The sequence below is a fragment of the Bubalus bubalis genome, chromosome 4 (assembly GCF_019923935.1).
Source record: "Bubalus bubalis isolate 160015118507 breed Murrah chromosome 4, NDDB_SH_1, whole genome shotgun sequence".
Taxonomy (NCBI): domain Eukaryota; kingdom Metazoa; phylum Chordata; class Mammalia; order Artiodactyla; family Bovidae; genus Bubalus; species Bubalus bubalis.
Genome location: NC_059160.1, coordinates 34,616,110 through 35,192,825, shown reverse-complemented (window position 1 = coordinate 35,192,825; position 576,716 = coordinate 34,616,110). Strand labels below are relative to the sequence as shown.

The window sequence follows — 576,716 nt, the reverse complement described above, 5'->3', positions numbered from 1 at the left end:
TCTCCTCTTCCCAGCTTCCCCCACACACCAACTCTACCTCCACCTCCCAGACCCAGCTGAAAAGACACTCTAGATACATCTCACAGTAACCCTTCCACTGCTCCAAGGAGAAGGATCTAGCTTTTTCCATCTTTGTATCCTCCTAGTGCAGGGATGAGCTTCCTTGCTTGCTCAGATGGTAAAGAATCTGCCTGCAATGTGGGAGACCTGGGTTTGATGCCTGAGTTGGGAAGATCCCCTGGAGGAGGGCATAGCAACCCAGTCCAGTATTCTTGCCTGGAGAATCTCCATGGACAGAGGACCCTGGTGGGCTACAGTCCATGGGCTTGCAAAGAGTCGGAAACAACTGAGCGACTAAGCCCAGCATCACAGTGCAAGGGATACTTATAAGCACTCAGTAAATAGTTAATGGGCTTAATACATCAAAGAAAGGAAAACATCTGGAAAGGAGCTCTTCTAAACATTTTTTTATTTTTGTTTATTTATTTATTTTTTTGGTTTCTGCTAGCCTTTATTTGAGAAAATTTACACAAAAATCCCAATCCAACACTTACAAGTGAATCTGTATAAATCCTACATGCCTCATTTAAACATTTTTTTAAATAATTTTATTTAATTATTTCTGACTGTGCCAGGTCTTTGTCTGCACAGGCTTTTCTCTAGTTGCAGTGAGCAGGGACTACTCTTTAGTTGCTGTGATGCACAGGCTTAGTTGCTCTGTAGCGGGTGGGATCTTTGAGGATCAAAGATTAAACTCGCGTCTCTTGCATTGGCAGGCAGATTCTTAACCACTGAGCCACCAGGGAAACCTGGACAGGAGCTGTTTTATAAGGACTTTTCCTCCTCATACCAGGATTGTGCTCGGGTCAAAGAAGATAGACTGAGCCCAGTATTTTAGAAGAAGATATTCTGAATGATGTTAGCTCATATACATTCATGTGGACCCCAGAAAACTGATACAAACAAAAAGGCTTGCACTAATTATATGGCCTTTTTATACTTTCTTTTCACGTTATATATTTTTAGGGAAAGACAACTTTTAAGTTAAAACATTTAAATTTGCAGATAGATCCAGTGTCAGAAAGAGAGGAGAGAGATGAGTTGCTGAAACTGATATATTTTTGCTTTCAGATTTTGTAGTTTGTCACAGCAGGCAAAATTCAGTCTTTTGGTAATTTTTCTCAGACTTTTCCCCCATTAAATAGGTAAGTAATGATGTGGAAAAGCGCGCGCGCACACACACACACAGCTGTTGAGAGAGGAAAGAACAAAACCATTATTAGACTCCACTGCTCTAGGAATCTTGCTATATATGGCTTTAAATAGACAACAAGAACTGAAAATTGTTGGATGCAGCAGTTCAGTTCATTTCATTGCAGATACTAGAAATAACAACCACCAAGAAAAGACAGCAAAGAAAAAGAAATCTACTTGCAGACGGATTTGCTTATAAAATGTATTACTGCCCTGGAGGTCCGCATTACCTCTTACCTACGAGTACTTTAGAAATCCTAAAGAGAGTGCTGGGGCTTATCAATATCTTGAAGAAATACATAACCAGAGTTCTAAGTTTATTTTTAATATTTAATTCTATTCTTACTTATGCCTAGTCTAATTGCTTTAGGGCTTATTTAGGAGTCCAGTTCAAGAACTATTTATTCAGCTTCCATTTTGTGTCAGGTCTGTGTATATTTCATGACCTCAGACTCTGATCTCTAGTAACTGATAATAAAAGAGAGAGCGATGTAAAGAAACATATACAATACAGCTTATTTATTAAGTCCAGGAATCTAACGGCTTCACTCATTGACCTAATTAGGATGTGCTTTATCTTTATTAACAAAATTATAAGCATAATTCTCTACTAATCTCAAATCCACTTCAAAATGCAAATCTATATATGCACACACTGATGATGCCGGAATAGGCAAGAAGGATAGGAATTTGACTGTTAGAGTAGTATTTTTCATTGGAAAATATGCAAGATAAATTATTATTCACAGTCTAAGCCTAGCTTTGAAAGAGGCATTTTTTATTTTTGGCAAATATTGTAATAATTCTTTCCCACTAAAATGGAAACTATACTCCTAAATTAAAAAAAAAAAAAAAACTGGAAAAAAATTTAAAGCCATGATTATTTTCCCTCAGAATTTTGCCCCTAATTCAACCTTATTGAATTACTTAATGTTTTCAAAAGTAGAAACCATAAGCCTTTTCAGAGATGTTTTTCGAAGTTATGAATTAGTGAATAAGCAAGGAATTTTGAATATTTCACATAAGGTTGCTTCCCACTAAGTATGGATCATTTCTAGGTGGTTCAGAGTACTGATGAATTTTAATTATTGCCTTTCTCTTGCCTTAGAGAGCATCACATGTTAAACCTCCGTGAACAAAGATCACAGAGACCACTGTGCTTGAAAATGGATCAAAGAGAATTCCCAATGTCCAGAAGGAAATGTGGGGCTATGAGGTGAATATTATCATATTCTCACCCCAGAGAACCCAGACCTGTAAGCACTCAATAAGTGTTGAGGAAGGCTGGTAATCTACCTTGAAACTCAAATGAAAAATAATCACTATGAAATGGCTTAAGAGTTTATCATACACAGAAACTATGTCCAGTTAGAGATGTTGTTTTCAAGAGCCACTGAATGTCAATCTGATTTACATTTGATTTAAATTTGATTTTCCTGGAAGAAAATCAAAATACTTTCATGAAATCTGATTTCCCTGGAGGAAAGTAAGGCTGGTGTTCTTTAGCCAAGACATTTATACTCTGGCACCTTTACCGAAAGATCTGCAGAAAGATAATTTACTCATTAAAACAGTGATTCAGACTCGACTTACAAAATGACTGTAATATCTATCATTTTTGCAGCTGGCCAAGCTGGGGTTAAAATCAGGCATTCACATTCACACTTCTCGTTGTAGAAAGGAAAAAGGAAGCTTTAAAGATACTAATGAGCTATTCCATTTCAAAGCTATATTTGAAATTACCTGTTACTGGTAAAGTAGAATTGTGACATCTGAAGCCAGACCTCCAATAAATTAAGTCTTCAATGAGTTATGGCAGATGTGGAGGAAAATCATGGTGTTCTTGTCCTCTCATAGTGCACTGAACTTATTCCTACTGTAAAATTTGACATACTCTATTCTTCACTCTCACCATACGTTAAGTTTTTTCAGAGCACAGTTGGCATTTTATTCACCAACGAATTTCCAATGGCTAGGACACTGCCCAGGACATGTTAAATCCTTAAAATAATAGTAGTTAAAGGAACACATGGACATCCATTAATATATGATCTAATAACCACTGGCTCAGCAGTGCTATATTACAGATATGACGAAGCACCATGTTAGAAAAGTTCTCTTTCTTCTAAAAGCCTAGATTTTTATTAACTGCAATATTAACACAAACAGCTAACAGGATTGTTAACACAATTTAAGTGGTATAATGACCTGTTTTAATGATCAGATCAGATCAGTTCAGTTGCTCAGTTGTGTCTGACTCTTTGCGACCCCATGAATCACAGCACGCCAGGCCTCCCTGTCCATCACCAACTCCCGGAGTTCACCCAGACTCACGTCCATCGAGTCAGTGATGCCATCCAGCCATCTCATCCTCTGTCGTCCCCTTCTCCTCCTGCCCCCAATCCCTCCCAGCATCAGAGTCTTTTCCAATGAGTCAACTCTTCGCATGAGGTGGCCAAAGTACTGGAGTTTCAGCTTTAGCATCATTCCTTCCCAAGAAATCCCAGGGCTGATCTCCTTCAGAATGGACTGGTTGGATCTCCTTGCAGTCCAAGGGACTCTCAAGAGTCTTCTCCAACACCACAGTTCAAAAGCATCAATTCTTCGGCGCTCAGCCTTCTTCACAGTCCAACTCTCACATCCATACATGACCACAGGAAAAACCATAGCCTTGACTAGACGAACCTTTGTTGGCAAAGTAATGTCTCTGCTTTTCAATATGCTATCTAGGTTGGTCATAACTTTCCTTCCAAGGAGTAAGCGTCTTTTAATTTCATGGCTGTAGTCACCATCTGCAGTGATTTTGGAGCCCAGAGAAATAAGGTCTGACACTGTTTCCACTGTTTCCCCATCTATTTCCCATGAAGTGGTGGGACCAGATGCCATGATCTTCATTTTCTGAATGTTGAGCTTTAAGCCAACTTTTTCACTCTCCACTTTACTTTCATCAAGAGGCTTTTGAGTTCCTCTTCACTTTCTGCCATAAGGGTGGTGTCATCTGCATATCTGAGGTTATTGAGATTGCTCCTGGCAATCTTGATTCCAGCTTGTGTTTCTTCCAGTCCAGTGTTTCTCATGATGTACTCTGCATATAAGTTAAATAAGCAGGGTGACAATATATAGCCTTGACATACTCCTTTTCCTATTTGGAACCAGTCTGTTGTTCCATGTCCAGTTCTAACTGTTGCTTCCTGACCTGCATACAAATTTCTCAAGAGGCAGATCAGGTGGTCTGGTATTCCCATCTCATTCAGAATTGCCCACAGTTTATTGTGATCCACACAGTCAAAGGCTTTGGCATAGTCAATAAAGCAGAAATAGATGTTTTTTCTGGAACTCTCTTGCTTTTTCCATGATCCAGTGGATGTTGGCAATTTGACCTCTGGTTCCTCTGCCTTTTCTAAAACCAGCTTGAACATCAGGAAGTTCATGGTTCACATATTTCTGAAGCCTGGCTTGGAGAATTTTGAGCATTACTTTACTAGTGTGTGAGATGAGTGCAATTGTGCAGTAGTTTGAGCATTCTTTGGCATTGACTTTCTTTGGGATTGGAATGAAAACTGACCTTTTCCAGTCCTGTGGCCACTGCTGAGTTTTCCAAATTTGCTGTCATATTGAGTGCAGCACTTTCACAGCATCATCTTTCAGGATTTGGAATAGTTCAACTGGAATTCCATCACCTCCACTAGCTTTGTTCGTAGTGATGCTTCCTAAGGCCCACTTGACTTCACATTCCAGGATGTCTGGCTCTAGGTCAGTGATCACACCATCATGATTATCTGGGTTAAATCATTATAATACAAAGGGGAAGAAGATTATGCATTTAATATTTTCATACAATTCCAAGATAATCTTGGAAGTTCCTTGTACATTCTCTCTTTTTTTAAGTAATTGTATATACCATTCGGTGATATTCTGGAACATATCTTTGCAGTCTGGTCCAGTGGATTTTTAAAAGATGTCTTCAAGGGAAAGAAAGAAAGTGAAAGTGAAGTCACTCAGTCGTGTCAGACTCTTTGCGACCCCATGAACTGTAGCCCACCAGGCTCCTCCATCCATGGGATTCTGCAGGCAAGAATAGTGGAGTGGGTTGCCATTTCCTTCTCCAAGGGATCTTCCCAACCCAGGGATCGAACCCAGGTCTCCTACATTGCAGGCAGATGCTTTAAGCTCTGAGCCAAAGGGAAAGGTGAGTGAATAATTTAGGAGTATGAAATTAACAGATACACAATACTACACATAAAAAAAATAAACAAGGATTTACTATATAGCTATAGAGAACTATATGGGCTTCCCAGGTGGCTCAGTGGTAAAGTATTCACCTGAATTGCAGGGGATGTGGGTTCAATCCCTGGGTTGGGAAGATTCCCTGGAGAAGGAAATGGCAACCCACTCCACTCCAGTATTCTTGCCTGCAAAATCCCATCGACAGAGGAGCCTGGTGGGCCATAACTTAGCAGTTATACAACAACAACATAGACAACTATATTCTCCATCATATAATAACCTATAATAGAACAGAATCTGAAAAAGTATATATATATATATATGCATATATGTATATACATATATGTGTATGTGTAACTGGATCACTTTTCTGTACACCTGAAACTGAAGCAATACTATAATCAACTAGTTTAATTAAAAAAAAAGGCAAAAACAAAATGTTTTCTGGACTATATCTGGCAAAAGAAATAAACTAGTAAACATTTGTGGGTTTTATGCCATGCCCCCGGCTGCTGTGCTAGATGTGGTCTTTTCTTTCTTTATTTGATCAGGGTAATCTTGTGAAGTAGCTGTTAAATTCCTACTTCATGGGTAAGGAAATTGATATCATTATTTGTAACCTTTCAAGGAGTGGAAAATATCTGAATTGGAAGATGTTTAGAGCATGACTGTGCTCAATCCTGAAAAGTACTGGAAAGTGTCTAGAGTAAACAAAATAGATCAAAACACTGCTCCCCGAAGAGTAACCACATGTCACAGCATCTACTGTAATAAGTGCATACGGTACTGCTGAGTGCATTCCCACAAGTCCTTCTGCATTAATTGGGATGGAACCAGGATAGTTTAAGCCTTGTGGGTGAGGTTGCTAGTGGAGAATAGATAAGTCACTCATCTTTGAGATCGAGCTGCCCTGCTTGGGTCACAGGAAAATGCTGGTGTACCCCGCAGGGCTCAATTCTTACAATTTTATATATATATTCTTTATGTATGTATATATTGTTCGTATATATACTGGTGGTGGTGGTTTGGTCACTAAGTCATGTCTGACTCTTGTGACCCCATAGACTATAGCCTGCCAGGCTCCTCTGTCCGTGGGATTCTCCCGGCAAGAATATTGGAGTGGGTTGTCATTTCCTTCTCCAGGGGATCTTCCTGACCTGGGAATTGAAGCCAGGTCTCCTGCATTCTTGATTAGGCAGATTCTTGACCAACTGACCTGCAAAGGAAGCCCCTTGTATATATACTACACATTTATAAATAACTTGGCTAAGTATATATCCCAAAATTATAGCCCCAACTTGGACCTCCCTTGAGTTCTGGACTCATAGACAAACTACTCAACATTTCCACATGTCAGCTCCTCCCACAGTCTCCTTCTCTGTCAATGGCAAGTCAGCTCATAAGGCCATTCATAACTGGCACTCTTTTATGTCTCTGAACTCATCTTCTCTTGCTCTCACCTTTGCCCACTTTGTTACAGTCACATGTCCTTTCTTGCTGTTCTTTAGCATACCTGGCAGCTCCTGCTTCAGGACCCTTCCACTTGCAGTTCTCTATTTGGGATATTTTTTCCCTAGATATCCCAATGGCTTGCTCCCTTATTACCCACAGGTCTATACATGAGTGTCACCTCAGTAAGAACTTCCCATTTAAAACTGAAATTCAGGGACTTCCCTGGTAGCCAGTGGTTAAGGATTTGCCTTGCAATGCAAGGGACATGGGCTTGATCCTTGATTGAGAAGCTAAAATCTCACATGCTGTAGGGCAACTAAGCCTGCTTATCACAACTAGTGAGCTCTGGAGCTCCGCATGCCACAACTAGAGAGCCTATGTGCTGCAACCATAGATCCTGTGTGCCACAGCCAAGACCCAACACGACCCAATAAATAAATAAATATTTAAAATTGAAATTTCCCCCTACCTGACACCCCAATGTTACTAGCACTTTCCACCCTTCCTTCTTGCTTTATCATTATCTAACCTATATAGCAGAGAAGGCAATGGCACCCCACTCCAGTACTCTTGCCTGGAAAATCCCATGGATGGAGGAGCCCGGTAGGCTGCCGTCCATGGGGTCGCGAAGAATTGGACACGACTGAGCGACTTCACTTTCACTTTTCACTTTTGTACATTGGAGAAGGAAATGGCAACCCACTCCAGTATTCTTGCCTGGAGAATCCCAGGGACAGGGGAGCCTGGTGGGCTGCCGTCTATGGGGTCGCGCAGAGTCGGACACGACTGAAGAGACTTAGCAGCAGCTATATAGGATATACTGCTACTGCTGCTAAGTCGCTTCAGTCGTGTCCGACTCTGCGCGACCCCATAGACCGCAGCCCACCAGGCTCCCCTGTCCCTGGGATTCTCCAGGCAAGAATACTGGAGTGGGTTGCCATTTCCTTCTCCAATGCAGGAAGGTGAAAAGTGAAAGTGAAGTTGCTCAGTCCTGTCCGACTCTGAGCGACCCCATGGACTGCAGCCTACCGGGCTCCTCCATCCATGGGATTTTCCAGGCAAGAATACTGGAGTGGGGTGCCATCGCCTTCTCCGATATAGAGTATAGGAAGTGCTTAATAATTATTTGTTGAATGAATGAATATACATGGAGTATTCAGATCTCCTCAAATCTGCTTTACCCACGCAGATCTAACAAAGTTCTGGAGAATTCTGTTGTTAAAGTCATTGCTTTGAGAAAGTTATAAATACTCGGGAGAACCTGATTACACAGTAAATGTGCTATTTGGACAAAGATAACTTTAGCCTAGGAGTACCCATTAACACCTTAATAAGCAGGGTTTTTATCTAATCAAAAACAAGCCCTGAGGGATGCGGACAAAGTTGGTTAGATTAAGACCATGTGGTCAGAACAGGGATTATGAAAGTAAGAGTCCTTAGGAGCTAGTTTCCTGGGACCTGAATGTGATGGGGGAAGTAGAAAGAACTAAATGGCCAAATTTGTGCTCTCAGATTGTGTATAGGACTTGACTATGCCTAAGGGCTACAGATTCTCCTTTCCTTCCCTTTTGCCTTTACTCTGTAAGTTTTCTCAGCATCTATCTATGATTGTCTCTACTAACCAAGAAAGAAAGGTCTCTATGTATTTTAGTTCCCTTTCCCTGCAAAAAAAAAAAAAAAAAATATATATATATATATATATATATAGAGAGAGAGAGAGAGAGAGAGAGAACATTATTTGCCTAACACCATTTGAGATCTAAGATTTCCCTTGTGGTTCAGATGGTAAAGAATCTGCCTGCAATGCAGGAGACCTTGGTTCAATCCCTGGATTGGGCATATCCCCTGGAGATAGAAATGGCAACCCACCCCAGTATTCTTGCCTGGAGAATTCCATGGACAGAGGAACCTCGTGGGCTACAGTCTTTGAGGGTCTCAAATAATCAGACTAACACTTTCACTTTCATTTGAGACCTAAAACTTTTTCACAGTGTCCACCTATAATCCTGCTGCAGTTTAAGCTTATTCTTTCTTTCCACTATCTCTAATGGAAAGAAAGTATCTGTTTAGTATATACTTCATAGAATATCTCTTTTTATATTCAGAGATCCTCAAATTCTGTATTTAATAGGCTAGGTGAAGAATAAAAAATTAGCTCTATTTGCTTTAATATGGGGCAGGGGAATGTGAGAAAAGGGAGTTTAAGTACTCCAATCAGTATTTATAAGCCAAATTAAGTCAGTTAACTTTGTTGAGACACTTCACCTTGTTTTTCTCTAGTTTAAATATTTCAGGTGGTTAAACCTTTTTCGGTGGGGGGGTGCTATTTCACAAATTTTTAATTAGTTTTGAGGGATTTTTCAAAAAATTAAATGCAAAAAAGCAAAATGGCTGTCTGGGGAGGCCTTACAAATAGCTGTGAAAAGAAGAGAAGCGAAAAGCAAAGGAGAAAAGGAAAGATATAAACATCTGAATGCAGATTTCCAAAGAATAGCAAGAAGAGATAAGAAAACCTTCCTCAGTGATCAATGCAAAGAAATAGAGGAAAACAACAGAATGGGAAAGACTAGGGATCTCTTCAAGAAAATCAGAGATCCCAAAGGAATATTTCATGCAAAGATGAGCTCGATAAAGGACAGAAATGGTATGGACCTAACAGAAGCAGAAGATATGGCAAGAAGAGATGGCAAGAATACACAGAAGAACTGTACAAATAAGATCTTCATGACCCAGATAATCACGATGATGTGATCACTGACCTAGAGCCAGACATCCTGGAATGTGAAGTCAAGTGGGCCTTAGAAAGCATCACTATGAACAAAGCTAGTGGAGGTGATGGAATTCCAGTTGAGCTATTTCAACTCCTGAAAGATGATGCTGTGAAAGTGCTGCACTCAATATGCCAGCAAATTTGGAAAACTCAGCAGTGGCCACAGGACTGGAAAAGGTCACTTTTCATTCCAATCCCAAAGAAAGGCAATGCCAAAGAATGCTCAAACTACCGCACAATTGCACTCATCTCACACACTAGTAAAGTAATGCTCAAAATTCTCCAAGCCAGGCTTCAGCAACACGTGAACCCTGAACTTCCAGATGTTCAAGCTGGTTTTAGAAAAGGCAGAGGAACCAGAGGTCAAATTGCCAACATCCACTGGATCATGGAAAAAGCAAGAGAGTTCCAAAAAAACATCTATTTCTGCTTTATTGACTATGCCAAAGCCTTTGCCTGTGTGGATCACAATAAACTGTGGAAAATTCTGAAAGATGGGAATACCAGACCACCTGATCTGCCTCTTGAGAAATTTGTATGCAGGTCAGGAAGCAACAGTTAGAACTGGACAAGGAACAACAGACTAGTTCCAAATAGGAAAAGGAGTTCATCAAGGCTGTATATTGTCACCCTGTTTATTTAACTTATATGCAGAGTACATCATGAGAAACGCTGGACTGGAAGAAGCACAAGCTGGAATCAAGATTGCCGGGAGATATATCAATAACCGCATATATGCAGATGACACCACCCTTATGGCAGAAAGTGAAGAGGAACTCAAAAGCCTCTTGATGAAAGTGAAAGAGAAGAGTGAAAAAGTTGGCTTAAAGCTCAACATTCAGAAAACGAAGATCATGGCATCCAGTCCCATCACTTCATGGGAAATAGATGGGGAAACAGTGGAAACAGTGTCAGACTTTATTTTTCTGGGCTCCAAAATCACTGCCGATGGTGACTGCAGCCATGAAATTAAAAGACTCTTACTCCTTGGAAGGAAAGTTATGACCAACCTAGATAGCATATTCAAAAGCAGAGACATTACTTTGCCAACAAAGTTTCATCTAGTCAAGGCTGTGGTTTTTCCTGTGGTCATGTATGGATGTGAGAGTTGGACTGTGAAGAAGGCTGAGCGCCAAAGAATTGATGCTTTTGAACTGTGGTGTTGGAGAAGACTCTTGAGAGTCCCTTGGACTGCAAGGAGATCCAACCAGTCCATTCTGAAGGAGATCAGCCCTGGGATTTCTTGGGAAGGAATGATGCTAAAGCTGAAACTCCAGTACTTTGGCCACCTCATGCGAAGAGTTGACTCATTGGAAAAGACTCTGATGCTGGGAGGGATTGGGGGCAGGAGGAGAAGGGGACGACAGAGGATGAGATGGCTGGATGGCATCACTGACTCGATGGACGTGAGTCTGAGTGAACTCCGGGAGTTGGTGATGGACAGGGAGGCCTGGCATGCTGCGATTCATGGGATCACAAAGAGTCGGACACAACTGAGCAACTGATTTGATCTCTGACCTCAATTCTTTCTATTCTTTCTAATAGCATGAAAACTTTCCAATTAAATCTCTGAATTCAAAACATGTATTTATATCCTCAGTTGAATCTTTTAATAATTTATTTTCTTTTTACTTAAAACTCTAATAAGCCAATAAGCTTATAATTGTATCACAGAAATAATTCAATCAGGAATAAAAAGTTTGAAATTTGAGACACAGACAACCCAGCAGCTATCAAAGGTCTATACTCATGCAATTGTATCTTGTGTTAAAACTCACATTAAAAAAAAATTATCTTACAGGGAGGGTTTTGTGTGTATAAAGAAAAGAATTATTCAGAATTTTTAAACTAAAACTACACATTTATAAAGAGTAGTTTTTAAAATGAAGGTGTTAAATTCAGTTTACAAATAGTACTCTATGTCTAGTAAATATTTTCAGTCACGTTTGAGGGCCATCACTTAATGTCTGATCTAATTTACATTAAAGGAACTTCTATGAGCATCTTAAATTCTATTTACAAGTTTAAAATACAGGTTTTTTTTTTAATAATTTTCTGATTTAACAAACAAAGTCTTCCAGGTACCAAAGAAATCATAAACCTAATAAAAATAAACTCTTAAGTACAATGAACTTTGGGACCTCTTAACTATTCTAACACGTGTATCACCTCAATAATATTTCAACTGAAATCACAAGTCTAAATCCATTATGTACTGGGGGTTTAAAGTGGTAACCAAAAAACTGATCTGCTAACTCTGGTAGACAAATTCCAAACTTTGAATCTACCAAAAATACTAAGTACAGACAGATTTCCTAACACAAAATATGTTCAAACCATGAGAAACTCTAAATCTTCTTGGAATTGAAACATGCTTAACCACCAAGAAAGTAATTATATCATCTTTCACAGTTTGGGTGGTTACCTCCCCATGAAATTTTTACATTGTCTTTTCAGCTTGCCAGAGCTTCATAAGGACCAGATGGCACAGGCTGAGGCAGCACTGGATCCTTGTTTGTAACACTAGAGGGGCATCTGGCATACTGAGCCCTATTTATAGCTCTAACATAGAGTTCATCATTTAAAACAAAAGATGGTCACTTAGCCAAGGACCTTAGACTTGAATCATTTTATCCCTAATTTTCAAGTCACATTAGGTTTGTGACACCCACTCTTGAAACTGCCTCATTTGATTTTGTATTTCTTTGACTTTCAATATATTTAAAGCTCTTTTGAGTCAAATACTTGTATTCTTTTTAAGGTTTTGGAGCCACCCAACTCTTTTAGATATTAAAATAACAATCCATTAAATTCTATCTAAGTCTTATGGGCTTGTCTGGTTATTTTATCATAAGTTCTAAAATCATCAAAATGACACCTTACAAATCCCTTTCTAAAAATACATTCCAAGGAAATATTTATAGATGTGCAAAAGAATTTAACCAGAGGGATTTCATCACAGCATTATTTTTAGTAGAAAATGACCTAAATGTCAAACAAAATCTTTTTTGTTATTTAAAAATCCTATAAAGGCAGGAACAAAAGTTTGCTCATTTTTCTCGTCTCTCTTTTCATTTAGAACCTACCTAATGGCTTTGAAATGGAGTAGCCATCATGGCAACAAAAGAGTCTGAAATGCAGTACTTGGATGCAATCTCAAAAATGACAGAATGATTTTTGTTCATTTCCAAGGCAAACCATTCAATATCACAGTAATCCAAGTCTATGCCCCAACCAGTAATGCTGAAGAAGCTGAAGTTGAACGGTTCTATGAAGACCTACAAGACCTTTTAGAACTAACACCCAAAAAAGATGTCCTTTTCATTATAGGGGACTGGAATGCAAAAGTAGGAAGTCAAGAAACACCTGGAATAACAGGCAAATTTGGCCTTGGAGTATGGAGTGAAGCAGGGCAAAGGCTAATAGAGTTTTGCCAAGAGAACGCACTGGTCATAACAAATACTCTCTTCCAACAACACAAGAGAGGACTCTACACATAGACATCACCAGATGGTCAACACCAAAATCAGACTGATTATATTCTTTGCAGCCAAAGATGGAGAAGCTCTATACAGTCAGGAAAAACAAGACCAGGAGCTGATTGTGGCTCAGATCATGAACTCATTATTGCCAAATTCAGACTTTGAAGAAAATTGAAGAAAGTAGGGAAAACCTCTAGACCATTCAGGTATGACCTAAATCAAATCCCTTATAATTATACAGTGGAAGTGAGAAATAGATTTAAGGAACTAGATCTGATAGACAGAGTGCCTGATGAACTATGGACAGAGGTTTGTGACATTGTGCAGGTGACAGGGATCAAGACCATCCCCAAGAAAAAGAAATGCAAAAAGGCAAAATGGCTGTCTGGGGAGGCCTTATAAATAGCTGTGAAAAGAAAAGAAGCAAAAAGCAAAGGAGAAAAGGAAAGATAAAAGCATCTGAATGCAGAGTTCCAAAGAATAGCAAGGAGAGATAAGAAAGCCTTCCTCAGTGATCAATGCAAAGAAATAGAGGAAAACAACAAAATGGCAAAGACTAGAGATCTCTTCAAGAAAATTAGAGATACCAAGGGAACATTTCATGCAAAGATGGGCTCAATAAAGGACAGAAATGGTATGGACCTAACAGAAGCAGAAGATATTAAGAAGAGGTGGCAAGAATACACAGAAGAACTGTACAAAAAAGATCCTCACAACCCAGATAATCACAATGGTGTGATCACTGACCTAGAGCCAGACATCCTGGAATGTGAAGTCAAGTGGGCCTTAGAAAGCATCACTATGAACAAAGCTAGTGGAGGTGATGGAATTCCAGTTGAGCTATTCCAAATCCTGAAAGATGATGCTGTGAAAGTGCTGCACTCAATATGCAAGCAAATTTGGAAAACTCAGCAGTGGCCACAGGACTGGAAAAGGTCAGTTTTCATTCCAATCCCAAAGAAAGTCAATGCCAAAGAATGCACAAACTACTGCACAATTGCACTCATCTCACACACTAGTAAAGTAATGCTCAAAATTCTCCACGCCAGGCTTCAGGAATACATTTTCCGTGAACTTCCAGATGTTCAAGCTGGTTTTAGAAAAGGCAGAGGAACCAGAGGTCAAATTGCCAACATCCACTGGATCATGGAAAAAGCAAGAGAGTTCCAGAAAAACATCTATTTCTGCTTTATTGACTATGCCAAAGCCTTTGCCTGTGTGGATCACAATAAACTGTGGAAAATTCTGAAAGAGATGGGAATACCAGACCACCTGACCTGCCTCTTGAGAAACCTATATGCAGGTCAGGAAGCAACAGTTAGAACTGGACATGGAACAACAGACTAGTTCCAAATAGGAAAAGGAGTTCATCAAGGCTGTATATTGCCACCCTGCTCATTTAACTTATATGCAGAGTACATCATGAGAAACGCTGGGCTGGAAGAAGCACAAGCTGGAATCAAGATTGCTGGGAGAAATCTCAGTAACCTTATATATGCAGATGACACCACCCTTATGGCAGAAAGTAAAAAGGAACTCAAAAACCTCTTGATGAAAGTGAAAGAGAAGAGTGAAAAAGTTGGCTTAAAGCTCAACATTCAGAAAATGAAGATCATGGCATCTAGTCCCATCACTTCATGGGAAATAGATGGGGAAACAGTGGAAACAGTGTCAGACTTTATTTTTTGGGGCTCCAAAAATCACTGCAGATGGTGATTGCAACCATGAAATTAAAAGATGCTTACTCCTTGGAAGGAAAGTTATGCCCAACCTAGATAGTATATTGAAAAGCAGAGATATTACTTTGCCAACAAAGGTCAGTCTAGTCAAGGCTATGGTTTTTCCAGTGGTCATGTATGGATGTGAGATTTGGACTGTGAAGAAAGCTGAGCTCTGAAGAATTGATGGTTTTGAACTGTGGTGTTGGAGAAGACTCTTGAGAGTCCCTTGGACTGCAAGGAGATCCAACCAGTCCATTCTAAAGGAGATCAGTCCTGGGTGTTCTTTGGAAGGAATGATGCTGAAGCTGAAACTCCAGTACTTTGGCTACCTCATGCAAAGAAGTGACTCATTGGAAAAAGCCCTGATTATGGGAGAGGTTAGGGGCAGGAAGAGAAGGGGAGCATTTAGACACCTAGTGTCAACAGAGGATGAGATGGCTGGATGGCATCACCGACTCTATGGACATGAGTTTGAGTGAACTCCGGGAGTTGGTGATGGACAAGGAGGCCTGGCCTGCTGCGATTCATGGGGTCGCAAAGAGTCGGACACAACTGAGTGACTGAACTGAACCAAATGGCACTGAATATAGAAGGTGTTCAATAAATGCTTGTTAACTGAATATATAACTGAATAATCTCTTGAATACGCCTCTGCAGCTATTTTTACACTAGGAATATGACTTGGTAGAACTTGATATCCCAATACATCTCCATGAGCCATTCTTTAAAATGGATAATTAATGTATTCTATATCTCCTGTTAAGTGCTAGGCAAGTTCACAGCTTTAATCCTCTCCTTATGATAATAGTATATGACCCTCAGGCCTCTCTGTAAAATTCTAGATCAGCCACTCCTCTCTAAGATGGAATTCTGAGAAAAAAGAGCTTCCAGTTGTCACATCTGTCCTCTAACTAGAGCAGAGTATGTGGACAGTGTCTCCAAATCAGCTAAGAGATGCCTCTGCCTTTGTTATCAATTAATCCTATCAAAATTTTCCACAGTTTGTTCATTAAACATGGATTCCTTTTATTGGTGTTTAGTCACTAAGTTGTGCCTGACTCTTTGCTACTTCATGGACTGTAGCTCATCAGGCATCTCTGTCCGTGGGATTCTCCAGGCAAGAATACTGGAGTGGGTTGCCAGGTCTTTCTCCATGGAATCTTCCCAACTCAGAGATTGAACCTGCATTTCTGGCATTGGCAAGCAGATTCTTTACCACTGAGCCACCTGGGAAGCCCCAAATTCCTTCTGTAATAAAGTAAAATAGGTCTCAAAATTATGCTTAAATAATTCTACAATCTGCTTTCAACCTTTTTCAGCAGGTGTCTCAATGCTCTCGCTGGCGGGGGCAGGGGCTTGCCTTTCAGCAGCAGTGTCTTGCCACAGCCTTTGGAAACAGGGGCTCTGCTGGGCTGGAACTCATTGTCATAGGAAACCTCACCTCTGCCACACAAGAGTGAACCTGGAAACTCAGAGGGCAAAAGGAGGAGTCCAGAAACTACCCCAAAGCTTCAGGGAGAGGCCAGTTTCTCTCCTGAGAGCACTGCCTCCCTCCTTGAAATGGAAATTCTCACAGGTTTGCGAATTCAAGCTCTTTCCCAAGTCTTCCAGTAGATAGTGAGGAAATTCTGTTTTCCAAGATGAGGCAGACAGATAACCAGAAAGCATGACGTGGACTGTAAAAGAGGTGTAGACAATGTCATTGTCAATGTTGAGTAAAGGGGTAAGATGACTATGAATAAACAGAATAGTCAGCAGGGCCTGAAGAAGAAGAGTGACAAGTGGGAAGGAGTCATAGGAGTTAACTACTGTCTACAATTTAATCCCTGGGTTGGGACGATCCCCTGGAGTAGGAAATGGCTACCCACTCCTCTATTCTTGCCTGGAGAATCCCAAGGACAGAGGAGCCTGGAGGGCTACAGTTCATAGAGTCAGAAAGAGTCGGACATGGCTGAGCAACTGATTGCACGTACTAAGTGGAGTTGCTGGGAGTACTAACATCCTTGGCAGAAGTCCTGAAATGTTTGCTAGAGAAGATGGAGTTTCAGCTTATTTCAAAAACAAATATCAAAGAATATTATAGAAATCAGTACAATATCCAATTATGCACTCCCCCACCAAGTTGCAAAATGTTGTAGGCAAATGAGGAAGTGGGAAATATGTTTCTGGGGTCTCGCTGAGAACCTCATGATTGGTGAATTCATAGCACCTTAGACCATCATCTTAGAATATGTCTGATGGTCTCCTCTATATCCAGGCCCATTCTGCCCCAGTTTACCTGCTCTCCTCCCATCTCCACCACAATAGTTCTTGATGGCCCTCCACAATTTGACTCCCCCACCCTCTGTGTCCTTCCTTCAGTTATCTATTGGATATTTAAGAATGGAATAAAAAAATCATTGCAGTATATGATATGGATATGGATATGGACGAGTATGTGATGTGCAATACTGTGGTTAAAGGCAAACAACACCCACATTCTAATCCTGGCTCCACTAGTCTCTCTGAGCCTATTTTATTACAGTTAAAATGAGGATAATCATGCACCCTTCCCAACATTGTTGTCAGGATAAAATGAGATCATGTCTGCAAAAGCACCAAGCCTAGTGCTCAACTTAATGTGTGATTGAATGATAAACCAGTATATTTTCCAAAACATGAAAATATGGCCAATAACAGATGAGTTTTTCCATCGTCTGATTCTTTTCCTTCTTTAGTTTTGCAACAGGTCTCCTGTCAGCTCTTTCTCAAGTTCTGGACAAAAGAAAATAATAGTCATAGTAACCACATACAACTGAAATGCAGTGTTAAGAACAATGACTATAAATACTATTGACCATGAAAATGCAGAGATTTCTAATTTAAAATCCTCCTACTGAAGCTAAGTCCCCCTAAAACTTAAGGGGGACTTTTGCTTAACTTCTGCCCTGAATTTTATTCCATTTCTTGTCCTGCCACTATTCCCCTCAAGCCTGAGGAGTATCAAAGAAAAAGGGGATTAAAACAAGGCAAGACCTTATGGGGCCTTATTGGGTACAAAAACACCTCCAGGTTTCCTGCTTCTTGTTTGTAGGAAAAGGCTTTAGTCTACTAGGTCTTTCCTGAGTTTCAAAGAGTAGACTCAAGTTATTAGAGAAGTGAGGGAATGCAGAAACAAAGGAAAAGCAGTTCAAGTAAGATAGTTTAAACAATAGTTCAGCATTAAAACAGGGTCCTACTTCCTCTCCAAGGGATGTGCATAGTAATCTGATATGTATCTCTGAATTGTTCTGCAGAAGAAACTAAGACTCTCACCTAGGTAGAGGATGGTGACTGCATGCTGACCACAAGCACACAAACCCCAGACTGGTCAGAACCAGAAAGTTAATGATTAAGATTTTAGAAACATCATCCTGTTACCTCACCACCAACCAATCAGAAGAAAGTCCACAAACTGCAGCCCTCACCCCAAACATTGTTTTAAAAACCCTTCCTTGAAAGCCATCAGGGAGCTCAGGTCTTTTGAGCAGAAGCTGCCCATTCCCCTTGCTCGGTGCCCTGCAAATAAACATTGTACTTTCCTTCACCACAACTCAGTATCATTAGACTGGCTTTGCTGTGCGGCAGGCCATGAGACCCAAATTTGGTTTGGTGACACCACGTGATTTTAGCATCTAGGTCTTAAGTGAGAGCTAAGAAAGGCTTCTCTCGCTGAAGCCAAGCTTTCCTTCCCTTGTCTACAGTCTACTGCATATGTGGATTTTACCATTAAAGGATAAGGTGTTTCTTGGCTCCCCTGTACTACCTGCTGCTGCTGCTAAGTCACATCAGTCGTGTCCGACTCTGTACGGCCCCATAGACGGAAGCCCACCAGGGTCCTCTGTCCCTGGGATTCTCCAGGCAAGAGCACTGGAGTGGGTTGCCATTTCCTTCTCCAATGCATGAAAGTGAAAAGTGAAAGTGAAGTCGCTCTGTCATGTCCGACTCTTAGTGGCCCCATGGACTATAGCCTACCAGGCTCCTCCATCCGTGGGACTTCCCAGGCAAGAGTACTGGAGTGGGGTGCTATTGCCCTACCTAACCCTTCTCTTATTGAGTACTACTCATAGTACTTACTAGCCGTGAAACTCCAATAAAGACTTAGTCATGAAAATTATATAATTTTATATATATAATCCTGCAAATTAGCTCTAATTATCCTGATTTTACAAAAGAAAGCATTAAGGCTAAAAGAGATTAGGTAGCAGTGGTAGACTTCGGATTCAAAGCATAAAGCTTTCACCACACTAACCCATCTTCCAAATATGCTTATTATTTATTCATTTGGCTTTTTCAATTTTTTCGTTAATTAGTTCATTTGTCTCCCTTTCCATAAAGTATTAATGGCAATACCTCTGAACAAAGGACTTACATTACAATACGGTTTACTTGTATTTGTTTCTTCTTCTCTTTAAGTTACAGTCACCTGTTAAACAAAGCTAATGCCCTCCGGTTCTTAGGTCCTGCCACTGTAGACTGTCAGGACAAAGCTAGGGATGCTAAATACTCTCTCTATATACTTATTAAACTAACTGAACTAAAGAAGAATAAGGGAAGTTATAATGAGGACCCCAAGTCATTGCTGTCCTTCAAAGTTTGAACCTGAGAACCTAAGTCAATATGAATTAATATTGACTTAGGGTCTAGCTAAGTGTCACCAATTTTCCAAATGAAGGGCTTGAGTTATTTGTTTTTCATGATGAAGTGAGCCAATGTAGTGCTAACTCAAATCCTTGCTGCTCAAATGTTTTTTAAAAAATAAATTTGAAAGTTGATATTTAGCTATAACCAAACACATTCAAAAGGTGGCAATAACAACCACTGTTTTTTCATCACCCAGTTTTCTTAAATAGCTTACCTATGTGTTACTTGTTTAGACATTCAGATATTACTAAATATATTCTCTTACTAAAATGCTAACTGCCAAAATTCAGCCCACAGGCATATTTTTATAAGCAAGTTACATATCCCTGAAAAATTATCGTAGAAATACACAATAACGCCTACATCCCCGGGGCCAAAATCCACAAGCAGCTTCTACAGACCTATGTGTCACAGGAGGCAGCAGTTTTTCCCAAATGAAAAGAACTCATAAAAATCTCAAAGGAAATGAAAACATCTCTTTAAAAACATGAAGCATCAAACCGTCCAGTCTCTTAAGAAGGGAAAACACAGACTAAAAATACATCCCATGTTCTTTCCAATCCTGTTTATTGTACTCATAAATAAAAATGTCTTGTATATTTTATTCATGCATATACCATGAATTCTATGCATATATATTCAGTAAGAACAGGGCTAGAGTTTCCTGCCAGTACCATGGCTTTGTCATTTGCGCTCATATACTTTAGTCCCTATGGTCTTGGTTATTCTCAACAAAAATTACGCCTGTGAATTACAACTGGGGCTTAGAGAAATTGCATCAACAGTCAACTATCAAACATTTAATGAATGTTTACCACAGGTAAGACTCTGCACTAGGCATTATGGCCATATTCACAATGAAAAACATAATTTTTCTCTCTAAAATAAATGTGAAATCCAGATATTATTACTAGGTGCTTAAAATGGTACCAGGTGCTTAATATGGTATAGGGCTTCCCTGATGGCTCAGATGGTAAAGAATCTGCCTGCAATGCAGGAGACCTTGGTTCAATCCTTGAGTCAGAAAGATCTCCTGGAGAAGGAAACAGCAACGCACTCCAGTATTCTTGCCTTGGAAATCCCATGCACAGAGGAGCCTGGTGGGCCCTAGTCCATGGGGTTGCAAAGAGTTGGACACAAACTGAGTGACTAACACTTTCATTTCACTTTTTTACTTTAACATGGTATAAACAGATAGCTGATTTCTATAGGCCTTTGAAGACTCAGCCTTGAAAAAAAAAATGTAAAAGTCAGTTAAAAATGATTTATCAGTCAATATTTTGAGATGATCAGTCTTTGAAATTATGAGATTTTCTCTGTCTTTATTGATTCTACTACCCTGTATATTGTTGTTTAAAGTGGCATTTACCAAAATGCATTCTAATTTGAATTGAGTGAAACAAAATTAATGAGAATTTTTCAGAACCTTTAATACAGTAATGAGTTCCCCAAACATGCTCAACTATAGAAAGGAGTATTTGGTTGTTTATGTTTGTTTTAAGGGTTTTTTTTGTTGTTGTTGTTTTTACAGTATACTTACTAGCATCTAATGTTCCTATGTTTATGTCCATATTTATCTCCTTAGGAGTTCTGGAAGTTCAAAGATAATTTTTTTAAAAATTTTGTGCTTCTTTCTGTTATCCAAAACAATTAAGACAAATATATATAAGAAAATATATATATATATTAGCAATGTTATAATGACTCTTATTTAGCCATTTACATTATTTATTTATTAAATATATACTTAAATTTTGGCCCACTATTTTTTCAATTGGTGGGAAATTGCTTTACAATTTTGAACAAGTATCTTTTGAATAATCAGAACGACTGTATTATATCTGAGTTGGGTCGTGTGATTTCAGTATTCTCATTTGCATTTCTGTTTATGATTGTGTGAAGAGCAAGCGAGGTAAAATCATGCTATTTTACACAAACAATGATTTCCCACTAGTTTCAATAGAGGAAAGTGGTAGAAAAATTGAGTCATTATATTGAGCATGGTGTACAGACTTGAAGTCAAGAGAAACAGCTCTGGTTGATAACTTATTATCCTAGAGGAGGATTCTAGTGTATGTATTGTATCTCTATATATACATTCCAACTTATGATAGCTTATTAACATTAGTATATTTAAAATTGTAAAACAAAAATATTTTCTCACAATTGTATTTTACAGGACATTATTAAAATTACTGGTAAAATAGAAGCACGTTTGAATCAGTTCTAATGACGTAGATGAAGCTGGAGCCTATTATACATAGTAAAGTAAGTCAGAAAGAGAAAGACAAATACTGTATATTAATGCATATATATGGAATTTAGAAAGATAGTACCAACAATTCTACATGCAGGGCAGCAAAGGAGACTTCTGGACTCACTGGGAGAAGGCAAGGGTGGGATGATTTGAGAGAACATTTCAATATACACTGAAAAGTGTATATTACCATATGTAAAACAGGTGACCAGTGCAAGTTCGATGCATGAAGCAAGGCACTCAAAGCAGGGGCTCTGGGACAACCAAGAGGGATGCGGTTCAGGACGGGAGGGAAACATGTATACCTGTGGCCGATTCATGTTGATGTATGGCAAAAACCATCACAATATTGTAAAGTAATCATTCTCCAATTAAAATAATTTTTAAAAAAAGGAAAAAAGAAAAAAAAAGCTACTGGTGACATCATAGATTGTCATTGCCTGAAGGAAGCAATAATACATTAGTCTAACTCTCCTTTTATGAATGAGAACTGAGGCCTAAAATGAAGAGATTTGCAGACAAAAAATGTTGCCTATCATTTCTGTAAACAACGAACGTTGCCTGCCATCAAGTCATCAGCCACTACACCACAATATAGAATAAACATAACTTTAAAATGCACTGGGAAAAAAATAAATAAAATTACTAGTAAAATAAGTGATAGTCAAGTATCAAAAAGAAAAAATAACTGCAATGCTAATGGCAGTGCATCAGATGATTCATCACATGGGAAAGCAAAGGACTCATGTAGACAAGTAGAATAAAATCCACAAACATCTATCTCGCCACTATTTAATGAAACAGTGACGATTTAGCTTCAGCAAAACAACATCTATCACTATGTTAATGTTGTGGATTTATAATGTGTTGATTTTATCTGACTTTGATTTATAAATTTGGTTTATTGTCATATGAGGGTCACAATAATTAGGAGTTTTGCCTAGTCTTTTGTCTATGTTTTAAAATTATATTATAATAAAAATAATGTAAGTCAACACTTTGGGTCTTCAAGATGCTTCCTCTTCACTCAATTTTGAAAAACAATGCTGACATGGCAGAAAGAATTGTAAAGTTGAAGTAAAAAACCACTGGGTTCAAACTCAACACTTAAATCTCTCTGAACCTCAATTTTCTCATCTGTGAAACTGGAATAAAAGTAAACCACCTTTCTCACAGAGTTTTTGGTTTAAGTTACCTAGATTGATATGTGACATGTAATAGGAGTTTGATAAATAGTGGTTGATTTCTCATCAATAACAATCTATCAAAATTTCTCACTATACCGTTGTTTATAGCCCAAATTTGAAAATTACTTTTGACAGTTGAATTAGGGAGCACAGGTAATCAATCTATTAATAAAAGAATGATTTAGTCAGTATGCACAGTATGATTCTGTTTACAAAATAATTATATAAACCAAATAGACCTGGGTTTGATCCCTAGGTTGTGAAGATCCCCTGGAGAAGGAAATGGCAACCCACTCCAGTATTCTTGCCTGGAGAATCCCCATGTTCACAAAAGTCAGACATGACTGAGCAACTAACATACATACATGCATATGTATCAAATATATATAAACTGCCAAATACACACAAGTGGCCAAGTATTAAAATGTTTGTGGTGGGGCTGAAGCTTATTATCACCATTATAGAATCAGCTTCTGGGATACAAAAATAAATCTGAAGTGATATTTTTAAAAACATTTTTATGATTATAATTTTAAATATAAAAATTAGATTTTTTAAGTTTTATATTACAGCTCAGGAACAATCATTGCTTAGCACCGTCAGCTGTTAGATTGTTCTACAGCCTACAGTTGTGTTATTGGAGAGATGCCTCATTTCAAACAACATCATTCACTTTTTTTGGGCAAAGCAGAAAATGCTTTTCAGTAACATATTTTCTCAGAGAAGGTGATGCCACCCCACTCCAGTACTCTTGCCTGGAAAATCCCATGGATGGACGAGCCTGGTAGGCTGCAGTCCATGGGGTCACAAAGAGTCGGACAAGACTGAACGACTTCACTTTCACTTTTCATTTTCATACATTGGAGAAGGAAATGGCAGCCCACTCCAGTATTCTTGCCTGGAGAATCCCAGGGACAGGGGGAGTCTGGTGGGCTGCCGTCTATGGGGTCGCACAGAGTCGGACACGAATGAAGCGACTTAGCAGCAGCAGCAGCAACATGTTTTCTGGAGGAAAATTTGTACCTAGGATTCATGGTGTGGTTAAGTCTGAAACATCCTTAATCTTTACAAGGTTGGCAAACTATACCAATCATTGTAACTAGCCTTTTGCTTACATTTTTTTGAATCCACGGACCCAGAACCATAAGAAAGTATCTTATTAAAGCAGTCTTACAAAATCTATGGTCTTGAAATTTGAAGCTAGTACAGGATACGTTTTGAGTAGCAAATCTTTCTCTAATATTATTTTGTTCATGAATGTTATCTTCATCATAAATGTAGGGTATATGCTTTTAGAGATTTTATCCATGTGGAATTTATATATGGTAATGCTGAATTATTTTAATTCATCTTCACAAGGTACAAAGAAATCCCAAATAGAGACTTTTTTTGGAAAAATAAAAAAGACCTAAAATGGAATTAAATACTAAAAGTTAAATACTATCTTAAAAGATGGATTTTATTTAATGTCATGAATCCCAGTTCACAACTCTATTAAGATTAGCATTATGGTATGATGTTAACAATATCTACTTTTCTATCTAAAGTTACCACTTTGGCATGTCTGAACATTTGTTGGTACAACATTTGTGTTTTTTTCGTTAGTTCTCTTGCTAATGTCTCTGTTTAAATAGTCCACAATCCTTTATCTGGAATTTAAATATCCAAAAGCTCTGAGAAATGAAAATATTTTCATAACTCATTTGGCTGCAAAATTTGCCTGATCTGATGTGAAGCTTTGTAGAAATATTCATACACATCTTACTAGACAGTAGCATGTTTCATTATTTTCTTTCCCCCACTTTCACCCTCTGGAAGAGTTGATAAATATGGTGCATGTAATGAATTACCTTCCTAAAATCTGAATATTTCTGAATTCCATAAGAAATTTGGGACAAGGGATTATGGATCCATATTCATAATAACTCTCAATCTTTAACTATTTGAAAGTTCTTAATAATTGAGGGGCATTTTTGGTATATAAAATTCATATATTTACAAACATGAATTACTGCATCATTTTATTCTCAGAATGCATTTATGTTTCTATTGACAAAATCTGAAAAAGGCACATGAATGAACTTTTATTCTAAAGACTTTCTAGAACATTTATATTAAAAGCATTGTAATAGTTCCATAAATACATATATTATAAAATTCATCATAATATTTTATTTCTAGATTGCTTCTTTATAGATATATAATACATAAACATTATAATCACTTATATTTGAAATTCAGACTGAGTATTCAGACACTAATATTAATCTGAATAACATACTTTGTTTGTATTACTGATGCTACATTATGGAATCAGGTATTTTGACTTTCAAAAACCAAGGTTAAGTCAGAAACTAAAGCCACATAGTAAATTTTGGCTGAATATTTTGAAACCTGGTTTGAAACCAGGTCTTAGTGGAGCCTAAATTATAAATGTTTATATATTTTCTAATTTTTCTCCAAGTACATTATTACATATATATTTTGAAGTAGTTTGGACCCATAAAATTTAGTACAAAAAGAACACTGTAATACTGGTTGATTATTTTTCAGAAATCAAATTATGGAATTCTATTCTTCAGTATACTTTTTAAGCATAAATTTACTGAAAAGCAAAAATTTTTTTAAACAAAAGCAGAAAATGAAACTACCTCTGGTGGAGGGGGAGAGGAGGGGATAGTATATGTGTGAGTGAGAGTAGGGATCCATGGAAAAGTAGCTTCCTACAGTGTAAAGCCACGCAGGAGACCCAGGTATGATTCTTGGGTGGGGAAGATCCCTAGAGAAGGAAGTGGCAGCCCACTACAGCATTCTTTCCTGGAGAATCCCATGCACAGAGGAACCTGGCAGGCTACAGTCCATGGGGTCACAAGAGTCAGACACGACTTAAAGCCACTAAACCACCACCACCACCACAGTGTAAAGACCATGGGCTTTGTGTCCATACAATCTATACTCAAAATTCACTTCCGCATTTTTCTAGCTGAATTATCTTGGGGAAGTTCCTTATTTTCCAGACAGTTGGTGTCTTCATTTATAAAACAGAGGCAAGAAAAGCTACCTTTCAGCATTGTTGATAATATTAAACAAGGCAATTTATGTATTAATAGATACACAACATGGGCTTTCCAGGTGGTGCTCTTGGTAAAGAACCCACCTGCCAATGTAAGTAGACCTAAGAGACACGGGTTCGATCCCTGGGTGGGGAAGATCCCCTGGAGGAGGGCAGGCAACCCACTCTAGAATTCGTGCCTGGAGAATCCCACGGACAGAGGAGACTGGCAGGCCCATAGGACCACACAGAGTCGGACACAACTGAAGCAACTGAATGTACACACACAAATACAGAACATAGAGCCTATCACCTCAAAAACAGTCCATAACACTTGGGGAAATAATTCCTTAAGGGAAAACATTTTGAAGAGGCCAAATGTAAGATGTGATTCAACACACTGCCTTTACTAAGCAAACGGAAAGACTACCTGGGTGATTTTTCTGCCCTGGGCTTGCTACTGTGCTCATCCACATAGCGAGAATTCTCTGGAGGCGAGAGATGTCAGAGCTCCTTAGATGAAAAGCGTTGTAACAAAGAAAAGTGATATTCAGAACAGTTCTTTCAGCCACATTGCAAACGCACTGCACAGGAAGGCTTTAATTTCACCATCCTCCTCTCAGGTTTTCTCCTGAGATTTTTGGCTGAGACAGCTCGTGGAGCCTGCTCTTTTCTGTGTCCCTCAGAGAGCCATGAGATTGAACCAGAGCAGCCACGTACCAACTCTTTCTCTACATGCGGGAAAATCCCGAGACCTCTCATCACACCAATCATCTCTCTAGAAAAATGGAGAAGTGGGGAGCTCTTTGCAGGCGGTGCCCTGGAATTCATCCCATTCCACATAAAGTTCATTTTCTTGCCTTTGAAGTCCAATCTCTGACCTACAGTTTGGGAGAACTGGGGATGTTTCTATTATTGTTATCAACAGCCATGTTGTTACTTACACTATACTAGATGTTCTTGCCTTGAAACGGGGCAAATGCAATGTGAGGAACAATCATTTAAAGTAAAGATATGCCTCTCATGCTGGTCATCTAACACAAAGCTCAGATAAATGATTTAACTATCACTTTCAGGAATTCACCAAAAAAAAAAAAAAAAAACCTCATTGGGGTTAAATTCAGTAGTTTTATGGCAAGAGTTGTCATTATATCTTATTTATTTATTTATTTGCTGTTTTGCTACAATTGTATCTTCTTTTGGAATTTTTACTTTTTTCAAAGAATGTTAGATACATTTCATAAGTACTAGGAGAAAATTCGAACAGTTTAAAGAGCTGGAAACCTGCTGTTTGCATGATGCCAATAAAGAACAACCAAAAACAAGCCAATAAAAAGCAGAAAAGAGAAACACAATGTTTACAATGGGATGTTCCCACTTTCTGGGTGGCTCAAATGGTAAAGAATCTGCCCACAGTGCAGGAGACCCAGGTTCAATCCCTGGGTCAGGAAGGTTCCCTGGAGAACAGAATGGTCACCCACTCCAGTATTCTTGCCTGGAGAATTTCATAGACTGAGGAGCCTGGCAGGCTACCATCAATGGGGTCACAAAGAGTCAGACACATATGAGCGACTAACACACACGCACACAATGGATTGCTTAAAAGAATTGTGGCTAGTGAAACAGGAGGGCTTGGATTACTCTTTCTTTTCCTGTCCCCTCAGTATGCCCACAAACTGTTCAACTTCAGCAGATTATTATTTGCATCTACTTTATTGAAGAAGCAGAGATCAGGCAACATGGGCTTCCTTCACATCCTGCCCTTCACCATGAATTACTTTGGATCTCTCAAGAGAAAGGGGTTTACTTTCCATCCAGGAAAGACTCCTCACCCACACCTGATCTCATCCTCCCCCATCTTCTCTAGGGCTTTGTTCTCCATCAGTGAAGTTCCAATCTCTTTTGCTGCTTCACTTCTCCTCAACCGATAAACTTGTTCTATTCTCCCCATCCCTGTCCTAATGTCTCACCTGCTTTTCTTCATTACCAACCCTTCACTTTCAAATCTGGGTTTGCTCCTTCCACTCTCCTGAGATGGTTCTCCCAAAGGGCTCAGTAGCTTCCAAATCCACTGGCCTTTCCTGTTTTCTTACATTGTCTTGATATCAGCAACATCCGACACGTTTGACCATCTACTTTCTGGTGAAATTCTGTTCCCTGAGGTCTTGGACTCCTTCATCTGACCTTTCACCCCCAGGCTTTTCCTTCTCTTCTGCTCATTAAATGAATTACCACCAAGGGTCTTTCATGACCCTCATTTATCTTACCCTTTTGTGCTCTCTTTTGGAGAGCTTATCTCAACTCTTTCACCTTTTGGAAAATGATTTCAAAAGCTATGCTTTCAATGCTGACTTCTCTCCTGTTTCAGCACCTGAATTCCCAATTGTCTGCAACACACCTCTACACTCCAAAACAATTTAAATTTTAAAATCAAAGCTTAAGGAATCATCCCATCTCTGAAACTTGCTCACCTCAGTTAATGCATTTCCAGCCATCAGGAGCATTTGCAAGCATATTCAACTCCTTTTCTCTCATTTCCTCCGTGAACTTAATCAGTGGGAGGTGGGGGGAAAGACTTAGGAATCAGACTGGGTCAAGTTGAATTTCTCTTCTTCCACATCGAACTGTGACCTCAGGCTAAGAGCTTAATCTCCCTGAGTTTCTTCATCTGAATTAATCAAGAATCTCTATTTACCCAACCTACACATTGCACCCCTGGAGGAGGAAGATAACCTGGAGGTGGGCACAGCAATATGCTCCAGTATTCTTACCTGGAGAATCCCACAGACAGAGGAGCCTGGCAGGAAATAGTCCATGGGGTCACCAAGAGTCAGACACAACTAAAGCGACTTAGCATGCGCACATTGCACCAATCAAATGAGATGTTTTACAAACCACCTTGAACATGCCTAACTTATAATAGACATACAACTAGTTTTTCTTTATTTTGCTTTTATAGTTTTGCTTCCAAATATCGTTTCTTGGTTGAGCATTTTCTTTCTCAATGTCACTGACCTGGTCCTCACCTTAGTGTCGAGTCGCATACTTGCCCAGATCCTTACAACTTTTTGAAAAATATTTTCTTGCCCAAACAAGCTCCCAGCCTCTTGTCCATCCTTCGCACTACCACTATGGTTCTTTCTAGATACCAACATAATTTTGTGATGACACACGGTTTACAGAATAGATTCAGTTCAGTTCAGTTCAGTTCAGTCGCTCAGTCGTGTCCGACCCTTTGCAACCCCACGAACCGCAGCACGTCAGGCCTCCCTGTCCATCACCAACTCCCGGAGTTCACCCAAACTCATGTCCATTGTCGGTGATGCCATCCAACCATCTCATCCTCTGTCATCCCCTTTTCCTCCTGTCCCCAATCCCTCCCAGCATCAGGGTCTTTTCAAATGAGTCAGCTCTTTGCATGAGGTGGCCAAAGTACTGGAGTTTCAGCTTCAACATCAGTCCTTCCAATGAACACCCAGGACTGATCTCTTTTAGGATGGACTGGTTAGATCTGCTTGCAATGCAAGGGACTCTCAAGAGTCTTCTCCAACACCACAGTTCAAAAGCATCAATTCTTCAGTGCTCAGCTTTCTTTATAGTCCAACTCTCACATCCATGCATGACTACTGGAAAAACCATAGCCTTGACTAGATGGACCTTTGTTGACAAAGTAATGTCTCTGCTTTTTAATATTCTATCTAGGTTGGTCATAACTTTCCTTCCAAGAAGTAAGCGTCTTTTAATTTCATGCTGCAATCACCATCCGCAGTTATTTGAGCCCAGAAAAATAAAGTCAGCCACTGTTTCCACTATTTCCCCATCTATTTCCCATGAAGTGATGGGACTGGATGCCATGATCTTCGTTTTCTGAATGATGAGCTTTAAGCCAACTTTTTCACTCTTCTCTTTCACTTTCATCAAGAGGCTTTTGAGTTCCTCTTCACTTTCTGCCATAAGGGTGGTGTCATCTGCATATCTGAGGTTATTGACATTTCTCCTGGCAATCTTGATTCCAGCTTGTGCTTCTTCCAGCCCAGTGTTTCTCATGATGTACTCTGCATATAAGTTAAATAAGCAGGGTGACAATACACAGCCTTGATGAATTCCTTTTCCTATTTGGAACCAGTCTGTTGTTTCATGTCCAGTTCTAACTGTTGCTTCCTGACCTGCATACAGGTCTTCTCAAGAGGCAGGTCAGGTGGTCTGGTATTCCCATCTCTTGCAGAATTTTCCACAGTTTATTGTGATCCACACAGTCACAGGCTTTGGCATAGTCAATAAAGCAGAAATAGATGTTTTTCTGGAACTCTCTTGCTTTTTCCATGATCCAGTGGATGTTGGCAATTTGATCTCTGGTTCCTCTGCCTTTTCTAAAACCAGCTTGAACATCTGGAAGTTCACAGACCACGTATTGCTGAAGCCTGGCTTGGAGAATTTTGAGCATTACTTTCCCAGCCTGTGAGATTAGTCTAACTGTGCGGTAGTTTGAGCATTCTTTGGCATTGCCTTTCTTTGGGATTGCAATGAAAACTGACCTTTTCCAGTCCTGTGGCCACTACTGAGTTTTCCAAATTTGCTGGCATATTGATTGCAGCACTTTCACAGCATCATCTTTCAAGATTTGAAATAGCTCAACTGGAATTCCATCACCTCCACTAGCTTTGTTCGTAGTGATACTTTCTAAGGCCCACTTGATTTCGCATTCCAGGATGTCTGGCTCTAGGTCAGTGATCACACCATCATGATTATCTTGGTCGTGAAGATCTTTTTTGTACAGTTCTTCTGTGTATTCTTGCCACCTCTTCTTAATATCTTCTGCTTCTGTTAGGTCCATACCATTTCTGTCCTTTATCGAGCCCATCTTTGCATGAAATGTTCCCTGGGTATCTCTAATTTTCTTGATGAGATCTCTAGTCTTTCCCATTCTGTTGTTTTCCTCTATTTCTTGCATTGATTGCTGAGGAAGGCTTTCTTATCTCTTCTTGCTATTCTTTGGAACTCTGCATTCAGATGATTATATATTTCCTTTTCTCCTTTGCTTTTCGCTTCTCTTCTTTTCTCAGCTATTTGTAAGGCCTCCTCAGACAGCCATTTTGCCTTTTTGTATTTCTTTTTCTTGGGGATGGTCTTGATCCCTGTCTCCTATACGATGTCACAAACCTCATTCCATAGTTCATCAGGCACTCTGTCTATCAGACCTAGTCCCTCAAATCTATTTCTCACTTCCACTGTATAATCATAATGGATTTGATTTAGGTCATACCTGAATGGTCTAGTGGTTTTCCCCACTGTCTTCAATTTAAGTCTGAATTGGACAATAAAGCGTTCATGATCTGAGCCACAGTCAGCTCCCGGTCTTGTTTTTCCTGACTGTATAGAGCTTCTCCATCTTTGGCTGCAAAGAATATAATCAATTTGATTTCAGGGTTGGCCATCTGGTGATGTCCATGTATAGAGTCTTAGCTGCTTCATGGCGCAGGAGTGGCCGAGAGGAGTTACCCCATGTGCAATGTCAGGAGCAGAAGTGGAGAGAAGTTACCCCACATCCAAGGTAAGGAGCAGTGGCTCTGCTTTGGTGGAGCAGCAGTGAAGAGATACCCCACATTCAAGGTTAGAGAAAGCCAAGTAAGACAGTAGGCAGTGAGAGAGGGCAACAGAGGGCAGACAGACTGAAACCACAATCACAGGCAACTAGCCAATCTGATCACACGGACCACAGCCTTGTCTAACTCAATGAAAAGCCATGCCGTGTGGGGCCACCCAAGACAGACGGGTCATGGTGGAGAGGTCTGACAGAATGTGGTCCACTGGAGAAGACAATGGCAAACCACTTCAGTATTCTTGCCTTGAGAACCCCATGAACCATATGAAAAGGCAAAATGATAGGATACTGAAAGATGAACTCCCCAGGTGAGTAGGTTCCCAATATGCTACTGGAGATCAGTTGGAGAAATAACTCCAGAAAGAATGAAGGGATGGAGCCAAAGCAAAAACAACACCCAGTTGTGGGTGTGACTGGTGATAGAAGCAAGGTCTGATGCTGTAAAGAGCAATATTGCATAGGAACCTGGAATGTTAGGTCCATGAATCAAGGCAAATTGGAAGTGGTCAAATAGGAGATGGCAAGAGTGAACATCAACATTCTAGGAATCGGAGAACTAAAATGGACTGGAATGGGTGAATTTAACTCAGATGACCATTGTATCTACTACTGTGGGCAGGAATCCCTTAGAAGAAATGGAGTAGCCATCATAGTCAACAAGAGTCCAAAATGCAGTACTTGGATGCAATCTCAAAAACGACAGAATGATCTCTGTTCCTTAAGGCAAATCATTCAATATCACAGTAATCCAAGTCTATGCCCCAACCAGTAACGCTGAAGAAGCTGAATGGTTCTATGAAGACCTACAAGACCTTTTAGAACTAACACCCAAAAAAGATGTCCTTTTCATTATAGGGGACCGGAATGCAAAAGTAGGAAGTCAAGAAACACTTTGAGTAACAGGCAAATTTGGCCTTGGAGTATAGAATGAAGCAGGGGAAAGGCTAATAGAGTTTTGCCAAGAGAACGCACTCGTCATAGCAAACAGAATAGATTACAAGCTCCAAATTTTGGTATTTGAGTTACTCCAAAAATAGGTCCTTTTCAGCCTTCTAAAATCAATACTACATCTGCAGCCCCTGTGCCCACTGCCTTGTCCACACTGGACTCTTAATTAGACATCCTTTCTTCCTCCATCTCCTTACCTTCACTCGCTCCATGGTCTTTGTCAGCTAGCATGTCCTAGGACCCAATTAGGCCATAGAATCATGCAACCTGTTGTCTGCTTTGGTGAAATGGTCCTGAGAGGAAACCACAAGGAGGTCACCTGTATTTAATACAGAGATTATGTGCCAGGAACATAATTTTGGAAGTATTAACTCATTTAGTTCTAAGGACCCTGTGAGTTAGGTACTATTAAAATCCTGATTCAAAAGATTAAGAAACCAAGGCATTAAAAAAAAAAAAAAATCAGTTGGGACTTCCCTGGCTGTCCAGTGGTTGAGATTTTGCTTTCCAATGTAGAGGGTGTCAGTTTGATCACTGGTCAGGAAATTAAGATTCCACATGCCTCTTGGCCAAAAAACAAAACATAAAACAGAAGCAATGGTGTACAAATTCAATAAAGACTCTAAAAATGGTCCACATCAAAAAAAAATCTTAAAAAAATACTTATGAGCCCAAGGTCAAAGAACTAATGAATAGCAGAGCCAAGCTTCCAATACAGATGGCCCCAGAAAGTTGAGTCTGTACTCTCTTCTTTCTTTTTTTAAAATAATTAATTAATTAATTTTATTTTTGGTTGTGCTGGGTCTTTGTTGCTGAATTCGGGCTTTCTCTAATTGTCGTTAAGCTGGGGGGTTACTCACTAGTTCCAGTGTGCAGTAATCTCACTGCAATGGCTTCTGTTGTTTCAGAGCACAGGGCTCTAGGGCATGGGGACTCAGTAGTTGTGGCACACGGGCTCAGTTGCTCTACAGCATGCGGAATCTTTCTGGACCAGGGATCAAACCCACATTCTCAGCAATGGCAGGTAGATTCTTATCCACTGTACCATCAGGGAAGTCCAAGAGTCTGCCCTCTTAAATAATCACCATGCTGTCTCCTAAACATTTGCTGGGGCAGTGCCAAGGTCAGCAATTCCAGCTAAGGTTATCAGTCCAAGTGAAGCTAGACGCCAACAGACAGTACCAGCATGTAACGCCAGACAGGTCAGGAATGAAATGCATTGATGTGTGAGGAGGTTCAAGGTTGACAGTTGTTAGATGAGCAGATCAGGAATGATGTTGAGCAAAGTTCAGAGACTCAGGACCGCTATTAATGCAGTGTTGACCGTGACCTCTGCTGTGGTCAAGCTCACAGGATCAGTTCACGGGATCAGTTCAGGACTCCCACGCAGCAAGTCCATCTTGTTAACAGTCATCGTGTGTCCCTGTCTCCGTGAGAGATGAACCTCCAGAGAGAAAGAAACATGCTTTCCTTACCTTGGTCGCCTCCATTAGTATCTGACAGAACACCTTTATTTAATCTACAAATATTTATCAAGTGCACATATGTGTTATGGGGTTTCCTGGTGGCTCAGACTGTAAAGAATCTGCCTGCAGTGCAGGAGACCCAGGTTTGATCACTGGGTTGAGAAGATCCTCTGGAGAAGGCAATGGCAACCCACTCCAGTATTCTGCCTGAAGAATCCCATGGGCAGAGGAACATGGCAGACTACAATCCACAGGGTCGCAAAGTTGGACACAACTGAGCAACTAAGCACCCGTATGTGTTATGAACACTGTATGGTTTAGGACCATTTCATGGTTCCTTCCTCAGAGTTCTGTTGGTACTTTTTTCTCTAATTTAATCTATGAATTGCATTTATACAAGACTTCTGATTGCTAAGAGTTCTCTCCATGTTCTTCACAGAAGCTATACAAATCACCTCAAAACTGCAGGGCTGTCTAGACATGACTTAGGGCTGAGACAAAGAAAGGACTCTGGGGAGTTTTAATTAGAACTGCAAATGCATCATGCAGATTCCTTGCCATTTGGCGAATCAAAGATGATCCCAATAAAATTGCTATGCTTGACTCAATTACAAGTGTTGTGTCTTATCCTTCTCTGGATTCCCCTAGTGTTTTGCATGGATTCTAAATATAATACGTTAGCTCTATATTCCAGTTGGTAAGAAATGTTAGTGAAAATTTCATACCTGATCACTTTTTCTTTTTGTCTTCGAAGCTTAAAGCTATTTTCCTTAGGGGAAAGTTGGCTGCTACAATATAGAAAAGTCTGGGTTATTTGTCACAGGTCTCCAGCTCTAGAATTTAATAATAGCAGAAAAAAAGTTTGAGATAAATGCCTCTATTTTACAAGGTTACACAAAGTAAAGTTCATCCTGTTCATTATTGACCAGCAACCTAGACATTCAATGTTTTGCTTCTACTTGGGATAAAAAGTTTTTATTGCCCTTTCCCCTAAATCATGTTACTATAAGGATTTTGAAGTTACTGGGCCTATTTTTCCATCTTCAGGCAGAACTATATTGAGAAATTTTCCTGAGCATCTGATTATTAGCGGTGTTAGATACCTTCAGAGCAGATTACACAGCTCCCACCAGTAACCACTTGTAGTGTTTAAAAGCTGGGTAAGCTTGTGTAGTTACTTTACAGTCATTTCTCTTTCTCAAGAAAAATCATGAAAAAATTTAGGAAATGGAGTTACTGAATTGTATGTGGGGCTGTCCTGGACATCAAAGATGCTTGGATTTCCAGGCAAGAATACTGGAGTGGGTTGCCATTTCCTTCTCCAGGGGATCTTCCTGACTCAGGGATTGAACCCGGGTCTCCCACATTGTAGGCAGACGATTTAACATCTGAGCCACCAGGGAAGTCCTTTATGAATATAGAGAAAAATTACTTGCATATATGGCATATCTGAACTTGGAGTACAAATATTGAGGTTGAGTCCTGGTTCTAACTCTTACTAGGTATGTGGCTTTCTAGGAATATAATAACATTTAAGAGATTCAATTTCTTTATGTGGGATCATAATAACCCAACAGAGTGATGTTTCATATACTGTGAAATATATAAAATATGACTGCTGTTATCCAAAGTATAATCCTTTGCCTGTTATCCAAAGCCTCAATCCTTTTCCATTTCTACTTTAGCTTTATAGAAGAGATTATTTTTTTATCTTCTATTTTTAAAAGATCTAAAACCATGCTTCTTTTGGGATGGGAGTATGCCCATTTAGTCATAACCCAATATTACTTAATTATTACAGAAAAATAAGAAATTACACTTGTGTATCTTTTTCATGAGGTTGTACATTTTTCAAGGCAGAGATTCTCTTTTATTAATCTTTATAGTCTCGTTATTTGGTGCAATTTGCAGAGTAGATATTTAGCAAATACTTATGGGATTGAAAAATTGCCTAAGTTATTTATACTACTTTAAATGTTAACTCATTACCAAAAGGGTATAAACATTAATTACTCTTAACTCCTTTTCAGCTTCAAATGTATAGAAAGATGTTTTTCTTCCATCATAAAGATCCTTAACATTGAACAATATAGCATATCCTAAATCACAGAAACTCTTCTTTACCCTTTAGGGTATGCTCTTCATATGAATTGTATGTTCATCTTAAAAGAGGAAAAAAAAAACTGGTGGTTACATAGATCAGTATGATTAATCGTTAGACAAAGAAGCAAGTAAGATATTAAGAAAGAGACATGACTGAAAGAAGCAAAGAACATTTAAATGGCAAATATTTCACTCCAGGGATTTGGCTAAAGCATTTGAAAATCTTGGGGCCAATTATGTGAACTCTAGAGACTGTTGACAGGGTAGCTACAGCTATGTGGGTGCTGGAAAAGAATATGTCTTTTCTTTACACAAGCTTCCAGAACTAGTTCTCATGAATGCCTAAAATATTTGTTTTATAAAATTGTGTCAGGAAGGTTTTTTTTCCCCTTTGCTTTAAGAGAAACTATTGTCTTCCTGAGCTTCTTTACAAATACACTTTGCTTCACGTTTAGTACATGTTATTGGATATTTGTAGCAATTTCATAAATTCTTTTAAGGTTTTCAGTTTAGCTATGTGATTTAAACCTTTTGGTGAAAGGCTATTTCACCAAAAAGAGTGTAAAACAGAAATTTTGTTTTACATATTCTTTTGGGTTGATCTTGTCAACCAAAAGAACTCCTTGAGTTCACCTTCCAAGGTCTAAGAGAGGGAATACATAGAGACATTTTCCTAAAGATCTTTGGGACTGGGCATCTTGCATATGTGGCCAAATGGGCTGATGGTTAAAGAGTGTGGGAGAAACCCAGAACCCACCAAACAGTGTTTTTAGGATGGGCATGACCTATTTATGGCACCTGGGTACATAAAACCATTCATATCCCAATGCAGAAATTTGTGACCAATCATAGACTCTTTGCTAGTGATCATGAAGGTAACCTTATCATTCCTCAAAGTACCTTCAGGCACCTGATAGGAAATCCTCTTACCATCCCAGGTACAGAGAATCCTGACACAGTTCACGTGTGTACTTTGAATGACAGGTGTTTTGCAGAGGAAAGATACATTCTGTGGATGACTCTTCATAGCAAGAGGGACTCTGTGATTACAGCCTATCCTCCAGCACCTTCAGCCCTTTTTAATACCTAGATGCCATTTTAATACATATTGCAAACCAGGGAAATAAGCCAGAGTTAAACCATGAGATTGGAAATTAATTTGGAATCCATAAGTCACTTTTGAAAGGATGTCATATTAAATAAGGACCTCCAAGGTGGTGCAGTGGTAAAGAATCCCACCTGCCAATGCAGGAGATGAGGGTTCGATCCCTGGGTCAGGAATATCCCCTGGAGAAGGGAATGGCAACTCACTCCAGTATTCTTGTCTGGAAAATTCCATGGACAGAGGAGCCTGGCAGGCTACAGTCCACAGGATCACAAAGAGTCGGACATAGCTGAGTGATTGAGCACACACATATGCACGTTAAGTTGAATGCCTTTCTTTGTAGGAGAAACTATATGAAATAAGACTTCTGTCAAAGTGTTTGTTTTAGCCATGTTCTAATTTACTCTGAGAATTATTCTCTCAGCACCAGTTGAATTGAGCTGAAATCACATTAATAATTAAAATAATTGATCATGGTAGTAGTTGTAATAAAACAACTTTAAATTTCTGCAACACTTATGTGAATTTCAGGTTATTGCACTTGTTGAGAGGAGAAGGTGATGGCACCCCACTCCAGGGGTGGAAATTTTCTTGTGGGATTTTCTTGCCTGGAAAATCCCATGGACAGAGGAGCCTGGTGGGCTGCAGTGTATGGGGTCGCACAGAGTCGGACACGACTGAAGCACTTGTTGAGAAATGGTTATGTTAAGCCTGACAAGGACAGAGTGATAATTTTTTAGATTTGGAAGGATAATTTCTCCTTAAGGGTTGGAGAATTTTCACGAAGAGAAAATTCCTGAAGCAGAAAAGCTAGAGGTAACCTCTAGATAGGTAGGAGAGAAGAATTCTATCTCCATTCTGGCTAGATGGTAAACAAAAAATCCAGGTGTCTCAACAATAGGTCCTACTAGCTGGGATTAACAGAAGCCTTTTCCATGTGGATGTTTGAAGGAGGCTAAGGCTGAATGGACTGGCACTTCATAGTGATGAACAAGTGAAATTCTCTAAATTACTTTGTAGGCTAGATTTTCTAAGTTTTTTTTACTTTAAGTGTTCACTTTCTTCATAACGGCTCAGACTTTTAGGAAAATTTTGTTTGACAGTTACAGATTTGTTAGACCTGTTAAAGATGATAAAGAGAAGGAAAGGGTGAGAATTTTGAAGATGACATTCCAAGGCTTTTATACTAGGATGTTAACAAAAAACAAACTTCAGTAAGAGACTTCCAAGAGGGAAAAGAGGAACTTCTTAATAATGCTCTGTACCAACCACTGCAATAATGCTCTGTACCAACCCTCAGTGAGTTTTACCAGTTTAAGGAAAGTGATTTTACCTAGCAGGTACGATTGGAGCATTTAGCCTTGTTATGAATGAGATGTTTCCATAATGAGGTTTCGCAGACATAACTGAAAATTTGGGGACGAGCTGGGGGCATCCATGCCTCTTCGCATTTGAGTAAGCCTTAACTTAAGGCTAAATGTAGACATTTAGGAATAAAAGGTAGAAAAGCCTACCATAATACTAGACTGCCTGTTGCCAAAGGGCAGATATTTGCTGCCAAGGAAAAGGCCATTGTAATGGGGAGAGGAGAGAACTGTTGGAAAAAAACACTGAGGAACTAACCAATACAGAGATCACGGGGTCAGGGGGCCTGGCCCTTTCAGCAAGTCTTCCAAGGATGCTGTCAGTAGAGAAGGGTGGCTGGCCATATGGTCAGTCAGTTCAATCACTCAGTCGTGTCCGACTCTTTGTGACCCCATGGACTGCAGCGCACTGGGCTTCCCTGTCCATCATCAACTCCCGGAGCTTACTCAAACTCATGTTCATCAAGTCAGTGATGCCATCCAACCATCTCATCCTCTGTTGTCCCCTTCTCCTCCCACCTTCAATCTTTCCAAGCATTAAGGGCTTTTCCAATGAGTTGGGTGTTCACATCAGGTGGCCAAAATATTGGAGTTTCAGCTTAAGCATCAGTCCTTCCAATGAATATTCAGGATTGATTTCCTTTAGGATTGACTGGTTGGATCTTGTTGTCCAAGGGACTCTCCAGAGTCTTCTCCAACACCACAGCTCAAAAGCATCAATTCTTCAGTGCTCAGTTTCTTTATAGTCCAACTCTCACAACCATACATGACTACTGGAAAAACCATAACTTTGACTAGACGGATGCAATCTCAAAAACGACAGAGTGATCTCTGTTCATTTCCAAGGCAAACCATTCAATATCACAGTAATCCAAGTCTATGCCCCAACCAGTAATGCTGAAGAAGCTGAAGTTGAACGGTTCTATGAAGACCTACAAGACCTTTTAGAACTAACACCCAAAAAAGATGTCCTTTTCATTATAGGGGACTGGAATGCAAAAGTAGAAAGTCAAGAAACACCTGGAGTAACAGGCAAATTTGGCCTTGGAATACGGAATGAAGCAGGGCAAAATTTCTGCTTTATTGACTATGCCAAAGCCTTTGACTGTGTGGATCACAACAAACTGTGGAAAATTCTTCAAGAAATGGGAATACCAGACCACCTGATCTGCCTCTTGAGAAATCTGTATGCAGGTCAGGAAGCAACAGTTAGAACTGGACATGGAACAACAGACTGGTTCCAAATAGGAAAAGGAGTACGTCAAGGCTGTATATTGTCACCCTGTTTATTTAACTTATATGCAGAGTACATCATGAGAAACACTGGACTGGAAGAATCACAAGCTGGAATCAAGATTGCCGGGAGAAATATCAATAACCTCAGATATGCAGATGACACCACCCCTATAGTAGAAAGTGAAGAGGAACTAAAAAGCCTCTTGATGAAGGTGAAAGTGGAGAGTGAAAAAGTTGGCTTAAAGCTCAACATTCAAAAAACAAAGATCATGGCATCTGGTCCCATCACTTCATGGGAAATAGATGGGGAAACAGTGGAAACAGGGTCAGACTTTATTTTTCTGGGCTCCAAAATCACTGCAGATGGTGACTGCAGCCATGAAACTAAAAGATGCTTACTCCTTGGAAGGAAAGTTGTGACCAACCTAGATAGCATATTCAAAAGCAGAGACATTACTTTGCCAACAAAGGTCCGTCTAGTCAAGGCTATGGTTTTTCCTGTGGTCATGTATGGATGTGAGAGTTGGACTGTGAAGAAGGCTGGGTGCCGAAGAATTGATGCTTTTGAACTGTGGTGTTGGAGAAGACTCTTGAGAGTCCCTTGGACTGCCAGGAGATCCAACCAGTCCATTCTGAAGAAGATCAGCCCTGGGATTTCTTTGGAAGGAATGATGCTAAAGCTGAAACTCCAGTACTTTGGCCACCTGATGCGAAGAGTTGACTCATTGGAAAAGACTCTGATGCTGGGAGGGATTGGGGGCAAGAGGAGAAGGGGATGACAGAGGATGAGATGGCTGGATAGCATCGCTGACTCAATGGATATGAGTCTGAGTGAACTCCGGGAGTTGGTGATAGACAGGGAGGCCTGGTGTGCTGTGATTCATGGGGTCCCAAATAGTCAGACACGACTGAGTGATTGATCTGATCTGATCTGATTAGATGGCCCTTTGTTGGCAAAGTAATGTCTCTGCTTTTTATTATGCTGTCTAGGCTGGTCATAGCTCTTCTTCCAAGGAGCAAGCGTCTTTTAATTTCATGGCTGCAGTCACCATCTGAAGTGATTTTGGAGCCCAAAAAAATAAAGTCTGTCACTGTTTCCATTGTTTCCCCATCTATTTGCCATGAAGTGATGGGACCAGATGCCATATCTTAATAATGGTAGGAACCTCTAGGATTGCCCCCTATGAACCCCACTTCCTGGTATTCACACCTTTGTATAGTTCCCTCTAACATTACATCAAAATAGAGCTTTGTGACCAAGAGCATTCTGTAAAAATTGATGGCATGTCCCTTCTGAGATTAGCTTATAAAAAGATTTTGGGGAGTTCCCCGGTTGTCCTGTGGCTAAGACTTCATGCTCCCAATCCAGGGGTCCCATATTTGAGCCCTGGTCAGGGAGCTAGATCTTGCATGCTGCAACTAAGACTTGGCACAGCCAAATAAATAAAATTAAAAACAAATTTTTTTAACTCTGCTTTCATCTTGGGAGATTATCTATTCATCTATTCATATATCTACCTTTCTATCTATCTTTATTCATGTATAGCTTTCTCTGGAAGAAGTCACATCATGAGCAGCCCAACAGAAAGGCCAATGTGGTATGGAAATAAAGCTACCTGTCAGCAGTCATGAATGGGCTTGAAAGCAAATTCCTTAGCCACAGTTAAGGCTTCAGAGACTGAACCCTTAACCATTATCAGACTGCAACCTCATACAAAAGCTTGAGCCAAAACAACACAGCTAACTCAATCCAGATTCCTGACCCTCAGAACTATGTGAGATAATGCTGTTTGCTGTTTTAAGTGCTAAATTTGAGGATGAATTGTCACACACTGATAGATAATAAGGCACAGAAGTATGGAGCCAAGAAATCCAAGAGGAATGTCAAATAGAGAGAGACTTATAGCTTACCAAAATCCCAGCTCATTCTCAGCACATTTGCTAATGTCAGGGACTTTTGGTTGGACACTAGTTGAGCGATGCATGCATGCTGTGTGCTAAGTCACTTCAGCAGTGTCTGGCTCTTTGTGACTTTGTGGACTGTAGCCTACCAGGCTCCTCTTGTCCATGGGATTCTCCAGGCAAGAATACTGGAGTGAATTGCCATGCCCTCCTCCAGGGGATCTTCCCCACGCAGGGATTGAACCCCTGTCTCTTCATATCTCGTGCATTGGCAAGTGGATCCTTCGCCACTAATAGCACCTGAGAAGCCCAGTTGAGAGATAAGATGGTAGATTAGTTTGCCCTCTTCAAATCTTCCAACAGAGGAGGGGAGAAAATGCCTGGTGTGGATAATAGAAACTCAATTTAACAGAAGCTTTTGGGAATCTATTCAAGAGTGGAAGGGATTACCTGCCAACATGAAGGAGTTGTAGATTAGTGGTGAAACTTGCTTCTTGCAAACATTCCACTTCAAAAGGTGAAGGAAAATGACCATTCAAGACAAGAAGGAGCTCAACTTGTTTTTCACCAGCAGAGTAAGAGATCATATGGGGCAGGGGGACCTGAAAGCTAGGCATTAATGGTAACCTTCTCCAAACAATCTTTCTGATTTCTGGGGAATAGAAGAGCACAGAAGTCCATTAACAACTTCAAATCAGAAAGAAACATACCCAGGGAAAGGGGACTTTAAAATCTTTAAAATGACTTTAAAAGTCATTCTCTTACTTGATTAACCAAAATTTCTAAAGGTCAGATTTCTTTGTGAGTGAGGTAAACCAAACAGCAAATAGGGTGACATGTCTTGCTCTGGGAAATCTAACCAGCTAAATAGAATATTTTGTGGAAGAAATTGCCTTACATAGTCTACCCCAGCAGAAGCACATAGCATGCCCTGATAAATAGGGGACAGGATAGCTAGTGGTTGGGTCCTGAGAGATCCACTGGATGCAAGGAAATAGAACTGATGGTCATGGTAGTAAGGTCGACTGAGATCTCAATAAAAGACACTTGTTTAAGAATTTTTCCCAGATGAGCAGAATCTTTCTGAGCCCTTTTCTCTTAGGGATGGTTATAAAAGAGTGAGAGGTAGGAGCTTCCCTACTTCTTGTGGCTCAGTGGTAAAGAATCTGCCTGCCAATGCAAGAGATCCCACATTCGGCAGAGCAACTAACCTGAACGCCACCACTATTGAGCCTGTGCTCTAGAGCCCAGGGGCTGCAACTGCTGAGTCCACGTGACAAAATTACCGAAATCCCCACACCCTAGAGCCCACGCTCCACAAGAGAGGCGACTGCTAGGAGAAGCCCGGCTCATTGCAGCTATAGAATGTCCACACAGCAATGAACACCCAGCACAGCCAAAAATAGATGCATAAATAATAAAATTATTTGTAAAAGAGTGAGAGGTGTACAGTAAGTCTCCCACATACAAAACCATAAATTTTTGAACTTTCGAAGATGCAAGTACACCTTCGAGAGTCTAATCACATAAATTAGTTCACATGTCTAAAATGCATTGTCACATGCATGCGTCCTTTACAAGTGGTTGCGCTTTTGTGTACTTTACTGTAGAGTACAGTAATACAGTACCTTTATTTCAAGCCCAGAATGTCCAAAAGCAGCACAAAAGTGTAAAAGCAGCAGAGATATAGCTGGTACTACTGTACTTTACAGGGTAGTACACTATAAGATTGGGGGCTTAGTGGTAAAGAATTTTTTCCCACCTGCCAAGTAGGAGACATGGGTTCAATCTCTAGGTCGAGAAGGCCCCTTGGAGAAGGAAATGGCAACTCACTCCAGTATTGTTGCCTGGGAAATCCCATGGACCTTGCAGGCTGCAGGCCATGGGGTCACAAAAGAGTCAGACCCAACTTAGTGACAGATTTTCACCTTTCATTGCAAGATTAAAAATGTTTTCTTTATTTTTTTGTGTTTGTTTTTTGTGTACTAAACTACCGCACAATTGCAGTCATCTCACACGCTAGTAAAGTAATGCTCAAAATTCTCCAAGCCAGGCTTCAGCAATACGTGAACCGTGAACTTCCAGATGTTCAAACTGGTTTTAGAAAAGGCAGAGGAACCAGAGATCAAATTGCCAACATCCACTGGATCATGGAAAAAGCAAGAGAGTTCCAGAAAAACATCTATTTCTGCTTTATTGACTATGCCAAAGCCTTTGACAGTGTGGGTCACAATAAACTGTGGAAAATTCTGAAAGAGATGGGAATATCAGACCACCTGACCTGCCTCTTGAAAAACCTATATGCAGGTCAGAAAGCAACAGTTAGAACTGGACATGGAACAACAGACTGGTTCCAAATAGGAAAAGGAGTATGTCAAGGCTGTATATTGTCACCCTGCTTATTTAACTTATATGCAGAGTACATCATGACAAATTCTGGGCTGGAAGAAGCACAAGCTGGAATCAAGATTGTGGGGAGAAATATCAATAAATTCAGATATGCAGATGACACCACCCTTATGGCAGAAAGTGAAGAACAACTAAAGAGCCTCTTGATGAAAGTGAAAGAGGAGAGTGAAAAAGTTGGCTTAAAGCTCAACATTCAGAAAACGAAGATCATGGCATCTGGTCCCATCACTTCATGGCAAATAGATGGGGAAACAGTGGAAACAGTGGCTGACTTTATTTCTCTGGGCTCCAAAATCACTGCGGATGGTGATTGCAGCCATGAAATTAAAAGATGCTTGTTCCTTGGAAGAAAAGTTATGACCAACCTAAATAGCATATTCAAAAACAGAGACATCACTTTGCCAACAAAGGTCTGTCTAGTCGAGGCTATGGTTTTTCCAGTGGTCATGTACGTATTTGAGAATTGGACTATGAAGAAAGCTGAGTGGTGAAGAATTGATGCTTTTGAAGTGTGGTGTTGGAGAAGACTCTTGAGAGTCCCTTGGACTGCAAGGAGATCCAACCAGTCCATTCTAAAGGAGATCGGTCCTGGGTGTTCTTTGGAGGGACTGATGTTGAAGCTGAAACTCCAGTACTTTGGCCCCCTGATGAGAAGAGCTGACTCATTTGAAAAGACCCTGATGCTGGGAAAGATTGAGGGCAGGAGGAGAAGTGGACGACAGAGGATGAGATGGTTGGATGGCATCACTGACACAATGGACATGTGTTTGAGGGACTCCGGGAGTTGGTGATGGACAGGGAGGCCTGGCATGCTACAGTTCATGGGGTCACAAAGAGTTGGACACGACTGAGAGACTGAATTGAGCGTGTGAAAACTATTATAGATCTATTATAGTACGGTACTATATAGCCAATTGTTTAATTGGGGGCGTAGGGTAACTTTGCTTGACTTAGGAACAAATTGGACTTACGTGCTCTCAGAATAGAACTTGCTATTGGCTATTATGAAAAAAACAACAAATAACAAATGTTGGTGAGCATATGAAGAAAATGGAACCCTATGCCCCCTTGGTGGAAATGTAAATTGGTGCAAACATTGAAGAATAATATGAAGTTTCTTGAAACATTTAATAGAACTATGGTACAATCCAGCAATTCCATTTCTGAGTGCTCATTTGAAGAAAACAAAGTCAGTTATTTGAGAAGAATACATGCATCCATATGTTCATTGCAGCATTATTTACAACAGCCAAGATGTGAAAGTGCCATAAGCATCCATCAATAGATATATGGATGATGAAGATGTAATACATATATATATATATAAACATATCATGAAATATTACTCAGCCTTTGAAAAGAATGTAATCTTGCCATTTGTGACAGTCCCTGTGGCTCAGATGGTAAAGCGTCTGCCTGCAATGTGGGAGACCCAGGTTTGATCCCTGAATCAGGAAGATCCTCTGGAGAAGGAAATGGCAACCCACTCCAGTACCCTTGCATGGAAAATCCCATGGACAGAGAAGCCTGGTATGTTACAGTCCATGGGCTCTCAAAGAGTCAAACACAACTGAGCGACTTCACTCACTCACTCACTCAGAGGGTATTAGGAGAAGGAAATGGCAACCCACTCCAGTACTCTTGCCTGGAGAATCCCAGGGACGGAGGAGCCTGGTGGGCTGCTGTCTATGAGGTCGCACAGAGTCGGATACAACTGAAGCGACTTAGCAGCAGCAGCAGAGGGTATTATGCTAAATGAAATGTCAGGCAGAGAAAGATAACTACTGTATGCTTTCACTTATATGTGAAACTTAAAAAAACAAAACAATTGCACACACATAACAGAAACAAAGTCATAGATACAGAGATGAAATAGATTGTTGCCAGAGGGGAAGATAGGCTACCCTGGTGGCTTAGATGGTAAAGAATCTACCTGCAATCCAGGAAACTCAGGTTCAATTCCTGGGTGGGGAAGAACCCCTGGAGAAGGGAATGGCTACCTACCCCAGTATTCTCGCCTGGAGAATTCCATAGACAGAGAAGCCTGGGGGGTTACAGTGCATGGGGTTGCAAAGAGTCAGACATGACTGAGCAACTAGCTCTTTCACTTTTCAGAGGGGAAGATGGTGAGGGGAGAGAAATAGATGAGGGTGGTTAAGAGGTACAAATTTTCAGTTACAAAATAAATGAATCAGAAAAAAATAAAAATTTAAAAAAGCAAATTAAAGGAGTCACAGGTATAAAATGTATAGTGTGAGGAATATAGTCAATCATGTAATATCTTTGTATGGTGGCAGATGACAACTAGACTTACCATGGTGATCATTTTGAAATGTGCCGGGGTCCAGCCCCGGCTGATCCAGGGTCTTCGAAGGAGAGACGGCTAGGCGACCTATTCAAATGTTAATTAGATATAATAAAGAGGAATAGAATGAGGATAGCTCAGTAGGAAAATTCAGTGGAGAAAAGAAGCTGAGTGGCTTGGTTTACGCGGAAAATCAATATAACCCGTGACACCAGGTTAGCTCTGACCACGGAGGCCGCAGGCGCCCTCTCGAATAGCGGAAGGTGCCCCACCTTAGACACCTTCTCGAGTGGGTCTTAGAAGCCCAGGCAAATAAATGGTCGCAGAGGATATCCACGCTCCAGATGGACACTCAGCTAGAAGTTAAAGGGAAGAATGACATGGGGAGACCAAGCGTTGGTGAGCAAGGCCCATAGCTTTATTTTCAACAGGGGCTTTTATACCCTAAGTTACACATAGAGGACAATAGGGGATGCAAAATCAGCAGTCTTTGATGCTTATCAAAAACCAGGGTTTCTTTCCTGCAGATTTATCGTATACAAAAGGTGATTTACATCATCTTCTGGCCAGAGGCCTATTAACATTTTATGACTCTTGACAAGGACTTATCAACAAAGACTTATTTTCTCTAAGAGTAATTATTTTAAGGTTTGGCGCCATCCTCCGAAGATAAGATTACGTTCCTATAGGGTGGATGTGTAATGGGTTTACAAAGGAAAGAATTTACTACCTTAAGGGTCTAAAGTTACTAACACCAGGCCACTACTTATTTTTTCTACATACCAACTATATTAATTAATGCACATTCAAGGATACAATTCAGGGGATGTGAAAACTTGGCAACAAACATTGGCTCATCAATGAAATCTTTTACTAGTTTTATTCTGACAGTTTCTAATTCTCTGAGAGGCTCTAAGCTATTTGAATATCTTAAGCTTCCCGTGCCTCTGGAGGCTGGGAGACTGTAAACAATCATATGCATAGCTGTAGGTGTCCGGGTAAACTTGTCAGGCGAGTTAGAGAGCCATCTGAGGGGTTTGGATTTAAACACTCCTAATTGCCCAGGAACTTTATTAATTGGAGCTGTAAGTTAACTCTTTGACAGAGAGAGCGAGATGGTGGTGGGGGACAGCCCCCAGTAAAGTCAGAGGTGAGAGCACAAAGCAATAAAGTAGGCAGACTCTGGTTTTTTGGGGGGTAGATGCTCGAGAATATCCGGGGGCACTCCCGAGGCTCGATCCCGCCTTTGCGTATGCCGAGCCCCCTTCCTCATGACCTTTGTCACGAGTGGAATGTCTCTCGCCGGCTCCCGGCAGAAATGTACAGAAATACTGAATCACTGTGTATGTACCAGGAACTAAATAGTGTTGTAGGTCAATTATATTTCAAAAACACACAAGCAAGCAATGTCATAGAAAAAGAGATCCAATTTATAGTTACCAGAGGTGGGGGGTTGAGAAGAGGTGGAATTAGATGAAGGCAATCAGAAAGTACAAACTTCCAGTTATAGTGTAAATAAGTACTAGAGATGTAATGTGCGTGCGTTCTGTCACTTCAGCCCTGTCCAACTCTGTGCGACCCTATGGACTGTAGCCCCAGGCTCCTCTGTCCATGGGATTCTCCAGGCAAGAATACTGGAGTGGGTTGCAATGTCCTCCTCCCAGAGGATCTTCCAGAGCCAGGGCTCGAAGCTGTGTCTTATGTCTACTTGCATTGGCAGATGGGTTCTTTTCCACTAGCACCACCTGAGAAGCCCAGAGATGTAATATACAGCATGACAAATATAATTAACACTGTTGTATGTTAGGGATTTAATGAAGTTGATTTGTATCAGTCACTTGCTCCCAGCGAGCAAGCAGGAATTTAACTAGAGTTTTTAGAAGTTTGGGGGAAGTTGCCAGAGTATTAACAAGGAACTCTGGATGCTTCTCAAATCTGGTGGAATCTTTGTTAGCACAGATGATATCATATGTATCTGTACATCCCTATGGAAACTTAGGGAGAGTCATATTCAACTGGGAACACGCTGGGTTACTGCTTTATATAATATATATAATATTATATATAATATATCCTTTTAAGCAGAATTTGGTATCAGAATATCTGAATTCAAGTTTGGCAAACCACCCCATCTTTCTACATCTCCATTTCTTTATCTACAAATGGCTCATGTTTTTGGAGGTAGATAAAGAGTTCTTATAAAACAAACAAAACAAAATCAATAGCCATAAAGGGAAAGACTGATACATTGGACTACATTAAAAGAAGGACTTTTTATCAGAAAACATCAATAAGAAAGTAAAAAAGGGAGACAAAACCCAGGAAAGAACAAGCTGTAATGTACATAAATGGCAAATAACATATCCAAAATACATTAAGAACATCTGCCAATCAATAAGAAAGATAATCCAAGAAAAAAAAATGGACATGGAATTTCAACAGACACTTCCAAGCAAAGATATCCAAATAGCAATAAACACAATGGAAATAGTGTTCAATTCCATTGCTAATAATCAAAGAAATGCAAATTAGAGTGAGATAGTTCTACACACCCATAAAAAAGGGTAAAATTAAAGACCAACCATAACAATGTGATAGTGAATAGTAAGAAAAACAAGAACATTTATATGCTGTTGACAGGGGTATAAATTGGTATAACCAAATGAAAAATGATTTGGCATTATCTAATAAGTACATCAGGCTTCCCTGGTGGCTCAGTGGTAAAGAATCCACTAATGCAGGAGACACAGGTTCAATCCCTGGGTTGGGAAGATCCCCTGGAGAAGGGAATGGCAAGTCACTCTAGTGTTTTTGCCTGGGAAATCCCATGGACAGAGAAGCCTGGCAGGCTACAGACCATGAGGTTACAAAAAGAGTTGGACATGACTTAGTGGCTAAACAAGTGAGTACATGTTTTGTGACTAAACAAATTTCACTACCAGATATATTTACCCTAACTTGTGTACATGTGCACTTCTGGACACATATTCAAGAAAGTTCATAGAAGCATTATTTGCATTAGCCAAAAACCTGAAAATAATCCAAATTTCCATCAACAATAAATGGATAAATAAGTTGTGGGATACTTATTCAGTGAAAATATTTCATTGCAATGAGAATGAGTGAACTGCAGCTGGAAACACTATTGTTGCTCAGTCACAAAGTTGTGTCTGACTCTTTGAGACCCCATGGACTGCAGCACACTAGGCTCCCCTGTCATTCACAATCTTCCAGAGTTTGCTCAAACTCATGTCCATTGACTCAGTGATGCCATCCAACCATCTCATCCTCAGTCACCCTCTTCTCCTCCTGCCCCCAGTCTTTTCCAGCATCGGGATCTTTTCCAATGAGTCAGCTCTTCACATCAGGTGACCAAAATATAGGAGCTTCAGCATCAATCTTTCCAATGAATATTCAGGGTTGATTTCCTTTATGATTGACTGGTTGGCTCTCCTTGCTGTTTAAGGGATTCTGAAGAGCCTTTTGCAGCATCACAGTTCAAAAGCATCAATTCTTCAGCACTCAGCCTTCTTTATGGTCCAACTCTCACATCTGTACCTGACTACTGGAAAAACCATAGCTTTGACTGCATGGAACTTTGTTGGCAAAGTAATGTCTCTGCTTTTGAATACTCAGTCTAGATTTGTCATAGCCTTCCTTCCAAGGAGAAGCGTCTTTTAAATTTCATTTTAAAGAACCTAATTTTATCTTCCCTATCTACATCAAAGGTCTAAGTTAAACAAGAAATGTAAAGTTATTTTAAAACTATAACCTACCATATGTTTATACTATTGTTGTTTCTATTAATATCAATATACAAATAGTTATAAAGAACTTGAGTCATTCTTAACACTGACAATACTAGAATACCATATTCTCAACTGAAAAATCACATTTCCAGGGGCAGAGTGGCTACTAGCCCAAAGCTCTGTTAAAACGAATTCATCCTGTCTAGACCTATGCAGCATCAAAAGTGAAAACAGATGACTTAGCTATTTCCTTTTCTCTTTAAACATGACTAGTAATGCTCATTGATATGACTTTGGGGCCAAATATGTGAAGATTAAGTCAGAAAACTCAAGGTAAGACTTGAAAATCAAGGAGAAAAAATCTAATTGAAGATCTAGAGGCATAATTTAAATCATTATGTTTCTTCCAGTTTCTTATGTACAGTTGAGGTTTATTTTAAACAATTACTATTTATTACTATTGATAACATCTATGGTAAAGTTAATAATAAATAGTGCTGAATTTCAGGGAATGTTGTGTTTAATATTATTCGCTTTGAGAGCTTAATGAGGATCTTTTCTTCTGTTCTCAGTACCCTACCATGTCTGCAATCTGTTACCTATTATTAATAAATTATTAATAAAATACTACTTTCATTATGCTGTTCTCTCTTTGGTGATTTAGTGACATCCATAAAGACAGGAGTTTTTGTGGAAGAAATCGTTTCTGTATCTCCTAGGAATAATCCTCAACAATCCCCTTTCTCCCTCCACAAGTAATCATTCACCTGGTTCTCCTGATTGTACTTCTGTCATTTTATTTAAAAAGCTCTGGATTCTGTATTTTTTTCTTTCTCACTGGCAATGATTTTAGTTCCCTCCTAGGAGTTATTAAAAAGACCTCCTAACTGGCTCTTCTGCTTTTAATCTCTCTCTCCACTAATTCATTCTTCATGTGAAACACTTGCCAAAACAAGATTTAATTGTGTCCATCCCTCTCCCTGAAATCCTGATGGCTCATTGCAGCTTCTACCTTTATTCTCCTGCCACCGGTCCTTTCCTCTCCCATGGATTCCAGAGATAGGCTATGCTACAATTACACTGAACCTTTGGGCATTGTCCCACCTCAGCCTTCTTATGCCTATGGAAACATCCCATGTCTTTCCACTGGCACACAGCAGGCATTCAGTAAGTGCATATTGACAGTAACACTGTTAGACTTTATGGAGATGCTTCAAGCTCCCCCAGGCATTTAATTACTTTCTGCTTTGGGCTCCCAAAGTGACTTGGTTCCTGTCTTGATTATTGTTTTGAAACGCTTTAGTCTTTCTTCCAAGAACAGAAGCCCTCTTTTATTGATCATAGTATCTGAATAGTACCTAGTCCCTGACTAATACTATATATATATTTATTTATCAGAGCCTAATAAAAAGCAGGGCTTCCCTGGTGGCTCACATGGCAAAAAATCTGCCCGCAATGTGGGAAACCTGGGTTTGATCCCTGGGTGAGAAAGATCCTCTGGAGAAGGGAATGGCTACCCACTTCAGTATTCTTGCCTGGAGAATTCCATCAACAGTGGAGTCTGGTGGGCTACAGTCCATGAGGTCACAAAGAGTCGCACACAACTAAGTGACTAAGACTTAACACTTTTCCAGTAAATGACAACTGGACATTTCCTCTGTACCAGTTACTATGCCAGATGCTGGTACACAGTGACTAATAATCCCATTTTCATGGCTCTCTATCCCTGGTGGAATAGTAGATCTACCACAGTTGGATCTGAAAAAAAAGTTTCCTATTTGCCTTCACTTATAGCAGATGCCTGGAATATCCCATGACGAAAGGATCAGCCTTTCCTTTTTTAATCAGCTTTTAAAATAGCTCCTTTCATTCTTTCATCATAAATGCTCATACAAGCATTTCTCAGCTTCTGTCACTTGACCTGAGGTTTTCAAAGTATCCCCTGAAGAATCTGATTTGAAAAAAGAAATTGTCAGTTGTGATGAGGTGAAATTGATCCTCAGTCACATGTTCTCCTTTCTCAGACAGCAATACTAACCACCATTCTATTAAGTGGCGCCAATTATGTTTGAGAGTCCATCATGTGACCACGGGGCTATCTAGCCTCATTTGAATGAAATCATTTAGATTTATAGACCATCTAGAGAGTAAAACATCACAGACCATCAATAAGCTTTACTCTTCACAATCCACCCTTAGGGTGAACTATATAAAATAATATGCTGAGGCATTCCTTTTGTTTTCAAAAAAATAATTTTCTTCCCTTCTAATGTAATTGATTTTGCATATTTTTGCCCTAACAAAAAGACTTTAAGGAAAGGCTTTATGTTAATTATTAAGCACATACATATTAAATTCTCATCTTCCAGACCAGGTTGAGAATGTAAGTCAAATATCTGTATATCATTCATAGATGATCAGCCTTCCAAGAGTTAGAGTTAATAAAATCCACATAAAATTATAAATGAGTTGATATGGTTTTATGGAATTATAAATAAGTTGATAGCCTCTGGAAGAATGAGTTAATAGCTAACTTTAGATATCACCTCACATTGCCTGAAATACTCGTCATTTTGTCAGATTTCTAATCTTGGATCAATCCAAGTTTTATTTCAGCTAACAAGTTCTGCATTGAGAATATGGGACACTCCAAGGGGCCCAGTCATTCTCAACTTAATACCATTCAGTACCTGATTGGTTATCTCCCGGAAACATTCTAGTGAATATTAGCATCAGATGGATTTTCCCTTGGAATCCAGCTGAAAATAAAGGCAGTCAGATAATGAAACTTTTAATGAATAATGAACTAGAAGAAGTGGTGAAATAGGGAAGGAGGAACACTGTAGAAAGTAGACTGGATTCTCTCTATTGAAGGGCTTTGTGACACCAAAGGAAAACATGGGAACATCCAGTACTCAGAAGCAAGGTTACTGATAAAACTACTTTTACAGAAAAATTGATCTTAAAGTCAGGTAGTCTACAAACACAGAGTTCAGCTTCACTTCTCTGTAATCTCTTGCCTTTGCCTTTCTCTGTGTGTTGGCTTCACCTGCAACCTATGTGTGGGCATAGTGTGTGTTAGTCTGACTCTTTGTGACCCCGTGGACTGTAGACCACCAGGCTCCTGTCCATGGAATTCTCCAGACAAGAATACTGTAGTGGGTAGCCATTCCCTTCTCCAGGGGATCTTCCTGAATCCGGGTCTTCAGCATTGCAGACAGATTCTTTACAGTCTGAGCCACCAGCTGCGACAATTCCGGTCACAGCAATATCCAAAGAAAGATGGCACAGTCTCTTCCTGTGCCATTGTAGGATGGCCAAACATTTTCCTGAAGCACCCCCCCCCCACCCCCGGACAAACTTCCCTAGTATGCTGTATTGGTTGAAAATATGTCACAAATGGGTGCACAAATCAAATCTCTGGCCACAAATCCATCTCTGGTCAGGAGAAAGAGAATGCCATGACTGCCTTAGATCAATCTGAATGTAGCTCCTTAAGCTAGAGGTAGAGCCACTATCTCTTGAAGCAACTAGCGCCATGGAAGAGGAGAGAGACCTAATAAAGTGGAACTCTAATAGGCAGAAAATTCAAGGAAATTGGTTCTTGATTATGTAACCAGTATCTGCTAGGTGGGGTTTCCCTGGTGGTTCAGATGGTAAAGAATCTACCTGCAATGCAGGAGACCTGGGTTCGATTCCTGGATTGGGAAGATCCCCTGGTGAAAGGAATGGCTAGCCACTCCAATATTCTTGCCTACAGAGTCCCATGGACAGAGTAGCCTGGTGGGACATGACTGAGCAACTGAGCACACTCACGTATCTGCTAAAGGTAAAGGATGCATGATTCTATGAAGTGAAACAGGAGGAAAGACTCAAGAGGGAGACCTCCAGATCCAAAATTCATAGGCGTTAAACTTTTGCCTAGAATTCAACTCTGGAGTTAAATTTGTCTTTGATGTTAACATCCATTATCATTGTACACCAGTCATAGAAATATATGTCAGTAGAGATCCTCTATTTATCAATTACCTGATAATAGAAACAGTCTATTGATAGAAGTATTAAGTATACTTACTAGGACCTCATGCTTCCTTTTTCCAACTGAAGCTAGTATAAAACTAATTTTTGCAATAATGGTTTCACAGACAAAACACTACATATGTCTTGTAATTTCATGAAAAGGTAATTTGATATATGCATGGGTACCTAATATTTTGTGATTTAGTGCTGAGAGGAGATTATATACTGTTTAATTTAATATTTAGATTCATAGTCATTAGTTGCATTTTCTAATATTCTAGTATCACAGCTGTTATTTATTCGTTTATTTTTCCAAGTAGTATTTACTGTCTATATATTTTATACTACTGTTGTTAAGTTGCTAAATTGTATCTGACTTTTTAACTGTAGCCCACCGAGTTCCTCTGTCTATGGGATTTCTCAAGCAAGAATACTGGAGTGGGTTGCCATTTCCTCCTCCTGGGGATCTTTCCCACTTAGGGATCGAACCTGCATCTCCTGCATTGGCAGGCAGATTCTTTACCACTGAGCCACTTGGGAAGCCCATATATTTTATACCAGGCACTAAGCAAAACTCTAAGAATGCTAAGTGTGGCAAAAACTGAAAGGATTCTCAAGAACAAATAGATGTTTTGCTTGGTAGGTTTAGAAAGATTTAATCTCTTGCTGCTGCTGCTGCTAAGTCACTTCAGTCATGTCCGACTCTGTGCGACCCCATAGACAACAGCCCACCAGGCTCTCCTGTCCGTGGGATTCTCCAGGCAAGAACACTGGAGTGGGTTGCCATTTCCTTCTCCAATGCATGAAAGTGAAAAGTGAAAGTGAAGTTGCTCAGTCGTGTCCGACTCTTAGCGACCCCATGGACTGCAGCCCACTAGGCTCCTCCGCCCATGGGATTTTCCAGGCAAGAGTACTGGAGTTGGGTGCCATTGCCTCATATTTTTTAAAATCATCCAAATATAAAGAGACTCTGAAAGAAGTAAGAAAGAAAAAAAAAATTTTAAGCCAATTTTCTTCAAATCTGGCACATAAATAATATGGTGTTTTAAGAATTATTTTGGGGGGAACTCCCTAGGGTCTAATGGCTAAGACTCTGTGTTCCCAATGCAGGGGGCCCAGGTTCCATGCCTGGTCACAGGACTAGATCCCACATGCTGCAACTAAAGATCCTGCATGCCACAACTAAGACTTGGTGCAGCCAAATAAATCAATTAAATCTGTTTTTTAAAAAAGAGAATTATTTTCAGGACTTCCCTGGCAGTCCAGTGGTTAAGACGCGGCACTTTTACTGCTGTATCCTGTGGTTTAATCTCTGGCCAGGAGCTAGGATTCCGTGGTACAGTTTAAAAAAAAAAAAAAATCATTTTCTTAAAACCATCTTGTGGAAGTGAGTTTACATTTGGGAGGAAACTGTTGGGAAGTATAAGGCTCTCAGTCTCTGCTGCTTATCTCCATAGATGGTAAAAACACTTAACATGCTCAAACTGATGATATCATCTGCCATTACACCTTTGTAAATAGTTATCTCATTATCAAATGTGAATAGAATAATGAAACAGGAGAAGACTCACAGAATCTGACAAATATATGCCTGTCCAACTAACAAAGCATGCATTTTAAAGATTTTGTGTTTCATAAAATGTAGGAATTTCAACTGTCAAGACCTTGGAGGCAGAGGCTATTTTTACAATTAGACAATTTATGCAACCCCCTGGTGTTTACTATGATACTTTATATTTGACATTGACTTGAATACTTTATACTGAGAAAAACAAAGATAATTCATCTCTCATTGTTCATTTGTAAAACTTGCTCATTTGGGGAAAAATTCAAGGTAAGGTACTCAGGGCTAGAAACAAAAAATACAGTTTTGAAACTACTGGCAACTGAAAATGTACTCAAACAGTAATTTCTGAATATACACAAAAATCTCAAAGTTGAATGCTATTGATACAGGAAAAATTATGGAAACTCACAGGGAATATAAGTGCATTCTTCATAACATTCAATTAGATACAATTCAACTAAACAAATACATTGCAAAATCCTAGGTGAAGGTTAATGAGGGCATAGCTAAAGATACTAGCTTTGAGAATACAAAAACAATTGAGCAATATTACGGCACAGGATGAAATGCAAGCTCCTTAGCGTGGCATGAAATGGCATCACAATCACGCTTCTCTTGTGTTTCCTGTTTCATCTTTTGCCAACTACCCCACATTTAAGCTGCTGAATACAGTCTGGGATTCCCCACATCCTTAGTATCTTCCTGCCTTTCCCCCAATATTTCATTTGTAATATTTTCAAGCTTAAAAATTTGAAGAATTTTACAGTGAGCACCCATATGCTCACTATCTAGACTTTATTATTGTTTTATTGTACTTATTTTTTATATATCTAACTCATCTCTTTACCCCTTTATCCATCAAAGTAAACTGCATGCATTTTCATTAACCAGAGATCAGTACTTGTTTATGACCTCTTATTTTTCTACTGAAGTAAAATTTACATGCAGTAAAATGCGTGCATATTAAGTGTGCCGTTCACTGAATTTTGACTAATGTTGTGTAATATAAAGTCCTATTGAGATATCACATTATATCATCACTCCAGGAACTTCCTTCAGGCCTTAGTTTCCAGTTAATTCCAGCCCCAGCCTTCTACTGCTTAAATTTTTTCCACCAGAGATGAGATTTGTCCTTACCGTCAGAGAATTTCCTATAAATGGGATTACGCAGAATATACTCTTCCCTCATCCAGTGTACTTTTTTTGAGTGTATCCAAGTACATCAGCAGTTGATTCCTTTTTTTATTGCTGAGTAGTATTCCTTAGTATGGATATATCACAGTGTGATTATCCGTTCTTTTATTGACAGACATCTGGGCTGTTTTCTGGTTTTGTCTATTACAAATAAAGCTATTATGAATGTTCTTGTACAAGTCTTTCTTTAAACATGTTTTCATTTCTTTTGTGTAAAAATTAGTGGAATTACTGGGTCATATGGTAATTATACATTTAACTTTATAAGTAATAGTCAAATCTTTTCCAAAGTAGTTCTACTACGTTATACTTCTCTACCAATGTATGAGAGCTATGATTGCTCTACACACCCATCAACATTTGGTGTTGTCAGTCTTTTTAATTTTAGCCATTCTGGTGGGTGTGTGGTGGCATCTCATTGTGGTTTAATTTGCATTTCCCTAATGAATGATGATATTGAGCCCTTTTTCATGCGCTTATTGTACACTTACACACTTCCTTTTGTGATGCATCTGTTCAAATCTTTGTCTTTATTACTAAGTTGTAGGAGTTTTTCATATAGCCTGCTTACCAGTCTTTTGTCAGATCTAAGTTTGAAAAATGTTTCTCTAGGCTGTGGCTTACCTATTTATTTTCTTAATGGCATTTTTAAATAATCAGAAGGTTCCGATTTCATGAAATCTTGTTTATCAAGTTTCTCCTTCATGGCTATTGCTTTCCATATCCTAAGAAACATTTGCGTCTTCCCTATTTTGTTTTTTCCTTGAAAGCTTTTATGGTTTTAGCTTTCATGTTTAGATCCATAATCTAACTTGATTTATTTTTTGTATACAGTGTGAGATGGACGTTGAGATTCATTTTTTCCATATTGATATATAGTTATTTAAGAACCATTTGTCAAAAAGAATTTCTTTTTCCCATAAGAGTGCTTTGGTATTTTGTCAAAAATCAAATGGACATCTAAGTGAGGATTTATTTGGAGGCTCTCAAATTCTGTTCTATTGATCTTTGCTGATATTTATGCTGGTACCATAATTTATTTATTATTGTAACTTTACAGTAAGTCTTGAAATCATGCAGTATTATATAAATGCTTGAATTTTTTTCCATATGTCTTGCATTCTATGCCCTTTGTGTTTCCAAATATGTTTTGGAATCAGCTAGTTCTACAGAATATCTGTCTGGGATTATAATTTGGATGACATTGAGCTATAGATCAATTTTGTGTCTTGTCCTTTAAATTTTTTTTCTTTTTCTCCATTTTTTTTTGTAAGTTAACCCCCCTGCTTGAAATATACTTTTTATGTCTTCACTAAAACGTGACTACTATTCACTTTTCAGAACTCAGTTCAAATTGCACTTCTGTTAAGTCTTCCTAGTCAGCCCTCTGTGGAGATAGCATTAATTGCTTATTTCTTCTTTTGCACTCCACAGCTAGTTTTGCATACTTCAATATAACTTATTATATGGTATTATGATTGCTTTTGGTTACATATCATTCTTCCTTTCCTAGACTGAAAGGTCATGAGCAGGGAGCAATATTTTATTCAGAGTTATTCCCCCTCACCTCATGTAGTAACTGGCACATAATAAACTATCCTTAAATTTTTATCCATGAAACTCTTTATCTGTGTGTCAACTCTTCACCAGAGGAGACATCTTGGTGGAGGAATACAGAAAAGAAACATGTACACAGATAAATGAATAAAATAATTACAGATAATGCTAAGTGACATAAAAACAATAAAACCAAGGGAAGGGACAGGAGACAGAAGAATACAATGCAACTACTTTTCATCAGGTGGTCAGAGAAGGACTCAGAGGAAGTGACAGTTGAACTGAGAAATAAGTGATAAAATGGAATCCATAGGACTTCTAGGGGGAAGAGCCTTTCAGGCAGAAGGAACAGGAAATGCAAAAGCCCTGAGGTAAAATCAAGTTTAGACCAAAGAAGGGACAACTGTTGGGCAATCAAGCAAATCTAGCAGAGAAAGGTGTCTGGGAAAGTTTCATAGGGCTGAGGCTTGAGAAAATGCGTAGGTGTTATCCTGTCAGAGAAGTCAGAGGGAAAATATTCTAGGCAGAGGGATATGGCAGGAAGAAACATATAAGGGGAGAGTGGTAGAAGACAAGGTTACAGAGGTCAGTAGAAGTCAAGCAATGTAGGTCTATGGACCTTAGGAGGGTGAATGATTTTATTTTATTTGAAAAAGAAAGTTATGAAGATGAGAAGTCTACACGGAGTACACTTTGTGGAGATCTTGAGTGGCAGGTAGACACAGCTGGGTGACGGGAATGGTGAAGCCCTGAGAACAGGGAGACTGCAACAGGGACTCGGTGAGACATGAGAGAAATTTTTACTGGAGTTCCTCAGTGGAATGAAAGGAGAGGCACCATCTTTGAGTTCTATTGGAGATGTCACAAACAGGTCTTGGGTATGATTGACTCTGAGATGTCAGGAGGACTGGATTGTGGATGAATGCCACTTGTTCTGGCCTGAGTGTGTCGTGGGGCCACTGAGATGGGGAGAAAGAGCACATTTGGACAGAGTGAGTAGGAGTGGGGCGAGGCCAGGAATCAGTAGTTACAGGGCTTCCCAGGTGGTGCTAGTGGTAAAGAATCTGCCTGCCAATGCAGGAGATGCAAGAGAAGCAGGTTTGATCCCTGGCTTGGGAAGACCCACGGGGAGAGGAACTGGCACCAACTCCAATATTCTTACCTGGGAAATCCCATGGGCAGAGGAGCCTGGTGGGCTACAGTCCATGGAGCCACAAAGAGTAGGACATGACTAAGCATTCACATTCTCTTGTTGTGGAAATGTTGAGTTTGAGATGCTATCCAGGAAGCGATGTCATGTAGACGATTGGATGTATGAGTCTGGAACTGAGAGGAAAGGTCAGAACTGGATGTACGTGGGAGTCATAAGCATATGGCAGGCATCCGAGGCCATGGGCCTGGAGATCACCGGCAGAGGGAGGGTAGGGGGCGTGGGGAAGAGGACTGAGGAACAATGGAGATTGGGAATGAGGAACTACTGTGATAGGATAGAATCAGAAATTTGTGATGTCAAGGAAGCCCAGAGCAGGAAATGTTCCAACAATGACTATAAGAGATCCAACTAAATGATGAGTGGAAAGCTGGCATGTAAGAACCTTGCAAAATAAAATTACTTGATCATAAAATCCATATCAGTTGAGTCATATTCACATAGCCTGATCATAGTGGGTTGAGGAGTGATTTCAAGGGAAGAAAAGAGACAGGTAACATGGACAACTTCAAAAGTTTTGTCCTGAAGGTGATCAAAGAAATGTATAACAGCTAAGGAGGAAGTAAAAGATTTGTTTTAATCATTTATTTTCTAACACAGATGATATTAAGACATGTTTGCATGCAGATGGAAATAACCCAACCACAAGGGAGAAAGTGAAAGAAAAAGAATTTAGGAACAAGATCCTTGTTAAGTTCTAACCAAAAATTGCAAAAATTTTCTTAAAAAGATGAATATATATTTCTTGGAAGCTTTCCAGGTATTTATAATAATTTCAAACTTTAAAAAGTTAGGAGGGACTTCCCTGATGGTTCTATGGTTAAGATATCACCTTCTAATGCAGGGGACGCAGGTTTGATGTCTGGTCAGAGAACTTAGATGCCACATGCTGCAAGGCCGCTAAGCCCTTATGTCGCAGTTACTGAGCCCCTGCACTCCAGAGGCTGTGTGCCACAAGAGAAGCCCACGCACGGCAACGAAGAGCCCACATGCTGCAACAAAGACCCAGTGCAGCCAAAATTTATTTAGACGGTTAGAAAATATGAATAGTAAAAATATCTAGTTCATGGGATTTCCAGAAGATTAAATAATTTGATATACATATATGCAAAGTTAGAATAGTGTCTGAGTATACATTCAGCATTATTTAGATGATAGGCATCATTTAAAGGTGATTTTTATTTATTTTTTTCGCTCTGATTCATTTTTATAGTTTAATTCCCTGAGGGCAATCATATTTCTTTTAATAGCTCTTGAGGGAACTATGCATAATATGAATATTATATATATGTGCTACATTTATAATTTAGTATAGTGTTGTCACCCAGTAGGCTTTTTACAAATGTTCATTTAACATTCTCCTAGTGATAACATCTTTTGTAACTATGCTACATTCATCCAAACTATTAACTCAACTACAGACTCTGATTTTGCCAGTTGTTGTTGTTTTTTTTTTTTTCCCATTAGTCCTTGCTCTATTCCAGGACCTAATCCAGGATAAACATGACATTAGATGTCCTGTCTTCTTAGTCTCCTTCTATCTCAACTGTGCCCTGGTCTTTCCTCATTTTTCACGATCTTGAAAATTTTGAAGAGTTATGGTCAGGCATTTCATAGGTTAGTCTGACTATTCTCATGATTAGACTAGGATTATGGATTTAGGAGGGCTTCCAGGTACCACTAGTGGTAAAGAACCCACCTGCCAATGCAGGAGACGTAAGAGATGATTCAGCCTCTGAGTTGGGAAGATCCCCTGGAGGAGGGCATGGCAACCCACTCCAGTTTTCTTGCCTGGAGGATCTCATGGACAGAGGAGCCTGGCAGGCTACAGTCTATAGTGTCACCCAAAGTTGGACATGACTGAAATGATTTAGCATGCACACAGACATGGATTTGAGAAATAATTCCACAGAGGTGAATTGACACTGTCCTTGCATCATGACATCCACATGAGTTATTACTGACGATATTAACCTTGATCACTTTGTTAAGGTGCTGGGTGCCAGGTTTCTTCACTACAAAATTGTTTTGTTTTGTTTCTTTCCACACTTTACAGCAAGTCACTGTGTCCAGCTCATACCCAAGAAGCAAGGAATTAAGTCCACTTCTAGGAACAGAAGTATCTAGATATATTCTTTGCAATTTCTTATAAGAAAATTTGTCCCTTAACCCCAGTTTCTTTATTCATCCAATCATTTATTTAAATCAGTGTGAACTGTTCTTGAAAGTGTGTTAGTGTTAGTGCTCAGTCATGTCTAACTCTTTGCAACCCCGTGGACCATAGCCCGCCAGGCTCCTCTGCCCATGGAATTGTCCAGGCAAGAATACTGGAGTGGGTTGCCATTCCCTTCTCCAATTATTTCTTGAATTATAAGCCAATACTCTATTTTGTTGCTCCAGTTTTGGTCCTTGGGTTCTTTTGGGTTAACTTCCGTGTCTTTTTTACATACTTTCCTTCTTTTTTTTTTTTTACCCATTCTTTGAAAGCATAGTAAATGACAATGTACCCACAAAAAAGTGCCATGTACAATTTAAACACATTGTCATCCTCTAGAAACTTAATCTTTGTTGGCAGTTACCTTTAATTAGGCATTATGCAATACATACTTCCTGATGTCAACTGTTTTCATTTAAGGTTTTGTTTTTAAAGAGTGAGGTTCCTTGAAATTTTTCACATATTGTTCCACGACCAAAAAAAGAACCTGAAAAACAACTGATAGAACATTGAGTGTTCCCTATGCTTCTCACTCTCCTGGAAAGTGAGAAACCTGTTAAAAGAATGCTTTAATGATTCTGTTTTCCTATTAAAAATAATAACAAGGTAAATATATCTGCTTGGTTGAGAGATGCGACTTAAAGTGAAGGAAGGGCCTCATGATCTTGGTATCTTGTTGCTTTAGAAATACTAGAATAGCACTGCTAAGTGCTCTCATAATGCCTTTCTAAATATTTATTTGAGAGGTTCTTGCAGAGGCTTTTCTGAGCCATCAGGCATTCATGAGCATGACTAAACTGGCAGTCAGGCAATTTTCTGGAGAGAAATGCAAATGCGATGAAGATCTTTGTATTTATCATCTACAAGTTAGTTCAGAAAGAAGCCAGGAAGCTGAGTTGGAAGAATAACAAAAGCATTTATTTAGAAACTTACAGAGTTTAGTAGATTTGTAATTTAGTATACTTAAAAAAAAAAAACTGACAGTGTAAAGTACTTACTTTGTACTAAGCATTAGAACAGACATTAGAACATAAGCATTAGAACAGTACTTACTTTATACTAAGCATTAGAAAGACACCTTTCTTTTTTTTAAATTTATTTGTTTTTAATTGGAGGATAATTGCTTTACAATATTGTGTTAGTTTCTGCCATATATCAACATGAATCAGTCATAGGTATGCATATGTCCCCTCCCTGTGGCCCTCCCTCCCACCTTCCACCCCATCCCACCCCTCTAGGCAGTCACAGAACACCAATTTGAGCTTCTGGAGTCATATATCAAATTCCCACTGTCATCTTTCTCATTACGTTAGAGGTTAAATCTTTACCCAAGATCGTTGTATTAGTTTTGCTTCAAGTTACAGAAAATCCAAAACTGCAGTGGCAGATATAGAAGTTTATTTCCCTCTTGTGTTAGAGTCTTTGAGCTGATAAGATGTTTCAAGTTATGCATGGACTTGACCTTAGAATCCAAGATGGCTGCATATGTGTTCTAAGCAGGAGGAAGGAAAAAGAGGTCAAAAAGTGCACCCATGCTGCTCTTTAGAAAGATTCCCAGAAGTTTCCCCTTGACCTTTCTGTTTATACCCTCTTGGTCAGAACTTAGGCATGTAGCCATATCTTGCTGCAAGTTATGCTGGAAATGTAATTCTTTTTCTAAGTGGCTTTGTGCCCAGTCAAGTTTTCTACATCTACAGAGGGGAAGACAGATATTAGGGACAACCGGAAGCCTCTACGATAGTCATAAAGGCACAGATGTGATTTGAACTCAGATACGTCCTGCCTTCATAGTCTTTCTAAAACAAATTTGTTCATGGAGAAAGGTATAGAAAAGACATTGAATTGGCCCCACTTTTAGCATTAGCAAGTTGAGTGAAAGAAAGGAACATGTGTGAAACAAGGTATGCAAAAAAGCTAAAGAAGTGTGAAGGGGGCTTTGAAAATCCATTTACATTGTCAAAGAGGTATCTTCATAAGTCTTCAGATCCTCCTGGAAAGGAGGAACAACACTGGGACTTCCCTGGTAGTTCCGTGGTTAAGAATCTGTCTGCTAATGCAGGGGACACGGGTTCAATCCCTGGTCCAGTAAGATTCCACATAATGCAGGGCAACCAAATCCAAGCGCTACAACTACTGAGCCCATTCTCTAGAGTCTAGGAGCCACAACAAGACAAGAAACCACCGCAGTGAGAAACCCACACACTGCAACCAGAGAGCAGCCACCACTCACCACTAGAGAAAGCCCATGTGCAGCAACAAAGACCCAGTGCAACCATAAATTAAAAATAAAACTTTATTTAAAAAAAAAGAGAAATAACAATGATTTGAGGACCACTGTCCACAATTCTAAACTAGACCTGTGCTGTCAAATATTACAGCAGCCACCAGTGATATGTGGCTATTGAGCATTTGGTGACTAGTCAAGATGTACTGTAAGTTTAAAACATGCATTGTGTTTCAGACTTAGTACAAAAAAAAATTGAAGTGTATCAGAGTAATTTTTTTCTACTGACTATATTTTGAGAGTATAACATTTTTGCTATATGGGATTAAATAAAATATATTGTTAAATTACTTTCACATATTTCTTTATACTTTTTAAATGTAGCTACTATATTTAAAATTGCATATGGGACTCACATTTGTGGATGTGTTATATTTCTATTTTAATTTGTCCTACAGCTGTCCTATCTTCAAAACAGTTTTTGAAAATGTTCATAGGATCTGTGAGAAAGTCATCTCTGAGGGTTCCAGAAGGAAGGATGTGGTAAACTGGCTCAAATAAACGACCTCAGGTTCTCTCTGGGATTTCTTGCTCAGCTTCTATGAATGTCAATGACGCTGGCTGATCTCTGGATAACTTGTATGGATTGACTCCAACCCGCCTCTCCAAGCCACACTTCAGAAGCATATGGCCCTTGTTATTACTAGACAGATAAGATGATTTATTAAGATTACTTTTTGAAAGCACCTCTGTTTGATTTGTTCACATCCACAAGGGGAATACTTTCAGGTTCGACTGAGTAATAACAGCTGGTCAGCACAGTCTTGAAGAACCTCATGATTTCTCGAAGGTGGCTGAAATCAAGTCCTCAAGCACAAGTAGTAGTCTAGTAACTTAATAAGTCTTTGGCTGCCTCAGAAGTACTAAATTCATTAAAGTAATGAGGTGCTTTCTCATTAACCTCTTATCTATCTCTAGCTTCAGGTTCTCTTTAGCAGTGATTGATCTATACTTTCCAGATGAAAGTTCAGTGTTCTCTCTACTTAGAAAAAGAAGGCAGATTTGAGGAGTTCTGCATTTTTCTGTTCATTAGTATTTTATCATATATTGTCAGCAGTGAGTATATCTCTCCGTTATTCTCCTATTCTGAATACACTTTTGTGTATATATGCACATATACATGCTTTATATTATTAGTAGCAATAATATAGTTCTTGGGTTGGCCAAAAAGTTCAGGATGGGGGCCACATGTACACCCGTGGCTAATTCATGTCAATGTATGGCAAAACCACCACAAAATTGTAAAGTAATTAGCCTCCAATTAAGTAAACAAATTAATTTCTATAACATCTTATATAAAAACCCAAAAGGACTTTCTGGCCATACAAATACATAATCAACTATAACATAATTATATGATTAATTAATATATAATATTATAAGATCATGGCATCTGGTCCCATCACTTCATGGGAAATAGATGAGGAAACAGTGGAAACAGTGTCAGACTTTATTTTTTTGGGCTCCAAAATCACTGCAGATGGTAATTGCAGCCATGAAATTAAAAGACGCTTACTCCTTGGAAGGAAAGTTATGACCAACCTAGATGGCATATTCAAAAGCAGAGACATTACTTTGCCAACAAAGATCCGTCTGGTCAAGGCTATGGTTTTTCCAGTGGTCATGTATGGATGTGACAGTTGGACTGTGAAAAAACCTGAGTGCTGAAGAATTGATGCTTTTGAACTGTGGTGTTTGAGAAGACTTGAGAGTCCCTTGGACTGCAAGGAGATCCAACCAGTCCATTCTGAAGGAGATCAGTCCTGGGTGTTCTTTGGAAGGAATGATGCTAAAGCTGAAACTCCAGTACTTTGGCCACCTCATGCGAAGAGTTGACTCATTGGAATAGACTCTGATGCTGGGAGAGATTGGGGGCAGGAGGAAAAGGGGACGCCAGAGGATGAGATGGCTGGATGGCATCACCAACTTGATGGACATGAGTTTGAGTGAACTTCGGGAGTTGGTGATGGACAGGGAGGCCTGGTGTGCTGCAATTCATGGGGTCGCAAAGAGTCAGACACGACTGACCAACTGAACTGAATATTATAATTACATTATAATATTAACATCATCATATAATATATAAAATTATATATATAGTATATATTATTATATAACTTTATTTTATTATATATTATATATGTACATATGTATATAAATACAATATCTTATTTTTCTGAATATTACATATATGTAGGTAGACAAATAGAGAATTAATTTTCATGCCATTAGCATTTTCATCAAATTTTGTCTCATTCCAGATTTCAAATATTCTATTTGTCCATTCTGCCATTGTAATGATCTTTTATTAGCTTCACATTATTCAGCACCCTCATGGTTCATTTGAACAGTTTGCAAATACACGATACCAAATTAAAATAGTGCATAAATGGCAACCCATTCCTGTACTCTTGCCTGGAAAATTCCATGGACAGAGGAGCCTTGTAGGCTACAGTCCATGGGGTCACAAAGAGTCGGACACGACTGAACGACTTCACTTCACTTCACTTCATCTATAACATTTAAAGCAAAGCACACCTTTGATAAAGAACTTTAGAAAGTTTTCTTCTTTAACAAATATTGCCCTTGATGGCCAAAAATTTTTTTAAATGTATCGATGAAGGCAAGAGAAAGGAAATGTTGGCAGTGAGGAGAGGCAGTTGTCTATTCAAAGTGTACTAGTTTTTAAAAAGTTATGTTAAATTACTTAAGATATTTAAGTTTTGTAGACCACTATTGTTTGGTTGTCCCCAGTTCTTCTCCTCTGGGACGAGCACCACTTAAGAGGTTTGTCTGCCTTGAGCTTCAGCATGGTGGCTCTTGTAGTAATGGTCAACTGTAGCACCCAAACCAATAACCACAAAAACGATGATGTGACACAAGTTGAACTAATAATAGTTTTTCCCCAAGCTCCAGGAGATGGTGAAGGACAGGGAAACCTGGAGTGCTGCAATCCATGGTGTTTCAAAGAGTCGGACACGACTGAGCAACAGAATAACAACAACCACCCCAGGATTTAGAAAAGAGAGCTTTTCTTCACTGAAGAAAGTGAAGGAGAAAGAGTGTGCCTGACCATGTGACTGGTCTGAGAGCATATCACTGATATGCAAAGAGGAACAGGTTCATGGGATGGACAGAGAGTTCTCAGAGTTTTTGTGTATCTGGTTTCATTAATATCTAAGGCATAGATGTATATCCTATCCTTAACGACAATCCAGTTAGACAAGGCAATAAATTTCCCTTTGCCTAATTGAATTTGAGTGGTGTTTCTGTCACTTAAGAGCCAAACGTGCCCTGGCTAATACATTATCCTTTTGGTAGTCAGCCTACAAGACCGCTGCCAAAGATCACCAACTCTGGCAGTCACACCTTTGTGTAATATCCTCATAGATTGAATAGGAAAGTGGTCAATAAAGTACAATGAATGTGATGGTCTGTGACTTTGTAGCTTCACAGAAAGTATTAAGGCTTCTATTTTCATCTCACCCATTGATTGCAGAGGAGGGGGGCCAGCTGCCATGTTGTAAGGATGCTCAAGCAGTCTCAACAGGAGACATACATTGAGAAGAATTAAAGCCACTTGCCAACAGCCAGGACCACTTTGTCACCATATAAGTAAGCCACCTTTGGAACCAGATTCTCCAGCCCCAGAAAAGCCTCCCAATGACTGCATGAGAAACCTGACTGAAAGCCACCTGCCAAACCCCCTTAAATCCTAGCCTTTAGAAACTATAAGATATAATGAATATTTATCATTTCAAGTATCTGGTTGGGGATAATTTATTAGCCCAGGCAAATATATTATCTATATCAAAACAGATAACTCATACAGCTTTGAAGGAATATTGGAAAGAAGTGAGAAGCTTCCTACAATAATATAGTTCTTTCCCAGAGAGATGGTTAGAGACTACGTTGGCTGATACCCAGTATTCCTATCCTGTCTGCTTTGCACACTTAACTTGCATTAGCATCAATCATAATAGAAGCTACTATCTCAACATAAAAGAAAAATAGCAAATCAACTCATTTGAATTCCATTTCATGACAAAGAATAATCTGTTAGTTTAAATAAGATTCTAGATTGACTCTTACTTAAACATATCAAATCTCACTTGCTGTTGCTCATAGAAGAGTAAATATTAACTTCCTGGAGACATTTAAACACATTTTTCCCACTGGTCAATATAATAAAGGTAAGACTTTCTCTCAGACAAATGAGTAATTGAGAACTACTGTTAATATAATCTAAGGAGGACTCTAACATTGGATTTTCTAATTGGCTTCTCTACTAGAATATTTAGATTTTAGTTTGATGTAGTATAATACACAAAGTTATTTTTTGATGTGGTATTTTTAAGTTTGTTAAATAGCATTAAATATTCACTTTTTTTTCCTGCCTTCATTTTCCATGTTTCTAGTTTTGGTAATTATTATGTGCCTTTTTATTGAGCTTTACCCTCAAATGATAACTCAACAAATGGATGTAGGTGCTTGTTCTGTTGGTCTCAATATGAGGCAGAGGCTTGAATGCCAAAAAAATCATGTTTTAGGGGGGTCCCAGCATTATTTATGGTGTGATTCACATACATTCTCTGTACTTATTTCTCTCATATATCAAATAAGTGCCCTGAACATGTACAAACCTAAAATTCTATAAAATTGGGAAAGTCACTGAATATTGAGTTTTCAATTATCTGTCTGGTAAACTGGCATGAAAAATAACCCACACTGGTACATGTAAAGCAATAGATTTTAGTGTTCCTGATACCTAAGGTTGTGTTTTGTATAATGATCTCACTATTGGAAAGATTTTTGAAAAAAGAAGCATTATCAATAAGGTAAAATTAATGTTCTAGAATGTTGTTAAGAAAAAGTACCTAGAAGCCAGAAATGAGTCATAATTATAAAAATGATAATACCTTATCTTTGAAAAGCACAGTATTTTCAAGGAATTGTGATTTAAATTAAAATTGAATTACATATTAAATAATATGTGTGAATAACCCAATGAGGTAATGCCCCTTCTTTATGTTCTTCCTATTTCCTTGACTGTACAATGAAAAATCTCTGAAAGGCTGGATTTTCACAGTAACAGTACAGTTTGGTATCTATAGTACAATATAGTACTTCTATAGCAAACACTGACTATAACTCAGTCAGCATTTTATTCATGAAGCTGCCGAAAAATCCTTCTCTAAACCAGTAATAAAAAAATTAAGTCATGACCAGTAGAGTTATACTATTCAGTATCTGACATGAAACTAACATTTATTTAGTTACAAGGACCCTGGTGCATTATACACTGTATCTTACTATCCGCACATCAAACCTATGAAGGAGGTACCATTCTCCCCATCTTCAAAACAAAGAAAGAAAGGCAAAAGAAGGTAATTAACTTATGCATTTCGAGATAACAAGAATGAGAAGGAACTGGGATTTGACACAGATCTCTTAGGATAGCTTTCAGACTTTGTTTTAAGCTGTAGAATCTTAAGGCAAAGGCTTCTGTGCATGTGAAAAATAGAAAACAGATAAATTCCTGGGTGTTTAGGTTGGCAGCTGGTTCTGTGTGCTGCTTCACTTCTCTTCCTGTCTCTGTCTTTCACTGTCCTGGAACATCCCCAGCTGAAAAGTATTGGGTTATGTGCTGTGCCTTTGTTTGTTTTTATTTTTAATTTTGGCTGTGCTGGGTCTTTGTTGCAGCAAGAAGGCTTCTCTAGTGCTGTGTGGGCTCTCTGCTTGTGGCACTCAAACTTAGTTACCCAGAAGCGTGTGAGATCTTAGTTCCCCGACCAGGGATCAAACCCATGTCCCTACATTTGGAAGGCAGATTCTTAACCACTGGCCCACCATTATGCCTTCCTAGTCTAGCTTTTTTTTTCTTTTTTAATATCAACAATCTTCATTTAGGGTGCCAAAACCTTTTCTACTAATAAGAATGTTTGACAAGCCAGAGCAAATCATACTGGGCTTCCTTGGTGGCTCAGTCGGTAAAGAATCCACCTGCAATACAGGAGACCTGGGTTTGATCCCTGGGTCAGCAAGATCTCCTGGAGAAGGAAATGGCAACCCACTCCAGTATTCTTGCCTGAGAATCCTATGGGCAGAGGAGTCTGGTGGGCTACAGTCTGAGGTCGCAAAGAGTTGGATCAACTAAGCACACACACATTCTATATATTATTATACAAGGTAGACATGATGATGATGATAAATTCTACTTGGTATATAAATAGCATCTGTTTAGTTTCCATGTTAATAACACATGCACAGGTCTTTTAAGGCACTTAACTAGTTTTACTCTTCTCTCCTGAAGCATTTGAGTAGCTCTTTCTGAGAAGTTCTATTTAGCTGTGTTCAGCTCAGTTCAGTTCAGTTCAGTCACTCAGTCGTGTCCAACTCTTTGTGGCCCCATGGACTGCAGCATGCCAGGCCTCCCTGTCCATCACCAACTCCCGGAATTTACCCAAACTCATGTCCATTGAGTTGGTGATGCCATCCAACCATCTTATCCTCTGTCATCCCCTTTTCCTCCTGCCTTCAATCTTTCCCAGCATTAGGGTCTTTTCAAATCAGTCAGCTCTTTGCATCAGGTGCCCAAAGTATTGGAATTTCAGCTTCAGCATCAGTCCTTCCAATGACCACCCAGGACTGATCTTTAGGATGGATTGGTTGGATCTGCTTGCTGTCCGAGGGACTCTCAAGAGTCTTCTTCAACACCACACTTCAAAAGTATCAATTCATCTGCGCTCAGCTTTCTTTATAGTCCAACTCTCACATCCATACATGACCACTGGAAAAACCATAGCCTTGACTAGACGGACCTTTGTTGACAAAGTAATGTCTCTGTTTTTTAATATGCTGTCTAGGTTGGTCATAACTTTTCTTCCAAGGAGTAAGTGTCTTTTAATTTCATGGCTGCAGTCACCATCTGCAGTGATTTTGGAGCCCAGAAAAATAAAGTGGAAACAGACACTGTTTCCACTGTTTACCCATCTATTTGCCATGAAGTGATGGAACATTTCATGCAAAGATGGGCTCGATAAAGGACAGAAATAGTATGGACCTAACAGAAGCAGAAGATATTAAGAAGAGATGGCAAGAATACACAGAAGAACTGTACAAAAAAGATCTTCATGACCCAGATAATCACGACGGTGTGATCACTGACCTAGAGCCAGACATCCTGGAATGTGAAGTCAAGTGGGCCTTAGAAAGCATCACTATGAACAAAGCTAGTGGAGGTGATAGAATTCCAGTTGAGCTATTCCAAATCCTGAAAGATGATGCTGTGAAAGTGCTGCACTCAATATGCCAGCAAATTTGGAAAACTCAGCAGTGGCCACAGGACTGGAAAAGGTCAGTTTTCATTGCAATCCCAAAGAAAGGCAATGCCAAAGAATGCTCAAACTACCGCACAATTGCACTCACCTCACACACTAGTAAAGTAATGCTCAAAATTCTCCAAGCCAGGCTTCAGCAATATGTGAACCGTGAACTTCCTGATGTTCAAGCTGGCTTTAGAAAAGGCAGAGGAACCAGAGATCAAATTGCCAACATCTGCTGGATCATGGAAAAAGCAAGAGAGTTCCAGAAAAGCATCTATTTCTGCTTTATTGACTATGCCAAAGCCTTGACTGTGTGGATCACAATGAACTGTGGAAAATTCTGAAAGAGATGGGACCACCTGATCTGCCTCTTGAGAAATCTGTATGCAGGTCAGGAAGCAACAGTTAGAACTGGACATGGAACAACAGACTGGTTCCAAATAGGAAAAGGAGTATGTCAAGGCTGTATATTGTCACCCTGTTTATTTAACTTACATGCAGAGTACATCATGAGAAACACTGGACTGGAAGAAACACAAGCTGGAATTAAGATTGCCGGGAAAAATATCAATAACCTCAGATATGCAGATGACACCACCCTTATGCCAGAAAGTGAAGAGGAACTCAAAAGCCTCTTGATGAAAGTGAAAGTGGACAATGAAAAAGTTGGCTTAAAGCTCAACATTCAGAAAACGAAGATCATGGCATCCAGTCCCATCTCTTCATGGGAAATAGATGGGGAAACAGTGGAAACAGTGTCAGACTTTATTTGTCTGGGCTCCAAAATCACTGCAGATGGTGACTGCAGCCATGAAATTAAAAGACGCTTACTCCTTGGAAGGAAACTTATGACCAACCTAGATAGCATATTCAAAAGCAGAGACATTACTTTGCCAACAAAGGTTTGTCTAGTCAAGGCTATGGTTTTTCCTGTGGTCATGTATGGATGTGAGAGTTGGACTGTGAAGAAACCTGAGCACTGAAGAATTGATGCTTTTGAATTGTTGTGTTGGAGAAGACTCTTGAGAGTCCCTTGGACTGCAAGGAGATCCAACCAGTCCATTCTGAAGGAGATCAGCCCTGGGATTTCTTTGGAAGGAATGATGCCCAAGCTGAAACTCGGCCACCTCATTCTAAGAGTTGACTCATTGGAAAAGACTCTGATGCTGGGAAGGATTGGGGGCAAGAGGAGAAGGGGACGACAGAGGATGAGATGGCTGGATGGCATCACTGACTCGATGGACGTGAGTCTGAGTGAACTCCGGGAGTTGGTGATGGACAGGGAGGCCTGGCGTGCTGCGATTCATGGGGTCGCAAAGAGTAGGACACGACTGAGCGACTGATCTGATCTGATGGCACCCGATGCTGTGATCTTAGTTTTCTGAATGTTGAGCTTTAAGCCAGTTTTTTCATTCTCCTCTTTCACTTTCATCAAGAGGCTCTTTAGTTCTTCATTTTCTGTCATAAGGGTGGTGTCATCTGCATATCTGAGGTTAATGATATTTCTCCCAGCAATCTTGATTCCAGCTTGTGCTTCTTCCAGCCCAGCGTTTCTCATGATGTACTCTGCATGTAAGTTAAATAAGCAGGGTGACAATATACAGCCTTGACATACTCCTTTTCCTATTTGGAACCAGTCTGTTGTTTCATGTCCAGTTTTAACTGTTGCTTCCTGACCTGCATACAGATTTCTCAGCTGTGTTAGCCTTGTGTTTTTGCCATGTAACTCTGCCCATGAGATAGAGATTGACAAAGCTTGGAGACTGGTAGCCGGTGATGAAGCCTGGCATGAGAGGCATGCCGTTTCTTCTCTCTGGCAGAGTTTTAGTATGAAACATCCAGGGAGGGTCAGCTTTGGGTAAATGCAGAAGTGAGGAGAGGGGTGACAGGAAATAGAAGCCATGAGTAAGCAAAGCCATGAGGCAGAAAGAAAGTGAGCAGCATGGAGTCAATAGCAATAGTTGGAAAAATAAGCAGGTAGAGAGACACAGCCAGAGGAGCTGAGTCATGTGCATGGCAGCAAGCCAAGAGCTCCTGTGAGGTCACCAAAGGGGAGCTTATATGGCTAGACTAGAGCTTTTACTCAGTTGTTGCAGAGTGCCCAGAACAAAAATCTAGTTTTCCACGAGCCTGCAATGAGAACTTTACCCATCTTTTCTACTTCCCCATGTTGTAGCCTTTTAAATGATGGTGGTAGTTTAGTGGCTAAGTCGTGTCAGACTCTGTGACCCTGTGGACTGTGTCCCACCAGGCTCCTCTGTACATGGGATTTCCCAGGCAAGAATACTGGAGTGGGCTGTCATTTCCTTCTCCAGGGGATCTTTCCAACCCAGGGATCAAATCCACGTCTCCTTCATAGGCAGAAGGATTCTTTACCAACTAAGCCACCAGAGACGCCATCCTTCTAAATAAACCTATTTAATTGAGCCAAGTGACCATTTCTCCTTTTTTGCCACCATAAAGAATCTAACTAACACAACATTGAAAACTTGCACAGAGCCTGGAATGTAACAGGAGCTTCATATAGCGTGGCTATTATTATTTTTAAAGAGATTCTTCAAGCAAAAGCAAAAACTTCAGACTAATACTCAAATCCAAGTGTTGCAGTTGGTTTGAATTTGTAGCTTGGTAGCTGTCCATGGGGTCGCACAGAGTCAGACACGACTGAAGTGACTTAGCATGCGTGCATGCATTGGAGAAGGAAATGGCAACCCATTCCAGTATTCTTGCCTGGAGAATCCCAGGGATGGAGGAGCCTGGTGGGCTGCCGTCTGTGGGGTCGCAGAGAGTCAGACATGACTGAAGCAACTTAACAGCAGCAGCAGCAGCAGCAGCAGCAGCAGCTTTTTTTTCTCCCCTGTCCTTTAAAGATTTTTTTAATTCTAGGAGAGTACCCAATTTGGATAAGTTTAGGTGTGGAAATAAAACACATGTTCTAACAATTTGGGAGAGATGGATGAATCTCTTGAGATATGAGGTTTCACAAAATATTTCAAATTATTTTTCAAATATTATTGGCTTGGCAAAAACAAAATGATTTTCTAGAAGAATTTCTCCTTTTAACATTCAAATGTCCTCAAGGGAAATGTAATATACATATTTCTAACTCATTCTACGTAACTCAGTATTATCTAATAGGACTTGATTGATGTTTAAAAATTCAATGAGTATTTTAACTAAGAGGTTTTTTTGGATGGTGATAGTGCTTTTTCAGAAAAGAGTTGTTAGATGATTTTTTCAAAAGGGTCTTAGAACTTGGCCTTCAAACCTTACCAAATATTTTTCCTTCCTTTGTATAACAGGGAAAAACTAATATCTGAAAAATCTCCTTTCTTCCAGGGACGAACAAAACTACAGTAATTTGAATTCCAGAAAACTAAGGCAACAGAGGAGAAGCCAAACATATTCTTAACCTAGATGTTAAAAAAGAAAGAAAGAAAACAAAGAATAAAGGGAGGGATAAAGAAAGGGTAAAGGGTGAGGGAAGAAGAACAAAGAGAAAGAAAAAAGAACCAGTGAGATGATAAAGAATTACAGATTTGTGAACTGAATGACATGTAATAAATGATCTAAATTTCTCTATGGAATGCATGCAGTCTCAGAATTCTGGAAAAATCAGCGGGTATGAAATTATACTTTGGCTCTATTCCCTTGGTGCCCTATGCTGCTTTCATTGTAATTATCATCAAACTTTATTGAAATCCCTTCATAATGGATAGCCCTGAGTGCACTGTGGACTGTGTGAGGGAAGGTCCATGTTTGTCTTGTTCTGTGTTATCCCCAGAACCAGCATAATACCCAGAAGAGCAGGTGCTCAAATTATTTGTTGAATAAAATGCTATAACTGTGCCATCTGGGGGTTAAAAGCACAAGCTCTGGAATCAAATTCAATGTCATTTTCCACCTCTGTAGATTGGATAGAGTAACAGTGCCTGCCTCACTGATTCGTAGAGAGGATTTGGTGAGAAAATACACATACGCCGGAGAAGGCAATGGCAATCCGCTCCAGAACTCTTGCCTGGAGGGTCCCATGGATGGAGGAGCCTGGTAGGCTGCAGTCCATGGGGTCCCTAGGAGTCGGACACGACTGAGTGACTTCACTTTCACTTTTCACTTTCATGTATTGGAGAAGGAAATGGCAACCCACTTCAGTGTTTTTGCCTGGAGAATCCCGGGGACGGGGGAGCCTGGTGGGCTGCTGTCTATGGGGTCGCACAGAGTCGGACACAACTGAAGCAACTTAGCAGCAGCAGCAGCAGCAGCCCTAAGCAAGATGTTCGGCATATTATCTCTTTTTTTTTTTTTTTTTTTTTTCCAATTGGCTGGTTGGCCATTCTCACCAGTAGTGAGTAATTTGATCTTGCTCATTTCTGGCTGAATTCAGTTGGCTGTGGAAAAGGCATGCCGAAAAGTATGAAGGATTGTAACTCTAGATTCTTTTAGCCTAGTAAGTATGTCAATCGTCTAAAAGAGTGGCCATGATTTAACGGTTACATAGTCAAGAATTCCTAGAGTAAGACTTTTCTTTTTTCAACACTAGCATGACTCTGACCTTGAACAGAGTGTGCTTAGGTCATTCTGGAAGTATCCCTTGGACAGATGACACAGAGATTGAAAAGCTATAAATGACTTGCCTGTAAGTCCAGAAATGACATTAGCATTTACTTTTTTAAATTGTTAAGATTTTTATTACCTTTTTAATAGACTATAATTCCTTTATAATGTTGTGCTAGTTTATGTGGTACAGCAATGTTAATCCTCTATATGTTATACATATATCCTTTTCTTCTGGGATATTAACCTTTACATGAACCCAAGAATGAGGCTGGAGGGCTATAATAAAAGCTAGAATTTATAAAACATCAATCAAGTGTGAGATGTCTTATAAATATTATTTTCAATTCTTATAAAAAACCTATGAAAGCCACTCTATATTTCCCAGTTTACAGATAAGGAAACTGAGACTCAAATAGATTGTCATTTGCTCAAAAGTTTACAGGTTTAAAAATCACTGGACTGTACCATCTTCATATTTTTTATATAAATCTAAAACTTCTGAAATGTGAAGCTTATTTTAAAAAGCAAATTAAAACATTTCTTTTGTAAATGGAAATCTTCAGAAGAAAACATTGATTTAAAAAGTAAATTTCTAAAACACAAACTTTGAAAAAAAATCACTACACCTGAAAATAAACCCAGACCTGTCTTGACTTTAATGCGAAGAGCCTATGGTTTGCTGCTTTCCTAGGGCTTGCATATGGAATTTATAATAAGATGGAAACCATTATGTGGATGGGTGGGGTCTTTGTTTTGCTGTTGGGTCATACTCTTCTTAAGAATAGAAGAGTTGCCTGTCTTATTCACTCTTTTCTCTTTGCCATTCACTCCAATGCCTGGCATAAAATAATACACATTAAATATGAATTGAATGAATGAATACATGCCCCCTTTTCCTTGGTGGCTTCTTGGAATGCAATGAGTAGATACCACTAATTCATCAAACATATTGTCAGGCATTGTTTTCATTAAGGTCTTCAATCAGCAAACAGTGCAGGGACTTATTGCTTTAGTAAGTTCCATAGGATGGGAAGGAATCTGAGGATCTCTGAGGATGCACCCCCAGTCTCTCTTCCATACACACACACACACACCTATCTGCTTTAAAATTCTCTACACTTGCTAGCCATACTGTCTAATTCACACCACTTTAAAAATTGCTCTATTAAATGAATAAAAGCTCATTTAAGGAAAGTAATAAGGTGAAAAGTCTTTTAGCCTTAGGAAGGGAAGAAAAATTCTATTAAAGGGGATGTGACAACTAAAAAGAGCCTGTTGGAGTCCAGGCAAGGAAAGCCAAGGAGCCTGTTTTGAGACAGTAGGTTGAAGATTGTGTACCATGGATGCCCTGAGACCATGGCAAGAGTAACTGAGTTTTTCAGTCAGGGGCTTCACAGGTAAAACAGCAGAACCCACTTCTGCATGATGGCTAAGCCAGGCCTTGTCTCCTCCACTGTGGTTGGACAGTGGCAAATGGTTAGCATGGCTCTACTCTTACGTTCCCCATTCCGTAAGAATGTGAGCCATGTCTGATCTGCTCACTGGAGTGCCTTGAGCAATGATACAGCACTGGTACTGAGTAGGTGCTCAGTACATATCTATATCTGGCATGTTTTGTTTCAAGCATTTCATTTCCTAATCACTCTGGGAAAAAATGGATACAGGTAAGAAAACCTTCCAATTGGCAGTTGTAAAGATTGCATAGCATTTGCAAGAGCAGTTCTTAGTTTTTCTGCTTCTTTATTTCTCTTTTTAAAGGTTATGTATTATTTTATTACTTTACAAGTAACAAACTTAATGGTAAAATTTTTAAATAATTAAAAACTTTAAATTTCACCACCCACTATTTAGTTTACTGGATAGACTTCTGAATACATATGTAAATATTAATTTCTTATTACAAAAATAGGATCATGTAATTTTATAATCTACCTCTTGATGAAAGTGAAAGAGGAGAGTGAAAAAGTTGGCTTAAAGCTCAACATTCAGAAAACTAAGCCCATGGCATCTGGTCCCATCACTTTATGGCAAATAGATGGGTAAACAGTGGAAACAGTGGCTGACTTTATTTTTTTGAGCTCCAAAACCACTGCAGGTGGTGATTGCAGCCATGAAATTAAAAGACGCTTACTCCTTGAAAGGAAAGTTATGACTAACCTAGACAGCATATTAAAAAGCAGAGACATTACTTTGTCAACAAAGGTCCGTCTAGTCAAGGCTATGGTTTTTCCAGTGGTCATGTATGGATGTGAAATTTGGACTATAAAGAAAGCTGAGCACCGAAGAATTGATGCTTTTAATGTGTGGTGTTGGAGAAGACTCTTGAGAGTCCCTTGGACTGCAAGGAGATCCAACCAGTCCATCCTAAAGGAGATCAGTCCTGGGTGTTCATTGGAAGGACTGATGCTGAGGCTGAGCCTCCAGTACTTTGGCCACCTGATGTGAAGAGCTGACTGGTTTGAAACGACCCTAATGCTGAGAAAGATTGAAGGTGAGAGAAGAAGGGGATGACAAAGGATGAGATGGTTGGATGGCATCACCAACTCAATGGACATGACTTTGGATAAACTCCGGGAGTTGGTGATGGACAGGGAAGCCTGGCATGCTGCAGTTCATGGGGTCACAGAGAGTTGGACACGACTGAGTGACTGAACTGAACTGGACTGATTTTCATTTAGTAATATTTTGGTAATAAATCATAAATAATTCTATACCACCATTCTTAGTGGCAATATGACATTATTAAGTGGCTATACTATGTTCTATATAAACAATTTCCTAGCATCCATTTTTTGCTAGTGTAACTATGCTAAATATGGACCTTATTACATATTTAGAACATATTTCAAACATTGAACAAAGTTTTACTGAAGTCTGCAGTTAATGGGAAAGAATACTACAGAAGACCTAAACTGGATATTAGAGCTGGTAACTCTAAAGTCCATGGGGCCCCCCAATGGCCTATAGGCTATTTTCAACCTTAATCATGTCTGCTGCCCCACTGTAGAGTTTTCTCACCCCCATCCATCTTTTGATTTATCTTTAGAATAGACTCTGCCCCTTATTGTTAAGAAAGCTTCATTGTCCATGGTCTATATTTACCTCTGTTCTCCCTTTACTTCCATTCCCAGCCAGAAAATGTCATGCTAGCAGGATAGGATTCCAAAAGAAAATTTGTATCTATTGGGGTGACCTCCCCAGTTTTCAACAAGCCATTGGTTCCTGCTCAGTTCTTTAGGTCTTACCTCTAAAGTGGTGAAAGGGGGTTTCCTGGTACTTCTCAAATTCCTTTTTTATGTTTTTAGCCATCTTCATCTCTGCTCAGCTATGATACCAAGCCCATCTTGTACTGGCCCAGGCCCTGTCACAGTGACCTGGGCCACTCCTTTGGTTCTGCAAACCTGAGTCATCTCCATACATCTTTCTCTCTTTTCAGGTCCCACATCACCTTAGAATGGGCCCCACAGCAATGTATTTATGTTTTTCTAACTTAGAAATGCCACAAGCCATGGCTTCCTTGAACACAGAGGAACAATTGTTCAATTCAACAAATATTTATTGAATACCAGACACTGAGCAAGGTTAAGTTGCAACATGGGCATTGAATGAAGACATTGAAAGGATAAGAGACATAAGCGTGGAAAACACATAGGCAGGTAAGTCTGAGAAAGGCAACACAACACATCCCTGATCTTCTTAGACTGTGAGCTACACAAGGGCAGGGAGTGTTTTTTTGTTCTGCTTTATTTTTGCACTGCTGTATCCTCAGTGCCTTAAATAATGACTGGTATGTAGAAGATATTTGATGAATATTTGTTGGATATATGAATGAATAAGACATGACTCTTGACCTCAAGAAGCTTACACTAGAGTGAACAAGAAACAAAAAGGGTATAATAATAAATGCTCCTATAGAAATGAACACAGTGGGAACAAAGGTGCCAAACCCAGGCTGGAGGTGATTTAAGATGGCTGGGGACTAAAGAATTTGGTCGCCCCAGTTTTCCCCAGTATGTAATAAGGCTGGAAGCGTTCTAAAGCAAATATTTCTGTCTCCTAGCCAAATGGTTCGGCTCAAGAGACAAAATGTGTTGAACTGAGTCAAATTTTTTTAATTCTTAGCTTCCTAATAGGTGTAGTTATAATTTTAATTATTTTTCATGGTTGGGTGGGCTTCCCAGGTGGCTCTAGTGATAAAGAACCCACCTGTCAATGCAGGAGATATAGAGATGCTGGTTTGATCCCTGGGTCAGGAAGATCCCCTGGAGGATGGCATGGCAATCCACTCTAGTATTCTTTCATGGAGAATTCCATGGACAGAGGTACTGAAGCAACTTAGCACTCATGCATGGTTGGGTATACCTTTAACATACCAATTTCCATTTTACTGTCTATCATTAGAGTCCAAATATAAATTTTTGTAAATAATTTTAATACAACATTCCTTTTTACTTCTGCTATGGGCATTGTGCCTTCTGATCAAGTGCTAAAGTGAAGTTGAAAAGGAGAAGAGGAAAAATAGCACTATAGGCCCTTAGAGCAATAAAACCAGAGGGAGAGGGGTCTGTGAATTACTGAGTTACTGTTGTTTAGTCATGTCTGATTCTTTGCCACCCCATGGACTGTAGCACACCAGGCTTCCTTGTCCTTCACCATCTCCCAAAGTTTGACCAAGTTCATGTCCATTGAACTAGTGATGTCATCTAACCATCTCATCCTCTGTTGCCCTCTTCTCCTTATGCCCTCAGTATTTCCCAGCATCAGGGTTTTTTCCAATGAGTTAGCTGTTCACAGCAGGCAGCCAAGGTATTGGAGCTTCAGCATCAGTCCTTCCAAAGAGTATTTAGGGTTGATTTTCTTTTAAGATTGACTGGTTTGATCTCCTTGCAGTCCAAGGAACTTTCAAGAGTCTTCTGCAGCACTGCAATTCAAAAGCACCAATTCTTTGGTGCTCAACCTTCTTTATGGTCCAGCTCTCACATCTGTACTGAGCTACTAGGAGGCCCTACTTCTTAAAAAGTGCTTTAAATACTTACAGGGAAATTTTCTCATCAAAGAATAAACTAGAGGGTCTTCTTTGGTGGTCCTGTGGGTAAAAGTCCACCTGCCAATGTAGGAGACATGGGTTCAATCCTCAGTCTGGAAAGATCCCACATGCCCAGGAGCAACTAAGCCCATAGGCCACAACTACTGAACCCTTGAACCCCAGAGCCCATGCTCTGCAACAAGAGATGCTACGGCAATGAGATGCTTGTACCCCTAAAGGAGAAGTAGCCCCAGGTCTCCACAACTAGAGAAAGCCCAGGCGCAGCAACAAAGACTCAGTGCAGACAAAAATAAATAAATAAAAAATTTATAAAAAGAGAACAAACTAGAAATTAAAAGTAAAGTAGTCAGTGTCTTTCATTGCATTATTCTACTCTAACTATATGAGAAAGAATCCGGAAGCTCAGGCACAATTGCTGTGTTTCTACTTTATGCTGTTATAGAACAATTTACATTCTATCTTGAAAGTCCCTTGGTTTAGGCCTAAAAGAGAAAAAAAAAAATTCTTTTAGGAAAGGAAATTATCTCCTGAATGAAACCAAATTATGTTGTTGAACATAACATTATGGGTCCTTGTTCCCAAGTAAACACAGAAAAGGGTTCTCTAACAGAGATTTTCAACTAGGAGAGTACCTCTGACTCTAAACACATTGTTAGCACTCACAGATTCCTGCAGGAACAATGCACAGATGGTGTATTATATTGAGATTCTTGAAGGGCGCTCTGTGTGTTGATGTTATCAGTTTATGTATGTGAGTGACATAGCTTTATTTGTAAATAATAGACAACAAGGACATTTAGTGATAAAATAGAGTGCCATTTGGACTATTAACGTTTTCATTATGGCAAATGCGGAGTGCTGTGTAAAGTTTCGGGTAAATACGTTTGTCTCTACTAATGGTATGGATGCTTTGCAAAAAAGACTTGCTGAATATAAATTGAGGCTGATGGTGGTCATACATTATGTATAATATTAAGAGCTGTGCCACAAAAGCCTGCATTTCCTGGGTAACAAAACATTTAATATGGAGACTATATATATAATTTCCCAAGTCAACTAACTCAAGAGGTTAACACTGATGGATCATATATTAAGATAAAATCGTCTAAAGAATTCATCCTGTTCTTTTTTTTTCAATAGAAAGGTGAAATATTCATTTGTTTAATTCGTTAATGCTTTAGAATTATTCTCTAAACAGGGTTGGTGCTGTTTCATACATTCATAGTATCTATCTTACTAGGCATGTAACATTCACTCCTCTCATTCTTTCAGTTCAAGTAGCAATGTTTCTAAGGAAAAAATTTCCAACTAGATGCCTTACAAAATGACTTTTGTGCTTCTCTTTTCAAACGCTGAGGTAATCATGCAGGAAAAGCAAATAAATTATTCTCTTTTGGGGTGAAAGCATTCATATTTGATAAGCAATTTGAAAGTCAAATAAGATGTTACCTAAACATTTTACATTTTTTATGGACTTATTTTATTTGGTATTCTTTCCAGGAAAGATCATTACTAAAAGAAATATACACATCAGAAATATTTATGACAAAGTACAGTTACAGATCATTTGTGTTGCTGCTGCTGCTGCTAAGTCACTTCAGTCGTGTCCGACTCTGTGCAACCCCATAGACGGCAGCCTATCAGGCTCCACCGTCCCTGGGATTCTCCAGGCAAGAACACTGGAGTGGGTTGCCATTTCCTTCTCTAATGCATGAAAGTTAGAGAAACAGAAGTCTTGGGAAGTGAATTGTGAAACAGAACCTACTGATAAAAAGTTTCTAGGAGAGTAGTGTTAAAGACACAAAAGTAAAAATGTTTTGTTTTATGTAAATATGGGACCACTACTAGAAATACAATCTAGAACATACAAAGAAGAAGGGGAAACAACAAATTACTCAGAGAGAAAATAAATACATCACAGGAAATGTACCAGTAAACCTCTGTTTTTAGAATGTCATCTGTATCTTAATGTGGCCCCTCTGGATGGCTGCCAAATCAGAACTGGACTAGAAATGTGGTTTGGGGATCTAAAGTTTGTTTCACATTCTTTTTCCAGCCCTAAAATTTGTTTCTACTACATTTAAAATATCAACTGGCAATTAGTTCAGCATTTCCTAACGTATGCAGAGGCCCCAGGCTCTCGTGAAATCTTATGAAATGGTTTATAACATGCCGCAGTGGAGAAAAAGGCAAACTGACAATCGACCTGCGCCTCCACCCCCACCGTTGACTTTGCACCCTCCTTCTGGCTAGAACCATATATAAAAGCAATGAAATTCTATTTCAGTGTGATGGCTGCTGAGAACAGGGGTGATACACAGCCACCTCAGAGAATAGCCAGGGCCAGGTTGGACTTCACAGCATTTTGTTGGGAGGTACAGGATTTACACTCGGGGTGTAATCTTGGCACATATCAGCGTATATTTATTGTGCATCCACTCTGTGCTAGGTACTAAAACTAATCTCTATGGAGGATGCAAAAACGAATGGAACACAATTATGTCTTCAAGAGGGTTGCAATCCAACTAGGAGATATGAATCATTACAACCAGCTATAATAAAGGGATGTCTGGTATGAAGCTTTGATTGTCTGATAGATTTACAGCCAACTTCAAAGAAAAACAGCTAAAAATTGTTACTTATTATATACATGTTGCATCCCAATATGCTTTGAAGATTGGATCTGAAACCAATACCAAAATCCCAGAGGCTGTCTGGGGCACAAGCTCTGCTAAAGACAGGAGTCCGAAATTGATGAGTCCCTCACCAGACAGCCTGATGAAGTTCACCTTTCAAAAGTTAACAGTACTGAAGTTGAAGAAGTAGAGATACATGCTTAGTGTCACTGTGATGACAGAAAAGAAGAATAAGGAGCAAGCAGTGATGTGCTGCTTGAGTTCGAATGGGGACGGCTAGCTGAGCAGATGGCTAGAGTTTCTTTTGAGCCTGCAGAGTCCAGAGCACTGCTGTGTCCTGGATTTAGACTCCCCAATGATTTGACTGTAGAGACTGTGGTTCTTTCTCTTACTTCCCTACAGAGCTTCATAATGTATTTCTATCAATTAGGGGATTGCCTGCAGCTTCTCTGGTGGCTCAGCTGGTTAAAAATCTGCCTGCAATGTGGAAGATCTGGGTTTGATCCCTGGGTTGGGAAGATCCCCTGGAGATGAGAATGGCTACCCATTCCAGTATTCTTGCCTGGAGAATCCCAAGGACAGAGGAGCCTAGGGGGCTACAGTTGATGGGGTCGCCAAGAGTCAGACACGACTGAGAGACTCACCTTTCACTTTTCCACTGGGTGTGCTTATTCCTTGAACACTGAAAAAACTCTAACACACACACAAAAAAAACACAGGCAGGTTCAGTGAAACACATAGGAGCAGGATCATTCTCACCTTGTAGTTTCTGGCACAGGACACCTAGAAGGCCCCACAGATAATGAATAAAAGAAGTGAATGCAGTATAGGACTTCATTGGTGGTCCAGCGGTTAAGACGCCACTCTTCAGTGCAAGGGGTGCAAGTTCGATTCTTGATCAGGGAAACAAGATCCTGAGTAGCATGGCCAAAAAGTTAAAAAAAAAAAAAAGTGGATATAGTAGTGAGAGCTGAGAAGAGTGGAAATTACTCTTTGCTATGTGGATCAGAGACAAGCTTTTGTGAAGATTGTATCATCTGAGCAGAGACTTGAAGTCAGAAGATGCCTAGTTGGGAATGAGAGAGGGATGGCTCCTCCAAACAGTCTCTAAAAGTGGGACTTTTAAACTGTTTTTAAGTTATTATGTTGTCGTGAAAGTTGTTAAGGGCAAGATGAAAATACATTGGAGAGGTTCTTGTTTTGTCACTGTTATGTCTGACTCTTTGAGCCCACTAGGCTCCTCTGTGCATGGGATTTCCCACACAAGACTACTGGAGTGGGTTGCCATTTCCTCTTCCAGGGGATCTTCCCAAACCAGGATCAAAGCTTCATCTCCTGTGTTGGCAGGTGTATTCTTTACCACAGAGCCACCAGGGAAGCCCACCTTGAAGAGGACAGTAGGAAAATAGCATTTAAAGAGTTGCACAGTTTGAAGGTACCAGTGGTCTCTCAGCAACCCTGGGGATTGGTTCCAAGACCCCTGAAGATAACAAAATCTGAGGAAGCTTGAGTCCTTTGTATACAAGGGCAGAGTATTTGCTTATAACTTACACATATTCCCCCATATACTTTAAATCATCTCTGCTGCTAAGTCACTTCAGTCATGTCCGACTCTGTGCAACCCCATAGATGGCAGCCCATCAGGCTTCCCCGTCCCTGGGATTCCCCAGGCAAGAACACTGGAGTGGGTTGCCATTTCCTTCTCCAATGCATGAAAGTGAAAAGTGAAAGTGAAGTCGCTCAGTAGTGTCTGACTCTGGCGACCCCATGGACTGCAGCCTACCAGGCTCCTCCGCCCATGGGATTTTCCAGGCAAGAGTACTGGAGTGGGGTGCCATTGCCTTCTCCGGATTACTGATAATATCTAATACAATGTAAATGCTACGCAAATAGTTGCTGGATATGTGACGAATTCAAGTTTTGCTTTGGAGAACTTTCTGAAATTTTTTTTTTCTGAATATTTTCAATCCCAGGTCAGTTAAATCTGCGAGTGCAGAACTCATGCATGTGGAGAGCCTACTGTATTCACCTTCTCATAAAACGAAAACATAGGTGTCACACCTGTCTATTCCTCCTCCATTAGAACCTGCTTTTGCTAATGTTTGAGGATTAGGGAGGATTCAAACATGAAAACAAGAATTTCAGGCAGCAAATTCTTAGAGGCAGGATAAGTAGGGAAGTAATGAAGTTTAGCTTAAAGTAAAGTACCTGAAGGAGGTACTCCTTAGTGGGAGTACTACTCCCTTAGTGGGAAATGAGACTGGAAAAGTAGATTCAGAGTTGAACTTAATTCTGCAGGTATCTGTATTATAGGCTATATGATTTTTTTTTTTGGCTGTGCCTCTCAGTTTAGTTCCCCAATCAGGTATCAAACCAGGACCCCCTGCAGTGCAAGCTTGGCGTCCTAACTGCTAGACCACCAGGGAATTCTCTATGATTTCTAAACTAGGGAGAGATGTCAGCATTGTGCCTCAAGAGGATTAATCTGATAATAGCATATGAAAGTGGATTTAAAGAGGGAAAAAATAGTGGAAGGAGAGAGGGGCAAAAGCCCAGGTGAGAGGTAATGTGGATTATCCTCATTGTAAAACTATGTACTTTACAGTGATATTATTTACTAATTGTGTAAGTGTCTTGCATTTATATGCTGCTGCTGCTGCTGCTGAGTCGCTTCAGTCGTGTCTGACTCTGTGCGACCCCAGAGACGGTAGCCCACCAGGCTCCCCCGTCCCCGGGATTCTCCAGGCAAGAACACTGAATTCCTCATTATTTATTTATTACAGCTCTTTATGGTAAGTTCAGGACCACAGCAATAATACACATCTTTCTTTAATTTATAGAAATAGGATTGCATACTAGATGCAAAATTCCACAACAGCTTGTTTCTTCAACAGCACATAAGGAAAAATAAAAACCGCTCCACACACTGTTTACTATTTTGGGTAGAGATGTTACTGAAACCTAACCAGCCCCAAATTCTTGTTACAAAGTAATGCTTTTTTCTCAGTTGCTCTATGAATCTTTATATTTGAAAGAAAACTGAAAGCAAACTACCTTTGGATGTTGAGTTTTATGTTAATGTCTCAATGCATAATATTACACCTTTTAGGATTTTTGGATTTTATGTACTCGTGTTTCACCCTACGAATGTAACATTCGTAGCCTGTCTCTGACCATCTGAAAGCAATCTCCCAATGAATGGTTGTCAAGTGTTCTACTAGAGAACTATTTGAAAAAGACGGCCTGACTCTATATTGATAATGGCATCAAAACTTTTCTTCCTTCTTTTTCTTTATTTTGCAGGATTTCTCCTTTTTTCTTAGGAAAAAAACCAGACCAATGATTCTCAGTCTTTTCTGAGATGCAAACGATTGAAGATAATCACATTCATCATAGACTCCCATGGGAACTAGCTGCAACTCCTACTCAAGAAAGCACATGAGAATTCAAGTCAGCTTGAGAAGCATGTGCTCGAGATGACTCTGAACATGACTTAAATTTCTTAAAGCCAACTCAAGTATGAAATCTTTTAATATCAGTTACAAATGACTTATAGATATTCTCACAGCTAAATCATCTCAACACCTTGCTTAGTTGACAGCTGCTAGCCTTGATGACGCCCTCACCAGCAAGCATTACTCAGTGTGGTAAAAGCACACATATAACACTCCCCCACCATCCGGATGCATGCACCTTCCCAGTCTCTCTCTCATTTTTTCAAACTTTTCATTAAAATTTTTTTTTTGGCTATGCTGAATCTTTGTTGTGGTGTATGGGCTTCTCATGATGTAGAGCACAGACTCTACAGCACATGGGATCAATAGTTGTGGCGTATGGGCTCAGCTGCCCTGAGGCATGTGGGGGTCTTAGTTCCCCCACCAGGGATCAACCCTGAATCTCCTGTATTGGAAGGCAGATTATCAACCACTGGACCACCAGGAAAGTCCCTTCCCAGTCTTAACTAAACATGAAAGTGAAAGTGTTAGTCACTCAGTCATTTCCAATTCTTTGCGAACCCATGGACTGTCGCCCGCCAGGCTCCTCTGTCCATGGAATTCTCCAGGCAAGAATACTGGAATGGGTTGCCATTCCCTTCTCTAGGGGATTCTCCCAACCCAGGGATCAAACCCAGGTCTCCTGCATTGCAGACAGGCTCTTTACTGTCCAAACCACAAGAAAGGCTTAACGAGACATAGATTCTCACATTTTCTTCATTTTTAGCTCTGTTTTCTGAGCTTTCATTTTTCAAATTCTATCAACAATTACATACACTTGTATAGAATTTGTTCTTTGATTTATATATATTTATATGATTTTTACATAAATCACAACAAATTTTCACGTAGAAAATCAGATTGGTTATTGGTTCATTTTGATTTATTTTCATGAAATCGAATTTAGGCTAATAGGTATTCTAAATCATAAAGAGAAAACAAGAAACATTCAATCATGTTCAAAGGCAGAGTACCTTCTCTCATCTAAAATCATGAGGAGAATTTGCATACCTCTCATGATTTTATCTATTAAACAACTCATTTGGGTTTTTTTACCTTTTAGAAAACGATACAAGCTGTATAACATTGTTAAGCCAGAAATAATTCAGTAGAGTGTCCATTAGTCCTTGTTTCTTGATGTAATAGCTGGTGTCAGGATGGTTTTCTGGAAATAAATGTTTATTATATTTTAGCATATTTTTGTGATTTGTCACCTTCTTACTATTATGACATGTGTCTAAGTTCTTTTTGTTGTTTTACTCAACAGGTATTTCTTGAGTGTCTCCTGCATGTTCTAGTGGTGAGAATTCAGCATTGAATAGAACAGACACAAATCCTACTTCATGTATAGCTTGGTTTCTAGTTGAAGGAAGGCAGACAGATAGTAATACATTCTATGGAGAAAAGAAGAGTAGATAAAGAGAAGAGAGACAGTTCTGGAGTCGAAGTTACAGTTTTAAAGTAGGTGGTCAGGAACCTTGCTGAGGAAGTGGCATTTCAGCAAAGACCTAAAGACAAGGGACAGGGTCATGGGGTGATCAGAGGGCAGGAGCCTCCCAGGTGGTAGAAACAGCAAGTGCAAAAGCCCTGAGGTGACCACTTGCCGATATGTCAAAGGAATAAGAGGAGGCCAATGTGGCAACAAAAGAGGAGAAGGACATGCCTCTAGGAAGGTAAGGGGGTCTCTTGTGGGGCATGCTGAGAGGCCTGCCTTTGAATGACTTGAGAAGCTACTGGAGGTTTAGAATAGAGGAGTGACAAGATTTTCTTGCAACTGACTTGAACACCAGTGGGTGGAATACAATATGAATTTGAACTCAGTTGATGACTTTGGAAGGTCAAAGTATTTTATGGAGCTAGGCTAAGATTTAATATCTGAAGAGTTTCATAGTTTGGGTATTTTTTCAAAAATTAAGAAAGGAAGGAAAGAAGAAAAGAAGGAAGAGGGAAAAAAGAAAGGAGGGAGGAGCAAAAAAAGGAAATAAGGAAGGAAGAGAAGGAGAGAGAGAGAGAGAAAGAAAAAGAAAGAAAGGAAGAAAGAAGAAGGGGAAAAAAGTTAAGTAGAGACACTGAGAGTAGAAATTTTCATTTTAACAACATTATCCATAGTCCTGACAAACCTGGTAAATTAAAACAATCTGGAGAATATATAGTGTGTTTATAGTCACAATAAATTGATGATAAATTCTTTGTTTTTGCTCACAACTTTCCTTCAAGCCAGGAAAAGCCCTGAAACTCTCTGTCAGTTAAACTGTCTGCCAAATACACAAAAATTATATTTGGAAATAATTCCTTTGGTGTCCTAGGAAATTTAATTAATTGTTGTTTATAAAGTGCTTCAAAATCCTGTGGAACACAAAACTGACCTAAAAACAAGAGTTTGCAGTTATCACAAGGAAGTACATTATGTGGGGCTTCTGTTTACCTTTGCATATTACCTCAGTGATATTTCTCCTACACACCATTACCAATGGAAGCCTTCTTTTCTTTTTCTTCTTTTTTCGACTGTTGCCTGCCATGTGGGATCTTAGTTCCCGACCAGAGATCAAACACCTGCCCCTTGCATTGGAAGCTCGGAGTCTTAACCACTGACTGAGGGAAGTCCAATGCCTTTTAATAGGGATTCAGAGAGCCTGTTCTGAGAAGTAAAAGAATAGAAAAGTTAACCATGGCTTTGGTCTCTATTAAATTTGATTCTGGTTTACCAGTAAAAATTCAGCAGTTCTTTCGAACAGTAGTTCTCAAGAGTATATGGATCAGGTACTCCTGGAGATTTGAAGACATTTTTAGGTGTTCCTCAAGGTCAAATCTATATTCATAGTAACACCAAGATGTTGTTTTCTTTTTTCACTTCCATTTCTCTTTTGAGTGTATAGTGGAGTTTTTTAGATGCTATGTGTGATGTCTAAACAGAGAATCTATCTAAAGTAGATATGAAAATCTAGCTTCTGTAAAGCCAGGCTTTTAAGAGATTTGCAAACATGTTAAAACAATGTTACTTTTCTTACTATTTTAAAAAACATGATTATTTTCACTGGATATATGAAAAGACATATAATCTTCCACAGAGACTAGAAGAATTTAGCTCCCCCCGAAAAAGTGTCTTGCTTCTATCATCTGAGGACATATGGATACTAAATTAGACACCTGGTCCCAAAGGGTTAATGCCCCTAGACTCCAAAATGTTCAACTGATGTGCAAAGTAAAGCTCTGTTGAATGCACAGAACTTACAACTTACAACTTATCAATAACTGTGATTAAGGAAGAGAGACAGAATCTAGGAAATCAAGCTTGTAGTCAATAAGTCATCCAATGAACCCCTCTTTAAAAAAATACACCTAATTTCTGGTTTTCTTAGAAACAAAACAAGCTTTCAGTGAAGTCCTATTGCCTTAGGTAAACAGAGTCAAAAGCAAGAGACTTAACTTCCAAAGACTTTACTTAGAGTGGACTATTATTAGTTCTTGTATTTTCTTTAGAGCAACCTAACAGCAAATCTTTATGACGTGACTACTATGCGCTAAGTTCTCTCTGGGCATTGAGGATTCAGGGGTCTTTGGCTCATGAAATTTATATTTCAGGGGAGGAAGAGACAAGCAAACAAATGACGGAGATAATTTCAGATATGGGTGTTAAGCAAACCGTGGTGTTAGACAGGAATTAGTTGAAGGGCAGAAGTAAGGGAACAGGGTGAAGGGGTGCTGATTGAGCAAGGTGTGGGGAAACCTCTCACTGAAGTGCTAATGTTAAGCTGACACCAGGAAGGCAGGCTGAGGCTCTCTGGCAGGAAAATGGAGGTATGAGGCCTCAGGGAGAGAATAGGAAGAAAGAAGTGGCTAGTGTAGCCGGAGCCTAGTGAGGGGAAGGGTCGTGAGTGGTATGAAAAAGGTAGAAACTACTTCAGGGCAGCAGAGGATGAGATGGTTGAATGGCCTCACCAACTCAATGGACAAGAATTTGAGAAATCTCCGGGAGTTAGTGAAGGACAGGGGAGGCTGGCGTGCTGCAGTCCATGGGGTTGCAAAGAGTCGGACACAACTTTGCAACTGAACAAAAATAACCCCATGAAATAGTTTGAAGGAGCTTGAATTTTACTCTGAGTGCAATGAGAGTTTGAGCTGGTCACACGATTCAGTTTGCACTTTGAAAAGAATTAGTCTGGCTGCTCTGTTATGGGACTTGATTGCAGAGGAGCAACAATAGCAGCCAGGAGACCTGTTAGCAGTTGACTGTCCCCTGGGAAAGGGATGATGGATGGTGGCTTGGAGAACAGTGGTCCCAGTGAGAAACAGGAGAAGCGGACAGATAGGAGACAGATGTGCTGTTTGTTTACAAGAGTGTATAAAACTTGTTCGGCTCATCGGAGCTCAACAATCAGTAACCCTTATGTCCCCATCCCATTCCTAAACATGAAACTCCCAGAGATTCACCAATTTGTTCTAGTTCGTAAGACTGGAAATTCAGCCAGTGCTAGTGGTAAAAAAAAACCCGTCTGCCAATGCAGGAGACGTAAGAGACTTGGGTTCCATCCCTGGGTCGGGAAGACCCCCTGAAGGAGGAAATGGCAACCCACTGCAGAATTCTTGCCTGGAGAATCCCACGGACAGAAAAGCTGGGTGGGCTGCGGTCCATTGGATCACAAAGTGTCAGACATGAGTGAAGGGACTTAAAACATATTATTCTCGCTGTACTGTTACATGATCCACAAAACACCTTACCTGAGGTCTTTTTTCCTTCCAATCTTTTCTGCCTTTAGCTGCCATTCTAATCTTTCTCAAACACTGCTTTCATCATGTTTACCTTGCTGATAAGAGTGTTATATGTATTATGTGGGTATTGAGTAATTGCAGTGAACTAGGCTTGTTTGGGTGGGTGGGGTCACACACCTAAGATAGCTTCTCGCCTCTGGGATTTTAGAATTTACTTGGGAAGACATGATTAACTCATATGACATAATAAAGAGAGAGATCAAAAAGAGATGGCATAATTAAGGAAGCTTTCAAATAGGAGGAAGGACTTGTGCTAGATCTTGAAAGAAAGAGAATTTTAGCAAAGAGAGAGGCAAAAAGATGCCTGGTGAAAAGAAAGGAGTAAAGACATAATATCCTAGCTTTGCGGCACAGAAGGGAGATTTGTTTTGAGGGAAAGAAGGCATCTTTGGGAAAAGGCAGGGGACAAAATCTCAGGGCAGGATGGTGCCGGACTATGAGTCCTATCATAAGCTGGGAGCCAAAGATTTGGACTTGCTTCAACTGGATATAGAGTTAATAAGGATTTATAAGCAAGAGTCAGTCTTTGTGAAGGATTAACTGGGGCCAGTAATCATTTCCCCTCTCTAATTTTCTAAGGTAATGATCAGTCTTTATGTACTCATTAGGAACTTAGCTTGTAACTCTTTACACTTTTAAAATATATAATCTGTATGAGTGCAGCCTCTATGGAGTCGGTACAGAATATATGGTTGATGACGATGAAAGACATGTGGAAGGAAGATTCACTTGGCAACAGCATGTGACCTGAACGAAAAAGAAGAAAGCCAGGAGGTAAGGAAGCTGTTCTAGAAACATAGGTGTGAAGGAAGGAATGTAGATGAGGCAGAGATGAGAAAAGACTAGGAAGTATCACTAAAAGGAGCTTGCAAGCAGAGAAGGGTAAACATTAAAATTTCAAATCTCAGTGTTTTGAAGGATCATGACAGTGACTGAGTGTGAGGGAAAAAACAGGGAGAGGGAAGTAGCTTGGGGAAATAAGATGGGGAATTTGGGTTTTTGACAGGCATTCAAGAAGATGACTGGACATTCATTTAGAAATGATCTGAGAGGGACTTCCCTGGTGGTCCAGTGGTTAAGAATCCATCTTGCAATGAGGGGGACTCAGATTTAATCCTTGGTCAGGGAACCAAGCTCCCACACGGCTCAGAGCAACTAAGTCCACGAGTTGCAACTACTGCGTGCCACAACTAGAGAGTTCACGCGCCACAAGCAAAGATCCTGCATGCAGCATCTAAGATTCCGCATGCTGCAACTAAGCCCGGGTGCAGCCAAATACATAAATAGATAAAAATGAAGTGGTCTTAGAAGTTAGCTAGAGGAGACGAAGTGACTATGCAGAGACAAGGCAGAAGTTTTGTTATAACTTCATTCACTACATGGAGCCGTTTCAATGAGGATACAGAGTAAAATGGGGCAAGGACTTTGAGAAATTAACAACCTAGTGGAGAAAACAGATACGCCAAAAAGGAACACAAAGTCTGATGCAATAAGTGTCCAGAGGAGACTATGTGCTGGCTAAGGGAAATAAATAGCACCTATTCAGGACTTCCCTGGTAATTTAGTAGATAGGGATCTGCCTGCCAATGCAGGGGACATGGGTTTGATCCCTGGTCCAGGAAGACTCCCCATACCCCTGAGCAACTAAGCCCGTGTGGCACAACTACTGGGCTCTTGCTCTAGAGCCCACAAGCCATAACTACCGAGCCTGCGTGCTGCAACTCCTGAAGCCCGTGCACGCAGAGCCTGTGCTCCGCAACCAGAGAAGCCACTGCAATGAGAAGTCTGCGCACTGCAACAAAGAGTAGTCCCCACTCGCCACAACTGAAGAAAGCCCGTGCAAAGCAAACAAAGATCCAGAGCAGCCAAAAATTAATTAATTAATTTTAAAAACCTATCTAAATAGCACCTGGTGGCTCAGACAGTAAAGTGTCTGTCTACAGTGTGGAAGACCCGGGTTCGAGCCCTGGGTTGGGAAGATCCCCTGGAGAAGGAAATGGCAATCCACTGCAGTACTATTGCCTGGAAAATCCCATGGACAGAGGAGCCTGGTAGGCTACAGTCTATGGGGTCTCAAAGAGTCGGACACGACTGAGCGACTTCACTTTCAAGTAGCACCTATTCAGCAACCCATCTGAGAAAACTGATGGAGGGTCCATGTAAACATCCATAGGTGGCTCCTCTTGCTTAACTTTCCCTGCTCCATGTCCTGCTGCTTGGCCTCCACTGTCTGGACCCAGGATTGGCACTCAAACAAAGGCAGTGGTCTCTCAGTTCAGTTCAGTTCAGTCGCTCAGTCGTGTCCAACTCTTTGCGACCCCATGAATCACAGCACACCAGGCCTCCCATCACCAACTCCTGGAGTTGACTCAAATTCACGTCCATTGAGTCAGTGATGCCATCCAGCCATCTCATCCTCTGTTGTCCCCTTCTCCTTCTGCCCCCAATCTCCCCCAGCATCAGAGTCTTTTCCAATGAGTCAACTCTTCACATGAGGTGGCCAAAGTACTGGAGTTTCAGTTTTAGCATCATTCCTTCCAAAGAACACCCAGTGCTGATCTCCTTTAAAACGGACTGGTTGGATCTCCTTGCAGTCCAAGGGCCTCTCAAGAGTCTTCTCCAACATCACAGTTAAGAAAGGTGCTCAGCTTTCTTCACAGTCCAACTCTCGAATCCATACATGACCACTGGAAAAACCATAGCCTTGACTAGATGGACCTTTGTTGGCAAAGTAATGTCTCTGCTTTTCAATATGCTATCTAGGTTGGTCATAACTTTCCTTCCAAGGAGTAAGCGTCTTTTAATTTCATGGCTGCAATCGTCATCTGCAGTGTTTCCACTGTTTCCCCATCTATTTCCCATGAAGTGATGGGACTGGATGTCATGATCTTCGTTTTCTGAATGTTGAGCTTTAAGCCAACTTTTTCACTCTCCTCTTTCACTTTCATCAAGAGGCTTTTGAGTTCCTCTTCACTTTCTGCCATAAGGGTGGTGTCATCTGCATATCTGAGGTTATTGATATTTCTCCTGGCAATCTTGATTCCAGCTTGTGCTTCTTCCATCCCAGCGTTTCTCATGATGTACTCTGCATATAAATTAAATAAGCAGGGTGACAATATACAGCCTTGACGTACTCCTTTTCCTATTTGGAACCAGTCTGTTGTTCCATGTCCAGTTCTAACTGTTGCTTCCTGACCTGCATAGGTTTCTCAAGAGGCAGGTCAGGTGGTCTGGTATTCCCATCTCTTTCAGTGGTCTCTAAGCAGGCATAAAGAAGACCAAGTCACCAATCAGGTAGCCCATCAGGAAAACTATGTCCCATAAAGGCCCATCCTAATGAATAATGAATGACAGATACATTTAGATCCTCTCTCTTGGGATGTTTTAAACACAAGTCACAGGGAGTGGTCACCAGAAGCAGAGATGGCAGTACAGGCTGAGACTATGAAAAAGAAGCAGGGGGATGCGGATTTGAGAGAATGGCAAAATTACTGGAGTATAGGCAATAGATGCTTGTTAAAGAGGGGCTGAGCAAGCAACCAGAGCCTATTTTGGATCACAAGAGCTGCAGTTGATTCCTGGAACAAATGGGAGTTCTGCTGATGATATGATACGATTTTCTAAAGTTTCCTAATTTTCTTTAAATAAATCCTCAGCATCTGCAGTATTGTGGACATTTTGGAGAAGGCAATGGCACCCCACTCCAGTGCTTTTTCCTGGAAAATCCCATGGATGGAGGAGCCTGGTAGGCTGCAGTCCATGGGGTCGCTAGAGTCGGACACGACCGAGCGACTTCCCTTTCATTTTTCACTTTCATGCATTGGAGAAGGAAATGGCAACCCACTCCAGTGTTCTTGCTTGGAGAGTCCCAGGGACGGGGGAGCCTGGTGGGCTGCCGTCTATGAGGTCACACAGAGTCAGACACGACTGAAGCGACTTAGCAGCAGCAGCCTGGCATTTTATATCTCATAAGAGCCCAACTAACACAAGGGTGTCCCTGTTGCTTTAGCTTTTGATTCTATCAGGGAGTACCCCATGAAGGAAAGGGTAAGTATGATCTTCATTGGGTGGTGGTGTTTAGTCACTAAGTTGTGTCCAGCTCTTGTGACCTCAGGGTCTATCGCCCACTGGGCTCCTCTGTTCATAGGATTTCCCAGGCAAGAACACTGGAGTGGGTTGCCATTTCCTTCTCCAGGGGATCTTCCCAACCCAGGGATCAAACCCATATCTTTTGCATTGGCAGGCAGATTCTTTACCCCTGAGCCACCAGGGAAGCCCATGATCTTCATTAAGAGCAAAATGATGTGAGTGTGGGTACATGTGTAGGTGGCTGCCTGCCCAGGAGTGTATAACAGTAGAAGGTAGAAACTTCAGTTACCTCTTAGAGCAAGTCTGACAGCACCAAAGTTTATATTAATACTTTTTGTCATTCCTTTTTTCTGCCGCATCAGTGTGGGTCTGTGTGTCCTTGGGGGGGTAGGGGTGGGGCGGGTGAAGAAAGGCAAAGTCAGGGAGACTATGCAACTCAGGCAAAGAAAGCTAGCAGAAAGTGCAACTGCCAAGGAGAGAGGAATCTGAGTATTTCTAGATCAGAGTTTCTCAACTTTCAGAAATGAAGATTTCTGGTTCATCTTAGACCAACTGAATGGAATATCTGGATCAGGGGCCTAGGAACGTGCATTTTTGTAAATTTGCCTGATGATTCACGAAATGCTTTCCTTTAAGACCCACTGCTCTGAGTCGGACACGACTGAGTGACTTCACTTTCACACATTGGAGAAGGAAAAGACAACCTACTCCAGGGTTCTTGCCTAGAGAATCCCAGGGACGGAGGAGCCTGGTAGGCTGCCATCTATGGGGTCGCACAGAGTTGGACACGACTGAAGTGACTTAGCAGCAGCAGTAGCAGCAGCAGCTCTAAGTCTGGGCTTCCCGGTTGGCGCTAGTGGTAAAGAACCCACCCACCAATGCAGGAGACATAAAAAATGCAGGTTCTATCCCTGCGTCGGGAAGATCCCCTGGAGGAGGGCATGGCAACCCCACTCCAGTATTCTTGCCTGGAGAATCCCATGGACAGAGGAGCCTGGCAAGCTATAGTCCAGAGGGTCAAAAAGAGTCGGACACGACTAAAGGGACTTAACTAGCCCACTCTAAGTCCAGGGTCAAGAAAAGCTTGTTGGGGAGGAGGTGGCTGCTTAGGACCAATGGTAGAAAGGCTAGTCGTGCATATACTTACATTACAATAGATGAAAAAAGTTAGGAGAGAGAAAATGTGTGAGGTGAGGCAGGGGTGTGGGGTGCACAGAACAGAGTGGGATGCAGGTCTCGGCAATCTCCAGCCTAGATGATAACTGAGATATGTGACGGATTACATTTCTGCTCATGTCAGAATTTTCATAGTCAGCACAGAAGTGCTATATAAAGCTTTCCCCTCTTCTATATTATAGTCCTTTTAAGATTTACGGAGCACCAGCTATAGGGAGAACACTGCGTTAGCAGCTGTCAGAGAAAACAGGAGCTTATCATGTACTTGAAATTGGACAAAATAAATCTGTGATTTACATTGAAGGGTAACTACAAAGCAACATAGAAAAAAGTGCAAATTCATTCAGTAACGAAAACTCACTGTGTCCATCATGTGCTGCTGCTGCTAAGTCGCATCAGTGGTGTCTGACTCTGTGCAACCCCAAAGACGGCAGGCCATCAGGCTACCCCGTCCCTGGAATTCTCCAGGCAAGAACACTGGAGTGGGGTGCCATTGCCTTCTCCAATGCATGAAACTGAAAAGTGAAAGTGAAGTCGCTCAGTCGTGTCCGACTCTTCGTGACCCCGTGGACTGTAGCCCACCAGGCTCCTCCGTCCATGGGATTTCCCAGGCAAGAGTACTGGAGTGGGGTGCCATTGCCTTCTAGAATCTCCAGGGTGTGGTATATCAGAAGGTGATGTGGGTAAGTTTAAAAGCAGATTTTGTTAAGACTACAGAGACTTTGAGGTATTCTGTCTAAAGAAGGATTTAGATTCACACGGGTCAGAAGTAGGGTAACATCAGTCATTCAACATTCCATGCACTTATTGAGTGTCTATTGTTTTTGTAGTGGTAAGTAAAGCAGACAAAAATCCCTCCCCTTATGGAGCTTATATTCTGATAGGAGAGAGACAAGAAAACAAAATAAATTGTATGTTGTGTTAGAACAAGTGGTAAATGCTCTGGCTCCTTGGTGGCTCAGACGGTAAAGAATCTGCCTGCAATGCAGGAGACCTGTGTTTGATCCCTGGGTTGGAAAGATCCCCTGGAGAAGGGAATGGCTACCCACTCTAGTGTTCCTGCCTGGAGAATTCCACGGACAGAGGAATGTGTTGGGCTACAGTCCATGGGGTCCCAAAGAGTCGGACATGACTGAGTTACTAATACTTAACAGAGATGCAATACCAGGTGATCTTTTGGGAAATTCATTAGAAGACATTTGAACAAAGATTTACAAGTGTCAAAGAAGGCTTTTTGGATATATTGTATTGTGCTTAGTTGCTCAGTCGCGTCTGGCTCTTTGTGACCCCGTGGACTGTAGCTCTCCAGGCTCCTCTGTCTTATTGGAGTGGATTGTCATGCCCGCCTCCAGGGGATCTTCCCAACCCAGGGATCAAACCCAGGTTTCCCGCATTGCAGGCAGATTCTTTACCAGCTGAGCCACCATGCAGTGTGTTCCAGATAAAGAGGCAGCAAAAGTGCAAATTCCCTGAAGAAGCCTGCCTGCATTTTCAAAAAAGCAGCCAGGAACCAGCATGTACCTTTGGAAGTGAGGAAGACAGATTATATACTGGATAAGAGTTTAGAAAGGAAAGGGAGTAAGGGTGTCAAATAATTTAAGGCCATGGAGGATGTGGAGAAGATGTTTGTTCTATGTTAAGCGTGACGGCAGCCACTCTGAGCAGAACATGATCTGACATGAAGGATACTTCCTTTCAGCTGTGTGAACTTGGACCCAATTTGTAACCTATCTAAATTTGTTTCCTCCTCTGTAAACTAGAGAAAAGCATCTGACTTCATGAGGTTGTGATGATTAAGAAAGATGATATGTGCATTTAGTATCTACCTGAACTAGGGCAGGCATATTCTTTTCCCTGCCCCGTTTCCTGTCTCCTCTCTTCTGCCTCTTCTACCTGGTTCCAGGTGCCAGGAGACAAGAGGCACGAAACAGCCTGGCAGAGTACAGCCCACGTAAGGGGAAGGAAGAAAAGGGGGCAGCTGGTGTAAGGCCTAGGTTAACAGACATACTGCTGCTGCTGCTAAGTCGCTTCAGTCGTATCCAACTCTGTGCGACCCCATAGATGGCAGCCCACCAGGCTCCCCGTCCCTGGGATTCTCCAGGCAAGAACACTGAAGTGGGTTGCCATTTCCTTCTCCAATGCATGAAAGTGAAAAGTGAAAGTGAAGTCACTCAGTCGTGTCTGACTCCTAGCGACCCCATGGACTGCAGCCTACCAGGCCACTCTGTCCATGGGATTTTCCAGGCAAGAGTACTGGAGTGGGTTGCCATTGCCTTCTCCGGAGATGGGCAGAATGGATAAAATAAAAACATGTTCCAGCAATATGCAATCTAGAAAATACTCATTTTAGATCCAAAGACATTAATAGGTTTTTAAAAAAAAGATATTCTATGCATTTTTATGCAAGTACTAACCAAAAGGGAGCTTCGGTTGGTTATATTAAGATTATACAAAATAGACTTTAAAAAAGTTATGAGACAAAGAAAGTCATTATATATTAAAAAAGGTTCAATAGAGGAAGATTATAAAAACTTATAAACATTTACATAACTAGTACAGACATACTAGTTGGACTTTAAAATAACTATTCGTGTTTTACGATGCGGATTAGAGGGACAGAGCTACGAGTAGAGACTCAGATGGGTGGCCCTACTGGGTATAGACACCGGTCTGCCAGGTCTCAATTTTTAAAAAAACTCCCTCAAACATTTATAGATAGTTTATCAACGCAGACTCCGGGCATGCTAGAGTTATGTTTAATTGTTCCATTGTTTAACGTGCTAACTCCCCGAACGTTAACTGATTAATCTGTCTTCTAATTAATGTTTGAATGATTCTCCTCAGGTCTAGACTATTAAGGGCACTTCTATTTAAAAATAGTCTGTCGTCTGCTTGTGCTGTCAGGTGCCATTAGGTATATCTGAGGTCGCCGTTTTGAGTGACCCGCGATGGCTTCAAAATATACATAAAAATAACAACAGAAAACAACAGATCCGCCGCTCCCCCCCCCACCCCCCGCCCCCCGCTTAATTAGTGATGAAAGGTTTTGTCGCGTTTGTCTGGGCCTGGGGCTAGCTCTCAGCCCCCGATTGTGGAGAGTGGTAATCATCAAGGTGTGCTCATCATCAAGGTGTGCTCAGAAATCTCCGGGCCAGGGAACTGGCGGCCAGGTCTCTTCCGAGGTCCCCCAAGTCGCCTCCTACTTTGGGTGACTGCATGTTTATTTACTTGCAATAAATGATTGTAAATTAATGTACCCAAGTGCAGGCCGACCCCAGGGGTGGCGGGATTTTTGCAGCTCCACCGTGTGGACCAGACAGCGGCGGGCGGCGCTGGCCTCGGCATCACCGGGGTACGGAGCCCGCGCCGGCTCGGGTCCGGGTCTGCGGCTCTTGGCCCGCCCTGAGGGCTGGAGCCGGGGGCGGGCCCCGCGTGGATCCGCCTGCGCCCCCACCCGCGCGCGCCCAGGCACCTCCCAAAGCCAACCCCCCTCCCACTACGCCGGCCGCGTCCCCACCCTCCACCGCCCCAGCCGCCCGCTTCCTCCGCCGCGCCGGCCCCCGCTCCTCCTCCGCCGACCTGGTCCGCCCCCTCCCCGGCCCGGGCCGGCCCCCTCCCTCTCCCCGGCGGCTCTAGCAGGCTAGCTCTTCCCTCTTCCCACACCGCCCTCAGCCGCACTCCCGTCTGGAGAGGAATCGAGCGCCGAGCGCATCGATAGCTCTGCCCTCTGCGGCCGCCCGGCCCCTAACTCATCGGTGCGCTCGGAGCTCGATTTTCCTAGGCGGCGGCCGCGGCGGCGGAGGCACAGCGGCGGCGGTGGCGGCGGTCGGCGGCGGCGGCGGTGGCGGCGGCGGTTCGGCCAGTACTCCCGGCCCCCGCCATTTCTGACTGGGAGCGAGCGCGGCGCAGGCACTGAAGGCAGCGGCGGGGGCCAGAGGCTCGGCGGCTCCCAGGTGCGGGAGAGAGGTACAGAGCGGACCACCCCTCGCGGCTCCTGCCGGGGTCCCGACCCTCCTTGCCGGCGCCGGGCGGGGCCGGCGGCGAGTGAATGAATTAGGGGTCCCTGGAGGGGCGGGAAGGGGGTGCGGGTGCGGGGCCTGGGCGGGCGGGCGGGCCGCCGGGCGGACGGGGCCGGTGGCGGGGAGGGGGGGGCGGTCTGCAAGGGGAGACGCGGCGACGCGGGGAATGAGGAATGGGCGGTGCGGGGCTGAGGAGGGTGAGGCTGGAGGCGGCCGCCGCTGGGGCTGCTTCCTGGACGGGGAACCCCTTCCTTCCTCCTCCCCGAGAGCCGCGGCTGGAGGCGGCCGGGGAGAAACTCGCGGGCCGGGCGGGCCGCCCCTCTGGGCGGTCGGGTGCGGTGGAGGTTACTCCCGCCGCACTCCGGCCTCCCCTCCCCCTCGCCGTCCTTCCCTCACCCTCCTCTCCGCTCCCGCACCTCTTCCTCCCTTCCTAGTACTGGGCTGCCTCGGTTGCTGCCTTCTCTGCTGCATCTCTCATCTCTGGGACGAAGGTATAAACTTCCCCAAGCGCAGACTGGACGGCTTGTGGTCCTTTTTCAGTGTGTAGGGGGGATAGATGAGTAAGAGGCGAGGTCGCGTTTTGGAGGCGCAGGGGAAAGTGCTTAGAGACCACTGATGGAGGTTATTGTGTTTGGAAAAAATGCTTCTGCAGCCGAGTTCCTGACGGCTCCCCTCCCCCCCCCCCCCCCCCCCCCCGTATGGGCTGTGACATTGCTGTGGCCACAAAGGAGGTGGTGGAGGTAGAGATGGTGGTGAAAGAACAGGTGGCCAACACCCTGCAACGTAAAGCCTGGACTTCGTGTAAAGGAAAAAGTTAATCCCAGAAGGTCTGTTTTGCTTTGTCAAGTTAAAACACACACAGCAAACCCGCACAGCAGAAGCAGGGCTCTTTCCTTGCTAGTTGAGTGTAAACAGCAGTAGTTAAAATTGCACGTGAAGTTTAATTTGCTTGTTTTCCTTTCCCCCGTGCCTTCTGTATTACCCTTATGCGTACAAATTTGACCCCCATCCCAGGAGTTATTACAGTACTCCTAAACGGTTCTCAGGCCCTTTTTTTTTTTTTTTTCAAAGCGACCTACAAGAGAAGTTAATTGTAGCAATCTGCCAGCCAAGTGCCTGAAATACTCTGAGGCATGTGCAGTGGTGCAGGTGAAGTCCTAAACTGGCCTTCTTAAATCTTGATAATCCACCAAAACGAGTGGTTAAGAACAAAAAAGCATTTTCTAGTTCTTACTTACTATACATGTTACATTTGTAATGGAAAAAAAAAATCGTTCAAAAGAAATTACAGAGGGAAAAAATTCTGTTCATAGTCATCATCTCAGAATCAACCTTATGAGTGATGTCATTCTTAGGTGACTAAGGTCCGAAATGCTGACTTGATCGTGTAGTGGGCTAGAGACGTCAAAAATGGTTGATAGCAGTACTGTTTACCTTAGACTGTATCCGTCCACAGGCATTCTTGGTTTTAATAGACAGTAGATGAAGTGATAATTCATTATTTTTTATGACCAAAAAAGTGAACATTTTTTTGCCTGAATGAAATGCTCAGTTCTGGTCCCAGTTCCACCCCTTACTAGCTTATGTAGTTTTGGACACGGGGGACACCTTTGGCCTGTGATTTTTCATGGGAACCCATTTCTCTCTAGTGGATTTAAAGAAACTTGATTTTTTGAAATCCAAGTCAAAGATTTTTTTCAGAAATAACCACTGCATAAAAAAGTAGACCAGAAAGTGTGTGGTGTTGAGAATTCACATGTGTATGTACAAGCTAAGCACTAATCCAGTATTTGTCCACAGTCTCCCCTAGACTAGCTAGCTCACTTACTGGCCATAAGGCTCCAAAATTACTGAAGATGCCAATGTGGAGTGTGTCAATATTGCCACAACAGAAATAAGAATGGAGAATTAAACAATATTAATTCATTTAAAAAAAGAAATAATTAGCCCTTTACTTGGTAACAGAAATAGAATATTTAATGAAAAGTAACTGTTTTCCAAAACAAATGCAACAATTAGCAAGAAGAGTGGCATTGTTTCACACTTTCACAAATCTCTCTAATTGTATGGCTTAGCAGAAGATAGCTGGATCCTCATAGCTGCTTCTGTAGTCAATGTATTGTGATCACAGGTCTGGAAAATTCTATTGTATACGCTTGTGAAAGAATAAGAGTGGGAAGGGTAAATCACCACATACCATTATCATCAAACCAGGTTTTGCCTCTTGGACTCTCTCCAAAAGTCTTAGGAACCCTAGTGGGTTCCTACACCACATTTTCAGAACTACTGTTCTAGGCTATCCAAATTTTATTGGAGGGGTGGGGTGGGCAGGGAACTAGAGGATACATTTTGCTGTGATTATCCTCACCGATCACATTTGCTATGGCCAATATTAGGAATGAAAAGAGGGAGCAAAACAGGACATAATGTGTGTTGACGGTGGCCCTAGACAAGCCTAGGTGGCACAGAGCAGGCCCGTGAGGAACTGTGATACAGCAGTTGCTGGGCCTGTCTGCTCTTTGGGAATGGGTTCAGGAAGTAGAGCCAGAGCAAGGATGTGGTGGGGTTCAGTAAATGGGATGCCGCATGTGTATAATGTTTGTATAGTATATCTGCACTTTGATTAATCTGGAACTACTTACCCTATAGTACATTGCTGGACATTGACTGCCAGTTCACGACTTAAATTTGTAGTAATGTAGTTATTGAGGGAAAGGAGATTAAAGTAGATACATTCATTTCAAAGAGTTAGAAACTAACTAAAAAAACATTGTCTGTGTTGGTGCTGTTAAACCTTACGTGTTGTTGATATTTATTGCTACTGTTGGGAGTTGATATATGACAAGCAGAGAGTAAAAGTCATGTGGGTTACTGTGATATAACTAACATCTTTTAGAAATTCTCTCATTAAAAGCATGCTTGTCTTTAAATATTATTTAATTCTATTTTCTTTGCAAAGTGCTATTTTTCAGCACTAATAATAGCATATATTGTGATTGATGATCAGATGATCTATGCTGAATAGTTCACAATTCTCAAAAGTTCTCTTATTTTTTACACCATTATTTTACCCAGCAGATAATTTACAGATTAAAATGTCACCAGATACTGTCCTCATCTGCTTGGCATCTCAGTTTTTATTTTCCCAGCATAGTGTCTAGCTTTGACAATCCTCCTGCCACCCCAGTTTGATTCTTGCTAACTGTCCTGGAGAACGACCATAATGATGCTTTTAAAAAGTTTTCTATAGCTGTCGGCTCCAACAGAGACACTCAGCGTATCCACTTGTAACTCTTAGGGGCCCACATCAGTGAGGAATACTGTGGCGGTAGCTGTCAACAAGTTCTGTGCGGCTGTGTCCACGGGACATAGAGCGGCGCACTCAACACTTGTCCTGAGCGAAGTCATGGCTTGCTCCTTCGAGAGCCATTAACTGCTGCGGAACAGCAGACTACTGGCTCTTTAGATAGAGCAGCCTGAATCTAAGGTAAAAGAACTGTGCACTCTGAATGCGTTGTTCTCAAATGCTGATGAGGGAGTTAGTAAACAAACTACAATTCATTGCAATATACATCTGTTGTCAACTGGTGTTTCCTTGAATTTTGTGAAGTTATTTTGAAAATAATTTTCCGTATAAAGGTGAATTTGTGTATTGATAGAGTATTTGGGTTACATTAACCTCATGTGCGGCACATGTTCTAATTTAGTCACATTTTCATTATTTTTATTATAAGGCCTGCTGAAAATGACTGAATATAAACTTGTGGTAGTTGGAGCTGGTGGCGTAGGCAAGAGTGCCTTGACGATACAGCTAATTCAGAATCACTTTGTGGATGAATATGATCCTACGATAGAGGTAAATCTTATTTTAATATTATGCATATTGACTTGTGCAGGCCCATCCTTTGGGTACAAAAAATGGTTTCTCTGATCATTTTCTCTGACTACTCATTATAAGGCAGTTATACTAATCATAGTTTTATTACATTAACTGAAATGTACTTGGGTTTCCCAGCTTTCCTTTGATGTTATAAGTAACCACAGGTATGAGAGCCCAGCCCGTCTTCTCTCAGGATAGTAATACTGTGACTTCACTTTGTGTTAGTGTATGTGTATTTTGATTGGAAGTGTATTACAGAGTTTTCTCAGAGGATGAAAATGTGAATTTACCTCTTGTCTGTCAAATGAGACATATCTAATAGTCATTTTAAAAAGGTGGCTTTTATTTTTATGGGGTTTTGGTTGTTTTTTTTTGTTTTTTTTTTGGTATTTTGATGTCACATGTAGAGTTGACACTGGTGATGTATAATCACGATAATTTAATTAAAAGCATTTGTTTAGTAGTATTTTCATATTTTCTTTTCACTTTGAAGTAGTGGAGAACCTACAACTACCTGATACATTTTAGAAAGCTCATTCTTTGCTTCTGTGGATATGTATATCAGCTGATATATAAGGGTACCACCACCAATCCTTAGCTTTGCTTTTCAGCCCTTTTTCAATTTATTCAGGGCAGTGTTAGAATTGTTTTTTTAATTACGAATTGATTAATTAATAATTTTCAGACTTCTTCAGTTTTGTGAAAATGAACCAAAGGATGGCTAACAGCAAAATGATAGAATAAAGGCCTGGCAGAGAGCTTGAGAGGTCAGGTAGTATTCCCCACTGCCTTCTGGCAGAACTGTACTCAGATGCTTGGAAGCAGATAAGGATTTATTTAATCCCAAAGACCTGCAGGAGGGACTGGCACATAACTGTCCTTCTTAACTAATTTCCAGAATGTACTTATTAGTATGTTTCTTGCATAGTCTGAATCTTCCTGTTAAGTTTAACATAGTACCAGCTCATCTTTCAAATAGATTTATGTTGTTAGATTATTTCTTAGACTTCTTTATTCCAGGTTAAGCAGTCCTAATCCTTTGACTTTTATTCTGGATCTGATATTACCAGATTTTTAATCAGCTCTGAAAAATTTCCCAGAACTTTCTCAGCGCCCCAAGCTGTAGCGTCTAGAACAGGTCAGAATGCCCTGTTAAGGTCCTATGTATGTAATGTCTTTAAAAGAAACACCGCTTTGACTCCACTCAGGTAGTTTCTGAGGACATTGTTGGCCCTGGGACGATGTCTGTGCAGTGCAGCATTTTGAGGATTGAGTAGATAACTGTTCATAAGGAAATGTCAAATATTTTTGGTACTGCAGGAAAGAAGATGAAGAAAACCACTCTTATTTGCAAAGATCTGAGTTAAACACAGAATCAACTTTTACATGGCTTCCAGGTTTAATAATTTCTCATTAGTAAAAAGGAGAGTCTAACTTAAGTGACCCACCTATGTAAGAGTCACTCTGTATTTCCTCTTGGCAAGTCAGTTCAGTGCTGGTGGGTTTATTTTTCACTTTGAGGAGGATTAAATAGTTCACCTGTTCCCAAAGCCAGCCTATTCCACCATTTAAATTGGAAGTAAAAAGGAGTTTTAATAGAATTTAAGTTAAGCAAAGCACGGTGGTTTTCCTAGGATTCTGGAATATGGTTGTAGCAGAAGTGCCCATCTTCTCTGAAAATCTGAGGAATTCCATTATGCTCTGTTTCCTATCAGAGGTCAAGAATGATATATTAAGAATGTGATTTAAAAAAAAAAGGTTAGAAAACCTTTTGGTCAAAATTGTTTAAGTGTAATATAAATTTTAAATAAAGCTAAAAGGCTCTCCTTTATTTGGGGGGAAGAAAAAGCTTATAAATTCAAACCCATTAACTCTGATAGGATTTCTGCCAAATCAGAAGACTTGACCCAGGGAAGCATTGATGACCCGTGAACTTTGAAACTGACGTCCCGTCACTAGAGCAGTCACCTGGGAAAAGGTTTCGGAGATTGTCTCTTATCTCCCTAGTGACAGTGAGTCTCTGAGGGAACCGACACATTAAATTCTTGGTGTAGTTCAACTAGAAGAAAAGCAGGAGATCCAGAAGTTTATTTTAATAAACAAAAATACATGACATTTTTATAAAAAGTTGAAGAATAGTGAGCATCACTACTGCTAAAGTTTTTGATTGGTGAACACTATAGGTCAGAGAAAATAAGAGAGGCCATAGACTTGGCACATTTGGAATTCTCATCAGTTTTCCTGCGTTAAAACAAGGGGAAAGAAGTTTAGAGAAAAATTTCTAATTAAGTAATACCTTATTTTCTAGTTGTTTAGAATTTGCAGAGATTTATACTGTAAGAAAGGTGGTCATAGTTTCATTTTATTAATAACAATGGTCTCTGAGAGGTTGTAACTTGCTTAAGGATACTTAGCTAGTAAGTGATAGAATTTTAAGTTTTCTGAGATCAAGTTAAGTGGAATTTCCACTGTACTCTTGTATAGCTTTTTAAAAATGAAAAAACTGGGCTTCAAATTAAGAAAATATTTAATATTGGAGGCTGATTCGGATTTCCCAATATATCAAAATTTGAACTCAGCATTCTATCAGGCATCTTAATGGCAGAGATTGATACAGAATTGGGTATGATGCATGGATGGAGCATGTTTATATTTGCATGATAATCACCTTTACTTCTATGCTGAGAAGATTTTATCTTTATCTTTTATGAAGCTCATCTAGGAGTTCTGAGAGGGAACGAAAGACCTTTTTAGTGGTGCAGGATTATTAAAAACTCAGTCCTCAAATACAATACTAGGCTAGAAATAATGCGTACTTTTAATAGTTTGGAGGTCATGATTATTATAAAAATACATTCTCTGAAATGTATTTTCTAAGGTAAAATTTGGTGGAAGCAGGAAAATGGAAGTGGAGATTGGAAGGATCAGGTGGTCAGTAAGCAAATATATAACCAGTATCTACTGGATATAATATAAAAATAGATAAAAGAAGTATTTCCTCCCGGGCTCCAATTCATTGACATCTGCATGCTTCTGTTAATGTGACATTTATAATTCAGTCTCTGATGAAACAGTTCTCTCCTCAATAAGGAAGAATGGATTTGTAATTGAATTGATTGGTTCCATCTCTAGCGCTCTGAGCTGTTTATTCGCCAAGATATATCAGTTTCTCTTTGAAAAAAAAATTTCCATGTTAATTGTGGAATTTACTTGCTGATTAAGGTATTTAAACTTTAGAGAATTAAATCAGTATTAAATAGGAATTTAAGAAAAGCACTGTTTAATGATATAAGCTGTTAAGTTTCTTTTGTCTTTCATTCCTTTCTTTTTTGTTTAAAAAAAAAACCCATGTATCAGTAGGTACTAAGGAGGAATGGGTGGTGACTTTGCCCCTCAGGGGACATTTGTCAATCATCTGGAGACAATTTTGGTTGTCACAGCTTGAGGATGGGGACTGCTACTGGCATCTATAGTGGACAGAGGTCGAGGGTTCTGTTAACCTCCCTGTAGTGCATGGGACAGCCCCCCCCCAAAATGACATGGCCCTAGATGTCAGTAGTGCCCAGGCTGAGACCCTAATATGCATTACATACAGCTTTAAACATTCTGTAAGTTGTGAGATTCAAGTCCGTGAGAGTGGTTTATGTTAGATTTTTTTTTTAACATAGTATAGATGGAAACCTTTCACTTTCTAAACTAGCAGTATATTAGCTTACTCTGGAGTTCTGTAAAAACATTGTTGTTTTTAAAACAAGGTACACAGCAGTTTTGTAAATGCCTTTCTTTCTCTTCAAGGCTGTGGCCTCTCTTCAGCCACCCCCCCCCACTTTCAACTGAGTGCCCTCTACTGGTCAACTTACTTGCTTTTATAATAACAATTGAAATCCTAAGTTTGGATGTTTTTTCTATTTAAGCTGTGGGTATAAACAATTTATAACTATAAATTTTATTTAAAAGTCTTATTTTATATAATGTTTTAACAATCTAAAGTATCAGTTTTTCTCTGCTAGTATTAAGATTACTGTGTGAACTAGTTAGGCATAAATAAATATGTGAGTGAATATTTTTAACTAAGAGTGGAAAAGCAGCAATGTGAAGAAAACAGGGCGGTGCCCTTGTTAACATTGATTGAGGCTGCTTTGTCTGAGGGGACAAGAAGTGGCACTTCAGGTCTGTGAGTTTCTTTTGGTGCACACAGGAGGTGCCTTACAGAGTTCAAAGCTTAGTGATGAATTTCGTGGGGTGTTAGGAATGGCCTATTCAAAACTGATAAGCTGAAAGATAACATTATGTGCAGTTTTATAGGACTGTAGAATAATTGAGAGTACCTTATTGTGTTAATTTGTTTTTAGAATAAACTAACACAAAATTCAGGTACTGTATTTAGGTCAATTTAAGAATATTTATTTAATAATAACTATTTATTGAGACCTGAATGATAAAAATTATTGGGCATGTTTTATTCTAACTTTGGAGTTTTTATAAATACAAAACTTTAAAAACATTCAAATGAAAGTTGGCAATGGAAATAAAAGGAAAACTTTTTATGGTTTGGCATCTCATAAGATTCTGGTTTACCATGTAATTAATTTCTTAATTCTATAAATGTTATTCAGTGCCTACTCAGTACTTCCTAGGGTCTTCAAATACAAAGCAGCCTTCCTAGGGTCTACAAATACATTGAGAAACAAAAGGGGCCACCAGATCATTGCCGTTGTGGAGCTTATTAGTCTTAGACATATTTGGAAGCAGATCTACTGTTTATAGACAGTAATCCTAATTGTATGTAACTTAGAGGCTTTATGCTTTAGGAGGGCAATAGATTTCTTATATCTTAATTATATTATCTCATAGTACCTAGGTTTATGGAACAGTTATATTATTGTGATCTTAATATAATAAAATTAAAAATGGATAGTAAAAATAAAATATTTGAGAGGATTAAATAGGGATACAGTGCTTACCTTAGGTAATTTTTGAACTTTCTATTTGGCACATTTCAACATGCGAAGAGTTGACTCATTGGAAAAGACTCTGATGCTGGGAGGGATTGGGGGCAGGAGGAAAAGGGGACGCCAGAGGATGAGATGGCTGGATGGCATCACCGACTCGATGGACGTGAGTTTGAGTGAACTTCGGGAGTTGGTGATGGACAGGGAGGTCTGGCGTGCTGCGATTCATGGAGTTGCAGAGTCGGACACGACTGAGCGACTGAAGTGATTGAACTGAAACCCATGGAAAAGTAGTTAAAAAAAATTGTACAGTGAATACCTCTTACCTTTAAACTACACAAATTTGCTTTAAGTGTGTATACCTCTCTATGAGCATCCATAAGTGCTGAGTTACTTTAGTCGTGTCTGACTGTTTGCGATTCCATGGACTGTAGTCCATCAGGCTCCGCTGTCCATGGGGTTCTCCAGGCAAGAATACTGGAGTGTGTTGCCATGTCCCCCTCCAGGGAATCTTCCCAACCCAGGGACCGAACCCGCTCTCTTACATCTCCTGCATTGGCAGGCAGGTTCTTTACCACTAATGCTACCTGGGAAGCCCTATGTACACACATACTTGAATACATATTATTTATGTTTGTTGAATTCTTTGAAAATAAGTTGAGTATGTTGGGACCCCTTTCCTCTGGATACAGGGGTCTGCAAACTGACCTGCCTGTTGGCCCAGTAAAGCTTGTTTCTGTTTTTGTCAAGTTTAATTGGGGCACAGCTGCTTGTAGTGTAGCTTTTGCACTACAGTGTCAGAATTGAGTGGTTGCAAGAGACCAATTACTGTCTAGTCCTTTTTGGAACAAGCTTGCTGACTGTCTTCTAACAGCAAGGATAATTTCTTGTATAACTCCAACACAATGACAAAATTTAGGAAGTTCAACACTGATAAAAAGTCTAATATGTATTTCGTTGTCAAATGTTATCAGTTTCCAGAATATGCTTTTAGCAGTCTTTTTTCTCCCTTATCTCAGGATCACAAATTAGCTGTCGCATCTCACAGTCTAGAAGTTTCTCAGCTTTTCTCAGTCATTCATGACAGTGGCACATTTTGAAGAATTCAGGCCAGTTGTTTTGTGGAACATCTTCTCGTTTAGTTTTGTCTGATGGTTTCCCTATGGTCAGGTTCAGATTAAACATTTTTGGTAGAAATATTTCGGTAGAAATACTCTGAAAGTGATGTCATACCCTCCTTGGGGTATCGCATCAGGAGGCACAAGATCCTGGCTTGTTGCATTGTTAATGGTGTTATGTTAGCACTGGTTAGTGGCTAATGTCATAGCTATCTCATTATCAGTTTTATCTCTGTGAAGGTATCTTTAATTCTTTATAATAGGTACTCTGTGGGGAGATGCTTTGAGACTGTAAATATCTTGTTCTCCAATACACTCGCACCCAGTGGGTTGTAGCAGCCACTGATGATTCTCATCATGTTAAACTACCACCATCGTGACTGCACAATGGTGGGTAATCTGACTCTGTCATTACTTCTGCATTTATTAGTTGACAGCTACCATAAGTAAGGGTTCTCTCTTCTCTCCCCTCTCTTTATTTGGTTTGTCTAATTTATATCAGTAGTGACTCACAGGTTCTTTTTTCATTTGATGTTTTAAAGTCTATTCCTATAATCACTGATTTTGATGCTCACATTTATTTTTGATATGACCAGTGAAATTGCTTTTAAGCTGGCCTCTGTATCTTATTGACATATCTCCATCAGTTTTTGAACTCTTCCTTACTTTCTGGCACAGTATATTCCAGGTTCACTTTACCTGTCTCTATCTTGGACTCAGCCATTTGTCCAAAGGGCCCTAATTCATTTTAATAGGGAATGCTGTTTAGACATCAAGACCTGGATATTGGGTGTTCTTGTTGCTACTGGGATGTCACTGCTTCTAGACCCGTTTCAGCAGACAGAGCTAAGAGGCAGATTTTATTTGAAAATCATGAGTTCATTTTTCCTCTGTATCTTTCTCTCCTATATGTAAGTTTTAAATATTAATTAATCAACATTAATTAATGTTAAACATTAGCTGTGGAAATAAAAATGATAATGTCAGTTAACACAGATTGAGTTATTTAACATTAGGTTAGCTTTTCTATTTGTAGACTTGGGATTAAATATTTTTCTCCATTAAGAAAAGTAGGGATTCTTTTCACTTTTTCAAAGCATTCTTAAACCATTTAGGAAAAAGTCGAGCTGTTTGGCTACATGGAAATTAAGACATCTTTAACAAAAATATAAGGAAATATAAGGAAAACCTGGGAAAACTATTTGCATCATCTATCAAGTCAGGACTTTCTTCTGTATCTGAATTAGAAAAAAGCAAACATCCAAAAAGATAAAAACGGGGGTGTGGGGGCTAAGCACACAAATAGCCAACCTATCCACACTCACACAAAAGGTGCTGTAGAAGCATATTAAGGGATACTTCATTAATATGGCCATGCAGGTTCAAACAATAAATAACTTTTTTTTTTTTTTTTTGGCTGCACTCTGCAGCTTAGGGTATCTTAGTTCCCCAATCAGGGATTGAACCCATGCTTTCGACAGTGACAGTGTGGAGTCTTAACCACTAAACCATCAGGGAATTCCATAAATAACATTTTTATTTTCATAATGGCTAAGATTAGAATGATAGCACACCTGGAAAGGTATGGAAAAATGTGTACACTTTATGCTGCAATGGGAACATACATTATTGTAAACTTTTCTGGAGGTCATCGGATTAGCAATACATGTCAAAATGGAAACCACATGTCAATTGATCCCACTTACAGAAATTTACCTGAAAGATTCAATTGGATAAATGTTTAAATGTATATCCAGGAGTGTTTATTGCACTGTTTACAATTTTTAAAAGTGAAAATAATCTGCACATCTACTAGTAAGGAATGGGTGAAGTAAGTTATGGTATATTTATATAAATGATATTACACAGTTGTTGGAAGGGATTAAGTAGATTTGTATGTACTGACATTGAAAAATGGTTCATTATGTAAGAAGCTGTATCATAGCCCTTTGTATGGGAATATGTACATAAAATATGGTAGGACATATGCCACACTCTCCGTAGTATTTTTTTTTTTTTAATGAGTATATACTGTTTGAGGGAAAAATACATCTTCATTTTTGAGGGAGAAGAGTCACTAGAGTATTAGGTACTATTAGATTACTTCATATTTATTTTCTTCCCCCCTTTAAAACCTTGAGGAATTGAATAATACAGATGTATTAGAGATAAAAATATACAAAGAAATTGGTATTAGGCCAATTAAAGAATAGCTGAGAGGTACATAATTCAATATATGAAAATTATATTGGCATCTGTAATTATTAAGATTGGATCCATGATGGATCCAATCTGACTTTGACATCAAGTGATAATTTGTGGGAGAATGCCACATGACTTCAACAGGTTACAGATATAGGCTTATTTTCGAAACTTTGTCATTCAAATTTTCCTTGAGTTTATTCAGATTTTTGAACTAGTTTTATCTCTTGGGCATAGTACCCATTTTATTCTCTAGTCCTAAGCTAAGAGTTGATGGGTTTTTATAATTTCAAATATCCATTATTTGAAAGAAGTCTTTGTTTTCTTTATCCTTACTTTTAATGAATGTCTTAATCAGAATTCTGCCGTGAGAACAAGCTCTTTTAACACCCTTGCTCCTTAACAGTACAGAAATCCTTCATAAACCTCAGAGTTTTAGCTCTTTTTCCCTGGATCTTATCTAGCTCCATTATATTTATTTTGAAATACAGTGAGTGATTTTGGGAAAAGTGGTCCAGGTGTAGATGTTCAGTTAGCTTTTTATAGGACTTTTCATTTTATAAAGGAATTTTCATGGTCTTTAACCTGTATACAAAGTCCTATGTATTATTATTTACCCACTTTTATAGCTAAAGGAATGGGAGCTTAGAGTACACTACAGATTAAGTAGTTTGTGCATACTCACACACCACAAGTGGCCTTTCCTGATGGCTTAGTGGGTAAAGAAGATTTCCTGCAGTGCAGAAGACACAGGAGATGTGGGTTTGATCCCTGGGTCGGGAAGATAACCCTGGCGAAGGAAATGACAACCTACTCCAGTATTCTTGCATGGGAAATCCCATGGACAGAGGAGCCTCATGGGCTACAGTTCAAAGGGTCACAAAGAGTTGGACATGACTAAGCAACTGAACGCATGCACACCATAAGTAAGTGGAGTTGTGCAGCTGCCACATATGCAAGGCTCAGGAGTATATCTCTAGTTTGGATGACTTTGGCCCTGAGCATCAGACCTGTGTGTCAAAGCTGCCTGCAGGTCATAGCACCAGAGCAACCTACAAACATAGGAAATTTAACATGCCTCAGATTGAACCCATCTTTTCCTTTCCCCTTCCTCTTAAGTTCTCATCTCTAAACAGTCAGCTGTGCCATTTAAAACAATGGAAATATAATTCACATAACATAAAATTCACCCTCTTAAAATGTACAGTTCAGTGGTTTTTAGTATATTCACAAAGTTACGCAACTATCACCATCACCCTATTTAAGTCTATACCAATTAGCAGTTATGACCCAAACCCTTCTCCAGTCAGCCCCTGGCAACTATTAATCCATTTTCTGTCTTTGTGGATTTGCCTATTCTAAATATTTAATTGAAACCATGCAATATGTGGCCTTTTGTGTCTGGTTTCCTTCATGTAGGATAATTTTTCAAGGTTCATCTATGTTGTGTTTCGATACTTCATTCCTCTATGGCTGAATAATATTCTCTTGTATGAATATTTGTTTATGTAGTCATCAGTTGATGGGCATTTGGATAGTGTCCTCTTTTGGGCTATTTTGAATGACAGTGCTGTAAACGTTGCTATAAGGGATATATGAAGGTTTTTCTGTCAGTTTCACCCGTTAAGTATTTATTAAAACTGTTTAATCTTCTCCATCTTATACTGTTGCTGCCTTACTTCAGGTTCTTGTAAAAGCTTCTGAAACGCATCTTCCAGCCTCTAGTTTGGGCTCTTTCTATAATTTGTCATAATAATGCAGTGAACCATAATAATAGTGAATCATGTCAATTTGATCCTCCCCCTACTTAAAAACCTTTTCATGACTTAGTATACAGTGAAGTTCAAAACTTCTTAAAATGGCTTATTGGACCCTCCATAACCTGGCCTCTGCTTGATGGTGCAGTTTCACTTCTAATTGCCTGTAGTCTCTTAGAAGGACTTGTTGGTTCCATGTACTGAGCATGCTGTTTCATGTTTCTGTGCAATTTCTGCACCTTTCTGCCTGGAGTGGTCCTCCTGTCTTTCTTAATTCATATAAGCAAAGTCGATCTCTTCTTTTATTTGCCATCTTGTTCTACATAAGGCGTTTTGCATTTATTTCATTGAGTTGTAATCATATGTTTACATTCATAGCTCTTTCACCAGACCTAGTTCTTTGAGGTTAGAAACTTTATTAATGCCTGGCACAGTATATGATACCTAGTGGATTTTTAGTAAGTGTTCCTATGATGCAAGGGAGAAAGGAGTAGGTAGGTCTGAGCGACTTCACTTTCACTTTTCACTTTCATGCATTGGAGAAGGAAATGGCAACCCACTTCAGTGTTTTTGCCTGGAGAATCCCGGGGAGGGGGGAGCCTGGTGGGCTGCTGTCTATGGGGTCGCACAGAGTCGGACACGACTGAAGTGACTTAGCAGCAGCAGCAGCAGGTGGGAATGAACTAATAAATAAGCCTGTGTTTGTATGTCCCAAATTCTTTGTTTCTGTATTGTAATTCTAACATACCAGGCTATTTTATGTTCTAGCTGTCTTTGAGAACTAGCTGTGTACAATCACTTGATGATTTATAACCAGTGTATGGAATATGCTTTCCTGATAGCTCAGTTGGTAATGAATCCACCTGCAATACAGGAGACCTCGCTTTGATTCCTGGGTCAGGAAGATCTACCTGGAGAAGGGATAGGCTACCCACTCCAATATTCTTGGGCTTCCCTTGTGGCTCAGCTGGTAAAGAATCTACCTGCAATCTGGGAGACCTGGGTGCTGGGTTCATGGATGTTCTTATACATACATCATTCTATGATAGAATCTTTTAGAAGGGTAGCAGAATACTTGAGCATTGAAAGAGTAAAAGTTTCTCAATTTTTTTCTGTTGGTGTTATAGAGCTGTACATGAAAAATACTTAAAATAGCACAATAAGAAAATCTCACAAATATTTCAAAAGTAAATCCTTAAAGAATACATTAGCTGACATTTCCAGCAGCCCTGTTCGTATTTACAAGAGCATCTGATGGAATCAGCAGCATGAAGATGGAGATTAAATGGGATAAGGCTTGTAATATGCTTATCACAGTATCCTACATATAAATAAGGGTTCAGTAAGCCTTGGCTATCATAATTACTATTAATAGTAATATGATTACTCTTCAGTTCAGTTCAGTCGCTCAGTCGTGTCCAACTCTTTGCAACCACATGAATCGCAGCACACCAGGCATCCCTGTCCATCACCAACTCCTGGAGAGTAAAAGTTAATAATTTCTTTAGATTTTTCGTTTACTGTAATATGTTTTCTCATGACAGGGTTAACTGCCTTAGTGGAAAACTCAGCTGAATGTGTTAGAAGATGAACATATTGAATACCTTGATTACTGTTAATTATAATAGAAAAATGACAAAATGATGTCCTGATAAGTGAGTTTATCTCATTCTTGAAAGATGTATTCTTAACTTTCAAATTCCTGTGTTGAGTTTACAGATCAGTTTCTACACATAAAACAACACTTGAAGGCACTTTAATAGTTGGAAGACACTTTAAAAAACTTCATTTGGTTCAGTTCAGTCACTCAGTCATGTCCGACTCTTTGCGACCCCATGAACTGCAGCACGCCAGGCCTCCCTGTCCATCACCAACTCCCGGAGTTCACCCAAACTTAACGTCCGTTGAGTCGGTGATGCCATCCAACGATCTCATCCTCTGTCATCCCCTTCTCCTCCTGCCCTCAATCTTTCCCAGCAACAGTGTCTTTCCAAATGAGTCAGCTCTTTGCATCAGGTGGCCAAAGTATTGGAGTTTCAGCTTCAGCATCAGTCCTTCTGATGAACACTCAGGACTGATCTCCTTTAGGATGGACTGGTTGGATCTCCCTGCAGTCCAAGGGACTGAAGAGTCTTCTCCAACACCACAGTTCAAAGGCATCAATTCTTCTGCGCTCAGCTTTCTTTATAGTCCGACTCTCACATACATACATGACTACTGGAAAAACCATAGCCTTGACTAGACGGACCTTTGTTGGCAAAGATGTGCCTCGGCTTTTTAATATGCTGTCTAGGTTGGTCATAACTTTCCTTCCAAGGAGTAAGCGTTATTTAATTTCATGGGTGCAGTCACCATCTACAGTGATTTTGGAGCCCAAAAAACTAAAGTCTGACACTGTTTCCACTGTTTCTCCATCTATTTCCCATGAAGTGATGGGACCAGATGCCGTGATCTTAGTTTTCTGAATGTTGAGCTTTAAGCCAACTTTTTCACTCTCCTCCTTCACTTTCATCAAGAGGCCCATTAGTTCTTCATTTCTGCCATAAGGGTGGTGTCATCTGCATATCTGAGGTTATTGATATTTCTCCCAGCAATCTTGATTCTAGCTTGTGCTTTCTCCAGCCCAGTGTTTCTCATGATGTACTCTGCATATAAGTTAAATAAACAGGGTGACAATATACAGCCTTGACATATTCCTTTTTCTGTTTGGAATCAGTCTGTTGTTCCATGTCCAGTTCTAACTGTTGCTTCCTGACTGCATACAGGTTTCTCAAGAGGCAGGTCAGATGGTCTGGTATTCCCATCTTTTTCACAGTTTTCCACAGTTTATTGTGATCCACACAGTCAAAGGCTTTGGCATAGTCAATAAAGCAGAAATAGATGTTTTTCTGGAACTCGCTTCCTTTTTCTGTGATCCACCAGATGTTGGCAATTTGATCTCTGGTTCCTCTGCCTTTTCTAAAACCAGCTTGAACATCTGGGAGTTGACGGGTCATGTATTGCTGAAGCCTGGCATGGAGAATTTTGAGCATTACTTTACTAGCATGTGAGATGAGTGTGATTGTGCAGTAGTTTGTGCATTCTTTGGCATTGACTTTTTTTGGGTCAGTACAAAAAAGACCAAAAGGGCAAAGGACACAGGTTATGGGAATAAATATGAAAAATAAAAACTATGTAACATTACTAGTCCTCAAAGAAAGAGATATTAAAACAATAGTGTTTTGGTCTAACAAACTGAGAAAAATAAAAATGTAAGACCTATTGTTGAGTGAGTGGTGATGAGATGGGTACACCCTGTTGATTATTATTATTTTTTAATTAGTGGAAAATTGCTTTACATTATTGTGTTGATTTCTGCCATACAACAACGTGAATCAGTCATAATTGCATATTAATATATATCCCCTGCCTCTTGAGCCTCCTCCCCTCCCCCCACCCTTCTCCTGTAGGTCATCACACAACACCAGGCTGAGCTCCCTGTGTTAAATAGCAGCTTCCCGCTGTCTGTTTCATACGTGGTAGTGTGTGTATGTCAGTGCTACGTTCGCAGTTTGCCCCATCTCACCTTCCCTGACTGTGTCCATGTATCCACAGGCCTGTTCTCTGTTCGAGTCATCAGTACTACTTTTCTAGATTCCATATATATATGCGTTAATATGTAATATTTGTTTTTCTCTTTCTGATTTATTTCACTGTGTATAAGAGGGTCTAGGTTCATTCACCTCACTACAACTGACTCATATCCGTTCCTTTTTATGGCTAAGTAATAATCCATTGTATATATGTACCACATCTTAATGCATTCATCTGTTGATGGATATCTAGGTTGCTTCCAAGTCCTGGCTATGGTAAATATTGCTGCAGTGAACATTGGGATACATATGTCTTTTAGAATTATGCTTTTCTCAGGGTATATGCCCAGTAGTGGGATTGCGGGGTCATATGGTAGATTTATTCCTAGTTTTTAAGGAATTTCCGCACTGTTCTCCGTAGCGACTATGTCAGTTTACATTTCTCACAACTATGCAGGAGGATTCCCTTATCTCCACATCTTCGCCAGCATTTATTGTTTGTAAATTTTTTGATGATGGCCATTCTGACTGGTGTGAGGTTTGTAGTTTTGATTTGCATTTCTCTGATAATGAGCTTTTGAACTGTGGTATTGGAGAAGACTGTTGAGAGTCCCTTGGACAGCAAAGAGATCAAACCAGTCAATTCTAAAGGAAATCAGTCCTGCATATTCATTGGAAGGACTGATGCTGAAGCTCCAATACTTTGGTCACCTGATGCGAAAAACTAGGTCATTGGAAAAGACCATGATGCTGGGAAAGCTTGAAGGCAGGAGGAGAAAGGGACGACAGAGGAAGAGATGGTTGGATGGCATCAGGGACTCAATGGACATGAATTTGAGTAAACTCTGGGAGTTGATGGTGGACATGAAAGCCTGGCATGCTGCAGTCCATGGGGTTGCAAAGAGTTGGACGGGACTGAGCCACTGAACTGAATAATGAGCAGTGTTGAGCATCTTTTTTTGTGTTTATTGGCTGTCTGTATGTCTTTTTTGGAGAAATGTCTGTTTAGGTCTTCTGCGCATGTTTTGATTATGTTCATTTTTTTGACATTAAGCTGTATGAGCTGCTTATATATTTTGGAGATTAATCCTCTGTTGGTTACTATGTTTGCAATTATTTTCTCCCATTTTGAGGGTTATCTTCATCTTGTTTATAGTTTCCTTTGCTGTGCAGAAACTTTAAGTTTTACTGGGTCCCATTTGTTTTTTTTTTGTTTGTTTGTTTTTATTTCTGTTAATTTAGGATGTGTGTTAAAGAGAATCTTCCTGCGATTTATGTCAGAGTGTACTGCCTATGTTTTCCTCTAAGAGCCTTATAGTTTTTGGCCTTACATTTAAGTATTTAATCTGTTTTGAGTTTATTTTTGTATATGGTGTTAGGGAGTGTTCTTAATTTCTTTCTTTTACATGTAGGTGTCCAGTTTTTCCAGGACAGCTTATTGTACCACTTATTGAAGACACTGTCTTTTTTCCGTTGTATGTTCTTGCCTCCTTTGTCAAAGAAAAGGTGTCCATATATGCGTGGGTTTATCTTTGGGCTTTCTGTCTTGTTCCATTGTTCCGTATTTATTTTTTTGTGCCAGGACCATACTGTCTTGATGACTGTAGCTTTGTAGTATAGTTTGAAGTCAGGGAGGTTGATTCTTACAGCTGTTTCTATAAGACTGTTTTATAGTGCCTGCATATGTTTACAGTGGAGTGGTTTATTCATTTGTTCAACTACTGAATACCTCCTGTGTTCAAGACTGACACATAGGGTACATAGTAGTGAGTAAAACAGATGCAAGCTGAACCATCCTGGAGTGTGCATCCAAGTAGGGGATATCGACTTGAATAATTACACATAAGTACATAGTTGCAGATTATAATATGATCACCAGCTGCTGTTAGAATATATATTGTAGGACTAGCAACAATCGCTAGAAAGCAATTGTAGGATATTGCCTGAGACACAAGCACATTGGGCTAGGGTGATGGTGCTGAGTGCTTGGATTTGGAGTATATTTTGAAAATAGATAAATGGCATAAGATTGTGGGTATTAAAAATCTGTAATTTTGTGCTCTGTGGTAAAATGTTTTGGGATATACATGTTAAGTATATTTCTTATCTCTAGTTTTTTGAAAGTAAACCATATTTTCTTAGCATCCTTTACCATAAGTAGCATTACTGTGTCAAAGGCTATGAACATTTTGTGGCTCTTGATAAGTACTGTACTTGCTTTCCCAAAGGGCTGTACCTGTAAACTGTATCACCAGGAATGTTTGGCTTCAGTCTGTGTTTAATTTTTGCCAGCGTAGTATATTTCATTTAGAAAACTTTTTCTTTTTTAAATGAAAAAAATAGTACTTTAGCTGGGAATAAGGGGAAATTATGGAATAACTTTCCCTCATTTATCATTTTATTGTGTTGAGTTAGTTTTTAAGTGGCTTTCTTTTATCCTAGTTTCCAGAGGATGTTAGTAACATATGTACCTGATCTAAAAGTTTATTCTATATTATTAGTACTATTCTGGAAATAACACTAATTAAAAATGTAAAGTCTTATTCCCTTTTTTGCTTTATCTTTAACTAGTTTCATTGTGGAATTTATGTGGTTTTAAACTGGTTATGCTTTATAACCTGTATTTTTTTTCAGTGATGATTTGTTTTTTTACAAATAAAAGGAGTAATATATGTTAAGAGTACTTTAGATTTGTGATAAGGTGTTAATAAGCTTAGAGCGGGGTTGGCAAACTTCTGTTAAGCATCATTTGGTTCTTTGTCACATAATCTTTTTTTTTAACAACCATTTAGAAACCTAAAAACTGTTCTTGGCTCATAGGCCACACAAAAACAAGTGAGCAGGATTTGGCCTGTGGGCTGTAGTTTGCTTATTTAGGCTTTTCATCTTGGGAAAGAGTCTCCATTGATGCATACATTTTTTTCTTACCTCCATATACTTTTTTTCTTATGGCTGCTCTGAAGCTGGAACAAACGCTCTAGTATTCACGTGTCATTTTTGTTGTGCTTGCTGTCTGCTTTGTCTTAAAACCTGTCAGTTCTTTTCAGATCACATCTCACCATGTAACACTTTTGTTCTTAAGTTTTTACCAAGTTGTATTGCCTTTTTATATAGCTCAGTGACTAGTTACGCTTCTAAGGATGACTCTAGTTAAAATTAACTTGGGAAATACTGGTTTACGTTGTTCAGTTCAGTTCAGTTCAGTCTCTCAGGCGTGTCCGACTCTTTGCGACCCCATGGACCGCAGCACGCCAGGCCTCCCTGTCCATCACCAACTCCTGGAGTTCACCCAAACTCACATCCATCAAGTCGGTGATGCCATCCAGCCATCTCATCCACTGTCATCCCCTTCTCCTGCCACCAATCCCTCCCAGCATTAGAGTCTTTTCCAGTGAGTCAACTCTTTGCATGAGGTGGCCAAAGTGGGTTTACGTTTTTAACCTAAACCTATTCTTTGTAATCAGCAGATTCCACCTCATTGTTTATAGGCAGGTTGTAGATTTTTTTTTTTTTCAATAGCAGAATGTGAGTCAGAACCTTGCTGTCAGTATCTTTAGGGCTTAGAAGGGAAAAGATAATAGGAATGAATAGAGACTGCTTTCCCAGTTTCCCAGTCTCTTTGATGGAGTGTTCATCCTGGGAACATGCTATGAAATACATGCAGAAACTGCTGCTGTTCCACGTTACATCCTTTTGAAACACAGAGTGTTTGAAAATTTTGTAAATGGGAATTTACTGAGGTGTTTGTTTTAGAGGCAGTATCTGTCATCACATGTGAGTGATCCTCCAGCCACGCCTTAGGTATAGATCTGTATGGCTCCAGAAACTATAGTCTGTAATTCATTGTTGATAGGAAATTTCAAAGACTAAAGAAACTATTAACCATAAGGTTAACTTGCACTAGTTTTGGCAAGTGAAGACTGTGAGGAAAAGTCTTTGGTCTGTTTTACATGCTCAGTAGCCACACTTGGGTAATGAATGGATTGACTTGAATACACTGTACTTTGCTCTGAATTCCTGCTCTTTCATTATACCTTGAAAACACTGGTTTTTATTAAATAATTTATAATATACAGGAGTTCTTTCAAGTGGTTAATTAAGGGAATTTGTTGTTTTTTCTTGTTGTTTAATCGCTAAGTTGTGTCCAGCTCTTTTAGGCTAAAATAAAATGTCAACCAAATGTTCAAATCTTTGGTCGAGAGCTTCTTGTTTAGAAAACTAAATATTCATCCTTCTTTTCTGACTAGTGAGATCAATAGCTTTTTATTATAGACATTTGGAAAATACAGTTTACTTTAAAAGATAAGCACAAGATCATAGTCTAATATGGTAATCTTTCATACTTTTTAAAGTTAAGAGGCAAAGAAATACATTAAAAATAATATCTGTTACCAAAAAAAGATAAGTAATCAATTATTTCTTAAATTAATTCTTCCCATCAGAGACATAGCCTTTGTTAACATTAACATACATACCACCATGAGTTTTTTTAATGTATATATAGATACGCTTATACAGATGTGTATCTCTATACTGGGAACATGTCACATGTGTATCTTAGAATACTCTGTATGCTGTGGACATTTTTTCAGACATTTTACCAAAAACATAATTTTTAATGACCACTTTTTAAATAATAGATTGGTTTGTAAAGTAATTCATGAACTAAAGGTGGAACAAGAAGAAACAGCGTCCTTAGGCTTATACTTTATACCCATTATTAATTAGCCCTGCCTCTGCTTCCATGACCTCACCTTACACCAGCTCTTTCCCTTATTTTTTGAAGTCTGTTTTGGCAGACAGTGTGTGAAATCTTTTAGGCATGAGGATTAATCAAAAGGTTCCCAGGTTCCCAGGTGGCTCAGTGGTAAAGAATCCGCTTACCAATGCAGGATATGTGGGTTTGATCCCTGGGTTGGGAAGATCCCTTGGAGGAGACTGGTAACCCACTCTAGTATTCTTGCCTGGGAAATCCCATGGATAGGGGAGTCTGTCAGGCTACAGTCCATGGGGTCACAAAGAGTTGGACACGACTGAGTGACTGAGTAGATACACACAGACTAATCAAAAGTCAGAGGAAAGTCAAATTTCATTTCAGGAGTCTTATGTTACTCACCCTCTTTTCTTTACTCCCTTTTTGAGTTGCAGTGCCTCTAAGGTATCCAACTCTTTCTCTTTTCTTTTCCACTCCCTGTCTTTTTTACTAGGGATCTCACAGAATTTGCAGACAGAACAATCATTCTCTTTAGCAGTTTCATAGTATCTATCTGACTGTTAAATACTGTTCCCAGGACTGTAGAAATGTACTATGGAGGGTATGAAAATTCTCAGTATTGACCATTCTCTTATGAATTCCCTTGACTACAGGTAAAATAAATGCATGACAATTATTTGTAAGTTTCTTGGTTTTTCTTGCCCTCTAAATCATCCAGAATACTAAGAGTTGATAGAGCTATCCCATTTTGTAATAATTATTTTTCTTTACAGAGAATTTTGGGTCTTTTTGTTATCAGTCTGTGCATTTGCATTGTTGAATCTTCTTGTAACATCTTGTTTTTTTAAAAAAAAAACTTTTAAAACTGTGGTAAGATACACATAAAATTGATCATTGCCATAATTTTAAGTGTACAGTTGAGTGACAATAAGTTAAATTCACAACATTGGACAACCAGTAGCTCCGGCTGTTTCCAGAAGTTTTTCCTCATCCCAAACTGAAACTCTGTGCCTATTAAATAATAACTCGCCAATTCCCCTCTCCTCAGCCCCAGGTAATGTCTTTCCTACTTTTTGTCTCTGTGACTTGACCTTTTCTAGGTGTCTCAGTATAAATGGAATCATAGAATGTTTGTCTTTTTGTGTCAGACTCCATTTAGCATAATGTTTTCAAGGTTCATCCGTGTTGTATAGCATATATCAGAATTTCATTTCTTTTTATGGCTGAATAATATTCCACTCAGTGTGTGTATGTGTATGTGTGTAGTCATGCCATCACACCACATTTTATTTATCCATTCATTTTATCCAACAAACATTTGAGTTGTTCTACATTTTATCTATTGTAAGTAATGCTTTGACCATTGGCATACAAGTATTTGAGTTTCTGCTTTCAGTTCTTTTGTTAACATACCTAGGAATGGAATTGATGGATCGAGTTTCTCTGCATCCTTACTAGCACTTATTATATTACCTTTTTTTTTTTTTAATAGCCACTCTAATGGGAGTGAAGTGGTAGCTCATTGTCGTTTTGATTTGCATTTCCTGAATGAGGTTGAACATCTTTTCATGTACTTATTGGCCATTTGTGTATTTTCTTTAGAAACCTGTCTATTCAATTTGCCCAGTTTTGAATTGAATTGGTTTTTGTTTGTGAGTTGTGTCTAACACCTTTTTGGAAGTAAAAGGTGCACCGTGATAACCCAGACTGTGTTTCTCCCTTCTCAGGATTCCTACAGGAAACAAGTAGTAATTGATGGAGAAACCTGTCTCTTGGATATTCTCGACACAGCAGGTCAAGAGGAGTACAGTGCAATGAGGGACCAGTACATGAGGACTGGGGAGGGCTTTCTTTGTGTGTTTGCCATAAATAATACTAAATCATTTGAAGATATTCACCATTATAGGTGGGTTTAAGTTGAATAAAATAAATTGACATTGAGGAGTAACTCTATCTCCATTTATTGAGTCTTTGCTGACTGCCATGCACAAATTATCTAATATAAAATAATTTTTGTGAGGTAGGTAATATCCCTGTTTTGCAAATGAAATCTTAGGGATTGAGCAGTTGAGCAGCTTGTTCCAGATCACACAGTGGCGATGCTGGAATTGAAAAGCAGGTCTATTTGACTCTAAAACCTGTGCTCTTAACCACTCTGTACTGGAGAAACAAAGCTTTATGCTAGATCCATCATAAAAATGAAAACCATGAACAAAAATGTGAAAAGATAATTGAGATGGCACCACTTGAATAGCCTTAAAAAATAAGTCTATTTAGTGTGGCATTTCTTGGAATCAAATAACTATTGGCTTTAGATAATTAAGGAAAAAACACAACTCTGAAGTTAAAAGACAGAAGTGTTAATACAGTTTTTAAAGAATCTTGGCGAATTTGCATAAAATTGATTACTTTTATTAAAATAATTGTTCACATAGAAATAAAATCTTTCCACTTGGTGTTCTTTTTTAAGAATGGAAGGTTAAAAATATGTTAATGTTGTAATTCATGTTTTTATAAAAACATTAATTCTATATATATATATTTAACAATGTACACAGTATGTGTTTTTAAGATTATAATTTTAAAAATTAGGCATAGCACTTTTTTGGCCTAAAATTTTTCATTATTTCTGTTTTATCATTGTGACCTACCTGCATATGAACCTATTAGACTGTAGTACTATTATATTTCTGGATATTTGATCTTTTAAAAGACATAGAAGTTCTCTCTGTTTAGAATAGAGAAAAACAAGTAGGAGGAGGAGAAAGGAAAATCTGGTGTGATGGGAACTAGGAATTACATTAACAACCTTTATTTTATGAGACAAAGTTGTGAATAGTTTCTGAAAGATTTTTGTTACTAATTCCTGTGCTATAACTTTTTTTTTTCCTCCCCAGAGAACAAATAAAAAGAGTTAAAGACTCTGAAGATGTACCTATGGTTCTAGTAGGAAATAAATGTGATTTGCCTTCTAGAACAGTAGACACAAAACAGGCTCAGGACTTAGCAAGAAGTTATGGAATTCCTTTTATTGAAACATCAGCAAAGACAAGACAGGTAAGTAAAATTGTAATAAATAACAAATCTTTCCTCTCAAACTATATCAAGTGATTTTAATCATTAATCACAATTTAATAATATATATTCCAATAATGTCATTTTGGGAGCAGGAAGGTATGAACATTAATAAATGTACATACCTGATAGCATAACTGTTGATTTTTTTTCCATTATACTAAAGTAGGAAGTAAAACAATATTTACTTGGTAAATGTTCTCTAAAGGATATGAGAGGGCAGTCCTCATTCCAGTGTCCATGCGTTATTTTTGGCTTTGGTTTCTTTCCACATTGAACAGTTCAGCACATCTTATAGTCAGGATTCAAGAGATGTGGGAATTTTTTTTTTTTTTTTTTTTTACTGTTTTATTTTTAAAATTAAAGAACAGGCAAACAAATTTTGAGTTTCCTATTTTTGAAGTGCTTTTATATTATGTCATGTTTCTAGATTAAATGTTGTGTGTTTGGAGAATTTTACTTCGCTAGAATATTCTTTTAAAGGATATATATGTTTTTCAGGAAGTTTTCATTAAGGCAGGAGAATATTTACAAAGCAAATAGGAATTCTCAGTTATTCATTTACTGTGTTCTGAAAAAAATACCACCACCACCAGATTGATCCTGAATTTTGTTTCAAAAATTATCTTTATTTTAAAAGTAACTTTTTCCCTAGGTAAAATTAATTGATATGATTTAACCTCTTTGCGTGAAATAAGAGTTTAACGTATAGAATAAATAAATTCCTAGAAAGGAATATATAATGTTATGATGGAATACTGGTATGTTCCATACAAGGTGAACATTTGTTTGGGGCCTTGTCTGGTTATGGCCCGGAAAACCAATCTCATGGAATTTAACTTTATCATCCTAGAAGTTAAGAAAATTGATGAAAAACTCATTACATGGTTAAACTTATAAAAACATCTTTTACATGGTTAAACTTATAAAAACATCTTCTAGATCTTTCACTGAATTTTGTAAAGGGATAAAAATTTTAAAAGTAAACCATTACTCAGCTAGTATATATATGTCTGCTTCCCTGGTGGAAGATTATATGTACCACTTTCTAGTTGTATAAATTTGGTACACAGTGAAAAAAAAATTCTATTTTAAGTCTTCATTTGGAATCAAAAGTTGAATTACTATAGTTTTTAACCATAATACAGATTATCTAATTCTAAAACCTGATTTATAAGTTACAGAAATACTTGGTATATACATTACTTCAGTTTACTTTGAAAGAATTAAGATTTTATTCATAGCATTCCCTAGTCCCAAAGACTAGGAAGAGGTTTGATTTTTATCATTTTCGTACTGGTCTTCTCTGACTAGAATCCTGGATTTCCCTTAAGAAGTACTCAGAAAACATGATTATATCATTGTAACTTTTTCTCCCACTTTCATATGCAAATTTTTCAGGTATAAAATTGAAGGATTTTTACTGAAAGCATTTGCAAACCTGCTACCTAGATTATACCGTTAACAGTTTATTAACATATTATTTATAACTTTAAAAATAAATATTTTAGATTGGGAGATATATTAGTTTACATTGTACAAAGGAAAGAAAAAAGTCTAATAAGAGACTTTGCCTGATGTTGTAAAGGGCTGCAAATAAAGCTGTACTTCTCATACTTTAATATGCATAAAAATCAACTGGGCTTCTTATTCAAACCCAGATTCTAATTCTGAATTAGAATGAGGGCCTAGGTTGGAAGCTGTGATTCCGCATTTTTAACAAGCTCTCAAGTGATGCTGACTTTGGTACATGGACCACATCTGGAGTGGAAAGGTAGTACAGGACAGAAGAAGAAGTCTTGTTACTTGTCCAGTGCTACCCTCCACTCTCGTTTGATGTAAGAGCCTAAAATAGTTGTGTCTTCTATCCTTATATGGTTACTACCTCACAAGTAATATTGATTCTTAATGTTTGACATTAATACTTTAATACACCACAGCATTCATAACTAATCGGAAAACTACCTGGTTTCCTTTTAAAATAGATTTTTAGGTTTTATACTGGTTTTTGTGGAGGGAGGGGTAGGGAAGGTAATGTAGGTATGTGATACCTAGTGGATTAACCTGAATTTGTTTTGTAGACATTTTTATGGATCATCGAATTAAAGTATACAGTGATATATTACAAAGAAATACTGTACTTTATTCCTTAACCTTCTAGCCCTCAGCTTTTCTTATATTTATATCCTGTTTTATTGATCTGGTTTATGTAATTTATGGTGCTAAACTACAACTTCAATATTTAGTTTCTGATTTTTGATTTCTCTATTATATGGACTTGTTGATTTGTCTCTCAAAAGTTTATTCATCTCTCTGTTGAAATTAATTTGATATTTGCATGCTCTTAGAAGACTTGAATTAACTATTCCAAGTAATTGAGGAAATGAAATATGTAAATTTTTATAAATTTTAATTTACATCTCCAGTTTTTGTGAAAATTTGAAGCCCTATTTTCTGCAGAACGTTTTGATATTCATCTCTATTATTTATTTATTATTTGAGCAAAATGAATATGCATATCCTCATTGTAGTTTATCAGCAGCTACTTGTTTCCTGCCCTGTTTTGGTCTTGAGCATGCACTTAAAACACAAAACAAGAGAAAGTTATATTTAAGTTAGTAGGAACATGCATTTAGAACTTTTATAGATAAAAGTCAGGGACTGGCAAGCTTTTTCTGCAGAGGGTCAGATGATAAATACTTTAGGCTTTTGGGCCCCAAGTGATATCTGTTGCTTTTTTTTTTTTTTCTTACAGCTCTTTAAAAATGCAAAAATCACTCACTTGTGGGCAGTACAAAAATATGGGCTGTGGCTACATTGGGCTTGTGGGTTGTACTGTGCTGCTTGTTGATTATCTAGGGAACTGTATTCTTTGACCAGACACGAGAAGTTAGGTCAGACCTTCAACTTAAATTTTATAGGCTAACATTAGTAATTTTAAAGTAAAATTTACATATTCTGTGAAAGAGAAGTAAGAGTTTTACTCTAGTATTTTTAAGGTAAGGGTTGCAAGCTATATATTTTACCAACTTAATTAGTTTCTTATTTTAAAAAGTCCATTTTTATGGCTAAAATACAATTCTTTTATATTTTTATAAAATTATAGTTTTCAGCTATTCTTTTAGTCCACATCTGAAAGGCCAAAGAAGTTTTTGTTTCTGCAGGTAGGCTGCATCAGGTCCCTGTGTTCCAAGTGTATAATAAAGTCTGCTGTCTAGATGACATTTTTCTGGCCTCTTTGGGCAGTGCATGGCAGTGTTCACAAAGGCTGTTGAAACCAAATTGTTGATACCATGGTAATCAGCAGTGTGTTTTCCAGTCTGCTAAAATCAAAAGTGGGGAGCATTCAGGAAAGTGGATGACAAAAGCAGAATTCTCTGAGTATATGTTACTTCTGATTCAGCTTTTTTGCTTTCTGGAGGTCTCAATTTGAGCATAATGTGAAAATTTGTTTTATGAACTTAAAAATGTTTTAAGTTTAAAAAAAATTTTTTAATTAAAAAAAAATTAATTTTCTGTTTTGTTGTTGTTAAGTTCCAGATACATAAATTTAGTTGTTGGGAGACCTCCGTTAAAGAAAACTTACGATCAAACTGTTTTAACAAAGCAAACCAAACAAAAAAACGTTCTTATATGCCACATTTCTCTGTTTAGCAGTAGTTGGGTTGTGTATAAAAGATTGATATTTTGAACTTTGCTTTTTATGTGTTAAAACTAGACAAAACAATTAACTGAGGACCTGCTGTGCACCAATGCATAGCATAGCCTCCGAAGCAGTTCAGAGTTGCTGAGGTAGGTTATCGTTCGGCAAGGTTTCTTTCCAATTCAGCGATGCAGAGTTGCTTTTTAGAATACATCTTGTTCCTCCCATTGCTCTCCCCCAAGAAGGCTAGAAGAGGGGTGGCAGAGGATGAGATGGTTGGATGGCATCACTGACTCAATAGACATGAATTTGAGCAAACTCTAGTGTGCTGCAGTCCATGGGGTTGCAAAGAATTGGACACAACTTAATGACTGAACAACACAGGAAGGCTAGTATTCTTGCATCTGTCTACGGTTCAGGTATTTGAAGTGTTATTTCATTGAAAGAACTTTGGCAGGTAGTAAACTGTTAACTGGAACAAGTACTTGTTTAAAATTGAATTGGTTAGTGAAAACATTACAGGCACCAGGATACAGAATGATGTGGTTAACAGTTCTTTCTCCTGTACTGAAGTGCTGTATTTCCATAGTCTCTACAGTATGTTTTCAGATAATGACTGAGATGAAAGTACTGTCAAATCTCTTGATTAAAGAAAATGTACAAATATATTTTTTAAAACTTATTTTAAAATTTACATACATAGACACATGAACTTTTGCTCCTACAGTACGTACTTGTGTCTCAGTTGTTTAATCAGTGAGATCTGAAGATGAGTGTATTGTGGCAACAAGCCATAGTCTCAAGAATAAATCATTGTGTGCCGGTTAAGACCTTAGCAACTAGCCATAGTAGGTATTAAACATCTGTTTTGGCTGTGCTTAATCTTTTAAAATTACCTACAAATTCTGGAATATGAAACCAGTGTTTTGTGCCAGTGGTTTAAGGTACATACAAGGATCAGTAATGTTCTCTTCATGTCAGTATGATTTTAAAGCATATTATCAAGAAATAAGTAATTAAGTCTGAGAAAATACGGTAAATAACTGATTCTTTAAAATCTTTAATTTAAATTTTCTATTAGTAAAGATGAGAAATGAAAAAGTCATTCTGGAACAACTATTTCTTGGTGGTGTTAATTATCTTAGCCTCTGAGGTCCTGATACTGAATTCTTGGTGGCGGGTAGTATAGTTCTTTTTAATTATTGGCTTCCAACTCTCTCTGCATTGCTGGAAACAAAAATCATATATTCTGATATTGGTGATGGGATGTGCATACTTAAAAAGCAGACACATTCAAACTAGTTTTAGAAATAAATTATAATCAAAATTTGCTTCTGCTAAATTAGTTTTTTTCCTCCATCATAGAATATTTCAGTACTTCTACATTGACCTTATACCTTCTTTTTTAAACAGGAATGAGAGTTTTTATTCTGAAAAATATGAGCTTTACCTGGTTTGTTTTATTTGTATATACATATATTTGAAATTTCTTGCATTAATTTTCAAATTGAAAAGAGAATCATTTGTGAAGATACCTTAAATGTCAGCACATGCTTTATATTTTATATGCATTACTAAAGCTCTTTTAATACCTTAATTATTTAGTAATTTCTTAAAAACAAACCCTCTCCTCTTAGACAGTAGTGATAAATACAAAATATTAAAAGTTTTATATATGGGTACATGTGGCTGTCTCATTTAAAGTACCAACATACTTAATGATTTCAGAAAATAGTTGGAATTTTTATTCTGTAGTTGGCTTAGTTACCTAGTTGATTAAATTGATTTCATTAAAAGTATACAGATTTTTATATCACAAGTTGATACAATAACTTCAGAGGTACATTTTAATATATAATTAACATTATTTAAATCCCTACTTAACTGAAACTTAATTTTATGAATTTTAAATTAAAGTTTTACTTCAAAGATACATTACTGAGTTCCACTGAAGCAGTTCTTAATACATTCTAAAGATTTGTAAGAATTAATATTGCTATAAAAATTGAGATGCCCCTTTTCTTTTCCTTAACTATTGCAAGCAGTGGATGTGTGATGATGTATGCATGCTAAGATTAAGCTTTAGCTGTTTTACTTAAGTTAATACTTAAATGGCTGATTCTCTGTGCTTGATTGAATTTAAAACTGCAAATCATATTTTTGATACAAATTAGATTTTTAGGTACCGGGTCCATTTTGTCACATTTGGTTATAGAAAGACTGGTGTTAACAATGTCAGCGACTTAAATATGCCACTTCCCATAGTGAGTAATTCTATCTTAAAATTGAAAGAAAAGATTAAGCTTAAAAAAAAATGTACAGTAAAATAAACCACTAACATTTTAAAAACATCTTTCTTTTAGAAGAATGGAACATTTATCTTTTAAGTTAATTTGTACCACATGTAAATTAATGTGTGCTTAAGTTGCATCAGTCATATCTGACTCTGAGACCCCATGGACTGTAGCCTGCCAGGGTCCTCTGTCCACGGTATTCTCCAGGCCAGAAAACTGGAGTGGGTTGCCATTCCTTCTCCAGGGGATCTTCCCAGCCCAGGGACTGAACCCGTGTCTCTTCCATCTCCTGCGTTGGCAGGTGGGTTCTTTACCACTACCATTAGTGCCACCCGGGAAGCCCTATGTAGGTTAATATTTGTGTTAGTATTTCTTTTTAGAAATACTGAAGAATTCTTAGTGTTTTTGAGAATATACTTTAAAGAAAATTTTAAGATTTTTTAATATTTTAATAAAATACTTAATACTTTTAAGTATTCTTAATGCTTTTAAGAAATTAATATTTCTTTTTTTAGATGTCAGCTTCTACTTTGGTGGTTACATTCTTCTGGACAAACTAATAGTACAGTTAATCTAAACATTTCTCCCTCTTGTCTACTGTCTAATTTTCTAGACTAGAAAAGACATAAAACTTCTCCATATGGGCATATATGATTGTATTTGTTGTCATAGCTTTCTCACCATAGCCTTAAGCAGAAGTCCCCTTGGCTCCTTCAGAGTGTGTAAATTAAAAGATATGAAGCCAGTTACATTGGATATTGTTCTAAACATTATTTTTAAGACTTGTAATATGGATACAAAATTGTATTGCTACTATTTTGTATTTTTTAAACAATTAAAAATATTTTCATTTTATGGTAAACAGCTCTCATTTAGCATTTTTATTTAAATAGTGCAGTTCTCTATCCACAAAAGTCCCAGTCTTGGTTCCATTTATGGGCTCTAGAAATTGGACAGTTGCAATTGAAGATAGAACTTGTGATTCCAGTCTCTTGACCCAGCTGTATTTTGAGGTGTTGTGTGCATGCGTGTGTGTGTGTGTGTGTGTGTGTGTGTGTTTAAACAAAGGTCTGACTATCCCTTTTGTACCATTTTTCTCCTCACTCCTGACTCAGAGCAGGGGTAGGGATCAGTGGTACAAAAATAACTTGTTTTCCCTAAGTCAAAGAAATAATTTAAATCTAACTTCAGTTTAGACTTTGATTAATTCTGTGACTAACAAACTAAAATGATTGCATTAATTGATATACAGGTACTAATAAAACATGCACTTCCTAATTTAAATTTTTTTTTTAAAAATTCTTATCCCATTACAAAACAAAACTTGACTTCAAAGAACAAATCAGAATTTATGCCCTATTTTAATACTGAATCCCCAGTTCTATTCAAACAGTCTGATGTCTGTTTGAAAAAAGAAAATGCTCAAGTAAAGCTCAAAATTTCAAACTTCTTGCACATGGCTGTCCCAATAAATTACTATTACCAATGAAACAGACTTTAAAGAAGTTGTGTTTTACAATGCAGAGAGTGGAGGATGCTTTTTATACATTGGTGAGAGAGATCCGACAATACAGATTGAAAAAAATCAGCAAAGAAGAAAAGACTCCTGGCTGTGTGAAAATTAAAAAATGCATTGTAATGTAATCTGGTAAGTTCAGCATATTAATTTTGGCAGAAAGCATGTTTTTCATAGCTCACGAAGTAGCAACCACTTGAGATCTACCTTGGTGTGGGATTCTAATTTGAAGTATTAAAAAAATAAGAAAGGTGTAGTTTGCTTCCACAGTCAATACATTTATTTTTAATCTAATGGATATTAATTATAATTGAGGCAATTTTTTGATGGCTATAGACTATTCTACATTTGTCAGGGTCTTGAGAGACAAAAGATGCCGGACCATATAGAGGAGTTGAATGGCCCAGAAGGTGGGAAAGGATCACTCTTACAGAGTATGTTTTCTTTTGGACATTCCACAGGCAGGGACTTATTCTATCTCTGCTCTCTTAACGTAGTGACATCAGCATCACTTCTTTACCCAGGTGAGAAACCTGGGAGTCTTGGGATGACTCCCTATTTTTCACATCCATTTGGAGGCAACCACAAATTTCTATTGTGAATGATGTTACACTCTAACTTTTTTAAAAATTTATTTATTTTGGCTGTGCTGGGTCTTCATTGCTGCACACAGGCTTTTCTCTGTGGTGAGCAGGGGCTACTGTCCAGTCGCAGCGCATGGGCTTCTCATTTTTGTCTCTTGTCTTGTTGCAGAGCATGGGCTACTGTCCAGTCGCAGCGCATGGGCTTCTCATTTTTGTCGCTTGTCTTGTTGCAGAGCGTGGGCTCTAGGGCACATGGGCGTCAGTACTTAATGCACGTGGGCTCAGTTGTTGCCACTGTTGGGCTCTAGAACACAGGCTCGAGAGCTGTGGCAGCACGGGCTTAGTTGCTCCATGACATGTTGAATCTTCCTGGATGAGAGATCAAACCTCCACCTCCAGCACTGGCAGGCAGATTCTTTACCATTGAGCCACTAGGGAAGCCCACCTTCTAACTTTCATCACATCATCAGTTCAGACTTCTATCATTTCTTGCTGGGATTGTTGAAACCTCTTACTTGGTTTACCTTTTGCTGCCTTCATTCACAGTGCAACCAGAGAGATATACTTAAAAGGTTTCATAGAATATATATGGCTCCTTAACACCTTCCTTCCCCTCTCACCTTTGGTTTCATCTCTAAAAAACTCCTTGACTGAACTTTTTGGTCCTCATGTAAATCAGCACTATGTTATTTCTTACCTTCCCTTAAGTCTTGGCTGTTGCTCTTGTTTGGAATGCTAGTGTTCTCATCCCCTAGTTTTACTAGTTAACATGCTTTCATGCTTGTCTAATCTCCTGTTCTCTAAGAATCTTTCTTTAAATCAATCCCATGGATGGAGGAGCCTGGTACGCTGCAGTCCATGGGGTCGCAAAGAGTCGGACACAACTGAGCAACTTCACTTTCACTTTTCACTTTCACGCATTGGAGAAGGAAATGGCAACCCACTCCAGTGTTCTTGCCTGGAGAATCCCAGGGACGGCGGAGCCTGGTGGGCTGCCGTCTATGGGGTCACACAGAGTCGGACACGACTAAAGCGACTTAGCAGCAGACTGGGCATAATGTGCCCTTCTTGTGTGTTCCCAGTTTATTGCTCTTAACTGTTACACACTTACCATGTTAAAGTGAAATAAACTATGTTTGATTCCTATACGGTAAGAATTTTAGAGAGCTAGAATCTCATATTTCTAATCTTTGTATGTCTGTGGCCTAATGAGGTTCCTGGCACATAGGAGCTGCCCAGTTGGATTTATTGAGTGGAATTTCTCAATTTCCTTTCTAAACCAACCCATATTAAATTTGGTTTTCCTTAGAAAATATTTCCCTCAATAGATGCCATAAAATTCATACCAAAGCTTAAGGTTTTGATGCATATTATTTGCAATATATAATGTTCTGGGAGAACATGAATAAAATTGGAGGATATCATTCATTGTGCTGATTAAACTAAAGGTTGGTGTTCTTTATATGAGTCGAAAGTCTGAAATAATGTATCTCCAAAAATATACTTTTGAATAGTAGATTAAGTTCCAAAGATACTATGTGGTATGTTATGAACTAAACTCAGACGAAGAAACAAAGCAAAATTAATGACTGGCATTAATTTTTATTGAGATTTATGAACTCAATATTTTTTGAGCATCATTGTACAAAATAATATTTAATTTAGAAGTGATAAAACCCAACATTGGAATGCAATCTTAAAAGTAAAACTTCTGAAATAACAGCATTTATGACCAGAGTTAAGTGCTAGTCTTTTTTTTCTTCCTACTCTGTTATTATTAGATGATTTTTAAAGTAGAACTATTTAGAATAAAATAAGCTTTATGCTTCAGTTTTTATTTGAAACAGATGGAAGTGTATACTTTTCTAAAATCTCAAATTTGTGCAAACTATTTCAGTGACTGTAGTCTAAATGTCAAATTGTTGGGCATGATGAATTTTTTTCAGTGATCATGAATAGCATTTTATATAAGGAAAAAATTGCACTTGGTAATACCTAAATTTTTTAAATAAAGATATTTTTACAGAATTAATTTGACAGTGATAAATATATGCAAATTAGTTTTTCTTAGTGCTAAAATGATGGGTTTGAACAAATAACCCTAGTGGTATCCTGTTTTGTCTTCTTTACATGTATATGAGAATGATTAGTTCCCACATGAACAAAAGGCATCCACTACCCTCTTTTGAGCAATTTTAATATTTCACTAATCATTAAAATTAAGATTATATAGAAAGAAGAGTTCAGTGGAATATAAACTCAAGTATTTGTCAGAATCTTACAAGAAGGTAATGTAATCAAATTCTCCCTTTATTGTCTCCTAAATACTTATATATTGTTTTCACCTTAGGGTGTGTCTTCTCTGTATCTGTCTCATGGTTTTTCATTTTGTCTTCTTGAACATTTTTATATCATTGATGTTTTTCTTCATTATAAAAACTGTTGAAGTAGACTACATAAGGATGTGCGATCAAAGGGAATTTGTGAAGGGTAAGGGAGTTGGAATAGATCCTCTCTTAAGATTCCATCCTGTTCTAATAGTTTATAAATTAGTCAGCGTTGGTACTGTTTATAAGAAAATAGTTATTCTTTATTGTGTCACTGGAAGTTTTTTGCTCTTTATGTGTTAACATGAAGGTTTATATATATGAAGCCTTGATTGTATTGCTGATGAACTGCCTACCTACTTTTCCTCTCCTGTGGGTGAAGCAGAAGCGTATGTTGTATCAGTAAGTGGGGAACATCAAGTGAAGTTTGGGGGCTTCACTGGGAACTTCTACTCACTAGTGTTCAAATCAATAATTCCGGTTTTTATACCACTACTATTGTTTAAATGTGAGCAAGCCTCTCATTCCCACTCTGTTTAATTCTTTAAAAACATTGGTAATACTTTTATAAATTTTAGATTAAATGTTGTAAAAATCAGTTAAATATAACTTGCATGAAAATGCCCAGAATTAATTTAGTTATTGAAATATTAATTGTAGAAGATCTTAGTAATACATAAAAGAGAAATATGTTAAATTTTCAGTTATTTTCAAGATAAAATAATTTAATGAATATGTTTCTGTTCATATTCGACAGAAGTGGTTAAAATGAGTAAAAAGCCAGTTTTCGTTGTTCTTAAAGTGGCTTGATTAATACAACTTTGTTGTGTATTTGTTCCTGACACTCCCTCTAGTGTCTAGGTTTGAAAACATCATTAGGTTAACAGGCATTTAATAACAGTTACTGGGGCTTCCCTGGTAGCTCAGCTGGTAAAGAATCTGCCTGCAATGCAGGAGACCCTGGTTTGATTCTTGGGTCAGGAAGATCCCCTGGAGAAGGGATAGGCTACCCAACTACAGTATTCTTGGGCTTCCCTGGTTGCTCAGACGGTAAAGAATCCACCCGCAATGCAGCAGACCTGGGTTCAATCCCTAGGTCAGGAAGATCCCCTGAAGGCGGGCATGGCAACCCACTTCAGTATTCTTGCCTGGAGAATCCCCATGACAGAGGAGGAGCCTGGCAGGCTACAGTTCATGGGGTTGCAGAGTCAAGACCCAACTGAGTGACTAAGCACAGCACAGTACTCTTCAGTTGAACAGATTTTAAAATACATATTTTAAATACAAGATTGTATTTTTTCTTTAATTTTTATTTTGCTTGTATGTTTAATTTGCTTTTAACAGGGGTAGGAGAGGAATTGACTTAGGTGCAGATCTTGCAGCATTCAGGATTGCAGGGTTAAAATCAGCTGTCCTACTAGCAGTCTGAGTGGTATTTTTCATGTTCTGTATGAATGATTAGGGTGAAAATTATTTTGACTCAAAATCACTTTGAGTGACTTTGAGTACCTTGCTTTGATCAAAACAAGATGACCAAAATGACCAAATGGCAATTGCTTTGGAGATAACAGCATTTGACTTTATATGAAAAACTTCTGAATACTTCATATACTACACAGATATTAAAAGTATAATGAATTAAGAAACATCTCCAATCAGTGGACTTCACCACCATTTAAATGATCTAGATCTTTTCTCCAATAGAAGCATTACATTTTTCAGAGTATTGTGTCTTGTGGTCATTTAAAATTTTCTTCTCACAAGTATGTGAATTGAAACCAATGCCTTAATAAAACTGAAAGTAATATATTGATACTGTATATTTCATGATAATTATTTAAATCTAAATGGATTTAAATAATATTGAACCATGGCTCAAATATAGTGAAATAATTATAAAAGTAGTATATACTGGCGTGGCTTATATCAAATGTCTAAAACTCAGGGATAATTAAGTATAAATATATATTCACATATATACACAAATACATTTGGATTTTGGTGACAGAGGTATGCCAGTATGGAAAAACTGGTAGCAAATTAAGTTCTCAGGAAAAGTCATGTGTTAATACCTAAGTGTATGTAGGATTCTTTGCCATTGATTTCATTGCCTTTGGTAAAAATCAGTGTTCCTATAATGTTACCAAATATCCTTGAAGACACTTAAGAATCCTAAAAAATCTGATATATATATGTCTAAAGAGAAATGTTAAGTATTCTTATTCTTTCTCAATATTTCCACTAGTAATACATCCTTTCTGTTTTCTGTATACCTCAAACCATCATATATATTCACGTTTTAATACTTGTTATGTGTTTCAGGGTGTTGACGATGCCTTCTATACATTAGTTCGAGAAATTCGAAAACATAAAGAAAAGATGAGCAAAGATGGTAAAAAGAAGAAAAAGAAGTCAAAGACAAAGTGTATAATTATGTAAATACAATTTGTACTTTTTTCTTAAGGCATACTTAAGTAAAAGTGGTAATTTTTGTATATTACACTAAATTATTAGCATTTGTTTTAGCATTATCTAATTTTCTTTCTGCTCCATCCATACTGTTAGCTTTTATCTTGAATGCTTATTTTAAAATGACAGTGGAAACTTTTTTCCTCTAAGTGCCAGTATTCCCTGCGTTTTGGTTTTTGAACTAGCAATGCCTGTGAAAAAGAAACTGAACACCCAAGATTTCTGTCTTGGGGTTTTTGGTGCATGCAGTTGATTACTTCCTGTTTTTCTTATCAATTGTGAACTTTAGTGTGAAACAAATTAATGAGGCTTTCAAATCATCCCTATTGTATTGTTTTATCTAGTCACACACATGGATTAATTACTAATTATAACTTCAGTTGAGATTTCATGATTGGTTTTACTGAAACATCTAGGGAACATGAATTTATGGGCTTCCTGTAGTTTCATCTTGTAGGTATCATTGTCCTACAGTTTCAGTTACCCTTAATGAATGTCAGGTTACACTGTTCACAAAGGTTTTCTTCTTTCCACTGCTATTTGTCAAATGGTCACGTTCCCCAAAATACTATATTTTTTCTATAAAAAAGGAAAAAAATGGAAAAAAATACAAGGCAATGGAAAATATTAAAAGGCCACTTACTTTCCACATTAGGTAAATTCCTATAATGCTCTGAATAGCTTTTTATGTTAAGGCAGACCCAGTAGGTAATGAGGATTAGAACATGCATTTTGGGACTATATTTACATGCTTTAAATTTTTGTAATAATTAAAAAAATTTTAACATGTATAAAGAATTCTCATAGGAATTAAATACAGTCTCCCTGTGTCAGATTGCTCTTTCTTAGCATAAATCTTTTTCTTGAACTTCAATCTTTAAAAGTAGTTTTAATTCTACTGATAGTGATGTAAAAGATTATTTGGGCCAGTTAGCTTGGTAGGTGTTACAGAGACCAGGGTGGCAAAGCCGGGCCTTCCGTGAACCTTTAAGCTACATGGAGAGTTTCACAGTGTGGACTGCATCCCTGTGGTCTTCCATTGTTGCCATGCCTTGGTTGGTCAAAAACAAGGACTTGCAGAGAGATTGAATAGCTCAGCAAGGTACATTCTCATTATGTCGTAGTCCTACTCAGGAACATCACTTTTTTAAAATAAAAAACCCAAAAAAACAGAACTTAAAAAAAAAAAAAAAAACCACATTATTTTAAATGAGATTTTAGGTGGGGTGGCAAGATTTTAATTTTTTTTAAACGATGAAATGAAAAAATGTCAAAATCTTGAGTATTGGCTAGTTCTCTTTAACACTGGCTAAAGTAACATTTTTGTAAACACTTCAGTACAGTCTGGTCCATTATTAAGAATATCTAATGCTTATAATAGATAAAGTAATGCTAACAAAATCATTCTTTGAATGCATTTAAAATGTTAACTTATTTTAAAATATTTGAACTGAGATAGTGTGTTGAGGTGAAAGTATCACTGGACAAGGAGGAAGTTGACTTAGATTCTAAGTTATGTGTCTTTGATTTTGGACAAATCACTTACTAGCCATTTCTTCATTTTTAAAGAAGTCATCTCAAAGGCTGTATCTAGCTTTATAACTATGTGATTTACATTCAGTTTACATAAGGATATACCTATTTGTCAGTCTCAGCACCATCTGTAACTTTTTACCTGTGTTATCATCTTCAGTGCCAGTCTTAGGCAAAATTGTGCAAGAGGTGAAGTTTATTTTTAAATATCGTTCTCTGCTTCCAGGACTTTTCCCATATTAGTGTTGTCTTGCCTGCCTACCTTACACTTCTCTATGTCCCATGACTTGATGTTTTTTCTTATAATATTTCTCATTTCTCTGATCTCAAGATTGATTGCTGCTTTGGATATCTCCATGATGGCCTCCCATCAAATCATACCAAAATGTCCTATATTGTAAAATTCCTCAGGCTTAACATAATCTGACAGATACTATAATGGGATTTGACCTAATAGCTAATTTTCAGGTTGTGGCTGTAGCAATTTAATTTTGATCCTCTGAACATCATCTCTTTGCTGCCTGCTTCATCAGTTACAAAGTAGGAGTTTTCATACCTGCTATGAATAGTTAGAACCCTATCCCATGGAAGGAGAATTTAATAAAAGTAGTGCTGAGAGAATTCCTTATGTAATTTACTAGGACTAGCCCTGCTAATAGTGATACATTCCATTGTTTTAAAAACTAAAATCTTACCATGAAAGATACTTTCAAATTTAACTCATGTCTTAATCTTTAGCAGAAGTCATTTTTTCAGCAAATATTTCAGTGCCTACTAGATGCCAGGCACTGCCCAAGGCACTGGGGATATTAAGAGTACCCAAACATGGGACATAAGACCTGTCCTTAAGTAGTGTTTATATTTTAGAGGGTCTATATATGAGTGAGGCATCTGACACATGACCCAGATACAACATAATGCATGTTGTAATTCTGCAAAAAAATGATTTGGTCTCTAAGCTTAGTTTCTTCCAGTTCTAAAATACTTGTTTTGCTCTTATTCCAATGTAGCTGTTTAGTCAAGCTCTTTTTTAATTAAATCAGTTTACTTCAATGTTTTAAAGGAGTAAATTTGATTATTTTTTTTTAATTTGGCATAATTATGTGATTCTGTTGAGACAATTATAGTACAAATTAAGTTGTATGTCAGATAATGTTAAAATCCCCCTGCGTGTAGTATGGTCTCTTTGTAAAAGTAATTATAATAGATGTTCAAAATTAAATATTGAATTCTAAAAGTTATTTCTTCTGGGTAAAAATAAACAGATGCCTGAGCTAATTCACAGAAAAGGAAACTTCTCTGTAAAAATCAATATGGTTTCTGAGATGCTATATTAAACTACAGGCTTTTGGAACATTAAGTAGGGAGTTAAGACTTGCTTTAGTACCTCCTCTTGTTTCTAAACAAGAGAAAGAAATGGCCATACTTCAGGAATTGCAGTGTATAACTGAGGTGATTTTTAGGACTCTTGAATTTTTGATGTAGCTGGGCAACTTTTTTATGGCAGTGGTAATTATCCTTTATTATGTGAATTTTGAATGGTTTAATAAAATGTTTGTTTTTGTAGAGATTTTAAAAGGGGAGAGAGAATCCTAGAAATAACATAAATGTTATCTAATTACAGCCTTAAAGATAAAAATCCTTGTTGAAGTTAAAAAAATTGCTAAATTACATAGTTTTAGACATTAACGTTTGTGGAAGAATGTAGCAGAAGTATGTAGTAAAATTTGAGTGAGTATCTCCACTTAGGAATTCTAGGCTCTATTTTAACTGAGTCACACTGCATAGGAATTAGAACCTAACTTTTATAGGTTATCAAAATCTTGGCCACCATTGCACAATTTTGTCCTAAAATATATGGAAACTTTGTGAGGCATGTTAAGTTGCAGTTTGCACAAGTTCATCTCATTTGTATTCCAGTGATTTTTTTTTTTCCTAACCATTTTTCCTAAACATATACACATTTAGGTTTCTTTGTAGGCAGTAAAAACTACCTGCCCTTTCCATCTGTCAAAAAGTAATAATTTATTGATTATTTTGTATTAATGATTTTTAACAACCCATTAGTAACTTTAAAGCTGAATTTATATTTAATAACTTTGTTGTTGATATTGGGTAGCATGAAATCTGCATTGAGAAATTGAACAGCATATAACTGGTAGCTGTAAATTCCTTCAGAAAATGAAATTTCTTTCTTTCTAGAAATATATTCACATCAGTTCCTAAAGATGAGTCATAACTAGTAATACTTGTTTTAATAGTTTTAAGTGCCTGTTTGGGATGATAATAGGCAATTTTAGATGAATTTATGAAAAAAAAGTTATTACCTGCAGAAATGTCAATTATAGACGGTCCCCCTCCCTATAGAGCTAAATGGGTTATGTAATGTTTTATTCAAAAGTTTCCAATTCCACTGTCTTGTGTTTTCATGTTGAAAATACTTTTGCAGTTTTCCTTTGAGTGCCAATTTCTTACTAGTACTATTTCTTAATGTAACATGTTTACCTGGAATGTATTTTAACTATTTTTGTATAGTGTAAACTGAAACATGCACATTTTGTACATTGTGCTTCTTTTTGTGGGACATATGCAGTGTGATCCAGTTGTTTTCCATCGTTCGGTTGCGCTGACCTAGGAATGTTGGTCATATCAAACATTAAATTTAAAAATGACCACTCTTTTAATTAAAATTAACTTTTAAATGTTTATAGGAGTATGTGCTGTGAAGTGATCTGAAATTTGTAATATTTTTGTCATGAACTGTACTGCTCCTAATTATTGTAATGTAATAAAAATAGTTATGGTGACTATCATAGTGTGTACTTTTTTTTTGGCTGTGCTGCACGACTTGTGGGATCTTGGTTCCCTGACCCCAACCTGGGTCCACAGCAGTGAAAGTGCCAACTCCTAACCACTGGATTGCCAGGGAAATTTGAAACGTTATCCCCACAAATGATACAGGATAGTTTATAAGCAACAGACGCTAAATTATATTAGCGTATATTAGTAAATTAGTAAATCTTTTCTTTAGCTTATAAAGCTAGATGTTTTTTATTTGTAAAAGGTGCTGTGAACATTGTGTAAAAGTTTAAGTGTTTGCTTAAAACCACGTTAGGTTTAGGTCCTATGACATATTAACTCATTTAGAAGTGGATGCAAACCAAATCTGCCTTTATGACAAAAGAATAGAATAACATAAATCATTACTTTTTATTGAAGAAGGTATTGATATACAACAGGTGATTTGTTTTAAGGCCCAAAGGCATCCAATTGCAAAATTAATACCGGAAATAATTAAATAGGCATATTATGTAATGCCAGTCACTGGTAGGCTGTTTCAAGTTCTTAACTCTACACATATTATTTCTACTAACTGCACTTAGACCATTACCAGACGCTGCTTCTTTCACAGCGAACACTGGATATGTGCTCTTGGCGTTTCACATGGGGTCAAAAATGAGCTCCTTTAAAAGTTAAGGGAAATAAACTTGCAAGAAATTATTCTGCTTAAGTGTTAAATGGCATTCTCTTTTCAGTAAAATGCAGAAATGAGCTAAGAATAATTGGCAAATTTTTCACTAAAACTTAAGTACATTATGTTTTCATTCGAAATTGGGTGCTCATCAATTTTTAATAAGTAGTTGGCAATATTATATAGCTAAATTACTATAAAATTGACATTTAACAGTTAATTGTTATATAAAAATTGAGCATAAAGGTTGCTGATAAAGCAATAGAAGTTGAAACCTGTTTTAGTTCAGTAAGGCAGCTCAGGTATTTTTAACACAGTGTATATCTTGACACTTTAAAGTTATTTTTGTCATAGCTGGTACATAAACAGCTGGCACTGATCTTCAGTCAAATGATAGTAATACTGATCATTTAGTTTTGTTGGTATCTGAGTAATAGCGTTGTTTCATAGCTCTGTATTTCCTAAGGAAGTATAATGCTTCTAGTTCTTTCATTACAAATTTGCCCCTTTCAATAAGTTCTTTGATCTTCTCTGGGTCCTTCACATCTTTGTTTTTAAGGAAAACATTCTTCAGACGCCTTTTGAAATAGTCTGCTCCTTTTGGATAGTCTCGTCCAAGATACAGCAGCTTAAAAAAGAAAGATTATATATTTCTAAACAATCTATGTCATATAACATTTACAAAACTGGCAACGTACTTACTTACATTCTTATAAAGATTCAATACTTCTCCTCTTAAAGGATTGGCCATTTTCACTTATCATGGAAAATATCCACTTTTATATGTAATATACCTAAAGAAAAAGAAAAATCTTTACAAATAACTGCATTGTAGTCTTGAAAAAGATTTTACCCACTGCTAAACTAGTACTCTTTTTTTTTTTTTTTTTTTTTTTTTTGCCATTCAATAAAAGTCGATGGTGCACTTTTATGTTCCAGGCAGTGAGATGCAGCTGTGAACGTGTCAGGTAAGATAGCTGCTATCACAGAATTAGCATCTCCTGAGGGACATAAAAGATCATTATGAGTTGTGGTAAGCTCTATGAAGGAAACAGAACAATTAGAGAAAGCAGATCATCAGAGATAAGCAGGTGGACCTCTTACAGAGTGGCATGAATTAGAAGTAGATTTGGAATCCCAGCTGCACAGTGTTGTACAGGTTGCTTAATCTTTCCGAGCCTCTTTTCTTGTCAGAGGGAGAACTGTGTGCCCTGCTCTCGAGGCAAGGCTCAAACTGTTTGCAGGACACTGGGAGGAGGCCTGACCAAATCAAGGGTGCCCTACAAAGAAAGGCTAAAGAGTAGGACAAACAGGTGTGAGAGTCAAGCAGGTTCACAGCTAATGGCAAATGGGCAGAAGATGAGTGATGAAGAGACCAAGTGAACAACCCATAAAGGGGGTACATGAGGACCAGGCAACATCCAGTGGGATATATAAGCTTAATCTTTATGTGTCCTTTGTGCTGCTAGTGAGAGGCAGCTCCTTAAAGGCACCATCACAGCCTAAACATAGAAAGTAATTCCCAATACTTGTGATGGTTGTGGGGGTTAACTCCTAAAATTCATACATTATAAACATTTAGTTTGTGATAGGCCCCAAATGAATGTCAATGCCATTTATAACCTTAAAATTTCATAACGCCCATTTGCCCATTAATCTAAAATAACATACCTTTTTATATCCCTCATTAACAAATTTTTATTTTAAAATAATTTCATTCAACCTTTCAGAAAAGCCGCAACTCAGATTTAATAACTTTTTCCCCTGAACTATTTGAGGATAAGTTGCTAACATGATACCAAATCAGCCTGAATACTTTGTAGTGCCATCCAAAAGAAATACAGTGCAAGCCACCCATGTAATTTTACTTTTGATAGTCCTTATTAAAAAAACAGCTGAAATTATTTTAATAATGTATCATTTTTATCCAAAATATTTTAAGAAGTGTTATGCCAGACATGTTTATAAGTACCAGTGGCTTAGTTGCTACCATTACTGGACAACAGTTTGAGGTACTTTCTGTGAACAAGGATGTTTTCTTACAGCACAAAACCATCAGAGTCAGGAAATTAACAAGCGCTGCTATATTACTACCATTGAATCCACAGCCCTGAGTTTTGCCCTTTGTAGCAAAGGAATCCAATCTACACCGATTACACATTGCATTTAATTTCCATGTCTCTAGCTTTCGATCTGAAAAAATTCCTTAATTTCCTTGATTTTCATAAACTTGACATCTGTGAGGATCACAGGCCATTAATTTTGTAGAAATATGTCTTGTTTTGATGTTAATTTATGGCTAGGTTCAGCTTACATAGTTTGGGCAGAAACATTAGACATGCTTTATTTCATTGCATTCTATTATGTGGCCACAATTCCAGTCTGTTCCATTATGGCTGAGGTTAGTTTTGATCACTTGGTTAAGGTGGTGTTTGTCAGGACTCTTCAGTTACTTTTTTTCCTTTGAAGTTAGCATTTTGTGGGAGGTACTGTGAGACAGAAGTATATGTCATCCAGAAAAACCTTTCATCTTGCAAAAACATTAACAGAGCTAATGGGGGGCGGGGGGAGGTAGTTTGAGGCATACCACTCAAATCCTCTGCAGTTGTAAACAGAGCACCAATTAAAAAAAACATAAATTGGTACCTGGAGAGCTGATCTGAGCCACTCAGATTGCTCTCAGTATTGCTGGACGATACCACAGAGATAAGATGAAGTTTATGAATAGGAGTAGAGGGCTGGAGACCAGGAAGGGATCACAGGAGACAGGAGGAAATCCCTGGGGATGATGGTTTTATCATTATGATTCTGGTGAGGTTTCATAGGTGTAGGCATGAGTCAAATTTATCAAATTGTATTTATACTTAATAAGTGTAGTGTTTGTATGTCAATTACATGTTAGTAAGACTGTTTAAAAGTAGTGTAGACATGCTGGCAGAATGCCAAGAGTAGGGCTGGGAGATCCTGAAGTGCAGGTGAAAGTAGATATCTAAACCACGAGGCTGGTCAGTAGGGGATTCAACCTGTAACCAGGTCAACAGTTGTGTACCTCTGGGGTATACAACTAAGCAACTAAGTAGTTTTTCTTTCTTTTTTTTTTTTTTACAAATATACTTGAAAGGCTTCTGCTGCCAGTATAGCAACTGAGTGAAGACCTTTTCTTGCTGAAGTTTATAGATCTGCTTCTGTGGCTTTTCTTTCTTAGGGGAAAAAAATAGCCAACACTGTTTGCTGCTGCTACTGCTGCTGCTACTAAGTCGCTTCAGTCGTGTCCGACTCTGTGCGATCCCTTAGACGGAAGCCCACCAGGCTCCCCCATCCCTGGGATTCTCCAGGCAAGAACACTGGAGTGGGTTGCCATTTCCTTCTCCGATGCATGAAAGTGAAAAGGGAAAGTGAAGTCGCTCAGTCGTTCCCGACTCTTAGTGACCCCATGGACTGCAGCCTACCAGGCTCCTCCGTCCATGGGATTTTCCAGGCAAGAGTGCTGGAGTGGGGTGCCATTGCCTTCTCCAAACATGTTAATAATTGTCTGCATCCCCTATTTACTAGTGATTTATGAGTTCACAGTGACAAGTATACAATGTATCAGAACATCTGAGTTCATTAACTTTCTTGTTTTCCTCCAAAGTGCTATTTTTCTGCTTTTGTCTGTTATCACTTGAGCTTTCCTGCATAAATGGTAGTCCTTTTCCAAAAGAAAAACAAAAAACAAACCCTTTAGAAGATCTGCTTAGAGGTTGCAGCTTAGAGACTTTGAGGCTTCACTGCTGCTGCCGCTAAGTCGCTTCAGTCGTGTCCGACTCTGGGCGACCCCAGAGACGGCAGCCCACCAGGCTCCCCCATCCCTGGGATTCTCCAGGCAAGAACACTGGAGTGGGTTGCCATTTCCTTCTCCAATGCAGGAAAGTGAAAAGTGAAAGTGAAGTCACTCAGTCATGTCCGACTCTTAGCGACCCCATGGACTGCAGCATACCAGGCTCCTCCGTCCATGGGATTTTCCACACAAGAGTTCTGGAGTGGGTTGCCATTGCGCTTCACTGAGGGTGATCTAATTGGGCCCTTTATTGGGGAACCTCTGATGTTGTTATCTTAGTCTGTTCCTCCTGGGCTGGTCAGATTCCACAGATGAGAGTCTTCCAATCTTCTGAGGATTTACTAAATTAAGAAGTGGAAAATGACTCAGGGCCTTGCATTCAGCATCATGTATACTCAAATACACCTAACCTGCTCCCAGTGTGATTCTCATGTCCTTTGTATGCCTGAGGACACCCCCACACCATAGATGATTCTGTCCAGAAATAAACCTCTAGTCTTCTGAGAGTGAGGCATGCACTTAGAGGTATTTCTCAAATAGCTTTCACTTCATCCTCTCTGATTTACTTCATTCATTTCCAAATCCAATGGCCCTGTTCCAGGACCTTTTTGAGAATTATGCAGTATAAATTGGGCTTTTCAAGTGTGCTAGGTGACAGTCATCTGTCTTGCAGCTTCCAAAGTTTGTCATCTCCTTCTCTATTAGTCTAATTTATTTTTTAAATGGTTTACTGAAGATTTAGTGCTTTCAGGAGTGAAATTAGATGGGTCTATTTAACCGGGTACAGCAACAGCTAATTCCATTTTAAAAACTTTTTTTCTGAGAGCCATTTTTTGTGTTTTAATCTTACTGAAAATGACACTTAAGGAAGAACCTTGTGCTTTTAAAATAATTGTAAATTAAATCTACATTAGATGTAATTTCAAATCAGAAATTACAGCCTGTTTAATTCCTGGCAAAGAGCATAGCTCTATTTAATTCACAATTTGTAAAAGCTTTTAGAATGTGGGTTAAATTGTCTTTAGCTGTTTTTTTTTTTAAACAAATTATGCATAAAAAAGGACCTGCCCAGCAAAAAAGTAGCTGCTGTGACCAAGATAAATATGTCCCATTCCTTGATATATTAACTTTTATGAGCTGAGGAAATGTTTTATTACTGCATACTGACCTTTAGGCATTTAGGTTTACTTTAGCCTTTACGAGAAACAGGTTTCCTTGGGTGAACTGGTGAACAATTTAAATGCAGCAGGGACCTGGGGCTGCTCCTTAACTCTGCATAAAGTCATGGAAGTTACTGTTTTCATAAAGAGCCAAATGAGAGTTAGGGACTGTGAGAAGTTCCCTATCATTCTAAGAAACTTGGATGGGGGTGGGCATACAATCCACATTGATAGCTCTTTCCCAGTGACTTGTGGGCCAAGACTTAACCAACTCCAGTACTGGGTTAAGTGAGAAGGCAATGGTAACCAACTCCAGTATTCTCGTCTGGGAAATCCGAGGGACAAAGGAGCATGGGCGGGGCTACAGTCCATGGGGTTGCGAAAGAGTAAGACATGACTTAGTGCCTAAACAACAACATCATGGTGCCCAAAGCTATTACTGATCACTCTTCCCCATGAAGTTCAGATTTGACTCAAACAGATGGAGCACATTTCCCCAAAGTAGTTAAGCCTAAAAAGCTTCACACTAAAATTTATCTCAACACACTTGCCTGCACCAAAGGATATGTAATCCGAGAGGCAGGTGGCAAGAGATTTTGCCCCCAAAGCTGGTATTTCGCTTGGTCAAGGCCTACCTAGAAGCCAGATTATAAAAGTGAGTTGAAAGAAGATGGTCATGTATGTTCAGAGGGGCTAGGAACTGCACCTGTCTGGAGGTAAAAGTGAACAGAGGAAATGGGCGTTCTTATTCTTGCAGCTGTAAGACTAGTAGAGAACTATATAAGCCCACTGGTATAATCTCATAGCAGAGCAGTCACCTAGAACACAGTCCAGCATGTTCTAACACATCCATAGCAAATCCTCCTCCCTGGGGGGGAATTTGGTGGAAGGAGAACTTGAGCAAGTCTCTCCCCTGAAATCCTATGATATCAAAATTATTTGTGATTACCATTCACACTTCCTTACTTCCATCAGAGCTGACTGAAGTTCTGTAATCGTAAACATTAGTAGTTTGACTGAAAAACTTAAAAAGCTTAGTTCCATACCAGCTTCGGAACTCTATATCAAGTCAACATTGAGAGGTTTTTAATCTTGCTACCAGGGATGTGAAGGTGAAATGTCAGAGCTATGACCAATCTGGATTTCTGTGGGGAGAATAACACTTTAACCTACAAAGACTAGCTCAGTCAGAAATACTTATTTAATAATACCTTTGGTCAATGAAATTGCAAGAGAGAGCGCATTATAAAATTACAATCAGAGATGAGAAATGGTGGCAAGAATTTTAAAGCATTTCACGTCTTGTCAGGCTAAAATGGGGTTTAAGCCTAAACGAGGTTTAGATCTAAATTCATACGGAATTCAGATACGCTTTGGAAGGTTAATTTCTCAGTCTCTTAATTTCTTCTAGTTTTCCTGTTGGTTTAAGCTGCCAGAGTTTCTTCATGTTGGTAGACCGACATTCGAAGGGTTGTACTACCGGTTAGTACACTGTGACCTTGACTCTGGGCACAGAATTTAGCGCGTCTTGCTGGGTCTCTGAGACCTCCACCAGTAAGGAATACGTTACCCAGGAACTGCTTCAAATTATTTCCAGTTCTTGTTTAGAGCTCCTCTTGGAAAAAAAAAAAAAAAAAAAAACCACCAAAAAACATCATATACCTTAATGGTTCAGGAAATAAACAACCAGGTGCAGGGAGAAGAATCTGAAGGTCATTTAAAAATAAACAACCCTCTGTGAGCCAATTTATTTACCTCTTTTTCTAAACTGCCAATCGAGCCCGGCCCCTCGCTGGTCTAAGCGGTGGCGGCCCAGGAAGCCGACCCGGTGTCAGCCACTTGACCGCGTAGCCGGCGGCCCCCTTCCTTCTCGAAATCCGCAAAGAAAGATTCGCCCCAGCAAATCTAGGGAAACGGAGAGGGGCTGTCAACGTCGGAAGACGCACACAACCCTTTTCCTACACCTGTTGGTCTTCGCCCAGAGCATACCGCCTCCAGACTGAAGCATACGGAAAACAAAATAAGACTCCCCGGCGCGGCACTCACGCACTTTCCGGCACGCCGCAGCCGTAAACGCAAACCTCAGTTCCAACGCCAGAGGCTGTCGACCTAGGCGGGCGGCAGGCTGTAGCGGGGCGGAGCAACCTGTCAGGGAAGTGGGTAGGGCGCCGTCCGGAAGAACCCCAGCGCGACTGCGCGAACTCAGACGCCGGGCTCTCCGCAGCGGCCCTGGGGCGCCAGTGGGCGGGGCTTGTCGTCCTGACAACGCGGGAGCGTTTGTCCACACAACCCGGAGATCACACTTGGCAGTCTACTGAGGTCGTGTATGCATCAGCATGGTGAGCAGGGAACGTAGGGGAGCAGGGTCAAGGGGCGATCATTGATGCTCTTGCGCCGTGTTAAATGATATGGCAAGAGCCTGTCATATTTTATTAGAGGAGAGCGAGTCGGTTTAGGAAAGACCCCATATCCTTAGAGGGGATGGACCTCTCCTGAAGTATGGCCTTCCATTCGGGGTCAGATGGACCGGAGAGAGAGTCCAGACCAGTTTCTGCAAATGGGGAATGGCCAGTTTGTGGTGTTTTAATCAGATCAGCTGATGTTTTCATCTCCAGCTGCTGCTAAATTCAAATATTCGTCTCAATTCAGTTACTCCTAGTCGTGATTGACATTCCTGTGAAATTGCTTTTTTTTTTTTTTAATTGCAGCTTGGTGGAAATGCATAGGGTTTTGTTTTTTTTTTTTTTTTTTTGGCCACCTCAGCAATTAATTGAAAGCTGCTGCAGTTTACTCTGCTTTGAAAAGTTATTTTGTGTGGTCTTTTGTGGATATTTGAATTGTTTTGTGATTCAGAGTATTGCAACCTGCCTGGTGTTTAAGTATGATAAAGCTTCTTGTTTTGTTTTTCTGCACGCTTCAGCTGTCATGTCTTCTCCAGGAACACAGACCAACATGTAGCTATAACATGTTCTCGTTTCCCATTTTCTTAAACGTGATTTCCATCTTCTCCAGTGATTAAAACTAGATGGAAGTGGAAAGTGTAATTAATCATTTAATTCATTAATTAAGGGAAAATATGGAGCATACTCTTTGTGCTTGGCACTAGACTGAAACGAAGTACACAAAGGTGATAATTACAATCTCTCCCTTGTATGGAAGACAGACTTAGCAAATTAATTACAATACAGTTTTATAACTGTAATCATTGAAGTGACTACGACGGAGTAACACAAAGATGGGAATGTTAAAATTAGGGCGGGAGAGGAAAGGGGGATGGGAAGAGCAGAGCAATGCTTTTCAAGCTGTGTTTTATAGTATGATGAATTTACCGGAAGTAATGAGAAGAAACAGAGTGTGGAGAGCGTTTATGTCAGGGAGAACAGAAAGTAAATGGATTTTAAACTGACTTAAAGCTGCTGATAACTTAAGGGAATAGGCACCTATTTATCATTTTCCAACCAGTACACAAGTTTCTTGTTTTTAGATCCCTTTGGCAGTCTTTCTCAAAATGTGGCTTCTGGAAAATTGGAATAAGCCCGGAATGGACTTGCCAGGTGGCTCTAGTGGTAAAGAACTTGCCTGCCAATGCAGGAGACATAAGAACCACAGGTTCCATTCCTGGGTGGGGAAGATCCCCTGGAGGAGGGCATGGCAACCCACTCCAGAATTCCTGCCTGGAGAATCCCATGGACAGAGAGGTCTGGCAGGTTATAGCCTATGGGGTTACAAGAGGTGGACACTACTGAAGCGACTTAGTATGCACGCAAGCCTTGAATACCAATTCAAATGCAGATTCCAGGAACAGACTGGACTCCAGATCTAAGTATTAGTTTCCTAGGACTGCCAAGTAACAACATACCACAAACTAACTGGCTTCACCAATAGAAATTTATTGTTTCATAGTTTCAGAGTCTAGAAGTCTTAGAATAAGGTGTTGTCAAGGCTATTCTCACCCTGCAGGTGCTAGCTTCTGCTACTTTTTGTCTTGTGGCAGCATTATCCCATTCTTTGGTGTTCTCTGAGTGTGTGTGTGTGTCTGTGTCCACATTTCCCCCTTTTTACAAGGTTTCCAGTCTTACTGAATCCGAGGTCCACCCTATTCCAGTATGACCTCATCTTAATTACATCAGCAAGGACCCTCTTTCCAAACAAGGAAACACTTGGAGACACTGGGAGATAGGACTTATGTATGAATTTTGAGGGGACACAATTCAACTCACACCATGAACTGAATTACTTATGGGGAGAGAGAAGTGAGTATGTACACTTTTAGGCCAGGAATATGCATTTTTATCAGGCATCCCAGGTGATGCTTATGCTCTCTGAGAACTACTCTACTACTGGATGCTCTTATGATTTGCAGGAAGAATGAGTATATGTGGCTTCCCTGATAGCTCAGTTGGTAAAGAATCTGCCTGCAATGCAGGAGACCCTGGTTCAATAACTGGGTTGAGAAAATCCTCTGGAGAAGGGATAGGCTACCCACTCCAGTATTCTTGGGCTTCCCTTACAGCTCAGCTGGTAAAGAGTCTGCCTGCAATGCAGGAGACCTGGGTTTCATCCCTGAGTTGGGAAGATCCCCTGGAGAAGGGAAAGGTTACCCTCTCCAGTATCCTGGTCTGGAGCATTCTATGGACTGTATAGTCCATGGGGTTGCAAAGAGTCGGACACGACTGAGTGACTTTTCATTTTCACTTGATTATATGTACTTATCCCAAACCTGCCTCACATTAAAAGCATTAATGAGAGACGACAGTTTGCCCACCTTTAAAATGTGGCTGCTTTGGAACATGGCCATTGTTGTTTACATATTCTGCTGTATAGAATTTATTTCAAGGTGGACATATGTTAACTATTAATGATAGCAAGTATGGTAAAAATAAAACACCTTTGTAAAAATTGTGCGAGTCGAGTCACCATTCTTATTTATGTCATCTCTAGTATCTCAGAGAACTTTGTGTGTAAATCATTAATAAATACCTGTTGAATGAATTAATGAGATATATGCACTTTATAAGAACATATAATCTACTGCTTGATGTCAGTTTTAACATTTATATTTTATATAGTGATAACCTTATGGCTTGAACCATAACTTCTCTTGTACTAGTCTTCAAATGTGGAAAGTATATCATCTTACAGTCACATGATCCCCTACAAATTCCTTACCAGAAATCTAGTGAACACAAGGGCCAAATCAGGAAATTACAAGTAGTGTTACTAAAAAATACTTGTAAATATTTATTGAAATGCTGTACTTTCTAAGATCTAAAAAAGCATACCTCTGCTTTAGGACACGTTGCTGAATAGAATCTCTTTGTCATAGCTTTGCCTGTTTTAAATTACCAATTCTTTTCCTATAAAATCAGCAATCTGACTTGATAGAATGACTATTTCTCTGTGATGTGAAATCATTCCCACACTTTTAGGCTGGACGTTAATACCAATACTTAGTCAATGATTTCTTGTTCTTTAGAACCCTTTAAATCAGTGCCTTCTTGACTGGTATTCTGTTTCATAATCAGATATTTCATTAAACACGGATCACTGATTGTCTTAAGAAAGTGTAAAATTTACTTACAAAAGATGCTTCAGTGGGTGAACTATCATAGTGTTTTATAGACTTGTACTTCTGTCTGAATTCTTTCCTAAAAAAACCTTTTGAGATAATTTTAGATTTAAAGAGAATCTGCAAAGAGGGTACAGAAAGTTCCCTTGTCTTTTTTACCTAGCTTATCTTAATTTTACAATGTTAGGCAATCATGATATTTTTGTTTAAAATGTATAAATTATTTTTAAATTTATCAATTCTTTTGTTTTTCCAACTTTTAGGCTCCCAAAGCAAAAAAGGTAGGTAGAAATTATTTCTCAAAATAGTTTTAAAGAGCTGACATTGTACAAATAGAATTTTTAAACATTTTCTGGTAGCTGTATTATAGTTTATAGAGTTTACTAAGCTTAATTTTTAGACATTAATGCTATCTAAATCATTGAATAATCCTTTATAATAACAGGACATATTTCAAATTTGATGTAGAAAAATGGTTCTAATTTCACAAAGACTTTTTTAAGATAGGCTTTAATTTTTACTTGTGTCTAGATTGAAAGTATTTTATTATTTGTGCTCTAGAAAATTTTGGATTAAGAAGCTTTTTCTTCATTTCAGGTAGACCCATAAAAATTTAGATCCAAAACCTTCTGTGACTTAAAAGTGAATCCTAAGATAGTATGTTTCTAAATGGGTTGCATGGTAACATGTACTGAATTTTTCTGTGCTTTGTTAAAATTTCCATTCCTTAAAAGATGTCTCAAGTAACTTTTTCTCTCTTCACTGAGTAGATTTATACTTTAAAGCATAGATTATAGTCTCTTACTGGCAAACATATACATAGTTCATTTAACCTAAAAGTTCTTTTTTTAATCAGTTGCCAAAGGATTATCATGCAAAAAATGTGATTTCTATTCTTAAAAAATTGGCAACCTGATAACACTGTCCCCATAAGGGAACAGTTGGCTAGACAAGTGACAGCTACCCCTTTTTGGAAATGCTTCCCCTTTTGTTGTAGCCCAGACTATGACCAAATCTCTTTCATTATTTACCTCTCTGGTCCCAACGGGATTTCGATTTGGAATGCCAGATTTAAGTCATATCGGAAGAGTCACCACTCTGTTAATTTCCTATCATTTTTTCTTGTGAAATCAATTGTACTATGTTCTAATAGCACATGAATTAGAACATACCTCAATTATAATACCTGTCATTTTATGGTAATAATTTTTCATTGTGAGCTGCTTAAGGTCAAGAACATGTTTTATTTATTTTTGGATCCATAGTGTTTAGTCTGGCACATAGTAGAAATTCACTGAATATTTGTTGAATAAATATATAATACCCCATTTGCCCTACCATTACTTTAAAACACTTGGGCCTATGATTATTTAAGAAGAAATGCTTCTATAAATGTGTCTTTGGTATTTATACAGTTAAACATCTTTTCAAAAAATACTGTTGAGTCCCGTCAGTGTTTGCTTTTCTCAGTCTCTTGAACCCACTACCCACCTGATACTGTGTTAGGGACTGTGGATATAACCGAGCAACATTTATAAAGCACGTTCTTATGGGGAGTATTCTGGAGGACTACAATCATCTATATATGGGTCTACAGTAGTTTATTAGTTTGTGTGGACATTTCATTTTTGGCTTTAGATAGTGAAATCTTAGGGGCATTGTTTTAAATATGAAAAGTTTTCACTTAATGATGTATTTTTATTAATTCTAGGATACTCATCTTTTTACATTTTACATTTTAACATGACTGAAATTGAGATATATCTTACAGTTGCTAATAGCTTCCAATCATTGTAGTCCTGAATTGACATCTTTTTCCTCCAGAGATGTTTGCTTCTGTCAGTCACATGGGCTTACTACCAACCCAGTACTACTTTAAATTCTCTTCTTGAGGGTTTTTGGACCACACTAATGATATAAGTCAGACTCATGAACTGGCTTGTGGTTTAAATTTTGAGGGATTTTTTTTTCTTTCTTTCTATTCATTTTCAGGATTGATAGATGCAAGTTTCCTTGCTATGTCTTTCTGTATCGTGGGTTCATTTGTGTTTACCTAATATCCAGCTGTATACAGTCATCTTCTTTTACATTTCTATCTTGGGAATGTAATCTATTTCCTTTTTTGGTATAACAATTTATACCAGTTTATAATAATTTATAATAATTTAAAGGTACATCTTACATTCAAGGGCATTATAGATTCTATGGAGTAAATATATCTTGGGGACCTTTTTTTGTTTCAGCACATTGAGATTGCATCACTTCTTTTCACAGCTGTATCACATTTCATGGAAGTATGTCTATGATTTTTATATTGTTCCTATTTTTTGCTACCACATACAAGATAGAAATGAAGACTCTTGTATATAAGACCTTGCAAACATATGAAAAAATAGTTGCTTCATTGATTTTGCAGTGTTCTAGGTAGTTAAGAGTACAGCAGCAAGACAAGGGTCCCTGTCCTCTTGAAACTTACATTCTTTTTTTCCAAGCTGTATTAAGATATAATTGACATATAACATCATGTAAATTTCAAAGTATACAATGTAATGATTTGACATAAGTATGTAAATATTATGAAATGATTACCAATATAATACATCCATCACCTCACATAATTAATACATCCATCACCTCACATAATTACCACTTTGTATGAGTACACATGTGTTGAGAACACACACATACATACACACACATCACACATCACATTTTCTTTATCCCTTCATCTGTGGATTGACAGCACTGAGGTTGTTTTCAGTCTTGACTTGTGAATGACATCTCACTGCACATGAAGGTGCAGATATCCCTGAAGAGAGCGATTTAATTTTATGATGCTTGCATTCTGTCTGGGGAGGGGAGGTGAAGAAAAAAGTATAACTTTAGATTGCTTGGAATGTACAGAAAACCAAGAAAGGAGTCAGTGAGAAATGTAGGGTAGGGTGTAATGGTGATGCTATTTCGTATAGGGTGAGTAAAGAACTAAAGTTTGAGAAGAGACCTGGTTGAAATGACATTCTAGGCAGAAGTAACGGTTATTGCAAAGATCCATAGTTGGGACTGACTTGGTGGTTAGAATCTAAGTGAGCAAAATAGAAAATGAAAGATAAAACATGAAGTGGGGGATGGTGAGGGTGGAGGGGTGGGCAGAGGATTGTGGGAGAGAAGTAGGAGCCAATTCATAGTCACGTAGGCTATGGTGAAATGCCTGGATTTTATTCTGAGTGTGGGAGAGTTGTACACAGAAGAGTGACATGATCTGATTTACATCTTTAAATGGTCACTGGAAACTTCACTGTAGGGAAGCAAGAGTAGAAGTAGGAGTGCCGGTTAGGAGGCTGCTGCATCAGTGTCGGTCTGAAGTCTTTACGCCAAGGTGAACTCTTTCCTGGAAAAAAAAAATCTACTGTCTTTAAGTCCTGTCCTTTTGCCATTGCATCTTTCCTTCTGCTTTATAAAACAAAGGCATGTGTCTCATCCATTCTAAGTCTTACATGCTTCATTGCCCTAGATCCTTGACTATGAAACTATAGGACAGTTCAGAATTCTGATGTTGGCAAAGCATTGTTTAATCAAGGCACCAAAGACTTCTTGTTTTTATCTGTCTTACAAGTAAGTGGTGAAATGTGGCCTTTGAAATACTGAGATATTCGGAATGTCCTATATATTGTAGTGTGGAGTGGTGGAGCTGGTATTAATTTTTCTTTAGTGGCATTGCTTGTAATTTTATTGTCAAGTGATGATGCAGAAAAATCCTCTCACAGTGTAATTTATTGATAAAATATCCAAGCTGGAAAAGTAATAACATTAATTTTTTAATGAAGAAAGATGAAAAGTATCAGTAAAAATGTAAATTAGCTTAATATTTTTACATAGACCTTAAAGTTGCCTTTGAAACTTCATATAATTTAAATTAGTGTTATTCATTGCAAAAACTAGGAAGCTGTATAAGACTATCATAAAGGTTATAACTCCTGGTGCACTGTTAAAAGGCGCATCAACTGCTTTTACATCAATATGTTTTCTTCAGAAACCACTGTACTTCATGAACTAGCAGAAGACATTGATTGGATTATAAGGAAAAACTCCCTTAAATATTCATGAATGTACAGGTTAACTCCAAATACTTTAATTTGAATTGATTTTACTTGAATACATTGAGACTGATACCCAAATACCTCTAGGCATGGAAGTATAAAGAATGAGCTAAAAGGGGACCCTATCGCTCATATCTCTATGTATATCCTATTTTAATTTAGGAGCACCATATTCACAAAGAGGCCTTGGTTGCCTGAAATTTGAGTCCTAGCTTCTATTGAACATTCAGTGTTGATCCTAAAATATAAATGGTGTTAAGTTCAAGACATTAAGTAATTGCATCTTTTAAAACAAAGTGTGAGGAAATGTAATTGACTCATACGTGACTTATAATAAAAAAAGAGCTTATCATGATGATGTATATTAGCATATTTATTTGTAGAGAAACAGGAAGTCAAACTGTCTCTGATATAAAGTAAGTATGATATGGCTAGTTGGTTTAACTTTGAAGGCTGGGTTTTGTTAATTAGATAAATAGACCTATTTTAATACTCTGAAAGAGCAAAATCTACAGTTTTATATTTACAGTTTTGATCAATTTAAAATCAAAACAAGTGGTAAGATAAATTTGTTTCAAAAATATTATTTTGACTTTCCCATTTTCAATCATACTGGCCTTAAGACATTTTAGATCAACCTTTCTGCTGCAAACAATAACTAATGCTGAGTAAAATATATATGTATAGATCAAAACTATCATCTTAAAAGCACCTAAGAGCTGATAAAACAGTAAGAGATTATCAGGCAAAAAACCTAAATTAAGGTAGGACCCAAAGAAGCACTAAAACTCTTTTTCATGACAGTATTTGCATTTCAATTCAGTCGCTCAGTCGTGTCCAACTCTTTGCAACCCCATGGACTGCAGCACGCCAGGCCTCCCTGTCCATCACCAACTCCCAGAGTTCACTCAAACTCATGTCCATTGAGTTGGTAATGCCATCCAACCATCTCATCCTCTGTCATCCCCTTCTCCTTCTGCTTTCAATCTTTCCCAGCATCAGGTGAGTCAGTTCTTCAAATGAGTCAGTTCTTTCAAATGAGTCAGTTCTTTCAAATGAGTCAGTTCTTCGAATCAGGTGGCTAAAGTGTTGGAGTTTCAGCTTCAGCATCAGTCCTTCCAATGAATATTCAGGACTGATGTCCTTTAGGATGGACTGGCCGGATCTCCTTGCAGTCCAAGGGACTCTCGAATCTTCTCCAACACCACAATTCAAAAGCATCAATTCTTCTGTGCTCAGCTAATAGTCCAACTCTCACATCCATACATGACTACTGAAAAAATAGCTTTGACTAGATGGACCTTTGTTGATAAAGTAATGTCTCTGCTTTTTAATATGCTGTCTAGGTTGGTCGTAACTTTCCTTCCAAGGAGTAAGCGTCTTTTAATTCATGGCTGCAGTCACCATCTGCAGTGATTTTGGAGGCCAAAAAAATAAAGTCTCTCACTGTTTCCACTGTTTCCCCATCTATTTGCCATAAAGTGATGGGATCAGATGCCATGATCTTAACTTTCTGAATGTTGAGTTTTAAGCCAACTTTTTTTTGTAGAAGTGATTAAATCTTGAATTTCTGGTCTTAACAGCCACAATGGAAGTCAAAAAAAGTGGAGTGATGTCTTCAGTGTGCTGAAAGTAAATAACTGACAATTTAGAATTCTGTATCATCTTTCAAAACAAAGGTGAAATAAAAATGTTTTCTCAGGGAATTCCCTGATAGTCCAGTAGTTAGGACGCTCTGCTTTCACCATCATGGGCCTGGGTTTGATCCCTGGTTGGGGAAGAACTAAGATCCTGAAAGTCACACAGCAGTGAGGCCAAATTAAAAGCATTTTCTCAAGCAAAAATTGTGTTTTCCACCTGCAAACCAGATTATTTATGTAAGGTATAAAACAGTAATCCTAATAGTGACATGTAGATTTAAAAAATAAACTGAAATACATGACAACAAACAACCCATAATAGTCATCAGTTGATAAATAAACAAAATGTGTATATCCATCTTATAATACCATGGAATATTTTTCAGCCATAAAACAGAAGTTTTATGATACATGGAAGAAGCTTGAAAATGTTGTTCTGAATGAATAAAGCTGATTACCAAAGACCATACATTGTATGATTCCAGTTACATGAAATACAGAGAAAGTAACTGGTGGTATCATAGATCTAGGGGGTTGTGAGGAAATGTTGGTGGGGGGGAAGCTGTGAATGTGTAAGGGGTTTCTTTGGGGGAAGTGATGAATATGTTCTAAAATTGATTATGGTGGTGGTTGCACAACTCTGAATGTGCTAAAAACCATTAAACTCTATACTTTAAATGGGTGAAATGTATGGCATATAAGTTTTATCTCAGTAAAACTGTTATTAAAAATATATGAAAACAGTATTTGGGTTCAGTTCAGTTCAGTCGCTTAGTCGTGTCCAACTCTTTGCAACCCCATGAATCACAGCACGCCAGGCCTCTCTGTCCATCACCAACTCCGAGAGTTCACTCAGACTCGCGTCCATCGAGTCAGTGATGCCATCCAGCCATCTCATCCTCCATCGTCCCCTTCTCCTCCTGCCCTCAATCCCTCCCAGCATCAGAGTCTTTTCCAATGAGTCAGCTCTTCGCATGAGGTGGCCAAAGTACTGGAGTTTCAGCTTTAGCATCAGTCCTTCCAAAGAAATCCCAGGACTGATCTCCTTTAGAATGGACTGTTTGTATCTCCTTGCAGTCCAAGGGACTCTCAAGAGTCTTCTCCAACACCACAATTCAAAAGCATTAATTCTTTGGTGCTCAGCTTTCTTCACAGTCCAACTCTCACATCCATACATGACTACTGGAAAAACCATAGCCTTGACTAGATGGACCTTTGTTGGCAAAGTAATGTCTCTGCTTTTTAATATGCTATCTAGATTGGTCATAACTTTACTTCTAAGGAATAAGCGTCTTTTAATTTCATGGCTGCATTCACCATCTGCAGTGATTTTGTAGCCCCAAAAAATAAAGTCTGACACTGTTTCCACTGTTTCCCCATCTATTTCCCATGAAGTGATGGGACCGGATGCCATGATCTTAGTTTTCTGAATGTTGACCTTTAAGCCAACTTTTTCATTCTCCTCTTTCACTTTCGTCAAGAGGCTTTTTAGTTCCTCTTCACTTCCTGCGATAAGGGTGGTGTCATCTGCATATCTGAGGTTATTGATATTTTTCCCGGCAATCTTGATTCCAGCTTGTGCTTCTGCCAGACCAGCGTTTTTCATGATGCACTCTGCATATAAGTTAAATAAGCAGGGTGACAGTATTTGGGTTGGGGAAGGATTATTTAAGATGTTCTAAAGTACTTGTACTGTTTGGTAGTATGATAAATAAATAAGTGTGTGTGTGTGTGTATATATATATATATATATATATATGACTGGAATGGGTGAATTTAACTCAGATGACCATTATATCTACTACTGTGGGCAGGAATCCCTTAGAAGAAATGGAGTAGCCATCATGGTCAACAAAAGAGTCTGAAACGCAGTACTTGGATGCAATCTCAAAAATGACAGAATGATCTCTGTTCGTTTGCAAGGCAAACCATTCAATATCACAGTAATCCAAGTCTATGCCCCAACCAGTAATGCTGAAGAAGCTGAAGTTGAACAGTTCTATGAAGACCTACAAGACCTTCTGGAAGTAACACCCCAAAACAATGTCCTTTTCATTATAAGGGACTGGAATGCAAAAGTAGGAAGTCAAGAAACACCTGGCTGCTGCTGCTGCTAAGTCGCTTCAGTCGTGTCCGACTCTGTGCGACTCCATAGACGGCAGCCCACGAGGCTCCCCTGTCCCTGGGATTCTCCAGGCAAGAACACTAGAATGGGTTGCCATTTCCTTCTCCAATGCAGGAAAGTGAAAAGTGAAAGTGAAGTCGCTGAATCTTGTCTGACTCTTAGTGACCCCATGGACTGCGGCCCACCAGGCTCCTCCATCCATGGGATTTTCCAGGCAAGAGTACTGGAGTGGGGTGCCACTGGAGTAACAGGCAAATTTGGCCTTGGAGTACAGAATGAAGCAGGCCAAAGGCTTATAGAGTTCTGCCAAGAGAACACACTGGTCATAGCAAACACCCTCTTCCAACAACACAAGAGAAGACTCTATACATGGACATCACCAGATGGTTAACACTGAAATCAGACTGATTATATTCTTTGCAGCCAAAGATGGAGAAGCTCTATACAGTCAGCAAAAACAAGACCGGGAGCTGACTGTGGCTCAGATCGTGAACTCCTTATTGCCAAATTCAGACTGAAATTGAAGAAAGTGGAGAAAACCACTAGACCATTCAGATATGACCTAAATCAGATCCCTTATGATTATACAGTGGAAGTGAGAAATAGATTTAAGGGACTAGATCTGATAGAGTGCCTGATGAACTATGGACTGAGGTTCGTGACATTGTACAGGACACAGGGATCAAGACCATCCCCATGGAAAAGAAATGCAAAAAAGCCAAATGGCTGTCTGGGGAGGCCTTACAAATAGCTGTGAAAAGTACAGAAGTGAAAAGCAAAGGAGAAAAATAAAGATATACCCATTTGAATGCAGAGTTCCAAAGAATAGCAAGAAGAGATAAGAAAGCCTTCCTCAGCGATCAATGCAAAGAAATAGAGGAAAACGATAGAATAGGAAAGACTAGAGATCTCTTCAAGAAAATTAGAGATACCAAGGGAACATTTCATGCAAAAATGGGCTCAATAAAGGACAGAAATGGTATGGACCTAATAGAAGCAGAAGATATTAAGGATAGGTAGCAAGAATACAATGGCACCCCACTCCAGTACTTTTGCCTAGAAAATCCCATGGACGGAGGAGCCTGGTAGGCTGCGGTCCATGGGGTCGCTAGTCAGACACGACTGAGCGACTTCACTTTCACTTTCCACTTTCATGCATTGGAGAAGGAAATGGCAACCCACCCCAGTGCTCTTGCCTGGAGAATCCCAGGGACGGGGAAGCCTGGTGAGCTGCCGTCTGTGGGGTTGCACAGAGTCGGACACGACTGAAGCGACTTAGCAGCAGCAGCAAGAATACACAGAAGAACTGTACAAAAAAGATCTTCACGACCCCGATAATCATGATGATGTGATCACTCACCTAGAGTCGGACATCCTGGAATGTGAAGTCAAGTGGGCCTTAGGAAGCATCGCTAAGAACAAAGCTTGTGGAGGTGATGGAATTCCAGTTGAGCTATCAAATCCTGAAAGATGATGCTGTGAAAGTGCTGCACTCAATATGCCAGCAAATTTGGAAATCTCAGCAGTAGCCACAGGACTGGAAAAGGTCAGTTTTCATTCCAATCCCAAAGAAGAGCAATGCCAAAGAATGCTCAAACTACTGCACAATTGCACTCATCTCACATGCTAGTAAAATAATGCTTAAAATTCTGCAAGCCAGGCTTCAGCAATATGTGAACCGTGAACTTCCAGATGTTCAAGCTGGTTTTAGAAAAGGCAGAGGAACCAGAGATCAAATTGCCAACATCCGCTGGATCATCAAAAAAGCAAGAGAGTTCCAGAAAAACATCTATTTCTGCTTTATTTACTATGCCAAAGCCTTTGACTGTGTGGATCACAATAAACTGTGGAAGATTCTTAAAGAGATGGGAATACCAGACCACCTGACCTGCCTCTTGATAAATCTGTATGCAGTTCAGGAAACAACAGTTAGATCTGGACGTGGAACAACAGACTGGTTCCATACTGGGAAAGGAGTACATCAAGGCTGTATATTGTCACCCTGCTTATTTAACTTATATGCAGAGTACATCATGAGAAATGCTGGGCTGGAGGAAGCACAAGCTGGAATCAAGATTGCCAGGAGAAATATCAATAACCACAGATATGCAAATGACACCACCCTTATGACAGAAAGTAAAGAAGAACTAAAGAACTACTCTATGAAAGTCAAAGAGAAGAGTGAAAAAGTTGGCTTAAAGCTCAGCATTCAGAAAACTAAGATCATGGCATCCGGTCCCATCACTTCATTGCAAATAGTTGTGGAAACAGTGGCTGACTTTATTTTTTTGGGCTCCAAAATCACTGCAGATAGTGACTGCACCTGTGAAATTAAAAGATGCTTACTCTTTGGAAGGAAAGTTATGACCAACCTAAACAGTGTATTAAAAAGCAGAGACATTACTTTTCCAACAAAGGTCCGTCTAGTCAAGGCTATGATTTTTCCAGTAGTCGTGTGTGGATGTGAGAGTTGGGCTATAAAGGAAGCTGAGTGCCGAAGAATTGATGCTTTTGAACTGTGGTGTTGGAGAAGACTCTTGAGAGTCCCTTGTACTGCAAGGAAATCCAACCAGTCCATTCTAAAGGAGATCAGTCCTGGGTGTTCTTTGGAAGGACTGATGTTGAAGCTGAAACTCCAATACTTTGGCCACCTGATGCAGAGAGAGGACTCATTTGGAAAGACCCTGTTGCTGGGAAAGATTGAGGGCAGGAGGAGAAGTGGACGACAGAGGATGAGATGGTTGGATGGCATCACTGACTCAATGGACATGGGTTTGGGTAGACTCTGGGAGTTGGTGATGGACAGGGAGGCCTGGCGTGCTGCGGTTCATGGGGTCGCAAATAGTGGGACGTGACTGAGTGACTAAACTGACTGAACTGAAAGGCTTAGTGATGATCAGCATTTTTTTTAGCAATGAAGTATTTTTAAGTTAAGGTGCATACCTTTTTTTAGACACAATGCAATTGTGCACTTAATAGACTACAGTATGGTATAAACATAACTTTTATATGTACTGGGAAACCAGAATATTTGTGACTTACAATATTGCAATAGTCACTTTACTGTGGTAATCTGGAACCAAACTTGCAGTATCTCCAGAGTATGCCTGTTTTATGAATGAAAAGAGAGACATGATTTTAATAATAAATGACATAATTTGAAGAGATTTATATGCCAATAAATTAGAAAATTCAGATGAATTATGCAAATAGAAAAAAATTCTTAAGATGTTTCATGAAGAAGTCAAAAACCTGAAAGTCCTATAATCATGTAAGAAATTATATTAGTGGCTTCAGTTTTTCCCAGAAAGAAAATCCTAGGTCTGTAAGTCTTTGATAGCTTGTTCATCATTCAAAGATTAATTATTTCATTTTGTTACAAATTATTCTAGAGCATGGAAAAAGAGGAAATATTCCTAATTCGTTTTGAGTTACCTGGGTAACCCGGAAATAGTATGAGAAAGGAAAATTGAAATTCATTTCACAAACATAAATGCAAAATTTCTTACTGACAAAATATTAGTCCACTCAATTGGAAGTATATAGAATGATAAAAAATCATGACCCAATTCAACCTATCTCAGGGTGACAGAATTGGTTTAATGTAAGAAATTAAGTTAATAAAATTAGATTGAGTTAGAAATTCAATTACTGTACCTTAATAGGTTATAGGGCACTTCCTTACCCTGATAAGCATTATCTGTGTTTTAAATAAACAAAAAACTGCCAGATTTTAAATAAACAAAAAACTGCCAGAGAAGCAAAATACTGACATTAACAAATATTGACCAGGATAATGATTATGGGAGTGTAAATTGGAATAATTACTCTGGAAAATTCAATTTCAAATACACATACCCACTAGTTTTACCTCTAGGTGTATACACTAGAGAAACTCCTGTGTGGACACCACGATACATACACTTAAAGGTTTATAGCAGCACTATGCATGATAGTGACAAACTAGAAACCATCCAATGTCAATCAGTAGAAGAATGGATAAATAATGAGTTACTATTCAGCAATGAAAATACACAGCTGCGGCTATATCCCGCCTTGAATGAATCTTTCAATGTACAATTTGTATCTAAAGAAGTAAATCACACTAGAGGATAAATATTGTATTATTCTACTTACAGAAAATATCTAGAGTAATCAAGCTCATAAATACAGAAAGTAGGATGGTGATCAATAGGGGCTGGGTTGTAGGCAGAGCTGGGAGTTAATGTTTTAAGGATACAGAGTTTAGTTTGGGATGATGAAAAAGTTCTGGAGGTGAATGGTGGTGAGCATTGTACAACAATGTGAATGTACTTAATGCCACTGACCTGCACACTAAAAAATGGTTAAAATAGTAATTTTTTGTTATGTATACTTAATGACAGTAAGTTAATAAATTGCAGTTGTATTCAAAAAATAGAATTTGATTTATGTAAAATTCAAAAGTAAGAAAACTATATTGTTTAGGAATACTTTTAAGAAAAACGAGAACATCATCACCAAAATTAGTGATTAGTGTAGAAGTAATTTTTTTGGCAAGTCAATATAATTTTTGGCATCTGTTGTGGAAATACTTTGAAAAATTGCATTATATAGCTGTAACCTGTTTCATTTGCCTTTTAATATAAACTAGATTTTTCATTTTCTGTATCTATAAAAATTAAAATAGAATCTGTCTGAATCCTTATTTTCTTCATCAATAGCTAACATTAATCCTTATCTAGTAAAATTTTACTGTTTATGTGCTAATATTTACTTACAAAAATTTGTAATATAAAATGTTGCTTTATTCAATTGTATACCAAAATAATTAAAAAATTAACACAATCCAGAGCAAAATTTATATTGCTTAGAAAGTTAGAGTCAAGGAAATTGAAAGTTTCATACATATTTTTATAATATTTCCATATCCTATTTATGATAGGAAAATCAGCAAAAGTTTTTCAAGTGTATTACATTAGGGTAAGATTCTGTGGGGTGAGTGGAATGGAAATATGAAATCAAAGAAAAAAGGATTAGAAAACTTTTATTTTAAAAAAAAGCTTATTCATATTTTTAAATGAAATTGGCCATTAAATCACTATATTATGTAGATCCATTGGGTATATTTTAAAATGATGAATATAATATTTAAAAGAGTGATGTTACAGTTTTATTTTACATATTTAAACTTGTGGTTAAAAGTTTTCAGTGTCAGCTTAAAAATGTGTGAAGGGGTACATAGCTTTTCAAAATTCTTTAAGGGATATGAACAAATAATTTTGAAAGTTACTGATCAACTACATCTGAGGAGGAGAAGCCAGAAAAGAAGTCTAAGAAGAGGGGAAGGAAGCAAAATCAGTATCAACCTGATGGCCTAATGAAGAAAATATTTCAAGATGGAGAAAGAAAACTTTGTCAAATGATAATGACAAAACGAGGACTGAAAATTGGCCATTGTCATTGGAAACATGACTATCTTAAGCTTCCATGACAAGAGAGGCTTAAATGGTACAATAGAAATGAAAGCCTGATTGGAATGGAGCATGCAGAAAATGGGGACGTAGAAGCAGTGGGCAACTCCCTTTAGGCAGTCTAATATAAAAGGTAACAGCATTGGAGCAAAAGAGTGGGAAGTAAAAGGGAGGGAGAAATCTGTGAATAACTAGAGGTGTTAACTGGGGCTTCCCTGGTGGCTCAGCTGGTAAAGAATCCACCTGCAATGTGGGAGACCTGGGTTTGATCCCTGTGTTGGGAAGGTGCCCTGGAGAAGGGAAAGGCTACCCACTCCAATATGCTGGCCTGGAGAATTCCATGGATTGTATAGTTCATGGGGTTGCGAAGAGGCAGATAAGACTGAGAGGTGTTAATTACAGGAGCCAAATCTTAAATAGATAGTAAGGGATAGGATCCAGTGTAAAAGTGGGAGATTCAGCTTTCAGGAGCAAGAGGTACATGCAATCCATCCACGGATAACAGGAAGGAAAGCAAAGATAGAGGTAGGTTCAAAGATTTGGTGTGTATTCTTAAAGTTGGGCTTCCCAGGTGGCTCAGATGGTAAAGAATCTACCTGCAATGTAGGAAACCCAGATTCAATCTCTGGGTTGGAACTATCCACTGGAGAAGGGCACTCCAGTATTCTTGCCTGGAGAATTCCATGAACAGAGGAGACTGGTGGGCCACTGTCCATGGGGTAGCAAAGAGTCGGACACAACTGAGCAACTAACATTCTTACACTCTTAAAGTTTCTAGTGATGTTAAGAGGTAAGGTCAACACTTGAGAGTAGGAAAGAGAAGATGATTTTGGAAGTTTGAAGAGTGAGGAGAATGAAATCATTTCAGTTCAGTTCAGTCGCTAAGTCGTGTCCTACTCTTTGTGACCCCATGAATCGCAGCACGCCAGGCCTCCCTGTCCATCACCAACTCCCGGAGTTCACCCAAACTCATGTCCATCGAGTCGGTGATGCCATCCAGCCATCTCATCCTCTGTCACCCCCTCCTCCTCCTGCCCTCAGTCCTTCCCAGCATCAGAGTCTTTTCCAATGAGTCAACTCTTCCATGAGGTATACTGGATGGTGCTTAGAGCCTGTTTAAAATTTGTACTCACAAATTTGAGCTCATGTATTTTTCTCTGGTAAGGTTCAGCTGCCCCTATGACGAGCACAGAATAAATGAAGAGTTGAGTTTAACTAGAACTAGGAATTTGCCAGCTGAACTTCTCAGAGGGAGAGGAACATAGGGGAGGTGGAGATATATGTTAGTGATAATGGTGATGAACTGTGAAATCTAACTGGGGTAAGAAATGACAGTATGGGAAGAGGGGATTGATGAATGGTGGAAAAGTGACAGGGCTAGTGGACTGGAGATTCCGATGGTGCATTCTGCAGTAGGTGAGCCAAAAAGAGAAGATGGTCATCTAGGAGTCTGTATATCCCAAGGATTAGCCACACAATTGATTTCTAAATTTAGACTGTGCTCTTCTCTTTCTATACTCTCCTGTAAGGAAAATGGCGGGGAGGGTGTCATCACCAAGGTAGTTCTCAAATCTGTATTCTGTAATCCTAATCTCTTTTCTGCACCTCAGTTCTTCAATGTCATGCTTGAAAGCCTTGCCTGGATGCTCCACCAGCATTTTATACTAATTGTATATAAATTTCTCTAAGCAGTTCCTCTTTCTAATTTGCATCTTCTGGACTACTGTTCTTCCTTTCTGACTTTTCTCTGATTCCTTTCCTCTTCTTGCCTCAAGCTCTAATCATTATCAAATAAGTTAGCTTGTGCAATATTTATTGGATCCATCCTCCATCTGCATTTCCAGTATCATGACTTTGTAAGTTGTTAATAGTCACCAAAATGATGGTATCTTTATAATTATTCCCCCCCTAATACCAGGTTAGTTTTCAAGATAATAGCCACAGATCTTCTCAAAAACTTCTCGGGGGTTTCCAATTCTTTTAGAATAATGTCCAATGTCCATGGCTTAGGCTCTGGCCTTCTTTTCCATCCTGGAGTCCATTGTTTCCTCTTCTTGGGGTCTTTTCCCAGGGCCATTCCAGTCCTCTCCCAACTTATGCCTGCATAGCTTATGCCTGCATAGCTTATGCCTGCATTTCCGTTCCTGGGGGTATCTTCCCTTCATATCTAAGTATTAAAATCCTCGGGGCACAGACTTACAAGCTAGCTGTTCTATACAAATTTTACTTGACCCCAGCTTTTGGAAATAATTTCTCCTTACTCCAGACTTGCAAAATAACTCTTCATATCTGTTAGTCATAAAAAAATTAATTTTTATAGACATGTGGCAGTGTTAAATATATTTTTACATATATTTTATTCTCATTCTTACAAAAATGAAGTGAGATTTTATTTAACACCACTTAAAAGATGTGAAACCTGGGAATGATAGAATTAAATGGTATATACTTGTCAATGTCAATTTTGCCTTTGAATAATTTATATGCTAATTTTCCTACTGTTTCTGTATTTTGTCCTTACGACCAGGAGTCAAGGCTTTGCACTTAATAGGCAGTCTTATTTGAATAAACAGAGGACTAGATTCATGGAAGTAAAAGTGCTTTTAAGTAGTTTGTGTACATGTTAATAACCTTTTTAAAAGTTGTGACCTTTATTAAGTCTGGCAGTAAGAAAAAGAAAATCACCAAAGCTGACCGGTTGAAGCAGATACTAGAGGAAGAAGAGAAACGACAAAAAGAGGAAGGTATAAGACACACAGTGGTAACTATTTTCATATGCAGGTAATGCTAACAATAGGTTGGCATTTCTGTCATCCAGACAACACTTTTTAAAGACAATTTTCAAAATTTTTAATTTTTTGAATTTAATGTTTTATAATGGGCTTCCCTGGTAGCTCAGTGGTAAAGTATCCTCCTGCAATGCAGAAGACACAGTTTCAATCCCTGGGTCAGCAAGATCCCCCGGAGAAGGAAATGGCATCCCACTCCAGTATTCTTGCCTGGGAAATCTCATGAACAGAGGAGCCTGGTGGGCTACAGTCCATGGAGTCACAAAAGAGTCAGACACAACTTAGCAACTAAACAACAGTGTTTTATAGTAGCTGTTTATTTTTAAAGCTTACCCACCAATCACTGTCAGATATATCTTGAAGGAGAGTTGCCAGATAAAATACAGGATGCCCAGTTAAATTTGAATTTCAGATAACAGTGGATAATTTGGGATAATTTATCCATGCAATATTTAGGATATACTTGAACCAAAAAAAAAAAGTCCATTATTTATCTGAAATTCAAATTCATCTGAGCATCCTATATTTTTATTTGCTAAATATGGCAATCCTATCTTAAAGTGTTTATATCATTAATTAGTGATTAAATTGAGAGCTTTGGTGCTGATTGTGCAGTAAGAATTCTTAAACTCAAATTAAATATGGGAAATATATACTAGCAAGAAACACACAGAGCAGCCTAAGTTCTTACAGTGTAATAATATCTATTTGTCAAGTTTAAAGAGGATTTTCATTTGTTAAAGAATTTCAGGAAATTAATTATAGAAATTAATAAAAATTTGGTTATTTAAAATACCGAAAAGTGACTTTAAAAATCTGAATAGTTCAGATAGTTGTATCTTTTAACATGAAGAACATCCGTTGATTCATACTGGGTTTTAAATGTCTGTCCTTCCCAGGTGGCTCAGTGGTAAGTAATCTGCTTACCAATGCAGGAGAGGCAGGTTTGAGATCCCCTGGAGGGAGAAATGGCAACCCACTCCAGTATTTTTGCCTGGAAAATCCCATGGACAGAGGAGCCTGGTGGGGTTACAGTCCATGAGATCGCAAAGAGTCAGACATGACTTAGCAACTGAGCACCACCAGTACATTAGTTTCCAAGTTGATTTTTTATTAATAATCATATAAATCGTTTAGGTGACTTATGATAAGAATACAGTATCAGGACCTACTGCTTGGGGAATGTTTTATTATTTTGGGTTAAACTCATATTCTTTAACGTATATTTCATGTTTTATTTTTTAACAGTGAAAGCAAGAGAAAATTTAGGTAGTGACTTCTGATGGTGTGGATTGCACGAGATTATGGAAATTTGAAGATTTTACCTCTTTTTAATTACCCATGATAGATCTGTCACTTTTCATTTATTAAAATCATTATTATATTGCTTTAAACTTTTTGGAGAAGAGAAATTTAATTGTGGGCCAGAAATTTTGAGAGTCGTGTTGTTTTTTTGAAATCTGGCAGTTTTATTTCTGCCACATGATAAAGGTTGTGACTTATATCTTGTATTCTACCACCACTATATCTTAAATATTTGAAGTCGCTTTAAGCGCTTAAAAACAGACTAAAAAATTTTCTTGCTGTTGTTCTTTAGAGGAAGCACGTGTGAAATATGAAAAAGAAGAAATGGAAAGACTTGAAATACAACGAATTGAGAATGAAAAATTGCAAAAACTTGAAGCAAAAGTAAGTAAACATTAATGATATTATTACTGAAGACAAACTATGTGGCTACCAGATCTATTTTGGAGAAGGAAATGCAGCCCACTCCAGTATTTTTGCCTGGGAGATCCCATGGACAGAGTAGCTTGGTGGGCTACAGTCCATTGGGTCGCAAAAAGTCAGACATGACTTAGAAACTAAAACAACAGCAATCAGATCTATTGGCCATTTAATATCATCCTCTTCCATAGATACCCATAATATTTAGGCCTGTATGAACTGATTTAACTCATTTGATCCTACCATAAAGTTATGATGGGTAAATTATTACCCACATTTCACAGATGAGGAAATTGGGGAATATGGACAGATTAAGCAGCTAATAAATTTCATAGCCAAGACTTAGAAGTAGTCTTTCTTCAGAGTTCATGCTTATAACCATTAAGTTATTATTCTCAATCTATCTTATAGATAATTAAATAGGAACCAAAAAATGTTCAAATTCTACCTCTCCTTTTAAAATTTCACTTCTCTATTTCACCAGATTTCTTCATTATTGAATCAGTAGTTCTGAGACCTTTTAATTTCAGGACAAAGCCTCATTGCTATTAAGAAGTGAAGATCGCCAAGAAGTTTTCATTTAGATGGTTTATATGTATCAATATTTATCATATTAGAAATTAAAACAAATTTCAAGATATTTATTGTATTAATAGAGATTAGACATTGTTAAATGTAAACATGAATTAAAAAGTAAACACATTAAACATACTTAAAGAAAAAAGCAATTGCAGTATTTATTGAGTTATAAAATTATATTAGTTTCAAGTGTATGACATAATGATTCAATAGTTGTATGTATTGTGAAATGATCCCACAATAAGTCTAGTTAACATCTGTTACCACATAAATGTATATTTAAATTAGGGAAATGAGTGGCATTGTTTATGTCTCTTAAAGCTCTTTAATGTCTGACTTCACAAAAGACAACTGGATCTCATATGTATGCTGAGTCACTTCAGTCATGTCTGACTCTGTGAACCTATGGACTGCAGCCTGCCAGACTCCTCTGTCCATGAGATTTCTCTAGGCAAGAATACTGGAGTGGGTTGCCATGCCTTCCTCCAAGAGATATTCCCAACCCAGGGATCTAACCTGAATCCCTTAGGTCTAACCTACATGGGCAGGCAGGTTCTTTACCACTAGTGCCACCTGGTAAGCCCTCCTGGATCTCCTCCCTACTTCATTATTCCATCTGTTACAGTGTGTGTTGTTTCAATTGAAGTAAATATAAAGAAAGAAAATTTGGCCTCATATAGATAGTTGGAAAAAGGAGAAATATTGTAACAGCCTTTCAGATGATTGTGGATTCTTGCCTTGATACTACACTGAAACTCAATAGGTGGTAGCATCTTAATGTGGAATCTGAAACCAAATAAATGAACTTTATGTTCTCTGTTACATTAAAATGTTGGTCTGTTTTTATACTCAGAATAAATCTTGTATTGACACATGATTTTGCAACATCATGACCTGATAGCTTGGGAAAAAATGGTTCACTGAATTATTTGCTTCCAAATGTTGATGTATTCTTATAGTTCATTATCAAAAAGATCACATGCATTAGTGTCAACTCCAGCCAAACAGGAAAAGGTTTTAAGGATCGGGAAACTGTCAGGCTCCCTAGTAGTGGATACAGGTTTTCTAAAATTCAAATTTTTATTTGAAAGCTTGAATTTTATCAAGGGCAGCAGTGTTTCCTGAAAGTGACATGGTCAGTTCATTCGTTTCTGACAGAAGGTCTGCCAAAGTACTCAAACAGTTGGACAGATGTTTATTTCTCAAGATAGCATTGTTCTTTGATATGCAGCAAAAGTGCTCTATGCATTCTTCCTATCTTACCACACAGAATATCAAAGGACATATACTTAAGTTTTTACATTTAATACAATTAATAATTTTTACTTCGTCATCAGGTCATTCTTATGTGAACCTGGCTACTTATACCCCTCTCCCCTGAAGAATATGACCACTAATAAAGCTTGTGCCTTGATTTGTACAAAGGCGCCAGCAATTTTACACAATCTTGCAAATGTGTACCCTGCAAAAAGAGCAAATAAAGTCATAATATTGTCATTAAAATAGATTTGACCTCACTGATCCCAAAAGAATTTGGAGGATCCACCTGCAGGCTGCATATCACACTATATACACCACTGTTTCAGATGAAACTTTTTAGAAATATCAGTTACATTTAAACTAATTGTAGTATTCATCTTGAAATTAAATATTTGTCCAGTAAATTTTAGATGCTACTTACAAAATACAAAGCTGAAATTAAAAAAAAGATCAATGTATCTATGCCCATGAAACAGGATCTAGAAAGGAGAAATGAAGAGCTTGAAGAACTTTATTTGTTAGAAGCATGTTTTCCTGAAGCAGAGAAATTGAAACGCGATAATAGATTCCTTTCCCAGGTAAGACTGATTTTATTTTTTTAGCTAACACTTTTATACCATAAGAGGGAGTTATAATCCAATATCCATCTTAGTAACAGGAAACTTTAAATGTGTCTATAAAAAATTTAATCTGACAAATCTCTCTCATTTGCTTGTAGCAAATTAAATTCATATAGCTTTTTAGAAATCTGTTTGTCAATAAGATCCTTGACATTTTTATATCCTTTGACTCTGACTCTTTAATTTTGGGGAATTTATATTAAGGAAATTATCCTAAATTAAAATATAAAATGTTTGACCCTGAGGCAATCGAGTGTTGTTCAAAACAGTGCAGCTTTGGAAACAATATCAGTGGTTAAAAAGGAAAAACTGTAATCACATGGCAAAGATTATAGTATAACTTAAAGCAAAAAAATTGTAATCCCAATATGATTGGGCTTCTCTGGGGGTTCAGACAGTAAAGAATCTGCCTGCAATGTGGGAGACCCAGGTTCAATCCCTGGGTCAGAAAGATCCCTTGGAAAAGGAAATGGCAACCCACTCCAGTATTTTTGCCTGAAGAATTCCACAGACAGAGGAGCCTGGTGAGCTTCAGTCCATGGGGTCACAAAGAGGTGTACACGACTGAACAAGTCACACACACACACATGTGCACATACACACACACACGCAATACGATTACAAATGTAGAGTTTGCATAGACTACACAATGAATGGAATGACATATGAAAATGACATGGCGATTAATAATTAGTAATAATTTGAGAAATATAAATTAACCCAAATGTTAAACTTGTGTAAAGACAGGAGCTATATGATTAGTGAGGAAAGCAAAACAAAATTATCTCATAAACACTGTTTTAAAAGTAAAATGTGACAATAGATAAAATTTCTATTTATTTGAATTATTGACGCTTATAAGTTATATTGATGAAGAGATATTTGGGTATTTTAGAGACATCTTCAATGAACTAAAATCGTAATATGTTTTTTGCCTGAATTGGAAAACTAGGTTATAAGAGTTCATACCTTGAAAAAGAAGTGATTCAATCTTTGGTTGAGTTTTCATCAGTGAGAACTTGCAAGCATTTTTGTTCCACAGTGGAAACACTACATTGAATGTGATGGGAGTCCTGATCCTTCAATAGCCCAAGAAATTAATACTTTTATTACCTTATGGAAAGAGGAAACCAATGAGACTTTAGAGGAAGTGATTGAGAAGAGCAAACTAGTGCTAAATGTAAGTATTTAAGCATTATTCTGTGATTTAAATTATGTAAATTATAAATAGTCTGGTATTGATTCCAAAAATAGAAATAAACTATTGTATTTGCCAGTTAGTAAAGCTACTTCTTTCTTGGTTAGGAAGAAAAATATTTGCTCGTCTTTTTATTTTATTTTTTATTTTTACCACTCCTAAAAACCTCTCACCACCTTAGGTAAGATCAGCCTAACAAATCTGAAACATTAACTGTGAAATGTGAAAGTGAAAGTGATGTCGCTCAGTCGTGTCCGACTCTTTGCGACCCCACGGACTATAGCCTACCACCCTCCTCCATCCATGGGATTTTCCAGGCAAGAGTACTGGAGTGGGTTGCCATTTCCTTCTCTAGGGGATTTTCCCGACCCAGGGATCGAACCCAGGTCTCCCGCATTGCAGGCAGATGCTTTACCATCTGAGCTACCAGGGAAGTCCAAAACTGTAACATTAACTGTAAGTGTATCCAATTCCAGAAAAAAATCAAGTTGCATACATTTATGTAGATAACAAGTATAAAAGTGTATGATTTTATCTTCAGCCAGAATTATCCACTTTTCAGTGATTCATTACACATATTTTTTTAATGTTAACTATAAGCCAAGCACCTCTTTTAAGCACTATAAGTACAAAGATGAATAGGAATATCCTACTTTCTATTTCTACAAATAGGATGGATAGGTTAACCTGAGGTACTACCACTTACCATGCACTTAAAAATGCCAGGAAAAAAAGTTGTGACATTTAAATCCATTGCCTAGCTCAAAGGAAAGTAAAGGAAAAATCTTGGAGTCCATAAGACAATTCAGAAAAGTGGACAAGTGTCAAAGTCAGTGGCTTCCTAGAAAGTGTCTATTTGTTAATCTTTCGTGGCTTAGTATTGGTTTAAAGGAGCATCAGGAGGCAAGCCTAAAGTACAACAAGGTAGCAAGTAATATCAGAGACCCTTTTATGGCTGGGAGCCTCAGAAAGGTAATGTGGATAATAGATGAAAACCTACACTGCGAAGAGTAATGATATGCACTTGATTGGCTCATATTTAGCTTGATGAAGGCAAAACAATAATGTCTCTACCAAGAATTCTTAATAATGAGTGAGTCAGTAGTTAGATTGGAAGAATTTATCAGAATACAGCACAGTGAAGAGATGAAAAATTATCAAAGAGTAGTTAACAGACATGTATGATGGAACAAAAAGGACTAAAAGTATATTGACAAGCAGTATCAGAAGGAGAAGTAGAATAAGGAAGAGACAATATTCATTAGGCTGACAATTTCCCAGAATCCTCAGAAACCCAACAGATCCCACATTAGAATAAACAGAAAGGAATCCACACTTATATACACCAATGTAACAATGGAAACTTTGGCTACCTGATACGAAGAGCTGACTCATTGGAAAAGACCCCGATGCTAGGAAAGATTAAAGGCAAAAGGAGAAGAGGATGGCAGAGGATGAAATGGTTAGGTAGTTTCACGGACTCAATGGACACGCACTTGAGCAAACTCTGGGAGATAGTGAAGGACTGAGGAGCTTGGCATGCTGCAGTCCATGGAGTCGCAAAGAGTTGAACATGACTTAGCAACTGAACAGCAACAGAAAGAATTCACTCCTCTGGGTCCTTTTATTCTCTAATGCTTTTTGTTTCATTTCCTTACCATGTTACAGTTCTTGTCACTGTGGTTTACTTCTCCATGTGCCTGTACAGTGGAATAACTCCAGACTGTTAAGGTCATAATATGTTTGCTTAATTTAATCCGGAAAACAAGCTTATGAGATTCATTATACACATGAAGAAACAGATAATGACTTGCTTATGGTCCCCTATGAGACCTTAGATGAGCCTCACTCTGACTTTCCAAAGATTCCAAAGGGCCTCCCATGAGGGGTTTGGCTGCTAATAGAGTCCTCACAGAGTGTTCTTTCATATCCTCTCTCCCAGTGAGGCTGCCATGACGTGATGCTGGTCCAGGAATCTGCTGCTCTTTAAATAGCAGAGACCGCAGGAAGCAGTACTAGAGTTCACCAGTGATGAGCTGGATACGACATCTTCCTGTTATGAATGTGGGGTATAGAAGCAGAAATAATAAATAGTAGGGAAGATGAGAAAAGAATAAGTAAAACAAAACAGGAGACAGACAAGGAGAGTAATCAATAACAGCAGGAAACCAAAGCAAGGAGTCATAAGATGAACAGAAAGAACTGGATAGCAGTAATCCCATGGTAGGGCTTCCCAAGTGGCTCAGTGGTCAAGAATCCACCTGCCAATGCAGGAGACTCAAGAGATGTGGGTTTGATCCCTGGGTCAGGAAGATGCCCTGGAGTAGGAAATGGCAACCCACTCCAGTATTCTTGCCTGGAGAATTCCATGGACAGAGGGGCCTGATGGGCTACAGTCCACGGGGTCGCAAAGAGTAGGATGCAATTGAGCACTATCCCACAGTAAACATCAAGTTCCAAATTATCAAATTTATTTGTATGGCAAATTCTTATGTAACCCTTACTATGGCAGACATTCTCAGCCTGGTTTAGGTTACTCATGTTGCTGCTGTGAAGTAACTCCAATAACCCTGTGAGGTAGGCACCATCATCCCCATTTTTCAAATGAAGAAAGCGAGACTCAGATGTTAAATAACTCGTCCCAGATCATGCCACTGTAAGAGGGTGAGGATGAAGCCCAGGTTTCTGGCTTGAGCCCACGCTACCCAGCACGACTATGCTCTCTCTCTTACTTTAGAAATTTTCTACATATTATCTATGTCAGTGTTCAAAATTAAATTCTACTCTTTTATTCTTTATGTGCTGTACTGCTTTTCAGCTGAGTTTACTGAGTCATTGCTTTCATGCTTCACAGCACATCAAAAGGTCATTCTGACCAGAGTAAAAAATCCTATTCCATTACATGTGATTATTTCCTAAAATAAAGCTGGTGCTGTCTTCTGTAGGAAAAAAAATTAAATTCTGCTACTTATTTGTTGTTCCTTGATCATACTGTGCCTTAATTTTTCCCATCACTGAGTGTCTCTCCACTTGCTTATATGATTTCTGAGAAGTTGGATATAACTCTTTGTTCTTCTAAAGGTAAGGTGTTTTTTCCCTTGGGCTGCTTTCAGGAATTTTTCTTTATTTTTGATTTTCCATCCTTTGAAAATGATATGCATAAATAGGTTTCTGGGGTATTTATCTTACTTGGTATTCTCTGAGATTTCCTCAGTCTGTGGTTTGGTGTCTGACATTAGTTTGAGGGAAATTCTCAGCCATTTTTATTTTAAATATTTCTTCTGTTTCTTTCCTTCTTTTCCTCCTGGTTTTTCCATTATGTGTGTGCCATATTTATTTTAAGTTGTTCCAAAGTCCTTGGTTATTCTGTTCTGGCTTTTTTCAGTCTTTGTTCTCTTTGCTTTTTGGTTTTCGAGGATTCTCTTGATAAATACTTTCAGAGATACCTTCCTCAGCTATGTCCAGTTGAGGAATAAACCAATCAAAGGTATTCTTTGTTTCTGTTGAAATGACCTCTAGCATTTCTTTTTGGTTCTTTCTTGGGATTTCCATCTTTCAGTTTTACATCACCCATCTAATTCTTGCATGCTGTCTACTTTATCCATTAGAACCCATAACACATTAATCACAGGTGTTTTAAATTCCTGTTCTGATCATCATATCCTACCATGTCTGTCTGGTTCTACCATGTATGGTTCTGATGCTTGCTTTTTCTTTTCAGTTTGTGTTTTTTGCCTTTTGGTATACCTTGTAATTTTTTCTTGATAGCCAGATATGATGTACTGGGTAAAAAGAACTGTTGTAAATAAGCTGCAGCCATGAAATTAAAAGATGCTTACTCCTTGGAAGAAAAGTTATGACCAACCTAGATAGTATATTGAAAAGCAGAGACATTACTTTGCCAACAAAGGTCCGTCTAGTCAAGGCTATGGTTTTTCCAGCGGTCATGTATGGATGTGAGAGTTGGACTGTGAAGAAAGCTGAGTGCCAAAGAATTGATGCTTTTGAACTGTGGTGTTGGAGAAGACTCTTGAGAGTCCCTTGGACTGCAAGGAGATCCAGTCAGTCCATTCTAAAGGAGATCAGCCCTGGGTGTTCTTTGGAAGGAATGATGCTAAAGCTGAAATGCCAGTACTTTGGCCACCTCGTGCAAAGAGTTGACTCATTGGAAAAGACTCTGATGCTGGGAGGGATTGGGGGCAGAAGGAGAAGGGGATGACAGAGGATGAGATGGCTGGATGGCATCACCGACTCAATGGACATGAGTCTGAATGAACTCCGGGAGTTGGTGATGGACAGGGAGGCCTGGCGTGCTGCGATTCATGGGGTCGTAAAGAGTCGGACACGACTGAGTGACTGAACTGAACTGAATGTGGTGGTGAGGTGGGAAGAAAGAGTTCTGTAGTCTTGTGATTAGGTCACAGTCTTTAAGTAATCCTATGTCTCTGGACAATGAATCTGCACGTGTTTTTAACTTTTCCTGTTAAAAGTTGGGTGAGAGGGAATGACCAAAGCCAATTGGATTTGGATTTTTCCTTTCTCCTGGGTGAGGTAGGCTCTGAAAAATCAGAGCAGAAATAAAGAAAAAAAATGGAGAAGAATCAAATCAATAAAATTAGAAATCAAAATGGAGAAATGACAACACAGAAATACAAAATATCATAAGAGACTACTATGAACAATTATATGCCAATAAAATGGACAACTTGGAAGAAATGGACAAATTCTTAGAAAAGCATAACCTTCCAAAACTGAACCAGGAAGAAATAGAAAATCTTAACAGACCCATCACAAGCACGGAAATTGAAACTGTAATCAGAAATCTTCGAGCAAACAAAAGCCCAGGTCCAGACGGCTTCACAGCTGAATTCTACCAAAAATTTAGAGAAGAGTTGACACCTATCCTACTCAAACTCTTCCAGAAAATTGCAGAGGAAGATAAACTTCCAAACTCATTCTATGAGGCCACCATCATTCTAATACCAAAACCTGACAAAGATGCCACAATAAAAGAAAACTACAGGCCAATATCACTGATGAACATAGATGCAAAAATCCTTAACAAAATTCTAGGAAACAGAATCCAACAACACATTAAAAAGATCATACACCATGACCAAGTGGGCTTTATCCCAGGGATGCAAGGATTCTTCAATATCCGCAAATCAATCAATGTAATATACCACATTAACAAATTGAAAAATAAAAACCATATTATTATCTTAATAGATGCAGAGAAAGCCTTTGACAAACACTCATTTATGATCAAAACTCTCCAGAAAGCAAGCATGGAAGGAATATACCTCAACATGATAAAAGCCATATATAACAAACCCACAACGAACATTATCCTCAATGGCAAAAACTTGAAAGCATTTCCTCTAAAATCAGGAATAATACAAGGGTGCCCAGTCTCGTCACTAGTATTCAACATAGTTTTGGAAATCCTAGCCACAGCAATCAGAGAAGAAAAAGAAATAAAAGAAATCCAGATTGGAAAAGAAGAAGTAAAACTCTGTTTGCAAATGACATAATCCTCTATATAAAAAACTGTAAAGATACCACCAGAAAATTACTGGAGCTAATCAATGACTATAGTAAAGTTGCAGGATATGAAATTGATACACAGAAATCCCTTGCATTCCTATACACTAATAATGAGAAAACAAAAATTAAGGAAACAATCCCATTCACCATTGCAACAAAAAAGAATAAAATACTTAGAAATAAATTTACCTAAAGAAACAAAAGACCTATATATAGAAAGCTATAAAACACAGATGAAAGAAATCAAAGATGACACAAATACATGCAGAAATGTACCATGTTTATGGATTGGAAGAATCAATATAGTGAAAATGAGTGTACTACCCAAAGCAATCTATAGATTCAGCGCAATCCCTATCAAGCTACCAATGGTATTTTTCACAGAACCAAAACAAGTAGTTTCAAAATTCATATGGAAACACAAAAAACCTCAAACAACCAAAGCAATCTTGAGAAAGAAGAATGAAACTGGAGGAATCAACCTGCCTGACTTCAGACTATACTACAAAGCTACAGTCATCAAGACAGTATGATACTGGCACAAAGACAGAAATATAGATCAGTGGGACAAAATAGAAAGCCCAGAGATAAATCCACGCCCCTTTGGACACCTTATCTTTGACAAAGGGGGCAAAAATATACAATGGAGAAAAGACAATTTGTCTTTTCAAATAACAAGTGGTGCTGGGAAAACTGGTCAACCACCTGTAAAAGAATGAAACTAGAACACTTTCTAACACCCTACACAAAAGTAAACTCAAAGTGGATTAAAGGTCTAAATGTAAGACCAGAAACCATAAAACTCTTAGAGGAAAACATAGGCAGAACACTCTGACATAAATCACAGCAAGATCCTCTATGATCTACCTCCCAGAGGAATGGAAATAAAAACAAAAATAAACAAATGAAACCTAATTAAACCTAAAAGCTTTTGCACAACAAAGTAAACCAAAAGCAAGGTGAAAAGGCAGCCTTCGGAATGAGAGAAAATAATAGCAAATGAAGCAACTGACAAAGAATGAATCTCCAAAATATATAAGCAACTCATGCAGCTCAATACCAGAAAAATAAATGACCCAATCAAAAAATGCGCCAAAGAACAAAACAGACATTTCTCCAAAGAAGACATACAGATGTTTAACAAACACTTGAAAAGATGCTCAATATCACTCATTATCAGAGAAATGAAAATCAAAACCACAATGAGGTACCATCTCACGGTGGTCAGAATGGCTGCCATCAAAAAGTCTACAAACGATAAATGCTGGAGAGGGTGTGGAGAAAAGGGAATCCTCTTACACTGTTGGTGGAAATGCAAACTAGTATAGCCACTATGGAGAACAGTGTGGAGATTCCTTAAAAAACTGGAAATAGAACTGCCATATGACCCAGCAATCCCACTGCTGGCATATACACCAAGGAAACCAGAATTGAAAGAGAGACATGTACCCCAGTTTTATTGCAGCACTGTTTACAATAGCTAGGACATGGAAGCAACCTAGATATCCATTAGCAGATGAATGGATAAGGAAGTTGTGGTACATATACGCAATGGAATATTACTCAGCTATAAAAAAGAACGCATTTGAGTCAGTTCTAATGAGGTGGATGAAACTGGAGCCTGTTATACAGAGTGAAGTAGGCCAGAAAGAGAAACATCAATACAATATATTAATGCATATATGTGGAATTTAGAAAGATTAACAATGACCCTATATGGAAGACAGCAAAAGAGATACAGAAGTAAAGAACAGACTCTTGAACTCGTGGGAGAAGGCAAGAGTGGGACAATATGAGAGAACAGCATTGAAACATGTATATTACCATATATAAAATAGATGACCAGTGTAAATTCAAAGCATGAAGCAGGGCACCCAAAGCTGGTGCTCTGGGACAACCCAGAGGGATGGGCTGGGGAGGGAGGTGAGAGGGGGTTTCAGGATGGTGGGACACATGTACATCCATGGCTGACTCATGTCAATATATGGCAAAAACCACCATAATATTGTAAAGTAATTAGCCTCCAATTAAATTAAATTAATAGAAAAAAAATTCCAGCAGGTCAAGCTTGCTCTTAATTTTCCCTGAGATCAAGCTTTGTTAAGAAGAACAAAGTACTCTTGTGTATTTCAAAATGCTTCCTCTCCCCCTCCTCCTGCTTTATTTTTTTTTAATTTTATTTTATTTTTAAACTTTACAAAATTGTGTTAGTTTTGCCAAATATCAAAATGAATCTGCCACAGGTATACATGTGTTCCCCATCCTGAACCCTCCTCCCTCCTCCCTCCTCCCTCCCCATACCATCCCTCTGGGTCGTCCCAGTGCACTAGCCCCAAGCATCCAGTATCATGCATTGAACCTGGACTGGCAACTAATTTCATACATGATATTTTACATGTTTCAATGCCATTCTCCCAATCTTCCCACCCTCTCCCTCTCCCACAGAGTCCATAAGACTGTTCTATACATCAGTGTCTCTTTTGCTGTCTCGTACACAGGGTTATTGTTACCATCTTTCTAAATTCCATATATATTTGTTAATATACTGTATTGGTGTTTTTCTTTGTTGGTTTTTTAGTTTGTTTAGCCTTTCATTTGATAGGATGGAGTGGCGTCTTCTAAGCTCCTCTGGTGAAACTAGATTGCTTCAGTTTCCTCATCTACAAAATAGGCACAATAAACAGTATCTACAGAAAAAGCAAGAGAGTTCCAGAAAAACATCTATTTCTGCTTTATTGACTATGCCAAAGCCTTGACTCTGTGGATCACAATAAACTGTGGAAAATTCTGAAAGAGATGGGAATACCAGACCACCTGACCTGCCTCTTGAGAAATGCATATGCAGGTCAGGAAGCAACAGTTAGAACTGGACATGGAACAACAGACTGGTTCCAAATAGGAAAAGGAGTATTTCAAGGCTGTATATTGTCACCCTGCTTATTTAACTTATATGCAGTGTACATCATGAGAAATGCTGGACTGGAAGAAACACAAGCTGGAATCAAGATTGCCAGAAGATATATCTATAACCTCAAATATGCAGATCACACTACCCTTATGGCAGAAAGCAAAGAGGAACTAAAAAGCCTCTTGATGAAAGTGAAAGTGGAGAGTGAAAAAGTTGGCTTAAAGCTCAACATTCAGAAAAGGAAGATCATGGCATCCGGTCCCATCAGTTCATGAGAAATAGATGGGGAAACAGTGGAAACAGTGTCAGACTTTATTTTTCTGGGCTCCAAAATCACTGCAGATGGTGACTACAGCCATGAAATTAAAAGACGCTTACTCCTTGGAAGGAAAGTTATGAACAACCTAGATAGCATATTGAAAAGCAGAGACATTACTTTGCTAACAAAGGTCCGTCTAGTCAAGGCTATGGTTTTTCCTGTGGTCATGTATGGATGTGAGAGTTGGACTGTGAAGAAGGCTGAGCGCTGAAGAATTGATGCTTTTGAACTGTGGTGTTGGAGAAGACTCTTGAGAGTCTCTTGGACTGCAAGGAGATCCAACCAGTCCATTCTGAAGGAGATCAGCCCTGGGATTTCTTTGGAGAGAATGATGCTGAAGCTGAAACTCCAGTACTTTGGCCACCTCATGCGAAGAGTTGACTCATTGGAAAAGACTCTGATGCTGGGAGGGATTGGGGGCAGGAGGAGAAGAGGACGACAGAGGATGAGATGGCTGGATGGCATCACTGACTCGATGGACGTGAGTTTAGGTGAACTCCGGGAGTTGGTGATGGACAGGGAGGCCTGGCGTGCTGCGATTCATGGTGTCGCAAAGAGTCAGACATGACTGAGCGACTGAACTGAACTAACTGACCCATAGACTTATGATAAGAATTAAATGGATTAAAACATATAAAGCATTTGGAACACAGGTCTTGGAACATAGTAAGTATTCAGTAGATATTAGTGATTCTCCTCTTCCATTTCTGCTCACTCTTCTCATTGTTAACATATTGTTACTGTTTCTACTGCTCCACAGTCTTGGGTAATAAGCCTCCTCTATCAGCTTGCTGAGGACAGATCGTTACACATAGTTGAAGATTCTTATAGTGGAGTTTTGGGAGGAAATATTTTATTTTCCCATGACCTTTTCTAACAGAATAAATACAGGAAACTATTTTTATATGTTTTACTGGTGATATGTTCCTCAATTCAAAAATGGTAAAACATCCCATATTTCACTTTTTCCTTTGTTTATCAGAAGATTACTTTTATGGTAAATTTTTGCTTTGTATTTTTACTTTCACTTTATAGTTAATTGAGAAATTGAAGTTAATTTTATTGGAAACTCCACCATATGATTTGCAAGGGAAAAATATAATCCAGTACCAAGAATCAATTCTAGAACTGCAGGAGCTCCTTCATCTTAAGTTTAACAGAGCCACAGAAATACTTCTCAGAGTAAGTGTGATGTTTTGCTTTATATGTTATTAATGCCTTTTGTAAGTGTTAAGATTTTATATTATATAATTTTTAAGACCCAGTATCATTTTTTTGAAGATTTAAAAGGTTAAGGAAAAGTCAGAATAATTTAAGACACAATGTATTTATCAACTGTGAATATTTAGTTTTAAAGAAATAAAACATTATCAATATAGCTAAATTCTAGATATTTTCTTTTATACTTGCTAAAGTTTACTAAGACCATTATGAAAATAAATTCACAAAACCTGGTATGTTAGATATTCACTCTAGATGAATCAGTTTACACAAGATTACAATTATTGGTAGTCACTCTATTTTTCCCAAATATCTTAGCACTAATGGTAATGTTCAACTAATTATAGAGCCATTATTATTATATCTATGAAAGTTAATAATAATTCCATAATATATTCTAATATCCAGTCCATATTTAAATTTTCCCTAATATTCCATGAATATCTCCTATAGTTTTTGTTTGGCTTTGTTTTTTTAAATCAGAAAGCAGTATAAGATCATACCTTGCTTTTGGCTATTTTGTGTCTTGGTTTCTTTTTTCTTCTGGTCTAGAACACAGTAACGTTTATAGACGTGGTAGAATGTGTTCTAATTACAAAAAGAACCACAAAGAAGGCTTATTATTGTTGTTATTCTTAGCAGTAATATTCATATTAAAATTTTGCAACTATCTTATTTATATTGTAAGAAAAAGCCAGTAAGGAAATGTGTTACAATTATTACTGATCAAGATTTTTATTTTAAGAGAAAAAAAGATATGTTATGTAGAAGAGAAGATTAGAAAAAACACTGTAATGTTAAATTTGTAATGGAAATAACAGTATGAACCAGATTTCTCTTTATTCCATGAAAAGGAATAAGTTCTAATTGGGGTAAATAGCTGATTCAAGCTTGGGGCAGGGAATTTGAAAGATGAGATTGTTATTGCAAGATGAATTTTTGCATTATCTTGTGCTAGAAAGCAAGTAAATGCTCAAAGACTAATGGAGTCATAGGTAAAGGGACAAGACTAGCTTAAAAAAGCTCCCAGTGGTCAAGTTGGAGATAATTTGAATATCAGAAAGAACAATGACTATAATTTATTAAAACACATTGATTAAAATAAAAATTCATGAGTCTACAGTGATACTCTAGACAGGTAGAGGGAAAGTGAGGTGGGGGTAGAGGGAACAATTCTTTATAGAAAACCATCTGATGAAGGTGGAAGGAATGGTCAGTAAGATAATCACCACTTTTCAATCTCCAGTGTAATAACTGATAAAGATAATTAACCACTACCTCAGTAATTAGGTGAAAAGTTTAGGAGCATGTCATTCTCATAATGCCAAAGTATTTGACCACAGATTACTTACTGACTAGGATAAATGTACTTTGCAGTGGGAAGATATGGGTAGTCACCACTTGAACTGAGTGATCAAGTCCACATTGTTAACAGTAGGACATCATATGCCTCCTGATAGGATGCAATGTAAAGAACACAACTTCCCATAAGGTGCCTTCTTGCAGAAAATCATTCATCTAATGTGATTAAACCTGCTGCTGCTGCTGCTAAGTCGCTTCAGTCGTGTCCGACTGTGTGCGACCCCATAGATGGCAGCCCACCAGGCTCCGCCATCCTTGGGATTCTCCAGGCAAGAACACTGGAGTGGGCCGCCACTTAAACCTACCTTGACCTAACTTCCAGTGTACAAAAAATAAAGGAGATAGAGGAGTAAGGTAAACTGTGAAGGAACAGCTGGATAAATTCACACAATGTAAAACAGTTCTACAACAGTTTTGTTATTTATGCCACACTGAGTGACTTATGGGATCTTAGTTCTCCCAACAGGGATTGAATCTGTGCCCCTCTTCAGTGAAGTCCTAACCACTGCCAGGGAAGTCACAGAATAATTACTTTGAAAACAAATAGCAATAAATTCAATTCCCAGTACTTTTAAGTTTTTACATTATAGGAGCTGAATACATATTGACTTATTTAAGTCCTTTTAAAGAACTAATGTCTTAAGCAAGAGGCATGAATCTATTTTAGTCTTTATTAAAGAATTCTAAAGAATATCCTTAAATGGTATGTTGATTATCAGGTATTAGACTAGTAAAACACAGAACTCATAGGGATATTTTGTAAACTTGGTGTGTTCAGGAATAGGCTAACTTTTGCAGTAGCATAAGATAAGGATAAAGTTAAGATTAGGATATATAGTTAAAATGAGAAGTCATGATAATGTTAAAATTGAAAAGGGTAATCTAAAAGCAATCTGCAAGAGCTATCTGGGAATATAGGAGCACTCCGGGAGTTGGTGATGGACAGGGAGGCCTGGCATGCTGCAATTCATGGGGTCGCAGAGTTGGACACGACTGAGTGACTGAACTGAACTGAACTGAACCATCCTTAGACACCTTAAGAGAAACTGAGTAGAAAAGGGGGAACACATTTAAGTGAGTAAATACATATGTATCATTTAGAGAATTATTTAAAACAGTTCTTTGTTATTTTTATTGAAACTTATTTTTACCCAAATTACTTTTTTAAGTATTGAAGGGAATCCAACACCTAACTGATGAAATAACTTACCTAAATTGTATAATTTGTGAGGCCTCTAATCTTAATAATGTTTTCTTTTTTTCTTACAGCAAGCTAGTACTTTAGCAGATCTGGACAGTGGAAATATGGAAAAAGTCATTCAAGATGAAAATGTTACTCTCTGTATATGGGCAAACCTCAAGAAGAATCCAAGGTATTGCCATGGGTGATGCTATAGGTCTGAAGACATTAGAGTCACATGCCTGTTGCATTACAGCATGGCATACTTATAAAAACCCATCTTAGAAAAAAAAAACAAACCCATCTTAGGAGCTCAGCCAGTTAGGGTTTAATTCTGAGACCTGTTGTTTATCTTAGGCAAGTTACTTAGCCTTGTAAGGTCTCAGTATATCAACAGTGAAATTATTTTTATCACTTAATAGGATTGGGCTGAAGATTAAATGTTAATACATGTAAAGGTCATCCATAACAGGATGTCTAGTATAAATATACACTGACTAGATATCGGGGTCTTCCTCTTTTTTTCACTCATTCAGCCTCCCTCCCCACCAAAAAGTAGAAGTGATAGGTGCTTCCTACGGGACAGTGTGAAGCTTTTAAAAAATTTATTTTGTGTGAACTGTGAAAGTAGCATCAACATATGTACACTATCAGGTGTAAGATGGGTAGCTGGTGAGAAGTTCCTGTGTAGCAACAGGGAGCCCAGTCTGGTGCTCTATGATGACCTAGAGGGATGGGATGGGGGAAGGGGAGAGAGGCTAGGGAGGGAGAGTGAAAGTGAAAGTCGCTTAGTTGTGTCTGACTCTTTGTGACCCCATGGAGTATACAGTGCATGGAATTCTCCAGGCCAGAATACTGGAGTGGGTAGCCTTTCCCTTCTCCAGGGGAATCTTCTTTACCCAGGAATCAAACCCAGGCCTCCCGCATTGCAGGCAGATTCTTTACCAGCTGAGCCACAAGGGAAGCGGGTATGTATGCATAATTATGGCTGATTTGTGTTGTTATATGGCAGAAGCCAACACAACATTGTAAAAATTTAAAAATATGTATTTAAATTTTAAAAATAATACTTTCAAAAATAATTTCATATTTATTACTTTTTAGATATTTAAATGATGTTTTCAACAAAGTAATATCATTCTGAGGAATAATAGAGATAATGACAAATGCTGCTTTACTTGAATGTTTCAAAATAATTGAGTTAATATGGCACAGTGAGTTTTAGAGAAAAATTATCAGAATAAAAGTTAGGAGGTCTGGGTTTCTAGTCCCAGCTCTAAAAAGACTAGTCATAACAACAATGGGAAAAATTGGACTTTATTTTTGATATTTAGTAAAAGGAAGGAACAAAATATTTTCCAAGTTCTATTTGCTGCAAAATACTCTGTGGTTTAAATTTTAATTACATTTTTTATTCATTTATTTTTGGTCACACTGTGCAGCTTGCAGAATCTTATTTCCCCAACCAGGAACTGAACCCACACCCATGGCAGTGAAAGCGTGGCATCCTAACCAGTGGACCGCCCTCTGGCGGAAAATAATCTGTATAATTTTAAAAGAATGAAAGTAAAACAAACAGCTCTGTATTAACTACCCAGGTTTAAAAAGAGAATTAGATGGTATTCTTTTACTAAGATAAGGAACAGTGGTGGCAGAACAACTTTTGTTTTTCTTTGATGGTGATGAAGAGGGGCAGAGGTTGGGATGGTGAGTTCAGCGTGGGACTTGTTGAATTTGAAGTTACCTATGAGACTATGAGACATCAAAGTGTAACTCTCTGAAGGCATTGAGAGAAATGTGAGTTGGAAACATATTTGGAGGCATTATTAGCATTGTTGTTGTCATTTAGTCGCTAAGTTGTATCCAACTCTTTGTGACCCCATGGACTGTAGCCTGCCAGGCTCCCCTGTCCATGGGATTTCCCAGGCAAGATTACTGGAACGAGTTTCCATTTCCTTCTCCAGGGGATCTTCCTGACTCAGGGATCAAACCTGCATGTCCTGCGCTGGCAGACAGATTCTTTACCACTGAGACACCAGGGAAGCCCAAGTTTTGGAGACATGTTTGGGGAAGTCATTAGCTTACAGATCAGTAGTTCTTAACTTTTTAGAAATCAACTCTTATGAACTTTATTACATATGCACACACATATGTAAAGGAGTTTTTTTAACCTTTTATAGTTCATTCAGGGATACTTCTTCCCCTAGGAAACATAGAGCTCATTGAAGTCATAGAAATGATAATGTCCAGGGAGAATATGTAGAAGGAGATGAAAGGAGGACTCAGGCTGGAGAGCTGAGTGACATCAGCCTGGGCTTCCCTGGTGGCGCAGAGGTTAAAGCGTCTGCCTGCAGTGTGGGAGACCTGGGTTCGATCCCTGGGTTGGGAAGATCCCCTGGAGAAGGAAATGGCATCCCACTCCAGTATTCTTGCCTGGAGAATCCCATGGACAGAGGAGCTTGGTGGCTACAGTCCACGGGTCGCAAAGAGTCAGACACGACTGAGCGACTTCACTTTCACTTTCACTTTAGGAAGTTCAACTCAGGTCAGTTCAGTTGCTCAGTCATGGTTAGGAAGGAGGCTGTACAAAGGAACCAGAGAAGGAATTCCCAGAGATGGAAGAGAAGAGTATGGAGCCATGGATCCCAAGAGATAGTTTTGAGACACTAACATCAGCAACCTGGTCTAAATGCTTGCAAAGAAAGCAAGTTAAGGGTATCCACACTGCTCAAAACTCTGGTGAAATTAAAGAGGAAATAATGCTTAGGTATAAATTCACAGCAGACATAGAACTTCCTAGAGGCTCATCTTTTTTGTTAAATTAATTAACAGGCACAGAAGTATCAGATTCTCTGAGACACGAACTGGATTTGAAATCCCAAGGATATTAGCAACATCTGACATTGCTCTACGCCTCCTGCACACTCACTACGATCATGTCACACCCCTGAGCCCTGTTCTAACACCATCACAAGAACACATTTCTATAGTAACTGACTTTGTCAAAGAAGAAGTTAAGAGTGTGCAAACAGCAGTCAGCAAAGATCTCCAAGAAGAGAATAAACAACAAGAAAATGAGTCTAACTCAGTTCATGAGGAAGAAACAAAAGCTGAGGGACAAGGTGATGTCGAAGAACAAATGGTAGGACACTTTAAATGTACATTTTTTTCTTCATGTAACGGGTGTTATTAGATTCTCTTGATGCATTCTCAAGATTGTTTTCTAAACAGCTAGAAACTGAAAGCCACTTTCTAACCAATGGCTCCATTTTGAATGTGTTTTTTTCCCCTTGCCTTCTATATTCATAGTCACTATTTATAGTTGAGCTTGTTGCTTCCACATCCTAAAGTTGAGCACAGAAATTGCTCATTTTTATTTTAGGTTCATTCCCCAAAAGCTTTGAAGCAATTTTATTTGTGGGTATTTATTATATTTCAAATTCACTTAAGGGAACTTGTGATAAATGCTTTCACAAACTGAAGGATTAGTTACTTCTTCAGGTTTCGATTTTGTAAGAAAGAATTTAATGAAGTAAAAACTAATTTTTTAAAACCGTTGTACTTCTCTTTTAAAAATGGACATCTTTAGATATAATATGTTAGGTGCTATGTGCTCAGTCACTCATTCATGTCTGACTCTTTGTGCCCCCAGGGACTGTAGCTGGCCAGTCTTCTCTGCCATGGATTTCCCAGGCAAGAATACTGGAGTGGGTAGCCATTTCCTAACCAGAGGAACTTCCTGACCCACAGATAGAACCTGAGTCTCCTCTGTCTCCTGCATTGGCTGGTGGATTCTTTACCACTAGTGCCACCTGGAAAGCCCAATAATATGTTATAATAATCATATTTTGGTAATTGGTTTCTGCTCTCTTCCTTCTGTTTCCAGGAATTTCAAGCCACTTACCTATTATGGTAAAATAAATTGTCTCTTTAGCATTTAATAGAACTTTCTCAGAACTGAGCAGCTTTTTGTTTGGCCATGGACAATTTTATTTTAGGGAGGACCAGGTTTTCCTGTAAGTGCTTAAAATATTGTATTGGTTTATTGGTTTGTTTTCTTTAAACACAGGTGGGGTTAAGTATTAAGTTGAATACAAATTAGAAATTAGAATAAGTATTATTAGGTGTTCTAAGAACACATTTAATTGAAAAATGCCATTTGGTTACACCAGAATCAAAAATTGTAATGATTCTACAGCAATGTAAAAGATGGATATAAGACACAATGGTCAGTACAAAGAATAGTATTCAGAGTGTGACTACAATAATGAAAAAATCAAAAAGGCATAAAAGGAGGAGAATCCAGAAACCTATATATAAATGATAGTTCAGAGAGGTTGGAAATAAGTGATTTGTTCTTCTTTAAAAGTTGTCACTCTTAAATGTTTTTTGAGCAATCTGGTAGCTTTTAAAATTAAAGAAAAAAATCATTTTTCCTCTCAGATAGCATGGTAGCTTTACTAGAGGTCAACAATATTTTCAGTTTTCTTCCCTTTCCTGGACATGTAGGAAGATTATACTCCTTTCCCCCTTAAAATTAGGGGTCACCATGACCATGTGACTTGCTTTAGTTAAGAAGACATGAATGGATGTAACACACTGATTTCTAAGGAGGAATACATAATGAGTAAATGGGCCCTGGATGTCACATTATTTAAGTATGCAGTAAGAAACAAAATGGAGACCTGTACACTTAAAATAAGATTCTGCAAGATTTGTGATTGAACATTCATGAAAACAACAAATAAAAAGGTATCAAAATTGTTTATATAAAACAGGACCGCCTAGGGTGGGGTGGTAGGGGCACTTCTGCTAGTAGTCAGGACCAGCTTCTCAGAAGCAGAGACATTTGAGCTGACTTGTAGGAGCTAATCTTGAGAAGGTCCTGGAGAAGGGTGTTCTAGGCAGAGAGAAGGGAGGAGTCAAAAAAAAAAAGAAAAGATGTTATCTAAAAATGTTTGGTCTTGATCTGATAAAAATATGAATAACTTCTGCTCCTCAAATTCCTTGATCATATTTTATGAAAAACTCATCAACAGTTTGCCCCCAAATTTCATATTATTAAAGTTGTGAAATAATTTAGAAAAGATATAATTTGAAATATTACTTGAATTTAGATGGCTTTAGCAGTTCTTCCTATACATGTATGTCTCAGTTGAAGCATCTCATGTAAGTGAGGACTTATTATAGTTCTATGTCTAAAACTACTTAAAATACTTTCACATTAAAGATATCAGCACATGAATTCACTGTAATACCAAATAGTGCAGTTTTCTATTTTTCTCAAAATCTGTTGTCTATTAGAGCTCCAAGTTACCAAACTAAGTTTTCCTCCATTAACAGGCCCTTTCCAATGTGTTTAACTACATCTGTTTTTTTCTGTTATTCTTTAATGTTTTATTGAAACTCTTCATGGCAAATAGATGGGGAAACAATGGAAACAGTGGCTAACTTTATTTTTCTGGGCTCCAAAATCACTGCAGATGGTGCTTGCAGCCATGAAATTAAAAGATGCTTACTCCTTGGAAGGAAAGTTATGACCAACCTAGACAGCATATTAAAAAGCAGACATTACTTTGTCAACAAAGGTCCATCTAGTTGAGGCTGTGGTTTTTCCTGTAGTCATGTATGGATGTGAGAGTTGGACTATAAAGAAAGCTGAGTGCTGAAGAATTGATGCTTTTGAACTGTGGTGTTGGAGAAGACTCTTGAGAGTCCCTTGGACTGTAAGGAGATCCAACCAGCCCATCCTAAAGGAGATCAGTCCTGGGTATTCATTGGAAGGACTGATGTTGAAGCTGAAACTCCAATATTTTGGCTGCCTGATGCGAAGAGCTGACTCATTTGAAAAGACCCTGATGCTGGGAAAGATTGAGGGCAGGGGGAGAAGGGGACAACAGAAGATAAGGTAGTTGGATGGCATCACTGACTCAATGGACATGAGTTTGGGTAAACTCCGGGAGTTGGTGATGGACAGGGAGGCCTGGCATACTGCGGTTCATGGGGTTGCAAAGAGTCGGACACGACTGAGCGACTGAACTGAACGTCTTCAATCTATAATGAGACTAAAGGTGTAAAAATGACTAAAGGTATACCAATGCTGTGCTGTGCTGTGCTGTGCTTAGTCGCTCAATCATGTCCAATTCTTTGCAACCCCATGAGAGTGGCCTGCCAGGGTCCTCTGGCCATGGGGATTCTCCAGGCAAGAATACTGGAGTAGGTTGCCGTGACCTCCTCTAGGGCATGTACCAATGCTACTGTTGATAATACCACAGAAGTACATTAAGGAAAAGCATTCTACTCGATGGTAATGCATGTTTTAAAGCATAGTGAATGAAGTTCTTCTCAAATAATTCATCTAGGGAACCAAGAGTAATGATCAGACAATTAGTTTTACCTTATGAAACTTCACCACAGTCTAGAAGCAGGACTGAGAATTGTGTGAGTGGTTGATGGAAGAACCTGGCTGGCAGAACTTTGTGATCAGAGAGTTGGAAAAAGAGAAGATTGCCTAGAAGATGACACTAAGATTACTTTAGTGAGCACCCCTGTTCTGGGGAACCAATCCTCTCATCACACCACACAGGCATGTGTGTAGATAATGCTTATGTCCGTGTGTTCTATCATCCTTCCAAATGCCCCACAGCATTCTGAAAAGTTAATATGGACAATGCTGAAGTGTGTGTGATTTCCACAGAAGCAGGAAAATGCTACAGTCATGCTTAAGTGTACCAAGGCAGGGGGAAAGCCATCTTCTGTGCTGAAGGAAGATTTTGGAGGGGAGTTAAGAGGGGCAGCAGTAATCTGCATAAAGTGAAAAATCCCCCAGGTCAGAGCCATTTTCTCTGCTCAGCTGGCTAGGGAAGGAAAGAGAGCAGGTGGAAACAATCATAAGCTGGGCCTCCTGCTGCTGCTGCTGCTAAGTTACTTCAGTCGTGTCCGACTCTGTGTGACCCCATAGACGGCAGCCCACCAGGCTCCCCTGTCCCTGGGATTCTCCAGGCAAGAACACTGGAGTGGGTTGCCATTTCCTTCGCCTATGCATGAAAGTGAAAAGTGAAAGTGAAGTCGCTCAGTTGTGTCTGACTCTTCGCGACCCCATGGACTGGAGCCTACCAGACTCCTCCATCCATGGGATTTTCTAGGCAAACGTACTGGAGTGAGGTGCCATTGCCTTCTCCAGCTGGGCTCCATTTGCCACTAATTCTGAATAGAACACATTTGTTGAGCACTTTTTGTAAGTGTGAGTCACCTCCAAGGGGCAAAAAATCACTGGATTTATAAAGAAAATCAGCAGCTCAAAAGAAGGGGATAAAGATAATTTGATGGAATTTATGGGAGTGAGTAAAATAAATGGTGGAAAGAAGTAGGAGATCCAATATCTATGTAAAATAATTTATAGAACTTGAGAAGGGAACAGTTGAGTTTAATAGTGGTCTCAGAGACAGCTAGCTAAGATATGCACGATACTGGATGCTTGGGGCTGGTGCACTGGGACGACCCAGAGGGATGGTATGGGGAGGGAGGAGGGAGGAGGGTTCAGGATGGGGAACACATGTATACCTGTGGCGGATTCATTTTGATATTTGGCAAAACTAATACAATATTGTAAAGTTTAAAAATAAAATTAAATTAAAAAAAATAAGATATGAAATAAAATATATTTCCAATCATACTTCCCTCTACAGACTAAAAAAAAAAATTAACAGATCAAAGGTTTAAATATAAAAACAAACTAATCAAAACTCATAAAGTAATAAAAAGTACTTGAAGAGAATGTAGGGAAGTTATTTTATCATATTTACTAAAAAGAACTGTGGTGTTGGAGAAGACTCTTGAGAGCCCCTTGGACTGCAAGGAGATCAAATCAATCAATCCTAAAGGAAATCAGTACTGAATATTCATTGGAAAGACTGATACTGAAGATGAAGGTCTGATACTTTGCTCACCTGATGTGAAGAGCTGACTCATTTGAGAAGACCCTGATGCTGGGAAAGATTGAAGGCAGGAAGGAAAGGGGATGACAGAGGATGAGATGGTTGGATGGCATCATCAACCCAATGGACATGAGTTCAAGCAAGCTCCAGGAGATAGTGACGGACAGGGAAGCCTGGCATGCTGTAGTCCATGGGGTCTCAAAGAGTTGGACATGACAGAGCAACTGAACAAAAACAAAAAAGATCTTTAAAAAAAAAATTGTCATTATTGTTTTTTGGTTGCACTGGGTCTTCATTGCTATGCATAGGATTTCTCTACTTGCAGTGAACGGGAGCTGTTCTTCGTTGTGGTGGGTGGGCTTCTCACTGTGGTGGCTTCTCTAGTTGTGGAACTTGGGCTCTAGGCCATGCTCAACAGTTGTGGCACACGGACTTTGTTACTCAGCTACACGTGAAATCTTCCCAGACCAGAAATCGAACCAGGGTCCTCTGCATTGGTAGATGATTTTTCACCACTGGACCACCATGCAAGTCCTAAGATCTTTCTTCCTTATTAGTGCATCAAAACCAAAACCTTGCAAGAAAAGGAGATTATGGGTTCGAACATTTGTGTCAAGTAAACCTCACTATAAACAATGCTGAAAGACAATGGACTGGGAAACATATTTAAACATATCAAACAAATGGTTATTATCCTAATATAAAGAACTTGTACAAATTGGTAAGACAAGTTCCTAATTTAAATTAGGCAAAAGACTTGAGCAGATCAACAAGAGAAATGCAACTGGTCAATAAAGACATGAAAAGATAACCAAATAAGTAAACAAATTAGAACTGATGTTATATCACTTCATATCAAACTGAGTGTAAGAGGTTGCAGCCATTTTCACATACTGTTATTAAAAGTGAAAATTTGTACAATCTTCCGGGAAATTTGGTACTATGTAAATGTACCTTTTAGTGATTTTTCATTTTAGTGATTTATTATTATGATATCATAAGACAACTAAATAAAAATGTTACAATGTTCACTGGCTTTTTTATATTAGAAATTACAGTCCACAGATTAATTTTAAAATATTCAGTCAAGTAGAAGCCATTCAAAATGATACAGATTTTATATACTTTAATTTTAAAAGCTCTTGAAATGTACTTGACATATGACATTATATTGGTTTCAGGTATACAGCACAAAGATTTGATATTTCTATGTACTGTGAAATAATCTCCATAAGTCTAGTTAGCATTCACCCCCATACATAGCTACAATTCTTTCCTTGTGCTGAGAACTTTTAAGATCTCTCTTACAAACTTTCAAATATATGATAAAATATAATTAAGTATAGTCACCATGTTGTATATTTCAAGTCAAGAATTTATTTCTCTGTAACTGGAGGTTCATACCTTTGGCCACCTTCACCCATTTGTCCACCTCAACCCCGAACCTCTGGCAACCACCAATCTGTTCTCTGTATTTAAATTTTCTTTCTTTATATTCCACAAAAAAAAGTGAGATCATATGGTATTTGTCTTTCTCTGTCTGACTTATTTCACTTAACATAAGGCCCTTGAGGTCCCCCTTGTTGTCTCCAGTGGCAAGGTCTCCTCATTTTTTATGGCTGAATATTATTCCCTTGTCACTATCTATCACGTTTTCTTTATCCATTCATCCACGGATGAACTGTTACCTTGCATCCGTGTCTTGGCTGTTGTAAATAGTGCTTCGATGTACATAGAGGTGCATAATCTCTTTTTGAGTTAGTACTTTTGTTTTCTTCAGATAAATGCCCTAAAATAGAATTGCTGGATCTTATGGTAGTTACTTGCTACCATATGATTCAGCAGAAACTATTAATTTATTTAATTGGAGGGGCAACCCTGGCCCTAATAAGTATTATTCCTAACACAGCCTTCATTGCATTTGTTATTCTCTTTCTACTCACTGTCCTTGAATTTGCAGTAGCTGTTTTGGCTTCCCCGATGGCTCAGCAGGTAAAGAATCCACCTGCAATGCAGGAGACACAGGTGACGAGGCTTCAATCCCTGGGTCAAGAATATCCCCTGGAGGGGGAAAAGGCGGCTCACTCTGGTATTCTTGCCCAAAAAACCCCATGGACCGAAGATCCTGGTGGGCCACATTCTGAAAGGTCACAAAGAGTCAAACGTGACTGAGCACACACAGCACAGCACAATTATTCAAGCTTATGTCGGCCCCTGCTTATAAGCTTCTGCTTACACAATGACGTAACCCATCGGACCTATGCATTCCAAGTGATAAACCCCAGCCCCCAGCCTTTTACAAGAGCTCTCTTAGCCCCTCTTGAACTATCTGGTCTAGTCATACGCTTCTGTTTAGACTCAACATTCTTTTTATACTTGGACTTATTAACCAACATTTTAGCAATGTATTAGTGACAAAGAGACATCATCCAGAAAAGCTTTCTTGTATTTATCGCTTTCTAACTTCCCCAGCTAAACACATGGAAAAATCAAGTCCTTACAAATGCAGGTGTGACGTTTTAGGATCAGCATGCCTACAGTTTTCCCTTAAAATTTTTCATAGTGACCATTATGTTTCTTCTCTGTATGACCTAGAAATTCTGCCCCTACCCTAAGCATCCCAAACAAATAATCTAATAGCAATACTCGTAGGACTAATCCTAATTTCACCACTAGCAGTAAATTTAGCCTACAGGTGGACTCAAAAGGGGTTAGAGTGGACCAAATTTGGTAATTAGTTTAAAGCAAGTTTTTATTTTTTCACTCATTAAATTATGATTAAATTCATAATTATCAAGTTCCTGTAGTCTACATAAATATTACTCTAGTATTTACAGTTTCTCCTGGGGGCTTCCCCGATGGCTCAGATGGTAAAAAATCTGCCTGCCAAGCAGGAGACATGAATTTGATTCCTGGGTCAGAAAGATACCCTAGAGAAGGGAATGGCAACCCATTCCAGTATTCTTGCATGGGAAATCCTATGGACAGAGGAGCCTGGTGGGCTACAGGTGGGTCACAAAGAGTAGGACACGACTGAAGCAACTAACATTGGGGGGTCTTAATATACCAATCCTGTGTAATACCCTCCCTACTATTTCTGGAGGGAATAATGTCATTATTTATTATGGCAACCCTAATAATTCTGAACACCCATTTAACTCTAGCTAGCATAATACCCATTATCTTACCAGTTTTTATAGCCGGCAAAGCTGCACTAGGATTATCCCTGCTAATAATGGTATCAAACACCTATTACATTGGTTACATACAAAGTCTCAACCTACAATTTTAAAATTCATGATTACACCTATTAATACCACTAATATGAAAAAATAATATCATTTGAATTAATACTACCACTTTCAGTTTTTAGTTTTATTAGCTTAGTCCTTCTTAACCAATTTAATGACAACAGCCTTAAGTTTTCATTAATCTTCTCTGACTCTCTAGCAGTACCTTTACTAATTCTAACAATGTAACTCTTACCACTCATACCCATAGCCAAGCAATTCCACCTACCCAAAGAATCACTAGCTCAAAGCACTACCCCTACATATCACTACATTATTTATGTTACAGATATTTCTAATTATCACTTTCACTGGTATGGAGTTGATTCTTTGCTATTCTGTTTTATTTTCTATTTTCTATTGGTTCTATTCTATTCTTATTCAAAACAACATTAGTTCCAACAGTAATTACTATTTCTATCCTGGTGGTTCAGATGGCAAAGAAACCTCCTGCAGTGCAGAGATCTGGGTTCAATCCCTGGGTTGGGAAGATCCCCTAAAGGAGGGCATGGCAACCCACTCCAGTATTCTTGTCTGGAGAATCCCCATGAACAGAGGAGCCTGGTGGGCTGCAGTCCATGGGGTCACAAAGAGTCAGACATGACTGAGCTACTAAGCACACTGAGGAAACTAAATAAAACAGCACAATGCAAGAATTTACTGTTTTTAAACACCTTAGTAGGATCTCTTCCACTTCTAGTGTATATCCAAAATATTATAGGTTCACTAAACTTTTTAATATAAGTTAAATAAGCAGGGTGACAATATACAGCCTTGATGTACTCCTTTTCCTATTTGGAACCAGTCTGTTGTTCCATGTCCAGTTCTAACTGTTGCTTCCTGACCTGCATACAAATTTCTCAAGAGGCAGATCCGGTGGTCTGGTATTCCCATCTCTTTCAGAATTGTCCACAGTTTCTTGTGATCCACACAGTCAAAGGCTTTGGCATAGTCAATAAAGCAGAAATAGATGCTTTTCTGGAACTCTCTTGCTTTTTCCATGATCCAGCAGATGTTGGCAATTTGATCTCTGGTTCCTCTGCCTTTTCCAAAACCAGCTTGAACATCAGAAGTTCACGGTTCACATATTGCTGAAGCCTGGCTTGGAGAATTTTGAGCATTACTTTACTAGCGTGTGAGATGAGTGCAATTGTGCGGTAGTTTGAGCATTCTTTGGCATTGCCTTTCTTTGGGATTGGAATGAAAACTGACCTTTTCCAGTCCTGTGGCCACTGCTGAGTTTTCCAAATTTGCTGGCATATTGAGTGCAGCACTTTCACACCATCATCTTTCAGGATTTGAAATAGCTCAACCAGAATTCCATCACCTCCACTAGCTTTGTTCGTAGTGATGCTTTCTAAGGCCCACTTGACTTCACATTCCAGGATGGCTGGCTCTAGGTCAGTGATCACACCATCGTGATTATCTGGGTCATGAAGATCTTTTTTGTACAGTTCTTCTGTGTATTCTTGCCATCTCTTCTTAATATCTTCTGCTTCTGTTAGGTCCATACCATTTCTGTCCTTTATCGAGCCCGTCTTTTGCACGAAATGTTCCCTTGGTATCTCTAATTTTCTTGAAGAGATCTCTAGTTTTTCCCATTCTGTTGTTTTCCTCTATTTCTTTGCATTGATTGCTGAAGAAGGCTTTCTTATCTCTTCTTGCTATTCTTTGGAACTCTGCATTCAGATGTTTATATCTTTCCTTTTCTCCTTTGCTTTTTGCTTCTCTTCTTTTCACAGCTATTTGTAAGGCCTCCCCAGACAGCCATTTTGCTTTTTTGCATTTCTTTTCCATGGGGATGGTCTTGATCCCTGTCTCCTGTACAATGTCACGAACCTCATTCCATAGTTCATCAGGCACTCTATCTATCAGATCTAGGCCCTTAAATCTATTTCTCACTTCCACTGTATAATTATAAGGGATTTGATTTAGGTCATACCTGAATGGTCTAGTGGTTTTCCCTACACTGGAAGAAACACAAGCTGGAATCAAGATTGCTGGGAGAAATATCAATAACCTCAGATATGCAGATGACACCACCCTTATGGCAGAAAGTTGAAGAGGAACTAAGAAGGCTCTTGATGAAGGTGAAAGTGGAGAGTGAAAAAGTTGGCTTAAAGCTCAACATTCAGAAAATGAAGATCATGGCATCTGGTCCCATCACTTCATGGGAAATAGATGGGGAAACAGTGGAAACAGTATCAGACTTTATTTTTTTGGGCTCCAAAAATCACTGCAGATGGTGATTGCAACCATGAAATTAAAAGACGCTTACTCCTTGGAAGGAAAGTTATGACCAACCTAGATAGCATATTGAAAAGCAGAGACATTACTTTGCCAACAAAGGTCCGTCTAGTCAAGGCTATGGTTTTTCCTCTGGTCATGTATGGATGTGAGAGTTGGACTGTGAAGAAGGCTGAGTGCCGAAGAATTGATGCTTTTGAACTGTGGTATTGGAGAAGACTCTTGAGAGTCCCTTGGACTGCAAGGAGATCCAACCAATCCATTCTGAAGGAGATCAGCCCTGGGATGTCTTTGGAAGGAATGATGCTAAAGCTGAAACTCCAGTACTTTGGCCACCTCATGCGGAGAGTTGACTCATTGGAAAAGACTCTGATGCTGGGAGGGATTGGGGGCAGGAGGAGAAGGGAAAGACAGAGGATGAGATGGCTGGATGGCATCACTGACTCGGGATGTGAGTCTGAGTGAACTCTGGGAGTTGGTGATGGACAGGGAGGCCTGGCGTGCTGCGATTCATGGGGTCACAAAGAGTCGGACACGACTGAGCGACTGAACTGAACTGAACTGAACTGAAACTTTTTAATAATGCAGTATTGAGCCTAAACAATATCTAACTCTTGATCCAGTATTTTCATCTGATCAGCATGCATAATAGCTTTTACAGTAAAAATGCCCCTCTACAGGTTACACTTTGTGACTGCCAAAGGGGCTTGTAGAATTCTCATTGGCGGATTTGTAGTTCTTATAGCTGTACTGCTCAAACTGGCTGGCTAGGGTATACCAAGAAGCACAACAATCCTAAACACAGTAAACTGTATCCATTGGGTTCATTCCTTATATTATCCTTATGAGGAATAAATATAACCAGCTCAATCTGTTTGCACCAAACAGACTTAAAAAAATCACTCATCAGATACTCCTCCATTATATATGGTGCTTTTCATTTTAGCTCTCCTCTTTCAAACACCTTAACGTTTTGTAGGGGCTTTCCTGATGGCTCAGACGGTGAAGAATCTGCTTGTAGTGCAGGAGACCTGGGTTTGATTGCTGGGTTGGAAAGATTCCCTGGAGAAGGAAATGGCAACCCACTCCAGCATTCTAGCCTGGGAAATCCCATGGACAGAGGAGCCTGGCAGGTTACAATCTGTGTGATTCTAAGAGTCAAATGCAAGTTAGTGACTAAGGCACACACTCACCACCACCTAAAAACTGCCCATGGCCTCACATCATTTATACTATTTTGCCTAGCAAAATATTTGACATCTTTTCACGTGCTTGTGAACCATTTGTATATCTCATCTGGAGAAGGGTCTATGCAGGCCCTTTGTCCATTTAAAAAATTAGTTTCTTTGTCTTTTTGTTGATGAGTTGTAAAAGTTCTTGACATAGTCTGAATAACAGACTCTTATCAAATGTATAATGTGCAAATATTTTCTTCCGTTCTGTGGGCTGTCTTTCTACTTTCTGGATAATGTCTTTGAGGCATGAAAGTTTTTAATTTTGAGGAAATCTAATTTATCTATTTTTTCTTTCATTTGTTTGTGCCCTGTTGTGAAATCATAGAAACCATTGCTAAATCCAAGGTCATGAGGATTTATCACCACTTTTTCTTCTTGAATTTATACAGTCATTCCATGGAGGAATGGTTCCAGGACTGCTCTGTGGATACCAAAATTCTCAGATGGTCAAGTTCCTTATATAAATTAGCTTAATATTTGCATATATCTTACACACATAATCCCTTATACTTTAAATCATCTCTTGATTACTTGCAATACCTAATACAATATACATGCTATGTAAATAGTTGTCAGCAAGGCAAATTCAAGTTTTTTGTTATGGAGCCTTCTAGAATTATTTTTTGGAATATTTTTGATCCACAATGGGTTGAATTTGTGGATACAGAACCCACAAATATGGAGAACTGACTAAGCTTTGTATCTATTTTGAGTTAATTTTTGTATGTGGTATGAGAGTTCAGTTTCATCCCTGTGTGCATAGATGGTTGTTGCCTAGCACCATCTGTTGATAAAATCATTCTTTCCCCGATTTATTATTTTCCACCCTTATAAAAAATCAGTGACTATATATGGATGTGTTGACTGGACAACAACAAAAAATTTTTTTAGTTCTGCATTCAATTCCATTGATCTATACCTCTGTGCCAATATCACAATGTTTTGTTTACTGTCACTTTGTACTAAGATGTGAAATTGGGAAGAGTGACCCTCCAACTTTGACTTCCAAGATTGTTTTTGCTCTTTGGAGTCCCTTGAAATTTCATATGAATGTTAGGATAAACTTGTGTTTTTCTCCCCAGAAGCCTTTGGGAATTTTAATAGGAATCACATTGAATCTGTAGATCACATTACATAACATCACCATCTTAACAATATTAATTCTTTCCATCACTATGGGATGTCTTCACATCATTTAGGTTTTTTTTTTTTTTCATTTCTTTCAGACATGATTTGTGATTTTCAGTGTAGAAGTCTTGCACCTTGATTGATTAAATCTTTTCCTAAGTATTTTACTGGTGTTTACATTATTTAGGAATTGTCTTAAATTCCTTTTGAGAATATTTATTGCTAGTATATACAAATAGTTTTTTGTGTATTGATATTTTATCCTATAACTTTGCTGAATTAGTTGACCAGCTCAAGTAATTTTTTGTTGATTCTTTGGGAACTTATATATATAAGATACTGTCACTGTCTGTGAATAGATATGGCTTTACCTTCTCCTTTCGTATGTGGATGCCTTTTATGTCTCTCTTCATTGCCCTGGGTAGAACTTTCAGTACAATACTGTAACAATGGTAAAAGTCAGCATCTTAATCTTGTACTGAATTCAGAGGTAAACCTTTCAGTCCTCAGCATTGAGCATGATGTTTGCTATGTATTTTTTCTAATGTTTTGTATCATATTGAATGAAATCTCCTTTTCTTCCTACTTTTGTTAGTGCTTATATGATGAAATAACACTAGTATTTGTTTAAAGCTTTTTCCGCATCAAGTTATATGATCATGCAATAATTGTCTTGTATTACATTGCTTGGATTTCATTTAATAATTTATTACATTGCTTGGCTGAGTATACTAACAACCTGGAGTTTCTGGTATTGAGACACTTGCTTATGATGCGCAATCTTTTCAATATGCTGTTGGTTTCATATTGCTATTATTTTCTGAAGGATTCTTACATCTTTGTTTAGAAGGAATGTTAATACATAGTTTTCTTTCTGTGATGTCTTTGTATGATTTGATTAGATTGGGGTTGGTGATTTAGAGGACTAAGATTAGGGCTGAAGAGTGGTGTGGGAACTGACCTGGGGCTAGGTTAAGGTTAGAGTTTATGATTATGGCACATGGCTTATCATTTTTGGTTTATATTTTAGTTGTGGTTATAGTTAATTGTTATGGTTGATGGCTTATGGGTATGGTTTCTGGTTATAAACTATGGTTTATGGCTCTGATTTCAGTTTCTTGTTACAATGTATGTACTATGGTTTTCGTTTCAATTTCTGGTTATGATTAGGTTTATGATTATGGTTTATAACTATAGATATATGATTATATGATATATGATTTTATGGCTTTATAGGTAAGGGTACAGGTATGAGCTAGGGTTTAGGAGATAGGGTTAGGAGTGAGGTTTAGGGTTTTTCTTTGTAAATCTACCTAAAACTTTGTCAATTTTGTTTATCTTTGCAAAAAAAAAAAAAAAAGGACCTTAGTTTTATTGATCTTTTCATTGTCCTTTTAGACTCTTTCATTTATTTCTGCTCCTATCTTTGTTATTTCTTTCTATTAATTTTGAGCTTCATTTTTTTTCTAATTTCTTGAGGTTTAATGTTTGTTGTCTATCTGAGATCTTTTTTTTTCTTGATGTAGGCATTTAGTGCTGTGAAATTCTGTCTTAAAACTGCTTTCACCTTGTCCAATAAGTTTTAGTGTATTGTATTTCCATTTTCATTTGTCTCAAGATTTTTTTAATTTCTTCTTTGACTCATTGGTTGTTCAGTAGCATGTTGTTTAATCTACACATATTTGTGAATTTTCTAGTTTTCTTCCTTGTAATTGATTTCTAATTTCCTGCCATTGTCATCAGAGATGCTTGATATGAGCTCAGTCTTCATAAATTTATTAAGATTTATTCTGTGATGTAACAAATGATCTATCCTGGAAAATGTTCCTGTATACTTAAGAACATGTATTCTGATGCTTTTGGGTGAGATATTCTGTTTATGTCTGTTAAGTCTGTCTTGTCTAATGTGTTGTTTAAGGCCAATGTTTCCTTATTGGTTTCTGTCTGGATGATCTATCCATTGATAAAATTAGGATATTAAAATCTCTTACTATTAATATTACTGTATTGCTTTCTATTTCTCCCTTTATCTCTAATTTGAAATATATATATATAAGGTTCTCTTATGTTGGGGTTTGTAAATATCTACAAATGTTATATTTTATTAGATTGACTCCTTTATCATTATGTAATGACCTTTGTCTTTTATTACACTCTTCGTCTTAAAACCTATTTTTGCTGATAAAAGTATAGCTGCCCAGCTTTCTTTTGGTTTCTATTAACATAGAATATCTCTTTTCATCCTTTCACTTTCAATCAGTGTGTGTCTTTATATGTAAAGTGAGTTTCTTATAGGAAGCACATTGCTGGGTCTTGTGTTTTTATCCATTCAGCCACTCTACATCTTGTGATGACTGGAAAATTTATCCTATGTACATTTAAGATAGTTATTAATAAGTATATACTTATTGCCATCATGGTAATTATTTTCTGGTTATTTTGTAATTCCTCTGTTCCTTTCTTCTTCTCTTTCTTTGCAATTTGATGGTTTTCTATACTGGTATGCTTAGATTCTTTTATCTTTATCTTTTGTGTATTTACAGTAGATTTTTGCTTTATGGTTACCATGAGACTTACATAAAGCAACTTTTATTTATAGCAATGTATTTTAAATTGGTAACAACTTAAATTTGAATGCATTCTGAAGTTCTACTATTTTTACTCCCCACTGCTACATTTTATGTTTTGGATGTCATAATTTACATATTTTTATCTTGTGTATCTCTAAATTATTACAGTTATGTTTATTTTACTACTTTGTCTTTTAACATTCATACTAGCTTTATAAATGATTAACCCACCATTTTTATAGTATTCTGAATTTTACTATATATTTTTCTTTACCAATGAGATTTATATTTCCATGTTTTCCTGTTGCTAACTAACGCCCTTTCATTTCAGCTTAAAGAAATACCTTTAACATTTCTTGTAAGGCTGATCTAGTGGCAGTGAACTTTTTTTGGTTTTTGCTTGTCTGGAAGACTCTTCATCTGTTCTTCACTTCTGAATGAAAATGTTTCTGGGTAGAGTATTCTTACTTTTTTTTTTTCTTTTGTTAATAGCTCTTTGAACATGTTATTCCACTCTCTTCTGGCCTACAGATTTTCTGCTGGAAAATATGCTTATAGTCTTACGGAAGCTCCTTTGTAAGAGTCAGACATGACTGAGCGACTTCACTTTCAGTTTTTCACCTTTTGTATGTAATAAGTTGTTTTATCCTGCTGCTTTTAAGATTCTTCCCTGTCTTTAACTTTTGGTGCTTTAATTATAATATATCTTGGTGTGAGCTTCTTTGAATTTATCTTTTCTTGGAACTCTCTGGGCTGGTTCTGGATGTCTGTTTCGTCCCCCAGGTTGGGAAGTTTTCATCCATTACGTCTTCAAATAAGTTTTCTGGCCCTTCTCTCTCTCCTGTCCATCTGGGACCCCTATAATGCAAATGTTGCTCTGCTTGATGTTGTTCCATAAGTCTCTCAAGCTATCTTTACTTTTTCTCATTCTTTTTTCTTTTTGCTTGGGTGAGTTCTACTGCCTTGTCTGTGGGTTCTCTGATCCTTTTCTCCTGCTTTATCTAGTATGCTGTTGAATCTCTCTATTGTATTTTTTCAGTTCAGTGATTGTATTCTTCAGCTCCATGGCTTCTGTTTGGTACTTTCTTATATTTTATCTTTGTTAGAATTCTCAGTATGTTCCTTTATTCTTCTCCTAGGCTCAGTGAGCATCTCTATGACCTTTCATCTGGGTCTTTAAATGGGTAAATCATTAAAGTCTTTTTCTGAGGTTTTATATTTTTCTTTTGTTTAGAATATATTCCTCTGTTTCTTCACTTTCCTTGACTCTCCATATTGGTTAGATAAAACAGCCGTCTTTCCCAGTGTTGAAGGCGAAACCTTGTGTAGGAGATGAAATTTATCCTTCAACACTGCTTTGGTTTTCTCTCAATTCTTTGTGATTGTACAAGCACCTACTTTATTTTTAGTGACTCCCAGTAGTTGAGGGTGTGCCAAGAGCTGTCCGTGTCCCAAAAGGAAGGAGCTCAGTCAGCACCTAGGTCCAGGCTGAAGCCAGGCCTTCAATCAACAACTTTTTTCCTTTGTTTTTGGCTGAGCTTCATGGCTTGCAGCATCTCAGTACCCTGACTGGGGATTGAATCCATGCCCTCAGTAGTGAAAGTACAGAGTCCTAACTACTGGACCAACAGGGAATTCCCAAGCAACAACTTTAAAAATATACAAATATGCATGTATTTGTCCTCCCTCAGGAGTAGACTGAGAGATGTTCTTTTGGAATTTTCTACTCCCTCTGAGCTGAACCTTGAGGTCATAATTAAAAACTACTTCTTTCCTTGCTACCATCCTGTTGAACTAATGAATACATGCTCTGCTGGCCACCAGAACCAAGCACTCAAAGGCCACTCCCTGAGTAGCAGCCATAAAAACCAGGGTGGTGGTGGTGTTGTTATTTAGTAGCTAAGTCACGTCCGATTCTTTGTGACCCCTTGTGTAGCCCACTAGGCTCCTCTGTCCATGGGGTTTTCCAGGCAAGAATACTGAAGTAGGTTACCATTTTCTTCTCCAGGGGATCTTCCCGACCCAGGAATTGAACATGTATCTCTTGTTTGGCAGGTTGATTCTTTACCACTGAGTCACCTGCATACCAGATGTAAAAACTGGGACACCAGATACATGAACAAGCTTCCCCTGAGAAATACTGGTACTCAAAACTGATTGTGCCTGCCTTCCAAAGTCTCTGCTGCTGCTGCTGCTGCTGCTAAGTCATGTCAGTCGTGTCCGACTCTGTGCGACCCCATAGACGGCAGCCCACCAGGCTCCTCCGTCCCTGGGATTCTCCAGGCAAGAACACTGGAGTGGGTTTCCATTTCCTTCTCTAGGGAGGATTATAGTGGGCTATAATAGTGGGCTATATAGCGTGTTCAGTTGGAAGCCTGCCCCTTAAGCCATAAACCGTCATAGCTGATACACCATTAGGACTGTTTCACACTGAGCTTCTGGGCCTGTCCTCTCTACTGTGCCCTATGGGTGGTAGTCTACCAGTTAAGAACTCTTTTTTTTTGTTTGTTTCAATCTAGTGGGACCTGTGCATGTAAGCCCCACCAGCCACCAGAGCCAGGTGATCTAGGGTTAGCCCCTGGGTGATTCAAGCTCCTTTGGGGGAGATACCTGGCAGTCTTTGAGCAAACTAAAAGGAAAGCACAAAGATATGGTGCCCCCGGCACCATATTTTGGAAGTGTTTTGGAAGTGTAATTCATAAGTTCCCTAGGCGTGTGTTATAGTACATGCCTGCCCCTCAGGCCTACACTTTAAAATAATCAAATAAGCCTCTCCCACAGAAAATCAGGTTGCTTTTCAGCTGGCCCCCTTTGCTCTGGGCCCTGGGGCAGGTGAGTCTGTGCAGGGGGCTCTTTAATAACTGCTTCTCAGTTCGCGTAGCCTCATGGTCCTGGTGGAAAAAAGTCCTTTTGGCTTTCAAAGCTAGATATTTGAGGGGCTAGTTTCTCAGGTGCGGATGTTAAAAGCTGAGGCCTGATGTGGTATTCAAACTCTCTGTTCCCCCTCTTACTCGTGAGTTCCCTCCTGATTGTGGATTGCTGCACAGGGGTGGGTAATGGTGAGATTGTGTCCCAGCCTCAGCTACCCACTTCAGTATGGACGTTTTCCCACTTGCACAATATGTAGGAGTTACTCAGTTAGCTTTTGGGTGTTTTTTTTTTTTTTAAAGAGAAAATTTTTCCATGTGCAGCTGCAGATTCAGTGTGTCTGTGGGAGGAGATGGCTTCCGGATCCTCCTACGTTGCCACCTTGGACTAGAACCTATAACTTTTATATGGAAAAATACCTAAGATGCTTTGTTAAGATTTTTTTTAAAGAATGAAACTATATTTGCAATGTCCTGTGCTGTGCTTAGTCACTCAGTCGTGTCCAACACTTTGTAACCCCATGGACTATAGCCCACCAGGCTCCTCTGTCCACAGAGATTCTCCAGGTAAGAATGCTGGAGTGGGTTGCCATGCCCTCCTCCAGGGGATCTCCCTAACCCAGGGATTGAACCCAGGTCTCCCGCAACCACAGGTGGATTCTTTACTGTCTGAACCAGGGAAAAAATACTTATTTGTGAAATCATAGAACAAAATCTGACAGCCTACTTAACTAAACAGTGGCTGTCTTGGGGTCAGGAGGAGAGGGAGTATGAGAAAATTGGGATGGTACGTATGTGCTTAGTCACTCAGTTACATCTGACTCTTTTCGGCTCCATGAACTGTAGACTGTCATGCTCCTCTATCCGAGGAATTTTCCAGGCCAGAATACTGAAATGGATCGCCACTTCCTCCTCCAGGGGATCTTCCTGACCCAGGGATTGAAACCATGTCTCTTGCATCTCCTGTGCTGGCAGGCAGATTCTTTACCACTGCATCACCTGGGAAGCCCCAGGATGGTATTACTATCAGTTATTTTTTATTCTCTTTATACTTATGTATTGTTTGACTTTTCAATAAATAAGTACTGAACACACATTCCTTTCCTAATAAAAAATGAAGCAATATATTGGGTTGGCCAAAAAGTTCATTTGGATTTTTCAGTAACGTCATATGGAAAAACCCAAACAAACTTTTTTTGCCAACCCAATATTTCCTTTTCTGTTTTTGGTTTTAGAAATGGAAAGTTCATGATAAGCCTCTGTTCATGAGACTCCACTTGCTAATCTGTCCTTGTGAAATTCCTTTGCTCCCATCAACCTCATCCACTTTGCCTAACATCTACTTGTCTTTTAAGATTTACATGTGTTGATAAAAATTCGGTTAATGATCGAGTTAAGAAAAAAAAAGAATTTTATTTGAGCCAATTTGATCACTATAACCTGGGAGACAGACTCTCAGAAGCTCTGAGAACTGTTCCACTTGTTAGAAGTCAAGGCATAGTCACCTACATTTTTGAGGCAAAGGATCATACATCAAAATGATACACTGACATTTTACATAAAGTTCACCAAAGTTATGTAATCTGGGTAAGTATGAACAAAGTGAGCAGTAAATCACCATGACCCCTTACATAGTTGGGAAAGAATGCTAACCTTCAAGAACTTGCCTTACCGACCTCAGACAAAAGGGTAAAAACACTTATTTTTGTGGTAAGCTTTCCCACGTTTCAGGAGGTCTGGCTAATGCATAATGCATATGCCCATCGTACAGTAGGGAGGGCCAGTGCAGGCAGGGAACATGTTATGCTTACATTTTCTTGTCCAGCTTTAAAATATAAATTTCATTCCATCACCTGCAATCTTAACCTCCACAAAGTTCTCCCCTTATTGTGAGGCTAAATTAGACGTCTTTCTACTATGCTCCTATCCTTCAGTTTGATGATTAGAATTGTTAACTTAAACACTAAGTTTATGATCTTAAGGATAAGAATATCTTGATACACTTCACATTTACAGTAAGCACAGGTCCTGGTATGTGATAGGAATCAATAATATATTATTTTTTAAGATTTTCTTCAGTTCAGTTGCTCAGTCGTGTCTGACTCTTTGCGACCCATGGACCGCAGCATGCCAGGCCTCGCTATCCATCACCAACTTTGGGAGTTTACCCAAACTCATGTTCATTGAGTCAGTGATGCCATCCAACCATCTCATCCTCTGTTGTCCCCTTCTCCTCTCGCCTTCAATCATTCCCAGCATCGGGGTCTTTTACAGTGAGTCAGTTCTTTGCATCAGGTGGCCAAAGTATTGGAGTTTCAGCATCAACATCAGTCCTTCCAATGACCACTCAGAACTCACCTCCTTTAGAATGGACTAGTTGGATCTCCTTGCAGTCCAAGGGACTCTCAAGAGTCTTCTCCAACACCACAGTTCAAAAGCATCAATTCTTTGGTGCTCAGCTTTCTTTATAGTCCAACTCTCACATCCATACATGACTACTGGAAAAACCACAGCCTTGACTAGACGGTCCTTTGTTGACAAAGTAATGTCTCTGCTTTTTAATATGTTGTCTAGGTTGGTCATTGTTTTTCTTCCAAGGAACAAGGGTCTTTTAATTTCATGGCTGCAATCACCATCTGCAGTGATTTTGGAGCCCAAAAAAATTAAGTCAGCCACTGTTTCCCCATCTATTTGCCATGAAGTGATGGGACTGGATGCCATGATCTTAGTTTTCTGAATGTTGAGCTTTAAGCCAACTTTTTCACTCTCCTCTTTCACTTTTATCAAGAGGCTCTTTAGTTCTTCTTCACTTTCTGCCATAAGGGTGATGTCATCTGCATATCTGAGGTTATTGATATTTCTCTTGGCAATATTGATTCCAGCTTGTGCTTCTTCCAGCCCAGCGTTTCTCATGATGTACTCTGCATATAAGTTAAATAAGCAGGGTGATAATATACAGCCTTGACATACTCCTTTTCCTATTTGGAACCAGTCTGTTGTTCCATGTCCAGTTCTAACTGTTGCTTTCTGACCTGCATATAGGTTTCTCAAGAGGCAGGTCAGGTGGTCTGGTATTCCCATCTCTTTCAGAATTTTCCACAGTTTATTGTGATCCACACAGTCAAAGGCTTTGGCATAGTCACTAAAGCATAAATAGATGTTTTTCTGGAACTCTTGCTTTTTCAATGATCCAGCAGATGTTGGCAATTTGATTTCTGGTTCCTCTGCCTTTTCTAAAACCAGCTTAAACATCTGGATTTCACGGTTCACATATTGCTGAATCTTGGCTTGGAGAATTTTGAGCATTACTTTACTAGCATGTGAGATGAGTGCAATTGTAATGTGGACCAGTTTTAAAGTCTTTATTGAATTTGTTACAATATTGCTTCTATTTTTTATGTTTTGCTTTTTGACCTCGAATCATGTGGGGTCTTAGCTGTCCGGCCAGGGTCAAACTTGCACCCCCTGCATTGTGAGGCAAAGTCTCAACCACTGGACTGCCAGTTGTTGTTCAATCACTATGTTGTGCCTGGTCTTTGCAACCCTATGGACTGCAGCATGCCAGGTTTCCCTGTCCTTCACTACTTCCCAGAGTTTGCTCAAATTCATGAGCTATGCTGTGCAGGGCCACCCAAGATAGAGAGCTCTGACAAAATGAGGTCCACTGGAGAAGTGAATGACAAACCACTTCAGTGTTCTTGCCTTGAGAAGCCCATGAACAATATGAGAAGGACCACCAGGGAAGTTCCTAAATGTTGTTGAATGGATGAAGGAATAAGCGAATGAATGGATGGTTAAGTGATTAAAAGTAGGCCCTAACTTGATTTGTTGTGAACAACTTGTGTAAGAACACTTGCCATATGAAAGAAGTCAGCCGGAACCCACCTTAAGATTGTTCTGTGTTTTGGAGGCACTTAATTAAGACTCCATTACAGTTGGCTGTGCTGGAACCATTTGTGCTACTTTAGGGAATCTACAAGCTTGTCACCAGGAGTTCTTGGGACCCTCTCCTCCGCAATTGTGACCCCTGGAGTGATCTGGTATATGTACATGTGGTGACAGGAAAGTTTCACTTCCAACCTCACAGCAGCCTCAGAAGAAATGTGCTTCTTGCAGTCCAGCTGGAACTCAGAATGTGAAGCAATATTTATGGATGATGGTGAGGTTCATATTCCTTTATACTCACAGCAACATAGAAACTATCCTAACCCTAAATTCACTCATAACACTATTTTCTTGGTGTGGCAAAATATATTATAAAATTTAAAAGCTGGCATATAAATTCACGAGACTTCAACTTGTTTGTGTATGTGTAGACTCTGATGCTGGGAGGGATTGGGGGCAGGAGGAGAAGGGGACGACAGAGGATGAGATGGCTGGGTGGCATCACTGACTCGATGGACGTGAGTCTCAGTGAACTCCGGGAGTTGGTGATGGACAGGGAGGCCTGGCATGCTGCGATTCATGGGGTCGCAGAGAGTCGGACACGACTGAGCGACTGATCTGATCTGACATGTGTTTGTATGAATGTATGTAAATTAGGGACTACCTGTATGGCAGAAAGTGAAGAGGAACTAAAAAGCCTCTTGATGAAAGTGAAAGAGGAGAGTAAAAAGTTGGCTTAAAGCTCAACATTCAGAAAACTAAGATCATGGCATCTAGTCCCATCGCTTCATGGGAAATAGATGGGGAAACAGTGGAAACAATGTCATACTTTATTTCTGGGGGCTCCAAAATCACTGCAGATGGTGATTGCAGCCATGAAATTAAAAGATGCTTACTCCTTGGAAGGAAAGTTATGACCAACCTAGACAGCATAGTAAAAAGCAGAGACGTTACTTTGCCAACAAAGGTCCGTCTAGTCAAGGCTATGGTTTTTCCTGTGGTCATGTATGGATGTGAGAGTTGGACTGTGAAGAAAGCTGAGCACCGAAGAATTGATGCTTTAGAACTGTGGTGTTGGAGAAGACTCTTGAGAGTCCCTTAGACTGCAAGGAGATCCAGCCAGTCCATTCTAAAGGAGATGAGTCCTGGGTGTTCATTGGAAGGACTGATGCTAAAGCTGAAACTCCAATACTTTGGCCACCTCATGCGAAGAGTTGATTAATTGGAAAAGACAATGATGCTGGGAGGGATTGGGGGCAGGAGGAAAAGGGGACGACAGAGGATGAGATGGCTGGATGGCATCACTGACTTGATGGACATGAGTTTGAGTGAACTCCGGGAGTTGGTGATGGACAGGGAGGCCTGGCATACTGCGATTCATGGGGTCGCAAAGAGTCAGACATGACTGAGCGACTGAACTGTACTGAACTGTAAGATCAGTAGGCAGACTTACTGTGTTTGGCTTGAGAGGGAGATTTCTCTGTTTTTAAAGTTTTTTCTTTAGGATAAGTTGCCTATTTTTATCATTTTAGCTTGGCATATTTTAATGTATGACTAACTTTCTTTTTAATAAAGGAATGCTAATAAGTAAATTCTATATCATTTTAACAAATTTGGAGGCTGATTGCAAGGCAAATTTTAGTATAGTAACATAGGAATTTATGGCCCCAAATAACTGAATTATGCTTGATACATGATATGATTATAAATACCAAGTATTTAGTACTTTGTTAATTTAAAAATTAAATCTCTTAGATTTAAAAGATGGTCCAAATTATGTCTTCCTTTTTCATGGGTCTATTAAGAATTATGCCACTAGAGGGCTCTGAATACCACATTTCAGTTCATTTACATACGTAGTAATACTAATACTATAATATTGTCAGTATTGGCTAATGCTGTCTTCCCAATGAACATATCTTAGAAAAATTTTAGAATAGCCCAATTTAAGTGTAGCATAATATGAGAAATATTGCTTTTTAAATAAAAATAATAATTATCTTCAGAAATATTTTGGTGATCTATGGGACATGCATGGTAATATATGAACCTTTGAAATTTTTTAAAGTTCAAGTTAAGAATAGCCTTTGGACTTCCCTAGTGGTCCAGTGGTTAAGAATCTGCTTACCAATGCAAGGGACTTGGGTTTGATCCCTGGTCTGGGAAGATTCCACATACCTCAGGGTAGCTAAGCCCCCGCACGCAGAGTAGCCCCTCTCGTGCAACAGTGAAGACCGAATGCAACCAAACAATAAATGGATAAAATTAAATTATTTTTAAAAGAGTAGCCTTTGTCTTTAAGATACTCTAAACAGATTTAACATAAATGTGAGTATATATCTATTGTATATATCTAACATGGGCTTCCCAGGTGGCACTAGTGGTAAAGAATCTGCCTGCCGGTGCAGGAGATGCAAGAGACCCAGGTTCGATCTCTGTGTTGGGAAGATCCCCTGGAGAAGGGACTGGCAACCCAGTCCAGTTTTCTTGCCTGGAAAATTCCATGGACAGAGGAGCCTGGCAGTCTGGCAGTTCAAGGGGCCACAAAAAGTTGGACATGACCAAGTGACTGAACACACACACATATATTTAATATAAATATGAGTATGTATAATATGTAAAAAATATATATGAAACATAAAATTTACTAATTATCTTCTGTATGAAATTTGATTGAGGAGGAGAAGTGTAATAGTTACCATATATTCTGATATATGTAATGAGAGAGATTAGGCATAGGAGTTAAGAGAGAGAAATGAATCCAAAAAACGAACAGAATTGAACAGATTGGAAGTCTTCTCTGATGAGATAGCATTTGAGCTAAATCTCTTGATAGGTATGGAGGAGTTTAGATGGAAAGGAAATTATTCTTCTCAGAGTAAAAAGTGTGGAGAAATAGCCTTAGAGATTTGAGGACTTCTTGGCATCATCATGGATAGATTTAGAGTCTACAAGAATAGCCCACATGAAAAAACCTACCTTTAACATTCAACAACCTTCAGCTTCCCACAAATTTACTTGGACCACCCATTTACCTGGTCATACCTTGGACCTTGTTCTTATTTCCTTACTCACTCAGCAAATATTTTTTTGAATGCCTACTTGTATATGTTGGCACTTTCTGGCCCTCAGGGGACAGTGGTGAAGGACAAATGAGATTCCTACTCTCGTGATTTATAATACTTGCAAGTCAGGAGAAACCAACAAGTCATAAAAAACTGGAGATAGCGGATCTTAATAAATGCCATATGCAGAATTAAACAGGGTGGTATAGTAGGAGTGACTGGTAGTAGCTAGATTGGATAGTTACAGATGGCTTGTGTGATTGGTTCTTATTTAAGCTGAGACCCAAATGACCAAAGGGAATCAGCTATATAATGACAAAGGTCATTAGACAGAAGTGAGGACCAGGATGAAGGCCAATGGACTGACATAGAGTGGACAAGAAAGAAAGTGGTATGTGATGGTGTCAGAGAGGAAAGCAGAAGCCAGGTGAAGCAGGGCTTTGTAGGCCAGAGGGAGAAGTTAAGATTTACTGTAGATTCAACAAGATGCCATTGGAGAGCTATTTAAGTAGGAAAGTGGCATGGTTCATGACACAGAAAGGTTATTCTGACCACTGTGCAGAAAACAAATTGTGAGGGCCTAAAGTGGAAGGTGGCTCAGATGGTAAAGCGTCTGTCTACAATGTGGGAGATCTGGGTCAGGAAGATTCCCTGGAGAATGAAATGGCAACCCACTCTAGTACTCTTGCCTAGAAACCCATGGACGGAGGAGCCTGGTGCAGGCTCCTCCGTCCATGGGGTCGCAAAGAGTCGGACACGACTGAGCGACTTTACTTTCTTTCACTAAAGTGGAAGCATGGTGCATGTGTATACAGTCTCAGTCCTGTCCGACTCTGTGACCCCAAGGACTGTAGGGTCTCCTGCCTAGCAGGAAGATTCTTCACCATCTGAGTCACAAAGGAAGGCTGGCAGTTGGTAAAGAACCCACCAATGCAGGAGACTTGAGAGATACAGGTTCAGTCCCTGGGTTGGGAAGATCCCCTGGAGAAGGAAATGGCAACCCACTCCAGTATCCTTGCCTGGAAAATCCCATGGACAGTAGAGCCTGGCAGTCTTGGCGGGCTATAGTCCATGGGGTCGCCAAGAGTTGGACACGACTGAGTGACAAACACTCACCAACTACACCACCTGGAAAGCCCTTGAAACATGGTATCAAGTTCAATAGTACGAGAAGCATGAGAGGTCATGGTGGCTTAGACAAAGGTTGTAGTAAGACGTGGAAAGGTGCATATGTTTGGGAATATGTTGGAGGTAAAATAAACAATCATGCTGAATTTTAATTTGGGGAAACTAAACAGTTTACTGGTGACTGCAGCCATGAAATTAAAAGACGCTTGCTCCTTGGAAGGAAAGTTATAACCAACCTAGATAGCATATTCAAAAGCAGAGACATTACTTTGCCAACAAAGGTTGTCTAGTCAAGGCTATGGTTTTTCCTGTGGTCATGTATGGATGTGAGAGTTGGACTGTGAAGAAGGCTGAGCGCCAAAGAATTGATGCTTTTGAACTGTGGTGTTGGAGAAGACTCTTGAGAGTCCCTTGGACTGCAAGGAGATCCAACCAGTCCATTCTGAAGGAGATCAGCCCTGGGATTTCTTTGGAGAGAATGATGCTGAAGCTGAAACTCCAGTACTTTGGCCACCTCATGCGAAGAGTTGACTCATTGGAAAAGACTCTGATGCTGGGAGGGATTGGGGGCAGGAGGAGAAAGGGACGACAGAGGATGAGATGGCTGGATGGCATCACTGACTCGATGGACGTGAGTCTGAGTGAACTCCGGGAGTTGGTGATGGACAGGGAGGCCTGGCGTGCTGCGATTCATGGGGTCACAAAGAGTCGGACATGACTGAGCGACTGAACTGAACTGAACTGAACTGAAACAGTTTACTGAGGGGGGAATGGGCTGAGTTGGTTGAGAGTGACAGTGAAACCAGAGGATTTTTGGAGGGGCATGGTAAGTTTAGGACACACAAGTGGAAATATCAAGTAGGCAAATGTGAACCTGGGGTTCTAAGGGAAAAGTTGGATCTGCCCATCATATATGTGCGTGTAGACTTCCAGGGCTGAGCAAATAAATGTATGTGGCCTGAAGAGCATCTCTAGCATGGGTTTGGGAACCACCAGCTTATAGGTAGTATTAAAGCCACAGGAATGAATGAGACTTCAGCACACTCAGGATAACCATTCTTATCCTTTATCCAAAATGAACCATATGATATTGTATTTTCAAAATTCATCTTCAATTCTTTACCAAGAGTCAGTTCCAACACTTTATTCTGAAACTGTAAATTACATTTTTATGAAAAAATTGAATTTCTTTTGTGTAGATTTTCTTTTGATGGGAAAGAAAATTCAAGACATTCTTTCAAACATATATGGTATCCAGTACTGACATTTTGCAGATGTCCAGTATCACACGCTTTTGAATTGTGGTATTGGAGAAGACTCTTGAGAGTCCCTTGGACAGTAAGAAAATGAAAACAGTTGATCCTAAAGGAAATCAACCCTGAATATTCATTGAAAGGACTGATGCTGAAGCTGAAGCTCCAATACTGTGGCCACATGATATGAAGAACCAACTCATAAGAAAAGACCCTCATGCTGGGAAAGACTGAAGTCAGGAGGAGAAGGGGACAACAGAGGATGAGATGGCTGGATGGCATCACCAGTCAATGGACAACAGCAACAATATCAAAATTTCTTTCTCTGATAATTGTTGATATCAAATCTCCTTTGTTCTCTTCATATATTTTCATATTTTTGTGGCTTTTGATTGGTTTAGTTATCTTTTCATATTTAGATCTTTTATCTATCTGGAACTTAGTGTAAAGTAGTTCAGTTCAGTTCAGTCACTCAGTTGTGTCCGACTCTTTGTGACCCCACGGGCTGTAGCACACCAAGCTTCACTGTCCATCGCCAACTCCCAGAGCTTGCTCAGACTCATGTCCACAGAGTTGGTGATGCCATCCAACCATCTTATCCTCTGTCATCCCCTTCTCCTCCTGCTTTCAATCTTTCCCAGAATCAGAATCTTTTCCAGTGAGTCAGTTCTTTGCATCAGGTGGCTAAAGTATTGGAGTTTCAGCATCAGCATCAGTCCTTCCAATCAATATTCAGGGTTGATTTCCTTTAGGATTGACTGGTTTAATCTTCTTGCAGTCCAAGGTTCTCTCAAGAGTCTTCTCCAACATCACAGTTCAAAAGCATCAATTTTTGGTGCTCAGCTTTCTTTATTGTCCAACTCTCACATCCATACATGACTGCTAGAGAAACCATAGCTTTGACTAGATGGACCTTTGTTGGCACAGTAATGTCTCTGCTTTTTAATATGCTGTCTAGGTTACTCATAGCTTTTCTTCCAAGGAGTAAGCGTCTTTTAATTTCATGACTGCAGTCACCATCTGCAGTGATTTTGGAGCTCCCCAAAATAAAGTCTCTCACTGTTTCCATTGTTTCCCCATCTATTTGCCATGAAGTGAATGGGACCAGATGTCATGATCTTAGTTTTTTTTGAATGTTGAGCTTTAAGCCAACTTTTTCACCCTCCTCTTTCACTTTCATCAATAGGCTCTTCAGTTCCTCTTCACTTTCTGCATAAAGGTGGTGTCATCTGTGTATCTGAGGTTATTGATATTTCTCCCGACAAACTTGATTCCAGCTTGTGATTCCTCCAGTCCAACATTTTGCATGATATACTCTGCATATAAGTTAAACAAGCAGGGTGACAATATACAGCCTTGACGTACTCCTTTCCCAGTTTGGAACCAGTCTGTTGTTCCGTGTCCAGTTCTAACTGTTGCTTCTTGACCTGCCTACAGATTTCTCAGGAGGCAGGTAAGGTGGTCTGGTATTCCCATCTCTTTAAGGATTTTCCACAGTTTGTTGTGATCCACACAGTCAAAGGCTTTGGTGTAATCAATAAAGTGCAGTAGATGTTTTTCTGGAATTCTCTTGCTTTTTCTATGATCCAACAGATGTTGGCAATTTAATCTCTGGTTCCTCTGTCTTTTCTAAATGTGTAAATTAGGGGAGAATCTAAATTTATTTTATTTCAAATCTTAGTGAGCTCTCTCAAAACATTTACCATATAAACCGAGGTTTTTCCTATTGATCTGAAATGCCATATGCTACATTTCCAAGTGGCTCCTGAGATCTATTTCTGAAATTTCTAGTCAGCTTTCATGATCTTATTCATGATCCAAGCTATGTTTTTATATCACATTCAAGTTACATACATATTAAAATAATTTCCACATTACAGTAACTGCACATTAATCAAGTTGCAATGAAAAATACTTTGCTAGTGTTCTATGAAGTTCTTCCATGTTAGAAGCCAATTCATAAACCAATTGAGCCAAGATGTCATTGAAAAGTTATACTTTACCTTCTCTGCTTCATATTCTGTCCACATTTCCACACAAACAGTTTCTTAAATGTTATCTTAAAAATAGATTTATTATAAATTTAGTGTAATTCAAAGAAAAACTCCACTTTGCTAATTGATGAGACTTGACAAAACGCTACATATTAAAATTTAGCTATAAGAAGAAAGTATGTGGAAAATTTTCTGAAACAGTTAGGTTGAAAGAGTACTTTTCTTTAGCAGATATAAACATGATGATAATATCAAGAAAAGCATTTTTTCCAGCTTCACTGCCAAGAAACAGAAGGAGCTTTAGAATGTGTAAAACGCTGAAGGATTATAGGATCAATAAATGTGGTTTGGAGTTTACTTTTTGTGCAGGAGTATGTTCTAGCTGTGATGATAGGAAAACATTCTAGAATAATTATCAAGATTCAGGAGCTTGCAGCAGAGTGTAAATTGATCCATTTCTTCCATTCTCTAGAAGTCTAGCTTCAAAAAAGAGTCAATTAAGCTAAAGAATAACATAAAATTATAAAAATTGTGAATTATAGGGCAATATTTTGAGCTAAATACAAGATCGTTCTATTGTGTGATGATAGAGATGCAGATAAATTCCTATTGTTGCATACTGAAGTACTGTGGTTATCAAGGTTCTGTTAAGAAGGTCTAAATTCTTTGGTCTCCCTGCAAGGTAGAAAACCAGTCTGATCTACATGCTGAAGAATTCTCAAATGTTTGAAACTGTGAATTGGAAAGCCTGACTCCCTTGTTGGTTTGATATCTTTTGATACTGTTGTCAGAGAAAATCCTGCCTGTAAGAAAAAAAATGCAGCTGGCTTTTTAATGGTAGAGAATATCAAAGGCCACTTAGATGTCCCATGGGCATCTCAAATTCAACATATCCACAATCAGATTTACTACTTTTTTCCCCCCAAAGCAATTCTTTCTTTTCTTGATAATTGTTACCACTATCTATCTTATTACCTAAGCCAAGCATTTGAAAATCAGTCTTCTATATCCATTCTCCATCCAAGCTATGTAGATTTACTTCCTCATCATCTCTCATCTAACCTCCTTCTAATGACCCTGATTGCATCTATCTTGACTTGTGCCCTGATCCTCTTACCTTGGACTTCCTATTCTGAATAGTTATTTATTTGTTTGTTCTATTTTATTTACTTATTTAGCTGTATCAGGTCTTGGTTGCGTCATGTGGGATCTTTCGTTGTGGTGCTCAGCCCCTCTAGTCGTGGCACGGGCTCCAGAGCACACGGTCTCAGTAGCCACAGCACAGGGGCTTAGTTTCTCTGTATCATATGAGATCCTAGTTCCCCGACCAGGGATCAAACCCATGTTCCCTGCAATGCAAGACAGATTCTCAACCAAGAAAGTCCCTGGATTCCCTACTCTTTACTAAGTGATACGTCATCATCTGGCCACCAAAAAAAAACCCTTTCCAAATGCATTTCTGTGTTACTTTCCTAGTAAGTCTTTTGGGGGCTCTCTTCTACCCATGAAGAAAATCTAATCTTTGGAGTGGCATCCAATGCTCTCCACAAGTTGGATCTTGCCTCTCCAGCTTCAAATCTTTACCCGCCTAGCCTGTCTCATTCCAACCATACCTGGTCACTTGGGGGTCTTTGGAACCCTCTGTTTTGCTCCATACCTTTCCGCCTTCACTCACACTTGGAATTCTCTCCCACCATTTTTGAGAAGACCTAATTATCTTTCAAGATTTAGTTCACACTTTACCACCTTCCTGTAGGGTTTTCTATTTTTACCACCCACAGACTGTTTTCCCACAGAATTAACCACTCTGCCTTTGCGTTTCTCTTGTGGACCCCTTCCTGCACTATAGCACCCACTTTGTTGACCTGCTTCCATAATAGACTGGCAGCTCCTTAAGCGAAGACCTTGGCTTTTTCTTTCTTTTTACTCCTAGTATCTAGTGCTGCCTGTACAATTCAGGCACTCAGTAAAGCTTCATTGAATGAATGAGTTAGTAAGAGAAGTGTCAGAGGCCGGATGAAAAGGTTGGCAGAGAATGCATGGTGTTAAAACTGGTCAAGAAGAAGATACAAAAAATATAGTGATGAGAGTAAGAGAAAAAATCATCTACTAAGAAGGACTGGGCCTTGTATGGTAGATGAGGATGAGCAGCATGGTGGGATTAACTTATGTTAAGCTTCTGACTAGGATTCTGGTATGAGGTTCTTCTATTGCTGTACAAAAGGACAGGTGGTGTTTGAAGGCAAATGAATTTTTCTGGATATAATCCTTCCTATTTGCAAATATTAGCACACACATGCTAAAGTTTTATAGTAGCACTGCATTTATCTAGTGTTTACAGTGTACAACATTCTTTACTTTTATTATTTTATTGGACCCTTAGACCAGTTATCCCCATAAGCTTCAGTTCCCTTTTTGTAAAATGAAGATAATAGCTTAGGATTGTTTACAAGAGCTATTATATGTCTAGTGCACAGTTGTTAGATCAGGGCTTTGTGACTCGTAATGCTTAAATGACTTGCTTAAGTTCACAAAGGTAAGTTAATGGCGTGCATGTGTGCTCAGTCACTCAGTCATGTCTGATTCTTTGCAACCCCATGGACTGTAGCCTGCCAGGATCCTCTGTCCATGGAATTTTCTAGCAGGAATATTGGAGTGGGTTGCCATTTCTTACTCCAGGGGATCGTTCTGACCCAGGGATCAAACCCACATCTCCTGCATAGGCTGGCAAATTCTTTACCACTGTGCCACATGGCATATTTAAATTCCTCTGTCCTCTTTTTGTACAGTAGTATTCTGTTTTGCTATACCAGAATATAATAATATCTTCTGCATTACTTAGGGCATGGCATCTTTAATTTTCTTGAGAGGCTTACCCAAAAAGAGTCTTTGGAATTACTCAGAGAGTTTATTGCCAAAATCAAGCAAAATCAAAAACTTGGCTAAAACCAAAATGTCAATATAAATAATATTTGTATAGCTTGCATGGCTTCCTAGTCCCTCTGTTTTGTGCTTGGGGGTTTTCCACAGAGAATCTGAGCGACTAGCTCCTGGCCTTGTGAGGTTTGTGGAGATATGCTCTCATTTAAATTAATTTCTAAAGTATTATTTTTGAGTCCAATTTTAGACCAGAGCAAGTGTCCATTTGGGGTCCTGGAAATATGGTAGCAGAAACCTAGTGGGAACTAGAATAGGAAGAGAGTGAATCTGGGCTCCGGCAGACACTGACGATCACCCCTGTCTGTCCTTGTGTTCTCTGTAGTGTCCTGTCCAGGAAGAACCTGAAGCCACAAAATATGAAATGGAGATGAAATTATTAAGTGAAACAGTTTCAGCAGGTATTCTTCCAAGTCACATTTTTAGAATTTAACTTGACTGGGATTTTCTGCTTACAAAAGAAACGCAAGGATATTAGAAAATCAACTCAGATGTTGCAGAAGTATATTTAAAGTGAAAATTTTTCCTCATCTCTCTACTGAGATAACCAGTGTTAACAATTCTTTTGAATTTGTTGTACTCTGTCTCCATCTCTCTCTTTTTGATTTTAAATAAAACCATCGGGTCATGTTATATGAATATTCTCATTGAAAGTTACTTTTTTTTCACCTAACAATATTTGTGATTGTACATACACACATAAAACACAATACATTTTCTACTTAAATGAATAATATTCAGCATTATTCTAAGTCAGAACACATTGATAACCTTACTTTTTAAAGTATCTATGTAATGCTATGGGACGTTATCATCTATTAATAAGGACTTAAATAAGGTTATTTCTAATTTTTTTTATTATTACAAGCAATGTTGCCTTGAACATTCATAAGCACACACATGAAGTTAGAAATTTCTTCACACTTTTGTATTTAGTCTTATCATGGCAAATAACAATTGGATACAGTTTTTAAATGTCAAGATGATAGTGATGTCTAGTTTGCAGAACTTGTAGTTTGAGATTTATGTAATCTTTTTCATTAACTTTTATCATTTTGCTTCTTTCCCAGAAACTCCTTAGGAATGTATTTTTTATACAGTTCTTAGCATAGTTTTTATAACAGACTTCTTGTCCACTTCACTTTTTCCAACACACTTTTGTGTCAACAGTCAACTAGGTTTATATCATTATAACTTTTCCGTAATCCTTATGAGATAATTTACCTATGAAAAATATAAATGGAGCCCTCCCCTGCACCCTAACATTATGCATGCCTATTCCCACTTTGAAGTGAATGATTTTGAATTAACCACATTCTGAAAATGTGTAGTTGCTAAATACAAATTTTCTTTTCCAGTATTAGAATGCTTTCATTTCCCTACTAAGAAAATACAGAAATGTTGTGATCTGTTTAGAAACTCAATCAATCTGATGAATTTCAGCACAGGAGTTGCTGTTAGAGAATGCTTCTGAAAAGCCCTATTTCCTTGAAGAAAATGAGGTTGATTTATGCCAGTTCACAACCCTGGGTGGCGTGTACCACTTGGATATTTTGGAGCTTCCTCCACAGTGTAAACCAATGAAGGGCTGGATGATTGTGGAAGTAGGTTGATTCTTGAATCAAAATTTATGCATAAAATAATTTCTCATGCTTTAACTTTATCTGAAATGATTTAACATCTATTTAACCCTAAAATGATTTAACCCTATTAAACAGGCACAAATGCGGAAAATGTAATTTTAAATTGTCTTGAATTTATGAATCAAAATCAGATACTAAAGGAGAGGAATCTGAAATAATAATGGATTTTAAAACTAGAATTCATACATGTTAACTTAATTGTAAACCTGTAACTCTGTGTATATTATGCCAATTTGGCCTTAATAATGACAGTCATTTTCAGGGGTCATCAAATTTTTTCTGTAAAGGGCCAGGTGGTAAGTATTTTCAGCTCTGTGAGCCATACCAGCTCTGCTGCAACTCCTCAACTCTGCCATTGTAACATTAAAGTAGCCATTGGTAAATGAATGGACATGGCTGTGTTCCAGTTAAACTTATTTTACAAAAACTGGTAGGGGCTAGATTTTCCAAGGACCATAGTTTGTGGATTCTAGTCTAAATCAGTGGTTCCCAGCATGTGGTCCCTTGACCAGAAGCCTCAACGTCATTTGGCATCATCTGAGAATTTGCTAGAAATGCAAATCCATTGCCCCCACCTCAGTCCTACTGAATCAGAAAGTTTGGAGCTAAGACTCAGCAGTCTGTGTTTTAGCAAGACACACCCTAAAGTTTGAGAACCACTGGTCTGCATTCTTGATATACAAGTGTGGTCCATGAACCTGCAGCATCTGTATCAGCTGAGAACTTGTTAGAAATGCATCATTTGGGACTGTACCTCAGGTCCACCGAATCTGCATAGTAACTGCACATGAAAGTTTGAAAAGCACTGATGTGGGCAATGCCAATGGTATTGATGCACAGATAGCAGTCATTGAGTAACAAGGATACTGATGGTAGCAGTTGTCAATCATTTTTCAAGGAGTTCTCGCTCTTGTTTCAGTAAGTAGTGACATTTGCACTAGTATTGACTTGATTTAATTTTTAGTGGCCTACACCCCAGATAATACCCCATTATGGTAAAGAATCTGCTTGCAGCACAGGAGACCTGGGTTCAATCCCTGGGTCAGGAAAATCCCCTGGAGAAAGGAATGGCTACCCACTCCAGTATTCTTGCCTGGAGAACTCCATGGACAGAGGAGCCTAGAAGAAGCCATAACTTCTTTATGCATAGGCATTCTTGAATTAGTGTAGTATTTATCTATTTTTTTCATTATCACCCCTCCAAAGAGCCTTTGTAGACTTTTTTCCTAACTGTCCCCCATAAAGTATTAATACCACATGTATACTGTATATTTACATATGTGCTGTATGTATATTTGTGTTTTATACCTAAAAGAGTACAATTTTTTCATGACCCCTCTAAACTAATTTTTACCCTCTTAGGGATAATATTGCTGTTCCTTTCCCCTTCTCATAAATGAGAATGCAGTTATTAGGTTGACCCCGGAGAGATAATTTGGTTTGTAGCCCCTCTGAGGGGCTTCCCCGGGGGCTCAGCAATAAAGAATCCGCCATAAATGCAAGAGACTCAGGAGAGACAGGTTCGATCCCTGTGTCAGGAAGATTCCCTGGAAAAGGGCATGTCAACCCATTCCAGTATCCTTGCCTGGGATGTCCCATAGACAGATGAGCCTGGTGGGCTATAGTCCATAGGGTTGCAAAGAGTCAGACGTAACTGAAGCGACTTAGCACGCAGCCACTTTGAAGAATCTATTTGAATCAGCCTTCCCTACCTCAGAAATACCTGAAGGGCAGAGTGGAGTCCAAAAAGACACCCTTTGGTGGAGGTAGGCTTTCAAAACTCTTTATCCATAGGAAGGTCTAAGCCTGAACTGGGAATTTCAAGGATGCATACAAAGATCTGGTGTTCCTGAATTCCTGAATTTTGTCCTGGTATCCTGATACTACTCTAGGTGCTCTATTTGAGCCCAGAGTATTCTCCATCACATTTATTTTTCCCTCCTGCAACAAAGAGACCTTCCTCATTTTCTAAGTCCCTTTTAAATAATCTCACACTTCCTCTAGAAATTTTCCCCAACCAGTTTTTCCTCTGTTTTGCAACATTTGTAATCTTCCCTTTCCTAGATCCATCTCTGCTAAATTCTGATAATAGACAAATCTTCTTTATCCCACAGACATCTGCTCTTGGCTTAATTTACTTTCTCCCCATCACCACCCCCCTGTTTTTTAAAGATGTACTTGATATATAACACTGCATAAGTTTAAGGTATGCAATATGATGATTTTTAATTTCATTCATTTATTTCCACGCTTCTCAAAAGGTTGCTTATTCTTTCTGTCTTCACCCACACACCCTAACCAAGTTACTGGAACATGAGATTTGGGGTCTTATACATCTACTGGGTTGGTCAAATCTTTTAAGATTTTGTTGTTCAGATCTTTATATAAGATGTTAGGGGAAAACCCAAATGAACTTTTTGGCCAATCCAATACTTTTGCCTTCTAGTGCCTTCTTGAAGTCATTTTGTAATCTTTGGCACATTAATTGATTTTTCTAAGTCCCAGTTATCTTCTCTGTTCAACACATATCTCGTAGAATTATTGGAGAAATAAAATGAATAGTTAAGTCCCAGCCAGCCTAGAAGCTGGCCTATAAAAGAGTTCTGAATTACATTCAAATGTAGTGATTTTTTTCCCTCAATCATTAGCTTTAATTTTGTTGTGACATTTTGTTTGTCAATCTATAGTGAAATGTGACCAAACTCGTTTATTTAACATATATAGCTTACTCTGCATAACTCTGCATCATAAACTGTTACCAATCAGCTTCTAACTTAGTATTATCTTGGTCATTTTTAAAAGATACTCAAAGAGGGATTGCAGAAATATACATATCCTCCAGAAACTACAGAAGACCTTGAAGCAGAAAATGTTTTTCCACCCATAGAGGTCACGCTTGAAGTTCATGAGAATGTAATCTTCTTTGAGAATCCTATGGTTGCAAGGTGGGATGCTGAAGGTACAATGATGCCTTAACCAGCTTTGATAATTATGTAATGAAAAGAGGTATAATAATATAAATCCTTAAATCAAAATAGGAAATGGAGAATGTAAACTGAGTTTCTAATCATACATATTTCTGTGCCTATTCTAGGGTCTTTGTTTCCTTTTGATGGAAATAAATAGGGATGTTTTTAAAAAGAAGGAAATGAATAAAAATATCAAATAGTATAGCAAATCAAAAACAAATGAAGAGCCTACTCTCTCTTGAAGTGGCCAAATAATTCAGATTGGGGTGATTATTTTAATGTTAATGATTTATAAATTGCAAAGCTTATTACAACCAGGTACTGAGGATGGGTGTCTTCCCAGGTGGCTTCAGTGGTAAAGAACCCGCCTGCCAAGCAGGAGACACAGATTCAATCCCTAGGATGGGAAGATCCCCTGGAGAAGGAAATGGCAACCCACTCCGGTGTTCTTGCCTGGGAAATCCCATGGACAGAGGAGCCTGGCAGGCTATAGTCCATGGGTTCTCAGAGTTGGACATGACTTAGCAACTAAACAACAACCGAGGATGGGGAGTGGGCAAATGGGAAACCTGAGAAAGAGGAAAACCAACCACTTTATGCCTCTATAACTTTTAACTGTTGAACCATGAGAAATTATTGCTTATTCAAATTGTTAAATATCAATAAATCAGAAGTGTTAACAAATACAAGTTAATCATTCACCAATTATTAACAAATACCTGATTTGGGGTTGGCAGGCTAAACTTTGAAAGGTCTTGGTCTTGTGAATTAATGTATGCAAATCTGGGGACTCTTAGATGAAAGTTGAATAGCTTTGTTTTTAATGTAGGTGAATTATTCTACATCCATTTATTTGTGAAAAGGTTTACATACTAGATAACAGGTCTAGATAATAAGATAACTAAAGCACAGAGCTATTACTTTAGTTATGGGAGCAGAGAATTTAGAGACTATTTTGTACTTTAAATTTTTTTATGGTTGCTACAACACACTATATTTTTGCTTGTACAGACATAACCACAAGATTTTTAGTGTAGAGATAGTTTATGTTTTAAAAACAGTATATTTCTATCAATACATTAAACCATAAAATATATCAAAATGAACATTGGGTAATTTTTTCCTTTCATGTTGCTTTAGAGGTTTCACTTCTCCTTTCCTTTAATGGTAATGTTCCTAAATATTTATTTATCAAATTAAAATTAGAATTAGACAAGATCAGTTATCCCACATGATTCAGGGAAATACGACAAGTAAAATTTGACTCTAATTGCAGTAATTATATGGCAGTAATCTACAACTCGATGGTTTCCCTGGTAAAGAATCCACCTGCCAATGCAGAAGACTGAGTTTCAATCCTTGGTACAGGAAAATGCCCTGGAGAAGGAAATGGCAACCCACTCCAGTATTCTTGCCAGGAGAACCCCATGGACAGAGGAGCCTGGCAGGCTACAGTCCATGGGGTCACCAGGAGTTAGACCTGACTTAGCGACTAAACAACAATTTTTATGGTTATAAATTAAAATAATTTTGTAAATGTAAAAACAGAAAGAGGAACTATATATAACTTAGTTTTCTAATATAATTATTTATTATATTGAATTCAAGAGTCAAAAATAGAACTAATATAACACTGTAAAGCAGCTATACACCAATTTTTTGAAAAGTTTTTTAAAAAAAGTAGGTGTATGGGGATGAAAACTAGAGAGAGATGGGAATGACAGCTGAGGTTGGGAATTACTTTATTATTTATTACTTTATTCATTATCCAAGATAATTTTCATTAGGAGGATGGCCTCAATAGGAGGAGAGTTTAAGTGTGTAGGGACAATATTATATATTCCTGTCTACTATTGTTTATTGAATGCTTTAAAATTAATGCCTAAAAGTGTTTTATTTCTTTTTTCCAGTAAATTTTCAAATAAATACATGCAAAATTAAAAAAAAATTTAAGTCAAAAATAGCCAGTGGAACCTTTCATGTGAGAAGATAAGAAAGCCAAGTGGAAACGAAGAGGGTGTTCTAGGAAAAGAATGATTCATTCCTTTCATAAAATGCTAAACAATAAGAAAGAGATAAATGAGACACGATTCCTTCTTCCAGGAATTTTCAAAGTTGTAGGAGAGGCAGACAGGGAAAGATACCATACACAAGGGGGTAGAGTAGTAAGGGGCTATATGATAGAAGAAAGTGCTACAGAGCAGAGCAGTGACCGGGTCCCATCTGGAGTGTTAAGGACAGCTTGTCCTAGGATAGAATACTGAGCAGGTCCTTCAGAGACTGAGAGACCATTGATGTAGTATATTCTGTGTGGGCATAAGTCTTCATTCCTCTTGGGTATATTGGTAGGAGTGGAATTTCTGGGTTGAAGAGTAAATTGATGTTCAACTGTTTAAAAACTGCCAAGTTGTTTTTCAAAGGAGCTATAACCACAACACAAGGTTCCCCATTTCTCCATATTCTTGCCTCCATTTGTTATTACCTATTTTTTTTTTATTAGAGCCACCCTAGTGGGTGTGAAATGGGTTTTCATCGTTTTAATTTGTATTTCCCTAATGCATGGTAATGTTAAGCATCTTTTTTTATGTATTTACTATACTTTCATGTAGCTTCTTTGATGAAATGTTTATTCAAATCTTTTGCCCATTTTTAAGTTGTGTTATGTTGTATTATTGAGCTGTAAGAGACACAAAAGACCACTTATTATATGATTGTGTTTAATGAAAGTTAAGAAAAGGCAGATCTTTAAGTATATTAATAGTTTCTTGGGGCTGGTGATGCAAATGGGAATTAACTATAAATAGACATAAGAGATCTTATTGGGAGGATAATAATATTCTAAAACTGAATGGTGGTGATGATTGCAAAACTGGATAAACTGACTAAAAATAATTGTATACTCAAGATAGGAGAATTTTAAAGTTCTTTAAAAAGAAAGATGAAGAGAGGTTCTCTAAAAGAGGAAGGGAAATGTTCTCTAGGAAGAAAGAACTGCATGTGCAGAGGCTTACAGGTTTATGATGTTGTTGGGGAAGAAAAGAAGAGTGTGACTGGAAAGAAGTCTGAGAAGTAGCAAAGAAGGAAGCCAGAAATGCGAGTCAGAGCTTCATTCTGAAAGTCTTGTGACCATGCTGAGGAATCTGGACTTGATCCTGTAGACAGGAAGAAACTCCAGTGAAGATGGTTTGTTGTTGTGATCCTATTCTCAGTGTGAAAAATCAATTTATACATATTGAAGTTAGTGGAGTGGTTTCATTCATCTTATTTTTGCAGAGGAAAATATGGAACTAATGTCTTATTAATCCTAATTATAAAGGTAAACAGTGGAAAACTGATGGCATCAGCAACGTGTCTTACAAATCGGAAGAGAGACTTGTAACATTCAACCTGGAAACTTTTTGTCCTGTTACCTTAATTCAAGATGCCCATATTAATATGCCATACCAGTCATGGGAGCTAAGACCACTTGATGTGAATAAAGTACTTCTGACTGTAACTACAGTATTTACTGAACTTCAAATACAAATCAAGGTAAACCACTGTTATAGCAAGTCATACCAAAGAGTTAAGTCTCTTGATGACTATTAGAGTGTGTGTCAGAACAGTCAATCACTGATGATTTACATATTGAAATATGTCTTTTATAAATATATTGAAAATATACCTCGAGCTGGCACCCCACTCCGGTACTCTTGCCTGGAAAATCCCATGGACGGAGGAGCCTGGTAGGCTGCAGTCCTTGGGGTCGCTAAGAGTCGGACACGACTGAGCGACTTCACTTTCACTTTTTACTTTCATACATTGGAGAAGGAAATGGCAACCCGCTCCAGTGTTCTTGCCTGGAAAATCCCAGGGACGGTGGAGCCTGATGGGCTGCCGTCATGGGGTCGCACAGAGTCGGACACGACTGAAGCGACTTAGCAGTAGCAGTAGTTTCTAAATAAAATACTGAGTATATAGGAAATAACATGTAAAAGTAAAGTATAAGTTTGTGCCCTAAAGTTACTAGGAATAGAGCAATTGATGAAACTCTAAGTATGGTTGCAGTATGACTTTCAGAGGTGTTGGTCCACTAGAGTGATCTTATCACAGGAAGATAGCACCCAGCGGTTTGAAATCCCTTTTGAGTAACTCCATTGCTACAGAGTCTGACTCTGATTTCAATACCCGTAGACCACGAAATTTTTGTACCTTATTTTATGTTCCTGGTTATGTTGCAGTGTCTCCTAGTTTGTAGTCTATGGGAACTTGAATAGAATTTGTATCCTACTATTGAAGGAAATGGCAACCCATTCCAGTATTCTTGCCTGGAGAATCCCAGGGACAGAGGAGCCTACTGGGCTGCCGCCTATGGGGTCGCACAGAGTTGGACATGACTGAAGCGACTTAGCAGCAGCAGCAGCATTGTGTGAAAATTTTATAACTGTTAATTATGTTGAATTGGTTCATGGTGCTTTTCAGGCCTACTATATGTTTCTACTTTTCTGTCTCTTCTATTAATTTTTAAGAGTTTGATATTGAAACTCCAACTAAAAATCTTAATTTATCTACTTTAAAAAATAACTAATGTATAGTAGAACAATATGTAACTTTCTTCTGTATTTTCCAAATCTCCTCTAAATATGTTATTATACTTTCATAATTAAAAAAAAAGAAATTACAGTCTGAAATTTAAAGACAATGAGTAGATTTAGTGGTTACTTGAGGCTGAAGTGGGGAATGGATATAAATAGGCATAAGGGATTTCACTGAGGGGATGAAAATGTTCTAAAACTGATTTATGGTGATAATTGTACCAGTCAACAAAGTTACCAAAAAAAAAAAAATCACTGAACTGTGCACTTGAGATGCGTGAATTTTATGATATGTAAAATATACCTCATGAAAGTTGTTTTAAAAAAGAGATTTTTTTAAAAAAAAAGATATAACCTGAAATTCTTTATGAATGTGGCAGAAAAGCTAGAAGATCATCAGACTTGGTTTTTAAGGTCAGAGGAGAGATGTGAACTCTATACACCTTCAGATTACCACTTTTCAAACTTTAAAACTGGATAATAATTTTGCATTATTATGTTAAAATTTTATACATATAAAAAATTATGATTTTTAAAAGTTGCAACATGGTTGCTGTCAAATAGCTCTTCTACTTCAACAGGAGCACATGCAGTATTCTTAGATCATAATTTATAAAGTAGGCGACCAAAGAGATCCTTGGATTGCTCAGATGAGCCTGAGAAAAGTTGATAAACTGGTTAAGGTAATATGGAAACTTTGAGGTGGACCTTTTGGATCAAGCCTAAAATATGTCTGTCCTGCATTCTTTTTAATATAGGATAATACAGGATTTTCTAGAAAAGAAAAATAGTTCCTGTTGTTCAGTCACTAAGTTGTGTCCAACTCTTTGCAAACCCAAGAACTGCAACACGCCCTGTCCTTCACTATCTCCCAGAGTTTGCTCAAACTCATATATATCGAGTTGGTGATACCATTTAATTACCTCATCCTCTGTCTCCCCCTTCTCCTCCTGCCCTCAATCTTTTCCAGTGACTTGGCCCTTCACTCTGGCCCTTCAAGTGGCCAGAGTACTGGAGCTTCAGCTTCAGTCCTTCCAATGAATATTCAGGGTTGATTTCCTTTAGGATTGACTGGTTTGATCTCCATGCTGTCCAAGAGACTCTCAAGAATATTCTCCAACACCATAGTTGAAAAGCATCAATTCTTCAGGGCTCAGCCTTCTTTATGGTCCAACTCTCACATCTGTACATGATTACTAGAAAAACCATAGTTTTGTATAAAGAACCTAACAGCTGGACCTGGAATAATGAGGTAATAATTTCTTTAACTTACTTATATAAAAGCTTCTTTTTTCTTATTGAAACTAGGAAAACCTCTGCATGTTAGCTTCAATCAAAGTAAATAGCAAAAATCATTCTTCTATTTTGGAAGAAAAGTGGATGACTCCTGTTTCTTTCATTAGTGCTTTGAAAAAGGCTGGATTGAATATCTTCCCTACTGGACACTCTCATCTTTATGTTGTTATAAACTATAAGGTAAGAATGAATCCTTCCAAGTTTAATGTGATGGACATTTAGAATGTTAGCAAGTATTACATTTTATATAAATCTTAAGGTACACCAATGAGTTTTCTATATTCACTTATATGAGATTATAGTTAGAAAGGAAGGAATAAATAGCAAGACTAGAAATCCAGTGATTTCTGGTGAAAAAGCTGACTTAAAACTCAACATTCACAAAATTAAGATCATGGCAACCAGTCCCATCACTTCATGGCAAATAGATGGGGAAACAATGGAAACAGTGAGAGACTTTATTTTCTTGGGCTTGAAAATCACTGCAGATGGTGACTGCAGCCATGAAATTAAAAGATGCTTACTCCTTGGAAGAAAAGCTATGAGCAAACTAGATGGCATATTAAAAAGCAGAGACATTACTTGGCTGACAAAGGTCCATCAGGTCAAGGCTTTTCCAGTAGTCATGTATGGATGTGAGAGTTGGACTATAAAGAAAGCTGAGTGCCGAAGAATTGATGCTTCTGAACTGTGGTGTTGGAGACAACTCTTGAGAGTCCTGTTGGACTGCAAGGAGATCCAACCAGTCAATCCCTAAGGAAATCAGTCCTGAATATTCATTGGAAGGACTGATGCTGAAGCTGAAACTCCAATATTTTGGCCACATGATGCAAAAAATTGACTCATTTGAAAAGACCCTGATGCTGGGGAAGATTGAAGGCAGGAGGAGAAGGGGACGACAGAGGATGAGATGGTTGGATGGCATTACCGACTCGATGGACATGAGTTTGAGCAAGCTCTGCAAATTGGTGATGGACAAGGAAGCCTGCTGTGCTGCAGTCCCTGGGGTCACAAAGAGTCGGGCATGACTGAGCGACTGAACTAAACTGAGAAATATAGGGTTCTTTCAAATTTAATATTCTGTAGAATGATCTTCATATTGACACATGGAGCACAACCACAGCTGGTCAGTTTAGTGCAGAGGTAGTTTGGGCAGCATCCCATTTTGTCTGCTTTCTTTCTTCTTCCAGAGTGCATATATGGAAGATTTCTGAAAAGAGTAAATGACTCAGTAGTTTCCCAAACATGATAAATCAAGTGAAATTAAATACATACAAGGACCACCGATCATTAAAACCCACGTCCTCCTACTTCACAGAGTCTTCCTGTCTGCATATTGCTTCATGTAACTCATCAGTTGAGTTAAATGAGATCCTTCCATGTTAAACTCTGAGCTCCTTGAGAGTGGTGACCATTCCTTAATCAACTTTGATTTTTCTAGCACCAACCCTATTCCCAGAACACAGTAGATGTTTGTCAAACATTCATGATACATAAATTAAGACAGAGTGAGTTCTAATCATGAAAGATGTTTTGGGCAGAAGAGTTCTAAACTCAAGAAAAAGCTTATAATATACCAGAAAATGACAATATGGGTAGACACATACTGGAAATAATCACATTATAAGAGTGTATACATATATGCATAGCGGAAAAAATCCCACTTCAGTTTTAGTAACTCAAGTTGCCAGTTACTCTACAAATGCTGAACGTCATATACTACTCATCTTTTCAGAATACTGTATTCAAGAATTTTTTTCTGAACACTTATATTCCAGATAATGTTTTAGAAACATTATTGAATAAAACAAAGATCTCTGCCCTTGTGGAGCTTACATTCTAGAATAGAGTGAGGCAAACATCAACAATAAACATAATAAAATCAAGTGAAAGAAAGAAAAGGTACAATATCAAATATGGTGTGGGGGGAGGGGGACTCAATAAGAAGGTAACATTTGAGGAAAGCCTCAAGGTGGGGATTGGACATGAGTGTGAGCAAACTCCAGGAGATGGTGAAGGACAGGAGAGCCTGGCATACTGCAGTCGATGGTGTTGCAAAGAGTTGGACACAACTGAGAGACTGAACAGCAACAACGGGGGCTATAAGAGCACAGAGGCCCCGTGGAGCACTGTTAGGACCCTGGGTTCTGCTCTGAAAGGGGAAGCCGTTGCCCCATTTTGAGAAAGAAGTCATGAGTCTGACTTAAATTATTTTTTATATTTGAATTTTTTTTCTTTTAAAATTTTTTTAATTGGAGTATAGTTGATCTACAATGTTGTGTTAGTTTCTGTTGTATAGTAGTGAGTCGGTCATACATACATATACATAAACCCACTCTTTTCAGATTCTTTTCCCATATAGGTCATTACAGAGTATTGTGTCGAGTTCCCTGTGCTATATATCAGGTCTTTATTAGTTGTCTATTTTATATTAGTTGTCTATTTTATATGTGAAAGTGAAGTCTCTCAGTCGTGTCTGACTCTTTGCGACTCCGTGAACTGTAGCCCACCAGGCTCCTCCATCCATGGAATTTTCTAGGCAAGAGAACTGGAGTGGGTTGCCATTTCCTTCTCCAAGGGATCTTCCCAACCTAGAGATTGAACCCAGGTCTCCCGCATTGCGGGCAGATGCTTTGCCATCTGAGCCACCAGGGAATCCCATGTGGCTTCCCCTGTGGCTCAGCTGGTATAGAATCTGCCTGCAATGCGGGAGACCTGGGTTCGATCCCTGGATTGGAAAGATCCACTGGGGAAGGGAAAGGCTAGCCACTCCAGTATTCTTGCCCAGAGAATTCCATGGACTATTTTATATGTAGTAGTGTGTATATGTCAATCCCAACCTCCCAATTCATCCCTCCCCTACCTCTCCTCCTTGGTAACCATAAGTTTGTTTTCTATATCTGTGACTCTATTTCTGTTTTATAAATTAGTTCATTTGTACCATTTTTTAAGATTCCGTTGATAAGTGATATATGATATTTATCTTTCTCTGACTTAACCTCATGTGACTTACATTTTAAATGGATCTGGGTTGAGAACAGACTAGACTGCAGGAGGTCAAGGATGGAAGGGAGACTTGAGAGGCTCTGTGATCAACTCTACTTGTTTTTATACTGACAGCATCCTTCGGTAGAAGTGAAAGCTTATCGGCAAATGGCCCTGTTAAGTTCTGCTTTTGCATTTTGTTGGAGTAAGTGGAATACAGCATGTGATTCTAAGAAAGCTGTATTTCAGGTATGATATGCAAACCCCCTTAAACTTTTGTCTTCCAAAAGAAGATAAAGTACTCAAAAACTAAATGAATGTAGACCATGTTTTCTCCTTTTAAAAAGGTAAAAAATTAAAATTCAAAATGGAGTTGGCAAACTTCATTTTCTTTCATTTTGCCAAAAATATAAAACCAAACCATGTAAAGGTCATGCCTTCATTGTCTGTTATGGTATCAAATGCTCTTGATTTTAGGCTGGAGACTGCTTTACATCAACTGAAGAATAAATGTAAGCCTTTCATGTGAATATGTCTATGATTCATGAACTTTCTCCTCTGAGAGTAACCTTCTGGGCACATTTCCTACTGCCTGCTAAAGAAGTTATCAAATTCTGCAAGCTGACTGATGAATATTTTAGCATAAACGAGCTACCACATTTATTTATCTTGTTTACTGCATGTTTCTTCCATTAGAATACAAGCTCCTCGAAGACAAGGTTTTATTGTTATGATTGTTATTTATTAATATGTTTGGTTATTTTTTGTTTTGTTTTGTTTTTGTTTTATTGTTTCAGGTCCCCAGGACCTGAAACAATACTTGTCACTTGAAGGCATTCAATAAATATTTTTTGAAGAATTAATATATTTTGATAAGCTCCTTAAACACTAAGATATAAATAGTTTCATGCTTTTAAAAAAAAATGGGACGTTAAGAATATTTCTTTTTATCTTAGCAATTTGGGAAACTTAAGCCCTTCAAATATTGGATTGGCCAAAAAAATTGTTCACAATTTTTGTGACCATCATATGGAAAAACTTTGGTCACCTGATGTGAAGAGCTGACTCACTGGAAAAGACCGTGATGCTGGGAAAGATTGAGAGCAGAAGGAGAAGGGAGTGATAGAGGATGAGATGCTTGGATGCCATTACTGACTCAATGGACATGAGTTTGAGCAAGCTCCAGGATATAGTGAAGGACAGGGAAGCCTGGTGTGCTGGGTTATGAATAGTTGGGCATGACTTAGCCACTGAACAACAACAACAAACAAAGTAACATACTCAACTGTCAAAATACCTAATAAAAGAGCAACTATTCACAGATTTCTCTCTCTTTTTTTTTTTTAGGTGAGGGAACACCTTCTTAAAGAAGAACCCATTCAGAACCCTAACTGGACCCTTTTAATGTTTAGTGGTGACAGGGCACAAAGTCTCAAGATCAGTGAATCCAGTGATGCATTTTCTGAAGTCCTTAAAGAAGAAACTGAATTTCATTCCACTTTATATCACATGGTTAAGGATTTTGCTTCTCAGGAAGCAATGAGGGCAGTTAGGCATTCCAACTGCCAGTTTGTTGACTCTGTATGCCACATGCTACTCTCAACTAGGCTACTCAGCTATTCTTAAATCCCCAGCGATAAATTTTATCCAGTATGAAGAATCAAACAACTTGGAGAAACATCAGGTATTTCTTCAATAAAGTGTAATGAGTGAATATATTTCAAACAGGCTGTTCAAATGATCTAATCAGCATTTTATACTCATTTTATTTTTTAAGAATTAGTTTTTTTTTTTTTCTCTTGTACTTGGCCTACTGAGATTTCCAATGTTCACTGTTAATAGTTTTGAATGGTTCTTTATTTCAATAAATTTTAACAAACAATAATAACTCCTCTTCAGAAAGCTCATTTAAAAAATCATATAAGCAGGCTTCCTCCCCACTGCATTTTAGTGAGGAAGGTAATCACAGAAAGAGGGAATATAAAATATCTTACAGTCATTCTGAGAACCTCTGGTTCCATTCTATAATTTCCCAGCTAAAAGTTACCAATGTACAAAGTTCAGATACTGAAACTTTAAAACCAAGCTGCACACAGTAGGGTGGGCTGCAGTCACACAGGCGGTGGCCCGTTGTGTCGCAGTCTGGTGAATGGCCACAAGATGTGTTCTAGAGACATCCAGGGGTCCCCATCCTGTGTGGGGGCAGCGTCCACGGGCTTCTGGAAAAATCGGCCTGTGAAGAAGCTCATCAGCGCTGCAAACAGTACAATGAATGCCACAGAAAGCCAGAGCACCTTGTTGGCCTCTCTGACGGACGTCTTGAGGTTTGTTGCCCAGGAAGCTAATGTATCATAACTACAACAAAAACACAAAATCAGTATGCAGTAATCACAATCTTCTGTATACTAGAAACATTCCTTTTGCCAACAATAATCAAGTCATGGATCTGCCGTACATAATTCCACCAGCGTACACGTGTGCTCAGTCACTTCTGACTCTCTCCAACCCACAGACAATAGCCCACCAGGCTCCTCTGTCCATGGGATTCCCCAGGCAGGAATACTGGAGTGGGTTGCCATTTCCCACTCCAGGGGATCTTCCTGTTGCAGTGATCGAATCCACATCTCCTGCATTAGCAAGTATATTCTTTACCACTGACACCTGCTTGTAATAAGCTACACAATGTCATCTGTTGTCTTGGGCTTGGCCACAATCTGCTCCCTGCTATCCCTTATAATTTTTTAGAATTGAAGAAATGAGGTGCTAAGATAAAAATCTGAAAATTATGTGATTTAGGCATTATTTAACTCCTAACAAGTACATTTGAGTACTAATTTCATTCTTTAAGTCAGGAAAGGCAATTTATATCCCTATGGTAGAAACAACGTTATTTATTGGGTTGAGCACAATTTATGTGTATGTACTTATAAGCATGTCACTTATTCCTCATCATACCCTGGACTTTTGGTGTACTGAAATGTGAACTCTTCCTTTTAGAAACATCCACCAAAAAAGCTTATTACAGCATCATATAAGTCTTTGAAAATAGTTAACTATGTGTTAGGTACTGTACTAAACATTTTACATGTGCTAATTCATTTAATCATGATAGCGAAACAATGACATAAGTACTAGTATCATTCCTACTTTATAGATGAAGAAGCTGATGGTCAGAAACGGATGAACTTGCCCAGGTCACACAGCTAGTTAGGGAGCTACTTCAGTCATCTGGTCCCAAGGCCAAGTTCTTTACACTGTGAACTCCCCTGCCTCCTGTGGCTCATAGGTTCAGGAATAATTCTTGAAGACCATATGGAGTTTGTTATTATTCATCTTAAATTTAACATTTTCAAAGATCTTTTAGTAAAGTAATTTGATTAAGATTGATGCTGCTAGACTTCCCTGCTGGGAAAGTGGTAAAGAATCCACCTGCCAATGCAGGGGACACAGATTCGATCCCTGGTCCAGGAAGATCCCACGTGCCATGGAGCAACTAAGCACCACAGCTACTGAGCCTGTGCTCTAGAGCCCACGAGCCTCAACTACTGAAGCCTGTGTACCTAGAGGCCGTGTCCACAAGAGAAGCACTGCAGTGAGACGCCTGTGCCGTGCAATGAAAAGTGGCCCCAACCGCCACAACCAGAGAAAGCCTGCACACAGCAATGAGGACCCAGTGCAACCAAAAATAAATAAATTTTTAAAGGCAAAAATAATAAAAAAGATTAAAACTTCTAACCCTGCCTTACCTTTCCCCATTCCACCAAAATGATATCATTTAGCAAGTAAATAACTTACATGGAAGAGACATTCCATTTTGATGGATTAGTTTTCTTTTCAGAAAGACTTGGCTTTCTTGTCTTTTCTACTGTTTCTTCTTCTGGTGGTTCTAAGTCATCTTTAGTTCTGTAAATAAGTATTGTTTCTAAGTATTAAAGTATGGATAATTTTCTATAATTATTTATAAAATACTGCTAAGTTTTACTGTATTTTTTGTAAGGAAGCTTACAGATATTTATCTTGCTTTAGAAAAATCTGATAAATACCTAATTCTAAAAGTCAAATCACCAACTTTATATTTTTAATCATTTATAGGAATTTAATTTTTTAAAGTAACTTTGTATTTAGAAAAATAGCAAATGTTTGTTGTAGAAAGTTCGGGTGCTAGCCAAAGAACAAATAAAAAGGGGAGATTTGCAAAGAACATGTGTAAGTTAGTCAGTTCTCACCACTTATAATTAACCAGTGTTATTCTGTGATTTTCCATCTTGGCATGAGCATGCATGTGTGTGAGTGTATGTGTATGTATAAGTAACTACACCTTAAGAAACAAATGTGGATGCCACTATTTCTTCTTCTGTGAATTTTTCATTCAACATACTGTAAAATTTTTCTCAGTAAGTATTCTTTTACCGCATTTTTTTAACATTCTATATTAAATAGAATATAGATAATTAAAATTAATCTTTTCTCTGTTGGTTTTTTGAGCAACACTAAATTGGAATAGCATTAAAGTGTCATTTCTTCTTTCTTTAAAAAACTTCATAATTTAAAAAGTGTTTATGAAGATAGGTTTGGTATACAACTACTTAAAATCAATAGTATTCAATGAACTGGGAAGCTGCAATTGGGTTGACTGTATTGAAATATTATTTAAAGAGGAATCCTTTGCTTGAAAAAAAACTTAACTGTTTCATTGTTCGTGTTCCATGTTTCAGGGACCATTCATGAGTTCCTAGTTAGATTTGAATTTTGAAATCTCAAGTTCATAATCCCCCACAGTGGCCACAATGAACTGCATGTCAAAGTTTTTGTTTTTCAGTCAGACATTTATAGGGAATGCCTGTGGTAGATTTTAATTTGGTTTTTAAAGAACATAAGACTTCCAACCCAGAATTCCTATAGGATTCTCAAGGTTTCAGTCTTTTGTTTGCAAAAACTTCTCAGTAGAAATCATGCCATACAAACAAAAATTTTTAAATAGATAATTTTTCTCAAGGAAACTCTTGAATTTTTTAAAACCCAGATCAGAAAATATCCATTATGTTAACTCTAAATCTTTAATAAAAGGGAATTCAGTCCATGCAATTAGGCTTCCACGATTATTTAAGAGAGAAAAAAGGCTTTGAGGGTAGGAACGATGTCTTTTTCATCTTCATATCCCTTAAGCTTGAGCGTAGTGTGCCTAACATAATAGGCATGCAAGGAATGTGTATACAATCAACATAAAATCATTTCATTAAGATCTCTACAGATGAGGAACAGACCAAATGTCACCAAGGATTTTAGAGGCAGCATTTCTTCATGTCCCTCCCTCTTACCTTCTACCTTTCACTATAGAAGTATATTTTATTTGTTTCACTTGCTAAATATAGAGATAGCAATATAGAGTTTTGTTTTTCCTACTCTTCATTTACCTAAAGAGAAGACAGATGTATATGTAATACACATATATTACATATGTGCCTTTAGGATATATATAAATATATACATATATGTCTATATGTACACACACACATGTTGTATATAATTCATCTAAGTTGATGAACATTTTATTTCTATGGCTCTCTTATGAACCTTTCCCCCTGATGACAATATACCTATACAGGAAAAAGATTATCTTCACAAATCTGGCAAATTTCAGGTTCTTTTCTAACTTAAGACCTCACACCTTGCAATACTGAGTGAATGTACTCATAAGTAACATTTACATAGTGCTTTATTTTCATAAAAGTCTTATACAATGAATGGTCTTTTTGATGCTGCACCAGTGGACTCCACAGAATAAAAGCGATGCCCACTATTTATTCCCCAGTCACGTCAGGTTAATAAACACATCAAGCTTCACCTACTTTAGTTCACACTTTTCTTCTTCAGCATCTGCCCAGGAATAGGTGCTAATAAATCGATGTAATGAGGGACGGTGTTCACTCTGCTTTGACCCCAAAATACGCCTAAATAAAGATGATTATAGGCACTTATCAAATCAAATACTGGTGTAGCCATTACCAATTTATTTCCCACTACTTAAATCAATACAGAAGCAATATGTTCTTATTTTTTCTTTAGCATATTCATGTAATGCTTATCTCATAAGAAAACAATTTCATGATCATATGCCAATTTTTATAACTATTCTGCATATACTCCATACAAAACAAATGTTACTGTATTGCTTATTTCAAACATTTATTTTAGCCAAATTATAAAATAATAAGGTTCCCAAAGAGGCATCATAAAATTATACTTACCAACTGCTTGACCTCCTACTAAATCGGTCATTATTTTCCATCCCAGCCAACTTTAAAGTTCAGACATTAAGGAAATAATAAAATACAAATTTAGTGAAGTTTATACGTTTGTGATATGAAAATTAATTTGCTTCGGACTAAGAACACTTAGGAATTTGCTTACCATTCCTGCATTTCCAATATTTCTGGGCAAAGAGGCAATGGTCACTCTTCGAAGAGAAGATGGCTACTCAAAGGGAAGAAATGTACATTTAGAAAATTCTCAATATTTTATCCTTGTATGAAACACTGACGGATATTCTTGTATGTACACATCAATGTACTTGACCATTGCTGAGTTAAACAAGAGACATATTTTCAAGGTTTTTGTTATGGCCGAATTTCCTTTCAGAAATATTCTGCCAATTTATATTCAACCTTCTCCAACACTGGATAATCTTTGCCAGTCAAGTAAGGAATACAAGGTTTTCTGTTTAGGTTTATAGTAACTCTGAACACCATTTTTCTATGTTGAATAACTATGTATCTGATCTGAGAACCACCTGTTTATGATTTTTGCTCATATTAATTTTGCAAAAGATACTTCTTGGCAAAAAACTTTTTTATTGTTAATGCAGCCAAATCTTTTCATCTTTTCCTCACTTTTGCTGCCATTTCTTTTATACTTGGAGAAATTTCCTCAAATCAAGAGGAGATAAATATGCGTCTATTTAAGAGCTTTCTTTTTTCATGGTTTCATTTTTTTCCATTTAACACATATAAGGGTAAGTATGACATTTTAATGAATGGATGTTTTCTATACCTTAGCCTTGAGATTTACAAAGGAAAATGTTATGTCATATTTTGTGACTCTTAAAGTTGAAATAAGTGGGACTACAGGAAATAAAAATATGGTAAATGTAGGAAAATAAATGAGAATTTTTATGTGAATTCTTTTCTTAAACCATCATCCCTAATTTAATTTTATAGGTTAGTTGAACATCAAGCAAATCAAATTGTGGTCCAGGAATCTGGGTTCTAATCATGGTTCTATCATGATAGGATCATAACTAAACATATAATTTCTGTGAAAGTGATTTTGTTCATCTGTGCAAAAGATCAATTTAGATGGAATGATTTTTAAACTCACTTGCTCAAAAATTCTGTGAAATTCTGATTTTTAAACTGACAAAAACTGCAGGTTGACTTTCAATATCCCATTTTCCAACCCCCCCTCCTCCTTTTTTTAGTAACAGACCTCTTGATTTTCAGTTACACATACAGCCTCCAGAATAAAAGCTCTGTTTTCATTTTGTTTCCAAGCAAAAATGAAAAGGGAAATGTTAGCTAGGACTTCTAGGGAGTGTCTTCAGAGAGAGAGAGAACACCTGTTTCTCTTATTCTTTTTTCTTGGAATGTGATGCAACATATTAAGTAATCACCAGGACTTGGTACTCAGAACTGACAAAGCTATCTTAGACCATGAGGTGGAAGCAAAGCTCTGAGGGTGATGATTCAGTAAGAGGGAAGGAAACTGGGCCCTAGAGATTTTCTAAAGCTGCTCTGCCACTTTTAGACTGCTTATTCCCAATTCTGGTTTCACATCAAAGAGAAACTGTTGTCACACTGACTTGCATCTCACTGCAGGCAAACTTAGCGTGTGTGCGTGCTCAGTCGCGTCCGACTGTTTGTGACCTTATGGACTGTAGCCCACCAGGCTCCTCTGTCCATGAAATTTTCTAGGCAAGAATACTGGAGTGGGTTGCCATTTTCTTACTCCAGTGATGGAACTGGTGTCTCTTGAATCTCCTGCATTGGCAGGTGGGCTCATTACCAAGTGCACCACCTGCGAAGCCTTGTTCCATACAAATATTGCAAGAAGTATAAAAGCATATATATATAAACATAAACACACATGCATATAACATATATGACTTAAAATCATTGTTGCTTTATGATTTACATTTAAATCCATGTTACTTCAAAAAATATTTTTAAATCATCTCATCTGTAACATTTGATAGACATTTGTTCAGTGAATTGGTAATTACCTTAGAGTTTACAGAAGATGAACGTTTTTTAGTTTGGCAGTCATCTGAAAGGGAAAACACATTTGCATGTTTTTTGAATTAACACATGCAATTTAACATAATGGTCTTAATTCTTTATAAAGACAAGTAATAGTCAGAAACTATTTAAGACCCTAGTGACTACTGAACAATGCAGATATCTAGCTGTCATTTATTTGGTGATTCAAAGCAATATCTGAACCAATGAAATACAGTCCTCTGTGTCACTGCCACTGTCCACGATGCCTGTCTGGGACAGATGGGGCACAAAATGAATGTATGCTGAATAAATGAGCCCCAAATTACAGATCAGAAGATCACCAAACATTATTACTTTTACAAAAGAGAGAACATATCATTAAAATGAATATTCTGTTTATGAACATTTATATTATCTATTTAAAATAAAATTATTACAAGGTATATATAGGCCTTCTGTTGAGATACTTTCCATGGTCTTAGTAGTCTCACTATTTTCCAAGACACTCATTAGCTTATTCTGCCATGGTCATTCCCTGGATACAAAACCACTGTTGACGAAAGTGGTTCATTTATACTATGGGGCCTTGTTTTATGTATGGCAAAAGAGCCAGTTCCTAAGTAGGACAACACTGGAGTCAATGAGTTGATATGACTGTCTCATACCAACAATTTAATGAATTGTTGGTATCTACCATAAAATACTTGTCTCCTAATTTGTATGCTGACATCTTACTTTGGGCTATATAAATAACAGGAATGAGTTACTTCTTATATTATTTTATATATTGTATCCTTTGTATATTCTTCTAAAACAACCTTAACATAAAGGGTGTTGTACTAAAGACAGTGTATAATAAGAATTAGTAAGAGAGAATAAAAGAGGAGAATGTCAGAAAAATGTAACTGATACTATTATCTTAAACTTTTATTACCTTCATCTTCAAGAGGGTTAAAAGACCTTTCATTTTGCAAAAGAACCTGTTTCAGTTCTTCTAATTCAGCATGCTCTTTGGCATACATCCTCTTCAGATTTTCTACATGCTGAATCATCACTTCAACTGCTTTACTAACCCGGCTTTCCTAGCAGGAAAAAAAAAAAAAAGAACAAATTTACATCGAAAATACTATCCTTAATACCCAGTTAAAAGGTACATGTTCTTGTCTTCATCCCAGACATAAATCCCACTAAAGTGATGATAAAAGTTTTTTGTTGTTGTGTTTTAAAGGCATGAATATAAAAGGGTAAGGGCTTCCCAGGTGTTGCTAGTGGTAAAGAACCTGCCTGCCAATGCAGGAGACATAAAGAGACCCTGGGTCAGGAAGGTGCCCTGGAGGAGGGCACAACAACCCACTCCAGTATTCTTGCCTGGAGAATCCCTTGGACAGAGGAACCTGGTGGGCCACAGTCCATAGGGTCCCAAAGAGTTGGACGTGACTGAGCAACTTAGCAGGCAGGCATACAAGGGTAATCAGAATGGAAGAGGATAGAACAGCAACCAAATTCTGAACACTTGCCAAGTAGACAGACTAGAGGTAAATGACAAAGACCTGAAAAGCCAAACCCTAAAAAATAAAGTAAGAAAAGTCTGGAAGAAACCTGGGTTGAATCACAGAAATCCACAAATGCCTAAGAATTAGTGGTATGTCTGGAATTAAGCTTGGAGGTAAAACACATGAAGAGTTGAAAATCTGTATAAAAAGCAATTAGATCCACAGATCCCCTCCATCACTCAGGTCAGCTGAGCCACTCTACCATTTTGGGGAAAGATTAAAATGGTGGATATCTGGAGAGATTTGAACAGAGGGTCTGTGGATTGAGCAGTAACAGTTGATGGTGAATGGATCCTACAGAAAAAAATAGATTTAAGCAAAAGTCTGTTGTTGGTCAGTCCCTAAGTCATGTCTGACTCTTTGTGACTCCATGGACTGCAGCACGCCAGGTTCCTCTGTCCTCTACTATCTCCCAGAGTTTGCTCAAATTCATGTCCACTGAGCTGATGATGCTATCTAATCATCTCATCCTCTGTCACCTCCTTCTCCTCCTGCCCTCAATCTTTGCCATCATCCAGGTCTTTTCCAATGAGTTAGCTTTGCATCAGATGGCCAAAGTATTGGAGCTTCAGCATCAATCCTTCCAATGAATATTCAGTGTTGATTTCCTTTAGGATTGACTGGTTTGATCTCCTTGCTGTCCAAGGGACTCTCAGGAGTCTTCTTCAGCATCACAGTTTGAAAGCATCAATTCTCTAGCACTCAGTCTTATTTATGGTCCAACTCTCACATCCACACGTGACTACTGGAAAAACCATAGCTTTGACTATACGGACCTTGGTCACCAAAGGGATGTCTGCTTTTTTATATACTATGTGAATTTGTCATTAGCTTTCCTTCCAATGAGCAAGTGTCTTAATTTCATGGCTACAGTCACTGTCAGCAGTGATTTTGAAGCCCAGGAAAATAAATTCTATCTCTGCTTCCACTTTTTCACCATCTATTTGCTATGAAGTGATGGGACCAGATGCCATAATTTTAGTTTTTTTCAGGTTGAGTTTCAAGTAAGCCTTTTCACTCTCCTCTTTCACCCTCATCAAGAAGGTGTTTAGTTCCTCTTCACTTTCTGCCATTAGAATGGTATCATCTGCATATCTGAGGTTGTTGATATTTCTCCTGGCAATCTTGATTCCAGCTTGTGACTCATCCAGCCCAGCAACTTCACTTGATGTACTCTGCATATAAGTTAAATAAGCATGGTGACAATAGCCTTGTCATACACCTTTCCTAATTTTGAACAAGTCAGTTGCTCCATGCCCAGTTCTAACTGCCACTTCTTGACCTACATACAGGTTTCTCAGGAGACAGATAAGGTGATCTGGTACTCTCATGTCTTTAAGAATTTTCCACAGTTTTTTGTGATCCACACAGTCAAAGGCTTTAGCATAGTCAGTGAAGCAGAAGTAGATGCCTTTATCGAATTCCCTTACTTTCTGCATGATCCAACAAATGTCAGCAATTTGATCTCTGGTTCCTCTGCCTTGTCTAACCCAGCTTGTACAAATGGAAGTTCTCCTTCACATACTGCTGAAACCGAATTTGAAGGATTTTGAGCATAATCTTATTAGCATGTGAAAGGAGCACAATTGTACAATAGTTTGAACATTCTTTGGCATCGCCCTTCTTTGGGATTGGAACGAAAACTGACCTTTTCCACTCCTGTGGCTGTTGCTGATACATGTTGAATATTAAGATACAAAGCCTTATTCTTCTTCTAACTACCAAACACTGGTAGCCAGGACTATACTTTCAAGATAGGCAGTTGGAATTTTCTTTGAGGAATCTTAACACTGCAGGATGAAAGTCTTAAAACTATTGGTATAAGAGGATGCTGGTGAAACCTCCCGGCCTGTGTGAAACTCAGAACCAGGAAAAAGCTTCCCCACCTAACACATCCCGAGTTCCCAATCAATTAATGGGACTAGTTAATGGGTCATCACTAGTCAGAGGCAAATCTCTAACCTGAGAAAAGAAAATAAAAATACAGGGGGAAAAAACAAGCTGAAAGAAATAAACTACAGAAAAATGAAAACTTAAGGAAGCTATCAATATCTTCAGAGAAAAATAAGCATTACATTTGTGAAATAGGAACAAGGTATAAAAAAGTTAGGATCTGAGAATTTTAAAAGTCTGGAAGTTAGAAATATAACAAAAATACATAAGAGAAGAGTCTCAAGATAAAGTTGAGGAAACTTCTCTGAAACTAGAGCAAAAAGAATAAAAGGTAGAAAAGAGAAGAGAAAGGACAGTTCAGGAGATCCAACAGCCAAAAAACAGGAATGCAAGTATAGAAAATGTAGAAAAAGTCCACAAGGCATAGAAAAGGAAATAGTTCAAGAAAATTTCTGAACTCAAGGAATAACTTGTCAATTTATGTCCACTCAGGACCTAAAATAGTGGCTGAAAATAAACCCATGCCAGGGAAGGACAGTAGGGGTAAGAGAATATTCTAAAAGCTTCTAGAAAGTAAAAATATGTTATAAACAAAAGCTCAAGAGTCAGAATGGCATCAAAATTTGATCCGACACCAGAAGCTAAGAAGAAAATGAGGCAGTGCAAGAAAAATTCTAAAGGAAATGATTTCTAACCTAAAATCCTTTACCCAGCTAATGTAAAGATGCATAAGAATAAAGACTTGAATTTTCAGTTACATAACATCTCAAAAAGTTTACCTCCCAGGCATTCTTTTTCTTGGAAAGTTACTGGGTGAGATGTTCCATCAAAATAAAGAAAAATAAATAAACCAGCAAAGAAGGAGGCATGGGATTCAGGAAATGGAGTTTAACTCAAGAGAGAGGTGAAAGAAGTCTTCATTTAAGAATTTGCTTCCCACATGGCATAGTGGTAAAAATCTGCCTGCCAATGCAAGAGATGCAAGAAATGCAGGTTTTATCCCTGGGATCAGGAAGATTCCCTGGAGTAGGAAATGGCAACCCACTCCAATATTCTCGCCAGGAAAAATTCCATGGACAGAGGAGCGTGGTGGGCTACAGTCCATAGGGTCGCAAAGAGTCGGACACAACTGAGCGCGCGCACACACACACACACACACACACCCGCCAGTTGAGACTGACAGGTCAAAAGTCCCTGGAAGCAACAACTCAAAGAAAAAATTGACAGAATATCTGATGAATGTGTATCTATTGTGAAATCTAGACTCCATGGAGAGGTTAAGAATAAATTAGAGATAAGTAAATGAAAAAGTTGGCTTAAAACTCAACATTCAGAAAACGAAGATCATGGCATCTGGTCCCATCACTTCATAGAAAATAGATGGGGAAACAGTGGAAACAGTGTCAGACTTTATTTTTTTGGGTGTTACAAAATCACTGCAGATGGTGATTGCAGCCATGAAATTAAAAGACACTTACTCCTTGGAAAGAAAGTTATGACCAACCTAGATAGCATATTGAAAAGCAGAGACATTACTTTGCCAACAAAGGTCCATCTAGTCAAGGCTATGGTTTTTCCTGTGGTCATGTATGGATGTGTGAGTTGGACTGTGAAGAAGGCTGAGCGCCGAAGAATTCACGCTTTTGAACTGTGGGGTTGGAGAAGACTCTTGAGAGTCCCTTGGACTGCAAGGAGATCCAACCAGTCCATTCTGAAGGAGATCAGCCCTGGGATTTCTTTGGAAGGAATGATGCTAAAGCTGAAACTCCAGTACTTTGGCCACCTCATGTGAAGAGTTGACTCATTGGAAAAGACCCTGATGCTGGGAGGGATTGGGGGCAGGAGGAGAAGGGGACGACAGAGGATGAGATGGCTGGATGGCATCACTGACTCGATGGACGTGAGTCTCAGTGAACTCCGGGATTTGGTGATGGACAGGGAGGCCTGGTGTGCTGCGGTTCATGGGGTCGCAAACAGTCAGACACGACTGAGTGACTGAACTGAACTGAACTGAAATAGAAAACTAAGCATAACAATCATGGTAAAGTAAAATTATTAACTCCAAAAAGAACATAAACATTGTGCAAAAAAGGAAAAGTCATCATAAAAGACTACTTGTATATGCTATGAATAGAACTTACATGGGCATAATAATATTTGCAGATAATATAGATCTAATATTATCTTTTTTAAAATTAAAATTGTTTATATTATGATAATTTCCATAGACACAAAAAGTACACAATAGATTCACATATATCCAACAATCAGTTTCAAGAACTGTCAACATTTTGGCGTATAAGTTTCATCTCAAAGTTTGAATGCTATTTTTTAAAGTACAATTGACAGACATCATATTATTTAACTCTTAAACATTTTAATAAATATCTGAAAAATGGGAGTATATGTCTTTAAATAATACCATGATCACTTCTAACAACATAAACAGAAACACCTTAATATCATCTAATTCATATTCAAATTTCCCTAACTGTCTCAAAAACATCTATTTACAGTTTTATTTGAACTGCAACCTGACAAAATATATATTTATTGTATTTTTTCTTTTTTTATACTAGTGTATAATTCACAATATAAAATTCAATATTTTAGAGTGAACAATATAGTGACCTTTAGTACATTCACAATGTTATACAAACACCACTTCTATCTAGTCCCCAAACATTTTCATCATCTCAAAATAAAACCCCATACTTATGAAGCAGTTACTTCCTACTCACCTCCTTCCCCTAGAAGCTAGCAAACACCAATCTTCTACCTTTCCCTAAAGATTTATCCACTCTAGATACTATATATAAATACAATCACACAACATGTGTCCTTTGTGTCTAGCATCTATAACATAAAATTTTCCAGATTCAGCTACATTGTAGCATGTATCAACACTTCATTCCTTTTAGTGGCTAAATATTATATTAATAATGCAACAATAATATTGCAGAAACCAACACAACATTGTGAAGCAATTTTCCTCCAATAAAAAAATAATATTGTAATTGCTCCACATCCTTGTCAACACTAGTTATTTTCCCTCTTCCTTCCTTTCTTTTTCCTTGCAATCCATTCCAGTACTCTTGCCTGGAAAATCCCATGGACGGAGGAGCCTGGTAGGCTGCAGTCCATGGGGTCGCTAGGAGTCGGACACAACTGAGCGACTTCCCTTTCACTTTTCACTCATGCATTGGAGAAGGAAATGGCAACCTACTCCAGTGTTCTTGCCTGGAGAATCCCAGGGACGGGGGAGCCTGGTGGGCTGCCATCTCTGGGGTTGCACAGAGTCAGACACGACTGAAGTAACTTAGCAGCAGCAGCAGCAGTGGGTATGAAGTGGTGTATCATTATGGCTTTGATTTTCAATTCGCTAACAATTAAGCATCTTCTCATGTGCTTATTGGCCATTTGTATAATTTCTTTAGGGAAATGTCTATTCAAGTCTTATTTGCATTTTTAACTGGATTGCTTATCTTTCTGTTGCTAAGTTGCAAGCATTCTTGACATATTCTGGATGTATGTGCATGTATGCTCAGTCTCAGTCATGTACAACTCTTTGCGTCCCCATGGACTGTAGCCTACCAGACTCATCTGTTCATGGAATTTTCCAGGCCAGAATACTGGAATGGACAGCCTTTCCCTTCTCCAGGGTATCTTCCCAACCCGGGGATCAAACCCAGGTCTCCCACATTGCAGGCGGATTCTTTACCAGCTGAGCCAAAGAGAAGCCCAAGAATACTGGAGTGGGTAGCTTATCCCTTCTCCAGAAGATTTTCCCAACCCAGGAATTGAACCAGCATCTTCTGCTTTGCAGGCAGATTCTTTACCAACTGAGCTATCAGGGAAGCCCATATTCTGGAAACTAGACCCTTATTAGATATATGACCTTCAAATATTTTCTTTCCTTCCATCAGCAGTTTCTTTTTGGACATGTTAAGTTTAAGCTGTCTATCAAACTTCCAAGTGGAAGTGCTATGTCAACAGTAGCAGATTCTAGTCTAAAACTCATGGCAGATGTTTAGGATAAGTGTGTGAGTTGGGGAGTCATCAGTTGACTAGATGGGATAGTACCAGGATTGAGTGATGTTGGAGATCAGACGCGTAAAGGTAAAGCCGTGGGGTCCAAGATTAATAAGGCTGGGAGAAAGGATGGGACCCGTAAAGGAGCCTGGAAAGGTCCATGATGATTCATGATGTAGAGAAAAAAACCAGGGGATTGTGGTACTTGGAAGCCAAATGTCAAGAGTGTTTCCAGGAGGAGGAAGAGCTTAGCCATATTGAATATAGCAGACAGGTTAAGAAAAAAGAGTAAGTTAAGGCTGACTAGAGTAAATTTCAGAGATGACGGGAGGAGAGAAATTGGAAACTGTGAGTTCAGTTCTATTGAGGAAATTTGCTAAAAATGGGAACAGAGAAACAAGGTGGTAACCAAAAGAGAAAGAGTGAAAAATTTTCTGTGTTTGCTTTGTGTTATTTTTCCTGTTTTAAAGACAAAGTATTTAAGTATTTGTGTGCTGATGAGAATGATTTGATAGAGTGGGGAAAAACTGGAGATGAAAGACTGCAGGGAGAATTGTGGCCCAGATTCTGAGCAAACTGAAAGGAATGGGCTCTTGCATAGAGGTGGGATGGTTAGCCTTGGATAGGAGAAAACTCATCTTTGGTACTAGGAAGGAAGGCAATGTTGAGTGTTTAGATGCTTGTAGGTTCAAAGCTTTTGGTAGATTCCTTCTGACTGCCTCAAATTTCCTATTGAATTAGGAAGCAAAGTCATCATTTGACAGAGAAGGTAGGAAAGGACAGGATGGGGATTTCAGGGGAAAGGGAAAGTATGAAATTGATATATAGAAGAGAAGCAGGGTGAATGATAGGAAGCCCCAAGGACCACTTATGATGTGTGATGAATTTCAAGAGAACTCAGTCAGCATAAGGGTGTGAGGTTTTCCAGCTATGCAGGCATGAGCAGGTAAAGAAGTGTATTAAACAAGATTGTAGATTTTCTAAATAAATGAATAAAACAAGAGAGGTAAAATTGTTGAGAGTTCATGCAAGAGAGTGAATGTCATGTTTAACCATGGAATTTAAGCTTGGTCAGGAAAGAAGAGAGATCAATAATAAAGTGAAAGACACTTTAGGTGTGAGGGAGGAGAGACTGATTAAAGAACTAAATATTCATCTTCATAGTAGGAAACAAATAAATATCTAAAACTGTAAATAAATCACTAAGTGATAGTGTAGACATATTATTTAGAGATATGAATATAACACATCTGTTTAGGTATAGATTCAAAAACTTAAAATCTTCCCCAGAACTTCCCACAAAGAAATTTTGAAAAAAAAAAAAATCTACTTCTCTCTGAATAAGTATGAGAAGATCCATAAACAAGAATCTTTATTGCTGCACTGTTTAAAAGCACAAAATACCAAAAATATTCTGAAATGATCAAATAGAGTACTTTCCTAGAAATACAATCCATAATGTTACAGATAATAAATCCTTTCAGTAATTTCATTGTAACTAGAAAAATGGAGACAAATTACCTGATTAATGGCTCCCAACATCTCAGCCCTACTGGCCACTCGTGTTGTGCACTGGCTGAGGAACGTTATACTCTTCTCCAGCTTCTTAATGATTTCCTGGGCCTGGCTGTCATCTTCACAAAGAGATGTTAAAGACTGCACAGAAAGTAAAGTATTAGAAAGTATCAAACCCAAGTATTCAGCAAGTGATTCTCATGCTGACTATGTTGTAAATGCAGATGACTCTATTATCTCCATGGAAGGTGAAAAGCAGCAGTAAAGACAAATAATGAATGCCACTGAAATATTACGATCTTTGTTGGCTATCAAGTAGACCTATGGAGGTGTTCATAAAGTCTGTTATACAATTTTGATCTCCTCCACTTTAACTTCCCAAATTTGCCACTCTTTCATGTGTGTTTATATCTTTCTTCTACAGTTAATGGGATGGGATATAATTAATTGGCAGTGGTAAAGAAATTATTCCTATAAATGAATGCACTATATGAAGAACCTAGTTTGAACTTGTAAGAAAAGTAGGAAAAACACTCAAATTATATTTGACACTGACCACTATATTTGCTCTTCCATTGATAACAAGGTGAGCCTAGGCTGGTTATGTAAGTAGGCCTTTATTACCTTATGAATATTTATCTCAAACCTGTGCCATTGATCTAAGATGATGGCTTTCCTAAGGCTTTCCTGATGAAAAGCCATTTGTCTCACTGTCCATACTAGTCAAATCAATTAACAAATCAATGTAATCTCTATCAAAATCCCAGTGGATTTTATTTTTTTGCAGAAACAGAAAAATTCATTCTGAAATTCATATGGCATCTCAAAGGACTCTGAAGAGCAAAAAAATTTTGAAAACAAAAGTACAAAGCTAAAGCTACCCCATGTCTTGGTTTCAAAGCACATTACAAAGCTACAGTAACCGAAATAGTATGGTATTGGCATAAAGGCAGACCAATAGAACAGAATAGCAGGCCCAGAAATAAACCTACACATGGTCAAATGATCATATGGTCAAATGATCTTTGACAAGGGTGCCAAGACTACAAAATGGAGAAAGAAAAGTCTCTTTAATAAAAGATGCTGGAAAACTGCAAAACAGTAAAGTTGGACTCTTATTTTACGTTATATACAAAAATCAATCCAAAATGGATTGAAGACCCCAAACTATATAATGCTAGAAGATAACTCTAGAAGAAAACCATAGTGGAAAAGCTTCCTGACAATGGAGTTGGCAATGATTTCTTGAATATGATACCAAAAGCATAGACAACAAAAGCAGGAGTAGACAAAGAGCACTACATCAAACTTACAAACTTTTGTGCATCATAGGACATAATCAACAGAATGAAGAGGCAACCCATGGAATGGGAGAAAATATTTGCAAATCATATCTATTACTTTAATTTTGGCAAAGGACTTGAATAGACATGCTCCAAAGATGATACACAAATGGCCAGTAAGCATATGAAAGATGCTTCAAATATAATCATCAGAAATGCAAGTCAAAACCACAATGAGATATCACCTTGCACCTATTAGAATAGCTACTATTAGAAATCAGAAAATAACATGCTGGCCAAGATATAGAGAAACTGGAACCTTGGTACATTGTTAGTAGGACTGTAAAATGGTGTAACCACTGTGCAAAACAGTATGGTGACTCCTCAAAAACTTAAGAAATAGAACTCTATATGAGCCAGCAATCTAACATCTGGGCATATTTCTAAAGGAATCGAAAGCAGGGTCTTGAAGAGATATTTGCACACCACTCAGATCAGATCAGATCAGTCACTCAGTCCTGTCCAACTCTTTGCGACCCCATGAATTGCAGCACACCAATATTCATAGCAAAAATGTTCAATGTTCACAACAGTCAAGAGGTGGAAACAACTCAAATGTCCATCAATAAACAAATGGATAAACAAAATGTGGTCTATGCATACAATGGAATATTTTGTTCAGCTTTAAAGGAAGGAAATCCTGCCACATGCTACAACATGGATGAACTCTGAGGACATTATGTTAATAAAAATAAGTCAGTTACAAAAAGACAAATACTGTATGATTCCACTCACATAAGCTATCTAAAGTAGTCAGATTCACAGACACAGAAAATAGAATGGTGATTACCAGGGCCTGAGAGAAGGGGAAAGGGGGGAGTAGTTCAGTGGACATAGAGTTTCAGTAAGCAAGATGAGAAAGTTCTGAAGCTCTGTTTCATATCACTGTGAATATATTCAACACTACTAATGTACACTTAAAATTGTTATTATGGTAAATTTTACATTATGTGTTTTTCAAACCACAATAAAAACAGAACATGTTTTCTTTATTTTTCTTTTTCAAAAACTAACCATTTTAATTTTCCAACCCATCTGTTATTTATGGTGACTTCACAAAATAGAAGAATAGTAGCTATTACATTTCTGTGTACCTTCCAGAAGGGTCTGCCCATTATCTAACAAGACTGAAATCAGTCACCATCCTCTTTTCTCAGTTAATTCAATGGAAATGGCCTTTGGATTATCTTCTTTGAAGCTTAAAATTGTTTTCTGCTTATTCTTCTACCTGAAAACTATTTGAAGATCTAGAGAGATGGCAGAAGATTCACATAACTGCTTTAAAGCACATTTGTTTGTTTTACTGCTTACACCCTTCTATTGGTGAACCTTTTATCTTAGCTTGATTGTGACTTCTTACCTCTTATTTAATTCACATTTGAGTCAGACAGGGTTTGGTACCTGGTGATAGTTTTAGTTATACAAATAAACTCATGAAGTTTTGAAAACTTAATTAATAATATAACAAACCTATAGTTCCCAACAAAGGTTCATCTAGTCAAGGCTATGGTTTTTCCTGTGGTCATGTATGGATGTGAGAGTTGGACTGTGAAGAAGGCTGAGCACCAAAGAATTGATGCTTTTGAAGTGTGGTGTTGGAGAAGACTCTTGAAAGTCCCTTGGACTGCAAGGAGATCCAACCAGTCCATTCTGAAGGAGATCAGCCCTGCGATTTCTTTGGAAGGAATGATGCTAAAGCTGAAACTCCAGTACTTTGGCCACCTCATGCGAAGAGTTGACTCATTGGAAAAGACTCTGATGCTGGGAGGGATTGGGGGCAGGAGGAGAAGGGGACGACAGAGGATGAGATGGCTGGATGGCATCACTGACTCAATGGACATGAGTCTGAGTGAACTCCGGGAGTTGGTGATGGACAGGGAGGCCTGGTGTGCTGCGATTCATGGGGTCGCAGAGTCGGACACGACTGAGTGACTGATCTGATCTGATCTGATCTGACAGTTCCCAAATGTTAGGGTTCTTACCTCTAACAGTTTTAAACAGTTAGCGATTTCTTTCTTCAAATTTTCTTCGGCCAAGTCACGGGATCTTTCTTCAAGCTTCACTCTTTTCTCCAAGGTGAACCAGTCACATTTAAATCCCAAAGATAATCTGAGAAATTCGGCCTATTGTCAAAATAATGTGAAGGTGAGGGGAGAACGTTGGATGTAGTCAAATATGTCAGCTTAATACCAAATTACACTGAAGCATATCTTTCTCCTCCCAGAGACATAATCCTGGCATGCATGAGCTTTACCTGTACTTTGTCATGGCCAAGCCAAAAGACAACACACGTAGGACAGCTTATGAAAAAGCATACAGGGACTGTAGGCAAGTGATTCTGAAACACTTTTTTTATTAAAGAAAAAAATATTTGCTTGAAACTTACCTCTACCTCCTTCTCATTAGCAGAAGTGCTACAGAATAAGAGAAAGAACTTATTCAAACATAGTTCAACAGAAATGCAAAAAATGTGAGCATGCTGTAAGAGGAAGAACTTACTTGTCACTTTGTCTAAAGTTAACCGACTTCACAGGAAGAGAGGAAAGAGCAGCACCTATTAAAGACAATAGAACAGTATTTGGTTAAAAAGGATTAACAGCTAAGGGCACATTCAACCAAACGTTGTTATTAAACAAAGGCATTTCATTGACATATGTCTGAGAAGCTTGCCAGCTAATAATCCATGTATGCATGCTCAGTCGCTCAGTCATGTCTGACTCTTTGTGATCCCATGGACTGCAGCTCACCAGGCTTCTCTGCCCATGGGATTCTCCAGGCAAGAACACTGGAGTGGGTAGACATTTTCTCCCCCAGGGGATCTTGCCAACCCAGGGATTGATTCTTTGTCTCCTGCATTGGCAGGAAGATCCTTTACCACTGAGCCACCTGGGATGTCCCTCAGCTAATAATACATCTGCTTAAATATTAATATAAGATAATGTTGTGCTATGTTATGCTTTGGGGATTATGATGATGTTAAAATTATTGGCTCACATTTTAGCATATGAATAGTCTTTGAAACCTGAAGATGTCTCAGAATCATGGGATAGCCCAGTTTGTTCTTCCTGTATTTGAATGTTTATTTAATTTAATTCCATGGTTAAATGCATACCTTCCTCTGGTACCCTGGTCCTCCTACAGATCAAGGGTTTAAAAGCAGCAACAACAAGAAGAGTAATGATTCTAGTAGTAATAATATTAATAGTATAATAATAATAGTAACAATAACAGCAAGAATAAACATGATTGTTGTTGTTGTTGTTCAGTGGCTAAGTCATGTCTGACTCGTTGCAACCCCATGGACTGCAGCACTCCAGGCTTCCCTATTCTTCACAATCTCCTTGAGTTTGCTCAAACTCATGTCCACCGAGTCAATGATGCTATCTAACCATCTCATCCTCTATCATCCCTTTCTCCTCTTTCCTTCAATCTTTCCCAGCATCAGGTCTTTTCCAATGAGTTAGCTCTTTGCATTAGGAGGCCAGTATAAATATGATATCCCAATCATTTCCCACAGGTTTACTATAGGCCAGTCCCAGAACAAGACTCTTTACACATATTAATGATACTCTTCACTATTTTGCAAAGAACACAATATTAGTTATTAAGAGCGTTAGATTTAGAGTTGAAAAAACCTAGTTTAAATCCTAGCTTTTGTGGACAAAGAATGTCACCTGTCATTCCAGTAAACAAAAGATGTTGTTGCCATCAAGCCATTGGGGATTTAAGATGGAGAAAAGCAGGATATTGGCCCTAGACAGTTAAGGTGCATATCAAAGGAATGATTGTAATAAGTTCAGACTCTTGTATCTTCCCATGCACAGAAAAGTGCTAAATTTATTAACTTGAGATGTCTGGTTTTTTTACAATTAGCAGTAGTCTTTCGATGCTGGATGGCCTGGTGATTTTTTGTTGTTTTGTTTTTTGGCAAAACTCCTATATATCCTGTCTCTTCCTTTACCTCTTTGGAGCAGTTCCTCAGAGCTGAGAAGCTATATCCCAGGCTTAAGTCCTTAATAAATCTACCAGATAAAATGTAATTCTCAAAGTTTAGGTTGTGCTTTTTTTTTTTCAGTCAATACTTTGATCCTTATAATTAAGTTACTTGGAACAAGTAGTCACAACATCATCAAACCATCCACAAAATAAGGATTATTTTTCTATAGTAGTTTTTATGAGAACTTTCATCAGGTACTTTTCTAAGTGCTTTTTACATCATTTACTCAATCCTCACAGCCAGCCTTCTGTGGTAGGTTCTTTTCTTACCTACAATTTATAGGCTATGAAACTGAATCCCAGCTTACGTATTTCAAACAGGCACTTGGGAGAACTAAATGGAACTATGCACATAAAGAATTTTGCCTAGTACTTAGCACAGTCTATTCATAAAGGGTACATTGATTTTTGAAAGTGAAGGTGAAAGTTGCTCAGTCATGTCCGACTCTTTGTGACCCCATGGACTATACTTGTCCATGGAATTCTCCAGGCCAGAATACTGGAGTGGGTAGTTATTCCCTTTTCCAGGGTAACTTCTCAACCCAGGGATTGAACCCAGGTCTGCCGCATTGCAGGCAGATTCTTTACCAGCTGAGCCACCAGGGAAGCCCAAGAATACCGGAGTGGGTAGCCTATCTCTTCTAAAGAGGATCTTCCTGACCCAGGAATCAAACAGGGGTCTCCTGCATTGCAGGCAGGTTCTTTACCAGCTGAGCTACCAGGGAAATGGCAAACCACCCCAGTATTCTTGCCTAGAGAATTCCATGGACAGAGGAGCCTGGTGGGCTACAGTTCATGGGGTCACAAGAGTCAGACACAACTTACCGACTAAACCACCAACACATTGCTTTTTACTCATCATTTCCACTTTGCAAATGAGGAAATTAAGACTCAGGTTAAACAACTTTCCAAAGTCACAGCAAGTAACAGAGTGACTGAGCATAGTCTTTGATTTCCAAAGGCAGAACTCTATCCACTGTTCCATCCTAACAGGAAGATGGGGAGAGAAGCAAATTAACACTCATTCTTTAAATATTGGCTTATTTGCTTTTAGATGGGACAATAAAAAACGGTCTTAGATTAGAGCTGCTGAGAGTTCCCTACTAACATTGGCATTTTTTAAAATATTTATTTATTTGGCTACATGGGGTGTTAGTGGTGGCACACAGGATCTTCGGTCTTCCTTAAGGCATGCAGTAGGTTTAGTTGAGGCATGGAAACTCTTAGCTGTGCCATGTGGGATCTAGTTCCCTGACCAGGAATTGAACCCAGGCCCCCTGCACTGGGAGTGTGGAGTTTTGGCCACTGATCATCAGGAAGTCCCAACACTGGCACAGCTTTTAGTTCACAATAGGGCACTAGTTATTACCAGACCTTTAGGCTTGACAGGCAATGCAATGTAAATATGGCATTCTGAAAATGATACAAATTGAATCAAAATTAGTTCTATTTGGCTGGTCTTATCTACAGATGCAGAGTTATAGGGGGCTCCCCAGGTGGCTCAGATGGTAAAGAATCTGCCTGCAATGCAGGAGACTCAGGTTCAGTCCCTAGGTCAGGAAGATCCCCTGGAGAAGAAAATGGCAACCCACTCCAGTATTCTTGTCTGAAGAATCCCATGGACATAGGAGCCTGGTAGGCTCAAGTCCATAGGGTCGCAAAGAGTTGGCTTGCCATATCTTTGCTGAGAAAGATCTCTCCCATAAAACCTACCAGCAGGTAATAAAAGTTAATGTGGGGGGTTGGAAGAGAACATTCCTTACCTCCTGCAGCACATTCTTTTCTGTGCTCATCAATTGTTTTTGGGTCCTTTTTGGCTTCCTAAAAACATAAGAAGATTTTATTGCTGTACATACAGTGGAAATCCTTCATATGCAATCATTTTTTGGCTTCCTGTCCTCTCCTGCCCTACCCTGTTCAAAAACAAACTATGCCATGAACTGTGTTAGGGATTAAGAAAAGAGGACTGGCTCCAAGGGGGTTTCCAGTCTAGTTGAGGCATAAAAAAAAACAGAAATACCTGAAAAGCTGCAAATGTGATACCAATTACCACAAAGAAGACTAGGATTAAGTGCCTGCCAAATGAGATACAAATATATGCTTTGCAAAGGGAGGAGAGAGACATATGGCTTGAGAAGCATGGAATGTCTCTGCAGGCAAAGAACAAGTTGGAGCTTGAGGGAGAGGCAGGACTGAATGAATGAAAAGGGGGTGGTAATCTAGGACTTTCACACGCAGCATTCCAAATGGGTTGTTGGGGAAATTTTGACAAAATAACTGCTAAAATGAGACTCAGATGTAGGGAATGGACATGCGGATACAGGGGTAGAAGGGGAGAGTGGGATGACTTGGGAGATTAGGACTGACATATATACAGTACCATGTGTAAACTAGCCAGTGGAAGGAATCTGCTGTATAACACAGGGAGCTTAACTGAGTGCTCTGTGATGACCTAGGAGGTGGGATGGGGAAGGAGTGGGAGGGAGGTCTAAGAGGGAAGGGATCTATGCATGTATACAGCTGATTCACTTCATTGTACAGCAGAAACTAACAGAACATTGTAAAGCAATTATACTTCAAAAAAAAAATATTATGCTGTTTGGCTTTTCCTCCATCTGAATATACTCTAAGGTCACTGATCAACTGTCCTACAAAGGCATCTATGCAACAAGAATCCCCGCTATAGCAGTTGTATTCCACTGCCTGGGGAAATCTAAAGGAGAAGCTATAGGTTACAATTATTTTCGGATAATTATTATTCAACATTCTCAAAATTTTTCCATATTTCCTTATTTTGGTCAAGACAGATTTCCTTCGTAGGGCCCTGGATACCACATCACATCATTTTTGGACAATTGAAACTAAGATTTTGATAAAATATAACAAGCGCAATAATGCAAGTAAAACACTGGATCATTTGTATCAATTAATTTTTTTTAATCCTCTCTTAATCCTATGATGTCGTCCGGTGATGTCATTTTCCTCTTCTGTGCTTCCTGGCTATGCTTCTTCTGGGAAGAGTTGGCCAATGTTGGACACTGTTGAAGAGCTGTTCCAGTTCTTCATCTCCCATTTGTGATCTGTGAACTACTCTGCCCCTGCACCCAACACTCCTAGGAACGTGCCCTCCCCAGTTATCAGTGACCTCCCTACTGCTAAACCCAATGAATAATTTTCAGTCAGTATCTTACTTAAGCTCACTGTAGCATCTAAAATGATCTAGAATCACCTTCTTGAAGGTTTTTCAGCCCTTGGCTTCCCTTTCCTTATGTCCACCAATCACTACAATAGCTCCTTCTCCGTCTCCTTTGCCACTGGCCTTCTCTTATTTGACACTGGAATCATCAAGAGTCCATTATCCTCTGTTCTCTCTCTCTGCCTGCCCTCCTTTCTTGGGAAATCTCATCCACATGCTTGGTTTTTTGCTGATAATTCACAAATATATCTCTGTCCCCAAAGTCCCATTGATGAGTTTATGAATATGGGTATATAGCTTATCTATAAAATTTCCTTAAAGGGTGTTGATGATATCACATATCAACCTGAAACTTGACTTATCTCAAATTAATTAAATTTACCCCACAAATTCTTCTTACTCTTTCCCTCTCTCATGCTGTTCTACTCATTCTGTAAGTTAAGCTGTAAACCTGAGTATTTACCTTTTCCCAGGCCCCTGATTATCAGTCACTATGTACTGTGAATGTTATTCCATAAATATCTCTCAAATAAGCCTCATTTTTTTCATTGTCACTAAATTCATACTATCTTCATATCTTGCCTGAATCATTCCAATAGCATTCTAACCAGTCCCCTACTTCCATTACTACATTTTCTAATCCATTATTTAAGTTTTTTCTTTTTCTTTTTGAAATGAGAAAAAAAAAATGTTTTCTTGAAAGACTACTGTGAAAGACTGCTGCTGCTGCTGCTGCTAAGTTGCTTCACTCACGTCTGACTCTGTGCGACCCCATAGACGGCAGCCCACCAGGCTTCACCGTCCCTGGGATTCTCCAGGCAAGAACACTGGAGTGGGTTGCTATTTCCTTCTCCAATGTATGAAAATGAAAAGTGAAAGTGAAGTTGGTCAGTCGTGTCCGACTCTTAGCAACCCCATGGACTGTGGCCCACAGGCTCCTCCGGCCATGGGATTTTCCAGGCAAGAGTACTGGAGTGGGGTGCCATTGCCTTCTCCAACTATGAAAGACTAGAGGATTTGAATTTTCCTCTGTCCATTTTTTAAGAAGAGGCAACTATTTGGGGCATGTCTGCTAGCTAACACTACAGTTTAGGTATAATTTATATTACAAAGAATTATTCCAAACCACATATCCAATTACTCTACTCCCTTTAGCATAACATTTTTATCTCATTACTTCAAATGTATACATGTCACAACCTTCTCTCAACCTGGGTTATTAATGAGTCTCTGTTTCTTATAATCTCATGATTATAAGAAACATGAGTCTCTGTTTCTCATAATCAAATAGGCCGAACTAAACAATGTTAGTTTAACTGCAGTCTAATTACTGAGTAATTGTATGTTTCTTCCCTTAATTACAGAATATCTTTAATATAGGTATCACTTTTATTTAGCCTTATTTATTAATGCATTCATTTATGTAAGAGGACTTTAGAGACAGATATTTAGCTTGTTTCCAGTAGATCTTTAATGGATAAATGAGTGAACAAATGCAAGAATGAATGAAAGAAAAACCAGTGTGGAGTCAGGAGGTCCTACCTCTGACTCTACTGTGTGACCCTGGATGCTCTGGCCTCAACTTCTTCATCTATAAAATATTGCTATAACTAAAGTCTATGAACCTCATAATATTTTGAAAGGATAAATTGAAATAATGCTTTTAAGAGTACTTTGCAAACTTAAAGGGCCAGTTCTACCATTGCAATGTATCATTACTTTTATTGTTAACATGTATATATTACCTGAATCAACATGCTTTTTTCTCCACTCACAGAGCCTTGCAGTTCAATGTTTTCAGGAGCTGGACTTCCGCCTGTGAGAAGGAGGAAACACACCAAACACTGTGGGGCGAGGAGGGTTACAAGGAAAAGAGGAAGAAATACTGAGGGTGGCAATGTGGGCAGACACCTAAGAGGCAAAGGGTTTAATGTGTGTTCCCAAAGAAGCCAGCCATGCAAAATTTCTTAACAAATGAATATTTGCATAAATCATTATCAAGTACATTACAGTACAAATAGATACAGGGAAATTACCAAAAGGAATGGCATAAATTAAAAGTGTGAATACAAATGCTTGTGCCATACAAATACTTGTATGGCCTTCAAATAATAGGGTTTTTAAACTACTTTTTAAGGCTGATGCTGCTTTTTTAATCAAACACATTACTAGTATAATCATAGGAACAGAATGAAAGAAGGATGAACAATTACTTAGTTGTTGCTTTGTCACTAAATCCTGCCCAATTAGTTTGCTACTCCATGGTCTGTAGCCCGCCAGTCTGCCGGAGTGGGTTGCCATTTCCTTCTCCAGGGGAAACTTCCTGATCCAGGGACTGAACCTGCATGTCCTGCACTGGCAGGTAGATTCTTTACCACTGAGCCAGCTAAGCTGGCTCTTCCCTTACCAGGGTAGCTAGCTTTTTTTAATAGCTTGACAAACATGTTTTAAAAAATTATATATGCAGGGCTGATGACGAAGTATGATATCCTTCCAAAACATAGTATCTTTCTAAGCAAAATGTCATCAAACTAAGATAAAGAGATGCACTTTTAATTTATGCCATTCCTTTTTGTAATTTCTCTGTATTTATTTGTACTGTAATGTACTTGATAATGGAGGAGGCAATGGCACCCCATTCCAGTACTCTTGCCTGGAAAACCCCATGGACGGAGGAGCCTGGTAGGCTGCAGTCCATGGGGTCGCTAAGAGTCGGACACGACTAAGCGACTTCACTTTGACTTTTCACTTTCATGCATTGGAGGAGGAAATGGCAACCCACTCCAGTGTTCTTGCCTGGAGAATCCCATGGACAGAGGAGCCTGGTGGGCTGCCGTCTATGGGGTCGCACAGAGTCGGACACGACTGAAGCGACTTAGCAGCAGCAGCAGCAGTACTTGATAATGATTTTCCTCTTCACATTATCAAGTACATTACAGTACAAATTTAGTTCAGTCCAGACACAAAGGTCAGCAGCAATAGTTAGATTTTGTTTCTTTCTTTTCAAGAAAACAGAATAACTAAAGGATGTACTCAATTTTTAAAATTTATATGGAAATAAGAACAAAATGGTAACTACTATCTTCAAAGACATAAAAATCTTCCCTATGGAAATTTTATATTTAAAAAAATTTTAAGACTGATAGTAGATTCATATGGTCCATAAATCAAAAGTGTAAGATGTTTATCAGTGAAAATTTTCTCTCCCATCATGCCCACCAGAAAGCCAGTTTCCTGACTCATAGACAATGTTACTAATTTCTGTCTAGCTTTATAGAGATATTTTATATATGTATTATATGTACAAAAACCTTTTTCTATTTTTTTCACAAATATTTACATGCAATACACAGTGCTTTGTACTCTAGTACTTTTCCCTAAGAAACAATAGTTCTTTGATATTTTTCCAAGAAAAAAGTTCCCTTCTGTATGTTTTACAAATGCATATTAGTATTCCATTACTTGGACATGCCAAAAGATGTTAGTCTTCTACTGATAGTTAACTTGTTTCCATTATTTGTTATTACAAACAATACTACAATAAATAAACTTCCATGTATGTCATATAGTATGTGTGTACTTAGATCTATAGGATAAATTCCCAGAAACCAATTATTTTATCATGGGATACATACATTTATGACCAACCTAGACAGCATATCAAAAAGCAGAGACATTACTTTGCCAACAAAGGTCCATCTAGTCAAAGCTATGGTTTTTCCAGTAGTCATGTATGGATGTGAGAGTTGGACTATAAAGAAAGCTGAGCGCCGAAGAATTGATGCTTTTGAACTGTGGTGTTGGAGAAGACTCTTGAGAGTCCCTTGGACAGCAAGGAGATCAACCAGTCCATCCTAAAGGAAATCAGTCCTGAATATTCATTGGAAGGGCTGATGCTGAAGCTGAAACTCCAATACTTTGGCCACCTGATGGGAAGAACTGACTCATTGGAAAAGACCCTGATGCTGGGAAAGATTGAAGGCAGAAGGAGAAGGGGGAAACAGAGGATGACATGGTTGGATGGCATCACCGACTCAATGGATATGAGTTTGAGTAAACTCCAGGATTTGGCAATGGACAGGGAGGCCTGGTGTGCTGCCGTCCATGGGGCTGCAAAGAGTGGGACATGATTGAGCGGCTGAACTGAACTGAACTGACGTACATTTAAATTTTGGGTAGATATTGGCAAATTCCTCTCCATACTAATTATAATAATTTACATTCCTTGCAGCAATGGACAAGAATTCTTTTTCTTCCAACAATCTTATCAGAAGTGTGCAAACAAACTGTTCTATCTTTGTCTACATGATAGGTAAAAAATGGTATCCTGGTGTAATTTTAATTAAAATTTTTCTTATTTGGTGTGAGATAGAATGTAAAGATATTCTTCAGTTAAATGAAGGAATGGATTCCATTTCTACAATTTTACAGCTCCTTTAACTTAGCACCTATATCTCAAATTTAATTGACAATTTAACTTTTGATGAATTTTCCTTAATTGACACTTTAGGTAGAAATGGGAGTCTACATTTCCCAAGGGTATCAACTGTAGTGATGCCTAACAGGGAACAGTTGAGAATAACCTCTTTATTTTCAGACTCAAATGGCAGAAAAGGAGGATCTAATGCATTGTCTAGGACTTCCCTGGTGGCTCAGACGGTAAAGCGTCTACGATGCAGGAGACCCAGGTTCGATCCCTGGGTTGGGAGGATCCCTTGGAGAAGGAAATGGCAATGCACTCCAGTACTATTGCCTGGAAAATCCCATGGACATGGCACGGCAACTGACTCCAGCCCCTACAGTCCATGGGGTCGCAAAGAGTAGGACACGACTGAGCATTTTCTAGTTAATTTCTGCCTCCTGAGTGGACCATCACTAATCGGTCCATCCTCTTTTCTTTTAATATCCAGTTTTTATTTTATTTAAAAAAATTTTTTTACCATGCTACATAGCACGCAGGATCTGAATTCCCCCACCGGGGAATGAACCATGGCCCCTGCAGTGTAAGCACGGCGTCTTAGTCACTGGACAACCAGAGAAGTCCTGGTCCATCCTTTTAACCCAGTAAATTCTAATGAGGATTCTGAGAATTTCCTAAGTAAGTGATTTCACAACTGCATCACAGCTGAGACTCAGGTGTGTCCAATAAATTTTGGCCATAAGAAGATATTTAAATCCTATTAAAATACATTGTAAGTTTTATTCTAAATATAGAGTTGGGAAAAAGTTGGTAACATTGTCATATATGAAGGCCATGGTCACCTCTTAGAGTTCTTTTCTTCAGACTATGTCTTCAAAATTCTTTTATAAGACAATATTACTCAGCCACTGATGATAGTTAGTCCGCTAGCTTCCAGGTTCGTTTCGTGTTTTAGAATGGAAACTATGCTTGAACCCTTCAACAGCTTACCTTGGATCTTTGTCACAGCAGAAGCTGATCTTTTATCTTCCTCTTTCTCACAGAGTGGTTTACAGTCAAGGTCACCAGAAGCCATATGCAAAATTTCTGATCCAGAATCTATCAACAGGAAGAAACTAACAGCATGAATACTATGCAAAAGATTATTTGCTTATATCCTTTTCACTTGTATACACCTCAGGAGATCACAAGATATCCAAGCTTATGGTTATAATATTAACATTCTAAAAAAATTAACATTCTAATTTTTTAAAGGAGGTGTTAAATAATATAGCATTTATTGAAATAGAGTACAGCTTTCTGCTTATGGGATCTTTAGTATAATATCCTCAGGTTTTTTCTGTTTCCTCATATTTATTTATTTTTTCCCCAAACTTTAAACTTTTCATTTTGCATTGGGGTATAGCCGATTAACCATGTTGTGATGGTTTCAGATGGACAGCAAAGGAACTCAGCCATACATACACAGGTATCCATTCTCCCCAAAACCTCATTCCCATCCAGGCTGGCACAAAACATTGAGCAGAGCTCCATGCACTGTTCAGAAGGTCCTTGTTGGTTATCCATTTTCAATATAACAGACTAACAGTCTTATTTTTGTATCTTTTCTAATCTACTTACCACTTGAAGTTACAGTACTCTCTGTGGATGAAGTGTGACCAGGAGATGGTAGGGTAGAATATTCCCTGTCAAAAGAGCAGAAGTAGTATTTTTGAAGTGTTGGGTCCAAAGAATTCTCTTAGAAATTATGGAATATGCATCCAAATTCACACACAAACAAACAGGCAAACCTGGATTGGGGCTGGCTCTCAGAACATAAGTATTCAACACCATTCTCCTTAAGGGAAAAAAAAAAGAGAGAGAGAGAGAAATAAGTTTAACAATTTGACATTTTCCATTCCAGAGAGGTTGTGTTAAGCAAATATTTTCATACAGTTTTAAATGAACCCATATTTGCTTTGCTCTTTTGGAGAGGATATGGGAATGTGATGCTATAGGGCAGATGGATATACATACTTACTCAAAGCTGTACTTTCAAAAAAAGTCCAATTTTAACTATACTTACAAGTCCAATATTCAAATAAAATATAAATTCTTGGGCAAAACAAATTCTAATCTTAAAGGGCAGACAGAGTTTCTATCATGAACTTAAATTTTCTTTAAACAGAACTAGGTGGGCATTCTAGGTGGGCATGAAACAACATTTCTATTTATGGAACTATTACTCAACCTAAAACTTTTGACCTGTTGATTTAAAAATGGTTCTCAATTTTCTAACTAGATCCATAATACATTTAAAGTTTATCCAAGTCTCAAAGTTCTGAGGGATTATATCTATGTCAGCTCCTTTTATTTGGGGCTCAAAAAGAGCTTTAACACAATTGTGGTCCCCCTACCCACCCCCCCAAAAAAATTTGTGGTCCCAGTCTGCCAGGGTAAGTATTTGAAAGTCTCATTTGAGCTTTGTAATCTCCATCGAGTTCCTAGTTTGGAGGGAACTTTAGGAGATTAGGTTTACTGATTCTCTTTCAAAAAAAAAAAAAAAGCAGTGGGAACATAGATTCACTTTTTGCTGTTGTTATTTAGTCGCTAAGTCATATCCAACTCTTTGCAACCCCATGGACTGTATCCTGCCAGGCTTCTCTGTCCTTGGGGTTTCCCAGACAAGAATACTGGAGTGGGTAACTATTTCCTTCTCCAGGGGATGTTCTCAACCCAGGGATCAAGCCTATATGTTCTGCTTGGCAGGCAGATGCTTTACCACTGACCCACCTGGGAAGCCCCAGATTCACTTATTCTCTTTCAAAAAATACAGTGGGAACACGGGTTCCTCTTTAATAAAAAGTTCTACTAATAAATATATTTTATTATTATTTATTTAGGAAAACAAATAAGAATTTAATAAATTAAAACTGAAATCACTTGGACATATCCAAAATCTGCACAGATAATGCAAAAATAAAGATATTTAAATTTCCATAATCAAACATAGAACTTCTCATTAGGTGTCATAACATATAATAGGTTTCAATAGAGGCCTGCTGTATATCATATACCATATTGAGAATCTATCCAAGAAAAGATTGACTTCACAGAAAGGTAAAGGTTTAGCAAGTGTTTGCTGAATATATAGTTATCCAGTACAAAAAACAATAGCTTACATCTGTACAGCATACTACAATTTATTAATCCCTTTTATATACCGTCTCAATTCACTCCACAACCTTATGCAATAGATTTTAATGAGAAAAAAATTTTTTACTTACTTCAGATGAGGAAAGTAAAGCCAATGAATAAAGTAATTTCCCAGGAGCATTCAGAATGGTAGTGCCAGCCTCTAAACTGTCTGAACAGTCAGACTAAATATAGTGTCCTCTTCATTGTAAACAGAACTGTCTCTGAAACACCCTAAGGCTATTGGAGAGGCAGAGACTTTCCATCGATTATCTTTGACTGATAAATGACTTGAATATAAACTTTCAAAATGTTCACCTCAAATGTTAAGAAAACTCCACAATCAAACCTGCACAGTAAGAATTTATACCTAACCCCCTGACACTGGGAAAGACTGAAGGCAGGAGGAGAAGGGGGTGACAGAGGATGAGATGGTTGAATCACATCACTGACTCAATGGACATGAGTTTGGGCAAACTCTGGGAGATAGTGAAGGACAGGGAGGCCTGGTGTGCTGCAGTCCATGGGGTCGCAAAGAGTGGGACACAATTTAGTGACTGAACAATAACAACAACAACTTGTATATGTAAATGTTAGGCAATCTTCTCTTTTATCTCATTTTGTCCCTGCTTTAAGCGTCTTTGTGTCAGACTATATGTGACTGAAGTCCCTTGTGGCACCAGTTTAATTCAACAACTTTCAACAAAGGCCTAGTTTGTGCCAGAAACAGCCTTGCGTTGTTTCTGGCACAAAACTGAAAGCCTGAAAGAGACCAGAAACACAGTCCTTGTCCCAGAGGAACTCATAAGCCAGTCAAAAAGACAAATATGCAAAACAAATACTTCATAAATTATAAGCAGCGTTGCATAGAGGAATGCACAGAACAGAGTAGAAAAATATGTGCATTAAATTTTGAAGAGAAATTACATCTTATATATCATTGGTAGCTAAATAATATTGGCTCTGTCCTTGAGATATTTAAATATATTGTACTAGTAATTATTATATGCTTATTTAACTATCTACAAATATATATGTAAAAAAATGAAGCTGTAAAATAGTAAAAAATTAAACATTCTTCATTTTCATTGAGTATCCTCCATAAAAATCAATGAGCATTGAGTCCTTAATAATAACAATAATAATAAATCAGGCCCATTTAACACTTCATAACATAGAAATCTATTATTATATGTGACTTGAAATAGCACTTATTACTGTGTTATAAATAATAATAATATATGCAATAATTATACTGCACTAACTAAAAACCTAAGTTTGTCAGGAAAAATTCCTTTTTATACCAATCAGACATGAAATCTTATATTTGAATTTAAGAGGTGTGAAAGAGAATGCAGCTATTTTCTATTGAATTAAACTGATTTCCAATATTAAAGGAAAGAGAAAACATTATTTCTATAAATTTTTTTCTAAAAATTCTAATTATTTAAAATCAAAATAATAAGTACAGAAAAAATACATTATATTAAAAATGAGTCCCATCTGTCATAATGCTCTGTGTAAAGCCCTTCTTTCATCCTAATTTTTATACATGAAACTGGTAAACATAAAATATTTATTGATTAAGTAACAATTCTGTGATTTTGGATAAACATTATGTATTTAGTAGCCATACATTACTGCATTGTTCTGTTGAAAAGATATTGGATATTACTGGATATTAGTCCCAATTCATGAATCATTATACATCTCACTGATCAAAAAAACAACCTAATACACAACATACCTCAATCCTAGATTTTCATATATTCAGCTAACATTTTTTCCTCCTTAGAAGAAGAGCCAGATAAAAGAAGGAGATTTTTATTTTTCCAAATTTAGAGTTATAGTTCATGAAAGTTGGAGATATAGCCCCTCAGGGTGTCTGTGTGTGTGAAATGGGGGATGAAAAATAACTCAACAAACACTTTCTACAATTATGGTCTTTTCTTCCAGTTTCAGAAGGCGCCCCTATTCAAACCAGTTTCCTCAGCCCACAGGAGAACCTAACACACACAACAACTGCAGGATCTAGACAGATTATAAAAAAAGATAATTTACTGGATATATCTTAAAATCAAGGAAAATCAAGAAACTGACTAAATGCAAGAAAGAGAAAGTTCAGAAGAGAGAGACTTACTTACAGCACAAGATTGGCTCACATCAATGAGTCTAACACATGCTGACAGCCTAGAGCAGGAAGCATGTTCTTCCTGTTCAAGCCATTCAAATAGGAACCTGCATAACATTTACATGAGAATCTGTGGTGCAGCCCATTTGCTTTTGACAGTAAAAGTCTAATGTAGGGTAAGGGTGGGGTAGCCAACGTACTTACGGAACAAAGCGAGATAGTCTCCTACGGGCTGGGTCAGCAAATGCAAGACACACACACACTCACCCCCTCTCACTTCAGCTTTCTCACATATATACAGCAGCATTATTTTAATACCCAATTAGAAAATATGAAGAAATAGCTTCTAAGATATTGAAAGTAAAGTGAAAGTGTTAGTTGCTCAATCATGTCTGGCTCTTTGCCACCCCATGGACTGTAGCCCACCAGGCTCCTCTGTCCATGGAATTCTCCAGGAAAGAATACCGGAGAGGCTAGCCATTCCCTTCTCCAGAGATCTTCCCAACCCAGGGATCAAACTCCAGTCTCCTTCATTGCAGACAGGTTCTTTACCATTGGAGCCACCAGGGAAGCACCATCAGTATCAGTAAGGGCAATTAATAGGCCTAGATAATCTTCCAGGGTTACTCTTCTAGATGAAATGCTATTTTACCCATAGATTTTTATGATCAAAAACCCTTCCACGAAGAAACATTCATGTTACCAAGGTAACTTTCACTTTTAGATCCATTTTAGACAATTGACACTACTCAAGTAAATATGCTTTTCTGAGGAAAAAAAAAAAAAAAAACAAAACTGAACAAAGGGAGTCTGTATAGACTTATTTCATTCTAACTTAAAAAAAACGCCCTTGACTTGGAGTCAAAGTTTCAATCTTCTAGAAAGAAAAGAATGTAAAATTGAATGTCAAAAGATTATAACTGCTGTAACCTAAATAAAACTAAATGCCTTCACAAGTTTTTTTTTTTCCCCGCAGTTTCTAACTCAAAGGACACCACACCTTGAGACCTACAGGACACACCCACCACTTCGAGGTTCATCTGTAATATAGTTATCAGCCAACTTCTACATGTTCCAATTTTGCAACTGGCAATGTTATTTATTCTCCAAGGTTATTAAAGCTGCACCCACACACAGCTTGAGAGAACAGGACAGACAATGGCCAGAAAATCTGAGATATTTTTAAATGGATTCTGTACTTTGCCTCATAAATCACCCTTTTCTAGTGATAGTACATCTGAGGCAAAAACATGTAATTACATGAAGGAAACCTCAAAGGGATAGCAAAGCACTTAATATTTACAGTATACTTTTTTGTGTGTGTAACAGTCAAATGGAAAACAAAAATTCATCTTCATATCCTTTAACCTATATTCTCTGAGCTTCATGCTATTGATAATCTTGATTTTGGGTGATAGCTGCTATTTCCCAAGTGTTTACTATGAACCATGTACTTTAATATGTTATAAAGAGTCTTGTTGAGGTAAAATCTAAGATTCAGGTAGGTAGAGGGGAGAATCAGTTTCATTTCATGGTGCTAAGTCTCTTCAGTCATGTTTGACTCTTTTCGACCCCATGGACTGTAGTAGCCCACCAGTTTCCTCTGTCCATGGGATTCTCCAGGCAAGAATACTAAAGTGAGTTACCATGCCTCCTCCAGGGGATCTTCCCAACCCAGGGATCGAACCCTCATCTCTTACATCTCCTGCATTGATGGACTGGTTTTTTACCACTGGCACCACCTGGGAAGCTCCCCCCAAATTTTTCTGGTCATACTACATGGCATGCAGGATCTTAGTTTCCTGACCAGGGATTGAACCTGCAACCCCCTGAAGTAGTAAGGTGGAGTCTTAACCACTGGATCACCAGGGATGTCCCAGGATTTTCATGAAGCATCTTAATTCTTGGAGTGCTGGGGGACACACACAGGTACCTAATCATGAATGCAGTTTTGCAAAGGCCCAGAAATCCTTTGGTTGCTATTCAGACTCAGTGGTGGGAACAGTGAATAAGGAAAGAAAGAAAGATTATAAGGAGAGACAACCTAGGCCTGAGAGAAATAGAAATTGCCAGGAGTGAGGAAGAATGGAGAAAGTTGGACCAAATAAACTGCTAGATCTAGCTACGGAAAAGAGCAGCAAGAATCAACTCAGTGGGAGACTGTACTATCATGCAGCACTGCTGGATTATCCATTTGTCTTGAAAAGCAGAGGATAATTTCGATGACTAAGTCACAAGCAGTCCCCCCGACACTACAGTAGGATCCTTAAAGTGCTGGAACAAGAAGGGAGAGACTTCTCCCCACTGAGCAGGGTAGGAGATTACCAGAAGTCCAGACACAGTGTTCTGAGGACGTCAGCAGTGGAGCAGGCAGGGCCTGTGGCCAGTGGAGACAGCAAACAGAAAGGACTGCAGGGATGGGAGTGGTGAAACCACCTGCCTTCTCCAACAATCTCTCAGGAGGTGAAGGACCTGGGACCCACCAGTTGGTGAGGTCAGAAGGACATTGGGATATACTGGTAGGCATCAGTATGAAAGGGTTAGTTGCTCAGTCGTGTACGACTCTTTGCGACCCCTTGGACTGTAGCCTGCCAGGCTCCTCGGTCCATGGAGTTCTCCAGGCAAGAATACTGGAGTGGGTTGTCATTTCCTTCTCCAGGAGATCATCCTGACCCAGGGATCAAACCCGGGTCTCTTGTATTGCAGGCAGATTCTTTACTGTTTGAGCCACCAGGGAAGCCCAGGCTTCCCTGGGCTTTTTCAAGAACATAGGTTCTTGAAAAAACAAATGTTCTTTTGTTTCATGTTGACCTCATGAAACAAAAAGAGCTTCCTATTCATCAGCAAGTGAGGAGACAGAGCACTGAGATTTGTCTTTTCTCTAAATATGAACAGTCTGTTTCTCTAAACAAACCTGGTTTGTTTCCATGGACTGGTTAGACCAGAACTTAACAGTTGTAGATATATATAGTCATGTGTATATGCATAATATATGTATATGTATGTGCAGATATATATGTGTGTGTATAGGCGTAATATATGTATGCGTATGTATTTGAATTCTCAGAAGAACTCTGCAAAATAATATCTTTGTTTCACAAGGGACACAAGCAAACTGAAAGATGTTGAGCCACTTGTCCAAGGTCACACAGATAATAAGTAACAGAGCCAGTTTAAAACTACACCTGCTTAATTCCAAAGCCTATGCTATGTGGCTAAAAATTCTAGTCACTATTGGGGAATATTTCAAATAAATACAAAAGTAGACAGAACAGAACAACCACCCTTGTGTACCTATTTTGCAGATTCAACAATTATCAACCTGTGGCCCATCTTGTTTCATCGACACTGTCACTCACTAAAACTACCCTGGCATTGTTTTGAAGTATGACTCAGGTACTGTAAAAATTTCTCTCATAAATATTTTAGTCTGAGTCTCTAAAAGACAAGGACTGGAAATAATTTATTTCTTTTTTTTCCCTATTTAAAATATTCCAAATAAATAGATTTCATTGAGTCAGTAAAATAGCTCTGTTCTTCCCAAGAATGCCCCAAACTGGACCCCAAATTATTTTACTAAGAGATATTCTTATTGAGATGTTAATCTTGCTAGAGTCCTCTGCTCACCCCAAAATCCTCCTGTGAATACTGATGCTCATTCTTATCTCATGCTGTGCTTTCCACAAAAGAGGCTAGAATATAGCTATCTCTATGAATACAGGAGAGGAATAAAAAATAGTTCTCAGGAACACCAGTCAGAAAGCAATAGGGCAAGACTGTCAGTTCAACAAGTTCATGGGTGCTCACTCTCAACATTTTAAATAGACCCTATAGGGGATACAAAAATAAAGAAGTAAACAGGCATTCACCAAATATTAATAGGATAGCTACCATATACCAAATCTATTCAGGATGCTAGGTGGACATTGGTTAATGACCAAAGGCATTCTACACCAAGCTAATAACCTGATATAGGAAAATACATAAGAAAACAAAGAACTACAGTGTAACCAAAAATATAGACAAAAGATACACAGTTACTGGGTCTAAAAGAAAAGGGTGAACTTATTTTTTCCCAAGTGGCAAGTTGAGAAATGAAGAAACTGAGGTCTGAATGACAAGACTTTTCCACAATTGCAGAGAGGGAGAACCAGGGAAAACCCTCATCTCTCAACTTCTAATTCATACTGATTTCGATCTCAAGAAGGACTAAAGAGGTCTTCCTTGGGCAGTCCAGTGCAGGGTGTTGAAGAGCTAAGATCCCACATGCCTCAGGACCAAACAAAACAAAACAAAACAAAAAACCCAAAACATAAAACAGAAGCAACACTGTGACAAAATAACAAAATTCAATAAAGACTTTAAAATTTTTCCACATTAAAAAAATCTTTAAAAAAAAAAGAAGAAGATAAAGGACTAGAGATGCTTGACTGCAAATATTTCTATCACAAGAAAAGTTTTTGGAATGGGCCTTGACAGTCACATGGAATTTGATAAATGGAGAACTGTAAGTGTTTGGGGCAGAGAAAACAGCATAAACAACTTTGTGTGATATATTCCGACAATGCAGACCACATGGCTTGGCTGACATTTAGGGACAACTATAAGGCAGGGATGAGGAAAGGGTGGAAAAGTAAGACTGCAGCCAGATTAGAGAAAAGCTTGAATACCAGGGCAAGTTGCTTGTTATGAAGGCCCTCAAGAGTGATGAAATTCTGAAAGTTTGAAGCTGAAGAGTTAAGGAAACACAACGATCTATGGGTCACTGGGATAAACATGGATTATATGCTTTGTAATTTTAATCTCATATTTAATTTTAATTCTTATTAATGAGAATGCTTTGACAAGCACTGTCTAAGGAGAGCACTGTATTTGTTTAAGAGATGGGTGTGGGAGGGCATGGCAGGGTAGGGGGTGGGGATGTGCTCAGGGGACAGGCATGAGGGAGTGCACAGGCTGCAAGGATTCTTCAGTGAAGCAGACGGAAAGGGAATGGTGGAAACAGTTGAGAATAGCCGCAGAGTGCACCAGACAGACTAGTTCCTGGGGCCCGTGGAAGAAACGGCTTAGAGGCAGCAGAAAAACCTTCAGGGAATCTCTACATTTCCCCAGCAGCATCTGACCTGTGACCTCTGTTAGCTCCTATTTCTTCATGGGTGTCAAGACAAAATAACTGGGACTTCCCTGCTAGTCCTGTGGTTAAGAATCTGCTTCCCAATGCAGGGGATGCAGGTTCCATCCCTGGTCAGGGAGCTAAGATCCCATCTGCCACAGGGCAACTAAGCCCACCTACTGCAATTTCTGAGCCTGCGTGCCACAATCAGAGAGAAGCCCCCTTGCCGCAACGAAAGATCCCACGTAACACAACTAACACCCGATGGTAAATAAATAAAGAAAAAGACAAGACAACTTGGTCACATATTCTAATAAGAATGGATTAGGAGCTCCTTTTTGATACATAAGGAAGCACATTTGTTTCTCAGCCAAAAAACTACTTTCAAGGTAACTGTGAGTAATTATGATGATTGAAATGCCTAAATTCAATGTTGTATAAGAGGAGTTGTAAGAAGCGGTTAATCTTTGAAGCTTGACAGACCTGAATTTGCAGCCCAGGTTTGCTAGTTGAGTGATCCTGGTTAAGTTATTTAACCTCTCTGAATTTCAGTTGCCTTGATGGCAGAAGCAGAGAATACCATTCAAAGTTGTAGACAAAATACAGAAATGCTTTCCTACAGTTGTGTACCTGGTACACAACTAATGTTGGTTCCTTCCGTCTTCTTGGTGAAATCAATACCAGATAAAAGGGAAATTACTAATAACCAGACATCCTGTACGCTTCCAAGTTCAACTTCCTTTATTAAAACTTTACAAGAACTGCTAAGTAATAGCAAAACAGATTCATTTCCTTTTTCTTTCCTTCTCTTAACTACTCAATAGGATGGGGTACTAAGGGACAGAAAAATGTCAGATACACACACTTGCTGCTGCTGCTGCTAAGTCGCTCAGTCGTGTCCGACTCTGTGCGACCCCAGAGATGGCAGCCCACCAGGCTCTGCCATCCCTGGGATTCTCCAGGCAAGAACACTGGAGTGGGTTGCCATTTCCTTCTCCAATGCATGAAAGTGAAAAGTGAAGTGAAGTCGCTCAGTCGTGTCCAACTCTTAGCGACCCCATGGACTGCAGCCACTTAAGAGGGAGAATAAGAACCACTTGTATGACTCAATTAAAAAACAAACTCATTTTTTTTAATGGGCAAAAAAAAGATCTGTTGACATATCTCTAAAGAAAATATACATATGGCCAATGAGTACATGAAAAGATGTTCAACATCATTTGTCATTAAGGAGATGCATATGAAAACCACAATCAGATACCACTTTGCATCCACTGATACCTATAATTAAAAAGATAGACAAAAAAAATAGATACATATATGTGTATAACTGAATCACTTTGCTGTACACGTGAAACTAACAGGTTTTAAATCAACTACGTTGTAGTAGAAAATAAAAACATTTTCTAAGTAAACTAAGAAAAAAGGATAGACAAGGGTTGATGAGAATATAGAGACATTGAAATCTTCATACACTATTGGTGAGAATGTAAAATGGTATAGCTGCTTTGGAAATCTGCTTTGCACTTCCTCAAAGTGTTAAACATAGAGTGACCATGTGCTGTGCTTAGTCTCTCAGTCGTGTCCGACTCTTTGTGATCCCAGGGACTGTAGCCTGCCAGGCTCCTCTGTCCATGGGGGTTCTCCAGGTAAGAATATTGGAGTGTGTTGCCATGCCCTCCTCCAGGGGATCTTCCTAACCCGGGGATCAAAGCCAGGTCTCCCACGTTGCAGGCAGATTCTCTACTGTCTGAGCCACCAGGGAAGCCCATATGGTGCAATAATTCCACTTGTAGATATATGGGGTACCCCAGGTGGCACAGTGGTAAAGAATCTGCCTGCCAATGCAGGAGATGCAAGAAACACAGGTTGAATCCCTGGATTGGGAAGATCCCCCAGAGTAGGAATGGCAACTCACTCCAGTATTCTCGTCTGGAAAATTTCATGGACAGAGGAGCCTGCTAGACTACAGTCCATGGGGTCACAAAGAGTCAGACATGACTGAGCACACACACCACAGCAGATGTATACTCAAAAGAACTGAAAACATATATTTACACAAAATGTTTTACATCAACATTCATAGTGATGTTGTTCATGATAGAAAGTAGAAATAACTCAAGCTCTTATCAATGGTGAATACATAAACAACACATAGCATATTCATACAGTGAAATATGTGGTCATAAAAAGGAAGTATTGATAACACACTACCACATGGATGAGCCTTAAAAACATTATACTAAGTGAAAGAAGCTAGTCATAAGAAGTCATGTATTGTATTATTCCGTTCATATGAGATAGCCAGAACAGGAAAATCTATAGAGGCAGAAAGTAGATTAGTGGCTGCCGAGAGTGGGGCGGAGTGGGAGTCAGGGTAGGGGTCAGAGATAGGAATAGACTCCTAATAGTCATGCTTCTAGGAGCATCAAAATGTTCAAAAGTTGATTGTGGTGATGGTTACACAACTCTGAATATTTTTAAGAACATTTAATGGAACAATTTTAATTGATGAACTGTTTGATATGAGAAATATATCACAATAAATCTTAAAAAAAAAAAAGTAGAGTGATGGATTTTCAGATTCTGAAACAGAACAGTCTATTCCATTTGGTTGAGAAGATCATGTTCCCTCAGGCTCAGATTGGAGAAAGGTACTTCAGACACATCTCCATGACCTGGGGTATTTGCCTGAGTGCCCTCAGTGACTTGGGGATTCCCTGGTGACAGATGGTAAAGAATCTGCCTACAAATGCATAAGACCCAGGTTCGAGGCTGGGAAAAACCGCTGGAGAAGGAAATGGCTATCACTCCAGTATTCTTGCCTGGAAAATCCCATGGACAGAGGAACTTAGCAGGCTACAGTCCACGGGGTCACAAAGAATCGGACATCACTGAGTTACTCTCATGTTCACTTTTTTACTTCGTCAGCTACTTAGTATTCTCTTCTTGGATACAGAAGAAGTACTACGAACCCCTAACTGAGGCAGTGATTGCTCCTTGGGCATTGCCTTACTTTGTACAACAAAGTACACCACCTCAAAGATTATCTAGCCTTGACCTCAATTCTCAGAGAGTCAGTGAGACCTGAGACTTCTAGCAGTTAATAGAGAATTTAAGTCCCGAACTCCACCTCTCAAACAAAAAGTTCATCACACTTCATGAAAATATCCTTTTGTTTATATTTGCTTGAGTTTATACTATAGAAGAGGGTAGAAAGCTCCCCATATGGCATCAAAGGTAGACAGACATTTCTCATGCATCTGAATTTTGTGATATAAGACTTGTACTTGAAAGAGTTTATAATACTTACAAGAGTCTATAATACTTAAAAAAAAAAAAAAAAGAATACCCATGGAAGAGCATCAGGATATGGGAGAGCTAAAAAATGAAGCTAAAATATAGTCCAGTACTCACTTCCATACTTAGGTCATTATTCATCCTGATGCAACCTGAAAGATCTGTTCCTGGGTGGGGACCAGCTGAAGGGCCAGGGCACCTGACAACACAAAGTAAAGTTCCTTACTACAAGTGGAAAAATTGCAAATTTTAGCAGATACTAATCTATCATGTAGTTTTCCTTCCCCACCCCAATTTTACCAAATATCTAATTAAGTTCATGCCTTCAGTAAGACATGATGAAAGAGAGCTCCAAGTTTTATCAGAGAGTGGTTATAACCATAGAGAATCCAGCCCCAAATGAAAATGAAGTATTTGCAATTCAAAGTCTTGCTTCCTGACCCCTTGGTACAGATAGGAAGTTTCAGTGGAGTGGACAGTGCTCACAGATTCCACTGACTTTTCTGAACTTTTCCTAAGGAAGATCAATCTGTGTACTTAGAAAGTTGAGTAAATTCAGAGGAGCTTTGGGTGCGGGAAGATGGGCACAGGGGTAGATTCTCAAAGACTTGTTTGCCTGGAGTGTGAAGGAATAGAATTATGATCAAAACCTAGCAGATTAAGTTAACTTAGCAGTACATGATATATTCCTAAAAGCTGGGAAACATTTTAAACAGCCTAATTCATCCTTTGTACTTTTAGGATGGATATTATGAAATTCAAAAGAGCTATGGAGCGAACTATCTTTGTTTTAAATTATCGATTTTCAGAAAGTTAGGCAAGTTACACAATAAAAATTCCATGATAAAGGTGTTACAATCTGAGGATATGAAAATCTAACTGATTAAAAGAGTAGGCAATGGAAAGAGGCCACCCCCCCCAAAAGCAGAATAAGTACAGTCTGTCCTTTTAGCTTACCTGTGTCTTTCAGTCACAGCCAAAGCACCATCCTCTATTTCTTCATATCTGGGCCTTTCATGTGAAGCATGGATTAGGTTGGCCACACATGAGAAAGGTGTCAATGCTAGTCTTGGAATTGCTGTAAAACTATCCAGATGCAAGGCATCTGCATTAGAAGAGAAAAAAATAAAAATAGAAATTAATGGTTCAAATGCAGATGCCACAAAATTCAAAATCTTTGGAGGAACTCTCCAAAAATTCCCTCTTTGGAGATGAGACCATTTCTGAGACAGCAAAAATCAATTCAGTTTTATTAATATTTTAACATAATCCCCCATCCCCTAAGTTTTCATGCCTTTCTTTTTTCAAGGAGGAGTGAGGGTGGAGGAGGGGAAACAGAAACCCTTGCCTAGTAAGCAACTAGAGGTTTCAACAACAACTTGCTGTCACAAGCAAAATCCAGCCAGCCACCTGTTTTTGTAAATAAAGTTTTATTGGGACATAGCCACACCCATTCATCTGGCATTATCCAAGGTTGCTTGTGTGCTACAACAGCAAAGCTGAGTAGTTGTTGCAGAAACCATATAGCAAAACCTCAAATATTTACTATCTGGCTCTTTACAGAAACAGTTTACCAACTGCTGAAGAGAAAATAGTTCGACATTGTCTTTGTTTTTGTTGTTCAGCCGCTAAGTCGTGTCCGACTCTTAGAGACCACATGGACTGCAGCACAGCAGATTTCCCTGTCCATTAAAGAGTGCAGGAAATAGGATGACAATTTTTTCTGGGTGTGGAAACTGTCTTGTTATGTTTTTCTGAGTACAAGCAGCAGCAGAATTTAATAGAAAAAACATAGACTTTAGAATCAATCACAATTTTCTATTCAAAGCCTGACTCTGCCATATATAGTTTTGCGATCTCAGATAAATAACTAACCCACTCTGAGCCCCAGTTTACTTACACATGAAGTGCCACATGACCTGAGGCAAGCTCCTAACTCAATGTTTCCGTTTCCTTATTTCTAAAATGGCAATTACATTAGCATCTACCTCACAGGGATATAGTGAGGATTAAAGGAATTAAGAGGTATGTTCAGAGCAGAGACCTGTGCCTGGCACATAGGGGGCTCTCCTTCAGTGCCCTTGTGATGATCACTGAGTTCCTGTGGGTAACATCATCCCTAGAAAGCAAGTGCTCATCTATTGTCCTACATGAACTGGTCACTCATTAGCTGCGGTGGCAGTTTTCCCTTTTCTAGTTGAAATGATCCACAAATGATCACTCTACTTACTTTCTATTTCTTCTTAAAGTTATTTTATCATCCCATTTCTTTTATCCTTTCAGAACCAACCATTAACTTTTACTTTCAAAGCACATCTATGTTTTGATGAGAGATGCCCCAGTTTTGAGCATCTCCTAAGATAAGGTTCATTCTCCTTAGCCTGGCATTGACATGAACCTGCTCCAAACTTACATTCTGCTGTACCCTGACCCAAGTCCTCTTATTTCCAAAGTGACTTGTCCAGCTTGAACTCTTCTCTTACAGCTTTGCATTCTTCTTTTCCCCCCATTCATGCTATTTTCTCCATTGGAATACTTTTTCCCATGCTTTTTGCTCTTCCAAATGCAACTTGTCTTTCGGTGCCCAGTTAAACACTCGTTTCTTCTGCAGAGCCTTCTCTGACCCCAAGTCTTACTTCCCTTCATAATCTGTGAGCTATTTTAGGGATTACTGTTTATTATATTAATATATAATACAGTGCCTTACACAGAGTAGGTGCTCAAATATAAGTTGACTGAATGAATTCAGGGATAAACATATAAGCTTTCAACAACCGTTGCTATATATTGTTGTTGTTATTGTTTAGTCACTAAGTCATGGCCAACTCTCTGAGACCCCACGGACTGTAGCCCACCAGGCTCCTCTGTCCATGAACTTTCCCAGGCAAGAATACTGGAGTGGGTTGCCATTCCCTTTTCCAGGCGGTCTTCCCAATAACTGATCATTTTCCCTTTCCGAAAAAGCCCCACCTCCATCGGTGTCTAACAGGGTATAGGAGAGGGCCATCCACGCTTACCCAGAAGAGGTGTGTACCAGCATGTGTGTTTGAAGGCCAAGGGTAGCTGATGTATTCTTGCTTCTGGACCACTATATCTTTTATGGCAATGCGGCTTCTGAACAGAAATCAAGTACTATTAGCTTTCCAAAGGGCTGAACATATTTCATAATCTACTCTTCTCATCTCCAGAATCAGAAAGAATATCATTGTCCTCCCACAAGAGAGATCAAGAAGAAAATAAATGACACCAAAGTAACAAAGCTTTCATGCTCTGAATTGAGATATATACCTTATGAGTAAGATGTAATACTTATTAAAAATTACTCTTCAATAATTTAATAGAATGGTAACACCAATTCCCAATAATAAACACTTTCATATAAACAAAGGTGTTGGGGAAAGAAATATGAGGGGCAAGTTTGGTTATATAATTCTTCTTTATGATACTATAATCAAAAAGTTTTAAATAGTACCATTTCCTAGGGCCTATCAGAATTGTGTGTGTGCACATAATAAATAAAAAAAAAAAAAAATAGGGCTTCCCTGGTGGTCTAGTGGTTAAGACTCCGACTGCTAAAGCAGGAGAGAGAGGTTCGATTCCTGATCTGGGAAGATCCCATGTGCAACAGAGCAACTCAGCCCATGCACCACAACTACTGAGTCAGCACTCCAGCTTTGGAGCCATGCTACTGAGGACCTTGCACCTAGAGCCTGAAGGGAGCCACAGGGGAAGCCACCACAGTGAGAAGCCTGTACACCTCAACGAAGAGTAGCGCCTGCTCCCCTGCTCACCGCAACCAGAGAAAGCCCACACACAGCAATGAAGACCCAGCACAGCCAAAAATAAATAACAAGTGAACCTTAAATAAAAAGTAAAATCAGGCATTCAAGCCTTAAAAAAGAAAAGAACATAGGTATCTTGCTTCACCTGATAATCTCTCAAGAAAATTAGTATAGAGGTCTAACTTACCAATACTTGCACAGTAAGTTCACAATTGGCACTTAAATAGTTTCAAAAAGCTGAAACTTACCAGCTGTTCCTGGAGAAATTGATGAATTCTTTCTGTGCAGGACAAGGGATCACAGTGAGGAAATTCCTCATCTAAACAGCTCTGTCATGAGAAAATGGTAGAGTATATTCAAAAATAGGATGATAGAAGAGTCACAGATACAAAACACATTAAAGATGTGATGTTAACTGAGGGGGAGAAAATAGAGTAGTTATTTATCTTGTATTTTACATTAAGGGAACAAGTTTATAATGGTAAGCTTCTCATTGCATTTTCCCCGTTACTTATTCTAGGAATGAAATTCAAGGATCAGTAACAGGAAACTCAATGGCTTTGTCATTGAATCTTCAGGCAGAGGCCAGAGAAGCTTGTTGGAGACATAACTCAGAGTAGTGAAAACGGTGTCTGTGAAAATTTTACAGCAATAAAACTGTGACTTTCCTCAAAGATATAGATACATATCTATCAGTTACACTATAATAGAAAACTGGTGTTCTTGAGATGATTAAAGCACATTTAGATATGGAGATTTTTCCTGTTCAACTTATTGTAAGGGGCTTCTTAGGCATTCTGCCTAGCTTAATCTCTGACATGAATTGTTTTTCTGTTTAAACAGATGTTCCTGCATTATGCCCTGGGAACAGATACATGCAAATGTCACCCTTCTCTCTTCCCTCCTCCAGCCCCTTCCCTCCAGTGCCAATCTTACTGTTCCTTATGTTCTTCATTTATGAACAGAAAGGAGGAATTCACCAAGTGTCATAAGGGAAACACATTTAACTCCACCATGGATATCCTGAGATATCCAGACAGAAAGGAGTTGAGAGCTTGGTTCAAACAGGAAAGAAAAGAGACAACAACCACCAAAGCCTACTCAAGTCTCAGAAGGGAGGTGACTAAGCTTAGAAAACTGGCCCTTCGCTAATAGATACAGTAAATTCTGAGGTGCTTCCTCTCTAAAAGATGTTATTAGGAACTACTCACTGGTGAGTGTTCTCTCCTGTTTTGTGAAATGCTTTCAAAAACGCACGAGAGGACAAAGTTCACCAGAGCATCTTTTTCTAAGTCAGTTATTTAACTTTATGACTAAAATTATTATATATTATAACTTAGCTTCAAAATCTTACACCAACTGGACAACTTTCCCACAGTAAACACGTATCACAGGGGTTTGGGTCTTTCTGTTTGTTTTTTACCTGAAACAGTAAGCCATGAAGTTGTCCTTTAATTAACTTCTTTCTTAGTGGCTGAATTGTTGCTATAAAGAGAATGTATAACCAGCTTAATATGACAATTTGCAAACTGCCCCCCTTTATGCATTTCATAAATTAAATCTGGGGCCTGAGGAAAGGAGAGAGAAAACAATGGCTTTTGAGAAAGATGTTCTCAACTCAAGACTCATCAAACTGGGAAAGCAGAAGAACAAAACAGGTGGGAGCAACTAAACTATTATTGCCCTTGAGTATTTAAAATTAACCTTGATCAATGCAAGTGAATTATCTTCTAGAAGTGAGTCACCGAATTATTCATGTTAAAAAGGGAATACACCTCAAAGGTTACTCCATCCAACCTCCTACCCATGGGGAAATTGTCTCTTTAATAAGCCTCTGCTCAAGCTACAAGGAAAGGAAGCCCTGGAAACAGAGCCCCAGAGCCCCAGAATCCTACAAGTAGGTGTGATGCCACTGATGTCCAGAGAACTGAAGTGCGTAACTGGCTATTCGTGGAGCTAAGATCGGACTCACAGGACAGTTCTCCACTCACTATCCTCTTTTGTGAAATTAAAAATATTTGTCTCTCTACTTAACTGAAAATTTGCTTCCCAGCAACTTCCAAATTCTCATCTCTGAAATAATCAAAGTGAGAAAAACACCTATTTAACTTTTAAGTTAAATAGTAACTAACATATTTCTTATTTGACAATCCATACCCTTTGAAAAGTAGCCAAGAACCAGAAAATAGGCTGAAATCATTGGAACAACCAAAATAGATGTTGATATCCGTGCCCTTTATTCACGTGGCAAGTCCTATACTTCACTCAGATAGTGGGCTCAGAATTTATACATAATTCTCACAAGCTTGACTGTTTTCTCAGCCCACAGATGATTAAAAACAAAAATTAAATGAGGGTAGGAAGCTCTGCTAGATGGAGGCATATTAATAGCTGCCACTTAAAAAAAAGTCACTAAGAGCCAGGAAAATTAACAGCAGATACTCTGGTGTCCAAAACACACAGAAATCTGGTGTTTCTTATTTTAAAGACCAACAGTTTTACATCTCAGTAGCCTGAAGAAATTCTGAGCCATAGAAAATAATGCTAATACATGTGAAAAGTACAAAATCTAATTATAAACATTTTCCAGGGAAAGAAGCTTGAAAACCTCCAATTTGTGGAAAATTACCAATGTAAAATTTATTTTATATGAATTTTTTTTTGTAAAACTAACATTTTTCAACTAAGCTTGACAGTGTTTATGAGGCCCACAAGGAGGAGAATATATTTTAAACCTATTTTAACATATTTAAGTAATTTTAAAGAATTAAATTCTGAATACTTAGAACTCAAGTATAGATTCAATTTTTTAAAATTCCCTGTGTTTACTATATTAAGGAATAAGGCTCTGTTCTCCTAATCAGTTTTCCAAAGTTAGGCAGTTTTCCGAAGGCTCTGTTCTCTTAACCAGTTTCCAACATTATACTTCTGAAGCTGTATATCTCAATACACTGTCTTTGAATTTCTAAATAAGTTTGTGTTTCAGAAGAAATAACAAGTTAGTATAGGACTGTCTAAATTGCCCATCTGCTTCCCCATCAGGCAGTCTTGGGTTTTAGAAACAGTCAATCTCAAAACATTCAAGCTGTAAACCTCATTTCAACAGATGTTTTGTGCAATGGGTAGCGACAATTTTCATATGTTTCATAAGGCAAAACAAGCTGGCTTATGACCTTAATTTGCATGAATCTTTGCATTCTTCTTTATGTGTTTGGAGTTGAACCTGCCATGTCTCCAGGACATTTGGGTTTTACATGGAAGCAAGTAAAACAATGGCCACTGTATTCCCTGCTGTTGCCATCTGTGATGTAGGATGAGACCAGTTGTCTTGGATACATTCAGCCTTTGAAGGAAGCTGAAATAAAACAACTTTCTAAATGATTATGCACTAAGACACTGCAATTGATTGGCTGCTGAAAATCAAGACCATGATATTGAGCCATAATAATGCTAGCCATCAGCAAGTGTTGACATTTTGGACTATGGACTTCATAGCATTTCTGAATGTTCTATTAAATTGTGCATTAAAAATATTAAAGTTCTTTGAAAACCACAGACTAGAAGAAAATAATTCACAACACATATATCTGTCAAAGTTCTTGTATTCAAAATATATAAAGAAAAGAAATTCTACAACTCCATAACAAAAGGACAAGGGACTTAACTTGAAAAAGGGCAAAAGATTTAAGTAGCTCACAAAGAAGAAATACAACACTGGCCAGTCAATCCAACAAATTAAAATCAGATACCTGGAACTCCTATACACTGCTGGAAGGAGCATGAAATGCTCCAAGCACTATGAAAACTGTTTGTACTTTCTTAAGATGTTAAAGTTACAGCTGTTCCTAGATAGTTATCCTAGGTTAAAAAAAAAAAACCACAGGTCCACACACAGACCCAAAACTGGAAATAATTTAGATGTCCAATAATAGGAGAAAAGATAATCATATTGTGCAATGTTCTTACAAAACAATGTAACTCAACCATGAAAAGGCATCCCATTGATAAACACATTGAAGGGAAGACAGACAGAAGCACACAAAAGTTTATACTACACAACTCAATTCTAGAACAGCCTAAATTCTAGAACTCATCTAGAACCCACTGATGATAGACATCAGATCACTGGTTCCTCCTGGTGGTTGGGAAGGTAGAAGTGGAAGTAACACAAAGGAAGTTTCTGGGGTTATTGAAGTTCTGTGTTTCCATGTGCACTTGTCAAACTGGTTCCACAGCACACTTAAGATCTGAACGTTTCATGATATACTAATTACTCAGCAATAACTAAGAATTTAAAAACTACAACAAGGCTTCCCTAGTGGTCCAGTGGTTAAGAATCTGCCTGCCAATGCAGAAGACACAAGTTGGATCCGGGGTCTGGAGACAACCCACATACCACAGAGCCACTAAGCCCATGGGCCACAACTACTAAGCTTGGGCTTTAGAGCCCATGCTCTGCAAAAAAGAGAAGCCACCACAATGAGAAGCCTGTGCCCCACAACTAGAGAGCAGTCTCCCTGCTCATCACAACCAGAGAAAGCCCTCGTGCTGTAAGCAAGACCCAGTGCAGGCAAAAACAAATAAAATTTAAAAATAAATAAAAACTACAACAAGAACAAAAATAATGGAGCTTATGAGATAAATAGGGCTAGGAAGAGACCACTAAAAATGTATATGCAACATTGTAACCCAAGCATTATCGAACACAATTGTCATTAGTACCAGGGAAGATAACTTAGATCACTGAGACATAGGACTTAAAATGGCTAAAGGCTGACTCCAGAATCCTAGAATGCACAAAAACAATGGAGTGGAAACGCTGGTGACACTTTAAGTGGCACAGAGCTGGTGGCGTGCTGAGAAAATGCCCATGAAAGCGGAACTTGGAGACTGTGAGGCTGCTGAAACAAACGCAGGCGGGAATAGTCTGCCACAGAGCAGAGCTCGGCTGGGGCTGGGACGGCACGCCTCTGCAAGGGAGGCCCAGGTGCAGACACCTGTTTTTAATTTTCTTAAAATAAAGCTGAAAGCGTCCTGCTGCCTGTCAGCAGCCAAGCTGAGGGTTTTTTCCTTTGCTGCTGAAGGTTATAGTTCTGTTCCTACCAATCCAGATTCTATGCCCAGGTAAACTGAATGAAACGTCCATATTGTTCTCACATGTCTTCACCCATTTGTCAATTGTGAATGAGGTAGTTTACATATAGAAACATACTCCTGCAGAAGAGACCTTACCCAATATGGCCATACTCACTAGCTACTGTTATGCTTTTGTTACAGCATTTATAAATTAAGAAATCTGGCATTTTCTGGAAGAAGATACTGAGGTTCAGAGAGGTAGAGAGTTGCCCAAATTCATAAAGGTCTTTTGTAGACTTAGAATCAGAACATAGGTTTGTTTAACTTCAAATCCTATGCTCTTTATCCGACTCTGTGCGACCCCATAGACGGCAGCCCACCAGGCTCCCCCATCCCTGGGATTCTCCAGGCAAGAACACTGGAGTGGGTTGCCATTTCCTTCTCCAATGCATGAAAGTGAAAAGCGAAAGTGAAGTCGCTCAGTCGAGTCCAACTCTTAGTGACCCCATGGACTGCAGCCCACCAGGCTCCTCCGTCCATGGGATTTGCACACGACTGAAGTGACTTAGCAGCAGCATGATCTTTATCACTGCAATACTTTCTCCTGGATTATTTCATCCACTCATACATTTTACCTCTGGGATAATAGAGGCCCGCATCCCATCAGAACTGTCCAGCAAGCCATGTTTTAATTTTGTTATCTCCTTGGTCCTCATCCCAACACCTATCTTTGAGTATCTCCATCACCTAAATTCCCCTTCCAGTCTCATTTCACTCTTGTTTTAATTGCTCAGTACACAACCACATTCAACCTCAAAGCTGTAAGACTGTTATCTGCCCCATACATCATGCCTTCCATGCTAAGTATAGAAGCTGGAAGAGAATTTCCAGTGAGCTCATCTAGGTGACAGCCTACTCCAAAGTTCATGTCAGATTCTATGTTCAAACACAGAATTATAATATACAGGAGCTTCTCAGGCTCTTTTCCCAAAGAAATATTTATGCCTTCTAAAGGAATTATTTATGATTTCACTCACTGTCTACTGTATGAGCAACTCTCCGAAGATTTTATGTAGATGGGATAAAAAAATGGATGAATAATAAAGGGATGATAGCTTGGATTAGATCATTTAGTCTCTGTTGCCTGCACATCAGATTCACCCTAATATGCTGTATGCATACTCCAGATCTAAGAAGCTTTATTTACTTCATTTTCAAAGCAAACATTCATTTATACATCCAGTATTGCCCTTGTTAATAAGATACTTAAGAGATACATACAATGAAGCAGAAGAAAGGATGCATGCTACTATTCAAGACATTTAATAATTCTAATGGCATATTTCAGGAGGGCAAGTGTGTATACTAATTACCTCATAAATCAGTCCAGTCCTGGTGGCAATTGAAAACTTGAACAATTTTCTCAGTCAACAGTAAATTCAGGGCATCTCATCAAATGTCATAAACAACTTCCTACTTCCAATTTGAGAACACTGTCATTAACCTAAAATTTTGGACTAAACAACTGCATCCCCACACAATTTGCTAATGAATCTTTCTTAGGTACAAGCAGAGAGCAACTGTCATGACATTTAATGAATTCATAAAGCTAACCAGACAGTTTCACAAGAACAAAATGTATTTAAATAGTTTTGTTTTCTGACTCAGAATTCAAATGTCTGAGTCAGAATTCAGACAGTATGTGGTAGTAGTGGTCATGGTGGAATGTGTGAGGATGCGTTTGTGTGATAACTGTCCAAGCTCATTGACATCTGTTCACAGTCTATCTGGAAAATCTTCTCTACAGACTTCTTGAAAATATGTGCTACCCAAATTTCCCTCTTCTTGCAAAGGTTTATTTTTCAGGGTATTATTAGAAAGATCTTCATAAGCAAAAGGTCATCAGAGTAAAATTTTGATAGGCCTGCCTTCTTAGGGGAACAAAAAATACTAGCAAGTGAAGGAGCTGATACAACAATGCTGTATCATATGCAGTGAGCAATTCAAGACAGAAAGGAAGCATTCATCCTACTTTATCCAGCCAGACAAAAATACATGCATCTCACTCAGGGTAGCTTTCATATTCTGTTTTAAATGATATTTGGACCAATTATCCCCTGAGTATACACTGGGAAGACAAGAGCAAGTTCGTAATATTAAGAATGTATATTTTGGAATAAGTTGTAAAACTTGGCCTTTCCAAGAAGGCACTACAGACCAATAGAGGAGGGGATATATGTTTCATTTTACAAAACTGTGAGGTATAATGGTGATTTAACCAAGGATAAATATAACTGGATCAAAAGATTAGACCTCAAAGCACAGCATCTAAAGCAAACACACTATAAACCAACTTTGGAATGCCTTAATGAAGGCACATTCATGTCTCAAAATGAACAACTCTAATCACAAGGGGACCTTTTCCAATGCCCTCTGAGCAATACAAAAAATAACATATAGATTACATAACTTAAAGCATGCTTTATATTGTCTGACAGTGAAGCAGAGTAAAATGATACTTAGAGTTACTGAAAATGAGCAAGTGCTACAAGGCTTAGAAATAATAATAATGAAGTGTTGAACAACCATTGCTATTTTAGAACTAGCCAATTCCTTTAAATGCTTAAACAGCTTTCTCAGATAACAGCAGAAAGGGTACAATAAATCCAAAATAAACAGAAGTCTGAAAATTTCCATGCTTATAGTTAGTTATGACCCAAATCAGTAACCTTCTATAAAGGGAACCTTTATACAGCTAGAACAAGAAGCTGGTTGAACAAAATCATTTGTCTGATAAATGGTTATATATATATATATATATATGCTTTACTTTTATTGAACTATATTTCTAGAATAAAATAAGCTTAAAAATAATCTGACATCTGTCATTTGACAACTGTCTTCTCACCCAAATCCTGAGTAAACATTTTTCCACTTTTAGGTAATACCGAAAAATTACAATATTGTAATTTTTAAAGCTATATATATATATATATATATAAAGAACGCCTTAACATTTTTAAAGACTTTTCAGATGTATATAATATTTTGATACACATTGAATTCATAAGTATTTTTGTTCAATCCTAAAATAATTGCTTTTAAGAAAATAGAAAAAAATAGAGAGGAAAAAAACAGAGAGGCAGGCCTTTTCTACCATGTGATGGGTACAAACCAGCTAATAAAATCAGAGCAGAATATGTAAACAATTTTCAAGTTCAACTATCTCAGGCATACAAGATTTTTTTCCATGTTTACATTTACAGATATTGAGAAGTTTTAATTTTTTATTTTTAATTGGAGGGTAAGTGCTTTATAATGTTGTGTCAGTTTCTGCCATGCAACAATCTGAATCGGCTATATGTATACATACGTCCCCTCCCTCTTGAACCTCCCTCCTACTTGTTTAATTTTTAAAGAAATAACAGTCATGGAAAAATCTAGCTTGTCATAAACAACAAAAAGGGCAAGTTAATGGTTAAATTCTTCCTCTTAGCCACTAGGCAGACCTCTGTGAATGCCCATAACTCTGCCTTCTAGAGCCATTTCAGCACCGTGAGTTCAGTAATAATACAGTAGCTGAAATCAAGACAAATGGCTGTAGCCCTTTTGCCCCTCACCTCTGAGTGGAATAAATTCGAACACAACAAATATTGGCTACTCACTTTTTGGTTTTCTTGTCTTCTGCCCAAGTGTCTGGCAAGTGTTCACTATCTCGGTATTTATAGTCTGGAGATTTCGTTGATCTGAAATTGCTTCTTCTAATTTATGCAGTGAAGGCTTCGCTTCTTCCCCGGCAGTGTGGGCTGCCCCATCTCCATCCTCCACCTGGATACCGACAGTTAACGCTGGATTTTAGCAGGGTGGCCGGGAAAGAAAGCAACTGAATGCTCACTCTGATTATGCACACGAAACTGAAAATGTGCTTTTCTTCTCAGGGAAGCGATAAGCCTCCACTGAACTTCTGCAATTCTGTGTTTGCATGCGCTTCGTATGCCTGAGCTATTTCTACAGTGGCAAAAGTCCTGATATGTCAAGTTGCCTCTTTCTGCAAAGTTGCCTCTTTCATCAGCAGGCTGTTGACACCGCCTCTTACAACTCCCCCTTGACTTCCTCCGCTCACTGCTAGTCGAGAGGGACTGAACTTCGCAGTTCCTCTTTGTTTTTTTGCTTCCTCCTCCATTTTTACTTCAGGGTTTTAAGGACATCTGAGGAGACTTCCTGTGCCTGTAAAGTAGTCAGTCAAAGGCCACCCTACCTGCTTCTCTGCCTCCTCCAACCACTGGCTGGCTTCTTGGACCTGCTTCCTGAAGATGGCTTCCTGCTTGACAGTAACTTCTTGCAATTGTGTGATTGTTTCTAGTCGTTTCTGCCTGGAGTTAAAAAAAAAGTGCCAACCACAAGCTGTCAGTGACATTTCAACCAAGAGTTAACCCTCAGAAGTTATGATAAGTTCAAACTTAATACAGTTCTTCAGAGATGAGAGGGGAAAGTGAAAGTATTAACATACAGATAAATGCTTCACAAATATAGAAATTTAATTAGAGCAATTATATTGCTCACTTAGTCTAATAACCTCACTTTACAGATAAAAAACAGTTTCCTATTCTACATTGGAATATTCAGTTTCCCACAAGCTACATTCATAGTTCTTAGCTACACGGGCACCACAATGAGATCACTGTGACAGGTGCAATATTTACGTATCACATCTAGCATTTTCAAAAAAAAAAAAAAAAGAAGGGAAAAGAAAAAAGAGGGAACAAAAGAAATAAGCACTTTGCTTCATGACATTAGCCTTTCTCCTTAAGAATTGTCAATCATGGTATAATACATGCCACACACAGGAAGGGCTGTTCCCAAGAATAGATAAAAGTGAACAGTTAGTCTTTCCACTACAGTCTTCTCTTTTCTAAAGTCTCTCCCCTCCCCTTTCTTCTTCACTCCAAATCTCTTAGTGTTGTAATGTTATTTCTCTTTTGGATCCAATCCTAAACCTCAAAATATATACAAATGTATCTGTTAGCTAATGAGATTATTTAAACCATGGTATGTACTACTACATCAATGACTGTCTGGAAGCAACTTGACCTAAATAAGGACCTTAGCTCAATGGAATGATATCCTTCAGGAGTGTCAAAACAGTGAGGAAGACACGGTCAGGTTTAGGGTTTTTGTGAGCCTCTCAAATGTTCATACATAGTCAGAATCCCATCGTGCATTGGCATAAATCCAGCCTTGATTACAAGAAGGACCATATGAGAGACAAAAATGGTCTCAGAGAATGCTTTACCATTGTGGTAAGCCAGCAAACAAAACTCTAACCAAAAATAAAAACTACCAAACACTCATTCTATTCAGCATTGTTCAATAGCATGTAGTCAGTTTTTTCTTTTTTAAATTGTGGTAAGAACATTTAAACTGAGATCTACCCTATATACCTTAAAGTGTACAATACAGTGTTGTTAATTATAGGCACAATGATGTACAAAAGATCTCTGGAACTTATTCATCTTACACAACTGATACTATATCTATTGAATTACACCCACCCATTTCCCCTCCCCAAGCCCCTAGAAACCACCATTCTACTCTGCTTCTACAGGTCTGACTATTTTATACACTTCATACAAATGGAATCCTGTAGTATTTGTCCTTCTGTGACTGGTTTATTTCACTTATAGTATCTTTAAGATTTATGGCAAATTTCCTTCTTTTCTCAAAAAGCTTTCAAAAACTTTTTTTTTAAGGCAAATAATATTTCATTGTATGTATATATCATATTTTATTCATTTATTCATCCTAGATGAACATTTAGATTGCTTCCAAATCTTGGCTATTAAGACTAATGCTGCAATGATTATGAGTGTGCAAATATCTTTTCAAGATTTTGGATTTGAATCCTTTTGGATATATACCCAGAAGTGGGACTGCTAGATCATATGGTAATTTTATTTTTAAGTTTTTTGAGAACCTCCAAACTATTTTCCATAGCAGTTGTACCATTTTAAATTCTTACCAACAGTATGCAAGGGTTTCAATTTCTCTATACACTTACAAACACTTGGTATCTTTGGGGATTTTTTTTTTTTTTTAATATAATAGTGTTCCGAACAGGTGTGATTCATTCATCATTGTGAATGACTCATTGTGGTTTTTATTTGCATTTCCCTGATGACTAATGATGTTGAACATCTTTTCATGTACTTGTTGGTCAATTTTATATCTTTTTTGGTAAAAAGGTCTATTCACTTCTTTTGCCCATTTTTAAATTGGGTGTTTCTTGTTACTGAGTTGTAGAAGTTCCTTCCATATTTTGAATATTGACCCCTTTTCAAATAATTGCTCTTCAAATATTTTCTCTCATTCAATAGGTTACCTTTTCACTCTGTTATATCCTCAGATGTGTGGAAGCTTTTTAGTCCAATGTAGACTCACTTGCATATTTTTTCTTTTGTTGCTTATGCCTTTCATATCCAAAAAAGTATTGCCAAGAACAATGTCATGAAGGTTTTCCCCCAAGTTTTCTTCTAGAAGTTTTATAATTTTAAGCTACGTTTAACTTTTCAATCCATTTTGAGTTGATTTTTCTATATGGCATGTGATAAGGTTCATCTTTATTCTTTTATGTGTGGATATCCAGTTTCATTTGTTGACTGTCCATTCCCCATTGTGTATTCTTGGCACCCTACTTGAAGATTAGTTGATTATATACATGAAGGTTTATTTCAAGACAATCTACTTTATTTCACTGGTCTGTAGCTTTGTAATATATTTTGAAATCATCATGTGTGATACCTGCAGCTTTGTTCTTTTTCATGACTGTTTTGGTCTTTTGTAGTTCTATATGAATATTAGGAATTTTCTTTGATGAGGGTGATAGAGGAGAGTGAAAATCCTGGCTTAAAACTCAACTTTCAAAAAATTAAGACCATGGCATCCAGCCCCATCACTTCATGGAAAATAGAAGGGGGGAAAGTGGAAACAGTGACAGATTTTATTTCCTTGGATTCCAGAGTCACTATGGATGGTGACTGCAGCCATGAAATTAAGACACTTGCTCCTTGGAAGAAAAGCTATGACAAATAGATACCATATTAAAAAGCAGAGACATCACTTTGCCAACAAGGGTACATCTAGCCAAAGCTATGGTTTTTCCCTTAGTCATGTACAAATGTGAGAGTTGGACCATAAAGAAGGCTGAGTGCCAAAAAACTGATGTTTTAGAATTGTGGTGCTGAAGAAGACTCTTGAGAGTCCCTTGAACTTCAAGATAAAACCAGTCAATCCTAAAGGAAATCAACTCTGAGTATTCATTGTAAGGACTAATGCTGAAGCTGAAGCTCCCATACTTTGACCACCTGATGTGAAGAGCCGACTAACTAGAAAAGGAAGGATTAAAGGCAAAAGGAGGAGGCAGTAGAGGATGACAGAGTTAGATACCATCATTGATTGAATTGACATGATTTTAAGCAAACTCCAGGAGATAGGGAAGGATAGGGAAATCTGACATGCTGTAGTCCATGGAGTCACAAAGAGTCAGACACAACTTAGTGGCTGAATAAAAACAAATTACTATAAAAAATGCCATTTGAATTTTAACAGAGACTGCACTGAATCTGTAAATTGCTTTGGGTAGTATGAACATCTTCACAATATTGTCTTCCAATTCATAAACACAAGATGTCTTTCCATTAATTTACATCTTTATTTCAGCACTGTCTCATAGTTTTAGTGTATAGATCTTTATCTCCTTAAAGTTTATTCTTATCTTATTCTTTTGATACTACTTTAAATAGGATTGTTTTCTCAGTTTCCTTTTCAGATAATTTATTATTAGTGTATAGAAATGCAACTGACTTATGTATGTTGATTTTGTATGTTGCATCTTTGTTGAATTTGTTTATTAGCTCTAACTGCTTTTTGTGGAGTCTTTAGGGTTTTCTATATATAGATCATGTCATCTGCAGAAATGATTTACTTCTTTCTTTCCAGTGCTAAGGCCTTCTATTTCTTTTCCTTGCCTAATGGCTCAGGCCAGGACTGTATCTATATATCTACCATTACTAGTGAATTTTATACTTTAGTGTACTTTTAATCACTGTTTAAAGGCTTCCAAGGTGGCACAGTGGTAAAGAATCTGCCTACAATGCAGGAGACATGGGTCTGATTCCTGGATTGGGAAGATCCCCTGATGAAGGAAATGGCAACCCACTCTAGTATTCCTGCCTAGAAAATTCCAAGGAAAAAGGAGCCTTATGGGCTATAGTCCATTTCATTTCAACTTCAATAACTCCCTTTAGCATTTCTTATAATGCAAGCCTAGTGGTAATGAACTCCCTTAGCTTTTGTTTGTATAGGGAAATATATCACCATTTTTGAGGGATAGTTTTGCTGGGTATAGTGCCCTTGTTTGGTAGTTCTTTCCTTTCAATACTTCAAATATATCATCCCACTCCTTTCTGACCTGCAAGATTTCTGCTGAGAAATCCATTGATAGTCTTATGAGTGCTCCCTTTTATCTGACAAAACCTTCCTCTTGCTGCTTTCAAAATTCTCTCTTTGACTTTTAACACTTTGATTATAGCATGTCTCAGTGTGGATTTTTTTGGGTTCATCTTACTTGAAATCCTTTAGGCCTCGGGGTCCTTCCCAGATTTTGGAAGTTTTTAACCATTATTTCCTTGAATAACCTTTCTATCCCTTTTCTTCTCTCTTCTCCTTCTGGGACTCCATAATACAGATGTTGGTCTACTCAATGATGTCCATTAAGTTTTTTCACTCTTTTTTTTTTTTTTTAACTCTTCTGACTAAATTTCCAAAGACCTCTCTTCAAGTTCACTAATCTTTTATTCTGCTTGATCTAGTCTGCTATTGAACTCCTCTGATAAAATTTTATGTATTTTTCTCCTCCAGTACTTCTGTTTGTCACTGGTTTTTTTTTTTTTTTGTTAATAGCCTCACTTTGTGTCACTTTGTTCATGCATTGCTCTCCCATCCTCATTGAATATCTTTATGACAGTTATTTTGAAATCTCTGTGAGGTAAATATTTTATCTCTGTTTCATTAGGTGCAGTTTTGGGAAATTTATTTTGTTCTTATATTTGAAACATATTTTCCTATGTCTTAATTTTTCTTGACTCTTTGTGTATAGTTTTACTATACCCAGCAAAACTATCCCTCAAAAATGGTGATATATTTCCCCATACAAGAGTCTTTGGTTCTTCACAAAAAGAACCACCTCTCCCAGTATCCACAGACTGGCCTTTTACAGGAAAAATTCCTTACCAGTCACTTTGAGCAAAGATTCTAAGAATCCCTCAGAATCTTTATGTTAGCTCAACCCACCATTTTTGTTCTTAGTGGAACCTAAGTATCTAGAGTATGAGATTTCCATCATTGCTGATACAGGCATGATAGAAGCCAATCTTGCAGGCAACCCCCAGAAAACCTGCAATGTTGTATGTATGATCCAACCCTTTCCTTCCCTAGGGAGAAGCTGTGATCAGGAATTTTTCATCTGCTTATTCTATGCTGGCCAGGGGTAGGGACTATGATGAATGATTGTGTGCTAAAACAAACCGCTTGCTTTGTTTTCAGTGTCCCCCAAGTGTCCCCCAGTCCATCTGCATTCTGACACAGATGAAACAGAAGCTACTATTCTGGGCAGTCTTCAGCCAATTTGGAATGTTGGGCAACAACAGTCCAACTCCTTCCCTATCTAGAAAGAAATTCAAAGCTGGAGGGTTCCTTCTGATCATATGACACTATGCCAGGAGCAGGAATTATGGTGAAAGGGTATTTAGAATTTTTCTACCAGCATTGATGTGGCTCATTTCATGGTTACCCAGGGTACAAGAGCCTCTTAAGTAGCTGCTGGACTTCTCACAAAAGGAATTTGTTTATGTATTACTGTTGAGTCAGTGTATCTATTGGAAGAAGGAGGGTCCATTACTTTCTATTCCACCTTCTTGCTGGTATCACCTCATCTGCTTTTTAAGACATCCATTTTATCTACTTTTATCTTTTCCAGGAATAGTCTAAGCTCTCAAGAGTATCCATTATCTTTCCAGGGAAAGTAAAAGGAATGTGAAGATCAACAGAAATCCATACTTAATAATACTGAAGTTTTTCATGACTTATGTGTACTTACACCTATAAATCTTATTTACAATAACATTTATTTACTTTGATATTATAAATATGAAGCACAGCAGCCTTAGAAATGCTTTAACAAATTAGATAGTATCATTTAGCAGATGAATATCAATTAAAGGTATTCAACAGAAACTTTGAAGATTTTTCTTATATAGAGATTTTCATTATCATGTTAAGAGGTTAGGTGTGTGTGTATTTAAATTCAACAACTCTTCTTGTTATCATGTCCTAATGCTAAATCTTGACTTTTTAGTCTTACCAAGTCTGAGTCTCCCCCAGATCTTACCATCTAGTGCCCCATTTACAAAGTTTTCAGAACAAAAACACTTAAGTCAAGGATGACTCTTGCATTCCCACATCTAATTTACTAGTATGTCAGATCTGATCTATCCTTAGAACACAGTTTGAATCCAACCATTTCTTATCACCTTCACAACCATCACCCTGGCTCACATTATACCCCTCACCTGGACTATTACAATGGCACCTAACACAATAGCTTTTTTGACCATGACTCAGGAAATGTTTTATATTTCACTCAAGCACACACACATGCACCCAGCTGAAACAAAAATTTTATTAAATAGTACTTACTCTTACTGTCTGCAAAGTATTCTGATGTTTTGTGTTTATTTCTTTAAAGGGTCATAATCCAGTAAATTGATTTCAAGATATCTAATTGGTGATCTGTTATTGAAAAAAGCTCTTCTCACCTGTCTGTTTTCACTTTTGCCCTCTATAGACAATTCTCTACCTGACAGCCAGAATGAATGTCCAAAACATAAGTCATATTATTTCTCTGCTTATAATCGTCAATGGCTTCCCATCTACTCAAAATAAAACCCCAATTCCTAAATGTGATCTGCAAGGCTGAGGACCTGACCTCTGCTTATTTTTCCTACCTCATTGCCTACCACTCCCCAGCATTCACCCCACCCCTGCCATGCTGACCCCTTGCTGCTATTCAAACATACCAAGCTCATTACAGCCCCAGGTCCTTTCCACTGACTATTTCCTCTGCCTAGAATACTCCCCAAATCATCACATATCTCACTTTCTCACTTCATTTATCTATTTAACTTACTATTCCTCAGACAGACCTTTCCTGACCATTCTTTCTAAAATTAGGTCCTTATGCCCCTGGTCAGTCTTGGTCTTCTTATCCTGTTTTAATTCTCTTCATATCACCTACTGTTCCCTGGAATTGTACTATATAATTACATGTTTGTTCATTATCTGTGTCCCTTAATAGATGTTAGTTTTATGGAGGTAAAGATTTCCGTCTTATTTTCTATAATTCCCTAGCATTTAGAGGGGGGAAAAGTCCAGCAAAAAAGTGGCACTTGGATGTACAAAAGCATTTGCAAATGATCACATGCTTTTCTCACCAAGCCCTCTAAGGGTCTTTCTTTTTTTTTTCTTCCACTGTTTCTTGTTGCCTTACTCAACTCTTTCCAATCCTCAGCACTGGAACTATTTATCTTGCACCTGAATGAAAGCCTTCTCCTCAGCAAACAATTAACTTCTAAAAGCTTGCTTTTAATAAATGTTTCCTACTTCATCTAAACATAGAAGTCTCTCTCACTCCCACAAAAGACTTCACTCATGTCCTTATTCACAGTTAAGACCTATAGCCAAATCATTTTGTGTGTAGCCACTTTGTAGTTTTGTGTCTTTTAAATTATGTTTAGAAGGCAGGAGCTAAGCCATCTTTACATTGATGAGTATTATTTTGCCCAATGCTGCTGCTAAGTCACGTCAGTTGTGTCCGAATCTGTGCGACCCCATAGACGGCAGCCCACCAGGCTCCCGTCCCTGGGGTTCCCCAGGCAAGAATACTGGAGTGGGTTGCCATTTCCTTCTCCAGTGCATGAAAGTGAAAAGTGAAAGTGAAGTCGCTCAGTCATGTCCGACTCTTCACGACCCCATGGACTGTAGCCTGCCAGGCTTCTCCGTCCATGGGATTTCCTAGGCAAGAACACTGGAGTGGGTTGCCATTGCATTCTCCTGCCCAATGCTAGGTTGAGAAAAATACTATTATATTATGGTCAGTCATAACCGACTCTTTGCAGCCCCGTGGACTGTTGCCTGCCAGGTTCCTCTGTCCATGGGATTCTCCAAGCAAGAATACTGGAGTGGGTTTACCACTTCCTACTCCAGGGGGTCTTCCCAACCCAGGGATCAAACCTGTGTCTCTTAAGTCTCCTGCATTGGCAGGCAGATTCTTTACCACTAGTGCCACCTGAGAAACCCTAATATTATATTAGATTTTAACAACTAGATGGTGGGGGTTGATAGTTGAAAGAACATAGGTTTGAAGTGGACCATATCTAGGCCTGATCCCAGCTGTCACTTAACTCCACCAGGATGACGTCTCTGGAGATAAACATATGTCAAATTTTTAGCACTACATGGAACACAGTGAGCTTTTGACAAATCACACGTACTGTGATTTAACTGGGCTGTTTTATGTGTCTAAGAGGATCACAGAGAATATTCACTTACTCCAAGATGACTCTAGTGCAGGCCTCTCTCAAAATAGTTCTTCTTTGCTAAACAGAAGAATTTCAACGCTCCCTTTTGTGGAGATGGTATCTGTGTAAGGAAACTGTATATCTACTTAACCCACGCCTTTACCACTATGGGGAAGTCTGGGCGCCTGGCTTCTTAGGGAAAGCAAAAGATCATCTTTTTGATAGTTCCTCCTGGTATTAACCTCTCTTTTATATCTAGTTTCCTTATTTGGGGGCAATAAAATCGTTTCTTCTTGCTATTCTCTTTAAGCAACTATGCTAAGTATATTTTTTTCTTTTCACTTCAGTTCAGTTGCAGTCATGTCTGATCCTTTGCAACCCCATAGACTACAGCATGCCAGGCTTCCCTGTCCATCACCAACTCCCAGAGCTTGCTCAAACTCAAGTCCATCGAGTCAATGACTTGATGATTTTTTTCTTTTAATTTATTCTAATTTCAACTACACCCACATTCATTTATCAAGTCAAAAAGCATTTAAGTGAATGCTCAGTAAAGTATCAGCAGCTATATAAATAGTGATTAACAAAAGATTTAATCCCCATCCTTGTTTAGTATTTAGTATGTTTAGTTTACAAAGTGCACAAATTTCAAGAGTTTTCCAAAAAAAGCATAAGAATTAAGGTAAGAGGAAGGATAAGATTGTAAGTCATTTTATATTAAGAGTCTTCTATTCCCTATGACTTCTTTTATTTGAAATTTAATTGACTAGGGCCCAATGCAAAGCATTGTATACTGAGTTGGAACATAAAGCCCAGTGGGATAGGAGTCAACAGATCCAGCAGCAAGTCCTTCCAATAATAGAGCTATTCATTTGTTGTTGTTGTTGTTGTTGTTGTTGTTGTTGTTGTTGTTCAGTCTCTCAGTCATGTCTGACTCTTTGTGACCCCAGGGACTGCAGCATGCCAGGCTTCCCTGTCCTTCACCATCTCCTGGAGCTTGCTCACACTCATGTCCATTGAGTTGGTGATGCCATCAAATCAATCTCATCCTCTGCTGTCCCCTTCTACTCCTGCATTCTGTCTTTCCCAGCATCAGGGTCTTGTCTAATGAGTCAGCTCTTCACAACAAGTGGCCAAAAGATTGGAGCTTCAGCTTCAGCATCAATCCTTCCAATGAATATTCAGATTGATTTCCTTTAGGATTGACTGGTTTGTTCTCCTTGCAGTCCAAGGGACTCTCAAGAATCTTCTCCAACACCACAGTTTAAAAGCATCAATTCTTCAGTGCTCAGCCTTCTTTATGGTCCAACTCTCACATCTGTACATGACTCCTGGAAAAACCATAGCTTTGACTATATAGACCTTTGTTGGCAAAGTAATATCTCTGCTTTTTAATATGTTCTCTAGGTTTGTCATAGCTTTTCTTCCAAGGAGCAAGTGTCTTAATTTTATGGCTACAGTCACCATCTGCAGTGATTTCAAACCCAAGAAAATAAAGTCTGTCACTCTTTCCATTGTTTTCCCATCTATTTGCCATGAAGTGATGAGACCAGATGCCATGATCTTAGTTTTTTGAATGTTGAGTTCTAGCCAGCATTTTCCACTCTCCTCTTTCACCTTCATCAAGAGGCTCCTTAGTTCCTCCTCACTTTCTGCCATAAAGGTGGTGTCATCTGCATATCTGAGGTGACAGAGCTATCCATGTTTTCCATTAATAACTCAAAACTTGATCAATTCAGTTTATATTCTTTTGCTTCAGTCCTCTGTAAAATTATGCAGCTTTGTGGAATGATCTCTAATGCCCCTTCTGGTTAAAAGAATTCTATATTCTGATTCCAAACTCCTTCTCTAGGAAAAATAACTCATTGTTTGGGTTTCCATAGATTTCAAGCTTACTACTTGCAATTTTGAATATATAGGTCAATCTCACACTATTTCACAATTCAGAATTGTCAAACAAAATGGTCCCCCTGAAAAATTGTCACCTGAAATCAATGTATACAACTTGAAAAAAAGTAAACTGAATGCCATGGCAAATTACAAACATGTTATATACATAAAGTAGGGGTCTCTTATACATAAAGGATCATCACCTGGAAAGAAATTCTTTTCTGAAATAAAAATATTCCAGCCTGAATCTCTTCAAAATGTCTATCAATTTGGCAAACTCTTTATCAAGGGATTCTTTATGGTTTCTCAAGTTGTTCAGCATTAAGATGCAAAGATTTAGCTTCTCCTCCATGATATATCTGAATTCCTATAAGAAGAATCACAAAACAAGTTCCACTGTTCCAATGTTAAATATAAAGAAATAACAGGCAATAGAACATGCTCTGGACATTCCAACACCAGCAGCATTCACTGTTATTGAACTCTAAGATTCTAATTGAACAGATGTGAATTCTCAGTTGCCTAAAGATGGATGATGCTGTGGACTAATGATCCCAATTTAACAAGTACATATTGGGTACATACAGTGTGCCTAAAATTGAGCTTTGTTCTCTTTTTCTTAAGATAAGTGGCCATTTCATCAATAATCACAGTAGCTTTATTAATAGAATAGAATGGGACTAGGAAATGCAGTAAAATCAGTACTTGTTGATTACCATATTCAAAACCATATTAAAAACCTTTAAAAAAGGTAAGATTGACAAAAGGGCTGATATTAACACTCCAGAGTTTTCAACATTTACTTCTTGCTTTAGCTTAACTTAGGGGGCTGATAGATGTTAGGAAGTTGTAAAGTACAGATAGTAAGTTATGGATAAATTTAAGAGATTTCTTTTTATATGCTTCCAGTCTAACAAAACTTGGGAATAGCTACCTAAAATGTTTCCACATTCTGCTAACTTCTGGTATAATAAAACTGTCAAAGTCTCAAAAATAAGATTCTTCTGCACAATAATCATTCTATCAGAGAGAATTTTGAAAAGCCAAGGAAAAATTCAAGCTTAGACCAGCCAGTTCTCACAAGGATTCAAATAAAATACACTATTAATTTACATCTTATTTATTGTTTGTCTCTCCAATGCATAGCCCATATCCTCACACTCACTCACACTTTTCATATCACACTCTTACTCTCACCCATATACACAACCTCATGCACGCCCCCAGACGCAAACTCTACACACATTGTCAGAATGAGAAGGCATAACACTGCAATGAAATCTTAGAAATGATACTGTGTATAATAAGTGCTACTTGGGTTTAGAATGTAGAAGATAAACCAGGAAAATCACAAAATTCAGAACACTTACAGTAAGCTTGTTCTCCCACTTTTCTTTCACAGTAATCTCTGGATTAGTTACCCATTGTAGAAAATGATCAATTAGTGCTTCAACTTCAGAAACATCTTCATGCTGAAAAAGAATTCCATACCTTCAAATAGGAATTCAGTGAAAGGCATATAAAAAGAAGTAATTTAGACAAGGTTTAATATAGGCGATTTAGAAAGCCATCAGAGAGAATTCCTTGTTATCTAATGCCACCCAGTGACTTTCCTTTATCCCAGGATGTTGCCATGCGAAGATGCTAACTCTCTACTCTACATATGCTGAATAAATCAGTTAAAACTATTTTCCAGAACAACACCTACCCATTTTATTCCCCTCTCAAATAGAAGGAAGCAAGCATTTTCATGGATATTTTTTCATTCATTAAATTAAATATTATCTACTTAGACTAGGCAGTGACAGATTTTATTTTCTTGGGCTCCAAAATCACTACAGACAGTGACTGCAGCCATGAAATTAAAAGACGCTTGCTACTTGGAAGAAAAGCTACGACAAACCTAGACAAACCTAGATAGCATATTAAAAAGCAGAGATACCACTTTGCAGACAAAGGTCCATATAGCCAAAGCTATGGTTTTTCCAGTAGTCATGTACAGATGTGAGAGTTGGAGCATAAAGAATGCTGAGCACCAAAGAACTGATGTTTTCAAATCATGGTTCTGGAGAAGACTCTTGAGAGTCCCTTGGACTGCAAGGAGATCAAACTAGTAAATCCCAAAGGAAATCAACCCTGAATATTCATTGGAAGGACTGATGCTGAAGCTCCAATACTTTGGCCACCTGCACAAAGTCAACTCATTGGAAAAGACTGTGATGCTGGGAAAGATTAAAGGCAGGAGAAGGGAGCGACAGAGGATGAGATGGTTGGATGGCATCACCGACTTAACAGACATGTGTTTGAGCAAGCTCTGGGAAACAGTGAAGGACGGGGAAGCCTGGCATGCTGCAGGCTATGGGTCAGACATGATTTAGTGACTAAACAACAACAACAATGTGCTAGACACTGTGAAAGGAACTGGAAATACCTACATGAAAATGGTGCTCTCAGCCTTCTCTGATCATCTAGGATTCCCAGTCAAAAATCGAGATAGAGAGAGACTTTCCTGGTAATCCAGTGGTTAAGAACTTTTCTTCCAATGCAGGTGACAGGGGTTCAATCCCTAGTCAAGGAACTGAGATCCCACGTGCTACAGAGCATGTGCACCACAATACTTGAGCCCTCTTGCCACAACTACACAGCCCACGTGCTCTGGAACCCACGTACCACAACTAGTGAGAAGCCCGTGTGCCACAACGAACGATCCCTTGTGCCACAACTAAGCCCCAACACCCAAAAATAAATGAAGAAATGTTTTTTAAAAATTAAAGTGGAAAAAGAAGTACTAGTCATTAGCTAGAAGGAGTTTAATAGTCTTCAGCCCTCTGATACTAAAGATTAACTTGTAGGGAATATAAGCTCAAGCAATCTATACCTAATGGTCAGCCTGTTAGTCCTGATTGACCCAGAATTAGAAGATGGACATTAGGAAGATTTGAGAAAAATCTTTTCATTTCATAGTAGGATATATTTTGTTCTCAACACATAGATACACCCGTGCTCAGCAAACAGGCTGTAGGTCAGTTATCTGTAGATCTTGCTGGCCAGTGAAACAGCATACAATATGCAGATGTTATACAATACCAGATTCTGAAGCATAGCTGTGAACTCCACTCCCTTTTGTTCAAGTTCTCTCAGTAACAGCAGTATTTCTTCATCCATTATCATGTCCAGAGATGACAAGCTGATTAAATTGCACTGCCACTCAGTTTCATTGTTCTGAAACAATTACCAAAATGTCCACAACCTTGTCATCCTAATAAAGAATATTCATTATTTTTATTTTATGAAAATGATGCCCATGGGTCAGTGTAATGATCCCCATCAAACACTCTAAATTATCTTATGAAATCCTCCTGCGTGCATGCTAAGTCACTCAATCGTGTCTGACTCTTTATGGCCCCATGGACTGTAGCCAGCCAGGCTCCTCTATCCATGGGATTCTCCAGGCAAGAATACTGGAGTGGGTTGCCATGCTCTCCTCCAGGGGATCTTCCTGACCCAGGGATTGAGACCATATCTCTTACATCACCTGCATTGGCAGCCAGGTTCTCTACCAATAGCGCCACCTGGAACTACTTCTATACCTCCCTCCAAACTGCTCATTTCCTCTCTTGGATGCCTTCAGCTTAACATTTACTCATTCATAAAGGACACTCATATATCTAATAGATAACATTTACATTCACATGATATAAACTTCTACAGCTCTAATTTTATGAAAAGAAGGAACAGGCAAGAAGTTCTCAGAAAAAGAAAACTGCTGGTCACGGGAGGGTGCATTCAACAAATCCCACTGAAAACAGACTGGCGTCTTTGTCTCTCTTCCACTCATAGAAGATGCTCTCAGATGATGTTTCACAAAGCAAGTTTCTCATACTTCTCTCCAAGTCTCTGCATCCTCTCATACTTTAGATATATGACAACAGCACATTTAACTTCCTCCTTGCTGTCAGTTGGAAAAAAGTGATTGGGCTCTTATTCCAGATTCCAATTAGAAGGCAAAAACTTCCTAATCCAATAGTGAGATAAACTTCAGCAGCAGAATGTCGCCAGCTGTTTAACCCCTGTTCAGAATTATACAACTTTACAGGCTGGCATCTTGGCATCACTATTATCTCAGAGGACAGGGGATAAAAACACATCGTTGTGGTAGATTAGCCACCATGTCATTCAGTCTGGCAGTTTGGCTTGGTTTCAAAAGCACACTAAAAAAAAATGATGCGTCTTTGCAACAGAATGTCAGGAAAGCACAGTCCTCAGCAGAATGTTCAAGACTGCCTGAGAATGCCTTAGGTGAAGCAACATATGTCGCCCTGCATCCTTGGCAGGAGATATTCAAATGGCACTTGCCCCAAGGACATTCTCTCCTTTCAAGGTCATAGCACAGCTCTCAACAGGAGGACATTCTGGACAAATCTATCATCTACCCAACATGGGAAGACCATCAAAGTAGTGAAAGAAAGCAATCTGCCAGAAAACATTTCCTAGCATTCCAAGCACACAACTGGAAAGTACAAAGGAACAAAAATATACTAGGGAGTCAGGTTCCAACATTGCATTCACAAGAAGGCGTTTGACTGTTTCCACCCCTGTTGTAAAGAACTACCAACAGGCTGGAGGTTTTAAGGCACTAATTCATTTTGCTATTTTAAAATGAACCCCAAATATGTAAAAATGCTAATTTATGTTCAGAATATAATAATCAGTGTCATTAATTTAAGTCGGTACAATTATATTCTCAAGCAAAGAAATTTCATGTTTCTGCATAAAACAATGTAAATGAAACAAGTAAATTTTTGGTAGATGCATTTACTTTGGGACTTGAAGAAATACTAAAAATAGTCCATGATCTCTACCACAATCTTTCAGACCCCAGGCTGGGGATCACTGCAGGTAGTCCTGAAAAATATCAAGATAGTAAAGATTTCTTGAGAATTCCCTGGAAGTCCGGTGGGTAGGATCCCATGCTCTCACTGCCAAGGACTTGGGTAGGAACCCTCCTTGGGGAACTAAGATCATGCATGCCATGTGGCCAAATATATGTGTGCGTGTGTGTGTGTATACAAATATATAAAGATTTTTAAAGTCCAGATTCACTGAACACACATTTCCATACCCCATGCTGGAGTCTCACTATAGTTTTCAGCCATAACTTGAAAAAGATTCATTCTTCCAGGCTAAGAAACTTTAGACTTAGGCTCCACAAACTATCAGTGGAGTCCCTCAAAATGTCATGGGTGATCTTCAGCAAGATACAGACCTTTACTTAATAGCAAGCTATTGCACATGTTGATTATTTTTGTAAAGGTTTCCATTTGACGGTAATTACCTACCTCTGCAGACTGAGCAAGAATGAGTTCGCAGTGTAGTGATTTTACTCCTTCAGAGTCGACACTTTTATGCTCTCCACTGACATTTAATTGCATTCCATTTCTTAAAAAAAAACAACAGTAGTCTGGTCTGGTTAGGTATGCCTTATGTTTTAAGTCACAAGAATAAGATTTATTTATCACCAAACAGTAAGCACTTATGTGTGCTGTATAAGGACGGCATAAGGTACATAAGACTACAGAGAGGAACAGGGGTAGTCTTTGCCCTCCAGGCGCTGCACACACTGGTGATTCGAGGTTGTTGCAAACAGGTAAGCCATACTTTCTTTTTAAGAATTGGAGCTAATAGTTGAATTTTTAAATTTTTCACTACAAATCTAGATGTCTTGCTTTTCTTTAAAAAATCAGAATATGTGGGCACACTGGGTCCATATATTCTTGATGTAACAACTATCTGGAGCTAAGCAGAGTAACACCCCGTCTTTACCTGGATAATGTACTTTCCTCATTTTCAGCCCCCTAATATGAGTATGTGCAGTTACCCCACTGACTTTACTCATTTTGCTGCTTATGGACTTCTGGACTAGCATGTTATACAAAATCAGAATCAAATGATAACACAAGGTAGAGTGTGTCAGGAAAAAGGTAAAAACAACATGCCATGCATGCACTCAGAAAGATTCCTTAATCTCAAGACATGAGAAAAGCAAGGGTGAGTGAGGGACGTTGATGGAAAACGTGTGAAGGAATCCGTACTCTTAGGAGAGAAGCTGAGAAAACATCACAAACTTACAGAAGGAGAGAACGTGGCATGTTCAAAGAACTGCACACAGCTCAGCAGGTGAATAATGTGGAGCGGGGCACACATGGCGTAAAGTCGGTGAGAGGTTACCCTGTACTTACATCGTGAATTCCTGCTGTAAGTGCTGTAACTCTTGAGCCAGCTTGTTTTTCTCCCCTCGTAAGTTCTGGAATCACACACATTAGGCTGCCCATGTTACTCTACTGGGACATTCACATTTCCGTTTAAAATCCCCACCTTGCAAGTTGTGAGATTATTATGGTATACCTCAATAATGCTTCCATATTCTATGATCGTTGACTTAAGCTCTTCTATACTTACATCCTTCTGAAAAGTAGGAGAGAGAATTAATAGCAAATAAATGTATGAGTTTACCAAATCATATTTACTAGACTAGCAATGTGAGTCAAAGAAGAATTATAAATGCCTAATGATGTGACGAGACCTTCTATGAATCTCATGATTTGAAAATTCAGCTAGTGTGGGTTTGTGATTATAACTACAGAAAAACATAAGGGGTAGCAAGGCATCTATTATAATAGGCAGAGATGTTCTATCTCTGCCTGGTCCAGTGAAATCATACCCTGAAAGGCAATGTTAAAATCCAAGTCAAAATTTTATTACTACGACCTATTTAAGAAAAAAAAAAAAAAAAGCAGTTTCTACCTGCAAAATGACTAATAAATTATAAAAGCATCCAATTTTACCCAGTTCAAACCATATCTTTTAAAAATCATAGTTTTGTACTCCAAGACCAGAGGGTACAGTCAGTGCCTGACCTGTAGTTGTGTCCCATGAATGGCATGATGCCTGGGGCCTGAGAAGTATCCTACGAGTGCTGGGCAGGAGTGCAGAGTGGTGGAAGGACTAAAATTACGGAGGAAGTGAGCAGTCATGGCTACTACAATGTCACTACATGGGGAGAGATTGCCCATGAGGAGGAGACACAGTTGGTACCATAGTCAGTATTCTGGTCAATGTCCACAAGCTAAGGATGCCTTTGAAATGTCATAAACTGCAGGGAAAGGAAGTGAAATACTGCTCCTCCTTCCCTTTCCTGTCTTTGAATGTGGAAGCTTATTAACTTAGGCTGCGTCCTTTCTGTGTCTCTTAAAGCCACCCACCAGCATCGCTGTAGCCAGGAAAGTTTGTTACCAAATAGGCTATGATCATGAGAGACAAATATAAATAGAGTAATATTTATCTATCAAATTAATCAGTCAAACTAGATAGAACATAACTCGGGATATATTGTTTTTCCCTGAAATGAATGACTGTACATTCGTTAATGTTGTTATGAATTAAAATTTCATCATCACAGGGAGTTTCTGGTTGGTCCAACGGTTAAGACTCCATGCTTCCACAGCAGGGGCGTGGGTTCAATCCCTGGTCAAGGAACCAAGACACTGAGTGCCCCAAGGTGTGGCCAAAAAATTAAAGACAAAAGACAAACAAAACAAAACACTTCATCACCACTATTTAGCCAGTGACTGGCAAATTGGCATACTAATATTGTTGAATAAAGGAATGAATATCACCAGAATTTACAGAGGATATGTTAAATATCCCAAGTGGAAAAGTCAATATTCTTCACTCAGAAGAACAATTTTTATTCTTACAAATAAAGAAATGCCTTATGACAGAATATTAGAATCAGATATTTTAACATGGGTGGAGTTATGCAAATGTCATCACCTTCCTCTATTACTTGGAGGGGGTCTCCAGGATTCCATGGACAGAGACAATACCAACCTTCTGTAAACTTGCATCTGTATTAAGCAAAGTGTTTTCATACATGTGTAACTGCATCTGAAAAGAAACATATTTAGGGAAGGCCACTAGGACATTGCTTTGGTAAAAGACAATGCCACAAAATCATGGCACAATCAGGAGACATGTTTCTGAAGCATTTTTTATATGCATGCATTTTTCACTTTATAAAGAGCCTTCCCATTAGCCTCACAACAACCCTCAAGGCCAAGGTCATTGCCCTCTCTCTACCAGGAAGGAAATCAAAGCTCAGCACTATCCAGAGACTTGCCCGATGTCACACCTAGTAAGTGACAGAACAGAGCCTAGAATCTGAGTCTCCAACTTCAGCCAAGGGCTCTTCCCGCTGTTTCACACTTCACATAATAAAAGGACATAGAGTGTGTTCATTTTTTGGTGAAAAGAAAAATCTAGGTAGGACATGAACACAGACTCCATATGAGCATGCAAAAGGCTCTTCCTCTTTTAAAAAACAGTGTAAAAATGTTCAAGCTTTCTTTTAGCAAAGTGAATATTAAGGATAGTATCAGTTTAAACCAAAAGCAAGCTTGTTGGCATAGACTCCTAAGTAGGATGTAATTGAGAAAAAATGTATATTGTTTGAATGGAAAACTTGGAAAAATAATAGCATAGTCAGAAGTAGAATGTCATCATAATCATACATGTTTGATATTCCTTTATAGTTCTCAAGGTATTTTCACATAATCCTTTCATTTGAGTTTCCAACAAGCTTGTGGATGAGGTACCCATTTAATAGATGGAAAAACTGAGATTTAAAGAAGTTAACTAATTGCTTGGGGTTAAAAGCTTTTACCCAGGAGAAGAAAATGGCAACCCACTTCAGTATTCTTGCCTGGAGAAGCCCCATGGACAGAGGAGCCTGGCAGGCTACAGTCCACGGGGTCATAAGAGTTAGACAAGACTTAGTGACTAAACCACCGCTGCCGTAAAGCTTTTAAGTCTAGAAGACAGGATTCGAATCCACATCTTCTCTGGCTCTTTCCACTAGTTTATGGCAGTTATATTTTCCAAAACAGTCATTCCCGGAATAAAATCAATGTTTAATGTCTACATTATAATGGCTATAATATATGTATATGTACATACACACATGGAATTGAGTGTCTGCTAGGAAAAGTGATAATTTCACATATAGATATGAATTTTAAGTACATCTTCATTTCAAACATATACTAAAGCAAAAAATACTGTTCAAATAAACCATCAGAGATAACAAAAAGCATTACACCAATTCCTGAATTTAGTAATAGTTACTTTCTGTTTCCTGATAATAAAGAGTGGAAGATATAACAAAAATATACACTAAATAGATATTTTTATCAATATAGATTAAAAAATCATTTTTGTAAGACTTAATTTCTTTATTCAATAGAGTTGAATTAAAAAATCAAGATGGACTTTTCCCCCCATCTCTCATTTTTTGCATTAAGAAGGTACAATAGCTGAACTTTTCCCTAACTTAAGAATTTGAAAAATTAGATACTATTAAATTAGAAATTGTCACTAGAATAAAAAATATAAATAATAGCAAATGGTGGCAAGGATGTGGAGTAATTTGAACCCTCATACATAGCTAATGGAAATGTAAAATGGTATAGCTACTTTGGAAAAAAATCTGGCAGTTCCTCAAAAGGTTAAACATAGTTATCATATGATGTAGTAATTCGACTCTTAGATACATATTCAAGAGAAATTAAAACTTACATCCACACAAAAATTTATACATGAATATTCATAGCACCATTACTCATTATAGTAAAAAGAAAAAAAAGTAGGAACAGCTTAAATGTCCAGCAATTGATGAGTGAACAAAATGTGCTATATTCCTATAATGGACTATTATTCAGCAATACAAGGAGATGAAGTAATGATATATGCTATGACATGAATGAACTCTTAATACACTAGTCTCAGTGAAGAAAGCCAGCCACAAAAGGCATATAATCTATATGACCCCATTTATATGAAATGTCCAGAATAGCTAAATCTATGGAGATAGAAAGCTGATTAGTGTTTGTCTAGTGTTGGGGAAGAATGGAAAATGACCGCTAAAGGGATTTCTTTTTGGATGATAAAAGTATTTTAAAATTGGTTTTGGTGATGGTTGCGCAACTCTGAATATATTTAATACTAAAAACCACTGACTCTGAGTGAATTTAATGGCATATGTGTTATGTATCAGTAAAGCTGCTACATTAAAAAAGCAGAAGCTGTCTTTTATATAACTCAGACATCTAGAGTACAAATTTCAAAATTTATAATGAAAGGTCATTGTGTCAATGAGTCACAAACACATTCATAAAGTAATATTAATTTGTTGCAAGAAAATATTTTACCAGTATTTGAGAAGTGCTTACTTGGTGCTCTTTCTCAGTTTTAGACAAGTCCTCAATCTTCTCTTCCAATTTATATATATCCATAATGTTCTTAGCATTCTAATGTAAAGTAAGATAGTATTCTTAGATTTAGACCAAAAAAAGCATAAAAGGACATCACAAAGTCTATTTTAGAAAGTGATATTTTCATCATTGACATCGTAATCCATTTTAAACTAAGGGACAGAACTTTAGACTTTGTCCAAAAATAACAATCTTTTTAATGTGATCATCCAGGAATATTCTCAGCAATCCCTTCTTATTTTCCATTCGACCTGGCCACTCACTCCCTAGACATACCTTCAGATTCGTCATTACAGCAACTGTGACCCTTCTGCTACCTTAATTGCAAAAGCATCTCCCTCTTCAGCCATTACTTCTTGTCTTTCCAAATTACTTCTTTGTGCATCAACAAACCTTCAGTCCCCACTGGAACCTGCAATCCAATGATCCCACTACTTTCTCATTACCCTACCACCTTCCTATGAACTCAGTCACCTCTTGACTCAGCTTAAATTCTTTCATGGCCAATCGTTACAATCTCTTTCTTCCACATCCCTTCAATCCCCTTGGCTCTCCCCTATTTCTTAGTATTTTCTTAATTTCAGATTGCCATCCACTCCATGCCAGCACCTTTTCTGATAACGATTGTTAAAGAGAAATACAAATAAACCAATAGGTCACATATTAAATTTGTAAGCTTTAATCTCAAGGTTTTCTGGTGATTATATCATATCTATTCTAATGGCCATTTGCCTAAAGCAAGGGTTTGCAAACTGTACCAACTACCCTTCTCCATTTTCAGAGACCAACTCTGACTACTTGGTTTTATAAATAAAGCTTTATTAAGATACAACTGAGCCCATTGTTTTCAGATTGTCCTTAGCCACCTTCACCTTGCAATGGCAGAAGTGAGTGGTTGTGACAAAGTCCTTTTAGCCAGGCAAGCTTAAAAATATTTACTATCATGTCCTTCACAAAAAGTTTGCCAATTCCTGGCCTATTTCATTCTTTATCTCTCCTTGAACTTCCAATACCTCCTCCAACATCCTCACTCTCAACCAGTGACTTTGCTCTGTATTTCACTGAGACATTAGAAACTATTCAGTTCAGTTCAGTCGCTCAGTCATGTCCAACTCTTTGCAAGCCCATGGACTGCAGCATGCCAGGCCTCCCTGTCCATCGCCAACTCCTGAAGTTTACTCAAACTCATGTCCATTGAGTTGGTGATGCCATCCAACCATCTCATCCTCTGTTGTCCCCTTCTCCTACTGCCTTCAGTCTTTCCCAGCATCAGGGTCTTTTCAAGCGAGTCAGCTCTTCGCATCAGGTGGCCAAAGTATTGGAGTTTCAGCTTCAGCATCAGTCCTTCCAATCAATATTCAGGACTGATCTCCTTTAGGATGGACTGGTTGGATCTCCTTGCAGTCCAAGGGACTCTCTAATAGAAACTATTAGAAGTGAATTTTACGTATTACTTGGATATATAATAAATATTTTGGGATATTATAAAGCATTTACTGACCTGAATACTTTATCCACTACTTTTGTTCCTGCTTCAGTCTAAGCCTTCACTGACTTTTGCCGGCTTTAATATTAATACAAGAGCCTCCTAATTGGTCTCCTCACTTCTTCCCTCGCCCCACAGTTGATTCTAAAGCCAGAAGCCAGAGAAATCTTGGTAAAACTGAAATTATATGATGTTACTCCTCTGCTCAAAACTGTTCAGCAGCTCCCATCTCACTCAGCATAAACAACCAGAGTCCAAACAATGCCTTTATAAGACCCTGGGGGTCCAGGTCCCCACAACTCTCTGTAGTACCTTGTAGTACTTGTTCCCTCTGCTCCAGCCACACTGATCTTGTTATCCCTTAAAAATGGTGGGCAAGCTAAAGCCTGAGGACTTTGGACTTGCTATCTCCTCTGCCATGAGTGCTCTTCAAGATGAGCCTCATAGTTTTTAACCAAAAATTAACTTCACAGTTCTACTTTTCCTAACCACCCAATAAACTAGAGTTTATAAAGTAAACCTTTATTTTTGTGTTTTTGACCACAAGGCAGGTGGAATTTTAGCTCCAAGACTAGGCATAAAACCCACAACCCCTGCATTGAAAGGTGGAGTCTTAACCACTGGACCACCAGGGAAGTCCCCTAACCACCCTAGTTTAAATCGCCATTTTCTGTTCTTCTCTTGGTGGCACTAATCTCATCTAATGTGCTAGTTTCACACAGGCTATTTTGCTTAAGTCCATATTCACTTAGAATAGAGTCTATCTCCCAGTGAATGTGTGTATAAGAAGTAAATAAATGTAAGTGAATAATTGGCTTCCCCAATGGCTCAGTGGGTAAAGAATTCACCTGCAAATGCAGAACACACAGGAGATGTGGGTTTGATCCCTTGGTCAAGAAGATCCCCTGGAGGAGGAAATGGCAACCTACTCCAGTATTCTCACCTGAAAAATCCCATGGACAGAGGAGCCAGGTGGGCTATAGTCCATAGGTTTGCAGGGAGTAGGACACGACTGAGTGACTAAGCACTCCATCGAATTACCCAAGCCATTGTGCTCTTCACAATGCATCAGATTTTTACCTCCTAAAGAAAACTTAGTGACATCTATATGCCTTTTCTAACACAAGTCAATCATTGTAATGCCATCTCATGAAGAAGAGTTCTAAGTCTCCTTCCTTCTATCTCAATTCTAAATTGGTATACTATAATTCTTTGATGGTAGTCAATCATCTTAAATATGAGAAGAAAAATATCTTACACTGGGAACTTGCTTCAAAAGCACTAGTTTCATGGAAACCTGGCCTGGCAGCTGTAATGTATCTAAATAAAATACAAGATTTCTTTCCAATCTTTAGCTGTTCCTTTGCAATCCATTATGAATGTCCACTTAGGCCATGAATTGGATAACTCTCCAGATCATTCATTGCAGCTTAATAAATAACTCTAATAAACGTATATAAAACACAACCAAAAAACTGTACATAATGATTGACATTCAAAAGTTACCTATAGAGAATTTTTCTTCAAAATAGTAACTTACTAATAGCTTTTCTACCTATTCTTTCTATGTTTTAATTTTGTTGCTTAAAAATATATATTGCATACAAGTTTTCTTTTTTTAAAGATTTTACTAATATTTACTAACATATATAAGGTATATTATGGTTAACCAAATGGCTTCACATGATTATCTTAACGTTTAAAGTAACTGTAGGGAATAGCTATTATTAATCCCTCAGAAGATAAATGGCCTTTGCAAGGTCCGACTGTCAAAGAATTTAAGATCTAGGTCTTAGAATCAATGACCTTTGCCATCTAGTTTTGTGGAATAATATTGGAAAATTATTAAATAACGCTACACTTTCCTTCTTGATTTGTATACTGTTTAGATGGGTTAATTTCATTTCATCTTAAGTCTGAATTTCTTAAATCCTATTTCCTCATGAAATTACATGAGGAAGGAATTACATGAGGAGGATTACAAAGGTAATATACTTCTGTCCAAACAGGAAAATCCTGTCTACTCTTCCTCACTTGTCATTTGACAAAGCAACCTAGTATTTTGCCCACAGGAGCCTAAAATTCATATGATTTGAATTTCATATGAACCCAGGGTCAGGACCCATGATTGTATGATTTCCATATTTATCTGTATAGTCTGTTTAACAATTTCAACATACCTCTTCTTGGAGAATCCGAACCTTAAGAATCAGAGCCCGGTTTTCTGTCTCCTGATTTATTAAGAGAAACATAATTTAAAAGTATTTGAGAAGCTTATGAAAATAACAAATATTTACTTCCAGAGTTATCAACATTTTTTCAGCAACCTTAAATATAGCATTGACATATTGCACATGAGCCTAGTCGGAAAATATTCTCAATATAGGGTTAAGCCTTTGGCTTCCAGTTTCTTGGTATCAGTGAACAGTCACTCTCCTCCTTGACTCAATCTAACCATGACAGAGAAGGAAAAATGAGAAAACAAAAAATAAAGGTTATGTGGTTTGCCTAAAGTTACACAGCCCTCAGAAACGGGGCTTACATGTTCTCAGTCTGACTCCCAAAGGTGAGCTCTTGGTCACTGCTCTACATGACTTCCACACAGAAGCTCCTTAGTGGTCCCAGACTGCGTCCTTGCTGTAATGTATTCATAGAGACTTGCAGAGTCACCTGATACTTAGTGAGTCCAGTCTCCACATTTTATTGTTGAATCCAAAGCTAAGCTAAACTGTTGCTTGTAGGAGGTCATGAGTGAAAGACACAGGCCTGAAATTCAAGTTTCCTGATACCTTAGAGACCTAAAAAGAAATCAGTCTGAATGACTTTCAGCTGACCGTCCCCCCATGCCTGACCATGGTTAGCAATGCTCAAATAGCGCTAGAGGGATTTTGAAGATTATTACTGAAGCTCCAGAGAATAGTTTAACAGTCTCCATAAAAATAATTACTTCTCTGGTAGTTGAAGCTTAGTCTAAATAATGTTGTGCTCCAAAAATTACAAGCCTGGGCTTATTTAGTGTTAAGGACTGATTAATGGAGCTAATTAGTAATCTGTACATGCTGAAAAAAAATGAATGTTTTTAAAAACCCGAGAAAAAGGTGAAAGTTTGACACACAAATTTTTTTTTTTTGGAAGATGTGATTTTCAGTGTCAGATATTTATAAATTCACCTGTTAACTTCAGAAGGCATTCTAGATCTTCACAAACCATTGCAAATGTAACAATTGTAAAGAATTTTAACCCTGGTTGAAAAGAAAACAGTATTTTTTATCCTACTTATCTTTACTTTTCTAAGGGGTTACCAATTCATTCATTAGTCTACTGATTTCTGATCTTTGCCTCCAAATAAACCATCTTGGATTTCAGTTAAATAAACTGTCCGCTGATTTCAAAGTACTTGGATGACTTACTAATTGTTTGTTCTGGGCGACAATCATGGTCTTCTGCTCTTCTGAAGCATTCAGACTAATTTTCAGTTCCTCCAGTTCTTCTTTTAACAGGTTTGTTCTCATAATAGCCTGGTGGGCACTGTGGGGGTGGGGAGAGAAGGCAATAAGCAAAACCTCAAATATAACCGTCAAAGATACTAACTAAAGCCACGGACTGTTTTTAAGCTCCAAGTTGAAAACCACTGAAAATTCAAACCAGATGCCAACAATAGTAAAAGGAAAAAAAAAATTTACTCAAGATCTTCCACAGTCCTTAGAAAGGGAAGGGACTCGGGTAGAGTACACTGGGAGATAAAGGATAGAAGGAAACAAACATATTCCTGAAGCCAAGGACTGGCATACTCCCTTTGAAATCTATCACTGGCTAAATCACACAGTTCTTTCCTTCTACTACTAAGACATAATATTAGTTAACATAATTACACAAATAGTTATTAAATAACATCACACATTCACTCAAAGCATAGCTTGTTTTCTTTTTAAAGAAACTTTGAATATTTCAAATACATAAGCCAACAATGGAATGGAGAGAGCTTGAGGTTAGCATTTTTTTTAATGTTACAGATTGGGGGACTTCCCTGATGGTCCAATGGCTAAAATTCTGCACTCCCAATGCAGGTGGCCTGGGTTTGACCCCTGGTCAGGGAACTAGATCCCACATGCTAAAACTAAAGAACCCACACTCTGCAATGAAGACTTGGTGCAACCAAATAAATACATATATATATATATATATATTTAATTTTATAGATTGATTTGGAGTATGGTCAAAAATTTTGAGGGTAGGAGGTCATGGTCAGAATGCTTTTCTGTGTTTTCAAGTTAAGTGAGAACTTTTCTGTTCAGAATTTTAACATCTATGACACCTGTGTAGTAGTTTGAGCATTCTTTGGCATTGCCTTTCGTAGGGATTGCAAGGAAAACTGACCTTTTCCAGTCCTGTGGCCACTGCTGAGTTTTCCAAATTTGCTGGCATATTGAGTGCAGCACTTTCACAGCATCATCTTTCAGGATTTGAAAGAGCTCAACTGGAATTCCATCACCTCCACTAGCTTTGTTCATAGTGATGGTTTCTAAGGCCCACTTGACTCCACATTCCAGGATGTCTGGCTCTAGGTCAGTGATCACACCATCATGATTACCTGGGTCGTGAAGATCTTTTTTGTACAGTTCTTCTGTGTATTCTTGCCACCTCTTCTTAATATCTTCTGCTTCTGTTAGGTCCATACCATTTCTGTCCTTTATCGAGCCCATCTTTGCATGAAATGTTCCCTTGGTATCTCTAATTTTCTTGAAGAGATCTCTAGTCTTTCCCATTCTGTTGTTTTCCTCTATTTCTTTGCATTGATCGCAGAGGAAGTCTTTCTTATCTCTTCTTGCTATTTTTTGGAATGCTGCATTCAGATGCTTATATCTTTCCTTTTCTCCTTTGCTTTTCACTTCTCTTCTTTACACAGCTATTTGTAAGGCCTCCCCAGACAACCATTTTGCTTTTTTGCATTTCTTTTCCATGGGGGTGGTCTTGATCCTTGCCTCCTGTACAATGTCACGAACCTCAGTCCATAGTTCATCAGGCACTCTATCTATCAGATCTAGTCCCTTAAATCTATTTCTCACTTCCACTGTATAATCATAAGGGATTTGATTTAGGTCATACCTGAATGGTCTAGGGGTTTTCCCTACTTTCTTCAATTTAAGTCTGAATTTGGCAATAAGGAGTTCATGATCTGAGCCACAGTCAGCTCCCAGTCTTGTTTTACTGACTGTATAGAGCTTCTCCATCTTTGGCTGCAAAGAATATAATCAATCTGATTTCAGTGTTGACCATCTGGTGATGTCCATGTGTAGAGTCTTCACTCATCTCACACGCTAGAGTAAAGTAATGCTCAAAATTCTCCAAGCCAGGCTTCAGCAATATGTGAACTGTGAACTTCCAGATGTTCAAGCTGGTTTTAGAAAAAGCAGAGGAACCAGAGATCAAATTGCCAACATCCGCTGGATCATCAAAAAAGCAAGAGAGTTCCAGAGAAACACCTATTTCTGCTTTACTGACTATGCCAAAGCCTTTGACTGTGTGGATCACAATAAACTGTGGAAAATTCTTCAAGAGATGGGAATACCAGACCACCTGACCTGCCTCTTGAGAAACCTATATGCAGGTCAGGAAGCAACAGTTAGAACTGGACATGGAACAACAGACTGGTTCCAAATAGGAAACGGAATATGTCAAGGCTATATATTATCACCCTGTTTATTTAACTTATATGCAGAGTACATCATGAGAAATGCTGGGCTAGATGAAGCACAAGCTGGAATCAAGATTGCCAGGAGAAATATCAATAACCCCAGATATGCAGATGACACCACCCTTATGGCAGAAAGTGAAGAGGAACTAAAAAGCCTCTTGATGAAAGTGAAGGAGGAGAGTGAAAAAGTTGGCTTAAATCTCAACATTCAGAAAACTAAGATCATTGTGTCTGGTCCCATCACTTCATGGGAAATAGATGGGGAAACAGTGGAAACAGTGTCAGACTTTATTTGGGGGGCTCCAAAATCACTGCAGATGGTGACTGCAGCCATGAAATTAAAAGACGCTTACTCCTTGGAAGGAAAGTTATGACCAACCTAGATAGCATATTAAAAAGTAGAGACGTTACTTTGCCAACAAAGGTCCATCTAGTCAAGGCTATGGTTTTTCCAGTAGTCACGTATGGATATGAGAGTTGGACTGTGAAGAAAGCTGAGCACCGAAGAATTGATGCTTTTGAACTGTGGTGTTGGAGAAGACTCTTGAGAGTCCCTTGGACTGCAAGGAGATCCAACCAGTCCATTCTAAAGATCAGTCCTGGGTGTTCTTTGGAAGGGCTGATACTGAAGCTGAAACTCCAGTACTTTGGCCACCTCATGCGAAGAGTTGACTCATTGGAAAAGACTCTGATGATGGGAGGGATTGGGGGCAGGAGAACGGGACAACAGAGGATGAGACTGGATGGCATCACTGACTCTATGGGCATGTTTGAGTGAACTCTAGGAGTTGGTGATGGACAGGGAGGCCTGGCGTGCTGTGATTCATGGGGTTGCAGAGTCAGACACGACTGAGCGACTGAACTGAACTGATGACACCTGTACACATGGACTTTGTGAGAACCAGGTTGCTTGTTTTCTGATGCTCAAGTATGTCCCACTTTATCTATTTTACCAGTGTCTGCACTTGATCTATTACGTCCTCAAGGTCCAATATCCCTTTCTAGCTTAAGCTAAGGTAATGAATGTTCTTATCATCCTTCTAGGCTACAGGTACCCTGTTGCTGTTCAGTCTCTAAATCATGTCTGACTCTTTGCAACTGCATGGACTACAGCACATCAGGCTTCCATGTCCCTCACCATCTCCCAGAATGTGCCCAAGTTCACGTCCATTGAATCGGTGATGCCATCCAACTATCTCATCCTCTGTTGCCCTCTTCTCCTTCTGCCTTCAATCTTTCCCAGCATCAGGGTCTTTTTCAATGAGTCAGCTGTTCGAATCAGGTGGCCAAACAGGTACCCTGAGGGCACATTTTGAACCTGACTCATCAATGAATCTCTCATAATACTTAGCATGGAACTTTGCATAAGTAGAGTTCTAGTGAACCACTGAATGTTGGGATAGATTTACACTTGACCTGTACGCATATTGGTCTTACACAGCAACTTGAAGGACATAGAGAACATCATTGCTAGATAAGAACTAACAAACGTTGCTGATGGGAAAGTAAAGTTGTTTTACTGGTGGGAAAATAAAGCTGTTTTCCAAAGTTGCTTTGGAACTTTGGAAAAGTGTGGCAGTTCCTCAAAATGCAAAGTATAAGTTTCATGCATGCATGTTAAGTTGCTTCAGTCATGTCTGACTCTTTGTGACGCTATGGGCTGTACCCTGCCAGGCTACTCTGTCCATGCAATTCTCTAGGAAAGAATACTGGAGTGGGTGACCATTTCCTTCTCCATGGGATCTTCCAGACCCAGGGATTAGACCTGTGTCTCTTACGTCTCCTGTACTGGCAGGTAAGTTCTTTACAACCAGTGCTACCTAGGTAGCCCTAAAGTATAGGTTGTAAGTGAAAGTCACTCAGTCGTGTCCAACTCTTTGTGACCCCATGGATTATACAGTCCATGGAATTCTCCAGGCCAGAATACTGGAGTGGATAGCCTTTCCTTTCTCCAGGGAAACTCTCCAACCCAGGGATCAAACCCAGGTCTCCCACATTACAGGTAGATTCTTTACCAGCTGAGCCACAAGGGAAGCCCAAGAATACTGGAGTGGATAGCCTATCACTTCTCCAGCGGATCTTCCTGACCCAGGAATCGAAACAGGGTCTCCTACATTTCAGGTGGATTCTTTACCAACTGAACTACCAGGGAAGACCAAAGTATAGGTCTTAAAAAGTATAGAAATTTCACTCCTAGATACATAACCAAGAAAACATATGACCCCATAAAAACTTGCACACAAATGTTCATAACAGCAGCTTTTTTAAGTGCCAAAAAGTGGTGCTAACCCAAATGTCCAGACTGAGGTATATTTATACAATGGAATATTATTCAGTCATAAAAAAGAATGAAATAGCAATATATGCTTCAACATGGATGAACTTTGAAAATGTGATTCTAAATGAAAGAAGCCAGACACAAAGGTCACATACTGTATGATTCCATGAATATGAAAATGTTCAGAATAGACAAATCCATAGAGATACAAAGTAGATTAGTGGTTGCCAGGGGCTGAGAAAGGAGGACATGGGGAGTGGCTGTTAATCAGTATGGGATTTCTTTTTGGAGTGATGAAAATGTCCTGATCACATGAATATACTTGATATCATGTGAATACATCATGTGGATATACTTGTGAAAAACTGGAATTAGATCATGTGAATAGCGTTGTAAATATACTAAAAAAAACACGAAACTAATTGTATACCTCAACAGGGTGCTGCTGCTGCTGCTGCTGCTAAATCGCTTCAGTCGTGTCCGACTCTGTGCGACCCCAGAGACGGCAGCCTATCAGGCTCCCCCGTCCCTGGGATTCTCTAGGCAAGAACACTGGAGGGGGTTGCCATTTCCTTCTCCAATGCATGAAAGTGAAAACTGAAAGTGAAGTCATTTAGTCATGTCCGACTCTTCGCGACCCCATGGACTACAGCCTACCAGGCTCCTCCGTCCGTGGGATTTTCCAGGCAAGAGTACTAGAGTGGGGTGCCATTGCCTTCTCCGTCAACAGGGTGACTCTTCTGCTTTGTGACTTGTATCTCAATAAAAAACAAATTTATTTATTTTATTTTATTTTTGTTGTTGTTGTTGTTGTTTATTTTTTTTTAATTTTATTTTATTTTTAAACTTTACATAATTGTATTAGTTTTGCCAAATATCAAAATGAATCCGCCACAGGTATACATGTGTTCCCCATCCTGAACCCTCCTCCCTCTTCCCTCCCCATTCCATCCCTCTGGGTCGTCCCACTGGGACAACCCAAATTTATTTTTTTTAAAAAAAGGAAAAGGAACTGAAAATTCCCAGCACACAGTACCCACACCACGGCTCACCTTTTTACCCGAAGGCGCAGTTCAGTACAGTCCTCTGATAACTCTCTGTTTGCTTCTTCCAAGTTTTCTAATGCCAATTTCAATTTATTATTTTCCTCTTCCAATTTCTGTTTGTTGAAATGCAGGTCTGCTATATAGGTAATCAAATCAGGCACCTCTCTGTGGGTAAAAGGATGAATGAGCATAAACTTCAACATCATTAATCCCTTCCAGTCAAAGTAAGGCTTATGGTTAAGCCCAAACAAGATTAAATATTCCTGTGAGGACTTCCCTGTTGGTCCAGTAGTTAACAATCCATCTGTCAGGGTAGGGGACACAGGTTCAATACCTGGTCTGGGAAGATTCCACATGCTGCAGAGCAACTAAGCCTTGTAGGCCACAACTGCCGAAGCCCTCCCAGGCTAGGCCCCGCGTGCCACAACGTACTGAGTTCTTATGCTGTAACTCCTGAAGCCCACTTGCCTAGAGCCTTTGCTGTGTGAAAGAAAGAAACCACCACAGTGAGACGCCCGTGCACCACAACAAAGAACAGCCTCCAACTGCCACGACTAGAAAAAACGCACATGCAGTGATGAAGATCCAGCACAACCAAAAATAAACAAATAAAGAAGATTTTCTACTTTATTTTCATTCATCCTCATAAACATAGTTCACATACACAGTATTTATTCAAGCACTTATTACAATAACACCAAAGATTTCTCCAAAATTGCCAGATATTTAGCATCTGCCACTTGTGAAATCAATTTTTACAGCTTTCATTTCTTCCTCTTCACTTTGCTCCCAACTTCTGTCTCTATCGACACTGAAGAGTTCCTACTTCTGCCTGGGTTATGGAAAATCCTGAAATAAATTGACACTGGATGCTTTCAATCAGAAATCTTGGCCGGTTTCAACAGGCCTTTAACTAGGAAACAATTCCTAGAGTTTTATCATTGTAGCCTGTAGCTCACAATTTAGTACTCATGGTTCCTAGTATTTTCTACAGTTTGTTAATATTTGTAGCTGTCACGCTTGCCCTGACATTTGATCCTAAACCCTTTGAGAGTCTGAACTGTGTTTTTCAAGGAGTCCCAGGCCTCCTCTTCTTTGCCATCTTTTCCTAGAGTTTAGCATAGGTTGGCTACATGGTTCCTAGTCCACATTTTTCACACAGATAAACCTGAAGTGGCAAAGATAAAACAAGGAAGGACAGGTTCACTGAGCTTCCAAAGCAGAGACATGGGTTCAATCCCTGGTCGGGGAACTAAGATTCCGCAAGCCACATGTTGGCTCAGCCAAAAAATTTTTTTCAAAATAAAAGTAAAGAACAGAGTCACTTCTCCTTAATATCTAAACTCATGTGTAGCAGAAAACAGCTTTTCTCATTCATATCTAAAAGTATCTATTGAAGAAATAATAAGGATTGACATATATACACTACCATGTGTAAAATAGCTAGCTAGTGGGAACCTGCTGTAAAGCAGAGGGAACTCAGCTTGGTGCTCTAAAATGACCTAGATGGGTGGGACAGGAGGGACAGCCAAGAGAGAGGGATATAGGTATACATATAGCTGATTCACTTCATTGTACAATAGAAACTAATACAACATTAAAGCAATTACACTCCAACTAAAAAAAAAAAAAACAACCCCCCAAAGAGCTTAAGGTCAATGTCATAACTCTACGTACGATGGAAATTGCTGTGCATGGAAAACACATGAAGTCAAAGAAGGATAAAGTTTTCATGAGCGAGAAAATGTTCATTTATGTGACACTTCATAATCTTTTATAATTTGTGTTCCCAGTGAAACTACTTCTAATACAATTGGAATATAATAGCTAAGAGTTAAAAATAAATTATGTTAGCCCTACCACACATGCACACAAGCAGAGCTAAGTGACTTTACCATAAATAAAATACATGAAAAATTTGAAAGTGTTAGTCACTCAGTCATGTCTGACTCTTTGAGATCTCATGAACTATAGCCCACCAGGCTCCTCTGTCCATGGAATTCTCCAGGCAAGAATACTGGAGTGCGTTGCCATTCTCTTCTCCAGGAGATCCTCCAGACCCAGGGATTGAACCCGGGTCTCCTGCATTGCTTTGCCAATGTTACTTTGCCAACAAAGGCCTGTCTAGTCAAAACTATGGTTTTTCCAGTAGTCATATATGAGAGTTGGACCATAAAGAAGGTCGGGTGCCAAAGAATTGATGCTTTTGAACTGTGGTGTTGGAGAAGACTCTTGAGAGTCGCTTGGACTGCCAGGAGATCAAACCAGTTCATCCTAAAGGAAATCAGTCCTGAATATTCATTAGAAGGACTGATGCTGAAGCTCCAATACTTTGGCCACCTGATGCAAAGAACTGACTCACTGGAAAAGACCCTACTGCTGGGAAAGATTGAAGGCAGGAGGAAAAGGGGACAACAGAGGATAAGATGATTGGATGGCATCACCAACTCAATAGACATGAGTTTGGGCAAGCTCTGGGAGTTGGTGATGGACAGGGAAGCCTGGCATGCTGCAGTCCATGGGGTCACAAAAAGTTGGACACCACTGAGTGACTGAAATGAACTGAACTGAACTCCTGCATTGCAGGCAGATTCTTTACTGTCAGAGACAGCAGGAAAGCCCAGAAATAAAATAAAATACATAGATCTATGAAATAAGAAAATCCATAAGAAAAGTTGAGGCACTTAAGAAAACATTGTAAGTAAGAATGCTTACAAGACTCCTTTAGGCAAGTCTCCACCCAACCCCTTGAAGTTCCATGATGAAGAATCTGTTATATCTGTGGTCATCTTAACTGAAATACACACAAGAGAGTTTTATAAAAAAAATCCATTCCTCCAAACCACAATAAACTGACAGAACAATCCCAAAGAAACACATACATACTTGCTTCACATGATTTTATGCTGTCCTGTTCAAAAGCAGAATCAACCATTGTGCTGCTTGATCCATTATTCTCTCCTTCCCTGTGGCCAAAAAACAAGACCAGTGAGTTAGAATTCCTTGTCAAACCAAAGCTTAGCCAACTTTTCAGATGTGTTCTGTATTTTCTTACTGATGTTGGTCTTTCTGAATTTTAAAACCATCTACCCATTTGGCCACAATTTGGAGCCCAACACTGTTCTTAAACAGAGTCATAGAAAAGAAACATATTGTCTCTACCTCCTATAAACTTTAATCTAACACGAAGAAAAGAATATAAATGCATAAGTAGGTGATGATGTACATAGCTATAATTAGGCAATGGGAGTCTCAATGGATTAGGAAGCTGACATGATTTGGAGGACTAAGTAGACACTTGTAGAGGTAGCAAGACGTTGGGCCTTAGAGAATTAGGAAGGAAAGGCATGAACGGCTAATAATTTGGGGCACATTGAAGGTGCTCTTTTCTCTTTCTCATGAAAAACCAAGTTGAACTTGAACTAATTGTAGTTTGGAGCATATCACTCCTAAAATTTAGAGAACCCTATTCACAGACTTCTGCCCAGGACACCCCAAATAAACATATTAACACTTCGACCATTTGTTTTCCAAGAGTCTTTGAATTATGATTTCAGTTTTGCTGCCTAATCTTAGTAATTGCCAAACCCTTAGATAATCTCTTCAGAGCAGCTACAAAAGCCTCTAGACTAGTACTTACATCCTATTGTGTTTCAACATGAGATGTTATCAGAAGATGACTGAGCAGAATAGCTCAGTCCTCATATTCCTATTAATAGATCCGCACCCATCACCATTTCTGAGTCTCTGTTCTTTTATATCGCCCATGTTCTTTTTCTTTTCCTTTATATTTGTCATAAAAATAAATTTTCTCTTTTGCCCTCATTCCACTTTACCCATGGATTACTGATATCTATATTATACAATCAAGCCTAAATATTTTAGGAAAAGTAGAAAATTCATAAGAAAATAAGACAAAGAAGCTAAGGTCTTCATGCAAAGATAATAATTTTGGCATATATTCCTTCCCACTTTCTCCTGTGCATATTTTTATTTCTCAACAAATAGGGGAGTGTACTACATACACAGATCTATGGCCAATTATTTTAAATAAATACATATGAATATTTCTCCTGTCAAATATTTGTTTAATTTTAATTTTGAGTGACTAATTAGTATGGAAGTATTATCATTTATTTGTCCAACCACCTACTATTTAATATTTGGTTTGCTTACATTTATCATAATCATGAACAACATTCTGCATATACATTAGAGTATACAATTGGTTGTCTTTCCTGAAGTTACATAATTTGACCACATTGCATATTTCTAAGGCTCTGATGTTCGTGTTGTGCTCAGTCTCTCAGTCGTGTCTATCTCTCTGCAGCCCCATGGACTGCAGCCCGCCAGCCTCCTCTTGTCCATGAAGGTTTTCAGTTAAGAATACTGGAGCGGGTTGCCATTTTCTTCCTCCAGGATATCTTCCCCACCTAGGGGTCAAATTGCCTCTCTTGCATTGTCGGTAGATTCTTTACCACTGAGCCACCTGGGAAGCCATACATTCCTAAACTGCCATTGAAAAGCTGTGCCAACTTGCAGTATTATAAACAAGGAGAAGGCCTATTTCTCCTCCCTCCCTGACAACATGGGATAGAGTCATTCGTCTAAACCTTTGTTAAACTGATGCACAAAATATATTCTCTTGATTTTCATTTCTTGGGTTAATAGGAAGATACTATCAGATAGTATTTCCTATCAGTGCAAAAAACAGTGATTAACATTCATTGTAATCAATTGTTAAATCAGAACCTGAAGACGCGTCCTGCTGGGACTATGATTACCATTTGTTTCTGCAGTGAGCCATCATCCATTCCTTCACAGTGGCCTGGAAGGTTTCCAGGTTCACATGTACATCTCTCTTTTCAGGATCAAGCATGATCCATAGCTCCTCGAGGTCATCATCTTCAGAACCTTGACTAGTTGTCTGTCTCAGATAATCTATTATTTTGGTGACTCTGACTAAACCTTAGGAAGAAGAAAGTCAAGTTAGTTTTTAAAGGTGGCAAAAGATTTTAAGTGAGGTGCTTAACTCGTTCAAGTCCCTTGGGTCCTGGAAATGTGCCTTATAACCCTCGCAATCCTGCTGAGTTGATGTCATAAAGTAGAGCACTGGCCTTAAGGTTGGAGTCTAACCGGCTGGGGTCAAATCTTGGCTCTGGACTGTATCAGCTGTGTGGCTCTGGGGAAATCACTCAGTCTCTTTGAGCCTCAGTGTCCTCATCTGTGAAATGATGCCTGCTACACAGAGTTGTGAGATTCAAATAGGAAAGATTTATATAATCAATAGCCTTCTCAGATGGTGCAATAAAGAATCTGCCTGGCAATGCAAGACACAAGAGACGAGGATTCGATCCCTTGGTTGGGAAGGTCCCCTGGAGGAGGAAATGGCAACCTTCTCTAGTATTCTTGCCTGGGAAATCCCATGGACAGAGGAGCCTGATGGGCTACAGTCCATGGGGGTCACAAAGAGTCAGGCATGACTGAGCAACTGAGCGCACGCACACACGCGCACACACACACACACACACACACACACACACAGATGTAATCAATAATCACTTGTGGGAAGTGGTCAAAAATGCCACTTTATTTTTCTCTCCCATTCTTTCCTTAAAAAACAGTTAGTGGGGACTTCCCTTGTGATCCAATGTTAAGAATCCACTTTCCAATGCAGGGGACTTGGGTTCAATTCCTGGTCAGAGAATTAAGATCCCACACGCTGTGGAGCAACTAAGCCCTTGAGCTACAGCAACTACTGAGCCCTGGCACCTCAACTAAAGAAGCCCATGAGCCACAGGGAAGATCCTGCATGTCACAACTAAGGCCTGACACAGCCAAGTAAATAAATAAATATTTTTAAATAAATCAGATTAGATCAGATCAGATCAATCGCTCAGTCGTGTCCAACTCTTTGCGACCCCATGAATCACAGCACACCAGGCCTCCCTGTCCATCACCAACTCCCGGAGTTCACTCAGACTCAGGTCCATCGAGTCAGTGATGCCATCCAGCCATCTCATCCTCTGTCGTCCCCTTCTCCTCCTGCCCCAAATCCCCATAAATATTTTAAAAAAGCATTCGTAAAGGAAGGATTTCCTTGGCCCTAGGTGAAATTTTCAGCCTCAAGTAAGTAGTTTGACTCTTTGGGGTGGAGAGGGAGGGGTGGAAAAGTCATTCTTGGATATAATCAGCCCTACTATCACATTCAGAAATTAAAGTCATACAGATTGTGTTAGTAATTGACACACCAGTCTTCCTCAAGCATAAGACATTTTTTCTACTCTTAACTAGGGCCTGCCTTGGGCTAGCAGTTTAAAGAGGGAAGGAAAAGGAAGTAGAAGTTTGATAGGGTGAAGTTTGATAGGGTGAAGATTCTTACCCCAGGAGGTAAGTAGAGACAATAATATTTGAAAAAAAAATTTTTTTAATAAAAGAATAAGCTTAGTACATAATTAAGAAAAGAGCTGTAAAGGAAACTGAATGACTTTAAAGAATGCATTAATTTAATGGAAAATGTCATTAGGTTGTGACAGAAAGAAATGGAAATAAAATTTTAATAGTTATTTAGAAAGATAATTTTTACTCTTGTTTGCATAATTGGAGAGTTGGAAAGTCAAAAAGAAGACCCTATATCTCATTTTCCTCCACTAAAGCTCTAAAATCTGATCTTATACCTCAAAACCAGAAAGATCTCCTGAGATGTTTCTTTAATGTGTCAACTCAACTGGGTGACGGAGTGCCCAGTTATTTGGTCAAACATGATTCTGGTTGTTTCTGTGAGGGTGTTTTTGAAAGAGATTAAGATTTAAATTGGTAGACTAACACAGGCTGCTGTCCCTTAATGCAAGTGGGCCTGAATAGAACAAAAAGGCAGACCTTTCCCCAAATGAGAGACAATTCTTCCTGCATGACTGCCTTGGAACCAAGACTTATCTTTTTTCCTAGCTTTGGACTCGAACAGAAACATCAGCTCTTCTTCAGTTTCCAGACGTTGACCTTTGGACAGGTTGTCTCCTGGTTCTCAGGCCTTTGGACACTGACTGGAAGGAAACCATCATAAGCTCTCTGGGACTCCATCTTCAGCTTGCTCACTCACCCTGCAGATCTTCGAACATGCCTGCCTCCATAATCATGTGAGCCAGTTCCTTATAATTGTGCATGTGTGCCTGCACGCTCAGTCGTGTCCGACTCTGCGACCCCATGGACTGTAGCCCACCACGCTCCTCTGTCCATGGAACTTTCCAGGAAAGAATACTGGAGTGGGTTTGCCATTTCCTTCTCTAGGGGATCTTCCCAATGATTGAACCTGCATCTCCTGTGTCTCCAGCATTGCAGGTGGATCTTTACCACAGAGCCATCAGGGAAGCCCCAATTCCTTATAATATATCTCTTTATATATTTTACACACACACACACCCCCTGTTGGTTCTCCCTTTAATGGAGTTTCCTTATTTTCTTCCAGGAAACAATTCCTTAGATCCTGTCCATGCAGAGAGGCTTACCAGGAATAAATAAGTCCCATTCATCCTACCGATATAATTAAGAGTGCAGGTAAATGTTTTGCTATAAGAATGTTCATTATGGTTTATTATGGTTATTTTTGTGCTTTTCATAATAGAGAAAAAATACCCAATTGAGACATATTGTTTAAATATATTATGTTACATCTCCCTAAAGTACAGAGAAAATATATATTATTGACATAGATAAGTACTCAAAATTATTAAGTAAGAAAAAGCAGATTATAAAGCAAGCTGGAAACATTCCCACTTACATTTAGGGAATATATTGCATGTACCTTAAGGAGAAAATAATGACCAAAAAAAAGGTCTTAAACCATTTTTTGCAACCATACTGTGGCAGTGAGGTGGACAGACTCCAGGCTTCCCCTTTATGATCCTTGCTTCCTAATGCTTACACCTTAGTGTAGTCTCCTCCCCTCGAGTGTGGGCATGATCTGGGACTTGCTTCTAACCGGTAGAATATGGCAAAGGGGACAGGATATACATGTATATGGTTGTGTGATTAACTTACATGAGATCACAGTGCCTATCTTGCTAGGGCTTCCCTGGTGACTCAGCAGTAAAGAATCTGCCTACCAATGCAGGAGACCTGGGTTCAATCCCTGGGTCAGGAAGATCCCCTGGAGAATTAACTGGCAACCCACTTCAGTATTCTTGGATGGAGAATCCCATGGACAGAGCAGCATGGTGGGTTATAGTCCATGGAGTCTCCAAAGAGTTGGCACAACTTAGTTACTAACACTTTCAAACTTTTATCTTGCTGGAGTCACTCCCTTGCTGGCTTTGAAGAAGAAAATCTGCCATATTAGGGGCTTCCTATATTCGGAGGTGCAGCTAGCAAGAAACTGTCTAGCTGACAGTAGCAAGACTCTGAAGTCTTCAGTCCTATAAGAGCAAGAAATGAATTCTGCCACCTAAAGCAGATAATTCCCTACTTAAGCCACAGATGAAACTGCTAAGGCTAGTCAAGGAAAACTTAAGCACTAAACATTTTCTCTGCTCTTTGTGCTCCCCTCTCCCCTCTACTATGCATTGTGTATCTGCATTTTGCATCAACCAAACATCCCCATCGGCAGAAATACCTGCTCAACCATAAAGAGCAACATTATCCTAGCATCAACAAGACAACCCCTAAAAAGATAACCTTCCTTCTTATAAGGAGCTAGGATGACCCATGACTCACTACTCACCTTATATGCTTAGATCCAGATTGTGTAAACCGTTAATAATATGTACACCATTTAATGTACAGCGTTCTGTCTCAAACAAGTGCTCCGACTTTTAACAGGCAGAATGGTTCTCCGAGTTTTCTGAAAGGCTGTTCCTGGATTATAGTCCTCACTTTGGCTTAAAATTTTCCATTGCTTTCTTAGATCAACGGATTCATTTTGTACAGACATTACAAAGGAGAATAGTAACTTTACAAGACAGAGATTTGGCAGATACCACACTAATCAAGGGATCAAAGTTAAAAATCCTGGTATATTGTACTGAGAAGAGCATAACATCATTTCTGTAGTGTGCCTGCGAAAATGTACGGCCTGAATAAACAAGAGGAAATATCAGACATTCTACAAAGTAGCTGGCATATAGTCTTCAAAAATTTCAAAGTCATAAAAGGCGAGGAATCTGAGGACTTACTCCAGATAAAAGGAGATTGAAGAGATGTGAAAACTAAACACAGTGTGTGATTCTGAATTTGATCCTGGACCAGAAAACAAAAAAGCTATAAAGAATATTTTGGGGAACTAGACAAAATTTGAATACAGACATTTAAATTAGATAACAGTATCATATCAATGTTAAATATCCTAATTTGGATAATTGTTCTGCAGCTATGCAAGCAAATGTTCTTCTTTGTAGGAAATACATACTGATGTACTTCAGGGTAAAGAAACACAGTATCTGGAGTTTATTTTCAATTAGAAACACCATCAAACTTTTATCTGGCCTTTCCTCTGGGAAACAAGACTCAGCCACAGCCTTATAAAACTGATAAGCAGCATAGAGTTTCTCTTTATAGATATTCCAGTTGATAAAGTAAGAAGGAATGATAAACTACTAACCTTCACATCATCTAATGAAAGAATAAATCTAGGCCTTCACTCTCAAATAGTTTTGTCTTTTGATAAAATTACATATACTGTGACTCCTCTGTCCAGTGGTTAAAACTCCATGCTTCTAATGCAGGGGGTGAGGGTTTGATCCTTGGTCAAGGAACTAAGATCCCACATGCCTGCCACTTGATGTAGCAAAAAAAAAAAAAAAAAAAAATACAAAATACACCATCTATACAGAGTCTTGCCCAAAAAAAGATATAAAACATTTACCTGATCAAGCCTCTAAATGTAGGGGACAAAAAACAGGTTGTATTGCTATGGCCCCACAATCACTAAAATTCAGATTGGAGAAAATGAGGAGATAAAAGAGCCAGTTTCATTAACAAATGACTTAAAATACAAAAAGAATGAAAAAGGAACAGATGGATAAGCCAGATAACCAATAACAATGAACAACCCTTTCTTGGATACTAATTTAAACAAATAAACTGTTTAAGAAAACATAAATTTCTCATACAAATGAGAAAACTTGAATGTTGGTAAGGTATTTGATATTTAAAAATTACATTACATTTTTGGTCATAAAAATGACATTGTACATGTGTAAAATAGACAGCTAGTGGGAAGTTATGTATAGCATGGGAGCTCAGCTCAGTGCTCAGCAGTGACCTAAAGAGGTAGGATGTGGGGGTGGGAGGGTGACTCCACAGGGAGGGTATCTATGTATACATATAGCTGACTCACTTTGCTGTACAGCAGAAATGAACACAATATTGAAAACAATTATACCCCAATAATATGTTAAAAATAAAAAATTTTAAAAGGCATTGTATAGCTGTATCTAAAATAAATGTTTACGGAGGAAATAATATGTCTTAGACTTGCCTCAAACTAATCCAGACTTTGGAGAAGGCGATGGCACCCCACTCCAGTACTCTTGCCTGGAAAATCCCATGGACGGAGGAGCCTGGTAGGCTGCAGTCCATGGGGTCACTAGGAGTCGGACACGACTGAGTGACTACACTTTCACTTTGATGCATTGGAGAAGGAAATGGCAACCCACTGCAGTGTTCTTGCCTGGAGAATCCCAGGGATGGAGGAGCCTAGTGGGCTGCCATCTGTGGGGTCGCACAGAGTCGGGACATGACTGAAGCAACTTAGCAGCAATCCAGACTTAGTGGGAGATAGCGGAGGACAGAAGAGCCTGGTGGGCTACAGTCCATGGGGTCACAAAGAGTCAGACACAACTTAGCAACCGAACAACAACAGGAACAATCCAGAGTGGAGCAGAGGAAAGTGGAGGAAAAATGAGACATCATTATTTATGACATATACATAAGGGTCATAATACCCTCTCCACTTCTGTATATGTTTGAAAGTTTCTATAATAAAAAAGTTTTAATCCAAATGAAAGGAAACCATATGGACCAAGCAATTTGTGGGGGCAGGTTATACTATGAATCATTAACAGCGGTTACTCAGGGAAACAGGATAACGGATGAATTCTTTTTTCCTTTCTTTTCTCCATATTATTAATTTTGTTACAGTGATCATGAACCATTGACATGCTAAACATTACTTGCGGAAATTTTAAAAAAAGCAAGTCTCTAAGAAAAACAGAAGTGAAAATCTAAAATTGACTTAAAAATTGGAGCTAAATTTGTACAGAGGTTTTATGTATATGAAGTATGTATTTCTTGTGAGGCAACACCTATGAGATGTAAATAGTTCCAGTCAGTGACTGCAGCTGGTAAAATTGATGATAAGCTCAGTAAAATCATTCAAGACTCTGGCAAAATATATAAAACAGGCAGAACGAAATTAACCAACATCTAAACAGCCATCGCCCCTCCCAAATTAGGTTGCACCTGCCCTATGTACAGACACAGATACACAAATACACATAAACCATTTCCCTTTCTCTCACAACAGAAAGCATGAGTGGATGAGTATCAGTGAAAATCTGAGCAGAAAACTTTCAACTAACCTCTGCGTTTGGAGTCACATATATTAAAAATACTCCTAAGCAATTCTTCTTCATAGGTCCTGGTGTTGCTAGAGGTTACATCTTCCTTGCCATCATCAGTTCCTTGTTTCCACCCTATCAGAAGAAAAAGTTTGCAAATCCAGATGCTTTTATGTGCTAACATGCTTAGTTACTATTTTAACAAAGAGTCAGATTTGACTGCGTGACTAACATATACTTTCACATATATGGTTATGTTTCAAATATTAAAATAAAGAGCAGCCCACAATACTGGTTACTTAACATGAATAGATCAAGAAAAAAGTGGTCTTGAAGCATCTTTGATTATTCATGTTCCCTTTCAAGTTTTACAAAGGTGGAATAAAAGGAGAGAAGATGAAGAGGGAACTGAGCTTTATTGTCCTGTGATAGTAAAAGCGCTCTGTGAGGTGAGAGAGAAGGCGAAATTGAGATTCATTTCTGTTATGCGGGCAGGTACTTTTCATTGGCAGAGTCGAGAGAGAAAGTTGAACAGGCTACAGTGTGTTATCCCTATTCTTGCCAGTGCTGGTACATCTCTAAGGTATTGCCACTGTGCAATTTTATGACAGGTTAATAATGATTGACATGACTGGAACAGTGAGATAGATAAAATTAATTTTGCATTTTTGATGACAAGTGAACATTTATACAAGGAAATGTATGCAAATATTTGTAGTAAAAAAAGTTGTTACTTCTGGATATTACTTTAGTTATATTGCTTACAACTTCTGGCACTGTGAAGGAAGTGGTATAATCTAATGAGGTGCTCAACGGATTAAGACAGTTTAGTCCTATGAAGAATATATGTTTGAATAAACTCATGTGCCAGAACGGATAGGTTTCAGTTACTATAATGCAATTGGGGGAAATAAAGCTATCTTTACCTGTTTAAAAAAAAAAAAAGCACTCTGTGAAAAAGCAAATAGTGTTAACACAAATAAGAATATTTTAAAGAAAACAGAGGGAAAGTAAACACTAGCTATACAGAAAATGTATCACTTTACATTGCTTTTTAGGGTCCATCATACATGGGATTCTGTAAGCAATTCCCTAAATAGACTTCCAAAATTTCATTGAACTTGGCCTACAGAATTTGCATTGTTTCCTGGTGTACCTTATTGGCGCTACACTTTCTTACATGTTTCTCTCACATACAAAGAGGGAAAAATGTTAAAATGTTAATTTTCAGCAAGGCACGTTGGAAGTATATGAATTTTAACTCCCATATATCTATGTATTTCTATCATGACATTCTAATTTGCCCAGGAGAAAGTTTGTTTTCAGGTCAGTAGAAAAATATCAATGATTATGATTGAAAATATAATCTAGAATTGCTATCAGGTTTATATTTGAAAGCATAGAAAATACTGATGTTGCAGATATAAGATTTTGGTTGAGAGAAAGAAAATTTTAAGGGAAAGATGGATGCTTCCATCAAGTTTCATACTTCATTTTAGATCAGGCACTCTCAGAGTCATATGCTCCTTGCTTTATTGGAAGAACAAACATTAAAAGATAAATATTTACCCTCTTCATTCAGAGATAATTTTTTCACCACGGAATCCTGCGGAGTAGAGCTCTGATCAGAGGTGGAATCAAAATCAAGTGCTAAGATACTAAAATCATTTCCACTACAATAGTTAGTCAAATCCTTGTTAGCAAAGAGCTCCCTTTTCATGATCTGCGGTGTCAAAGATGTGTAATTCTGGGAGCTCTGTGATCTTGGCCTTGAGATATTTTCAGAACCTGCGAGGATAAGAGAGTATGTTGCATTCTCAGGAGAGCTGAGATGAGAAACGGATGGGGTTCTTGGAGACACTCTCTGAGACTGTGAAGGGAAGGTGCCATCTTTCTCAGGACTCAAGAAGAGCGTGTCAGGCAGAGGGACGTGAGCAGCCATCATTTTCTTCAGTACCTCTTCAAAATCCTTCTTGGGATTAGTCTGTGGGCTGTCAAAACTGCTAGACTGGTATTTGATAATCTGTCGGATGGGATCAGAAATGTCTTCTCTCTTTTGGATGGCTCGCAGTTTTCTACAGATGCTTTCCACGGGGTTATGCCGCTTCTCAGCTACCTTCTTTGCAGAGGCCATTGCGGACTTTCCTCCAGTGAGACAGGGGAAGTGGCTAAAGTACAGGCAAAATATAGACATGTTTTTCAGTTAACACTGTCCTAACAATAATGGAGCAATAGGCTATTTATTCCCAAACCAACTTTGGGGGGATCAAGATGTCTTTAAACCACTGTCTTTACAAGAATTGCTTTAAAAACAGAGTATTGTTGATTTACCATGTTGTGTCAGTTTCAAGTGTACAGCAAAGTGGTTCAGTTACACATACACTGGGTTGGCCAGAAAGTTTGTTTGGTGGCTTCCCTGGTGACTCAGTGATAAAGAATCCACCTGCAGGAGACACAGGTTCAATCCCTGGCCCGGAAAGATTCCACATGTCACAGAGCGACTAAGCCCGTGCACCACAGCTATGGAGCCTATGCTCTAGAGCCCAGGAACCACAACTACTGAGCCCACCACTGAAGCCCACACAGCCTAGAGCCTGTGCTCCACAACAGAAGAAGCCACCCCAATGAGAAGCCCAAGCACTGCAACCAGAGAGTAGCCCCTGCTCACAGTAACCAGAGAAAAGCCCGCATGCAGAAACAAAGACCCGCACAACCAAAAACAAACAAACAAATAAATAATTCATTCAGGTTTCTCTGTAACATCTTACAGAAAAATCCAAATGAACTTTTTGGGCAACTTAAAATATATCATATGTTCTTTATCAGATTCTTTTCCATTATAGGTTATTACAATACATTGAATATAGTTCCCTGTGCTATACTGTAGGTCTTTGTTATTTAAACAATTGCTTTAAACAGATTTCCACATGTTTAACTCTGGGACTCAAATTTCTAGAAATAATAGCTAACAAATAGGAAGTATTTCCCATGATCCAGGCAAAGTACTAAGTTCTTTGTATGTATCAACTCATCACATCTTTTTTTTTTTAATTTTTAATTTTTTTATTTTAAATTTTATTTTATTTTATTTTTGCTTTTTTTCAATGTACATTTTTTTAATTTTATTTTATTTTTAAACTTTACAATATTGTATTAGTTTTGCCAAATATCGAAATGAATCTGCCACAGGTATACATGTGTTCCCCATCCTGAACCCTCCTCGCTCCTCCCTCCCCATACCATCCCTCTGGGTCGTCCCAGTGCACCAGCCCCAAGCATCCAGTATCGTGCATTGAACCTGGACTGGCAACTCGTTTCATACATGATATTGTACATGTTTCAATGCCATTCTCCCAAATCTTCCCACCCTCTTCCTCTCCCACATAGTCCATAAGACTGATCTATACATCAGTGTCTGTTTTGCTGTCTCGTACACAGGGTTATTGTTACCATCTTTCTAAATTCCATATATATGCGTTAGTATACTGTATTGGTGTTTTTCTTTCTGGCTTACTTCATTCTGTATAATAGGCTCCAGTTTCATCCACCTCATTAGAACTGATTCAAATGAATTCTTTTTAATGGCTGAGTAATACTCCATTGTGTATATGTACCACAGCTTTCTTATCCATTCATCTGCTGATGGACATCTAGGTTGCTTCCATGTCCTGGCTATTATAAACAGTGCTGCGAACTCATCGCATCTTAAAACAACTCTGTGAGGCAAGTATTGCTCATGATCTGCTCATGATCTTTTCAGGCACAAAGAGATTAAGGGACACACCCAAAGTCAGCTTAGATAAGTGCTGGAGTCCACATTTGAACCCATACAGTCTTGCTTGAGAGGGTAGACAACATTGCTCTTCACTTATACATCAAATATGATGATAGTGATGATATGAAAGCTCCCATTTGAGTACCTACTCTGATTCTTATCTTTTGAGAACTTAATAAATACCTCTCTAAGTATCTTGCATATATAATGTCCAAACTTCACACAAGCCCTGTCAGATGTGTAGAAATATCCCCTTTTCACAGATAATAAAATTAAGGCTCAAAAAGGTCAAGTAACTTGCTGATGGTCACATCTCTAAGATCTGTGCCAAGGAGTGTCTGACTTCAGCAGAATTTTGTTTAATGGTAGCACCTTTAAAAAGCATGATCTCAACTTCTGATAAGACAGCAACTACAGAACTTGGAAATAAATCCAAAATTGTGCCTAAACTGGTAACATTTAATCTATGCAAAGAGTTACAATAAATTGAATAGTTATAAATAGTTGAATAGTTACAAAGAGTTTGAAAGTTATTATTTCTAGAACCTTAACAAAAACGTCTATTTTCTAATGAGGTGGATAAAACTGGAGCCTATTATGCAGAGTGAAGTAAGTCAGAAAGAAAGATACCAATATAGTAATATTAACACATATATATGGAATTTATAAAGATGGTAACAATGACCCTGTATGCGAGACAGGGAAAGAGACACAGATGTAAAGAACAGACTTTTGGACTCTGTGTGAGAAGGTGAGGGTGGGATTATTGGAAAGAATAGCATTGAAACATGTATATTACCACATGTGAAATGGATCACCAGTCCAGGTTCGATGCATGAGACAGGGTGCTCAGGGCCCGTGCACTGGGGTGACACTGAGGGATGGGATGAGGAGGGAAGTGGGAGGGGGGTTCCGGATGGGGGACACATGTACACCCATGGCTGATTCATGTGAATGTATGGCAAAACCCACTACAATATTGTAAAGTAATTAGCCTCCAATTAAAATAAATAAAATTTTTAAAAAAGCTTCTATTTGTGATTCTTTTTAAAAAGTCCCCTAACAGAAAATAAACAAAGGGGCATTTAGAAAGACTAGGAAGAAGATGCTCCAAATCTCAGTCTGGTTCATTGTACCTCAAGATAATAGCCACCAGTTCCACCTAAAGAAGTTTCCATCAACAGAACCCTTCACCATTTAAGGTAACAATCATCTTTGAATCTTTATGCTGTCACTCTGCAATCCACTCCTTCTATTCAAGGCTAATCTTTCAATGTCAAGCCTAAAACACATTCTCCTACTGAAATTCTGGAATCAGTGTATACGCACTTGACTCAAGCTTTCTTTCTGTTCTCTCCAAGGATGTATAATTGTACTGTATATTCTGTCATTTAATTAGATTTTGCCTTCTATTCTTGGGCTGTTTTAAATGTGTATACTCACTGCCTCCTCAAAAATGTTTTTAATTCTTGTATACAAAAGTCATGGTGTGATTCTCTTTTAGATTCTCAATACATTACTGTTGGCAGCATTGATACTCCACAAGGCTTGTGGACTTGTTCCCTAGCTATAGTGAGTGTTGGCTCAAAGACTTGTAACTACCACTCTTTCTGGAAAATTTCCCCTGGCCAAATGGGAGCGTCTCATTGCTCAGCTAGGAGGTTGGAAGTGAAGCAATAGTAATGACAGAAGAGAGCCTGCCTGGCACTCCAAATCTACAGCTGACTGTGGTGGGGACACGGCAGGAGCCATCTGACTTCCCCATGTCAATTAACGACCTTCTTAAAGACTCAACATTCAAAAAACTAAGACAGAATCTGGTCCCATCCCTCATGGCAAATAGAAGGGGGAAAAGTGAGAAGCAGTGATTTTCTTTGCTTGGCCTCCAAAATCACTATGGATGGTGACTGCAGCCATGAAATTAAAAGATGCTTGCTCCTTGGAAGGAAAGCTATGACAAACCTAGGCAACGTATTAAAAAGCAGAAACATCACTTGGCCAATAAAGGTCCATCTAGTCAAAGCTATTGTTTTTCCAGTAGTCATGTACGGATGTGAGCTTTGTACCATAAAGAAAGCTGAGTACTGAAGTATTGATGCTTCCAAACTGTGGTGCTGGAGAAGACTCTTGAGAATCCCTTGAACTGAAAGGAGATTAAACCAGTCAATCCTAAAGGAAATCAACCCTGAATATTCATTGGAAGGACTGATGCTGAAGCTGCAATACTTAGGCCACCTGATGTGAAGAGCTGACTCATTGAAAAAGATCCTGATACTGGCAAAGACTGAAGGCAAAAGGAGAAGGGGATGGCAGAGGATGAGATGATTAGATAGCATCACCGACTCAATGGACATGGATTTGAGCAAACTCTGGGGGAAAGTGGAGGACAGAGGAGCCTGGTGTGCTGAAGTCCATGGGGTTGCACAGAGTCAGACACAACTAAGCGACTGAACAACAGTGAAGTATCTGTCAGTGTTCTCAATGTACTGTGACTATTTTTCTCTTCTACAGCCAGTGAATCAGGGACAGGTTGAGCCTGGGGCTAATAGAAGCCCTAGAACTGGAACCTCAGACTCCCAGACCCATCAATCTCCATGGGAACATCTGTGAACCTCAGTGTGGGTTGCTGTTCAAGCCCCAGTGAAAGGCTTCCCTCGTGGGCATCTGTGATGGGTCCAGATGAATGTTCCTAGCATATAAGACACCACATTTCTATTTGCTTTTCTGAGGCATTTTTCTCCTCCTACCATCTGTTTCCTAAACTTCCATGACTCACCTAAGCAAGCCCTGCTCCATGGTTTATTAAACCAAACCTTAGAAAAAGCACACTTAAGGCACCGGCTCTTCATGAGCTAACAGAGCTTCACAAGATTAACTTGTTTTGCTTTTTCTAATATAGAGCAGAACATTTGTGGGAGTTCAATAAGTAAGATGTGATGATCAAGATTTCAAAATTTGTGCCACTTTCTCCATATATGGCATGGAAATATCTCCTGTCCATCCTGTCCAAATTTTTTTTTTTTTTTACTTTTAGATCCACTGCAATCTGCCATAACACTGAAAAATACAAGTCTGACTTGCTTTCAATAACTATCTTTGAAAGAGTACTAATGAAAATTAAAAACTGAAGGTTAATTGTACTTGTAGAATCAGGTGCTTGGAGTCTGTCTTTTACAAAGAATTTCCTTATTTATCTGTTTTGTTGATTGAATACTATGTAAAGATGGTACACCTGAAGAAATTCCATTGGTTTGTTTTATTTTTAAATTCTCTGAACCTTCATTGTACTCTATACCACTCATCCTTTTAGGCATTCAATCAATATCCATTAACTACCTAAAAATGTGCTAAACCTAGTAGAACCAGGGGGTATGATCATGAGCAAAACAGAATATCTGCTCTCCTAAAACTTTTGGTCTGTGAGAGATGCACATGTAAGAAGGAAGCTACGAAGACTGCCAGATTAAATCTAGGATGCCCAGGCCTTTCCTGGTGGTCCAGGGTGCAAGAATTTGCCTTCCAGTGCAGGGGACTAGGGATTGATCCCTGGTCGGGGAACTAACGTCCCACATGCCACAGGACAAGTGAGCTTGCATGCCACTACTCGAGCTCATGCTCCACACCTAAGATCCAATGCAGCCAAAAAAAAAAAAAAAAAGACCCAGGATGCCAAATAAAATTTGAATTTCCAATAAACAATGGCTAATTTTTTTAGTATAAGTACATCATGTGCATCAAAAAGTTGCACAGGAAAAACTTATACTGAAATATTATCTGTTGTTTATCTAAAACTCAAATTTCTCTGGGCATCTGGCAGTTCTAACTAGCTAAATCTAGCAACCCTAAAGCCTAGAATAATAAATAATTACACACTAGGAAAGAAAAGTGCCAGGGCTGTGAGAGAATATAATAGGGGTTATTCTAGTTTGGGAGTTAAGGATAGGGAAAAATTGGAGCATCTATTATGTGGCATGTGCTATGCATAATGCTACATACATTGTTTGCTAAATCTAAGGTTGTGAACAGAAAATTAAGAAGTGGACTCAAAAATCCCGTGTCCACTCCCTCAGTTCAGTTCAGTTGCCCAGTCATGTCCAACTTTTTGGGACCCCATGGACTGCCCACGCCAGGCTTCCCTGTCTATCACCATCTCCCAGAGCCTACTCAAACTCATGTCCATCGCATCGGTGATGCCATCCAACCATCTCATCCTCTGTTGTCCCTTTCTCCTCCCACCTTCAATCTTTCCCAGTGTCAGGGTCTTTTCATATGAGACAGTTCTTTGCATCAGATGACCAAAGTATTGGAGCTTCAGCTTCAGCATCAGTCCTTCTAATGAATATTCAGGACTGATTTCCTTTAGGATTGATTGGTTTGATCTCCTTTCAGTCCAAGAGACTCTCAAGAGTCTTCTCCAATACCACAGTTCAAAAGCATCAGTTCTTCAGTGCTCAGCTTTCTTTATAGTCTAACTCTCACATCCAAACATGACTACTGGAAAAACCATAGCTTTGACTAGATGGACCTTTGTTGGCAAAGTAATGTCTCTGCTTTTTAATATGCTGTGTAGGTTGGTCATAGCTTTTCTTCCAAGGAGCAAGCGGCTTTTAATTTCATGGCTACAGTCACCATCTACAGTGATTTTGGAGCCCAAAATAATAAATTCTGTCACTGTTTCCATTATTTCCCATCTATTTTTCATGAAGAGATGGGACTGGATGCCATTCCCTATATCTATATATTTACATTTATTCTATTCCCTATATCTATATTACATTTCCTATATCTACATAGTTACATCTATATCCAGATATATATTCCTACAGCATATTTCTGAGTTTACATTAGATAAAGGTAATATAAAATAATATTAGAGATTATCCAAACAAGTTATTTTACTAATTTTATTTATTTCTCCTATTGTTTGACTTATGACCCATTGTCCTCCTTTCTAGAATGAGTGTCATTATTATTATTGCCTGAATTGCCTTGTTGCACCTATTCAAGGTCTTGATTCAACACTTTTCAATCATCTCTCTGATCTAAAACTATAAAGCAATAATTAAAAGCCTCTGATGCATAGCAACATCTATAAACAAACGTGGTTTCTTATCTAAAGGAAGGTTATTTTCATCAGTGATATAACTACAGAGTCCCACACTAACCTATCTGTTTGGACTTCCTAAAGAAGCCTTCAATAGATTAGAATAAATTCACCATGTATGTATAATATAGATAATATCTCCTCTTCCATAGGAACTTATAATATTAGAGCATAATTTGTGTTTTCAATATCCATATTCTTCAATAACTAAGAAACAGTTGGATTTCTTCTCAAAGAAAGACATTAAGATTTATACAGAGATAAAAAAATAGCATCCTTGAAGAATTTTAGGAAGCCTTCTGAATCAAACTCTGACTCAAGAAAGATTATGTGGATAATGTAATTATCTTTTCTTTACCAACCATTTAAATTTTTTCTCCCTTTATTAATAGTTATTGCTTGAACATTGAACTTCAAAACTTAAGATCAAGTAGGCTTAAGAATCATTTGTTACTTAATTATGAAATCCTTCATGACTCACCCAAGTGAGTCCCACTTGGTGGCTTAATTAATGCAAAGCCCTTAATTAATGTACGTAAAAAATATAAGTATATATGTATATGTAGATAGATAAAAAAGGGGTTCCTTTTGCCAAAAGAGTCCTTTAGTAACAATCAGATGCCAGTAAACTCTTCATCAACACATAAGAAGAAACATCTGTTCACTGAGATGTTCCCGGGAAACTCATCTTTAGCAGCCCAATGGGAGAGCAGAGCATGGATTTCTACTCAATCAGTAAATTTTATTTTTGCCAAATTACACTGTTTTAGTCTCTCTTTGACTAGTATTTAATGTGATAAAATAGCAACACGTTTTCCTGCCCTCTCCAGATACATGGTAGCAGCTGTTAATCAAAATGATTTGCAAACCACAAGTCCCAGATTTAGTAAATGCTCAGTGAGTCTGTCATCTGCAAACCTTTTTCATTACTAATAATTGCAAGCTGGAACCTTCTCCTCCCACCACTCAGTTAACCTTGTTATATTAAGCTCCTTGGCTGGGTCATACCAAGCTTATTATAAACATCTCATATTGGAACAATTCCCGAAATAGCACAGTCACACATTATGCTTCTGAAAACTGTGTTCTTCTGTTTCAGTTCTTGTTATATGAAGTCTGATTTTCTTCTCAGAGACCAGGGGAAAAATCTATGGTAAATCTTAACTCCAAGAACTCAGGTGCTCCTACATTCTTACAGTCAACAAAACCACAAAATTACATTCTCCTAACACACATTCCAAATAGCCAAGACTGGAAACAACAATTCAGTGCTTTAACCTATCCCAAAGCCTTCAAAAAAACACTTCTGGGATCTCCAAAGCAACATTTTAAGGGAAACTAGCTTTATCACTTTTAGCCACTCAGCTTTTTCTCCCAATTTCTTTCAGTGTTTTGGGTTTTTTTTTCCTAGAGGTGTTTCAAACTTTCAAAGAGCTCCACTGAACCCTGTTATATCAATTTTGGAGGTTTGTCTCATTCACAACAGACACATTGAATGGAAGGTTAGAACTTAGCAACGGCTGAAGTTGCTTTTGCCCCATTCAGAGGAAGATTTTCTTGACCTTCAATGACTAAGAGCCACCATCAGCCAAAGTTTAATTATTTGTTTGGGGAAAACTCACCACCTTACTTTCACTTCACCAGCATCCAAGAACCATCTTCTGAAAACTCGGAATGGAAAGAGAGGCCCTCAGGACCAGATGACGTGGGTGGAGCTAACGTCTTCAGAGTGGTAAGGAGGGAGCTGAGAGTCAAAGGCTGGAGAACAGGGAAGCCCCTCATCAGCTACACCTGCCTCCCGGGTTCAGCCAGGCCCACAGGAGTAGGGGTGTGAGGAAAGGTACGACGGAGGATGCAGTCAACTACTGGGAGAGGATGGGTGCCATGTTGGTGTGCTCACTAACACATCATCCCGTGTTACTACAAAATAAAGATCATCCGAATATACTCTCTAATCAGGGAGTCAGCTTTTTTGTTACCATTGTTTCTGTTTATGGGGTTAGGTCTAAAAACAGGAAAAACAATCACGATGTATATATAGCCTTAATTCCATCGATGAAGTAGGAAGGAAGTCTTTTATTGCAAATGAATTGTCCTGCTGGTCAAAGACTTTCTTGAAGAATTTTCAAGCCAGCAACTAACACTTAAAATGGGATACCACTAAATATCAAACTGCAGCCCCATTGACAATTCCAATTTCCCTTCTCTTTGCCACTTCTATTCAGCTCTATGCTGTCTTGGCTTAATGAATCTCTCCACTTAGAAAAGAATGTACAAAACAAGTTATTGAGTACATACCATGGTTATTATTAAATATTTAAAATTTTAAAATTGTAACAGAAATATCAAGTAGACATTGCAAAATATTTAAAATTTGTGAAGCCCATGAAAGTCTAAAAGAGACAATATTATTTCAAAGCTTTTAATAATAAAATGTATGCTAAAAACAAGCTTATTGTTTAATTGTTAATATCTTCATACTAGGAAAAGTCACTTTTTAAGTTAAATTTCATATGCTTCTATTTGGCCAAATGCTGTATAGTTTCTCAGACATCAGTGGTATTAATCATCGTGTCTTTTATGAGATCTGACCTGGTTTGGGAGACTCAGCATATAAATTGAGCAGAGTGCAAAAATTAAGCAAAGAATTAGGTGAGTGGAACATTAAGCTTCATGGGAGGTCAGGATAGGGTGTGTTCCGTGTGGGTTGAGTAGCCTTTATAAAGTAGCTGGGACATATGCTGGGCTTTAAATAATAAAGTATTATGCAAAGATAGGGGCACAGACACATCTGTGAGGTGGGGAGAGACTGAGTGAAGCCTAGGGGTGAGACTGAGCCTGTTATTTTAGCAGCACTACGTACACAGTCAGATGGAACCATGAGAAAGGTGGGAGGGGGTGGAGTAGTGAAAAAATGTAGATTTAGGTAGGGAGGATACAGGCAGATTCAGAAATAAATAAAACTTCATATAGTGTCATTTCCCATCCAAGGAAATGATACTCAGCTGTGACAAGCATCTTAAAAACAGAACAAAACAAACTCACCACAAAACAAACAAACAGAAAAGCAAACCAAAATCTAGGTTCCAAACATAAAACTGGAAGCGTCAAACCTGGAACACTTTTTTGCTCAAACTGGCAGTTTTGCTTACTACTCACGGGGCTTCTCCAGCCAGGCCTCGCAGGCCCTAATCACATGCTTCTCAGACCTTAGCATCAGTGATTTCCTGCTCATCCCCTCTTCTCCCCCTTCCCCCCTCCCCTGCATAGTGTGCTCTGAAAATCTATTTTTGGTATATCAAGATTTTTACATATATTCCTATTCCTGTGGGTCTTCATTATCTCTGTCCCCAGGTTAGAGGGAGAAATGTCGTAGCTAAGAATTAGGGCTCTGGATTCAAATAACCTGGGCCAATGAGCTTTTCTGCTCATTAGGGTTTTGCTTTTTGCTGTTTTTTAAAAATCTTTATTGAATTTGTTATAATATTGCTTCTGGTTTTTTTGTCTGCTTTTTGTGCTTTTGACCACAAGGCATATGGTATCTTATTTCCCCCACCAGGGGTTAAGCCTGTACCCCCTACAATAGAAGGTGAAATCTTAACCACTGGACCACCAGGGATGTCCCTGCTCACTCATTTTGTGACAAAGTAACTTTCTGTGTTTCAGTTTCTTCTTCTGTGAAACTGCATCAGTATTCTGAATGACCTCCTGGGTTAATTTCAAGGGTTAGATGAAATAATATGCATATGATACATTTTCTGAAACTCAGTGTATTTATTCAGGTGTTAAATGTCCTCTTAAAACACAAAATAGCACTAGAAAGAAATAACTAATAAACCCATGTCTCTCATTAGACTTGCTCTGTTTAATTTCCCATGAAATAAACTGTCTTATAACATCCCTGCTTGTGATCTTCTTATCAATCCCCAGATACCGAAACTAGCAACACCCAGAGATTTTCCTCCTAGTCATAAAGGAAGACAGCAGCAGAGCCAGAAATAATATTCAAATTCTGAATCCACTAGACTATATCGCCTGTCTGGCAAACTCAACTCTTTTTTCCTTCTCCAAATGAATGTATCATACATGATATTTCCCAGAGCAATGAAACGAGCAGCCTGAACTTATTCAGGGAAAACCTGAATAAAATTCCAGTGGCTCATCAATGAATTGAATGAATGTGTTATATCATCACTTATTTATTATTTATCAGTTATTTATTCCATCACTTATTATTGTTTGCCTCAGGCTGATTCTAACAGAATACAATAGCCTCTTGGTATCCATGAGGGATTGGTTCCAAGACTCCCTTGGATACCCAAATCTGTGGATGCTTAAGTCTCTTATATAAAATGACATAGGAACTTCCCTGGTGATCAATGGTTAAGAATCCTCCTGCCAATGCAGGGGACATGGGTTTGATCCTTGGTTGGGGAAGATCCCACATGCCTTGGAGCAACTAAGGCCGTGCTCCACGGCTACTGAGCCCACTGAGTCTGTACTCCAGAGCCCTTGAACTGCAACCGCTGGAGCCCTCGTGCCCTAGAGCCTATGCGCTACAACAAGAGAAGCCAATGCGATGAGAAGCCCACACACCACCACAGAGTAGACCCTGCTAGCTACAACCAGAGAAAGCCTGTGCACAGCAATGAAGACCCAAGGCAGCCAAAAATAAACAAGTAATTTTATTTTAATGGCACAGTATTTGCATATAACCAAACATCTCTGGGTTTCCCAGGTGGCACTAGTGGTAGAGAACTCACTTGCTAATGCAGGAGATGTAAGAGACATGGGTTCGATCCCTGGGTTGGGAAGATCCCCTGGAGGGCATGGCGACCCACTCCAATATTCTTGCCTGAAGAATCCCATGGACAGACGACTGGCGGGCTAAAATGCACAGTGTTGCAGAGTCGGACAGGACTGAAGTGACAGCACAGCTCAAACATTTTCTCCAGCCCTGAAAACATGTTTTGTTAACACATGAAGGAATACAAAGGGATAAAATACAGGCTTTACCCCAGAAAGTCAAGATGGGGCTTTGACTCTTGAATAAAATACTGTTAGGACTGAAACATATTGTTTCCTCCCTAAGTCATTTCCCTTTAAGGTGGGTTTGACCGGAGAGGGCCTCTGATATTGCCAGACCTGAAAGCAACTGTCTCGCTATAATTAGGGAACCTCTAAGAAATGCCAGTGGTCATGTATGGATGTGAGAGTTGGACTGTGAAGAAGGCTGAGCGCCGAAGAATTGATGCTTTTGAACTGTGGTGTTGGAGAAGACTCTTGAGAGTCCCTTGGACTGCAAGGAGATCCAACCAGTCCATTCTGAAGGAGATCAGCCCTGGGATTTCTTTGGAAGGAATGATGCTAAAGCTGAAACTCCACTACTTTGGCCACCTCATGGGAAGAGTTGATTCATTGGAAAAGACCCTGATGCTGGGAGGGATTGGGGGCAGGAGGAGAAGGGGACGACAGAGGATGAGATGGCTGGATGGCATCACTGACTCAATGGACGTGAGTCTGAGTGAACTCCGGGATTTGGTGATGGACAGGGAGGCCCGATGTGCTGCGATTCATGGGGTCCCAAAGAGTCGGACACTACTGAGCGACTGAACTGAACTGAAGAAATGCCATCCCCACTCTTCAAAATAACATTTCAAGAAAATTAAATATTTTGTAAATAGGCAAAAAAAAAAAAATCCATTTAAATAACATCTCCTTCTCTTTAATGCAATCTTTTAAAAAAATTTTTTTTAATGATACTTTTTTTTTGCCTCCCTGCACAGCATGTGAAATCTTAGTTCCTTGACCAGGGATCAAACCCATGCCCTCTGTAGTGGAAGCTCAGAGTCTTAACTGCCTTAACCACTGGACTGCCAGGGAAGTCCCTTTAAAGCAGTCTTTAATGTTGTTAAACATTAGCCAGTAGCAGGATCTCTGGAGTTAATCTCTGGTTGATCTACGGGACTCATTTATTCTGATCAAAAGTAGATTGGAGGGGAAAAGGGGTACTATTGGAAGAAAGGAAGGAAGGAAAAAAGAAAACCAGATAGTGGAATCTTCCTTCATGAGAGGCATGGCCAAATGTAACATACGTTTTTAAAGTGTTATTATTAATTACTTTATTTAATTTTGGTTGCGCTGAGCCTTTGTTGCTGCACATGGACTTTCTCTAGTTGCAGCAAGCAGGGGCTTCTCTTCACTGTGCCCTGTGCAGGCTTCTGACTGTGGGGCTTCTCTTCTTGCAGAGAACAGGCTCTGGGCCCGAGGGCTTCAGTAGTGTCCGCTTACGGGCTTAGCTGTACCATGACACGTGGGATCTTCCCGAATGAGGGATTGAACCTGTGTCCCCTGTATTGGCAGGGAGATTCTTAAACACTAGACCACCAGGGAAGTCCCCATATAATACATTTTACTTTTTAAAACCTGCTGTATGTAAAATGCACTATTTTTTAAATGTACTCTTTCTTATAGTAGAGCCCTTAGGTTCTAGGTGCCATTGTCTTTTAATTGGTTTCTGTTAATTAAGCTTTATTAAGCAAAGGCAGTGTCTTCAGGAAGCCAATTTTCATAAAGATACTGTCCCAGAAAGAAAGGGATTGGAAATTTTAGTGATTTATGGGTTCCATTCTAAAAGAAAGGGAACATGGAAGTGAATACTTTGGAAGAAAAATTGGTAATGTGTTTTTGGAGGCAGGTTAAAATGAAGGCCCTGGAGATATTACAAGATATGTATTAGCTGAACGACAATCACCCATTGCCCTCCCAAGTTAACCCTCCTGAATTAAAGCAAGACCCACCTGTTCTTGTTCTGTGTTCCAGCAGACTGGCCTCTGTGGATGGCATCAGTCTGACTTTACTGCCCTCTGATTTCCCATTGAACTTAGTACCAGGCATCTGCATAAAATAGGCATGAGCAGAAAGAGCCTGGGATATTTTTCTCCTGGATCCCACCCTGCCAGCCCTGTCTGACAGTGGTCCGTGCTTTTCTATGGCACCTGTCAGGCAGCCCCGCTTTTTTCTTTTGGCTGCACTGAGTCTTCACTGCAGCACTGGGATATTCTCGAGTTGCAGGTGCAGGCTTCTCTAGTTGCAGTCCGAAGGCTTCTCTTGCTACGGTGCACAGGTTCTAGACTGAGTGGGCTTCGTGGTCCCTCAGCATGTGGGATTTTGGCTCCCAGCTAGGGATGACCAGGGATCAAACAGGTGTACCCTACATTGGAACTCAGATTCTTTACCGCTGGACCACCAGGAAGTTCCAAGCAACCCTCTCTTAAAGTGACAGTACTCACTTGGTTCTGAATGTCCCTACCTTAGCCCTTGTTAGGATAGGTTCCCTAGATCCAGGATGCCAGCACCATGAGGTGCTCCCCACTCCTCATTATTTCCCTTAATCCTACCCACATCTTCAGGATTGAAATTCTTTTCTGTCTCCCCTTTAAAAAATGTGCCATCTGTTTCTTAAGGGATCCTGACTGATACACACTTAGAGATTCTTTTCATCGTCATTGTAATTTCCATAGCCCAATATGGTTGCTATGCAGCTTTACATGAAGGGCATAATACCTTAAATTATTTTGTTTTTATTTTTAAACTCTGGTGGCCTTTCCTTCTGGTTTAGTACACATGACTAATTCAAAGAAAGAGATTTGATTAAAAAAAAAAAAAACACCTAAAGCCAAAACACTCCACAAACTTTTCTTTTGGAAATTCTGATAGCTGTTGCCACGTTGGTTTCCATAGAGGTTGTATCAGCTTATCGTGTCACCAACAATCCGTGAGCTTACTTGGTTCCCCACACCTTCATCAACACAATGTGTTGATCTTTGCCAATCTGATAAGTGAAAGATGGCATCTCCTCATTTTAATTTGCATTTCTCTCCTTATGCATATGGTTTCATGTGTTTAAAGCTATTAATATCTGTGCTTCCATTTCTATATTCTATTTGTTTGTATTCTTTGGTCGTTTTTCAACAGGGACTTGATTTTACCAACTTACAAAAGCTCTTTACATAGGAAGAAATTTAGTTCTTTGTATTTTATGTATTAGAAATTCATTTGTACAATGGGTCATTTCTATTTTTCTTTTATGACATATTTGCCATGCAGATATTTTTAAAAAATTAAACTCAGGTTTCAATCTTCTCTTTATGGCTTCAGAGTTTTTGTTAGAAAGTTCTTCCTGACTCTAAACTCATAAATCATTCTCTCATGTTCTTTTCTATTATTTTTAGAATTCAATACATTTAGACTTTATTTTGGTGTATATGGAAATAGGACTCTGCCTTCATTATTTTTCAGATGTCTACTGGGTTTTTCCAGAAAGTTATCCTACAGATACACTTGCTGCTGCTGCTGGTGTTGCTGCTGTTAAGTCACTTCAGTCGTGTCTGACTCTGTGCGACCCCATAGATGGCAGCCCACCAGGCTCCCCCATCCCTGGGATTCTCCAGGCAAGAACACTGGAGTGGGTTGCCATTTCCTTCTCCAGTGCATGAAAGTGAAAAGTGAAAGTGAAGTCACTCAGTCGTGTCTGACTCTTCACGACCCCATGGACTGCAGCCTACCAGGCTCCTCCATCCATGGGATTTTCCAGGCAAGAGTTCTGGAGTTGGGGTGCCATTGCCTTCTCCATTATATATGTATATATTATGCATTAATACATACACTTAATATATACATATATGTTAAACATTTGTTTTGGTTTGGTTTAGTCGCTAAGTTGTGTCCGACTCTTGTGGACCACATGGACTATAGCCTGCCAGGCTCCTCTGTCCATGGGATTCTCAAGGCAAGAACACTGGAGTGGGTTGCCATTTCCTTCTCCAGGGGATCTTTCTAACCCAGGAATCAAACCCAGGTCTTCTGCATTGCAGGCAGATTATTTACCAACTAAGCTATGAAGGAAGCCCATATTAAACATTATACATATATAAAACATTTATATTTGTAAATGATATGTATAAATTAGCCACTCCACAAGGTACGTGGGGCCTCACCTGAGACTGAACCCATGCCTCCTGCATTGGAAGCACAGAGTCTTAACCACTAGACCACCAGGAAATTCCCAAAATATACTTACTATAGTTTTGTTTGGAATGACAAAACAGCAAAAAAACTTTTGCATCCTTCAATAAGGACCGGTTATATAAATTACAGTTTATTCACACTTTGTGATAAAATACAACTGGTAAAGAGGTTCTCCAAGGATTTATATGGAATCCCAAAATTATGTGGTCAAATTATTAATATAAATCGCTAATGTGAAGAACATTATTTATATTATTTCTCGTTTTAAAACATATGTAAAGTAGAAACCAAAGCAAAACACAGGTACACATAGATACAGAAAAAACTAGAGACAATGGTACTCTTTGGGAGAGAAACTGGGTACTCAGAAACAGGGGTAGAGATTTAATTATTTCTTTACATTTTTCGTACTGTATGTACAAGATCATCAGTTTAAATAAAAGAATCAAAAGAGAAAATAATAGATTAAAAAAACTCAAGTTATTCTATTTTTGATGACTGAATCATTACCATGTAATGCAGTTTTATAAGATAAGGTTATTTATATCATTAAAAACTGCCTCATAGTTCAGCAAACATTTTCTATACATAGATGTAAAAAAGATGGATCAGTAGTACCCTCTGCTGGTAATCAGTTGAAATTCAATGACCTAGAAATCATTAATAAACCTATTTTATATTTTATTTTGTGATTACAGTTCTCTCATGTACTCAATATATCATGAGTGATGATATTCATATCATAATTCTTGAAAATCATGGTGGGAGTTTCCTAAAGTTAAAAATTACACATTTTTTGTAGCAGTTCACAATTCTAGATTTGTATCTGTTGTCTGAGAATCAAATTCTGCTATTGATGATATGGGAATATTGAGAATAAAATAATAACTGCTTTTTAACAATAATTATCACCTAATTAACAATAGGTATCACCAATATGTATTAAAAAAGCAATACTGTATATGCTTCTCTTTATACAGATAAAGCTGTATATAAAATATACAGATAAGGCTGTATATTTTCATCTTGTTCTGCTGCTGCTTCTTACTTGCTCTGTTGTGCCCAACTCTTTGCAGTCCCATGGACTGTAGCATGCCAGGCTCCTATGTACATGGAATTTTCCAGGCAAGAATACTGCAGTGGATAGCCATTCCTTTTCCAGGGGATCTTCCCAACCCAGGGATCAAACCAGTGTCCTTGCATCTCCTGCATTGACAGGCAGATTCTTTACCACTAGTGCCACCTGGGAAACCCCTCATCATGTTCATCAACTGTTCATTAATCATTCAACAGATACTGAGTACTTAGTACGTATCAGGCCCATCCTAGTGCTAGGATACATTGTGAATAGACAAAATTCCTGCTCTCATAGAGCTTACTTCCAACCAAAGGAGACAAAATTAACATAACTGACAAAAATACATAGTATATTATAGACTCATAAATGCTGAAGAAAGAAAAATAAAGAGAATGTGAAGAATGAGTTTGGAGGGAAGGCTACAATTGTAGATAGGGCAGCCAAAGAAGGTGGGGCTTCCCAGGTGGCTCAGTGATAAAGAATCCTCCTGCCAATTCAAGAGACACAAGAGGCAGAAGTTCGATCCCTGGGTCAGGAAGATCCCCTGGAGAAGAAAATGGCAACCCACTCCAGTATTCTTGCCTGGAATATTTCATGGACAGAGGAGCCTGGTGGGCTACAATCCATGGGGTCGAAAAGAGTCAGACCCGACTGAGCATACACACACACAGCCAAAGAAGGGCTCACCTGAGTGTGAGTTTTAATAAAGACCTGGAGGAAGTGAAGAAGCCAGCCGGGGGATACCTGAGGAAATGCAACCAGGCAGAAGAGCAAGTACAAAGTCCTGAGGTGCAAGCTTGCCCTGCATATTTGAGTAACAGCGAGGCAGCTGGTATGGCTGGAGTGAAAAGAATAGAGGAGAAAGATAGGAAATGAGGTCAGAGCACGAACTGGGGAGAGTAAGTTATATAAGACCCTAGAGTTATAGAATGGAGAAGGAAATGGCAACCAGTGTTCTTGCCTGGAGAATCCCAGGGACAAGGAAGCCTGGTGGGCTGCCGTCTCGGGTCACACAGAGTCGGACATGACTGAAGTGACTTAGCAGCAGCAGCAGCAGGGTTATAGAAGAATATTGGCTTTTACTCCAAGCAAGATGGGAAGCCATTAGAGGATTTTAAGGAGAGCAGATATGTGCTCTGAATATATGAATCATGTGAAAGGAGTCAAGGGTAGAAATAGTGAGATCAGTTAGATGTTTATAGCAAGAATCCAGGAAGAGAAATGATGACATGAACTCATAGATAGATGGATAGATGGTGATGATGAATACAAATAGATGGATGGATAGATGGTAATGATGAAGATAGATAGATGAATAGATGGTGATGGTGAAGACAGATAGATAGATAGATGGATGCTCTTAGATGAGACAAGATATGCTGGCAGACTGAATGTGGGATATGAGGGTAATAGCAAACTCAAGAATGACTTCAAGATTTTGACCTGATATACTGAGTGGAATAAGTCAGAGAAGGAGAAAGATCCTATGACATCCCTTATATATGGAATCGAAAAAGAAATGATACAAATGAACTTACGAAACAGAAAGAGACTTACAGACTCAGAGAATGAACTTATGGTTGCCAGTGGGTAAAGAAACAGTGGAAACAGTGACTGACTTTATTTTGGTAGGCCCAAAAATCACTGCAGATGGTGATTGCAGCCATGAAATTAAAAGATGCTTACTCCTTGGAAGGAAAATTATGACCAACCTAGATAGCATATTCAAAAGCAGAGACATTACTTTGCCAACAAAGGTCCATCTAGTCAAGGCTATGGTTTTTCCTGTGGTCATATATGGATGTGAGAGTTGGACAGTGAAGAAAGCTGAGGGCCGAAGAATTGATGCTTTTCAACTGTGGTGTTGGAAAAGACTCTTGAGAGTCCCTTGGACTGCAAGGAGATCCAACCAGTCCATCCTAAAGGAGATCAGTCCTGGGTGTTCATTGGAAGGAATGATGTTGAAGCTGAAACTCCAGTACTTTGGTCACCTCATGCTAAGAGTTGACTCATTGGAAAAGACCCTGATGCTGGGAAGGATTGGGGGCAGGAGGAGAAGGGGATGACAGAGGATGAGATGCCTGGATGGCATCACCGACTCAATGGACATGGGTTTGGGTAGACTCTGGTAGTTGGTGATGTACAGGGAGGCCTGGCGTGCTGCGATTCATGGGGTCTCAAAGAGTCGGACATGACTAAGCGACTGAAAGGATAATTAGGGAGTTTGGGAGGGACATGTACACACTGCTATATTTAAAATGGATACCCACCAAGGACCTGCTGTAGTGCACAGGGAACTCTGCTCAATGTTATATGGCAGCCTGGATGCGAGGGGGACTTGAGAGAGAATGGATACATGTATATGTATGGCTGAGTCCCTTCTCTGTTCACCTGAAACTATCACAATATTGTTAACCAGCCATACCCCAATACAAAATAAAAAGGTTAAAATTTTTTTAAATACATTCTTTAAAAAAAAAAAAATTTGACCTGAGCAACTAGAGGAATGTAGCTGCCATTAATTGAGATGATTTAGAGGGAGAGTTAAGTATCAGGAGCTCAGTTTCAGAATGCTGAGTTTAAGATCCTATTAAACATTCAAGTGGAGGTTGTCAGATAGGCAGTTGAGCGTATGGTCTGGATCAGGGGAGAGGTTTGTGTTAGAGATAGTATAAATCCGGAAGTCCTCGGCACAAAGGTGGCATATAAGCCCATGGGAGCTATGGCGTTCACCCAGAAAGTGAAGGCGAGTGGGGAAGAGAAGTCCAAGGCCTGAGCCCTATGGCATGTCAATGTTTATCAGTCTGGGAAATGAGATGAGGAGGAACCGGCAAAGGGGACTGAAAAGGAGCAGCAGAAAGGTAGAAGGAGGAAAATCCAGTGAGCACTATGTTCTCAAAGCCAGGCAGGGAAAGTTCCAAGGAAGACACAGTGATCAAGTGCTGATCAGTCAAGTAAAATGAGGACTAGGAGATGACTTTGGATTAGCAATAAGGGACAAGGGTGATTTCATCTTCCGAACTAAAGAATGTTGTTAACTATCTGGTTCTACAGGAATGAAGACAGTAGCCACTGCAGTCCCTGAGCCTTAACACACCCTGAAGGGAATTCAGGGCAGAGATCAGGAATGAGGCACTCTGCATTCTGGGGAAAACTGGCAGAACAGGCTTTCAGATAGTTAGACATTTTCAGGAGAACATTTTATGAACCCAGTGTCTCGCTTTGGAAGCATGGGGTCCCACTGGACCACAGGGAAGCCCCTGGACCCTGCTTTTAGGAGCTCACTGTGATTGCTATACAATATTGTGCCTATAGTTAACAAAATTATATTGTACATTTAAAGTTTTGTTGTTATTTTTCAGTTGCTAAGTCGTGTCCAATTCTTTGCAACCCCACAGACTGCAACATGCCAGGCTTCCGGTCCTCCACTATCTCCTAGAGTTTGCTCAGATTCATTTCCATTGAGTCAGTGATGCTATCTAACCATCTCATCTTCTGTCCCCTTCTTCTCCCTTTGCCTCAATCTTTCCCAAAGTCTTTTCCAATGAGTCGTCTCTTTACATCAGGTGGCCAAAGTATTGGAACTTCAGCCTCAGCATCAGTCCTTCCAACGAATATTCAGGGAGGATTTCCTTTAGGGTTGACTGATTTGATCTCCTTGCTGTCCAAGAGACTTTCAAGAATCTTTCCCAGCACCACAATTCAAAGGCATCAATTCTTTGGTGCTCAGCCTTCTTTACGGTTCAACTCTCACATGCGTACATGACTACTGGAAAAACCATAGCTTTGACTCTTCTTTTGTTGGCAATGTGATGTCTTTGCTTTTTAATATGCCAAGGCAGAGGAACCAGAGATCCAATTGACAACATCCACTGGATCATAGAAAAAGCAAGAGAATTCCAGAAAAACATCTACTTCTGCTTCTTTGACTACACAGAAACCTTTGTTGTGGACCACAACAAACTGTGAAAAACTCTTCAAGAGATGGGAATACCAGACCACCTTGCTTTCCTCCTGAGAAACCTGTATGCAGGTCAAGAAGCAGCAGTTAGAAAAGGACATGGAATAATGACTGGTTCCAAATTGGGAAAGGAGTACATCAAGGCTGTATATTGTAACCCTACTTATTTAACTTATATGCAGAATACATAATGTGAACTGCCAGGCTGGATGAAGCACAAGCTGAAATCAAGATTGCCGGGAGAAATATCAATAACCTCAGATATGCAGGTGACACCACCCTTATGGCAAAGGCCAAAGAAGCACTAAAGAGCCTCTTGATGAAGGTGAAAGAGGAGTTTTAAGCTGGGTTATAACTCAATATTAAAAAAACAAAGATCATGGCATCCAGTCCCATCACTTCATGACAAATTTATGGGAAACAATAGAAATAGTGGCAGAATTTATTTTCCTGGGCTCCAAAATCACTGCAGATGGTGACTGCAGCCATGAAATTAAAAGGCACTTGCTCCTTGAAAGAAAAGCTATGACCCACCGAGACAGCATATTAAAAAACAGAGACATTACTTTGCCAACAAAGGTCCATCTAGACAAAGCTATGGTTTTTCCAGTAATCATGTATGAATGTGAGAGTTGGACCATAAAGAAGGCTGAGTGCCAAAACATTGATGCTTTTGAACTATGGTGTTGGAGAAGACTCTTGAGAGTCCCTTGGACTGCAAAGGAGTCAAACCAATCAATCCTAAAGGAAATCAGTCCTGAATATTCATTGAAAGGGCTAATGCTGAAACTGAAGCTCCAATACTTAGGCCACCTGATGCGAAAAGCTGTCTTATTAGAAAAGACCCTGATGCTGGAAAAGATTGAAAGCAGGAGGAGAAAGGGATGACAGAGGACGAGATGGTTGGATGGCATCACCGACTCTATGGACAAACTCCAGGAGATGGTGAAGGACAGGGAAGCCTGACATGCTACAGTCCATGGGGCCGCAAAGAGTCAGACATGACAGAGGGACTGAACAACAACTAGGTTTATGGTAGCTTTCCTTCCAAGGAGCAAGTGTCTTTCCATTTCATGGCTGCAGTCACCGTCTGCAGTGATTTTGGAGCCCAAGAAAAAAAAAATTGTCACTGCTTCCACTTTTTCCCCTTCAATTTGCCATGAAGTGATAGGACCAGATGCTATGATCTTTGTTTTTTGAATGTTGAGTTTTCAGCTTTTTCACTCGCCTCTTTCACCCTCATCAAGAGGTTCTTTAGTTCCTCATCACTTTCTGCCATTAGGGTAGTGTCATCTGCATATATGAGGTTGTTGATATTTCTCCTGGCAATCTTTTTCCAGCTTGTGATTCATCCAGCCCAGCATTTCACATGATGTACTCTGCATATAAGTTAAATAAGAAGGGTAATAGTATACAACCTTATCGTTCTCCTTTCCCAATTTTGAACCAGTCAGTTGTTCCATGTAAGATTCAAACTGTTGCTTCTTGACCCACATACAGGTTTCTTAGGAGGCAGGTAAGATTATCTGGTATTCCCATCTCTCTAAGAATTTCCCACAGTTTGTTGTGATCTACAGGGTCAAAGACTTTAGCATTATCAATGAAGCAAATGTTTTTTCTGGAATTCCTTGGCTTTCTCTAGGATCCAGTGAATGTTAACAATTTGATCTCTGGTTCCCCTACAAGGGCTTCCCTGTAGCTCATACGGTAAAGAATCTGCTTGCAATGCAGGAGACCCGGGTTCAATCTCTGGGTCTAGAAGATCCCCTGGAGAAGGGAATGGCAACCCACTCCAGTATTCTTGCCTGGAGAATCTCATGGACAGGGGAGCCTGGCGGGCTTCAGTCCATGGGGTCACAAAAAGTCAGACTCCACTGAGCAGCTAACACTACTGCTCCTCCACCTCTGCTAAACCCAGCTTGTACATATGGAAATTTTTGGTTCATGTACTGCTGAAGCCCAGCTTGAAGGATTTTGAGCATCACCTCACTAACATGTGAAATGAGCACAACTGTTCAATAGTTTGAACATTCTTTGACATTGCTCTTTTTTGCGATTGGAATGAAAACTAACATTTTCCAGTCCAGGTCGCTGCTGAATTTTCCAAATTTGCTGGCATATTTAGTGCAGCACATTAACAGCATCACCTTTTAAGATTGGAAATGGCTCAGTTGGAATTCTATCACCTCCACTAGCTCTGTTTGTAGTAATCCTTCCTAAGTCCCACTTGACTTCACATTTCAGAATGTCTGGCTCTAGGTGAGTGACCACACCATTGTGGTTATCCAGATCATAAGAACTTTTTTGTACAGTTCTTCTGTGTATTCTTGCCAACTCATCTTAATCTCTTCTGCTTCTGTTAGATCCTTACCATTTCTGTCCTACATTATGCCCATCCTTGCATGAAATGTTCCCTTGATATCTCAAATTTTCTTGAAAAGATCTCTAGTCTTTTCTATTCTATTGTTTTCCTCTACTTCTTTGCATTGTTCTTTTAAGAAGGGCTTCTTATCTCCCCTTGCTGTTCTCTGGAACTCTGCATTTGGTGGGGTAAATCTTTCCTTTTCTCCTTTGTTTTTTGCATTTCTCATTTACTCTTTGCTTCTCTTGTTTCCTCAGCTATTTGTAAAGCCTGCTCAGACAACTATTTTTCCTTCTTGCATTCCTTTTTATCTGGGACAGTTTTGGTCACTGCCTCTTGTACAGGCACTCTGTTCATAGTTATGAACCTCTGTTCATAGTTATGAACCTCTGTTCATAGTTTCTCAGGCACTCTGTCTAATGCTTGAATCTATTCATCACCTCCACTGTATAATCATAAGGCATTTGATTTAGTTTCATACCTGAATTGCCTAGTGGTTTTCCCTATTTTCTTTAATTTAAGCCTGAATTTTGCAATAAGGAGTTCATGATCTGAGCCACAGTCAGTTCCATGTCTTGTTTTTGCTGACTGTATAGAGCGTCTCCATTTTTGGCTGCAAATAACATAATCAATCTGATTAGGTATTGACCATTTGATGATGTCCATATGTCGAGTCATCTCTTGTGTTGTTGGAAGAGGGTATTTGCTATGACCAGTGTATTTTCTTGACAAAACTCTGTTAGCCTTTGTCCTGCTTCAGTTTGTACTCCAAGGCCAAACTGGCCTGTTACTCCGGGTATATCTTGACTTATTACTTTTGCACTCCAGTCCTCTATGATAAATAGGACGTCTTGTTTTGGTATTAGTTCTAGAAGGCCTTGTAGGTCTTCATAGAACTATTCGACTGCAGCTTCTTCAGCACTGGTAGCTGGGGCCTGGACTTGGATTTGCTGTGACATTGAATCGTTTGCCTTGGAAATGAATCAAGATCATTCTATCATTTTTGAGATTGCACCCAAGTATTGCATTTTGGACTCCTTTGTTGCCTAGGAGGGCTGGTCCATTTCTTTGAAGGGATTCTTGCCCACAATAGTAGATTTAACGGTCATCTGAGTTAAAGTCCCCCATTCCCGTCCATTTTAGTTCACTGATTCCTACCATGTCGATGTTCACTCTTGCCATCTCCTGCTTGACCACATCCAATTTATCTTGCTTCATGAACCTAATATTCCAGGTTCCTATGAAATATTGTTCCTTCAGTTCAGTTCAGTTCAGTCATTCAGTCGTGTCTGACTCTTTGCGACCCCATGAATCGCAGCACGCCAGGCCTCCCTGTCCATCACCAACTCCCGGAGTTCACTCAGACTCATGTCCATCGAGTCAGTGATGCCATCCAGCCATCTCATCCTCTGTTGTCCCCTTCTCCTCCTGCCCCCAATCCCTCCCAGCATCAGAGTCTTTTCCAGTGAGTCAACTCTTCGCATCAGGTGGCCAAAGTACTGGAGTTTCCGCTTTAGCATCATTCCTTCCAAGGAAATCCCAGGGCTGATCTCCTTAGGAATGGACTGGTTGGATCTCCTTGCAGTCCAAGGGACTCTCAAGAGTCTTCTCCAACACCACAGTTCAAAAGCATCAATTCTTCGGTGCTCAGCTTTCTTCACAGTCCAACTTTCACATCCATACATGACCACTGGAAAAACTATAGCCTTGACTAGGTGGACCTTTGTTGGCAAAGTAATGTCTCTGCTTACAGACTTTATTTTTACCACCAGACACATCCACAACTGAATGTCATTCCCACTTTGACCCAGCCGCTTCATTCTTTCTGGAGCAATTAGTAATTCCCCTCTGCTCTTCCCCAGTAGCATACTGGACACCTTCCAACCCTGGGGGCTCATCTTCCGGTGTCATATCTTTTTGCCTTTTCATGCTGTTCATGGGGTTCTCACCGTAAGAATCCTGGAGTGGTTTGCCATTCCCTTCTCCAGTGGACCATGTTTTGTCAGAACTCTCCACTATGACTCATTTGTCTTGGTGGCCCTGCACAGCATGGCTTATAGCTTCACTGAGTTTTGCAAGCCCCTTCACCACAATAAGGCTATGGTCCATAAAGGGGACTTAAAAGTTTATTAAGAGGTAGATCTTATGTTAAGTATTCTGACCATTAAAAGAAAAAAGCAAAGAGATATGAGGAAACTTTTGGAGGTAATGGATGTAATTATTGCCTTGATGATGGTGATGGTGTCCTAGGTGTATGTGTATGTCCAAACTCATCAAATTATGTGCGTTAAACATGTGTTGCATTTTTGTATATTAATTCAACTTCAGTGAAGCTGCAAAAAAAAAAAAAAAGAATTTTTTATGAAAGGAAGGAAAGAAATAGACAATAACAGACAAAGAAATGAGTCAAAGAAGTTTAGTGCTTTGGGGTTTCTTTTAATTGGGGCAAATAATAGTTTGTTTGCACGTTTATGGGAATAATCGGATCCAGAGAGGAAAACTGAGGTTGCAGGAGAGAGAGTTGGGAATGGTAGAAACTGTGGGTGACCATGTGTTGAAGGAGGAGGCTTAATATCCAGTAAGGGCTCAGGCTTAGTAGCCACAGAGACAGCCCGTCCATAGCACAGGGAAGATACGGAGTATGGGCATAGAGGGAGGTAGGTAGGTACAGGGGATGGGTGGTGAATATTTTCTTTTGATTCCTTCAATTATCTCTGCAAAAGGAAATAGTGTTGGAAGTTTGAGAAGAGAGGAAAACATATAACAGAATCTAAGAGAAAGCATGAGAAAGCCTGGATAGGGAAGCACAGTGGGATTGCAGAACAGTATGAAAGTCAGCAGTCAGATGGTAAAGAATCTGCCTGCCATGCAGAAGACCCAGGTTGGATCCCTGGATCGGGAAGATCCCCTGGAGAAGGGAATGGCAACTCACTCCAGATTTCTTGCCTGGAGAATCACTTGGACAGAGGATCCTGGCAGGCTACAGTCCATGGGGTCACAAAGAGTTAAACAAGACTGGGTGACTAACACTTTTCACTTTCACACTTTCATGCTGACTCTCATGACACTCAAGATTTGTGGTCCAAATCTCACATGAGACCAGCTAGCAGAGTTGCATGATTTTTAGCTGTGTGAGTGCAGACACAGAGTAGGTGGAAAATCAGAGTTAACTAGGGTTGTGATTTATCCAAGCAAGTTTGATGTGAGATTGAGAAGGAATTGGTAGAGTTGTGTGAAGCAGTAACTCTGTCGATGCACCTGGGATTTAGTCTGGGCAGGGAGAGAACACGGGACATCAGTGGGGGGATTCGGGATGATCAACAGCAATACAGTCAGTGGATGGGACATCCTGATGGGCCCAAAAAAAAAAATGGTGAAGATGGGGTAGAAGATGGTAATCAGAATGGAACCCAGAATCTGGGATATGACAGGGCTCTGTCTATTGATAATAACAAGGTCAAGGGTATGGCTGTGGCAGTGAGTGGTTGAGTGTTTTAGTAACTATGTAAACCCAAAGTTTAGGTTCTTTTTCCAAGAAGAGGCTGTGTACAGCTCTAGTGACTGAGTTATTTATATTTTATATATAAACCTGTGGTATACTTTCAAAAATAAACCTTCAAATGGTTCATGTTTCCATATTATGTACTAGAATACCAAATAGAACACATACCCATATTTTTTAAATGAAAGAGGAATTTCATTCCTCCCAAATGTGCAATCATAAATACTTGAACTAGAGCTCTATTTAGTTTGCAAGACAAACATGTTTTATTTTTCTTGCCTGGCAGGTAAGAATTAATGTTAAGTTTGTGTTACATAAATATTCCATCCACTTTCTTATTTTTATGACATGCAAAATGCAATCACTTATTTGCCATGACTTTTTCCCCATAAAACTATTCACGAAGTAACTAGCACACCGAGTTGAATAATAAATCAAATACCCCATGTAAAACCTAGGCATTTTCCACATACCCAGTCAACAAGCTCAGCTTTGTTGTGTTGTGGGAGGAAGTTTCTCAGACAAGAGCTTCTATTCCTGATAATCAGCAGCCAGGTTTTAAACCATGACAAGGGTAGAATGATCTTGACCTGTATGATAGATGTCAGCACCATGTAGGTCATAAGAGGGAATCATCAATGCTTACACTTTCATTTAAATTCTTTCCATAATGAGAACCTACCGTATAGCGCAAGGAACTCTCTCAGTGCTCTGTGGTGACCTCAACGGGAAGGAAATCCAAGATGAGGGGATATATGTATCCATACAGATGATTCAGTTCACTGCACAGCAGAAGCCAACACAACATTGTAAAGCAGTTATATGCAATTAAAGAATTTTAATTAAAAAATAAAATATAATAAAGCTCTTTCCTATAATTTGTTTACCTATTGTCTACCATTATCTTGCTGGGACAACTCAACTGGGTTTCATTTCCTGACACTCAAGAAAGCATTTTTATCAACAACCACCAAAGTGTGCTGGGGCTTTAGTTTTTTCATCAATCAGATAATGCTCACAGCATGGGTACTGAGGATCTCTTGGTGTCCTCTGCATGGACAAGACCATGTCATACAGTGTAGTGTAGTGGATCTAAGGCTCTACTGAGACCCCCAGGACGTGCTCCCTTCATACTCTTTTAAGTGCCAAATACAGGTGCATGGAGGTCACAGTGAAAAAAGAAGAAAAAGCAGGCAAAATAGCCTACGACTTTCAATTTATGAAAAATCACAATAATATAGTTTTTCTTTCTTTCTCCAATTTTTTTTCTTAATATATTTATTTTACTGAAGTATAGTTCACTTACAATATTTCTGGTGCACAGCAAGCTGATTCAGTTATACATATACACAGGTCCCTGTGCTAAACAGTAAATCTTTGCTGCTGGTTGCATATCTATTTTTTTAACTAGAAATCTAGCATTCTATTTATACTAAGTCAAATAAATGGAATCAAAATGTCATAAATTTTTTCACCAAAAATTCATATTTTCTAAAATATACATATTATACATATTATTCATATACATGTATACAAAGGCTTTTCTATTATGCTTGATAAAGGCTGGAGAAAGAACATTAAAAAGAGAGAGATGAAATTGGAAAACATAAAGTAAATGAGATGGGAGCACTGAGTATGAAATAGGAAAAGTGAAACAAACTAGATAAAAGTAAAAGATTATCTTGGAGGAAGACTAGACTGGTCAATCTGCTGATGGGTTTATGTCTTCTGAGTGTCAGCTGGGATGGGTATGTTAACTTATTTGAGCAAACAGACATCATCACAGGGAATTATTCTCTGACGGTCAGCTCTTTCACTGCAGTGGGACATTGCCCAAAAAAAAGACATTATTGCAAAACAGCACTGATGATCATATCTGTCTTATCTTTGGCTTAGACTTTCTCCATCTCTTGGAAAATGTTCTTCCTCCCAAAACAAGCAGATTTCCTCTTAGTCTGCTAGTTGTTCTTAGTGGGAGAAAGGGGTGGATGACTTTACTCATATCAATTCAGTTCAGTTCAGTTCAGTTCAGTCGCTCAGTCATGTCCGACTCTTTGCAACCCCGTGAATTGCAGCACGCCAGGCCTCCCTGTCCATCACCAACTCCCAGAGTTCACTCAGACTCACGTCCATCGAGTCAGTGATGCCATCCAGCCATCTCATCCTCTGTCATCCCCTTCTCCTCCTGCCCCCAATCCCTCCCAGCATCGGAGTCTTTTCCAATGACTCAACTCTTCACATGAGGTGGCCAAAGTACTAGAGTTTCCGCTTTAGCATCATTCCTTCCAAAGAAATCCCAGGGCTGATCTCCTTCAGAATGGACTGGCTGGATCTCTTTGCAGTCCAAGGGACTCTCAAGAGTCTTCTCCAACACCACAGTTCAAAAGCATCGATTCTTCGGCGCTCAGCTTTCTTCACAGTCCAACTCTCACATCCATACATGACCACAGGAAAAACCATAGCCTTGACTAGACAGACCTTTGTTGGCAAAGTAATGTCTCTGCTTTTCAATATGCTATCTAGGTTGGTCATAACTTTCCTTCCAAGGAGTAAGCGTCTTTTAATTTCATGGCTGCAGTCACCATCTGCAGTGATTTTAGAGCTATGCTTAATAAAGTCAGTTAGGACTTCCCTTGTGGTGCAGCGATTAAGAATCTGCCTGCCAATACAGAGAACACGGGTTTTATCCCTGGCCTGGGAAGATACCACATACCTCAGAGCAGCTAAGTCCCTGGGCCACAACTACCGAGGCCTCTCTCTAGAACCTGAGAGCTATAACTACTGAAGCCCTTGTGACTAGAGCCCGTGCTCTATAACAAGAGAAGCAGGGAGAAGCCTGCATACCACAAGGAAAAGTAGCCTCTGTTCACAAAAGCCTGCACAAAGCAATGAAGAAACACAGTATGCATGTGTTTGTGCCTTAGTCGTGTCTGACTCTTTGCAACCCCATGAACTATAGCCCACCAGGCTCCTCTGTCCAAGGGATTCTCCAGGCAAGAATACCGGAGTGGGTTGCCATTTCCTTTTCCAGTGGATCTTCCTGACCTAGGGATCAAACCTACATCTCCTGCATCTCCTGCATTGCAGGCAGATTCTTTACCATCTGAGCCACTAAGAATCAAAGTTAGACTTCAGGGAGCCTTTCCAACTTCTTGTTTCTGCTTACACCCTCCCTCCACCCCTGGCTAAACTGGCCTTCTGACTGAACCTGCTTCATTCTCCCCACTAAAATTAACCACAGAAGGGCAAGACAGCCAAGCAGTTAAGAGCATGGACTCAAGATCTAGATTTCCTTGGACTTAACTTCTCTCTGTGGCAGTTTCTTTGTCTGTAAAATGGTGATAATATCAGGATCAAAGTGAGGATTAAATGAATTGCTATATGGAAAGGTATGCAGAACATTGCTTAGCACAATGGAGGCAGTCCAATGTTAACTACATAATTGCCAAAAGTGTATTGGACCCCTTGAGTAGCTTCTTTCAGCTTCTCTAGCTCTTATCCATCTTTATTAATTGTTTATTTCTGGGAAATAAAGCATCCTGAGATTTAGAAGCCCAGATCAATAAACATGTATTAGCTCACAGTTTCTGCAGGTTAGGAATTTGGGACTACGTAGCTTGGTGTTTCTCCTTCCAAAATCACGCCTGTAATTTTTGGCAGGTGTCAGTCCCTCACCACATGGGCCTCTCAGCACGACTGCCTCACAGCTTGTGGTTGGCTTCCTCCAGGGTAAGCAATCCAAGACAAAGAGGGAAAGAAAATGAAGAATTTACACAGAGAGAGAGAGAGACTAAGAAATAGCAAAGTCTTTTAAAGCCTAATTTTGGTAGTGATAGCCCATAATTTTGGCCATATTCTATTCATTATAATCAAGTCAGTAAATCTGGCCCACACTTAAGTTCAGAGATTATACAGAGGCAGGGGTCACTGGGGAGAACCCACCATACTTTCATTTGTAAGTTGAGTTAGAGAGTTCCCCCAAATTATTTTGTCTATGGGGCTTCCCAGCTGGCACTGGGTTGGGAAGATCCCCTGGAGGAGGGCATGACAACCCACTCCAATATTCTTGCCTGGAGAATCCCATGGACAAAGGAGCCTGGCAGGCTACAGTCCATAAGATCTGAAAGAGTTGGACACAACTGAAGTGACTTAGCACATACGTATATCAAGAGAAATGTATTTTCCCCAGTGAGAACCAGCTTCTAACACCTATCCTTTTTCTAAACAGGCATGAGTTTTGGCAATAAAACCCCATATTTAACATCCAATATGCTAAATTGTCAAGGTTGATGGAGAAGCTGGGATAGCAGAGAGCTGGCTTTCTCTGTGCTGAGCTAGATATCAATCTGAAGCATATTGGAGAGCAGGGCAGTTGGTTACCCCTGGAAACACAGCTTCAACTAACTGGCATGTACATAATATTATGCCAAGTACACTGAAGTTTTTTAAAGTAAAATTCACACTTTAAAACATCTTCCTCTCAGATTTTCTGTAAGTTGAACCAAAGTCATACATCTATGAAAACCTCTTATTTTGTAAAAATGGCTACAAATAAAAGAAATAATAGACAGAAAATGGTAGAACTTACATATTTTTCTAACATACATGAGCCTCAAAATGGAAAATCCAGACAAGTGGAATGTCTGTGTTGAATCTCACTGCACAACGGCTCAAAGCTGAGAAAGTGTTTTGTTGATTTAGTAAAGCTCTTTGGCAGCTCAAAAAGCTGTTGTAGCATTTCTGCTGCACAGAGTTCTGAAGAGTTGATCTTCTGTTAACTCTCAAATACAACTAAAAAGGCAAGGGACACCCAAAGCTGGAAAAATGGAAATAGTACAAAAATAATCTTAAAATTTTCAAGTAAATAAAAGCAAATTATATATACTATGATCTCAACTGTATAAAGGGAAAAGGGGAAAAAAGCCTGAAAAGTAAACCCAAATTATTCACAATGGAAATTCTGAGTAGTAAAGTTTGACTTTTCTTCAACTTCCAATATTTCCAAAATAAAGTGAATTTGTGTGTATGGTGTGTTTTTTAAACAGAGTTTTTCCATACTGGACTTTCAATACCAACAGGCAGTCAAAATGCATTATAGAAAACTAAGCTGAAATTCAGCTATCTTTGAATAATCTATTACATCCAAACCTAGAAATTTCCTTCACAGCATGAGTTGCAGACAGATGATTTATGGACTGAGCTATGAGGGAAGCTCATTTTATATGCAGTCTATTCTATTTCAGAACACCGTAACAATTTAATCTCTCTCAGAATCCACAGTCCAACTGAGATCACTGAGAATATATATCTTTCCAGGTTTGGGATTGATTCTAAGTCTTCGAAGGGGACTCATAATGTCTGAAATCCTGCCTATTTTTAAGTGTGTCTTCCCCAGTGGTAAAAGTTAATTAAAAGTGAATTAAATATGACTGCCAATATATCATTCCAGCTTTATATTTTCTACACTTGAGGAAATTGCTATGGCAAGCAACTTCCTGCTTGAAAGCAGATCCTCTCTGTTATACTAATGCATTGGCCCAAAAGTCTGCAATTATTAAGATCCTGAATGACCAATCTACATACCACCCATTACCTGGAACCACGTGGGAGATTTTGGAAAAATTTGAACTCCTGTGACTATCTATGTTGCCCATATGTGGCTATGTAAATTTAAATTAATTAAAATAAAAATGTTTAAGATTTCATTCCTCAGGCATACAAGCCACATTTCAAGTGATCTGTGGCCACATGTAGCTGGTGGTGGCTGTATTGACCAGAGCAGAATAGAGAACATTTTCACCATCATAGAATGTTCTATCTGCTGCATTTGATTACTTTTCAAGTTGCTTGTGGATGGACCTGGAGATGAATATACTCAGTGAATTAATCCACGCAGAGAAAGACAAATATCATATAATGTCATTTATATACGGAATCTTTTTTTAAAAAATGAATTTATACACAAAACAGAAATAGAGCCACAGACATAGAAGACAAGCTTATGGTTACCAAAGGGGAATTGGGGGAGGGATAAATTAGGGGTTTGGGATTAACATATACACACTACTATATATAAAATAGATAACCAATAAGGGCCTATTGTTAGCACAGAGGATTATGCTCAATATTCTATAATAGCCTTTAAAGAAAAAGAGTCTGAATATATTTGTGTGTGTATATATATATATAATTGAATCACTTTGCTGTACATCTGAAACTAACACAACATTGTAAATTAACTATACTTCATTTTTTAAAATTAGCCAAAAAAGAAAGAAAGATTACCCAACATCAGAATATTCTAGTTACCTACTTTGTGACACAGATGTGTACCTAATATGGAAGTTTTTCTTCTCTCCTGGAACTGAGAGAGCAAAAGTGAATAGAACCTCAGGCTTGCCTTCCAGGAGATTACCATCTCTACATCTGTGACAATAAATTGCTATTATCTCTTTCCTTGCTCTTCACTTACTTTCCAAATTTCCCATAAACCCTCTCATATGAGGAAAAACATTAATGATACGGGAAACAATGATGAGGACATAATTCTATCTTTTCTGAAAAAAAAAAAATTTACTCTCACACAGGATTTCATTCTTGTAGAAAGACTTAGTTGAAAGGCCACCTCTTTCATGCAGAGTTCCTTGATTCCACTTCCTTCTGTAACACCCTTCCTTCCTTGGCAGCAGAGCACGGTGGTTAAAAGTCCTGACTGGAGGAGATCGCCGGGTTTCAAATCCCACCTATGCTACTGTCTAGCTGTGTGACCCTGGGCAAGTTGCCTAACCTCTCTGTGCCTTAGCAGCAGCATCAGGAAGACAGAAGTGATAATACTACCAATATGAAGAGGTTTCATCAACATTCCATGACTTAAAACATATAAAGTGTTTAAAGTGGTACCAGTCACAGAGATAGGACTCAGTGACTGTTAGCCAGAATTAAGTTATTCAAATATTTTTTTAAGGATTCGTGGTCCAGTGGTTAAGAATCTGCCTTCCAATTTAGGGGACCCAGGTTCAATCCTTGAATAGCAACTTAGATCCCACATACCCTGCAGCCACACCGCAACTACTGAGCCTGTGTGCTCTAGAGCCCACTTGCCACCACTAGAGAGAAACGCACGCACTGCACCTAGGGAAGCCTGTACACCACAATTAAGAGCCCACATGCTGCAAGAAAGGTCCTGTGTGCTGTAATTAAGACCCGATGCAGCCAAATAAATAGATACATATTAAAAATTTTTTCCTTTCAACAAATAAAACTGTCTACTGTGAAATGTCCTACACTGAAAGAACTAGCTCTCCTCTCTAACCTTCCAGAACACTTTGCTTCTTTACTCAGAAGAGTTGGACAGGACAGACTCACTTCACTCTCTCTATGTGTGTGTGTGTATGTGTTGTTGTTGTTGTTGTTCAGTTACTAAGTCGTGTCTGACTCTTTGTGACCCCCTGGACTGGAGCCTGCCAGGCTCCTCTGTCCATGGGATTCTCCAGCCAAGAATACTGGGATGATTGATACAGCCACTATGGAAGATGGTATGGAGATTCCTTAAAAGACTAGGAATAAAACCACCATATGACCCAGCTATCCCACTCCTAGGCATATACCCTGAGGAAACCAAAATTGAAAGAGATACATGTATCCCATTGTCCACTGCAGCACTATTTACAATAGCTAGAACATGGAAGCAACCTAGATGTCCATCAACTGATGAATGGATAAAGCTGTGGTATATACACAATGGAATATTACTCAGCCATAAAAAGGAACACATTTGAGTCAGTTCTAATGAGGTGGATGAACCTAGAACCTATTTTACAAGTGAAGTGAGTCAGAAAGAGAAAGATAAACACCATATTCTAACACATATATTCAGAATCTAGGGAAATGGTACTGAAGAATTTGTTTACAGGGCACCAGTGAAGAAACAGACATAGAGAATAGACTTATGGACATGGGGAGAGGGGAGGAGAGGGTGAGATGTATGGGAAGAGTAACATGGAAACTTACATTACTGTATGTAAAATAGATAGCCAATGGGAATTTGCTGTATGGCTCAGGAAACTCAAATAGGGGCTCTGTATCAACCTAGAGGGGTGGGATGGGGAGGGGGAAGGGAGGGAGTTTCAAAAGGGTGGGGATATATGTATACCTACAGTTGAATCATGTTGAGGTTTGACAGAAAACAGCAAAATTCTTTAAAGCAGTTCAGTTCAGTCGCTCAGTCACGTCCAACTCTTTGCCACCCCATGGACCGCAGCAAGCCAGGCCTCCCTGTCCATCACCAACTCCCGAAATTTACCCAAACTTGTCCTGTGAGTTAGTGATGCCATCCAACCATCTCATCCTCTGTTGTACCCTTCTCCTCCTGCCCTCAACCTTTCCCAGCATCAGGGTCTTTTCAAACGACTCAGCTCTTCACATCAGTGGCCAAAGTATTGGAGTTTCAGCTTCAACATCAGTCCTTCCAATGAATATTCAGGACTGATTTTCCTTAGGATGGACTGGTTAGATCTCCTTGCAGGCCAAGGGACTCTCAAGAGTCTTCTTCAACACTGCAGTTCAAAAGCATCAGTTCTTCGGTGCTCAGCTCTCTTTATAGTCCAACTCTAACATCCGTACATGACTATTGGAAAAACCATAGCCTTGACTAGATGGACCTTTGTTGACAAAGTAATGTCTCTGTTTTTTCATATGCTGTCTAGGTTGGTCATAGCTTTTCTTCCAAGGAGCAAGCGTCTTTTAATTTCATGGCTGCAGTCACCATCTGCAGTGATTTTGGAGTGCAAAAAATTGAGTCAGCCACTGTTCCCACTGTTTCTTCATCTATTTGCCTTGAATTGATGGGACCAGATGTCATGATCTTTGTTTTCTGAATGTTGAGCTTTAAGCCAACTTTACACTCTCCTCTTTCACTTTCATCAAGAGGCTCTTTAGTTCTTCTTCACTTTCTTCCATAAGGGTGGTGTCATCTGCATATCTGAGGTTATTGATATTTCTCCTGGCAGTCTTGATTCCAGCTTGTGCTTCTTCCAGCCCAGCTTTTCTCATGATGTACTCTGCATATAAGTTAAATAAGCAGGGTGACATATAGCCTTGACATACTCATTTTCCTATTTGGAACCACTCTGTTGTTCCATGTCCAGTTCTAACTGTTGCTTCCTGACCTGCGTACAGGTTTCTCAAGAAGCAGGTCAGGTGGTCTGATAGTCCCATCTCCTTCAGAATTTTCCACAGTTTATTGTGATCCACACAGTCAAAGGCTTTAGCATAGTCAATAAAGCAGAAATAGATGTTTGCCTGGAACCCTCTTGCTTTTTCGATGATCCATCGGATGTTGGCAATTTGATCTCTGGTTCCTCTACCTTTTCTAAATCCAGCTTGAACATCTGTCATGAGTTTTTACAGTCCACGTATTGTTGAAGCCTGGCTTGGAGAATTTTGAGCATTACATTACTAGCATGTGAGATGAGTGCAATTGTGAGGTAGTTTGAGCATTCTTTGGCATTGTCTTTCTTTGGGATTGGAATGAAAACTGACCTTTTGCAATTATTCTTCAGTAAAAAATAAATTAATTTTAAAAAAGAGGATACTGAAATGGAATAGGTTGCCCCTTTTCCTTCTCTTTCTCTCTCTCTGTGTATATATATATATATATATATATATATATATATATATATATTTCTCATTGGAGAAGGAAATGGCAACCCACTCCAGTATTCTTGCCTGGAGAATCCCGTGGACAAAGGAGCCTGGTGGGCTGCTGTCCATGGGGTCACACAGAGTCGAACACAGCTGAAGCAACTTTGCATGCATGCATGCATTGCAGAAGGAAATGGCAACCCACTCCAGTATTCTTGCCTGGAGGATCCCAGGGACAGAAGAGCCTTGTGGGCTACCGTCTATGGGGTTGCACAGAGTCAGACACGACTGAAGTGACTTAGCAGCAGCATATTCCTCATTACCTTCTAAATTTTCTAAAGACCATCCTGTGGCCAGAAACTGTTATGAGTTTCAGGGTATTTGATTATATGTTTACAATCAAATTACTCAAGTATTTGGGACTTTCCTGATGGTTCTGCGGCTAAGACTCCTCACTCCCAATGCAGGGGGTCTGGGTTCAATCCCTGGTCAGGGAACTAAATCTCACATGCCACAACTAAGACCCAGCAGAGCCAAATAAACTACGTTTTTTAAAAAAGAAAATTAGTCAAGGATTCACCTGAAGTGACAATGTTTTATGTTTTAATGAATTTTCCTAAAACTCATGCACTCTTTCTACGAGGTCAAAGTTTGATAAACACTAGCTTATTCCATATCTTACTATAATCTTGGTCACTCTTAACAAGAGAGGTCTATATGACTTAGCAGCTGCAGCAGCAGCATATGACAGAGACCAGATAAATCTATGAGGAAAAATAACTAGCAGTTGATCTTTGCTCATAACACTCCAATTAATATTAACATTATTTTAAATTATTTTCTTTTTCTTTCTTTTTTTTGGTCTATGTCATAATAAATATTGGGGCTTTCCTTGTGGCTCAGTGGTAAAGAATCTGCCGGCCAAGGCAGGAGATGCAGAATATTCAGGTTCCATCCCTTCCCTTCTCTAAGGATCAGGAAGATCCCCTGGAAAAGGCAGTGGCAACCTGCTCCAGCATTCTTACCTGGGAAATCCCATGGACAGAGGATACTGATGGGCTACAGTCCAAAGAGTGGGCCATGACTTCATGACTAAACAACAATAAATATTTTCCTCCTTTCCTTTCCCTAAGTCCAGTTTGTATCTAAGTTTGTTATCTTATCCTGCATCCCATCTTTCGTTGACTACAAATACTCTATCTCTCCTATACTTTTCAGAATCAGTTTTATTCTCATGTTGACACCTGGTTAGTGAATGAAGTAAATTTTTGACACATATTCATTGCATATTTGTATAGAGTCATGTTACCAGCTTTTGCAGTTTATGCTTTGAAAGTCTGAGATGTCCAAGTGGACTCACCTGCCAGGACAAATTTATTTGCCTTAGAGGTGCACCTCACAGCCTACTTAAGCCCAGTCATGTGTCAAAAGAATTTTCCCTCAGCTGACTCTCTTCCTAGGATTCTTTTTTGTTTCACTTCTCTGTATTTGTTTTTATTTCTTTTCTTGGCCAAATCGATTCATCTGTCCACATTCTAACTTGTGATTTGGGCCATTTCTCTTTCCATTCCTGTGTCCAGGAACTAGTGGATAAAGGACAGTGGTGTGCTGGTAAAAATGTTTAACAACTGGCTCATCAAGTGGCACAGTGGCTGATTTTCAGCATCTACTAACTTCCGTGGTATAAATATTTGCATATGGCCAATGATGAGCTACCAGTGTAGAGTCCCTGCTGCAAAGGGCTCTGGTGAGCCAGTGGAGTGGGCACATCACACAGCTGGTCCTGGACGGAGAGGCAGGTCTCGGCTTCATAAGTGAGGGAGCACCCTGTATATTCCTGGGTCCTTAGGAAACAGTGGTTGGGCCACATTTTTTCTACAGTGTGGTCCAGGAAGTCATGTGCACTGGGCTTTCGGGTGTCACTTCCCTGGAACGCACAGAGTGGATGATTTACTCCTCTTTGGTGGCAGCAATAATTGCAATAACTGAGAATCCAACTCTGTCTTCCGTTCCCTTGGTTATCTCTGAGAATGATGAGGACCAATCTTCCATTGGATGAAACATGACAGACAAAGAATATGGCTTATTAGGCTTTGTTGTTTCTGTATTTGTCTATTTGTGAGCACAAGTAAATTAAGGCGATATTTTGTGCTCACTGGGAAGGAGAACAGCTCTTTAAGATATGACCAGAGAGCTTTTTTGTTTCTGTATTGACTTTTGATCTGTGAATGAGAACGGAAGTTATAAATTCTCTGATACCGGTGTGTCTGTCATTGAGAACAGCTTTTACCTCTTTTGACAGAAGGTGAAATACCAGTAAACTAGATTTTAAATAACTAATACATTAAATTATAGTATCTTTAAAAAGGAGTATGGAGCAATTCCTTGAAAGACTAAATCTGCCAAAACTCACACTAGGGAAAAAAAAAAAGAAACCAATATGAAAAGGTCTATATCTATTAAAGAAACTGAATAAATAATAACCTTCCAAAATAGAAAACGATATACCCAGATGGGTTCATTGGTTAATTCTTCCACACATTTAAGGAAAAAAATATACCAATTCTCTACAAGCTCCTTCAGTGTAAAAACAGAGGGAATACTTCCTAACTTATTCTATGAGGCCAGTATTATCTTAATACCGAAACCAGACAAAGATATTACAAGAAAAGAAATTTTAAGGCCAATATCTCTCATGAAGTTGATGCAAAAGCCCTCAACAAAATCAAATCCAAAAACTATATATAAAGAATTATATACCACAATCAAGTAGTATTCATCCTGATAAAAACAGACTGGTACAACATTTGAAAATCAATTAATATGATCCATCACATCAATAAACTAAGGAACAAAAATCACATTATCATACCAATAGATGCATAAAATATATTTGAAAACCTTCAATAATTATTCATGATTAAAAAAAAAACTCTCAGTAAACTAGGGAGAGACGAAGAGAGGTGACCTTTCTCAGCTTGATAAAGACTATCCACAAAATATCTTAAGATAACATTGTACTTAATGGTGAGAAACATGAATCTGATTAAGTAAAATTTATATTTTAAGGCAGAACAAGAAAAACATTAAACATAGAATTTCCTCTCTATGTTTGCTTGGGCCTCCTTCCTCTGTAATATACAGTGTACATATGTATATATATTACACATTAACCAGAACTCCTCAATGTCGGGAAAGACTGCTCATCCATAAAAATCAATGTTTTTTCTTTCTTCTGATGCTAGCAATGTAACTTCTTAAAAGAACAGTATTCTTTACCAGATCTTAAGGGGTCGTGGTGATTTGCTGCTTGCTTTGTACTGCTTATCTGAACAATGTATCCTTGGTAAACTATCTATACATCATTTTGATATACTATCGTTTGTCTCAAAAACGGATGTAACTGTGCCTTTGACTTCTAACAGGAGAACAGTTCTCAGGGCTTTGAGCATCTGCTTCCAGGATTATAATCCTTAGCTTGATTTGAATAAAAATCCTTTTTCTTTTTCTCCTTAACTTGATGGTTAATTGAATTTTTGTTGACAAAGCTTTCCCAGATACAAAGCAAGAACGCCCTCTTACCACTCCTTTCCAACATATTACTGGAAGCCCTCGATAATGCAATGTGTCAAGAAAAGGAAATAAAAGGCATACAGATTGGGAAGGAAGACATAAAATGGTCTTTGTTTGCAGATGACGTGATCGTCTACATAGAAAATCCAAAAAAAAATACCCCCTCTCCCAAAAAATTCCTGAAACAAATGTTCTAGCAAGGTTTCAGGATAGGAGGTTAATATAAAAAAAAAAACTCAATAGCTTTCCTATATACAACAATAAACAAATTAAATTTGGAATTTAAACCATGATATTACTTATAATAACACCCAACCAAAATGAAGTACTTAGGTATAAATCTAACAGGAGATATACAAGATCTGTATAAGACGGACTATACAGCTCTGATGAATAAAATAAAAAAACTAAGGGATTTCCTCGGTGGTCCAGAGGTTAAGACTCTGCTTTTCCAATGTAGGGGATGAGGTTTCAATCCCCAGCCTGTGGACTAAGATCCTGCATGCTGCATGGTGCAGCCACACACACACACACACACACACACACACAGACACACACAATCAAAGAACTAAATAAATAGGGATATATTCCATGTTCATGGATGTGAAGTTTCAATACTTCAGATCAGTTCTTCCCAACCTAATCTATAGATTGGATGCAGTCCTAACCAAAACACCAGCAATTTATTTTATTTATATTGACAACCTGATTCTAAAGATCATATGGAGAAGCATAAGACTTAGAATAGCCAAGGCAACACTGAAGTAGAAGAATGAAGATGGAGGATTAACACTACCTGACTTTAAGACTTATTGTAAAGCTACAGTAATCAAGATAGTGTGATACTGGCAAAAGGATAGACCAGTGGAGCAGAACAGACAGCCCAGAAATAGACCCCCACAAATACAGTCAGTTGATCTTTGACAAAAGAATAAAGGCAATGCAATGGAGCAAAGACAGTCTCTTCAATAGTGGTGCTGGAACAACTGGACAAACTCATGCAAACGATATGAATCTAGGCACAGATCTTGTATTTTTCACAAAAATTAACTCAAAATGGATCATAGGCCTGAAAGTAAAACACAAAACTATAAAAACTCCTAGAAGAAAAGGTAGGAGAAAAGTTAGACTTATATTTCAGTATGGTGATGACTTTTTCAATACAATACCAAAGGCACAATCCATGAGAGAAGAAATTGATAAGCTGGACTTCATTAAAATTTAAAACTTGTGCTCTGTGAAAGACACTGTCAAGAAAATGAGAAGACAAATCACAGACTGGGAGAAAATGTTTGCAAAAGACATAGTTTGATAAGGGACGTGTCCAAAATACACAGAGAACCCGTAAAACTCAACAATAGAAACCAACAACCTAATTAACAAATGGGCTTCCCTGATGGCTCAGTAGATAAAGGGATCCTCAGTAGATAAAGGAATCCTTCTTCCCAATCCTGGGTTGGGAAGTTTCCCTAGAAGAGGGCATGGCAACCCACTCTAGTATTCTCGCCTGGAGAATCCCCAGGGAGGCTGGCAGGCTGCAGTACATGGGGTCACAAGGAGTTGGACATGACTGAGCGACTAAGCACAGAGCAATTAATAAATGGTCAAAGACCTTAATAGACTCTTCATCTAAAAAGATGCTCCACATTATATGTCATCATATAACTCTAAGCATGTGATCCAGTAATTGCTCTCCTTGATATTTATCCCAAGGACTTGAAAACTTATGTCTACACAGAAATCTGCACACGGATTTTTATTAGCATCTTTATTTAGAATTGCCAAAACTTGGAAGCAATCATGATGTCTTCAACGGGTGAATGGATAAACTGTGGGACATTCAGATGGGCTTCCCTAAATTGCTCAACAGGTAAAGAATCTGCCTGCAATGCAGAAGACACAGGAGATGAGGGTTCAATACCTGGGTCGAGAAGCTCTCCTGGAGGAGGAAATGGCAACCCACTTCTGTATTCTTGCTTGGAGAATCCCATAGACAGAGGAGCCTGGCAGGCTACAGTCCATGGGGTCACAAAGAGTCGGACACAACAGAAATGACTGAGTACACACAAAAACAAATGAGCTATCAAATCATGAAAAGAAATAAAGAAATCTTAAATACATATTACTAAGTGAAAGAAGTCAGTCTGAAAAGGCTTTAAAATATATGATTGCAATTCTGTGGCATTTGGGAAAAGGCAAGAAGATGGAGACAATAAAGAGATCAGAAGTTTGGTGAGGAGAGAAGGAAAGGAAAGTGGAGGAGGCAGGGAGAGATGAATAAGCAGAGGACAGATGATTTTTAGGGCAGTGACAATATTCTGTGTGATATGATAATGATGTATATATTTCATTATTCATTTGTCTAAATAGATAGAATGAATAAAACCACAACTGAACCCTTGGATAAACTATGGATTTATGAACGCTGGGTAATTATTATGTGTCAATGTAGGTTTGAAAGTGAAAGAGAAAGTTGCTCAGTTTTATCCAACTCTTTGCGACCCCATGGACTACATAGTCCAGGGAATTCTCCAGGCCAGAATACTGGACTGGGTAGCCATTCCCTGCTCCAGGGAATCTTCGCAACCCAGGGTTCAAACCCAGGTCTCCCACATTGCAGGCGGATTCTTCATCAGTTGAGCCACAAGGGAAGCCCAAATGTAGGTTTATCATTTGTTAAAATAGAAAAGCACAATTCCGATAAGTGATGTCGATAAGGGGGAGGTTATGGCTCAGACGGTAAAGCGTCTGCCTGCAGGGAGGGAGACCCGGTTTCAATTCCTGGGTCAGGAAGATCCCCTGGAGAAGGAAATGGCAGTCCACTCCAGCACTCTTGCCTGGAAATTCCCACGGACAGAGGAGCCTGATAGGCTTCAGTCCATGGGGTCGCAAAGAGTCGGACACGACTGAGGGACTTCACTTTCACTTTCACTTTATGTATACATAGGGGAAGAGGATCTAAGGAGAGCTCTCTACCTTCTTCTCAATTTTATTGTAAACCAAAAACTTCTCTGAGGAAATAAAGTTTTCAAAAGTCTGAGACCTGTTTTTGTTGGTTTATAGAGAATAGAAAGGGCTAATATATGTCTAATATCCTCAAACTTTCTTGAAAATAAAAAAAATGGAACTTTTAATTCAGTGCTCTGTGAGTGCCAATTTTTTAGGAAAAAAAGAAACTCTCATAGAAAGTTCTGCTCTGAAACATTTTGATATAAGAAGCCAAATTCAAAACATCATGTGAATCCTTGGATAGGTCTAGTTTTATCATTTTGGTTTAAAAATAACAATATTGAGATTGTGACCAAAATAGCAGAGTAGGAAGACCCTAGGCTTACCCCCTCCCACAGGTATACCAGAATTATAACTATTGACAGAGCAACTAGTGATGAGAAAGACTGGAAGACTAGGAGACAGATCTACCACTAAAAGCATAAAGAAGGAACCATAATGAGAGGGTAGGAGGCACAGAGATGCCACATAGTAAAGACCCATACTCCTGCGTCGGTGATCCACAAATAAGAGGATGATTGCAGTTGCAATTTCTCCCCAAAGAACAAGGGTTGGAGCTCCACACTGCGCTCTCCAGCCTGGGCGTCCTGCAGTGAGAAGATGAGCCCCCAGAACATTTGGCTTTGATGCCAGTAAGGCTTACTTTTGGGAGAGCCAGAGGGCTGTGGAAAATAGAGACTGCACTCTTAAAAGGTGAACACAAAATCTCACATGCTCTGGAACACAGCGCAGAGCAGTAATTTGAAAGGAGCCTTGATCAGACCTACCTGCTGATCTTGAGGAGCCTTCTGGAGAGGCAGGAGGCAACTGGAGCTCACCGGGGAAACAAGGACACTAGTAGCAGCTATTTGGGAGCTCATTCTCCCATGAGGATACGGTGCCAGCAAGCATCCTTCCCCTGCTCATCAGTGCTGGGACTCAGCCCCGCCCACCAGCCCGTCTACACCACTACTGGAACATGTCAGGCCATGCAACTAGCTAGGCAGGGACATTGGTCAACGGATGAACAGGCTGGCCCCCTTAAGACCCCCAGTACCATAGCTTCCCCAGAACCCAGCCCTTTATCCAGAGAGCACAGGACCTGGCCGCACACGCCAGTGTGCACGTGCTAAGTCACCTCAGTCGTGTTGGACTCTTTGCAAACTTATGGACGGCAGCCCACCAGGCTCCTCTGTCCATGGGGATTCTCTAGGCAAGAATACTGGAGTGTGTTGCCATGCCCTCCTTCAGGGGATCTTTGCCACCCAGGGATCAAACCTGAGTCTCCTGCATTGCAGGTGAATTCTTTACCGCTGAGCCACTGGAGAAGCCCCCACATACCAGAGGGTGAGCACTAAGCCTGGGACCAACCTCACCCACCAGAGGGAAGGCCCCAGCTCCAGGACACCCTGGGCTCTGCAGCCAGAGACCCCAGGGCTTGCCTCTACCCATCAGCAGGCAGAACCCTTGAACCCTTCAACTACACACCCCGAGATCTAGCATCACTCACCAGTGGGCTGACTGCAGCAATGGGATGTACAATATCACTAATCATCAAATGCAAACCAAAACCACAGTGAGATATCACCTCATGCCTGTCAGAATGGCTTTTATCAAAGAGATAGCAAATAACAAGTGTTGATGAGGATGTGGAAAAAAGGGAATCCTTTTGTACTGCTTGTGGGAAAGTAAATTGATATGGCCACTCTCTGAAACACCGTATAGAGATTCCTCAATTATTAAAGACAGAAGTACCATATGATCCAGCAACCCCACTCCTGGGTATTTATCTGAAGAAAACAAAAACACTAATTCAAAAAAAAATGTATGCAGCCTCATGTTCATTGCTACATCATTTACAATAGCCAAGATATGGATATAACCTAAAAGCTCATTAAAGATGAATGGATAAAGAAGCTATGGTTTATATATAAAACAGTGGAATATTAACCATTAAAAAAAGAATGAAATCTTGCCATTTGCAACAACATGGGTGGACCTAGAGGACATTATGCAAAACAAGTAAATGAAATAAGTGAAATAAATAAGACAGAGAAAAACAAATACTGCATGATTTCACTTATAGGGAACCTAAAAAATAATACAAATGAACAAACATAAAAATACAGAAACAAAGTTATAGATGCAGACAAAAAAAGTGGTGGTTGCCATAGGGGATTGCTTTGAGGGGAGGAAATCAGTAGGTGATATTAATAGGTACAAACTTCCAATTGCAAAATAAATGAGTCACAGGTATGAAATGCACAGGGTAGGGAATATAGTCAGTCACTATGTAATATATTTGCATGGTGGCACATGGTAATTAGACTTAATGATGTTACCATTTTGAAATGTGTGTGCTGGGCTACGCTTAGTCGCTGAGTTGTGTCCGATTCTTTGCGACCCCACGGACTGTGGCTCTCCAGGCGCCTCTATTCATGGGATTCTCTAGGCAAGAATACTGGAGTGGGTTGCCATGCCCTCCTCCAGGGGATATTCCCAACCCAGGGATTAAACCCAGGTCTCCTGCACTGCAGGCAGATTCTTTACAGTCTGAGCCACCAGGGAAGCCCTTTGAAATGTATAAAAACATCAAATCACTATGTTGTGAACAGGAACTACCATAGTGCTGAAGGTCAAGTATACTTCAAAAGCAAACAAACAAAAGCAAAGAAACCCTGGTGGTCCAGTGGTTAAGAATCTGTCTTGCAATGCAGGGACACAAGTTCAATCCCTGGTGTGGGAACTAGGATTCCACATGTCATAGAGCAACTAAACCCCTGCACCACAATTTCTGAAGCCCATGCACTTTGGAGCCCGCAAGCCACAACTAGAGAGTCTGAGTGCCACAAGAAAGATCCCACATGCTGCAACTAAGACCTGACACAGCCAAATAGATAAATATTTAAACAAACAAACCCGTAAAAGAGATCAGATTTGTAGTTATCAGAGGCAGAGGTTGGGGGAGGGGGAGAATTGGATGAAGGTAGTCAAAATGTACAAACTTCCAGATATAAGATAAATAAGGATTAGGGATGTAATATATATAATGATACATGTAATGAACACTGCTGTATGTTATGTATGAAAGTTTTTAAGAAAGGAAATCCCAAGAGTTCTCATCACAAGGGAAAAAATTGTTTCCTATACCTTTATTTTTGTATCTACATGACATGATGATGTTCACTAAATTTATTATGATAATCATTTCATTTTTTATGTAAGTCAAATCATCATGCTGTACACCTTAAATGTATAGAATGCTATATCAATGATAGCTCAATAAAACTGGATGATAAATAAATAAATAAAAACAATAATATGTCTTTTCTCCGATTTTACCAGTGTGGGGTTTAACACAAATGTCTAATTTTTAAAAGCAAGATTAACTTTTCTAATAGTTAATCTAAGCTTCCTAAAATTCTTGTACCATTCACAGATTAGGTAGATTAACTTTATTCTCACAGAACATTTACAACCACTGAAAATACAAAATAATGTGATCAGTGATATTGAGTTATAATACCAAGAAAACTTTCATATCAACAGCAGTTATATTTTGTAATGTGTTAGATTAAGTGTAATATCCAAAATTCTTAGTTAACATAACACTTAAACTAATATTAAATTGAGTTAACTAATGTATAATCTTTGGATAGCTGGACAATTTCTAAGTAAAATAAAATATTGAAATATTGATCACAAAATATAATTTTGGTAAGAAACATATACTTTTGTATCTTATTTTTATATGAGATAGAATGACAGTAATTTTGCATTCAGTCACTCAGTCATGTCCAACTCTGTGTGATCCCACGGACTGCAGGACTCCAGGCTTCCTGACACATCACCAACTCCCAGAGCTTGCTCAAACTCATGTCCATCCAACCATCTCATCCTCTATCATCACCTTCTCCCACCTTCAATCTTTCCCAGCATCAGGGTCTTTTCCAACGAGTCAGTTGTTTGCATCAGGTGGCCAAAGTATTGGAGTTTCAGCTTCAGCATCAGTCCTTCCAATGAATATTCAGGACTGATTTCCTTTAGGATTTAGGAGGAGGGAGAGGGAATGGCAAATGACTTCAGTATTCTTGCCTTAAGAACCCCATGAACAATAACTTTGCATTATGTTCATGTGAATGTGCTCAAGTTTTAAAAAAGAATAAAAGCACTATGTCTGATGATAAGGGGTCATATTACGTGTGCTCATGAGCTTTGTTGTAATGAGATCAGATCAGATCAGTCGCTCAATCGTGTACGACTCTTTGCGACCCCATGAATCGCAGCACGCCAGGCCTCCCTGTCCATCACCAACTCCCGGAGTTCACCCAGACTCACGTCCATTGGGTCAGTGATGCCATCCAGCCATCCTCTGTCGTCCCCTTCTCCTCTTGCCCCAAATCCCTCCCAGCATCAGAGTCTTTTCCAATGAGACAACTCTTCGCATGAGGTGGCCAAAGTACTGGAGTTTCAGCTTTAGCATCATTCCTTCCAAAGACATCCCAGGGCTGATCTCCTTCAGAATGGACTGGTTGGATCTCCTTGCAGTCCAAGGGACTCTCAAGAGTCTTCTCCAACACCACAGTTCAAAAGCATCAATTCTTCGGCACTCAGCCTTCTTCACAGTCCAATTCTCACATCCATACATGACCACAGGAAAAACCATAGCCTTGACTAGACGAACCTTTGTTGGCAAAGTAATGTCTCTGCTTTTGAATATGCTATCTAGGTTGGTCATAACTTTCCTTCCAAGGAGCAAGTGTCTTTTAATTTCATGGCTGCAGTCACCATCTGCAGTGATTTTGGAGCCCAGAAAAATAAAGTCTGACACTGTTTCCCCATCTATTTCCCATGAAGTGATGGGACCGGATGCTATGATCTTCATTTTCTGAATGTTGAGCTTTAAGCGCACTTTTTCACTCTCCACTTTCACTTTCATCAAGAGGCTTTTGAGTTCCTCTTCACTTTCTGCCATAAGGGTGGTGTCATCTGCATATCTGAGGTTATTGATATTTCTCCCAGCAATCTTGATTCCAGCTTGTGTTTCTTCCAGTCCAGCGTTTCTCATGATGTACTCTGCATATAAGTTAAATAAGCAGGGTGACAATATACAGCCTTGACGAACTCCTTTTCCTATTTGGAACCAGCCTGTTGTTCCATGTCCAGTTCTAACTGTTGCTTCCTGACCTGCATACAAATTTCTCAAGAGGCAGATCAGGTGTTCTGGTATTCCCATCTCTTTCAGAATTTTCCACAGTTTATTGTGATCCACACAGTCAAAGGCTTTGGCATAGTCAATAAGGCAGAAATAGATGTTTTTTCTGGAACTCTCTTGCTGTTTCAATGTTCCAATGGATGTTGGCAATTTGATCTCTGGTTCCTCTGCCTTTTCCAAAACCAGCTTGAACGTCTGGAAGTTCACGGTTCACGGATTGCTGAAGCATGGCTTGGAGAATTTTGAGCATTACTTTACTAGCGTGTGAGATGAGTGCAATTGTGAGGTAGTTTGAGCATTCTTTGGCATTGCCTTTCGTAGGGATAGGAATGAAAACTGATCTTTTCCAGTCCCGTGGCCACTGCTGAGTTTTCCATATTTGCTGGCAAATTGAGTGCAGCACTTTCACGGCATCATCTTTCAGGATTTGAAATAGCTCAACTGGAATTCCATCACCTCCACTAGCTTTGTTCATAGTGATGTTTTCTAAGACCCACTTGATTCACATTCCAGGATGTCTGGTTCTAGGTCAGTGATCACACCATCGTGATTATCTGGGTCATGAAGATCTTTTTTGTACAGTTCTTCTGTGTATTCTTGCCATCTCTTCTTAATATCTTCTGCTTCTGTTAGGTCCATACCATTTCTGTCCTTTATCGAGCCCATCTTTGCATGAAATGTTCCTTTGGTATCTCTGATTTTCTTGAAGAGATCTCTAGTCTTTCCCATTCTGTTGTTTTTCTCTATTTCTTTGCATTGATCACTGAAGAAGGCTTTCTTATCTCTTCTTGCTATTCTTTGGAACTCTGCATTCAGATGTTTATATCTTTCCTTTTCTCCTTTGCTTTTCACTTCTCTTCTTTTCACAGCTATTTGTAAGGCCTCCCCAGACAGCCATTTTGCTTTTTTACATTTCTTTTTCATGGGGATGGTCTTGATCCCTGTCTCCTGTACAACGTCACGAACCTCCATCCATAGTTCATCAGGCACTCTATCTATCAGATCTAGGCCCTTAAATCTATTTCTCACTTCCACTGTATAATCATAAGGGATTTGATTTAGGTCATACCTGAATGGTCTAGTGGTTTTCCCTACTTTCTTCAATTTAAGTCTGAATTTGGCAATAAGGAGTTCATGGTCTGAGCCACAGTCAGCTCCTGGTCTTGTTTTTGCTGACTGTATAGAGCTTCTCCATCTTTGGCTGCAAAGAATATAATCAATCTGATTTTGGTGTTGACCATCTGGTGATGTCCATGTATAGAGTCCTAAAACCCTTATTTATGACAAGTAATTCTAAATTACCTTTTCCCTACTACCAGTTCTTTCTGTAAAGGAAGAAGATGGAGTAAGAGGACTGGATTAACCCTCCTGCCTTAAATAACTAAAACACTGGGAAAATTTGTATGGAACAGTGGTTTTCAGGCTTTGAACAGTAGAAGGTATGCTGTGGGTCTGCAGTAGGTTCCTCCTCTCTGTTCAGCAAATGTTCTAAAATGGGAAAGACTAAAGATCTATTCAAGAAAATTGGAGATATCAAGAGACTATTTCATGCAAAGGTGGGCATGAAAAAAAGGACAGAAACTAGAAGGACCCACGTGAAGCAAAACATATTAGGAAGAGGTAGCAAGAAAACATAGAAATACTATGCAGAAAAGGTCTTAATGACCCAGAAAACCATAATGCTGTGGTCACTCACCTAGAGTCAGACATCCTGGAAAGCGAAGTCAAGTGGGACTTAGGAAGTATTAATATGAACAAAGCTAGTTAAGGTGATGGAATTTCAGCTGAGATATTTCAAATCCTAAAAGATGATGCTGTTAAAGTGCTATACTCAACATGTCAGCAAATCTGGGTAGCTCACAGTGGCCACAGGAATGGAAAAGATCAGTTTTTATTTCAATTCCAAAGAAGGGCAATGCCAAAGAATGTTCAAACTACTGTACCATTGCTCTCATTTCACATGCTAGCAAGATTATGCTCAAAATCCTTCAAGCTAGGCTTCAGCAGTATGTGAACCAAGAGTTTCTATATGTATAAGTTGGGTTTTTAAGAGGTAGAGGAACCAGAGATCAAATTGCCAGCATTAGTTGGATCACAGGGAAAGCAAGGGAGTTCCAGAAAAATATCTGCTTCATTGACTATGCTAAAGCCTTTGAGTGTGTGAATCACAACAAACTGTGGGAAATTCTTCAAGAGACGGGAATACCAGACCACCTCACTTGTCTCCTGAGAAACTTGTATGTGGTTCAAGAAGTAATAGTTAGAACCAGACATGCGACAACTGACTGGTTCAAACTTGGGAAAGGAGTACAACAAGGCTGGATATATTGTGACTCTGCTTATTTAACTTATATGCAGAGTATATAATATGAAATGCTAGGTTGGATAAATCACAAGCTGGTATCAAGATTGCAAGGAGAAATATCAACAAACTCAGATATGCAGATGATAACACTTTAAATGGCAGAAAATGAAGAGGAACCAAAGAGTTCTTGATAAAGTTAAAAGGAGAGTGAAAATGCTAGCTTAAAACTCAACATTCAAGAAACTAAGATCTTGGAATCTGGTCCCATCACTTCATGACAAATAGAAAGGAAAAAAGTGGAAGCAGTGACAGACTTACTTTCTTGGGCTCCAAAATCACTGCAGATAGTTACTGCAAACATGAAATTAAAAGATGCTTGTTCTTGCAAGGGAAGCTATTACAAAATTTGATAGCATATTAAAAAGCAGAGACATCACTTTACTGAAAAAGGTCTGTATAGTCAAAGCTATGGTTTTTCCAGTAGTCATGTATGGATGTGAGCGTTGGACCATAAAGAAAGCTGAGCATCAAAGAATTGATGCCTTCAAATTGTGGTGTTGGAGAAGACTCTTAAGAGTCCTCTGGATTGTGAGGATATCAAACCCATCAATCTTAGAGGAAATCAACCCTGAATATTCAATGGAAGGACTGATGCTGAAGCTGACTCATTGGCAAAGACCCTGATGCTGGGAAAGACTGAAGGCAAAAGGAGAAAGGGGTGGCAGAGGATGAGATGGTTAGATAGCATCACTGACTCAGTGGACATGAATTAGAGCAAACTCTGTAAGACAGTGGAGGACAATGGGGGAGCCTGGCGTGCTACAGTCCATGGGGTCGCAAAGAATCAGACACAACTTAGCATCTGAACAACAATAGCAGCAGCAGCATTACACATGTATAAGGAGACTACTCAAAGCTGGGGAAGAATCATCTGAAATGAGTAGTCAGGACAAGCAGGGAACGTCATACAGAGCCTAGAAGAGCTGTCATTCTCTCCAGCCAGAGTGGAAACGTTGTAATACATGGACCATTACAGATAGTCCTCAGAAGAATATTGCCTCATAGAGGGAAAAAATCAGCCTTCCCTAAATTCTTCTCTGGTGCCATATAACAAAGATTTAGAAATATAAAACAACATTGTCTAAGCAGGCATAATTGATATGTTGTGAAGACATAAGAATGACTTGAACCTAAGGTGATGTTCTCTAAGTAAGATCTTTAGAACTGCCAATAAATTTGTTTGCCGAAGTAGAGAGTATTTGGGCAGTGGTGATTTAGTGAAAAGTGCTTTATGTTACAGAAAAACACACCACAGACTAAAAAAAAAATGAAACAAGTTAGAAGAAATTAAAGGTAATAATCATAGTTGATATTTATTGAGCATTTACTATGTGGTAAGTACTAGTCTAATCTGTATCAGCTTTTTTATTCCTTGTGAAAGCCATGGAGTTTTTAATCCCCATTTTACAGGTAAGGAAAATAAGGTCAAGATATGTTAATACATTTTAATGTCACCCAGTTAAGAAGCTAATATTCAGCTAAGAGATGATGAGGGTTTGAAATAAGGCAGTCTAAACTGAAAGAGTATGAAGAGCAAAAGACAAATTTGAGAAATAATAAGTAGAAAAGCTTATAAAAGTATAAATGATTAAATTGGCAGAGAGTGAAGGAAAAGTAGGACCTGAAGCTGACTTTGGGTTACTAATTAAAGAGTACTGCGATAAGAAAGATAGGCAATACAATGGGTGGTGTCCAATGGTGGTCCCTGGTGGTCCACGCTTCCAATGGAGGGGGTGAGAGTTCAATCTCTGATTGGGGAACTGAGAGCAGTACAGTCAAAAAGTAAAAATTTAAAGAAAAGAGAGAGAGATAGGAAATACAAGAGGAGCCTACAAAGCATGCAGCATATGGGAGATGTGTGTGTGTGCTTGAGAAAAGGATTTTATTGAGAAAAGGATTTGAGAAAAACTATAAGTTCATGATACATAAAATAAAAATTTCTTACTGAGTTGGAGAGGAGATACCTTTGGTTCAAAAACATGGGAATGAATGTATATCCGAAATGTGAGTAGAGTTCTTGAGTCAGGTGGTATTGAAGTATAGGTGTTATTGAAGCCAAGAAATGCTTTCAAGAGTAGTAATAAAATACTTGACCAATAGAGGCAAAGCAAAAAAGGTATGTAATTATCTCATATAACAAAAAATTTGAAGGTAGGCGATTCAACCTTTGGCAAGGTGGTTCAATGATGTTATCCACAGCCCAGTACTTGCTCTCTCTCTCTGCCTTCCCATCCTCAATATATTAGTTTAGACTTTGGGCTTGTCACTCATGCTTGCAGGATGGCTGTTGGCAGCTTCCTGAAACATAATATATAAACAGCATTTAAAACAGGAAGAGAACAGAATGACACCAGCAAGGACTTCTTGCCTGAATTTTTTTTCCAATCAGAAGGTGAGCCCCTTAGGAGCCCCTCCAATAACTTCCTCTTAAGTCTCATTGGTTAGACTTGATTCCCTGGGCATCCCTAGCTCAAGAGAGTGTGGGTCTATAGCAAAATAATATGAGATTGTCATTACTCCATGAGATTAATTATCATTCACTCCCCCCAAGACTAGGCATATTATGTACCACTACCCTAGAGAAGGAAATGGCAACCCATTCCAGTGTTCTTGCCTGGAGAATCCCATGGACAGAGGATCCTGGTGGGATACAGTCCATGGGGTCACAAAGAGTCAGACACGACTGAGCGACTAACACACACACACACACACACACACACACAACCCCTAGAGGGGAAAAAAAAAAAAAATCAGGCTTTTGTTAGAAGAAAGGGAGGAGAAGTGGCCTTTTGGCAGATAACCTAGCAGTATCAAAGGGTAGATGAACTCATCCATAGAGCACCTTTAAAATGAATGAGAAGCAGGACTTCCCTGTTGGTCCAGTGATTTGGATGTCACCTTCCAATGGAGGGGTGAGTGTTTGATCCCTGGGTGGGGAGCTCAGATCCCACATGCCTCTCTGTCAAAAAAAAAAAAAAAAGAACAAAACATAAAACAGAGCAATACTGCACAAATTCGATAAAGATTTTTAAAAGTCTGCATTTAAAAAAAAGTCTTAAAAAAATAAAATAAGAAGGTCCAATGGTTTAAAAAAAATGGTCTAGTGGTTAAGACTCTGAGCTTCCAACGCAGGGGGCACTGGGTTCCATTCCTGGTCAGGAAACTAAGATCCTACATGCCAAAAAGAGAAATAAACAAAATTAAATAAAATGAATGAGAAAAGCAATGTGAACAGAGGATAAAACCCAGAGGGAGGACAGTATCTGAAAAATCTTTAAGAGGCAGAAGAAAACAGAAAGGGATTGAGAAGCAGTAGTCTGAAAGGTAGTCACTTGGCTAGCACCATACTAGCCAATCAGCCATCACAGAGGTGATGGGTCACCGTCTTCACACGGTGTGCCCTAGAGAAGGACGCAGACAACAAAAGAGCACGAAAGTTGATACGGGTCTACAAGCAGCAGTCCTCAACTTTGGCATTATTGACACTCTGGGTCAGATGATTCATTGTTGGGGGGTTGTCCTGTGTATTGTAAGATGTTTGGCAGCAACCCTGGTCTGTGCCATTAGCTTCCAGTAGCAATTCTCCTCACCTTCCCCATTCCCCATCTCTGCTCTCAGTTGAAAACCACTAGTCTACACAGCAAGAACACACTTCAGGAAAGACTGCTGCTGCTACTGCTAAGTCGATTCAGTCGTGTCTGACTCTGTGCGACCCCATAGATGGCAGCCCACCGGGCTCCACCGTCCCTGGGATTCTCCAGGCAAGAACACTGGAGTGGGTTGCCATTTCCTTCTCCAATGCATGAAAATGAAAAGTGAAGGTGAAGTCACTCAGTCGTGTCCGACTCTTAGGGACCCCATGGACTGCAGCCCACCAGGCTTCTCCATCCATGGGATTTTCCAGGCAACAGTACTGGAGTGGGGTGCCATTGCCTTCTCCGTCAGGAAAGACTACAAAGGGACAATTAAAATGGATCTTGAAAACTGGATATCATTTAGATAAATCTGTGTATGGTGGGGGAGAATTTCAAGTAACACTGTGCAAACACAGTGATGGAAGATTTCAGGTGTCCTTGCCACACAGCAGATATCCTTGACTGGCACATATGAGAGCATATGAGTGCAAGTTACATTCTTTAGAGTAGGGGAAAATCTCATCAGCACCAAGGGTTAAGAAGATTACTTGCCTTCTGTACATTTTGTGGATTGTGGCAAAGAGAGATTAAAGCCAGGAATAATAGTAATCCAAGGGGAAAGTAAAATAAATAACTAAATTATGGCAATGAGAGTGGGAACAGAAGGAGGGCTATGAGAGGTCTTGCAAAATAGAACTGGGAAGACTTAGTGATAATTGGATGTGAGAGGCTTGTGTCTTTCCTTCTTACTTTACATGCTATCTATGAAGACATGAAGGGTTTCTCTGGTGGCTCAGAGGTAAAGAATCCACCTGACAATGCAGGAGAGTCGGGTTGGATCCCTGGGTTAGGAAGATCCATTAGAGGAGGAAATGGCAACTCACTCCAGCATTCTTTCCTGGGAAATCCCATGGAGACAGAGAAACCTGGAGGGCTACAGTTCGTGGGGTCACAAAGAGTTGGACATGCCTTAGTGACAAAACAACAACAACATGAAGACGTGAACTATATTAAAGTTTGCAGCCTGGATGACTGGGAGAATGTTGATGGCATCAGTGGAGAGAAGGAAGACAGCAGGACAAACAGGTTTAAGAAAGAAGATTGTGTGCTTGGATTTGGACCAACTGGACTTGAAATAATAGTGATGAATCAGCTATGCTGGTGGATTAGTCGCTAAGTTGTTCCTGACTCTTGCGATCCCATGGACTGTAGCCTGCCAGTCGCCTCTGTCCATGGGATTCTCCAGGCAAGAATACTGGAGTGGGTTGCCATTTCCTTCTCCAGGGGATCTTCCTGACCCAGGAATCGAACCCAGACTGAGCTATGAGCCTTTGGAAATAAAGTCTGGAGATCAGGAGAGAGATTAGAATCGGAGGCATAGTTTCGGAGACAATCAGACTTGAAGTGACAGTTGAGACACCTAGGAAGAGGGTGTCAGGGCCAGGTTGAGGTGGGATGGCTATCTTGCCTACACCTAGTAGGCAGGAGAAGAAAGAACTATGATCATAATTAGGGAAAGGACCTGCTGGAGAGACTGGAGAGGGTCCAGGATAGCCTAGTATCTTGGAAGGAAAGAGTTTCAAGGGAAAAGCAGCCAACTTTGTGAGTCAGGGTGAGAAGCGCCCTGAGACATGATAGAAAGCTAGCAGAAAGATTTACAATATCCTCTCAAGACAGATGGGTGTTAGCTTATTTTTAAAGGATTCAGAAGAAAGATTCCATAAATTCCCTCTTGGTGTTCTTTTCTTGGTTAAGATGTGTCTTTAAGATTCTGGAATTTCTTTTCTTGCACCTTCAGTCCATATCCTTCACTTATTCCTTATGGGAAATGATCAGCTGTTACTTATTCTAAGTGATTGGGATTGAAGGATTCATAGGAGATGTGTGGAGCAAATAAAGTGGGCCTCCAGTGATGGGCACTGTACATGTAATAACTCATTTCTCTCTTAAAACATACCTCTAAGGTAGGTACTCCTTTTTTTGTATTAGTGATGTTAAAAAATGAAATCGAGTTTCCACGAGATTAAATAATTTCATGAACAGTTATACATTACAAATTAGTGAACCTGGGGATACAAATTCAGATCTGGTTCTAAAGCCAGTGCTTTTCCCTAATTTGTGTTGGGCTTCCCTGATAGCTCAGTTGGTAAAGAATCTGCCTTCTATGAAGGAGACACCCGTTCAATTCCTGGGTTGGGAAGATCCCCTGGAGAAGGGAAAGGCTACCCACTCCAGTATTCTGGCTTGGACAATTCCATGGACTGTATAGTCCATGGGGTTGCAAAGAGTTGGACTCGACTTAGCAACTTTCACTTTGTTTGATGACTATTCATGAAAAAGTGCCTTTTGTGGTTGTTCACTTGCTAAGCTGTGTCCAACTCTTTGTGACTCCATGAACTGAAGCCTGCTAGGCTCCTCTGTCCTTGGGATTTCCCAGGCAAGAAACTGGAGTGGGTTGCCATTTCCTTCTCCTGAGGATCTTCCCAACCCAGGGATCGAACTCACATCTCCTGCATTGCAGGCGAGCCAGCAGGGAAGTCTTCTCTTAACTTAGTTTAGAGATATAGAGTTAGGCTTGAGTCTGTTTGCTCCATGAGGGACAAGAATAAAGAATCAGATCAAAGGACTTCCCTGGTGGTCCAGTGGCTAAGACTCCTCTCTCCCAAAACAGGGGGCCTGGTTTCCATCCCTTGTCAGGGAATTAGATCTCACATGCACAACTAAACATCCTGCAAGCTGCAACTAAATCCAAGCACAGCCAAATAAATAAACATTTTAAAAAGTAAGCTAACTTATTAAAGAAGAAGAATCAGATCAAAAGAAAGTGTAAGGGAGTTGTAAAATTCTATCCTGTCCTGGGACAGTTGACCCACAGATTAGTAATTTATTTAGGGACAGCTGGGGTTACTACATCTTCCATGTTCAATAAGAAATCCTTCTTGAGCCCTTTCTGTCTTTGGTTATCAATACCAATGATAATGTGGGCACACATCATCTAACTTGGTACCTCCCCCTCCAATTTTGATCGGGGTGGCCAATACTCTCTGATACAGTGAGTCTAATTTTGCATGGAATTTAGATTCTAGTATGCATGGTGGCTCAGTCTGTAGAGAATCTGCTTGCAATGCAGAAGATCTGTGTTCGTTCCCTGATTTGGGAGAATTCCACGGAACAGAGGAGTCTGGCAGGCTACAATCCATGAGCTTGGAAGGAGTTGGACACAACTGAGCAACTAACACTTTCACTTTCATGTATATAAAAAAGGCTAAAAGTAGGCACATCCTTGGTGGCTCAGTGATAAAGAATCCACCTGCCAATGCAGGAGACATGGGTTCAATCCCTGATCAGGGAAGATCCCAGATCTTAGTTGCCTTGGAGCAACTAAGCCCATGTGCCACAACTTACTGACCCTGTTCTCTAGAGCCCAAGAATCCCAATGACTGAGCCCATTCACCACAACCACTGAAGCCCGCTCATCCTAGAAGACTGTGCTCTGCAACAGAGAAGCCACTGAAGCGAGAAGCCTGCACACTGCAACTAGAGAGTCGCCTCCATTCACCATAACTAGAGAAAACCCCAGCGTGGCCATGAAGACTAGCATAGCCAAAAATAAATAAATAAATAAAATTTTTTATTTAAAAAAATGAAGAAGACTAAAAGTAAATCCATTGAGTTCAATTTTTCCTGGAAAATTTCTTAAACTTTCCATGAAGTATAGTATAAATGAATTTTTGAGTATTAAATTTAGTGTATGTATATACAAATATATATATTTTTTCCAGTAGTCATGTATGGATGTGAGAGTTGGACTATAAAGAAAGCTGAGCGCCAAAGAATTGATGCTTTTGAACTGTGGTGTTGGAGAAGACTCTTGAGAGTCCCTTAGACTGCAAGGAGATTCAACCAGTACATGTATACCTGGGGCGGATTCATTTTGATATTTGGCAAAACTAATATAATTTTGTAAAGTTTAAAAATAAAATAAAATTAAAAAAAAAAAGAAAAAGCTCAATATTCAGAAAACTAGGAAAAAAAAAAAAAAAGAAAATCAGTCCTGAGTATTCATTAGAAGGACTGATGTTGAAGCTGAAGCTCCTATACTTTGGCCACCTGATTCAAAGAGCTGACTCATTTGAAAAGACACTGATGATGGGAAAGATTGAAGGTGGGAGGAGAAGGGGTTGACAGAGGATGAGACGGTTGGATGGCATCACTGATTCAATGGACATGAGTTTGAGTAAGCTCCGGGAGTTGGTGATGGACAAGGAGGCCTGGTGTGCTGCAGTCCATGGGGTTGCAAAGAGTTGGACATGACTGAGTGACTGAACTGACTGACTGAATGATATACATATATAATAGTTGCGGGCATTAGAGGGAACATAAAAAAGATAAAACCTTGTAGCAATTTTCATTTTGAAAACTAGAGAAAAGGAGTCTTTTTCTGAATTTGTAGAGTAGAATTCTAGACTAGATGTGCCTCTACTTTTCTTTTCTTTAAAATACTTATTTATTTATCTTATTTTACTTGGCAGGATCTTTTGCACTGCAGGCTTCTCTCTATTTGCGGCTCACTGGCTCCAGAGCACTTGGGCTCAGTAGTTTCAGTACTTGGGCTTAGTTGCTCTGCAGCATGTGGGATCTTAGTTCCATGACCACAGTTTGAAACCACATCCCCTGCATTGCAAGGTGGATTCTTAACCACTGGACCACCAAGGAAGTCCCCCTCTATTCTTTATGACAGAAAGCATCATTGTTTTCTGCTAGTTCTCCTGAACCACGTCCCAGAAATTGAGAGAATGTGACTTTTCTTTCCTCTAAAGAAGATTTAGTAAGATACATGAGAGAAATTCTGCAGGTACATAGTTGGCATGTAATCTTCATAATGAATACAATAGCAGATTTTTTAATAACACTGATGACAAAAAGGAGCTGGGTTTCTGGGACTCTGAAGTCCCCTTCAAAGCTAGTGTCTCTGGAGACTGCTAGAAATTCTATCTCTTCTTCAAGTTCAGCAAAAACAAAAACAAACAACAACAACAACAAAAAACCCCCTGCCTATGGATACAGATATGGACTACATTAAGTTTGAAGAATCCAACTTCCTTCAATATCTTTTAACTGTGACTTTCTTGAGTCACTGACAGAATGACAGTCTTGGCTGATGATGACACTCTTCATTTGAGAACAGAAATTTTGGTGTCCGGGAGGGAAGTTTGGGAAATGTGTGCATGTCACAGAGAGGGAGATCTGTGGGACCTCCTTCTCAACACCAGAGGGAAATGGGAGAACAAACACAGCCACAGCCGATGGTCCTCAGGTCCTTGTGCCGATGTTAACTCCCTCAATTCCTCTTTCGCTTTACTTCTAGCTTCCCTTTGCCTTTACACCACCTTCTCTCTTCCTTCATTGCTGAAAGAATCCTTTCATGGGAAAGTCATTGGATCCAGATGTCATTGCCAGGCATGGTTCAGAATCTACTCATTAATTCATTCAGATCTGTCACCCCATCACTCTCTATCACCTTCCCATGCTTTATTTCTTCTCATAAAGTTTTCTACTAGCTACCTGATTTTTTAAAAAATACCTTTATTGAGATGTAGTTCACCTCATACAATTTACCTTTTTAAAGAGTATTGTAGTAGTGTTAGTTGCTCAGTTGTGTCTGACTCTTTGCAATCCTGTGTACTGCAGCCTGCTACTCTGTCCATGGGATTCTCCAGGCAAGAATACTGGAGTGGATTGCCATTCCCTTCTCTAGAGGATCTTCCCCACCCAGGGATCGAACCCGGATCTCCCACATTACAGGCAGATTCTTGACCATTTGAGCTACAGGGAAGACCTACTTAAAGAGTATAATTCTATTTTATTATATTCACAGAGTGGTCCAACCCTCACCACAATCTAATTTTAGAACATTTTCATCATCCCCACAAAAAACTCAATACACATTAGCAGTGACTCTCTATTGCCCCATTCTTTCACCCCAGATTGGCAATAACCATCTATTTTCTGTCCTATTCCAGATATTTCAGATAAATGGAATTATGATTGGTGATCATTTGTGACTGGCTTCCTCCACTTCGTGTAATGTTTCCAAGGTTAAATGCAGCATGCATCAGTAGTTCATTTGTTTTTATTACCAAATAATATTCTATTCTGTGAATATACCACATTTTATTTACCCATTCAGTAGTTGATGGACACTTTGCTACTTGATTTATGTTCATACAATTTAACCATTCATTCACCTAACCAAATTTAGTTAAGCATCCACACACACATTTGTGTTGAACACTCCCTCTCCAGGATGATCGATATGATCTCAGGTGGCCTCCAAGCAATGGCTTGGAGTAGGGCATGGGTTCCCAGCCAGAGACTGAGGCTGGGTCGCAGTGGGGAGAGCACCAAATCCTAGCCACTAGACCAATGGTTAGTGACAAAGGCCCTGGCCCTTTGGCTTTGCAGAAAAGAATTCCCACAAAGATGGAAAGTAATGAACCAAATAAAGTATTTATTAAGAGGGGGAAAAAAAGTAAAATTCTTGTGGATAGCCACATAGGTGGACTCCAAGAGTGTCACTGAGTCGAGTCCTCGTGGCAGTTTGAATTACTTTTATGTGGTATTTCTTCTGGGTTTCCTTTGGCCAATCATTCTGATTTGCCTGGTTCACAGTCTATATTTGGTATATCTCAGGATCCTTCCATGTGTGCACATGCATCTCTTAGCCAAAATGGATTTTACTGAAAAGGCATATGGGTAGAACAGCCCTTGACATACTCCCCCTTTGACCTTCAAGGAACCTTTTCTGTACATGTGTGGTTGGGGCGATCTCCTGACTTCGAGAAAAGAAATATGTGGTGGTCTGGGCAGGGCCCAGCCTCCTCCCTAAATTGTCCTGCTTATTCTAGAGTTTCAGTTCATTGGGGTTAAATCTCCAATTGCTTGATGCTGTGGAGTGAGGAGGTATCTGCCTCCTGCCTCACCCTAGCTTTAGGAGATGACTACCATAAAGTATCCACCCTCAGGAATCTCATAATCTAATGATGTAACACCGAGTATGCATGCTCAGTCGCTATCCTGTCCGACTCTTTGCCACCCCGTGGACTGCAGCCTGCCAGGCTCCACTGTCCATGGGATTTCCCAGACAAGCACATCCATGCCAACAAATAATTAAAATAAGGGATATGGACAAAGCACAGTGTACAGACAAGGGCTCAATTCTGCCTGAGGGATTCAGCTTTGATTTCATAGTAAAGACTTCAGCTATAGTTACAAAAACGGGAAGTTGCCTGATTGACAGAGTGAGTTGCAGTCAACCAGAAGGGCATTTAAGCAAAAATCCTGGAGCCTGACCTGAGACCTGGAGAAGTAGCAATTCTGGAGCTTTCATATGGAAGACAAGAGAGGACCCAGAGAGGATGAACTGGTCTAGCAGGCAATGTTCAAATCAGAAAGAATTTTACATGTTCAGTCAATCAATTAAAATGATTTCCCCAGGTACAAAAGAAATTGACCAAAAAAAAAAAAAAAAAGTTTGAGCAGGGACTGTGGGACTAGAGGAAGGGGGTGGGAGAAACAGAGATTGGGCAAACTCTCAAAAATCATGCATGTGCTTCTTCCCATGCGAAAAACAACATTTAAATTTTTCTGTTTTAGATGTCGGGGACCCACTGTGTAATTTTGAGCAGGGGCATGCGGGAAAGTTGCTCTGGGGAGAGTCGGAAGTCAGGTGGGCAGGCAGCCGGCTCAGGAGGGAACCGCAATCAAGGACTGTGATCTGTTTTGTTTTTTTTCCCTCCTCCTTGACATGGTACATTTTCACATCAAAGATAACGCACACGCCAAGGCACTAATCCAAGGGTAACGTGTTTGAAACGCTAGCATCTTCCTCCAACCCCACGGGTGAGCTGAGAGGTGGATAAGGGTCTGAGCTGGGTGCAGGGGAGGAATTTTCGTGTTGGAAGAAACGCTACCCTCTGGGGGCAGTGTAGGGGAAACACAGCCTCAAGACTCTTCCTGCTGATGCAATCTGCAGGACAGCCAGCAGACTTCGCAGCCCGGGCCAGTCTGCAACGCGCCCGCCACGTGTGCCCGCCGCTACCCCGGCCGCTTCCCCAGACCCGCGCCTCCCGGAGCGCTCGGGACGCAGCGCCTCTGCCTCCGCTCACCTCTAGCTGCTGTGTTCGAGCTCTGGCCCCACGATGAAGGTAACCGCTTGTGATAATGACTGTACTTGTACAACAATGTATGAATTGAGCCCGCGATTCCTCAGACAGAGTTGGCAGACAGGGGACGGAGAAAGAACCGGCTCGCTGGTTGCCATGCAAAATGCTTGAAGCATCTTCCTTATCAATGAAGCTCGGACCGAGCCTTCCCTTCATTTTTCTCTTCAGATTTCTGCTCAACTCGTCACAGGATGTGCCGCCTCAAGGTTTTTCACAGCTGTATTTGTGAAGCGAGATAAAAGGCGGCACGCAGCTCCTTCCCCTGCCTGTTTTGAAGTCTAGAAAGGGAGAGGAAGCTCTTCTCAATTTCTAAGATGCACAGGAGGTGGGGGGTTTTGGAGAAGAGGTCTGGGAGTGTCCCTGGTAGTATATGGCGGTTTTCTGCCGGCTGTAAGTTACAAAGGTTCAGAACTAGGTGGCGGTGGGAGATGGAAGGAATCTGTCCCATCTCTATTAAAAACAGAAGGCTCTTCTTATTCTGTTCCTTGTGGAAATTCAAGCTTCTAGGAGTTAGTTACAAATCATCAAATAAGCCTAAGGGCTTTTTTTTTTTTAATTCAAGAGCACCCTAGTGACATTTATTCTTATGCTAATCAAGGATAAAGAGCCCAGCTGCTTATTACTTAGGAAGGTGTAGAAATGAACAGGGTTCTGTTTTCCCACGTTGTAAAACTGCAATTGTTTTAAAAAAACCGAAGCTTGGGCAAGTGCTATTGCTATCCAACATCCTGGAAGTAGGCGAGTCCTATATGCAGTCTGAACTTTGAGGAGAAAAAGGCCACGGTTCAGAGTTTCCTAGGAGAGCATTAAGTACAGTTGCTAACTGGGCTTACCCACAACCCATCCCAGTCTACATCTGTGCTTACAAGAAAGGATGTCTTTTCACCAAACAAACATTTCCACTGTGATTAAGCAGGAAATGAGTGGAAAATGTAGTTCTGTATTAAAAGGGATCATGCAAATGTGCTGTGTTGAAAAAAGTCTCTAGAGATTTCTATTTCTGGCTTGCTCCTGTCTAATTTCAGATGAAAAATATACTCTGAGTATCGAATTAGTGAGTAAAAGGAGAGAATTATGAGAATAAACAGTCTTGCTTTTCAGCTTTCTCCTGTCCCAGGTGGAATTTAGTGGATTATGCATTTCTGTAAATTCATGGGTGCTTTAGCATGAGTACAAAACACCTGGCCCTTTACACAGGAAACTGGAGAATCTCTTCAAGTAGTCTCATCTCTGTTTTCTTATATTTTACTAAGATTAAGAAAAAAATGATTATGTGTTCTAGGCATGATCTAAGGTGTATGTAAGGTTCCCTTTTTTTTTTTTTTCAAAAACATTTCTACTCACCTTTTACCTCAGTATTTATATCATAATCATCATTTTTAAAAAATGATTTGCGCATAACACCATGATAAGATCTGCTGTGCTGCTGCTGCTTAGTCAATAAGTCATGTCCAGCTCTTTGCCACCCCATGGACTGCAGCCAACCAGACTCCTCAGTCCATGGGATTTGCCAGTCAAGAACACTGGAGTGGGTTGCCATTTCCTTCTCCAGGGGATCGTCCCAACCCAGGGACGGAATCCGCATCTCCTGTTTGGCAGGCGAATTCTTTACCACTGAACCACCTGGGAAGCCCTTGATAAGTTCTGTCCTCAGATAATTTTCCAGACATAGTCTTGCCTGGGAGCTATTATTTTAAGATGGACACATACAGAACAAACAACCGAGTGAGAAAAATTGCATACCCATTGAATAAGATGTGTATAAAAGTGGGAAGTACCTATTATAATTTACTGAATGAAAGTGGAGATGACGTGTATCTGAAAGGACAGAGACAAGAAGTCTTTGTCAGGGATGCATGGTTAAGTGAAGGAAGAGGGCTCTTTGTGTGTGTGCAGGGGGCCCAACAAGGGGCCTGGCAGGGAGGGGGTGGGGATTCACATTCCAGACACACGATGTGGCCCCTCAGGCCAAGCTCAGAGAAGTGCAGCTAGTTAAGCAGGCCTAACAAAAGGGCATTGGTAGAACCTGAGGTGGTGAGAAAAAAAGAAAAAGCAAGAACAATGGATGAGAGTTTCATTTTGGCCAGTATTTCATTTAGTGAGTCTCTGTAATAAATAATTTCATCTGATTTTAGAACTATAGAGAAAAAGGAAGGTGAGTTAAGAAAACTTCCATTTGTAATGCCAGAATTTCTCTTGCTTGTCGGGTCATTGAATCTAAGAAGGTCTAAATATTTGAAATGGGCTTAAATCTTGTGAAAGAAAGTTGAAAATAGTTGATTATTACAGAGATTTATGTGAAGAATTAAAATCAAGTTATGGTTTCTTTCAGTAATTGTGTATCTCCCAATTATTTTCATAATTTCAGATGTTATCTCTTAGCTCAGATCAGGACTTTTAGCTCTATAGCAGAGGAAAAACAATTCTCCCTCTATACTTCTTAATTCTTGGCTGATCTGTTGTTGTTTAGTCCCTGAGTTGTGTTCGACTTCTTTGTGACCCCATGGACTGTAGCCCACCAGGCTCCTCCATCCCTGAGATTTCCCAGGTGAGAATACTGGAGTGGGTTGTCATTTCCTCCTCTAGATCTTCCCAGCCCAGGGATTGAGCCAGTATCTCCTGCTTTGGCAGGCGGATTCTTTATCAAGAAGCCCTAGTGGCTGAAACATCCCCATAATAAAACATAGATTAATGGGGGAGGAGTTGGGGGGAGCAAGTTTAATAACATGTATACCTCCTGTGTACATTGAAGATATCCAGGAAAACTTAGGTAACTCTTTGAAATGACCCAAGCTACCACCTTAAATATCATCTTCAGCTAAAGACTAAAGAAAGATATTGAGGTTTGGTGCAAGCTGATTATGGAAGGTTAATTATGGAAAACACGAATAAACTGCATGTTTAAGTCAGTACCTTCTCCTTGTTAAGAGTTTCTAGAGATTTTATTATCCTTCTTTTCCTGGTACAGAGAGGGAGACACCATTCCAAATGGGGATTTCCCTTATAAATGCAACTTCTACTCTGTTTTCAGATATTCTTTTGTGTCTACAGCTTTTCAAAAATGATCAGCTCAAAATTGTCCTTATGCTAAAGAGGCATATTTTGGGGGTGGTCTATTCTGCTCCCCTTAAGTACATTATTTCTGATATCAAGATAATAGACCAGGGGAGGGTTGACCTAAAACAAATAGACTGCAGCAAATATTTCTCTGACACAGATGGGTTTATTTGGGGGTCAGCAGAGAATTAAAATTTGGGGTCTGTAACCAAGGCCAGCCACACACAGCAAGTCTCTGCATAGCAAGGGGAGAAGTCTTTACACAGAGGAATTGGACATTGGGAGGGCCATAGTAATCAGAGTCCGTGGCTTTTCGTTGAGTTGTTGCTGGAGTCTTTCTTCTTCTTTTCCGACTCTGCTATGATCGTGGGTCTGGGGCTAGAGAATTCCCTTTTCTGTTCTCCTGGGTCATTTAATTAAAGTTTTAAATTTTTTTAAAGAAGGGCACAGCTGGATAGTATACACTGGGAGGTCTAGGGTTATGAGTAAACTATTTCTGTGCATAAATGAAGAATTATTTCTAAACTGTGGGTACCTTGCGTGTTTGGTTTAGTTATGTGTTTGGGGGTTTCAGGTTGTCTGATTCTCAGTGGGGGTAAGAAGATGAAAATGAAGGGCTTTCTCTAGCTTATTTTAGGCTTGGCAACTGTTATTCCTCTAACAGATGCCACTCTAGACAAAGCCAGTGGAATGGTGAGCCTTATTATGCCCGAGGGGATTTGGTTACCATATTAGAATGAGAATCTGGTAACTTCCAAGATGGACATCATTATCCCAGGCATCTTCTACTTTCTATATAATACTATCATTCTTTCTGAGCACAGGAGGAAACTGTGGCCAATCTGCTCATTTTACAGTTGTAAATATGGCAGTCTTTGTGTCGTAACTTTATCCCCTTAACAGCTGTCCAAATGCTTTAAACATTTAAAGTGACATATGGTAAAAATTCCTACTGATGGGCTTTCCTGAGCCTCTGTAGCCCATTTAGTAATACATGTCAGAGGCCATTCAACTAAGTCCACTGAAATTGGACACTGTATAATATCAACTTAAGGTGCAACATGCTTTAAATGTTTTAAAATGGAATATTGGAGATGCTCTGATTCTAAACCTAACTTTGCAATTGCAAACATTCTTATCATAAGATCTAGTCTATGATTGAGAGTATCAACGGTGAGTGTGAAGTCAAAGCAGAAAGTCTTTTCTATCACACACGAGGGTTCATGTGTCAGTTGCACCTGTGCTTCTCATTTGTCTTCTCAAGTCTACAGGCTGAATTACCTCTAAAAATTGAGTACTTATATCCTTAAAATAACTTAGAAATTAGATCAGTTTATTAATATAGCATAGCATATAAATATTTTCCTATTGTCATATATAGGCCATGCCCTTTTTGTAGGAAAAACCATTTTGCAAACTATTTCTCTCCTGTTCAATGATTAATGGGAGAAAGAAAATCTTAAAGAAAGAGATAATCACACTCTGGAAATATAGGGAAAAGGTCAAGAAGAGAGGAAAAAGGAAGACAAGTTTAAAAAAAATAGAGGAAATTACATTACAACAAGCAAAGGTCTGGAAGAGTTGTATTGAAAACATGTGATTCTTTGTGATTGAAAAATTGTGAAATATTTGTAAAATTTGGCTAGTTACATTAACAGGTCTATTTTTCATCTAAAAAGAACTAATTCATTGGTTTTTTTATTTTGCTATGTGGATCTGAATATGTGACCAATTGCATATACAGTCTAACCCCTCGTCTGAGAAATGATTTTGCTATTTTGACTGGAAATGTTTAAGAATTCTAGGACATGAAAGTTCAAATTCTGACTCCTTATAAATCTAGATAGAAGGGGCACCTGTTGGGATGTTCTAGGCCAAACATGCCACAAATGTCTCTTACGTGACCAACAAAGACCTTCACGGAATTTGGGTTTAAGGCCAAGTATGGATTTGCACGCGGTGATCACTCAGCAGTTGTTAACATTCCATCAGTATGGTAAAGAGCAGTGTTGCCTAGTACCTTTCATTTCCTTTTAGCTGATTCAGACTCAGAGTTGTATTGTTTGGATTTTAGTGCTAGATATCAGTGCAGGAATCTATAATGACAATAAATGTTTCTTTGAACTTTGAAGATAAAAGGTGGAGTTAAAATGGAGTTGTAAGGTCTGCTTGGGAAAGCATAATAATGCATTATGAGGAATTTCATGGCCTTCAAGGTTGGTGAATGGTCTGTATACTTGCAAGGTTAGTGTTGATGTTTATAGAGGAAACACATTCAGGTTTTGAGAAGGACTTCTTTAGTTAACAAAAGTAGAGATGCTTTATATTTCTAAATGCTATATAAGTTATATAACATTGAATTATAACCTCAAAATCTTCATATGAGGAAAGCATGACAATTATATTATTAACTCCCATTTTACAGATAGGAAAATTAAGATCAGAAAACCTGCTTAAATTGTTTAAGGCCACAAATAGCACAACATGATGAGGAACTAGATATTTTGACTCCTAGTCCAGTGTGCTATCTCCTTCACTGGTGTTCTAATCCTTTTGGGATCTGACATCACTTTATAAATCTTAGAAGAATGTACAGTCTCCCCCAACAAAATGTACAAATATACATAGGCACAAAATTTTATATCTAAATTATTTGTTGTTAAAATCAGGACAGTGTAGTCCATATAGCATGGAAGACTGGTGGAAAATACTGAAATAATCTAGTTTTTACAGTACTGGAGAGCTATTGGCTCTTGCTCCTGTAATCAGCTAGAAATATAAGCAAGAGATCCACACTGCTCTTTGAATATCAAACACACCTGCCTCTAGGGACGTCCCTGGTGGTCCAGTGGCTAAGATTCTGAGCTCCCAATACATGGGTCCCAGGTTCAATCCCTGGTCAGGGAACTAGATCCCACATGCTGTAGCTAAGTGTTTGATGTCACAACTAAAAATCTCACATGCTGCAATTAAGATCAAAGATCTTGGATGCCACAATTAAGACCTGGCACAGCCAAATAAATAAATCATTTTTTTTTAAAAAAAGGAACATGCCTGTCTTTAGACCAAACAGAAAGACAACCAATATTTTCTTTGTTTTTTAACCATACATGTTATCAGTTTCTTCTTTCTATCTCATAAAGACCCAAGGTGTAGAGTGTAGGGGAGGAAAACACATTTTCTTCTATCTTTTAGGTTCATTTCTTGGTGTTTTGCAAATTAGGCTGACCAAGGAGAGGGGAAGAAGAGGAGAACCGTTGATTATCTCTGCAGTTTGCATACATACAGGAGAAACTCAGTGATGACTAACTCACAGGGTGGTTAAAATGTGGGTTTATATAACATCCCAACCAAGAAAAACACATTTGTAGAGAACTGGTGAGACAAAGGCTAACGTTTTAGATTTCCAAGGGCAGCAGTCTGTGGGGAGGTAAATATACAAGGGATACGAATGGGGTAAGATTTTTTTGTTCAGGTCCATCTCAGTACTGACTTTCTGGCTCCTTTGTGGCTATAAAACTTCAGCTGGCGAGGAGACTTTGGGCAGTCCTCATTTCTCAGAAGTTTCTACTTTTAGTCGGCGAAAGGGAGGCTCCAGGGAGGCTTCCTGGTGTGTCTGTTGGCTCTCTTGTGCCTTCAGCTTAAAATAACCCTTATCCCAAAGCGGCGTATTTTGGGATGTCATATTTTGATCCTCTGCAATGGTCAATGCAATGGCTGTGTTGCTACCAGATGACCCCTGCCTTAGCATATTTGGCCCAAGTCCAACCATCTTTCACTTCTTTGTTCTCTTATCCTCCTCACCCCACTCCATTCCAATCAGATACTGTATTCTACGGATTCTATTTTATTTGTTTCTATATGTTCTCTCTTTCCCACTGCTGGTGTAACAATGATTTATGCTCTCATTATTTCCTGCTTGAATTATTTCAAAAGTCTTTCAGTTGGTCTCAAGATTAATTTTTTTAAATTTTCCTAATGCATTATTTTGATTATGTCACTCACCCACTCAAAATTCCTCTATGACTTTCCCATTGTCTATGGAATTTAATTTAGTGTATGAAGTCTTTTTCTAATCTATCCTCTCTTTTATGTGTATGGGCTCCTCCAGTCATAGTGGAGGATTTACTATTCTTCAAGATGAGCTTTCATATTTCCATATATTCATGTCTAACTCCTTCCTTCCTGGACTTTGCTGGTGTCCAGTGGTTAAGAATCTGCCTGCCAATGCAGGAGACACAGGTTTCATCCCTGGTCTGGGAAGATTCCACATGCTGCAGAGGAGCAACTAAGCCCGTGCACCACAACTACTCAGCCTTGCTTTAGAGCCCAGAAGCCACAACTACTGAACCTGAGTGCTCTAGAGCCTTATCCCAAAGTGGCATATTTTGGAATATCATATTCTGATCCTCTACAATAGTCAAGAGCAGAACTTAATTCATGGAAGCTGCACCCAAATTTATTTGATCTTCATCTCATTTTGAAGAGTATACATGGCCATTTCATTAAACAGGGTTAACACATAATTTCTTGGTAGAGTTTAGTAGTTTGGGGTGCTTAGGTTTCCCATTTCATTAATAACTTCCTTCCCAAAGGGAACATCTAGCTGTGTCTCCACAACTAGAGACACCACTGCAATGAAAGGCAAGAGTACCACAACTAGAGCGTAGCCCCCACTCACCTCAACTAGAGAAAGCCCGTGCCCAGAACTAAAGATCCAGTGGAGAAGGCAATGGCACCCCACTCCAGTGCTCTTGCCAGGAAAATCCCACGGATGGAGGAGCCTGGTGGGCTACACTCCATGGGGTCGCAAAGAGTCGGACACGACTGAGTGACTTCACTTTCACTTTTCACTTTCATGCATTGGAGAAGGAAATGACAACCCACTCAACCCACTCCAGTATTCTTGCCTGGAGAATCCCAGGGACAGAGGAGCCTGGTGGGCTGCTGTCAATGGGGTCGCACAGAGTTGGACACGACTGAAGCGACTTAGCAGCAGCAGCGGCCAAAATTAAAATAAATAATTTTCAAAAAAATTCCTTCCTTGCCATTTATACCTTCTTCCCATCTGTCCCCTCCATGATGCCACTCATCATGTGGCTCATCCCCATGTTCTCATGTGACTTGTTTTACAGTGGAGTGTAAAACAGTGACTTGTTTTACAGTGGAATGAGAACGTGAAAGATGGGAAGGTTAAGAGTAGAGTCTCCTTTTGGAGTCAGGAAATAAGACATTGATCATATCCTACGATCTCAGCACTCACCTTTCCTCTTTTGCGTGAACCCTGTACCTTTAGTGGTGCTTTTACAGATACTGGTTGAGCTAAATCAACGTCCTCTTTCTAGACTTCCTAGATTCAGATTCATTGATTCTGTTTTATATTTCTTTGTTTTCAAACTGTAAATACATTTTTCCGCATTGGAATTTATTTGATGTCAGAACTGTAATTTACTACCAAAATATAGAGGGTTATAAAAACACAGACAACAGTAAACACATGTTTTAATGCCTATTGAAGGATTCATTTCATACAGCTACTGACTGAGGTTTTTAGAGTGTCAGTGGTGAAACTGTACATAGATTGTAAGCATACATTGAAACCATTTCTGGAAAAGTTCATTCAAAAAGATGCCACACAACAATATGAACTGGACCCATGAAAATCTTAAGAAACAAACTCAATAATGCCGGTTCACTAAATCACTACTGCCTTCAGATTTAGGCAGTATGTAAAGAGAAAGGGTCCCTGCCACACCCCAAGGAACTGGCTAGAATTTAGAACAAATTCTAAGTGTCTAGGAATGTTAACTCGTTCCAGTACTGTTTAACATGGGGATTTTTTGTTGTTGTTGCAAACAAAGCAGTTTTTAAGCAAACTAATTAATGCATACGCTGGCAAACAAATCCAACAAAAGAGGCACTTAGAAGCAGTGTTTATTGAACACTGGAATTTTGAAAGAAAAAACCTCTTAGGTCGTTTTAGGCACTTACTTCTGCTAAAGAAGGATTGTTCTTTTAAGTTTATTTTTCGAGCTTTCAATTCTATTCCACTCAAATACCTCAAGAACCAAGACTTCTCAAATCTTCTGTGGACAATTTTGCCACTTACTATAGTCACTATTTAAAAGTTTCCTGAAAATTAACTTATTTTTCTTTTCTTTTGGGGCTGTATTCTATTTGCTGTACTTAGTAGTGTCAGTAATTTAGTGGATATGTGGCTATCGTATGCCAATAATGTTTATGCTACTTTAATTATTTCATGCTTGCCTCTTACATTAACATTGTGTCTGAAAACAAAACAAAAAATGTCGTGTCTGCTAGTCCAGCAGGCAACCAGGCACTTCTCCTCCTCTTGATGATGTTCTTAGAACACTTTTTCACAGTAGCCCGTCAGTCTACAATTTGATGTTAAAAGACAACATTTTGATGCTGGGAATGAGGGGTCCTTTGCAACCACATGAACTTAACTACACACTATGAGATAGATTTAATAGTTCAACATCATTGTTAATGTTTAATTAGAAGTGACTTGTATTTACTTGTACCTGTGTGAAATGACATCCAAACCAGAGAATTTACTGCAGCACTGTTTGTAATAACAAAAGATTGGCAGTCATCCACATATCCAACAGATGTAAAAAAGAATGAAGTTAAAAAAAAAAAAAACAACTAGTGGAGGAAGAATGAGTAAGCTCTCTATATACAGATTAAAGGAAAATCCCCAGGATCCTTTTAACTGTGTACATTTATTTATTTGAAAAATGCTGATCAGAGAAGTCAAGGCAAGATTTACAGTGGAGGTGATGTTTGAGAAGAAGCAGGAGAGAAGGCCAGCCGAACAAGGAAGTAGGAGCAACCCTAGACTTCTGGACCTAGATTCAATCACCCATTCCTTTGCTGTAAAAGACCATGAGGAAACGTGTGCCTGGCCTCTCTTCCAGATCGCTGGTAAATACAGGGCCCCGTGTACTCAACATTCTCAAAGAATGAACTGTGAGAACTCACAACACTGGCAACCCAGGGACTAAATTCAGCACATCACACTTTGCTCACAATATCTCCATGCTTCACTATCCCTTGATGCTCTGGGTTTTCTCTCTTGTCCCAACCCTCACTAGAACCTCCCACCCAAATTTGTCCATAGGACCCTTTACAACTCAGTATTAGCACCCCCTCCCCACTCCTTCCTTAAATGCTTCCCACCCCTCTAGCCCTCCGGTGAGGTCACTTCCGTCACCTGGGTTGGGGGCTCACGTTCTGTACTCTTTTCCCTCTCAAGTTAGAAGGGCTTGGTCTCCTTCACCCTGCCCATTCTGTCCCATCAGACTTCTCCTAAAATCCTCTTTCCCCTGCTCAGTCCAGCAATCTGTGCCATCTCTTTCTGCCTCTTAACTATCACATGCTCTCAAACTTATCCACTTAAGATTTTGGCACTTGCTCCTCATTCTCTCTTCCATCTTAAGTGCTATTTTCTCATATTATTTCAAGGTTCATGGATGGTCCATTCCCCTTTCTTGCATCTCATCTCCATTAATACATAATATTCCTCATAATCCATCCATACCTATGGTCATATCCCAGACTTTTAAATGGCATTTAATTATACCAAGTCCCATCAATTATTTTTGGTTCAAGATACATCTTACATCTCCACAGTTCTCTCCATTTTAGCTGCCAAGTGCACAGTTCAGGCCACTCTCTTCTAGTCAATGGGCTTATATTATATGGGTATATAATATATATGGGTATATATATAATAAATGGATATTAAGTGGGTAAATATTAATAGGTTTATATTTTTGTTTACCTCTAGCTGTTCTCCACAGTCTGTTCTCCACAAAGCCGAGTGATCACATCTGTCATTGGCTTAAAAAGCTTCTCAACCCTTCCTCTTATGCTTTGACTAAAACCCAAAGTCTCCCCCCGTGCTCTACAAGGCACCAGAAGTTCTGATCGCTCTTACCTTTGCAACCTCACTTCATCTTTCCAGCTTCTTTCACCCCACCCCCCCGCCAAACTTTTCTTCAGGGCTGATCCTTTTGCCCTAGAGGCCTTCCCCCTGCTCCCCATCAAGCTAGCTCCTTACCACCCTTCCAGCCTCAGACTGAATGTCACTACTTCACAGCTGATCATATGATCCTCTGTGATTCCAAGTCCTTTAGAGCACGAATTGCAATTTACAGTTATTTATGGGTGTGATTGGGCTTCTCAGGTGGCTCAGTGGGTAAAGAATCTGCCTGCAATGCAGGAGATGTGGGTGTGAAAAGATCCCCTGAAGGAGGGCAGGCAACCCACTCCAGTATTCTCACCTGGAGAATCCCATGAACAGAGTAGCCTGGCTTGCTACAGTCCATAGGATCTCAAAGAGTTGGACACGACTGAAGCAACTGAGCATACACACATGCACTCGTGAGTGTGATAATCTGTTCTGGTTTAGGGATTGATCTCTGATGTACTTTCCCAATAGATCATATATTTCTTCAGGACAGAGAGCATATCCAGTTCTTTGCCACTGTGCAAACACATGTAATCCAATACTTGGCCTAGGATAGGTGGTTGGTAAGTGTGGTAGGCTGAGCCCTTGGCTTAATCCCCTGAAACTTTTATGGTAAAGGAAATTTTGTGACTAGGTTATAGATCTTGAGATGGAGAGCTCATCTTTGATTTTCTGGCTCAGATCAATTTAATTGCAAAGGTTTTTACAAGAAGAAGGCAGGAGGCTCACAGAAAGAGATGTGACAATGGAAGCAGAGGTTAGGGGGAAAGAGGGAGCAAGGGAGGGAGACAGAAAGAGTGAGATGTGAAGATGCTATACTGCTTGCTCTGAAGATGGAAAAGGGGCCTTGAGCCAAGGAATACAGGTGGCTTCTAGAAGGTGGAAAAGCAAGGAAACAAATTCTATACCTTAACTTGGAGGGGCTTTCCTGGTAGCTCAGCTGGTAAAGAATCTGCCTGTGATGCAGGGACCCGGTTCGATTCTTGGGTCAGGAAGATGCGCTGGAGAAGGGATAAGTTACCCACTCCAGTACTCTTGGGCTTCCCTGGTGGCTCGAATAGTAAAGAATCTGCCTGCAATGCAGGAGACCTGAGTTTGATATCTGGGTTGGGAATATCCCCTGGAGAATTTGACTAGTATCTAAATTCTGGAGAAGGGAAAGGCTACCCACTCCAGTATTCTGGCCTTGAGAATTCCATGGACTTTATCGTCCACAGGGTTGCAAAGAGTCAGATATAACTGAGCGATTTTCACTTCATTTCACTTCACTTAACTTGGAACTCTGACCTCCAGAATTCTATGATAATAAAGTTCTGTTATTTTTAAGCCACAAAATTTATGGTAATTTGTTATAGCAACAACAGAAAATGAATATGAATTTTGGTACTGACTGTAACAAATACCTGAAAATAAGGAAGTGGCTTTGAATTGGGCACTGGACAGATGATGGAAGAAATCTGAGGATCACAAAAAGAAAAGCCTTGATGTCTTGAACCGATTGTTGTTGGAAATATGGATGTTAAAAGCACTACTGATAAGGGCTCTGAGAGTATTGGGGGAAATGTTCAAGGAAACCAGAGGAAATCCTTATTATATAGTAGAAGAAAGCCTAGTGGACTTGTGGATTATAGCTATATGGAAAACAACTTGGAAGTGGTTAACTGAGATTCAGTTGAGATTTCCAAGCAACGGCTGAAGGTTTCTTCTTTCTGAAAATGCAAGAGGAAAGAGACAAGTTGAGGGGGAAACTGTTAAGCCCCAAGGAGGCAGATTTTGATGGTTTAGAATGTTATCAGATTCTCCAGATTATAAAGTAAGATGTTCACACGAGGAGATTCACCATTAGGAAAGCCTGCTTTGGTGAGACAGCTGAGGCTGTTAGGAGATTACAGTGACATGCAACGAAGAGATGATGATGCTTGGATTAGTGGGAGTGGTGGTGGTGTAAGGTGTAAAAAAAGACACGGGGATGAGTTGATTTTATTGGGACTTTGTTTAGGGTCCATTTGGGCCTATACTGTTATAGTGCTCCCTTTCCTGGCCACCTGAACTGTCTGGCCTCTCTGTAAACCCTCTCTGGAATATTCTGTCTTAGTGTCGATTGGGACCAAATCATCATTTTTTGCTTGTAAGCACTCTGGATTTCTCCTTGGATTAAAGGTCCAGTGAAGAGTGGTCTTCTAGCTTCTTGTTCTTCCCCCTCCACTTTACCAATGAGTCTTCTGGATGCCCTTTCCCTAAAGGAGAAAGGATGCCCTTTCCCTAAACTCACTGGATTCACTTGGCCCAAGACACAGTCACCATCATGCCCATTTCACCCTGGGCTCATACCAGAGGATGAGGCCACCTTGTCCTCAGTCCTTGTACAGCAGACAAGTTATACCATCTTAACAAGATTAGACAAAACAATGGAAACAGTGACAGGCTTTATTTTCTTGGGCTCCAAAATCACTGCAGATGGTGACTGAAAGCCATGAAATTAAAAAACACTTGCTCCTTGGAAGAAAAGCTATGACCTACCTAGACAGCATATTAAAAAGCAGAGACATTACTTTGCCAACAAAGATCTATCTAGTCAAAGCTTTGGTTTTTCCAGTAGTCATGTATGGATGTTAGAATTGGACCATAAAGAAAGCTGAGCACTGAAGAATTGATGCTTTTGAACTGTGGTGTTGGAGAGGACTCTAAAGAGTCCCTTGCACTGCAAGCAGATCAAACCAGTTAATCCTAAAGGAAATCAGTCCTGAATACTCATTGAAAGGACTGATGCTGAAGCTCCAATACTTTGGCTACCTAATGTGAAGAGCTGACTCATTGGAAAAGACCCTGATGCTGGGAAGGATTGAAAGCAGGAGGAGAAGGGGACGACAGAGGATAAGATGGTTGGATGGCATCACTGACTAGATGGACATGAGTTTGGGCAAGCTCCAGGAGTTGGTGATGGACAGGGAGGCCTGGCGTGCTACAGTCCACGGGGTTGCAAAGAGTCAGACATGACTGAGCAACTGAACTGAGCTAACAGGATTAGAGAGAAAGGAGAGATGATAATAAAGTGATGGAGCCACCAAATGACCCAAAGCTTGTCAGGAAGACAGAAATCACTTGAGCAGGAGGTTCTAAACCTAGAAGAACCAGAAACCATTGGTGCTGAAAGGAAAACAAAGCTGAGATGTGGTCAGTGATAAAACTAATAGCAAAGGAGGCAAAACATCCACCTCCTTCTTTTCATTTTCCTCAGGGTGATGACTTCAGATTACTGTAATGCATTTCTCTCTCTTTTTTTAATAAAGTTTTTCTTTTTTATCTTTTTAATATTTATTTATTTATTTTCGGTTGCACTGGGCTTTTCATTGCTGCCAGCAGGCTTACTCTAATTGCAGAGAGCAGGGGCTATTTTCTAGTTGTGGTGTGTGGGCTTTTCATCATGGTGGCTTCTCTTGTTGCAGAGCATGGGTTCTACGGTATGTGGGCTTCAGTAGTTGTGGCTGATGGCTTGGTAGCCGCACAGCATGTAGACTCTTCCCAGACTGAGGAGCTAATCCTGCAATAGCAGATGGATTCTTAACCACTGGACCACCAGGGAAGTCCTGTAATGCACTTCTATTTTTTCTTGTAATGCATTTCTTGAACAAACATGTGAAGAGTCCTTTCTGTGTAAGCACTGGGCACTTCTCAAGGTCTTGAAGCTTTGAGGAGGAAGAGTAGGGAGTGTCGGACACACTTCTTGGCACTTGTAGGGAAAGGCCAAGTAGCATGATGGTAATGAAGATAGTCTGGGGCCACACTGTTGGTGTGTGATTCTCAGCTTTGCTCTCAAGTGATCTCCAACAAGTTATTTAACTGTGCCTCTGTTTTCTTGTCTATAAAGAAAATAATAGTATGTACCCCACAAGGATGCTGTGAGGATTGAATGAAATAACAAATGTAAAGCCCTTCTATCCATGGTTTCCCTGGTGGCTCAGATGGTAAAGAACCACCTGCAATGCAGGAGACTTGGGTTCAATCCCTGGGTTGGGAAGATCCCCTGGAGGAGGGGATCCTTGACTGATTTTCTAATTAAAAAATTTCTCCCCGAATGTGCAGTTTTAGGAGGGGGATATTTTGTCAATGTTATCTTCCAACCGTTCCCTTGCATTTTAAAATTTTAGTCTTCATATTTCTAAGATCTTTAAAAATTCTCTAATTATTGAAATAATATCATGTTATTTCATGGGTGAAATATCTTTTCTTTATTTCTGAGGAAATCGATTATAATTAAGCCATTTTTTTCCTACTCTCTGTATTAGCCCTCCCCTACACCTCTTATTTCTGCATTTTAGGGCGGGGGCCACGTAGGTTGCCTTCTATGTAGGAGGCTTTCCTCAAACATCTGTTGGCTCGAGGCACCTCATTTATGTTTAACACTTAGGGCAGTAAGAAACCTCTAGGAATCTCTGTGTACATGCTTAGTCCCTTCTCTGGTCCATTTCAAAGTTTTATGACCATGCGGCAGTGACTAGGCTATTTCTTTGGAGGACTCCCAGCTAGTCTTAATTCTAGCTCTGTTTTCAGAGTCTTATGTAGTGTTTTGCGGGAAGAATTATCCAATTTGCATAGGACTTAGTGCCTATGTTGGGCTTCCTTGATGGCTCAGACAGTAAAGAATCCGCCTGCGATGCAGGAGACTCGGGTTTGATCTTTGGATCAGGAAGATCCCCTGGAGCAAGGGAATGGCAACTCACTCCAGTATTCTTGCATGGAGAATTCCACAGAGGAGGCTGGTGGGCTACAGTCCATGGGGTCTCAAAGAGTCAGACATGACTGAGCGACTAACATTACATTCATAGGGAACTAAAGGTTCCATCATTTAGTGTGTGAATTTTCACATATTTTCCCAGAAAAGTGTTTAGATTCCTTCAAGCCTGAATCTCTTATGTCCCATTTCTCCAGGGAATAAATCTCTCTTTCCTACTAGAATTAGGAAGTAGTTACCTGGCTGTGCTGGATGGGTGTGGAGACCCAGAGGTAAGAGTATATGAATCTTACATGGATGAGCTCTTATATACCAGAGCCAGAGTGTGACTCTCCCTTGGGATAATCTTGGCTGACTGGTGCTGCCTGTGCTGGGAGAGTCAAGATGGGGTCTTCAAAGGATGCAGTTTACAATTCCAGTGTTTCGTGAGGCAAAGATGCCATGGGCTATGTGGACTCTTAGGAAAAGAGCCATGTTAGAAGCACCTGGGACCTGACTTATACCACCTGCTTAGAGGGTGTAATGTCGGAGTCAGAGCTGCGGGGGTCCTTTCGGAGGTGAGGCAGAACATGCACTGTTGCAGTGAGGAAGTGCAGGGCAGAGGTCTCCTCTGGGGATGGGGCACGAGAACACAGGTGTGAGAAGCATCCATAAGTGCACTGTGACGCTATAAAGAGCCAGCCTTTGACCATTTGCCCTGGGGGATGGGGGTGGGAGGCAATTGTAACAGTCCTAGCAAGTCTGTTCCTGTTTCCTCTTGTTCCTGGTACACATGACCCTGGGGGGTGTAGAAACAGCTGCAGGACAGTGGAGAGAAGACAGAACAAGGAAAGGGGTAAAAACAAAACAAAACAAAAAAAAACTGAAAGGCTGCATTCCAGCTCCTGAGGTTGAGGTGGGGCCTGCTCAGAGAGAAGCAGCTGTCAATGTGCTGTGAAAGTTTCATTTCAGTTCTTACTGGGTCTTTTAAATACTTGAAAACAAGCTTGAACTCATACTTGAATATGACTGGAACACAATAGGATCAGCCTGGTCATCTCCAGATGGGGAGCTAGGTTTAAGTGAGATTGGGGGTGGTGGTGAGAGAAAAATGAACTGCTTGCTGATTGTACTCTTCTCGGGTTAATGCCGTTCAGTAATGGTTATGCAGATGTTTATCAAAACTCCCTACTTCAGCCTCACCTTTAAAAGTCTCTGGTGCCTTTGTTCTGAGTCTTTCTGAGCTTCTATGAGGGCAATCAGGTTTTCATTAGTGTCTCCTTTGGGCACTGTGGTTTTCGTTCTTCCTAAGTTGCGAAATTGGTAATTTCTCCACTCTTGTCTTTCTGCTGTCCAGAATGGGTTTACATCACTCAGTACTATTGCTTTGTCTCCCATTCTGTTTTCTCTGTGGATTGCACTTTAAAAAACATCTTTGAGGAACTTCCCTTGTGGTCCAGTGGTTAAGACTCCATGCTTCCACTGCAGAGAGCGCAGGTTCAATCCCTGGTTGAGGAACTAAGATTCTACATGCCACGCGGCGTGGCCAAAAAAACAAAAAGTACTGTTATCTCAGTGAGTTTCTGGAAGGACTGTGCAAAAATGGCCATATGTTCCACCATGTTTAATTGGAATCTCAAGCAAATATTTTCAGGATAAATATTAATAATAACATACTCAGTTTTCCCAGTACTGTTACATAAAGCTTGTCTATATAAATCACCTTGAATTCTCCTCTTACCCCTCTATCCCCCATAACTGCAGTTTTGATCATTTCCTCATCACCCAAGAGTTGAAGCTTTTTTCAATTTGTTTTAATTTTTATTACCTTTTTTCTTTTTTGGCTGTGCCACACAGCTTGCAGGGTCTTAGTTCCCAACCAGGGATTGAACCTAGGCCACAACAGTGAAAGCACTGAGTCCTAAACCACTGGACCATCAGGAAATTGCCTCTTCCTTTTTAATTCAAATTTAATCTGTGACCTGATTCTTTGAGACTGTGAATATCTCATTCTCCAGTCACTTTTATCTGATGACTTTAGCGTCCCTTGAATGATCTAATTATATCACTCTCAGCATGGGTTAGCTAGCATTCTCTTGTGAAGGAGCTTTCCTTTTCTTTCCCTCCTCTCTCATTGTTATTTTAAGTTATTAAGAATTGCAATATTTTTTAGGCGGGATTGAAGGTGGGAGGAGAAGGGGACGACAGAGGATGGGAAGGTTGGATGGCATCACTGACTCAATGGACATGAGTTTGAGTAAACTCCGCAAGTTGGTGATGGACAGGGAGGCCTGGCGTGCTGCAGTCCATGGGGTAGCAAAGAGTTGGACACGACTGAGCAATTGAACTGAACTGAGTATTTTTTAATAAATTAGAGCAATTTCCCCAGTCTAGGAAAGGAAGGAAATGAGACAGTAAGTTACAATATACCTGATTGAAAATAATCATGCCAACATGTAGATCAAAAAGCCACCTGTGCAAAATCAACTTGTACTTTTGTGTTTGTCTTATAATAAAATCTAACAGTGAATGAGTAAAAATTAAACAAATTGATTGGGATCCCCAGTAATTGCAGAGATAGGCATGGGCTACACAGACTATTTCTACTTGCGTATCAGTCAGGTTTTCAGTAGTCATGTATGGATGAAAGAGTTGGACCAAAAAGAAGGCTGAAAAATGAAGAATTGATACTTTTAAACTGTGGTACTGGAGAAGACTCTTTAGAGTCCCTTGGGCAGCAAGGAGATCAAAACAGTCAATCCTAAAGGAAATCAACCTTAAATATTTACTGGAAGAACTGATGCTAAAGTTGAAACTCCGATACTTCGGCCACCTGATGCGAAGAGCCAACTCACTGGAAAAGACTCTGATGCTGGGAAAGATTGAGGGCATGGGGAAAAGGGAGTGACAGAGGATGAGATGGTTGGATAGCATCACTGACTCAATGGACGTGAGTTTGAGCAAACTCCAGGAGATAGTAAAGGAGAGGGATGCCTGGCGTGCTCTAGTCCATGGGGTCACAAAGAATCGGACACAACTTATTGACTAAATGACAATAACAACCAGTCAGGTGCTCTGTGTGGTCTGAAGACGTGGGTTCTAGTACCAGCACTGCCTCTTTATAGATGTGACTTTGATCAAGGCAGTCAACCTTCCTGAGATGCAGTTCAGTTATCTCTAAAGTGAACATGAGAACTTTACTTGGATGCTTCATGCCCTTTGTCCTCAGTGACAACCTCTCTACAATTGGTCAAGTCAAAAAGCAGTAACAAAGTAAGCCTGAGATGGCTCATCTTGGAAAGATCTGCTGGCAAGGCTGGCCCTTGTCTGGTGTCTGGGAACTTGAATTTTCAGAGACTTATCACAATTCCCAGATAAGAGTGGGTCACTGTGCCCAAACTATTTTGGGCACAAATAGTACAAGCAATGTGTTTTCTGCCAAACATCTATTTCTTTATAAGAATCTGAAATTTGTTATGCTGGTAGAGGGTGCCTATATGGCCAGCCCCCAATAAAAACCTCTGTCACTGTGTCTCTGATGAGCTTCCCTGGTGGATACATTTCACATGGGTTGTTGCAATGTGTTCTGGTGGAATGAAGTGCATCTTGTGTGACTCTGCTGGGAGAGGACTCTTGGAAGCTTGTGCCTGGTTTTCTCTGGGCTTTGTCCCCTGTGCCTTCTCCCTTTGCTGATCTGCCTTTGGTCCTTTTTCATCCTGTAATAAATCACAGCTGTGAGCACTGAGTCCTGCACATCATCCTAGCTAATCATTGCACAGTTTCCAATTTTCTCATCTGTAAAATGGAGTTTATAATAATAATATCTACCTGACAGTGTTGTTGCATGAAACGTGAGCGGAATTAAGGGCCTGATGTAGGATGTATCTGATAGAGGGTGGTTGTTATTATGCAGTATGTTCATTGCTTATGCAAGGAACATCTTGTGTTTTGTGTGTGTTCATGTTTTTTTGTCAAAGTAACACTGACACATCCACTCATGTAAATTAACTCTCAAATCTTTGATGACTCATTTGATGAGAACAACAGGTTCACATGCCAGCTTATAAGGACACCTGCTTCTTTCACTAAAATGTATGTATGTGTGTGGGTGTGTTTCATCACCTAACAAATATGAAATAATTTGAGGGTTTTTTATGATCTGAATGTGTCTCCCCGCCTCCCCACTCCCCCACCCTCCAAGCATTCACATGTTGAATCCTAACTCCTAAAGGTGATAGTATTAGGAAGTGTGTCATTTGGAAGGGGATGGAACTCTCACACTTGGAATTAGTCCTTTGGAAAAGAGACAGACAGATCCCTTGCCCCTTCTGCCACATGGGACAGGACAAAAAGTCTGCATCCCCAAAGAAGGCCTTCGCCGGCCATGTTGGTACCATGACCCTGGCCTTCCTGCCTCCAGAACCGTGAGAAATAAATGTTTGTTGTTTATTAACTGCCCAGGCTGTGTTTTGTTGCTTTGTTACAGCAGCCCAAATGAACTAAGACAATTTTTCTTTCCTATTCTTTCTTTTTTTCTCATGCTATCTTTTGATGTGCCCCTGGCAATCTGTAGCGTGAGCATGCATTGTGTATTCTAACAATAGAAAATTACAGAAGTGAGGAAGGGGCGTGGAATGGATTTAGAGAACTTTACAGTCTATTGTGCGTGTGCGCTCAGTCACTCAGTCATGTCTGACTCTTTGCGACCTCATGAACTGTTCCCCCCGAGGCTGCTCTGTGCATGGGATTTCCCAGGCAGAAATACTGGAGTTGCCATTTCCTCCTCCAGGAGATCCTCCAGACCCAGAGATCGAATCTGTGTCCCCATGTCTCCTGCATTGCAGGCAGATGCTTTCACCACTGAGCCACCTGGGAAGCCGCTTACAGTTGACTAAGTTGTGACTAATGGAAACTATGAAAACAATGTACTAAGGATACATCGTCAATCTTCACTCCCTCTATAACTACAGCTGTTACGGAGTTTGTGCTTTGGTTGCCTAGAAGTGAAGGAAATGCTGCCGAATGTCTCATTAAATAATCTGGAGACCTCCAAGGTGTGTTATATCTCTTACAATCAAGAGAGCAAACCATGGAGAATGCATCCCAGCTGGCATGTGACGTGCCTGAACACCACAAGCACCCGCCACACTACATGAAAGCTGATTTTCGGGGAAAACACAAATCACACTCATTAAAGGCAGGATTCCAGAACAGTATTGGCTCTTGGTTCTTTAACTCCAGACTGAGAACAGTCTCATATTGAACATCCATCCTTAAGAACTGTTCATTAATGCTTTGTATTTAAAACATGGTAGGGGAATTCCTGATGGTCCAGTGGTTAGGACTCCAAGCTTTCACTGCCAAAGATGTGGGTTCAGTCCTGGTCAGGGAACTAAGATCCTTCAAGCTGCATGGAGCAGCTAGGGAAAAAAAAAATTATGTCATGCAGAAAACACATTTCAAAAAATAAATAAAGAAATAAATAAAACATGATGGGGAAATAAAACATGATGGACTTTAGAGTGGAAACTGTTTTTCTTCCTCCCTGGTCTGCCATCCAGTAAGTTCTCATTCTGTAGACTCCAGAATTTCTACCATTCATTGTACATTTTTCTGGGTTAGGTCCCAGATGGTGGAATACACTCCCCAAAGGTCTCCCCTCTTTCAGTTCCTCCTGTTTCAACCCACTCTATACATGGTTGGGAAAATGATATCCCATGTAACAGTATCACCTCACACCTTTCAGAAGGGCTATTATCAAAAAGACATCAATTAACAAGTGTGGGTGAGAATGTGGAGAAAGGGAACCCTCGTGAACCGATGATTGGAATGCAAATCAGTGCAAAGACTAGGGAAAAGATTATGGAGGCTCCTTAAAAAAATTAAAAAATAGAACTACAATATGATTCAGCAATTGTACTTCTGGATATTTATCTGAGAAAAATGAAAACACTAACTTGAAAAGATTTATGTACCCCTTATGACCAACCTAGATAGCATATTTAAAAGCAGAGACATTACTTTGCCAACAAAGGTCCATCTAGTCAAGGCTGTGGTTTTTCCAGTGGTCCTGTATGGATGTGAGAGTTGGACGGTGACGAAAGTTGAGTGCCGAAGAATTGATGCTTTTGAACTGTGGTGTTGAAGAAGACTCTTGAGAGTTCCTTGGACTGCGAGAAGATCCAACCACTCCAACCTAAAGGAGATCAGTCCTGGGTGTTCATTGGAAGGACTGATGTTGGAAGTTGAAACTCCAATACTTTGGCCACCTCATGAAAAGAGTTGACTCATTGGAAAAGACCTTAATGCTGGGAAGGATTGGGGGCAGGAGGAGAAGGGGATGACATAAGATGAGATGGCTGGATGGCATCACCGACTTGATGGACATAGGTTTGGGTAGACTCCGGGAGTTGGTGATGGACAGGGAGGCCTGGCGTGCTGCAGTTCATGGGGTCGCAAAGAATTGGACATGAGTGAGCGACTGAACTGAACTGAACTGAACTGATGTTCACCGCAGCACTCTTTATAATAGCCAAGACATGGAAGCAACCTAAATGTCCATCAGCAGAGTGAATAAAGAAATTGTAGTATGTACAGATACATATGCAATGGAATATTATTCAGCCAAAAGAAAAAAAAAATCTTTCCATTTGCAACAACATAGATGGACCTTGAAGGCATTATGCAATGTAAAATTGAGTCAGACAATGAAAGACATATACTGTATAACCTCACTCACATATATAGAATCTAAAAACAAACAAAGAAAGAAACAAAACCAAGCTCATAGATACGGAGAACAGATTGGTAGTTGCCAGAGATGGGCTGGCGGCTGGGCAAAATGGGTGAAGGGAGTCAAAAGGTACAGTTGTCCAGTTATAAAGTTAACTGTGGATATAATGTACAGCATGATGGCTGTGGCCAACAACACTGTGCTGCATAGTTGAAAGTTGCTAGGAGAGCAGATCTTGAAAGTTCTCATCACAAGAAAAAAAATTCTGTAACTATGTATGGTGACAGATGTTAAGAAGACTGGATGATCATTTCACACTATATGCAAATGTAGAATCATTATGTTGTACACTTGAAGCTAATGTGTTATCTGTCAATTATACCTCAATTTTAAAAATATGTAAGTATAAAATACATGTGCTCACACTTTAAAACCATCTTTGTCTATGGCAGAAGGTAGAGTGGCATGAGAAGTGCAATTCTTTACTGTTGAGCCTATTTTTATACAGTAGATGGGTGTATTATTGTAAAGTTATAACGTCTACTTACATTTTGTAAACTAATCATACTCAAGTGCACACAGTAAATTGCTACTTAAAAGCCATCTGTGGTAAAATTTTGCATTGTAGAAAGCCTGTATCTGTTTTGTAAATTGAGACTGTCATATATTGGACTTAGTTTAGCGGGAAAAATGTATACTGGCATCATTAGAGCAAAAGAGCTTCCATACCAATTTTTAAAAGCAGAGAAAAAAATTAACCAGGCTTTTTGAAGCAAGTTTTAGTTTACTTGAGAATTGCACCAAATCCAAGCATTGAAGCATTAATGGAAAACTGGTCTTCTCTATGTTACTCCAATAATCTGAGGGAAGGCTAAAAAGCTGGTGGACCTCTTAGGACAAAGGTGGAAGTGCTGCCCACTTAGGGTGGTCAGTTTGCCAAGAGGATTTAAGGGGCATTTGAGGTGAAACTACCACTTCTCAGCCAAACAGCAGGACTGAGTGAAGACCACATGGTCTATTTGTAGCAAGGTGAAAGTCCTGTGGTTCCTTTCATCTCTCTAAAATTAGAAATAATTCCAGTTTCACAGAGGCCAAATTTTCTCAAATATGAAGATTCAATATGAGTTGTCACCATAATGATTATAATCAACGGTGACGGCTTACTGTATGCCAACACAGGCCCTACGTGAATTACCTCATTTAGTCCTCATGAAAACTCTATTTATTAGCATTGCACAAGTGGAAAAACTGAGACACAGAAAGGTTAAGCAACTAGACCACGCTTGCAGAGCCACTGGATCTGGCTGGCAAAGTTACTCCAGAGTCTTACTTGCCTTCTGACTGCGTTATAAGGTCTCTCTATAAACTTGATAACTTTATGTTAAAAAAAAAAACAGCTATAATATATTCTGTTCATAAGTTTGCAAAATGCTCTAACTTACATATTTCCTTTTTACCTCTGTAGGGAAAGTAGCTGAGATTCCGAAATTAATGTGAGGTTTACTGGAGCCTGTTATACAGAGTGAAGTAAGTCAGGAAGAGAAAAACAAATATCATATATTAATGCATATATATGGAATCTAGAAAAATGGTACTGATGAACCTATTTGCAGGGAAAAAAATGGGGACCCAGATGTAGAGAACAGACTTCTAGACACAGTGAGGGAAGGGAGAGAGTGAGACATATGGAGAAAGTAGCATCGAAGTGTGTATTTTACTGTCGTGTGTAAAATAGATAGCTGGTAAGAAGTTGCTGTGTAACACAGGGAGCCCAGCCTGGCGCTCTGTGATGATCTAGAGGGATGTTCTTGCCTGGAGAATCCCAGGGACGGGGGAGCCTGGTGGGCTGCCTTCTATGGGGTCGCACAGAGTCAGATACGACTGAAGTGACTTAGCAGTAGCAGTAGAGGGGTGGGTTGGGGGAAAGGGGGAGAGGAAGAAGAGGGAGGGGATCTACCTATAATTATGACTGATTTGTGTGGTTGAACAGCAGAAACCAACACAATATTGTAAAGCAATTTTCCTCCAGTTAAAAATAAATTAAAAAAAAAAAGAAATTAATGTGAGGTTTAGAGATATTAGGTGATTTGCCCAAGGTTACAGATCTCCTAGATAAGGGAGCTAGAGGTTGAAACAAAATCCTATAATGAACTTGGAACTTTTGATTTATTGAGATTCAGAAAAAGTTCCAAGGGACATTTCTATTCAGAAATGTGTGGAAGTTAGGAGACATAGGCAAAATATCTTGTAAACAGATAAAGGTTTACAAGGTTCAATATATCTATGACAGGGAGCTTTAACAAACAGCCTCTTTAAAATCTTTGATTCTTTAATGCCTAACACAATTGAGTTTACTTAGCTATCTGTTTTCTTCTTTTTCTCCTTCTCTCCTTATATGCACGTTTGTGTAAAACAGATCAGCTTATTTGTCCATTTTTTTTTGATTGTCACAGTAAGTTTCGTTAACATCCATTATATCATTTTTTAAATTGAAACAAAAACCTGGTGGATTTATACATTCAACCAGTTTATTCAGAAAATATTTTTTGAGGTTCACATAGTTGCCTGGTGGTGCACTAAGCACTGGAAATCCAAGAGAGAACGAAGTCACTGCCCAGATGAGAGAAAACTGTGGTGAAGTGTTGTAACAGTTCTAATAAATGTAGGTTAAACGAGCATCTCCTAACTGGGGGTCCAGGAAGACGTTCCAAAACACCACCAAAGATGATTAACTTTCAGATGCTCAGCCTTTATTTATTTAAGTCTTTCCCAAGTTCTGCCTGCTGGAAAACATCTGAGAAGCAAGCAGCTTGTTAGTTCTTCTTTCCACCTCCCTTCTTACAACAGCCCTTCTCCCATGCTACAAAAGAAAAGCTTTTCTTTCATTCACTCCAAATCACCCAGCAGACCACAAGAGCACGAAGCAATGGACAGTTCAGATGATTGTGTCAATAAAGCCATTTAACCTTAAGTCACCATAAACGCACTGCAGGGCTTCACTTCTTTGTCTTATTGCTGTTTTTTACCCTGAATGGAGAATGGCATTAGAAGCAGGAAGTTTTGGAACTTACCTGGCAGTTCAATGGTTAAGACTTTGCACGGTCAATGCAAGGGACGTGGGTTCGATTCCTGGTTGGGGAACTAGGTTCCTGTTGCATGTCGGAAACAAAAAAAGGGAGCAGGAAGTTTTGGTGTGTGTAGTGAAAGTCTGAATTTGGACCATGTTTAAGATCGAGGCAGCAGAAGCAATGACAACTTTTGTTGAAAGGCCTTGCCTCTTCCATTCCCTGACTCTGTTTAATGAATCATCTGGGCTGGCGAGGAACATTGAAGAAAGCAGGCCATTGTTTTTCCAGGCGACAGACACACATGTCTGTCTTTTAATCTCTCCACATTAAAATTAGAGGATTTGAGGTTTATAAAAAGCCTGCTGTAAATGACAGATATCCAAGGCATGCCCTTGGCTTTTTCACCTTGAGAAAGCTTGACAGCCTCACATTCCACTTGTTGGCATTTCTCTTGCATACTCTGAATGATCTCAAAGAGTAGGCGGTGATAAGTTCCCTGTTCACAGTTCTGATAGGGAAAGGCACTTCTTAGAGTAAAAGAGACTTATCTGAAAGAAGCTAGTATTTTGTATTTTCTTGAACATATGTTACATTCACAGGAAAAGCACTTTCATTAACTTTTCCCAAGCATTCACTGTACTCCAAAATACCTAATTTTCCTTTGCTGTGTATCTTTTGCTTAGGTCGATCATCAACCACTTCTCATTTTTTCCTATTTACCTATGTATTTATTAAAAGTAGTTTATCTTAATGGGAGTATGTTGTGGATTCTACTGTAATTAGTACTTAACAATCATGACTAAAACTTAATACATCTACCTTGGTCATGGTCCAAGCAAGGCCTTTTCTTTCTGCTGTTAATTTCCTCAAAGCAGATTAATTTGTGCTCTTAAAAAAGGGAGCAGCTGCTTTTGGTGGAAAACAAAATGTTCTCTGAAACAATCCAGGATATAATACTTTGGATTTTAAAAAGCAAACCTCATTTATTTAGGATTAATTTCTCCCTCTCAGAAGTTGATATGTGGTTCTATTTCTGTAAAATGCAAAATTATAAGCGTAATTGTTTCCAAACATGAAATGAAATTTCTAATCTTTCTGCCTGGAGTCTTTAGGTATCTGTTTCTCTGTCCACCTGTCACTCCTTAGAGTATGTCGAGGTGACCCTAGTGTAGAGACTTGCCATGCTAGGGGTTTCTTCTGTGTATCAAGGAAAGTGAGAAGAGCCAGTGAGAGTGAGGGGAAGGGCAGGAAGGGCGAGAAAGCAAGAACTTCAGGACATGCAGAATCCACTGAGGGGTCTGCACTCTGTCTGCAAGCCCAGTGATGTTAAAGTGGGTGTGCACACCCAGAATGTGAACAGAGACTACTGGGGTGTCAGAAGCATTGATTATGTTTTCTCTAACATCTAGGAAAAAGTGAAATTGTACTAATATTTAATTCACATGGACTGACATGGGCACCCTCTACTCAGTCCATCAGATGCTCATACTGTCACCATCTGAGCAGTGAGTGTCCTGAGGGGAGGGGGGGAGTCTCCTGTGTAGCCTCAAGGATTCACCCTCTTTCAGCAGAGTGGGTTGTGACTGGCAATTTATATGATCTAGGTTAAGGGGCTTTGCTGTGTGGATCATAACAAACTGTGGAAAATTCTTAAAGAAATGGGAATGCCAGACCACCCTACCTGCCTCCTGAGGAATCTGTATGCAGGTCAAGAAGCAACAGTTAGAAGTGGACATGGACAAAGGATTGGTTCCAAATTGGGAAAGGAGAACATCAAGGCTATTTTGTTGTCACTCTGCTTATTTAACTTAAATGCAGAGTACATCATGCGAAATGCTGGGCGGGATGAAGCACAAACTGGAATCAAGATTGCCAGAAGAAATATCAATAACCTCAGATATGCAGATGACACCACCCTTATGGCAGAAAGTGAAGAGGAACTGAAGAGCCTCTTGATGAAGGTGAAAGAGGAGAGTGAAAAAGGTGGCTTAAAACTCAACATTCAAAAAGCAAAGACCATGGCATCTGGTCCCATCACTCCATGGCAAATAAATGGGGAAACAGTGGAAACGGTGGCTGACTTTATTTTCTTGGGCTCCAAAACACTGCAGAAGGTGACTGCAGACATGAAATTAAAAGATGCTTGCTCCTTGGAAGAAAAACTATGACCAACCTAGACAGCATATTAAATAGCAGAGACATTACTTTGCCAACAAAGGTCCATCTAGTCAAATCTTTGGTTTTTCCAGTAGTCATGTATGGATGTAAGAGTTGGACCATAAAGAAAGCTGAGCACCTAAGAATTAATGCTTTTTAACTGTGGTGTTGGAGAAGACTCTTGAGAGTCCCTTGGACTGCAAGGAGATCCAACCCATCAATCCTAAAGGAAATCAGTCCTGAATGTTCATTGGAAGGACTGATGCTGAAGCTGAAGCTCCAGTACTTTGGCCACCTGATGTGAAGAACTGACTCATTGGAAAAGACCCTGATGCTGGGAAGGATTGAAAGCAGGAGGAGAAGGGGATGACAGAGAATAAGATGGTTGGATGGCATCACCGACTAGATGGACATGAGTTTGGGCAAGCTCCAGGAGTTGGTGATGGACAGGGAGGCCTGGTGTGCTTCAGTCTACGGGGTTGCAAAGAGTCGGACACAACTGAGCAACTGAACTGACCTGAACTGAAGGGGCTTTGCAGACAGATTATGTCAGCCAGTGTTCATTGATGATCCTTGAGAAAGGGACAACTAGCTTGAAAGATTTCTGCAAACAGAAGAAAACAAACACAAACAAAAATAAATTCTGGAGAGGATGTGGAGAGAAGGGAACCCTCCCACACTGTTGATGGGAATGTATGGAGCTTCCATAAGATACTGAAAATAGATTTACATTTGATCCAGCAACCTCATTCCTACATATATCCAAAAGAGATTTAAAAAAAATAATAATTTGAAAAGATGTATGCACCCCAGTATTTATAACAGCACTATTTACAATAGCTAAGACATGGAAACAACTCAAGTGCCCATCAACAGACAATTGATTTAAAAAGATGTGGAGATATATATAATGGAATATTTTATATATATATATATATATATAAATGGAATATTACTCAGTCATAGAAAGAACAAAAGCTTGTCATGTGCAGCAACATGGATGAATCTAGAGATTTTCTTACTAAATGAAGTAAGTCAGACAGAGAAAGACAAAGATTATATAATATCACTTATATATGGAATCTAAAAAATAATACAAATCAACCTATTTACAAAACAGAAACTGACTCACAGACATAGAAATCAAACTTATGGCTACCACAGGGGAAAAGGAAGGGGGAGGGATAAATTAGGATTACAGGATTAACAGATACACCCTACCATATATAAAATAAACAACAAAGATTAAAAAAAAAAAAGATTTACTATACAACATAGAAACTATATTCAATATCTTGAAATAATTTATAATGGAAAAGAAAGAATCTGAGACTGTATACCTGAAGCTAACACAATATTTTAATAAATCAACTCAGATGGTAAAAAATCTACCTGCAATGAGGGAGACTCAGTTTTGATCCCTGGGTCAGGAAAATGCCCTGGAGTAGGAAATGGCAACCCATTTCAGTATGCTTGTCTGGAGAGTTCCGTGGACAGAGGAGCCTGGAGGGCCACAGTCCATCGGGTCACAAAGAGTCAGACATGACTGAGTGACTAACACTAACTACCATAGTTAAATTTAAAAAAAATAATAAAGTATTAGTGATATAAAAATAAGGAAATAGCAAAATCAAAATAGCATGATTTTTCCAATTCGTATTACAACTTTTCCATTATCCATATTCCAACATAGAAATTTTGATGATTTAGTCAGAATTAACAAACAGTGGAGCACAAAATTGTGGTATCATCAAGAAGACTATTTGAAAGGGAATTGTATCAACTGTCATTATTGATTACTTAGCCCTTCTGTATATTTGGCCTTTAACCAAGGATAGTATAAGAAAACAACCATAGTTCAGAATATATTTTAAAATGCTAATTATTTCATGTTTATCTCATTTTTTATCCCTATTTTTGTGTATGACATTATGTATTGTTATTTTCATAAATAACTATATAAATATATTTTAGGCTTGCATGCTGTTTTGGTTAACACTGCTGTATAACCAATTACCCCACAACTCTGTGGCTTAAAATGTTTTACCACAGTCTGTAGATTATCTTGGAGAAGGCAATGGCACCCCACTCCAGTACTCTTGCCTGGAAAATCCCATGGGCGGAGGAGCCTGGTAGGCTGCAGTCCATGGGGTCGCTAAGAGTCGGACACGACTGAGCGACTTCACTTTCACGCATTGGAAAAGGAAACAGCAACCCACTCCAGTGTTCTTGCCTGGAGAATCCAAGGGACGGGGGAGCCTGGTGGGCTACCGTCTATGGGGTCGCACAGAGTCGGACACGACTGAAGTGACTTAGCAGCAGTAGTAGATTATCTGGGCTCAGTAGAGTAAGGCTTTTTTTTTTTTTTTTAACTTTTTATTTTATATTGGAGTATAATTGATTAACAATATATTCATTTCAGATGTACAACAAAGTGATTCACTTATGCATATACATGTATCTATTCTTCTTCAAATTCTTTTCTCATTTAGGTTGTTACATAATATTGAGTAGAGTTCCCTGTGCTATACAATCCATCCTTGTTGGTTATCCATTTTAAATATAGCAGTGTGTACCTGTCAATCTCAAACTAACTATGCTTCCCCTCTACCCTTCCCCCCTAGTAAGCATAAGTTTGTTCTCTAAGTCTGTAACAGCAGAGTAGTTTGCAAAGGGCGAGTGCAGCAGCCTCAAAATGTAGTGTGGTTAGCTTTTATGGGTTGGGTAATTTCATAGGCTAATAAGTGGGAGGATTATTCCAATGATTTTGGGGAAGGGATGGAGATTTCCAGGAATTGGGCCACCACCCACTTTCTGGTCTTTGGACATGCCTTGAAGCTGTCATGTCACCTCTGGGTGTGTCATTTAGCTTGCTGGTTGAGGATCAAGTCAAGCTGACTTGTCTGCCATCTTGGATCCATTTGATTCTAAACAGTTTATGTTGTGTCCTTGAGCTATGTCATTCTTTCAAAAGTTGGACCCTGCCCTCTTCCCTGCTGTTTCATCCCTCCCTCAGAGATTTTACTCCCATATTCTTATGGGAACCTGAAGGATGATGGTCCATCTTCTGTAGTTGCTTCAAGAAGAGCAGAGTAGTTTTAACCTGAGGTTTCTCATGTGGTTTCGGTCATCTGAATGCTCAACAAGGCTGGATGCTCAAGATGACAACTCCCACAGCTGACAGCTGATGCTGGATGCTGGCTGGGAGCTCATCTGGAACTGTTGATTAGTGAGCCTATATGCAGCTTCTCCCTTATTTGGGCTTCTTACAGCATGGTGGCGGGGTACCAGGTGCGGGAGTCCCAAGCACCTTCCAAGAGGAAGATGCAGAAGATTCCAGGCCAGTTACACTACATGCCTAAAACAGGAGCAGCATCATTTGTATTTCTGTCCTATTCTATTGGTTAAAAACACTCACAAATTCAAAAGGGTAAGGGGAAAACTCCACTGCTTGATGGGGTTGAGCAGAAGAGCATATGCATGGGAGAAAATGTAGTGGCTAATATTTGGAAAACACAGCCTACCACACATGCTGCAATTTTTACCGATGGGTTTACGGTCATAAAACCTGGAGCCACTGGAACAAGACAGAATTGTAGGTGAGATCACAACCTTGTGGACAAATTGACTTAACTAACAGCTGTTTCATCCTGGGAAATTTAAGTAATGTCTCTGAATCACTGAAAATCCAGAAAGTAGAACCTGTGGTGGTGTGTTGGGGGAGAGGGGTGAAGGGGGCTGTTTGGAATACTAGCTGAGAAAATGTATACCCAAAGTGTTCCAGAACCACATTTGGGTCCACTGGCCCATGTATGATAAAGTCAGTCTACTGACACCAGCTTGTGGTGAAGGAAAGTTCAATGTTTATTGCAGGGCACCAGCTAGGCAAGGAGTCCAGGACAGCTAGTGCTCAAAGCACCCAAGTTCCCTGGTGGGTTTCAGCAAAACATTTTTAAAGTCCAGGTGAGGGAGGGATGTTCAAGGCTATGTGATCAGCTGGTGCACAGTAATGATGGATTGATAGTGAAGTAATAGTAATAGGGGTTCACAGCATCAATCTTTAGGAACCGATAGGTCTGGGGACTACATGGTTATGATTGTCAATTATTAACTTCTCCCATTTGGTGGTGGTTTTAGCCTCTGTAAAACAACTTGACATATGTGTTAGATACGATGATCTAGGTACTTCAGAGAGGAGCTAAAGCAGAGAATATGGGGGAGGGGTCTCTCACCGGAAGGCCCCAGCAGGTCTTCATTGGGTTACAAAGTACCCAGAACATTGTAACTGGCTCAACTTGTAGCAGATATCATTATGGTTTTGAATTGGGGCGTGACTGGTTTAGAAAAAGCTTTTCAGAGCAAGCACTTTGATGACAGCATGGTGGATGTAGGAAAGCAGGGAGGAGATGGGAGGTCAAGAAAGGAGCGGGTGGGGGGATCTCTTGTGAGACTGTGGCCAGAAGAGAGGGGCAGTGATGGAGAGAAGCTGGGGGAGAAGAATGATATGCAACCCAATGAAGAGCAGCCTCCACTTGCTGAAAATGGAGAACAGTGCGTGCACAGCAATGAAGACCCAGTGTTCCTAAAAATAAATTTAAAACGAAAAAGGATAGCTTTTTAAAACATAGCTTTTTTCAAACTCGAAAGAGGTTAGTCATTTGTTCAAGATCATAGAGTTGATAAGTGATAAAGCCAGGATACCAGCCCTCAGCTGTGATCAAACGTGTTACAATGCTCCCAAACTGCACTGAGACCAGAGCCACACATGGCTATTTAAATGAAATGCAAATGAATGAAAATTAAGCAAAATTAAAACTTCAATTCCTTAGGCACACTGACCACATTTCAACTATTCAATATCCACACATGACTTGGCACAGAGACAGAACGTTTCCATCATCACATTGGAAAGTGATCCAGTCCCTTAAGAGTCATAATACGTTGAAAGCCTATAGGATGGCTGGTTAAGAGAAGAGATGAAATAGTGGAAGAAAAGAGAGGAAAAGGAAGGAGAAAGATTTTGAACAGTTTTATGGAGAAAGAAGCCTAGATCTAGAGCCCTGTTACATTTGTAAACTTTAGTAGCTAAAATTTAAAAATATATTAAAGACATACTTTTAAAAAATTTGAGAGCTGCAATTCAACAGATAGTTAAGTCTCATTTGTGTGCCTGGCATTGGTTGAGGGGAGATTGCTAAGCAAACAAAATAGACACACGTTCCCATCCTTAAAAGTAGAGTAACTTTAATCAAATAATTAAAATAAAGCATGACAGTTATTTTGTAATGGAAAGAATTCTGTAGAAATAAATAGCAGAGGGGCCCATGTAGCCTAGACAGGGCTCAAGGATCTTTCCCCAAGGAAGTGCTATTAAGTAATCTGAGAAAGGAACTGTTTCAGGGAAGAGAGTGGGGTGTGAGAGGATGGTCACTTCGCGGGTCACATCTGAGTGCCTCAGACGGCTGCCAAGTCTGAGTTCTTGGCTTCACACAGGAAAGAACTCAAGAATGAGCCATAGTAAAGTGAAAGAAGGTTTATACAAGGAAGAAACACACTCTGTAGACAGAGTGTGGGCCATCTCAGAAGGCTAGAGTGGTGCCAGGGTATGGGGTTATCAGGTTTTATAGGGGTGGGTATTTTCATTTTCTTGGGCTCCAAAATCACTGTGCACAGTGACTGCAGCCTTGAAATTAAAAAGACACTTGCTCCTTGGAAGGTAAAGTATGGCAAAACTAGACAGCATATTAAAAAGCAGAGACATCACTTTGCTGACAAAGGTCTGTATAGTCAAAGCCATGGTTTTTCCAGTAGTCATGTACAGATGTGAGAGTTGGACCATAAAGAGGTCTGAGCACTGAAGAATTGATGCTTTTGAACTGTGGTGTTGAAGAAGACTCTTCCAAGGGACTCAAACCTGTCAATCCTAAAGGAAATCAGTCCTGAATATTCACTGGAAGGACTGATGCTGAAGCTCCAATGCTTTGGTCACCTGATGTGAAAAGCCAACTCATTGGTAAAGGACCCTGGTGCTGGGAAAGATTGAGGGCAGGAGGAGAAGCGGAACACAGAAGATGAGATGGTTGGATCACATTTTTGACCAAAGTCCAGGAGATAGTGAAGGACAGGGACTCCTGGTGTGTTGCAGTCTGTGGGGTCACAAAGAGTTGGACACGACTTAGCAACTGAACAACAATAAAAATTTCATAGGCTAATGAGTGGGAGGAGTAATTCCAGCTTTTTTTGGGAAGGGGTGAGGATTTTCAGGAATGGGACCACCATCCACTTTTGATGCTTACAATCATGGCACCTGTGGGTGTGTCATTTAGCATACTGATGTGTTACAATGACCCAGATAACCATGATGGTGTGATCACTCACCTCGAACTAGACATCCTGGAATGAGAAGTCAAGTGGGCCTTAGGAAGCATCACTACGAATAAAGCTAGTGGAGGTGATGGAATTCTAGTTGAGCTATTTCAAATCCTAAAAGATGATGCTGTGAAAGTGCTGCACTCAGTATGCCAGCAAATTTGGAAAACTCAGCAGTGGCCACAGGACTGGAAAATATCAGTTTTCATTCTAATCCCAAAGAAGGGCAATGCCAAAGAATGTTCAAACTACTGCACAATGGCACTCATCTCACATGCTAGCAAAGTAATGCTCAAAATTCTCCAAGCCAGGCTTCAACAGTATGTGAACTGTGAACTTCCAGATGTTTAAGCTGGATTTAGAAAAGCTAGAGGGACTAGAAATCAAATTGCCAACATCTGCTGGTGGTGGTGGTTTAGTTGCTAAGTCATGCCTGACTCTTGTGACCCCATGGACTGTAGCCTGCCAGGCTCCTCTGTCTATGGGATTCTCCAGGCAAGAATACTGGAGTGGATTGCCATTTCCTTCTCCAGGGGATCTTCCTGACCCTAGGAATCGAACCTGCATCTCCTGCACTGCAGGCAGATTCTTACCAACTGAGCTATGAGGGAAGCCCATCATCCGTTAGATCATTGAAAAAGCAAGAGAGTTCCAAAAAAAATCTACTTCTGCTTTATTGAGTATGCCAAAGTCTTTGACTGTGTGGATCTCAACAAACTATGGAAAATTCTTAAAGAGATGGGAATACCAGACTACCTTACTTGCCTCCTGAGAAATCTGTATGCAGGTCAAGAAGCAACAGTTAGAACTGGACATGGAACAGACTGTTTCCAAATAGTACATCAAGGCTGTATATTGTCACCCTGCTTATTTAACTTATATGCAGAGTACATCATGAGAAATGCAGGGCTGGATGAAGCACAAGCTAGAATCAAGATTGCCAGGAGAAATTTCAATAACCTCAGATATGCAGATGACACCAGTTATGGCAGAAAATGAAGAAGAACTAAAGAGCCTCTTGATGGAAGTGAAAGAGGAGAGTGAAAAAGTTGGCTTAAAACTCAACATAATGGCATCTGGTCCCATCACTTCATGGCAAATAGATGGGGAAACAATGGAAACAGTGAAAGACTTTATTTTGGGGGGCTCCAAAATCACTGCAGATTGTGACTGCAGCCATGTAATTAAAAGACACTTGCTCCTTGAAAGAAAAGTTATGACCAACCTAGACAGCATATTCAGAGAAGGCAATGGCAACCCACTCCGGTACTCTTGCCTGGAAAATCCCATGGACAGAGGAGCCTGGTAGGCTGCAAGTCCATGGGGTCGCTGAGAGTTGGACATGACTGAGCGACTTCACTTTCACTTTTCACTTTCATGCATTGGAGAAGGAAATGGCAACCCACTCCAGTGTTCTTGCCTAGAGAATCCCAGGGATGGGACAGCATGGTGGGCTGCTATCTACGGGGTCCCACTGAGTTGGACACAACTGAGGCGACTTAGCAGCAGCAGCAGACAGCATATTAAAAAGCAGAGACATTATTTTGCCAACAGATGTCTGTCTAGTCAAAGCTATGGTTTTTCCAGTAGTCTTGTATGGATGTGAGAGTTGGAGTATAAAGAAAGCTGAGCGCCAAAGAATTGATGCTTCTGAACTGTGATGTTGGAGAAGACTCTTGAGAGTCCCTTGGACTGCAAGGAGATCAAACCCATCAATCCTAAAGGAAATCAGTCCTGAATGTTCATTGGAAGGACTGATGTTGAAGCTGAAACTCCAATACTTTGGCCACCTGATATGAAGAACTGACTCATTTGAAAAGACCCTGATGCTGGGAAAGATTGAGGGCAGGAGAAGAAGGGGACGATAGAGGATGAGATGGTTGGATGACATCACTGACTCAATGGACATGAGTTTGAATAAACTCTGGGAGTTGGTGATGGACAGGGAAGCCTTGCGTGCTGCAGTCCATGGGGTCACAAAGAGTTGGACATGACTGAGTGAACTGAACTGAACTGAGAGACCCTTGGACATTTAGGGAATCAAGCCAGTCAATCTTAGGGAAATCAACCCTGAATACTCATTGGAAGGACTGATGTTGGAGCTGAAACTCCAGTATTTTGGTCATCTGATAAGGAACAGCTGACTCATTGGAAAAGTCCCTGATGTTGGGAAAGATTGAGGGCAGAAGGAAAAGTGGGCATTAGAGGATGAGATGGCTGGATCGCATCACCCATGCTATGGACACGAACTTGGGCAAATTTCAGGAGGTGGTGAGAGACAGAGAGGCCTGGTATGCTACAGTCCATGGGGTCACAAAGAGTCGGACATGACTAGGCAACTGAACAACAAACTCTCTAAGGCACTACCAAAGGCCACTACCTGGTTGGCTTTTTGCCTACCCTCCCAGTCTCACCAGTTGGATCACCCTCCTCGGATGTCTCCTCCAGCTCTCATCTTTTTTTTTTTTTTTTTTTTTGGGCTGTGCTGGATCTTCGTTGCTGCAAGGGCTTTTCTCTAGTTGCAGAGGCAACTCTTTAGTTGCTGTGCTTGAGTTTCTCACTGCGGTGGCTTCTTTGTGGTGGAACATGGGCTTTAAGGCGTGTGGGCTTCAGTAGAGGCAGCTTGAGGGCTCTAGAGCACAGGCTCAATAATTGTGGCGTGCAGGCTTAGTTCCTCTTAGTCATGTTGGATCTTCTCAGATCAGGGACTGAGTCAGTATCTATCTCCTGCATTGGCAGGAGAATTCTTTCCCACTGAGCCACCAGGGAAGCCCACCCTCTTTTGTAAGCTCCACATTCCTTTCCTTTTTAGAGATGTCCTTTCTGCCTGGAACTCACTTTCATCCCTGACGTTCTTCATCCTTTCTTCCTGTAGTGAATTTTTTAATCCACATCTTTCCTCAAGGATTCCTTGCCGGACTTTTCTAGGTCAGTTACATTTCATCATTAGAGGCTCTTAAGCCACATATGCATTTTCACATTTGCAGGGATTAATTAACACTTTTAAACACAAGTAACATTTTCCTATTTGACTGGAGACAATGCTATATAACAGGATGGAGGTGTGCTCACCGTGCATATCCAGCACTTAGCCCAGTGCAGGCACAAATGTTACACACTTAATGAATATTTTAGACTTTTGATTGTAAGCACATTACTGCTCACAAGAGAGGCAGACTGAAAAAAAATAGTATTTAGGAGTCATCAGCATATAGGTGGAGCCATAAAAATGCTCATGAAGCAAAACCATTGGGTTGAGCAAAATGAAGGCTATTAGGAACCTTGCTTAGGTGGAATAACTGAACAGAAGTCAAATTATAGTCACTTGAAAGGGAAGGAAGTAGCAGCAGTTAACAAAGATGGTGCTTTCCCACCAGAGAGAGTCTGGCTCTGAAGGGGAGGAAAGAGGAAAGGTCAGGGGGACCCTGTAGTAATTTTTTAATAACATCATTCATGTATGATACAGGCTTTCTTGGCTGAATAGGGAGGGTTTACAGGTCACTTAATGGTCACTTACAGGTCATTCCTTAAAATGGCAAGGAAATCGGAGCTGTTTAGTATCTACCTATAAAATAATAACCTATAAAATAATTGAATTAATAGTAAGGTATAGACATTTGTGCTCAGTTGCTCAGTGATGTCCAACTCTTTGTGACCCTATGGGCTGTAGCCTACCAGGCTCCTCTGTCCATGGGATTCTCCAGGCAAGGATACTGGAGTGGGTTGCCATTTCCTTCTCCAGGGAATCTTCCCCATCTCTGGACCCAGGAATAGACTCCCAGTCTCCGGTGGTTCCTGCATTGGCAGGCAGGTTCTTTACTGCTCAGCCACCTGGGAATCCCCATACACATTTAAACCAGACTTTTGAATGCAAATAAGTTGTTTGAAACTCTTCAACTAAGCGTTTCTTATTTTTATGCTTGGGGTAGGAGTACACTTAATTTGTATTTTCTTTCAATAGTTCACAAATATTCTTGCGTATACTTAATCTATATTTTCTCTTAATTGTTCAAAAGTATACTTGAGTATACTTAATCTGTATTTTCTTTCAATTGTTCAATTTTACATCTGTTTAACAAGAGACTCTGGTTGCCAGTGACATGTGACCTGTTAGGGCTCCACCCCAGCCTAAGAGGCTTTTCTATGTCTAGTACGGAGGGGAGAGAGGAAGGGAGAAGTGCATGCAATTTCTGGGCGATAAGATTACAGCTATATTGACTTTGCTGCTGCTGCTGCTAAGTCGCTTCAGTCATGTCTGACTCTGTGCGACCCCATACGCGGCAGCCCACGAGGCTCCCCCGTCCCTGGGATTCTCCAGGCAAGAACACTGGAGTGGGTTGCCATTTCCTTAACCACTCTCCCACTTTCTAAGATCAAATCAGCACAAGTCACCACTTCCTATTCCTTTAAAAGCCCAGAAAGGCTCATAATTTAATCTGACATTGCTCCAGGAGCACACAGCAGACAATAGCCATTACATTCTTCCTTTTCCTTTTCCGATGTCACTTTCCCAGCTCAGTTTCTAAATGTTTTTATCACACGCCTACAACAAAAAACTGTCAAAGCCGCTTGGTTAGGAGCTCGTGGTCTACTTTGCCTGAAACCGATGGATGGGGGTGGAGGGGTGGTAAGTGGGTCTGAGCGGCCTTGAGGTCTTTGAGCAGAAAAAAGTTTAACACTCCAAGTTTGCAAATCCGACTTGGTTGGTGGTGAAATCCAAAGCCTGGATTCACGTTCTCCTTCAGTTTTGGGGGTCAGTGGCAGATAACTGTCCAGGCACAACTGGCAATCTCAGTTGTAAACTCTCCGGGCAGGAGGGGCGGAGGGAAGCAGAAACTGCCTTTTGTGGGTTTGTCAAAGGAAAATTTGTCCTGAAGAAAAATTAATTTACCAGAAGTGGCTTCCCCCACGGCAGAGGGGCGTTTCCAGGCCCACCGTGGCGTTGTTTGGTAAATAAGGATGCTTGCTCAGTGCCTGTTCGCGGAAAGGCGCTCCTGCATTCTCGTGCCCTGGGGGCTGGGACTAGGGCTTGGAGTTTCCCGTCTGGAGGATCAGTTTCTCCCCCAGGGATGATGGAGTGGCTACGCTGTTCCTTGCGCCTGGTGGCCGGGGCACCCGGGCGGTGGCGGCCGGTTCCGCGCGGTGCGTGCGCTGGGGCTTGGCCGCTCCGCCCGCTTTCTCGTGGAGCGGGGCGCAGCGTGTCGCCGCCGCTCTCCGCTGCCGCGCGCCCCGGAAGGCTCCCCATGGCCAGCCCGCCCCCCGCCGCCGCAGCCCTCGTCCCTCAGGTACCCAGATCACAGGCTTTCGCGGGGGTGGGAGTAGGAATAGGGGTGGGGCAGATCGGACCCCAGGCTCTCGGAAGTCCACGGGCCTGGCCGGGCGCGCAGCTGCTGTTTCCCGCACCATCCTGCCTCGCCTTGCACCACCATTCTGTCTCCATCCGGGAGTCTCCTCTTTCCCCATCCCTGCCCCAAATCTAGAGTCCCAGTCTGCGAACGCCTCGGAGAGGCCCCCGCCATCCAGATCTAAAAGTCCCGCCGGTGACCTGCTCCGGAGCGAGGCGCGGACAGCCACCGGGAACGTGAGGGTCGCCATGGAATCAGCTTTGGTGGAAGAGGTGGGGGCGGCGGGGGTGGGGCGGGGGAGCAGAGGGAACGGAATTTCTGGGCTGCCAGAACTGACAGCCACATCCTGCGTGCCTTCGCCACCCCAAAATATTTTGCCCGTAGCCTTTTGCCTCCCTGAATCCTTTTCTTCCTCTCTTCCCTAGTGATGTAGCAGATTAGGTTTTTTTTTTTTTTTTGAAGGTCAGTACCTTTTCCTGTCCGACCTGTTTCCATTGCGTCCTTAAGTGTTTTTAAAATTTTACTCCCTCATTCCATGAGTTCTGTCTTTAACGAGTGTCCTTGAGCCTGCATTGGAGGACCCTACCCGTGGAGAAAATGGTTCACTCTGGTCCCCATCGCTCTTCCAGGCTTGCTATTGTGCGCCCGTGATCGACAAGACCACGAGGCTGAGTGCGCCCAGGAGATTTCTCTGTTAATGGCTTTAAGCCCTAATCTAGACTATTTCCTCGGATAAAAGGGAGACAATTACTTTCTTGTTCTTTGCTGGTGAACCCTGGCGCTTCAGGGCGAACCTGGAATTTAATCAGTCTGCTCGAAGCCAGTGGTGGAGGACAAAAACAGCCGCGACCTCCGACAGGGCAGAAAGAGAAGGACAGCTCTCGTAGGACGCTCTTCTTTGGGGCTGGTGCCTGGGTGTTTGATTCTCCTTTTCCTGTTTGCTTGGGGACCAGACCCGAGAGCAGCGAAGGGTGTGATGGTGAGTGATATTGATTACCCCAGACCCCAGTGAGACACCTGGTTTTACTTAATGGATTTAATTCTTCTTTAAGGACTGCAATAATGGATGCTCCGCAGAAGGTACCGGAGAAGGCGGATCCAAAGAGGCAGTGGAGACTTTCAAGGTAAGTTACTTGCCAGAGGCTAAGTGAAACAGCAGTTCAGTTGAATACAGCCATTTCTTGTTGAGATTTGGGGCAGTTTTCTCCGCACAGGTTTATACAATAAATGAAATAAGCTGCCATGCATTTTAAATTCCACTCTTCTGGGGAAGAAGTCATATGGGGAGCAGTGTAGGACAGTCGTATAAAATTACCGGGCAGTTAATTGCTTATTTCATGAATTTTAAAAGTTTTCTTGGAAAATAACCAGTTCGTGACTTTCACCTTGAGGTTTATCTGATTATATAATACTTTTAACCCTTCACCCTATTTGTGGAAAAAGCTAAACTCATTTGTTTCTTCTTTAAGCAGCAGCTAACATTTTACAGTAAAACAACAAAAAAAAGGTAGTATTTCCTTCATTTCTCTCTAAATTCTGGGGTTTATATATTAAATAACCTTGTACTTCACAGAGGAATAGTGAGAAGCGAGATAAAGAATCTTGTAAAGTATTTTAAAAATCATAAGAACATAAATGTAAGGTTTATTATCCTTTTCTCCTTAATTCATTATCTCCACCTATTCCCGACTCCTCCAGGCCACGGAGATTTTTTCCTCCGTGGCTTTTCTTTTTTCCTCCTTCTGCTCTTCTGCCTGTTTCAGTCACTGTCAATTGTCATCCATAGCACAGTGTCCTAATGATCTCACATCCTGGCAGGGTTCAGAGACGGATGAGACTTGCTCATCAATTTCACACATACCCAGCTCTTACTATGTGCCGGGGACTGTGCTAGGCATTAGAAATCCAAAGATAAATTTAATGTAAGATCTCTACTCTCAGGATTTTTTAAAAATCAAAATATGATATAGTAATTTCCTTACTAAAACGTTTGTGAATTTATTTGTTCATGTTATTCCTTGTCCTTTAAAGATAGTGTCCTGTAACCCAACAGTAGATAGATATACGCTGCTAGTCTATGAAGACTAAGTTCTAATACATTTTAGGGACTTAGATGTTGAGATATGGATCCTTGAAAGAATGAAATAAAAAGGATTCTTACTTGATAATCTCTAAGGGTCATCTTATATAGTAAATTCCTCACAGGCTATAGATTAATGAAAAAATTTCCCAAAAGGCTTTTATACTTTTATACATAGAATAATTGTTTGCAAAGTGAAGGGTTAATTCATCATGTAAATAATCTTCTCTTTGTTAATTTAAATTTCTATACTTTAGATTTTAGTTAAGGGGAATGTATTGATATTCTCTAGGCCACAATACCGGAATGGGAAGCCTTTCTCTTCTCCAGGGGATCTTCCCAACCCAGGAATCCAACCAGGGTCTCCTGCATTGCAGACAGATTCTTTACCAACTGAGCTATCAGGGAAGCCCACTGATATTCTATGCTTATGTATTTGCATATCAAAACATCAGTGGTAATTGTGGTTGAATTCACAGTGCAATGTGATGAGGCAAATGAAAAATGAAACCGGTAATTTGTGGGGCAAAAAAATGGTGGATATTACAGGACCATGTTGGCTTTGGACTTTTTCTATTTCCTTCTTGATCACCTCATTTATAACTTTAAATTGCCTTTTGATCTCTCTTGGATAGTTTTCATATTGTATCCCTTCTCCCATTTTGATACAGTTGTTTTATTTTTTTTTTAACTTTTTATTTTATATTGGAGTATAACCAATTAACAATGCTGTGATAGTTTCAGGTGGACTGCAAAAGGACTCATTCATACATATACATGTTGATACAGTAATTTTAAAGTAAGGAAACCATTTTCCGAGAGTCCGGTAATGAGGTCCCTTATTACTGGGAAATCCTAGGGAATCTTTCTGTGGACTCCAGGGTTATCTTCGTTTCAAGGAGATCAACTGTCTGTTTCTTCCCCTTCTCTTTGCTTCCACAGCCCAAATTCTCTCCACAGCCCTAACTCTCTCATCCATACAACTTCCTTATTAGGTTTAAAAAAATGTCTCTAAATGATAACAAATGTAGCACCCATGGCTTTCCAACTAGAGCAAGACAGATGCACTTGTTTTAAAGTTATGCAATTAGAGGGCTTCCCAGGTGGCACAATGGTAAAGAATCTGCCTGCCAATGCAGGAGACGCAAAGGACACAGGTTTGATACCTGAATCGGGAAGATCCCCTGGAGGAGGAAATGGCAATGCATTCCAGTATTCTTGCCTGGGAAGTCCTGACAGTTATAATCCAGAGACAGCCTTTGAAAGTTTAAGTGCCAACTCAGAGAAGTACTCATGGCAATTGGATGTTGCTTGAATTCAGAGCTAATAATAGCCCTCAGGGGCTCTTAACCTAGTTGCACTAGCCTGGTGCATGCTTCCCCATCTCAGAGCAAATGGTTCCCCAACCACACATTTTGTGTCAAGAAATGGTTGTTTTTTAATATGCCCTATTTTTGTCATATTTCATGTTGTTTCACAGACCATTGTGGCCTTACAAATTTTTCCACAAGCGTATGTTATGAGACACCCTGACTTTGAAATCACTGGAGAAAGTTGAAGCATTAGGAAGAGACAGAGTAATCATGAAGGAGGAAATAACATGTTACAAATATTGCTGTTTTATCCATCTTTAGAAAGGAACTATAGGAAAAAGATGGCTTCTAAAGAACTCTGATAAAAATTGTGCAGAAAATTTGTTTCTTTTACGTGAGTGCTCTTTTCCTCTTTGAACTGTACTTCACATCTACTCAAACCAGTCACACACCTGCATGTTACTTGCTTAATTTTGAATTTCATTCAACTGTATCACCTCATTGTTTATATTTGGTTTTCTTAGGTAATTTCTTTTTGCATTCAGGTTAACAGCTGTTATTTTTAGTTTCCAGAATTGCAGGCATTTTTGTCAATAAAGGAGAATTGGAGTTCTTGATGAAATTCTGAAGGCACCTATGAGTGTGCTGTTTTACAAAGCTGCATGTGGGAGCAATCCTCGTGTACAAATCAGAATGTTAGAGGGTTGCAATTCACTTCATTAACAAATTACACGTCTTACAAGAAGATGTAGTAGTTTACTGAAAGGAAACTAATACCTAGCAATATAATCATTTATTTTTTATTTCAAGCAACTTAACTAGTATTAGCAAATTATCACAGTAGCACTAGTTGAACTTAAAAACATAAAAAAGGCTTTGCCATTAACAGTGAGTCCCACCCATTATGGGTGGTCTTAGAAGTATTTTGAAGAGAGGATTCAGAAAAGTATATTCTAGACCCAGATTATTATTCAAGTTGACTCTGTAAGGGTTTGCAATCATGACAACAGAAAGGACTTTTATGATTTATAGTAAGTACAGGTTTTTGTTTTCAGTTTTGTTTTTCCTGTAGCAGTGTATTATGTTGAGATATCCAAAACCATGAAGATCAATCCAGGTTTAGTGAGGTTTAGAACAGAATTAGTCAAGCATATTTGATATGATACTGTGCTAAATGAGAGGCCAATATGATCAAGAGAACTGACTCTCTTTCCCAATTGTTTAAATCAATCCAAGGGACTTTATAGAGGAAACCAAGCACTTGGGAGAGTGAGCTGTCTATATCAAAGGGTTGCATGAGAAATGGGTAAGGCAAGTGATTGGTGGTGGAAAGCTGAGGACACCCCAGACTACTGGGTTGGGTAGGGGTTCTGGTTTCCACACTTAATGCTGGAGGAAGAAGGGAGGGAGTTGAGATAAGCTGGAGGTGCCTTATGTTCAATTTTACACATGGAAGAAATAATGGAAAAAAAGAGGTGAGAGTGGGGAGGCATCTGCAGCCGAGTTTTAGTCCTTCTGTCTGTTCCCATGTTAGACAAAGGCGTATAAACAAGAATTCCTAAGTGCTGAGGCACTGTGTGCTGGGCTAATGTGTACACCCAATACAGCCCTAGACGTGCTCAGTTGCTAAGTTGTTTCTGACTCTTTTGTGACCCTGTGGACTGTAGCCTGCCAGGCTTCTCTGTCCATGGGATTCTCTAGGCAAGAATACTGGAGTAGATTGCCATGCCCTCCACCAGGGGATCTTTTTGAGCCAGGGAACGAACCTGTGTCTCATGCTTCTCTGTGTCTCCTGCATTGGCAACGGATTCCACTGAGCCACCTGGGAAGCCTCATGTACAGCCCCAGACATATTCCTTATTAACAGAATTCTGGTTTTATTTGCAGTTCTCTGACCAACCCTGAATGACAAACCTGCATTTCAACCTCCCCTGCAGCTGAAGATATCAGTGTGATACATTTCTAACCAATAAGGCATAAGGGAATTTCTGAGAAAATTTTGCTTTTGTGACCAAAGGGTACAGATTTGTCTGTATTGTCCTTTTCCTCCCCTTTCTTTGGACTTTGATTAGATCCTTGGGCTTCCCAGGTGACACGAGCGGTAGAGAATTCGCCTGCCAATGCAGGAGATGCAGGTTCAATCCCTGGGTTGCAAAGATCTCCTGGAGGAAGAGATGACAACCCACTCCAGGATTCTTGCCTGGAGAATTCCATGGACAGAGAAGCCTGGTGGGCTACGGTCCATGGGGCTGCAAAGAGTCGGACACTGACTGAAGCGACTTAGCATGCACACAATGAATTTGCTAGCAGAGGTCATCTCTGGAAAGTGTAAATGTGATTGCCAGGTAAAGGCTAGAGATTTTTACTTTTCATTTTTCTTTCCTTCTTTTAGTAGAATTTTTTGAATAAATTAATGATTGAGAAGTCAGGAAGTAGAAAGCAATATGAATATCAGACATAGGTACCCAATTTTGAAGGAAATATTATGTGTTCCATTTAGGACATATTTACTTTGAGATGACCAAGTTCCTATGATTGTGAGAGAGTACGTGGCTTTCAGTAAGAATTCACAGATCCGTTAGATCTGAATCTCTGTTGCTGGTTCTCAGCCCTTCCCGTGCACTAGCCTGTCCTGGAGAGTTTTGAACTGAACAGTTTAAACTGAAACTGATGTGGAGCTCCGCTCTTGAGTCTCTTTTTCACTGATCTTAGGGTAGGGCATGGGCATTGATATTTTTCTTAAAAAAATAAATCCTCCCAGGTAAATCAGCTCAGTACCCGATGCTGGGAACCATTGCTGTTTAAGTTGGTGAAATTTTCAGGAGAAATGGTATGGTATGTTTCTCAGCCCTGACTACAGTTAGAATCCACTTGGATAACTTAAACAAACAAGCACAGTCCTGCTCCATCCCTCTGGGATTTTAGAATGGTGTCCAGCTTCGTGTTTTTAAAAACTTATGCAGTTAAGTCCAGTGTTTTTTCAGGATTGAGAATCTCTGATGCCAAGGGGGAAGTGTAGAGGCTCAAAGAAAAAGCTCAACATCACCCAGATTCTCTTATTTTACTGGTGAAACTCTCCTCCTTTCAACTTTGCTCCTTCATGCTTCATAAAAACAGAAGCAAATTAAAACATGGTAGCCATGCCTTAACGGCTCCTACAAATTACCAGGAATGGAGAGAGAAACTTGGGTTACCTCAACTGCCAGCAATGTCTGTGGTAAAGGTCCTGGGGAAATAAGAAAGATGGGGTACAATCTTGGTTGCATAGAGGCAGGGTACATGGAGAACTGAAATGTCAATCAGTATACAATGGGGTGGGCTTCCCAGGTTGCTAGTGGTAAAGAACCTGCCTGCCAATGCAGGAGACTCTAGAGACATGGGTTCAGTCTTTCAGGAAGATCCCCTGGAGGAGGGCATGACAACTCACTCCAGGATCCTTGTCTGGAGAATCCCATGGACAGAGGAGCCTGGTGGGCTACAGTCCGTAGGGTCACTAAGAGTTGGACACGACTGGTATGACAGCACACACACACACACACACACACACAAAACACACACACACACACACACACACACAATGGGGTAATTGGTTCTCTCAGCCCCTCCTTGTCCCTATGCCAGCAGTCACAGAGCCTCTAAGATTTTCTGTCAGTTCACTTCCCCTGCATCCCTGTCACACTGACTCTGCTGTTTCCTGTTCCTACCAAGTGTGTTCCCACCTCAGGGCCTTTGCACTTGTTTCCTCTGCCTGAAATACTTTGCCTCTAAATCTCTACATGACCTGTCTTCATTCAAGTCTCTGCTCAAATGTCACCTCATCTGGGAGGCCTTCCCTAACCCTTCCATCTAAAATAAGCATTCTCTTTCCCACTCTATCCCTTTAAACTTTCATTTTTTTCATAGCACTGATCACTTCTTGACATCTGTTTATCTCCTTATTCTTTTTTGTTTGCTTTTGTGATTGTGGTTGATTTTATTTTGTTTCTTTATAATTCTTTAGTCTTTTTCAAATATTTGACAAGTAACAGATACTGCATTTATAATGAGAAAAAAAAAGTGCCATTTGTGAAGGAATTTTGAAAAAAGAGTAGAAGAACTCCACAAGGTAATTAGGCCAGCTCTGAATTTTCCAGGTATTTGTTATCTATAATCATAATATGCTGCTGCTGCTAAGTCGCTTCAGTCGTGTCCAACTCTGTGCGACCCTATAGATGGCAGCCCACCAGACTCCCCCGTCCCTGGGATTCTCCAGGCAAGAACACTGGAGTGGGTTGCCATTTCCTTCTCCAATGCATGAAAGTGAAAAGTGAAAATGAAGTTGCTCAGTCGTGTCCGACTCTTAGCAACACCACGGACTGCAGCCCACCAGGCTCCTCCATCCATGGGATTTTCCAGGCAAGAGTACTGGAGTGGGGTGCCATTGCCTTCTCCGAATCATAATATGCCTGCCTTCTTTTTATTTATGTTAAAAATCTTTTTTTTTAATTAAATTTAATTTTTTTAATACCAAAAACATTTTGTGTTTGAGTATAGCCGATTAACAATACTGTGATAATTTCAGGTGAATAGCAGGACTCAGTCATACATATACATGTATCCATTCTCTCCCAAACCCCTTCTGTCAAGGCTGGCACATCCCCCTGGCCCAAACCACTTATTCTTTATATTGTTTTTCCCCCTCACTAAGAGAAGAGGACTTGTTTCATTCCCTGAGTTTCTTTGTGCCTGGCACAATACAGGTACGCAGTAGCTCAAAAATTGTTAGGTTAATTTGGTGCTGAATTGGTTGAATGGACCTATGCTAGGGTTCTACTCTGAGCTAAGACCCCTGTGTCTGCCAGGGAGGTTCTTTTTCTGGTCATATTTGTGCAGCCAATGACAAAACTGAAGCTGAGACTGAAACAGCACAAGCTTTATTCAGTGGTGAAGTGGGAACCCTCACGAATCAACTTTTCAACCCCAGTCAGGCAAAGACACCAAATGTATAAGAGGATTGAAGTATAAGGGAGGCAACTGGAAAGAGTGGGAGTTATAATATCCATGAGTTACCTGAGAACAGGAGTGCGGTTTGGACCTAGAACTGATGCAGCTCTGCTTTTCAGTCCCTATATGTGGCTTTTCCGGCTGTTGTCATGGCACTTGTCAGCTGTCATGGTGCTGGGGGGGGTGTCATTTAGATACTGTATTACAATGATGTACAGTGACACCCAAGGTCTAGTGGAAGTCACATCTTCTGCCATCTTGGTCCTGGTTAATTCTAACCAGTTCTGCTTTTTTTCCTCTTTGTAGCTTCCTCCTGAAACTTAGATAAGTTTCTATTGGTTGCTGTGTGACAGAGGGGCAGGGGTAACAACCTTGGAAACTGAATGAGTAGCACTTGCTCACAGTGGCTACCACTTGTCCTTGACTGGCAGTGAGCGTGGCAGAGAAGGAAGACTGAACCCTTGCATCTTGGTACCTCCTGTGCTTGCTGAGTGCAGTGCCTGAGCCGCTGTACTGATACAGTGTTCACTGAGTGAATAAAAACGCAAAATACTAAGAATAATAAAGCAGATAAGGAAGAAAGGAGTAAGGGAAGGAAGAGAAGTCACCCTACAGTTGGATATGAGGCAAAGCCATAGTCTTGTTTTTAGAAGTTTCTATGCAGATTGTTGTTGAAATACTAACGGTAGTGTTAGTTGCCCAGTCTTGTCCAGCTCTTTGCGACCTGATGGACTGTAGCCCACCAAGCTCCTCTATTCATGGAATTCTCTAGGCAAGACTACTGGAGTGGGTAGCCATTCCCTTCTCCAGGGGATCATTCCAACTAGGAATCAACCTTGGTCTCCTGCGTTGCAAGTTGTTGGAATAAAGTTGTATATATTCCATTGCCTGTTGGTTTCATGGCAGGTAGGGTTACTGGAAAACCTAGAAATCCCAAAAGGTAGAAAGACCCTGTGTGATTGGGTTCTTGTTTATTAACTAATAATAGAATTGACTACTTAATATTAGAAATAGCAGATGGGAAGTCAAACTTCATTTTACTTTTTTTAAAGAATTAAATTGTTTTATTAAAACCACAGAATTTAGAATTTAGTCATTTTACTTTTGAAGAACCATGTAAATCATTGGTTTTGTCTTTGGAAAAAAAAAAAAAAGCCGATGTCTGTTGCTTTGGAAGTATTTAAGATGTATCCTGAATTCATGGATTAAAAACTCACCCCTTCTACTCACAGTATCTCCACCCCATTTTCATCTACTTTCATCTTTCTGTTTTTCTTGTGTATCTTACTACTTTCCCCTGTTATTAAGAAACTTTTGTTAATGGTGTTAATAAGTGAAAATTTGCATTGAGTTTGTCTTCTTGTATTGCTATAGTTCCAGATTTTTCTTAGCCCAGGATCCCCCAAGCCACTGAAAAAAAACTAACCAAAGCGAAAGCACAAGTGCTTCATTGTACAAGAATACTGTGAAACCATTCATGTAATAAAAAGTGTATGTTAGGATTTCACTCACTCTAAATCCTGGCCATCTTCTGGGAATGAGTCTGTCATTCATTATTGAGTGCAGCTGAAATCAACCAAATGTTATTTTCAGTATCTAAGAAAACCTTTACTATTGTGTGTGCCTGGCACCATGCTGGGGCTGGACATTTAACTGCAAGTACTCTAGCTAGAGTTCTTAACCAAACAGTCTCAATGGACTGGCAAACTTCTTTTTTTTTTTTTAATTTCTTTTTAATTGAAGGATGATTGGTTTACGTATTGGTTTGATTTCTACCACACATCAACATGAATTAGCCATGGTGTACATATGTTGGAGTGGTAAAGAATCTGCCTGCTATACAGGAGACACGGGTTCGATCCCTGGGTCAGGAAGATCCCCTGGAGGAGGGCATGGCAACCCACTCCAGTATTCTTGCCTGGAGAATCCCACGGACAGAGGAGCCCGGCAGGCTACAGTCCACGGACTCGAAAGAGTCAGACAAGACTTAGCGACCAAACCACCACCACCGCAGGTGATAACTGAAGCTATGGAAGTGAATGAGACTGCTTGGCGGGCTACAGTCCATAGGGTCGCAAAGAGTCGGACTCGCTGAAGCGATTTAGCACGCACACATGTTGTCCTTTATGCTTCTTTATAATGGAAGCTTTCTGGTTGTTTTAAAATAAATAACATTTTGGACCTAAATATTACTCTAAAAATAACTGATGATTATTCATAATATATCAAACCACAAAGGTGGCTGTAAAGCAGTGAATTAACCAGATATAACTAGGTCATTCAAAAAATAATGATAAGAGGTGATGATACAAAGTGAAGTTCTGAAGTTCTGTACTTGCTTTGTGGGGGTAGGGAAATGACTGCTTTGTGTATTGAAAGAAATGAAGTCTGACCTTCCTAACAGCCTGATCACAGCCTGAACTTGTCCTTGGTTCGTTTTGTGTTTGAGTAGTCTGAGTGCGCCTTCCCGTGTGGTTTGAGTTAGCTGTTGTACAGTTATTGTAAAGTTAGTGATGCTATTGTCTGTGATCCGGATGCGTATGTGGCGGTCATTTGTAATGGGCAAGCCGGCTGTGGAGAGCTGGTGCGATAGGGCTGTGTGAAGTTGTTTCCTATTACTCTTATTTATCTTTCTTTGAATAAGGGGTCCTTTGTTCACTGTTTCCTCAACACAGAATAGAGGATTTATATCTTAGTGTTCAATCTGTACTTCTGTTTTCAACGAGGAAAACATTTGCTTCACTCTGCTGCCTGTCTCCTACCATGTACCCAGAGGGTTTTGGAAGCTGCTGCCAAGAATTCTTTGGGGGAGCCGGAGTATAACTATCCCAAGAGATTCAGTTCTTAATGACATTCTTTTTAGTTTAATAAGTCATTGTGAGCGCTGCTGTTTTGATTCTAAGACCCGCCTTTCTTCTTTCCCGAATGTGCTACACGGGTCTAATGATGGAAATGAAGAGATATGTTCTTCTTTTAGCATGATTTGACCCCATCTATTGTTTCGTCCCAGTTTCTAAACGTCACTGGAAAATTTTAGTTCTGTTATTTGTTTGGTAGTATACATTACAAAGAATTGTTGTTTTGTTTTTTTTTTTGGTTGCACCTCGCAGCTTCTGAGATCTTAGCTCCTAACCTAACCTCTGGACTGCCAGGGAATTCCCTACATTGCAGAGATATGAAACAACGGATTCTGAATGGAGACATGGTTTTGCTTGGCTCACCCAGTGTTGTTAAGTTTCTGAGTTAGTTGCCTACATTTAAAAGTTAAATGATTTCACTTTTTAATGGCCAGTGACTTAAATTCTGTCTTTTTACTCTCTGCTTCCTCTAGCTCAGAGAAGGCAATGGCACCCCACTCCAGTACTCTTGCCGGAAAATCCCATGGATGGAGGAGCCTGGTGGGCTGCGGTCCATGGGGTCGCTAAGAGTCAAACACAACTGAGTGACTTCACTTTCACTTTTCACTTTCATACATTGGAGAAGGAAATGGCAACCCACTCCAGTGTTCTTGCCTGGAGAATCCCAGGGATGGGGGAGCCTGGTTGGCTGCCGTCTATGGGGTCACATGGAGTCGGACACGACTGGAGCGACTTAGCAGCAGCAGCAGCAGCTCCTCTAGCTAGTGGATGTTCAGTTACTTTTCTTTAATGGTGCTGACTTTCTTCCCCAGGCTGAAGATCTAATAATCACACGAGCCACCGTTTTAAAGGAAAAACCAGACTCCAGTACTCTGGTTTTTGGAACGGTTTTTACAGATCACATGTTAACAGTGGAGTGGTCCTTGGAGCTTGGATGGGAGAAACCACGCATCAAACCTCTTCAAAACCTCTCACTGCATCCGGGTTCATCGGCTTTCCACTATGCTGTGGAAGTAAGTACTTGGAAATTAATGATGGTGACATTGGTCTTCACTGTGGTTACTAAGTAGCTTCCCTGCTCAAAGAGCTCTAAGGCAGCATGGTCTTTACCGTATTAACTAGAGGCAATCATAAGTGTCTATATAAACAGTTGGATTGAAGGTGAGTCTTAACTAATTTTTCAGATTATCTTAAATTTTTAAAATGTCAATTGAAAAATCATGTAGGTGGTAAGCACACTCTAGGGTGTAGAGAATAGAAATATAATGTTTTGCACGTGAAACTTGTAACATTGGCTTACAGTATCATCAGAAAATTATTTGGAGCAAATGGGAAGGACAGTTGGCAAGAAAATTAGCAATCAAAAAGCCTGTACTGTTAATATCTCACTAAGTCACTGCTCTTAGATCTTCTAATGATTGACAATGGATCATTAGGTACAGTATTATATTTATATTTTAATGCTAACTGCATGGTTTTATGACAGCAGTAACTTGTTATGCATGTTAAGGGACATTTAATCAAATGTCAGCCTTCAAGCGTGAATGGAATAATTATAAGCATTAAATATTAAATAGAAGATGCTTTCTGTGGTCCTTTTTAGGATACACACTTAGCCAAATATACAATATATTCCCTGTTCCCTGTGTGGCATCCCTGGTGGCTCAGTGGTAAAGAATCTACCTGCAATACAGGAGACACAGGTTCAATCCCTGGGTAGGGAAGATCCTCTGGAGAAGGAAATGGCAACCCACTCCAGTATTCTTATCTAGGAAATCCCATGTACAGAGAAGCGTTGCAGACTGCTGTCACTCATTTTTAATATATTGGATATCTTTCCTAGAATATTGGGATTCAAGAATCAAGCAGTGGCCTATTATTTAAGGGGCTGAAAGATGGAAATAGTAAATATTCATATTGATATTGATAAAATAACTACATTTGTTTATTGAAATCCTGCAATATGCCCTCTACTGGGTATCTTATATGGGTCAGCTCTTCTAATTGTTTTAAGTGAGAAAAATGTAGTTTATCATTTAGATTCTGGAGTTAAAACATCCTGGGTGCAGATCCTGTCTGCTGCTGCTGCTAAGTCGCTTCAGTCATGTCCAACTCTGTGCGACCCCATAGATGGCAGCCCACCAGGCTCCCCAGTCCCTGGGATTCTCCAGGCCAGAACACTGGAGTGGGGTGCCATTGCCTTCTCCAATGCATGAAACTGAAAAGTGAAAGTGAAGTCGCTCAGTCGTGTCCGACTCCTAGCGACCCCATGGACTGCAGCCCACCAGGCTCCTCCGTCCTAGAGTCATATTATTTTGACCCACAAATTAACATGCATATAGTCTCCTTGGACATCTTTCTCCTCCACTAATCAGCCGCATTTTTTTGTTTGTTTTTAGAGCTAAAACTACATGTGGTTTTGTTTCAAATGTATTTTTTGATAAAAAAGGGAAAAGTGAAAGTTGCTCAGTCATGTCTGACTCTTTGCAACCCCATGGACTATACAGTGAATTCTCCAGGCCAGAATACTGGAGTGAGTAGCCTTCTCCTTCTCCAAGGGATCTTCCCAACCCAGGGATCGAACCCAGGTCTTCCACATTGCAGGCAGATTCTTTACCAGTTGAGCCACAAGGGAAGCCCAAGAATACTGGAGTGGGTAGCCTCTCTCTTCTCCAGTAGATCTTCCCGACCATAAATAGTGACATATTCACATAGTGAAGGAGAGAAATGGAAGTGTGAGTAGGGAACCTAGATGAAAGAAAATGAAATTTTACAACATGTACTTCATTTTCAGGTTAAGATAAATATTTAGTGAGATAAAGCATAATTTGAAAAAGTGGACAACATACTATTTAATGAATGCTTATAAAGGAATGCCCAAATAGCTACCATCCAGGCAAAGAAATGGACAGCTTGAGTATCCCAGAAGCCTTCTTTGTGCCCCATCTATGTCATAAATCCTGTATTTTCTGGCACTTGTTATTCTTACTTTTATGATGATTTTTCTTTGCTTTTCACTTTGGGTTATGTGTACCTCTAACACTACAATTTTGCCTCTTTTTGAACTTCGTGTAAGTGTAATTATATAAACATATATATTGTGTGTGTGTGCATGTGCACACATATCTATTATTTGAGCTCAATATTATGTGAGATCTATCCATCCAGGACCAATCCTAACGTCCGTGGGGTCTGGGACAAAAGTAAAAACAGACATCCCATAGTCCACCCTCTCTGTTTCTTTCAATCCTGACTCATCCTGTACCACAAGGGGCCTTTTGCACATGCATGTAGATGCCCACCCCACCTGCAAACAGATGACCCTTGGCCATCCCTTGGACTTTGACGCAATCACCCTAGTGATCCTGTCTGTTCTTAAGAGATCAGGAGGCCGGTTCAGACCCTGAAAATAGGATCAGGGCCATTTGGGCAGGGAATTCAGGGAATCCCTAGAACTGAGTATTTGGAGTCTGTCTAGAAAAGGGTCCAGTCAACTACTTGCTCCAAGGAGGTCACAACTGGGGGAAGATAGAGGTGAGAGGCCCTCGAAAGTGTGAAACTCAGGGCAGACACCTGTGTTATCCGAGTCTCAGGGCGGTAGGTACCACATCGTATGTTCCTTATAGCAGTAGTGTTATGTTATGTGAATATATTCAGTCTGCTGTTGACTTGGCACTTGTTTAGTTTCCTTCTGTGAACATTCTTGAACATAGTATGCTGGTGTACTTGTTTACATGTTTTTTTAAGTCAGCAGTTCTCGAAGCATGGTCCATAGACCCCCTAGGCTGCCCTTTGAAGAGATTGCCTAAGGTAAAAAACTCTTCACAGTAATACCAAGGTATTATTTTTCTTCCTCATTGTGTTGCCATTTGTACCAGATAACGCTTTGCCACCCAACCTCTGTTAGTCATTGTATTGTTTATTGCCGTGCATTACAGTATAAAAAGAATGTCAGCTTTACTTAATGTTCTCAATGAAGTGTAATAATGATTGAGTCTATTAAATCTTGACTCTTACATAAACATTTTATTCTGTGTGAGAAAACATCCATTTCACATGAAGCACTGTTGAACTGAAGTGCTATGGTTGCCTCAAGGAAAAGCAATCGCGTGATTGTTTTTGTGTGGTGAACTCAACTGGCTACTTTTTCTACCTGGCGCCATTGTTTCTTGAAAGAACAAAGTTGTTCAAACCTGTGTGTGTTTTTTTTGAAAATGAATGAAATAAGCCTGTCACTTCACGTCAAACAATGGACTGTATTTATTGGCAGTGATAAAATTCTAGCTCTCAAGTGAAAATTGGAATTTTTGGAACATTTGTCTCCCCTACCCTTTCCTCCTATTAAAGAGGTCTTATTTTGTATTATATTGGTGGTTACCAATGTTTTAATGATATTGGTAGTTTTAAAAGGAGTTATCCTTTGAAAGATCTGTATAACTCAGGCAACCAATATTTTTCCAAGTGAGTGTTCCATGATATTACAAATTTATGTGTGAGGAAAGATTCATTCAAAGCGCAGGATTTCCCTGGTAGCCCAGGGGTTAAGACTCCATGCTTCCACTGTACTGGACACAGGTTTGATCCCTGGTCAGTGAACTGAATCCTGCTTGCTGCAGCCATAAAATTAAACAAACAAACAAACAAACCCCCAAAATCCCTGAAGTACATTAAAAAACAATTCTTCCAAGTACAGGATAGGATTTTTGATGTGTCAGTTTGCTATTGTAAACTAAGGTCCCTAGAATTCCATTTTTCATTTCCCTTTGGTTTTGGACTGCAAGGACATTCTCTTGTGAACCTTGGAGGACTTTGAGAGGCAGTGGTCATTTTGTGGTGTACACACGCCTTCTTCTAGTCATTCAATCCCACACTAATCTGGGTGCCGTTTGAAGGAATTTTGCAGATGTGGTTAAAGTCCCTGATTGGTTGATTTGAAGTTATCCAGAGGGAGATTACTGTGGGTGAGCCTGACCTCAGGACATCCATGTAGGTCTGGCTGCTCACATGCACTCACTCTCTTGCTCTGTCTCTCCCTTCCTGAGTCAGTTGGGGATGGGCTGCAGCTCACATCTCCTGGTCCAGCCTGCTTGTGACCTTCTGTTTCTCGGTGCTTATCCTACAGATTTTGGACTTTGCTTAGCCAGCCTCCACAGATGCTTTGGGCAATTTCTTCTAATAAATCTGTAAATGTTATATATATTTCTCCTGGTTCTGTTTCTTCTCAGTTGAACCCTGACTGAGACCATTGGATTTTAAGAAATTAACAGAGTATAAAAACCTCATTGATGGGGTTTCAGATTCTGCAGTGCAGCTAAGCTGTAAGGGACCAGCAGTTGTCAAGTTTTAGAGGAGTCTCAGAGATTAATACCCACCATTATCTGAAAAAGTTATCACAAGTACTTTCTTCCTCAACCATATATCTATATGAGACTGTATTTTCTTTGTGTACTTCAGCCAGAATTTCTTATTGCAAGAGACTGAATGCAGAAGCAGATGTGAGAATCCAGTAGTCTTTTGTTAAGCCAAATGTTAAAGATTTGCAACAATGTAAAACAGGGCCACATTTAATATTAATCCTCTTGGAAAATATAGATAATGTGAATGAAAATATTTTAATGTCATAGTCTATTAGTAAATACAATTTCTCACTATGGTTAAGGTAAATATTGGTAGAATACTTTTTAAATAAAAGCTGTTTGACACCTTTATCATTTTTAAGAGTGTGAAGGCACCTGACACCAAAAAACTTTGAGAAATCCTACTTGAGGGTATATCTAGGAATGTGCTGCTGGTATTGAACATATCTTCAATTTTATGAGAAAGGGAAACTTTCCATGGTGATTTTACCTGTTTTTATACCCACTAGCCATGAATTAGCAAATACATTCAATCACAACTCATCAACTTTGCCAGTTCTTATAGCCTGACTTTAAATTTTTAGCTTATTAATAAAATGGCATGTTATTGTGATATTAATTGCCACTTCTGAAGAGGTTGAACACATTTTCAAATGTTTGTCAATTGGATTTCATTTTCTTTGAGGTGCCTGCTTGTTTCCATCTTTTGCTCACTCTATTGTGGTATCTTTGATTTGTAGAAATACTTTATATATTTTGAATATGGGTCTTATGTCATTTATATGTGTTTTAAATATCTTCTTCCACACTTTGACTTTTTATTCTCCCCATAAGTTTTTGATGACAAATAAATTTCACTTTTTGGGGTGGTGGGGGCCTATGCCACGCATTTTGTGGATTATTAGTTTCCCGATCAGGGATTGAACCCAGGCCAAGGCAGTGAGACCCCAGAATTCTAACCACTAGGCCACCAGGGAACTCCACAGTTCAATTTTTAAAAGTTGAATTTATCAGTCTTTGCTTTAGGTTTGGTTTTGTGTCTTGTTTAAAGAGTCTTTTTCTACTCCTAGATTATGAAGACATCTTCCTGTGTTATTGATTTTGTCCGTCACAGGTCTTTAATTTCAGAAGTTGATTTTTGTATGAAGTAGGGGTCCAGTTTTTCTTTTTGTTTGTCTGTTTTATTTTCCTACAGATACCCAATTGTCCCAGCACCATTAAAGAAGGCTTTTTCCCTTCTGATACATCATAGCACTTCTTAGCACATACGTGAGATTCTGCTTCTAGATCTCTATTTGCCTTCCATTGTCTTGTCTATCTGGATCTCTCTTTTGTTTCATTGTTTTGCTTCTCCGTCTGAGCAAAAGCCACACTGTCTTTATCTCCAAATCACTATAAGGAGTCTTTTTTTTTTTTTCTCTTTTAATAAGGAGACTTGATGTCTACTAGAACAAGTCCTTCTGTTTCACTCTTCAAGACTGCCTTGGATATGTCTTGTTCTTTTGCTTTTTCTTATAGCTTAGTTTATCATGTCAGTCAAACTTTTGTGATTCAGTTTGTTGCAAGAAAAATAAATGCCCTGACATGATTTTCATTTGGATTGCATTACATTTTATTAGTCAATTGTGGGAGAATCAGCATCTTTATATTTTATTTTATTTTTTTCATCCTAAAGCATTTTATTTTTTTAAACTTTTAATTTTGATTAGAGTATAGTCTATTACCAATATTGAGATAGTTTCAAGTGGGCCCCTGAGGACTCAGCCGTGTAATACATGTATCCATTCTCCCTCAAACTCCCCTCCCATTCAGGTTGCCATGTAACACTGAGCGGAGTTCCCTGCACTCTTCATTAGTGCAGTCTTTATAATATTGAATCTTTCAATCTATGAATATGAAATTGCTTTCTGCTTCAGTTAGGTCTTTAATGACTTGGTAAGTTTTATATTTTCCTTATGTCTTTCACTTATGTTAGATTTTCCCCGCCTAAGAATTGGTTTTAATTCTACCTTAAATAGTGTTTTTATTTTCTAACTGCTGCTGTTACATGGGAATATAGTTTCTTATCTGGTTACCTTGCCTAAATAGATAATTTCAAAAGATTATGTCAGTTTTTCTGGATTTTCTACATTTACTCTTTTCTGCATCTCAAGATCCATGACAGTTTTTTTTCTTCTCCTAACTTTATACTTCTATTTCAGGGCTTCTCAGGTGGTGCTAGTGGTAAAGAACCCTCCTGCCAATGCAGGAGACATAAGAGATGAGGGTTTGATCCCTGGGTTGGAAAGATCCCCTGAAGTTATTTCATGACCCTTGCTTTATTTTATTGGTAGTGCAAGCAAGGCAAGCAAGCAATCGCTCCGTCGTGTCCGACTCTTTGTGATCCCATGGACTGTAGTCTACCAGGCTTCTCTGTCCATGGGATTTTCCAGGCAAGAGTACTGGAGTGGGTTGCTATTTCCTTCTCCAGGGAATCTTCCTGACCCAGGGATCAAACCCAGGTCTTCTGCATTGCAGGCAGACGCTTTACCCTCTGAGCCACCAGGGAAGCCCACTATTGGTAGTGAATATTGATTTAAAGTATTCGTAGTTACAGCAGGTAATGTGTGACGTCCTCCATCTGAAAGAAAAGCTTTAAATTTTATCACTTTAATAGATAAACAACAAGGACCTACTATATAGCACAAACTATATTCAATATCTTGTAATAACCTATAATGGAAAAGAGTCTGAAAAAGGATATATATATATATATATATATAAACTGAATCACTTTGCTGCATACCTAATGCTGAAACTAATGCATTGTAAATCAACTATACTTTTTAAAAAATTGCCACTTTAAATATAATATTTGTTGCAAATTTATTGAAGAAAGCCTTTATCACTTAAGGAAGATTCTATTTTTCCTAAGTTATTGAGGAAACTTTTTTTAAAAATCATAAATGAATGTTCGGTTTTATCAGATGCATTTATTACGTCAGTGGGATGATATATAGTTTTTTTCACATAAACTATTAATATAGTGAATTTCATATATTTCCTAATGTTAAACCATTGACTATTCTTGGGATAAATCCAGCTTAGATTGTTATCCTTTGTATATTTTGCATCTTCATTATTCAATGACATTATCATATAATCTTTATATAAATTTGAATCTATATCAAATGTGTATAATTTTTAAACTGAAATAAATTGAGCCTTATAAAGTTACTTACCTTCTTTATTTCCAGCAGTGCTTCTTGTTTGAAAGTTTGTTTTGTTATATATTTAGCAATACAACCTCACTGGCTTCATTTTTAAAAGTGTTTATATGACATTGCTCTTTATGCTTTTTTGTTTCAGATGTTATCACCTGAATTAATCTAACAACCATATCTTTTAACCGAAGCTCTAGTCTTATTACAGTTAATAAATTAACCACATATTTATTTGCACTTCAGCAAAACATCTCATCATGTGCTTTTTAATTGTGCTCCAGAATTTGTATTTCTTTTCTCTTGTAAGCTTTGAGGCTATAAGCATCTGAAGGCCCTATTTTTCATTCTCATTCAGCTTAGCATATTTTCTATTTCCATTCTTTTTCTCCTTTAACTCACATTTTAATATTAAGTAATGGATTTCTTTTTTTCGAAATGTGTATATCTTTTTTTTTTTTCAAAATGTGTATATCTTATGGTTATATTTTTGCTTTTGATACCTAGCTTATCTTCAGTTCAGTGCAGTTCAGTTCAGTCGCTCAGTCGTGTCCGACTCTTTGCGACCCCATGAATCGCAGCACGCTGGGCCTCCCTGTCCATCACCAACTCCCGGAGTTCACTCAGACTCACGTACATTGAGTCAGTGATGCCATCCAGCCATCTCATCCTCTGTCATCCCCTTCTCCTCCTGCCCCCAATCCCTCCCAGCATCGGAGTCTTTTCCAATGAGTCAACTCTTCGCATGAGGTGGCCAAAGTACTGGAGTTTCAGCTTCAGCATCATTCCTTGCAAAGAAATCCCAGGGCTGATCTCCTTCAGAATGGACTGGTTGGATCTCCTTGCAGTCCAAGGGACTCTTAAGAGTCTTCTCCAACACCACAGTTCAAAAGCATCAATTCTTCTGCGTTCAGCTTTCTTCACAGTCCAACTCTCACATCCATACATGACCACTGGAAAAACCATAGCCTTGACTAGACGAACTTTTGTTGGCAAAGTAATGTCTCTGCTTTTGAATATGCTATCTAGGTTGGTCATAACTTTCCTTCCAAGGAGTAAGTGTCTTTTAATTTCATGGCTGCAGTCACCATCTGCAGTGATTTTGGAGCCCCCAAAAATAAAGTCTGACACTGTTTCCACTGTTTCCCCATCTATTTCCCGTGAAGTGATGGGACCAGATGCCATGATCTTCGTTTTCTGAATGTTGAGCTTTAAGCCAACTTTTTCACTCTCCTTTTTCACCTTCATCGAGAGGCTTTTTCGTTCCTCTTCACTTTCTGCCATCTGCATACCTGAGGTTATTGATATTTCTCCTGGCAATCTTGATTCCAGCTTGTGCTTCTTCCAGCCCAGCGTTTCTCATGATGTACTCTGCATATAAGTTAAATAAGTAGGGTGACAATATACAGCCTTGACGTACTCCTTTTCCTATTTGGAACCAGTCTGTTGTTCCATGTCCAGTTCTAACTCTTGCTTCCTGACCTGCATACAGGCTTCTCAAGAGGCAGATCAGGTGGTCTGGTATTCCCATCTCTTTCAGAATTTTCCAGTTTATTGTGATCCACACAGTCAAAGGCTTTGGCATAGTCAATAAAGCAGAAATAGATGTTTTTCTGGAACTTTCTTGCTTTTTTGATGATCCAGCAGATGTTGGCAATTTGGTCTCTGGTTCCTCTGCCTTTTCTAAAACCAACTTGAACAACTGGAAGTTCATGGTTCATGTATTGCTGAAGCCTGGCTTGGAGAATTTTGAGCATTACTTTACTAGTGTGTGAGATGAGTGCAATTGTGCGGTAGTTTGAGCATTCTTTGGCATTGCCTTTCTTTGGGATTGGAATGAAAACTGACCTTTTCCAGTCCCGTGGCCACTGCTGAGTTTTCCAAATTTGCTGGCATATTGAGTGCAACACTTTAACAGCATCATCTTTCAGGATTTGAAATAGCTTATCTTAAACATGTGAAAAGAACATGCCTTCTGCAGGTGGTATGTGCAGGGCTCTGTGTCCACTAGGTTAGTTTTTTCCTGGTGTTCAAATCATCCATATCTTTACTTTGCTTTAACCTGTTTGTATATCAATCATGTAGCTAACCTGTGGTAGAAATTTCCCTTTTAAAAAAAAAATTTTATTGAAGGATAGTTGATTTACAATGTGGGGTTAGCTTTTGGTTTAAAACAACATGATTCAGCTGTACATATACATACATTCATTCTTTTTAGATTCTTTTCTCAAATAGTTTATCACACAAAAAAATTCCCATTTAATGTTCGATTTTTCCTCTTTTCTATATATTTATCATTATGCACTAACTTCAAAGTCTTTTCATATCCCTCCTCAGCATTTTTTTGTGGCCTCACCCTAAGAAGGTGGCGTTGTCCTAACCAGAGTCTTGAACTGCTTGGTTTCTGTGATTTGGGAGGCTGAACCACCTCCACTCACATAGATATCCACTCTCCAGAGTTCATAGGAGCCAGATAAAGTGAAAAGATACATGGGTGTTTTGGAATGGATTGGGGGCAGGGTACTATGGGGTCTTTGATTCCATTTCTGTTTTGTAGGTAGTCAGTCCACATCGTGTAGACGTGTTTTCTTACAGCCTCCACTGATGTGTTATTTAACCATCCAGCTCCTGTGGTACAAAGCATAACTCTGAATTCCCTCCAGATTTTGGTGATAAAGGGACTTCTTTTTATCCGTGACTAAAACCAGTCTGTCTGGCTTTTCTAGATTTCGGGTCTGTGTCAATAGCTTTACATGGTGAAGGTGAAGAAGAGCCATAGAAAAGTCAGTCTTCAGAACATGGGGATTGTTTTCATTTATTTACCTTCTAACATTTATTTTTCTTTTATCTTCAGTTATTTGAAGGGTTGAAGGCATTTCGGGGAGTAGATAATAAAATTCGTCTGTTTCGGCCAAACCTCAACATGGATAGGATGTACCGATCTGCTATGAGGGCCACTTTGCCGGTACGTAAATTAGGAATTTCTCTTGTAATGGGTCACTGAATTCCACCAAATGAAACATTGCTGAGTATTTAGATCAGTATTTACTATAAACCATATGAGCACTGAAGTTATTTCTGGTCTGTTTTTTAATCAGTGAGGTAAAAATGCAAGAAGTAACCATCTGGCAATTCCACAATCTATTTCTTTATGAGTGTCTGTGGGGATTTAATGTGTATGTGGGAGATAATAGGAAAAGGAAGAAAAATATGCCTCAAACTGAAATAATAAAATTTAAAGACTATATGAAATTGTAGTATGAAATATGGTGTACTGCTCAGATAATTAGGGAGTGTTTTTCCTAGTGGCTTAAGATGCTACTAAATATGCAGTGATTCAATTAGTTGTTTTGATATTTTACCCCAAGTTTTATTAACTTTTTTTTTAAAAAAAGGATGTAAAAATGTTTTTTCATAGCCACTGGCTCCTGACTATACCATTGTTTGTTATGGAGCAAAATTCATTCTGAGGTGGGTTGAAAGACCCTAAGGTTCATGCCTAGGTAGGAGGTGACTTAGATTACTTTCATTCCCTGAGACTTGAACAGGCTGCCTTTCTAAACTGAAAGAAGTCTTTTCTCCATTGTGATATTTCATTTGTCCCTGACCTTCACCTGAAGGTCTTCAGTTGAAGAAACCCAAGTGACGACTCTTTTTTTTTAGCCAGGCTCTTCCTTCTTCTTCCTTTTTATTTTATTTTGGCTGTGTGGATTCTTCGTTGTGGCATGCAGGTTTAGTTGCCCCATGGCATGTGGGATCTTAGTACCCCTACCAGGGATTGAACCCACGTCTCCTGCATTGGAAGGTGGATTCTTAACCACTGGACCACCAGGGAAGCCCTTCCTTCTTCTTCCTTTTGGAACCCATGCTTTACCCACTTTCTTCAGAGGCCATAGTATAGTAGCAGAAGGAACATTCAGGTGATTTCTTTCAATTCAGTCCTAGTTCTACTCTTTACCCGTTACAGACAAATCATTGGGAAATCCTTTTAAAATGAGGACAGAAGAAAGGGGAAGTAGCATTTATTGGACATCAACTCTGCCACAAACTGCATTATGTGGTTTTACATTCTTTGCATTTTTAATCATAGCAGTGAGCCACTGCCAAGAAGGTATGCCTTGTAAATTTTAGCAGCACCTTTGCACAGATTAAAAAGCTCAAGCCCAGAGAGGTTAGATGACTTGCCTAAGCTCACACAGAATAAAGGGACAGGGTAAGAACTTTGATGTAAGTTTTTAACTCCCTAGTCAAGGTCTTTCCACTAAATCTTACCTCTAGACAGGAGTAACAGAAACCCTGTACTTGACACAGGGAGATGGTATGTCCTAGATGATTGGCAGTCCTGATTTCTGTAGCACTGCTACACTGTGATTGCTATCACAAGTTAGTACTTCAGTAGCCAAATCCTGATGTCATGAACTCTATTCATGTGTGTTTCTGACTCATGTCTACCTTAAATAACCCATCACATCTCTCTGAAAGTATGTTTCTTTGCCTTGCCAAGTAAGTAGAAACTACTTATTTTATAAGCTGTCACCTATTTAGTACATAAAACCCTTTTTCACCTTCGTGAAATAAATTACTCTTCGCTTTTACCCATTTTCTTATTGTATCATTTGTCTCTTACTGATTTTCAGGTTATCTTAACGTTTTCCAGCTACTATCCTTTGTTGGTTATACTACCAAAAAACTTCACCTGGTGTGTCAGTTTTTTTATCTTTTGAAGAATAGAAGGTCTTAACTTTTAAATAGTCAAATTTTGTCTGTTTTTTCCCCTTAATGATTTATGCTTTATGTCTTTTATTTAAGAATTATGCTTTAAGGTGACAGTGATGCTTGGTATTTTTTTTAATAGAAGTCTTAATGTTTTCTCACATTTAAGTATGTCATCAACTACAGTTGGTATTTGGGTTTAGTAAGAGGTAGGGAACCACTTGTTTATCTTCCTTATGTGATTAATCTATCATTCCATCACAATTTGAGGGGGAAAAGTCACAGAAAAAATTGCTTGGTTTTGTTATTAGTAGTTATAAATTTTTGTTTATTTATTTGGTACTTTTTTTTTTTTTTTTTTTTTTTGCCCATACTACATGGCTTTGCATGATCTTAGTTCCCTGACCAGGGATTGACCTGGGTCACTGCGGTTAAAGCACCAGGTCCTAACCACTGGACCTCCAGGGATTTCCTTCTTAGTACTCTTTTTTAGCAGTCAAAGCTCTCATGAGGATCATTTCTTGTGGCTGCAGTGGAAAAATGTTGCATTATTCATTGTGTTTTTCGTTCCTTCAGGCGTTTGACAAGAACGAGCTTTTAGAGTGTATTCAGCAGCTTGTGAAATTGGATGAGGAATGGGTCCCCTACTCAACATCTGCGAGTCTATATATCCGTCCTACGTTCATTGGAACTGAGGTGCAGACCGACTTCCTATTTCGGGGTACTTTGGTGGGCGATTATCATTGTTTATGCTTGTGTGGAACTTCTAGTACATAGTTTGAAATAACCCCCCAGTAGCATCACTGATGCTCCTTTCCCTTGATTATTAAGACTGTAAACATTTTCTTTAAAGGGCCAGATAGTCAGCATTTTAAGCTTTGTGAGCCATATGGTTTCTGACACTACTCAGCGCTGCCACGTGGTACAAACACAGCCACAGCCACCAGCATAAATGAGTAAAGCAGGGACCGAGGCTGTGTGCCTTTAAGACTAATCGCAGTCTCCTCAGTTCACCAGTGTAATGCCTCCTGTCTGGGTATTCTCCTCCAAGGTAAGCGTGGTCATGGTTTTGAAATTTGGAGGAGAGAGAGCTCCTGTTCTTAAATCTTCATTTTCTTGAAGTCTTGGGATTACTTGGTAAAGAGTGGGAGTGAAGGACCTTCTTCTCCCATAGAAAATGTTAAAATCAAGTTCACAGTGGATATTAGGGAAATTCTTGACAGCTAGAGAGACAGGTTTAAACCACATGGCTGTAAGATCTCCCAGTCGTTCAGTCTATTGGTTGGTGACCTTTCAAAAGAAGGACATACTTGAAGTGACCATGGCCATCTGTGTGGGTGAGTATGTGATATAAAATACAAAGACCTTGTCCCTGTCTCCTTCCTCTGCTGAGCAGCGTTAGGCCCTATGGAGAATGGGTGATGTGAGGGGGGAGATTGATTGTAGATGGTGGATGAGGAAGGTGTGGCATATGGAAAGTGGGACAGAGCATTTGCTATGGTAGAGGCATTTTGCTCTCTGGGGTAATTGTATGGTTACCAGGTTTTCCACTGGGTCATATGAGTGTAAGCAATAGAGAAATATATAAGGCCAGAGGATAGGTACCTACGTGGTCCTTTGGCATCCTTTTGATGCCTTTTGAAAGACTATTAAGCATCTGGATAATGAATTTCATAAATTGCAGTCTTCCTAATAACTGTTAAAGAATTGGAACAATTTAAAGAGTCATCTTCTCCTTAAGTTTCTGATATTTTAATATTATTGAGTTTTAAAATATTATTATTTAATTTTAGGAAGAAGCAGTTTCTAAATTTTCAAAGCACTACCTTCTCGTGATCTGGGGTGCTTTCCCATTCTAAGATCTGATTCTTCCAGTCTTAGTTTGTTGAGAGTTTTTGTCATAAATGGAGGCTGGGTTTTGTTGAATGCTTTTTCTAAATGTCTTGACATGATAATGTGGTTTTGTCCTTCATTCTATTATCGTGTATCATATTAACTCATCTTTAGATGTTAAAACAAACTTGTATTCTTGGGCTAAATCCTACTTGATTATGGTGAATAATTCACATTATATTTTGCTGTATGCATTTTGCAAATATTTTGTTAAGACTTTTGTGTCAGTGCTTATGAAAGTTATTGGTCTATAGTTTTCTAATATACCTCGTTCTGTGATTTAGTCAAGTCTTTAGGCTCCTGAAATTCCTGTAATGTAGAGTTAAATAAGCTTTTAAGTCTGATTTTATAGTCTGGCTGATACTCCCAATAATTCACTTTATTGATGATCTTCAAATATTTTCATATGAATTACCCAGATATTGGTTAAAATACACATATTTATACCAATCCCAAGATATTCCAGTTGAATATTCTATTGCTCAACCAAATTTAAGAACCTCAGTGACAAAAATCCTGCCAAGTAGTCCCTTCCCATGGCACTCTATTAGCTTATATATGTGATCATACTTTGGATCTCAGAATCAAGAATTTTTAAATATCTGCTTTCCAAGTAGTAAGCTAAGAATTGAAAGAAAAAACTGATATCATTTGATGTCAATATTGTTTGTGTTTGGTTGCTATGTTTATATCAACTAGAATCTTCTAATTCATGGTACAGGCAGAAAAAAAACAATCACCAGGCATTCAGAATGAGCATGTTACAAATAGCATTCAGTGAAGCATATAGATTTAAACATTTGTACACCACACAAATGTTGTATAGTTCAGTCTGGTAATTATCACACATTGCCTTTCCACGGTATCTACATTTGGTACATGAGATAAAGGCTGGAGGATTGGTTGGTGCCCATGGGTTCCAGGTCAGTGGGATTCTTTCATCTGGGATGACTAACTTTTCCTTGCCTTTTTATGTTACTTGATTCTCTGATGGCTCTGTCTTGTCTCTGCCTTCATAGAATTGCAGGACCACCTCTATATCTATTATCTGGTATTTTGGTCTTATATGCAGCATCTGGCTAACATCTGTCATTTCATCTTCTTTTCATGGTTATCTGAACTGATTAAGTGGGTCTTTTATCCAAGAGTTACTTTGAGTCGGGTAATTTTTAAAATGATGTAACCACCAACTTGCTCACATGTACTAGGTCTCTAGTCTCTGGTATGACACTCACTTGTGTATAGAGAATATTCTGTATTCTTCAATAGACATATTTCTACTGGGCCCCAACTCAACCCAAATAATCTAAATTCGTGGATCCAAGATCAAACACTCTGCTTTTAAATAAAGTCTCCAGAGATTTTTAAAAAACTTGCAATAGAATCACCATCCCAAGTCTTGTGAAAGAATTAAAAATATGTCTAGTAGTCTTTAACATTTTATTTCCTCCAGGAACTGCAAGCTAGTACCAAGGTGGAAATATTTTTATCTTTGAAAATTTCACTTCACCCTAAGGGCAGAAGTGGTGTTTTCACTTTCCTGAGCTGTGACATGACAGTCTGTTATTAATTACTGCTTCTCACACTCAGTAAGGCTTAGTAGCTGCCATATAATCTGAGAGTAACTGACACCAACTTATGAATTTCCTTACTTTTTCAAAGGTACCGTGCTTCTTTACATGTCTTTATAATCAACAGTTTCTTCATTTTAAAAATTATTTTATGTGAGTCTGACTCTTTGTGACCCCATTAACTGTAGCTTGCCAGGGTCCTCTGTCCCTGGGATTTTCCAGGCAAGAATACTGGCGTGGGTAGCCATTCCCTTCTCCTGAGGATCTTTCTGACCCAGGGATCGAACCTGGGTCTCCTGTATTGCAGGCAGCTTCTTTACCATCTGAGCTACAGGAAAGTCCTAATACCTATGTACCGATGTTCTTGTGTAATTCTTCACATCTTCCGACCTTCTTTGATAATAATTGGATTCATTACTAAAATCCTTTGAGATTTAGGATGGTAATAAACAGAAGAGTATTTACTGGGACATGTGTTAATAACTAATTAATTAATGAAATAGCCAGTGAGTAGAGATTGTTGAAAACAATTTTTTTTCTAAAGTTTACATTATTAAAAAAATACTGAACAGTATTACATAAGCTTTTTGTAAAATATAGAGACTAAAATCATTCATGATCCCAAACATATTCTGATATTAAAAGAGAATTTTGGTGGCTCAGTGGTAAAAAAAAAAATCCGCCTGCCAATGCAGGAAACCTGGATTCAATCCCTGATCTGGGAAGATCCCAAAGCCTGTACACCGCAACTATTGAGCCCGTGCTCTGGAGCCCGGGAACCACAGCTGCTGAGCCCTAGTGCTGCGACCACTGAACCCATGCAGCCTAGAGCCCATGTTCCACAACAAGAGCAGCCACCACAACTAGAGAGAAATCCACATGGCAGTGAAGACCCAGCATAACCAAAACCAAATTTTAAAAACGAGAATTTCAGCATCATTTAGATCAATATCTTCTGAAATATTTACAGGTAGTTAAAAACTTAGAAATTAAAAGCTGGAGTGTTTCAAACTGCTGCTGATTGTTAATTAGATAAAACCTGAAATCATATTTAAATTAAAAAAAGTCATAGACTTGTCATTCTTTTCCTTTTATCACCTTGTAAAGTCTTTATATTCCCTATATACATTTTACCTATAGTCATAACAATTTCCATGAAAAGAATTCCCTTTATTCATAGCCCTTGTTTATTTATGCTTATACATCTTATCATCTTTTCCCTTCACAATTAGCCTCTAAATGAAAGAATCTGAACAGATTTCAAAACTGGTTATCAGAGCAGCAATTTGTAATCATTCACTTGGGTTTTATCTATACTGTTAATGTATTCTTTTGCAGTCCTTTTTGAGATTATATATGTATCTCATTCTGCTGTTATAAACCACCTTAAAATCTTACTTGCATAACTGTTAACATGTTTCAAATTAACAGCCCCCTTTTTAGTATCTTCAAATCTCAATTATCTGTTTTTAGAGATACAGCTTGTTTGCATTGATTTGGTCTGTGATCAGCTTGCTATTATCAGGCCACTCCCCACATCCTCTTGAGGCTGTTCTTGTTCATTTCAGCATTATCACAGGAGATGATAGTTATTTGTTATTCTCTTTATTTTTACTTTGAAGTGTTGGTGCACTTAGTTAATAATGATACTCCTCAGTTCATACCACTTACCATTTTGGGGCAGAATGTGACCATCTCTTTGGTTTTTTTATTCCCTTTTCCATCCCATCGTTCAGTCTCTGGAAATCATTCTCATGTATTGAATGAACATTCTTTTGGTTTATATGTGTTTTAAGTATCTCTTAATACCTTGGACCCCCATGATTAAAATTTATATGAATGGTTTTATCCCACACACCTCACTGTGTCTCTTAATGTTTTCCCTGCATGCTATGCTTTTCATTTCTATCCAGGGTATTATGCATAGGTCCAGTCCATTGCCTTTTTTAAAAATGTTTTATTTTGTATTGGGCTATAGCCAATTAACAAACAATGTTGTGATAGTTTTAGGTGAACAGCAAAGGGACTCAGCCATATATATACATGTTTCCATTCTTCCCCAACCTCCCCTCCCATCTAGGCTGCCATGTAACATTGAGCAGAGTTCCATATGCTATATAGTAGGTCACTGTTGGTTATCCATTTTAAATACAGCAGTGTGCAGATGTCCATCCCTAACTGTCCCTTTCTCCCATCTTCCCCCCGGCAACCAGAAGTTCATTCTCAAAGTCTGTGAATCTGTTTGTTTTGAAAGTAAGTTCATTTATATCACTTCTTTTCAGATTTCACATAATAAGGATCTTATATGATATTTCTGCTTCTGTCTGACTTAGTTCACTCAGAATGATACTCTCTGGGTCCATCCATATTGCTGCAAATTTCTTTCTTTATATATATATATATATATATATATACACACCCCCCCCATCTTTATCCATTCCTCTGTCATTTATCCATTCCATGGGCATTTAGGTTGCTTCCATGTCTTGGTTATTGTAAGCAGTGCTGCAATGAATATTGGGGTGCATGTATATTTTGGGGTCATATTTTTCTCTGGATAGATGCCCTGGAGTGGGATATCAGGGTCATATGGTAAGTCTATTTTTATTTCTTTAAGGAGCTTCCATTCTGTTCTCCCTAGTGACTGTACCTGGAGAAGGCAATGGCAACCCACTCCAGTATTCTTGCCTGGAGAATCCCAGGGACAGAGGAGCCTAGTGGGCTGCCATCTATGGGGTTGCACAGAGTCAGACACGACTGAAGCGACTTAGCAGCACAGCAGCGGTGGCTGTACCAATTTACATCCTCACCAAAAGTGGAGAAGGGTTCCCTTCTTTCCACACCCATTCCAGCATTATTTGTGGATTTTTTGATGATAGCCATTCTGGCTAGTGTAAGGTAATATCTCATTTTAGTTTTGATTTGTATTTCTCAAATAATTAGCAGTGTTGAACATATTTTCATGTACCTATTGGCCGTCTGTCTGTCTTCTTTGGAGAAATGTCTATTGAGGTCTTCTGCCCATTTGTCAATTGGGTTGTTTGTTTCGGTGCTGTTAAGAGTCATGAGCTGTTTGTAAATTTTGGAGACTAATCCCTTATTGGTCGTATCATTTGCATATATTTTCTCCCAATGTGTGGGTTGTCTTTTTGTTTTGTGTTTCCTTTGCTGTGCAAAAGCTTTTGTGTTTAAGTAGGTCCTTGTTGTTTATTTTTGGTTTTATTCCCGTTATTCTGGAGGAGACAGTCCATGACTTCTAACTGCAATAGAGTTCCCCATGCTGGACATGTGTTACACTTTGCCCTAGTTCTCTTACTGGGATTCCACTTCCCTGTCCCCTTATATGATACTGCAGTGAGCAGTTTGAAAATACATAACTTAGGGAATTGCTGAAAGAGTTACCATTTCCCTGGAAGATACCGTAGGCTCATCTTACTTTTCAATCTCAAGATCTTAAGTCCTGCCTCCTTTCGTTCAGGGAAATCCTGGTTCTCTGATGAAACACAGTGGTCCAGTCTGCTGTCACACCCATCCCCTGACAGTGTGAAGCTCTCCTGAGTGCTGGGCACTACGCTTAGGGCTCTCCCTGCACAATTGACAGCAGCCCCGTGAGGAGGTGCCATTGGCATCGCTTTAGAGATGAAGACACTGAGCCTGCCGAGGTGAAATCAGTAGTGAAATCTTTGCTCTGTTCTGCAGCATCCCTTACGTGCTGGTCTTGGAATGCGGTGCTAAGCAAAACCTCCTCCCTGCCTTCGTGGAATTCAGTGTCTCATGGAGCTTGTGGAGTGTCAGATCCATGAATGAATGTATTGGTAGATGGAGGTCACTTTTGTGAAGAAACGGGGGTGTGGTTCAATAAGAGTGCTTATGGAAATGTAACTCAGATGGGACTAATAATTTCTTTCCTATTTTTTTTTCTTTTTTATGTTAACTTATTTTGACAGGCATGACAATCCCAATCTCCAGTTTAACCCTCCACCCCATCTTTTTTTTTAATATTATTTATTTATTTTTGGCTGTCCTGGGTCTTTGTTGCTTCATGGGCTTTTCTCTAGTTGCAGTGCGCAGGCTTCTCGTTGCCTTGGCTTCTGCAGAGAATGGCTCAATAGTTGTGGCACACGGGCTTAGTTCCTCCGAGGCACGTGGGATTTTCCTGGATCAGGGATTGAACCTGTGTGTCTTTCATTGGCAGACAGATGCTTTACCACTGAGCCACCAGGGAAGCGCCCCCCTGCCCCCCATCTGTAATAATGTGAAGTCTGCCTTTGTGTCTGTTTTGTTTCCTTCCCTGAGCTATCAGCTTTCTTGTGCTCAATTATATTTGACAGTAATCACTGCAGATTTTCTGTATTGTACTGTGTATTTTACAATATGTAACATGTATCCAATAACACACATGTACAGTCACTCTAAGTCTAAAGTTCATTCACAATGCTTCTGAGTTTAAGAATATCAATTTTCACATGCAACTTGCCAGTGTATTTCTGGAATTTTAAGCGGGGAGGGATTTGAGGGAAGGAAAACCTTGGTAAAAAATTAGTATCAAAAGTATACAATGGAAAGAAAGTTTCCTTCCTACTCTGATTCTGATCCAGAGTCCACTGTTCACCTTCTTCTAAGCAATTTATATTGCCAGTTTTCTCATATCCTTCTAGAGATATATATTGATAAATATATATACCCATACCTGCTTACATGTGTTTGTACATTAAGTATTAGCCTTCTTTTTTACAAAATGGCAGTAATTCTTTCTTCAATTTTTGCAAATAATCAAGATTTTAAAAAACTGCTCGAAACATACCTACTCCCACCTACCCTGCCCCCACCCCCACACACGCAAGGTTTTAAAGGATAAAAATGAAAATCTGAGGACCCAACACCCTGTTAAGATTAGAATATGGCTAGGACGCTTGACACTCTTTTATATCCTTTCCTGTCACCTCTCCTCCCCTCTGCAGTACAGTCCTGCACCCATCCCTACTCCCCTGGGGCCAAATGTCTACAAATGGACATTTGAGTTATTTCCAACTGTTCTAAATAAAGTTGTTGTGCACATCTTTGAATGTATCTTATGGTGGACATACATACATACTTCTCTTTAGTGTTAACCTCAGAGATGAATTGCTGGGCCAGAGGTGATATTCATACACACATATATAGAAATTATATATGATATATAAAAATATATCTATATCTTTACTAAATACTGCCAGTTTTTTAAGGTGTTTGTACCATTTCACTCTCACCAGCAATGTATGAGAGTTCCATTTGCCTCATATTCATGCTCACATTGGTGTTATCTTAGTAATTTTGCCCGTTCAGCAGCCTTATCTCTGTGGTTTTAATTTTCTCTTCTCTGAGGCCAAATCATGTTGAGTACCTTTTCACATACTGACTGTCAGAAATCCTTTTGTGAGGTGCCTTTACGAGTCTTTTACCGTTAAAAAATCAGTTTGTCCACTTTTTGCTCTCATTTTCCTAACTGTAAGCTATTTCATGGTACATTATGCCATACTTAGTTGAACACAGGATGCCATAAATTATAAGGCAGTACTGTTTTATGCACTGATATGGAAAGACATTGCCAATTACACCATGACACAGCATTTTTCTAGATAGTCTTGAGTGATTCGTGAATGAGTCATACCTGTCTCTCATTTTTTGAAATGCATATTATTTTTGGAGAAAATCTGTAGTTTCTCCTGCCATCAGATGCACCGCTCCACTTGTGACAGGCATATTTATTTTTACATGTATCTTAATAACAAGAGCTAACAACATTATCTTATGGGTTCTGCTGACCATAGGTCCTATTAGAAGACTTGGTTGTTGCTTTGCAAGAAAATGTTGAATTGCACTTGTTTAATATTAATACACATATTTGTTTCACTAATACCAAATACATGTCCCATTCCTGTTTTGCTTGTTTCTTTGTAGTAATTTTTTGGTGCTAAATCAGAGTGCAGTTTTTGACATTTGTAGCCTCACCAGTGCCCATAGACTGTTGGAACTACCATCAGTATGAACAGCTGTTTCTAAGTCTGAACAGCTTTTCCATGATTGCTGCTTAGCCAACAGCAATTATAAAATGCTGTGCCTAGATTTTGGACACATTAAATGTGAAAAAGTAGACATCTTAGAATCTGTGAAAGAGTGGTGTCATTTATATAACCACTGTCCTGTTGATCAACCATTATGTTGTCAATAAAACAGACATAAGAACTGTAATTAATTTAGTGTGCAGCGTAGGAAAAATTGAATTTGGACCTTTAAAAAATGCAGACTTTCTTTACAGCATTTATGCTATAGACATATCCCCTAGTGCACATAAAGACAGACATTCGAGGATATTCATTACAGCTCACAAAATTTGCTTAGATTTTTATGAGAGTAAGAGAACCGACGTCCAGTTTTGCTTTGGGGCCATTACTGCTGGTTAGTGACCATTTGTTGGGATGAGGGGAAGTGAAGGAGAGGATTTTATTTGTTGGAGTGACAATGGGTAGAATCAAGAGTGCAGTCTGAGATGTGGGAATTTCAGCCAGTGATATCAAGTTGATGGGTGGATACACCAGACTGGAATTCAGGAGAGATTTGGGAGTGTAAGTGCTACATTCTTATCTTTAGTATAAAATGCCTTTACAGTCTGGGGCTTGGATGAGGTTATCAAGGAAATAGCTGTAGAGAGAGATGAAAAGAAGGCAAGGAATGAGATCTGAGGCAGGCCAGCATGTAGAGAAAGGGAGAGGAAGAGGAATCAGCTAAGGGGTCTAGTCTGGAAGGTAGAAAGAAAAACAAGAGGGCTTGGTGTCCTGTGCCAAATGAAGAACATGGAGACACAATGAACTGTGGCAAATCCCACCCACAGGACCAGTGCCATGGAGCCCAAGACCTGATTATTGGCTTTGACAACGTGGAGTCCTTGGTGATCTTAAACATCTTTCAGTGGGGTAGTGGGACTGAAAGCCTGAATGTCATGGACTCAGTAGAGGATGAGAGGAGGGAGGTTGTGATTGTGAGTATGCATTAATCTTGTGAGGAATTCTGCTCTGCAGTGCAACAGAGCTGGGTGGGTACTTGGCAGTGGGGCAGGTGGTAAAGGGAGAGTGTTTTTTTGAGACTGGAGGTATTATGGCGTGTTTCTAAGCTGATGTCAGTGATCTGGAAGGAAGAGGAAACTGATCAAATAGTCACAAGATTTCCCAAATTCTACTTCTATTATGCATCTGCTTCTGAAGGTGACAGTGTCAGCAGGCAATGACGTGTACAGGATGGAGGGACATCCAGGTACCCCCCGCCTTGCTCCTTGGCTTGTGGTTCTCCACCTGACATTCGTGTCACTGAGAGGGCTCTTTCGTGAGTGTAGCATCCTTCCCCGTCATCAGCCAACTCACAGGCTGAGACTGCTGCAGTTGCCAGCTCCCTGTGTTGGTCTTACCTGTTGCTCTGCTCCAAGCCCAGTGCCTTGCTTGGCCCAGTCCATTGAACCCATCTGGATGGAATCCCGCAGTCCAGGTCTGAGCATGAGACTAGGTCAGTGAGGGGACCCTGATTCTGAGGCGATAACATCCTGTGGCATTTTCCTGGCATCCAGAGAAAGGGCTGGCAGACATTTTCTGTTAAAGGCCAGGTGTGTGTGTACATGCCGAGTGTTTTCAGTTGTGTCCAATTCTTTGTGACCCTGTGGACCGTGGCCTGCCAGGTTCCTCTGTTCATGGGATTCTCCGGGCAAGGATACTGGAGTGGGTTACCATGCTCTCCTCCAGATCTTCCTGGCCCAGGGCTTGAACCCACGTCTCTTGATGTCTCCTGCATTGGTGGGTGGGTTCTTTACCATCAGCGCCACTTGGGAAGCCAGGTAGTTAAATATTTTGGGCTTTGCGTTCCTTGCAACTGTTCGCCTCTGCTTTTGTAGCACAAAAACAGCAATAGGCCATACGTGAATGAAAAAATGTGTTCCAGTGAAACTTAAAAACAAAACTGGCAGCAGGCTGAAGTTTGCTGACCCTTGATCCTGAGTTACTTTAGAAGGGAAATGAAGCATGCTTTCCTAAGAGTGATTCATTTTGGCTCTCCCTGGGTACTTCCTCATCCCATATTCTTAGCCATTTGCTTAGTAATTCATGCTGCAATTTCTATTTATGTTTCACATTTACCAACCTATATTTTCCACATCGTCAGTACAGGAATCCTTGTCTTTTTTCCAAGGACCAACGCATTCTCCACAGTTCCAGCACTGAGTGTTGACTAGTTCATTGCTCAGATCTACAGTCATTTTAATGTCATCTGAATGTCCTGTAAATTGGTACATGTTGAATTTATTTAACATTATTACTATGATTGTGTATTATTTATTTAAAAATAGTAAAAATTGTTATTTATTGGATGCATAAAAAAGATCATACCCTGGGAACTTTGAACAGATATCTAATTTAATCTTTATTCTAACCCGGTGAGCTATTAGTATATTATCACTGCCTTTACATAATATTAGATTGTAAAGTGTTCTTTTAGTCTTTCCTACCTGAGCTTTAGTTTTCTTTTAACTGTGTTTTTCTTTTTTAAATTTTAACATCATTTTTATTGGAAAAAAAAAAAAAAAAAAGAGCTGAGTGGTCAGCCTTTCTGTCTAATGTTAAATGTATGTTGTCTTTCTCTTTGAACAGGACTGAGAAACAAACTCAGCCCTGTCCCCTGCCTGTTTTATAGCAGGTCTCAGAAAATTCTTGGCTTTTGTTTTCCCCATGATATTCTTTCAGGGTCTATATATTATCTACCCACTGGTCTGAAGGCCAGCACTAAAGGAAATCAAGCAGGAGACAGGAGCGTTTTCTCTATGGCATCAACTCAACAGATAAGGATTAACATCAGCTTTTTTTAAATAAAATAATTCAAATTTGCTAAGTAGTTATCTAGGTTGGTTTCATAGCCCTTTTCCATAAATGTCTTATTAAGATGACTAACAGTTCAACTGATGTCTAGTCAGTACCTGGTATAATAAACAACAGAGGATGCTTTGTGTAGGGAGCAAAGAAGGTCCTGCCCTTCATGGAGTGCACAGATGCCTGAGTGGTGGAGAATTAAATAAGCAGTTGTAAGAAAGCATGATGGTATTTTGTCTACATTTGAGGAAATGCTGGATGCTGTAATACTGTGTAACACAAGCACCTAGGCTTGTAACTGGAGCTCATTTCCTGAAGTGACAGTTAGATAATATTTAATTAGAGATTGAGGGGTTTGTGTTACCTAGAGAGATGTTTCGATTGGTTTGTGTTGCCACAGAAAGTGAAAGTGTTAGTCGTCCGACTCTTTGCAATCCCCTGGACTGTAGTCTGCCAGGCTCCTCTGTCCATGGAATTCTCCAGGCAAGAATACTGGTGGAGTGAGTTGCCATTTCCTCCTCCAGGGGATCTTCGTGACTCAGGGATTGAACCCACATCTCCTGCATTGTGGGCAGATTCTTACTACCTGAGCCACCAGGGAAGCCTGGTGCCACAACAGAATTTCAAAAATGAGGCACTCGGGATCTTAGTTTCCCAACCAGGTATCAAATACTTGCCCCCTGCAGTGGAAGTGCAGAGTCTTTATCACTGGACCACCACGGAAGGCCCACAGATTAGGTGCCTTAAACACCAGAATTTATTTTCTCAGTTTTGGAGGCTGGAAGTCCATAGTCAAAGTGTGAACAGGGTTGGTCTCTGGTGATGCCGCACTTCCTCGCTTGTAGGTGTCCACCTTGTCACTCTATAGTTGTGCTCTGGTGTCTCTTCTTAAAAGGATAACAGGACTACCCAGGTGGCTCAGTGGTAAAGAATCCACCTGCCGGTGCAGGAGATACAAGAGACTCGGGTATGATCTGTGGGTCCAGAACATCCCCTGGAGGAGAAAATGGCAACCCACTCCAGTATTCTTGCCCGGAAAATTCCATGGACAGAGGAGCCTGGAGAGCTACAGTTCATGGGGTGGCAAAGAGTCAGACGTGACTGAACACACACAGAGTCCCACAGTCCCAACAGGATTGGGACACCGGCCTTTTGACCTCATTTAACTTTACCTCCTTTAAAGCTTTATCTCCAAATGCATTCACATTGGGGGTTAGGCCTTCTACCTATATATTTTGAGTAGGAAAGCAAGGAGGAATCCAAAAAGATTCCATATGGTTTGAGCAGAGGATGCATAGAATATGAGAGTGTGGTGAAGGCTGAGGGTGGAAGGAAGGTCTGGTTTGAATTCTCTTCACATTAGGAAATCTCGAGAATTTCACCGATTTATTTATTTATCCCCCCCCCCCCGCCCTCAAATTCTGATATCAAAAAAAGAGCTCTGGACTAAGAGTAGAGCGATGTCCCGAGCTAAATAATGAAAACTCTGGGTGAATCATTTGAGGCTCAGTTTAACTTAGAAATATTCCTGGATTGTTGGATTTTCTGAGATAATGGCTATGGAATGTCTTGGAAACCTGAAAGTACTGTGTAATTATTGAGGGTTGCTAATTATTTTTTAAATCTTAAATCAGGCCAACTAGTTTTTCCTATAAACACATTCCATGAATTTGGTGTTCCTCCCCCATGTGACTCACGCTGAAACCCTAAATGGGTCACTGGTCAGTCCTGTGTTTCTTACAGCATCCCCTTAGTTCATTGTTCTTGTTGTTTTTTTTTTTTTAAGATAGAAACTTAACAAAAGAAATTAACTAACCAACTTGGCTGCACTGGATCTTAGTCGAGGCCGATGGGGACTTTTCAAGGCGGCAGATGGACTCTAGTTGGGTGCGAGGGTTTAGTTGCCCCACAGCGTCTGGGATCTTAGTTCCCCAACCAGGGACCGAACCTGTGTTCTCTGCATTGCAAAGTGGATTCTTAACCACCTGCCTACTAGGGATCCCAGTTCAGTATTCTTTGTCATTTTCCCCCCTAACTAATCTTTTTTAATAACTGGCAGAATTTTTTTTTTTTAAATTAGTCTACCCTTTGGATCAAAAAAATAATTTGGAGCACCCTAAAAATTTCTTTTTGAAAAATGTCCCCCAGTTATTTCTAATTCTATATTTTCTTTTGTCCCTTAATTGCCTTGCCCAGCAGAATCGTTCTCAAGCCTCTACATGGCAGCAGTGTTTCTCTGCCTTCCAGGCCACAACATGGACTATTAAGTAGTACATTTCTCAGTTTGCTGAATGCCCGCTGCAGATGGATCACCCTAGAAGTCCTGCCTTTCTATAGAGTAATTTTCTAAGTGACACAGAAGTGGTCATTTCCACTGTGAAATGTGTCTTTATTTTCCATCACACTCAATTGTTCTGTTATTTTGTGCAAGATGTACCCACATTTAATGCTCATATATATATTTATTTGTTATTTGTGGGGTATAACTTAAAAGAGTATATATTTTAACATATCAGAATTCCAACTTCAAAGTCAATGTGGTCCCTTGAGACATTATAAACTTTGCATCTAAAATTTTGTATTTCTCATTTTCCGAGGGATTTCTTAAAAGCCCCTTTCAGTTCTTTATGTATTGAAATAATCCAAGAAACTAGTAGAGGAGAATTTTTAAAAATCAGTCAAAATAAGACAGTGAAACTGGTCTACATAACTTATCAGCTGTTACTATCCATATTTTTCTTTATGTATATGGCTTTTATTTTATTTCAACCAGAATCCTGATCTTGTGATCATAGAATGTTGTTCTTTGCCATTTGATTAATATTATGCTATCATAAACTATTCTTTACTGTAGGAATAGTACAGAATTTAAATTGCTTTCCAGGAAAGAAGGGAGAACTGAGGAACAAATGTGGAGGGGAGAAACAGATCCAATCACCAGGTTCCCTTCCTGATCCAAAAAGTTACATTTTATTTACTCTTACTCATGAAACAGTGTGATCATTTTCAGTACAGTCATAGTTCTTTTCATGCAAAGATATTTGACATAAATAATTATTTAAGGATGAAGGTGACACCAGTACGTAAAGTGCTTGCAAAATATGAATTGACCTTGCTTAAATTTCAGAAATAAAAGTTAGTACACATAAACACACTTTCTCTCAGCATCGAGACATTCTAGTCTATAATCGACTTGCTTGCTAAGAATGGTGGTGGTGGTTTAATCCCTTAAGTGAAGTGAAGTTGTTCAGTCGTGTCTGACTCTTTGCAACCTGATGGACTGTAGCCCACCAGGCTTCTCCGTCCATGGGATTTTCCAGGCAAGAGTACTGGAGTGGGTTGCCATTTCCTTCTCCAGGGGATCTTCCCGACCCAGGGATCGAACCCGGGTCTCCTGCTTTGCAGGCAGACACTTTACCCTCTGAGCCACCAGGGAAGCTGGTTTAATTCCTTAGTCATGTCCAACTCTATGCGACCTTATGGACTATATAGCCCACTAGGCTTCTCTGTCCATGGGATTTCCCAGGCAAGAATACTGGAATGGGGTTGCCATTTCCTCCTCGAGGGGATCGTCCTGACCCAGGGATAAAGATATTGTTTAAAGATTTTTATCAAGATATTCTTCTCTAGAAATAGATTTAGTGTGTTAGTCTGTTTTTCATCTGTTTTCTCTCTACTGCCACCTAGTGGATTAAATGCAAGTTTGCCTGTCAATTAAAATCAAGGGAAGGAAATGAATAACATGAAACTTATCCATGATGATGAGTTATTGTTACTTTTTTTTAGTAGAGTGTAGGCTGCAAAAAATACAAGAGTGAAAAAAGTCCAGGCATTCATGTGATATCAGTAATAATATGCTTATCAGCTTATCCATAAATAAGGTATTTTATTTAGAACGTTAGAAGCTAGGTAAATTATTGATACTGTGTCCTGCATATTGTATTTATAAATTATGTTGAGAAGCTTAATTCTGTATTACAATGGTCAATAATTTTTTTTAATGTAAAGCTTCAAAGCCCCCCTGATATGAAGTGTACTTACTTAACTGATAGGTAAATGAAAGTGCAGAGATAAGATAGTCAATTTTTATCAAAGTTGGGAAGAAAGGCAGATATGTGTGTTATTCTGGGAATTTCTTTTTCCAAATAATGAAACCAATAAAAGCAAATGGAGTTTAAATCTCCTCATTCTTTGTAGGGGTGACCTTTTCAACCCTCACTAAAGAACAAACCCAAATGAGCAAAAAAACCAAAACCTGTTGTTGCTTGCTGGCTGTTTTGCTGAAAGTTTTCACTTTTGCCTCATGTCCAGAGGATTTGTTAACAAAATAAGCCATTCGTTATATACATATAAGCAATACAAATATTTCTTAGAGAACTATCTAGTCTACTTTGAATATTCTAACATAAAAGAAAAAAGAAATAGAAACAGCAGAGGAGAGCAATAGTACATACATCACCAAATTGGATTTGCCAACATCCGTACTTAACAGCACTGGGAAGTCTCATGTGACAGCAGTCTGGAGTTCCAATTAGGAAAAGGTCCCAGGCAGCGTGTCCGCTTTGTGGGTGAGACTTCAAAGGTTTCATTTCTCCCATTTATAATCCCAGGATGCAAACTGAAAGATCCTCATCAGTTCAGTTCCTTTCAGTCGCTCAGTCGTGTCCGACTCTTTGAGACACCATGGACTGCAGCACCCCAGGCTTCTCTGTCCATCGCCAGTTCCCAGAGCTTGCTCAAGAATGTCTATCGAGTCAGTGATGCCATCCAGCCATCTCATCCTCTGTCATCCCTTCCTCCTGCCTCCAGTCTTTCCCAGCATCAGGGTCTTTTCCAGTGAGTCAGTTCTTCACATCAGGTGGCCAAAGTATTGGAGCTTCAGCTTCAGCATTGGTTCTTCCAGTGAATATTCAGGATTGATTTCCTTTAGGATTGACTGATTGGATCTCCTTGCAACTGTCAAGAATTTTCTCCAACACCACAGTTCAAAAGCATCAATTCTTCAGTGCTCAGCTTTCTTTATGGTCCAGCTCTCACATTCATACATGACTACTGGGAAAAACCATAGCTTTGACTAGACGGACCTTTGTCGGCAAAGTAATGTCTCTACTTTTTAATATGCTATCTAGGTTGGTCATAACTTTCCTTCCAAGGAGCAAGCGTCTTTTAATTTCATGGCTGCAGTCACCATCTGCAGTGATTTTGGAGCCCAAGAAAATAAAGTCTGTCACTGTTTCCATTGTTTCTCCATCTATTTGCCATGAAGTGATGGGACCGGATGCCATGATCTTAGTTTTCTAAATGCTGAGTTGTAAGCCAGCTTTTTCACTCTTCTCTTTCATCAAGAGACTCGTTAGTTCTTCCCGTTCTGCCATAAGAGTGGTGTCATCTGCATATCTGAGGTTATTGATATATCTTCATCAATCTGCCAGCAAATCTGCAGCAATGGTATTATGTTAAGTTTTTACAATGCTGTTTCCTTTTTTGGAGAAGGAAATGGAAACCCACTCTAGTAGGTTTGCCTGGAGAATCCCATGGACAAAGAAACCTGGTGGGCTACAGAGGCTGGAAGGACTGAGCAACTAACACTTGCTTTGTTACGCAAATCTTGGAATGTTACTAAGTCCTAGGCGTGGCAGGCCAGACATCCTCTAGGGACTTGACAAATTCCAAGATCTGCTCCCTATGTATCTATCTATCCTGTTTCTCTTCTGACACTCACAGCAGGTGTGGCTGACACCCACAGCAGTAGTCCGGGCTGTATCCATGTAGGTCAGAAGCAAGGTCGGAGGCCTGCTCTGCTTTGTCTCTGAAGCCTAAACAAGACTACTTAATTTCCCTAACGCTGATTCATTTCTTTATCATTTTTTTCTTTTAAATTTGAACTTTTTATTTTGCATTGGAGGATAGCCTATTCACAATGTTGTAACAGTTTCAGGTGGACAGCAAAGGGACTCAGCCAGACATATACATGTGTCCATTGTCCCCCAAACTCTGCTCCCATCCAGGCTGCCACATAACATTGAGCAGAGTTCCCTGTGCTATACTTTAGATCCTTATTGAATACAGTTGCATGTTCTTGTCAATCCTAAACATGCAAACTATCCTTTCACCCGATCCTTTCCCCATGGTAACCATAAGTTCATTATTTAAGTCTGTGAACTGACTCATTTCTTTAACTTGGTATCTGTCACTCTTTATCCGTTTCCTTTGGGGCCAGCCAAGCCCTGTGTGACTCTCAGGTTCACATGCTGTGTGAATGGACTCAGCTTCCCATTTCTTAAGCCTCTCTGGTGGCATCAGAGTGCACATATACAAACACACTGTATCATGCTCACACATCTTTTCCCTACCTGATTCTTCATCTGGGCATAAGTAGTGGGGAGGCCCCTTGAGCTAACAGGTAGCAGAAAAGGAGATTTAATTGAAATTCAGAAAAAAAAATATATCCCCAGGTCCACTTTTAGCCAGTTTCATTAAATATTACAAAAGTCACGAATTAGCTGAATTTGAGTCTCCTGTCATTATTTTCACACCAGATTGCTACCCCATCCAGGCAGACTAGGCTTCTTTTTTGAGGACTTGGTGTATGTATTTTATTGCCCAAGATTTAATATAATAGTCTTAATTTGTTTTCTTACCTGCGTGGCCTTAAACTGTACAGGATAGCCCAGCAACCTTTAATGCCTTTAGATATGTAGCCCTCAAAACTTTTTAGCCTCTCAATTTTCCTCTTTAAAAAACAACGGAGAGTAATTACTTTTGTGCTGAAGAAATTTATGATTGCATTGTTGGCTTGTGCTTTTCTCAGTGTTTCTGGGGAAGGCCGTTTTCTCTCTTTGTCATTCCTAATATGAATTGCTGAGTCCTTCATCCTCTGTCTTTTGGTGGGCAGGGGCCCCGGTGGCGGGGATTTGTCTTGTCTGATGTCTTTGCTTCTAGTGAAGCTACACTTTTGGTGTCTGTTATCTGTCACAGTCGGATGCGATAATGGCACTTTCTCCAGCCCGAGTCTGCTGGCACCAGAGTGTTTGGATGAAGTAGAAAGGCAAGTTAGAGAAGCAAATATTAGGTTTCACCCCCAAAGACTGAAATCATGTCTAGGTTCTTTCCTTTTTCAGTTCCCAATCAGTGCAATCCTGAAAGGTGTTACATGGCTAGTTGTCAAAAATATATGGCTAGTTGACAATGTACTGGTCTTCCCAGGTGGCTCAGTGGTAAAGAATCCGCTGCCAATGCAGGTGCCCCAGGAGACGTGGGTTCGATCCCTGGGTCAGGAAGGTCCCCTGGAGGAGGAAATGGCAACCCTCTCCAGTATTCTTGCCTGGGATAAGCCCATGTACAGAGGAGCCTGGTGGGCTACCATCCATGAGGTCGCAAAGAGTCAGACAGGACTGAGCAACTGAGCACACACAAAAAACCTATTAATAAAACAATAGACAAATTTGCCTTTCCTTTAAAATCATAACTCTGAAAGCAAAGCAAAATGGAACCCAGTCTTGGTGTTTTCTTCTTAGACGACCATCAGGCTTTGTGTAACTCAGCTTCAGAAGTAACAGCTGTCATTTGTGGCTTCTGGGAGATGTTACAGATGTGTTCTAGACTTTGAGACTGGCATCTGCATTTTAGATTAACAGTTGTGTGTACTTGTACTATATTCCAGCCTTCTCTGGGAGTCAAGAAGCCGACTAAAGCCCTGCTCTTTGTAATCTTGAGCCCAGTGGGACCTTATTTTTCCACTGGAAGCTTTAATCCTGTGTCCCTGTGGGCCAACCCGAAGTATGTAAGAGCCTGGAAAGGTGGGACCGGAGACTGCAAGATGGGAGGGTAAGTTGGTCTGTGTTTCTGTCTAAAGGATAGAGTCCCTTGTGACCATTTAGTTATGGCCATTTCACTTCAATACATACATACATATATATATATATATATATATTAGTATTCACACTGGAATGGTCATTTTTATTTTGTGTTTAGCCTTCAGTGGTTTGAATGTGCTAGATGTTTGAAGGATAACCTCTGTGACCCTTTGTAAGGGAGAAACATTGACTGTTAAACATAAGCAAGAACTAAAGTAACTAGACCAGGAATGAAATCAGCGCTTTGGATGAGCTGCCCGGGATGCTGGTCTCTGGCCGCGGGCTGACAGTTGGCATTCGAGAGCATCTGGTGTCGGGGCCCAAGCTCTCAGTCGGCTCCAAGGAGCCCTGTCTGGGGAAGGTGCCTGCTTCACTGAAGTGCTGTCTTCATTCCCGCAGATTGCAACCGTATCTGCTGCCAACTGGCTGTGGGACAGCCCTGCTTTGGCTCGGTCAGGCCAGTCTCATAGGCCATATGTAGCTGGCTGGAAATAAAAGAGCATTTGAAAGTGTTAGACAATTTCAGGGGTGGACTTGGCCATGAATCGGGAATGCCCCGACGGGTGAACAAGAATAGCCGGGTTACCCAGCGTGGCTCTTCCTTTGGAAGAGCACCAGCTGGCCCTCAAGGTGACTCAGTGCAGTCTTCTGGGCCCTGGGAGAGAGGAAGGATGTGGCGCCGACATGCCAGAGAGACCCTGACAGCTGGCTTTGAACCTTCCATTGACTTTTTCTATTTCTCACTTTTCTATCCCCAAAAAGGCATGGTGGTAAAATGCTATGTCCTGTCATCCCTCTTGGCATTCACTCACTAACTGCATTCCCTCATCGGGTCACAAAAATCCTGATGGTGGTGGCTTAGTCGCTAGATTGTATCCGACTCTTGCAACCCCATGGACTGTAGCATGCCAGGCTGTTCTGTCCATGGAATTTTCCAGGCAAGAATACTGGAATAGGTTGCCGTTTCCTTCTCCAGGGGATCTTCCCAACCCAGGGATCAAACCCAGGTATCCTGCATTGCAGGCAGATTCTTTACTGACTGAGCTATGAGGGAAGCCCAGAAAAAAAAAAAATATTCTGATGGAGTTCATTAAATAAACTAAGTCACTTTATTCCATGTTAGATCTCCTTCCTAAGTCCTAGGCTAGCCAGATCAAAAACTTTTTTGTTTGTTCTCAATGGCTTTTTTACTTTTTCAGACTTATTCACAGAGCATATCTGTATTACTCTATTAAAACTTCTCTCAGTGCACATTGCAGTAAAGCAGCAGTCTTGATGAAGAGAGAATGTAAAATTTTTTCTACTTTAAATCATACTCTCTAGCTCCCCCTACCTGCCTAGGGAAAAGATAACATGGGGACACAAATTGCAGGGAATCCTTTAGTTTGGTGTCTGGGCAGATGGTTATTTGTTACAAAGAGGATATTGAGGCAGTCTCATAGAATATATGATCATTAAAGAGCAATTAAAAATCACTACTTTCTGTACAACACAAAGACTGAAGTCCGGTGTTACTATGAACAACTAGTATTTCAATATTGTCTCATCAGTTATAACAAGTGTACCCCACTAATGTGAGATGTTAATAAGAAGGGAAATGGAAATTGAGGAATAAGAGTTATAGAAGCTCTGTTTTTTGCTCAGGTTTTCTGTAATCTGAAACTTCTCTAAGAAATAAAGCCAACTATAAAATAAATTACTAGTTTGACTCATTAGGCTCACGTGGACCAGAATCAGTGGACATTGACATGAAATTTCTTAGAGAAGAGAGTTTTGGGCCCCATACATAAAAGCAAAATTGGCAAGAGGGCAGGCATGAAGCAGAGAGTGGATTCGTCACAAACCCGCCTGTTGTTTCCAAGAGTTTCAAAGCTCTCTGCTCCTGTACTCCCAGCCTGGAGGAGCACAGGGAAACAAATGATTTTGCATCTACCGTCATTCAGTGTAGTTAACAAAGACATTTGGCGGCAACCTTAGATTTATGTATTATTGTTCTTTTCTAGACCTAACTTATTCAATGCTGTGCTGTGCTTAGTTGCTCAGTCGTGTCCAACTCTTTGCGACCCCACGGACTGCAGCCCTCCAGGCTCCTCTGTCCATGGGGATTCTCCAGGCAAGAATGCTGGAGTGGGTTGCCATGCCCTCCTCCAACTTATTCAATAGTTATCTTCTAATCTTTTTTTTTAGTACCTCTGTAGTCAATTGGTAGTTATTAAATATCTATTGACTTTCACAAGCTCAAGAATTTTCTGCTTTCTGTCTAAGTGAGTCTGAGGAAGAGAGAGAATATATGTATTTTTAAAATTCTAAGATTAAATTTTTTAATCTTAGAACTTTTAAACTTAGATTAATTTAAATTGTAAGCCTTAGTTTCCTCATTGATAAAATGAGAGTAATAATGCCCACTTTACCTGTGAGGATGAAGGAGGATAATGTGAAGTGCCTAGGATCCTGGCTGGCACTTAGGGAGCTCTCAACAAGTATGGAGTTAGAACCTAGCGGTTTCCAGCGTGGACTTGGGAATAAGAGATACCCATGAATCGTGCACGTATCTGCATGATCTTATGCAATTAAGTCCTGTCTCCCTACAAATCCTCAAAAGTATAATAACATCTAGGGTTGTGTTAAGACAATTTGTTGAAATAATGGGGTTCAGAACCTGTACCCTGCCTGGTAGGTGGTACTCTCTCAGCAGACAATAGTTTATATTATGAGGCTCTCTTTCTTTCTGGTTTTATCTCCAGGACTCTCTCCTAGGAGCAATCAGTTAGATTGTACACAATAGGATTTACTCTTTTGGAGGGATGTATTTAATATTCCTAGTCTCCCAGATTCTACATTAAAATTTTATGTAGACAGTTTTCCCACTTTTTCATTTTCCTCTTTCTTCCAAGGACATGTGTTTTCCTTCTTAATATTGGCAGCATGTGGAAGGAAGCCCAAGTATATTACCAAAGTATCAATAACCCAGTGGACATTAATAATACAGTTTACACCTGAGAGAGAATTTTGATACACATTTGTATTCGGGGAAAAACACACCTATAAATGGACTTCCCTGGGCTCAGTGGTAAAGAATCCACTTGTCAGTGAGGGAGATGCAGGTTCAATCCCTGGGTCAGGATGATCCCCTGGAGGAGATTTCCACTCCAGTATTCTTGCCTGGGAAGTCCCATGGACAGAGGAGGCAGGCGGACTACAGTCCATGGGGTCACAAAAGAATCGCATACAACTTAACAACTAAATCAACTTAACAACTAAATAACAAGAAGTAGGGACGATGGCACCCCACTCCAGTACTCTTGCCTGGAAAATCCCATGGATGGAGGAGCCCGGTAGGCTGAAGTCCATGGGGTCGCTCAGAGTCAGACAGGACTGAGCGACTTCACTTTCACTTTTCACCTTCATGCATTAGAGAAGGAAATGGCAACCCACTCCAATATTCTTGCCTGAAGAATCCCAGGGACAGGGGAGCCTGGTGGGCTGCTGTCTGTGGGGTTGCACAGAGTTGGACACGACTGAAGTGACTTAGTAGTAGCAGCAGCAGCAGTAGACATTAAAGAGCTGCATCTGGGCCTATCGGCTCCAAACCCATGCTCTGTCTACCAAGCTCTCCCTGCAGGCTGGTCTATACTCCTTAAAAAGTATTTATAATTGAACCCAGTTACTGCGTATTTGCCATTAGTTCTGAATATAGGTGGTCTGATGTTTTATGGTCATTAAAAATGAAAGCCTCCTGAATATTAGAATTGCGTCATCCTCAGACTGACTAGTAATTGACATTTCATTGCCTGTATTTTGAAGTATACATGTTGAGGGTCTTTTAAAAGAATCTGAATACCTTGGTGTAAGTAAATCTCATCATTCGCCAGATTGTATGATGTCTATTTCCCATAGCTTTCTAGAATACTTCAGTTATTAGTCACTAGTCTTTGAGTTACAGGTCAGAAAACTAGCTCAATCCATCTTGAGTAGAGAAGGGATTGACTGGCTCATGTTAGTAGGATGGTAGCTGTGGACCAATAAGAGCTCGCCTCATTGTCACCAGATTGCTTTGCCCTTGCATATGTCCTTCTCATGCTACATCCACCCCAGTCTCTCTCTTCTCTCCTTTTCCCTCTCTTTCTATCCTTCCCCCCTCTCTTGTCAAGGCTTCTGGCAATGTGTTAGCCTAAGGCTCTCCTAATTCAGATGTCTTCTGCTTTGAAAGCTGGTGATCATGGATACAAGAGACCCAGCATCATAGCAGACAAGCTGCCACCATTCTCAAAGGGAGAAAATACATCTTTCAAAGGGTTTTGTACATTGAAATGAATGAGTGAGTAAACTCAAAGAAGAACTTATGAGCAACTTAGTTACTTGCCCACTCTTTTCTTCATTTGTGGTAGGGGCAGGATGCTATGATTGTCAACCCAAGCAGAATGACTTGGCTGCATAGGAAGGGCCTAAGAGAATATAGTGGGAAGAGAAGAGAAGCTGTGCAGATGAGAATGGCATGTAGCCACTGGAATATATGGCTTCTGTGTTTAAGTTACACTTTGGCTTAGGAAATACTAAAAATTTAATCTTGCCCAGATATAAAAGAGATCATTTAAAAGGCCTAGGTGGGTATTTTGTGGAAAGTAATAATAACATTAATTTTTTGGTAGTATGTTTGATTGTTTCTGTGTACTTCTTGGGGCTTCATAGTCCAAGGATGGGTCTAGGGTTTTTTCCTAGTCCTGACTGTCATAGAGGAGTGCTTTCAAACTTGTTTGCTGATGTCTTCTAAAAGCCAAGGAAAGTGAATTATACAGCCAGGAGCATAGAAAGGCAAACAAGCATCACATATATTTGAGGACTCTCATGTTTTATCTAAAGCATTGATTCATATTTTGTATTCTACTGAATACTTTTCCCATTTAATAAAGGATAGATTTAAAATATTACTTCCTTTTCTCCTAAAGTGAAAGTGAAGTCGCTCACTTGTGTCTGACCCTTTGTGATCCCATGGACTCTAGCCTACCAGGCTTCTCTGTCCATGGGGTTTTCCAGGCAAGAGTACTGGAGTGGATTGCCATTTCCTTCTCCAGGGGATCTTCCTGACCCAGGGATCAAACCCAGGTCTCCTGCATTGCAGGCAGATGCTTTACCCTCTGAGCCACCAGGGAAGCCCCAATCCTTTTCTCCTAAGGCAACATATAATTGGAGAACTCATTAATGAGGATGGTGAGAGCTAGGCATCATTATGAATGAAATTGCTGCTGCTGCTACTGCTGCTAAGTCGCTTCAGTCGTGTCCGACTCTGTGCGACCCCATAGACGGCAGCCTATCAGGCTCCCCCGTCCCTGGGATTCTCCAGACAAGAATGCCAAATAAAATTTTAAGGTATAAAAAGCATTAATATTTCTGTTTAATTTAGAGGTCATTTCTCCTTCCAAATGATAGACCATTTGTCAAAATATATGAGTCAATTCCAATATATCTAAATTTCTTGTCTCTTTAGTTTGAATTTATTCTCCACAAGCTGTGTGTATGTGTGTGTCTGTATGTGTTAAATGTCGATTGTATCTTACACTCTGACTCACAGAGGAAAGTGCTCCCCTACTGAGTTTACTTAAACTTCTAGGAGTCAGGTAACAAATGAATGAATGAATGAGTAAATAAATATTAGAAACTACATTGTCATTCCAGGAAGATACATCATGTTCATTTGAATAATCCAAGGTGAATAGTATTGATTGAGAAAAACAGGCTTTTGGAATATTTTTTGGTTAAAATAAGGATTTCTGGCCTCTTGTCTCACTTTTAGGGAATTTAGACATTGAGCAATAGGTATTTCTTGTTTATATTGAAAGGTTCCAGTTAGAGCATGGAGTTGGTGCTCTGCTAATTAATAGATATAACTTGATATAAGTTACTTCTCTAAGCCTCAGTTTCTCATCTGAATAATGGGACTAATGATCGTAGCTAACTCAATAGTGTTTTGTGGGGTTTAAATGAAATATTCTTGTTCAGTCACTAAGTCATGTCTGACTCTTTGTGACCCCCATAGACTGCAACACACTGGACTTCTGTGTCTTTCACTCTGTCTGAGAATTTGCTCAGATTCATGTCCATTGAGTCAGTGATGCTATCTAACCAGCTCATCCTTTGCTGCCCTCTTCTCCTTTTGCCTTCAATCTTTCCCAGCATCATGGTCTTTTCCAGTGAAAAGAACTAGAACCTTAGAACAAAGGGAAAAAGTAGCACACCTCCAAAATGAAGTAATTCATGTAAAATTGATTGGCATGTGAAAAAAATACTCAATAACTTTTAAGTGTTGTTGACTTGGCTCTTCACCTGTGTTCTCTTTTTTCAAGTTAGAATTGCACAGTTTTTCTTTGATCTCTCTCTCCCAAATGAATGTAGTCAGACCATGTAGATTCTCTAATGTGTTTCCTCTAATATTATGTAGTTAACTGGAGAGGATATATAATTAAGAACCTAGTACATTGACTACATCCACGCTTGAATTAAAGACTTGCTGGGAGGTAGGGGATGAAGTATATTCATAATCATGTGTTTCCTCTTTCTTAAAAGGAATTATGGCTCATCTCTTTTTGCCCAATGTGAAGCCGTGGAAAATGCATGTCAGCAGGTTCTGTGGCTCTATGGAGAAGATAATCAAATAACTGAAGTTGGAACTATGAATCTTTTTCTTTATTGGATAAATGAAGATGGAGGTAATCCACTCAGATTTCAACTCTCTGCTATTTTTCAATCATTTTCAGTAGGATTGGAGAGAAAAGAACTAAAACCTTAGAACAAGAGAACAAGTAGCACACTCCCAAGATCTTAAGGTTTTCTGTGCTTTTGCTGTCCAAGTGCACATGAGTTTAAGTTTACAGTGTTTACAAAGATTTTTGGCTTTGTTTTTTGGCTTTAGATGTACTTACTTTTGAGTTGTCAATTTAAGAAATTTAAATCTCCACTATTTGAAAATGTGCTGCTTTATCCTTTTTATTATCATTTTTCCGATCTGATTATTTCAGTGGTCATTTACCACGCATGCGTGCATGCTCAGTTGCTTCAGCCGTGTCTGACTCTTTGTGACCGCATGGATTGTAGCCTGCTAGGCTTCTCTGCCCGTGGCATTTCCCAGGCAAGAATACTGGAGTAGGTTACCATGTTCTCCTCCAGGGACTCTTCCCAACCCGGGGATTGAACCCACCCTTCCTCCATAGCAGGTGGATTCTTCACATCTGAGCCACTGGGGAAGCCTGTGGTCATTTACCGTATACTATGTATAAGACACTGTAGTGATAAACATAGTCTACTCTTTCTACTGATACGAAATTTAGTGCATGCTCTTGTTGTAATTCATTTAACAATCATTGCCCTTTCTACGTATTTTGATAATACATTAGAAGCCTTCCAGATTTACACTGGAGCTCTATTTGAATAAAGGACACCGTTTTTAGGGCAAATTGGTCTTAATTTGGGGATTGTATGTAGATTGTGGTTCATTTAAGACCATTAATATATATCTACGACAAAAATCAGTACTTCTTTATTACCTTTAATATCCTGAATGCTCACTTTCCTTCTTTGCAGTTCTTTTCTTTTAAATTAGTTGGCAGAAACCACAGACTAGAAATGTAAAATGATAAGTTTCCAAATATGACTTCTCTGTCTATGGGATTCTCCAGGCAAGAATACTGGAGTGGGTAGCCATTCCCTTCTCCAAGGGATCTTCCTAAGCCAGAGGTCGAACCTGAGTCTCCTGCATTGCAGACGGATTCTTTACAGTCTGAGCCACCAGGGAAAGCCCAAGTGTAAAATGATAAGTTTCCAAAGATTGAGTTGAGTTCAAACAATTTTTTGACCAACTTAATACTGCTGAAATCTTGGGATTGGTTTTAATTCAGATTTTAAATGAAATTTTAATTTTAAAGCAGACATAGTAGCCTCTTGCTCTTTTGTTATTTGGCTACAAATAGAGGGAAATTGTGATTCAGATGTGGCTGACTTCAGAGCTAATTTGAGCATTGCTTTCAGAGAATTACAAGATGAGCCTTATATTCCAGTCACAGCGAGAATAAACAGGTGTGGTGAGTACACCATGTTCTGGGGTTGATCCTTGGTAACCCTTGGCATATGAAAAGCCAGATATAGATTATGTTTGTCCTTCCATACCTGGCTGTTTGTAGCTGACACTCTTGAAAACACAATTTGTACTGGAATATTTGTGATTTCTAAATTGGAGTTATTTCATATGACATCTATCAAAAGCTGTGCCTGAAAGTTGACAGCCACTGTTGAACTCTGTGCATAGGAGATAATAAATTGATTCAGTTCATTCTTTCCATCTACCCACTCCCATCCCCATCGCCAAGAAAACCCACGCAACCCCAAACAAAACCAGTGACATCATACAGAAGTGGCACCATCCTTATTTATGGACGGGAGATGTCAGGATTTAAGCACAGTCTGAATCAGAGCTACACAGTTTAACCAGAAACACCAGAAACTGTCCTGGTGAAAAATGACCCGTTACGCAAACAATAATCATGAACCATTTCCATGGCTTTTAAAGGTCAGAAGAGAATTGAATGAATTTGTCTTCTGGCTCTTATAAAATATACAAGACGTTGAGAGTTCCTATTCAGGTTATGGTTGCCTGAGATAAGTATAGTTTTAATGTGAAGATGTTCCTTCAATTTGAGGGTGTTCACTGACAGATCAGATAAAATTTAAAGTAAGGAGAAAGGAAATGGAACAAATGTTTGAATAGTATTCTGAGAGAAGTGAGGGAAATGTCAGAAACAATCTTTGGGCTTAAAAAGGAAACAGACATTGCAACAACTCTAGTAACTTTGATTTATACTGTGTGGCTTTAGGAAAAGACAAAGAATAATGTGTTGAAAATCAGCAAAATATTGAGTTTTTTCCCCCAAAAAGCTTTCCAATAAGAGTTACAAGCAGAGTTCTTTCCGGGAGCACCCACTCACCATTCCTTTGGGCCCAGGTAGCTGCCACAGTGCTGTGCCCTATTTTGTGGCACTTGGCTTGGAACTCAGGGGTTTTTTGTTTTTGTTTTTAAACTGAAGTATAGTTGATTTACAAGGTTGTGTTAGTTTCAGGTGTATGTCAAAGTGATTCAGTGTGTGTGTGTGTGTGTGTGTGTGTATGTTTATATTCTTTTTAAAATTCTTTTCCCTTACAGGTTATCACAACACTGAGTAGAGTTCCCTGTGCTATACAATAGGTCCTTTTTGAGTGTCTGTTCATGTGGGTTTTGATTCCATAACCGCAGCCCTGATTGTAAGATCACAGGGCCCCCAATTCTGTATTATTTCATTGATGAGTCATATGACATACACACTTACTGTTCACTATTGAGAAAGCAGTATTATCTAATACTAGACACTGGAACTACTGTGAAAGTAAGATGGGATTGTCGTGGTTGAGTTTCACAGGGAGTTTGGGATGCATTTACACCAGCTCTGCTCAGAGTACTCATGCTGGGTGGCTGCTCACTCACCTCCTTCAAGTCTTCGCCACACACCCCATTCTCAGTAAGCCTTTTCTTGGATACCTTAATACAAATCTTAAGCTCTTTCCCCAACACTCCCCATCACCTTCTTTTTTTCCCCTTCCATTGCCTAACATGCTATTTAATATAATTGTTTGCCTCTGCCCATTAGAAGGTGAGCAAGGAGTTACATCGATTTTGTTCCCTGCTGTATCCTCACACTTAGAATGGCCAGCGGCACTGATGCTGTTACTGATACTGATAGATGCTCAGTATATATTGTTGAATGAATGAATGATTGTGCTGTTGGTGTTTGGGTCATTAACACAAACCCACATTCCTGGTTCCCATTAGTGCTTGAATTTGGGAAGTCAGATAAATCCTGCTGTCATTGCTTCTAAACTCTTCATCTCCCCCAAATGATTTCTCTGTCAAAAACAAGCTGCGTTCGTAGGCTCCGTTTTCCTCCTGTTGAGCAATCTGGAGCTCATTCTGGCTCTTGTAAGCTTGTTTGTGGTTGCAGAGGAAAATGAATATTTCTCACCCAAATGTTGTCATGTCATCATCTCTGTCTGGCAACCAGAGAAGCAGATGTTCTGTTCCTTGACCTCAGGCTAGTGGTTACAGATTTGGGTGTTACATATGTTTCACAAAACTGCATTTGCCCACGTGGGGCCACTGTTTTCATTGAACTCTATGCAGTCTTAGGAGGAGGGCATGGCAACCCATTTCAGTATTTTTGCCTGGAGGATCCCATGGACAAAGGAGCCTGGTGGGCTACAGTCCATGAGGTCACAAAGAGTTGGACACGACTGAAGTGACTTAGCACATGGTCTTAGAGCCCAGCAAACTTTGGGGGAGGTCCAGTTTGGGGGGCACTAGAATTGTTTGTTTATATGTGTGGGGTGTATGTGTGCATACACATGTAGATCTGTACATCCATATATCCAGCTTGCTTGCTATTGCAAAACACGTGTTTATCTTGAGATCAAAGTAGCCCCCAAAACCTTGCCAAAAACAAATTTTCTTCTTTTGAAACAGTGGTTTTCAGCAGATGATTTTTTGACTCAAAATTCAAAGAAATCATACTGCTATACCCTAACAAAGAGGATTTTTTTTTTTTAACTCAAAAACATGTATTACATACCACTCCGGGCCAGGCATCTTGTTGAGTTTTGGGGACACAGGAGTAAACATAGAGTCTTGGCATTCCAGAGAGCTGTGTTGTTGCTGGGGACGTCTCATGTGGCCACAGTGGAGTGGATGAGTCCAGAGCACAGTCTACAAAAGGAAAGGGCGGTGGCCACAGTGTTGAGAGACTTGAGCGCTGGCAGTGTTCCCCAGTGTCACCAACCTTGGGAAGTCACATGTTTCTTCAGCCTCAGTTTCTCCTTCTGGAAAACAGGCCTGCACTAGGTGATCTCTAAAGTCCTTTCAGGCTGCATCAAGTGGCTCTGGAGTTCAAAGACTGACTGCTACCCAACTTTTGCTACCCAGTGGTCCTTTACAGCATCCCTTGTGAAGTCCTCTGCAGACACATGACAAGCAACACATCTATTGTAAGGTTCCACATCTATATAAAGTGATTAAGGCTTGAATTTCTCACTAGATTCCGCTTCCTGGGTGCCAGAGGTGAGGAGGAAGGGGAATGTTGAGTACCAGAGGCATCCTTCTGTAAGGAGGCTGTATGGCTGGTGTGCCACACTCTCTTTTTTTTGTAAGATTTATTTATTTTGGGGTGTACTGGGTCTTTGTTGCTGCGAGTGGGGGTCATTTGTTCAGTGCACAGGCCTCTCAAGGGGATGGCTTCTCTTTTTGTGGAGCACGGGCTCCAGGCGCATGAACTTCAGTAACTGTGGTACTCAGACTCAGTAGTTATGGCACATAGGCTTAGTTTAATTGTCCCATGGCTTGTGGGATCTTCCCCGACCAGGGATTGAACCTATGTTCCCTGCATGGGCAGGCAAATTCTCAACTGCTAGGCCCCCAGGGAAGCCCCACACTGAGTCTTGTAGACAGGTCATCATGCCAACTTGCACTGCGGTTGGGAGTGTCTGCAGTCATTCTCCTACTAGACCAGTGTCTTGGCTTTGGCCCTGTGGGTCACCCATGGAGTGTTATTTTATTGTTTGGATTTCTTTTTTTCTTTATGTTTTCTTTGTTAGGCATATACATGCTTGAGCCCACCCTGCATGCATTACATTCACATCTCAGAGCCTGAGGTCAACATCTCCATACCTGATGTGGATGCTCCTCCATGGCTGAATGCCACTCTGGATAGAGTTGTCAAGGCCAGTGTGGGAGCAGGGACAGCCTGAGTGGGCATGCATACCTCTTGGGACAGGGTTACCCCACAGTACTCTTAGAAGGTTTGGTAATGCCCAGTGTTTCTGGATAAGAGTCTACCTAGATTTTCCTAATCACAATCAGCTTTAATCTTTTTGACTTTGCAATGTTTTTTGACTTTTGGAATGTTGCTCTTTGGAGTATTTCGTAACTCTTATTGTTTGTTAGTGGGAAACCATCTCATTTTTCACTGGTTAAGGATAAATTGAAGGGGGTAGAATGACTGATGGGGCTTCCCTGGTGGCTTAGTGATAAAGAATCCATTTGCCAATGTAGGAGATGCAGGTGCAGCCCCTGGGCAGGAAGATCCTTTGGAGAAGGAAATGGCAACCCACTCCAGTATTCTTGCCTGATAAATCCCATGGACCTCGAGGAGCCTGGTGGGCTATAGTTCATGGTGTTGCAGAGAGTCCGGCACAGCTTAGTGACTAAATAGCAGAAGGATGACTGATTTTCTTTCTTGTTTTTTTTTCTGCATTTTTTTTTCTTTTAAAGAAAATATAAGGATCTACCTGAAGTGTGAGTTGATTTGGAAAATTTGACAGTACAGAACAGTGGCCCCCTTTTCATGTTTGTTACCAGAAAAATAACAAGAAGTGTTTTTAAAAATAACAAGAAGTGTTTGTTGTTTAGGAAAGCATCTAATAAAGTTTGAAACTATTCCAATTTCTAATTGATAGAAGAAGAACTGGCAACTCCTCCGCTAGATGGCATCATTCTTCCAGGAGTGACGAGGCAGAGCATCCTGGACTTGGCACACAAGTGGGTGGGTACCTTTTGGTATGAACCCCTTTTATAAAAGCATGAAATAAAAAGTAATCAGAATAAGTCCAGCTTAGTGTTGAAATAATCTCCTGTAGTTCCAACCAATGTTATCTTATCTTTAAATCATAACTTGAGTGAAAAGAACTCTTCTGGAAGGACTGTCTTGGCAAGATTATCAAATAAGTACTGTTTATAGGGAAGGGCAGGCAGAAACCAGTTTAGCAAGTTGTCCTAGTGAAGAAGTATTCTAGTACTAGACTCAAGCTTTATGCCAGGTGTCTCCTATTAATTCACCTGGTTTATCCTCCGTGTACTTCCTTTTCGCCAGCCTTTTAAAATCTAAACACTCAAGTAAATGTAAAGTTGTTTTCAGTAGCCTTTCTGATTCACATGACACAGGCAAGTCTGTTAAACCATTCGGTATTGGAAATGACTTCGCATATTCAAGATGAATATTGAATGAGTTGGTTAAGCTGGCAAAGATTCTTGGATGGGACTTCTGACCCATGTGTTAAAATGGTCTCCAGGGGACAAGAAAAGGCTTTGAACATACTGTGGTCAAACAGTGTTAATAGGACAAATGTTTAGAAATACACATATCTAGGAGAGTACAGTTTCTTTGGAAAAGGCTTTGGAAGTAGAGAAAATGTGCTATAAATAATTCTACAAAACCCTGAAGTAGACAAGACCCAACTGCCACATGCTGGCTGGCACATTGGGCATGACATTTACAGACTGTTGGTATAATTTCAAACAGCTTGCCCTGTCCTAAATATGTTTGCAATTGGAAAGATGTATTTTCCAAGCTCAGTAATTTTTGTTTCATTAAAGAGAAAAATCAACCAAGTACAGAAGGTTTGATGACAAGTTGCAAGTGGAAATGCTTTCCCACACTAATGATTTGCTAGCATGAAAAATAGGTTATTATGGAGGAAGTTTTTTCTTGACTTCTTAGCTATAATTTATTTTTAAAACTGTGAGACATACACGCCAAGAGGCATGTGGGGGGTTACCAGTATTTGCCAGACAGGGGAAAATTGTCCAAAGATAAAGGAGGCTGAGGAGAGGAAAAACAATTCTGTTTATTTACAGGAGATTATTTTTTTTTCTTTTCCAGAAAACAAAACTCAGCTTTAACTTGGCTGATTTTCTGGAGTTTATTTATTTATTTATTTACTTACCTTTGTACGACTTAATTGCAGTTGCAGACTGAGATAAATTGAAACTTACAAAAAGCCACATTTCTATTGCAGGCATATTTTTTTTTTTATCTTTCCAAATATACTTACAGCATGAAGCAGTCTTCTAATGGTTTGAATCTTGCCAAGGGCAGTGATTTCCATTTGTATCTGTTGTGGAGTTGTACATTAAAAAAAATGCTCTCTTCTTACTTAAAGTATCCATTCTTTGCTGCCTCTTGACCAGCTTTTTTTTTTTTTTTTTGAACTTTAACTATTAACAAAGAATGAGAATTAAACAGATTAAAGAATGAGTATGAAACAGTTTAAACACAGCTTAAAAGCATCAGGGTTCCCCCCCCCCCCCACTTCCTATCCTTGAGCAGATGTTCAAATAATTCAGCGGAAGTTGATGAGAGGGTGTACGAATAATTCTGTGATGAAACTCAACCTGAAACGGCATCAGAGAGAAAGAAGAGGATTACTGCTGTAAAGTCAATTGAATCAGTGAAATTAGGGGGAAAAAAATACACAGTGTAATTTCTCAAATATGCTATCTATGTATGTTTTAAAATAATGAAATATTTCAGATATTTAAACTCAGCCCCTGTTTCTACTCCATAAAAGACACAGTAGAAATAGGACTAGATTTGGAGTCAGTCAGATCAGACCTGAGTTCAAATCCAATTTCTGCCATTTCCTAGCTGTGAGGCCTCAGGGGTGTCACTGAACATCCTTGAATCTTAATTTTCTCGTCTGTAAAATAGGGTGATAATACCCACCTTAAGCTATCAATGCAAAGAAGGAAAACAACAGAATGGGAAAGACTAGAGATCTCCTCAAGAAAATTAGAGATACCAAGGGAACAATTTCATGCAAAGATGGGCTCAATAAAGGACAGAAATGGTAGGGACCTAAATGAAGCAGAAGATATTAAGAAGAGTTGGCAAGAATACACAGAACTGTACAAAAAAGATCTTCATGACCTAATCATGATGGTGTGATCACTCACCTAGAGCCAGACATCCTGGAATGTGAAGTCAAATGGGCCTTAGGAAATATCACTACAAACAAAGCTAGTGAAGGTGATGGAATTCCAGGTGAGCTATTTCAAATCCTAAAAGATGATGCTGTGAAAGTGCTGCACTCAATGTGCCAGCAAATATAGAAAACTCAGCAGTGGCCACGGGACTGGAAAAGATCAGTTTTCATTCCTATCCCTACGAAAGGCAATGCCAAAGAATGCTCAAACTACCGCACAATTGCACTCATCTCACACGCTAGTAAAGTAATGCTTAAAATTCTCCAAGCCAGGCTTCAGCAATACGTGAACCGTGAACTTCCAGATGTTCAAGCTGGTTTTGGAAAAGGCAGAGGAACCAGAGATCAAATTGCCAACATCCACTGGATCATTGAAACAGCAGGAGAGTTCCAGAAAAGCATCTATTTCTGCTTTATTGACTATGCCAAAGCCTTTGACTGTGTGAATCACCATAAACTGTGGACAATTCTGAAAGAGATGGGCATACCAGACCACCTGACCTGCCTCTTGAGAAACCTGTATGCAGGTCAGGAAGCAACAGTTAGAACTGGATATGGAACAACAGACTGGTTCCAAATAGGAAAAGGAGTACATCAAGGCTGTATATTGTCACCCTGCTTATTTAACTTATATGCAGAGTATATCATGAGAAACGCTGGGCTGGAGGAAGCACAAGCTGGAATCAAGACTGCCGGGAGAAATATCAATAACCTCAGATATGCAGATGACACCACCCTTATGGCAGAAAGGGAAGAACAACTAAAGAGCCTCTTGATGAAAGTGAAAAAGGAGAGTGAAAAAGTTGGCTTAAAGTTCCACATTCAGAAAACTAAGATCATGGCATCTGGTCCCATCATTTCATGGCAGATAGATGGGGAAACAGTGGAAACAGTGTCAGATTTTATTTTTGGGGGGCTCCAAAATCACTGCAGATGATGATTGCAGCCATGAAATTAAAAGACGCTTACTCCTTGGAAGGAAAGTTATGACCAACCTAGACAGCATATTAAAAAGCAGAGACATTACTTTGTCGACTAAGGTCTGTCTAGTCAAGGCTATGATGTTCCAGTGTTGATGTATGGATGTGAGAGTTGGACTATAAAGAAAGCTGAACACAGAAGAACTGATGCTTTTGAACTGTGGTGTTGGAGAAGACTCTTGAGTGTCCCTTGAACTGCAAGGAGATCCAACCAGTCCATCCTAAAGGAGATCAGTCCTAGGTGTTCATTGAAAGGACTGATGCTGAAGCTGAAACTCCAGTACTTTGGCCACCTGATGCGAAGAGCTGACTCATTGGAAAAGACCCTGATGCTGGAAAAGATTGAGGGCAGGAGGAGAAGGGGACGACAGAGGATGAGATGGTTGGATAGCATCATCGACTCGATGAACATGGGTTTGGGTGGACTCTGGGAGTTTGATGGACAGGGAGGCGTGGCATGCTGCGGTTCATGGGGTCGCAAAGAGTCGGATATGACTGAGCGACTGAACTGAACTGACCCATCTTAAAAATTAGAGAACGTGGTGTGTAACTGATGCTCAATAAATAGTGGCTATAATTATTAATATTAGATAATAATGTACTTTGTCTTATGATAAAAAGGGTTTGGAACACTCATTAAGTAACATTCGAGTGCATCAGCTTGTGAAACTTTGGCCTTGATAACAAACAAAAGGCAGAAAAGAAAGCAAGTATTAAAATATACTGTGTACTCTATCATGCTGATCTTATATTTTATATTCTGATCATCTCATTTAGAGATGCTGTGACCTTGGAGTAGGGTGCTTAGCATCTTGGTGTGTTTCCCAAAAGATGATGTCACTCTTTCCAGCTTTTCTTTCTAAACATGATTATGACATTGTTTCAGTTCAGTCAGAAGGTAAAGTAGAAAGGTCTGTACCTCAGGGCATTTTTTTGCTTGTCTTTTCCTTAAATATATATGTATATATATAATCTATTTTTTAACTGAAGGATAATTGCTTTACAGAATTTTGTTGTTTTTTTTCTGCAAAATGACATGGATCAGCCCTAGGTATACATATGTCCCCTCCCTCTTGAATTATATTTGTTTTTATTTCTGTTCCAAACAGGGTGAATTTAAGGTATCAGAGAGATACCTCACCATGGATGACTTGATCACAGCTGTGGAGGAGAACCGGGTGAGGGAGATGTTTGGTTCAGGCACTGCCTGTGTTGTTTGCCCTGTTTCGACTATACTGTACCAGGATGAGGTAAGACATTGTCTCTTCACGTCCTGTCATTTTCAGACATTTGCCTATAATTTAACTCTTTGGATATATATATGGACAAAATGCTAGTTGACCTCAGGATGCAAAGCATTTTTTAAATAACTTGATATTCTGTTAATTGCGGCAGTTGTCTTTATGAACCTGTGTTAGCAAATGACTTATTCATCTTTCCAGTGGTTTCCTGAAAGCGCCAACAGTTTCATCCTTGGTTATCATACCTGCCTTAAGTATGCCAGTAGGCTTACACTTATCTAGCATCGGTCTTCTTGTTGTTGTTGTTCAGTCGCTAAGTTGTGTCTGAATTGCGACCCCGTGGGCTGTAGCCTGCCAGACTCCTCTGTCCATGGAGTTCTCCAGGCAAGAATACTGGAGTGGGTTGCCATATCCTTCTCCAGGGGATCTTCCCAGACTAGGTATCAACCTGAGTCTCCTGCATTAGCAGGTTGATTCTTTACCACTGGGTCACCAGGGAAGCCATAAAGGAGGACTTACAAGTAGTTACATTTCAGTCTGTGGTTTCCAAAAGTACTTCCTAACTACTGTAGGAGGAATAGCAAATTGTTAAGGAAAACTCTTTTGAATGATGATTGAGTTTTTTCATCTTCATCATCATCATTAATTAAACCACTTCATAAAAAATTTTCATTTGGCAAACATGATGCATTTACTTCAAGAAGCTTTTAGTTGGAAGACATTTTCTCCTATTAAATTAATCTTGTTTATATATGCTGTACTTCCATTTCTTGTCAGTGTTTTTTTATTGTTGTTGTTTCTTGCTTGCTTCTTTATAACAACATAGCTCTGTCCTCATCTAACTTCATAATTCAGAGGCATAGGGGCATTATTTTTATAATATAATTGGCTTAAATTAGTCATAATAGTAAATGCAAATTCTATTGGTTTTTAAATTCAACATTATAATTATGTTTCCTCAACTGGGTGAACTGATTTTTTTTTTTCTGCAGATTTAAATGGTGGTTGCTTCATTGCTTGGGATTTTCAAAAACTTGACATAATTGCATGAACAGTTAGATGATTTCAAGGGAAAAAGATTATTCTATTGTATATGGATACTTGTACTGATTATAAAGCTACTGTTTCACATTTTACTGTGGTAATAACTAGATAATATATTATTGGTCTACACTTAAATGAACTAAAGTTGTCATTAGGTCTTTTTTTTTTTTAAGCACATGTTTCTTTTAATATTTATTTATTTATTTATTTGGCTGTATCGGGTCTTCGCTGCATCATGCAGGATCTTTCCTTGCAGCATACAGAGTCTCTCTAGTTGTGGGTCATGGGCTCAGTAGTTGTGGCTCACAGGCTTAGTTACTCCAGAGCATGTGAGATCTTGGTTCCCTGACCGGGGATTGAACACACTTCCCCTGCACTGCAAGGTGGATTCTTGGTCACTGGACCATCAGGGATGTCCCTGAGTCAGATTTTTAAAGTCCATTGTTACTTCATCCCTAGAAGTAAGTTTATAAAGTTTGTGGCCTTGTTTTAGGGGAGCATTCAGAGCCAAAAGGCATATCTAATTATCCTATTACCCTAAAGTGTATAATAAGAAAAGTAGGAGTATAGACTGTCTACTTAAATCAAACTATCAAAAGCCTCAAGCCAGCAAGGCATGAATAGGCATGACTCAAAATACAGATTAGGGTCATAAAATCTCTTTGTCTTGACTTTAACCATCTGTGCAACTTTGTGGAATTCGTGGCCCTTGGAAGCTTGGCTTAGAACAGACAGATTTAGCAACCCCTTTTGTGAAGACATAGACTTGTTTGCATTTATGTTACTGATGGACTTCCCTGGTGGTCTGGTGGTTAAGACTCCATGCTTCCACTGCAGGGGGCACTGGTTCGATCCCCTCATGCCATACAACAAGGTCAGAAAACAAACAACAACAACAAAAACAACTTATGTCCCTGAAATGGCTTGCTTTAATTCATGGCAGAATACCTTTTGAGCTGTCATTCCCTGCCAAAAGGGTAGATGTGGAGGCTAATATTTCATCTTTGTAGATTCTCAGGATGCTGGAGGAAGTATGGTTCTTTAAGTTTAGCCACGGTTCTAGGTACCCCTGGCTTCTCGTTCGTTCTTCAAATCAGCCTGGAGATTGGCATATAAACCAGTTGTACCCTGAAATCAACTGGTGGGAGATGAACAACCTAGCATTGACTAGATTGTGTTTATTCAAATTAAGAATAAGAAAGAATCTTTGGCATAGAAGTTAGCGTATGTAACAAGGTTATTATAGTGCCATTCCCTATTTCGGTAAAATTGCTTAGTTTCTTACTTGTTGTCATTGTGTACATGAATATCCTCAAATTAGTTCATGTCTGGTTTTCTTTTATAGACTATACACATTCCAACTATGGAGAATGGTCCTAAGCTTGCAAGCCGCATCTTAGAAAAACTGACTGATATTCAGGTAAGAGCATCTATTTTTAAGATGTTATTTATTTCATGCAAAGCCTAGAACCAAATCTTACCTCCATGGAGAGAAGAGAGTAAGTACTGCCATTTGAGATCAACAAACTAAATTTAAGGAAGATGTTGCTGATAGTGTGTGTGGGCATGAGCAAAGCAGGAAATGAGAAAAAGATGCATATTTTTAAAAAAAAAAAAAGGAAGGAAGGAAAGAAGTGGGAAAAGATACAAATACATACATACACAGTCAGAGAATCAGAGACTCAATTACTTAGCACTAAAAAATAAATATATTCAGTAAATTTTGATAACATTTAAAAATCTCATTGAAAAGTATAACAAACTTTTATAAAAGAAAAAAAGCTCTAAAGTAGAAGAAAGCACAGAAAAAATAATATTACCTGTGATTCCATCACAGATAAAAGCACCGTTAATTTTTGATATCTTGATTTTTAATATTTTGTAAGCATTTATATATTTTTAGATAGATGTTTTTCTAACAATGGGATCACATATAATTTTGTTAACCTACTTTTTTTAATTAATAAATCATTTGCTTTTTTATATCAGTAAATTTTAAAATTTCATGTATAAAGTTTAATTGAACTCTACTATGTTGATAAAGAATAATTTTTAAAGAAATCTTGTTGAACATTTATGTTGTTGGAAATTCTTTCATTGTTATGAACAGTGTATTTTTAGTTTTTTTCTTTAGGATAAATTCCTGAAATTGAAATTATTGGGTCAAAGAGCATGTACACCTGTTTTTTAGTACTGCTAACTTTGTTTTGTCTATTTTTTTCTGAGCAACAATCTACAGTAATATCAGGCAGTTAAGCATCTTTCTAGGTAGGCAGATAATATACTCAGTAAACCTGGCTCGCCTGTAAAAGATAATTTTCCAAAATTTGGTGAGCCTAGATACCATCATTGCCAGTTGGTGAAAAGGCAGCCGAGATTCATATTGAAATGTAAAATGAAGTTTAATTGATGGGTGACATCAAATGGTGTGTGGTCTTAAAAACTAAGCAAATATTTAAAATGGGTAGGAAAAGCAGCAGGTCCCTACAGAGCAATTGAAGACTTTGGATAAAATATGTTGTTTTTTGATGACCTAGCAACTTTTATGCAAAATTTATAACAATAAAAGAAAAATTGTGGGTTTTGAATTTACAAGTTGTCTTAATTCTACTCTTCAATAGAAGTTTTCTATAGGAATTTTCTGTAACCTTAAAGGAATATCTTAATATTAGAGGACTTAGAGTTGTTTTCTACTTTTGTACATAGAAACAATCAAAAGTAATTTGAAGAAATTTAATAAAACTTTTCTGCATGGATGGTTCAGGTATTTCTCTTCTAGTGAGTCTTTTTTTTTTTTTTTTAATTGATGTATGGTTGATTTATGAGCTTTCAGGTGTATAGCAAATTGATTCTACTATATCTATCTATCTATCTATCTATATATATGTCTCTGAACTGATATAAAGTTTAATTGAACTCCAATATGTTAATAAAGAATAATTTTTTCAGTTCAGTCACTCAGTCGTATCCAACTCTTGCAACCCCATGGACTGCAGCACGCCAGGCCTCCCTGTCCATCACCAACTCCCAGAGTTTACCCAAACTCATGTCCATTGAGTCAGTGATGCCATCCAACCATCTCATCCTTTGTCACCCACTTCTCCTCCTGCCTTCAATGTTTCCCAGCATCAGGGTCTTTTCAAATGAGTCAGCTCTTCACATCAGGTGGCCAAAATATTGGGGTTTCAGCTTCAACATCAGTCCTTCCAGTAACACCCAGGACTGATCTCCTTTAGGATGGACTGGTTGGATCTCCTTGCAGTCCAGGGGACTCTCAAGAGTCTTCTCCAACACCACAGTTCAAAAGCATCAATTCTTTGGCGCTCAGCTTGCTTTATAGTCCAGCTCTCACATCCGTACATGACTACTGGAATAACTTTAGCCTTGACTAGATGGACCTTTGTTGGCAAAGTAATGTCTCTGTTTTTTACTATGCTGTCTAGGTTGGTCATAACTTTCCTTCCAAGGAGTAAGCGTCTTTTAATTTCATGGCTGCAGTCACCATCTGCAGTGATTTTAGAGCGCCCCAAATAAAGTCAGCCACTGTTTCCACTGTTTCCCCATCTACTTGCCATAAAGTGATGGGTCTGGCAGCCATGATCTTAGTTTTCTGAAAGTTGAGCTTTAAGCCAACTTTTTCACTCTCCTCTTTCACTTTCATCAAGAGGCTCTTTATTTCTTCTTCCCTTTCTGCCATAAGGGTGGTGTCATCTGCATATCTGAGGTTATTGATATTTCTCCTGGCAGTCTCGATTCCAGCTTGTGCATCCTCCAGCCCCGTGTTTCTCATCATGTACTCTGCATAGAAGTTAAATAAGCAGGGTGACAATATACAGCCTTGACGTACTCCTTTTCCTATTTGGAACCAGTCTGTTGTTCCATGTCCAGTTCTAACTCTTGCTTCCTGACCTGCATACAGGTTTCTCAAGAGGCAGGTCAGGTGGTCTGGTATGCCCATCTCTTTCAGAATTGTCCACAGTTTATTGTGATCCACACAGTCAAAGGCTTTGGCATAGTCAATAAAGCAGAAATAGATGCTTTTCTGGAACTCTCTTGCTTTTTCAATGATCCAGTGGATGTTGGCAATTTGATCTCTGGTTCCTCTGCCTTTTCCAAAACCAGCTTGAACATCTGGAAGTTCACAGTTCACGTATTGCTGAAGCCTGGCTTGGAGAATTTTGAGCATTACTTGTGTGTGAGATGAGTGCAATTGTGTGGTAGTTTGAGCATTCTTTGGCATTGCCTTTCGTAGGGATAGGAATGAAAACTGATCTTTTCCAGTCCCGTAGCCACTGCTGAGTTTTCCAAATTTGCTGGCATATTGAGTGCAGCACTTTCACAGCATCATCTTTTAGGATTTGAAATAGCTCAACTGGAATTCCATCATTTCTACTACTTTGTTCGTAGTGATGCTTCCTAAGGCCCCCTTGACTTCACATTCCAGGATGTCTGGCTCTAGGTGAGTGATCACACCATCGTGATTATCTGGGTTGTGAAGATGACAGAGGGAAAACTAAATTCTATTAAATAGAATCAGAAGAAAAAGCTGAGTTGTTCAGCCAGCATAATCATGAAACTTTGAAAGGCAAAGCAGAAATGAGTATCATCCCCTTTGAGATGGTGACTACATATATGCCCCAAAACCCTGCTGCTGCCCTGCTAAGTCACTTCAGTCGTGTCGGACTCTGTGTGACCCCATAGATGTCAGCCCACCAGGCTCTCCTGCCCCTGGGATTCTCCAGGCAAGAACACTGGAGTGGGGTGCCATTTCCTTCTCCAGTGCATGAAAGTGAAAAGTGAAAGTGAAGTCGCTCAGTCGTGTCCGACTCTTAGCGACCCCATGGACTGCAGCCTACCAGGCTCCTCCGTCCATGGGATTTTCCAGGCAAGAGTACTGGAGTAGGGTGCCATTACCTTAACCCTAAAGTATGAATAAAAGAAGTCCAGAGGTAACTTTGGGACAGATGGGAAACCTTTGCGAAAGGTCTCAGAAAGACCATTTTTATTTATTTATTGAAGGATAGTTGCTTTACGAAGTTGTGTTGGTTTCTTCCATACAACAATGCAAATCAGCCATAAGTATGTGTGTGTGTGTATGTATCCCCTCACTCTTGTTCCTCCCTCCAACCCCAGCCCTCTTGGTCACCACAGAGCACTGGGTTGGATGCCCTGTTGTTGTTCAGTCACTAAGTTGTGTCCAACTCTTTGCAACCCCATGAGCTGCAGCACACCAGGCTTCCCTGTCCTTCATTATCTCCTGGCATTTACTCAGACTCATGTCCATTGAGTCGGTGATGCCATCCAACCATCTCATCCTCTGTCATTCCCTCCTGCCCACATTCTTTCCCAGCATCAGGGTCTTTTCCAATGAGTTGGCTCATCTCATCAGGTGGCCAGATTATTGGAGCTTCAGCTTCCACATCAGTCAGTCCTAAAGGAAACCCTGAATATTCACTGGAAGGCTCCCTGTGTTATACAGCAACTTCCCACTAGCTGTCTGTTTAATACTTGGTAGTGTATATATGTGAAGTCTTTATGTTGGGGTATAGACAGTTAACAATGTTGCGTAGTTTCAGGTAGATTGCAGAGAGACACAAGCATACTTGTATCCATTTTCCCCCAAATGCAATCCCTTTCAGGCTGGCACATAAAATTGAGGAGAGTTCCCTGTGAGAAAGAGCATATTTAGAAGTAAGATTACAGAACGCAGGAATGTAGGTGACAGAAGTGAATGGTTTTGATTCATTCATTCAACAATTATATTGAGCATACACTGTATGCCAGAGGCTGTTTCAGATGCCCGGGAATAGAGTAGTGAAAAAAGTGACCAGGAAATTGGAGAAGTCAGAGCAAACTGGTATAGAAGGACAGATTTATTCAATTTAAATTTGAGACCATATCAAAAGGTTTAAAAATAAAAGTTACATATGAAGTAGAAAAGGAGGAGAAATAGAACATTTTTCTCTTACCTGTATGTATTCTCTTTATAACTTGGCTGAGAAGTTAGTAATTTCTCTTTTTACCGTAGGTAGTAAAGTATAATGGTAATAACACTAAAAAACTAATGATATATTCAAGAGCTCTGTACTGAACGAAGAAACAAAGGGATGCAAGCATGCATGTAATCAGTCATGTCCAGCTCTTTGCGACCCCATGGACTATAGCCTGACAGGCTCCTCTGTCCATGGAGTTTTCTAGGCAAGAATACTGGAGTGGATTGCCATGCCCTCCTCCAGGGGATCTTCCTGACCCAAGAATCGAATCTTTGTCTCTTGCTTCTCCTGGCAGGCAGGTTCTTTACCACTTGAGCCACCTGGGAAGTGCAGGGATACATGAGATTCTGAATTAAACCACAAACCAAGCACCATATCTGCTCCAAATTGTTAAGTAACCCAGGACCATCCTTTGGAATCTAAGACCACCTCTTTTCTTCTTCAATTATTTTGTGCCTCTGAGCATGAAACCTAGTTTCAAAATTATTCTCTTACAAGATGGCAAATTGATGCTGTCAGCCAAGCTACTAAATTGTCTGTTTCTCTCCAAGAAAAATAATTTAAGTAATTACTGAGGAAAAAGCATAGAATTGCACCATGTTTTACATTTGATCTCTTTGACGTTACATGGAAACATGATGTTTCCTCCCAAGTGCTCTGAAATTGAAAAGGAGTGCAATAGCAACCAAAGAATCCTCAAGGTTCTTGCCAGTTCTTTCTCTGGGGGGGAGAATTCCTTCTTAACCACAGATCTGATTTTCATTTAACTTGTATATTTCTGTATATGAGCAAGAATCTCTGAGGCTGAGCGTTCATCCCATTTGGCTAATTAGACGTAGTTCCCTGGGTCTTATTGCCCTACAAATTACCTCTTGGGGGAAAACTTTTCAAATGACAAGGTTTTAGAGTTTTCCCCCTTTTTCTTTTCCAATTTTTTAAATCAGTGAATGCAGACTGATTTTGTGACTTTTTTTTTTTTATTTGTTTGGCTGTGTTTGGTCTTAGTTGTGGCATGTGGGATCTTCATTGTCATTCAGGATCCTTTCATTGCACATGGACTCTCTAGCTGTAGCTTGTGGGCTTAGTTGCTCCTTGTGTAGGATCTTAGTTCCTTGACCAAGGATTGAACCATTGTGTGGATTCTTAACCGCAGGACCAACAGGGAAGTCCCTTCTTCTTTTTATTTTTTTTTAATACTGGCACATGACAGGTTCTCATTAAGTGGTAGAACTACAGCTGCTGTTTTTATTGTCAATGGCACCCACTCCAGTACTCTTGCCTGGAAAATCCCATGGACGGAGGAGCCTGGTAGGCTGCAGTCCATGGGGTTGCGAAGAGTCAGACATGACTGAGTGACTTCACTTTCACTTTTCACTTTGATGCATTGGAGAAGGAAATGGCACCCCACTCCAGTGTTCTTGCCTGGAGAATCCCAGGGACGGCGGAGCCTGGTGGGCTGCCGTCTATAGGGTCGCCCAGAGTCAGACACGACTGAAGCGACTTAGCAGCAGCAGCAGCAGCAATATAACAAAAAAAAGCACTTCTGTGTTCATACTTAACCAGGCTTGAACTTGGAGAACATCAACATGCTGTCCATATCCCTCATTCTCCCATTGCTCTTTGCTATTCCTCTTACCATCATACTCACCTTTGCTTCTGACATATGGAGGTCTTCTCTGTCCTCCAATATGCTCTGCTCTATTTGCTTCCTTCCTGCCTTCCTGTATCTTCTACAGTTTGCCTGTTTGATAAGATGTTGGTTGTTTCTTCAAGATGCATCTCCTTGAAGAATCTTTTAAATCTCTAGAATAACATCCCCTTTCCTTCGTACAAACGTACATTCACCCACTTAACTGCTGCTTCTTCCCCATTTTCCATAGCCCCTGGAGGATCACTTAGAACTTTTAAAGTACGTTCTGATTAGTCACACACTTGCCTTTGTTCCATGGTTGTTTGAGTGTGGGTGTTATTTTATTCTCTTTTTGTAACTCCAGTATCTCACAGCGTCTGTGCCATGGTACATACTTAGTAATGTTTCTTTCTTTTTTTTTTTTAATTTTTTTACCCTGACTCCTGCTAACATTTTCTCTTTGTACTATATTCTTCAATTTTTAAGATTAATTTATTAATTAAAATTTGTTTTAATTAATTCATTTTTGGCTGTGACTTGCTCTGGTTGTGGTGCCTGCAGGCTTCTCTTGCGGCACACGGCCTCAGTAATTGCAGCACGTGGGCTTGTCTAGTTGTGTCATGTGAGTTTAGTTGCCCTGTGGCTTGTGGGATCCTAAATCCCTGATCAGGGATTGGACCCACGTCCCCGCCATTGGAAGGCAGATTCTTCACCACTGGACCGCCAGGCAAGAACCTCAGTAATGTTGAGAAAGGAATGAATGGGTGAGTGACACACCAAGCAAGTACTAAAGAATAAAAACGTGTTGCCTTTGTGTATTAACACATTCTGAGAAGAGATAAAAATGTCAAATTATTTTACAAAAAGAAAAAAAAACTTAAGAGAATCTGATTTAGATTTTTTTCAAAGTGAGATATACATCGCAACTGCTGTCAAGATCAGATAAAAGCTGCAGCCCAGGTCGTAAACATCAGGGTAGCACGTTTGAGTAACTAGCAGTGCTTCTACTGCCATTTCAGAAAGGGGGAGGAGTGATTGTCAAGACCCAGAGGTGGACATCTTCAGTAGTTTAAAATAAGGGAAGATGAGTGGGGTCAAAGCGTGATCTGTATTGATAGCCCATCACCAGTTAGAATTTTAAAAATCTCTTTTCCCACCAGTGGCTGCAGCTTTGTGAGAATAAATAACCGTTCTTTCCCTGGAGAAGTCCTGAGCTATTCTGTGCGTGTGTGCAGACTTGGTGAACATCCTAGATTGCCTTGATGCTGCAGTTCCTTGCCCAGCTTCCCAGCCGCTCCTTGTTCCCTAATTCACACTTCACCCCTTGTTCTCATATCACAGAGCTTTGCATGGCCATTGAATATTACCTACAACCAGGATGATGAAGTGTTAACTTGTGGGCAGCCCTGGTTCTATTTTTATTGGCCTTGTTGAGAGTTAAGTGCCTAACTTGCAGCTTGGCCTTTGATGTTTTAGAATTTTCTGCCAAATGTAAAAGGCACGTTTTAGCGAAGGCCTTGTAAAATTTTGCCAAATGTGCATTGAATGCAAGTAATAAGATTGTCATTGTTAGTCACGTTTTAGTTCAGTGGTCTAATTGGAATTGATGAAAAGTTGAAAAGTTCTGCACATCACACTGAGCCTTCCACATGGACTCAAAGTACCATCCCACAGGCTGGATTTGATTTACTGCACTGCAGACATTAAAGGCTGTTGCTATGGTAGTGTTAAGGACGCATTTTTGTTGTTTAGTCACTAAGTCATGTCCGACTCTTTGCAACCTTATGGACTGTAGCCTGCCAGGCTCCTCTCCATGGGATTTCCCAGGCAAGAATGTTGGAGTTGCCATTTCCTCCTCCAGGGGATATGCTCGACCCAGGGATCAAATTCTCATCTCCTGCATTGGCAGGCAGATTCGTTTACCACTGTGCCACCAGGGAAGCCCATTAAAAGCACTGACCGCAGTATAAGGACAGCCTGGTCCATGCAGACAAGTGTTTTCTTTCCCTGCCTTCTCTGGATACCTTTTAAAGGCAGCATATTTCTATTCCTGCTAAAATCTGTCATCTCTACTTTGAATTATTTCACCTTGGAAAATTAAAGTACATTATTCATCATTGAAATGAAAGGTGATAATCACCTAGGTCTAGATACTATGAATTAGCTGTATTCTCACATCCCTTGAATAATATCTCAAGATGCTATGATTTTACATGAGAGCATGAGTTGCAGGACAAGAGAGAAAAACCTTAATACATATTCTGTAGGTTCCTAGAATTACACAGCCTATGACTATCATTGTATTCAAAACTGATCTTGACTGTTGATAAAACTAAAATGAGTAACTGAAAGCAAATTCATTTTAACTGGTGAGATTCATGATGAAATTATAGTCATGAATCGTAAGTTTGTAGATCTGCTAAAATGTCAATAGGGCTTCCCAGATGGCGCTAATGGTAAAGAACCCAGCTACAGTACAGGAGACACAAGAGATGTGGGTTTGATTCCTGGTTCCGGAAGATCACCTGGAGAAGGAAATGGCAACCCACTCCAGTATTCTTGCCTGGAGAATCCCAAGGACAGAGGGAGCTGGCAGACTACAGTCCATAGCGTCGTAAAGAGTTTGACACCACTGAAGTGACTTAGTATGCAAACACACACATACCCAATAGGAAATGTGGAAACCCACTTAGCATACAAAATATCAGTAGGCTGACACTCAATTATTATTAATGGCTAAAGTGTCTAATGTATTAATGGAAATTCAAATAGGAAAAATAAAACGTGTATTTCTCTCTATATATAAATCAGGCAGATTTTGGGAATGTTTTGTCTGGAATTCATTATGAAATCAACAGTGTGAACAGTGGGAGGCCATACTCTGTAGGCAACACTTGCTGATGTGGATTAAGTAAGTCACTTAGTGACACTGGCTTCCTTCATTCTCCTTTTCAAGGAAACCAGAAGGTTGTAGGGGGACCCATTCTTAGCTTCTAGTATTTTTACCAATGTGATAGATTCTGCTCTCTGAAGTCTTTAAAGCTCCATTAAGAGGCACCCAGGACATGGACAGTGTGATGGAGGAGAAATAGCATTGCACAGAGACAGAACTGGGCTGTAGTTAAGAGTTTCCTAGAAGAGAACAGACTTATGGTTGCCAAGGGGGATGGGAGTCGGGGAGGGATGGATTGGGAAGTTGGGATTAGCAGAAGGAAACTATATAGAAAATGTATAAACAACAGAACCTATTGTATAGGACAGGTAAATGTATGCAGTATTCTGTGATAAACCATAATGGAAAAGAATATGGAAATATATATATATAGGTGCTGTACAATGCTTCGGAGAAGGCGGTGGCACCCCACTGCAGTACTCTTGTCTGGAAAATCTCATGGATGGAGGAGCCTGGTAGGCTGCAGTCCATGGGGTCGCTAAGAGTCGGGCACGACTGAGCGACTTCACTTTCACTTTTCACTTTCATGCATTGGAGAAGGAAATGGCAACCCACTCCAGTGTTCTTGCCTGGAGAATCCCAGGGATGGGGGAGCCTGGTAGGCTGCCGTCTCTGGGGTCGCACAGAGTCGGACACGACTGAAGCGACTTAGCAGCAGCAGCAGCAGCAGTACAACGCTTAGTTGTTCAGTCGTGTCTGACTCTTTGCAACTCTGTGGACTGTAGCCTGCCAGGCTCCTCTGTCCATGGGATTCTCCAGGCAAGAATACTGGAGTTGGTTGCCATGCCCTCCTCCAGAGGATCTTCACAACCTAAGGGTCGAATCAGGTCTCCAGCATCGCAGGCAGATACTTGACCTTCTGAGCCACCCGGGAAGCCCAAGACTACTGGAGTGGGTAGCCTATCCCTTCTCTAGGGGAACTTCCTGACCCAGGAATCAAACCAGGGTCTCCTACATTGCAAGCAGATTCTTTACCACCTAAGCTACCAGGGAATCCTATATATATATAGGCCCTTCCAATGAATATATATATTGTGTATATATATATATATGAAGGGCTGAGGCTAAAGCTGAAGCTCCAGTACTTTGGCCTCCTGATGCAAAGAACCAATTCACTGGAAAAGATTGTGAGGAGAAGGGGGCGACAGGATGAGATGGTCGGATGGCATCACCGTGTCAATGGACGTGAGTTTGAGCAAACTCCAGGAGATAGTGAAGGACAGGGAAACCTGGAGTGCTGCAGTCAATGGAGGTCACAAAGAGTAGAATATGACTTAGCAACTGAACAACAACATATATATATATAGACATGTATATGTACATATATATATATACACACATACATATATATGTATGCATAGCTGAAATTAACATTACATTGTAAATCAACTATACTTCAATAAAAGAAAATTTTAAAAACAGAGTTTGCTAGAGCCTTAGTGTCCTTAAATGAGAAGCTGGACTTAAAAGTTTATTGCTCTTCACACTTGATTTTTTAAGCCTTAGAACTTTCTGCAAAAGAGACCTTTCGTGGAATCCCAGTATACGAAACAAATAGAAGTAGAACTGCTCTGAAGTTAAATCCAGAGCCACACTTATTTGGCTCATTCCCTGCAGCCTAGATGATTTGTAATGTTCTTTCCAATTCAGGAATTCTAATGTTTTGTATTCATTTCAACTGAAGTTATATTAGTACTAAAGAGGCGATTCAAGCGAAAACGAGACATGATCTGAGAAACTAAATACAGAATAGCAATGAAAAGGCATATGTAAGGAACCTATACCAGCTCTAAATTTGAGCTCAACAATAATTATACAATCTATGATTCTTCCCAGGTATTTGACTGTTTCTTTATACATAGTCTTATTTTCAATATGAACCTGCTTTTAATGTACAAAACAGAAATGAACCATTTGTTCAACGTTGGTTATATCATTAAGTTTATTTATAAGCTGTTCCTGTGCTGTTAGCTTTTACACTGAAACCTGTTTTCTTGCTTCTCTTGTAGTACGGAAGAGAAGAGAGCGACTGGACAATCACGGTAGCCTGAATGGACAGGAACGGGACGTGTGCGCTTGGGACAGATTGTGGCATTTGAATTATGGGAAATGTCTTTGGCTACCTGATTTTAGTTGTGCTGTTGTTCATATTATCTGCGTTACCAGGGCGATTGTTTCCTCATGCCAGAGAAGACGAATCACAATTGTCCAATGATCGTTTCTAAACTTGCTCCTAGAAGTTTTCCTTACCTTCTCTAGAGAGTTGATTATGGAAGCCATATAATTGTAGAATTTTCCTCCATAATCTTAGTGCCTCCCTTAGGGCTTCACTCAGATTTTTTTAAAAAAATGTTTATTCTTTAGCCTAAGTTATGTTGTGCTTCTCAACCAATGAGTGTCTTTGTGTTTGAAAGCTGATCTGAGTACATTTCATAGGTTCCATTTCCCAGGCCACATCTCCATTCTCAGAAAAGTGTGTTGTTGTTGTTTATAAATCAAGACTTAGAGAAACTGGATTTCTTTCCCTTACATTTCTTTCCAGGTCCCCCAAGTCCTCTTAGGGAGAATCTCTCCTCCTTCCTGATAATCACAGTCTGCACCAGGCTCCACTGATACATCAACAAGACCACCCCTGCTGTCTCCAGATTGTGTTGTAATTCGTGGGCAGGCTTCACTACAGGACTGAGGGTCTTGTGCCTTATAGATCTTTGCATCCCCCAGCCTGGCCCATAGTAAGGAATGAATGAACATTTAGCTTCTATAGAAGTGTACCTTCTTTGTTTCTATATTATGAAACCTCTTTATTAGAATTTGTGATTGATTCTGACTTTGTCTATATTTACCTCATGTTGTCTTTAATTTCCATGGACTGCCAAGTCATTAGAGATACTCTGATTGTAGTTTGTTGGAGGAATGATTTCTTATTTGAAGAGTGTCTGGGAATTAAAGTAATAATTCTAAAAAGGTGGTGATATCATATCAACCAAATGGAAATGACATGTTATATGTTATATGTCGAATACATAAATGTTAAAGTGTTAAATACAAAATAAATCATTTAGTTTTTTGGTAGAAAGCAAAGAGGAATATACTCTGGATTTTATACTCTGGGTTTATAGGTGCTCTTTCCTGTTGAATGGGGATTGGATAAGCACATGGTTAGGGTATAGGGAGAGCGATTATAGATGATATTTTCCTTGTTTGGGAGCTGTGAGTTAAAATTGTAGTGTCCTGGTTTATCTAGGGGAAAGTCAAATCTTGATAGAAAACATTTACCCTTGGAAGGTCAACTCTCAGACATTTTATTTTGGTTTCCTTCAGTCCTAATAACTTTCATCTTGCTGATCATATTTCATTCTCTTTTCAGAGCAAGGAAAAAAATTCTAAAACTTTGACGTGCTGGAAAAATTTCCTTAAGGCATTTAGCAGCACATAGCAAATGGGGCTTTGATTCTTTTCCAAGACTTTTGGCCATAGGGTCTTTTTAGATAGGAATGGTAAAATGAAAATGAGGAAAGTAGAAGATGAAAAGGAATGGTAAAAATATCTTTTTTAGGGGGCTCTTAATTGGCAATCTGAAGTCTTGGGAGAGTCTGTTCTTTTCAGGTCTGACATGCTTTAACTGTCCTGCCTGCACGCTGTTCACCAAGTAGCATTCTAAGGGTATGCGTTTGCCTTTGCTAAACCTGTGACCTCACTTTCAATATTGTAGTCTAGAAATGACCTAAGGTAATTCTAACTTGTCAAGTAGCACATAATAACCAGACTCAACATTCCTATGAGAAATGGAAGTCATTTGTTTGCCACAAATACATTTTATACTTTGCATCTCTAAATTTAGTATGGCTAGACATGTTCCTTGTAAAAGTTGAAGAACAATATGTCTTGACATTATGTCTGTGTGATTTCTTTCATCAAACCTTAAGAGCATTTTAAGCCCTTAAAAACCAGACTTCGTGAAGACGAAGGATATACATTTAAAGGAACCAAGTCTCCTAAAACAGCGAACACAATCTGCCATTCTCATTTAAGTAATAAGACAGGAAATTGACCTTGACACTAACTTGTTAAATAGATTTAAAAGGAACATCTGCACATCTTTTTTCCTTGTGCACTGTTTGTTTAATTGCAGTGGATTAATACAGCAAGAGTGGCACATTATAACTAGGCAATTATCCATTCTTCAAGACTTAGTTATCGTAACACTAATTGATCATTTAAGGCATAAGATAGTCTAGCATTAGGAACATGTGAGGCTAATCTGCTCAAAAAGATCAACAAATTAATATTGTTGCTGATATTTGCATAATTGGCTGCAATTATTTAATGTTTAATTGGGTTGATCAAATGAGATTCAGCAATTCACATGTGCATGATTATAAACAGAACTGGTGGCACTTAAAATGATAATGATTAGCTTATTTTGCATGTTCTCTTCCTTCCATTTTTTTCCCCCCATTTTTACATTTCAGACTGAGTTCGTCAGCCTTTTTCAAAACAAAATCAGTGGAAACCAAGATCTTATTAAAACAAAGTGTTCAGGCATTAGAAATAACCAGAGCATTTCCTAAAGCTGTTTGCTTTTAGGAATTTCTCTGTTGCAGTCATTTATCAAGGATTCAGCTCACAATACACCAAAAGACGAGTCCATTTCAGGGACAGGTATTATGTTTCCCAGAACTTGCAGGAATGAATACGCTCATAATAAAACCTTTTCTTCCAAAAGTACAGCGGAAAAATAAAAGGGAAAAAGGAATAAATGCCTGGGAAACATTGTTCGAGAATCACTTTTTTTTTTCCTACTTAGTAAACCCCCTTTATTCTTTTCTTAAAAGGTTGTCACTAGGGAGGAAAAAGAGATCTGCAGTAGCTACAAGAAAGTGCAATGTCACATTGATTATATGACTTGGCAGTGTTAGCCTTCTGAAGATCTGAGAAGCTTATGTTATATACCCTGGATGAGAATTCTTCATCATATCAATTTTGTTGCTTGATACAGTTGTACCCAAACAAGTGGTCTCAGTTCAGTTCAGATCAGTCACTCAGTAGTGTCTGACTCTTTGTGATCCCATGGACTGCAGCATGCCAGGCTTCCCTGTCCATCACCAACTGCCAGAACTTGCTCAAACTCATGTCCATCAAGTCAGTGATGCCATCCAACCATCTCATCCTCTGTCGTCCCCTTCTCCTCCTGCCTTCAATCTTTCCCAGGATCAGGGTCTTTTCCAATGAGTCAGTTCTTCGCATCAGGTGGCCAAACTATCGGAGTCTGGCTTTCCTCAAATCAGAGCACTTTGGGGCACTTATTCAGTCTCTCAGTCATATTCAACTCTCTGTGACCCCAAGGACTGCAGCATGCCAGATTCCTCTGTCTTCTGCTATCTCCCAGAGTTTGCTCCAATTCATGTCCATTGAATTGGTGATGCTGTCTATCTAACCATGTCATCTTCTGCTGCCCCCTTCTCCTTTTCCTTTCAATTTTTCCCAGCACCAGGGTTTTTTTCCAAGTCAGCTCTTCCCATTGGGTGCCCACTTGAAGGCAATAAATGAATATATCTTGGTCAAAAGAATTGTAGGGACCTTTTATTAGAGCTGCAGTTTCAGCTCTGTTTTAAGGAATTTGTGCTATAAAATCAGTTGCTGCCATAAGCTTATTTATTTTCCCCATTCCCACTCAATCACTGTATTCTTTTTCCTTAAAAAGTTCCTTTTTAAAATTATATGTTCAGTTTACCCTTATGATTGGGAAAAGAATATTTTAAGCAGAAAACAATGCTTGTTTACTTTCAGTGAGTGATAGTTTTTGTAATATTGAGAACAATAAATATTCGTGGGGTGCACTAAAGTTTAGACAGGGATTAGAGAACACTGGGCTTCCCTGATAGTTCAGCTGGTAAAGAATCCATCTGCAATGCACGAGACCCTGGTTCTATTCCTGGGTCGGAAAGATCCCCTGGAGAAGGGATAGGCTACCCACTCCAGTATTCTTGGGCTACCCTGGTGGCTCAGATGATAAAGAATCTACCTGCAATGAAGGAGACCTGGGTTCAGTCCTTGGGTTGGGAAGATCCCCAGAGGAGAGCATGGCAACTTACTTCATTATTCTTGCCTGGAGAATCCCCATGGACAAAAGAGCCTGGGGCCTATAGTCTATAGGGTCCAAAGAGTCAGACATGACTGAGTGACTAAGCACAGCACACAGCACAGAGAAACATTATAAGGAGGATCCCTGATATTCCTGGAATGTGGGTTTCTTCTGTGGCTATGTGAACTAAGTTATAAAGAATAATCCTGGCAAGTAATTTTAGTAGATATAACACCTATCCGGCTTCCCCGGTGGCTCAGCAGTAAAGAATTCTTCCAGTGCAGGAGACGCTGGTTCGATCCTTGAATCGGCAAGATCCTTGACACAGGAGAAAGAAATGTCAACCCGCTACAGTATTCTTGCCTGGGAAATCCCATGGACAGAGGAGCCTGGAGGGCTACAGTCCATGGAGTCACAAAGAATTGGACACAACTTAGTGACTAAACAACGACAATAACACCTATCATTTTGTTTTCCCACAGGTAGAATTTGTTCAGGTGTCTCTTTTCTAAATACCTCCCCACAAAAGGAGTCACTTTCAATAAGCTTAACATATTGACTGATAAAGATCACAAAAGCTTATAGGTAATTTGATGATGAATTCATTTGATGATTAATGTGCCTAACAACTCACAGTAGGGATTAGAAAATAAGTAGTATATAGACATTACCCTCATGGCATTTGTACTCTGCTATTTAAAGTTTTAGGTATAAAAGTAGTATTTATTAATAATACAGTTAGATAATGAAGCAAAGGCCAGAGCACATCTGTTATCAAGAAATCACAATGAACATTTTCATCTCATTTTTAGAAGAAATATGTCCTATTTTTCCATTCCTTTCTTTCCTCTCATGGGAAACTGCTCAGTAGATTAGTACTTAGGAGTTACTGGTAGGAATTACCTCCTGGTTTACTGCCTACTGAGCTATCCAGGTGGCTCAAGAATCTGCCAAGAGTTCGATCCTTGGGTGGAAGATCCCCTGGAGTAGGAAATGGCAACCCACTCCAATATTCTTGCCTGGAAAATACCATGGACAGAGAAGCCTGGTGGGCCAGAGTCTGTGGGCTCTCAAAGAGTCGGACACGACTGAGCACACACACAAATCTGTACACTGCATATTGGTATAATTATTGTACCAGCTTGGTATATTTGTTAACTGCATTCCTTTGGAACAATGTTAAGCTGTTGTGGTACATCTAACAAAAGAACACTTCAAAGTACAGCATCCTTGCTGATCTTCTTAAACTCAAAGTCAGGTATTATTGAAATAAACAAAATGTTTCTAGAGTGAGTTTTTCTGGAAAATGTCAATTATAAATCAAACTGTTTAGACTTAGCTTGAAAATGATGGATTACAGCTACTCAGAAAATAGCAGGTGGAAAACTTAACACAACAGTTTTTCACAGCTTGAGGTTTTAAAAGGCCATTTAAAATATTGCAAAGAGATTTTTTTTATTAAAAAAAAAAATCATTGCCAGAAAGCTGTTTTAAAAACACAAAGGTAGGGAATTCCCTGGTTTTCCAGTGGTTTGAACTTGGTGCAGGGGCTGGAGTTTGGTCCCTGGTTGGGAAGCTAAGATCCTGAAAGTTGTACAGACAAAAAAGAAAAAAATTAAAAAATGAAAGATAGAATAAAGTGATTTATTTTCCATCTTCAGCATATATGCCAGATATTCATCTGAGGATATGATAATGAAACAATAGAATATAAAAGAGTTTGGAGCAAATAATCCAGATACATGTAAATATATTTGCTTTAGTGAATGATAAAAGCATGAAGTTCAGTCTTAGCAAATGACTCTGCTGGATTCAAGTATTGAAGTTTCAGGTAAGTAAGTATATTTTTCATACCACAGTAGGCCCAATTAATAAGGTCTAAAACTTGAGTTACATCATGTTTACCTGTGGAATCCACTGTTGGGATGGTAAAAATTGTGAACTGTGATATGGGAATGAATTTAAATGTATTTTCACTGACAGATTTCTCCTCAAGCTCACTATTGCAATGGCTAGATTCCTTGTTACCCATCACTGAATGGAGACAATTTTAGTTAGAGATATTAGAGGAAGAACAACTGGTTGTAGAGAAAGAAAGGAAAATCTCAAACTTGGGTCTGTGCTGTCCAAAACAGCTTTTTTTCTCTTGTGCCAGCCATAGGGATCTCCAGCTTTCAATATAGGTGCCAAGTACAAACATTGCCAGCTAGGAGATAACTAAATATAGTGGTCAGCTTATCAGATACTAGAATTTTACCATGACCTTGAGGTCATGTTACATGGGAATCTGACATTCATGTTCCATGGGAACCACTTCGAATTACTACCAGTTTGGTCAAGAGTTCATAATTGCATATCTATAAGGTCTATTATGTCTTTTCTTCAACTGTTTTAAGATTTGTGAATCATCTTGAGACAAAATATGTAGCTTGGAGTAAATCACGACTTCTTTTTCCCCTTGTGAATACTATTTGCCACCATCCCCCCTTTCCTTGTTGAAGGTTAACTGACTTGGAAAATAGTTGAATATTATCATTTTGTTTTTAACTAAACTGTACAACATGCCGTGAAACCTCAAGTTAATTTCATAGTGGTTGTTAAAGTCATTCTCAGGGTCGAGAAAGGATTACAAATACCTGCCTCAAATTCTACTTCATTGATAAGTTGTTAAAGAGTGTTAGTATTCTCTCAAGAGTATGGCTGTAAGTAAATTTTGAATGAAGTCTTTAAATAAGCTAGCTAATTTGTATGCATTCATAAATTATGCAGATGGTCCCCTATTGATGAATAAGAATGAATGACCCCACGAATTGCCCAATCAGCCTACACATGGAACCTAACTCCCTATTCTGAAGAATTTGTGCTTGCTTGATGGCTGAGAGGAAATCGGAGTGTGATAGAACTTATTCTCTTGCATCTAAGTCTGATTGTAAAAAAAAAAAAAAGCTCCCACCATTGCTTGTCTCAAAATTTTCCAGTTATGAAGTGATTCTTAAAATTCTCTTTAAGAATAATCAAGTAGAAAGAAATACTTTGTAAATAAGGCTTGGCTCTTATGAATAATTATTTAAAGGTCATGTTAAAAGGATTTAAGCTCACTAAAATTGTAATAATGGTAATGTGGAAGATATGGTGGGTAAAGGAAACTACCTCATTCTTTGAAGGTTTTGTCAAAGCACAATTAAGCAGTCTAAAATGGCTTTGTTACATGTGAACCATCTGGTGTGAAAGAGCTATATTTGTAATGTCTAAAGGACTTGGAATAATTGTATTTTGCTGGCAATAGTCACATTCTTTATTGTTTGCAGGTTCCTCATCAAATCTTTAATTATACACTGTTTTTGTCAACAATAAAGCAATTTCAAGGATTCCTGTTTGCGTAGTCTCTTGAAATCGGCATTATTGAATGCACAAAATAATCATGCTTAGTTACTGTTTTATGATGTTCCAAGGTTTTTGGTCATGATGTAAACGTAGTATGATGTTTTTAAACCAAAATGACATTGAGAAGGAAGGAATTGAGTACAATCCCCTGGATAGAATCTAGATTTTCTCATATTTTCAAACGTGGATTAAAAAATGCAATGCGCATTTCAGAATTGTCCTTTCCCCTGGGTATGGCTTCATCTTTAGCAAAACTTACCTTTGTTTTTGCATTTTGAACATATGGGGAATAAATTGCTTCTTCCCATTCACTGTCATAATGAATCTCTCACTGATAAAACACATGCCCTAAAGCGCACAATATAAAGTGGAAGGCATTCGATTTAAACTTAGAGAATGTCAACAATGTGTCCTTCTTGTCAAACAATGATGTGTATAATTGCCCTCATATGCACATATCTTCGCGAGAATAAAGCCAGTGCAGTATCTCTGAGGGTCACATATTCATTTTCTTGTGACTCATCCCGACAGTTGCCGGTGCAGCAAAACTTAAGGTTTCTCACCGAGTACTGTAAACTGAACTTCAAAGTGTCAAAGTCCTCAGTGACCCTCTTCTCCCGACCCTGTCAACCTGTGAAAATATTGTCCTTGATCACGATCTTTATCAAGAAGTGCAGAGTTCGAAAGGTCCAGCTGAAGGTTATTAGTCAAGTTTTCTGGCAGTGTCAGAGCTGAAATCCCACAAGGGTGACAAAGATAGACCTGTCATTCCTGAGGGTGATGACATACATTCACGAGCTTATATGATTTATCAGATGCGACAGCAGTCTCCTTCAGGGTACAAAGTGTCTCTTCTATATCGGTTTACTAACAGAAGGAAAAAAAAAATTAGGGGAGAATTTTCAGCCTTTGTACTTATTTTTCTGTTATACTGATTCAGTTTGATCTTAAGCATATTTTTTGAATCAAGAATTGATTCCACATATAAGACCTTTCATAGTTGCTTGACACCATATCTTCAGATGAAATATTCTATTATAGCCTGACTTTATTTAAAATAGTGACAACTTAGGATCACATTCCTGCAACCAAAAAACCCACAGCCAAGATATAGACTCTTCCGTGTATGTTCGTTCTCTAACTGTGTCTGTAGGCAGAAGGGACAGTGTTGATTGAAACCATGGTTCATTCTCTTCAAAGGTCTTCATTCATCACTAAGGATTTTTGAAAAATCTATGAGATTCACTTACAGAAACACTTTCGAGTTTCAGGATTCAAGTTGATTGTATCCTGAATGCAATGTATCTATTTTTAAACAGAACTGGTTAAAAAGAAATTAAGCTGCATTTGTTTTCAAAGATAGTTATAATAATCTATTAAACATTTCTCGTCAATATAATAATGGTACACAGTGGGAGAAGGGGACAGCAGAGGATGAGATGGTTGGATGGCATCACTGACCTGATGGACATAAGTTTGAGCAATCTCCAGGAGTTGGTGAAGGACAGGGAAGCATGGCATGCTGCACTCCATGGGATCTCAAAGAATCGGGCACAACTGAGTGACTGAACTGAACTGAACTGAACTGATACATTACACACACGGCTTTCCAGGTGGTTCAGTGAATCTCCAATGCAGGAGTCACTGGTGATGCTGGTTCGATCCCTGGGTCAGGAATATTCCCTGGAGAAGAGAATGTAATCCACTCCAGTATTCTCGTCTTGGAGATCCCACGGACAGAGGAGCCTGGCAGGCTACAGTCCAGGAGGTTGCAAAGAGCTGGACATGACTTAGCATGCATGCATTATGTATAAGTACTGTATAGGTGGTAGGTATATTGGTTCTGTTTCTCTATAGAACCCTGTCTAGTACAATAATAAGCAATATTCTTAACACTTATGGTTCCCTCTTCTAGAGAAGAAAATCATGTACTATTCAGTAAGTCCCCTACATATGAACCTTCAAGTTGCAATCTTTCAAAGATGTGAATGTGCATTCCATCAACATCAGGGTCAGGGGTGAGTGAAGTTGCCACTTGCCCTCCATCTCCTATTGCTGATGATCCTTCAGCTCTACCATCTCCCATCTCCTCTCCCTGCTCCAGTCAGTAACTCTTCTTGCCTGTTCGCTTGATGCCAGCGCCTCTAAGCCAGCTGTTGTACTATACTACTGTACCTTTCAAGGTATTGCACTGTGATGTTAAAAATGTTTTCTTTCTTTTTTGTGTGTTTTTCTTTTATGTATTACTTATGTGAAGAGTATTATAAACCTATTACAGTACAGTACTAGAAAGCCAGTGGTGTTAGTTGGGTACTAGCTAAGAGTCGGACACGACTGAGCAACTTCACTTTCACTTTTCATGCATTGGAGAAGGAAATGGCAACCCCAGTGTTCTTGCCTGGAGAATCCCAGGGACAGGGGAGCCTGGTGGGCTGCCATCTATGGGGTCACACAGAGTCGGACATGACTGAAGTGACTTAGCAGCAGCAGCAGGCTAACTTTGTTGAACAAATTGAACTTAAAAACGAGCTCTTGGAATGAAACCTGTTTGTATATAGGGGACTTACTGTATTATTTTCTTTTGACTCAAGTATCTAACCTAAGGCATGCCTAGCTTTCAGAAAACTGTTCATTGCATAAGGAACTGGCAATAGTTTTTTAAGAATTTCAGGACTAGTTATGTTATACAACCTAAACTGACTAAATGAAGACAGACATCACCAATGAAATCTCAGGCGTCAGTGAGGAAACTATTTTTTTAGTGGTGGGTCATTAAATACCCCATAAAATACTGTTACCTTAGTGGTTTTGACCTGAATCAATGCCCTGAGAATACAGTGTGGCCAAAAGTAGATGGTAAGAACTCCATTTTTGGTATAATTAAGTGATGGGGTTATTTTGTCAGGTAAACAACCACCCTGATGATAAAAATCAGTTTCACAGATTCACTAGGCTATGATGAACATCACGGAGTCACCTGGACCCTGCTGACCTTACACAGCATGACAACCAGCCTCAACCCCATACTTACGGATGCTTTCACTACCACGCTCAATTTAGGAATCATCTTTGTAGTCGTTTGAACTTTTATTTACCAAGATAGGTAGGAGTATACCCCATATATTAAAGCTATATTTTGCAAGACAGTCTTTGTAAATTCCTGAGTAAAGAGAATCAGTGAGTCTGCTTCTCCAGTAAGATTTGACAAGGCAATCTAAAAGGCAATAAGAAGCCGGATGAGGTTAAGTGATGGGGACAGAGAACTTCTAAAAGAACTCCTCACCAGTTTGGTTTTTCACATAGGAAAAGGTAATTTCATGTTTCCTATGAAAAGAAACAATATTTTTCTTGGCCTGGGTTTTGTTGTAATCGCGAGATAAATGTTTGCATTTTCTGCACGAGTTTTCCCCCACCCTAGTTCAAAGCAACCTCTCTTTAATGTCAGTAATTCTCCTGACTCAACTCAACAATTATTCTTCTTGCTAGTCACTGATTTTTTTTTAATTTACTTATTTTTTTTATTCACTTAGTTTTTATCATTTATTTATTTGGCTGCACCAGGTCTTTAGTTGGGGCATGTAAACTCTTAGTTGCAGCATGTGGGATCTCGTTCCCTGATCAGGGATGGAACCTGGGTCCCCTGCACTGGGAGCTCGGAGTCTTAGCCACTGGACCCCAGGGAAGTCCTATAATTACTGATTTGAATAGCTACTATTCAGTTGAGCATATGAAGGCCACAGACAGCTCTGCTCTCAACCCTCCCCTTTCATGTAGGTGATCATGAGAACTTACTTGTGTCAAAGTTCCCACTCCCACTCGACCAGTAACTCTTCAAAGAATTGCATCTTCCTCATTCTCTTATCTTCCCAGAGCAAAATTCTTTAATCATATAAAAGTAGTGGGTCTTAAACATTCTATGTAGTGTTCAGCATCTAGGAGGTATACCATATCTGGCAGCTCCCGCTTTTTCTTGAAACACCACTTACCTTCAAGCATTGAAGACGTCTCATCTAATTTTCTGTTCAGTTGAGTCGCTCAGTGGTGTCCGACTCTTTGCAACCCCATGGACTGCAGCACGCCACACTTCCCTGTCCATTACCAACTCCCAGGGCTTGCTCAAACTCATGTTCATCGAGTTGGTGATGCCATCCAACCATCTCATCTTCTGTTGCCCCCTTCTCCTCCTGCCTTCAATCTTTCCCAGCAGCAGGGTCTTTTCAAATGTCAGTTCTTCTCATCAAGTGGCCAAAGTATTGGAGCTTCAACTTCAGCAACAGTCCTTCCAATGAATATTCAGCACTAATTTCCTTTAGGATTGACTGGTTTGATCTCCTTGCAGTCCAAGGGACTCTCAAGAGTCTTCTCCAACATCACAGTTCAAAAGCATCAATTAATTTAATCTCATCTAATTCGTGAGTTAATTGGAAACAGGTCTCAAAGAGCATTTAACATCTGAAATTCAGGGGCATGAAATTAGCTTTGCTGTCCTAATCCTAGCATTTGGTGTCTCTTGGATAACCCCCTGGATCCAACTGTGCTTTTCCCCTAACCCTCAACATGCATGTCCACTCTTCCCGATTGACTGGATTTCTACGCTGGTACAGTTCTTTGTGGGAGTCATTGTGCTCACAGCCACAGCCCATCTGACTGAGGTTCAGCCACCTTCTTAAGCCTGTACATTGTCTCTTCCAATCGAGACATAGGTGGATCCATTTTCCATCCAGATTGACACCTTTGGAACAAAATCACTGCCTCTTGCTCCATTATGATTATTGCTGGATCCCATCAACCAGACTGTAACCATTCATTCTGAAAACGACATTGATGAGATCTGAGTTTGCCATAACCCATGGACAAGATAATTCCAAATAAGCCTTACTTCCCCATCAGGTGGCATCTTGCCTGGCACTGCTTTTGTCTACCAGCTTGCTCTTGATCTCAACTCACAAAAGTTTCTTCTTGGCCCAAAGAGACATGAGCCTTTAGCATTGAAACTCACCCTAGTTTCCAGTTGTTTGGATTAATTTATTATTTTCAGAGAATGTCTTTTAAAATCTAAAACAGTAACTGTTGGATGAGTTTAGAGCTTATGTAAAACCTAGGCCAGCACCATGGGCATCTCCTAGGCACTTGCTAGAAATGCAGAATCTGGGACTTTCCTGGTAGTCCAGTGGTAAGATGCCACACTTCCACTGCAGTGGGCATGGGTTCATCCCTAGTTGGTGAACTAAGATCTCACATATGACTCACAGTGTGGCCAAAAAAAGAAAGAAAGCAGAATCTCAGGCCCATCCCCTTGAAATGCAGAATCTCAGATCTTGTTGCTGTTGTTCAGTCACTCAGTCGTGTCTGGCTCTTTGTGACCCCATGGACTGCAGCATGCCAGGCTTCCCTGTCCTTTGCTATCTCCTGGAGTTTGCTCAAACTCATGTTCATTGAGTCAGTGATGTCATCCAACCATCTCATTCTCTGTCTACTGAATCAGAATCTGCATTTTAACCCGATAATTCATTTGCTCGTTCACATTTGAAAATGGTGATCAAAACATTTCTCAGTAAACATCAAATAGAGGTGCATACTACTGAGAAACTACTGTGGGGTTAGAAAAAGATTTCATTTGTTTAGGTTATTTTTTAAAAATATTTGCTGTTGGTTTTATATAGATATTCTTTATTTTGTTTATATTGTATCTCTTTCTTCCCTCTGATATTATTATTTGTTTGTTGGCCATATCACACCACTTGTGGGATCTTAGTTTCCCCACCAGGGATTGAACCTAAGCCCTCAGCAGTTAAAGCCCAGAGTCCTAACCATCAGACCATCAGGGAGTTTCCGGAAAAAGATTCATGTGAAAGGCATGATCAGTTTTATCAACAAAAGCATTTGTTCTGGAGTTGAAGTGATTTTATATCACTGTGCTCCAGCTAGTCTTGAGTCTGTTTGAAACCCAACATGTGCAGGTTTGATTATGAAATTGATGCACTTCCTGAGTTGTTCATTCCTTCTGAGTTTTCTCCTGGCACTTCCTTTCTGTCTCAGCCTCATGAGAGAAAATTATCATGGTGGTCTCCATAAAAATTACCACACAGGAAACAAAAGGAGACTTAATTACTGGATTCCCACACACTATTTATTCTTTATATTAGAGCCATCAGAGAGCCTCTGGGCTTATATGCACAATTAAAGAGATAAACAAGATAAACAAGATTCTCAGCCAAGTTGCAGCTGTTCTGAAGTTTCTTGGAACACTAACCTGATTAAGTTCTTCCTTTTATATCAAAGTAAGTTCTCTGCCAGTGACAGCTGGTTGTCTGATAACCTGAGGAACTCGAGTATTCTTGGGGGGCAGTGGAGATGCAGTGCTGACCCCAAGTGATCCCAATGAGTTTTCCTTCCCCAGTTCTGAGGGGGTAGGTTTTCAGAACCAGAGACTAGCGCGCTGGGAGGCAAAGTCAGTTGGGTTGGGCTCCTACCAGAAACGTGTTCCTTGCTCTACTGTGCATTGTTAGTCACTCAGTCATGTCCCACTCTTTGCGACCTCATAGACTGTAGCCTGCCAGGCTCTTCTGTCCATGGGATTATCCAGGCAAGAATACTGGAGTGGGTTGCCATTGCCTTCTCCAGGGAATCTTTCTGACCCAGGGATCGAACCCAGGTCTCCCTCACTGCAGGTAGATTCTTTTCCATGTGAGCCACCTGGGAAACCCTACTGTGGACCAAAACGGTTCCTTGTCATCCTTGTTTAAAATACTTTCTCCAGTTTGCCATTAAATAACAAACCTACTTCTAACTTCCAGATAGTATTTTTGTCACTAAAATGAAATTTGGTGACAACAGTGATAAAACAAAAAGGAAATCCCAGGCAGTTGTGGTACAATTCTTAGACAACAGCCTGAAGTCAGGAGTTCTTGGCTTGAAGCTCTGACCCCCTGTTTCTTCCACTAGCTCCACCAACTGGTCCCATGACCGTGAACAGACTAACTGCTCTAAAAAGAAGGGCTTCCTTTAGTCAACTGTTTAAATCTCTTCTCTGTCTAAGTTTCTTCAAGTCTGAGAAATCTCTCATTAGTAGACTCAGTCTTTCCCGTAGCCCTTTCCATCTGTCCCCTCTCCTTTACTTTTTCTACTTTAAGAGCTAACTTGCTTAAAGATTACTCTTAGGACACAGTCAGGAGGTAATCATCTGGACTTCCCTGATGGTCCTGTGGTTAAGACTCCACCTGCCAATGCAGGGGACATGGGTTTGATCCCTGGTCGGGGAAGATTCCACCTGCTGTAGGTAAACTAAGCCTGTCTGTGTGACAGAGCTACTGAAGCTCATGTATCCTAAGCCCATGCTCTGCAACAAGAGAAGACACCACAATGGGAAGCCCACACAAGGCAACGAGAGAAGGTGTTAGGCACAGCAATGAAGACCCAGTGTAGCCAAAAATAAAATAATAATAAATAAACAAAAACTTTTAAAAAGAGAAAGCAATTATCACTTTTAAAAAGAGAAATATTTAGAAATATACACAAAAATCCAAAACATTATAAAGATTAATATCTTTATCATCCATGTACTCATCTCACAATATTAATAAATAAGATGTTACCATGAAATTTTAGTCCTTGAGAATTCCCTGGTAGGCCAGTGGTTAAAACTCCATGCCTCCAATGCAAGGGATGTAGGTTTGATCTCCGGTTGGGGAGCTAAGATGCCACATGCCCTAAAAAAAAGTTTAGTTCTCTTGATATCCTAATATCCTCTCATCTATTGCCATTCCTTCTCTACACCTTGGAGGTAACCTGTCTCCAAAATAGTCTTTTAGTCTTTAATGTAAATTTAAGCCATAGTGTTATCTTTGCAAGGGATTTAGGCCTTATATTTCTAATATTAAAATAAATAGATTACAAATATGTTTAGCAGAATGTTGGGCAGATGGAATGAGATGTTAGGAGCAGAATATCCATTCCCATGGAAAGAGCTGGCTCTAGAATCATAATAAATTTACATTGTGACCTATGTGTGTCAACAAAAGGACTTTCCTTATTGCTGGTACTTTACATACCTGCTGCTGCTGCTGCTGCTAAGTCGCTTCAGTCGTGTCCGACTCTGTGCAACCCCATAGACAGCAGCCCACCAGGCTCCCCCGTCCCTGGGATTCTCCAGGCAAGAACACTGGAGTGGGGTGCCATTTCCTTCTCCAATGCATGAAAGTGAGAAGTGAAAGTGAAGTCGCTCAGTTGTGTCTGACTTTTAGCAACCCCATGGACTGCAGCCCACCAGACTCCTCCATCCATGGGATTTTCCAGGCAAGAGTACTGGAGTAGGGTGTCATTGCCTTCTCCGACTTTACATACCTAGAGCTCTCTAAATAGTACTAATTCTAACTTTTCTATCCCACTTTGTAATCACTTCCCTTCTTGTTCATTAGCTTTCTCTTTGGAAAATGAATATGGAAGAATATGCGAACAGTATATCAGAGAGACAATGACTACTTAAAGTTCCATTGGTTCAACAATGAACTTGTTTAATTTAGAACAAATATCAGTAATTATGTCAGTCTGAGCTGACAGTCACCTATAACAATGCTTGGAGTTACTACACTTTTGCTTTGCCCACAATGTTTCCAAGATAATCTTTGCCTTTTCCTTGCCAACCATCTTCCAGCCAAACTGGTCACCTTTAAGGATTCTCAAAAATATGCAAATCTCTCTCTCTCTCTCCTTCCTCTTCTCAGATGATGACCTTGTCTAGAGCAGCTCCTCACTCCTCTTACCGCATCTCAGCCCTCTCTTAGTTTTACTCTAAGCATGCATCACAACTACAATTTTACTGTCTCCTCTTTTAAATTATAAGCACTATGTGGGCAGACACATTTTCTGTCTTCTTTATAAACTGCTTACCATAGTTTTTAGCAAAAGGAGGGATTAATTGTGTTTCAAAAGGAAAAATGTAAGAAAGAAGAAAGAAAGAAACAAAGAAAGAAGGGAGGAAGGGAGAAAGAGAGGGAAGGAGAAAAGGAAGTAAGGGGACAGAGAGCAGAGGGAGAAGAGAGAAAGGAAAGAAGGCAGAGAGTACTCACTTTTTTTTTTCAAGAGGGTATTAAATCTTTTATTGATTACCCATAATAATGGATGATCATGGGTAATCAATAAAAGAAGCTTCATTCCCATCTATAACTTTATCTGGTACCATAACTCAATTTAGATATATTACATACATATCTACTCAATTTAGATATATCATCAACAATCATTAATGACCAAACAAAAAAACAGAAACTCCATGACTTTTCATGAGTGACCCTTCTAACAGTGAACTCCAGGTCACAACACATAACTGTCAGTTCAACTACACCAAGGTTCTGAAGACAACAGCTTCTCCATCAAAGCAGGTTGTAAATAAATTTCAAATGGAAACTGGCATTACTCTGAAGGAATTCTAACTTCACACTGGGGGTAATTTACCAAAATGGCTTCAGAGTGGACTAACTTTACACAGCAGATTGAAAAAAATACACATTTATTCAGCATCATGATCAGACTATTACATTTAGCAATCAACAGCATGGGTGCACCAAAAAAAAAACAACAACAACAAAAAAACACCCAAATTGAAACCCTTTGTTGGAATGCTTTACACTTTCCACAGAACAGAAACTAAAATAAGCTGTTATACAATTAGTCACAAGTATCGTCCTCAAGTTTTTTGCCCATACACATGAGTATTGTCTAAAACATGTCTTCTTTGTAGCAGCTAGGCCCCGTCACCACTCTGCTTGGCTGAGTTCACAAATCTGTTGTGATCTGTCGCTTCCCTTCCCTTCTCGGCTTTCCTCTCCTGCTAAGCTTTGTCTCCTAGCAGTAGTTAAAGCCTCTGCCACTGCCCCAGCTACTGCTGCTGCTGGAACCACCATGGCCATCTTGGTTTCAAGAGTTGGCAGAGTACTGGCCTCAACCGCTACAAAGGCCTGAACTTCATCCTCTGAAGTTTCCTCCTGTCGTGGGTCCAAAATTTGAAGACTGATTGTTGTAATTGCCAAAATCACTGTAGATTCTGCCACCTCGAACACTGCTTCCATCATCACCAAATCCATTATAGCCGTCCCCACGGCCACCATATCCATCATCATCATGGCCGCCACCAAAGCCACCTTCACCACTGAAGTTTCCGCCATGACCAAAGTTGTCATTCCCACTGAAAGCACCTTGACAACCACCACCAAAGTTTCCAGAATCTCTTTCACCTCTTTGGCTGGATGAAACACTAGCCATCTCTTGCTTGGATGGGGCTTTCCTTACTTCACAGTTGTGGCCATTCACAGGGTGGAATTTCTGAATGACAGTCTTGTCTACGGAGTCACGGTATCAAAGGTTGCAAAAACAAGGCCTCTCTTTTTGCCACTGCCTCAGTCAGTCATGATTTCAAACACTTCAGTTTCCCCATATGGTTCAAAATAATCTCTCAGGTAATGTTCTTCAGTGTCTTCTTTAGTGCCACCCATAAAAATCTTTTTTTCATAGTTAAGTGGGCACCAGGTCTTTGAGAATCTTCTCTTGAGATGGCCCTTGTGCTCCACAACTCTTCCATCACCTTGCATGGCCTCGCCTTCATGGGCGCATCCACACCTTCCCCACCGTGGTACACGTGACAAGCCTGAAGCTTCTGGAGTGCTTGATGTTTGAAGCCCTCATCACCACACAGTCTGTGAGCGTTCCCCATTGCTCAAAATGGCTCCTCTGACTCTCATCAGTTGTTTCAAAGCTCAGATGTCTGACGGAGAGTTTTGTAGCTGTTTGAGTTCTTTGGGAAACTCTGACTTTGACATGACAGCAGTCGAGGTGGGGAGACTTCAGCGATGCTTCTCACTTTTTAAATATATGAATCTTGTGCCTTTTCTTTTAAGTAATTCATGGAAATATCCCTTATCTGTGGTTTCAAGTCATTGCCACAATGATTCCTATTGCACAGTAAATTGGGAATTTCATTACATTATTGGTTTGAAAGAGAATCTTGACATTTTCAAGTCCTTTAAAAAAACTTAAATCACCTGCACTAGCAGCATCTTTGGAAAGCTATTGTAGATTTTTTTTTTTAAAAAAGCTTTTAACTTTGAGATAATTACAGATTGACATGCAGTTTTAAGAAATAACTCCCAGGAACCCTGTATATCCTTTGCACAGTTGCCCCCAGTAGCAATATCTTGCATTACTATAGTGCATGCGTGCTTAGTCACTTTGGTCGTGTCTGACTCTTAGCAACCCTATTAGCCCACCAGGCTCCTCTGTCCAAAGGATTCTCTATGCAAGAATGCTGGAGTGGGTTGCCATGCCCTCCTCCAGGGGATCTTCCCCACCCAAGATTGAACCCATGTCTGCTTACATCTCCTTCTTTGACAGGAGGAATCTTTACTCCTAGCACCACCTGGAAAGCCCATTACTATAGTACAACATCACCACCAGGAAAGCTATTGTTTTTAACAAAGTGACAAGTTCCCCACCTCCCCCCACCCCCCGCCTCACAACACCCTGACTTGCAATTCTTTGTTCAATCTCCATCTCTCATAAAAGGGCTGGAGGTAGTTTATCTAAAGGACAAATATAATACCATTGTTTTACAATTAATTACAATGGAGGAAACAAGGTTAAAAGCAGATAAGAAAATAGGTTAACTCTTGGGGCTAATTCAAACCTTATAACCTAGTTCTCTGCAGAGTCCACAGATTCTAATTAATTTCCAACTGGAAACATGCCAACTCGTCAATGGAAGACAAAGCTTTTCTTAGTTCCTAAAACAATAGAAAGTTCTCATAAGGGACAACTAAGTATGCTTATAAGAGATACAGTTTTTATCACCTTCCTTGAATTATAGCAAATGTGACAACAAGTTGGGGACCACAAAGCTAACTTATTAGTTAAATAGCTTTCTCCCACAAGACACTAGATCTTATCATAGACCTTCAGGGTACACTTTCATAGAGTCACACACTCAATGCTAAATTCTCAAACCACAGTGTATCATTAAACTCCTGAGTCAGTCACAGGGAATAGGCAGTATGGTAATAATTACTCACAAATATTCTGATTTTCCTCCTTCTGAGTCCTTGTTAAGATTGCAATTTCCTGTCCCCTTAAAGTTAAGTATGGCTGGTGACTTGACTTCAGCCAATAAAATATGAGTGGAAGTGATATGTGCCACTTCCAAGTAGAAGGATTTAATTGGTGGTACCGACTGCACATTTCTTTCTCCTGCTTCAGAGATGGTAAATAAGTAAGTGTTAGTTGCTCAGTTGTGCCCGACTCTTCAAGACCCCATGAACTGCAGCCCACCAGGCTCCTCTGTCCATGGGATTTTCCAGGCAAGGATACTGGAGTGGGTTGCCATTTCCTTCTCCAGGGGGTCTTCCCAACCCAGGGATTGAACCTGGGTCTCCTGCACTACAGGCAGATTCTTTATTGACTGAGCTACAAGGGAAGCCTCAGAGATGGTGGGATCATGAATTAGCATGAAGTCATCCTGGGACCCGGGAGATTAAATGAAGTGGAGACTCTGCTGACCCATGCTGGACACATTTCATGAAGAAAAATAAACCTGGATGGAGTCATGTAGATTTGAGGGTTGTTCATTATCATAGGTTATTGGAGAAGGAAATGGCAACCCACTCCAATGTTCTTGCCTGGAGAATCCCAGGGACGGGGGAGCCTGGTGGGCTGCTGTCTGTGGGGTCGTGCAGAGTTGGACACGACTGAAGTGACTTAGCAGCAGCAGCAGCATTATCATAGGTTAACTTGATAGCCATCCTGGTTGTTATAGGAAATAGAAGTCCCTTAAAATATATTTATTTGATTGTTCTCTCAAGTCAGGTTCCTTTTCTTGAGGTTAACTATGCCCATTTCCTTCCATGGATGAGTGAGGAAAAGGCTGATTGCAGTATTAAATGGATCTCTCTGCCAATTTAGCTGTAAGTATGATCTGCTTCTCATTTGCTCTGAAAATAACCTGTCCATAACACTCTACATAAAAATGACTCTAGCAACTTCAGGAACATCTCATGACTAGTCCCCTGCTACTGCTAAGTCATTTCAGTCATGTCTGACTCTGTGCAACCTCATAGACGGCAGCCTACCAGGCTCCCCCATCCCTGGGATTCTCCAGGCAAGAACACTGGAGTGGGTTGCCATTTCCTTCTCCAATGCATGAAAGTAAAAAGTGAAAGTGAAGTCGCTCAGTCGTGTCCGACTCCTAGCGACCCTATGGACTGCAGCCTACCAGGCTCCTCCGTCCATGGGATTTGCCAGGCAAGACTACTGGAGTGGGGTGCCATTGCCTTCTCTGGACTAGTCCCCTAAGAACTAGTAAAGGAGAAGAATTGATCATTAAAACCTGAACCTAGAGGGTCAAATGACAAAGTGAGATGGGAGAGGACTTCCCCGGTGGTCAAGAGATTAAGGCTCTAAGCTCCCAATGCAGGCAGCCTGGGTTCAATACCTGGTCAGGGAACTAGATCCCACATGTCACAACAAAAAACCCTGCATGCTGCAATGAAGATGTAAGATTACTGCATGCCGCAATTAAAAGCCAGTACAGCCAAATAAATAAATATTTTTTACGGACTTCCATGGTGATCTAGTGGTTAAGACTCTGAGTTTCCAATGTAGGGAGTGTGGGTTTGATCCCTCGTCAGGGAACTAAGATCCGACATGCCATATGGTGCAGCCAAAAATTTTTAAAAATTGAAAAAAAAAAAAAAGATACTTTTAAAAAAGTGAGATGGGACAAAGTTGGCTGTTTGTTTTTGATACCTTTGTTATCTGCCATTGCTGTGACTGCTTCCTGCCCTTCATCCATACAGGCTATGCTCACTCTTTGCTGATGAAAGGAAGAGGGAAGAGGTACTCACACAAAGCATTTTTAATAACTTGTTAATTGGATGAAATGGCAATTAAGGTGCCTAAGGGCTCTACGCATATTCATAGACTGTCTTCAAAGGGTACAATTACCAAAGCCAATGAAAAAGATTATGAATTAATATTGGATTGTGATTTGGGGTGGAGGAGGGTGAGGTATGTTCAGTTATCTTCCTCCAAATAGCTGCTAAGATTAATCTGTGTCTCAGGTTTTATATGATAATGTGTAGAGGTACAGTTTGCCTGGAGCACAGCGTGTTTGTCAAAGGAACAAATTGCACAGTGGGTAGTCATTGGCCATCCTCCTGATTGGTGGGTGTACAATATTCTAGAGGTCCAAAGTGGATTCCCCACTCAATATAAAAGCTTATATAATATTTTCCATGATATCCATGTCTAGTATTATTTCCATCAGAAATAAGTATTTCTTCTTGTGGTAAAGATTAAATATAATATTCCCTTCGTGAATTTCCACAGGAACATAAAAACAGTATTTTTGAGAATAGGAGCAGCATTTTCTTTTGTAGCTGCCAAAAAGTGTATGGAAAAGAGATTTTGGCATACCATGTTGAAGTCCTTTCTCTGCCTTGAAGAACATCTTGACAGTTAAGATTGAATGTTCAAGTGACAATGCAGTAAGCATAAGTTCAGATTCCACGGGGCTCAGGAATGGATGGGAATTACAGACACTTTACTCTGCCTGCCCTCCTTCTGCTCAGCCACTGAGGTCCATGCAGGGAAAGATGTGGAAGGGGAAAAAGCTGCACAGATCCCCAGGGCACCCTCTAAGTGCCTGAGTTTTTGTCACTCTTTTCCTGCCACTTCAGATAAGCCAAGAGAGCTCACGAAATATAAATGCTCTGTGACCACAGTTTGGAGATTTCCAAAGATAAAAGCGTTTTCAGTTTCTTTGTGATTAGGTCCATCTGAAAGAGCCATTGACTCTTTAAAAACTTTTTAAAAATTAATAGATTATTATTTTTAAAAATTTAATTAAATGCAGTTGATTTGCAATCTTGTGTTAGTTTCAGGTGTACAGCAAAGTGATTAAGTTTTATATATATATATATATATTTCTTTCTTAGATTCTTTTCCATCACAGCTTATTACAGATATTCAGTATGGTTCCCTAGACTATACAGTAGGTCCTTGTTGGCTATCTACTTTATGTTTAGTAGTGTGTATAATTTAATCCCAGACCCCTAATTTATTCCTCCTTCCCGTTCCCTTCTGGTAACCCTAAGATGCTGGATAACATCACTGATGCAATGGACATGAACTTGAGCAAACTTCAGGAGATGGTGAGGGACAGAGAGTCCTGGTGTGCTTCAGTCAATGGGGTCCCTGAATCGGACACAACTGGGTGACTGAACAGCAGCAACCATAAGTTTGTTTTCTATTTCTGAGTCTATTTTGTAAATTAATAGAGCATTTTAGAGTTAGTTTATGTTTACAGAAAAATTGAGCAAAGGTACAGAGTTTCCATTCACTTCCTTCCCTCTTTAATAACATATTGCAATAGTGTGGTATATTTATTACAATTGATGAACCAATATTGATACATTATTATTTACTAAAGCCCATGCTTCACTTAGGGTTCACTTTTTCTGTTCCACAGTTTTATGGGTTTTGACAGATGCATAAATTCTTACACTTACCATTAGGGTAACAGATAGAATAATTTTCACTGTCCTAAAAATCCTCTGTAAGAGACATTGACTTTTTTTTTCTATAGGTAAGAAATGGATTTATTTAGGTCAGAGAGAAGCACACTCTACAGACACAGTGTGGGCCATCACAGACAGCGAGTGCAACTGACATTGACTTTTATAGCTATTTCAGAAGCATGTTCCTGGCCTCATGCCCTCTGAACACGGTCTGGTTCTACAGGGCTGAACATTGTAACCGAAAGGGGCTCTGTAGTAACGAGAGATATGTGGCTTGGTGGTAAAGTGAATTGGCCCTGCTTTGCCACTGCCACATTATTTAGACTCTCTCATCTGTAAAACATGGCTAAGTAAAAAGTGAAAGTGTTAGTCACTCAGTCCTGTCCGACTCTTTGTGACCCTGTGGACTGTAGCCTGCCAGGTTTCTCTGTCCAGGGAATTGTCCAGGAAAGAATACTGGAGTGGTGAACCATTTCCTTCTTCAGGGAACCTTCCCAACCCAGGGATCAAACTCTGGTCTCCTGCATTGCAGGCAGATGCTTTACCATCCGAGCCACTAGGTCAGCCCAGTATAGTCCTTAATCCACGAGTAATAGACAAGATTATACACATAAAGAAGTTAGAACAGTGCCAGGCAGATAGCAAGTACTCCATTTATTATAGGTAAACTTATTATTCAAAAATGAACACAAGCGTAGAACTAAACACATGCACACAAATATGCATACAAATTAGGAAAATCTGAATAAGCTCAGTGAGTTGTAGTGATGTCAGTATCCTGGGTGGGACAGAATCCTATGGTATTGTAAAATATTACTTATCACTGGGGAGACTGGGCAAAGTTTATCTCTATTGTTTCTTAGAAGTGGCACGTGAATCTCCAATGGTCTCAATAATAAAAATTTCAATTATTCAAGGACTTCCCTGATGGTCCAGTGGTTAGAAATTCACCTGCCAATGCAGAAGACATGGGTTCAATCCCTGGTCTGGGAAGATCCCACATGTTGCAGGGGAACTAAGCCTGTGCATTCCAACTACTGAAAGCCATGCTCCCTAGAACCTACACTCTGCAACAAGAGAAGCTCCTGCAGTGAGAAACCTGTGCACCACAATAGAGAGTAACCCCGCTCACTGAAACTAGAGAAAAGCCAACACACTGTAATGAAGACCCAGTGAAGCCAAAAATAATAAATAAATTTTAAAAAAGAGAAAGAAAAACATGGAGGAAGCTTCAATGCATATTAGTAAGTGAAAGAAGCCCATCTGAAATGGCTACATAATGTATGATTCCACCTGGATGATATTCTGGAAAAGCCAAAAAAAAAAAAAAAATTCAAGCAGGGAATGAAGGGTAGGGTTGCAGGGGTTGCCTGTTAGAGATGGAGCAACGGCACATCTCAACGGCTCAATTTGTGAGCCAAAAATGGCTGTTAAGGCCTTTGGGGAAAGTTGGAGAAATTTGGATATAGAATGAGGAGTAAGTGTTTTTATTTTGGTTAGAATTGGCCTGGGTATTGTGGTTATAGCGCTTCCCTGGTGGCTCAGATGGTAAAGAATCTGCCTGCAATGCAGGAGACCTGGGTTCCATCCCTGGATAGGAAAAATCCCCTGAAGAAGGGAATGGCAACCCCCTCCAGGATTCTTGCCTGTAGAATCCCCATGGACAGAGGAGCCTGCCAGGCTACAGTCCATGGGGTAAAAAAGAGTCAGACATGACTTCACTTTTACTTTTTTCATTGTGGTTATAGAAAGAAGAAAAAATAAATTTAGTGCCTCAACTCTCCATGGCCTGAACCTGCAAGGCTGTGACAAGCTGATTATTAGAAAACCTCCCTACATAACTTCTTACTTGAGTTATAATCACCACCACACTTTCAATGTCTGCTCAAAATTTCTAGGAGAGAAACTCAGTAAGCCACAGTAGGCCATTATTTTGCCCAATACCTAAGACCTGGTGGCTCAAATGGTAGATAATCTGTCTGCAAAGCGGGACACCTGGGTTCAATCCCTGGGTCAGGAAAATCCCCTGCAGAAGGGAATGGCAACCCACTCCTGTGTTCTTGCCTGGGGAATCCCATGGACAGAGTAGCCTGACAGGCTACAGTCCATGTGATTGCAAAGAGTCAGACATGACTGAATGACTAACACTTTCACTTTCACTAAGCCTCTAGTTACTGCAAATCAAAAGTCTTTATTTAAGAGTGTCACTAGCTCTACAGGACATATTCTCAACAAAGGGTTATGAATCGTTTAGTATGTGCTGGCTTCTTCTCAAAATGGCTCTACTGAGGATTCAGCTTCCTTGAATTTAAATCCTGCAGATGTATTTCCAGCAAGAAAAATAAATGAGTAATTATTACTCAGCACAGTGATAGACTGTATGTTTTAGATAGTGTCCTTTCAATTTTAGCAGAGGCGTTTAATGTCCCTGTTTGTAAAACACTTTGTTCTCATAAACAGCCAGCTCTTGGAAATTTCCTTAATGTCTAACTTTCTAGTTCTTGAAACTGATTGATGCATTTCTAAGTATGAAAGTTTGGAGAATGCCTTTTCACTTACTGAAGATATTCACATTGCTTAGAAGCTTTAGATAAAGAACTGTTCTATCTCAGCTTCAAAGAATTATAACACATGCATCTTTTCCCCCGCTCCAGATCTTTTGTAGACCAGGCTTCTCTCTTTCTGATCCTTTCTGATAGAAAGTTACCAGTATGAACATGCTTGTGGTATTCTTGGAACTGTTACATTAAACCAGATTTTTAAAGGGATTTTGGATTCAAATATGAGAAAAAACTCTTGTGGGGAATTTTTACTGAGTATAAGCACATGTATTTCTATTCCTATTTGTTTTTATTATAAAATGTGTCTTTAGCTATAAGCTTCACAGATCAGATATTTAGAACAGGTACCATCCACACCCTTCCCACATAGTAGCTTGTTAATGCTCGTGGAATTAATTTTAATAGACTAAATATTAATGGAGCAGTTGATCCCTGGGTCAGAAAGATCCCCTGGAGAAGGGAATAGCCACCCACTCCAGTATTATTGCCTGGAGAATCCCACGGACAGAGGAGCCTGGTGGGCTACAGTCCATAAGGTAACAAAGAATCAGACAGTACTGAGCAACTAATACTAACACTTAATCACATACGGCAACCCACTCCAGTGTTCTTGCCTGGAGAATCCCAGGGACAGGGGAGCCTGGTGGGCTACCATCTCCATGGGGTCGCACAGAGTCAGACACGACTGAGGCGACTTAGCAGCAGCAATCACATACGAGAAACCCGGGCTATCAAATTTAGCTTTTCTCTTGCTTAGTATTATTTCTTTCAGAAGCTTTGTACTAAGCTGCTTCAGTCTTGTTCAACTCTTTGTGAACCCATGGACTGTAGCCAGCCAGGCTCCTCTGTCCCTGGGATTTCCCAGGCAAGAATACTCGAGTGGGTTGTCAGCAGCTTAACCAATATATTATGGATTACTTCTCATTTGTTCACAGTGAAGATACTGTCTCATGCATTACAGTGTTTTTGTTTTTTTTTTTTAAATTCTGAAAATGGAGAAGTGTTTGTTTAGGTGATGATTTAGACACCACAATTTTCTCTCTTGCAAAAAAGGTGGGGGGTGGTAGGAATTGCTAACAAGTAGTTTCCTTTCAGATTCCATATCCTATGATTCAAGTCATTATTAGCTCAGAAGAATACCCACAAAGCTGTGGCATCTAATATCTGTTTTAAAAAGATAATTTTCTATCTTCTCAACTACTCTTCTCAACTTGAAACGTCCCAGTTGATTTAGCTTTTCCCAGATTTTCTCCTGGCACAAAATCAGAGCAATTTTGGTAAATTTTAGCTTACTTTGCCTTCAAACACGTTGAAGCTGATAAATAAAGTTATTTTTTCTCTGAGTGAATGGACATAAGACATTACTCTGAGAGATGGAAAGGGTGAAATTTACAACTATACTCTGTTAAAGTTTTTGATAAATTGTCTAGTGAAGGCAACAGCATTAGGTATAAGAAGAAAAATATGGCTCTTTAAGGCAAATCTATCTTTGGAAGAAGGAAGTAAGTAGAGTAAGTATAGTTTTCTCTTAGATTCTCTCATTTAGGGCATTAATTTGAGTGCCTTCCTTACACACACACACACACACACACACACCCTTTCTGTAATATCACTTAGCAACTAAATACCTGGATTAAAATGAATCTGCATAGATAGATAAGAAGATAGATAAAAATAACCTAGCAGAAAGTCATTTATAGTTTTTAAAATATGGACCATGCTAACTATACCTTAATATAAATAAACAAATGGGCAAACTTGTCTCTCCAGAGCCTGTTATGACTTTAATTGGACGGCTTGATCTCATTTAGCCTTTAGTTGTCTTAGCTATATGGCAGTTAATTATACCTGAGCACAACTGGCACTTGCTGGGTAGCGCTAATGGGAAAAAACCTGCTTGGTAATGCAGGAGATATAAGGGACACGGATTCAGTCCTTGGATCAGGAAGATCCCCTGGAAGAGGAAATGGCAACCCACTCCAGTATTCTTGCCTGGAGAATCCCATGGACAGATGATTCTGTGGGCTACAGTCTATGGGGTTGCAAAGAGTCAGATATGACTGAAGTGACTTAGCATGCACCACGCATGTGTGAGTACTCATTATTAGGTAGATTTTAGTTTTTTTCCCATCGTGTCATTTTTACTAGATTCATTTGATTTGGTTTTGAATATAAGCAACTAAAAGCTTGCACTTGAAGCACTGTAATAAACCATGCTTGGTACAGCTGAAAGTTATCTCTCTGCTCATTATTTTGAGCTTTTTCAAGATAAACAAGTAATATTGTTCTCCTCAAAGAGCAAAATCTGCCTTCATACAAAGTCAGTCCTTTAGTAGAGAAATTCGCATTCTTTAATGTGGGAAAAGTGAGTACTTTTTTAAAAGATGAGTACTTTTATGGATTACAGCTGCTGTGTACTCCATAAGAGTTTAAACTAACTGAAAGTTTAAACTAACATTATGTTCTCCAACCTTTCTAGGTAACCCCTGTTCTTTTCACTTTTATCTTGTCCTTATTTTGGTTTTCCTAAAATAATCTCATGTCCATGGTTTGTGTAACTTGAGCATACATTTCCTGATAAAAGATACTTTCCAACCCTTATTCCTTTCACTTAACACTTAAAACATGTCTTGTCTCCAGTGATTGGAGGTCTTTGTTGATTTAAGCTGCCAGAGTCACCCCAGATTATTCTTCACATCAGACTTTACTTAGATTTCATTTCACTGAAGTGGACACAATTAATGTTTTTATTTTCCAAAAGCTATGCAGGCCTCTTCTTCCTGTCTTAAATTAGCTTTAGAGGTCTGATCTCTTTCTATCCAACACAAAGGAATATTGCTTCTGCTGGATATCATCACACCTCCTAATCAGTGACTTTCCTGAAAGTTCTTTCTGTATCTTTCAACTCTGGTCCTTGACTACCAATCTCTGAAAATTCTTAGAGTCTAGTCACAGGAAATTATGTTCTTTTCTCAGGAAATTTGATTACTTAGTATGGGGAAGATGGAAGAGGGTATCAAATATTACCTTAGCTTGTTAGGAGAGAGTAGGATTAATTTAGGGCTTCTTAATTTAGAATTTATCAGAAATTAATAATCAATCAATAATTAATTATTAATGAATAATCAAATTATAATTTTAATTTAGATTTGATAATTAGTTTAGTAAGAACCAGTTAATAATTAATTGATTAGATTTAGAATTAATTTGGAAATGCATCTAACATTATGCAGATTTATAGCTGCAGTCTAGGAGTATAACTGGATGGATAATTTCCTTGAGATTTCTGACTTCCTCAAAATATTTGAAGACTTGCTTATTTCTTATATTTATTGATATTGACTTTACAAACTTAATATGGTGTTGGAGATAATTGACATGATTCTGGTTAGTGGATTGGATGTGCGGACTTTCTAATTTAAGGTATATCCATATTTTTCCTCCTAGAAATGCAGAGAAGTTCAGAAGATCCAGTTTTATCAATGTGATTTTGTAGTTTCATGTTAGTTGAAATGAATTCCCTTGCTACTAAGGTTTGAATGAGAGGTGATTAAGACAGAAAGGAACCGAACATCTGAGCAACATGTGTTCACCTGAAATTCTCAACAGTAAACCAGGGAACACAAGAAGGTGTCATATGCAACACACATAGCTGGTGCGAAGTAGCGAGACGATGCCAGAACGGGCAAAGCAGAAATGAAACAAGGGAAGAAGGAGGTAGGGCCATGTGTGTGAAAAGACTTTCAAAAAGGTGGTTGAGGGATTTCAAAGGGAAGGCACTCTTATTTTTCCTTAGTTTAGGCTAAGTTTAGATGTTCACTTAATTACTGTGTACTTATTGGCTCAGATGGTAAAGTGTCTGCCTACAATGCGGGAGAGCTGGTTTCAATCCCTGGGTTGGGAAGATCTCCTGGAGAAGAAAATGGCAACCCACCCCAGTATTCTTGCCTGGAAAATTCCATGGACAGAAGAGCCTGGCAGGCTACAGTCCATGGGGTTGCAGAGTTGGACACGACTGAGCAACTTTCTTTCTTTCTTTCCATGAAAAATAAGAGAGCGAGTTCTTATACAGGATGCTTGGCTAATGCCCATAAATCACAAGTTTTGGTGATAAATACTTCAATACAGAAGTATTATCTCTAATGGGTCTTCGATGAAAGCGTGTTTGAGATATATAGGGGTCTACTTATGGAGATTAAAAATATTCTCTTCTTAGTGTTTTTCTTTTCCTGCACCTTCTGGTTCAGTTCAGTCATTCACTTGTGCCTGACTCTTTGCGACCCCATGGACTGCAGCATGCCAGGCTTCCCCATTCATCATGAACTCCTGGGCTGTACTGTTTTCTTTCTTTGCTTTCTAAATTGAATAACACATATTGAACAAGCCCAATGATTATAACTATATAACCTCTATCATCAAATGGCCCTCACTTTGCCTTAATTTTTCAATGAATAATTGGATCATGAATGAATTTTAGAAATATTCAGCTAAGAGCCAGGAGCATTGATTAATTTCCTAAGGTTGATAAAAACAAAACCCATTTGATTATTTTTATTAAGGAAGTATTAGAGATTCCTTTTTGGTTTTGAAAAAATGTAAATTTTGTTCATTGCTGTGTAATAGCCATTGCCCCAGTTGATGGAGAAATAAAAAGGAATTTATTCAAAATTGAAATACTGTATCATAGAAATGATTTTACTTATAAGATTCAATATTTGACTATTTTTGAAGTAAAATTTGATAATATTATATATGCCAAGTTGCATAACCTCACTACATCTGTAAGAATATAGGGGGAGAAAGCAAATTTGAAAAGAGTATAATTATACCTCTCAAGTGATTTAATAAAGTTTAACCTTTGGGATGGAAACAAGAACAACTTGACCAAAGAAAATGTCATTGCCAATCTCCTTGAAGCAAGCAATGATTAAATGCAAAGAAGAAGTATTTCGTAAGTTGATTGAAGAGTGCTGCAATTTTTCTTATTTTAAAAAGTTAAACATTTAAAAATTAGCATATACACTCTGTTGCTCACAAGTAAGAATTATATCTTCTGAATCCTCCTCTTACTAGCTAATTTTTCAGGAGAGGTGTGTCCTCTATTATTGCTTCATTATGCAGCCTTTGAATCATTTTAAATTCCTTAAATGTTTTTAATTAGATGTAGCCACTCCAGTACTCTTGCCTGGAAAATCCCATGGATGGAGGAGCCTGGTAGGCTGCAGTCCATGGAGTCTCGAAGGGTCAGACATGACTGAATGACTTCACTTTCACTTTTCACTTTCATGCACTGGAGAAGGAAATGGCAACCCACTCCAGTATTCTTGCTTGGAGAATCCCAGGGACGGGGGAGCCTGGTGGGCTGCCATCTATGGGGTCGCACAGAGTCAGACACGACTGAAGCGACTTAGCAGCAGCAGCAGCAGCAGCACTTTGAAGCATCTCATATGACATTATAAATTTTTTTAGTAGTTTTAGTGCCCAGGATCCACATGTACATGGCTCTAGAAGTGCCTTCTGTTTTTCCAATATTTAGAGGAAAAGTTTAGAAAGAAATATATCTTAGCATTTTTTCACATGGGCACTTTGTGCATTTAGGTTCATGAGTACAGTCAGCTTTCCATATTTGTGAATTCTGCTTATGCATGGCATGGAAAACCGACTGTACTAGCCATTTTATACAGTGGACTCGAGTACTCAAAGTTTCTGGTATCCAGGGAGATTCTGGCTCCAGTCCCCCGAGGAAACTGAAAGATGACTGTGCATTTGAAACTCTTTTTAATAGTGATATGTTTTGGTTTATCTATTTGTGGTGTCTATACTCTAAAATATCTATAGGGAATTTATTTCCCACTAGGACTTAATTGCCAACTAACTACCTAAGTAGAAATTGAACATGGCTTTATAAGTTCCTGAATGTATTTCTAAAATGTATTTACATAGCACTGTATGTCAGCAGGGGCTTCCTTGGTGGCTCCAACGGTAAAGAATCTGCCTGCAATGCAGGAGATCCGTTCTCGATCCCTGGGTGGGGAAGATCCTCTGGAGAAGGAAATGGACCTACAGTTCATGGCATCACAAAGAATCGGACATAACTGAGTGACTAACACTTTCGCTTTCATTATGTCAGCAAGCCCAGTGATCATCTTCCAAAAGGCATGGGATATCAATGTAGTCACATGGATACCTAACAATATTGTACAATTATAATCTTTGATAATTATTAGTTACCGAAGAAAAAAAGTTTGCTTTACACCTTTTTGCTTTTAGGGAAGACCTGTATCAGTCTCTGTTTTTGCTAATGACCAAATACATTAGCTAAATCCAAAGAGGAATTCCACTTTCAAAAAAAAGGCAGAAAGTGAAAATAGCAATCATCATTTGTTTTGCAGAGAGTTGTTACAGAAGCATCTTGGGTCTAGTAGCTTTGAGTGGCTTGGCCAAGCTCCTTCCCAAAGAAATACACACAACATCTCAGCATCAAGCCATAGCATCATAGCTTTGAACTGTGTCTGTGAGCATCCGTACTTTATCTCAATTTATTTTGCTCATCCATTAGCTAGATGTGTTCTAAGGTAATTGCTTCTTTACTTTACACCATTTCGACTTAGGAAAGCTTTCATAGGAAGACTCTAATACTTTCAGGTAGTGGGGAAACCTAAAACTCCATTTTATTTTAGGATATGGATAATGTACCTCTCCCACTCCCCGCTTCCCTGATGACTCAGATGGTACAGAATCTGCCTGCAATGCAGGGGACCCAGGTTTGATCCCTGGGTCAGGGAATATCCCCTGGAGAAGAGAATGGCTACCCACTCCAGTATTCTTGCCTGGGAAATTCCATGCACACAGGAGCCTGGTGGGCTACAGTCCATGGGGTCACAAAGAGTCAGAGAGGACTGAATGACTAATACTTTCACTTATTTTCAATGCACTCCTCCCAGGCCCAACACATACAAACACACAAATCAGGATCTGAACTTTTTTTTTTATTAAAAAAAAAAACCTTAAAAATAATTAATTTTATTTATTTATTTTTGGCTGTGCTGGGTCTTCTTTGCTGTTTGGGATTTTCTCCCGTTGTGGTGAGCAAGGGCTACTCTTTAGTTGTGGTGTGTGGGCTTCTCATTTCACTGGCTTCTCTTGTTTCAGAGCACTGACTTTAGGGTGCATGTGCTTCATAGTTGTAACTCCCGGGCTCTAGAGCACAGGCTCAATGGCTGCAGTGCACAGGCTTAGTTGTTCCAAAGCATGTGGGATCTTCCTGCATTGAACCCATGAACCCTGCACTGGCAGGCTGATTGTTTATTACTGAGCCACCAGGGAAGCTCCAGAATCTGGACTTTAATTAACCACATGGAATAATGATGTAATAATGTATGTTTCATTTCCAAATATGACTGCTTAGGTGTGTATTAATGTTTGTGTAATAATAGGCTAGGGTAGGGCTTCCCTGGTGGCTCAGAGGTTAAAGCGTCTGCCTTGAACGCAGGAGGCTAGGGTATGTAGGGCGTAGAGGAGTGAGTTAAAGTTAGCACCAATTACACATGGTCAAGGAACCACAGACACATATTTCAAGTGGTCCAAGACATTGTTGCTATAACAATTTTCTCAAAATTGACTTCTCTTTGCCTGAGAAGAGTAACTTACACATAGTGTAAGTTAGCTCAGAAAATTAACTTGTGCCCAGGAACCCTAAGAGAAATCAGGTCATCTTCACAGAAATCAGGTAGTAAGCCCTTATAAAACAGTGTGTATGTTATCTCTCGCTTTCAGCTGAATTCTTGCCAGACCTTTGTGGCATTCTATTTGTGGTAGGCAATGTGCGAACACCTGACTGGCAAATTCTGGTCTCCTGATAGCCTGGGAAGAACCAGCAAGAAGGAACACGGTGGATAATCGAGCAATGTGAGAAGACACTGAAACACGGGAGATAGACATGGGTATACTGGGTTGTGTGTTAACTCAGCTTCACCCATGTTCCCTTAAGCATTCTCCTCCTGCAAGGAAGGACTTGGGTTTTCAGAATCTCTCTCCAACATGCTTCTTTTCTTCTTCTTCTTTTTTTTTTTTATATTTACTTATTTATTTGGCTGTGTTGGGTCTTAACTGCTACACTCAGAATCTTTTGTTGCTTCTCTCTAGTTGCAGCACACTGGTTTAGTTGCTCCATGGCATGTGGGATCTTACTTCCCCAACCAGGAATGCAAACTGTGTCCCCTGCATTGGAAGGTGGATTCTTAACCACTGGACCACTAGGGAAGTCCCTCTAATATGTTTCTTGATTCACTTCTGGTAAATGGTAGACATTTCCATGAGTTTTGGAAGGGGCATGAAGGGAGCAACATTGTTCACTCCAGGGGCATCTGGGCTTATCCATGGTGGCTTCCTTTGCCTTCTGGGGTCCTCCCGGGAGTTCCCACTGTGGTGCCACCTTCAGGTGGCTGAAGGTCTCCAGTGGAAGCTTTCCTGTGATCCCTGTATTTCCTGATTCAATAACTTGGCCAAGGTCAAATAGCTAAGTGAAAAAGCCTGCATTCAAGCTCAGGAATTGAACTCCAGAGCCGATGCTTTCAGCCACTCTCCATAGTGTCTGCTGCAGAGTGGAGATGGGATGCTATTCTGCTGTCTTCAAGTGCTCTTGTAGTTTCATCTTTGACAAATCCTCAGGCCAAGCTTTGACCATCTCTTGACTGTATAGCTTTAACCATTTCCATTGCTTCCATTATTCTGTTAAGGCCAAAGAGAGCAACAGAATAGAGCAATAGAGTTTATCCTTCTTGCCAGTCTCATCAACCTATAACATGGCTCTATTTTGTTAAGAGCCTGGAGAGCTAGCGTATTTGTAGGATTTATGTAATAGCCTTCTCTTAGAGAGATTGCACTGGGGTAGCTGTATTATTAATAGCACTTTCCAGACCTGGTTGTACACCCCAGTCTCTAGGAGGACATTTCTGTAACAAGCACCCCCGTGTCCCACATCAGGCCTCCTACATCAGAATCCATGAGGTTGGGACCCCAACATCTGCATTTCTAATAAACATCCACAGGTGATTATCATGCATTCAGGTAGGTGCTGATCCCCAGCCTGTGGTCTGAAGATACTGAGGTGTCAACAGAGGAGAGGTTTGTCGGAGGAAGTTCTACATACCCTGCTCCAAACAGGGCAAATCCATTTTTAGCTTGTTTACATTTTGGGTTTCCACTGGGTTTTATTTGCTAAAAGAGTTCCACTATTTTATTTTATTTTTTTTTAGTACTACCCTTCTGTCAGGTGAATAGCTCTCCTCAACTCTATATGTTTTCCTGTTTAATTTGTCAGCAGTTGCACAAAGTTCCAAATGCTTTCCCAGCTCACTGGGTCACTTCTTTCCATTTTGCATTTTATCTCATCCCAATTCTCATAGACAACTGGAATTGAGCTGAAAATATCCCCAATTAGAAACACAGTCCTTTACTTTTCTCCCGGGAATGAAATCATTGCATATATATAATTACACAACGGAAATCCTGAGGAAAGCTCTGTGGTTTTTCTTTGAACAGATTTCCATGTATCTATGTGACCTTGTTTGTGTTTGTCAGTATATTAATACATTTTGAAAGCAAAAGGAGTATTTAATTTGCTTGACATACTGTTCAAAATCTGAATCAGGTGTACTTAAAAGCCCAGATCACTGTGTTAAAGTAATGGTTTCTGTCATTAAACGAAACTATTAGCCTCTTTCCCCATGTATTGCTTTATTTTTTAATTTTGGCTGTATTGGGTCTTCATTGCAGCTCATGGATTTTCTCTGGTTGAGGCTCCCGGGCTGTAAAATATGCAGGTTCAATAGTTGCAGCACAGTTGGGCTCAGTTGCCCTGCAGTGTGTGGAACCTTGGGGCCTCCCTGGTGGCTCAGAGGTAAAGGATCCATCTGCAGTACAGGACACGCAGGAGACATGGGTTCGATCCCTGGGTCAGGAAGATCCCCTGCAGAAGGGCATGGCAACCCACTCCAGTAATCTTGCCGTGAGAACCCCGTGGACAGAGAAAAATGGTAGACTACAGTCCAGAGGGTCGAAGAGAATTGTACATGACTGAAGTGACTTAAGCAGTCAGGCAGGCATGTGGGATCTTAGTTTCTTGACCAGGCATCAAACCTCATCTCCTGCATTGGAAGGTGGATTCTTAACCACTGGACCACCAGGGAAGTCCCTCCCCATGTTTAGTGACTATAGACCATAGACTCTAAACATGTTGTAAGTCAAAGGAATTAGAGAAAGAGGGTAAACAATACCACGTAAAATAATCGATTTTGGCTAGAGATGGATTTCAAAGCATACACCAACTATATCACATTCACATACAGAGCACAGGGTATTTCAGAATTTTTGCCTGAAGAGAATGACATGAACATGAAATAAAATATACTATTTAAATGTTTAATATGCATTTATGTCACTCTTGTATATATTTATATGTCTCAGAGAAAACTGCAGACACCCTGAAGTGTTTTAAGTTCTCAACTGTTCCAACTATTGCCACCTTCCCTTCTCTGAGCATGAAACCCTGCACCTTTTACCCATTATTTGTGAAACATCAGGCAAAACACTCTATGTGAGTCATCTCAAACTATCTCAATGTAATGACAGGATGTAGCTATCATGTATTATTCCATTGTACAGATTGGGAAGCTGAGGCCTAGAGATGTTAGGAAACTTTCCCGAGGTTCTATTGCTAGGGCCAGAGGAAGCTGGATGTAAATCCTAGTAGCCAAGTGCATACCATGATGCCCCTTTGCCCAGTTCTCCAGTTAGAAATGCATGTCAAATGTCAGCTTACCAACCATTAGCCAAATCTTTTCAGTCCTCTGCCTTTTCCTACTGCCTTCTTTCAAGGTTCAGGAGGTAACATGCCCTACTGGGATAAGCACTGCCCCTATCACTTTGGCAGATACATGAACTTCTCAGATGTATCAATTATTTCAACCCTATGAGCTTCAGTTCTTCTGAAATATGGGCATGTCAACCCTATAGGGGCTTCCCTGGTGACTCGGATGGTAAAGAATCTGCTTGCAATGAAGGAGACCTGAGTTCAATCCCTGGGTCGGGAAGATCCTCTAGAGAAGAGAATGGCAATCCACTCCAGTATTCTTGCCTGGAGAATTCCATAGACAGAGGAGCCTGGCAGGCTATAGTCCATGGGGTCGCAAACAGTGGGACACAGCTGAGTAACTAACATACACACAGCTCTATAGGGTTGCTGTGAAGATGAAATGAAATAATTTGTATAAATGTGCTCTGCCCTGGGCCTGGTCAGTGGATGTTTGATTAAAGAAACAGAAAAAAGTAAGAAGACAAGCTGGCATTTATCAAACGCCCTCTTTCTATCTTTGTTATGAGTTCTACAAAAACAAAGAGACCTAAGTTACTTTTTATTCTATGTTCTTTGAGTCCCCATAATTGGAGGTGTTCAAGGGAAAAAAAAGTGAATGAGTCCTTGATGGAATGCTGTGGCTGGAATTCAGGCCACAGTTACCTAGGGTAACTGCTTCACCAACCCTTAACTCTCCATTCCTATGACTCCATGACAAATCACTGATCAGAATGTATCATTTTATTTTTTAAAGGATTTAGTTACAGGTGGAAGTCATAATAAAGATAGAAAGAGGGCGTTTGATAAATGCCAGCTTGTCTTACTTACTTTTTTCTGTTTCTTTAATCAAACACCCACTGACCAGGCCCTGGGCAGAGCTGCTGCTGCTGCTGCTGCTAAGTCGCTTCAGTTGTGTCCGACTCCGTGCGACCCCATAGACGGCAGCCCATAAGGCTCCCCCGTCCCTGGGATTCTCCAGGCAAGAACACTGGAGTGGGTTGCCATTTCCTCCTCCAATGCATGAAAGTGAAAAGTGAAAGTGAAATCGCTGAGTCTTGTCCGACTCTTAGCGACCCCTTGGACTGCGGACCTCCAGGCTCCTCTGTCCATGGGATTTTCCAGGCAAGAGTGTAGAGCACATTTATACAAATTATTTCATTTCATCTTCACAGCAACCCTATAGGGCTGTGTGTATGTTAGTTACTCAGCTGTGTCCCACTGTTTGTGACCCCATGGACTATAGCCTGCCAGGCTCCTCTGTCTATGGAATTCTCCAGGCAAGAATACTGGAGTGGATTGCCATTCTCTTCTCTAGAGGATCTTCCCGACCCAGGGATTGAACTCAGGTCTCCTTCATTGCAAGCAGATTCTTTACCATTTGAGTCACCAGGGAAGCCCCTATAGGGTTGACATGCCCATATTTCAGAAGAACTGAAGCTCATAGGGTTGAAATAATCGATACATCTGAGAAGTTCATGCCAAAGTCACAGGGGCAGTGCTTATCCCACTAAGTCATGTTACCTCCTCCCCACTGCCTTTTTTTGGTTACCTTTTACAGTCTCAAAAACTAAATGACCCCAGCTCAGCCACACAAAGGCCGTGATCAAGTGAATGGTAGTGCATTCATTTAACAGCCTGCTATTAAAACTGATGATTATAAAGTAGAATGGAAGCACATACTTTTATATCTCTTCTGATTTGGCTTCTGCCCAGATTGTGATCAATAAGTCATTCAAAGAAAGTCTGCTGCAAGAAAGTCACTTAAGCTTCTTTAACAAATTTCTCTATTATTGGACATCTAAATTTTATGTTAAAGTCATCTCTAATTCTGTGTCCTAAAATTTTGGTAAAAACTTATTTTTGTTCACATGAACCATAATGTTCCTGATAAGGGATGGTCTTCCATGTGATCACTTCAGGAAAGGACCCAGTCTCCTTTCTCTAGGAGTGTTAACATCATCTTGGACTTTGAGATTCTTCACTGGGTTTTTTGTAGCTCACCAACATAAGGAAAAGAGAGCTTGAAACATCACTCCAAAGATATGGAATATTTAGGGACAAGAACTTTAAGCTGTTTGTATCACTTCTTTTTTTTAATTTAATTTTTAGTTTTATATTGGAGTATAATTGACTTACAATATTGTGTTAGTTCCAGGGGTACAGCAAAGTGATTTGGTTATACACATACATATAGGAATTCTTTTTCAGATCCTTTCCCCATATAGGTTATTACAGAATATTGAGTAGTATCACTTCTGCCCACATTCGATTGCCCAGAACATAGTCTTATGATCATCTCTGCCAGCAGGAGAGCCTGGGAAATGTAACCCAGCCGTGTGTCCAGGAAATAGATTTTGCTGAATATCCAGCAGTTTTTGCCATAGATTCTTTCCAATTTATTACTATCATAAACAGCTCTGAGATGAACACTACTTTATTTCAATCTTTGGTCACATTCTTAGACTTTTCCTTAGGATACATTATTTACAGTGGAAATTTTGCCAAAGACTTACTTTAAAACACATTTTTGAGTTTTGATATAGTCAACTGCCCTTCTGAAAAGTTGGATCAGTTTACCGCACATTAGAATTATCCAGGGAACTCTTAAAAATCCCAGTGCCCAGGTTACACTGTGAACAAGTCAGATCAGAACGTCTGGGGGTGAAGAGAGACATCAGTAGTTTTAACCTTTTTTTTTTGCTTCACTGAGCAGCACCTGTGCAGGATCATAGCTGCCTGACCAGGAACCGAGTGTTTTTTAAACATCTCCAAGTGATCCAAAGGTCCGTCTAGTCAAGGCTATGGTTTTTCCAGTAGTCATGTATGGATGTGAGAGTTGGATTGTGAAGAAAGCTGAGTGCTCAAGAATTGATGCTTTTGAACTGTGGTGTTGAAGAAGACTCTTGAGAGTCCCTTGGACTGCAAGGAGATCCAACCAGTCCATTCTAAAGGAGATCAGGCCTGGGATTTCTTTGGAAGGAATGATGCTAAAGCTGAAACTCCAGTACTTTGGCCACCTCATGCGAAGAGTTGACTCATTGGAAAAGACTGATGCTGAGAGGGATTGGGGGCAGGAGAAAAAGGGGGCGACAGAGGATGAGATGGCTGGATGGCATCACCAACTCAATGGACATGAGTTTGGGTGAACTCTGGGAGTTGGTGATGGACAGGGAAGCCTGGCATGCTCCAATTCATGGGGTCGCAAAGAGTCGGACACGACTGAGCGACTGAACTGAACTGAAGTGATCCAATGTGCAGCAGAGTTTGGGAACCACTGCCTTTAGGATTCTAGAGCAGAACAGTAAAGAAGCCTGTCACTGACAGCACAGCAGTCCAGAACTACCTGTCACAGGGCCATTACATGTCAGAGAAATAGACTGCCAACCTGTGTAACTCTGTTATTTGGAGTCTCAGTTGTAGACATGGAACCATGGAATAAATGTGGGCTACTGTCATTAAAACTGAATGACTTTAACAGAGAAGGAGAAATATCGTATGGCATCCCTTATATGTGGAATCTAAAAAGAAATGATACAAATGAATTTATGTAAAGAGCAGATTCACAGATTTAGAGAATGAATTTAGATTATCAGAGGAGAAGATGGGGGAAGGGATAGTTAGGGGGTTAGGAATGGACATGTATACTGTACTATATTAAAAATGGATAACCAACAAGGGCCTCATATATAGCACATGGAACTCTCTCAATGTTATGCAGCCTTGAGGGATGGGAGGGGTGTTCAAGGGAGAATGGATACATGTATATGTATGACTGAGTCCCCCTTGCTGCCACCTGCAACTATCACAATATTGCTCATTGGCTATACCCCAATACAAAATAAGTTTTTAAAAGAATCTTTTAAAAAAAACTGACTATTTCACGGAGGAAAAAATAAGTCTTCTCTGCTTGCATGATGTAATGGTAATTATTTTTCCATACTTTTGCTAACAAGTATGCTCTTTGAGAATCCTAGTCAACTAGAAATGAGCATTAGTTTCTTCAGTTGTAAAGTGATATCTGTCCCTTAGGGTTGGTGTCATTATCAAGTTAGACAGTTGGGAACACGATTTTATAAAATTTAATCTCTGTATAAATTCTAGTTATTTTGAGAATGATGTTCTGGTAGACCTTGAATGGTTACCTTCATTTTCAAGTCCTTTCAAAAACGAATTGCCTTTCTTTCATTACCAAATTGAGAAATTATCTTAAAAGACTGCTATTTTCCACAATGTCCTTTCTCCCCACCCTGAAGTGAGAAACATCAAACACATGCGGGAGTAAATGAGGCCAGAGCAAAGTATTTTCTAGGTGTTTCCTCTCCCCAAGAGATCTTAAAGTGATGGTCACAGGTCATAAGTGAACAAGGACACAAACAGTGTTGTCAGCCAAAAGATACTTCTTTTTACAACTGCCACCAGTGAGTCTGGTCCCAAAGAGAATGGGTTTGGATGGAACGAGCCTGTTGAATATTCTTCTAGTTCTTGCCCCTTTTACCTTTTCTTTTTATTTATTTATTTATAGCTGCACTGGGTCTTTGTCGCTGCTCCTGGGTTTTCCCTAATTGCCGTGAGCAGGGGCTACTCTCTAGCCGAGCTGTGCTGGCTTCTCTTTACAGTGGCTTCTCTCGTGGAGCACAGGTTCTAGAGTGTGTGAGCTTCAGTAGTTGTGGTTCATGGACTCAGTAGTTGTGGCACACGGGGTTAATTGTCTCACAGGTGAATTCTTAACCACTGGACCACCAGTGAAGTCCCCTTTGCCTTTTCTTCTAGATTAGTCATAAAATGCTAGCAGAGTGCTAAGCCTCCATAGCTCATGGTCTGTATTGCTGTTAAAAATACAACAGAACTGGGTGTTGAGTACTGGTCCTCCATCTCTAACCTATCAATAGCATTTCTACAGAAAAGAAATAATAGTAATTAACATAAATGGCATTTCAATATTGTAAGGTGGGTGGGAAAGTGATCTATATATTTTAAAAGAGGCATTCAAAGAGAAATCCCACCATAGAACATAAATTAACATTGGAAAATAATGACATTTATTGAATGCACTGATAATCTGTAGATGCTTGTATGCCTCTCTGTACACATACATGCACTGGTGACCAGGTTCAATGGTGGAATGGGGTGAGGGACAAAGGTTGAATGTTGGAGGATAAGAATAAATAAGGACTGACCCTTCCTCCAAAGAATATTAAACTTAGTTGGAGATTTAATAACAGATGGCCATTTTAAGAATACTTATCTAATATGCATTAGGCTTCCCTGGTGGCTCAGATGGTCAAGAAACCTGCCTGCAAGGCAGGAGACCCAGGTTCAATTCCTGGGTTGGGAAGATCCCCTGGAGAAGAGAATGGCAATCCACTTCAGTATTCTTGCCTGGAGAACCCCATGGACAGAGGAGCTTGGTGGGCTATAATCGTTGGAGTCACAAAGACTCGGACATGACTGAGGGATTAACACTCACTTTTCACTTTTTTTCCCCATGTATTAGTGAGAGAAAATTAACAAATTTTACCTTCAGTCTATAAGAACTAAAATGATAAAAATAAAAAAATGCTGCTAACACCAGAATGTACTTTTCTCTACCCTGCCTCCAACACAAGTGATAGTAAACCTCTGCCAACATGTTGACACCACCAAAAGTCAAGGATTTAATCTTGGATGTTTGCTCAAGGTTTTTAATTAATGCTCTAGCTTACAGACCCTGCAGTAAGCAGAATAATTGCTCCCCAAAGATGTCTGGGTCCTAATCCATGGAATCTGTGAATATGTTACTTTACATGGAAAAAAGAAATTTACAGATCTCATTTAGGAACTTGAGATGGGGAGGTTATTCTGGATAGATTGGGTGGGGTGACCAGTCTAATCACACGAGTCCTTAAAAGCAGATGACTTTTCCCAGCTGTGGTCAGAATTAGAGGGAGATACAACCATGTAAGATTAGCTGGAAGAATGCAATATGGCTGGTTTTGAAGATGAAAGAAGGGGACTATGAGCCAAGGAATTAGAGTAGCTGCTAAAAGCTGTGTCCACTACAAGCTAGAAGATGCAAGGATTCTTCTTGAGGAGGGAACGCTGTCCTGCCGACACCTTGATTTTAGCCTGGTGAGCCCTGTTGCCTGCTTCTAACCTCCAGAACACAAAGGTAATAAATTTGTGTTCTTTTGAGTCAGTGAGTGTGTAATAATTTGTTACAGCAGTAATAGAAAAAAAAAAAAAATCCTCTCTCTAAAAGTCCTTCCTCAAGAATGATTTCCCCCTTTAGTTCTCATACAGTTGTTTTGTTCTTGAACAATAGATGGTGCTAAGCATCCATGTTTCTCATGTTGTCAGCCAGCTCCTCCACTTTGAAATAATTGGGACCATATGACAACAGTTGAAAACAGTTATTCATGGAAATCCACAAATCACATAGTTTGGGATTCAGAAAATCTTCATCAGAGTAGTGATGAACACCAGCATGTTGGAGATTGGGTTGCTATAATTCAAAAATAACTACATATTAAAAACTCGAAGTACAATAAAATACGTGTTCTGTTTGCTATATCGAATGGCTTACATCCCTTAAAAATATTAAAACATGAACTGCAAACCCCACTTCAGAAACACGGAACACCCTGAGGCCACACAGTATATGAAAGTGAATTGGAGATTAGAAACTACAGGGAAAAAATGCCTGCAGAAGAAGTTATGTGGCTGTTGCTGGCTTTTTCATATGTGGTGCGATACAACATTTAAGAAAGGCAGCGGCAGTCAGGTTTTTCTTGCAAACTGTTCACTATACCTTTTCTTATTAGTGCTGAATTTGAACAAATGCAACATTGTTTATATTTAGTTCCTAGTGGGCATTTATCAGTTTGACTATTTTTTAATAAAGTATCTATAATGTAGATTTTTAACAGAATTTTTGATTATATATTTGATAATATAATAAAAATATATTTTATAGTATTTTTATAATATATTTGATATATATTTGATTGCAATTTTAAAAATTAATCTGGGGTACAATAATATATTCAACCACAGCTCTGTATTCAATTCTCTTCAGTCTAATTTAATAATATGCCTGGTTGGCATCTTAGATTTGATGACTAGTGTTGTATAGTGTATCATTTTGGGCCTCGAGTAAACCCTCCTATAATAAGAGGGGGAAGGTGTGCATTCAGAGGTCTTTGGGGAGCTACATGTATAGAAAGATTTAGGAGCACTCAATGATCTCAGTATCAGTACATTCACTGTTTCCATCCCTTTCCTTTTTTCAACAGTAAACTAAAGAGACTCATTTTCTGAATAAAAGCAAAAACATCCTGAAGGATGAATATCTTTCAACTGAGAGTGAAGGCAGGCAATATATACCCACTTAGAAAAACCACAAACTCATGGGAACTGAACGATGAATGCTCTGAAATTCTGAGACCATTGACTGGAAACATAGATAATGACAGAAATGTCAAGGGGACAGCATGTAATGTCAAGGAGACATCTCATTTCTGTTTAGGTAAATAACTTCTTAATCTCCTCTATGCACAACTCAAGACTTTATCTATTTGAAAGTCTCTTCCATCACTCAAGGGCCAGTCCCTGGAAGACTCTGCTCCTATGTATTTAAGAATCAGGAGCTGAGAGAAAGACAGTACTTATGCATACTGACTGCCCCATGCCACTGTGTATTCTAAGTCTAATTGTATTCAGCTTGAGCTATTGAATTACTGAAATTAAAGAAATGTTTAAAGGGACTAAATCAGGTGACCAAAAAGAAAGACTAGCCATCAAGGGCCACACACATGAAGAAAGATACTTTTATTTATATGGCCATACTGGGTCTCTATCTGCAGTATGTGGGACCTAGTTCTCTGACCAGGGATTGAACCCATGTCTTCTGCATTGGGAGTGCAGAGTCTTAGCCTCTGAGCCACCAGGGAGGTCCCAAAAAAGCTATTCTTTAAAAATTAAAATCAATTTCTAAAGTCTGTTTCAGTAAGAAAGAAGCAAGAGCTATGATTTTCAATTGAGGAGAAGGGAACTGGCAATCGTTTTAACTTTTAGTAGTGTCCCAAAACATGTGAATATTTTATTATAAAATCTAATGCCATTAGCATTCACAACCTAATACTGGGAATTTATAAAATGTTTAGCAGTGTATTTATATACTTGATAGGAATGGGGTGAGAAATTGTGTGTGGCAAGGGGCATGGGTGGCACAGAGTAGATGGAATTGGAGGCACAGAGGTAAGAAGGATGTATATGGATGAGGCTGAGAGGTGACAAAAAGACCAGTCTCATTTAAAACTGACTTAAATGACCACCAGAGGGACTCCAAAGTTCACTCATCAATATTGTACTTCAAGCAAGAAACATTTGGAAGATTTAGATTTATGAATACACCATGGTAAATCATTAAAATATGGATAAAATACAGCAATAGGTGTTAGCCATTAATTCAGAGGAAGAAACTCAAATGCTTAAAATTGAGAGTTTTCAAGGACCACCAGTGGGGATAGAAAAGACTGTAATAATTGATATGAGAGATTTGTTAAACAGCTACGTTTAGTCTGGATTTAAGACTCAGTTTCCAGTGTCTCTGTTTTGCCAGAAGGTGTTGCTATAATCTAGCTGGGCTCGGACGGCAAAGTCACGTGGAATGAAATGTGGTTAGACTGGATGAAAATGTAAACCATATAAGTATATAGAATTCAGGCACAAAGATATCCATTATATGGGGAAAAGAGGGCTTTACTGTAGTATGTGTCCTGCTATAAATAGTTCAGCAAAATGTAAACATGAAATATTTCCCCAGTGATATTTGCAGCCGTAGAAACAGTAGCCCTACTTTTCTTTTCATTAACTCTCATTTCTTAATAAAGGGACTTCTGTAGGGTGAAATTTGGGCAAAAATAGCAATGATCTGTAACTTTTTTATAACAGGGTATAGCATGCATGGAATAAAAACTAGAATTTAAAACCAGCAGATTTTTTTGTTTTATTTCTTTTACAAACAGAGCTTTGCTTTAATGTATTAAGTCCTGTATTTTATAGAAAGCACAGTGGGTGTACAAAGGAAGAAAAACTAACAAAGAATTGAAGAAACTGGAATTCAGTCCTCTTTTTTTAAAAAGTTGGGATTTCTTCCAATATTGGCAAACAAAACACAAACAGAATACTTCTAATAATCTCACACTGTCAGTCAAGATTTTAAAAATGACCATTAAAAGGAATGTCTTTTCACTGAGTTAAAATGTATTTTCCCTCAGACTTAATCCAGAATATACTGGAAATTTTACTCTCAAAATTCAGACCAAGTCAACTCATTTTTTTAAATGAAGAAGGTCCTCTGGAGGAGGGCATGGCAACCCACTCCAGCATTCTTGCCTGGAGAATCCCATGGAGAGAGGAGCCTGGCGGGCTACAGTCCATGGGGTCACAGAGAGTCAGACCCAACTGAAGCAACTTAGCGCACAGCACACACATACCATGCAAGGCAAAATAGATAAAGCATTTAAAATACAGGACTACAGCTGACCCCAGCCATGTTGTTCAGCACAGGTGAACAAACCAAAGATAAACTAAGGTACATAGATAATACAGCCTCCTTTGAAATACTGTCTCAACATTCCCCTTCTCCGGTTTTTTTTTTAAACCAAATTGGTAAAAATGGGTCATGGGAGTTTGGGAATGCCCTTTCCACCTTGTTTTTTCCCAGTTTTCACTTTGCTTGGATCAAAAATTTGGGCCGGGTGTGATTTTGTTCAGAAAGTTTTCTCTGAACCAAGGGCTAGGCAAGTGCTCCTTGTGTATATTACAGAGCACTCTGAACCCGTTCACCTCATTACAGGAACTGTGCTAAAAGGAAGGCCAAGCCTCACTGGTCTAATGCTTAGCACCCAATCTGCAAGTTGGATAAATATCTGTAGGACTGAATTGAATTGAAACTAATTAAGACTAGATAATCCAAAAATTGCTCTTCAGCAGTCAGTTTTGGGTTTCCTTCAATTCTCAATTATGAAGACTTCTATAGAGCTTTGTGGAAAATTGAGAACTGCTTCTTCAAAAAAAAAAAAAAGAAGAAGAAGAAGCAAGACAGAACCCTGCTAGGATAGGCCTGTTTTAGAAGGCTTGAACCCAGATTGTTGGAATGTTGTCCTGTGGACCACGTGGCTTTAGAAGAGGGCAGCAAGGTTGTGTCTAGGGTTTGAGATCTCTTTATTGATTTCTTCTTTAAGAAAGAATAAAAAAGGGGAAAGTATCTGGACTAATGACCAAATCCCAATATTCTGAGAGTTCCACAAAGGAAGAACTTTGGAGGAGTATAAAATACACTTTGAGAATAATTTTTTTTATTCTTAGATATGTGAATGACAAGAGACATCAGGACATACTCATATTGTGAACTCATTAAGAATGTTCAGCAGAAACTCCATAAAATTACCATAACAGTTTTTGTAGATGTCATAGACAAAAAGAATTATGAGAATCAATGCAGTAGTTTCTCAAATCAAAGTCAGAGATACAATTTATTATGTCAAATGCTTTTACTTTTCCCCATCTTTTTATTTGTCTAAGGTACACTATTTTTTCCCTCTGTCATGACTATATTTGAGCACCTTGATTTTTTTAATCAAAATGTAATTGACATTTAACACTGTGTTAGTTTCAGGTGTACAACATAGTGACTCCATACAGGTAAATCTTATGAAATGAGTAAGTTGAGTACTCTTGCTTTTATCATCACCTCTGAAGTGTATGGAAAGCTTCCTGATTAATTCTGTGAAATTCGAGTCCAATTACTTAGTCATAAAACATTTTAAAAGGAAATATTTTTGTTTCTATTTCTTAAGTGTTAGTTGCTCAGTTGTGTCCGACTCTTTGTGATTCCATGAACAGTAGCCCACCAGTCTCTTCTGTCCATGGAATTCTCCAGGCAAGAATAGTCTAGGCCTCCAAGTAGTGGTGAACCAATAATCTGAACAATAAACAAGCAGTATTTCCCTCAATGGAGAGATTGGATCTTTAAACTGAGGTCTCAGCCAGTGGAGCAGTTCTCTATATAAAAGAGATATTAATAAATGACTAAATCTACGTGATACAAAGTGAGATGAGATTTTAGACCTTATATACTTATATTCAAGAGAGAACCATATTCAGTAATCAGGACTGTAATGTGATTCGGTGGCACTCTATGCACTAATCAGATTAGGCGCATGCTTGTGTGTACTTGCTCAATCGCTCAGCTGTGTCTGACTCTTTGTGACCTGTGGATTGTAGCCTGCCAAGCTCCTCTGTCCCTGAAGTTTTCCATGCAAGAATACTGGAGTGAGTTGCCATTTCCTTCTCCAGTGGATCTTCCCCACTCAGGGATTGATCCCACATCTCCTGCATTGGCAGGCGGATTCTTTACCACTGCACCACATGGGAAGCCCTAATGAGAGTAAGTGAAAACCAGACAAATCTACAACTAACTTCATGCCAGGTAGGCATGGACCATTCATTTACCAAGTATCTATTGGATGCTTCCTCTGTAGAAGGGAATGGCAACCCCCTCCAGTATTCTTGCCTGGAAAAATCCCATGAACAGAGGAGCCTGGCAGGCTACAGTCCATGGGGGCTGCAAAGAGCTGGACATGACTGAGCACACTCACACACACACATTGGATGCTTACTATGGGCCAGGCACTGTTCCAGACTCATGGGATTCATGCGTGAACCAAAGATCCCTGTCTCTCTGGCGCTCACTTTCTAGCTAAGGATTCAGGGGATAGAAGCACATACAATAAGGGCTGGGTCACAGAAGGGAGGGAAAGGGAAACAGGGTCAAAGGGGCTGGGTGGGGGCAGGTTATCTGGGCCTCATGGGCCAGTGTGAGGACTTTTCTTTAATGCTGAGCAAGATGAGAGGCCCTGGCAGAATTTTGAGCAGAGAAGTGATACGGTCTGGCTTATTTTTGAAAATAGTCCTCCTGGCTGCTGTGTTGGGCATAGCCGGTAGCAGCAGGCAGGGCATTAGGAGGATGTTAGTAATCCAGGTGAGAAAGGATGGTGGCTTGGACAAGGGCAGTAACTGTGGGGACAGCAAGAATGTTTTGGAACCTGGATATACGTTGAGGGTAGAGCTAATAGGATTTCCTGCTAAATTACATAAGGGCTGTGTATGTATGTGTGTGTGAGAGAGAGACAGACAGTGGGACAGAGAGAGAAAGGCAATGCTAAGGTTTACCTGGGCTTCCCTGGTGGCTCAGATGGTAAAGAATCTGCTTGCAGTTCATGAGACCTGTGTTCCATCCCTGGGTTGGGAAGATCTGCTGGAGAAGGGAACAGTTACCCACTCCGGTATTCTTGCCTAGAGAATTCCATGGAGAGAGGAGTCTGGCAGGCTACAGCCCATGAGGTCGCAAAGAGTTGGACACAACTGAGTGACTTTCAGTTGCTTACCCCTCCTTAGGGTTTACCTGATCAGCTGAAATATGGCAAATATGGAAAATAGGAAGAAAAAACTTGGCAACAAAAAGCATAAAAAACTTTTTCAGACACTGTTTGTAAAGGGAGCATCCAAGAAATGGCATACCAATTACAGGAGACAAGGGGTCAGGAGAACATTATTTCAGGTGGAAGAAATAGCATGATCCATTAGAGAGGGAAAATTTAATGATGCAGGATGGAGGGGTGGATTTCTCCAGTGATGTCTGTAGTAGGCTAGAGGAACTGGGATCCAGGGTCCAAGTGGAGGTTCAGGCTTTAATAGGAGAGGAGACAATTCACCTATGGTAACCAGCAAGAAGGTAGCCTATGGAACTGTGGCAGGACTGGAACTCAAATGAAAGTCTGTTGGACTCAGAGCTCAAGCTCTATCTTCTGTGCAGAGGGAAGAAAGAAATCCATGTACCCTTCCTAATCAGGGAAACTCAGAGAGGCATCAAAATGTGATAGAAAGCATGGGCATTTTTTTTTTTTAATTTTTTAGTTGCAGCTTGGAGGATCTTTAGTTGTGGCATGCAAACTCTTAGTTACCACATATGGGATCTAGTTCCCTGACTGGAGATCAAATCTGGGCCCCTTGCATTGGGAGCACAGAGTCTTAACCACTGGCCCACTAGGGAAGTCTCAAAGCATGGGCATCTTAGGACCCTGTCTGATCCTCCCCTGGGTGTGACACATCATTTGTAAGGTGAGAATAAAAAATTACCCGTGGGCCCTTATCCCAGGGTTATTGCGAAGATCAAATGGAACCATGTACTTGAAAGTGCTCCAAGTTATAAAGAACTATATGCAACATGCTCTAATAATCAAGAGTGTTAAGTACCTTAAGTCCTTTGTACTTCTTGTTCCCCCTGCCTAGAGTAATTTGACCCTCATTCTTTGCATATCTCCCTTCAGTTTGTCATTCTTGAATGAGCACAGGGAAGTCTTCTTTGACCACACAAAAGAGATCCCTGTGCCACACACTGACTCTGTCATGCTCTGTCCCCTTGCTATATTTTAGCATTTTCTTAGCACTTATACATATTTGAAATAATCTTATATAATTATTTATTTATGCATTGACCATCTTTCCTGGTGAAACAGACTCCATATAGAAGGGCAATTTTTTTTTTAACTTTTAATTTTATGTTGGAGTATAGCCAATTAACAATGTTGTGATAGTTTCAGCTGAACAGCAAAGGGACTTAGCCATACATACACATGTATCCATTCTCCCCCAAACTCCCCTCCCATCCAGGCTGCCACATTACATTGAGCAGAGTTCCTCATGCTATACAGTGGGACCTTGTTGATTATCCATTTTAAATATAGCAGTGTGTATATGGAAATCCCAAACTCCCTATCTAGAAGGGCAATCTTTTCCCCTGTTTTCCCACAGAGCCTAGAACCATACCTTGCACATAGTAGGTTCTCAATAAATATCTATACATTTTATTATTATCTTAATTATCCTCCAGATAGCTTTCCAAAAATAAAATACCAATTTAAGGGAAATACTAAAAAAATCTTACCATTATTTAATGACACAGCATCAGTAAATGACTTCAATTTAGTAGGAGCTTCCAAAATAGTTCCCTAACAATCCTCCTTTCCTGTGATTTCCCTCTAGGAGGAAAATCTTATTTGATGTGCTTAAACACTGTATTAATTCATCACCATGACAAACATGAGAGAGCTGTAGCAAATTGCATGTCTTAGGAAACATTCAATCAATATTAAGCCAAAAAAGGAGGCTTGTCTCTTGTTTTAACGGAGCAAGAATCTCCCTTCTTACAGCGTGTTAATGACCTTTTATTGTTTTGCTTGACTATAGTAAAGAAAAGTTATGGTGCAAAAGAATGTGTAAGAAGGGAGGTGTACTCAGAGTCTGGGTCCAAGACACAGTGGACTGTTCTCCCTTCTGAAAGGGCTTGCAGAGATAGTTTTTGGATCTCCTTGATTCTTACCAGGAGTTCCTGTGATTAGATGTGACCTCCACCATTCGTGTGAACTGTGCTCACCAGAATGGGAGAATTACAGGCTGTGATCATTCAGCTTTTGCTTTCAAAGACTCAGTCATTTTCCATTGGGGCTAGTATGCTCCACATGATGGAATTGGTCATAGGAAAATGAAAAGTTATGGGACAGACATGATTGATGATCTGCACTGAATTCTGTTATATAAGATAGTAACATGTGTCTTGCTAACAGGATAGACAAAGCATGAATCAACTCAGTATATTTAACAATACCCAGGGAGTAAGGGGAAAGAGGGATAAACTAGGAGATTGGGGTTGGCATATACACACTATTACTATATGTAAATAGATAAATAATAAGAACCTACTGTATAGCACAGGGAACTCTACTCAGTACTCTGTAGTGGCCCATATGAGAAAAGACTAAAAAGGAGTGGATATATGCTTATGTAAAACTGATTCACTTTCATGTACACCTGAAACGAATATGACATTTTAAATCAACCATACCCTGATAAAAATTTAAAAAACAGATGACTGTCCAGTGATAAAGTCAGTTTACAGAAGGACTGTGGGCTAGATTTTATCCCCCAATATTTCTTTTCTTTCTGTGTTAATTGATGTTGTGTGACTTGTTATTTTTTGTAGCAGAAAAAAATCTCAAATAGCTAGTTTGTATGCCTTTATTTCTTCTCTCCTCTGGCTATCCATCCTTCTCTCTCTCTCTTCCTTTTTCACTTCCTTTACCCTGCTTCCCTCCCTTCCCGTCTTTCTCAAATGTTCTTTCTGCATAATGAGTGTCTTTCAAAGAGCCTATAGTCCATCCTTCTTAGAATCTGTCCCCAAAAGGAGAATAAATGTAAAGTTACAGAAAGCTCATCTAGCCCACATTACTTTTAGAAAGTGATGTCTTTCATCCCTTTGCTTCCTATGTGAGCATTCAGGTCCTGTGTGTAGCTGCAGAGATAAGAACCGTGAGTTATGCTGCAGAGTTGACTCTGACCACAATGATGGCCCATCAAGCAGCCATGTGAGCAAAAATCGATCATTTTCTTTTTCTTCCCTACACTGAGACCTCAGAGTCTAAAAAAGGTAGAATTTTTAAATTAAATTTTCTTAATTTACTGCATAACAACCAACAAGGCAGTGACACATTCCAGAAACAAAATTACCAAATCGCATGAAACCTTACCATTTTTAAACTGCTCTGTCAAGAGGAAAGTGTTTATGTTCAGGTGTATGTCAATATGAATGACATATTTTTGCACAAACATCAGGCTTATGATGACTTCTTCAGTTCAGAGAAGGAAAAGTCAAAGTAATTTGTATAATTCTTCCTGGAACAATTTGTGCCAAGGACACATGGTTTCTGGTGAAGGAGTCACCAGAACATATAATAGCATATGTTCTATGCTATTAGAACATAAGAGTGATGCAATTCAGCAGAGTTTATTGAGTCACCAATTTTATTACATCCCCCAGGTTTCAGAATGGTCATTGCTTGGACAGAGGATGAGATGGTTGGATGACATCATCAACTCTGGGAGATAGTGGAGGACAGGGAAGCCTGGTGTGCTGCAGTCCATGGGGTTGCAAAGAATTAGACATGACTGAGCGACTGACTAACAATAAAATTACTTGGACACTCCATGAAATCAGGGCATATTGGAAGAAACTGATGGATGAATGACAGGTATGGCCATGTTTTCTTTGGTCATCAGATAAAAATGTTTGGGTCCAGTTTCTGTATTTTAAAGAGGAGAAGAAAAAAACAATCTATCCTTAACTTACAACAAGCTCACAGAACACATACAATATGTCCATAACCAGACCATTAATTTTTAGCCTGATCTCGACAACAGGGGTTCAGTTTGACTTCACCACTAAGTCTTCCACATTCAGAGGATGCAAGGGTGCACACATCACTGGCCATAAAAGGAATTAAAGTAACGATGTTAAATTTTTAAAAGGGAAACTGTTGTAAACTGTGACTTCCTCATTGCTTTTGATAGAGGGTTTGTTTATTTGTCACTTCTCTCCAAACAAAACAAAATTAAAGCCAGTGAGGATGAGGATGGAAGTCTTGTACAAACAGTGCAGTTCTTCTTGAATTTCAGTGGAGCCAAAGCACCCGTGATGCCATGCCGAAGTCAGCACTTACATCTGTCTCATAAAATTTAGAGAAGACCCTAATTTGTGCAGTGTGGATTACAGGATTAAGTGGGGAATGTGAATCAGAGCACAGGGCATCCTGAGGAATATCTTGATGGATATAAATTGAAGTTCTATCACACAACGAAGAGTTAAATACCAGCCACTGATTTCCTTCCGTTCATCTCCTTTCTTCAGTTTCAACTTGAAATTGCATCAATAATGCTTTCCCCAAGAGAAATGATCAATAAGGGAAAGTGTCCAAATATATATATGCTATGCTGTGTTTTACTCAGTCGTGTCCAGCTTTTTGTGACCCCATGGACTGTAGCCCTCCAGGCTCCTCTGTCCATGGGATTTCCCAGGCAAGAATACTGGAGTCGGTTGCCATTTCCTCCAGGGGATCTTCCCGACCCAGGAGCTGAACCTGTGCCTCCTACATTGCAGGCAGATTCTTTACCATCTGAGCCATGAGGGAAGCCCATAAATATATATGCAGTTGGGATGCAATGAATATTTTTTATGTTAAGGCAGAGCATTAATTGTGATTGTAGTTTTTAAATCATTCAATAGTTCCCTGTGTATATAGCAGCATGCCCTATGTATATAGCTTTTGGGTCAGATTTGCAAGGAAGTTAACTTTATGATAATGTGGTTCATGTAGCCACAGTTGCCCCAGCTACTGAATCAGCCATGCATTTTCTTTTGCCTGGGAAACAGGGCAGAGTCTCCTTGTGAAATGGTTCCTCTTCAGCCTCATAATGAGTAAAGCAACAAGTGAACCAAATACTTAAACATCCTGAGCCTCACCTGCTTAAATGCAGTTTTATAGACTTGGGAGTGGCATTCAGTTATAATCAACTGCTGACAGGTCATATTAGTGGGGAATATTGGTAATTAAGATTAGAATTAATCTTATTTTTCCCCTCTAGATCCTTAATCAGAGAAGAATAGATTGCAGTTGAGAGCTTGGTTCAAAGTAGCTCAGATATCAGATAAACTTTCTGATATCTTTTAAAATTTAATAAACAAAAATGTTGCTTTCCAGTCTATCATATATCTGTTGGCAGTTTGGTGTCCTTAAGCAATTATATCTCTTTAGTTTAAAGTGCTGGGCAAATGTAGCTCAAATCCATTTTCCAACCAGATGACTGCCCTTAAACTCAACAGTGGAGACTGAGACAAAGACTTGGTTACAGGTAGTTTATTTGGAAGGTGAGAGAGTAGGAAAAGGGAGCAAGGAAGGAGGAAAGCCAAGAGAGACTGCATCACTGAGCTGCTTGCTGTTGCCAACAACTGGGGTTCAAGCCCTTGCAGAACTATGTATTGAGTTGGCCAAGGAGGTCACTCAGGTTTTCCCATAGCATCTTACAGAAGAATCAGAATGAATCTTTTGGCCAACTCAATACGTTGTGCCTCAGAACTGTTGCTCTGAAGGATAGAAGCTGGGACACCTACCCTCATTAGTTGCAGATCCTGCCCAAGGATGGTAGCTCTTCTGGATTTCCCTGGTGGCTCAGACTGTAATGAGTTCATCTGCAATGCAGGAGACCTGGGTTCCATCCCTGGGTCAGGAAGAGCTCCTGGAGAAGACAAAGGCTACCTCCTCCAGTACTCTTGCCTGGAGAATTCCATGGACAGAGGAGCCTGATGGGCTATAGTCCTTGGGGTTGCAAACAGTCAGACACCTCTGAGTGACTAACACACACTTCTGGGTCTGCCCTTCTGGCAGCTTGATTAAGCTCCAGGGGCATAGGGGAAAGGGCTTGAGATAGAAAAATGAGAGATGGGGTGGGCACTCAGGCTGGAATGCTGTGGACTTGCCTGAGAACGATCCTTCACGAGCGCAGATGAAATCCGAGGTGATGGAGAGAATAGAGCGTGGGATGCCGGAGGCAGGCGCTTCATCCTCAGGTGCAGCACTGTTGACCCATTTGGATCATTTATGACCCCATGGATACATTTATTTTACACATTTTCCTCAATGAACATTCTGTTAAAATTGGTGCTCTGGAGAGCATGTTCATCCTGCGGTGTTGAGTGGCCCTGTATACCCATCCAGAAGCCCAGAAACAGATGCTAATATGTAAATCATAATGGAAGATATGCAACTAGCCGGCAAGTTGTCCAGTATAGTGGGAATGACAGCACTCCGTGGTCCCAAGAGAAGAGAAGGGAACTTCAAACTTGTTTTTCATCTGTTCCTTTAGCTTCTCTGGATTATATTAATTTCTCTTTTATCTCCTATTGTAGAATCAAGTCTTGGCTGGCTTCAGTGTGCTCGGTCATGTTGGACTCTTTGTGACCCCACGTGAAGGTTTCCTTTTTTGAGGACTTCAGTAATTTGTGGTTAAAATGCCTCAAACAAGTCAGTAGAGATAATTATGATATGTTAAGATTAATTTCTTCTATTAGTTTTTTCATTCTTATCAATATTTTCATTTTTCATCTCATGAAATGTAGGTTATCCTCCAAAGCCTATTTTGTAAATGTGAAGTCAGGAGAATCAAAATGATTGATTTTTGGTATTTTAAATGTTGAAGTTTAAAAAAAAAGTTTCTAAATCAAAACTTTGGAAATATTTATTTTGCCTATTTAATCTGGAGATTTTGGTATTAGGATGACTTGTTTATTTTTAAGGTTACTTAATACTGGTTTTGGAAGTTATTTTGGAAGTTATTTGCTTTGAAAGTTACAGAAAAGCTTAACTTAGATTTTTAGGGGGAAATTCCTGCATTTTTGGTACTTTACTTTGCTACTGTTTAGATGGAGGAACTAAACAAGCAAGATTCATTTTATTGCACAAACATGAAGAAGTTTTGTTCACAGTAGATCTCCTATATAGAACAATAGTAGGTGTTCAGAGCAGTAGAATTCATCTTACATTTTCCAAAAAGTGAAAACCAAAAATGCAAAATTTTGAGAAAAGTCTTTGAGAATACTAGTAACAATCTAGAAGAATGGAACTTAAAATTTATTAAATAAGCAAATATAGTAGTAGCTTTGGCTGAATAGGGCATCCCTGGTGGTTCAGCTGGTAAAGAATCTGCCTGCAATGCTGGAGACCTGGGTTCAATCCCTGGGTTGCGAAAATCCCCTGGAGAAGGGAAAGGCTACCCACTCCAGTATACTGGTGGAGAATTCCATGGACCGTACAGTCCATGGGGTCACAAAGAGTTGGACACGACTGAGCGACTTTCACTTTCACTTTTTTCCAGGCAAGAATTCTGGAGTGGATTGCCATTTCCTACTCCAGGTATCTTCCTGACCCAGGAATCAAACTCGTGTCTTATATGTCTCTTGCATGTAGGTGGATTCTTTCTGAGAAGCTGAACCAAATCTTAGAGTTTCTTTATGTGTTAATAGTTACCGCTGAGAACTGCTAGGTGTGTGAGACATGACTGTGGATCACTCAGCTCATAGTATAACAGAAACTTGGCCTGGGTTCTCTAATTCTAAGCCCAGTTAACCATGGCAACCCAAGAGAAACAAAAATCAGATGAAAGGTGGAAACATTATGTTCAGATTGGGTCTATTTTGTCAAAGAGTGTGTAATACATATTACAGTCCATTCACAGTCTCGGGAAGCTATGTCAAGAATAAAGAACTTAGGAAATGAGTCTGAACAAGGGAGTTTGGGCCTGGTTTGTATTACTTAGGGATAGAGGAAAAACATTTCTGAGTACTTGCTTTAAGGAAGGCATATTAGCTTAAACATTTTATATACAGTTAACTCTTACCATTTGCTGTACTTACATTTTATAGCTGCTGTGGACCTTGAATTATAGCTACCATGGACACTGGACTAGCCAATACTGCTCTTAGATCGAAACATAGTGTTAGATTCCAAAAAGCCTCTGGTCACATTTTTGTCAACTGATAAATACATATTAATATTGTTTTATGTGTGTTTCTATTTAAAGACATCTTCTTAAATATGTATTGTTGAGTCATTAATGTGGAATTCATGGTTCTATACTCATAGCACATAACTCACGCCTAAACAAAGCTTATGTAACACATGGATCTAACCTTATCTAATATTTCTCTATAAGGTTCATCAGAGCTGTTTTGTGGTTAGAAAACACAAGACAGCATTTCGGCACTAAGTTAGGGGGCATTATCAATAGTGAAATTACCAATAAAAAACACAAAAATGCAAACACACACACACACATGGCATTGAAAACGTGGAAATGATGTATTTGCAGTCTGAGAGCTGAACGAGAAGGCAGAGTGTGCCTTGTGAGATCTCACATGTGTGTCAGGTGTGTGTTGGTTTTTTGCTGCTCTGTTCTTGTCTATAAATGATCACAAAAACACTTCAAATACTGACTTTGGAGTTACAAATAAATTGTAGCCAGTAGGGAAGTCACAAATAGTGAGGATCGATTATGCACATCTCATTTAATCTTCCCTAAAACTCTGGGCAATATATTGCATTTCTCCCAATTTATAGGAGAAGAAAGTAAGATAACTGGCCAGAGACACAAAGTTAATATGTGAAAAAGAATGGCATATCTATTGTGTTTTATTCTTTTTCAGTTCAACTGTAAATAATTCCGTGTGTGTCTTATAGTTAATATCTTCTAGAAACATAAACATAATACCATTATCACATCTAAAGTAATTAACATTTCCTTAATATACAAAAAAAGTCAATTTCTCCAACTGTTTTGTTTCTCCAATTGTTCATTTTTTACAGCTGGTTTGTCTGAGTCAGAATCCAATAGGGTACATGTTTTGCATTTGGATGATGTGTCTCTTAATTCTTTTAACCCTGTATGTTCTATCTCTTTCCTTTTCATCCTCCCTTGGAATTTGTTCATTGAAAAGCCATTGGTTTTTTCTGTTTCCATTTTCTCTCTAACAGCTACAAAACTCATAAAAGACTTGAGGCTCAACTTTAGTAATTATGCAAGGTCTTTTTAGCATAGTTAACATACAGACCTGTTTTCTTTTTTTTTAATTTATTTACTTTTTAATTGAAAGATAATTGCTTTACAGAATTTTGTTTTTTCTTGTCAAACATCAGCATGAATCAGCCATAGGTATACATATGTTCCCTCCCTCTTGAACCTCCCTTCCATCTCCCTCTCCATCCCACCGCTCTAGGTGGATATAGAGTTCCTATTTGAGTTCCCTGCAGACTTGTTTTCTAATTTGTTGTTTATTGTCATCTTTCCATTGTACTCCTATTGTCCCTTCATTAAGTTTCTTTCAATCCATTTATATTTTCCTCCTATTGTACTACCTATATTATTGTAAAACACCTCAATTTTTCTTTGCATGTGCAGATATATTCCTACAGATATAAAAATGCTGAAACAGGGATGTCCCTGAGGGGACAACCCCTAATCAAGGAACTAAGATCCCACACGCCACAGGGTGACTAAGCCCGTGCACTAGAACTATTGAGCCCATGTGCTCGAAAGCCTGTGGGCCGCAGAAAGAGAGAAACCCTTGCACTACAATTAAAGAAAGCCTGCCCAACACATCAAAGATCCAGTGTAACCAAAAATAAGTCAGCTTTTCTGAGATTTCTAATATATATATATATATATATACACACACACACACATATATACACATATGTATATGTATATACATATATATAAACAAACCTGAGTCAGTTTTCTATTATGCTTGTCATCTACCTCTGGGCTTTATTTTCCCTCCAAACTCATCTGGCAAACAGGTATACTAATAATATTTACTCTCCTCTCAGAGCTGAATTTGGGAGAAAGGAGATGATATATGTGCCTGACACATAGAATTAAATGGTAAATGCTTGCTGTATGAGTGACCAAATGCATGATTAAATAGGAATGCTTCCTAAACCATAAAGATGTTGTATAAATGTTGTTTAAAATTATAAATGACTGATGAAACAGTTTGAATAAAGAAAAAAGAATTCTCTCCCAGACTAAGACTTTTATTGCCCTGTTGTAAAGCTAACTGTATTAATGAAGTAGATTGTTTAAGTCTTTGTGTTCTTCTCTTCCTTCTTCTATCACTCTGGCCATTTCTCTGCCAAGCAGGAGAAGATGAACAGAGAAAGGAGGTGAAAGGTATATTTGTCTGGACCTTTTTTTTGAGGATCTGGAAGACAGTCTTATTAAGAAAAAGGTAAACATTTACTGAGATTGTTTGTTACTCTCTTTGAATTTCAACTGTTTATCTTTGTTTCTGTCCTTCAGACTAAAATGTAAACTCCATGAGGGCAGGAGATTTTGCTATTTTCTTTACTGCTCTATTCTTTTACCTAAAATACAGTCTAATTAATAGGTGCTCAATAAATCTTTGCTGAATGATTTCCTACATATCATTGTTATGCTGGCTTAGTGGTAAAGAATCTGCTTGCGATCTGGAGATGCAGGTTCCATCTCTGGGTTGGAAAGATCCCCTGGAGGAGGGTATAGCAACCCACTCTAGTATTCTTTCCTGGAGAATCCCATGGACAGAGGAACCTGGTGGGGTACAATCCATGGGGTCGCAAGGAGTTGGACCCCATGAAGAGACTGAGTGCGCGGGCGTGCACGTGTACATGCACACCCACATAATGGTATGTTAACTAGACTTAGATTTGGTTCATGAAGGGTGTCTTAGCTTCAGC

The 576,716-nt window shown here is 39.3% G+C and overlaps 5 protein-coding genes, 1 long non-coding RNA gene and 1 pseudogene across 27 annotated transcripts; 3 read left to right on the top strand and 4 right to left on the bottom strand.

Moving 5' to 3' along the window:
- Positions 1-101,070: 101,070 nt before the first annotated feature.
- On the top strand, positions 101,071-143,862 carry KRAS (KRAS proto-oncogene, GTPase). 4 transcript variants are annotated; one of them, XM_044941258.2, is made up of 7 exons: positions 101,239-101,360; positions 104,712-104,900; positions 105,148-105,269; positions 125,336-125,514; positions 126,506-126,665; positions 134,145-134,268; positions 139,370-143,862. In XM_044941258.2, exons 3-6 carry the CDS (start codon positions 105,159-105,161, stop codon positions 134,262-134,264), a joined length of 570 nt encoding a protein of 189 aa, XP_044797193.1. In that variant the 5' UTR covers positions 101,239-101,360; positions 104,712-104,900; positions 105,148-105,158; the 3' UTR covers positions 134,265-134,268; positions 139,370-143,862. The 4 variants fall into 4 exon arrangements, with proteins under 4 accessions (XP_025139187.1, XP_025139184.1, XP_025139186.1 ...); XM_025283402.3 differs by lacking the exon at positions 104,712-104,900 and having other exon boundaries at positions 101,071-101,360; XM_025283399.3 differs by lacking the exon at positions 104,712-104,900 and having other exon boundaries at positions 101,211-101,347.
- LOC112584508 lies at positions 107,102-110,763 on the bottom strand. 2 transcript variants are annotated; one of them, XR_003108723.3, is made up of 2 exons: positions 110,258-110,763; positions 107,102-108,464 (listed from the first exon to the last, which is right to left on the bottom strand). It is a non-coding gene; the product is annotated as an uncharacterized LOC112584508 (long non-coding RNA). The 2 variants fall into 2 exon arrangements; XR_003108722.3 differs by having other exon boundaries at positions 107,102-107,352.
- A 383-nt stretch (positions 143,863-144,245) lies between the features above and the next one.
- On the bottom strand, positions 144,246-151,508 carry ETFRF1 (electron transfer flavoprotein regulatory factor 1). The gene is made up of 3 exons (XM_044941259.2): positions 151,254-151,508; positions 145,228-145,315; positions 144,246-145,149 (listed from the first exon to the last, which is right to left on the bottom strand). Exons 2-3 carry the CDS (start codon positions 145,270-145,272, stop codon positions 144,928-144,930), a joined length of 267 nt encoding a protein of 88 aa, XP_044797194.1. The 5' UTR covers positions 145,273-145,315; positions 151,254-151,508; the 3' UTR covers positions 144,246-144,927.
- Positions 151,509-151,536: 28 nt separating this feature from the next.
- DNAI7 (dynein axonemal intermediate chain 7) lies at positions 151,537-239,789 on the top strand. 6 transcript variants are annotated; one of them, XM_006064282.4, is made up of 16 exons: positions 151,537-151,837; positions 155,331-155,348; positions 171,042-171,126; positions 172,769-172,860; positions 175,212-175,313; positions 176,398-176,535; positions 186,363-186,509; positions 189,180-189,283; positions 191,923-192,232; positions 224,952-225,027; positions 226,070-226,230; positions 229,072-229,228; positions 232,555-232,769; positions 235,121-235,288; positions 238,229-238,342; positions 239,441-239,789. In XM_006064282.4, exons 1-16 carry the CDS (start codon positions 151,835-151,837, stop codon positions 239,717-239,719), a joined length of 2,169 nt encoding a protein of 722 aa, XP_006064344.3. In that variant the 5' UTR covers positions 151,537-151,834; the 3' UTR covers positions 239,720-239,789. The 6 variants fall into 6 exon arrangements, with proteins under 6 accessions (XP_006064344.3, XP_006064345.3, XP_044797191.2 ...); XM_006064283.4 differs by lacking the exon at positions 155,331-155,348; XM_044941256.2 differs by lacking the exon at positions 238,229-238,342.
- A 143-nt stretch (positions 239,790-239,932) lies between these two features.
- Positions 239,933-349,743, bottom strand: IRAG2 (inositol 1,4,5-triphosphate receptor associated 2). Of its 9 annotated transcripts, none has more exons than XM_044941249.2 (40): positions 349,725-349,743; positions 339,370-339,968; positions 337,822-337,935; positions 331,033-331,216; positions 329,135-329,214; positions 328,964-329,042; positions 326,255-326,413; positions 320,640-320,757; positions 319,410-319,460; positions 315,702-315,779; positions 313,306-313,362; positions 311,821-311,880; positions 311,655-311,719; positions 310,755-310,854; positions 308,503-308,637; positions 306,786-306,887; positions 305,619-305,782; positions 295,152-295,266; positions 294,559-294,721; positions 287,241-287,302; positions 286,066-286,146; positions 285,053-285,149; positions 282,993-283,140; positions 282,153-282,234; positions 270,108-270,154; positions 269,938-270,002; positions 269,308-269,415; positions 265,643-265,713; positions 262,465-262,522; positions 259,205-259,259; positions 259,092-259,119; positions 258,688-258,828; positions 255,369-255,503; positions 247,304-247,451; positions 246,372-246,415; positions 244,505-244,567; positions 244,342-244,391; positions 243,943-244,044; positions 241,889-241,996; positions 239,933-240,448 (listed from the first exon to the last, which is right to left on the bottom strand). In XM_044941249.2, the coding sequence occupies exons 2-40, from the start codon at positions 339,932-339,934 to the stop codon at positions 240,205-240,207; spliced, it is 4,326 nt and encodes a 1,441-aa protein (XP_044797184.1). In that variant the 5' UTR covers positions 339,935-339,968; positions 349,725-349,743; the 3' UTR covers positions 239,933-240,204. The 9 variants fall into 9 exon arrangements, with proteins under 9 accessions (XP_044797184.1, XP_044797183.1, XP_044797182.1 ...); XM_044941248.2 differs by lacking the exon at positions 349,725-349,743 and adding an exon at positions 348,305-348,583; XM_044941247.2 differs by lacking the exon at positions 349,725-349,743 and adding an exon at positions 348,310-348,583.
- Positions 349,744-402,068: 52,325 nt separating this feature from the next.
- Positions 402,069-518,961, top strand: BCAT1 (branched chain amino acid transaminase 1). 5 transcript variants are annotated; one of them, XM_006064288.4, is made up of 11 exons: positions 402,069-402,237; positions 442,744-442,815; positions 453,738-453,938; positions 464,337-464,447; positions 466,772-466,891; positions 486,208-486,371; positions 492,962-493,104; positions 498,923-499,008; positions 503,316-503,456; positions 505,837-505,911; positions 517,077-518,961. In XM_006064288.4, exons 1-11 carry the CDS (start codon positions 402,232-402,234, stop codon positions 517,116-517,118), a joined length of 1,161 nt encoding a protein of 386 aa, XP_006064350.2. In that variant the 5' UTR covers positions 402,069-402,231; the 3' UTR covers positions 517,119-518,961. The 5 variants fall into 5 exon arrangements, with proteins under 5 accessions (XP_006064350.2, XP_006064348.3, XP_006064349.2 ...); XM_006064286.4 differs by lacking the exon at positions 402,069-402,237 and adding an exon at positions 440,614-441,631; XM_006064287.4 differs by lacking the exon at positions 402,069-402,237 and adding an exon at positions 441,638-441,963.
- A 15,418-nt stretch (positions 518,962-534,379) lies between these two features.
- Positions 534,380-535,350, bottom strand: LOC102397001 (annotated as a pseudogene).
- Positions 535,351-576,716: the final 41,366 nt, after the last annotated feature.

What these genes read in the sequence shown, in the direction of transcription:
- ETFRF1 (XM_044941259.2), bottom strand. Translation starts at nt 145,272, where the DNA reads ATGGCCAATCCTTTAAGAGGAGAAGTATTGAATCTTTATAAGAAT. An exon ending in TATTGAATCTTTATAAGAAT is followed by an intron (nt 145,150 to 145,227) that starts GTAAGTAAGTAC and finishes TTCTTTTTTAAG; the next exon opens with CTGCTGTATCTTGGACGAGA.
- IRAG2 (XM_044941249.2), bottom strand. Translation starts at nt 339,934, where the DNA reads ATGGCCTCTGCAAAGAAGGTAGCTGAGAAGCGGCATAACCCCGTGGAA. An exon ending in GAGAGCCAGCCCCAATCCAG is followed by an intron (nt 270,003 to 270,107) that starts GTTTGCCTGTTT and finishes CTCTTTTGACAG; the next exon opens with GGAATATTCTACCCTACCAT. An exon ending in ACTGTTTAAAACTGTTAGAG is followed by an intron (nt 255,504 to 258,687) that starts GTAAGAACCCTA and finishes CTTTCTGTGCAG; the next exon opens with TCTTTAACATCTCTTTGTGA.
- KRAS (XM_025283402.3), top strand. Translation starts at nt 105,159, where the DNA reads ATGACTGAATATAAACTTGTGGTAGTTGGAGCTGGTGGCGTAGGCAAG. An exon ending in GAAGATATTCACCATTATAG is followed by an intron (nt 125,515 to 126,505) that starts GTGGGTTTAAGT and finishes TTTCCTCCCCAG; the next exon opens with AGAACAAATAAAAAGAGTTA. An exon ending in CATCAGCAAAGACAAGACAG is followed by an intron (nt 126,666 to 134,144) that starts GTAAGTAAAATT and finishes TTTACAATGCAG; the next exon opens with AGAGTGGAGGATGCTTTTTA.
- BCAT1 (XM_006064286.4), top strand. Translation starts at nt 441,416, where the DNA reads ATGATGGAGTGGCTACGCTGTTCCTTGCGCCTGGTGGCCGGGGCACCC. An exon ending in CTATGAGGGCCACTTTGCCG is followed by an intron (nt 464,448 to 466,771) that starts GTACGTAAATTA and finishes TCGTTCCTTCAG; the next exon opens with GCGTTTGACAAGAACGAGCT. An exon ending in AAAAACTGACTGATATTCAG is followed by an intron (nt 505,912 to 517,076) that starts GTAAGAGCATCT and finishes CTTCTCTTGTAG; the next exon opens with TACGGAAGAGAAGAGAGCGA.
- DNAI7 (XM_006064282.4), top strand. An exon ending in GAAACGACAAAAAGAGGAAG is followed by an intron (nt 171,127 to 172,768) that starts GTATAAGACACA and finishes GTTGTTCTTTAG; the next exon opens with AGGAAGCACGTGTGAAATAT. An exon ending in AGGGCTGGATGATTGTGGAA is followed by an intron (nt 226,231 to 229,071) that starts GTAGGTTGATTC and finishes CATTTTTAAAAG; the next exon opens with ATACTCAAAGAGGGATTGCA.